General features: G+C 38.1%; 19 protein-coding genes, 1 long non-coding RNA gene, 1 other non-coding gene and 1 pseudogene across 36 annotated transcripts; 16 read left to right on the top strand and 6 right to left on the bottom strand.

Annotated features, from left to right (window-relative positions):
- The first annotated feature begins 7,627 nt into the window (after positions 1-7,627).
- On the top strand, positions 7,628-30,157 carry LOC139937797 (uncharacterized). The gene is made up of 2 exons (XM_071933105.1): positions 7,628-8,298; positions 23,723-30,157. The coding sequence occupies exons 1-2, from the start codon at positions 7,710-7,712 to the stop codon at positions 24,226-24,228; spliced, it is 1,095 nt and encodes a 364-aa protein (XP_071789206.1). The 5' UTR covers positions 7,628-7,709; the 3' UTR covers positions 24,229-30,157.
- A 58,247-nt stretch (positions 30,158-88,404) lies between these two features.
- On the top strand, positions 88,405-99,239 carry LOC139937437 (uncharacterized). Its single transcript, XM_071932578.1, has 3 exons — positions 88,405-89,109; positions 93,045-93,202; positions 96,620-99,239. The coding sequence occupies exons 1-3, from the start codon at positions 88,749-88,751 to the stop codon at positions 97,193-97,195; spliced, it is 1,095 nt and encodes a 364-aa protein (XP_071788679.1). The 5' UTR covers positions 88,405-88,748; the 3' UTR covers positions 97,196-99,239.
- A 16,031-nt stretch (positions 99,240-115,270) lies between these two features.
- Positions 115,271-127,519, top strand: LOC139937597 (rho-related protein racA-like). 3 transcript variants are annotated; one of them, XM_071932808.1, is made up of 11 exons: positions 115,271-115,785; positions 118,180-118,375; positions 119,578-119,746; positions 120,229-120,362; positions 120,978-121,092; positions 121,560-121,747; positions 122,733-122,931; positions 123,527-123,757; positions 124,052-124,149; positions 124,440-124,679; positions 126,028-127,519. In XM_071932808.1, exons 2-11 carry the CDS (start codon positions 118,193-118,195, stop codon positions 126,241-126,243), a joined length of 1,773 nt encoding a protein of 590 aa, XP_071788909.1. In that variant the 5' UTR covers positions 115,271-115,785; positions 118,180-118,192; the 3' UTR covers positions 126,244-127,519. The 3 variants fall into 3 exon arrangements, with proteins under 3 accessions (XP_071788909.1, XP_071788911.1, XP_071788910.1); XM_071932810.1 differs by lacking the exon at positions 115,271-115,785 and adding an exon at positions 117,206-117,434; XM_071932809.1 differs by lacking the exon at positions 115,271-115,785 and adding an exon at positions 117,206-117,442.
- Positions 127,520-148,713: 21,194 nt separating this feature from the next.
- LOC139937347 (galanin receptor 2b-like) lies at positions 148,714-149,760 on the bottom strand. The gene has a single exon (XM_071932450.1). The coding sequence runs from the start codon at positions 149,758-149,760 to the stop codon at positions 148,714-148,716; it is 1,047 nt and encodes a 348-aa protein (XP_071788551.1).
- A 6,310-nt stretch (positions 149,761-156,070) lies between these two features.
- Positions 156,071-157,099, top strand: LOC139937346 (galanin receptor 2b-like). Its single transcript, XM_071932449.1, has one exon. It carries the CDS (start codon positions 156,071-156,073, stop codon positions 157,097-157,099), a length of 1,029 nt encoding a protein of 342 aa, XP_071788550.1.
- A 16,769-nt stretch (positions 157,100-173,868) lies between these two features.
- LOC139937563 (uncharacterized) lies at positions 173,869-189,783 on the bottom strand. Its single transcript, XM_071932767.1, has 3 exons — positions 189,616-189,783; positions 189,313-189,407; positions 173,869-175,608 (listed from the first exon to the last, which is right to left on the bottom strand). Exon 3 carries the CDS (start codon positions 175,602-175,604, stop codon positions 175,224-175,226), a length of 381 nt encoding a protein of 126 aa, XP_071788868.1. The 5' UTR covers positions 175,605-175,608; positions 189,313-189,407; positions 189,616-189,783; the 3' UTR covers positions 173,869-175,223.
- Positions 189,784-224,865: 35,082 nt separating this feature from the next.
- Positions 224,866-230,365, top strand: LOC139937336 (uncharacterized). Its single transcript, XR_011786058.1, has 2 exons — positions 224,866-225,215; positions 228,481-230,365. It is a non-coding gene; the product is annotated as an uncharacterized lncRNA (long non-coding RNA).
- Positions 230,366-244,233: 13,868 nt separating this feature from the next.
- Positions 244,234-250,269, top strand: LOC139937710 (uncharacterized). The gene is made up of 2 exons (XM_071932990.1): positions 244,234-244,326; positions 245,676-250,269. Exon 2 carries the CDS (start codon positions 245,757-245,759, stop codon positions 247,134-247,136), a length of 1,380 nt encoding a protein of 459 aa, XP_071789091.1. The 5' UTR covers positions 244,234-244,326; positions 245,676-245,756; the 3' UTR covers positions 247,137-250,269.
- Positions 250,270-252,791: 2,522 nt separating this feature from the next.
- Positions 252,792-271,582, bottom strand: LOC139937522 (mothers against decapentaplegic homolog 2-like; annotated as a pseudogene).
- A 1,050-nt stretch (positions 271,583-272,632) lies between these two features.
- LOC139937164 (protein lifeguard 1-like) lies at positions 272,633-285,496 on the top strand. Its single transcript, XM_071932209.1, has 10 exons — positions 272,633-272,760; positions 275,556-275,651; positions 275,851-275,929; positions 276,541-276,594; positions 278,470-278,560; positions 278,962-279,045; positions 280,042-280,083; positions 280,613-280,702; positions 281,546-281,593; positions 283,050-285,496. Exons 2-10 carry the CDS (start codon positions 275,585-275,587, stop codon positions 283,200-283,202), a joined length of 708 nt encoding a protein of 235 aa, XP_071788310.1. The 5' UTR covers positions 272,633-272,760; positions 275,556-275,584; the 3' UTR covers positions 283,203-285,496.
- Positions 285,497-286,485: 989 nt separating this feature from the next.
- LOC139937345 (ficolin-1-like) lies at positions 286,486-287,433 on the top strand. Its single transcript, XM_071932448.1, has one exon. It carries the CDS (start codon positions 286,486-286,488, stop codon positions 287,401-287,403), a length of 918 nt encoding a protein of 305 aa, XP_071788549.1. The 3' UTR covers positions 287,404-287,433.
- Positions 287,434-293,251: 5,818 nt separating this feature from the next.
- On the top strand, positions 293,252-294,169 carry LOC139937343 (ficolin-2-like). Its single transcript, XM_071932447.1, has one exon. It carries the CDS (start codon positions 293,252-293,254, stop codon positions 294,167-294,169), a length of 918 nt encoding a protein of 305 aa, XP_071788548.1.
- A 4,764-nt stretch (positions 294,170-298,933) lies between these two features.
- Positions 298,934-309,209, top strand: LOC139937808 (uncharacterized). Of its 2 annotated transcripts, none has more exons than XM_071933123.1 (10): positions 298,934-299,073; positions 300,924-300,936; positions 301,562-301,691; positions 302,361-302,481; positions 303,007-303,177; positions 303,504-303,657; positions 304,408-304,456; positions 305,641-305,867; positions 306,587-306,774; positions 307,930-309,209. In XM_071933123.1, exons 1-10 carry the CDS (start codon positions 299,037-299,039, stop codon positions 308,130-308,132), a joined length of 1,293 nt encoding a protein of 430 aa, XP_071789224.1. In that variant the 5' UTR covers positions 298,934-299,036; the 3' UTR covers positions 308,133-309,209. The 2 variants fall into 2 exon arrangements, with proteins under 2 accessions (XP_071789224.1, XP_071789223.1); XM_071933122.1 differs by having other exon boundaries at positions 303,001-303,177.
- An 8,719-nt stretch (positions 309,210-317,928) lies between these two features.
- LOC139937803 (signal recognition particle 19 kDa protein-like) lies at positions 317,929-321,956 on the bottom strand. The gene is made up of 4 exons (XM_071933119.1): positions 321,879-321,956; positions 320,901-321,048; positions 319,700-319,811; positions 317,929-318,842 (listed from the first exon to the last, which is right to left on the bottom strand). Exons 1-4 carry the CDS (start codon positions 321,923-321,925, stop codon positions 318,709-318,711), a joined length of 441 nt encoding a protein of 146 aa, XP_071789220.1. The 5' UTR covers positions 321,926-321,956; the 3' UTR covers positions 317,929-318,708.
- A 2,853-nt stretch (positions 321,957-324,809) lies between these two features.
- On the top strand, positions 324,810-333,889 carry LOC139937851 (uncharacterized). Its single transcript, XM_071933199.1, has 7 exons — positions 324,810-324,948; positions 325,547-325,934; positions 327,511-327,615; positions 331,144-331,244; positions 332,738-332,878; positions 333,154-333,300; positions 333,799-333,889. The coding sequence occupies exons 2-7, from the start codon at positions 325,792-325,794 to the stop codon at positions 333,873-333,875; spliced, it is 714 nt and encodes a 237-aa protein (XP_071789300.1). The 5' UTR covers positions 324,810-324,948; positions 325,547-325,791; the 3' UTR covers positions 333,876-333,889.
- A 1,017-nt stretch (positions 333,890-334,906) lies between these two features.
- LOC139936946 (intermembrane lipid transfer protein VPS13A-like) lies at positions 334,907-423,430 on the top strand. 9 transcript variants are annotated; one of them, XM_071931801.1, is made up of 74 exons: positions 334,907-335,258; positions 341,877-341,920; positions 350,810-350,948; positions 352,290-352,403; positions 352,903-353,066; positions 353,898-353,957; positions 354,874-354,954; positions 356,333-356,393; positions 357,031-357,158; positions 357,904-358,010; positions 358,450-358,621; positions 359,474-359,660; positions 360,307-360,404; positions 360,953-361,098; positions 362,028-362,232; positions 362,869-362,927; positions 363,514-363,666; positions 363,845-363,929; positions 364,743-364,830; positions 365,826-365,940; positions 366,635-366,767; positions 367,892-368,029; positions 372,575-372,703; positions 373,231-373,387; positions 374,553-374,638; positions 375,267-375,492; positions 376,152-376,274; positions 377,047-377,150; positions 377,690-377,857; positions 378,481-378,788; positions 379,512-379,659; positions 380,098-380,260; positions 381,171-381,295; positions 382,376-382,551; positions 383,290-383,372; positions 383,737-384,029; positions 384,659-384,781; positions 385,286-385,438; positions 386,108-386,210; positions 386,927-387,117; positions 387,936-388,064; positions 388,442-388,618; positions 389,072-389,194; positions 390,272-390,421; positions 391,291-391,458; positions 392,072-392,223; positions 393,163-393,174; positions 397,763-397,886; positions 398,480-398,611; positions 399,312-399,398; positions 399,984-400,196; positions 400,708-400,803; positions 401,065-401,169; positions 401,708-401,758; positions 404,469-404,612; positions 405,335-405,466; positions 406,586-406,603; positions 407,957-408,090; positions 408,745-408,871; positions 409,344-409,463; positions 410,254-410,366; positions 410,965-411,121; positions 411,498-411,714; positions 412,634-412,809; positions 413,454-413,576; positions 414,144-414,295; positions 414,938-415,133; positions 415,660-415,735; positions 416,592-416,755; positions 417,001-417,170; positions 417,714-417,923; positions 418,565-418,688; positions 419,417-419,521; positions 420,011-423,430. In XM_071931801.1, the coding sequence occupies exons 1-74, from the start codon at positions 335,159-335,161 to the stop codon at positions 420,065-420,067; spliced, it is 9,870 nt and encodes a 3,289-aa protein (XP_071787902.1). In that variant the 5' UTR covers positions 334,907-335,158; the 3' UTR covers positions 420,068-423,430. The 9 variants fall into 9 exon arrangements, with proteins under 9 accessions (XP_071787902.1, XP_071787909.1, XP_071787903.1 ...); XM_071931800.1 differs by having other exon boundaries at positions 334,909-335,258; positions 381,168-381,295; XM_071931805.1 differs by having other exon boundaries at positions 334,910-335,258; positions 367,892-367,954; positions 381,168-381,295.
- On the top strand, positions 388,745-388,817 carry Trnan-auu (transfer RNA asparagine (anticodon AUU)). Its single transcript has one exon. It is a non-coding gene; the product is annotated as a tRNA-Asn (tRNA).
- A 1,389-nt stretch (positions 423,431-424,819) lies between the features above and the next one.
- On the bottom strand, positions 424,820-440,810 carry LOC139937162 (enhancer of polycomb homolog 1-like). Its single transcript, XM_071932207.1, has 14 exons — positions 440,453-440,810; positions 439,213-439,369; positions 438,660-438,805; positions 437,768-437,869; positions 437,346-437,521; positions 437,145-437,225; positions 436,396-436,522; positions 435,864-436,010; positions 434,903-434,992; positions 434,017-434,165; positions 433,111-433,287; positions 432,105-432,625; positions 431,266-431,614; positions 424,820-430,382 (listed from the first exon to the last, which is right to left on the bottom strand). The coding sequence occupies exons 1-14, from the start codon at positions 440,603-440,605 to the stop codon at positions 430,301-430,303; spliced, it is 2,457 nt and encodes an 818-aa protein (XP_071788308.1). The 5' UTR covers positions 440,606-440,810; the 3' UTR covers positions 424,820-430,300.
- Positions 440,811-447,155: 6,345 nt separating this feature from the next.
- LOC139937161 (uncharacterized) lies at positions 447,156-464,613 on the bottom strand. 4 transcript variants are annotated; one of them, XM_071932204.1, is made up of 9 exons: positions 464,500-464,613; positions 464,034-464,189; positions 461,492-461,750; positions 459,347-459,645; positions 451,010-458,329; positions 450,319-450,470; positions 449,831-449,943; positions 449,214-449,292; positions 447,156-448,480 (listed from the first exon to the last, which is right to left on the bottom strand). In XM_071932204.1, the coding sequence occupies exons 3-9, from the start codon at positions 461,674-461,676 to the stop codon at positions 448,409-448,411; spliced, it is 8,220 nt and encodes a 2,739-aa protein (XP_071788305.1). In that variant the 5' UTR covers positions 461,677-461,750; positions 464,034-464,189; positions 464,500-464,613; the 3' UTR covers positions 447,156-448,408. The 4 variants fall into 4 exon arrangements, with proteins under 4 accessions (XP_071788305.1, XP_071788304.1, XP_071788307.1 ...); XM_071932203.1 differs by having other exon boundaries at positions 461,492-461,747; XM_071932206.1 differs by having other exon boundaries at positions 449,214-449,289; positions 461,492-461,747.
- On the top strand, positions 464,413-475,674 carry LOC139937163 (alanyl-tRNA editing protein Aarsd1-B-like). The gene is made up of 12 exons (XM_071932208.1): positions 464,413-464,457; positions 465,784-465,912; positions 466,603-466,620; positions 467,035-467,176; positions 467,646-467,703; positions 468,031-468,187; positions 468,750-468,866; positions 469,275-469,405; positions 470,048-470,114; positions 471,205-471,351; positions 472,270-472,364; positions 473,812-475,674. Exons 1-12 carry the CDS (start codon positions 464,419-464,421, stop codon positions 473,942-473,944), a joined length of 1,233 nt encoding a protein of 410 aa, XP_071788309.1. The 5' UTR covers positions 464,413-464,418; the 3' UTR covers positions 473,945-475,674.
- A 2,657-nt stretch (positions 475,675-478,331) lies between these two features.
- On the top strand, positions 478,332-478,919 carry LOC139937875 (nanos homolog 2-like). The gene has a single exon (XM_071933248.1). The coding sequence runs from the start codon at positions 478,332-478,334 to the stop codon at positions 478,917-478,919; it is 588 nt and encodes a 195-aa protein (XP_071789349.1).
- Positions 478,920-482,099: 3,180 nt separating this feature from the next.
- Positions 482,100-574,689, top strand: LOC139937621 (interleukin enhancer-binding factor 2 homolog). Of its 2 annotated transcripts, XM_071932857.1 has the most exons (13): positions 482,100-482,289; positions 484,103-484,150; positions 484,942-484,987; positions 487,397-487,453; positions 487,936-488,064; positions 489,570-489,672; positions 501,121-501,303; positions 502,470-502,548; positions 507,404-507,491; positions 515,276-515,452; positions 526,978-527,065; positions 558,137-558,306; positions 574,262-574,689. In XM_071932857.1, the coding sequence occupies exons 1-12, from the start codon at positions 482,285-482,287 to the stop codon at positions 558,286-558,288; spliced, it is 1,155 nt and encodes a 384-aa protein (XP_071788958.1). In that variant the 5' UTR covers positions 482,100-482,284; the 3' UTR covers positions 558,289-558,306; positions 574,262-574,689. The 2 variants fall into 2 exon arrangements, with proteins under 2 accessions (XP_071788958.1, XP_071788957.1); XM_071932856.1 differs by lacking the exon at positions 574,262-574,689 and having other exon boundaries at positions 558,137-559,535.
- Positions 574,690-576,716: the final 2,027 nt, after the last annotated feature.

Genomic DNA, 576,716 nt, shown 5'->3' with positions numbered 1-576,716 from the left:
TTCTCTGAAAATAGATAAATAATATTGACTTTTAGAAAAAAAAGTACAAAATGCAATTGAAACTTTTTCTTTGCTGGGTAAAAGTGCTTATATTTGTAAAGGAAACAACTTACTTTAATGACAACATTTCCATAATGTGTTTAAACACTTCATAGTGTTACAATAGAATACCAGTCAACAGGGTCCAATTATATGGGTATAAGGTTGCTCAGCAGGTCATCATCAACCTCAGAAAATATTGCTTAACAATTATTTTAAATAAACAGGATACTATAACCACATACTGTACATGTGACAAGGTACTTTGGTTACCCTGGTAACCTTATTCTGCTAAGCGAAAGTTTGGTCTATGAAATTTGGGTCTCGTAGCTGTGTACGACTCACGGCAAGTTTCATTGAACCAGAACGAATCCTTAGTTTGAAAGCATCGAGAATCAGCCAACATTTAAAATTTTATGGGTGACTCTCTATTTGTTGATTTCTCCAACACTTAAAATCCCGTCGACGCGATCGTCAAACCTATAGTTATTAATATTATACACATGCAATTGACTTAAATCCAAAGTGCTTCGATTTTAACCTCATATCGATTTTCTGTCTCACTTTGGTCGAAAGTATTGTTATTAAAATACAGCATTTCTTATGATCCATGGAATAAAATAGTTAATATTACTCATGTTGGATTGTGTCATAACGTTAATGGAAATGATGCACGGGGCTGGATATGAATGGTGAGGTGCAGTGCTGGCAAATGAATATAATCAACAATGTGTAAACTGCATTCTATGAACAATCACATTAGACCCTTATATTGCAAAGTCACAGCCATCCAAGGTTAGTAAACTATGGAAAGGCGTAGGCCTACAAGCAAAACAAAAACAGATAGCTACGGTGTGTAACAATGTTACGCAAATATTAAATAACAGTGTTGAATTTCTTGAAAACAAAGCAACACATTATGGGAGGAAGTTTACAGAGTCTAGCTAAATATTGTGTTAAAGACACTGGACACTGTTGATAAATGTCAACGACTAGTCTTCACATTTAGTGTATCTCAACATGTATTCAATAACAAACCAGTGAAAGTTGGAGCTCAATCGGTCGTCTAAGTTGCGAGATATTGATGAAAGAAAACAAAACACTTCTCGCACCATGGTCATACGAAGTTGTGTGCTTCCAGATGTTTTTTTTTTCTTTTTCTCGAAAACTGCATATCTTCAGAGGGAGCCGTTTTTCACAATGTTTCTAGTGTTAACAGCAGCTCCCATTACTCGTTACCAAGTAAGGTTTTATGCTAAGAATTATTTTGAGTAAAAATTACCAATAGTGTCCACTGCCTTTAACATGATTTTACTCATATTCTGCCGTCCATGCCAACCAACGCGGTTTGTTTGTCAACGACAGAAACGTATATTAATATTGTTAATGGAAGGTGACTTTTAAGAATTGTGAAACTCAACCGACCACAAATTTGTCACCCAGAATGCCCCTGTCGCCTCTACTCTGAAAACGGATGAAAGTTGTGTTAATAACTAAATTAGTCATAATCTAAATGAATATCATCCTTATTAAACAATTGACATTGAAGCACAATCATAGCCCCCCCCCCCCCCCCCACACACACATCCCCATGTTCAGACAACTAACTTGTTTAAGCTAATTGGTTATGTTGTGGTGGTCTTGTCAAAGAGACTTAAACTGTAAGTTAACGTGTATTGACTTATGTATACAGATCAAATAATCAAAACAATAATCGCAGACAACGTTCATGTTTTGAGTGTGAAACTATAAACATGGAACAACAAACTGGTGAAAATGTGTGCTGAACCTGTTGTGTGGGTCTTGAAGAAAAAAGTAAGCAACCATGCAAATTTTGTTAGCATATAAAACATATTTTTTCCTTTACCCTGTAACCCCTTTAAAGGGAAGGTACGCGTTTGGTAATTACTGAAAACAAATATTAACTTATAAACTGACTTGGTAACGAGCATTGGAGAGCTGTTGATAGTATAAAACATTGTGGGAAACGACTCCCTCTGAAGTAACGTAGTTTTCTAGAAAGAGGTAATGTCTCACCTAAATAATAAAAGACTTCTAGCTAGAAGTTTTTTATTTCTATCTGAACGTACACGAATTCGTCCAACAAGGGTGTTTCTTTCAGCATATTCTCGCAACTTCGATGACCAATTGAGCCCAAACCTGCACAGGCTTGTTATTTTATGCTTATGAGAACACTGATCTTTGACAATATTACCAAACATGTACAGAACCTTTAACATGATAATATTTTGAAATGGCAATAAAGGCTATCCAAATCTATCAAAGAACCAAGCACCATGATAGGCAACTATTTCAGTTGAATTGCAACATTAAGTCAGTCGTGACTGATTTGTCATTAAGTATTCTCCTCTGGCCAGCTGAAAATGTCATCAGGTTAATAACATTGCAGAAAAATGTTACCGCAAAGCCTCTATGACTGTTCTTAAAGGCATTGTACACATTTGGTAATTGTCAAAGACCAGTATTCTCACTGGGTTCATCCAGACATATCCATAAAATAACGAAACGAACCAGTGAACACTTGGACTGAATTTGTCATCGAAGTTGCAAGAGAATAATGCAAGAAAAAGCACCATTATTGCACAAAATGTGCGTGGTTCCAGTTGCCCAACAATAGCCGAAGTCTTTTAATATTTGAGTGAGAAATTACCTCTTTTTAAAAAGTACGTTACTTCAGAGGAAGCCGTTTCTAGCAAAGTAGTATGCTATCAACAGCTCTCCACTGCTCTGTACCGGGTAATTTGTTGTGCTAACAATTATTTTGAGTAATTATAAATGGTGTATATTATTGCCTTTAAAGTGAAACCACTACCGTCTTTGTCCCTTTAAAATACACGTGGTGTACGCATTGTGCCGGGAAGTAGTGTTGTTGACTGTTTATCATGTTGCTGGAAAAGGGAGACAGTAGTCAAAGTGCCACTGTTGTACTTTCCATTTTGAACTAATGAACACAACACAGTCCACCGAGTGCAAAGTTATCAATCAATCTCAGGCTTGTAAGGACGTTGGCCCAGTTTCCGTGTCATCCAAGGAACCCCACCCCGAAACCACAAGACGCGATTCAAGACCGTCACATCTGCCAGAGTTCGATTGTAGCAGCAGAAACTGCGTAATATGCGTTTGTTTTTAGTAAGCATAATTCAGAGTTTGAAACTAACTGCATACCGTTTTGGTTGGTAGACTGTGCATTCCAAGCCATGATTCAAGCGTTAAGCTACATACTGGGTGCGTTCGTTTAGCTCCCCTGGGTCGACCCCGGTGTGTGGCGTTTTTTTTCCAGGACAAACGTGTGCAGATAATTACCCAAGTTCGTCCTGGAAAAAAAAACCGCCACACACCGGGGTTGACCCAGGGAAGCTAAACGAACGCACCCACTGTTCGCTTCTCTGTGACAAACTGTCCCGTGACGCACTGTCTTTTGGTAGTCTTGAATGTAGTGCATTCCGAGTGGATGATGCCCATGCCTACATCACGAACTAACACGGTCGGCCATTTATGGGAGTCAAAAATTTGACTCCCATAAATGGCCGACCGTGTTAGTCGACGAGGTAAAAGGAAAACCGTGCAATTTTGAGTGATACTTGTGTGGATCATTATATTCTACTTTTAAAACGTCTTTCTAACCATATGCATTTCATAACAAACGGTTTCAAACGCTTTTAAAAGACCAACTCGACCGATCCAAGGCAACGTGTTCCTTTAATGCGTTTGTTTTTAGTAAGCAGAATTCAGAGTTTAAAACCAACTGCATAGCGTTTTGGTTGGTAGCCTGTGCATTCCAAGCCAGGATTCAAGCGTTAAGCTGCATACAGTTTGCTTCTATGTGACAAACTGTGTCCCGTGACGCACTGTCTTTTGGTAGTCTTGAATGTAGTGCATTCCGAGTGGATGATACCCATGCCTACATCTGTACAGGCCGTGAAGGGGTAACCCTGTATTCTCCACAGGGTAGATGGCAACGTGCCCCTGGTAACATTTGATTTGGTTCGACAACTCGAAACATTTAAGTGTAGCCCTCCTTGAAGTGGCCCTCCATGACCTTGTGATAACATGCGATCTCTCAGAGCATTTCTACCCTAAAAATAATGTGTTGTTGATGGGCATGTTATGCCATATGCATGTCCCTCTACGGTTCGGTTTATAAAAAACAGGCACGACAGACTCCTTCCCTACCTGCAGTTTTTGGACCTATGATTGACCCCTGCGTAACCCTTCCCAACATCACCCCTTGATCCGTTCACCCTTACCCACCTTCTTTCCAGCTGTGGTATTTTATATTAATCACCTTCCCTCGTTAGTTAACGTCACACCAACATGAAAAGTGCACAACAAACCGACTATCTACACACCCAAATAGCCGTTGGGATTCACTCCCTAAATAGCCGTCGGGTATGTTGTCCATCTTGAAGTCATTCGCACCTGATTTCTTAAACTTGAACCTCAAGATTTGTTTACTTTTCCTCGTCAATCATCTTGATCATTGGCAAAGTGATCGATACTTTTAGGAACTTTTGGCTGAAATTAGGATATAATTAAAGAAGGTGATTGAGTTTGTTCTAATTAATTGCGTCATTTTGATTCAAAAGTACCACACAGCAACTTGACCTTCAAGTTGACCTTGTAGCCTTTCTTTTATAAATCACACTCAATGTTTTTTTGTTTATGTTGGTTCTTTGTTTATTTGTTTATTTATTTGTTTTTGGCTCTGTTTCTGTTACAGTTGTTGTTGATTACTTGTATGTTTTTTCTTTTTTTCTTTCATCTTTGGAAAAATATGGATTGAACTTACTTTGTTAAAAAGTTCATAGCCCGATCGCAAACGAACCAGAAGATTATAACAGCCCCTTTCACACGAGAGCATTTTTGCAAGGGTCCTCGCTACATTTTACATCCACGCTAAAATTAAGCAAGGGTCCCCAGTTAAATAGCTGTCATGTGAAAAGCACTTAAGAAAATTAACATGGGTAGACACATCTCTCGTGACTTTATGTTTTATTCATTTAAAATTTCATTATGAGTTGCACATAACAATAACACCAACAGGTGGTCTAATGGGAATAGAAAATAGAGCTGAACCCGACATGTGTTAATCTACTCCAGATTGACTTATAATGGTTTGTATATTTCCTGAATTGAAGAATGAATTTCCCATCATTTAGGATTACACCATTCTGTCACGAACATACTTGTACTTTTTTGTTATTGCATTGTCGAATCAAAAACATATTTGACGGGATCCTGGAAGCTGTGGTCCCGTCAAGGAACAAAAAAATACAAGTAATTTATCTGATGTGGAGTTTATGTTATGATCGTCAGTGAGGGATGCACTGCCAGTTTTAGTGTCTGTGTCGTCTGAGTTCAACCCTCTGACTCTACGACTGAACCTGTTTTTGAAAGCATTGGTTTGATAGAGGCTTTGGTTAAGGGCAAACCACTGACTTCAAAGCTGTTGATCATCACACACACTTGGCGTTTTCGAAAACTAGTTCGGTAGCGGCGTTGGTTAAAGGCCCGGTACACATTTTGTAATTGTCAATGACCACTATTTTTACTTGGTGTATCCGAACATATTAATTATGCATAAAAAGCTGTGGAAATTTTGACTAAAATAATATTTATCATCGAAATTGCTGGAGAATAATGAAATAAAAAACACCCTTGTTGCAACGCTGTCATGGTACTATAATAAAAGGCTTCAGGCCTGAAGACGTAATATTTGAGTGAGAAACTACATCTTTCACAAAAACTACATATCTTAAGAGGGAGTCGTTCCTCACAATGTTTATTAGTACGAGTATTTGATGCTAACAATTTGTTTTAGTAATTACCAACAGTGTTCAGTGCCTTCAAAGACACTCGACACTGGTAATTGTCAAAGACCTGTCTTCTCACTTGGTGTATCTCAACATATGAATACAATAACAAACCTGTGAAAATTTGAGCTCAATTGGTCGTCGGAGTTGCGAGATAATAATGAAAGAAAAACTCACCCTTGTCTCACGAAGTTGTGTGCTTTCAGATGCTTGATTTCGAGACCTCAAATTCTAAACTTGAAGTCTCGAAATCAAATTCGTGGAAAATCACTTCTTTCTCGAAAACTATGTCACTTCAGAGGGAGCCGTTTCTCACAATGTTTTATACTATCAACCTCTCCCCATTATTCGTTACCAAGTGAGGTTTTATGCTGACAATTATTTTGAGTAATTACCAATAGTGTCCACTGCCTTTAAGTATGTTATTTATAGAGCAAAATGGTGGTTGGGTATATGTAACGACTAAATTATGAACTTGAGGCAAAACTCTTGAGCAGTCGGAGCTTCATTGTCATCAACTCATTATCAATAAACAATGAACGTCTCAACATCGAGTCATGAGTACTATGCCATAAATAATGAAAATGACGTCATCGTTACATCAAAACCTCACCAGAACTATAAATTATTTTTATTATTATTAACCCACCTCTATCATTGTCTTCAATTTTAATGAGATATATCAATTAGTAAGTTACATGAACTGTTGCAAACTGCTTACCTAGCCAACATGACCCTATTATTAGTGCAGACATTGTAAATTGCCCGACGTTTCTACCCTATCGTAGAATCCCTTGTCAAAGGCAAATAGGGTCTTCACAAAATCAGGCAATAATAATTAATATGACATAACCAGTTCACAAAATATATAATTATGGTAGTCACTTAATCATTATCATCATCAACAAGATGCAAATTCTTCAGAAGACAACCACATAAGTAAACAATCAAGGTTCCTGTAAACAAAACCCTGAAAAAAATGACACCATGTTTCCATGCAGGCACAGACAAGTCGAAGTAAAACTCAAGGGCAAAAAGGACAACAAAACAGTAAAAAAATTACATGCTACTGTTTTTATGTTGCTAAGCCAACACATGTCCAAAGAACATAATTGTACTGAATTACAATTACAACGTTAGGCCATTGGCAACCCAAGTGCTCTACGCTCAGCCATGTCAAATAGCCACATTTATTTAATAAGGTAGATTGTGTGAAACAGTCCTCCATTATGAATAATTAAACCCACTTACCCCTATGTCATGACGTAATTTATCACAACAATAACTTCACAGATTTCCTGGTGTCAGTACAATTTTGTTTTCTTACAACATTAGTTCATATCATGCCCTGCGTGCGAGTTTTATAAGTCGAGTGTTATTCCGACAACAACCGATTATTTTTGATTTGTCATTATAGGCGAAACATTGCCCTTCACTTGTCACAATATACAGACCTCCGCGTAATTTTCTCCCCGTGTTTAGTTCAGTCCCACTGACAATATTACATTTTAACCATTTATGGAAATTGTCGTTATGAATGGGCACTGGCATGTCAACATACACACACACAGGGCGACTAGTTGACATCACAAACGGTGTGAGAAGTATCGCCCGTCGTGATTGGTCCGTGTTGGGTCACATGGGTTAGACTCATTGACACTGTGTTTCTGATGGGCCGTGATCTTGCAGTCAACTCTCGTATCAGTAAACAGCTGCGATGGTCCGGAGTGTATACTCGGACGGAGAAGGGAGATAGTACACTAAGTCAGGAGCACGGAGTTCCACGGATTCATTCACGGCACCGGAGTGGCAGAGAGAGGCAAGGCTCAGATAATCATGGAGAAATCGGCAACCATGGGGACAACTTTCGCTGACTACGGGGACCACGGTGGCGTGTATTCAACTATGAGGGGGTTGGACTATGTAGGTAACATGACACAGGGTTTGTATCATGGTAAACACTATGCGACTTTGGAACCTCAATCTCAGACAAGTTGCTTCTCGCATCTTAGCGACCACACTGGCCAGAGAATTCATGATTTAAATCCCACGGGTTGTGCTTTGAATTATATATACAGCGGTGCGTCGTATGCGTACAGTCAGGGTTCCGATGCAAATCATTATCAGCAGGGCACAACGGACAGTAACGGGAACGGGGTTGAGTATACCCACATCCAAAGGCATGGCAGGACAACCTCGTCCACGCCCACCGCTCACTACAACGGTAATTATAGCGAGAATGCTACTAGTTTGAACACCACACCGGCGAGGAGCTCTCGGCTTGACCAGGGAAGCGATTCACGGCCGGTGAACAGTGACCCGGACCGGCAGACTACAGCCGCTACGGCACCCGCTGAACCGCAGCCGAACGGGGAGACAGGCATGTACAACTGGATGAAAATCAAGAGAAAACCACCCAAAACAGGTAAGCTTATAACACCTATGATTAATGACATCTCTCACAGCACAGGTGGTCACAACATAATAGTTATGTCCACCAGGCTTTTAATCATAAAACACAGTTTTTAAATAGGCGTTTTGATTCGATCAACAATACATTTATAAAAATACCTAAATTTACTCAGATATATTTTTCAGTATCACGTCAGTGTGACGTTTGTTTGTCCTCAGCAACACAACGATGCCGATTGTCCGATACCCCTTAAACACCAATGACCTGCATAATTTAACCTCCGTCTACCCATAATACCAATCGGAGACTATTGCTAAGACACATACCTACCGATGTATCGAACCATTTTCTGTCAATTTGTTTTAATCGGTGTACAAAAATTACACACTTAAACTCCAGGTGAGCAAGTAGTGAACGAAGAATTCCCGCGCCGTCTTGTGTCAATTCGTTTGCTCTACGAGACACGTGTAGTCGTTGCCGACAGTCGCACTTTTTGACTCCGTGTGCCAAAGCTCGCTGCTAAACAATAACACGGTCTCGTGGTCACAGCGCGAGCAAAACAGCCAGGGCTGTCAGGAAAAATCTGCCCGTGTACGGTCGGGTAGGCTTCCGTATCAAACAACCGCTGCATCGCGTAACCTGTAAATGAGAAATATTTGGCGGCTTTAATAGTAGGCTGTTTTTTTTTCTTTCTGCGAGGCCTATCTGCGGTCTGTTTGTCCCAACCAAAAGTCATCAAGTTGCAGTTTTCTTTATTATATAGGCATAGAGCTATACGAGTATGCTTTGTAATCAAAAATGGGGGGAGGCAGTTTTGCGTGACGAAGCTGCTAATATCACCACGGCACGTAATTTATGCTTCATTCTACAAGGCAGATGTAATATATATTGTGTGAACTGCAGTTTGGGTTCTGGTTTAATTGGGACGTGTAATGTATACACAGACCTAAGCATTATGAAAGAAAGGCAATGTCACGTATTATGCAATAAATAACCCAAACCTTATAATATCGAACCTTATTAAATGTTAACCCATTAGAGATGCAGACATGCATGCATGATTCATAAACCCAAACGATGATGTTTTATTCCCTTTTTCAAATTTAAAGCACTGACAACTTTTATTGCAGTTCATCAAAACGGCATGTCCTTCATCTTGAACAGAAATACACCATGCACCATACCTCGTCCCTGCAATATTATCATTTGAAATACATCTATACAAGAATGCTTTGTGAACTCCACTACTTCTGTTCCAAGTGAAAATTATACCATTTTTACGAGCGAGGTCTGGGAGGCACATCTTTTTTATGACATTTTTTGTTTGTTTACTTTTGCATTTCCCTAGACGGCGGCCTCTGCTTGTTTTTATAATTATTGTATTGTCCGAAGAATTAAAATAAAATGAATAAATAAAAGCATTCACAAAATAGTGGATCGAAACGTTGTTATTAATTAAAAGGAACACCCCCAATGCGACTCTAAACAGTTCTCGTGTCTGCTATAATATCAATTGAAATACATCTTCAAGAATGCTTTTTAAACTTCGATACTCAGTTTATTATACTACCCTGCTAATAAAACACATCGATCAATTCATTTCACGTGTTTAAAGACACTGGACACTATTGGTAATTACTCAAAATAATTATTAGCATAAAACTTTCTTCGGTAACGTGCAATGGGGAGCTGTTGATAGTATAACACATTGTGAGAAACGGCTCCCTTTCAAGTAACGCAGTTTTTGAGAAAGAGGTATAATTTCTCACTAAAAATATCAACTTCGATTACCAATTGAGTCAACATTTTTACCGATCTGTTATTCAGTGTGCATGTTATGGGGTACACCAAGGTAGAACACTAGTCTTTGACAATTACCAAATGTGTCCTGTGCCTTTAACAAAAATCAAAACAGGTGGATTTCAAGCCAGCCGTCAAAGGCCAATACTACAGTACCGTAACCCCACCCCCTCCCCCTTTCCCCACTTGTCATAAACTCATATACACACATCCTAAACTAGAATATCCGAGAGCAACAAATCTCTTCAGAAAAAAAAGTGATAAGAAAATAAAATAAAAAAAAACTCAAGAGTGCCAACAAGGAATTCTTCTCATCTATCCTGTAGTGTCTGGATGACTTCAAGTGCAGATCACTCGAAAATGAATTCTAGCTCTTGGCTATGAAATTACCCCGTACTTCTGTACCTCATAATAAGAGATGCCGTTACGAGTTACTGGCACGCAAGACGGGCATAATGACATTTTCATTATGAAAGCTGACAAAAACTCACCCTGCCAGTTAATTATGAGTTTTTGACAAAGGATTGTTGTGCGGTTGCGTGTTGATCAGGTTTAACAGGTTCTTATGTGGAGCCCTAAGAATTCCTCTAAAGAATAATAATAGCATCACGTGTTTAATGTTAAAAACAGGTGTTTGAACTAACAGGTGAATATCAGTTACTTTGGGTATTATTTTTGGTTGGAAAATTTCGTGATTTTCAAAACCACATTATGGGTTTTCATTTCGAGAAAAAGGCATATTGAAAAGTAATAACTTGTCATGTTTATAAAGACTGCTGAAGTCGAAACCAATCCCGGTAACTAAAAACAGAAATATTGCTATTCCAACTCTTAGCGGACATGTCATTTCGTTTTCTCTTAATATTATATTATCTTGAAAATAATTAACTGGTTATCATACTGGGTTTTGTCTTCTGGTAAACAATTGTGTTTTGTTGAGTGTTTCCCCTAAACACATCTATTGTCTCTAGTTGTCTTTTCAAAATTTGTATTTATTGTAATTCTTGTTTACTTTACCTTCCATATCTACATTATTTTCCCATGCATTATTCCCTAAAATCACATAGCTAACTTAAAGACAGTGGACACTATTGGTAATGTCAAAGACCAGTCTTCTCACTTGGTGTATCTCAACATATGCATAAAATAACAAAGCTGTGCAAATTTGAGCTCAATCGGTCATAGAAGTTGCGAGATAATAATGAAAGAAAAAACACCCTTGTCACACGAAGTTGTGTGCTTTCTGATGCTTGATTTCGAGACCTCGAGTTCTAAACTTGAGGTCTCGAAATCAAATTCGTAGAAAATTACTTCTCTCTCGAAAACTACGTCACTTCAGAGGGAGCTTTTCTCACAATGTTTTATACTATCAACCTCTCCCCATTACTCGTAACCAAGAAAGGTTTTATGATGAACATTATTTTGAGTAATTACCAATAGTGTCCACTGCCTTTAAGGCTTGTCCTTGTCTCACTACAAATACATGCTTTTTCTTTACCTTTCAACGATTGCATAAAATTGAAGCCCATTATAACTTATCTTATCCACCATACGATTTATTTAACACTAAACCCTTTTCATTGTAGGCATACTAATTATTTCACTCGTCTCGAATATTCTATTGATTCAATCAAAATTGTCAATGTGTTATAATGATTTGCTGTGCAATTATAATAGAGAGGAGTAGAAAACAGACACAGGTCTAGAATAGAATAATTACAATTTATTCATATGGCACAATTATTAAAAACAATTATTTCACAGCCACATTAGCTGTCAAAATGAATACGTATTTATCTTTGCTTTGTTTTGAAACAAAAAATTGTTATCCCATATACATTGTTTGATTAATTCCCAATACTTTGTCTTCACAAATTGATTGCCAATTTAACAAAGGCACATTCCTTGCTACCCCCATACAATCCCTGTTCAATTCCCTGTGTGTTTTCTTCTCAAATTGATTTCCAATTTGGCAAAGGCACATTCATTAACATCCAAAACATTCCATATTAAATTCCCTATATGATTGTTCTCTTTATGTTGATTGCCATTTTAACAAAGGGGACATTTATAGCTATACATGTTCAATTCCCTATGATTTCTCTTATGCAAATTTGAAGAAACAAAAAATCCTGTTGAACCCAATACATTTCATCGAATACATGCATTAACTTCACCTATTCTACTGTTTTATACCTGGGTTTTGTATTTGTGTCCGATATAAAGCTAACCCCGTTCCCGAATGCGACTTTGTGCTCACCATTTTTGTTTGCCATTTTTATTTTCAACTATTGTACATCATGTTTTCCTTTGTCATACCGTGAACTGATCCACAGATTCTAGCGATTCAAATTATCTGTGTTTTGATTCAAATAAACACCACAATAGCTAAACAGGCCTTCAAAGAAGATGTGTTAATGAAACCATTCAGAACACCATTCTTGCCTTTCGTTGGAATAAAAGATGTACTATAGCCATAATTGTTGAACCAGGAAAATTTGTTAATTTGCTTGGATTTTAAATCTCCTTTATTGGAGTCAGCTTCAACAGACCTGGGCCCAATTTCATAGAGCTGCTAAGCACACAAAAATTGCTTAGCATGAAATGTTGCCTTGATAAAAACAGGATTACCAACTAAATTTCCACGTGATTTTTAGGATAAGCAAACAACAGCTGAATACATGTAACAAGCAATATGCAACAATATAAATTTGGTTGGTAATCCTGTTTTTGCAAATGGTGATTCAACTATCTATTTTGAATTGTTACGCTGTTATGCATCCGAGTGGTGTTTCGAAACAAACTTATGAAATGGAACACAAAACACAATTAATTGTTTTGTTAATTTTGATTTTGTTTACCAATCTAAATTTTAGTGACTATACGAATACAACCGAGCTATACAATTTTAACAAATTTATCAGCATTATTTTAGTGATAATAACCAATGCTTGTATGGGAGAGATTGGCTGCTGCCAGCTTGGCAAAAAAAATATTCTGGGGTCTAGAAGGCCCACCCATGTTGAGAAGATATACATACAATAAAAATATTTTATTATTATTTCATTTCGGCTTTATTGTGTATTTTAATAAACCTGTGAAAGTTATGAACCGAGAGAACCACTCCACGGTCCAGACGAATACAGTTAGAGAAGCTAAGAAATAAGAACAGTCCTCTGTGAAGTTTTTCAAAATGTGTTTCAACTTCCCTGATAATAAATAAAAACACAGAAAACACAATCCTATGAAATGGTAATAAAAAAAAATATGGAATCATTGATTGACATTTATACATGTGCTTGCTTATTAATTGCAATTTTAAAATACCAACGAATTTAATGAATTTGAAGCCAGCATTTATCGAATATGCAAATGCAGTAAATCACTGCCAGAGTCAATTGCTTTCATGGACATTAGTAGTATTTCAGAGATGAGTAGACTCTGTTATGAACTTTGGTTGTAATTATAGCAGACCTGCTCAGCTAAGCTGCCAATCTGCTTTGTCTTTTTTTGTTCTGACTGACCCTATCCTCATTCAATCAATTGATATGAGATCTGAGGATAAACCGACGAAGGAAGCGTCAGACATGGACGGCCAGCAGCCAACAGCTCTAGATAGCAAATAATGTATGTATTTAACGGTACTAGGCTCTGACTCTCTATCCCTCTCTCTCTCTCTCTCTCTCTGTACCCGGGTCCCACATCGAGCTATCTACATCTCATGGGTGAAACTCGCCCGGAGGAGCAAGGCTATAGATACCATGAACCCCGGTTAGGGAAAACTGTCAGTACCGCACCGCACCGCTTCGGCATTGGCAACTATTACAATACGCGCACCGACCACATCAGAAAGAGGGAGAAATTGAGGGTGAAACGCGATGAATCAGTGAAGGAATAGAGCCATAGGCGAGGATTAGCTCAACCACCCCAACATTGGCCAACATAAAGAACGTCAAATTTACTTTGATTTCAGCCGATCACGTTGCCATTTGATAGCATCAAATCCGAGCCCCCCAAACTGATGTTGTGTCCGCACACAGCATGGTTCTTTGTTAGTAAACGTTCATCCAAAGGAGTCAGTATTTAGGTAAATATCTGGAAAATGACTGATATTTTCCACATACAGAAAAAGACCTATGGAGTGTGTGGTTTTTTTTATGATGGAAGTTGAATGGAATTTTAAAGCCGTTATGCTCGGTTGCTTTCACTTGAATCAAGTCAGGCCTTGTCTGACTAGGGCAGAGAGATTAGTTCATTCATTTCGATCAAATCTTTGGAAATATTTATAGTCCTAGGTTGTATTTCATCAGTGGTTTTGAATACAAGCTTTTGTTGATGCCTGTTCTTGCAACAGTTGCTATCAAGTGGGTGTATTTGTATATACAGTACAATTTTATGTGGGTACTGGATTGACCAAATAGTTATAGTGCACTAGTTTTTGCAGAACAACGTGGCGGCCACCAACTGCTTTAAGGCATGGTGGGGTTTGTTGACGGTCTGCTTTAGTTGAAACCTGGAGTAGATAACCACCATGGCAACGTAACCAAAATTGTATTTCACACCGTCCTCAGAAGCATCCATTTTTTCGTTGGATAGCAGGTTCGGTTTTCGTGTTTGGTCCCAAAAGAAAATAACACAAGATGCAACCTAGTTTTACACATTCATTGTGTTTTGTTTGCTTGCATCGAGCAAAACAAAAATAAGACTTTCCAAAGCTACGAAATGAAAAACAGATCATGCACATTTTATTTTGTAAAACGTTGTTATATTAGGTCAGTCAGATACAGAACTCTGAAATTTTGTTATATTTTCACATGCGTAGAATTGAGTTTTCTTACGAATTGCCTGTCCAAATGATCCATTCCCCATTCTGTCAATTGTGTGTATATTTAAAACAGAAGGGCACGCAGCAACAACAAAACATAACCTCTCTCTGACCATCCCTCCCGGACCGTGTTTAACTGACAATATTCGGGCTAATTATTTCATTAGCAGGCGAGGCAAGTTGCACTAAGTAAACTATAGGGTAACCATAGTCAATAATGCAAATGGGTTTGTAAACGTCTCTGCTTAATAACGTCGAATACTGTCTATCATAAATATTACTCATAATGAAGACGCGAAGACTCCCTATCTTCCTAGACATTTTAAGGAGTTCTGATTGACCTCTCCCAATCTTCTTAAAGACGACGAATAGAAGGAGGACATTCGGTAAAAATTGTCAGTTATAAATTATTTATTTCCATGAATCGAATGTCTGGAAACTTACATTTGATAAGTTGTTCGGACAAGTGGCAGTTTACATAAAACAAATATATATAGTTTATTCAAGGTATCATTGGTAAGGATGAAAACATGATTGTTTAATTTGATTCTCAGCTCACTGGTTACTAAGTTCATACTTTGTACAATTGTTGACTGTCAAATTTTGCCCTATGAAATTAAGTCATAAATATTCGAGAGAAGTGTATCTGAAAACCTCCAAAAAAGCAACACAAAAAAATAATAACAACAACAGCTGATTTCAGTTGCTATAGCTCAAACTAAAATGGTTTAAAATGCTGAAAATTGTACATGGTTTTATATTTATTATTTCTCCTGACTCAAGCAACAAATTTAGCCCAAATTTCAACAGGTTCGTTAAATGTTTATCACACGAACCTTGGACACTTTCTGTGACTTTTTACAGCTTTATCAATGCTGTATGATACCCGAAAAAAAATATACAATTAAAAATAAAAATAAATTGTTTTCTGTTTTGATTTTTCAAGGCATTTTCAGTAGGCGCTTTTACATTGTCCATCTATCGTTGCAACTCCTATTGCAATTCCATGTACATGTATGCCAGACAAAAGAAAGACCAGGTGAATCCCAAAATTAATATCGATTACTCCGGATATGTTTATGCTCATGATCCACCCTTTTCAAAATACTATGATTAATTTCTTTAGAATTTAACAAAGGGTGGAATAAATTATATATTTTCCATGATTTGTTTCCAGTAGCATACCAAATGAACCTTTGACTTGTGAGTAGCAATAGTGTAACATGAATCGAACATGATAATTTAACCAATCTAATGATTATAAAAACAACATAAGTTAAAAATGCCATTAATGTTTAGGGAAACAAGCTTATTGGTTGGAAAAGTTTGTGGTTCGAATCCCACCCGAGTATTATGTCTGTGATACACAGAACTCGAAGAAAGTACTGAGTAAACTACGCTAACACACGTCGGTGTATAAGGGTCAAACCAAATAATAAGCTCATAGAGGTTACATGTCTAAGCTCTTTCTTACATGTTACAAGTTTTATTTTTTTTTTTTTTTCTTCTTCTGCATAACGTAGAGAATAAATATTTGATTCATTCTTATTTCAATTGAGAATGTTTCCAATGACGATTTTACACGAAGCATATTTCAACTTAAAATTGTTTTGGTCGAGCTCTGCAGATATTAATATATGTATTCATATTTCTAACCGATTGGCAAAGGGGTTTCAGTGCGACCACAGTTGCTTTATGATACCAAGAAGCAAACCCCGACACGTTGTGTAGTTTACAATAATTTCTAACAATTACTGCACTCCTGCTTGGAACCCACTGCGACCTGGCCTTGAATAAGTGTCAAACTTTTACTGAAAGAGTGTGAAATGGAACAAGCGGTGAGCAGGGAAACTGGCTTGTCCTCCATTTAGAAAAACGAACCCTTTGTAACTATTTTTGGTTCAATCAGTTTCTGAAATGAGTTTTAGGATTTTCCAATTAAAGACAGTCATATACAGCGATGATGCTTAAGGCATTTCAGTCTGGTGTTAAATATTCTGTTTAAGTGCTTACAGGTGGCTATGGGGCAAATAGGGTGCACCTGGGAATTGTGGGGTTTATTTATTTATGTATGTATTTTATATTTATTTATGTTAATAAATTTCGCCCAAACAAGGCTAAAATCCCATTTTACACTGCAAGGCTGGGTTGTTAACATTGACACCATGTGTGTTGACGCAACATATACCAAAACGGAATCCAAATTTACATTTCAGGGTGTTAACACAACACTAAAGTCTGCATACACAATAACACTGGTGTTATTTCAACACCCTATAATATGATATTAATGTTGATCCTTTCTTCGGTATATGAACGTGACAACACCCACGGTGTAGGCTACATGTTAACACCCATGTGTTTGTAGAATAAGTGGAATATTAATATCCAATTACTAAACGTCTAGGTCTGCTTTCAAAGAGACAAGAAAAAGAAAGGTGGGCTACGTCACTGGTGAGTTAAGTAGTGACAGACAGACTATGATCTTACCGTGTTTGGAACAATAATCAGTTTATGAGTTACAATAATAAAAACAAAACATCTCCAAAAAAAATACATGTTCCTGTAATATATCTTACCGGAGAAGAGTCCCAGCCTCAAAATCGTTTGTCAAGTTCACTCCTCAACCAATTCAAAGAATAGTAGACAATTGATTCATCGAGATCACTCACTTGGAATCAATTGTTTTTCAAGAAATTGCATAGAAATTTAGTGGAGACCGGTTACATCGTTTGCTAAAAAAATAGTTCGGGCTGATGGTGGCGACTCAAGTGGAACTTTCTAGGATGGTTGGTTAGCTTCAACGCTAACTTTGTCAAAGCGAAGCTTTCGACAATAATATTTGAGTTTGCACGCATTGCTATACGCCGCATGTAATTATTATCTGCACTGTTCAAACTGTGTTTAGGCCTATAGTTTAAATACAATGTTGTACCCATGTTTTAAACATGTTTAAATGATTTGCATGGTTATCATTTAGACACCTGCTCAAATGGTTTGTAGGATTCAAATACACACAATAATCTAAACATGTTTTAGGTAATACATGTTGAAAAAGTGGGTACAAAATTTATGCTTAGAAATGTGTTGAAAATCTAAACACGGTTTCCTACCACACTAACGGTGAAACTTGAAGAGAAAAAAAGTGTGTGTATGCAAATAAACGTTTCAGCAGCACATCAACAAATACTAAATATTAAATTATAAAATAATATTACTTTACATTAACCATCTATCATTGGCTATAATAAAATGAAATCCCCTGCTATTATACAGTTGTCATCATTCCACGTATAAATCAGACGAATTATCAACTCCCAACCTAATCAAAATATAGCGGTTGGTAGGGAAAAGCAACCATTGTGGCCGGGAAATGTTCAAATCCCTAGATGCCGCGGACCTTTCTAGTCCGCACGTAGTACACACAAAGTTAGCGGTCTTCTGGCGACGGCATTTCTATGCAGCTTCGGAAATAACATTTCTGATTGCTGGTCATGATTGGAAACTATGGCATAACCTTTGTTTCACGGTACAATACGGCCGTGGGTTCTGTTTTGCGGCAGCAATAATATAAATGCTCGAAAACATTCATTCATAGAAATGATATAACATTGGTGACTTATAAATATCATCGTGGCGTACCTCTGAAACAGCTTTAACAAAGGAGCTGCATGAACATTATTTTCTTTACGATTTGAAATATTCTGCTCATTTTGTTTTAGTTCATGAAATTTAAATTAATTTTTTTTTAACTAAAAGCAACCTTACTACCAATGCTTACTAAGTAGGCCCTATTCACTATTTCGCCTTGAGGTTGTAAAAAGCATCAACCAAAACGTCGTATAGGGTTTAGCTCCATGTATATTGGGAATAGGTCACAGAATAAACGTATTACCCCATTGGCATATCACCTCTAATGCAGCTTAACAAAAATTAAATAAAATGTTTTTGTTTATATGAGTTCATACTGATCTAGGCCAACTTGTACTCTCATCTCATTTCACCTGACCATTTGCTCATCCTGATTCAGAACAGAGCTGCTTCGCTTAACAATTTGTTTTCTTGCTGGGGTACCAGACGCCAAGTTTCATCCCTCCGGGTACCAGACGCCAAGTTCCACCCCTCCGACGCGTCCCATCTTGGAAATACAATCTCAAACATTTTATCCATACTTATTGTCTTCTCTTCGTATCAGTGCATAGAGTTTCTAGTATAAGTGTTTTCTCTGTTTACAAATAGAAATACAGATGTATTATTATACAAAAAAATGGGTCATAGAGTTAACGATAATTACACAAGCTAGACCTAGAAAAAAAGTGTTGAAAACTCAACCTGTGGATCTGTAAGACACGATGTTCGTTCTGGCACTGGGGACTTCTGGGAAAAACATTTACTTTCAGCCTAACCTGTTAAACAGATATAAGAACTGATGATCCATTCTATATTGAAGATATTTTCAAGGAAAGATAATGAGTCAGAAGCGACAAGTCTTCAAGATGTTACGTATCATTGCCAACATGTGACAAAAAGATGAAAATTAATGACCAAAACATCCAAATTTTAAAAAGAAACAGGAGTGTATAATTGTCTGTTGACCATGTGGAATTGTATAAAGACCTCATGATATATATTACCCTGTATATTACTGTAATGTTTTGCTTTTGAAATTATTCATGAAATAATTCGTCGGCAGTTATGCAGCTTTTTCTGAACAGCATTGACCAAACCTATAACAAAATAAATGTATTCTGCATGGTCCTTTTCTTTGAGTTTATTATTGTTATTTTTAAAAATTTATTTGTTTATTATCATTATTGTTTTCAATTTAAACATGCCTTTTTCCCTGATATATTTTGCTGACTGATAACATTAGGGGAAACGTTTCTCTCTGAGCCTTCATTGTTCGAAACGGTTAGTGATATTCCCAGAGAATCAGCCATAGTACAGTTTCATTTAGAACATTTATTATTCCTGGATTAAACGGACATTTTTCTATGCGATGGTTCAAGTTAAATGTAGGTCCGGTACTCTCTGTGATGCACCGCGCTGTTTCCTGTCACTCCCCCCGTCTGTCGCGCTCAATTCCCGGGTCCATCTTGCCTCCACTGCCCCGGCTTTGGATCTTAATTTCTCCGTGTGTCTACGTTTAATATCCGTCCCACTTTACAGACTCTTTTGTAAAGCATGTTTTCATTTGTCATTACCCCGCATCAGTAATCTTCTACATCATTTTTCATTCCAGTCTGGTTTTGTTGTCTGTAGTGTCTGTAACATCCCTGAAATCTGGATGCGGTACAACCCATCTCAGATCGCCGGTCATTTTTCATCCTCACACGGCCTATAAAGCCCCGTCTAATGCCGCTGATCGCGGCGGACAATCTATCATCCCAGCCAACGACCTTCGCTCAGCCGGAGTGAATTTTTATTCGTTAAATTAATTATTTTAAATGTATTTTCTGTGGCTCTTTTGTGCGATTGGGGGGTATCTTTGTTTAACCCGACTCGTGCACTCTTGAAACCTTTTGAGTACGCATATAATTGATTTACGCTAACAGCCATATTGGTTTTGGAAACAGATTGTCAAAAACTCAAGTTGAATTACTTCAGTTTTGAGGGGTCTGTTAGTCTTCGAGTAAATAAATGTCACAATTTTAGTTGTCTTCGGATACTTATCTTAAACCATTACACGGTGTCATACCCCGTCTAGTTGACTCGAATAAAGTTATAAGATATTGAATTACAATTTTAATAACTAGAATTGTCTATTTCATTGTGTAGAAGGGTTCATCAACTGCATAAATAGGGTTTTCATAAGTTAATATTTAATTAGTCTTGACCATATTGACATCAAGTTTGTCTTTCAAATGATCTTTAAAAAAACTCATAAGATTACAAAAATAACCATGTGTGTTGCTTGACTTTGCGCAACATGGAAGTTTAAGAAATAAAATTACAGGTATGCTTAAAATGATAAAATATTAATTCGAAGACATGGTGAATCTCAGATTACATTGTTGTTGTACTTAATAAGCAGTACAAGTTTATGTGGATACATAAACAAAATTATTAAATTCAGTAATTTTGGGCAATTTACGCACCTGTTTCAAAACAATATTGCAGTCTCCAAGAAGCCGATTGGCTGTGGCTTCGAGCGCATATAGAGTTCAACATTGCCGACACAGTCAGAGCCGCTTCAATTGTTACACTACCTCATACATTTCAATTATTTCAAAATCTGGCCAAAATTGTCAACCGAGCTCGAACCATGTTCCCCCTTTCTTTTGTGTTTCCTGTCAGTCTGTAATCATAGTAGCAACAATCCCGAACCCAATCCTAGCCATATCTTTAATTATCCCGAACCCCAATGCATAAGTATTATGTATCTTTCCTTGTCCCTTCACAGCAAACAGTGGCATGACCCGATATCAATGTCACATCCACTCTAAGTTTTTATGCATCAGGAAAACGCATCCCGTGACGTCACGTTTCAGAATTATTGGCAAATCAAAGTGAGGTATGGAGCGCCTCGTGAAAAATGATATATCTAGAATGTATAGAGTGACGTGTGGATTGTCACTGCATATGGGAACAGATTGCGAAAGAGTTGGTGCGCACAGATTTAAGATCAATGAAATTAATATCAAAACGTAAGGCCATTGATATGTTTGCATTCATACCATATGTAATTTTGGTTGGTACACAGTTTGTATCAGCTAATTCTTTTTTTTTTGTTCTCAATTTAATATAAACAAAAGTGTGTTGTTCTTGAAACGAATGAATTTGTTTTAAAAAAAATGGTATTCATGACTTTGTGAATTTCAATCATGTTACTATCTCGATAAGAATAACGAAATGGTTACATAAAAATGCCAACTTTTAGAGAGAAACATAATTTTAGATAGAGTTAGACGTAATTAGTGGGCAGATAAATTGGTGTATATCAATAAGATTATTTTGTAAGTTTAGTCAACAAAAATTTAAACATGATTGGTAACGAAAAAAAGGAGAATGGAGCAATTTCCATATAGACATTTGAAACAACATGAAAACAAGCATAATCTACAATTGACATCATTTGTGGTGCGGAATAAAACAAGGGTTGATTTTTGATTTATGAGCGCTACACACCGACGCGCGTAGACTACATTAGCCTTGATTCAAGCGCATTCGTAACGTGTACAGCCGCACGCATTATAAACATTCTAATATCATTTTCCATGTCCCAAAATTGAAAATCACAACATGATTGGAGCAGCTATCTGTCGCATGTCATTAGTCTCAACTTGAGTCGTTTTCAGTTAAATCCAATAAATATCTAATATAGCTCAGGATCGTAATATCGGCTTGTACTATTGGGGTTAACGCCGTGAGTTAATATGTGTCGTTTCTTTGTTGTTTTGTTTGGTTCTATTTTGGTACTTTGGTCTGTTTTTCTCTTCACTTTGGTTGGAAAAAAAAAAAAAAAACATGGTTGATGTTCCCTTTTGACGACGGCATTTCTATGCTGCTTTGGAAATAACATTTCTAATTGCTGATCATTTATATTGGAAATTATGTTATAACATTTGTTTCACGATACAATACGTCCGTGGATTTTGTTTTGCAGCATCAATAATACTAATTTAGTCAAACGCAAACAAGACAGGCAAAGCTTTTCGTAGTAGGCCTACACGAAATATACCAACACAAAATATAAAACCGCAAAAAACAACACGCGAGTACTTAAACAAAACATGCCGTTTATTTTAGCATTCGTTATTTTACGTTCTGAATTTTTGAATGCAATTGCCACCCGTCATCCCAGTCTGTTCATCCCAGTAGTAAATGTATAGTAACGTTATCAATGTGTTTTGTACATTTTAATGTTTTTTTTTTTTTTTTGTAACGGATCCAACCCAATTATGGTTGCAAATAAATTATACTTACCTTTGTTGATCAACTGTTATTTCATACTTCCAATTTGTATCAAGATTTAAGTCTCCCGAATTCCGAAATAGCTACCCCGCGGAAGTAGAATATAAACAACAAAAGATTATCAAAGGAACATAATCTGATCTACCCAGCAAGTATATAATATACACACGGTGTTACCGCAAATCCAATACTTGTTAAGGTTCAATTCAATTAAATTCAGACAGACATTTATTTATGTCCATACTTATTTGAAAAACAACGACTTATGGAGTAAAAGAAAAATTAACACATCAAATAACTGAACAGGGCACTTTGTATATCCAGTTGTATGTAAATTTGTGATTACATATTTTGGATTAGATTCTTATAATAAGCTACGCTTCTCGATACGCATGAACGGAACCACTCAAACCATCTTCACCCAAACATGACAGACTTCCTGCTGCCATAGTTACCCGCATGGTAGATTATGATGATAAACATGGCGGCAATATTTATGAATTGCGTTTAATTATACAAAATGGATTCGTGAAATATGGAATATTAGAGGGGTTGAATAATATTACGGATCTGTTAGAGGTCATTTTAATTTTACAATAAATATGAATTTTATTTTTAGACAGCCTTTCCCTGTATTGAACTGTTGATTGAAGAACAATTTTTTATCAATCTTTGAAACTGCTTTCGATTTTTATTATTGTACAAAAAACGGGTTAATTTGGAAAAAAAAAGAACCCGTGAAATGGTTGGATTTTCTGACCTAAATTATAGAAAATACTCTTCAAGAAACTGCAAACTTTGAACCTCATTTCACCCGCATTGTTTTGCATTTATACTCAAATAGTTGAAGAGTTCTAATATCCTGTTTCCTTTGTTTATTTTGTTCTCATTCTGCAGTTAAGGCACACGAGTACAGCTCATCGACCGGGCAGCAGTCACCCAGCGGAGGTAGTCTAGGGGGTGTCGGTGGAGCAAACAACGGCAGGACCAACTTCACCAACAAACAGCTTACAGAACTCGAGAAGGAATTTCACTTCAACAAGTATCTTACGCGGGCACGGCGAGTCGAAATCGCCACCATGCTGGGTTTGAACGAAACACAAGTCAAGATCTGGTTTCAAAACCGGCGGATGAAGGAGAAGAAGAAGATGAAGGAATGCATCCCTGGACCTGTGCCATCCTTTCATTCTTCCCTAACCCACCACCATCATCACTCCCATCATCAACAACAACAACAACAACAACAACAACAGCAACAACAACACACAGTGCACCCATCCGTTGCGGGAACTACGCCTGTGTCATCCATACCTGACTGTGAGCTTAAAGCTCAGCCCACTGCCGTATATAATGGCCACAATCACAACGGAACTGCCGTCGTAGTCAACTCTTCGGGGAGTTAGTTTTGCTACAGTTTCAAGTCTTTCTGTTTTTCAATTTTGATTTTCAATCGTTCGGATGAAGTGCCTAGAGGCCACGGGTTTCGGCGTGAAAGGCGACGGGCCATAAGACAAGCCTTTTCATGTAAAGCGGCTTGGGTAGTTCGTAAGGATCATTCCGTGCGCCGATGCCGCCGACGCGCTAGCTATCCTGTACCCCAATTTCTCCCCACTCTCCCGGACCCTGTCACTCCTTCTCTCTTTTATTATATGCGGTTTGTCTGGACCGTCACGAGGGAAGCCTAGCCCGCCGTCGGCCTCCCTCTCTCACACACACTCTCTCTCTCTCTCTCCAATCAAATACAAAAATCCACAAAACTCCAGTGTTATTACCTTATGTTTTGGAATCAAAGAGGGGCGAGATTGAAGCCCTTTGGCGATGCCCCGGGCAAGGGCACGTAGGATTTGGCTTTTGAGAATCAGCCACCGTGGACACGAAGTCGATTTGACTTGACAAAAACCCGACGCTGATTTACAATGACTCCGTAATAGGTTCTCATACGTTCACAACTTGGCTTTTTTTTTTTGTCTAGCTTAGAATGATACGCCTGATCATCGGCACCTGCCTGGCTTTTACTCTCTCGCTTTAACCCAGGCGCCGCAACCGTACAAAGGCTTCAAGCCTACATTTTCCATTTTCCTTCAGATTGTGTTGTTTGTTGGTTTGAACTCGTGAAATCCAGGTTATTTTGGATGGATTCTGCGGGAGTAATCCACACAGGATTGAAACACGGGACGGTATTACCTGCTTCAGAGTTGCAGACTTACAGCCAGTTGTCATACACAGCGTATAGCACTGTGATCTCAGATTATTATCCAGTGTGCCTGCAAGGTTTTTGCGCATTACTTAGTACAGACAAATTGAACATGAAAGGTCCTTCATATCCACGCATAAGGCTTATATTGGTTCTGTCGGCTAGCTCAATAGCAGAAGTAATGGGATAAATTAAAAGATAATACTATTGCGTTTTTTCCCCTTTCTCTAGTCTGTCTATTTGCCGTTATAGAAGAGATATAGCCTGAACTTTAGACAAACTAAGCTTACAAAATGACAACCTCAGTCCAACTGGGAAGCATTATTCGAGTATGAATCATTGTCTGTACGATCATTTAACGGGGTTTATCATAGTAACATGATTACAGATTGGAAACTTCTTCGGTTTAGTGCATTGTAATTAAATCCCAATATAAGAATTGTGTTCAAAATGAAATTGAGCTACATGTGAACAGATTGATTTGCATTGACTATGCCAGATCGCATAAAATACATCCACTGTAACAAAGCTCCATGACATGACTGGTTAAATCCTATTATTATCAAATTAAGTTGAATGACATTTTAAAATGATAATTTATACTGTTTTAAGAGCAAGAACGAATATTATTCCAATGCTGTTTTCGTTACTGCTGTTGTTGTTGTTGTTTTTCTATTGTTATTATTTGTAATCTTTGAAACATATTTCGATCACGTATGTTTACATGTACATTTAACCTTCCACCAAAGTTTTCATGTTTCCTTTTGACGTGTTATTTCGTTTTGAATCAATCAACTGAACAGCAGAGCAGTTCTAGGGTCACTGAGTCAATGTTGTTGTTTGCAAAAATCTCAAACATTTTGTTCAAAGTATCAGGGCACATGTTTATTTTGTTTGTGAACAATAGTACGAAAACGTTCCGGCAAGTCACAAGGTCAAATGCATACCTTTATTGCTCCCTGATTTGAATTTGAAATGTGATCCTTTACTAAACTTACCACAGCTCAATGAGTTTACAAAATTTATGTCAATTATTAGTGACTGTTTCGCTATTTTTGAATGAACCAATTTAACTGCAGTTATTTTCAAAATTGTTCCGGCGCACCAAGATCCAAACGAGGTCCGGGACACCTCAATTGGAAGTGTCCGTATGTTTGATACATTGAGTAATGAATGTTACAAATCAAAGTAAAACTAATTAGCATGAAGGGCAGATGTAATGTGCATCAAACGTACAAACGTTTAAACATTTCTATTTTTTGCACTGCTTTCTCGAAAATGTGAGAACTTAACTGGATTAAACGTCTTTCTCCGATGTTGACAATTTACAATCTTATAAACGTGATTTGTCAATGTGAAAAAAAGGAAACACAAACAGTGAAACCCAAACTACTGTTAATTTCACAAACACTTCAGCTAATAACCCAAACTCATCTGTAAGCAGAGAAGGGATATTAAAAAGTTCTTCATTTACTCCACAGTATTGTGCAGACGTTTAGAGCTGAAGACAGTTTGCTTGCGTTTGTCAGTTTGCTATGGATTGCTTCTCCCTCTTTAAAATCTAGTTGTTGACCAGTTATGCCCAATTTCTCCTTTTGGTTGTGGAGGGGGTTTGTTTTTCACTACCTTTGCTATGACGTATCAAGCAAAGGTTGTTCATACTGAAAACATACCACGCCTGACGCATTATAAGCAGTGTCTACCTCCTTCAGCGACCGAGTGGATTTCAGTCGTGTCTCGCATCCAAAATAACCTTCAACGCAAACCTGTTTCATTTACACAAAATGCAGGAACGTTCAATTCAAGTTCATCCATTACAAGCTAGATCGCAGGATGGATGCAAAAAGAAGATCTAAAATTTATGATGTCTGTGATCAAACTGTTGAGGGGTTAATCTTTGTTACAGTTAATGGTTCATTTGAAGATATTGACTGTATGTAAGCACATAAATTGTCACAGGTAAACAACATTATCGTTATGGCTGGCTTCCTGCTTTGGTGTTAAAACTAATTTTACTATAAAGCTAGATAGTCAGCTGTTTGACTTATAATGTTGCTTAGCACATAAATATCATGCTAAGCAGAAACCAGTTATCAGCCAAAACTGACTTTTTTGTTTTTACTTTGATTGATTCTAAACTTATACGTTCTCCAATAGTGATTTGAACCTATAGGAACCAGTGTCATGTCGCTGCTAACCGCAGGAATCTGCGCTTAAGGCCAAAATAATCGCATGCCCTCAGCTGCACGTTTTGCGGGCAGAGGTGGAACCAGAGGGTCCACTTAGAGCCCTTCCCCACCCCTCTCACTTGCCCCCACCCCCATTAGATCGAGAAAATAATCGAGGTTCGATAAATTAAATGCATCCCTCAGATTACATATTATTTGTCTGCACTTGCAGCTCCCCCACCATCAAATAAAACTGTTTGGTTACGCCACCATTTACAGGGCAAAATAAGCGACGACTTTCTTTAGTCAGCAGCGACACAGCATTCTGCCCTGTCGATTGTAGCCCAGGCCAGTCCTAGACCGAGTGGGAGCGATTGTTGGGGGTGGTGGCTACACCCTCAAATCATACCCAAAATATAATCGCCAATAAACCAGATGTGACATCCATATTGACATCAAAATATGCTGAATCGATTCGAAAGTGCACCCTTTATGATGGCTGTATTTTTTTTGACCCGGAGGTCAAAGCAGTGGTTGTCACTGACGCCAGACGTAATGCACAAAAGGTTCAATTTACCTTTAAAACGGAAATGATAAACATACTCAAAGAAATTCGATTACAGCTCATCTATCATTAAAAAACGAACCGAATGCTTCGGGGATAATGTTTTGATGAATATTTCAACAATGTGTAGCGCGGACACACGTTGAATTCACACATGTAATATTTCAATTTAATAATTTCGTTTGGTTGTTTGATCGTTTAACTTTTTTTTCTCGCAACCCCTGTTTTTGTTAGGGCGTGTTTAGACATGTAATTCTTTGCTGAAAGTGTCTGGATGAAGTTACACAGATTGTTACAAAGAAAATTCATTCCACCCTTAAAACGTGCAATGGTTGATGAATCCTGCGCCCGTCATCTCAACGCACAGTAGATTTTCTAAGATTATGTTCTAACTGTCAATTCTACTTAATGTTACTTAATATGTTTCTTTTCTATAATTAGAAATGTGTTTGGGTTTTTTGTTGTTTTTTAAAGATGATCCGTAAAACATTTTACATTTATCTGAGATATTTACATTTGACAGAAATTCCTGTGAAAACGAAATTGAGATGTTGCTGACGCTAAGGCAGTTGTTGTCGGATTCCCTGTGCGATTGCGTGGCTTACTGGCAGGATCTAAGAATGGAACCAGTCTTGTAACCTGCCAGAGATTTGGCCACTAGCATTAGTGCGGAGGAAAGACTATACACTCCAATAGCATCACAAAGATCTCAATTTTGGTGAAGCATAATCTAAACACTGTTTTAGATACAGTTTTAAATCTACCTTACATCAGCTTATTTTTTCCCCGTTGGAATTTATGAAAATTGCGTTCAAAAAACCACCGCACTTTTCCCTCTCCATTCTCTGCATTATTCATTAGGGGGAAAAATGCTGCCAAGGAGAGAGTAAATGGAATTATTCATAAATCATCATAATCAAAAAGGACTGGCGATGAAAATATGAAATAATATTAGATAATGTTATGACTTAACTCACTGCACTGCAAAACTTAATAAGGAATACGGGAGATGTTATATATAGCTAAATTATATGTATCTGATATTTTTGGAGAACCAATTTTACATTGAGACTTAAAAAAATTGTACACATTATTCGAAATGTACAAATGTTATTCCGATAAGTAAGCTTACAATGGAGTTATTGTATTCAAATGCTTGGATATGAAGTCGGCAGCAACACACTTTGATTGGATTTAATTGTTCGTTGTGTGAAAAGGTAAACATATAAAGACACTGGACACAGTTGGTAATATTGTCAAAGACCAGTCTTCTCACTTGGTTGGTGTATCTCAACATGTGCATAAAATAACAACCCTGTGAAAATTTGAGCTCATTTGGTCGTCGAAGTTGCGAGATAATAATGGAAGGAAAACACCCTTGTCACACGAAGTTGTGTGCTTTCAGATACTTGATTTCGAGACCTCAAAATCTAATTCTGAGGTCTCGAATTCAAATTCGTGGAAAATTACTTCTTTCTCGAAAACCACGTCACTTCAATCGAGGGAGCCGTTTCTCACAATGTTTTTTACTATCAACAGTTCTCCATTGCTTGTCACCAAGTAACTTTTTATGCTAACAATAATTGCCAATAGTGTCCAGTGCATTTAATATAATATTTCACTTTGCGCAATCATCTAGCACGAAAGGTCTCCGTTTACTAAAAAGCTGGGTACACATAACTGTTTATTTGCATTTTGTTTTAAGAACTTGGAAACCTAGATAAATATTATTTCTACAGAAAATCATGACTTGAAGAGGATTTGACCATTCAATTAACAAGATTTATCTTATTTCCACGATTTATATGTGTTTGATACATATTCGTTTAAGAACAAAAGTTTCCGTTTCTACGTGACCATGTTGTCACAAAACTGATATCAATCAGAAATGTATGTATGTTGTATTTACATTTGTAGTGTGCCCCCCTCCCTCCCCCAACACAACAACTTAAGCTAACCGATTCACTAGATTGTTCGATTCAATGTTGACATTTGATTGAAGAAATTGTAGTGTTTCCGAACTTTAATTTTCTGCAACATTATTGTTATTTCCATAATGGTGAACATTTGAATCAAATGTGTTCACATGAAGACTAATGTACATTGTAATGCCGAAAGGCTTGATTTGAAGTTAAGTTTGTTTGTAAATACATTTTGATAAATAAAAAAATTACAATTAATGGGATTTCTTGACTTTTTACTATTTATTTATTTATTTATTGGACAGGATATGGAGTGTCAAGGTTAAATGTGTTTGGTTTAATTTTCATAAAATTTTAATTTTTTTTTGTTATTATTATTATTATTTGTTTTTACTTAAGACAAATGTGTTACCTTTAATACAATGCATTTCATTCTCTGGTTTGTATTAAAGAGATTTTGAATTGTAAATAATTAATTATTTCTGTAAGGGATGCCTCGTATGAACATGAAATAAAACATAATATGAAGTTTATTCCAATCTACCGTCTGACATTTTGTGAACTCTTAGAGTTTGTTGAGTTGGCCGTAAGTTTGAAATAATGTCCAATATGACAAGACAAACTGTTTTCCTCGTCAAATGTTTTTAGTTTACTGTCCTTTCAGTTCGGAAGAAAGATGGGACTATGCTTTTGATGACACAGGCTTATATATTGTGCACGCATTCAGAGAGCAGGCTGTCAGAGATATGTCATCAGGGGTCGATTTCACAAAGAGTTAGGACTCGTCTTACCTCGAGTTAGGACGAGTAACTCTTCCTAACTTAGGGTTAATCTTAAGGTCGGCATGATACAGTGCAGGGTTGGGACTCGTCCTAAGTCCTAAGATTAGTCTTAAGTTAGGAAGAGTTTTGTGAAGTCGATGGCAGAAAGATATGTTGCTAAATGACCACCGCAGATTTGTCCTTTGGACAAAATATCAAATAATAAACTACATGGGGAGGTGCCTGGTAAATAAAAAATAAAAAAAATCGGTAGAAGAGCAAAGAGTTGCAGCCATATTAATATTTCTTTGAAGAAAATAACATTGCTCGTTGTTCTATCAATAAAATGGCCAGATATCTTTCTTGTGACATTCTTACTGTGTTCCAAATGTCATGCGTGTTTCATCATCACAACAAATCTCCAAAATAATCTCCATAAGAACGTGGGTTCAACCCGAGTAGTATGCCTGTGATATTTTTGTTCACATGACTCGGGAAAGTACCGAGTATACAGTGCTAACACACATCGGTGTATGGGTACAAACCAAAATTAATATTCTTTATCCCCGATGCAAATTTTACATTTATTATAATAATTATAAATCTCCATAAAGAGTCTAGTATTTATGGACTGATTGTTCATAATTATTTCACCGTTGTCCTTGCATCTCAAAAGATTCAAGTACACGTGAAACATTGGCGTGAGGGCATCGGGTTGGCATAGCGGTATCTTGCCTTGCACTCCACTTCTAGAACCCCGGTTCAAATCCCAAAGGGGGAACTATGTGGGTTGAGGTTTTCAGTCCCTACCTGACTGTGTGGGTTTCCCTGGAATAATTCTCTGGGATTTTCCTCCCACATCTGAAACTGAAAATTCCTTCCTTGTCTTCTTAATGCATTGAATTTTTGGCTAGAGTAATTAAGTTTACTTTTCTCAGAGTCATTGTCTTCACAACCAGAATAAATAAAATGAAATGAAATGAACAAATATCTTATTTGTTTTTCACTGTACTTGTATGAAGACTGGTTGAGTGTTTAAAGTTTTAACTGGGTTACAAATAAATTACAGTTGGGCAATGTTACATGAATTTATCCCCAGATTAAAAAAAAGGGTACACCTTTAGTAACCCCTCCCTCCCCCCCCCCCCCACAAGTTAATGACCATACAAACTGACTTGGAAAATACAACTGAAGCTGTTCATATAGTATAAAACATTGTTTGTAACAACCCCCTTTGAAGTAATGTTGTTTTAGAGGGGAAAAAAGGTAAATTTTCCACCCAAATATTTTAATTTTAGAAAGGCTTCAGGCATGAGGTCTTTCTCAGGAGTCTGAAAGCACACCATTTTACACAACAATGGTGGGTATTTTATTTCATTATTGCTTAGAGCTTCGATGACCAATTGAGTCCTTTATTTTATGCATAATTTATGTTGAGATACACCTAGAGATGATATTGCAATGAACTATGCCAGCAATGAACAACTATGCAAAAAGATCTATTTTGTAAGGTAAGAAGAATTATAACATATGACAAGGAACCGACGCAACCCCATGAAAGAATCGAATAGCATAAAAACTGTCGCTGATATCTCGATATATTTTTTCTGAGCGATTTATTTTTTTCTAAAACAAAATGTTTATCATTTGTAACGAAACTGCACCTCCTTCATAAGTACGCGTTTTCTTAAAGCCAGTGGACACTATTAGTAATTATTAAAAATGATTGTTAGCATAAAAATTTACTTAGTAACCAGCAATGGAGAGCTGTTGATAGTATTTAACATTGTGAGAAACAGCTCCCTCTGAAGTAACGTAGTTTTCGAGAAGTAAGTAATTTTCCACTAAAATATTTGAATTTGATTTCGAGACCTCAGAATTAGAGTTTGAAGTTCCAAAATCAAGCATCTGAAAGCACACAACTTGATGTGACAAGAAGTGTTTATATTTCGTTATTATCAACTTCGACGGCCAATTGAGTTTAAATTTTCACAGGTTTATTTGTGCATATGTTGAGATACACCAAGTGAGAATACTGGTCTTTGACAATTACCAAAAGTGTCCAGTTTCTTTAAGACAATTAGGTTGCAGTTTGTTATTTAGAACTAGGTGCAATTCGGTTGCAATAATTTACTTTTTCTTTTCACTTAAAACACGACGTTCAAATGCTGAAATTGTTGGATACAATCGTCAAACGTATGACTACAAACTTTGCAGGTCCTTCCTAAAAAGTGTAGTATACAAACGCATCCGAAGTTTGTGGGACAAACAAAATGATATTATGTTTTGATTATGGCTTAGCATACTGAAATTAAATTTACCTCCTTATAAATTGTGTCATTTTCATTTGAAGGGGGCACGGTCCATTAAACAATGTAATAAAGAAAAGCACGCACCCAAACAAAACATATCTAACGTGAAAACATTATATTTTCTATAGAGAACATCTTGCGTAATATTGGCGTGTACATCACGGTTTATATACGCGATTGTATATAGAGAAAGTTGCTGAATAGAATGAGTCTCGCGAAGAGAAATATCTGTCATCGGATCTGAGAAAGAGGGTTGGGGTTCGGGTGCTGGCTTGTTGATCGAGAACATTTCAATAGTAATCAGTCACATTCCGTGACTATCACCTGTCCAAACACATATTTCAATGTACGAGTACTCCGGTTATCATGTCAAATTGAAAAAAGTTATGGGTTTTTGCCACGCTCTCTCAAGGGAGGGGGTACGATTTCAGACGGAGTTAATTCCCACTGGGTATTGAGTTTAATTACTAACAAGTAGGCTGCCAGGAATTTATATTAACCATTCGAAAATTGTCAATGGTCGACATTTCCTAAATAATATTATTGAGGACTTTGTAGAACGTGATAGATTGTCTATATCCTTTACTCAGACAGATTGTTCGTAATACTTTGGGCGTATGTTTATGTTGCTCATCAAACAATTTAAACGGTTGATTATGTGTTTTAAATTAATTCAGAAACACAGGAAATGTATCATATCTTATGATCAACAAGATTCAAGCCAATTAAAAAGGTTCGAAGCAGTCTGTTGAAAGTGCGAAATATCTGTTTAATTCAGTACAAATTCACCAGACACAGCAACCACATCAATCAGACGCAAAGTGCGTAATTCAAACACAAAGTTGTTCTTTCCTTAATTCCCCTCAAACCACATGTGCTAAGTTTTAAACCTTATGTGAACTGCCCCAACGGTTGAGTTATAGTGGCCAATTTTCTCGAGTCGGAACCTGTCCATGATGGGACGATTCCTGTTTGCTGTCAAGGGTTCCTCCTCAGAGTACACCCGAACTTCTTCACCTTTTCTTTCTCTTCTTCAAGACGCGTCCCATATGGGGTGATCTGATTTCATTTGAACGGCAGTAATGCTGGATTTCCATTTGGTATGAGGCTAGGGTTAGGAAAATGGATGACTTGTGTCAGACAGTGAATGTGGGCACTCAAGGCCCCAGGGATTGCCTTAATGAGCACCTTTATGGATTAAAGACTACTGTCAGTCGATATGTCGTTCGTAATTCGCACTAAATGATAACATCTTTTGTTTGGGGGAAAAGTTAAATCGGATCGGGAAATAAAGCACGACTATTTTGACTGGTTTTCTCACGAAATGGTTTGAATGCAACATGTGAAACTGGTTATATGATCACGAATTTAGTGGTTGTGTTAACCAAGACTGACATGTGACCCTGTTAGCCTTCCTTTGAACCCCCTCCCTCACCCCCAGTCCCCCTTCTTCGTGAGTAAACCACATCTCTATCATCATGATATCGTCAGTGTGGCAGGAATCAAATACCATCGTTGATATTAGCCAATTTTGCAAGGTTTGTTCATGTACAAAATGTCAGAATGATGATGTATCTAAGTGAGATGCGGACCTAAAGCAATGAATAAACTTTACTAGACCTTAAAGGCAGTTGACACTATTGGTAATTACCCAAAATAAGTATTGGCATAAAACCTTCTTGGTAACGAGCAATGGAGAGCTGTTTATAGTATTAAACATTGTGAGAAACGGCTCCCTCTGAAGTAACATAGATTTCGAGAAAGAAGTAATTTTCCACGATTTTGATTTCGATACCTCAGAATTAGACTTTGAGGTCCCGAAATCAAGCATCTGAAAGCACACAACTTCGTGTAACAAAGGTGTTTTTCCATTATTATCTCGCAACCTCGACGACCAGTTGAGCTCAAATGTTCACAGGTTTGTTTTGTCTATGCATATGTTGTATAACTCGGTCATCATATTATGTATATGATGACCGAGTTGATGACCGAGTTGCGCACTCATGACCGTCACAAATGGCTGTTTGATGAATTTTCGCTTTTCAGGTTTGGACTGAATTGTTTCAAAATACTACAGAAAATGTTGTGTACCTCCACAGAAACTTAAAGATTTTTTTTTTTTTTTTTTTTCACTATTGATGACTTTTATCTTACGAAACGTTACAAAAACACCCGCGCATGGTGTGGTTTGTATACAAAACGTCAATATTTTCAACAACTATTCAGTTTAGTATTTAAACCGGCTGGAATGTATAATACATCAAAATATATACCTTAAATAACAACAAAGAAAATATCAAACCAGTCGTTTTCATAACGATATTTCGCACTTTTTTAGTTCAAAGGTCACGCCGTATACAATTTGAGCAGGTTATAATGAAAACACCTCGGCTGTAAAAAGAAGCAAACGAGTTTGAAAATAAGAGTTTTTTTATAGTTTGTTTTTATTTGTCCCAGTTTATCACACCCCTCGGGTGTTTGACTTATCGCTTTGAATGTCGATTTTTTTTCCTTTTTTTTCTATCAAATGAGGCGAGGAGGAAAATAGTATTTTCCCTTTGTATAAAAGGTAACAATAACTATCATTGTCACTGTGTAAACAGGGAACCAGACCTAGAGAGGACCATCAGATCGCAATTTTTGTTTCTGCACTATAAAATTTCCATCCTCAATTTGTCCAGTTTTTTTTTTCTCTAAAGGATCTATTTGGAATTGAAAAGCAATAATTTCGTAGTACAGGGATAAAATGGTATCCGATCCAGCCCTGATCAGGTCTACTCAGTGTGGATAAAGAAAAAATATTTTATTTTCAGTTGATGCTAAAAATAAAATACTGGCTGTAAAATACCAATGTTGTTAGGAGTAAAACAACCCAACATTGATTCGACCTTGGTGCATGACTCATGTGCATTAATTTACTACAACGTCGAATCTACCTATTGGAATCAGCTGAAAGAAAGGGTGTACTTTACGGGAGTTAAAGGTAGGCCAATTACATGGGTGGAAGAGCTGATACAACAGCCGCATAATATAATGTTCATGTTTTGTGTGGCCAACCATAATCACGCAATGACAACCTGTGGATGTTTGAGCTTAAGTGTGAGTTATAGGTGAAAATGTTTCAAAACCATGCTATTTTCAGCATGTTTATAGATTGTCCTTAGTTTTCCTCATTTCAGAGAGAAATATTTATAAATGACATATTATTTCTTGTTTGAACATCAGTGTATGCTTTCAGACTATAGCAATGATGTGTTTTATCCTTACCAATAATACCTTCAAATTGAAAATTATTTTGTGTTCGTAATCCTTTTGGGGGTTTTTATACTTTCAATTTAAAATAGGAAACTGCCATCATTAATAGTTTCGTGTTTTAAATACTGGTTTTCGTAGTTTACAAAAAAAGGAAACTAGAAAAGTACAACATCAAAACAGCTTATATGCAAATGGGGGTGATTCCACCATAGGATGTTAAAAGCTGTGATGTGCCATTCGTTGCAACACACATCCACAATAAGCAATACTACATTTTATAAAGTATATGTTCAATGTTTTTGCTTGAATTTTCGAAGAAAAGGTGACGATATAATTTAGGCCTAATACGATTTGGGAATTCCATTTCAGTCTGTAAGTCTTTTGGTAACAAAAATAACAATGATTCATTAAAGATGAAAACATTGTTGCCTTTAGCAACATAATTTTGCGCAACAAGTGTTGCGCAAAATGTATGGTGTATTTGCTGAGGAAACAAAATGTATCGTCTAAATAGAATGTTTTTAACATTTACGACACTCTTACTAAAAGTTCGCGAATGTCTTTCTCTCAGACAGGTAGAAAATAAAAGAGTGTATGGTAAGGCTGACATTTTGATTTCGCAGCAACCACAGCTAACGATCGTCGCAGCCGTGTTTTTACCGCGGAGTTCGTTTCGCCGCATTATCCGTGTCAATTTGGCGGGGAAAATTCGTCACCATTATTGAAATGCATCATTCTGCCCGCTCAGTAATCTAGAGCGCATTGTAAGTTTATCCTATCCTCGTATTAGCACATCTTTTATTACTCATCTAGTATGGAAACTATATGTTTTCGTATGCCACAATCGCTTCACATCCCTATTACAAAATGTGTCATACGGCAAATAGAACGCCAATTAAGCGCTTCCAAAGCCGGGCAAACTTGCGCCGGTTTCTCAGGCAAGATTGATGGGGATACGGGCGCGTCGGGTTCAGCTCACACTACTACTCTCCCAGGTACAGCTAGCCCCACTTCCCTGGACAATTCTATTAGGGGGCAAGTTCATGTTGTGAATTTTTCCACTTGATTCTACACGAAGGATGGTGTGAAAGTACTTTCATGGTTAAATTATCATCTCCTTTTTGCCCTGAAGGTATAAAGGCAGAGGCAGGGCCCCCGTTCGCTGGATGCTGTCTGCATTTACCACGGCGTTCTGTCACAACTCGTCTGCGGTGCAGCCCGTCATTTCCCCGGTAGAGACCCCTGATTAAAGCTTGGCCGTCACCACACCGTGACAGGAATGGGAAACAAACATTGAAAGCACAACCGAGTTTCAACCATAACCATTACATCAAGCGGGAATCACACACGCCTTCTGCCCAATCAGCAAGCCTGGGTTCCAGGGAGAGCAGCCTGCTCAAAACAACCCCCTAAAAAAATACAACAAAACAACTAGCGACTTTCCTTGTCCCCCAAACATCGCGTCAAAGCTAATTTTTACACACTCGCCGCGACAACCTGGAAGCCTCGCCGTTCACGCGGCGTCCTCTGCGGTACATTTTTTCCCCGGCATTGCCGCTGGCTAGAAAGGAAATCATTTTCCCCACGATCGGCGAGACATCAAGAGGAATAAATATCGCTTCTTCGTTTCAATTTCTAACTTTCGAATGTGCTTATAATCTCATCCTGCAATTGTCTCTCTACACATGTCCTTAAGACTGCACTTTGATTCTTAATTGATGGGACTTTAAACTTTAATTAAACGGGAGCAGCAGCCTCTAGACTGAAATGTTCGTCTACAGAAATTCATAACAGGGTAAAAAAAGTGTCATGACCTGTGAGCTAGTGGATCTAATCTAGGTCACTGCAACAAAAAACTTGAATTCATGTGAATTTGTGACAATACAGAACGATTTAGTATCAAAATTTGTATTGAAAATGAGGTAAACTTTTAATTTTGTTCCAGCTACATTATAAAATAATACACAAGCTACAAATCAAAAGTAAAATATCAACTTGCGGTTTAACACTAAAGCTTTACAAATCCAGTTCATTTGCACAGCAACACAATCAAGAACAACAACAACCAAAATAAAACATCAACAACAACAAAGAACAACAACAACAACAACAACAACAACAACAACAATAACAACAACAACAACAACAACAATAACAACAACAACAGAAACAACGACAACAAAAATATCAGCAGCAACACAAACAGCGACGGTAACAGCAACAACAACCTTTTCATAATGTTGCGTTGGTCTAAAATGTAAATACAACAAAAAACAACATCATAAAATAATATAATTACAAAATAAATCTAAATGTAATTAAGTTTACATTATATAACATTGCAAGCATTTGGAATGTGCTCTAACTAATGTGACTCAAAATAAGCAACCTATTCCATGATGTGTTTTTACAGGCGACAATCATGAACTATGGCTAAATTTGCAGTCACTCGATCAAACCCAGCACCCTCGTACCCTAAGCTCAAACCGTCGTATAGGGTTCAAACAGGTTCCCTATTGTATTCCTCCAGCGACTTCTATGATGGTTTTTAAGATAAAATCTCTACCAACGACCCCAAACAAAAGTACAAACTTTTGTATCTCCCCATTAAAAAAATGCAATATATATTCTAAAAAGCTTGCTTAATTTCGTAGAGCCATATTGTCTGCAATTTGAGTTTCATAACTCTTACTCATATTTTGTAAAATTTGCATAATCCCCATAAAAGCAAGAAGTATGGCCCAGAAATTCGAAGTCTCGCCTTATTTTTAGTAACGTCGAGGCGGAGGTCAGCTCAGAATCAAGGAACTTTTTTTTCCTGAAGTCATTTTGACAAGTTGATGAAAAACACATTTAATACATCATTAATCACACTTAGCCGGCGTTTAATGTACTAAAACCGAAGTTCAAATGCGGTTGCAACGACGACCCCCCCCCCCCCCAAAAAAAAAAAAGGAGGGTATTTTTTTTTTTAGGATTCTTGTCTGCGGCCAGTGGAGGTTTCCTCGATCTATTCTCGCATCCTTTGGTTAAGCAATTTGTGTCATTCTGTATCATGGCAAAGTCTTATCGTTGGTGGCGCTTCAAACTTTTCGTCACCGTGATGATTTACCATGCTGTCTAGTTTCCATGAGCATACGATGTCAATGGAGCGCTGTGTACAGAATGGCACCCGACTTTATTCCCGTCCAGCATCAGTATGGCTTTATCGATAATTGGAAAACCAAGACGGATGCTTTATGATGAAAGTCTAAGACCCTTTTCGAAAGCACGTTTTTTTGACTGACGAAGCCTAAGCCGGGCCTGAAACGAATACGTGGTTTCGAAAAGGTCTTAGAAAACACCCAGTAAATAAGCTGAGGTCTTTGCTTAACATTGTTTTGCTCCCAGTTCAGTTCAGTAACATTTATTTTAGTAGAAACAAGCAGGATACCAGTTCCAATTTGTACATGCTAGTTTGGTTGGTAACCTTATCCCAGTAGGCATAGTTTAATTGGGCTTAGCAATTTGTGTATGCTTAAGCATCTTTGAAATTGGGCCCCGAGCTTATAAAAAACACAAGTGGATTATTCGAAGTTCGTATTTACACTTGAATTTAGGTATTGTACAAGGAGGAGCAGACTGAGAAAAAGATGGGAGAACAACATTATGGAGTGGACGGGCCTGGCACTAAATAACTCCCCGAGAATCGAGAGGGATTGAGGAAACTTGTTAAAGACACTGGACACTATTGGTAATTGTCAAAGACTAGCCTTCACAGTTGGTGTATCTCAACATATGCATACAATAATAAAACTGTGAACATTTGAGTTCAATCGGTCATCGAACTTGCGAGATAATAATGAAAGAAAAAACACGAAGTTTTGTGCGTTTGGATGGTTGATTTCGAGACCTCAAGTTCTAAATCTGACGTCTCGAAATGAAATTCGTGGAAAATTACTTCTTTCTCGAAATACTATGGCACTTCAGAGGGAGCCGTTTCTCAAAATGTTTTATACCATCAACCTCTCCCCATTACTCGTCATCAAGAAAGGTTTTATGCTAATAATTATTTTGAGTAATTACCAATAGTGTCCACTTCCTTTAAAACCAAAATTAATATTGTTTATCCCCGATGCAAATTAAACATATATTATATGATTGACAAGTCTTAAAGGGGTACCCCACGGTCAGAAGACTACGTAACGTTACGGTATAGGTAGCAGGTAACAGACCTCTGGGGTTTAAAGTACATTATTACGAAACTGTCTTACAGGCCAACAAGGAGCAAAACCGCACGACGCACCTGCTATCCCATTTCTGTCCTATCTTTAGGATCTATGGCTTGCCTTAAACTGTATATCTAGTCCCTTTCCTGAACATTTGAGACTGATTTCCCATGCATGTGACATAACCTGTTAATGATTACCAGTGAAAAACATGGAATCTATTTACAGAGACCAAACATTATGTCTGACAAACCTCAGTCGGAAACCGACTTCAAGATTTGTTGCTCACGGACGCCACGGATAAAAAGACATGGTTTAGCTCTCTGTCCCACGCAGAGCCAGAGAGTTTGCCAAAACCCATTGCCAAACAAATTGTCAACAAGTTTCCGCTAGTGTGAAATGTTACACAGGGACTTTGCAGACGAGAGAATTATTCAATCACTGCGCTTCGTATGTCACATTCGATTAGTTCTTGAACATGCAGGCTGTTGTACCTTTGCTGTAGATGGAGCGAGGTGTTGAGACTGTGACGTGACAGGTATTCAAAAAGGGGTCAGCATGGGCAAGGGAATTTTTTCATTTATATTTGGGGTTCGAATTGAGCTAAGAATCGATTTGAAGATTAATTGGTGTGAAGTTATTGTTTAGGTTCGCCAGATAATTAGTGCCGGTAGACAACATACTGATTTTTCAAAACGTAAGGGTATTACAGTCATTCGCTTTCAAGTAATGCGGTTATTTTAAAAGATAACAGTTGTTTTACATCAAAATTTTAATATGAGAAAAGTCCTGTCAGGTCATGTATTCCAATTAAGGATTATTGTTCAATGCGAGGACATTCGCCGCTCCCGATTTTCAAAGATATCTCAAAACTACGCCATCACCCTTTCATGCAATTTTTACAGGTTAGTTTTATTGTATATTCTATCTACACACAATATAAATGGATATGTATACACCAAATATAAATGATGAAGGTCCGGTTTGGATCGAAAGCTAAGGCCATCTACCATACTTATTGTATCTACACCACAGGTATACATATTCAATAAATGTGGGGGTCGGAGTGTCATCTATACAAAATTGTGAATCCCTTGTCAACATGTTGACTGATCGGTAACAAAAGTGGTTGCCAAACTCTGAAAGTGTTGAACAGGAGAACGGGAAGGCGCCAAAAACTTCCTCATCAAAAAGTTCAACTTGTGTTCCTTGATTGACTATATGGACGGGGTTCACTATGACTCTCTCGTTCGTCCCTGATTAGTCCCTAATTTTGAAACCTTTTTTGAGCAACACCTCTTTTAGTTTCTCAGGGTGTAGCCATTTTATCCTTCTCCAAATTGACGCAATGTAATCAAATCGAGGCCGGAAGGTTTGTAGTCTGGCTCCGTTTAAAAACATGCTATTTAGAACGTATTGTGTATACATGACGTCTTTTCTAGATGGGTGAAGATGTATGTGCATTGTGTTTTGATTCTCAAAACCATACATAGTAACTGACTTGCTGCTGGAACCAAAACGAAATTCCTGGGACAGACGACCAGAGGGCTACACTAAACTGATTTGGGCTGTCGACCGAAATTAACTGTCACCAGGGTTACCAGGGTTACCCTCTTCACAGTCTGTATTAAAGGAACACGTTGCCTTGGATCGGACGAGTTGGTCTATAAAAAGCGTTTTGACCGTTTTTTATATAATGCATATGGTTGGAAAGATGTTGTAAAAGTAGAATACAATGATCTACACACAATCCATTTGCCTCGAAATTGCGTGGTTTTCCTTTTACTGTGCGAACTAACACGGTCGGCCATTTATGGGAGTCAAAAATTTGACTCCCATAAATGGCCGACCGTGTTATTCGACATGGTAAAAGGAAAACACTGCAATTTCGAAGCATGTTTGTGTGGACCATTGTATTCTACTTTTACAACATCTTTCTAACCATATGCATTTTATAACAAACGGTTACAAACGCTTTTCAAATCCAAGGCAACATGTTCCTTTTAAGGATGTAGGCATGGGTATCATCCACTAGGAGCAATCTACTCCTGGGGCTGAAACAGGGTTACCCTCTTTACAGTCTATAAGGATGTAGGCATGGGTATCATCCACTAGGAGCAATCTACTCCTGGGGCTGAAACAGGGTTACCCTCTTCACAGTCTGTAAGGATGTAGGCATGGGTATCCTCCACTAGGAGCCATCTACTCCTGGGGCTGAAACAGGGTTACCCTCTTCACAGTCTGTAAGGATGTAGGCATGGGTATCCTCCACTAGGCCAGAATGCACTACCATCCCAACTTTTACGAAGCAATAATGGTCAAGTGCCAACTCAAGGGCACAAGTGGCGTGACCGGGATTCGAACCAACGCTCTGTTGCTAACATTTTCCGAAGATTGGGCTCGGTCCGCTTTTTGAGACGTTGCCCTGGGGCCGATTTCACAAAGAGCTAAGATTGATCGTAATTACAAATCGTAGCTGCTTAGTAACGTATGATGTCACAATGCAAATCACTATGGTGATACTGACAAGTTGTCTTACGATGGGTTTTATTGTTTTGTGGAATCGGCACCTGTGTTATTGGATGGCGATCTAGGCTTAAATACATCTACGTTTTATTATATGAAAGACGCATGATGTATATAGGTCAGGGTCTCGAGTGAGAAATGTTTCAGTTAATACGACACTTTCTTGACTGTACTTTGGGCTCCTCTTTCAACCCACCGTCAAATCATTATGTTTATTATTTAACATCTGTACAGATTTAACATAAATATATAAATAGGTTTACAACCGGGTGTATTGTCCCAGTTTAATTCTCCTGGCAACTGATTTCTGGTTGATAAGGGCTTGCTTATAAAGATGAAATTGCAACAACTTGAATTAAAAAACTCGGCTTAACGAACCGACGTATTTATGAATACGTTACGCTAAGGTGGACAAGCCAGTAATTACAACGTTCAAGCCATATACCATCGAGTAGTAGTACGTGAGTTAGACGACTGTTGCATTTTAATGTTGATGCAGGGAAGGGAATTAGAGGGGGAAAAAATAAAAAAAAGATATTCGTTTGGATATAAATGTGTGTTTTTACTTATATGCAAGGGAAATTAACTAAATAATTTACTAATATTTTTGTAAATAGTTTGCTTTTTACTTTGTTGGCTCTTTTGTACATGGTTGTACTCATCACCCGTGTTTACAATATTGTAACATTGTTAGAGAGACCCTAATATTCGGCCAGTTTTTTTAGAAATGAGAACCATGGTGTGTTTTTGCAGTCATAACTGTTTCCAGTTGTTTGTATTTTACGGCTCCCTGTTGGGTCTCAATCAAACCTATGATCAAACATAGCATCGGTCACGAAAGGCACCCCAGTCCATCCAGCTTGAAACATTAAACCACACACATACAACAGTCGTCGACAATGACTCCGTAATAATAAAGCGCGTTATGCACATCGGAGGCTGGATCTTAAGCGAGCCGATGAGCCGCCATCAAGTCTCTTTTTTTGTCTCCCAAGACACCACCTCTCATCTCAAGAGATTGTCCCGGCCTGGTTCTCCACGCTAAAAATTCCCACTGATCCTTAGCAATCCAACATGTTCCATTGAAAACAAGAATGCCCTTATAACAAGTTTGTTTCACTCATTTTGATATTAAATTATCTATACAATATTGCACAGGTATTTTAATATTGCAACACGGATCCTCCCAAAAGTTGCAAGTGTAGGGAATCAACCAGCCATGCAGTTGGTGATGTACATATAGATTAACTCAAAGGGTCTATGGAGTTTGACTCAATATTTAATTTTGACAACTGCTAGCCAATCTAAAAATTGAAGCAGAGATGAGCCAGACTTAGTCAGCCAGGGAACATTTTTAGCTGGTATTAAGTCTGTCTGTCAGGTGTTTAGCCACTGTTAGCCTGAGCCACAGTCAGCTAGGAAGGCATACACACGGACATATTAAAGACAGACAGCCAAAGCCCTAGTCAGTTTATTTTCAAAAACAGTAGTCAGCCATCAAATAATAAAATATGTCTGGTAGTAAATTGTGATGTATTTACCCATCTATTTTCTTATATATTTATTAAGTCGTTTATATCTTTTTGAGTTGTCTCGAAAACTGAATTTCAAAATATGATTAAAATATCGGCCATACAACCAGCCTGCCTGTCAGAAGGCCATCAGGCGAGCCAAGGCGGCGATCATTAAGTCAAACATTAAGTCAAGCCACCCTTGGATATCCAGCACTACAGCCAGCATCTATCTGCTCAACAAGCAAGCCGGCAATCCATTTGCAGTCTAGCAATCTCATTTGCAGGCCAGCAATCTACTTAGCAAGCAGGCCAGCAATCTCCTTTGCAGGCAAGCAATATACTTAGCAATCAGACCAGGAATCTGCTTAGCAAGCAGCCCAGCAATCCCATGTGCAGGCCAGCAATCTGCTGAGCAAGAATGCCAGCAATCTACTTAGCAGGCAAGCAATCTACTTAGCAAGCAGGCCATCAATCTCCTTTGAAGGCCAGCAAGCAGGCCAGGAATCTGCTTAGCACGCAGCCCAGCAATCTCCTTTGCATGCCAGCAATCTACTTAGCAAGCATGCCAGAAATCTGCTTAGGAAGCAGGCCAGCACTCTCCTTTGCAGGCCAGCAATCTACTCAGCAAACATGCCAGAAATCTGCTTAGCAAGCATGTCAGAAATCTGCTAAGCAAGCAGGCAGGCCAGTGGTCGGTCTGCCAGTCTGTTTCAGCAAGACAGTCAGTAAGCCTTCCTGACAGCAGTCAGACATACAGAAAGTTTCAGTCAACCAGCGTGCCATTTTGCTCACTTTCAAACCAACTGACATAATAACCAGCCAGTCATCCAGCCAGTTGGTAACTCAACCAACAAGCCATAATGGTTACAGTTAACCAGCCAGTGTTTATCAGCCAACATTAAACAAGCCACATTTATCAACCACTCAAAACAGCAAAAACAGGCAGCCGTTTCATTCAGGCATATCCACGATCTATGATTATGATCTACGATTATATACAATTTTACAAGTCCGCCATTCATCCCTTCAGTTAATCAAATATCATTAAACATCCCTGAGGCATCCAGTGTTTACAATCATCAGTTTACTACTGATGACAACCATTGCCTGACAGCACTGCTTAACCCTCTTGATCACCCCCCGAAGATAACTCCCTGAGAGCTCCCTAGAAACTAACCCGGAGGCAAGGGGCTGAACGGCACCATTCGTCGCAAGATCAATTACATGTAATCCACTCAATATAACGCGTCATAATTACGCAAAATCCCCCTAACCAACCCAAGTGCAAGTTTACTCTCTACCGTTCTCCTGTGGCTAAACATCTCTGCTACGTTATAACAAGCACAGAGTCTAGTAATTTGAGACATGCATCGCTCAGTCCGCAGTCAGTCGCAATTTGCGCTAAGTAAAAACGTGGAGATTTTGAGTCCGGTACGCCCATCATTTTCATTGCAATTAATTACTGCTCCCAAGAATTTATATACGATTACGTTAAAAAGCTTTGCTCCGTAATCATTAGTGACGTCGTGGGGAGGGTTGGATTTTCATTTTCTGTTTTTGGTCGAGGGAGCTTCCGATGAGTTAAGTCAATGATGACCGTCATATTAGAGTAATTTCATAATAAACGTATAAATGTCTTGCTTTTATTTTTACCTTGTTAACAAAACTTTCATTACCATTTCAACAATAAGTCAAGGCAATTTTAGAAAGCCGTCTACTGTCTCACGAGTATACGCAATCTGATTTGGAGCAATCAAAGTATCGAAATGTAAGCGTAAAGATATACTGCTTTTACTTCGAATGTTAACAACTTGCATTACAGTTTCAACAAAAAGTCAAATCAACCTGAAAATGACCGTGTCCTCACCAATGGTTTACGCAGTCTGATTTGGGGCAATGAGCAACATGTTAGTATAGGTTTGTTTCTTCTTCTTTTTTGCGATCACATTGTACTAAATCGGGCTGGAAATCAAAAGCAGTCCACTCTGTAAAATGACTAAGGATGAATCGTAATATAATGATGAGGGACGAAATATAATTATGATTGCCATTAAAACATTACTGAATACATTTATTTTGTTAAGGGAAGAAATGCGTCCTAGTCAAGTTTAGTTACCTTGGCTCCGGGAATCCAAAGAAACATTGCTTTATGAACAACATTTTGCCGAGTTCTTTTGACGGAAGATCATCTATACAAACAAACAACCTCTGAGTTAGAGTGTGGTCATGAGAATTGTATCATTTCTTCTTTGTCGTATCTGTTTTGTATTTATTATTTTTATCCATTAATGTTAAACCCAATTTTTTGTTTTAAGACACATCATGAATTCGACCAACTGACCCAATCGTCTTCAGTTAAAGTGAGTATATTCGTATGGTAATCACTCTTAAAGTTAATGGCAATACAAAATTACTCGTAAGAAGTACAGCAGCTGATTTTTTTAAATCATTTCACTTCTAAGTAATGTGATTGTAGACAAATATTTCCGTTTCATTCCCCCAAATCGTAATCTGGAAACGTTTCTGTTAGATACGTTTTTCAGATTGGGTATCTTTCCTGTGTGAACATGACCTCTCCAGATTTTCGCAAATATCTCAAAAAGTCCGGCATCCTATGACTACCTTTATAGGCATAGAATTAAAAAAATCGGGAGGTTCAACAAAACTATACGTATACTTTTAAAATCCCTTTAAAGGCAGTGGACACGTTTGGTAATTGTCAAAGACTAGTCTTCTCACTTGGTGTATCTCAACATTATGCACAAAATAACAAACCTGTGAAAGTTTGAACTCAATTGTGGTCGTCGAAGTTGCGAGATAATGGAAGAAAAAACACCATTGTCACACGAAGTTGTGTGCTTTCAGATGCTTGATTTCGGGACCTCAAAGTCTAATTTTGAGGTCTCGAAATCAAATTTGTGGAAAATAACTTCTTTCTCGAAAACTACCGTTACTTCAGAGGGAGCCGTTTCTCACAATGTTTTATACTTTCAACAGCTCTCCATTGCTTGTAAACAAGTAAGTTTGTGCGCTAACAATTATTTTGAGTTTTTACCAAAAGTGTCCACTGCCTTAAATACATCTACAGAAACTACTTTTTGGAACTGCGGCCCAACTTAGTTTTTTATTTGTTTCAATCTTTCAGAACCAATTGAATGTATTAATTTGTCACCAAATAATAAGTCTCCATTGGAAGAGGTGTGACCTCGCCCCACTTTGTAATGGGAGGAGGGGTACGTTTGCATTAAGCGTTTCCTTGTTTCAAACAGAAATTATATCAACTACTCATACATAAACCAGACCCAAGTTCAAGTTTCATTGTTTCTTACGGAGCTATTTTTACGCATATAATTATTACGCGACACAACGTCTGTTTACTGAACTTCTCAAAGTAAAAGTATAATTATTTGTGTCATCCCAATACCCCCTCACCCTTACCTCCGGGACCAAGGGGGTCAAAGCGTCGAGGGTGTCAATCATAACACCGAGGAGGTACCATAATCACCTTCAAGGAAGGAACCGGTTGCAACACTCCCTGTTCCACCTGCATTGTTCTAGTCAAATTACTTAATTAATTTGGCAATCACATCCACCCCATTTCGGCTATGAACAATCATGTGTTAATCAAATCATGTATTCTATTAACACGTTCATACTCAGGGCAGATAGTCGTCACACATACCCCCCCCCCCCCCCTCCAACCCTCTTCACAAACATGTCTTGTTCATTGATGATCATGCGGTTGCGTTCTCCTAATTGAATTTCCTAGTGTAGTTGGTGCTTACACCCTGACATCATGCCCTGGGAATTAACCAAAACGACCCCCACAAGCATGGGACATCCATCTCCGCCTTCAACACATGTGATGTCATGTTAAAAGGCAGTTCACTCATTAAAAATAGGTGCAGCTTTATTTCTACACTGAAATTAGACTCTTGGATGTTTTATTTTCACCCTAAGCATATGGTTCGAATGAGGGGATGATCAAGCCTACCGCCAACTTGGAACCCAGGGTCTTAACTGGCGATGGGCATTTTTAGAATATAGTACGAATCCAATAGATCATCCCATTACCTAATCAACGGATTGTGTTGAAGATGGAGTGTTCCTGACACCTCTCTAGAACACAGTGTTTCGCAATGGAGGAAATTAGTAAAGACCAATTCACCAATCTATTAACAGAGTACAGCAATAGTTCCGAAGGAAACTTCGAGGAACCAACCCATTTCTACATATCATCGGCATGTCAAAGAGCTATTCTTGTTTACCTAACTTTTACAGCTCAGTGGCTGGGGGTTGAAAATCCAAAGTGGAATTCCCGGTGTTGACCCGGAATTTGGGTCCCATGGGGCATGACGCATTGGTCCGGTTAAAAATGTGGGTTTTGACTCCGATTGTGCGTCAGTTTGACCATGTTTGACATAGTTCGGGTAATTTTGACACACATGCCGGGTCATACTCACCCAGAAAAGGGGAGCAGGCCCCGTGGAGCCAGCAGCCGATTTTACGAAACACTAGGATTAATTATATCCCGAGTTAGGACGAGTAACCCGTCCTAACTTAGGATGGGTTCAATGCGTTCTAACGTCTTTGAATACGGACCTTAACTCGTCCTAAGTCCTAAGATTAGTACTAAGTAAGGAAGAGCTTGGTGAAATCGATGGCAGGACTCCTCGCCAATACTGACAAGCGGTAGTTTAGAGAATTGGGCCATGTGTAGGGAAATAAGTGTTAAGGGAAGCCTCTATATACCGTGCACGCCTGCTGATTTACAAAACTTGTCTTTGGAGAAAAAAATATGATTATGTATTTCCCGTCAATCTCCTTAGCCAAGCCATGACAAACGGAAAAGCACATGATTTCAATATTCCGCAATAAGGAAGTGCAACATTTATGATGGCATAGTTTTCAAGTCTACATACCCTTTAATTTTGTTTGGAACCTTAATGGTCCAGTAATTCGACTCTACAAAGGTAATTCAAAGAATATTAAGTATAGTACTGGTTTTGGAAAGTTTATGTTAACATTATTTTTGTTTATGAAAGATCCTAAAACAAATTTGTTAAAACACTAACAAGATTTCCTCTCAGAATCGTTATTAGACAAGTTCTTAAATTTAACTTTGTGTAGTGTTTAAAGGGGTTTAACTTTCGTTAATACCACAAAAATGAATGACAATAAAAACTACTTGATAAAGAGCTATGGAGAGCTGCTGATAGTTTTAAACATTGTTAGAAACGCCTTTTTCGAAGTAACGTAGTTTTAGAGCAGGATGTAATTTTTCACAAACACAAAAATTGAATCTGAGAATGAAGCCTATCTCAGACATTTGAAAGCATTCATTTTTGTTTTCTTCTTTCTTTATTTTCTTGCAACTTCGATGACCAATATGAGCCTAAAATTGCACTGGTTATTTAATACATGTTGGAGCACACCAAAATATTAGGATACTGGTCTTTTGAAAACTATTACCAAACGTTTTAAATTATTTAATTGATGTTAATATTAATTAGGTATAAATCTCGCTGTTTTTTGCTTGGATGTTTTGGTTTAAAATGGGTCTAATTATCTCTTCTTTGCAGGAGAGATGGTGCTGAAAACACGGAATGTACGATAACCAAGGAGTGTTTATTTCAACCTCCTTTTTTCCACACCTAAAATCACATCTCTTCGGTTTTATGGGCTTTATTTTCCCTCTGCATGCACGTTTTCCAGTAAGCGATCAATTTTACAAACTTGGGTTTTTTGGCCTGTCGCGTAAAGTGTTGACTTAGTCGGTGTATAGACCAATATATTATTTGAAGAAGTGGTTTTTAATTACTGCGGGACGGTAGTGCGAACACCTTCAATTTCATGAAGAAGAAAACATTCTCTCTTCTTCCTTTTTTCCATTTTTTTTTTTCAATTACGACTGTTAGGTGTTTAAATTTAATAATTAACAGGTAAACCGATGAGCATCTTAATTAATTCAAATTAGTCTATTGGATTTGTAGACAGTTCACAAAATAATCAATATGAGGACACGGTGTATGAATTTAATTTCTGTCCACTGGCTTAATTTCAGAATTATACTGAATATTATTTTACAACATTTATTTTGCTTGAATGTTGTAGTGAATTTGTGATAATGAATTAGTGTTTACTATACATGAGTAAGCATCAGTCGGTTTGGAAATATGTTGATCGTACTATCATAATATTAATGGATACAATAAATATCCAATAATTACAAACTCAGTACCTGAACTAAAAACTAAGAGTTACAGAGAGGGCTATAAACAGGATAATAATAGGAGTAACAACGAAGGACAGGGTAACAAAGGACAAAGAAATCAAGAGTGCAGGATATTATTAAGACCATTTTAATCAAAGAAGTGGAGATGGGCAGCCGTTGATTTCACCAAACTCTTCCTTACTTAGGATTAATGTTAGGACTTACAACGGGTTCCGTTCCGCATCCAAATACGTAGGACGCATTGAACTCATCCTAAATTAGAACGGGTTACTCGTCCTAACTCGAGATAGGATTGATCCTAGCGTTTCGTGAAATCGACTGCAGGTCGCCTAGCAAGGAGGTATGACAACAAGTGGGCATGCAAAACAACCAACTGGACTTCAAGAAACCGAACAAGAAAAAGAGGGTGGCAAAACAGAAGATGGAGAGATGAACTAAGTATAGGGGCATTGCTTGGCAACAAACAGCTCAAGATAAAATGAAATGGAACTAAGTGGTATAGAAATAAATGTGTATTTAATTGAAAATTGAGAATTGGTGAAGAGGTAATTCCTCCTGCAATAGTGTGAGATATGCTAGCCAGAAGCTGAGGTTCCTTTGACATGCAATAGCCGTCTGGTCGTAATAATACTGTGAATACTCCATCGTATACCTTCGCCAAACGGAAGTTTCCCTCCGCTCAACACTCGACGGTTGCTGCTTAACGACCAAGGTGGGGCAAGGTTTTTCTCTTCCTTTTTTAGTTTTGTTGATCAGACCACTTGAACCTTTTTCCATTATAGGTCAATCTGTCTGTCCGTCTCTACATCGGGCTGGCCGCCTTTCATCTCTCAGGGGCTTAAAACCAATCAAAAGAACACCCGAGTAATATGCGATTTTGTTCACAGAGTTCGGCAAAGTATACATGCAGTGGTTACAAACATCGTTGTATAATTGGGTAAAACTGTCCTTTCTCTATGGTAAAACCAACATTAATATTTGTAATCCCCACCTCCATACAAACTTCCATCTATTAACACCGTTTTAGTAAACAAAATTTTCAATGATTTCCTTAGTTAAAAACAGGAGGGGTTCAGACGTTTCTGATAATACTGTTGTTGGTAACACGGACCCGTTCTTGATAGGGGGCACAAATGTTAAACCTTGCTGAGGTTTGCTTCGGGTGAAAACCCAGTTTATTCATGGACAGGTTTTGTTATTGTTACCTTTCACTCAGTTTTTAGGGCATACTTTTTGAGTAAATTATAATTATTAAACAACTCCTGTTTTCTTTTTCTTAAAATTTACTCAGATATTCCACCGTTTCTTATATTACGTTGTCTGTCTTGATTTTGATGTTGCCATTTTCTTGTTTAATCTGTGCTGATTCTATGAGAAGTGTTTATCCCTATACGAACCTGTTGAAACATCATAGCGAATTACTGCGTGGGGTATCTTTGGTTTGCTGGCGGTAGGTGGCGCTATTTGCAAGTAAGGCTCAAGATTTATTATGTTATCATTGATGATAATTATCGAACTACAAAAAATAATTATAAACGAGGCCAGATCTCCAGCAAAGTGCGGACACCGGGGTAGCATCAGACTAAACGCTGACCCTTAATTAAAGAATATCCGGTGGGTTTTGTCATCGGTAATCTGTTGTCCCAACTTTCTTTGTATTATGCACCTCCCTCCCGCAGTAAACCTACGAAGCGGTCTTTAATTATACCACATCAAATCTAATCAACCCCTCTTCAATCTTGTCTCGATTAATGATGAATTGGTGTTAGGTCACTTGTACATTTCAATTGTCAACACACAGACAAGATAGCCCACTTCAAGACTCCAACTTGAACGTGGAAATTTCTGAAATCCCGGTTAGAGATAATAATGTCTTCCAAAAATGTCATTGATGGATGGATAGGGTTAACGAATCATGGACAAATTGCTGACTTAAACAATCACCTCCGAAATCTAACATTTATTTAGTTAGCACAAAAGAAGATGCTTCTCTCCTTAACCTATGAGCTTGTGAACGGGTAGGAGGAACCCCTGTGCTAGCATCCCTGAGATCAAATTAAAAAGACATGGATTGTCTTACTCTTTAGGGTTTTGTAGCGGTGAAATTACTGGTCAACTCTTTCGGGGTTTAGACAGACACGAAGTAATTACAGACCGAGTAGTGATAAATAACCCCGGCTAGCTGGACCGGGAATAAGCGAAACGATCCCGGGGCAGGAGGAGGTATTTCCTCGCTAAGAATTTCCTCACGGAACAACTCTTCAACTGTGTACAGTCCTTTAAGATTGATGTTCCTCGAAATTAGAAGTCGTTTGGGCAACTTCTACTCTCTTCTCATACTGCACGCTTTTGATTGTACTTGAAGCAAGGATGAGTAAAAAACAAAAATCCATTTAATGGCGAAAGTCACGTAATGAATTTCTCTAGATTTAATTGTGAAATAAAAGCAACAACATGTAGGAGTATAGACCTACGTATTTTAGAAGATTCGAAGACAGATCGGGTGAGGGGCCAAACGTGTGGCGGTCAGTGACTGTTGTTTTTGCCAAGTTTCGAATTAAATTAATTTACTTGGTTAATAATCGTTTCAGCACTTTTCGGGTTAACTTGTGCGTGTATTTTATTTTGGATAAACCTTATCTCTCGTATTGTGTTTGACACTCAATGGTATAACTAACGAGGGGTAGTCCAATAGTACTGCTTTACAGCAGAAACATGCTCGACATCACGGTGGCTGCTCTATATTCCAAAACTCCTGTTCCTATGTTCCGACACCTCTATGTTCCGGCCAAAAAAAAAGATATTTATTCGCAAGGATTGGGATAAGGGGTCAGGTTTAGGAAAATACACTAAAAAAGAAAGTCGTCTGTGCGGCACCTAAATGTAGCCTGATCCCTAAATGTAGCCTGACCTAAGTGTAGCCCCAAACATGTACCTAAATGTAGCCCGGACCTAGGGCTCGGGCTACATTTAGGTGCCACACAGTCGTCTGATTATTATGGGGTGTCAAAATAGGGATACCGATTTCACAAAGCATTTAGGTTTATCTAAAGATAAGTTTTCAATAATTACCACAGTGATTTGTATTGTGACATCACAATTTGCTCAGCAATTAAGGGTGATTTGCACTTAAGATCAATATTAGTCATCACAAAGCGCTAAGATTCATCTTAAGATAAGTTGTGAATGTCATCAAAGTGATTTGTATTGTAACATCACACTTTCCTCACCACTTAAAATTGGTACACAGTTAAGATCGATCAAAACTTTTTGTAAAATTGGCCAGAAGTCTTATTTATCCCCTCTGTTGTAAAATTATTATCAACTGCAAATGTTGGAAAGAGTTCTCATGTTTACCTAGATTAAGCTAAACACTCTCAGCTCAAATTCAAAATAATTCAAAGTTATTACGGATGTGCTTTTAGGAATAAGAAGGTACACATTTTTGACTCACTTACGATGAGCAGCGAACCAACACACACCTACTGCATCCTGTTCGGGAGAAAAAGATGGGGGAGATGGTGGACGAAGATTTTGCAGAGGCCCGTTCCGCTTTGTGCTGCAGGTCAATAGTTGGCGGTCAATATGTTGACAGCTAGCGTCCAATGGGTCATTTGATTTGGCTCGATGACCAACTGCCAGGCACAGAGAAGGACTAATGTGTGGTTAATACATTATCCAAGTCCACAACTTTGACGTTTCATTAAAGATACTCTCTAACTTATAAAAGACAATTAATTGTTTTGTTTGCCTAAAGTCTTGACCTAAATGTTGGAACCCCCCACCCCCACCCCGGACATTTCGGCGCGTGTCAAGGCAATGCGAGCATCACCACATAATTATTTACTCAAACATAAACTCATACCCTGTCGCCTGCAGTTTTAACTTGATTAATAAATCGCTCCGATCTGAAACATATTCGCCCATCCTAATCCGGCAATAAAATCAAACGACTTCATTGAAGCAAAAAGATTTGCCACAAAATGTATCACCAACATTCATCACGAATCTCTGCCAAGTCCACGGAGATCTATCTTATGGAATTTCGAAGTGAGATTTGTGTTCGTCGAGAACCACCCCTGAGGTAGTGTGTTACACCCGGTGCATCACAACAACCAGCAGGTTGATGCTGCAGCGGGGTCTGGCAGGTCCCTTCGCAGTCGATCTGTCTTCTTCCTACAAACCAAGAAGCTACAAACACCGGAAGACTCAACCTGTTTGTAATGAGTAGCCTGTGCTTGGATACACACATATGCACAGGAGGCGATAGTATATATAGAGAGGAGGGAAAACACAAGACGGGAAAAACACGACGACAAACATTTACAGTAGATACATCTTCCCGGTTGTAGAAGAAGATGGGACATTAATCATGTTTGGTACAGAAAGTCCAGGTGGTGTCTCTGGCCACCACGGCTAGAGCCATGACTCGACCGTCGAATAAGACGAAAACCAGGGGGAGATGGATGTGGTTTTCGGCGTCTCACCGGCCGGACCGTTGGGAAGATCGATCCTCAACAATGCATCACCCCACGTGTTTCTAGTAATCAGGAAAGCCTTCTCTTGTTTTTTTTCCACCGTTTAATGGACTGTGTATACCGTAAGTCTAAGGAAGACATGATGGGATGGAAACTGATTGGATAGTTGACAGCATAGTCAAGATTACTGTTGAGGTTCCAACTAAAAATACATCATTATCTGATTCGCATCCGTCATTGCTCCAGATTGAAGTTTGTGACATTTATTTTTGTGTCTTGTGGAGAGTAGCGCTTTAGCGAGACTCAATGGAGTTAGGAAGTCAATAATATCAGATTCGGATAAAAATTATGTTTCTTTGTTTCTTATGACTGGAATATCTTGAAAGTATCTGCATCAATCCCCTATTGGAAGCCTCTGGGCAAGCCCCCATAGTAATTCAATTCAATTCAATTCAATTCAATTCAATTCAATGACATTTATGTCCACTTCAAACAAAATAAAGATTTACATTAAAACAACCAATGATATTAAATAATAATAGTAGAAAAAGAGTGAGTGAAATGGTGGCAATAGACCTTCATTAAAATTTATTGTGTATGAGTTATTTTTAGTGCAGTGATTCTTTTGGGGCTAAAACAACAGAATCCAACAGACTGATCAAGTCTCGCGAGTGATACATTAGAACCCCGAGGATTCGCGCGAGACTTCAACATTGACTCAATCAATGGTTAACGGATGACATGCAGTTTTTTGTGTGTTTTTTTCACGGAGGAAATTTTTTATTAGAATATGATATGTCGAAAAAACATTGTTTGACTATTTCTTTACTTCTTTAGCTATTAGTTTAAAAAAGAAAGAATGTGAGACTATGTTAAGCTAAAAGAAAGTTCTTTAAATGGATGTGAATGTTTTACTGCAATTAACAATGGGTTCAAAAGACCTCAGTACACTTATCGCAAAGAGAAGGGAATCGCCCCATTGTGTCTGGCATTGCGACTATCTTCAAGCTGCACAAGAAAGGACGGAAGAAATAATTAAGTATACGTGAAAGAGGAACATGAAAGAAAAGGGAGAATGTTATCATTTGGTAGCGTTGTTTCATAATTTTCTCATGATTTTATTTATCTATGTATTATTTTTAAAGCACTGAATTGCTTGGATTAAAACAAAAAGGGTTTTGATGGCAGAGATGTCCATTCTGTTTTACATGTTTTGGGATTCATGGGTAAAGTGAAAGAAATGTGAAAGCAAGTGTTCGAGATTTTACCATTGAACGAGTTACACAGAAGCGTTGTTTTAGGCCTTCACCAGTCAACCCGCACTTCGAAGCCGGCAAGCAGCCTAGAAAGTCGGCCAATAGATGACCAAAGTACACACGAAGTAACAAGGGAGAGTGAAAATGACGCAAACAAAAATTCTGGCGACAAACTGCTGTGGCGGTAGACAAATATAAATAGACAAATTTGCTTACCGAATTTAATTTGCCAAATTTGATTTTGTCTTTTTTTCATTAATGAACAGAAGCCAACGGCGACTGGGGAACTCATAAACCAAACACAACAAAATAAAAAAATAAAAGACGTAGAAGAGAAAAAAGACTCATCGGCAGACTCCCGCCACTGATGAAATTCAGTTGATTTAATAAAAATGCAAAAGGTACACGAACTGCAGTTGAGCTATGAAAGACATTCACTCTTATTATTTTCATCTGATGATTTGATAGTCTAGTTGATCATTAAGCATTAAGGGCTAGCTCCCAACAACTACCGCTGATGTAAGTGATTATCATGGAAACTCGGTGCACGCGTGTCTTCTGTACTAGACGGCATCACAAGGGTGTAAAGGGTAAACTCTCCGCCGTGTGATGGCTCGATTCGTCCCCGGCAGTGAGCAGCAGATTCATCGGTAGTGATTCGATTTCGTTGGTTGATGATTAAAAACAAGAAAGCTGTCATCAACTGTCCCATCCAGACGCGTGTACTTTGTGACAGTTGAAGTGTTTTCAATATTATATACAGGTGTCCTATAATGTACATCATATGTGGAGTGTATGTTAGTCATTCAAAGTGAAGAGGGAGACACAAATGTAATGAAAACAAACTTAACATTATTGTTTCTAGCTTCAATCTTTCTGTAATTATTTCAAATGTTGGTCCAATTGACCCATATTTCATCTCTTGTTAAAGCAAAGAACAACCGTAGCGGCACAGCTTTTGATATCTTAGGCCAAAGAAATAATTTGATAAAGATAATAATAACAATAATAATAATAATAAGACATTTGTAAAGCGCCTAATGCAAAAGCCTCTAAGCGCATAAAAGAAACAATAAAATAAATAATTAGAGAAAGATACATGATACAAATAGGCAAATTACAAAAAAAAAAGCTTTAAACAAATGTGTTTTCAACAGGGATAAAACATTGTAAAGAATTAGCTTGGCGAATATGCACAGGAAGACTATTCCAAAGAAACGGTGCGGCGTTGACATATTAATTATTTAATTATGTGAAGATGTTATACATATTTTGTTGAGAATGGCTGATGTGGGAGTTGATATACATTATACAAAGCAAGATAAGACAAACCAAAACTATGAAAAGTGAAGAGATCAACATAGGGGGTACACTGATTCAAAATGGCGGACTAACCAAAGCCGTAGCCGAAATACAAAGTCATGTTTGGGAAAAGTCAAATGGCATAAATTTCATAAAGCATATAAGCACAAAAACTCGCTAAGCACAGAATGGTTTTGCGTGGCAGAATCAGGTTAACAGCTTTATGAAATTAGGCCCGGATCTCGAGGCAATACAGTCCTAGCATTTAGATAATGGCTTGACCCAGTTCCTTGGTTTAGAAAATACCACACCTCAGTGACGTAACTATAGATGGGAGGGTGGCAACGCCCCTTGCTTAGAACACATGCCTCTCAGGGTGAATGTTAACATTAAACAGCCCCCCCCCCACCCCACCCCTCAACCCTCCACACATACACCATAGTGAATTTACTGAAGATTTATGCTAGTTCGTTCGTCAATCTATGGTTATCAAGCGGCATAGAGGGCGGCAGATATGTGAGAAGACTGATGGATGACCTTTTCAACATGCAGAAAAAAAGAAAATCGTGTTCGGTTTTGTGGATGGTAAAATATGTCTGTGCACGTACATCAATTGCGGTATTTCTCTCTTTAATTTGATGTTGGAATGCTTTTTTTTTTTTCTTATCGCGACCATTAATTTTGCAATTTATATGGATTGTCGATAAGTATTCTTTCCTTTATCAAGATCATCTCTGGATTTTTAAAGAATATTGTGATACGTGAAAACTACAAAATAATAATTAATTACATCATAGTTTAAAGAAATTATAGCAGGAGGAGTTGAGGAGTTTGCTCTGGATTTCAGGAACAAGGCGCAATTAAACTTAATACAAATCAATATAACCTTTATTTCTACCCTGAACCACAGAATGCAGGAGACAATTGTGACGGCAAAGATCCTAATAAACCAAGGCTTGTAGGGGAGTTCCTTAAAAAGAAATATATTTGACTTTTAGCCTAAAAAACATTACGCAAGAGACTAAGCCAGACGCAGGGCGATGCAGAAAACGAAGAAGGTAAAAGGGGGAAAGAGAAAGAAAGGCTTTACGTGAATGGCTTTACCTAAGAATATTGAGATAGTTACATGAAAACTAAAACAAACAAAAAATACATAATCACATAACATAGAATTAGGAGTTTAAGAATGAGGAGTTTAAGAATGTTGCTTTAAATTTCAGAAACAAGACGAGATTCAATTATTTGGCTTGTAGCTTTAAAGTAAAACCCAGATGCAGGGCGATGAAGAAAACGAAGAAGGGAGGGAGGGAGAGTATAAGAAAAAAAGGCAATCGGTTTAAGTGTTTGGCTTTACCTTGACGAACGACCTTTTAAAGCTTTACTTGTAGCCTTAAAGCTCAAACATAACACAAGATACTTAAACCCAGACGCAGGGCGATGCAGAAACCGAAGAGGGGAGGGAAAGAGAGTTAGAAAAAAAGGCAATCGGTTGAAGTGTTTGGCTTTACCTGGCCGAACGAACAGAGAAAGAGGAAAGGCATCCCACAAAGTCTGCCTCACCATCGCTCATCAGTTTGGCATCCCCGGGTGATGTATGGTGTTACTTCTTCATTTGACAGGGCAAACGATGCGGCTCGATGGAGGCGTGTGCCAGCCATTCATCACTGCCTCTACATGCTGGAAGACATGAGACTTAATGGAGCCTTCTCGGCCCGTCTCTACTCCATCTGTATAGATGTTGCGCTCTGCTTTTCCGTTTTCTCACAGATTTTGAAAGCATTTTTTTTTTTTTCAATCTCGACCCTTCTCTGTTTCAGTCTTTTGAGGCTAATACGTCTCCAACACGGCACTATATTACTTTAAAACCAACCGACATCATATCCGTATATTGATTACAAAAAAATTACCAATATCTGTGATTATCAATAAAGATATACATGCGCTTTATTTTGACTTGTAAAATTGATATCAAACCAGCATACAAATCTGATATAATGATTTTCCCTCTGGAATGTAACCATTTATGTGGTTTTTGAACTCAGACATTCCAACAAAACACTGCAATAATTTTTGTTTCGAAGAAATGTTTAGATCACAGCTATATAATTATTGAAGTGGCATTGACAAGAAGATTATGTAATGATGTTCTACATAAAGCAGAAATTGAATTTGCTAAGCAAGTTATAGGAAGCGAGTTACAAGCAATACGTTGAACTCCCTGCCTGGTGCATCATTGCTCTCCATCCTACAATGTAGACTGTTTTTAGAGGAATACCAATTCCTACCTCCAGCTCCCATGAGTTATTTTCATATTTAATGTTTTGTTTGTGTAGCTTCTTCCCAGAGGAGTTGTTTTTAGCGAACTTGATTATTAAAAAAAAACATAGCAAATACAAATCATTGCATTTGGGCTGATTACATCATGGTTTATACACGAGTCTACTGATCAACTTCTTCGTGACTGCGTTCAACTACGATTTTGAACCATTTTGTGTGTTTTATTTTTGTCTAAATGACTTATTTATATTTTGAAGCGGAAGAACCACCTGTTTGCGTCTTCGGAAATAGGACTAAGACAAATGCATTTGGTTCAACTTATCTTGTTGTATATTGTGGAAATAGATAATCAATGAAAAGTGTATACATCTTGTTCACATTTTCTCGAAAATAACAACACTGTAAAAGGAGAACTTTCCCAGGATATTTGGCTCTTAAAATATCTCACAATTGAGAGAGGATGATAACTCATGCTAGGTTTTCCTTCTTCTTCGTGAGATAATTACCAATTATCTCGTTTTTAGAAGGGTCTTCTTCTCTTCAAGCATATGTAATCAGTTAAGATAACACGAGAGCTAAATAAAAAAACTCTTATCAGATGAAACAAAAACATCAAAGGAATAACTTGATCATGGGTTGTCATTTGACGGATCGGTCTGCGGTCGAGTACAAACCAAATAATTCAGTCGGCATAAGTGGGGGAACTTTTCTCTCGATTTTTTTGTTCTCGAGGCCTTGTTTAAAGAGAGCGATGCGTCAGGCTGGAATGTTGCTTGGTTTAATTTCGCCGGTTTCTATTGGATGGTTTGGTAGTCACGACATCGTTGGTACTTTGTCCACATTGGTACACGGCGCCGGTAGACATGGATAGAGGAGGGCTTCTGGCAATGTAATAGACGTGTTTGTCGAAACGTCAAAGTTTTGCCAACCCATTAATGCAAAGATAAAACAGCCACAGTTTGTAACAAATTTTCAGAAATAGTGCTACATTTGTTGGAAACAAACCAATCATGGGATACATTTTATTGAATTGTAAGTTTGCCCAAAAATGTTGAATTTGGTTGACACATAATGTTAACACGATTGATACCAACCAGCGCGGTTTGTTTAATAAACCGTGTTTGACTGAAACCGTCGCCATTTTGGGACAGCCCGAATAGATGGGATACAACAAGTAAGGGTATGGTGTGCGACAAATACCAAATACCCTGCATTCATGTCTTATTAAAACAATCTTATTGATTTGACTGTGTTAACAATTATTCTAGCAAGAGTCCATAGGCTGGAAATGTGTTCTTAAAATCAGTGATTTTGAGGGGCCAACCGGACATGGACGTCCGACCGGACAAAGTTCAACTATTCCCCCGGACTTGTTGCCGGGTTGCACTCGCTCTCTCATATCGATCGTGCAGTAGGCACTAGCGTGTTTGTTCTCCACCGTATTAGTATGAATGTGTAGTAATTGCACAAGGTGCAAGGCGTAATAAACCCTGCACCCTGCGTCTACGAACGGTGAGATCGGAGCGCTGTACGGCGCTTATAGGTGCGTGAAATTTCACCAGAGATGTGTGCCCAGCAGTCAGCTGAGTAATGTAAAGGCAACTACAGAGCTCTGTGTGGGAGGGGAAAAAACCAGGGTGTAATTTCTGCTTTTTGGCTTTTCCTGGGTGATGGACCCGATCATGGGTTAAGGGTTCATGTACTTTTTATTGTTTCCCTGTTTGCTAATATCCTTTGGGGTGAATTTCAAAGCGGAAATTGATAGGTAATCTTAGCATCATTGGCCTATTTATTGTTACTTTGGTTGTGGTATTGTCTTGTATGTACAATGTAGATGGTATACAGTTTGCTGCAGTGTTGACGGGAAAAGGGTTTGAAATACATAGTCATAATGATTTTGTTTTATTGGCCTATTGTTATTAATGTTCTAAACAAACTCGGGCGATAAACCGAAAATACACGATGTAGTTATTCATAAGAATGATGTGACGTCACAAGCAGGAGAAGGTGCAACATCATTATAGTTAGTTTAATAAAATAATTGTAAAGTTTGTTAGCGTTCATCTTATTTTAATACCATTTTTGCTTTGTGAAAGTTAACTCTTCGTAGTGTAGTTTTTATTCCTGTGTATCGTTGTCATTTTATATCTTTCATATTAAATTTTGTAAATGTTAAAAATGTATCATTTATTTGGTTTCTTCATTGAAGACAAGACAAACTTTTTCGTGAATCAAAATGATTGCTCGTTCTCAGAAATACTGAGTGGTTCGTTGAAAGTTTCAAAGCGGTTTTTGTCTATATACAATTGTAAGGTTGTTTACGGTATTTTGCATTTCTTGTTGTGACGGCAAAGAATAGCGCCCTCAGTGATATACATTGCGCTATTGTATTTTGACAATTCAGCGTACAAAAAAAATCTCAAACACACACAAAAATAACCAACACAAAAATTTATCATAATTGTTTCCTCTTCGTGTTCTGTGATTTCAAAGCCTAATTTTGTGTTCATTTTCGCCACCCGTCGCTTCCCGTTTGTTGGAGGATTAGATCGCTTCAAATTGAGAGTTGTTATAAGTACGTAATTCTTATACAGTGCTTTATCACAACCGATAGGTGTCTCAAAGCGGACATTATTGTTTCCTGCAAGGCATGTGAGGCTGCGTGGTGACCTGTTCCCTTACGCACCATGAAATGGTATCATGGTGCAACATGCAGCCAATCAAACCGGGAACATGGGGGCAATACAATAAGTGCAATGGGTTTTGTTTACGTGCATTACACAACAGACGGAACCAACGACTGTACGTCCCATCCGAAGGTCGCAGCAATAATACGTGTATTGCTCAAGGACACAACTGTCACGACCGGGATTCGAACCCACACTCTGCTGATCAGAAACACCAGAGCTTAAGTCTAATGTTCTTGTCCACGGCCACGACACACCTAAACTTGCAACACACTCCAGCCAAAACAAAACTTATTTTGTTAATACATTTGAAAATTAAACAGAAATTCATGCGTCACTGAAAACAAATACAGGACTAACTTTTCTAGAGCCGGCCGCGACGACGGCTTAACATCTCCAGAAACCCAAATAAGTCCAAGTTATTTTCCCCAAGTGTAGCACTAGCAGATATAGAGGGTAAAATACACCGGGCATATCACAACTCACGGGTCAACAACGTCCGTTTAAACTCTTGATTCTCAAACCGGGTTACAATCTGTGCATCTCACTCGTCTAGTGTTTATCCTCATGCTCACAAGATGGTGAGCAAATACCCCCAAAAGATGTAATCTCCTTTCGGTACGAGGAAAGGAGGCACCTACCATATGCGTCTGCCCGGCGCCAGGCGCGTGCGGACCCTCTAGAGCTATGGCACCGTGTCCGCAGACCGCCCCCGGGACCCTCGGCTCCTTCACCCCATAGAGTAAGGTGACTACGGAAGTGGTAATTACTTTGTTAACCGATCGCATTCCTGCCTCCATATCAGCGCCTGGGTTTGCTGTCTCTAGCCCCGTCTTCAGTCAGCCCTTACGCGGTTCACTTTCTCCTGTAAGTGTTTGCTCACTGAGCGGGCCCGACTACGGAGATACCACGAGTAAGAGCTCTGCGCCGTATGTTACGGATATTCAACGGTGACACAATACCCATCGATAACCCTCAATGTCGGTGTCTTGTTTGATTCTTTCTAAACCCTGGTGGATTCTGTGCAGTTCGTTCAGAGAACGTGTTCAAGGGGCCTACGGAGCTAGCGAGACCCGTTGTACTTGAGAGGGGAGATGCTTGCCCGTCGTATTGTTCCAAGCACGGCGTGTATTCCACGCTAATTAACACTGATTCCTCATTCCTCGGACCCGTACTGTTGACGAAGCTAGCCCCCATACCGTCATCAATGATTATAGACACACAATAATGTACAAACAATCATACAAACTTGACAATGAGAATCAACTCATATCGTGAATAATCAAATCATAACAAAGGATTAGCAAATAGACATTCAATGTTCACCTTCGTCCAAAGATCAAACAAAAAAAGAGAAGCCAATAGACAAATTCGGTTCTCTTATCATTAAAACTACTTCATTTCTTTAAAGCCATAATACACTTTCGGCACAGGAATTTTTTTTATAACTTTCAGGGTTTACAGAAGGTAATGGTGAAAGACTTCTCTCGAAATATTATTCCATGAAATGCTTTACTTTGCGAGAAAACATTAAAACAATTATACATTCTCGTTAACGAGAATTACGGATTTATTTTAAACACGTGTCATGACACGGCGAAACGTGCGGAAACAAGGGTGGATTTTTCCCGTTATTTTCTCCCGACTCCGATGACCGATTGAGCCTAAGTTTTCACAGGTTTAGTAATTTATATACAAGTTGTGATACACGAAGTGTGGGCCTTTAGACAATACTGTTAACTGAAAGTGTATAATAGCTTTAAGTATTCATCTTTTAGAAAAACAAGACTTGAAGTACGGTATCTGTAAGCGAACATTATTAAGGATGTATTTATCAATTGACCCGAGTCAGCAAGTGAGTCAGGAACAGCGAGCATTATTGGGTTAAAAAGTACTTAAAGAAAACATTTATTTTATGGAACCTTTTAAATACAAGGTTTATCTTTTTGTGTTTTAGTTTGCTTTTCGTCCGAGGCAAAAACAGTTGATGTTTTGTTATTCAAGTTTAAGCATACATCAAGGACCTTTCTGTTCAGTGGTTCGGGCCACCCTTGCACCACCCTTGCAACACCATGCATGCTGCTCGTGCTTCCAGCTTACAAACCTACCTTGTACTTTAAAAACATACATGCATATAGCTAACCCCGGCACAGTACAATACATACCAAGATACTCAAACCGGGTTCAAGCACGATTTTGAACTCAGTGAATGAAAGAGACGAGGATGACTCTCCAAAAAAAGTAGATCACGAATTGTACAAAAATCGGCCATGAATCAATAATTAAACCATATTGTGCATTCTAGTCTCTTACCAGAATCATGGTTTGTGCCAGCGAGTCTCGCAGATCGCTCCGAAAAAAAATTGCATAAAATTGTTTATTAACCATAACGCTGGCTGGTCAGTCTAAACAAGGCTGTGTAAGAGGCAAGCCGGTTGCTGTGTACACGTGCGAACAACCCCATTTACACAGGAAACGCACGACGTGTCGTTGAGAGCCTATCCGAGCTGCCGCTGGAAATAAACTGTTTGCGAGAAAATCAAAACAAAAATATATAAAAAAAAAGTGAGACATTTCTGGATGTAGTCTGACTGAAAACCAATCTGTTTGTTCTGGTTGCAAATGATAGTCAATTTTAAAGAAGAGCAAAGCACGACCCGTTAGGTAAGCGAGAGAGCGGCGCATAGAGCTGGCGTCACGCCTGTGACTAAACACGGACTGAATTGAACGACTTAATAAACGCTCGAGAAAAAAAAACTACAAAAGGACCTTTTTGCGTTTATCTTTAGAACAAAAAAACGTCCCTTGCAGTCTCCCAAATGAGGCATGGAGAAGCTTTTGAAGATCGTTGAGAGGTTCGGTTTTTCTTCAAACGTGGATTGCACATTGTACCTTGAAGAAAGTGTTGGTTAGGAGAAAGCAACGCTTCATTCAAACTTCCTTCTGTTATTTGAGAAACTACAGTGACTTGTGTCACTGGGACTGGCCAAATTACATCTTTATAACAGTAATGTTATAACATAATAAGGAGACACAAAACAAAGATACGAAAAGCAGAAATGAGATGTTGTACTCATTATAAGCGGAGTAACCTCTTTATACCGGTTCTCTCTTTATAAGTGAAGGTATAATTATGAATATATTAAAAAGGTTATTAGGTTTTTGTTGAGTAGTTTTATTTTTTAGTTTTGTATTGCATTAATGCATGTTAGCGAGCCTATGACCTGTTTGCGTTGAAATGAAAGACAGCTGGGATTGCATATAGTTTTCTAAGCGATGCCTGTGTTCACGTTATAGGCCGTATGGTAATATTTCTACACGACCCACATCTTTTCACTCAGCTGACAAATATCTTATTTAAAATCATCAATTCAGTAATTCGATGGTCACCCAGAACTTGACAGTTCTGGGTCGCAGCACTAAAAACAGGTCATGGTCAGTTATACACTAAAACTGAACTCTGTGTCTAGTGTGACCATCACGGCACTCCCCACCTCCAAAGAAATCCAACTCATTAAGTTAACAATCTCGGCAAACAAGACCTCATAGTGGTATCAACAATGATGGATGTACGGACTAGTCTTGATAATAATCACACATTGCTGCTTACTGACCATCTTCACGCCTGTTATAACCAATCTTGTAATACTGCCAGTCTGTTTTTCCATGTCTCTGTTTACAATGAAGTCTCATTATTAAACAGGCAAGCGCACGAAAATCAGTGTACAGAACGAATAATAATGCACAATCAGTATTACTTATGTCTACCACAAAATAGTGATTCCATTTGCAGTTCTCTGTCGCAGCCTTGCAAAATAATTTCTCTTTTTTAACAGATAACAAAAAAAAGTGAGATTTGTTGATTTGAGCTCTACATCCCGTCCGTTTGAACCATTTAGTTTAATGGGTAAACATGAAGAAAATTGGCGAGCCAACATCTGTGTGCGCCTTGTCGGGCGTTTACTAGGTAAACTAATTATCTTTAATACGATTATACAAGGATTGTGGAGATCGGTATGAAAATAAAAAGATATCATCACTTTTAGGGACTAATCGGTCGTCATGGCGAGACTGACGTGTTGTTTGATTTACCAACTAGATCAACGCATGTTGTGCTTACGTGGAACTGACAACTTCATTTGTGGACGTGTTGAAGGTAACAGAATCATTTGCAAGTCTTTGGTTTGGGGCCATGGCGTTCAGAACCCTAAGAAATAAATTCTGCATGAAAACGTATGTAGTGGCTTTCTAAACATACAGTTTGTCATGCACGCGGCAGACTATCTAATTTTTTGAAAAGATGTTAACAGAAAAATGTCAAAATAATAAGATCCTTTCACATAACAAAACACACATGTAAATCATATTAAAAATGCAATCAAACTTTACAACTTTAAATATTATGACGTTGCACTTTCTACTGCTGTGACGTCACATCAATTCTAAGAACAATCCACATTTGTATTAAGTTAAGAAGACTCTAATGTTTCAACGAACATTCACAGAAAGCTAGGCTGGAAAATGTAGAAGATTTTTCCCCCAAGAGAAGGAAACAAAGGAGAAATGTTAATGTAACACACTATTTGAATTGGTATTTAAAGGGAGAAATATTGCCTATCGGCACAAGGTTGCAAAAACTGCAACTGATAATGGGCTTGTGAACATTTCTCAATGGGACTTTTTAAACACACTTGTGCGTGTATGTTATAATGATTACCATATCTCAACTCAGTTATCTTCCATACTGGTTCGATACACCATCCCTATAATGGTCGAAGATGAACCCCAAACCAATGTCGTGCCAAATCAGAAGTGTGTTAAAGACATTGGACACTATTGGTAATTGTCTAAGACCAGTCTCCTCACTTGGTGTATCTCAACATATGCATAAAATAACAAACCTGTGAAAATTTGAGCTCAATCGGTCGTCAAAGTTGAGAAATAATAATGAAAGAAAAAACACCCTTGTCACATGAAGTCGTGTGCTTTCATGCTTGATTTCGAGACCGTAAATTCTAAATCTGAGGTCTCGAAATCAAATTCGTTGAAAATTACCTCTTTCTCGAAAACTATGTCACTTCAGAGGGAGCCGTTTCTCACAAAGTGTTTTATACTATCAACCTCTCCCCATTACTCGTCACCAAGTAAGGTTTTATGCTAAAAATTATTTTGAGTAATTACCAATAGTGTCCACTGCCTTATTACATTTATGGGTGATACAACTACCACAAACCTCTCCTGGGCTTGCCTGGTTCATGCTCCCTGCAAATGCGAATGCGATAGCGAAATTTGACGTCACAAATTCGCAGTTGAAATGGGCTCAAATTTCGATTCGCTTTCGCATGTAGTATGAACCGGGCTTTAGTTATACTTCCACTATGCAGAAGTTCCAAATCCTACTTACCGTATACATTCATTGCAGTCCATTTTACGTTCATTTTAACACACTATACAACCAACCAACCCATGAAATCTTCATTGTATTGTTACAACGTTTTCGAGGACACTGTGATAAAAAAACGTGAACAATTTGGCCGGTGATGTTTTGCATTTAAAGTGAAGTTACAACGGAAAAAAACATCACACTTCTGTCCACATCTATGATCATTCTTGTCCAAGCCTGTGCAGCATCTGGAAAAAAGCGAGAAGACAATAACGAAATTGTAGTTCCAGATGTGGGAGAGAGGGGGGATACCCATAGAATTATTCAAGGGAAAAACCCATGCAGTCAGATAGGGACTGAAACCTCAATCCACATAGTGCCACAGGTGGGATTCGCACCGGGGTCCCAGAAGTGGGAGGCGAGGCAAAACATATGTACGCCTGCAACCTATGGCCTCCCATTGTCCCTCTTTTGTTTATATCTAACTTGTCTGCATCAGCTCCCATTTGGTTTTGTACACGTTTTCCGACTGTGCACCTTTCCAGAACCGTGGAACATTATTTACCTCTTTTGTTAAAGGGCCCCGGTTTGAATATGTGTACCTATACTAAACAACTATACCTGGCAACTTGGTGGGGGAAGGGGTGAATAATGGTACCGCAGGTCTAGACCATAGAACTAATAAAGGGGACACTATAATTGTCCACACGCAACCGGGCTGGCCCATGAAAGGGATCGAACCCCTGTAAAATTGCATACACATTTCCAACATATTGGCAGTGTGAACTTGGGCGTGACCTGTGTTTTACGATTGGTAACAAAATGGCAACAAAATAATGCTTCTTGTTTGGTCGCGTTACATGGTTTAGTAAGCACTCTATGGTCTTGGCCGATATTAAAAAGGCTTTCGGACTGAACAGTTTTTTGTTTGTATGTTTTTCATCAAATCATCAACGAAGTTCTAGAAAAGCTTAAAGGTTTTTTAACAAAAGCTTGCAAGTTTTTACCATGAAACCACGCACCCCAAAGGACTTACATAAAAATGCATAGGCCTACAAGTTAGAATAAACTTTGACAAAAAATGTCCACATTTATTTTGTCGAGACTAGTCTCGTTGCAGCTTCATTGAGGGCGTTTTGAAAGATTTGTTTTGTACCGAAGTGACAATCGCTGTTGGACCTCACCCTGATCCTGGAGATTGCGTCGCGGATGCCCATTAACGGAGATTGATTCATGTTTTTTTTTTTTTTTTTTTTTTTGTTTTTTTACAACATGTTAGTCGCGTGAAAAATAAACCCTTGGGTTGAACATTTAAATCATGAGTAGTTTTGAAATAGTTTTTGTATGGATTACTTTTAAGAGTTCAGTCGCGGGAAGACCATTTTGGTTGCATTATTTTTTTTCCTGAAGTGTATGGTTTACATTTATTATGGCTTGCCTAATTATTGAGGAACATTTGTATTTTACATGAACCTCAAACATAAACAGGAATTGAGAGAAAAGAATATTAAAGGAACATTACAGAATTGGTTTTCCTGGCAAAACAGTTGCTGGCAGTGTAAGCACTTTATGTAATCTACCATATACATAAACTGACAAACCAGTAGAAGTTCGAGATCGATCGGTCATCTGGGTCACGAGAGAATAGTGAAAAACCGACTACAAATTTTGCATTGCATCGACGCCAAAAGAAAAATGACTGAAACGCTCGCTGAGCGATAAACTCCATACGCGAAGTAATATTATTTATTTCTCATCAAATACGACATTTCAGACAGACACTATTTCCCTATTTCAAGGGATGTTTTCTACTATCATCATCATTAGACTGTGTAAGTTTTATGTAAATCTGTGATCTTCACGATTTTTTTTTCTTACCAAATCTGTAACGTTCCTTTAAGCCTCTGCGTGTTGGGAATATTATAGGGCGACCACTGGCTGCCGCTTAACAATATTTTCAAGTGCCCCTTATGCACCCATCCCCCAAAAGCAATACCCCCCCCCCCGGCCCTGCTGCTGCCGATGCCATTTTGCTGCTGCTGCTAATGGAGTTGCTTATAGTAGGAGCAATTGCTGCTGCTGCATGGTGCTGTTGCTGTTGCTGTTGCTGCTGTTGCTGTTGCTGTTGCTGTTGCTGTTGCTGTTGCTGCTGTTGCTGCTGTTGCTGCTGCTGCTGCTGCTGCTGCTGTTGCTGCTGCTGCTGTTGCTGCTGCTGCTGCTGCTAATTGCTGCTGCTGCTGCTGCTGCTGCTGCTGCTAATTGCTGCTGCTGCTGTTGCTGCTGCTGCTGCTGCTGCTGCTGCTGCTGCTGCTGCTGTTGCTGCTGCTGCTGCTGCTGCTGCTAATTGCTGCTGCTGCTGTTGCTGCTGCTGCTGTTGCTGCTGCTGCTGCTGCTGCTGCTGCTGCTGCTGCTGCTGCTGCTGCTAATTGCTGCTGCTGCTGTTGCTGCTGCTGCTGTTGCTGCTGCTGCTGCTGCTGCTGCTGCTGCTGCTAATTGCTGCTGCTGCTGCTGCTGCTGCTAATTGCTGCTGCTGCTGTTGCTGCTGCTGCTGCTGCTGCTGCTGCTGCTGCTAATTGCTGCTAATTGCTGCTGCTGCTGCTGCTGTTTGCTGCTGCTGCTGCTGCTGTTTGCTGCTGCTGCTGCTGCTGCTGCTGCTGCTATCTATTTGTATAGCAACAATTGCTGCTGCTGCTGCTGCTGTTTATCTACCAATTTGATTATTTTAATCTAAATGAATACCACTAATGGACTGATTTCGCTCGGCCGGGCTTAAATTTAAAGTCCCTACAGTGATGTAAACACTGCACGGTGCAAGACATGCCATTGGGCCTTTCTCAAAACAAGAATCTAATCATTGGCACACACCACTTTAAATCTTTCTTCTGTTGTAATATACATCTATATTTCCCCTTCTGTATAGTATCCTCTTTGAGTTTCACACCTTCACTTCACGACATTCACTGAAATAAAAAGAAATCATAAACTCATTTCAAGGCAAGATTACTCTGTTTATAATGGACTCCTTGCATAACAACTCTCCATTGCTCCATGCGTAAACACAAAGTGCGTATAATTAGTCTGCTTGATGCAACAAAAAGAGCCGCCCAGGTCTGGCCCAATTGTTAAATTGCATGAAATATTCAGTAGTTTCAGAGCTAATTCGTAAAATTAATTTTCTCGATTCATCTTGGTAAAACCCCTGGGGCTGTATAAGCAATTCGCTGAAATGGTCCACCGGGGACATGATGTTTCTGAACGGTATAAGTGAGTCGCGATTGGTGATGAAAAAAAAAGTACGAGATTGTGAGTGAGCTTCACCGCGTCGGCGAGCCATACTCAGTGGGGCGACGGTTGCCACCTGGCCCCGTGTGATAGCTGCTCCGTGTACCCAGTGACTACTGATCCGTGGGAGATATATCACCCACAGTTACCAGCGAGACAATGCCCCGACCTTACCCCCAATCATCAGCCTGCCGAACCAATACTGCTATTAGTAAAAACACGCTTTCGTACAGCTTGGATATGCTAATGAAATTAATTTAACGCTTTTGGAGGGGTGAAAATGTCTCCCCGACAGGAGAACAAATTAAACTCCTCGCGCTCTGAGCCGCAAAAAAAGGATGAATGAAATATTAATTTTCGTTTTTGTTGTCAGCAAGGCCGTGACGTAGGAGCTCATAGCACATACTGATTTCAAACCTCTCAATTATGGATAAATCTATGTATGTAATCCCACAGGAAGTCGACATTGTGTATGTTGATGTGAATGCACATGAGGCTTTAACGAACTTTGAATATTAATACAACCGAGTGTAGACCCCCTAGGCAAGTCACTCCATTGATAATCCGAGAATCCAAATTTGCCATTTTTTCCTCTTTTTGCATAATTTAGTTTTTCATTGTCTTCACAATGTTTCAGAGCATTCAACTCTGCATGTAAAATTCAACGAGTATTTGTGTTAAAATGAACGGATAGTCTTTTTGTCTTTTGCATTTTCACAATGGAAACTGCCTGCCTCTAGATCCTCGATATTTTTGTCTTCCAAAATAATGACATTATGTTCAAACTCCGCCTAATATAGCAGCGGTTTTAATATGGGTCGGCCGTACACTCGAAGCCGACTTATGGAAACCAGGTACTAACCATTGCTAAAGCTTAAAGTGCCTGCGTCTTTCCAAGTAAATCTGGACTTGCGGAAAAACTAATAAAGCCAGATCGATAATGAGACTGTACAGTGAAGAAACTGTGGTGTTGAAACTGACACCGTAGGTGTTGTCACATTATAAGATACAGAAACCAACAAACAAAATCAAAATTTACACCATTGAGTGTTAAAATAACACATATTTCTGCCAAGAACACATGTCAACACCTTGTTATGTTAATAATTAATGTTATTGGCTTCTTTCTTGGATGGTGACAACACTCATCGTGTCAACTTTAACACCCAAGTTTATGCATTTTGCCCTCATTTGTAATCTGGTTTTTTTTTCTGTTTTCTGAACACACACACACACCTAGAAATACGCTCGGTACAGCACCAATAACAGATTAATACTGTACAACGTCATTGGGGTGCTTTATATTGGGCGTGGTGTGTGTCCCCCCACCACCATCACTCTAAAAGACCTGTATCATGCTATCACCATCTTGGTCATGTTCCCTGTTTCCATAATAGTAATGAATGCTAACATTCATTGCGCAAACATGGCACCAGACTATTATATCGTCAAGCCTCAGTTTGGTTACAATGAGTTGGAATGGAATAAAATAAAGATGACCACACCGTGATGAAGGTATATTATGTCTTCACTGTGTGCGTTGAATCTCGGGAATTCTCCGGAAGATAATTTCAGTAAAGGAACACGTACCTTGGATCGGTCGAGTTGGTCTTTGAAAAGCGTATGTAACCGTTTGTTATAGAATGCATATGATTAAAAAGACATTTTAAAAGTAGAATATAACGATCCACACAAGTATCACTCGAAATTGCGTGGTTTTCCTTTTACCCCGTCGGCAAACACGGTCGGCCACTTATGGGAGTCAAATGTTTGACTCCCATAAATGGCCGACCGCGCAATTTCGAGGCAAATGTGTGGATCATTGTATTTTACTTTTTAAACAACTTGCTATAATTAATAAACCATGCATTTTATAACAAACGGTTACAAACGCCTTTTAAAGACCAACTCGATCGATCCAAGGCACCGTGTTCCTTTAAGATAGTCCTGCCCGTGGTTCACTGTGATCTTAATAGCACAACACCCGAGTATTGTTTAGTTCATTTTGTATGGCTATCTCCATTTTCCACAAACTCAAAACTGAAAGTGCTCTCGTTTTAGACAAGCAAGCTCGACACGCGCCCTCTATCGGTGTTTTGAAAGGATTGGTGGCGCTCTTGCAGTCCTCACGATGCGGCTCTGAAATCATTTGGTGTGTGATTATTGTTTCCATAAAATACTAGAATAATTACAAGTTTAAGAGTATAAAGGACTTCAATACATTATTAGGTTCGGAGGGCTATTCTTGGAGATCGGCAATTCAAAAAGACCAAAACGTCACTTTTTGCACGAATGTTAAAAGCAGTGGACACTATTGGTAATTACTCAAAATAATTATTAACATAAAACCTTACTTGGTAACGAGTGGGGAGAAGTTGATAGTATACAACATTGTGAGAAACGGCTCCCTCTGAAGTGACGTAGTTTTTGAGAAAGAAGTAATTTTCCACAATTTGATTTTGAGACCTCAGAATTAGATTTTGTGGTCTCGAAATCAAGCATCTGAAAGCACACAACTTCGTGTGACAGGGGTGATTTTCCTTTAATTATTATCTCGCAACTTCGAGGACCAATTGAGCTCATTAATGTTCACAGGTTTGTTATTTTATGCATGAAAAAATGTTGAGATACACCAAGTGAGAAGACTGGTCTTTGACAATTACCAGTAGTGTCCACTGTCTTTAATGGAAACAAGTCGTACAGTAATAATATTATCAGAAGTTAACATCATAACAACAAAATGAACGGGAGGAAACAATTCGAGAGATTTATTGTAAATGACCTCACGTTTTGACCCAGGCCGCAAGCAGAGTCTTTACTATTTACAACACGCAACACAACAGTGGGTGCGTTCGTTTAGCTTCCCCGGGTCGACCCCGGTGTGTGGTGTTTTTTTTTTTCCAGGACGAACGTGTGCAGATAATTACCCACGTTCGTCCTGGAAAAAACCGCCACACACCGGGGTCGACCCAGGGAAGCTAAACGAACCAGCCCATTGGCACTCATACAAGTATACCCCTACCATTGTGACAGAAGCAGTCGAGTAGAAAAGAATTCGAAGGAATTCAGAGAGAAGAATGCAGTCAGAAAAGGCAAAGGATGAACAATGAAAAGGAGACAAAACCATGTTAAGTGCGTGCACGTCTTGACACACAAGCTGCTCCTCGGCATCCATCTTCGCAACTACCATTACAAAACGGCAATGATAACAAAACGTAAAGGATAGAAATAAAAAAATAAAAATAAAGACGGACAACTTTCCGTATCCTGCCACTACCCCTTTTTCTGTTCACTCACTTTTATAAAAAGGAATGATTAATTATTTAGGTTAATTAGATAGGCCTTATTTTATTTCATTAACTCCGAATACAAAAGTGGTGGCATGATACGGAAACTTTGCCCCAAATACATTAATTTTCATTCTATAACTTCATGCCATGGTAGATTATAATCCCTGGCGATCAATGTAGAAAACCTACGTTAGCAATAAAATAACACTAAAAGGTGGCTGTGAGGCCTTACCTGTTTTAATGAGAAAATGAAGACTGGCCATGGGTCATTCTACAATTTCCTTGTTGAAAAATGAATTATAGAAGCTGCCGGAAACCTGACGTGGAGGGCGCTCGATTACATTTCAATGAAACGCAATGACCTTTTGTTAAGTTCCCCAGTGGACGTTTCAGGAGGAAAACCTACTAATTACCAAGTAATGATGCGTTGAAATAGGGCGGGCATTGAACCTGCGACCTATGGATTAATGTATCGGTGTTCAAGGGAATTCTGCCAGGCCGAGATTTAGTTCAGATTCATGGCAAGTAAACGTGGGCTGCAGAAGGGTGGTTCAAGAGAGGGCGCTATCAGAAGTAGTATGTACACAGGTGGTCACAGTGGGTGCGTTCGATTAGCTTCCCCCTGTGTCGACCCTGCGGTGCTCACACGGGTGAGCCCCTGACAAGAGCTATCTATCGAACGATCACAAACCCTTGTGTGGTGACGTCATGCACCTGGGGCCAGCCCCCAATATTGACCCACTCCACAAGCAGGGTACTTGGGGCTGACCCGGGTGAGCCCCTGGAATGACGTCAAAGCTATCCGAACGTACCGGGGCAGACCGGGGTCGACCCAGGGAATCTAATCGAACGCACCCACTATGGGGTAAACATAATCTCCGGGGAACAATCCCCTACCATAGGAACTAAAACCACAACTTAACACGAAGAGCTTGTTTCTACCTCAATGGTGTAAGTCACAAAGTTGAATGTTTTGTTGCGGTTCAATCTAAAATTCACGAACGACGAGTTTACTTTTTAAAATAAGTAACGTTTGGGTACATTTTGAAGATACTACCCAACCCCATGGGCGAACTAATTGCTTGGATGAATAGTCTAGAAATGTTTGCCAATACCGACACATCATCCTAAAGTCATAAATCTAGATGTTTTTAAAGCCTGGGCTGCACACGTGACTTTGTTTTCTCCTGCAGAGGTCTCCCCGGGGATTGGTTCGCCGGGGATTGATTCGCCCGGGGATTGATGTCGCTAGATGATGTCGCTAGATGATGTGATTTAGGGTTTTGGAAAAGAAACTAATAATTATTTTGCAACTGCGTTGGTGCCGCATCATTCAGCTCGTCGAACGGGCAGCAGCCTGATAGATGAGGACCACAAAGGACCGGCAAGTATATGTGGCGCCCTCTTGTGGTTTAATCATGTATCCCTCGGGATCAAGTCCTTATGTCTATCAAGCCGTTGTGGCAGGGGATTCTGTACCCCAGAGATTCTGGCCACCCCCTCCCCCCCCCCCCCCCCCTCCATGACAAACTGCGTACAAACTTCCTCTGATAGCACCCCTTTTTCATCCTCCACCAGCCTATGCTAATTTCCGGGGTACAGACTTCACTTAGACACTGCATTCGAATTGCCGGTGTCGCATGCAATTATGTCCTCTATGCAATACTATCTGGAGGACATTAATGCATATGCAATAATGTCCGCCGGACGGTTGTGCATATGCAATCGTGTCCGCCCGGACACATTTGCATATGCAGTTGTGTCCGCCCCCGTGCAAAACCGTCCTTGCAGTAAATTAAACGCCCTTGGTCGACGGAACACGTTCGCCATGTTTTACAAGCTAAGTGCATGTCATGAATGACATGGGAAATGTTCAGCAGTTGGGTATTCGCTGCAATCATAAAATACGTGAATATTCATGCTGCATATACATAGGTTCAAGTGCATGCACGCTCGCTTATACGCGCACATACATGTACAGTCATGTACATGTCTGCCAGAGCGGACAGTATTGCATCGCGGACACAATTGCAACTGACATCGGTATCCCAGGAAAATATTTCCGCCGTATTCATGGGAAATTAGCCTGAACGTCTGACGTCATTCTTCGAGGCTCGTATCCTTGCGGATGAAGACAGAATCCGGTTTGGCAGGAGATACTGCCCCCTGAGATTCTTCTGACAGCGCCCTCTGTTGATTCTCCTGCAGCCCAAGAAGCAGAATCTCCGAAGGAAAGATTTTCATGAGACACCCTGTGTGGCGGGAGATTATGTTCACCATAAAGCAGCAGACCCCTCCATATTCACTGATCTCTATTCTACCGACAGCCAGTATAATAGAGATCAATGCCCATAGTGTGATCTGTCCAATATTCGGGTAGCGCCCTCTTTTTGTTCAACTTCCTCCAAACATTTCCCATAGAATTAATTGTGTTTGTTTAACCCATGCACCGATGTGTCAGCACTGTGTACTCAGTACATTCCCCGAGTCATGTGAAAACATATCAAAGGCATGTTACTCGGGTGGGATTCGAACCCACGACCCTTGCAATTCTAGAGCAGTGTCTTACCAACTAGACTACCGAGATTGCCCTGTAGTTAGAGGCAGTTCGAATCCTATGTTTTTGCAGCGGGTACCGCAACGTCTCTTTCCCATAACGTTAAGGGCAGCACCAGCTACGACAACTGTTACGACTGTTGCTAAGGACGTCCTATACCTCTACGCATGATGATGATGATGCGATCTAGTCGTAGTCGCACATCCGTATCAATCAATTTGGACACGGCCTATGTCTAAATAATAATGCAGTGAACACATTTTGATGGGAAAATCAAATTACATAGATAAGTTGTCATAAGGTTATAATCCCAATCCTAACCCCACCCACAAAATTGACTTTCCCTTCCACGGTTAGAGGCGAAAATACAAATTTGACTTGGTGTATATACCAGAGCCCAGAGCTGCGTGAAACTGCTACACAGCGCCATCTGTTGGTAGAGTCTGAATAGCTTTTATAAGCCTGGATATCTGGAGTGCGTTTTGGCGACCCCAGCCAGAAGCATTGGTTGAGCGTTTGCGCGTGTTCGGTTGAGCGCGGTGACGATGCTGTTCAAACCAACCGGTAACCGACTAGTTGAGTTGGTTGGGCTTTGGTTGGGGCCGTCAAAATGCACTCCAGACATCACTTTTCGAGGCTCGTGAATTACAACGCCAGAGATCTGCCTGTCAATCCCTGTCCATAATCACCTTTGACCTCGCAATCAATCCACATGGAGATTTACTGTGATATATACAGTATGCACACTGCATGCAGACGACGGACAGTGCAGCTGACTAACTTCACATCGGACCAATCAAACACAGATGTGGAAAGCTTACGTCACTGCTCGTCTATCCAATGGAATCATTGTTTCCTATGAAATCGCTGCGTCTGTAAAACCCAATAACTTGGGGGGGGGACCAGACCCAACATTTGTTATGCCCCGGGCCCGATTTCACAGCTCTGCTTACCGCCGAATTCTGCGCTTTTACGATCACGATTCCCCGCTTACGTGCGAGCGCCGAATTTCTGCGCTAGCCTTGTAAGTGTAGAATGTCTAGTAATGTGGAGTACGTACGCGCAGAAGCCAAAATTCCCCGCTAACCCGTGAAATACGCTTGTCATAAGCACAAAATTCCCTGCTTCCGTAAGCGCCGATTTTGTGCATACGGTAAGCAGAACCGTGAAATTTGGCCCATATGAGTTGTTAGGGGCGTGGGGTTGCAACGAGTCGTCTTGTGGATGGTTTCATTGCCCCTAATTGAATGGCTCAAAGAATCGGTGCCTGTGGAAGCAGAGAACTCTGCTCACGGGCTAGCCGGGACTATTAGCTGCACGTTATACCGAACAAAAACGTTAAAGGAACACGTTGCCTTGGATCGGTCGAGTTGGTCTTTGAAAAGCGTTCTGTAACCGTTTGTTGTAAAATGTATATGGTTAGAAAGATATTGTAAAAGTAGAATACAATGATCTACACAAATATGCCTCGAAACTGCGTGGTTTTCTTTTAACCCTGTCGACTAACACGGTCGGCCATTTATGGGAGTCAAAATTTTGACTCCCATAAATGGCCGACCGTGATAGTTAAACTATGACGACGTAAAAGGAAAACCGTGCAATTTCGAGTGATACTTGTGTGGATCATTATATTCTACTTTTAAAACATCTTTCTAACCATATGCATTTCATAACAACCGGTTTCAAACGCTTTTAATAGACCAACTCGTCCAATCCGTGAACGTCGCCACTTTGGGCTTATTTCATGCCCACGTATGACGTCTGCACGTACGTACCTGACGTAAAAATGGTAACTTCAAGTTTGCTTAAAATTTGAGATTTTTACAACAAATTTTTCTGACGTTCACGTTCATGTTTTTTTCTCGCGTAACGTGCAGCTTAATCTTTCTAATTTTGGCTTGTGCGCGTGCTTATAATACTTCTTTGCTCTACAAAACTAGCGCAGAAAACTTGCCACTTGCAGGGAGAATGGATACCAGTAATGTGCATCCGACATGGTGCCTCTCATCAAAAGAGAAAAAAAAGGGTTTTATGTTTCTTCTCATCTATACACCGTTGCTATGCTGAGATATAGAACAAAGAGCAATTCCTACAGCTTTATTCCACGTACTGTATCTCTTTGGAACTCCTTGCCTGGTGCATGTTTCCCTACATCCTAAAATCTAGACTGTTTTAAGAGGAATACCAATCCATACAGTTTTTTTTCCCAAGGACGAACGTGTGCAGATAATTGCCCACGTTCGTCCTGGGAAAAAAACCTGCCACGCACCGGGGTCGACCCGGGGAAGCTAATCGAACGCACCCACAGTTAGCTCACATGAGTTATTTCATGTTACTGCTTTCTTCGTGTAGCGTCTTACCGTAGAGTGGCATTTTGCCTTGTTTTGGTCCAACTTGCTTAACAAATATTTTAAAATAAAAGAATAAGATATCACGTTTTCGAAATAATATCTTTTAGAAATGTTGCATCATGGGGATGATATTTCGTGTCAGTTTGGTGTTTCATGTTAATGTTAATTTTAATATAGTATTTTGTACTAGAGAATATTATTATTGTCATCTCTATTATATTGTTTTATATTATGCTTTTTGTATTTTTTTTTTATATACATGTATGCTATTAGTTGACGGGGTCTGGGAGGGCACGTGGCTTTTTGATGATTTTTTTTTGTTTGAACTTTTGCCTTAGACGGCACCTGCCAACAAATAATTATGTCCGAAGGTTTAAATAAAATGATAAGTTACACCTTATATTTATTTAGTTTCTGTTCATTTGGAGGTATTTTTTAGTCATCCACTCATTCCAACCTGAAATAAGAAACACCCCAACACCGGATACAACTATTCCAAACAACCGTCTACTTGGAGTCGAAGTCATTGGTAAAAGCAACCCTGCGATTGTGAACAAGGCACGGTGTAGAAATAACTCTTCATTCCCCCAAGTTACCAATCGTGCGTGACAGCACAAATCTCTATAATTTATTAATAATACATCTTTATTTTTCAGCGCATTATTAATTATCATACCGGAAGTGGAAATTACTGAGAGCTGAAAGTCATTGAAGATTAATTGTAATTGTAGTTGCCACCCTGTCCCCTCTCGTCCGTCTGTCCTTTCAGAAGAAAAATCCAGACTTTTAATAATTCACTTTTAATTCCGATTTCGGGCACCAGTCCCACCCTTCAATACTTGCATAATTTAACAAATCACCACCGAACACCCTACGGACCAACAAAACAATTTTCCAGACATGACATTGATAAAGGGGTAACCACTAAGCATTTACAGCGTCACTGCTCTCCATTTGCGTTAACCTAATCTGTTATAGAATGTTGTTAGCTTAAGTTGGCATTCCCCTAAGGTGTCGATTCCCACCAGCCATTACCTGTTTCCAATTTGTGGCGAAGTTCCACTTGAAAGCCAAAAACGCGCGAAATAAGGCACCGGCAATCCGTTACGCACAACGAAACCTGTGAAACCGGAATTGGCAGTTGGAGCCCTGACGGGCATCCACAAAATAAAACATGATCGTGAATTAAAGTGGGACATTTGGAATTGAGATGTCGTCTTTAGAGAGTTTTGATAGATCGGAGCTGGAGGGGGTGGTACGTGGTCATTGATGCAAAGAGTTTCAATTAAATAACTCAGAGTTTAGAGTGTCGCCCTTTCAGGGAAATACGAGCCGGTGATATGTTAGCATTGATTTATCAGTATTTGATTTGTTACAGAAAGACGAAGGAGGGCATGCGAGTCGACAGTGAAGGAAAAGTGCGGATCTTTGACTCTTGAGACGTCGGCTTTGGCTTCGTCTTTGGCTAACCGGTCCCTGTCATTTGTGAAGCCTGATATTAATGGTTCGATATGGCTGATGAGAGTAAGTCAAAGCCATTCATCCGAGTCTTATAATAGATTAAGTGTATTGGATTTATGGTCTGAGCCCATGTTCATAAAGCTGTTTAGCAGAAGAAGAAAAAACTGAGTGGGGCACCAGTCAGAACAATGTAAGCTTGATGCTACTTTGGGCTGGTAGCCCGTTTCTGTTAAGTAATGCTTGTCTTTGCTTAGCAAGTTTTTGTGCTTACAGGCTTTGTGAAATTGGGCCCATCACAGATGGCTGGTTAATAAGTCAGTTCAAACTAGGTATCGAATCCAAGCACCGGTAGAAAGGTCATTATTGTCGTTTAGTTACTGAATCACTTGTGCCATAATTATAGACCGTTTAAACAAATGATTATTTCAGAGACATTGGTAGCCTTGCTCAAGGCAGTCAAATTATTCACTCCGAAAAAAGACCGCCGTTGTATAAAAACCCACCCGTATTCACTGTGCGTAACATCGCACGACACGATGCCCCCGTACACTATTCGCATGTGGAGGCCGTCAGGCCGTCAGTCCGAACGGCCTCCGCATGCGGTTAGTGGTACGAGTGCGGATGGCTTGTGTGCACAGTAGTCGTACGATGTGACAGGTATACGGGTGGGTCATGCAGTGTGATCGCACGCACCACGCACAGGGTATACGGGTGGGTTTACAGCGGCGTCTTTTCGGAGCGAATAATGCGACTGCCTTGAGCAAGGCTAAGACATTGGCTGTTTTTGGCGTGTATATCCTCTTGTGGGAGCTTCTCGAGTTCCCTCGACGGGAATGATCATCTAAACAAACAAACAAACAAACAAACAAACAAACAACCCAAAAAACAAACAAACAAACAACCATTTCACTACCCACCATCGACATTGGAACATTTTGGTGGCCCACCTTTGCACATTATTTGACACACACTTGAAGTTGATTACCACTGGTGTTAAACCCCACTTACACAGCAGTATAGAGTTAACACCCCCTTATATCCCACATTAGACTTGTTATATCCTTCATTCGTTTTACGAATGAAACGGAAACTAGCTTCACGAGAGGGACCTAACACACCGGGCTTAAAGCGAAGATGATCAGCTGTGGATATACCGAGGGGTGTACGGAGAGCATCTCCACGGAGCCACGATGTCATCATGCACGCTCAGGCTGTCCTTCTCCCCCGGTCCCCAGCGTGATCCTTCCGGCTTGCATCCCCCTCATCCCACGGTAATGTCAAATCCCTCCGCTAATGTCCTCATGGCCAGGTTGGCAAAGGAACAAGGAGCGGAAGTGTAGCCCGGGAGACGGTCTGAGATGTATTCCCTCTCCCTCTGATGCTTCTGCTTTTTCTTCCCCCCCCCCCTTGCGTCTTGAGCATCTTATTGTTGGCATGTCTTGAGGACCATTAGGAATATCATGACCGAGGTCCCTGGCGACCGATGCCGTGTTTTCACAGCAGTGCCGCTTGTTGGTTTCAGAGTATCTTTCTCGTAGCTGTTTTATGAAATATTTCCACTGAGAATATCAAAAATACGGAGTGATAACGCAATTCGCAAGGGTGGGATCTTCAAAATGCTAGATTATTTCACTTCGAACATTGTTTAATGTTTAGTTATTTACCTATAAGAAACGAACTCTTCATCTGTGAAAAGAAAATAATCTACATGGAAATTAGCATTTTAATGTTGTAATTACTGTGTTGTGTACTATCTTATGTCGATTTTTGTTCTCTCTAAAAATTCCATTAATGTTGCGATTCATCTTACTATTGAATTGAGTAAAAAGGAACAAAACATAAGAACAATAGAAGTCACATAAATGAAAGTTGATGTTCCCGAGTTTTATAATGGCCCCACGTTTTGACTTTAATAGCAGAGTCTTTCTCGAAGGCTATTAAAATACAACATTGTATAAACATGTATTATACTGATGCAACATAAGCGGTGAAGTGGAAAGAAAGCACACAGAAAAACAAATGGGAAAACATTGAAGAAAGAGACAAAGATTATGTTATTAAAACGATTAACCTTTAGAATAAAGATAAAACATCGCCTCTCTTAAATTGCTGACATAACAAACAAACAAAATCAGTTTTGTTCTTCTTCGTGAGTTTTTCTCGCCATGCATCAGCCGTTGGCATGCCATAAATGTCCATCCCTCTATATATGTATCTATTCTGTCTCTCAAGCATCTCTTTTTCCCCATCTCTTTTTCCCCATCTTCCTCGTCTACATCTCAGTAATCCACCAAGCAAGCCGAAAGACACATCTCAGGCCGTCAGTCAAGGTTACCATCTCCCTTGATACACCCTCTACCAAGCCATGGCAGAGTGGTACAACTTCCGTGCTTTCATTTCCCCCATCATACAAACCCTCCAGACTTCCTCATCTTTGACTCATTCTCTCCTCATTTTCCCCCTCTCTCTCTCTCTCCCGCTCTCTCGCAGCACGGCTTCAAAAACCACCGGGCACCGAAGAATGAGAGCGCGGGGCGCAACTCCCCTGGGCTACCTCGGTGAAATTCACCGATGTGAAGGCCCGTATTAATTAAGCCAAATGAAGCATCATTACATGCGAGTTACAAGGGAATTACTCTCTCGTTATATCTATATGATGACGGTGTATTATTGTAACAAACCATGGAAGGAACGCTTCCCCGTGGGAGTTGTCGAGACCTTTCTCGTAGGATTGTCATCTTCATGCTACAAATACTGACCTGAAATGAATTAATGACACAATGGTGTTAAAAGAAACTACATCCCAGCATCATTGTAGTTTGCTTTGACGTATTCAAAGGGGGTACATAGGAAAGTGTAGTGCTGACTATTCAACTTTCCTTTTTTTGCAATATGGTATTGCTTGGACTTCATAACGGTCTGTTAGCTTACACAAAATGTTGTTAATTTGTTAAGTTAATTTTCATCGCTACTGAAAATTATTTGATTACGTTTCTTTATTCAATACGTAATAAATGTCCATTTTTATTAGGTGTATTTTCAATTATCAGATAGATGACAAATTTGGGGTTTCTTGGATGGAGAATTCAACAAGACGAGGAAGAACCATTATTTTTACGAGAAGGTGTCACTCTTACGTTCAAGTCTTCTCCCTTTAGATCCCTTTCCCCCTGTGATATTTTTAAGTATTCCCATCTGATAATCAGTTTGTTGTGGATAAAATATGGTTTTCTTTCATTAATTTGTTTGTGAAGCCAATGATTCTTAGAAAATCGAACTTAAAGTAACACGTTGACTTGGATTGGTCGAGTTGGTCTTTGAGAAAAAGCATTTGTAACCGTTTGCTATAAAATGCATATGGTTAGAAAGATGTTGTATAAGTAGAATACAATGATCCGCATAAATTTGCCTCGAAATGGCACGGTTTTCCTTTTACCTTGCGAACTAACACGGTTGGCCATTTATGGGAGTCAAATTTTTGACTCCCATAAATGGCCGACCATGTTTGTCGACGAGGTATTTAAAAAGGAAAACCACGCAATTTCGAGGCATATTAGTGTGGATCATTATATTCTACTTTGAAAACCTCTTTCTACTCATATGCATTTTAAAACAAACGGTTACAAACGCTTTGTATATAGACCAACTTGTCCGATCCAAGGCAAAGTGTTTCTTTTATCACTTTACGAACCAAATGCAACAGAGAAGAAGACAAAGAGGGAAGTTTAAATTTTAGATGTAGGGCGGTAAACCCCAGAGAGCTATTCCAGTGAAAACCCACACACTCAGAGGGAATAAAAACGAAGTGCCCCCCCCCCCCCACACCCATCCCCCATTTAGCGGGATCGAACTAGAGTCCTACAAACTACAAATTGGAGGCGATGAAAGGTCCGACATGGGGCAGAGGGTGCTCCCCCGCCCCCTCCCCCACCTCAATAACAAAAAAACTATAACAAACCTATAACAAAAATGTCCCATAAAAGAACAACCCCCCCCCCCCCTTCCTCAAATCTTCAAAGGAATTCCTGACATTCCCCTATAACACAATGGGGGAGGGGTTGCCCATGCACAAATCGAACACCAATGGCCAAACTGACAACACCCGGTGAGCAAAAATACCTCCACATTAAAAAGTAAAATCATCTGACATCGTCGTCTCGTCTATGACAACTGGACATTACAGTGGACTAACGTCATTTTAAAATACATGTTTAGGGCGTACAAGAGCCCATAAGAATCTACGGGCGATGGGCATTTTCTTTCATGTCCAGGCCATACAACATAGTAACCAGACTGATCACAAATTAATACTGCAGTCCAATAGCGACTGGTGGTTGAAATCTTATAACGTCGCAGTAAAGATTGGGAGCAGATCTTTAGTCTTCTTTGTGGATACGTCTGGATCCAAAACGTACACTACGAGGTTAGTACACAACATTAGTTAGATCATTCTTCCTCCGTGGTGAGAGTACACATTAATAATTAATATTCACAAATTTGAATTCAGTATGCGAGGATTTTAATAGTGGAAACTTTACAAAGCTATAGTTGCTTGAATTGGTGTAGTGTTTGTTTTTGTTGTTTGGTGTTAAAGGCAGTGGACACTATTGGTAATTGTCAAACACTAGCCTTCACAGTTGGTGTATCTCAACATATGCATAAAATAACAAACCTGTGAACATTTGAGCTCAATCGGTCTTCGTTATAAGTTGCGAGATAATAATGAAAGCAAACACACCCTTGTCACACGAAGTTGTGTGCTTTCAGATGCTTGATTCGAGACCTCAAATTCTAAACTTGAGGTCTCGAAATCAAATTCTTTGAAAATTACTTCTTTCTCGAAAACTACTTTACTTCAGAGGGAGCCGTTCCCACAATGTTTTATACCATCAACCTCTCCCCATTACTCCTAACCAAGAAAGGTTTTATGCTAATAATTATTTTGAGTAATTACCAATAGTGTCCACTGCCTTTAAAGGAACATTTACAGAATTTGTTTTACCAACAAAACAGTTGCTGGCAGTGTGAGAATTTTGTGTGATGATCCACCATATACATAAACTGACAAACCTGTAGAAGTTTGAGATCGATCGGCCATCTGGGTCACGAGAAAATAGTGAAAAATTGTTGCACATTTTGCATGACATTGATGCAAACAAAAAATGAATAAAACGCTCTCCAAACGCAAAGTTATACTATTTAATTCTCATCAAATAATATTGCATTTCGGGCAGAAACATTTCAAGGGATGTTTTCTATCATCATTAGACCGTGTACAGTTTGAGGTAAATCTGTGATCTTCCCTATTTTGTTTTCTTACAAATTATGTACTTTCCTTTTAAGGTGTTGGTCACCCGAATCCTTTAGTCGAATATGCAGTTGAAGGATTTAATCCATATGTATGGGTCTACAATAAAGTGGAGTTGATGACGCAGTGTTCTCATAAAACATTTTATTAGTGGTCCGCTGGCCATCTAAAACATCCAAGGACCAGTCAAAATGCACTGGTTCGGTTTGTAAGTTCAGTGTTAAAAAGCATCCCTATTTAATAATCTGAGGTAGTTTGCTGTTCAATTTTATTTCTCTGTGTAACTTCCTTTCTGGCTTAAAGGTTTCATTTGGGGTTTTCAATTTACAGAAAGAAGTGGACTATAAATTATATAAAAACACCGGGACTAGTGAAAGGGAAAGTTTTTCGGAGCCAATACTCACCATAAGAGATGTACACATGGACCGTAGCACCCGCAAATTTACTATTTATTTTTAGTTTCTTCTTATATTTTCTCCACACCATGCAAAGCTTCAAACAACACTTTCTGAGGTGTATCGTTTGCAGTTCAATTTTAACTCTCTTTGTATCTTCCTTTCTGGCTTAAAGGTTTCATTTGGGCTTTTCAATTTACAGGAGTCCTCCGAAAAGTTAGTGTTTCATTATTCGTCGTCAACAATTAATTACCATTTCCTCTGACCATGACGCACTGCAAATCTTGCTCGCAAATTAAAACAAGTGCTTTCTTAAAAGATCACTTGAAAAATCTGTGAATGAAAATTTCCTCATCCTTTTACTAAGAGGAGTAATCAAAACATATTCAATCAAATCGCCCGACAGATACAATGTTTCAACTTTTATAAGAGAAAGGAGAAGATTTCATGTGCCCAGTCATAGCGCAGATAACAATCCAATGAATAGTGGTGTTCATTTCGAGAGAACAATTGCGGTAAATTCTATAAATGTTTAGCATTTTTAAACCCCCACGGACAGGAGCTCTTCGAAGCTTGCAGGGCAATCACTCTCCGACTTTAATGGGAAATCTCATGCTGAATTTAACTCTCAAAAATTTGATGAAGCTCGAAAACTGACTTTTGCTTTTCTTCCTCAACAACAGCAGTGCATTCTAATCTCCAATCATTACTCAATTAGGTTTGTTCTGAGGAACTTCGGCGAAAGCGCAATGACCCCCTCCTTTTTAAAATGTAAAGAAATCCATCCACAACAAGATGTAATTAAAAGACATGCATCCCCTTACTTTATATAAAGGAACCCAAAGCATCCACTGTACGTTCTATTCTTAAGACGTCCCGCGGTGTCTCTTTGATCTGTTTAGGAGGGGAGAGGTATGGCTTCACTGGTTCCCGAACAAAAACTCTCTATTAACGTATTTAAAAGAGTTCGGCTGGCACTCTGGGAAACCCCCATCCCTTGTGATTCTTGAAAACCCCTGTGTGCGTGGTTTGAGCCCGAAAACGCTTCAGTCTCGTGGCTTTGTCATGTTGATACCCTTGATGTTGCTCATGATAATACTAATTACTCATGTCTGCGAACTCCCAAGAAAGCAATCTCCCAAGAGTTTTGCCAGTGAGGCGGGCCTCTCAGAAAGAGCAAGCAACAAAGACAACACGACGGAGCTAATTTGCCCATCGTAGATAAGAAGAGAGAGAGGGAAGAAGATGAGCTAAGTATAGTTGGAAATGACGGCGTGGAGTCATTGAAGTAGAAATTGTTGTAGAATACAACGACGTAACCCCTCATGCATTCACTGCACACAACACCCATCTCCCTGTTATAATATAAAAACCATAGACCCATAATGATACACTTATGATGGAGTCATTTCTTTTCACAAATGCAACGGTGGTAACTTCTCTGCCTCTCTCTGGATTCAAGTATCTCGACATTCAGGAAATGTAACCACTCTAGCTACGGAAGGATAAAATCTGTTCAGCTTCGGCGAAGGGCTTTTTACACAGAAACTCCCCGTTAGTGGCATTTATGGAATTCCATACAGTCGAGGATGAAAGGCATTACCCCGTTGTTAGTGCCTTTTGAATTTTCTCCTAATAAGTCACGGTTCAGGCTCCTCAGAGAGCATGACTTAAAACACCCCCTTCGACTTGAATGGACTCATCCCAACTCCGTCTCCACTCAGTGGCTACTCCGTGGAAGTTGTTCTTTGGTAGTATCAATTACAAAACACTAAAGGGGCGGAACAAAGGCAGCAAAAAAAGCCTCTAACATTAATGAGCATTGACTTTAATTGGTTTAATCAGATAGTTAAGCAATACTATTAGAATCACATTGCTTTGAAGAGGGATCGCCTGCCGCCTGTGGGACTCCATTCTTGAGTTGATGCTGGTAGCACAAGCAGGTATCCGACTTAACTTGTGAGCCCCCAATCTCACGTCTGCCCTGTCCGTGATTTGCCACATCAGAATTCCACTAGAGAGCTACTATACAACTTGAAGTATAGGTTCAACCATTTCTCTATGGTTCAACTCATCGTAATATTATAAAGATCAAACTCGTCCTTCAAACTGTTTAAAATCATCATTACAGAGGGGAATTTATAGCGAGGCATTTTAACCGCAACCACGGGTAGAATAATTTAGTCGTGGAGGACTCAACACGGACAACGCAACCCCCGCTGTTCACTTTTCTTTTATGACTAGTAACGATATGCCAGCCACCGAAAATACCACCATGGAACCGAGTCAGGCCATCGCTATCTCTACCAGCCCGGATCCATTTAACTCCCCGAACATCCCGTTGGAAACACGCCTTTACCCGAGTTCCCAGAGACGGGTACGAGAGAGCTGTGAGTCGGTTGATGTTAGAACATCCCCAGGTAACGAGATGGGGTTCCACTACCATGAATTCAGCGGGGCGAGCAGCGATTCTGACGGGGAGGATCGGCACGGAGTCAGGGAGAGATGCGGCGGGGTTCAGCGCGACTCTAGCCCCATGCCGTCGGATAAATGTGATGATCTTCTCCCATCAGGGGTACACGGGGACTACGGAAAAGGTATGTCCATACTTTTCTTTAATTTTTAAACAATGAGGAATTAAAGTAAGAGTTCAGGGCTGATCATTGAGATAATAATTGTCTATATTGTATACCTTCTTGGCCGTGTACTACTTCCAGAATTCCCTTTTTCAACACAATCTGATTGACCTGTTTGAAGCAAACAGAAATATTTAAGCCGAATGAAAACACAACTCAGGGTTTCGTGGATCCAATTGCAAGTTTGACTTAAGAGAGTTCCAAGTGTACAGACAATTATTGTTTTAAGATGAGTAAATGTTTTTCCTTATGAGTTATTTGCTATTTTGAATGATTTCTCGAACTTAAAGGGGCATACATTTTACAATTAATCCATCGTTAGTTCTCTTCGAGACGTAAACACGTGTTTTATTACAAAACACCTCAACCAATAAATGGTGAATAGGTGAGGGTAAAGATATTCAGTTGATCTGAGAGGGAATTTCCACATTTTATTCTCGTTTTTTTTACCATGTTTATTTATAAGTGTTTATCTTCTTGAATGTTTTTTTGAATGTATTTTTATTCAAAGGTCACCACAGTGGAAATAAAGCTTTTTAGCTTGTTGTGTTATCCTCGACCATTCCTCAGATTTATTGTTTGTTATGATTCTTGACTGTATTTAAATTGTTTTTGTCCACTTGCTGTATTTTAAAGAATTCTGTGGAGATTGACTAATAAAAACAAACACACAAACAAGGGGGAAATAGATTGATTGGGAATACTATTTCACATCAAAAAAACAATTGTTTATATTTTAAATCAGGATTCTGAAACAATTAGAGCAAATATGTGAACTATGCAAATATCAAGGCAAAAATTTGAACTTCCTTCCTTTCTCGAATGAACATTCACTCAGGTTAGGAGTAAGACAAACTAAATATCATTATATTCAAAACATACAAAATAATATCCACTTAAAAAAAAACATCTCAACAAAAATAAACAAATAAATACATTTGGAGGAGTCATGTACCTTCTATCACTTTCAATCTTTTGAAAAAATTTCCAGTGCGACCCCACCTCTTCGTCAGCCGGCAAATTAAAGGATTGATAAGAGAGGATATTATTCAGTATCTTTTGAGCTATAGATCAAAAATGGAGAGGAAATAATGTTTGATCGTGAATACTACCTCACGATTTGTTTTTATTTTAAATTAAACATCTGAAACAATCAAAGTAAATTACGCAAATGTCAAGGCAATAATTTGAACTTCTCACCTGTCATTTTATCGGGTAATTAAGACCGAAAGACTAATTAAGTAGAATTAGATTCCAAAATTACAAATATTAATATTCATTTTGCATGTTGTAATTTCCCATCGGCCAGTAAGTGGCAAAGCAAATTCACAAGCTATTGGTTTTCACTGACAAAATATGATTTATAAATCATTACATACAGCTACTCAGTTTATTAATAAATTATTTTACTCTTAAGTCTCCGTGCAGAAATACTGCCTCGTTTAATTTTTGATAACTTTCAAAGAATGAATAATTAAATTGAACAGATAATTATACTAAATATTTGAAGGCAAGGATATTACTACTCATAGATGTATTTCAATTTATACTTGCTGTTTGCAATGTTCAGTTATTGGTTGATGGAAACAATAGACAGGATTTGTCATGGAATTTGTTGTTATCCGATGAATGTTCATTCTAGAAAGACTGGAACATGAAAAGTATACATAAATCAATTACAGTACAGAGAGAACATGGATTTTATGTTGTAAAAACTCTTGTTATTTATTGTTCTTTAGATTCGGCTCAAAAATATGTAAACGCAACTTCAAGAAAAGCTTGTTTTCTTTAGTTTTCTTCAGAAGCTAAAAAATCTTGTTATTTATTGTTCTTTAGATTCGGCTCAAAAATCTGTAAACACAACTTCAAGAAAAGCTTGTTTTCTTTAGTTTTCTTCAGATGCTAAATAATTTATCAACATATTTTTCAATCAAACCCCTTTTCAGATTTGTGTTCACCTTTAAAATGTTTAGGGACTTTCAGCAAAAGTCATCAAATTTTCAATCAATTCAGATTTACGGAGAATTATGCAAACATAAAACACTAAAATAACGGTCAATGATTAAGAATGAGTTTGAAGAATATCGTGCTGTTTATAAAGCTATTTGTTATGCAATTATGTCCCTGTTGACTTTTAAGTTATATTATATATTCTCTTATTTTACCGATTGTCAGCACAAAATTCGCACCGAATATTCTTTATCGTTCAAAATCTAAGGTTTGTTAGTTTGGCTAAAAAAATGTCACAAAATGCATGCATTTAAAAGAAGATCGAGAAGTCAAACCGCACAGTGAATACCTGTCTGTAGCATAAACGATGGTTAGCTTGAACTGGAAACTTATTTTTGTGCTTAACCTGTAACTCCTTGCAGACCGACTTGCTTCTGCCTTTTCCTGCGCACAAGGAGTGTATTTCACTACAAACATTTCCCACTATACATGGGCACTTATATTATGAAGGACTTTGGAAATATTTTGAATTGGGCTTCGTAATGAAATTGATTTACATAAAAATCACAATTAAAGACATAATTTCATCTTAGGTAGTTATTTTAATTGCTCTTCATCGAAGTTTGAATGACCAACAATTTCATTTCTTGACATTTTAAATCTGCACTTCAAACCGAAGTTTATCCAACAAGGATCCCAATCAATAAAATAAAATGAAATGGAACATATCAGAAATGTTGATCATACAGTTATAAGATTGTCTGTATTTCGTAATGAGCCAGTGCTTGATATCAAACAAAAATGAACAAGAGTCGTCTAGAGTGTGGCCTTCCGCTTCTGTTAATAGCCAAATGAATAAGGCTTATTTATAATTGATTTGATATGATATTACCCTCTCCCTCCACACGCCTCGGCGAGCCATGAACAAGCAATTTTGACAAATCGCGAGTGGGGGAATTAACTTGTCACAAGGTCCCGTGGGGGTTTCGAGGGTACTGTCAGCACAAACAACCGTGCGGCCGGACCGCCTCTCGTAGTGACACATGACATCATATCGCTCTAATAAGATAGCCCTATCTTCTAAGATGTAATTAACAATTTAGGAAAGTCTCTTTGTAGCCCCACAACGAGGGATGTCAAGGGGGTGAGCTTTTAAGGAGTTGGCTAATTCGCATTCACGCTGCCACATCTTGGGTCATTATAAAAATGTTATTTCGACAGCAGTGTTTCTAATAAATATTTAATATTTTCAAGAATGTTCACGATAATATGATAATTTGTTTGTGAATCGAGAGACAATGTTTTCCCTCCAGCCAATGCGCTTCGCCTTTTCTTTGTGGTTTTTGCATTCCAGTTTCCTCGAATTGAGAACTAATTTGTGGAAAGGTGGCGCATTCTGATTTTAATGTACACATCAATCAATTTCTGTTTTACCATCTGTGACTAGATCAGTGCCTGTATAATATATCATGTTGTATGTTGTCAAAAAATGTCTACCCCCTGTGTTTTTTTCTAACATCATACCCTGTGTGATTTAGGTAGAGCTTTTGATAATTTGTTGTCAAAGACATAGAACAGTTTAAAGTGGTTTCCAGCCCGAAAGGGTTAAGTGAGGCCTGAATAAAAATAATAAAAATTCATATATTTCAAGAACTTGGTGGTATCAAACTGTTAGTTGTTTACTTGCCTCGAACCTCTGTTTTCATTTCAGATTTTAAACTGAACACATCTTTATCCTCTCATAATCATCATGTCATTGGATGTATGTATATAGGCATCGTTTTGTGCTATCAACGAACGACTGCCACACTAGGTCTAAGCATGGAGGTCTAGGTATAAAGTTTGACTTTGGTTAATATTCTTCCAAATCACAAGGTTTCAAATTCACAAAATTTGTTTTTGCCTCTCTGCCACTGAGATTTATTATTTTGTCCTCCCCGATCCAGGAGACCCCAACGCTGACCAAGTTCGCCGGTACCGCACTGCCTTTACTCGAGAGCAAATCAGCAAACTGGAGAAGGAGTTCTCACGAGAAAATTACGTTTCAAGACCACGCCGCTGTGAACTGGCAACTTCTCTAAATCTTCCAGAAACTACCATCAAGGTAAAACAAGCCCTCGCAATTTAAGGACGATTCTCAATAGTATTGCCACAAATGTATATTTCTTGTGTACTAATGGAAGCAGTATAATGGTCAATGAAGTTACATCGATCACACCTCAAAATCATAATTTTTTTATTGACACATTTTTCAAAATGTAAAGCAAACAGTAAATGACCTGATGTTTCGAGTTTTTCTCTCGCCATTTATACCATATGATAGGTCTTTTTTGGTTGGTTATAAATTTGCAACAGCTATTGGTATTTTCACATTTTTTAAATTAGTCTAAAAAGATAGGAATTAGGAATAAATAGGAGCAACTTACACAAGCAGATTGCAGAGCTTTGAGTGGTAGCCCACAGTGCAAGTTGAGAAGTGAGGTTTAATTGTACATTTGGGGTAGTGTTAAGGGTGAGACTTGTCAAACCACACGCAGCATCAATTCATCGTCATTTAAAAACTTACTTAAACAAGATTCTTAAGACCAGGTAAAGCCTACTTCATTGATTAGTTCAAGATTGTGGTATGTTTTGTCTTATAACAGAGACAGCTATCGCCTTCTTAATGTCAAGTTCAGACTGCATTATATACAATTTTTTACAAAACAAAAAGCAACGTTCAGATTTGACAAAGTGAGAAAATATGGCAGCATTCAGCTGTGGTGTTACGAAGAGTAACTTCGTCCGGTATTTGGACAAAATATAATTATCTGTTGCAAACTGAAACTGAAACGCAGACAAAATCGTTGGTGGCCAGACGTTTGAGTCCTTCGTCCGATATTTTGTTCTTGAGGTTGAGTTCATACTTAAAACAACGATGTCAATAAAGCTTATCCCAAAGGACCATCATTGCAATAAATTGAAGGTAACTCAGTCGAAGCGTTTCTGAGATAATTATGCAAGTTTCTTAACATAACATTTGACTAATTAATACAGCAGGCGTTTAAGAATTAATCGTTTAATTGCAGCTAAACACCCAATTCAAAACTACACTGATTAGTTCAGCGTTAATTGAGAGGGTCATCTGACCCCCCCCCCCCCCACCCCCCTACCACACACACACACACACGCACCCCCTTCTGTCTTTCCCCGCCTCCTTACCACTCATCATTGCATCATAATCATACCAGTAGAGCGCAAAATTATAAAAAGAGTCCGAAAGAACCACGTCATATCCTTCTAAATTTGCAAATATTATTTATTCAGACTGTCTCGAGTATTTATCCATATTTTGTTTACTCAAAACGTACGGTAATGTAGCCTTTCATGTCTTAATAAAAGCCTCAACGAATCATCATATATTTCGATAATTTGCCTCGTCATCAGCTCCCAATGCATTCTATTTCATCAGAGCAAGAAAGCTTTAGTTGTTTACATAATTCAGAAGGCACTTACGACTATTAGCGCAAGAAAGATACTCTTTTAAGGGGATTTTCTTGAGTTAAACACGAAAGAGTTAGAAGTAAAGCAGCGGAGTTCAGACACAAAAGTCGCGGTACTATTCCGGGCGGTATCAATGGATGGGAAATAAGTCGACGTTGAAAGATCGTCCTTCTAAACACCCATTAAGATTTTTGTAATTGTGCGAGCAGACGAAGTATGACAGTCATTGATGATAAAGTAGAAATCATCAACTATTCATGATCAAAGGCAGCTTGTGAGTAACGCGGCTTTCTTTCTTCTTGTCTTGTTTGTTTTGGCTTATTCGCGGTTGTTATTTTTTTAAGTATTTCTTAAAGACATTCTATGTTAGATGATAATCTGAGATGGCGAATATTAAGTGATGCTCCAACCTTATTTGGGATAAGATGAACATTAAGTCTAAACATCTTGAAATATGATTCCATCTAAACTACTATACTTTCCGCGAGTCCGCGCTTTTTGTCTCTATAAAGTTTAATACTTGTAACTTGTAAGTGTGATAAATGTCTTGACATTTTAAGTGCATTAAAAAGGTTCGATGAAAAAAAGCAGCTTGGTTTAATCTTTTTAAACTAAGACGATTGAAATGACTCCAATCTTACACAACGATTCAATTATGTATAATCTTAAAGCCATTATACACTTTCGGTAAACAGTATTGTCCAAGTCCCACACTTCGTGTATCACAACTTACATATAAAATAACAATCCTGTGGAAATTTAGGCTCAATCGGACATCGGAGTCGGGAGAAAATAATGGGAAAACCCACTTCTGTTTTCGCGCGTTTCGCCGTGTCATGACATGTGTTTATAACACATCCGTAATTCTCGCTAACGAGAATTTATATTGTTTTACCGTTTTCTCAAAAAGTAAAGCATTTCATGGACTAATATTTCAAGAGAAGTCTTTCACCATTACCTTCTGTAAACCCTGTAAATTATTTGTAAATCTGTGAACTTGTTTTTGTTTTCCTGTACCGAAAGGATCCAATGGCTTTAAAGGAGCCTTGTCAAACAGTAATTACAAAATACTCGGTTAAACTTGATATTACGTCGGGTTGCTCCAGAATAGTTGATAGCTGTGAAGGCAATGGACACTACCGGTATGGTAATTACTCAAAATAGTTGTTAGCAAAAACTTACTATGCAACGAGCAATGACACGCTGTTGATAGTATAAAACATTGTGAGAAACGACTCCCTCTGAAGTAACGTATAGTTTTTGAGAAAGAGGTAATTTCTCACACACACAAAATTAATATTAAAATACCTCAGCTGAAGTCTTATGCACACAAAGTAATGCGAAACAAGAGTGTTTTTCTTTCATTGTTCTTCAATGACCAATTGAGCCAAAATTTACACAGCTTTTTTATTTTATGTATATTTTGGGATACACCAAGTTGAGAAAACTGGTATTTTTTGACAATTACCAAAGGTGTCCAGTGTCTTTAAGGGGCAAATCTACCCTTCAGCATGTGCGCGTCCTTTGGATGTCCGAGACTTCCGCGCTGACCGTTCTCTTGGACGAAGGCCTTCGGCAAGGCAGACAGCCCTTTCAACTGGCAAGAACACAGTTTCATTAAAGCGAAAGTCAGACTCGCACCAGTTTCTTATTTTAAGCTCACTGAAGGATCCCCATAGGAAGTTATTTGGATCGTAATGAGGACAGTTATTGTAGGGCTTACTTCTATTTGTGCAATTAATAACTGTCTCAAATTAACAAAATCTTCAAATGTTGACTGGGGGTGTGATTAAGTTTACAGTTTTGTCATTAAGATTCTGATCTTGGAAATCAATTCTTGCTGGGTAAGCTTTTGAGCTATACATGCCCTCTGTCTTGTGGCATTTCACCCAAAATTCAAACCCGATAATATTTTTCATTTCCGGTAAACAATATAGCTGTAGCAGGAAACAAGAAAGAAGAGCATGTTCATGTTTTTCTGTCTTTGATGTTTGTCTTTGCGTTTATTTCATACGATTTTCTTTTTCTTCGCTTGTAGGTTTGGTTTCAGAACAGACGAATGAAAGATAAACGTCAACGAATGTCAATGGCAGCATGTTCCTGGCCGCACCATGCCGCTATGGACCCCAACCTCTACTCCCTCATGCTGACCGGACGTCTACCGTACCCTTGCCCCTCTACAGCGTTCAGTTACTACCAGCCGGGCCATCCTCCTCTCTCCCCAACAGTCGGTGCGTCACACGATGCGTATAACAGCTACGCCGTACATCTTCGCAGTCGCTCGGCGGACCTCCTGCGTTCAATGTGTCACCCATACGCCCGCCTCGGTTCCCCGGCTGGGGCTCCTAGCTTCTCCGCATCGGACCTCCTGGCAGCTCGAGCCAGTGCCGCGGCCAGCTCGTCCTTCATAGCACCCACTTCTGTCCCGTCCCAAGCCACCCTCCCCTGTGCTTGTCATCATCACTACCGGCATGGTCATCCCGCTGGTCACTCTTTGTCCGGAGTACACGCTTCGTCTGCGATGCCCCTCTCGGCTGTAGGGTTGGGCCACAGAGACGGGGATGCACCAGTACCTGGGATCTGTGCTCTAGCACCGTCAGTCCACCACTCTTAAAGCTAGTCCCAAAGTATACTCACCCTTGTAAAGTTGACGTTGTTCGAAGACTTAAAGAAACTGTTGTAATGATTGAAGATTGGATCAACTGTACTCTGACATTGGATAAACTTGTGATAAATTGCCACTCATGTTAAAACATAATGACTGTAAAGAAAAGACGTTCACCTATATGTTTCAATATTTAAGATAATATTGAGAATTCCAAGCCACAACGAAAGATTCAAATCCATAAATAAAAGTTGGCGCAAACTTTTCACGTTTTAACTTCAATTTAATTTTAGCACGAACTTTCCCAGATACTTTGCTATACGTTTAGTACTGTCATGTTTACACCTGCTGGTAGCTCTTAATGATGATGGGTCAAATTTCTGCCAATTTGACCCCCAAAAATAGATTTTAATTTTAATAAATTAAAAAAAAAAATGTAATAAATTCGGAACATTTGTCAGCTTTCGTGTAGTATAATCTTTGAACACAAATAAAAACAATCTACCAATGTTAAAGTCAGTGGACACTATTGGTTATTACTCAAAGTATTACCATGAAACATTTCTTGGTTATATACGAGTAATGGGGAGAGGTTGGTAGTAAAAAAATTGTGAGAAACAGCTCCCTCTGAAGTGAAGTAGTTTTCGAGAAAGAAGTAATTTTCAACGAATTTGTTTTCGAGACCTCAGATTTAGAATTTGAGGTCTCGAAATCAAGCATCTTAAAGCACACAACTACGTGTAACCATGGTGCGACAAGGGTGTTTTTTTTAATTAATAGATCGCAACTTCGACGACCGATTGAGCTCAAACTTTCACAGGTTTTATGCATATGTTGAGATACACCAACTGTGAAGACTAGTCTTTGACAATTACCAATAGTGACCTGTGTCTTTAACTGACTTAAAAACAAAGAATGAAACGTTTAAGATCCTGACATTATCTCGTGTCCGTCAGCGTACAAGCGAAGATTTCTGTTATGTATTTTGTTCGTTTATAGTAGATTTATTTTCTTTTATAGTCACAGTCATCTGTGAAAATTCGTTTGAAAATTCCTTCGACAAAAATCAGTCCTCCGTGCAACATATTATGAGGTTAAGTATGTTCTCCCAAGAGATGTCGCGTTAAAAAAAACATCCTCTCAAACTAATTTTCAAATTATTTCTTGAGCTCGGGAAATCACTCCAGTTTGTGTACAGAGCAAGGAATTCCATGCTACCGCGGTATATCGTTTGAACGAGACAATGCCTTTCTTAATCCAATAACTTTTCGATTTTGTTGATTGTTATATCAACGCCCTAATCGTTCGCGTTGGAAAAAAAAAATCAATTTGATGAGCAGAAAGAGCCGGCAAATGTTGACAGCAAAACTAGAACTCATCTTGTGGTTCACTGAAAGCTAGAACAGATTTGCACAGTGGAGATACCAAGATAAAGTTACAAACGCTACACAAATCCCATTGGCGGAGGTGTGGGGGGGGGGGGCGTACGTTCATGTCGTATGAATTGGTTCGTGTGCTATAAAGCTCTTCTAAGAAGTTTCCCTTGAAACTTATCGTGGGTCACGAAGAAATTGTCAAGGTTTTGAATCCCCGTTTTAGTTTTTTGACTTAAATATCCAGTTATTTGATAGTATACATAAAATTGTATTCTTGAAAGCTTTTCGATCTTATATTTATATGTCAAACTTAAGCGGGAAACTGCTTTTCAAAAACCGAAAATCAAAACTGGATTTAAAGCTATTTTCACTAAATGGACTCAAGAGTGATTATGGGAAATTCTTCTTTAAAATTCCACGATAATAAGCTGATACATATTATTTGAATAATTTTGAAGAAAAAAAACTAGCAAGTAGTTGTTTTGTGTGTGTGTGCGTGAGTTAACACATATTTATTTCCATTTTGCCCATGTCATTTGGTTTAAATCCACATTGGAGCACCATCGTCTTATGTATTAAAGGAACACGTTGCCTTGGATCGGTCGAGTTGGTCTTTGGAAAGCGTTTGTTATAATATGCATATGGGTAGAAAGATGCTGTAAAAGTAGAATACAATGATCCACACAAACATGCCTCGAAATTGCACGGTTTTCCTTTTACCTCGTCGACTAACACGGTCGGCCATTTATGGGAGTCAAATTTGTGACTCCCATAAATGGCCGACCGTGTTAGTCGACGAGGTAAAAGGAAAACCACGCAATTTCGAGGCAAACTTGTGTGGATCATTGCATTCTACTTTTAAATTATCTTTCTAACCATATGCATTTTATAACAAACGGTTACAAACGCTTTTTTATAGACCAACTCGTCCGATCCAAGGCAATGTGTTCCTTTAAGAGAATAAAATTAGTTTGTGAAAGAATGTTCTTATAAGAACTTCAAGAAACTTTGGGAGTTTCTACAGCCGATAAAATCATCACACAGTCTAAAGTTTCTCTCAAGAAGTGAGAATTTATTTAGGAAATGACAAGGACGAGTAACAATTCTAATGACAAATTTAAATAATTATATTGAAGAGAGTGTACATATTGATTTATTGTCCAGTATATTAGCTTGTTTTTCCTTTTTAGATCCCACTTTTCTTTTCTTTTGTTTAATCTGACTTGGGATCTAACTACGCAGCCGTTAATATACAGATGTAAATACTTATGTCTATTTATTTTATTTTCTATGTTGTTATCATTTGGAAGAATGTAAAATAGTTAAGAGTACATGAAACTGAAATAAAATAATTGTAAAAACGACAAGAAAAGTTTAAATGCCTGCAACAACACAAATTATTTCCGTGTTCAACGTCAGATTTCTTCAATAAAGTGCATAAGCGTTGTTTGTTTATTTGTCTTTATCACAACGCTTGAAGCTCTTCTGGCTTATTTAATAATAATAATAATAATAATAATAATAATAATAATAATAATAATAATAATAATAATAATAATAATAATAACCGTATTTATAACACGCCTTTTGCCAAAGGATACAAAGCGCCAGGTATTATAACTGCAAGGAGTGGGGCAAATTTTGAGATATAAGACCTAATCTGTAAGCACCATGTAATGGTTTACAAGGTGCTGTGGCGCAATATGCTGCCAATCCAGCCAGGAACACCGGGGCGAACCCCTTCTCTTTTCGATAAGTGCACTGGGTTATTTAACATGCGTTTACACAACACATGGCACCAACGGCTTTACGTCCCATCCGAAGGACGAAGCAATGGCTATGTGTCTTGCTTAAGGACACAAGTGTCACGGCTGGGGATTCGAACCCAAACTCTGCTGATCAGAAACACCAGAGTTTGAACTCGGTGCTCTTAACCGCTCAGCCACGACACCAATCCAAAAACCATGTTCATGTCACGCTATATTAAGACCATTTCGAGGCAGTCAGCTCAAGTCAATCTCAAAGACCATTTACATTTACTTTTTTTCTGGACCAGCCAGATTGTGTGATGGGATGAAAACTGTGAATTTGAAATTTTGCCGCGTTGTTTTATAGCTGCCCCTGTGTTGCCTCGTCACCACGTGTGTAAAGCTATAATGGAAAAATGGTCTGGTACCATATCACAACAATATAATCAATTAAGAATTACAAATATCGGATGATGGGAACCTGACAAAAGACACTGAGAAGTATCTGTCTTTATTATTATGATATTTTGTGTAAGTTATACGAGAAAAACAAATTATTTTCAACGACAGCAATGCATCTTCGGTGTCGGTTGTCCCTCCCTCGCAAATATTTCGGAGGAATTTTGAAAATATTGATAAACAGGATAAAGCAATGATGGAGTGAGATGTGTTTACTCTCTGTGTATTTTGTCATGTTCATTTGGTTACTTCGTTAGTGCGGTCGGTAATAGAAAGCTGACGGGCTGTCTGGTTGTTTTGGAGTCTGCAATAAATGTTTGATTGTGGGGGGGGAATGGTTGGTTTTAACAACTGTAAGGAAAAGGCCGAGTTGCTTAAGACATACTGCACAACCGATGAATCTTTTAGAAGATCGATGCGTGTATCACTCCAAAGCTTACAAACGAAAAATCCTTCTTAGGGTACAGAAGTCTCGATGTAGCAGGTAATGGAAGCATTACTATAATCCAGAAAGAGTAGCCTCTCTGTTCACGGAGTAATCAAGCGTACCGTGGCCAGGCCGACCCAGCTGCCGTGCCCAGCCTCTGGAGCACCGTAGGGACTCTGCGGTGCACAGAGGCAGCGAGGCGGCCTCGTCCACGGGAGAAATGAACCCGGGACTGCGACGAAGCCAGACGAGCGTGAAGTTGCAATGATTAACAACAAAACAAGCGTTAAACATTATGATTACATATTCTGCAGTGGAGCGAGGGATTCCATGTAGGAAGCTAATCCAAGTTTATTGACTACGTCTTGCTGTTACAAAAGGATTTCGTCTACACTGACGTGAAAAAGAGAGAGCGCAGTTTGTAAGTTTGAATTCTTGTCAAGGGTGAATGTCTCAACGCTAAGTCGGGGATTGCCCTGCCGTACGTTTAGTTCAGACTCAGGAGAAAGAATCAACTCTATATTGAATGGTACTACTAATAACTCTATTATAGACGAAAACTTCTTCAGCATGATTGCCCACTGTGGACGGCGAGGCATGATTGGTTAATTTGGGAGAAATTTGTAGAAATTGAGTTTAAATCGTTACATTGGGCCAGTGTGTTGTTTGAGTCTTCATTTCATCATAGCGTTTACGGGGATGAAAGCATAATATAGCGATTTGGAAGCTGGGAAACATTTTACAAACGTTTTGATGGTTGGCTTTCTTACGAGACGTAGAACCAATTAACAGATTCTTTATGTGGATTTGCAACGCAAATTGTTACTTTGTCTGTCCGGGAGTTCTCTTGGCGGAAGAGCTTGCTGTAGTCCAATCGCACCCGTTGAAAACAGCGGGGTATTAAGTCACCACCAGTGAAGTACCAGAACATTCAGAGGGTGTTTTGTCTTCCTTTGATTCCCCCAAATTCCGTTAGTAAATCAAGCAACAACTCAATTAATCTTGGAAGTCAAGCTTGAAATTTAGAAAGACCTAATCTGTTAGAATTACAAATGTGCCTTCATTTCCTGGAGACGTTCACAGATTATCTAGAGTTGATACCTTGTATCGGTAAAGCGATAATGCATTGTAGTGTCTAAAGGGTACCAGCCTATCTAGTCAGGGTCGAATTCGAGATGCTTTGTGCATTATGTTAAAAAGAGAAACATGTTTGTGTATTCATTGAGATGGTATCCCATTTCAATGGCAAAAAAAAAAAAAAAAAAAAAATGTTCAACAGAAATGGTCACCAGCCCAAATATCCTCCACTGTACATGGTGACTGGTACTTTGCTGGCATATTTTGATAAGAAAATACAATTTTCTTTCATTCAGATATTTCTATGAAACTGAATTCCAGTCTTTTTAATATAGAAGGTGGCACTCTGTCTGACTATTTTGATGTTTTGAGTTTTATACAGCGATTAAAAACTTTAAAGGAGCACGTTGCCTTGGATCGGTCGAGTTGGTCTTCGAAAAGCGTTTGTAACCATTTGTTTTAAAATGCATATGGTTAGAAAGATGTTTAAAAAGTAGAATACAATGATCCACACACATTTGCCTCGAAATTACGTGGTTTTCCTTTTACTTTGCGAACTACCACGGTCGGCCATTTATGGGAGTCAAAAATTTGACTCCCATAAATGGCCGACCGTGTTTGTCGACGAGGTAAAAGGAAAACCACGCAGTTTCGAGTGATACTTGTGTGGATCATTATATTCTACTTTTAAAATATCTTTCTAATCATATTTTATAACAAATTGTTACAAACGCTTTTCAAAGACCAACTCGACCGATCCAAGGCAACGTGTTCCTTTAAAGTCAAATGAATAACAGAACGCTTGAGTAAATTCCTCTAGGCACGTTTGTTCGTCGAAGTTGCAAATAACAGTTGGCTAACTTAAGGAGTTTGATTGTGCTTGTTATTTTATGTTATTTGATTCATAAAATTAATAATTCATTTTTTTTTTTTTTTATAAAACTAAATATAACACATTAAACGCAAAAGAAACACATTTGTGGTAGCTAGTCCCAGTGACCATGTCTGCCAGTGATGCCATAATATAACACAGTTAAATACCATACAAATTTATGTAAAGAGCACCCCGCAGAGCTATTTGTAATAATAAAAAAAATATTTTTAGAAACGACCCCTTTGAACAATAATAATTTAGTTTAAGAGAAATGATTTGTCACCCCAAAGTTTGAGTCTGAGTAAGGCACCGTCATACGTCAGGCATGAAGCCTTCATCGGGCATCTGAAAGCACAACATTCAATGCAACAAAGATGTTTTTTCTTTCGTTCATTATTTTCTTGCCCAAAATGTTCAAAGGTTTCTTGTTTTATGCACAATGCTGGGACACACAAGTGAGGATACCGGTCTCTGACAATTACAAAACGATTACATCCACTGTATTAACATGTGAACCACTTGCCATATTATGTTTTGAAAACATCTTACAAAAGCTAGTTTCCCTTTTGACTCACCCCCCCCCCCCCTTCCCAATTAGGAATCACTCTGTATGCCGGCTGGGCACATTTCGCCGCTAATGTATGCATAAAGAAGTTGTTGAAATATTAAGATGAAAAATGTTCTCGGATTTCTGAAGTTCGGTTGACATACTTTGAACAGAGAAAAAACTATAAATTTACCCATATAATTGTAAATGTTGACATCAGAGAAAACTCCAAACGTAACTTCCTCTTCAACCGACCCAGTTTTTAAAAAGTAGCTGATCCAATGCGTCCGCAAGTTGGCGTTGCGGAACCGTGAGCGTCAAACACCGGCAACGCTATCGGTGAACTATGGTCTGGGAGTAAAGCACGTCCATTAATTATTGACAAGAGGGGGGTAGACCCAGCAACGGCATATTCCCTCACCAAGACCCCATGGGACAAACGGGTCCATTATGAACTCATCATGAGCAAGTTACGCCTGTAGTTTTAACACCCCGACCGGTGGGAGGAGGGGGTGTACCGTGTCGAATGTGTCAGGGCCGTTTACTCGCACGCAATCGCCTCTCGGTGCAAGCCTTTCTGTTTTTATTATTGTGATTACGCAGTCAGGTTTAATTAGCGAAGGGGAATGTCAAGTGTAAAGCTCTTTTGTATGTTCGTTGTTTGTTGTGAGTGCATTTGTTTGGGGAAAAATGGTGTAAAGCGCCAGGATCGACTGTAAAGGTTGACGATTAGACTTGCCACTTAAAGGCAGGGTATACTTTTGGTTATTGTCAAAGACCAGTGTATCCCAACATTGCCTATTATTTTTGTGGATAAATGCAGACAGACATGAATCTTTAAAGACACTGGGCACCTTTGGTATTTGTCAAAGACAAGTATTCTCAAGTGAAAATTTTGGTTTATATTGGTCATCGAAGTTACAATAAAATAATGAAAGAAAAAACACCCTCGTTACATATAGTTGTGTGCTTTGATACACCTGATAAAAGCTTCATGTCTAAAGCCTTACATAGACTCAAATTAATTGTTGCAAATTTAAGTTTTTTTGTATAACTGACTGTACTACTGTAGGTCCACTCAGGAAGAATAATTCTAATACAAATACACAACCTGAGGAACGTTACTGACAATGGCGCTTCTCAGGTGGCACATTTGGGACATAACATTTGTAATACAACGCAGTCATGGCGGCTATTCGACACGTAATGGGTTATCGAATATTTGCCCTAAAAAGAGACATCCAACATATTTACGTGAATTTGATGTAAATATGTTTTAATTGGGGCAAGATTTGTGAATATTTACGTGAATACTTACGGAAATGAATATGCTTGATGTCCCTTCAAGGCCACCATACATAACAAAGTAACAAACAAAATGACCCTGCCATTTTGTTTTAATCCATTAATGGACCTCGCTATCAAGGAGTCTTTAGCGGTTTTATTAAGCCCTCATTTCCCCCAACCCCACCCATTTGTCCAGCCCACGTACAAGCTGAAGCTCTTTGCTTGTTATTCACCGATCTAAAAAGAGAATGTCTCGAAATTGACTGTTAAAGAAGGAACTTTGAGAAACGTGCCAGGGACTAGTTTTCTCTCCAACTCTCTCTTATTATTGTTCTGATCTGCAGCGTAGTGTTTTTAACAGCTAATGCACTCGATTGGCACTCACTGATGACTGATACAGCATTATAAGATCACTTATGACTCGCATGAACGGTTTTACTCCGTCCAGGTTCGAGATCTGGCCGATTTGTTGACATAACCGTGAATTTTACATTTTCCTATCGGCACGTGGAAGCCTGCACTCGTCCCGTTATCACCTCGGAGCATCACCGCCCATCCAATGTCACGGCCGTTGAGATAGAATGTCGGTACTCGCTTCGCAAAGCTATCTTAGAAATCAGACTGCCAACTCCCAAGCCTTTCCCAGCTCCTTCTAGTAATAGCAACAAGAAGACTATTAGCATCCACATGACCGTCACATTATTTAGAAGATTTTAAGTGGCGAGTTCGACGTACCCGTATGATAAAAACTAATCAAACAAAACGGGGGAAATTAACGGCCGCTCGGACAGGCTCGTTGCTGTCGCTTTGAAAAGGGTTATCTTAGGTCTGCTATCTTTTAAGGGAAATCAAGCCGAACGATTTTTTAGGAAAGTGGCTAAAACACGAGTTTTGAAGGAGGAGTTTGATAGAAAGTGGATAATATGCCAGAACATTAAATTTCAAGTTGAAGTCAAATGGTTGGTCTTGTTGTCTCACTTTGTTGTGTGTGGGGCTGATTGGTCGTCTGCTTTGAAATGTCTGATGGTTGAATAATTCACGTCATTAATTTAGTTGTCCATTAAAAAGTAAAAATGGAAAATTTAGGCTACAGGTCAAAACATTGACAACAAAGCTCCAAGACAGAACATTAAAAAATACAGAAATAATTATAAAAGTATGATTTACACAAAAAACTGAAGAAAGATAAGTTAAACCACAAAAGAATTGTGACAAAAACACCAAATATGCAAAAACTGCCTGAATAATCAGTGTGGGTTCAATTCCCGTCATGGCAATTGGTTTTCTTGTTATACCAAGACGTATAATGCAAACCTGAGATAGAGGGAGACCGTTTCGTATTTTTGATTAACCCATCAGATTTGTGTTTTCCCTGCCTTTTTGTAGGACAAAAAAACACAATGTCTACAGATTTACACTAAACTTACACAGTTTGAAGATAATGATAGTAGAAAGCTTCCCTGAAAATATTATCTGCTGGAGTGCTGTAGTTTTTGAAAAATGAGTGAAACAATGTCATGAAAATAATTTTCGCCTCAGTGATGATGAGACGAAAATTATTTTAGCATGTAAAAACGTATTTTCATGACATTGTTTGACTCATTTCTCAAAAACTACAGCACCTCAGCAACTAATATTTTTGGCACGCTTTCTACTATCCTCAAACGGTGTACGTTTAATGTAAATCTGTGTACATTGTGTTTTGTGTTAGAAAAAATACCCAAAGAGTTTAGCAAGTTAGAGGAATGCTTATGGGGTATGATGTAAAGCACATTGATTGGTTAAATGTTGTAGTTTCAAAAGAAACTTGTTTGTCTTAATAACTGACCGTGTAACCTTCAATGTCGCAGGGCTCAATACATCATACTACATTTCTATAAAGACTGTTCCGTCAATCTTTATAAAAGAAAATCAGACGAAGAAAAGACCACATCTCAAAACTTGTTCATCTGTTACGGTTTATTAAAAAATAAAAAATAAAAAATCATTTTTAATTTTGACAAAACCAGTGTACCTGTCTGCCTGCACAAGAAATTCCACAGAAAGTACAACTTCAATATCACTCTAGTAACAATTGTGACTTGGTCTATTACTTACTATTTCCCCTCATAACGTTTTGCATACATATGTTCTTACATAAACAAACTGTAGATTGTGTACATCCAGCCATAGAGCAGGTCCTTGCTCTATGATCCAGCCAAGAGTTGAAAGTTGTTTTTCAGATGGATTATTGATATACAGGTGAGACCAATTTCCCATGCGTCTTCTCAGCAGAGTTTGGCTTGTCTGACGGTGTATATGAATATCTGGATTTTAGTTTGTGTAGTAATTAGGGGGCCGGTGCCCAGTAACTCTTATTTGAAAGTGTTTTTGTGACATTCTTTCATGGGAGAAGCGTATGGCAGTAGGCGCACTGGCTTCTGGCTTTAGCGATAACTCAGGCTCTCCATGCATGACGTATGACCCGAACACCACACCCTTTTACCGATTACAAAATCGTCAACGAAATTCACATTTTATGGTAATAGGTATTCTTAAAACGCAAGAAGTCAAAACAGTTGTGTTATACGAGTCACTTCAAATGTAATTAAGTTTACAATTAAACTTTTAACAAAGTGTTTTTAACGTTAGATGTCATGCAGGGATATCGGATCTGATGCGGCTCAGGCTATAGCTAGGCCCCTCAGATGTTTTGACTAGAGGCGTGTTATGTATTCAGGGGTTCGCACTAGAGAACGAAGCCTGAAGCCGAATCCAAAGCACAAAAGCTTCCAAACGGGCCTATAACAAAAAGTAAGAGTATTGTTCTTGTTGTTGGGTTCCTTGTTCAAACCATGATGCTCTAATTGCCGTGTCAAGGCACCAGACTACTTGTTTTTTTCAGCCTCGTTATAGTTTTACTGAGTTTTATGGAGGAAAAACAACACGATCGCACTCTGATAAAGAACTTGCTTAATAGTTGTGTTTAATGGACCTAAAAGGGCATGTCTTTTGTTTCAGGAAAAAAAAAACATGTATTTTCATTGAGCATTGTAGTGGGTAGTGGGTCGAATATTCAGTTCAAATTGATTGATTGAAAAGGAAAAAAAAAGATTTATAAACCAATGTACCAATAATCTAAAGGGGATGGGCAGAATTTAATTCTAGACTACATGCATATGGTATTTCTTCCCAGTATAAACTTTTCCTATAAACCCTTTTTCCTGTTTTTTTGTCTTCTAAATCGAAAGCAATGCACGGAAAATTGCGGTCAATAGCGGCATGCACTTTCGAAACATTACTCAAAATCTTCAATTAATTACGAACTGTTTGCAGTTCATTAGAATACGAGCCAACACTTGGAATATTCATTGTCCCACTTGCTTCTGACGCGTGTTCCTAAATTTGCCTTAATCTGTTTCTTTATATCTTTCTATTTTCTACTTTAAAGTGGCTTAATCTGCTCTTTGATTCTATACAGCGAGGTGGTTCAAGTCAATATTACATTTTTAAATGGAGAGACAAACAGAAAGTAACTGTTGTTTTATTGCCTGGATTCTGCAGTTAATAAGGTTGGCTCAAGGCTTAATTGCAACTGGCAGAGTTACAAGGATTTTAGTAATTCAAACTCAACATTCTCAATTAACAGTCGAAATGTCACCGAATACAGAATTAATTCCCTTTCCCTGCCCTCCCTCCATCTCGCACTCGTTCATGTGTTTTTTTCTCCAATATTTGTCTTAAAACCATGATTTTTTTTTTGTTACGGGAAAGAGTAATCCTTGTGACTTTAGGTGCACTAAGCCCTGGCCCAAGGTCGACCGTAGCGAGCGAGCGTGCTGTACGGGGAGCTGCGGCGCTCAGGCCCCCATCTCTTGCTGACAATCATCATCGCTCGCTGAGACCATGCGTGATTGAGCTTAATAAAATGAAGCTTAGCCGTGGGAGACGGGTCATGCCTGGGATTTGTTCCTCTTTCCTGATGCTTTCAGAGGGCTTGCCTTCTTAATTATTTACGATCTAACCGGCGCCAATGTCGACCAGTATATTTCTTTGGTTCTGAGTTTTCCTTGGGAGTTGATGAATGTTCGCACTTAGACCATGGCTGTACCAGCATTATCGAGTCAACAAAAATGGTAAAATAGAAAAATAACACTTTTTTGTAACATGTGTGCATCAATGAGTGATGCATTTTTTCGTTAATTCGAAAAAAAACACATAATCTGTCTACTAATCTTCACAAAAATCACGCTTTTAGATTAAATGTTATTATACTCTGATAGAACACATTTTGACTAATATTTTGAGTGAAGGTCTACATTTTTATGTTAACACCGTCTAATTAAAGACATGGGACAATATTGGTAATTGTCAAAGACCAGTCTTCTCACTTGATGTATCTCAACATATGCGTAAAATAACAAACTTTTGAACATTGAGCTCAATCGGTCATCAAAGTTGCGAGATAATAATGAAAGAAAAAACACCCTTGTCACACGCGAAACTGTGTGCTTTCAGATGCTTGATTTCGAGACCTCAAATTCTAAATCTGAGGTCTCGAAATCAAATTCGTGGAAAAATACTTCTTTCTCGAAAACTACATCACTTCAGAGGGAGCCGTTTCTCACAAAGTTTTTTACCATCAACCTCTCCCATTACTCATTACCAAGTGAGGTTTTATGCTAATAATTATTTGTTAGTGTCCGCTGCCTTTAAGTCAGTGTTTTAATCCATCAGTTCGCTTGTGGGTTTGATGACAAATAACCCCTATTTAAGAATTTGTGACCTGAAAATTTGTAACAAATTTTCCGTATGAAATTGCCCCAAACTTAATTGATAAAAGGCATGGAGCCTTACTCAGGCATTGAATGCACACAATTCAACGCAGCAAGGGTATTTTGGTTGACCAATCATTTAGCAAAAATTTTCACAGGTTTGTTATTTTATGCATATGTTGGGAAACACCAAGTGAGAATATTGGTCTTTGACAATATTGTTTATGACTAAAAGTAATACCATGCATTTAATAAGAAGTGCAATCAAATCTTATTGTTTTTCGAAGTTATTTAAAAACATAAAAGCGGTTTCTCCCGAAAACGCCATCAGCGTATAAAGGGTGCGTTCATTTAGCTTCCCTGGGTCAACCCCGGTGTGTGGCGGTTGTTTTTTCCAGGACGAACGTGTGCAGATAATTACCCACGTTCGTCCTGAAAAGAAAAACAAACGCCACACACCGGGGTCGACCCAGGGAAGCTAAACGAACGCACCCACAGTATCATGATGTTGTTTGCGTATGTATTCATTGGCACTTGGTTACGTTGCCCTGCATTACACCAGAGCCCGATATTTCATAGCGCTTTTAACGGTGAGAAAATGTTCATGCCAACTGTAACATCCAAAAATTGGTTCATGCAATTAAGGATATTTCACTGGTTAGCAAATAAAATTGGGCGGCCATCTTGCGTGTTCACAATTGATTTTGTATATGTAGTATTACGTCATGTACTTGTAGACAGTGTAGGTTAGCAACGGATGAAATGGGAATCATACCGTACGCGCAAAATCTACCGTTAAGCAGCTCTATGAAATTGTGCCTTTGAAATTGGGCCTAGGCCTACAACAAAATGCATGGGAGAAGTTCGTGGAAGATTTATACCAGTACCAACTTAGCCTCTTGGCTTAACAACGCCCCCCCCCCCTCTTTTTCTTGGTAATCATATCAAACCATGATCAAACCAAGGACGAGTGTGAACATATTGGAAGTAATGAAATTGTATTATTTGAATAATGTCCACCAATAAATGATCGTTCTCTTGCCACTTGCCCGGATTAAGAAAAGCAGGACTCTGAAGATGTTCTTAGAGTCATTATAGACCGAACGCTTGCATTGTTGTATGATGACCTCTCTCTAGTTCCTCCATTCATGTTAAATGAGATGTGAGTAATTTAGAAATAGCGTCAACAAGTCCCACAGGACATTGCCTCCTAAACTCCTCAAAATCTGAAAAAGAAAAATCCAACTCGGGGTTGAACATTTCTCTATGGTTAAACCTCTCTCAATAAACCTCTGAAGTGTGGTTGTTACCGCATGAAAGAGCTAACTTTACATACTATAAATCGTAGACTTCTGAGAGGAAAATGAAGAGCATCAATCGTCATAAATGGGTATTGGTTTTCGGGGTTTGAGGTAACGATTTGGACGTCCTCTGGGCTGTTGCCTGGCCGGCCTCTCCATTGTGTCCGTGTATAACCTCCGGACGCCAGGCGTTCCAGTTCAGCAAGCATTTCCAAAGGGTCTACAGCCGCATCATCCTTGCTGATAGGAACAACTCGATAATCAAAACACACACTTAACATTAGCTTCTTGAAGAAGAGATTAAAGAAATCGACCCGACGTCTTTATTTGATTGTCAATGATAGGGAGCCCTGTCATAAAACTCCCGACAGATCGGTTACCCTCAAGGAGCCACGGTACAGGTTCTTTGGTTGGCTTCCACCGGCGGTTTTACCCACTTAGTGCAGACAAAGAGCCAATCAGACTAAGGCTTTTGTGTTGGAGATGATCTGGCAGGCTGGAGTCAGCAACATTGTAAACATGGAGGTCTGACGTATTATTTAACATGATGACCTATGTGATTAGTAGTACACGTTAAGTATAACTGAGATCATTAGGGAAATAGAACGGAGCACACAAGATCTTAAAAGACACCGAAAAGACTAGCAAAGAGACCGCTTTATATAGGGACGATTGAGTGCAACAGCAAAGTATTGAACAATCCCCCGGGCTGGCGACAGGGAACCGTAAAACATGGAATGAAAATGTCCTCTTTTTGAGACGGCGGCTTTTTTTGACAAGGATTAGGAGAGCATCCTTCTCTTCTGGAAGCGATTTACACACTGAGTCCAAGCAATTATCTACGGTGGACCTCTTGAAGACTAGGGGCGTGCAGCTCTCGGCTCAGGGTGGCCTAGTTTGAAGAAAATCAGCAGATTTTAATGCCCCATCAGATCTCAGGTCCAAATTCCGCTTGTATTATTATGCAAAACAATTTTGCTTTGTTCGGCGCCCCATCCCAAACCCCAAAAAGGGAAAACCAACAACTATACGCCAGCAAACACAAATATGTATTACGGTGCGGCCATCTTGATTTTACTCCATTCCAACTCATTGTAACCACACTGAGGCTGGACGAAATTGTAGTCTGGTGCCGTTTGCGCAATGAATGTTAGCAATCATTATTGTTGTTATGGAAACAGTGAACATGACCAAGATGGTGACAGCCAGCATGATAACGGTCTATACAGATACGATTGAGTTTTGTTGGAGAGCCGTGGTTCTATGACAGAATAAAAAAATAGTCAAGATGTAATTTAATTGATGCCAATCGTCCCAGTTGGTATGTTCACCTGGAACTTAATTTCATGTTCGAATCTGCGATGGAGATAACTTTATAACCAAAATTGTATAGGTCTAAGTTCTCTGTCTGAACCAAGACATGCGACTGCATCCCTTGATACTGTGAGGCCATTCACTCATAATTCCAAAGCTCGTTTTCATGAAACAATTTATTTTCTGAATTTGATTGATTTGTGTATCGAAATCGGCGATGGCTTTAACGTCAAAGGGCGGGAACAAACCTATCACCGCTCATAACTCTTGTCGCACCCCACCCCAAATGAGATTTTTTTTTTTAAAGCTCAATGTTTTTGGCCCAGTTCCCCCTACATCACCGCCATCTCCCGAAAACAGTCTGTTCTATGGCCACTGCCATTTTTGGTTTCTATTGCAGTTTGTGAGGAACTTATGGGGAAGTTGACATCATGACATCCTTCGAACAACCACCAGCAATTACCAGCGACTTCGAACCCTCCCAATAAGATTGGCCACAGACTGCACGCGCCACAGTGTTCCCACCTTTTGTTTTAGTTTGATGATAATTATAATTTCTGCCAGCAGTCTTCGGGAAACAGATGTAGTTTTTGCTCCTCGCATGTTGGAACATCCCAGGTGTGAAGGTGTCTTCTATGTGTACCTTGCATCGCATCATTGAACGTAATGATGAGAGAAAGTCATCGTCATTATCACACTGGTTATGTTTGATCACGACAACTCTGACGACGGCTGTTTTGTGTCAAGTCACGCAATGGCGACAAGTGATGACTTCTTTCATGATGAAGATTTTCTTGTCTCTCTTTGACTTCCTAATAATGTTGTACAATCCTTCCTCGATTGTCGTACTGTAAGAAATAAGCAGGCAAAATACATCCATGTTTTTGTGAGAAGTGATGGTTCTGAAGAACTGGAATTGAGAATTACTCGACGTTTCACTGTACTCTTCTCATGTCTGCAGGAAATTGGCCGAGAGCTTCTCGGCTCACTATTAAACTGTTGTATGTGCAATTTTAGGAGAAAGGGGGCAGTGACAAACTTTATTGAAACATAGCTATGTCGGATGTCTGACTTCACCTGTGGCTTCTTAGACTGGCTTTGACTCCTCTTCGGGCAATGATGATCATAATTACACAGTGGAGTAAGTAAGGGTGGGGCCCGGGCACGGGGGCACGTGCCTCCATATTGACATTCTTGCCCGGCGCCCTCCCACCACTTGTGAAATCTGAACTTTTTAAATTGGAAATTTCCAGAGTGAAATATTACATTCACACTTCAATTTGATCAACCCCTTGTGCTCACCCAATATTTTACCCTAGTTACGTCGCTGATATTTCACACATTTCAAGAGACAAACAATCATAAAATAATAATAATCCAGACAGAAACCAGCAGAAAACCCACGAACCATAACCCCTAGACTTCCATCATTGACAAAATGTGGCAATAAGTAATCTGAGAGGTGGATATTAAGACCATAATAATATGGACAAAAGAAATACTCTTGGCTAACCAAGCAGAAAAAAAATACTGCGGTACGAAAACGGCAATCAAAATTCAATTGAACACATCTATACGCCTACCTATTAACCTTAATAATTTACAAAGACACCGTTTTGCTTTTATTTTCTTAATAAGTGGTTTGCGGTAACACCATGTGATTAATATCTCTTTCGAATCGGTATGATTATTGACAACTCTCTTTAATTTCCTGTAAACAAAATATCTATAAAACAGCCGTCGGACAAGGCAGAGCCATGTCCAAATCTCGAGAGACCTCTCATCAGTGATGATTAAAACGAGAAAGCAACGCATCCCTAGGCATGGGCGTGGCTAAACTTGTGTCTTATCCCGTGTGTAAACACTATTAAGTGTCAGATTAAGTGAAGATGAGACGTTGTGGACATCCGCTCTATCTGACTCTGACACTTTTGAGAAAGACAAAACGTATTTTTCATTTTTAAGGGATGGTGCATCATCATTAGAAACAATAATTATTAGGCCTAGCATGATAACAATGCTCAACCAATTAATTAGTATTTCGCATTATTTTCCTCAATTCACCGGCAAGTTTCGTGCATTATTTTATGAAACTAATTAAAAGACTCGTGAAAGTGCGAAATTTTGTTTTATTTGCGTCCAAACAAAGTTCCCATGTGTGTATTGTTTGTTTTTAATTATTTTATTTTAGTTATTCTGACAAAACTCTTTGTTGGCAAGGGCCGTCCATCAGTGTAAGGCAAATTACATCAAAGTGATGTGCCCTCCCTGACGTGACCCTGATGCAAACGACTTTGGAATTTTAAACGTAATGAAGGAAACACAAATTCGCGCTAATAATATTATTATTAACACGAGTAATGTGTAAAGCAGATGAATGGAACATAAAGTAGAGTTTTTAAAGGATGTTGTTGTAAAAGAGCTACATGTCCATTGGGAAATGGCAAAGGGAAATATCGAGTACGGAGTCTCCGTTCGGGTATCCGCCGTCAGGGGGAAGGGTGAAGTAAACCGTTAGGCCTCACTTAGGGACGAACTTCTCTTTAAAGCATATAGGCCTACTCTCAAACGGTCACCATTCCTTGTTTTGTTTTTTGTTTTTTTACCAGAGTCTACAATCTTTACATAACTTGGCTATGAACAATGTTAATTATTTTCTTCAATGTAATTATTTGGTTAGCGGTTGCATGTGTCTACTTGCCAGGAAACTGTCTCCAGACAATACTTTAGTTATTAGTGCTTTAGCCTCTTTTGTACCTATCTTCTGTCTTCTCTTGTAGATGATTATCTTTGTTTCGTTCTTCAATGATTTGAGATAGGCCTACCTACTCAAAATCCTCACACACTGCGTTCCGAATTAATCGAATAGCGCCACCACTTGATCTGCAATAGCAAAGCCGGAAAAACCAACATGGCGGACTCAAAGGAAGTTATGGTTAACGAAGTAAAGTCCAAATATGGACTGTTTCGTCATTTTTGGTTCTTATCACTGTATCCCTATTTTATCTAAGTTGTCTCTGCTGTTGGTTTTTGTACTTTTGGGTAGATTTTTGTGAAAAGATTTCAGTTTATAGAAAATAATCAGGTAGCAGACGATTTTTCGATTTTTAGGGTGGAGTCAAAAAACACGTCACTGGTTCCCGTCCAACTCGATGGAAATCTATACTGACAAGTTGGGCGTGCACCCGCGAAGGGTCGGAGTAAATTTAACCATGACATCATCTCAAGTTGTTGCAAAGTATGACATCTATTTTTAGCCGAGAAGATTACCTTTATAAACATCCGTCCAAAATGAAGGATGACAAAGTGTCTTACATCTTGGTGCTTGAACCTGACGTGCAAGGGACTTCAGGAGAAGGTTTTTTGACGTGTTTGCCTGCCGAACGTTTTCTTTTGAAGAAGAAATCTAAACTACTACAGTTTGAGTTAGCGGTGGTAAGTTTACAAAAAAAGACTGGCCTTTACAATACCCCTGTAGTCTGTTTGCATTCTCATTCTGTATCATTATGTAACTCAACTGTCATATGTTTTCGAACCCCAACTTTGGTTCCCGTTTACCGCGAGATTGTGCAAGCTGCACCGGTGACAGAAGCTATGCAGTTTACTCACGGTCTGTATTATCATCAGGCTTAATCATGCTGAGAATAAAGTTTCCTGTCGTTGGTTATACATGTAACTAATACCCCTGTACTGTAGTCTGTACAGTAACAGTTGAGTTACATAACGATTCACACTGTCATTGACTGACACAAACGTGTATGCACAATGTGTTAGTTAAAGGTGTTTGTCATGTTTGTAACCAAATATTATTAAAAAAAATAATAATAATAATAATAATCCTCCACCCTTCCCCTCCCGATGGTAGACTTAAAAAAGCAGTGTCTGTCACGTCAGTGTTTGAGTGTCACTGTCAGTGACCATTTTTGAAATAAAAAAAACAACATTACAATGTGATTGATGTAGATTGTAGTTGCGATAAAACATTATCGCAACTTTGATTGATGTAGTTTTAAAAGAATTTTAAAAAACTAGTCTAACTCTATAACACTAACAGGCCCTATTTTATTATTATTTAGAACATTATATAGAAAGTATTAAATCAGCAAGCTAGTTAGTAGTTGGTCCTGCTGGCTGTTCAACAAGGTTTCTCGCGAATAGCAAAATATCAAGAGAGGGCGCTGTTGCGTGCTCGAGTCGTAGAAACTGCATAGAAACCGCCCCATATTCCTTCCCATAATGCATTGCGTTTCTAAATCGCGATAAACCTCATGGAACAGTTAAAAGGGCAAATGAAGCAACTACTCCATGTACGTAGCTTCCCAAGTCAGTCCCCCATTAGTTGTGTTTATAATGTAAAATAAAATCAGTCTCGGACAAGTATAAAGATATAACTTTGGATGTTTCTGTATTTTCTGACAACACGTTTGCTTCTTACTTCAGGACACAATCATTTACATCAGTTAGGCATGACAGAATCTTTGATTAATCTATCGGCTTATGGCTCCCTTAATAGTACATTTACTTGAGTCACATGAAAAGAATGATTCATCGGTGCTTGATTCGATAAGACTATCTCGCACCATATATTTAACCAATTTACCTCCATGATTTTACCAAGCTAGGTGTTGTTCTGGAGTGCGTTTTGGCGACCCCAACCAAAAACTGTTTCGGTTGTTGGTCGTTGGTTCTGCTGTTCAGACTGAACGATAACCGAGTTGTGAGCTCGGTTACCGTATTGGTTATGACAGTTTTTGGTTGGGGTCACCAAAACGCACTCCATATTGGGGAACATCCTCAGTTGGGCCTGTGATTTCCAATTGGTCAATAGGCCAGTAAGGATACCCACTTGGGATTGTGTGGGTTAAAATAACTAGGTCTGTTTAAAAGACCTTGCATGTAGTGAGTGTAACAGGACGTCACTGTACACGCATATCCACTGAGGGAAGTTAGTCATCAAAAGAACATTTCCTGTTCTTAGATTGTCTGAAAATTTCAATCGGGGAACATAGCTGGTAAACCAAAGAGCGTTAATGAGAATCTAGTGAAAACAACTTAAGATTGCCTGAAAACAAGGAAGTGTAACTGTAAGTATGTAAGTAGCTGTAATTGCATAGTGTAAACAAAACGCATCTTAGCAGCTTTAGGAAATAGAAAAGAAACCATGAGAAAACTGTTGATATTTTTTTTATTTTTTTATGATTTTTCATTTTCATTTTGAACTTTTTTACAACACATAGCCAAGAACCGAATGGAGAGAAGACACACAATAAAAAAGGGACTGAAAACCCAATCCACATATCAGGCCTATTGATGAAACCAAAATTGGAGTAGTCCAGCGTTCTCCCTTGTGTTCCACAGATCAAACGCCAGTAAAAACTCCTAAAGACCAGTCAAAATTCTTTTCAAGTGGTTCGGCTGGCTAGTTCAGTGTAGAAAAGCATCAGTATTTAATAAAAAAAGGGCCGAGTGAAGATGCTGGGGTCACAAAGAGTTAAGACTAGTCCTAACTTAGGACTAGTCCTAGGAGACGATAAAAGCGTATGTCTAGTCCTAAAGTTAGAACGAGTAACTCGTCCTCTTCCTAACTCGAGATACGACTAGTCTTAACTCATTGTGAAATCTGCCCCTGGTTGGATTTTATTTATCTTGGTGCATTACATATTTGGCAGCACTGTTTACTTACAAGGGAGCTGAAATGGATTAAGGAATGAAATAAATGGCCCAGTGACCAAGGGTAAGTTCATGAGTGTCGCTGAGTGATGGATTTGAGTGCTATAAGAAGCCGCTATTGTTATTATAACTGTTTTCTTTTCTTCTCTTGCTTTTCAGATCACCAGCGAGGATGGAGAACCTCAAACTGGTCATGCTAGGTGACGGCGCTGTAGGTAAGAGTGCCCTCCTGATCACGTACACCACCAACTCATTTCCAAGCAACTACATCCCAACTGTTTTTGACAACTACAGTGCCAGCGTCAACGTCGGAGGCAAACCATACAACCTTGGGCTGTTTGACACTGCAGGACAGGTGAGCTTTTTAGAATTGTCATTTTGGGTAAATGATCAACATGTTCGGGACTGAGTTTGAAAAACAGCAGCTAAGTTTTCATTGTAATGTTTTCCAAAACTTAAACACTTGGGTACAAGCTTGGTGGTCTAGTTGGTAAGACATGCTTTAGAATTGAAAAAGTCATGGGTTTGAATCCCACCCAAGTAATATGCCTGTGATTTTTTCCACAGAGCTCAGGAAAGTACTGAGTATACAGCCGTTGATTTCACCAAACTCTTCCTAACTTAAGAACTTAGGACAAGTCCCAACCCTGCACTGTAGCATGCAGACCTTAAGATTAATCCTAAGTTAGAACGAGTTACTCATCCTAACTTGAGATAGTATTAATCCTAGCGTTTTGTGAAATCGGCTGCAGTGCTAATACACATCGGTGTATATGGGTAAACCTAGAATGTTCTTTATCTCTGATGCAAATGTCAATGTATTGAATATCACATTACTTTATTTAGCACGTTATAGCATATATCCCTATAAAACCTTACTTAGTAACGATTAATGTGGAGCTGTTAATTGTATATAATGATTGATTGGTCCATTAACTGTAGTTCTGCGGTGGTGAATTGGATGAAGTTTGAATAAAATTTATTCAAACTTCATTCAATTCACCACCACGCACAACTCTATATCAAGAGTAACAGTTATTACATGTACACAAAAATCCAGTTCTTAATTTAGTTCGGTCGATTCAGCTAAGTCTAAACAAAATCAACGACATTCGTTGTTGTGTTCTCGATTTTACTCGATTACAAGATACGATTAAATTCATGTAATGTGTAACCTTTGAATATAGGGTCAGTTAAAGGCAGTGGACACTATTGGTAATTACTCAAAATAATTATTAGCATAAAATCTTACTTGGTGTCAAGTAATGGGGAGAGGTTGGTGGTATAAAACATTGTGAGAAACAGCTCCTTCTGAAATAACGTAGTTTTCGAGAAAGAAGTAATTTTCCACGAATTTGATATAGAGAAATCAAAATTAGATTTTGAGGTCTCGAAATAAAGCATCTGAAAAGGGTGTTTTTTCTTTCATTATTAGCTCAAATTTTGACAGGTTTGTTATTTTATGCCAAGTGAGAAGACTGGCCTTTGACAATTACTAACAGTGTCCAGTGTCTTTAACAGGTCAATAATTTTTTAATTTGTTGTGCTTGTTACCAGGAAGATTACGATCGTCTACGTCCCCTCTGCTATCCAGGAACAGACATCTTTGTTTTGTCCTTTTCTGTCGCATCAAGAGATTCTTTTCTTAACATTGAGTCAAAATGGCTGCCAGAAATCAAACATCACATGCCAGGTGTTCCAATCCTTCTTGTTGCAACAAAAACAGGTTAGTATTATAAAGCCCTTTATCTACGTGTGCCTCAAAGTCAAAGCGCTGGTCATTATTTATTTTCAGACAAGTTGTTATTAATAACAAAATTTATTAATTTATGCAATACCTTGTAAGGGTTTTCAAGTGCTGCGGCACATTCAGCAGAAACATCGGGACGAACCCCTTCTCTTAGCGATGAGTGCAACTGGGTTCTTTTACCTACAGTGCACAACACATGGGGCCAACGGTTTTACGTCCCACCAGAAGGATGAAGCAATAATGGTAACGTGTCTTGCTTAGGGACGCAAGTGTCAAGACCGTGACTCATACCTAAACTCTGCTGATCAGAAACACCAGGTGTGTACTTCCAGTGCACTTTACCTCTCAGCCATGACACCCCATAGATGTTTTTAACATCTATAGTACATTCCATCATCCAGGCACTCTTGATCTTGTAAACTAATTGCATCGGATACTGTTGGTGTTGTATTTTCCAGATCTTCGGCAAGGCTCTACCCATAGCTGTATCTACTTTGACGAAGGATTCAAATTGGCCCAGAAACACAACATGGAGTACACGGAAACCAGCGCACTCCAGGGTAACAACGTCAAGTCTTGCTTTGAAAAAGCTGTGAGTAGTGAGTTATTAAGTTTGTGTTCGATTCTTTTGCCGGACTGCATAATAATGTTCTGCCTGTTGGAGTTGGAAACTTTGCACAGTGGAAGTATAACTAGGTCGTGTTTGTGGTTGTAGTGTTGGTTCTGAAAAGAATCAGTGGTTGACAACTAAACGTTCCGATCAGTATGTTCTGGTTTTCCTGAGTATACAACCAATACTACTCAAAAGAGGTTTCTACATGGTGTGTACACTGTTCCAACTTCACCAAAAGCCTTGTGTTCCATATTTTCAGTGTGAAAGAAAGAAGATATATTACTTGATATAAAGCAAGTCTAATTCCCTCCCCTCCCAAACCCCGATTTTTCCTAGCAGCTCCTGCTCTCTGCCTGCATTATTCTCATAATTTACATCGTTCGTTCTAGTCTTGGTGCAAGACACTCTGGTTGAGTTGATGAAATCTCTATCATTCAATAGTAATGTGCGAGCACTGAGAAATGGAGCGGGGGTTTACGATAGTTGAGTGATGGTGAATAACAACGTCTTGCACCAAGACTACAATCAGTCATGAGACGACTTCTGTTTGTGTCTGGAAATTTAAAACTTTCCACAACCATTTTCTCTATTCAGGTTTACATGGCTGTATCAGGCATGGGGTCATCAGGTCGCAAATCAAAGAGGGGTCTCCTCGGTTTTGGCAAGAGTCATAAGAGGGCTCCCCTACCACCAGAGATGCCCCCTGCAGGTAAGACGAGCCGCTTAAATATCTTGCGACTCTTGAATAATGAGCACTGTTTGCTACTCGTTAGATCCTTCTCACAAAAACTCTTCCCTTTGAAAGTTTCTATCTTGAGTTTTTTCAACAAATTATTTCACTAAATGCTGGGATATTTACCAAGATCTCCGGGGTTTGCTGGAACTTTTTCAGTGACCAGCCCAGGCCTGTATGCTCCTTTTTTGAAAGGGCAAGGGCACCAAGGCATTTTGTCCTTGGTGAAGGGCACCCTATGAGGAAACTGTAAAGTTTCACTGCATCATTTTAAGGGCACCAAGGCAATGACCAGGGGGCATGGAGACAATCGCCTTTGTTGCCTCGGTAAAGTATCAGGCCTGACTTTGGTCTTTCTTTTCTCCTTGAGCGCCTTGAATCCTTTGGTACTTTGGCACTATATAGTTCCAGATGTTGATATTGATTTTTTTTTACCCTTGCAGGAAAAGCTCCATGGGTAGAGATCCAGACCTCCACGATGGGTTCTGATTTGGGCAAAGCTTTGGAGCAGCCCTCAGATGCTGATGTCATCTTTGTGGTAGAGGGAAAAGAAATCTTGGCTCATAAGTTGATCCTCAGTAGTGCCTGTAACTTCTTCTGCAGAGTGTTTGGCCTCAAAACACCAGACCAGGTAAACCTAAATGGAAGTCTTTATGCCTTGCTCATAAATTGTTTGTAAACACCGGGCTTGTGAATTGTGCATTTTACTTGCCCTCAAGAATTTTAAGTAGCCAAGACTTTAAAGATGTATTGTCGTAAAAGTATCTTCGAAAAGGTGTTCAAGGCCGACACAATCTTTATGTTCTTTTCACCAAATAAGTTGACAGTAATAATGACATTTTTTGTAACGCCTATTGCCAAAATCAGTTCAAAAGCAGTTCCAGGAAATACTGAATTTACTATGAAGACAGCGAAACCCTCATTCAGCCAATAAATGCTGCCTTAAACTTTCTATATGTTGAGGAATTCTTCCATTCCAAAAGTTCCTAATTTGATTTATTTGATTTGACAGGTCTTGTTCTCATCATGATTTGCTTAGCAGTTTCAACAGACCTTTCACAACAAACGCACAAGTAAACATGCTGATAGTTTTGCCTCATTTTGTTGGTGGCCAGGTTGCCCAATTTTATAGAGCCGCTTAGGCACAAAAAGTAGCCCAACCCACACACAAACACTGTGACATGTGTATGTGTGTCTGGAATCCTACTTATTTTGTTAAGCAGACATCTCCATTTTACGTTTGGTAATTGTCAAGGACCAGTATTCTCACTTGGTGTATCCCAACATAATTATACAATAACAAGCCTTTGAAAATTTGAGCTCAATTGGTCATCGAAATTGCGAGAAAATGATGAGAGAAAAAACCACCCCTGTTGGACGAATTTGTGTGCTTTCAGATAGGAATAAAAGACTTCTGGCCAGAATTCTTTTATTATTTTAGTGAGAAATTACCTCTTTCTCAAAAACTACGTTACTTCAGAGGGAGCCATTTCTCACAATGTTTTATACTATCAACAGCTCTCCAATGCTCATTACCAAGTCAGTTTTTAATACTTGTTTTGAGTAATTACCAAACGTGTACCTTCCCTTTAACTCTTTATCTTATACAATATCAGGGTACATCCAGCAGCTCCAATGTCTGGAATTTCACCTGGGAGGACATCAATGAGGGCAAGATTACCGGTTTAGCCGGTATCCATGATACGGTACCCGGAGCCAATCTTGATCCTGATGCAAAGAAAATGACGAGGGTTACAATCAGTGCAGACATCTCTTACAGAATCTTCAGAAACGTCTTGGCATTTTTGTATACAGGTATGATAATTGTTTATTTGTGTGGTCTGCTAAATGCTATTTCCTCAATTTTGATAATGTTTCAGATTTGTAGTCCTGGACGACGGGTCTAGTTCACTGGAAGCAGCTCTGATGTTGTCAGCAGCAGAGTGTGGGTTTGAACCCAGGTCATGACACCTGCCTTCAGTTTCACCAAACCCTTCCTAACTTAGGATTAATCTTAGGACCTAGGACGAGTTCAGTTCCGTATCGGAAGACGTAAGATGCATTGAACCCATCTTAAGTTAGGATGGGTTACTTGTCCTAAACTCGAGATAGGGTTAATCTTAGCATTTTGTGAAATCGGCTGCTGTGACCATAACTGCTTTGTAACCCGTTGGGGAGGTAGTGCATTCTGCTCTTCCAGCCATACCCATGCCCTTGATGACAGTTGATTTGGGTTTACAGCCCGAATCAGTTAAGTGTAGCCTTCACCTTGAAATGGCCGCCCTTGGCCTTGTGATGTTAGTCGATCTCTCTCTAAAAAAAAAAATTAAAAAGGACATTTAGATTGAAACTAATAAATTTTGGTTCAGATAATCACAAACCCTTTATTTTTTTTTCTTCAACTATAAAGGTCTTCCAAATATCTCAGACGATGCCAGTGAAGAGGATCTTTTTGCATTATGCAAAGCATCTGAGGTCTTCCATCTCCCTCATCTTCAAGACATCGTTAAGAATCTACAGAACGAGGAGGAATTCTTGAACCCCAGCATCGGCACATACCTCAACGATGAGACGGGCAAGAGAGCAAAGTGGCTGTTCCTAAATCGAGAAACCTTATCAGACGTCCGTTTCAAAGTAGAAGGTATGGGTAGTCTTTGTTGTTTGAGCCCTGACACTAATGTGTGTGAGCACTGTTGATCAGTACTTTTCCGAGTTTGTTTAAAAAATATCACAGGCATATTACTTCGTTGGATTTCGAACCCACGACCTTTGCAAGTCTAGAGCAGTTTCTTACTAACTAGACTACCAATTATACTCTCTGAAACATCAAGACCACACCTACTCTTTTCTTGGCCAACACTTATCCAGGGTTTATTTGAGAATGTTAACAATAAATAATAGGAATACCTTTTTCATCCTTTTTTCATTTCCTTAGAAACCATTGTCCACGCCCACAAGGTCTTGCTGAAGTCAAGGTGTGAATTCATGGCTGGCATGTTCAGTGGAGTTTTTGCTGAAAGCTCCCAGACGGAGGTGAGGCAATCAATTATTGCAGGCAAACAATTTTCAAATGAATTTTGTATCTACTATTTTGAGGGAACGAAATTATGAAACTTACGAACATTTTAACGCACGTTGATACTGACACGAAAACAGAGTCTGATAAGTAGTGAACTACTTTGAGCAGGGGGGGGGGGGTGTTTTCTTAAATGAGTACACAAAGTCTCTATATTACCTTCAAATATTGAGAATTTGAATGATCCCTTAATTCCATACAAGATGGAAAATCATGACAAATGATGATCATCACTGTTTTCTCTCAGATCAAAATAGAAGAGACAAGCCTCGAGTGTTTCTTAGCCCTCTTGGAGTACATCTACACGGACCACTCGCCCATCGAAGACGGTGATGCTGTAGGTATTCTGGTTGTGGCCGACCGCTATGGTCTAGAACGACTCAAGAACCTCTGTGAGTTGTACATAACCAAGGGTGTTGATGTCGCCGTGGCTAACTGCATAGCGGAGGCACACGTTGATGTTATCGGACTACTACACACGGCACAGGTATGTTGGATTGATGAACGAAAGATGGCTTGTAATAGATGTTAAATTTGCATCAGGGATAAAAATGAGTAAGTTTTGGTTTTTACCCATACACCGATAAGTGTTAGCACTGTGTGCTCGGTACTTTTCCGAGTCCTGTGAACAAAATATCCCAGGTATGTTACTCGGGTGGGATTCGAACCCACGACCCATGCAATTCTGGAGCAGTGTCATACCAACTAGACCGACGAGATTGCCCGTTAGCTAGAGGCAGTTCGTATCCTATGTTTTGGCAGCGGGTACCGCAACGATATATAATACACATAGATGTTAAATTTGCATCAGAAATATATTAATTTTTGGTTTTTACCCATTCACCGATGTGTGTTAGTTCTGTATACTCAATACTTTCGCAGTACCGAAAATCTAAAATCCGAAATGTTTCATACTGTACTTGGTTCTTATGTAGCGTTATAGCACACCCCTAGGGGTGCGCATCAATGTGCTGAGTCCCATCGAAAGGGCGCAGCAGTAATGGTTGAGTGTCTTGCTCAGGAACACAAGTGTCACGGGACTTGATCGCTACTCTTCTGACAGAAGCACCAGAGCTTTAATTTGGTGTTCTTATCTGCTCAGCCACGACACATTTAAATGTTTCCTTCATTGACCACGGTTTCCTGTTAATTGCATGATGTGACGTAGGCTGCTTCAAAAACTTTCAAGAAAGAGATGCTTTACTGCTATTTTTTAACAAGATGTTCAATGGAGCTATTACTTCTTATCATTTACAAGATGCCTATCTGTAGATTTTACTTCTTATATTACCAAGATGCCTGTCTGTAGATTTGGCGTCTTATCCTTTCAAAGATGCCTTCGAATGGGACATAGAGCCATTGGTCCCATGTGTTGTGTAACGCATGTAAAAGAACCCAGTGCAGTTTCGAAAAGAGAAGGGGTTCGCCCCGTTGTTCCTGGCTGTGGCTGCTTTATGCGCGCGCCGTAGCACCTTGTAAACCCTTATAAGGTGCTAAATAATTGGGTCTCATAATTCATCACTGCAATTACCTATCTTTCTGAAAGTTTGTATATACTTGAGTACTTGAGCGCCTTGAGTACCTTGTTTGGTAAATGCATGCACTATATAAGACTTTGATATTATTATAAAATTATATTATCTGTAGATTTTACTTTCTATCATTTCCAAGATGCACATCTCTAGATACCTTTAATCATTTCCAAGATGCCCATTTGTAGATTTTCCCTCCAATCATTTCAAATGTGCCTATCTGTAATGTTTACTTTTACTCATTTGAAAGATGCCACCTATAGGTTTTTGGTTTTTATAATTTTTTTTTTTTTCATTTTGTAGTTGTACAATTCAAAACAGCTTGCAGCCTGGTGCCTCCACTTCGTCGCAAGTAACTTCATCGCCTTCCAGAAGAGGTCAGAGTTCAAGGCACTGGAAGGAGAGAATCTGGAATATGTAAATGAGCAACGCTGGCCCCCGGTCAGCTACCTAAAAGCTCTGGAGGAGCACAAAGTAAAATACGGCAAGAAGGAAGACAAGTCGTGTAAGGTTCAGTAGAACACAACAGAGGGAAGATTGGTCAAAATAAAATTGATAAGTTTAGGAACATCAGGCGTGTGGGGTGTGAAATTCAGCTTTTAAGGACTTAGGACATGTTCGGTAGCTGTCAAAGACTAGTATTCTCACTTGGTGTATAAAACAACAAATCGGTCTTGGCTCAAAGGGTTTTCAAAGTTGCAAGAAAATAATGAAAGAAAAAACAACCTTTTTTGCACAATTTTTAAGTGCTTTTAAATGCCTAAAAATGGTTCAAAAAGTCCATTCATCATCACCTGCCATGTGTTAATTTTGCTAACTACCAAACGCGCACATGAGTATTCACGCAAGTGGTAAATGCGCATGACAAGTAATAGTTCCCCGGGAGCTATTCTACTTGTCATGCGCACTACCAACACTCGACGTCATCACCGGGCGCTATTGATCGTGGCACCGTTTTGTATACACGCATGAACAGCGCTCTCTAAGCGACATCCAACACATGAACAAACTTATCATGTGCATTTTGTTTCAAAGAAATCATTTTCTCTTGCTCAAAACTCATGTTCCGGTAATTGAATATGTATGAAGTATAGTAAAACAAATATAACATGGTTTATTTCGGGTGACTAGTCGATGAGCTCCCCTCGGTATTGGAAGTTGACAAACTAGTTCCTTCGACTTCACCTCAGGAACTAGTTTGTCAACTTCCAATACCTCGGGGAGCTAATATTGACTAGTCACCCTCAAACCATATTATATTTGTATGATAAAATAACTGGTTCGTTAGCTTACCAGCCAAAGTTCTGTAAAGGTTTACAATATCGAAACTGGTGCCCCACTCTGTTTATGCTTAGCAAAGAAATTTTGTTAAGCAGTATTTTCTGCTAAACAGCTTTATGAAATTGAGCCCAGATCACAAACAATTTCATTTAGCAGAGATAAGCAGTTTGCAAAAGCTATTTGTTTGTTTTTTCAGTCTCTAACTTAACATCCAAAGTCTTAATTCCTAAATCTTATGCAAGAAAATTATTATATGACACTTTATGAAATACAAACAAATTTAATGAATTTTTCAATTCATTTGTTAAAAATGAGGTATTAAAATACCTCAGTTTAAATAGAACTCAGCCGACGATATACTGTTTGGCCTATGACAGTCATTTATGCATGTATATATTCATATATCACTTCAATAGTGTTAAAGGATGTTGAAGTACAACTTGCCATTATAAAATGTTTTCCCCTTTTATGAATTTATTATGTTACTACAATGCTAATATTTGAATAAAGTATTTTGTGGGAAAAAAACATTTTGTAATGTTGCTGTTTCATTGAAATCCTTTTGAAAACTCAAATAAAAGAAGTGAACTTAGTTTTAAGAGTAGATGATAGAAAAATAGTGGGAGGTATGCACTGACATTTTCTTTTATTATATTAAAAATTAATTAAGAACTTAATTTCTCTAAACAGGAAATGTATAAATTAATTAAGAACTTAATTTCTCTAAACAGAAAATGTCAATGTACAAAAACACCCATAGACATGGACATTTTAACTCCCTTCCACTGAAAATGAGCACATATTTAAGTGTGAGTTTTACAGATTAGTACCATTTGTCTTTAAAATCATTTATCTGATTTTGAATTTCTGTGTTATTTTCGATAATTGAACTTCCCCACTATCTCCAATCCGAGAGGTGGTCGCAGTTGCCAGTCACAATGGGCGATACAATAATTATTCTGCTCCTTTTGACCAACAGAGGGCGTAATTGCGTTCAGCACTTTCTATTAATGTTTTGTCGGGGGTTACATTGGGTGGGATGCGTAGACCCTACTCGAAACTTCGGCTTTGGATTCGGCTCAGGCTAGATTTGTATTGACAATTTGCGCGTGCTTTGCTTCAGACGAGAGGACGGAGCCTGAAGCCGAAGCCGAGGTTTCGAAAAGGCTTAAGTATCGGGGGCCGTATGCACCGTAACTTAAAAAACCGCATAGCAAAACAAGAGCAGAAACACCAACCAGACGAACTAATTTAAAACCAAAATAACAATACACAAAACACAACTAAATTTAAATGAGAAGTAATAATAATAGTAGTAACGAATAATCATAACAACAAATTAATAGTCATAATTAAATATATAGGATTTGAGGCATTGCATGGTGAGGTATCAATGTATATAATATTTGGTTTGCGGTAACACCATGTGTGTATCTAATTGCCAGGTAGAGTTGTTCTTAGGGAACTGTCTTGCTTTATTCTACTGCCGCGGAGTAGATAAACGGAGGTTCGGGAGACTTCTCAGTTCTGAAAAAAACTGTCCTGCTTTTTAACTATTACCAGGGCGGATGGTATAGAAATAAGACTGGATTACTACTTTAGCTTATAGGATCGTAATTAACTGTACTGCCGCGGAGTCAGTTCTGAATTGGTCTCAACGTTTCGACTAACTTGGTGTTACCGCAAACCAAATAATACATAATTAAATAAATACAAACATAAATAAATATCTAATGATGAAAAAAAAAAAAAAAAAACGCAATGATTTAGAAAATTTCGCAAGGAATGTAGAACATATCAAAAGCTGTCCTTTCACATAAAGCTAATTTTGTAATATTTAGCAAACATTGAGAAAAATTCGCCATGTTGGCCGGGAATGTTGAAAAGGGGCTTATAGGGAAGGTACACGTTTGGTAATTGTCAAAGACCAGTCTTCTTACTTTGTGTATCCCATCATACGCATAAAATAACAAACCTGTGAAAATTTGGGCTCAATTGGTCATCGAAGTTGCGAGAAAATTATGAAAGAAAAACACCCTTGTTGGACGAAATTGTGTGCTTTCAGATAAGAATAAAATACTTCTAGCTAGAAGTCTTTTATTATTTTAGTGAGACATTACCTCTTTCTCAAGAACTACTTTACTTCAGAGGGAGTCGTTTCGCACAATGTTTTGTAAAGTAATATTTGTTTTGAGCAATTACCAAACGTGTACCTTCCCTTTAAGAAAACGCTACGAAGCCGAAAACACCCCACGTAGCACGAGTAAGAACTTACGAACTCGATTGAAGTTACGAGTGCTTCGTGAATATGACGCAACTCGCTAAGAAAGACCTAGTATTATATGCTTACTAAGGCCTAAGAAGGCTTAATGAATAAGGCCCCAGGTGTCCCAGTGAATTCTGTCCGCCGGGGATTTTGTGTCCCCCCCCCCCCCCTTGTAGGAGGTTAACATTTGCTCTGAAGGAGGATGATTAAAAAGAGTGCGCTATCGGAAGAACTTTGTCATAATTGGAGACAGAATCTCTGGGGAGAGAGAATCTGTTGCCACACCGGTGTCCAGTCTACCCGCAGGTCACCAAATTTCCTTTCCCTTTATCTGCAAATTATGCTCCGTTTTTCGTGCGTGACCTCTGTGTGAATAGTCAAAAGAGCTTCTGGAATTCGGTTATTTTCGGCCTTTTCTGCAAGTCTCAACCAAAATAATGTACCAGTAAATTGAAACGAAGACCATATAAAAAAATCGGTGCAAATCAAATTTCAAAAAGAGCAAATTGTACGTAAAAAAATGCTTCAAAAAGAAAGAAAACAAGTCACAAAATCACGGCAAATTTTCCCGTTATGAATATCAGCCCCAAGAGCCCCGCTTGTGGACAGGGTCACTTGGGGCTGACCCGAGGTGCACTGACGTCACGACGAGAAGGCTCACGTGATGATGTGTCTGGGTTTTTTTTTTTTTTTTTCAGGTGGAGCGTGGGTAAACATCTGCACACGTTCGTACTGGAAAACAAAATAGGCGACTTTTCCAGGACGAACGTGGGGTAACTATGTACCCACGTTCGTCCTGGAAAAAAAAACCGCCACATCGGGAGGCTAATCGAATGCACCCTATATAGTGAGTGTTTTGTGTGACTTTTAACCCCTGTCTCATCTACCCCACTTGGCGAAGACGGCAACCCCCCCATGTTTTCATACTTAAACACACTACTTTACTCTTAGAAGACGCCCCCCCCCCCCCGATCCTGTAAAGAATTCGTGAGATTCCAATCACACAATGGCCTCACATTTCGGGCTTCAGTTGTACATTTCCAGTTTGAAGTAAAGCGAAGCTGTGTATTGACAATGGCAACCTCCTCATTATGCAAACACCATGTACAATTCTGTAGAACATTCTAACACATAACGGGTTTTGGGTTCCTAAAATCTCTTCATTTATATAGTCAAGCTTTAATCTACCGTTGTTCAATGAGCTACAGCGAAAAAAGCCACATTCCAGCTGGCCTTGCTGTCCTACATTCACTCTCTCCTCAGACCACTGGATGAATGGAGTCGGCATACACCGTTTCGGCATTTCAAGAAGTCACTCTCAAACTAGATGTCTTCCCAAAGGTATAAGATGGTTTTCATTTCGACAGTAATTCTTTGAAGTTATTCTCTCCTCAACTAAAATGATTGGAAGAGATTCACAATCCAACCGCCACGTTTTCACTTGTTCTCAAATTAAAATAAAATCTTAATTAACCAAATAAGTGGCAAATGTTGTGTTTTGTTGTAATGATTGAAAATGGCGGTCGGTTTCGGTATCTATTCATAAGGTCCTGTGGTCGATTTCACCATTCTCTTTGATTTTTAATACAAAGAGTTAGGGCTAGTCCTAACTTGGGACTAGTCCTATGAGACATTAAAAACTTGAGGCTATTCCTAAATTAGGTAACTCGACTTAAGTCTTAACTCTTTGTGAAATCCACCCCTGATCGTTTAAACTAAAATAATGTTGTCATAATGTTTTGCAGATTTTTGAAGATTGTGACCTGGGTTGACCCAAGGCCCTGAAAAATGGTACGTAACTGTTTTCTGATGATTAGTGTTTAGGACCAAAGTCGAAGCTCGGACGTTTCGACGATTCTGCTTGGAATAAAAACATACCTTGTTTTGAAGGTAGGATCAATTTATTTGTTGTCTTTGTACCTTTTACAGTGTAATTATGTATTTTAATATCGGCCCCCTAATGCTTCAAGACAATGGACACTATTGGTAATTGTCAAAGACCAGTCTCCTCACTGGGTGTATTTTAACATGTGCATAAAATAACAAACCTGTGAAAATTTGAGCTCAATTGGTCGTCAAAGTTGCGAGATAATAATGAAAGAAAAAAAAACACCCTTGTCACACGAAGTTGTGTGCATTTCAGATGCTTGATTTCGTGATCTCAAGTTCTAAATCTGACGTCTCGAAATCAAATCCGTGGAAAATTACTTCTTTCTCGAAAACTATACATCACTTTAGAGGGAGCCGTTTCTCGCCATGTTCTATACTTTCAACCTCTCCCCAAAACTTGTTACCAAATAAGGTTCTATGCTAATAATTATTTTGACTAATTACCAATAGTGTCCACTGCCTTTAAAGGGTTCTTTTCAATCGTATTTGATTTGTTTCTAATTACATATTCATCTTAATGATATCATCGTTGCAATGTAGTTATTGTATAGTTGCACTTGATTGTTTTTACTTTGTTATGGTTAAATTGTTTCTTAGGAGGCGGTGATTTATAGACTGGTTTTTATGTTTTAAAAGCCTTTTTTATATTCTCTGTTTTGCAATCGTATTTATTTAAACCAATGAGCAGTGATTTCATTTGAAATAATGTGCTTTGTTTTTGTTTATTGCTGTATTTTGCATCTGTTTTGCTCCTGTCGTTCTTGTTTGTTTCTGAAGTTTGAAAATGTAACAATGTGATGGAGAACCCTTTTTAAGCTACTTGTTTTATTGTACATAAGGTCCTTTTGGTATCCTCTATTGGAAAAAGTGAGTAATTCGTCTGTGAATACTCTGTTCATTATAGACTTAATTCAAGTCTTAGATCGCGGTTATTCTTCTGCATCTCAGCCACGAAAAACGCCCCCACTTTATTAGCTATCACTATTAGCGCAATAAAGTAAGAAACTCTGTAAAACATCCGTTTTCCGACAACCTTGAGCTATGTACGTGTGTTGCATTTTTATGACAGACAGTTTTCGGATATGCATTGTGGGCGTACTTAGTCTTGGTGCAAATCGTTTCTCGTTTTACTTTCACACACAGCGCAGCCAACTTAACAACAGTGCCCGCATCGCCCGTAACGAGAAACGTATTGCACCAAGACAAACGCGTAAGACTAACGCGTAGTTAGCCCTGGCGGCCTTACACTTTCGTTTTGTACTACAGTGTTCCTGTGTACAGAGAAAGAGTCCTATATAGGGCTAACGAGTAGTATGCTTCTGAACGTATACGAAAACAACCGGTATAAACAGCTCCAGTTGGTTTTTATCAATCGTTTAAACACCCCCACATGACGCACTCTCCACCAATATGAATAGCGAGACTGTCTGGAGTATTTATGAATATGGTTGAGAACTGACAAACCTGTGGAAGTTTGAGTTCGATCGGCCTTCTGCGTCACGAGAAAATAGTGAAAACCGATTACACATTTTGCATGAAATCAATTTAATAATAAAATAAAAAGCGCCTGTCATAATAGCGATTAGAGCTAACATCGTTAGACTACTGATCGTTTCCTCGACATTTTGGCAAAATCCAAAAATACGCCTCAACTGCAGATCAAGCATTATATCAAGGCCCCTAATGGAAGAAGGGCCACTGAAAAACGCTACCTAAACTGTACATGCACGTTAGATGGAAAGCTGGCGTCAGAATACGCTGATTATAAGTGGCCATTCGTTGCCAATGGGAGACTTTTGAACGCTAGGTGGCAGCAGACTTACCAGGTAAATTTCAATTGTTTACGTAGTTCTGAGCATGCGCACATGACCGAGATTACCTGGTAGGTCTGCTGCCACCAAGCGTCCCAAAAGTCTCCCATTTGACAGATAAACGCCATGAATACTTTGGACATTCGAATGCCATTCTGTCACCCGCTTAAAATGTTGAAGTTGTTCAAAAAATATATATACTCTAGGCCCCGGCTCAGAGCGCCTTTGCGTCTCTCCTTACAAATCGCTAACGAATACAACTTATGACAAAAGTGTCCCGAACGCCAATGACAACTAAACAGAGTTGAACACCACGGTTCTTTTCAGAAACACCCCAAACTCATTTCATTATACATGACACACAAACATCCAATTTACCCCAAGACGGCAGGCAAACTAGCTCTATTTTCAACAGTGTGACTTTTTGTTTAAAGTTTCAATGTACAGAAAGAAAGTAAGATATAGCGTATCCTCAAAATATTATTTTGAGGTTGTGAAATTATATTTCCAAATGGAATTCCTTTTTTGTTTTTACCTTTCCCGTGGAGTGTCGTAACGTCCACAGGGAGGACGGTTTCACGACTGTTCACAACATGTAAGTAGTACTAGACATACACGTACTATGCCAGTTGCACGTTTATCGCCTTTTGATTTTAGTGTATAAAATTGTCATGGCTTTTCGGAATGCTTACATGTTGTTACTTTTTGTGATGTTTTGGTTTTTTTTTTTTGTGGTGGAGGGGGGGGGGGGGGGTAATCTGTTGATGTCAAAGAAAAGAAGATTTGACTAGCGTATGTGTTGTGACAGTTGTTTTTTACCTCGTCGACTAACACGGTCGGCCATTCATGGAAGTCAAATTTTTGACTCCCATAAATGGCCGACCGTGTTAGTTCGCAAAGTAAAAAGAAAACCACGCAATTTTGAGGCAAACTTGTGTGGATAACTGTATTCTACTTTAAAACATCTTTCCAACCATATGCATTTTATTTAAAAAATAAAAAACGGTTACAAACGCTCAGTTATAGACCAACTCGTCCGATCCAAGGCAACGTGTTCCTCTAATCAAAATACACGCTGGGAACAGCTGCGGCGTATTGGATTGCTTATCCTTGTTAATGTCACATGACGCAAGAGAACGTTTTGCCTACGCAGAAAATGACCTTGTTAATTCTATGGTTGCTCCATATAATTAGGAATCTTTTTCTTCCGTGATTAGAGCCAAAGACAACATGTGGATAAACATGGTGGAAGTTCCTCAATGGAATAAGAATTACGCCAAATAAAAGAAAATACCACTCGATCGTCCCCTCCCTGATCTTTCTAGAAGCTTAATCCATTTTTTGTTTCTTTCTTTATTTCACATTTTATTTTTCCAAAAATGTAAAGTTTGTGTGTATTTCTCCTTAAAAATAATAATAATAATAATAATATCGAAGTCTTATATAGCGCACGTATCTACCAAACAAGGTACTCAATGAGCTGAGTATAAACAAAATTTCAGAGAGATGGGTTATGAATTCTGAGACCAAATTATGTAGCACCATATGAGGGTTTAAAAGGTGCAAGGGCACATACAGCAGCCACAGCCAGGAACACCGAAGCGAACCCCTTCCCATTTCGATAAGTGCACTTGGTTCTTTTAGTATGCGTCACAAGAGGACGGAAGCAATGGTTAAGTTTACTTGCTTAAGGACACAAGTGTCACGGCTGCGGATCCCTTAACTTACCAATAATTTAAACAGCCAAGAAAGGATGATCTCAAATATATAGATGTTACAGTATTCTAATAGCTGGGGTCCATAGGAAACGTAAAAAACATATATAACGTCGAGTCTCTTAACTCGCGTTAAGACATGGTAAACATGTTGTTTTTCTCCAGAACGCTCCAAGCCAAATTTCTGAAAAAGGCGGGGTAAAACGAACCACTCAATACGTGACGCGTGACGTCATCGGCGGCTAAATTATTTAACCTGTACACACACGTACACGACAATGTGCAAACAAAGTAATGTACAATAGGCAATGCGAATGCATGTATGTATAGACGGATTGATCAAGATGTCGAACACCTCTAGTAGTATACTGAATGGGAAGAAAACAGCGTTCTGTCCGAGGATGTAGAGTACTCCAGTAACTCTAGATCTTCAAGCTCCTGGGAAGAAGAACTCAGGGCCGATTGAAACGACTTGGAGGATCTTGAAGTGCCCGGAGCGTTGCCCGGAGGTACTGGTCCAACGACTTGTCAAAAGTGCATTATGCAGCAGCGTCCGGGCAGAAACGATTGCATATGCAAAACCGTCCGGCGGACGTTATTGCATATGCAAAACTGTCCTCTGGATAGTATTGCATAGAAGACATAATCGCATGCGACACCGGGCTAATAATAATATAGTGGATTCTTGTTTAGCACGCATATTCGTCACGCTAAAGGTGCTTTAAAGGCAGTGGACACTACTGGTAATTACTCAAAATAATTATTAGCATAAAACCTTACTTAGTAACGAGTAATGGGAAGAGGTTGATAGTATAAAACATTGTGAGAAACGGTTCCCTCTGAAGTGCCATAGTTTTCGAGAAAGAAGTAATTTTCCACGAATTTGACTTCGAGACCTCAGATTTAGAACTTGAGGTCACGAAATCAACCATCTAATTGCACACAACTTCGTGTGACAGGGGTGTTTTTTTCTTTCATTATTATCTCGCAAGTTCGATGACCGAATGAGCTCAAATTTTCACAGACTTGTTATATTATGCATAATATGTTGAGATACACCAACTGTGAAGGCTAGTCTTTGACAATAATTACCAATTAGTGTCCACTGCCTTTAACACACAGTACATACATAACATTTGTTTCCTGTGTAAGATATAATGTGGAACTACGTTTCAATTGTGAGAACTACTCATTTTTACATAGCACTTTGTAATAGTATGGTTTACAAGGTGCCGTGGCGCAATATACTGCCTATCAAACCAGAAACACCGGGGCAAATCCTATGTTTGATTTTGTGCACTGGGTTATTTTACGTGCGTTACACAACACACGGGACCAACGGCTTTACGTCCCATCCGAAGGACAAGCAATGGTTAAGTGTCTAGTTGGCTAAGAATTGTCTCGACTGGGGTTCAAACCCACACTCTGCTGAGCAGAAACAACAGAGTTTGAAGTCGGTGCTCTTAACCGCTCGGTCAAGACACTTCCATTAGTTTGTAACTATCATGGTTATCGTTTTACAGGGTGTCAGTCTGTGTGTGTATATACGGACCCCTCAAGGGACTGTGGTCAAAAATTGAAAAAAGTAAAAACAACAATTATTTCGTTCACTCTAAGTAACTGAGCGGCTCAATGTCTTGATAGACTTTTTTAATTTCCGAATACATCGAGATGGCCGTGCTAAATCAGCCTGTTGGTGGTTTGGTTTGGTTTGTTTTGGTTTGGTTTGGTTTTGTTGTCGTTGTTTAGCTGTTCCGACCTGCTGTCTTAACAGATATTGGGAGCTTTTCGCCAATATTATATTTTGCTATAGATATCTATTTGCTTCAGCCAAAATTCCTATTGTGTACACGATTTTCTGTTGTCCTTTAAAATCATTAAATTGGTATACTCCTGGTGTTTTTGTTTAGTTTAACTTTTCTACCCTTTTTGTGGTTTTTAGACTGCCTTTTCTATGATAAGTGTTGTTTTTAAAATATTGTGTTTTAGTGGAAAGCGCCCTGGGGCCTGGCATAACGCGCTGTATAATTACTCTTGAATTATCATTATTATTTAAAGAGTTGGATCCTATATCAAATTGAAGCCAATAATGATTAAAATTCAAAATTAATTAGCCGTGGTACCATAACGCCGACAGTAGCATAAATTTGTGATGTTATAAATGTGAGAGATACTGAAGACGTGACTTGTGGCCTCGTATCTCGGACGACGTCACAATGACGTCACTATTTGCGCGTTTTAACATTTGTTCAGTTGTATAAACACAGACAAATACGACTTCCAGAAATATAATCATGCAATTAAACTAAAATAGTACATGTTCTAGATGAAAAAAAAAACATTTTCTTAAAACAAAAAAGATTTTACTGACGGAGGTCGGTCAACGTAATTTTTTTTAATTCGCTCAAATGTTTCAGTAGACAACAAAAAACTGGTCCCGTCCCCATGGCAAATTTCCCGGAAGGGTAGGGCGTAAAATAATTATATTATTGAACATTGTAAAGTTCTAAACGTCACCAAGTCCTAGTCCCATATTTTATCACTTTGCGTTGTTTGTACAATACACATAGAGTTCTTACGGTCGCCGACTCAGTTAAGTCTAAGTCCACTTACACAAGTTGAGAAAAAAATTCTAGATGTCAGCGTTGTGTATCCGTTCGTTATATCCATGGACAGCGTGAACACAGAAAAATAAGGCCAGGGTTTGGAACGTTCTTGTGGGTAATTAGCAGATGTGTTTGCCCTCGGAACGAATTCCTAAAACAAACTTTAAAAACATTAAAGTCACCTGGAAATAGAATTGTTTTTCTTTCAAACATAAGAGTATATGCTTACGAACAATAAAACAATTTTTTTAGTAATTGTTTGTCACGATTTATATGTTTAAAAAATATATAAAGTTGTTTGGGGGGCTGACTCCACCTACCCCTTTTGTGATGTCAATCGAGGCAGACTTTGCCTGCAATGCGTATAGTAAACACACGCGCAAAGTACATGTACGTCCAAGTCGTGAGTTGGTACATTTCAAAAAGTGTTTTTCTGCATTCAGCAGCAATACACCTGGTCGGCATTGCCGGAAAAAACAATTTTTTTTTTTTTGAAACGTACAAACTCACGACTTGGTCCGTACATGTACTTTGCAATTGTGTTTACTCTACGCATTACAGACAAAGTCTGCCTTGATTTACGTCACGAACAGCGCTCTCTCGGGTCGGGGTCTACTCTTAAATTTGTAAATAACATAAGAACTGATTTTTTCAAACCTTAGTTAACTGTTTATTCACATTCCACTCTTCAAAACACATATATTAGTGACAAAAGCTTTATTTTGAAAAAATACCACTTCCAGGTGACTTTAATAAGTCACAGCGACTTGTCCAAAGTGCATTATGCAGCAGCGTCCGGGCAGAAACGATTGCATATGCAAAACCGTCCGGCGGACGTTATTGCATATGCAAAACTGTCCTCTGGATAGTATTGCATAGAAGACATAATCGCATGCGACACCGGGCTAATAATAATATAGTGGATTCTTGTTTAGCACGCATATTCGTCACGCTAAAGGTGCTTTAAAGGCAGTGGACACTACTGGTAATTACTCAAAATAATTATTAGCATAAAACCTTACTTAGTAACGAGTAATGGGAAGAGGTTGATAGTATAAAACATTGTGAGAAACGGTTCCCTCTGAAGTGCCATAGTTTTCGAGAAAGAAGTAATTTTCCACGAATTTGACTTCGAGACCTCAGATTTAGAACTTGAGGTCACGAAATCAACCATCTAATTGCACACAACTTCGTGTGACAGGGGTGTTTTTTTCTTTCATTATTATCTCGCAAGTTCGATGACCGAATGAGCTCAAATTTTCACAGACTTGTTATATTATGCATAATATGTTGAGATACACCAACTGTGAAGGCTAGTCTTTGACAATAATTACCAATTAGTGTCCACTGCCTTTAACACACAGTACATACATAACATTTTTTTCCTGTGTAAGATATAATGTGGAATTACGTTTCAATTGTGAGAACTACTCATTTTTACATAGCACTTTGTAATAGTATGGTTTACAAGATGCCGTGGCGCAATATACTGCCTATCAAACCAGAAACACCGGGGCAAATCCTATGTTTGATTTTGTGCACTGGGTTATTTTACGTGCGTTACACAACACACGGGACCAACGGCTTTACGTCCCATCCGAAGGACAAGCAATGGTTAAGTGTCTAGTTGGCTAAGAAGTTTCTCGACTGGGGTTCAAACCCACACTCTGCTGAGCAGAAACAACAGAGTTTGAAGTCGGTGCTCTTAACCGCTCGGTCAAGACACTTCCATTAGTTTGTAACTATCATGGTTATCGTTTTACAGGGTGTCAGTCTGTGTGTGTATATACGGACCCCCTCAAGGGACTGTGGTCAAAAATTGAAAAACGTAAAAACAACAATTATTTCGTTCACTCTAAGTAACTGAGCGGCTCAATGTCTTGATAGACTTTTTTAATTTCCGAGTATCATCGAGATGGCCGTGCTAAATCAGCCTGTCGGTGGTTTGGTTTGGTTTGGTTTGGTTTGGTTTTGTTGTCGTTGTTTAGCTGTTCCGACCTGCTGTCTTAACAGATATTGGGAGCTTTTCGCCAATATTTGTATTTTGCTATACTTTTGGTATTTATTTGCTTCAGCCAAAATCCCTATTATGTACACGATTTTCTGTTGTCCTTTAAAATTTAATTATTAAATTGGTACTCCTGGTGTTTTTGTTTAGTTTAATTTTTATACCCTTTTTGTGGTTTTTAGACTGCCTTTTCTATGATAAGTGTTGTTTTTAAAATATTGTATTTTAGTGGAAAGCGCCCTGGGGCCTGGCATAACGCGCTGTATAATTACTCTTGAATTATCATTATTGTTTAAAGAGTTGGATCCTATATCAAATTGAAGCCAATAATGATTAAAACTCAAAATTAATTAGCCGTGGTACCATAACGCCGACAGTAGCATAAATTTGTGATGTTATAAATGTGAGAGATACTGAAGACGTGACTTGTGGCCTCGTATCTCGGACGACGTCACAATGACGTCACTATTTGCGCGTTTTAACATTTGTTCAGTTGTATAAACACAAACAAATACGACTTCAAGAAATATAATCATGCAATTAAACTAAAATAGTACATGTTCTAGATGAAAAAAAACATTTTCTTAAAACAAAAAAGATTTTACTGACGGAGGTCGGTCAACGTAATTTTTTTTAATTCGCTCAAATGTTTTAGTAGACAACAAAAAAACTGGTCCCGTTCCCATGGCAAATTTCCCGGAAGGGTAGGGCGTAAAATAATTATATTATTGAACATTGCAAAGTTCTAAACTTCACCAAGTCCTAGTCCCATATTTTATCATTTTGCGTTGTTTGTACAATACACATAGAGTTCTTACGGTCGCCGACTCAGTTAAGTCTAAGTCCACTTACACAAGTTGAGAAAAAAATTCTAGATGTCAGCGTTGTGTATCCGTTCGTTATATCCATGGACAGCGTAAACACAGAAAAATAAGGCCAGGGTTTGGAACGTTCTTGTGGGTAATTAGCAGATGTGTTTGCCCTTGGGACGAATTCCTAAAACAAACTTTAAAAACATTAAAGTCACCTGGAAATAGAATTGTTTTTCTTTCAAACATAAGAGTATATGCTTACGAACAATAAAACATTTTTTTTAGTAATTGTTTGTCACGATTTATATGTTTAAAAAATATATAAAGTTGTTTGGGGGCTGACTCCACCTACCCCTTTTGTGACGTCAATCGAGGCAGACTTTGCCTGCAATGCGTATAGTAAACAGACGCGCAAAGTACATGTACGTCCAAGTCGTGAGTTGGTACATTTCAAAAAGTGTTTTTCTGCAATCAGCAGCAATACACCTGGTCGGCATTGCCGGAAAAAACATTTTTTTTTTTTTGAAACGTACAAACTCACGACTTGGTCCGTACATGGTACTTTGCAATTGTGTTTACTCTACGCATTACAGGCAAAGTCTGCCTTGATTTACGTCACGAACAGCGCCCTCTCGGGTCGGGGTCTACTCTTAAATTTGTAAATAACATAAGAACTGATTTTTTAAAACCTTAGTTAACTGTTTATTCACATTCCACTCATCAAAACACATATATTAGTAACAAAAGCTTTATTTTGAAAAAATACCACTTCCAGGTGACTTTAATAAGTCACAGCGACAGTGTAGCAAACCAAAACACTGACGCAAACACACAAGCAAAAAATTCGATGCGTGAAGCTAAAGAGTTTATTAAAGGCACTGGACAATGGTAATTACTCAAAATAATTAATAGCATGGAGAGCTGTTGATAGTATATATGTAGCATGGTGAGAAACGGCTCCCTCTGAAGTAATGCAGTTTTTTAGAAAGAGGTAGTAGGCTTACCTCGCTCAAATAACACAAAAATTCAGCAGAAGCCTTTTATTATGCATCTGAAAGCACACACAGTGATGCAACAAGGGTGTTTTTCTTTCATTAATCTCTTGCAATGTTGATGACCAATTGAGTCGACATTTTCACAGATTTGTTATTTTATGGATTTGTTGGGATACACCAAAACATAATTACGCGTCCAGTGCCTGAAAGTGCACGCTGTGGGTTCAAAACCTGAAGAATCTTACTTGCTCTTCCCCAAATTAAGAATACTCTCCTTTTACTAATACAATCAACTTCCTGTATTAAACAATGGATATTTAAAAACAAATACTCTAATTTGTAGCTTTTAAGAGCGAGATTTTAAGAGCGTCTTATTTTGAATCAGATTCAAGAAGACGGTAGAAACACATTCTCCCAACGTAAAGACAGATAATTATCTGATTGGCAGTTTAACTCAAATAAAAACTAACTTATTAACGAGCAACGGAGAGTTGTTCGATAGCATAACACATTGTCAGAAACGGCTCCCTCTGAAGTAACGTATAGTTTTTGAGTAAGTGTGTGATAAACAAAATCAAGGTGTCACTTTAAAGGCAGTGGACACTTTCGGTAATTACTCAAAATAATTATCAGCATAAAACCTTACTTAGTACAATGAGTAATGGGGAGTTGTTGATAGTATGAAACAATTTGAGAAACGGCTCCCTCTGAAGTAACGTAGATTTTGATAAAGAAGTATTTTTCAATGACTTTGATTTCGAGACCTCAGAACTAGCATTTGAGGTCACGAAATCAAGCATCTGAAAGCACACAACTTCGTGTGGCAAGGGTGTTTTTTCTTTCTATATTATCTCGCAACTTCGATGACCGATTGAGCTCAAATTTCCACAGGTTTGTTATTGTATGCATATGTTAAGATACACCAAGTGAGAAGACTGGTCTTTATACCAACAGTGTCCAGTGTCTTTAAGTACTAACTTATCAGACATGTTCCGTGATATTTGGGTTTAAGTTTGCTTAATGTACTCAATGGGACTTGATATGCGAGGGGTAGTTCACATTTCGTTAGCTTGTAAGACCTTTTCCATCATATGGGGTTAAGTTTTAGGCCAGGGGCCCAAGCCATTTATTCTGTCAAAATGCTGCAGGGTCAGGGGTGAAGAAGGTTTGAGGTCATAATATCATAGAGAAGGTATTCATAATGAATAATTTACAATGTTCAAGTTAAAAGTTTGGTTTGGCTCCTCAAAAAAAGCGATTTTCTAAGCCCCTTTTTTAGGCAAGTTGTTGGAGTTACAACCTTGTTCCCAAATATCACGAAAATGGTGCTATGGGACTTTAGTACACATAAACTCACTACCCATGGGAACGAGTGTGAGATTGTTTGTTTGTTTGTGGAACAACACAGATGTCAGACAGTGCATGCAATGGAGGGGTTACAGTGGGTGTTTGTCGTGTTACAAAAGACGAATTTGAACCTGTTATTGCATTTAAAGAGTCTTCTTGGGATAAAGTTATTGAATGTGTAAGTACATGGAAAGAGTTAGATGGTTTAGAGAAGAAAGCTGCCATGGAGTTTGACCTAGAAAAGAAACATTTGTACGGGTGTGACATACACCATCATGTATGTATTAGTTACATAGTACTACATGTACCAACGTTTTACTGGAGGCGTATTGGATATGGGTTTCAGTTGAAGGAAGATGTTATATCTATCCTCTCCAGAAACATTTATATCCAAAACCAATGAGAGATTGGAGAGGTTAGATCTTGTTGGATATTCTTAAGCAAAAAGCAAAACAAATCAGCAATTTGTAAAAAAATCTGTCAGACACACATTTTACAGATATTGAGCTAATCGTATTTTTGCGTGGTTTAAACTTCATCCCAAACGGTAGATACCATCCTACGCCATTTGAAACTGCTTTTCAGAAAAATGAGACTAAGCGTTTTAATGGCGGGGAAACAAAGGCGGAGCCTATATAAACCCCTTCCGAATGCCATCAATACGGAATCTTCAAGTCACCTTTAACACATACTTAGAATCGTACATTGAAGGTACATTGGAGGAGTTGTCCAAAACAAAAATTAAAAATGTGCGACAAATTGACTAAAGCAGACGTCAAAGTCAAACAAAACAAAAATTGTCATAAAACCATTTGACAAAGCCAGGGGTGTTTGGGTTCTCAATAAATCAGACTATATACACGAGGGGACTAGGCAACTATCTGGGCCGCACTGTAAGTTGGTTGACGAGGATTTAACAAGTGAAATCACAGCTGCGGTCTACCAGGCCGTAACTAATCTGTTCAAAGAATGGATAATATCCAAGGAAATATTCAAGTTTCTCGACCCCAGCCTCATCCACAACCACCAGATGATTAAAACACCCTGCCTATACCTACTGCTGAAGATCCATCAGTGGTTGCGGGGCCCCAGCTCAACAAATTTCAAAATACATAGATTTTTCCTTGCTTCCAACTGTCAAGCAACAAAGCACATACACACGAGACTCTTGACAGGTTCTCCAAAAACTTGACACTTTGACATTGGACAAAGACTATCTCCTAATCAACTTGGATATTGTTTCAATATTAACAAACTGTCCACAAAAAGAGGCTACTCAGTTTGTGATGCTTAGACGAGGAAACCCAGGGCTATACGCTATACAAAAAAAACCAAAAAAAAAACACAGGCACGTTTTCTTTTGGAACTAATCAATGGCGCAAATGTCTTTGAGTTTATTAACAGATTCTATAAACAAACAATAGGCGTGGTAATGGGTAGCGAATGCAGTCCAGAAATATGTGATATCACTCTGTTCAAATACGAAAAAGAAACAATTCTCCCGAACAACCCCGAAATAGTGTCCTACATGAGATATAGAGATGATGTTCTAATCATTACAATGGCAACCGAAGCAGGGCGGAGGATTTCATTAGGACGCTAAACAACTTGCATCCAACATCTATTCATCTCGGAGATATCTGAAAAACAAGTTACCTTTTTAGACCTCGTCCTTTACAAAGGAGAACGTTTTCAAAAAGAAGGGAAACTGGATACTCGAGTAGCTACACAAGAAGCAGACACATTCCAATATCTTGCTCGAGATTCAGCACACCCTAAATCAGTATTTGGCAGCGTTATTAAGGGTGAAACGACAAGATACAAACGTTATATGTACACACTCAAAAGACTTTGAGGAGAAGGTTTATTTCTTCAAGACTAAACTGTCAGAACTGGCTACAACACGGAGAATTAACCCGCTTCACACTTAAAGTAAACGAAGACCACCGGAACTCAATGTTGGCTGCCTCACCTAATTTAAAACAACATAATATATCCAATCCCCCACTCGTCTTCATCCTGCCATACTTTGCACAGATCCATCATTCCACCCCATGGGCTCTCCTTAAACACTGGCACCTCTTGGAAGGGAATGCTTATAAATCTCAAAAAACACTTCCCAGCCCCGCCACTGCTGGCCTACAATTTACGTAAAACAAAAATACGATCTAGATTGCCAGACCCTACAGAAAAAGACTGGCTCAAGAAGTTAGCAATACTTGGCTGAATAAACACATAGAGAAACAAGACTCAAGTGAAAGGGGTTCCCCCCCCCCCCTCAACCCCTACCCCCTCCATTAAACTCAACCATCTGACCTCCCAAGTCATATAAATGAAGCGTTGTATAAGAACTAATGCCTTGCACTCATCAAACATAATATAACGTGCCGGCATTACATTTTACGTAATAATAACTATTATTTAATACAGATATGACATTTCACACGTTATGAGAAACTACAACATCTTACTTGGAATGTTTCTAGGCATACCATACATATGGGAAACTTCATGGAAGATGTATGCTGTTCCTCACCACACCTTTCTCTCCCCCCCCCCCCCCCCCCATCACTTATCCAATGCCCTTCCCTCTCTCCAGTCCAAATGTTTGTTTAGAACAAAAAACAAGCCTCCAATAGTTTCAGAATAGCCTGTCCCATAAAAGTGCTCTTCATTTTACAATGATTGCGCCTTAACTATTACAGATATCTGAAAGTATGCGAGTATGTACCGGTTTTACTTTTTATGTTTGTCTTAAGGCCTTTACATACACTAACAAAGTTGTTTGACGCACCTGTGTCTTGTGAAAATTACAAATAGAACTGTCTATGTGGCTTCACTGTCTTCCCTATAATTCACAGTATGATTTCACTCTTCTTTTCCAAACATAGTAGGTGGCTTAGAGAATAAACTTGCCCTTTAAAATTGTGCTGGGCTAGCCAGGGCGCTAGTTCAGGTTTTCTTTCTTGTCAGCCATGACGTCTATGTGACCTTCCCTTTAATAGCTAAATCAATAAAGTGAGTGAGAAACGTCACTTTATTCCAATATTCCATATTGATGCCAGCGGTTCCTTCTAAAAAGTCTCTGTCAGGGAGGGGGGGGGGGACACAGACACTGGAGCCACTTCCATGATCTACATTTACCTGTACATACTGTAAAAATTATGCAATTCACAAAATATTTACCCCCTCATAATATTGCAGGAGACTTGTACATTTGTAATTGTGATGTTTGAAATTTTGGAGATTTTTTGTGGGCGTGGCTAACCAGGGCTTAATGGGGTGCACATTACCCCCCCCCCCCCCCAGTTTCTGGTTTTCTGGATTTTCAAAGTATATAAAACTAGTTCATGTATGCCAGTTAGGGAAAACTAACGACTTTATACTCGGCTCAACAAAATGTCATCACTGCATGCAAAAGTTGTGCATGTATCGACTGTATTTATAGTAAATTGTTGACTTTTTGCTAAAAATGAGCTATTTAACTAAAAAATGACAGCCATTTTGTAAACGGGCACTTTCCATGTTTTGTGAAATCCTTCCAGATCATAATTTGTATGCAACAGGACAAATTTTTTGTATAATAGCTGTTCATTTTAGGGTGTTTCTTAGACATTTCTATAAATAAATAGCCGCCGTCTTGAATTTTAGCCGCCATCTTGGATTTCTCGCTTGCGAACCAATATTTTTATGAGAACATTGTTTTTTCTTGGAGAGGGCACCATTCCCTACATTTTAATGTATAGATCTCCCCTTCACCCATGGGGCTGCAGCATTCTTCTATTTCTAGAGGACTTTTTGCCCTTCGGCCCATGACCTATTTGCTCCACGAACTGATTTGTTAAGACCTGTTCCTTGGTTGGAGGGTAGTTCTCTTTCCGCTCTAAAACAACCATTGGGTCTATTAAAGCCATTGGACACTTTCGGTAAACAGTGTTGTTCAAAGGCCCACACTTAGTGTATCACAACTTATATATGAAATAACGACCCTGTGAAAAATTAGGCTCAATCGGTCATCGGAGTTGGGAGAAAATGAAAACCCACCCTTGTTTCCGCACGTTTCGCCGTGTCATGACACGTGTTTAAAATAAGTCCGTAATTCGCGATATGGAGAACTGATAATTGTTTTAATGAATTCTCAAAAAGTGAAGCATTTCATGGAATAATATTTCAAGGGAAGTCTTTCACCATTACCTTCTGTAAACCCTGTAAGTTATTTGTAAATCTGTAAACTTTTATTTTGTTTTCTGTCCCGAAAATGTATAATGGCTTTAACGGTGGGCAAGTTCTATTAAATGAGCAAGGTTTACGTTGACACCATAGAACAAACACAGTATATTGGCTCTGAGAAAAGCCGGGTTTGTTTTGCTCAACGCTTCGGTCAGTGGACCTTGACTATCTTCTGGACAATCATCAAACAATTACACCTTTTAAATGATCGTCGGTATCACTTTATTATTAACACTTTTACATACAATACAGTCAAATACAATACATTTACAATCATATAGCCACCTAACGTTTTTAACAAACCCCCTTTGTTTTTGTCTCGATTAAAGGCATTGGACACTATTGGTAGTTGTCAAAGACCAGTCTTCTCATTTGGTGTATCTCAACATAATATGCATAAATATGCAAACCTGTGAAAATTTGGTCGTCGAAGTTGCGAGATAATAATGAAAGAAAAAATACCCTTGTCACACGAAGTTGTGTGCTTTCAGATGCTTGATTTCGAGACCTCAAATTCTAAATCTGAGGTCTCGAAATCAAATTCGTGGAAAATTACTTCTTTCTCGAAAACTACATCACTTCAGAGGGAGCCGTTTCTCACAATGTTTTATACTGTCAACAGCTCCCAATTACTCGTTACCAAGTAAGATTTTATGCTATATTGAGTAGTTACCAATAGTGTCCACTGCCTTTAATACTAAAAACGAATGCAAACTACCCAGTATTGAGCTTTAATGAGACACCGACAATACTGGTATACTAATACCGATTGTGTTGTGAAATAAATAAAAACACAAAAGTGTGAGAGGGTGGACTTTTAGGTGCTAACTTCTAATAGAAAAGGTCTTCATTTCTTCCGATCAAACATTTTTAAACGGTTGTGTCACTTAAATACGACAAAATTTACATAAAAATAAGCACTTGTTGTCTCGAGAAATAATATAACTAGACGACTATGTACACTTCTGCTGACATTCGAATCAATAAATGCGTATACCTAACTGGTCAAGGAAACTCAACAGTGTCTAACGCTTACCTGCTGAAAATAATTACTATAACTGCAACATTCAAGCCGTACTTTTTATTTGTTATGACATATGAAAGTCTTATGCAATGTTTTCATACTCGCAACAGCAGACATAAGGACAAAAGTAGTATATTAGACTTTGAACACATATTAATTAGTGAAGTTGGTTGTTTATCAATTTCATACGTTCAAACACGATTAACTTTTAAATAAAGAGAATTGTGTATTTTTGCAATACAACAAGGTTTCTACGTGCGAATGTTTCATGACTGTTTGGTTATTTAGAGCTTGTTCTGAAACCGGTGGTAGTAAATAAACACTTATATACATTTACAGCCTGTGAGTTAAGCGTGACACTTCCCGTATGTATCTTGAAATAAGTAGAGGTTAAACACTTTCCTCTGACAATTTATAAAGGAAGATACTTGCTTTCAATGTTTCTAGTTCAACCCTCGGCTTAGGCTCCTTCTCCAGCCGTTTGAATGTTTGAAACACCTCGACACTAATCAAATCAAATTCGTGGTAAATTACTTCTTTCTCAAAAACTACGTCACTTCAGAGGGAGCCGTTTCTTACAATGTTTTATACTATCAACCTCTCCCCATTACTTGTTACTAAGTGAGGTTTTATGCGAACAATGATTTTTGAGTTATTACCAATAGTGTCCACTGTCTTTAAAGGGTTTGTGTAGTTTTTGTAAAACACAAATACTTCGGTCATACTGCTATTGCATTCAATGTAGTCTTCGTGTACACATGATTTCTACTACACATTTTATTATTGATGGAATTGTATGGTTGATCCGCCTCTTGCCTTTTTTTCTTGAGAAATGGAATGATTTTTTGCAACCTAATGAGTCTAAAGGATTAGTTGACTGAGCAGCCCATTTTTTAATGTGAAATTCAATACAATTCCATCTGACATTGTATGACCCGCGTGAGTTTTAGTTGAAATTGGCCGGGAGAAATTACTCCGTCCGTTTTATAGATCTACCCTTTCTTTTAAGATGCAACGGGTGCAATCTGCGGGCAAGCCAACTGTGGAGCCCGTGGTTGCAGAGCGCCCCTTGACACTGACCGGACTGGCTGCTCCTCAACCCGATTGGATCTACAACCCTTGCTTACAAGAATACTCAGTTGACGCCTGAAGTGTTTGTAGTTTAAGCAGTAAATGATGGGGTTGACAAACATATTGCAGGCCAATAGGCCAGTCAGGGCATCGTAAATAGTCTCATCCCAAAACTCAAGGAAGAAGAGTGCTTTCATGTAGTCGTACTCATTCGGGGTCCAGCAGATCACGAACATGACACCAGCAAGTATAACTGTGGTTAGGACATTGTTCTTTGCTTCAATCAGTCTGTGCTGCCGGACATTTACCGGTTTATCAAGTTTCTTGCTTAGCATGATCACGATCTTCGTATAGGAGACGACTATGATTATGAGAGGAATGAAATACTCAACAGACAATACTATTGAGCCAGCCATTAGACGAATGCCAAGTTGCACATCTACGTCACGACAACGTCCGTTATTAGGCTCAAAGACCATGATTAAATGGGAAGCATAGACGATCCCTAAGCTCCAGGAAGCCCCTATAGCATACTTCAGCCAAGCACTAGACACGGTATTGCGATACTTCACCGGGTAGCAAGTTGCCACGAGTCGCTCTAGTGAAATAATGACCAGGTTGTAGGTGGATGCTATATTAACTGCCCAAAGAAGAAAGTCCGAGGATATTAAACGACACACCAGTTGATCGTAGACGTTTCCTTCCAGGGTTACCGTCATCTCGACTGGTCTGATGACCTTATGCAAGAAGAAGACGACACCAGCAATGGTGTCTATAACGGACTGATGAAGGATGAGACGGTTAGTGAAGGAATTAAAGGACCGTTGTCTGCTCACCATCACTGTGATTACCATGCTATTACCAAGCACCGCAAGACAAGCAATGATTGTATTCATAGCAGTGAAGAAAGAGTTGCGTGATGCCGCCTCACCGACACTGCTAGCGTTTACACTCACACTCCAACTACTTTCTCCATCCATTGCAGAAAGTACAAAATATCACCTCCGACTGTAACGTGTCTCGTCACAACTTGTACTCCTGCGTGTTCCACCCCAAGTGTTAGCGACTGTCGTCCAGTTCGAGGCTTTATCAATAGACCGATCCAATACGCCCCGCCTCCTTGCCAGTTGACCAATCACAGCCGCGAAACCCGACCGCCATTAGTGCAAAGATCACCAAACGGTTCAAATGGTGATCAGATTTCGCGGTTGTGATTGGTCAATGATAATTGGGCCTGGTTTAATGGATCGGTGTATTACGCTACAAACGTAGAGGGAGTTTCAGAGTGGGCGTTACTAGACAGTGTGTGGTGTAAAGTTCCAAAGCATCCTATTATGATATCTGAATTAGACCTTTGAGTTTCTTGGAAGGCGTGGCTATAGTACAACATACGGGGGTAGCTGTTTATCAAACGCAGTAGACACCATTGGAATATTCTGTGTAGCAGGTGTCACTGTGTAGGAGATACCTCGGCGAATCAAAAAAAAGGTGAGATACATCTATACATGCGCTTTGATGGATAGTCCCACATAATCTTGCAGAAAACAGAAATATCGAATGTTACGAAGTGCCCTGAGCGCCACCGACTAAAGGATATGAAGACTAAAGAAGGAGATTGTTTACTATTAGTATCAGCACAACTCTCGCTGGCTAGTTCTGCAGCTGCAGGTTGTTTACTAGCGTCAACTTTTTAAAGACATTGGACACCATTGGTAAATACTCAAAATAATTATTGGCATAAAACATTAATGGGGGAGAGGTTGATGGTAAAAAACATTGTGAGAAACGGCTCCCTCTGAAGTGACGTAGTTTTCGATGAAAGAAGTAATTTGCCACGAATTTGATTTCGAGACCTCAGATTTAGAATTTGAGGTCTAGAAATCAAGCATCTAAAAGCACACAACTTCGTGTGACAAGGGTATTTTTTCTTTTATTATTTTCTCGCAACTTCGACCACCGATTAAGCTCAAATTTTCACAGGTTTATTATTTCATGCATTATGTTGAGATACACCAAGTGAGAAGACTGGTATGTGACAATTTACCAATAGTGTCCACTGTCTTTAAAGACGCTGGACACTAATTGGTTATTGTCTTCTCATGTGTAGCTCAACATTTCTCATGCATACAATAACAAACCCGTAAAAACTTGAGCTCAATTTGTCGTCGAAGTTGCGAGATCATAATGAAAGAAAAAGAGGTGTGTGCTTTTAGATGCTTGATTTACGAGACCTCAAAATCTAATTCTGAGGTCTCGAAATCAAATTCGTTGAAAATTACCTTTCTCGAAAACTACGTCACTCCAGAGGGAGCTGTTTCTCACAATGTTTTATACTACCAACAGCTCCCCATTACCCGTTACACGGTAAGTTTTTATGCTAATAATTATTTCGAGTTATTACCAATAGTGTCCACTGCCTTTACCAAAAAATATATATATCAAATATCGATGCCTTAGCCTATATAGCGCATGTATCTACTGAGACAGGTCATTCGGAGACACAATAAGGTTAGAGTTGATTCATAAATACCCCAGACATTTTCTCTACTCCTATTGGTGGAGAGCGCGTCACGTGGGGGTGTTTAAACGGTTGATAAAGACACAGCTGAAGCTGTTTAAGACCGGCTGGCTTCCGAGTTTTGGGCGCGCGTGCGAGATTATCACGCGGAACGCAGTTCATAGTAATTAGTAACAGCGCGTAATATATGTAAGCGCGCGCGTTTTTGAAAAACAATAAATTTCAAACCTCGAATTTTCAATTGTCAAAGTGTCTATAATTGTATTTTGTTTTACGTTTTTTAACAAAAGGGCATTTGTGAATGGGAATAAAAGAGTAGTGATTCGTTCTTAAACGTCCGTTTAAAAACTCGTCGCTACACTTTTATTCCCGATCAATGTCCGGAACAATGACTTGCTTATAATCACAAGTTACTTCTTACATTTGAAATCCTCAGACTATAGAGACAGTTGCAATGTTGTTGTTTTTTGTTTGTTCGGGCAAGCTTTTGCGTAGTTACGTAAGACACAATTCCAAATGGATGTGTATGACACATTACTGTACCAGGTGCTCATCTGTGGAGGTTGCTACACAAAGCTTGCCCCTAATTATGTGACAAAGCGACTGTTTTGATAGTCCGAGGAAGTAAAATTTCAGTGGTAACTTATGACTTACAAGTAATTCAACCAGACAATATTCAAATCGAACTCGCAAATGGCTTAATGTAGCACATGTTAGGGCATACCTCTTCACCTTTCGATATTGTGCGTTTGGTTAATTTACGTGCGTTACACAACACATGGGACCAACGGCTTTACGTCCCATCAGATGGACGAAGCAATGGTTAAATGTCTTGCTTAAGGACAAAAAGTGTCACGTTTGGGACTCGAACTCTGCTGATCAGAAACATCAGAGTGTGAAATCGAATAGTTCACATCGTTGTTAGAGTTGTAGCTTTGTTAATAACATTATACTTTAATCATAGGCTTACTGCCAGTGTCACGATGGTAGATAGCAAAAGTGACGGGTGTGATATGAAACTCTTCACCAAAATGTCGTTTTTGAACACAAACTGACAACCTTTTTGACATTACATGGTTCTTTTTTTTTTTAACGAAAGAAAGGAAAGCATATTATGATAATATTATTCACACTAATTGATGTTATACTGTAACCTTTTTCGTTAAGTTTAAATTATTTAGTACAATTATTTGGGATAGTATCACACAAGTATCAAACGACACATGCAATCAGTATTGACTAAAAACATTCGATCAGTATTGATTAAACACATTCAATCAGTATTGATTAAACACATTTGTGTGAAGGAGATTTACAACTTGTTTTCGGTTGTGTGCTGCAAATAGCGGACTCGCCATTTGCATAATTATTAGTAATTAGTTTTCAAAATTGATTACTGGCAAACACTTTCCAAAAATAAATATTGTTTTCTTTATCTTTTTCCATAGGGAATTGTTGCATTCAAACTTTAAACAACAGTACAAATTACTGAAAAGCCATGACATAACAAAACTGCCTGTGATCGTTGCGCGGTGGTCCCAACGAATTGTGCACGTGGCGGCGAGTATCAGTCACTGTGCATGTTGTTGCATGTTAATTTGAACTTGAGGGTTTATTTTGCATCGTCTCCTTAAAAACTGCGCTGGTCTCAAGCGTATTCGAATTTCCGCGGGTACCAAGTTGGTTCCAACCATAATTGAGTTTTACGTGTTGTTCAATTCTGTTCATTCATTTCCTTAAGGGCACTGTCGTCGATTTCACCAAACTCTTCTTATAACTTAGGATTAATCTTAGGACTTACGACGGGTTCAGTTCCGTATCCAAATACGTAGGACGCATTGAACCCATCCTAAGTTAGGACGAGTTACTCGTCTTAACTCGAGTTAGGATTAATCCAAGCGTTTCGTGAAATCAGCTGCTGGACACGTTCGGTAATTGTCAAAGACCAGTATTCTCACTTGGTGTATCCCAACATATGCATAAAATAACAAACCTGTTTAAATTTTGGCTCAATTTGATGATCAAATTTTGCTAGAGAATAATGCAAAGAAAAAAACACCCTTGTTGCATTACTTTGTATCCTTTTAGATGCATAATAAAATTCTTCGGCTGAAGTCTTTTATTATTTGAGTGGGAAAATATCACTTTCTCAAAAACTACGTTACTTCAGAGGGGGAGCCGTTTCTCACAAGGTTTTATACTATCAACAACTCTCAATTGCTTTCGTTACCAAGACAGTTTTTATACTAGCAATAGTGTTCACAGTCAAGTTTTGTCGTGGCGAAACAAATCATACCGTATTGCTAGAGAAAGTATGTTTCTACGGAAGTGTATATAGGTCATACCAGAAAAAAATCAAGCTCTACTATTGGATTAGTATTCTGCGGATTACTTTTCCGGCCAAGCGGATTACTAGTCCGCCGCGGATAACTAGTCCGCCGCGGATTACTATTCCGCCCGGGCTGATTACTATTCCGCCCGGGCTGGTTACTATTCCGCCCGGACGGAATACTTATCCGCCTTGGCGGATTAACAGTGAAATGAGGATGTCTGTTGGTATGTGTTTATATATCAACAATGAAAGCCCGAGAATAAGACTTGACGGTTATAGCAAAATGAGAATTTGGCCAATTTGAAACCTATGTGAAAGACAAAAAAATTATATTAATAATAATAATAACCAGTTTTTATAGAGCTCTTTTCACACCCGGAGGGCGTCCCAAAGCGCTTTACGTTATTACCCCAGGGGCCAATTTCATAGAGCTGCTTAAACAAAAAGTTCGCTTAAGCACGAAAATAGCTCGCTTATTTTACACATGTTACTGGCCAAAATTTCATGCCATATACGTTGCTTGTGACTGGTATTTAGCTGCGGTTTACTTAGCATAACAATTGAGTGGAGCCTTGGCCGATAATCTGATTTTACTAGGCAATGATTTTTTTTGCTTAAGCAACATTTTGTGCTTAAGTAGCTCTATGAAATTGGGCCCTGGTCATGTGGGTCTTGAATTCACTCCTAAAACCATCTCAGCTCCCTGGTGGGGAGTATGCAGCCTGTGCAACATTAATATGCGCTACTCGGCTAAATCAATCACAAGAACCATCTCTGCCCTCACAGGTACCCATTTACCCCTGGGTGGAGAGAAGCAATTATAGTTAAGTGTCTTGCTCAGGGACACAAGTGTCAAATAAGCACCCTCGTCCATAGTTTGGGGGTATTTTCAGTTTCAAGACTGTTGTATAAAAATAGTTGTAAAACAAGTCATTTGGTATCTTATAAAAATTAGTCATCAGTCGAGTTGTTTTCTTGTTTTTTTATGTAAGAGCGAGACTTGCACAGTCTATCGGTGATGTCTCTGGCATCATGATAGACTTGGTCCATGACGTCACTTATCATACTCGTATTTACGTATAATAACTTAAAGTGATAACCCGATAGAGGGCGCGTTTTTCTTCTTGAAAGTTCATTTCGGTTGACGACCACAGACTATGGCCCTTTTCGAAACCACGGCTTTGGCTTTGGATTCGGCTCAGGGTAGCTTGGCCCAGCAGTTTGAAGCTGAATCCAAAGCCGAAGCCGTGGTTTCGAAAAGGGACATGAAAGAACATAGGTTCTTTATGTCTGTGTAGACGACCGTCTGTATAGTTTCGCGGAAGCTGAAATCGAACCACGAATAGACTTGCGCAAAGCTAGCGGGCGATACGGCGCGCTGCTCATTGTAGCGAGAATATACTTGCGCAAAGCTAGCGGGCGATACGGTGCGCTGCCCATGGTAGCGAGAATAGACTTGCGCAAAGCTAGCGAGACACGGCGCGCTGCCCAAAGTAGCGAGAACGGACTTGCGCCAGGTGCGAGACACGGCGCGCTGCCCAAAGTAGCGAGAACAGACTTGCGCAAAGCTAGCTGGCTGTACGGCGCGCTGCCCAAAGTAGCGAGAACGGACTTACGCAAAGCTAGCGGGCGATACGGCGCGCTGCCCATTGTAGCGAGAATAGACTTGCGCAAAGCTAGCGGGCTATACGGCGCGCTGCCCATTGCAGCGAGAACGGACTTGCGCAAAGCTAGCGGGCGATACGGCGCGCTGCCCATTGTAGCGAGAATAGACTTGCGCAAAGCTAGCGGGCGATACGGCGCGCTGCCCAAAGTAGCGAGAACGGACTTACGCAAAGCTAGCGGGCTATACGGCGCGCTGCCCATAGTAGCGAGGCTGTAAAATAATCCATACGATCGTACGAAGGTCTTGGAACCAAGACTAGCATCTGTAGTGTTATGTGAACGTCATTTCCGAGATGTATATGGTTGGAAAGACTACATGAAACCAAACGTATGTAATCCTTTTAAACGTTTGCAAGTCATTTTGTGTCATAGCAATTAAAAGGGATGACCATCCAATCTAACAGTAAACCAACTCGCCACCACAGCTTTTCGTTGCGGACATTTTGGTCTTCGTTGTTTTCGGCCAGCAAGTATCTTGTGAAAATCCGGCAGCTGTATTGACTCTTTGTTGATCCAACAAACGTGACTTCTCTAAGGCCAAGGTTAAAACCAATATCAAGAGTTGTGCATCTTTGCATCTCAAGCCAAGCAATGCCATTGTCACCACGCCTGCTTTGGTGTATCCTCTCTACGTCACTGTAGCTTGCTGCACACTGATGAAATCTCCAGCTGAGAGATATTCACTACTACACTTGAGCTTGAACAGTCAGCAATAAATCAAGTTGTGAAGAGACTTGTTACAGTCGGAGGTGATACTAATTGTACATTCGGAAATATGGATGGAGAAAGTGGATGGAGTTTGGGTGTGAATTCTAGCAGTGTTTGGGAGGAGGATTCGCGTAATGCTTTACTCATTGTTGTGACTACAATCATTGCTTGTCTTGCGGTGCTTGGTAATAGCATGGTAATCACAGTGATGGTGAGCAGACAACGGTCCTTTAATTCCTTCACTAACCGTCTCATCCTTCATCAGTCCGTTATAGACACCATTGCTGGTGTCGTCTTCTTCTTGCATAAGGTCATCAGACCCGTCGAGATGACGGTGTCTCTGCAAGGCAATATCTACGATCAACTGGTGTGTCGTTTTATAGCATCAGACTATCTCCTGTGGTCGGTTAATGTAGTATCAACCTACAACCTGGTCATTATATCATTAGAGCGATTCATATCAATTTGCTACCCGGTGAAGTATCGCAACACCTGGTCTATGGGTATGCTGAAGTATGCTGTTGGGGCTTCATGGGGTATAGGGCTCGCCTATGGTACCCATATGATTATTATCTACAATGCCGATAACGGAAATTGCCAAGTCGTAGATATGCAGCTTGGAATACAGGTACTGGTTGGCGCAACTGTTGTAGGAATCGAATTCTTCATTCCTCTTGTCATCCTGGTCGTCTCCTATACGAAGATTTTGATCATGCTAAACAAGAAACTTGTGAATGGCCGTCAGCAGAAACTCACCAAAGCAAAGAAGAATGTACTTATGACCGTTTTACTATCCAGCATCATGTTCGTGATCTGCTGGACACCAACTGAGTACGACTACATGAAAGAACTATTCTTCCCAGAGTTGTGGAACAAAACGGTTTACATCGCCCTGACTGGACTATTGGCCTGCAATATGTTTGTGAACCCCATCATTTACTGCTTAAACTACAAACATTTCAGGCGTCAATTGAGTATTCTTGTGGGTAAGGGTTGTAGAACCAATCGGGTCGAGGATCAGCCAGTCCGGTCAGTGTCAAGGGACCTTCTGCAACAAAGTTCACAGTCACCAACTGTTGGCGTGAACGTCAATTAATGTGTTAGGTATCTTATCCCGTTGATTGCAACTATTAGCAACATCATCTTCAAAGATAATGTAGATCAAATTAGGAAGGATGGGTTAATGTAAAAGGTTTCTGGCCAGATTCAACAAAAGTGCATTTGTTTTGAAAGGTAGGGTACACTATTGGTAACAGTCAAAGAGCAGTATTATCAATTGTCATAGCTGTTCGTATACACCTAACTTCGTTTGAAAATGGAATATCCCTGCACTTTTAAAGCTTTACTTACTTTTTGCAAATTTGTTTTGAGACAAATGAAGTGAACAATGTTATGGCACAGTTTTCAAAAAGAGTGATACGTATAAATCGGTGCCTTCATTGAAACAGACAAAGAGGATGACTGTGTTATTAACCTATTGGTAACAATAAATAGGTAAGCATCGCGGAGCAATTTAGGGGGTTCGAGAATAATTATAGTTTTCTTATTGAACTATCTACTGGCGTTCACCTTATATAGAAACACAAAATTGTCTTCTGCTTGGTGATTTTGTTGGTACCTTAGGCGGCCTTAAAGGCACTGGACACTATTGGTAATTACTCAATATATTAGCATAAAACCTTAGTAACGAGTAATGGGGAGAGGTTGATAGTATAAAACATTGTGATAAACGGCTCCCTCTGAATTAATGTAGTTTTCGAGAAAGAAGTAATTTTCCACGAATTTGATTTTGAGACCCCAGATTTAGAATTTGAGGTCTCGAAATTAAGCATCTGACAGCACCCGAATTTGTGTGACAAGAGTGTTTTTTTTTTTATTTTTTCATTATTATCTCGCAACTTTGATGACCAATTGAGCTCAAATTTTCACAGGTTTGTTATTTTGTTTTGTTGAAATACACCAAGTGAGAAACTGGTCTTAGACAATTACCAATAGTGTCCAGCGTCTTTAACATCCAAACTTGGACTCCGTTTCCGGCTTGGGCTCCGTCATCAGTGTCGAGGTGTTTCAAACATTCTAATAGAGCCGAAGACGGTCGACCTTAAGCCGAGTTTTGGAGAAAAACAACTAGACGCAAACATGTTCAGAAAAAAATTGTGCTGAGCTCACAAGCTGTTAATGTATATATGAATGGGGATTTTTCTGGGGGGGGGTTCTTTTTCTTCTTCTTTTTTTTTTTCTTCTTTTTTTTGGGGGGGGGGGGTTCAGATCACGTTCAAATTAATCACACAGTCTTGTAACAGTGGTACGTATTTGAAACATTGTTATAAATACACACTTCGATACCGTCATCAATATTGCATTTTGCTCAAACTTTCATACAAGTTTTGTCACGTCACACTACGCTTTTATTTAGTTTGGTTGCAGGCGTGAGTCATAAACGCATTCAGTTGGACAATAAACGCACACACAGAATAGTAACTGTTCTTGTAGGAGAGAAATTCCGCACCAGTATTTGTTAGAATATGATCAGTTTCCTTGAGGAATAAGAAATGTCTTTTGTTTGAAGGAGACGGCATCTGTGTTTGTTAAAAAAAAAACTAAAAAAAACGCGCTGGATGACATCGGCGGCCGAGTGTTAGCAAAACATTCACTATTGTGTGGAAACATGGGTGACCAAATTTTAAATTTGTGTATACTTTCAATAACAAAATACATTTCGTGATTCGTTGCTTTGTTTCCAACAAACTCAACGTTATTGTTGAATATTTGCTTAAAGTTGTTAAGAAATGCTTTTGCTTTGCATTTTGTGACCTCCCACGGTTTTCTGCTTCGTTGGCCAATAGTGGGCTGTGACCTTGTAATGGAGTGTTCTAAAGCCACAGCGGTGTCTCATCGTAGAATGCAATCGTCTGTTTATATTTCTCGAAACAAAAACAAGGGTTTTTATACACATTATAACAGCGCGTGACTTTCATCAACCATTAATTTACAAGATTCGTGTACATTTTTGTTGAGACCTAGCTCTTAGTTGTAAATTATGTGATAAACAAACATCACTCAGACATCACCAATCCAGACACAAGTTAATTATAAAATCCATTCATAAAATATCATTTAGTCACGTGGATTATTCCACGAGTCTTGTGAACATATATGGGTTAATGTGAAAGACCAGTCGTCTCACACCTGGTGTATCTCAACATATGCACAAAGTAACAAACCTGAGAACATTTGAACTCAATTGGTCGTCTAAGTTACGAGATAATAATTAAAGAAAAAATACCCTTGTCACACATGTTGTGTGCTTTCAAACGCTTGATTTCGAGACCATACGCGTGAGGTCTCAAAATTAATTCAAAAAATTATTTTACTGAGAAATGACTTCTTTCTCAAAAACCACGCTACTTCACAATGTTTTATATTTCCAACAGCTCTCCATTGCTCGTTACCAAGTACGTTTTTAAGCTAACAGTTATTTTGAGTGATTTCCAATAGTGTCCAGTGCCTTTAAAACGCATCGATGTAAACACCGAGTAGAATTGTCTTTATTCTATGCACCAACTGCTGTCAGGGAGTTGAGACTAACGAAATCTTTTAATCTGAGTCAGTTCAGGTAAATATTTGACATACGTGCTCACGGTCCAAAAAGTGAATTTTTTTTATACTTTGTGGGTGGAAGGACCTTGGGGTGCAAGTAAATAAAATTGCATTTTCAATTCCATATACAGCCCGTTGCCATGGTTACGGCTCATTTTGTTTTTTGGCCATTTTAGGCCGATTTGGGGGTCTGAAAAACTGGTTTTTAGCTCATTTTTACAACTCCACCCCACCAAAATGCAAAATTATTTCAAAAAACCTTGTATATCACTACAAAGTTTCATCCTTGCCCTTCCTTGAGAAAAAAAAATATTGCTTTTAATATCACCCTTGTGCCATTTTTGCATCGTTTATTACAGTATGTTTTTAGAACTTGCAAAGTCGCCATTTTTACCCTATTTTTGGACCCCAAAATGTCAACTTGCCAGGGGTCTCAGTAAATTTTCCTTTCGGCTGTGGTTAGGGCCAACATTGGTCTTTTCATATCTGGTAAAAAAAACTTCGGCATTTGTGACCTGTTGTGACAGTACTGCCTCAAAACTAGACTTTTTTCCCCAAAACGTGAAAAATGCTTTTTAAGGGTCTTTTCAAATAACATTGACATACGTGTCTACTGTGAAAAAAAAGGAATATTTTTCTTATTCTTTGTGGATGGTAGGGACTTGGGGTCCAAATAAACAAAATTTACATTTCAAATCATTATATAATACGCTGCCATGGTAACAGTTCATTTGTGTTTAGGCCACTTTAGGCCGATTTGGGGGTCTGAAAAAAACTGTTTTTTAGTTGATGTTTATAACTCCACCCCACCAAAAAACACAAATATTTCATAAAACCTTTTACACCACTACAAAGTATCATCCTCGGATTTACTTGAGTCAAAAAATTTTTGCTATAAACTTCACCCTTGTGCTATTTTTAGAACGTGCATTAGAGTATGTTTTTCGAACTTGCAAAATCAATATTTTTACCATATTTTTTGCCCTTAAAATTTTATTTTTTCAGGGGTCTCGTCTCAGAATATTTTCCTTTCGGTTTTAATTAGGGCCAAAGTTGATCTTTTTATTTCGGGTAAGAAAAACTTGGGCAAGTGTATCCTGTTGTAACAGTGCTGTCTCAAAAATAGACTTTTCTTTCCCAAAACAGAAAATTGCATCATGAATTGTTTTTTATTCATATTGAATTTATAACATTATAAAGTAATAATTCTATCAATCTTGCAGCTCTTCATAAGCACTCTGTAGGCTTAGTGGATTACCCAACATTTATCAGGAACTATTGATGACATAAAATTTAGAATTTGGCGGCCCAGCCCCAATCATATTCCTTGACACTGCATAAAACAATGTTTTGTGAATAGCGCCTCTTTTTGAAAGTGCTCCCTTTCGATTGTGATTGGGGCGATTTTTGGTGTTTTCATGTCTTGTGGGGAGAAACATTTGGGTTTATTGTATCCTGTTGTGACACTACATGTACCTGCCTCAAGTATAGTATAAAAAAAATCAAAAACAATGCATGCTTGTAAAAATCTGGCACTGTTTCCATGCCCTTTGAGTATTGAATACAAAGTTTGTATTTAAACATAATGGTATCCAACCAAGCCATAAACCAATGCTTTGCCACAAGAGTTCTTGATTTGGCTACTTTACCTATTGTACAGGTATGATTCCCATTGCAAGTAGAGTGCAATGAGCATTCTTTACAAGTTGTCTTTAATACAGAGCCTACTCTCCTACGTCCCTGCCTGCTGCCCAATGTAAAACTTTTCATCGAGATAGAGATCATAAACAATATAGTTTCTGTGCTGCAGATGGTTTGGAGCATCCAATCATGTCCAACACAAATGTGGGAAATTAAAAAGCCTCCGCTTAAAGCCATTGGACCCTTTTGGTAAACAGTATTGTCCAAGGCCCACACTTCGTGTATCACAACTTCTATATCAAATAACATCGGAGTCGGGAGAAAATAACGGGAAAACCCGCCCTTGTATCCGCGCGTTTCGCCGTGTCGTGACATGTGCTTAAAATAAATCCGGAATTCTCGTTAACGAGAATTGATATTGTTTTACTGTTTTCTCAAAAAGTAAAGCATTTCATGGAATAATATTTCAAGAGAAGTATTTCACCACTACCTTCTGTAAACCCTGTAAGTTATTTGTAAATCTGTGAACTTTTTTCTTTTTTTCTGTACCGAAAGGGTCCAATGGCTTTAAAAGTGTTGGAAAAAGTTTGCCAAGATCATATTAAAAACAATGATACTAACGATTTGCAAGATGAGCGTAAGAGATAATTTAACAGGAACACGTTGCCTGGGATAGGTTAAGTTGGTCTTTGAAATGCGATTGTAACCGTTTGTTATAAAATGCATTTTTATTGTTAGAAAGATGTTTTTGGGTGAAACTTGTGTGGATCATTGTTTTCTACTTTTAAAATATCTTGCTAATCATATGCATTTTGTAATAAACTATCTTACTAATTCATATTTGGTATATTTAGTGTTTATGTCTCTGAGAATGATCAACAAAAAACATTGTCAAATATTACCTGCTGAATTGTTTATCACGTTAAATAAACCAACTCTGTTATTGTTTGCAACAGTACAATTGAAAGGAACCCCACCATGGGTGGGGGAACTACTTAAAGAATGCTAAAGCAGGTGAATGGCCATTTAGATACTTTGGAGACAGTATTTGCACACTTTTAGAGCCTCTTTGTTCTGATGGGGATGAAAATGTTTAGTTTGGTAGCAGGCAGGGGACCAAGGAGACTGTTATAAGGCCATGTATAGACAACTTGTAAAGAATGCTCATCGCACTACTTCTCTTCTTGCAATGTGAATCATACCTGGACAACTAGGTAAAGTAGTCATGACAAAACAAGAACTCTCCGTGGCAAAGCATGGTTGTGGCTTAAAAATAAAAAACGTTGTACTTATTACTTTAAAGAGTATGGTCGTTTGTTGTGTTTTATCAATTCAAACTAAAGTATATCTTCAAAATGCATTTTTCTTGTTTTCGGAAAAATTACCATGTTTGATGCAGAAGTGTCACAACACCAAAGTGTTTCGCCCCAGCAGACATACAAACCATAACGATAGCCCATTAACGACCAAAAGGGAAATATTCTGAGAACTAATAAAAATTAAGACAGCACAAACTTTCTTGATGTGCAAGGGGAATTAAAAAATGTGACTTTCAAAAAAGAGGCGCTGTTAAAAAAACTTTGTTTTATGCAATGTCAAGAAATATGATTGGGGCGGGGCCGGGGTGGGGCAAATTCTAAGATTTAGGTCATCAACAAGTCCTGATCAATGTTGGGTAATGCACTAAGCCTACAGAGTGCTTATATGAAAAGCTGCCAGATTGATGGAACTATTACTTCTTTCTGTTATAAATTCAAAATGAAGCAAATATTTCAAAATGCATTTCTCCATGTTTTTGGGGAAAAGGGTCTACTTTTGAGACAGCACTGTTACATCAGGATACAATTGCCCAAGTTTTTCTTACAAGAAATAAAAAGAAAAATGTTGGCCCTATTGAAAACCGAAAGGAAAAAATTCTACCGAAAAAAAATGAAATTTTGAGGGAAAAAAATATGGTAAAAATGTTGATTTTGCAAGTTTTAAAAACATACTCTAATGCACGTTCTAAAAATAGCACAAGGGTGAAATTTATAGCAATAATCTGTTGTCTCAAGTAAAGCCAAGGATTATAATTTGTAGTGATGGAAAAGGTTTTATGAAATATTTGTGTATTTTGGTGGGGTGGAGTTGTAAATATTAACTAAAAAACAGTTTTTTAGACCCCCAAATCGGCCTTAAGTGGCCTTAACACAAATGAACTGCTACCATGGCAACGTGTTATATTATGATTTGAAATGTTAATTTTGTTTATTTGGACCCCAAGTCCCAACCATCCACAAAGTATTAGAAAAATATTCCTTTCTTTTTAAATGTGGACACATATGTCAATATTATGTGAAATAACCCTTAAAAAGGCATTTTTCACGTTTTGGGGAAAAAAGTCTAGTTTTGAGGCAGTACTGTCACAACAGGATACAATTGCCCAAGTTTTTCTCACCAGATATGAGAAAACCAATGTTGGCCCTAACCGCAGCCGAAAGCAAAATTTTCTGAGACCCCTGGCAAGTTGACATTTTGGTAAAATAGGGTAAAAATGGCGATTTTGCAAGTTCTAAAAACATACTGTAATAAAAGATGGCACAAGGGTGATAGCTAAAGCAATATTTTTTTTCTCAAGGAAGGGCAAGGATGATTCTTTGAAGTGATATACAAGGTTTTTTTGAAATAATTTTGCATTTTGGTGGGGTGGAGTTGTAATATGAGCTAAAAACCAGTTTTTCAGACCCCCAAATCGGCCTAAAATGGCCAAAAAACAAAATGAGCCGTAACCATGGCAACGGGCTATATATGGAAATGAAAATGCAATTTTATTTACTTGCACCCAAGGCCCTTTCACCCACAAAGTATAAAAACAATTCATTTTTTGACCGTGAGCAAATATGTCAACTATTTACCTGAACTGACTCTTAATAACGTTAAAGTTATCGTCGCTCGGTTTCAACGCGACGCCGAGTGAAAACTGATTTTAACTATTAAATACAGGTAACATGCAAAGGTTTTTGTTCTCCTTATTTGCAATCTGGTCTCTAACATCATGATAGACTTGTAGACAAGTCGTTAAATGTGCGTCGCGGTGATAGCGTTTTGAGTCTCTCTTCGTGAGGAGTATCGGTCGCCAGCAGCTCGATCGCGTGAGAGCAGTGTTCGATCGCTCTAACCCGAACCGACAACACGACTCCGCGGCAGACCATTAAAGGCAGTGGACACTATTGGTAATTACTCAAAATAATTATTAGCACGAAACCTTGCTTGGAAACGAATAAAGGGAGAGGTTGGTAGTATAAAACATTGTGAAAAACGGCTCCCTCTGAAGTGGAGTAGTTTTCGAGAAAGAAGTAATATTCCACGAATTTGATTTCGATACCTCAAGTTTAGAACTTGAGGTCTCGAAATCAACCATCTAAACGCACACAACTGCGTATGACAAGGGTGTTTTTTCTTTCATTATTATCTCGCAACTTCGACGACCAATTGAGCTCAAATTTTCACAGGTTTGTTATTTCATGCTTATGTTGAGATACACCAAGTAGGAAGACTGGTCTTTGACAATTACCAGAAGTGTCCACTGTCTTTAACGACTTGTCCACAAGTCTAACATCGTGACTGTATACTTTCACTGAGTAGCAAATACATCGAGAGGTTCCACGTTTAAGTCAATCCACGCGATGCAATTTTGTTCTTTTTGCGCGGATGGTGTTGGCTTAAACAAAATTAGCGTGACAGAATGAGTTGACTTAGTGGCGTGTACTGCTTGTTCAAAGACATCAGGACGTCATGCAGTCGTGGTTACATTTCTAAGGATCATTTTCTGTGTACTTGTTTTGATGTTTCGTTTTGCTTCTTTCTTAACTAAGTGAAGTATACTATTCCGTTAGTATATTAATGATTAACAAATATACTGACATTAAAATTAATGTTTATGTTAAATGTTTTGAGTAACATACGGGGTATGTTTTCAAAAGGGGAAAAAATAAATTGGTAATACAAAATAACAAGGATGGTGTTGGAGGGAAACCATACCAACATTAATCAAGTGCAAAGGTTTTGGGCTATACAATTCGTTTGTCGTTAAATGAATGGGAGGAAGGATGATTGAAAGGAAGAGACAATGATCCACACGGAGACAACACGAAATTCACTAGACCAACAACTAAGATGGCATAATCCTAAACCAAGATGGCGAGCTTCGAATCCAAGATTGCGCTTAAAAGTACAGTGTGTGTGTTCTATTGGCTTCCCTGTATCGACCACGCAGTGCTCACGCAGGTGAGCCCCTGACAAGGGCTAATCGGACGTCCACACTTGCCCTCTCGTGGTAACGTCACTCACCTCGGTTCACCCCCAAGTGACCCACTCCACAAGCAGGGCACTGGGGACTGACCCGGGTGAGCGCCTGGAGTGACGTCAAAGCTATTCGAACGCACCGGGGCAGACTGGGGTCGACCCAGGGAAGCCAAACGAACGCACCATCGAAGGTGGTTATCGATCTCGCCGTGACGGTCCCCCCCCCCCCCCAGCATATTGACGAGAGGTCGAGATTTCGCGCTGGCCAATGTAGTGAGGTAGCGAGGCTGGCTGGGTGAAGGACCATGCTTACAGATGCATGGTCATTCACTTCTGAAAGCTAAAACGGAAAAAAGGGTTCAAAAGTCGTGGACACACACCTTAGGACACTGAACACTATGGGTAATTACTCAAAATAATTGTTAGCATAACAAACCTACTTGGCAGTGAGCAATGAATGGTGATCTGTTGATCGTATAAAACATTGTTAGAAACGGCTCCCTCTGAAGAAATTGAGAAAGAAGTAATTTTTTATTCAAATATTATTTGAATTGAATTCGATACTTCAGCTATAATGTCGCAACTTGTGCAAGCGGGTGTTTTTTCTTCCTTTACTCTTTCGCAACTTCAACTACCAAATTTTCAAAGTTTTTTTTATATGTTATGCTTATGTTGAGATACACCAAGTGAGAAGACTGGTCTGTGACAATTACCAAAGGTGTCCAGGCGCATGCCTTCAAGAAAACAATATGTAAACAAGAAAGTTCATAACGTTGAGATTAAATTGCAGTATTAAAACACCCAGTCCGGCGAACGCTTGACGGTCTAAATAGCTTCATAGTCCAACCAACTATTGATTCCTCCAGACCTTCGTCAAACCATGAATTTAAATGTAATTTTAAAAATTGCCCTACAGAAAGAAAAGCTGCAAAAGGTGTATATTTATTTATTTTATTTATTTATTTATTTGTTGTTTTTTATTTAATACATATCTATTTTGTTTCATGTTATTTATATATATATATTTTTTATTTTATTTTAACGTTTTTAGGGGGTAGCGCATGCCAAACCAATCCATTACTTATGGTAAATCAAACTCACACCGAAACGCACTTTTTACTTAATTTCAACAATTGCCCCCTCGAGGAGGGGGAAATTGAGGAACGCGTAAAAACACGCGTAATAAAAATGAAGTATTGACAGGGGAAAAGTTAATTCATTGTGCATGTTTATTTGCCTTTGGCTTCCCCTGTTACCTAGGAAACAAGGGAGAGACGAAGCATGAAGTTTTTGTAATAATTGCAAAGTGATCTTGTCGTAGAATTTTTTTTTCTCTGTCTGGGGAAGAAAGGGAACACAGTGTTTTCTACTTCGTTATTAATGAATTTGCAGTGAAGCGGGAATCTGACATCCAAATTCTTTTTGACATGTGACTTTCAAAGATTTATTTTCGTAGAAAATCTGCAGTAAATATGTCAAAGAACAGTCTTCTCACTTGGTGTATCTCAACATATGCACAAACCAATGACATTTTGAACTCACTTGGCCGTCGAAGTGGCGAGATAATAATGGAAGTAAAAACACCTTTGTCGCACGAAGTTATGTGCTTCAGATGTTTTGATTTCGGGACCTCAAAATCTAATTATGGGGTCTCGAAATCATTTTTAAATATTTAAGTGGAACATTACTTCTTTCCCGAGAGCTGCGTTACTTCAGAGGGAGCCATTTCTCACAATGGTGTATACTATCAACAGCTCTCCATTGCTCGTTACCAACAAATTTTGCTTTTCACATCGGCTGCATTAGCAACGCAAAGGTCGTGGGTTCGAATCCCACATGAGGGATTCACCAGTGGATTTTGTTGCACATCATTCGGGAAAGTGGAGTACACAGTCAAAGACAAGTATTCTAACCAATTGTGCATCCCAACACATTATGCATAAAATAACCAAACTTTGAAAATTTAGGCTTAATTGGTCATCGAAGTTGGAGGAAAGTAAGGGGAAAAAACAGTCATCCTTGTTGCACATTGGTGCTTTCAGATACGGTTTTGTCGTCGAACTGTGAATCACAATTTCTTGATTTTGTGCAATTCATAATCATAGACGTCAAACTAAAGTTCGTATGAGAGAGATTTGCTGATACAGTTTGGCGATTATATCCTCTGGGATTTAGCCGTGTCCCTTAGAAGGGGGAGATCATCTAAAACAAACAAACAAAAAGTGAGTAAATATGTGCGACATCACTCAACAGACAACCCAATTTTAACAACAGTGGGAGATATCCAATTTACTTTTCCTGAAATTACTTTCCATGTCAGTTAGCATCTACAGCCCTCCCACGCGGCGGGTGTCGACCTGAAGAAACAAAATTTGTTTCCCTAATCCATGATAAGAGATTAGATGACGAATTCAGTAGTTGGATTTCTGAAAAGGGTGAACATATTAATCAGGTATTCTTTGTAATAATTTGGTATCATGTTAGGCATTGCAGGGTGAGGTATCAATATATATTGCGGTAACACCATGTGTGTATATCTGAATTTTCTTGTTAGGTAGAGTTTGTTCGCAGAGAACTGTCTTTCTTTATTTTACAACCGCGGAATAGGTTTATTGTATGTTCTGGGGACTTCTCGGTCCTGGAAAGAACTGTCCTGGGCCCAATTTCGAAGAGCTGCTAAGCACAAAAGTATGCTTAGCATGAAATTTCTTCCTTGATAAAAACAGGATTACCAACCAAATTTCCATTTATCGCATATTGCGTATTAAGCTGTTGTTTGCTTATCCTGAAAATCACGCTAAAATTTGGTTGGTAATCGTGTATTCATTAAGGGTAAAATTTCATGCTAAGCAAATGTTTGTGCTTGCATCTCTATACAATTGGATCCTGATCTAATAGCTTCGACTAGCTTGCTCTAGTCATCATAAACAAGTGGATAATATTATTAGTAATATTGATATGACAATATGGGAGAGAGATATGCAAAGAGTATGAAGTCGATGTTTTATTATTGCAGCCTGACAAATAAATCTGAATATTCATAGTTTAACCTACCACGTGGTCCCGCGTCATAGATAGAAGCTCGTAGTTTCTAATGCAAATGCTCGTATACGATTGTTTTTGTTGTTTTTTGTTTTTTTCAAAGCCAGAATTCAAAATGAACCTGTGCGAACGAGTATAAATAAATCAATTTTAAACCAAAACCAGAGAAAAGCAGCAGTCCACATTTCATTGTGCATTCGAGTACAAAATGGTGATTTTTCCCCATGATCACCATGGAATCTACTTGATAGATATAAAACTTTGGATTTATTTTTAATCATCGTACTCTTTTTATTCATTATTCATGTAGCCATCAGTACTCCTTCCCCATCCCATTGCTTGAATATAGTGTTAATAATCAAGTTAGAGTTCGTATGCAACAAGCGTGTCAAGTTTTCTGACTCAATGTTTCTTGTTAATTTATGGCGTTTCTTGCTTCATAAGCGACTTAGTTTATCGCAGCGCTGCGTTTTTCTCGTGTATGTACCAAAGATCGTGCAGCGCGCCGTATAGGCGACCCTACGGTACGTGGGTTTATTCCTGGGTGAGGGAGTGGAAAAATTGGGGGGGGGATATTGCTTTAGATGATACAAGCTTGGCATTTTGCACACAGTCCTGAGTTTGTCGTGGGGAAGATGTTCACATATTAGGCCGTCGCAGAGTATCTTTTGAAAAGGAAAAGCAAACTATCTAGAAAACCAACTATCTGTGTCATGGCATACTCTTACTGTGTACCAAATCACATGCTTGCATCAGACGCAATCTCATCACTTACCTGCCGATCTATGGGTCTTACCCTTTTCCTTTATGAGTGATTTCGCTTTCACGAACAGAGTGCTGGGAACAATAGCACCTAAACAATTACGTTTAGACTGTGTGAGTTAACCTTGAGACCGTACAAGCGTTTGTGAGCATCTGGGTTTCCGGGCACATCAAAGAGCAAAGCGGCAAGAGTTTTTGAATATAGCCTTACTTGTACTGCGATGTTGTAATGTATTTCACCCGTTCAATATGGCACGTTAATCCGGAGGTCGATGGTTCGGGTCCCACTCTAGTCAACTCTTTGTTTAACCCCCAAATCAATTTTAAAAAGATGAAGAAGGAAATTGTTAATAGTAAAAAACTTCGCAAATCTTTATATATATAGGCCTATATATGTTTTATTTTGTTTTATTTCTGTACGTTGATATAACTACACACCCTTTCCCATATAATACCAAGTTGTACCTAATTAAATCATGGTTATAGCAAGTTGTTCGCCTTTTCCCGTTCCGGAGGGAGGCTGTACACAACTTTCTTTGTATCACTGCAAACTCTTCCCCATTAGACGTATATGCCAAGTTGTACCTGATCAAATCATGGTTATGCACAGTTGTCCCCCTTTTCCCAAAGAGGGGTTAGGTAGATTTGTATATGTACCTACCTTTTCCCATTAGACGTACGTATAGGCTATAATACCAAGTTGTACCTAATTGAATCATTGTTATACCAATTTGTACGCCTTTTCCCGTTCCGGAGTGAGGGAGGCTGTACACAACTTGATTTGTATAACTAAAGCTCGTAGTTTCTTCAAAATGCTCATACGAACGCTATTGTTTTGGGTTGGGGGTTTTTCAAAGCCAGAACTCAAAATGAACCTACGCGAACGCTTATACATAAATAAATTTTAAACCAAAACCAGAGAAAAATAACAGCAGTCCACATTTCATTGTGCATTCGAGTACAAAATGGTGATTTTTCCCCATGATCACCATGGAATCTACTTGAAAAGTATAAAACCTTGGATTTATTTTTAATCATCGTACTCTTTTTATTCATTATTCATGTAGCCATCAGTACTCCTTCCCCATCCCATTGCTTGAATAAAGTGTTAATAATCAAGTTAGAGTTCGTATGCAACAAGCGTGTCAAGTTTTCTGACTCAATCTTCTTGTTTCTTGTTAATTTATGGCGTTTCTTGCTTCATAAGCGACTTAGTTTATCGCAGCGCTGCGTTTTTCTCGTGTATGTACCAAAGATCGTAAAGCGCCGTGAGCGCCCCTGCGGTACGTGGGTTTATTCTAGGGTGAGAGAGTGGACACATTGGGGGAATTCTGCGTTAGATGATACAAGCTTGGCATTTGGCACACAGTCCTGAGTTTGTCGTGAGAAAGATGTTCACTTGTAAGGCCATCGCAGAGTATCTTTTGAAAAACAATATGTATGTACTGTGTGAAAACAAACAATTACAAAATGGCTATTATTTCTTGCATGTTATAATTTTCTGCATAGCCAGATATCTTTTTCTTGTTATACTCTGACTACTCTTGTCTCGACACAATCTCATCAATACCTGCCGATCTATAAGACTTTTTCACAAGAAAGTCTAGAGTGCTGAGAACAATATCATCTTAACCATTTCTTTTAGACTGTGTGAGTTGACCTTGAGAGCGTACGAGCTTTTGTGAGCATCTGGGTTTCCGGGCACATCGAAGAGCAAAGTGGCAAGAGTTTTTAAAAAGACTTACTTGTACTGCGATGTTGTACTGATTTCACCCATTGAATATGGCATGTTAGTCCAGAGGTCGTTGGTTCGGATCCCACTCTAATCCTTTAATTTACCCCAAAAATCAATTTAATCAATCAGTTGGAAATAGTAAACAACTTCGCAAATCTTGGAACATTTTTTTTTTAAATGAAAGCTGACCCTAATTTCCCATTCAGAACACGAAATAAAAGGGCAATGGTCGCAAGCCCAGACGTACACGTGTAAACTCGAGCAAGATGCTATACTACATTTATTAAGAGTACGGCTCCCAAAGGTGTCCATTACCTTTAAACGTATAGAGTACTTGTAATCAAACAACGAATAAACTGCAGTACCTTTCAAGCATTTGTAGTTTAATGTCAAAACACATTTGTAAACAGCTCATTCGTGGCATATTGATCAAATAATCCCCAATTATTTGTCAAGAAATTTTAGTCAGTTGTTAGTAAACGTACAGTTTGTCGTGAGCTTCTTTAAAAGATTTATACTAGAACGATTTCGCTGCACATGTTGCCTGCGAACATAAACACATTAAAGAACAAACAAACCACACTTTACTTCATAATAAAGTTTTAAAGTTTTTCAAAGCAACAACCCATCTCAAGTGCATTGTTGACCACTCAATGACGTTGCTGCTTGCAGATATACAGCCCGAGAGGGCGCTCTCACCCCCTAGCCACAATTAATCGTGGGTGTATTCCAAACCTCGACTCAACCTCAGCTTCAGGCTTCGTTTTTAATGCTGGGAAAACAACGTTCAAAATGTACACTGCTCAAATCGATGACGGAAAATGAGCCGGAAGCATTTGAACCGGAACTAAAAAGCAGAGGTTTAGAAGAGGCCCCGTGTATTGAGAGATGCAGAATCTCAAATCATGTTTAGCAGTAAGTGACATCTTTTTACCATATAATACCGTTAATGCAATGAAACGTATGTACATAATTATAATACCACTCCGACTACATTAACTGAATTTTTAACAGATTAAAAGTATGCCACAATGCTTTTGTTATTCTGTTCACAATTAGTACAACTTTTAACTGAAAACCTCTTGTAAAATGTAATGTCATCATTGTCAGAAAACTTATAACATTTGAAATGTGACATAAACGACAGTCAGTGACCTACTGATCTTCAAAATGTCCTTGACCCGGCTTGTCTTTGGACTACTTGTTTTGACCAAAAACATTAATAACATTTAAGTAACATTCTTTCCACCGTAAATATTTTCAATTGGCAATAAATTTGTGTCTATATTAATGCGAACGAGCTATACAATAGGACGGGATATTTTCTTGTTCAATATTTACACTGTTGTTGGATTTCTGTCTTCTTTTATAAGCTCCATGATTAAAAGTAACTAAAATCCTAATAGAAAATAATAGTATTATAGGCCTCGTACTATACTAGTTATTTAGAGACTGTATTTTAACCTTCTAAGCTCGGTTTGAATATGGTGTCGTGGACTGCAAAGGAAAGTAACTTTACAGTGCAGGGTTTGAAGATTGATTCTGACAGGGTTCAATCAACTTTGCGAAGGATCATTTTGTGTTTTCATTATTAAGCAAAATATTATTTCTAAACGATTATAATTCGGCTTCCGTCTCCTTATTGATTAAGGATAATGTTACGATGTCCCCGGGGTGCCACCGGAAATCGATGCATTTGCATCATTGTTTCGTTCACTTCAAACCTCAGCATAATACAAAATGTGAACAATGAATTTTCAATTTCCTTTAATTCTTTGATTGAAATTTAGAGCAGTTTTGTTACACTATTTGATGTCAGCGAATTTGAGACAATGTCCCGTAGAATACAGTTGTACGTAGTTAGCCACACACCATCAGTTGTGTGGATATTTTAACCAGAACTATTAATCTCTTTGCTTTTAGTTAGAGTTCAAAAGAAAGTAGTCCCTTTGTCCCAACCGTTTTGCTGCGCGTATAGATGTGCGCATTACGTCAAATTTGCATTGAGCTAGTTTAATTTATGCAAGTTTTAAAAAGTCAAGTTTTGAACTTAATTGTTTGCGTACTATCGTCAAAGACTCGAGGTCTTCTCTGAATTATAAGTTTCTGTCTTCAGAAATTCATTTAAAGGATTACATTTTGTGTACATTACACACAAAAGTGGGCCAGCTTTTGGAACCAGAAGTATAGCGAATAATTGTTTTACAGCTAAATGAATTGAGGTCTCTCAAGCCGAACCAAGAGGGCGTTTCCATGATTATTTCTAAACCCACCCATGGCAAACTTACTGTTAATTATCTATACTAGACCTTAAAAAATGTAGATCTGGACAAAATAGAATTTTGAAGAAAAGATGAATAGTTGAATACAAAAGTTAAAACCGACCGGTGACTTTTGGTCGTTGCAACTATATTCGAGTATTGAAAGACATCGGGAAAGAGTCCGTGTACTTTAAAGGCAGTGGACACTATTGGTAATTGTCAAAGACTAGCCTTCGCAGTTGGTGTATCTCAACATATGCATAAAAACACAAACTTATGAAAAATTGAGCTCAATCGGTCATCGAACTTGCGAGATAATAATGAAAGAAAAAACACCCTTGTCACACGAAGTTGTGTGCGTTTAGATGGTTGATTTCGAGACCTCAAGTTCTAAATCTGAGGTCCCGAAATCAAATTCGAGGAAAATGACTTCTTTCTCGAAAACTATGGCACTTCAGAGGGAGCCGTTTCTCACAATGTGTTATACCAACAACCTCTCCTCATTACTCGTCACCAAGAAAGGTTTTATGCTAATAATTATTTTGAGTAACTACCAATAGTGTCCACTGCCTTTAAGGACTTTAAAAGTGTAAAGTCTCTTTAAAGGGGTAATTTAGTAAAACATGTTTTCTCCATCGAACAGAGCCTCAAAATCTTCTTTTGTTTTTAGTTCCGAGGGCCTGGGGTTGAGGATGCGATCTATACACCGATATCCCTGCCCAACCACGGATGAAGAATATGGCCCAACCAACACCTTCCTAACACTAGAACTGGTACTTGGGTTTTTGTTCTTGCAATAGTTTTGAAGTTGTACCCATGGGGCTACGACAAAAGCCTTTGAATTAACACCACAGAAGCAGTCATTTTTTGACTGACGACCATAGAAAGACACAATATAAAATAAATGTTAAAATAGAAGATAAAAGGTGTAATATTAATATATCCCTGTTTACATCTTACCGGCATGAAATGTATTGATATTATTGACCGAAAATGAAGACTTAAACGGCAGATGTAATAACAATGCCTCTGTTTCTTCGTTGTTTATTTATTTCGTCTGTACCCTGGGGTGACCTCTCAGTAAAACACTGTTTTTCAGAGGTGCTCACAATCTAGAAACATGACAGTAGTATACAGCATATCATTTGAAATTTTGAACATTCATACGTTCATGTATTTTTCCTGATGACAAAAGCAACGGAGCGGGTTTGGGCAACTCACGCTTTCCTTTCCTTTTGGTGTTCTGGGAAGCATCATTACCAGGGTATGAAGGTATAGATCCAGGATTATTACAGCCATCAAAAGAGTCACAAAAAGTAGTGTTCATGTTTTGTTTAATCAACCATAATACTTAAAACTTTTGATTTTTGCTTAATCCGTTGAGTTGGGCAGGAAGAAGGGAACAAAATTGCACTATTTTTAGCATGTCCTTAATTTGTTGTGAGGTCAGTTGCGGGTTTTAGTTTTCAGCTGGTACAATTTTCTCTAATTATGACTTCATTTTCAAAAATTTCTCTTTTTAGAGATGAACTTCATAATCAGTGAGCTTTCAGACTAAAATTAAACATTGTTTGTAACAGTTATCCTTACCTATCTTTGGTTATATACCATTCTATACCATAGCCTTCGGGAAAGACTCTGATATGGGTCAAAACGTCGGGACAAAACTATTTGTTTTACAGTTATATACCAATACTACTTCGCCTCTGCTAAAGTTAACATTGAAGAAGATAATACAAGTGCATCACATAAATCAGTCTAAAATTTCTGTCCTCGATAATAATTATGTTCAGAACGATTTTTCCGCGTCTGTTATAATTCTGTTGCCACGGTAACTTGAAAGCGTTTCTATACAGATAATGTCAGTCTATATTATTGTGCCTAAAGTTGTTTACTTATCCCAGTATTTGTCTATTAGTGCATTCCCGGTCTAATCTTTCCAGCTTCAACATAAACACGTCTTCAACTTCCGTCACAAAATCATTGATGTCATTCGACTCACTCCGCTCGGCTCGCAGTCGTTGGTACATACGGACTAGCCTGTTGATTCCGTGAGGGGGCGCTATATCTTTATCGAAGTGCCGATTGAAGACGTTTGCAACCCGAGCTCCGAACTGGTGAACGGTGTGGAGAAAGAGGGCGTTTTTGCCGGCGTCCATGTCGCGACAGTGTGCCATGTAATTGAAGGTTGCAGCGTGTGCTTGGTAGGGGAGCTCCAACAACAAAGGCACGAGAAGAACCAAGGTAGTTGACCAAACTATGAACCGTCTCTCCATTTTTCTAAATCGAAATAGAAACAAGAAATTTCAAAAGTGTAATTATGTTTTTGTATTTAAACAAAAGTTGCATACATCCCTTAAATGTGTTCCCTCGGGTGTCCACGGGAATTCTGTCCGCCGGAGATTCGGTCCCCCTTGGGAATTTAACATGGACTAGAGGAAGATGATTCAACAGAGGGCGCTACCAGAAGATGTTGTACACAGTTTGCCAATGAGAGACACAATCGCCGGGGGGGGGGGGTCTCCTACCACACCGCTTCCCAGGTTGTATCGTAAAATTGGGTGTGAACCCTGGCTGTACAGTTACAGGTAGAAGAGCTTCTGAATGGGGGAGGGGGGTAGATAGCTCAGTTGGTATTGCCACAGTGCTGTTCCCCGGAGATTGCACTTATCTTATTTTATTGTATTATTAATACACTTAAAGCCATTATACACTTTCGGTTAATAGTAATGTCCAAGTCCCACACTTCGTGTATCACAACTTATATAAAAATTAAAAAAAACTGTGAAAATTAGGCTCAATCGGTCATCGGAGTCGGGAGAAACCGGGAAAACCCACCCTTGTTCCCGCACGTTTCGCCGTGTCATGACATGTGTTAAAAATAAGTCCGTAATTCTCGCTATCGAGAATTGATATTGTTTTAATGTTTTCTCAAAAAGTAAAGCATTTCATGGAACAATATTTCAAGAGAAGTCTTTCACCATTACCTTCTGTAAACCCTGTAAATTATTTGTAAATCTGTGAACCTAGTTTTTTGTTCTGTACCGAAAGTGTATAATGGCTTTAAAGGGACACGTTGCCTTGGATCTTTGCCTTGGAAACATTCTTTCCAATCATAATATGCATTTAATAGCAAACGAGTTACAAACGCTTTTCAAAAACCAACTCGACCGATCCAAGGCACCGTTGTTCCTTGAACGTAGACCTATTGTGACATTTCGTCATCATTTAACTAAGCTCTATTGTTGAATTTAAATGTTTTGATCTTGGGGGGGGGGGGGGTAAAGTTGAATTCCATCGGTTGAGGCGTGACCAATGGAATTCAATTTCTTCTTCTCTACAATTGTTTCCACAGTGGAATATAATAATTATCAGTAAAATGAAGGGAAAAAATGAGTGACCTGGAGAATTCAGACATTGATACTTAAGTTTCACTCCTACCGTTTCATTCTTTATTTTTATTTTTATTTCCCTAGACCCATAAATAAGGCTCAGACTATAGTCTACTTCTTCACAAAATTGTTGAAGATAATTTACACCCGACTACAAAGACGAATAGATATATATCTGCTAATCAGCGAATAATGGTGTAAATCCGGCAATATGAATGGGTAATAATAGTGTGACGTCAGAGCAGGCGGATTGATTTCGCTGGCCGGAAGTACGTGGTGCGTTTATAAGGGCCTATTCACTCCTTCAATACACAGAACAGTGTATAGTTACAGACGAGAGCCTTATATCATTCAGCACACTTCAACATTACGAATTCATTATAACAAATAGGTGACCAGTTTTGCTGTTCTAAACTTAGCCTTTTTATATTCAATCTTTTGTCGTTGGAAATGGATGTACTGCAGCGGTATTTCGAATGAGAATTTATTTTATTTAGCATCAGAACAGCGCAAGCGCAAATAACACAATGGATACAAATATTTATCATTGTAAAACAGCAAAAATGTAACAATGTAATAGTCAATCAGCCTGGGGTAATTTAAAATACCGGTTCCAACCGGTCTCGCTGGAACTTTAGCAAGAGCACTTTTAAAATGCCATACATGCTCAGCATGTTTCTGGAGGGGCGAATCTTGTATGTCGTTACTTTATACGAAGTTTAAAGCAACGTGCCCATTTCTTTAAAGTCTTAATTTAGAAGACGCCTTTTACTTAGGGTCAGTTATGGGTGATCATCTGTAAAAAATGAAGTAGGTCTATTGTCTAAAAAGTTTTTGGGTTTTTTATACGAAGGGTACGAATTCAGCACTGAACAATATTAGTTTTCTGCTATGTACAGTTGATCTAGTATTTTCCTGATTTTTTTCCAAAGAGGTAGCTATCTTTATTATGTGTTTTCGGTGAGGTGGGACAAATCTGATGGCCACAATTCAGGTCCTTGAAATTGACATTTTTATTGTTTCCGTTCTGATGACAATTGCGCAGAACGCCCACACAGTATAGTATCATACACGCCGATGAAAAGGCATACATACATTCGCTGATAGTATAATAATAACCTATCGTATTGACGAAACAATCTATTGGCTGATGCCCCCCCCCCCTCTCTCCTTCTCTAGCCCTTTCACTCTGTTTTATTAATTTTTCGATCAACTCATAAACCACAAGGGGAACTGACTAGATTGATTTTGATTAATTTTGGATTGAACTTGGCTGTGATCCCTATTCTACACGGCAGCTCCAACCGAGAATAGAAAATGAGACCCATTTCACTCTAAATTTGCCGACTCTTCTTCGAGAAAAAAATCAGTTGTTTTTCTTCAAAATATCGTTGTTATACTCTTGTATAAATAAAACAAAGGATGATATTGTACCTCGTAATCTTTATTGTAATGATATGGTAGCAACTACTCTACTCTTAAAAGAGTAGAGTTAAGTTGACGGAAGTCCTTTTGCAATGAAGCATACCCAAAGTTTCCCCGGTTCAAACGGTTGATAATTACCAGCTGGAGCTGTTTATAACCGGCTGTCAGAGAGTGTCATACTTTATTACGCCTTTTAACCAAAAAGACATTTATGAATGGGAATAAAAGAGTAGTGAATCGTTCTTAAACTGCCGGGTAAAACCTTGCATGGCCCGAAAAAAGCCTGAGTCTATCGTAGTGCCACGACCCTTCCGGTTTTAAACGGCCGGCAGTTTAAAGGAACACGTTGCCTTGGATCGGTCGAGTTGGTCTTTGAAAATCGTGTCTAACCGTTTGTTATGAAATGCACATGGGTAAAAAGATGTTGTAAAAGCAGAATACAATTTTGACTCCCATAAATGGCCGACCGTGTTGGTTCGCACAATAAAAGGCAAACCTCGCAATTTTGAGGCAAACTTGTGTGGATCATTGTATTCTACTTTTAAAACATCTTTCTAACCATATGCATTTTATAAAAAAAAACTACAAACGCTTTTTATAGACCAACTCGTCCGATCCAAGGCAACGTGATCCTTTAAGAACCCGTCGCTTCCCTTTTATTCCCTTATTTATATCAAGTTTCAAATCAATATTCTTTATCCCTGATGCAAGTTTCAAGTTGATCCGATCATTAATCTCGGTCCCAAAAAAACAATACAATTTTGGTTTTACTTGCAGACCGACATGCGACAGAAAGAGAATCTATCGTTACCCCCCCCCCTTCCCTATTTTATACCACAAAAGAATTAACACCCACGATTCTATTCATCAGTCTATATTGGAACCGCCGTAATGCTGTATATCCCACGTAATTGTTAAGGGAATACGGCACACACACAAAATGGATTGTTGAAAACAAGTTCTAAGTTGTATTAATAAAAAAAAAAACTTGTGTGTTTATACACAACTCTTTTCAGACGTAAGTATTCGTACGAGCAGAAAAATTGTATCTTGTTTTTTTGAGGCATTGCATGGTGACGTCAGTTGCGGTCTTTACTAATGTGTAGAATTTACAACAATGGATTTCACAAAGAAAGTGCAGGCTTTAGTCGAAAAGTTGACACGATAATAACTTATTCTGCAGCAGTCAAAAAGTCTCCTCGGTCCACTAAACGGTGAAAGTAGTAGTCAAAGCCGATTTTATGTAATCTTAACTTTTAAAATTGTTCCCAGACTAAACAAAAGTATAATTAATGTTTGATTTAACCTGTGTTCGACAGCTGTTAATGAATGACTAAAGACATTTTTGCCACGATAGTATTTTTTTTTTAAATGGTCTTCAAAGGTTCTGAAAATTAAAGGCTATAAACAAACGTACGTGGTAAACTGCAGCTTGGAAGTACTACAGTTATGGAAAAATGCATCACTTTTTGTGCATTGGCGCCATCTTTATAGCTAATCATATCGTACGTCATACCGGCAAACCTATTGTGTTCATTTACGTGCTGGGTCCCTTTTAATTACGCGCATTACACAACACACGCGACCAACGGCTTAATATCCCTTACAAAGGACGGAGCAATAATGGTCAAGTGTCTCCCTTAAGTGCCATGAAGTTAGAGAAGTCCAGTGCCCTTAACCGGTCGGTCACGAACACCATGGTGAATGTTTAATTAAACAGCCAGTCCAGGTAAAGGGTTTTGAGTACTTTTTGTAAGAAACGAAACACTCAGATTTCCATTCAACTTCATACACGGTTTAAAGATAAATATGGTAGAAAGCTTCCTTTAAAATTTACTTGATAGTTGCTGTGGTCTTTGAGAAATGGGTAAAAACAAGTTCACGAAAAGGAAACGAGCATGAACAACTTATAAATAATTATGCGACTCTCCGGAAAACATTGCTCGTTGATTTTCACGGTTTTGTTCTCCAAAACTTGACGACTCTATGAAGCTGAAACTTCTACAGTTAAATTATTTTACACGATTGTTCATTCACAGTAAGTTAGGGATTCATGTCACGACCAAAACTATCAAAGGGTATCAAAACCTTTTCACTCCACACTCATTCTTCTCTGATAAAGGGAATAATATAAGTCTTGCGATTGCGACATCCGCTCTATAGAATGAAGAAGGTTCGAATCCCATCTGAGGTGCTTGTAAAATTGTGTTTGTGCAGTTCATATCGTGAAACAGTTTACATCAAATAACAACATCTTAGTTTCTGATTTTATGCGTTCTTTGGTGTCCAGTAAAGTTTCAGACAAATTTGTTGTTGTATAAAATGTGTATAATAACCGAAGATTGCGTGCGCTAAACGTACCCAACTCAGATTAATTTTACCAGATTAATAATTTATTTTAAATACTTTTTTTTCTGTATACAATATTCACAACCGATAACTTTATCAACTAAGTTAAAGATAATGTATAGAAAGTAATACAGCAACGGATTATTATTCTTCACTGTGTTTTTGTTGTAATGTTTGTTGTTAATCTGCCGTTTTCAAAATAATACCCCCGAGTATTTTAAGGAATTACGATGAATAATTGAAAAGTGAGAATTCACAGCGTCTTCTGTTCAAGTCGCTCTTTCTGAAATTTTAAATAAATTTTTAAAGGTAAAATCTGCGGCAAAACTAGAAGCATGTATAATTAATTGTTGTTATTTCAGCTCTGAATTCAAAAGATATTGACTCTTTTAAAACAAGGTATTTCTTGAAATGAATTATTTGCCAATTTGTTAACGAGAATGGCGGCAGGAAATTGGACACAGTGCAAAGCCCCGTAGGCAATGTACGGACGATGAGGTTTTCCGGCAAACTCTTCTACAATTTATGTGGAATGGACACCTTTAATAATAGTCGACATAATTATGCATAAAATAACAAATCTGTGAAAATTTACACTCAATTATTGGTCATCGAATTTGCAATGAAGGAAAGAACAAACATTAAATGTGTGCATTTTCAGATGCACAATGTTAGGGCTTCATAAAACTACGTCACTTCAGAGGGAGCCGTTTCTCACAATGTTTTATACTATCAACATCTCTCTACTGCACGTTACCAAGTAGGTCTTTATTCTCACGGTTATTTTGAGTAATATTACCAATAGTGTCCAGTGCCTTTAACTTTTCGCATACTCATCTACAGGTCACTCATTAGTTCAGTGGCCGCGGGGAACTATGAAGACATTAATATAGTAGCGTCTCTAAGAACAAAAAATCTAACAATTTTTTTATTCAAGAGATTTGCTAGACTTGCCTTGAGTGCTGACTTTCTGATTATAAGGCAATCAAACGAACGAACAAGGTGAATTTGCAATTCAGAGATGTAGGAAAAGTGTGATTTCATAATGATAGATTCTTTGGAAAGGTTATGTCAAGATGAAAATAAAAGTGAACATCCATCAGGCGGGCGCGTTCTGTTTAAAGGCAGTGGACACTATTGGTAATTGTCAAAGACTAGCCTTCACAGTTGGTGTATCTCAATTTATGCATAAAATAACAAACCTGTGAAAATTTGAGCTCAATCGGTCGTCGATTTTGCGAGATAATAATGAAAGAAAAAAACACCCTTGTCACACGAAGTTGTGTGCTTTATGATGCTTGATTTCGAGACCTCAAATTCTACACTTGAGGTCTCGAAATCAGATTCGTTGAAAATTACTTCTTTCTCGAAAACTATGGCACTTCAGAGGGAGCCGTTTCTCACAATGTTTTATAACATCAACCTCTCCCCATTACTCTTCACCAAGAAAGGTTTTATGCCACTAATTATTTTGAGTAATTACCAATAGTGTCCACTGCCTTTAATAGAGGTTTAAAATGTGCGTCGGGGATGTAGAATATCAATTTTAATTTTACCCTTACACCGATGTGTATATTCACTGTCTTGAACCAAACTGTTTCTCAACTCATTATCAACAGCTTCGGTGCTTTAATTAATTTTGAAGTGATTACCAACGGTTTTCGATTTGTGATTGTTCTCATGCTTGTTTTAACTAAGCATAATATGTTTCAAACAATGCCATAGGCCCAGCCAGGCCCAGCAGGCCCAGCCTTATAAGTAAGTTGCCTCATACGGCAATGAAAATGGTTTTGTCTTCTTGATTTTGACAGAATTTACAGTTAAATACTCTGAATAATTTCTCCAGACGACTGTCTCTGGGATCTTCATTGATCTTGTCACATCAAAGACAATTTTTTTCTGATAAGTTCAAATCAATAATGTAATTAATATTGACTTTATCCAGCAGGTCACTGGCTCTACGAGTTCACTCTCTCCCCATGTTTGCCTATCCTGCACCCTTCGGTGTTCTCTTTTCCATGGCCTATTTTATGACCCGTCTATTTTCCAAGTTACTGTTTTAAAGATGTGTTTTGGGGATCTACTGTTTTTCCATTACCAATCTTTAATTTCCAATAATTTTTCTTTAATAAAACAGAACGAAGGCCTACATATGCTCGATGGTGTTGTGGTGAGGCATCTGCTCTAGCAATGCAAAGGTCGTGGGTTCGAATCCCACCCGCGTAATTTACAAGTGGATTTCCTTTCACAAAACTTTAGCATATTGTGAATGTATACTTGTACACATACAAAGTATGTTCACAATATGCTTAAAGGAACACGTTGCCTTGGATCGGACGAGTTGGTCAAAACAAAAGCGTTTGTAACCGTTTTTTATAAAATGCATAATGGAAAGATGTTTTAAAAGTAGAATACAATGATCCACACAAGTTTGCCTCGAAATTGCGTGGTTTTCCTTCTACTGTGCGAACTAACATGGTCGGCCATTTATGGGAGTCAAAATTTTGACCCCCATAAATGGCCGACGTGTTAGTCGACGAGGTAAAAGGAAAACCACGCAATTTCGAGGCATGTTTGTGTGGATCATTGTATTCTACTTTTACAACATCTTTCTACCCATATGCATTTTATAAAAAACGGTTACAGACGCTTTTCAAAGACCAACTCGACCGATCCAAGGCAACGTGTTCCTTTAAGCACATCGCATTAGCTTATATGAAATAATAGGCCAACGTTGCAGCACTTAAAAACACAACCGTGCAGTAAACACCAATCACAGCACCGCGCGGGAATATTGTGACTTCCGCGGGCTATTGGTTCGGAAATCTTGCACTTCTGCTTTTCCGTTGACGGGACGTAACCGCTCAACTATTAAAGGCACGGACACTATTGGTATTTACTCAAAACATGTGTTAGCATAAAAAAAACATACTTGGTTAAAGCAATGGAGAGTTGATGATGGTATAACATATTGAGACAAACGACTACAGTTTGAAGTAACGTAGTTTTTGAGAAAGAGGACATTTCTCAATCAAATAATAAAATACTTCAGCTGAGGTATTTCATTATTCATCTGAAAGCACACAATTAATTAAATTGTGCAGCAAGGGTGTTTTTCTCGCAAGTTTGATGACCAATTGAACCCAAATTTTCACAGATATTGTTATTGTGTGCATATGTTGGGATACAAAAAGTGAGAACACCGGTCTATGACAATTACCAAAGGTGTCCAGTGCCTTTAAGGAAATAGTGAAGTGTTACATTATCTCGTTTTATTCCCAACACGTCATCATCGCTTATTAGTATGGGTGTTGTATACAAGAGGGTTTTCTCTCAAATTACGAAATTAATTTGACCGCATGGTGAGTAGGAAAAGCCACAAATGAAACCCGTTAGCCGTGTACGTGAAATACATGCATGCAACTAAACCTATTTATCAGCAATTCTACCACTTCACTCAAATCCTTCAGAATCTGAAGAACTATTAAAAATCTATCAGATCCAGACGAGGCTCAATTATAGTTAATGGATGGGAGTTCCACCTTTTAAATCAAGTTACTAAATTGAAACAGTGATTCATGACTATTTTTGATCAGTTTTGACCGGTAAACGTGTAGAGGAAGCGGTGATGTTTGAAACGAAATGTAAAATTCTACATAACCATTTTATTTTTCTTACACAAGACGAGCCGCGGTAAAGAAACAACTTGGGGAAAATTATGTACCAGTTCCATATTAAATCACACTGTTTGGAAAAAAAACATAGAATGTGTTCTTTGTTTTGGGGGTATGGTTGTCCACATTTATTTATGGTTTATGTATTATACAAGAAAACAAATTCAAAATTTGGCGGTCCGATGACAAAATTAGATTCTTAACTTACAATTAAAAAAAAAACATAAAAGTACACAAACATGAAAGGTTTAGCAAACTCAGAAGGAAATCATTTAGTTTTTATTTATATGTTTGTTCTTCCTTGGCAGCCACTGTTCAACTTGTAATCATTGCAGTTCTAAAGACTTCTAATAAAACAAAACATTTGAACAATTCATTTTTTTTTTAATGGAGCTGGAATCCAGGTATCTTTGTATATTGTACATTACTCATAAAAAAAATCTGCAAACACTTACTTTTTTAATGTTTATATTTTAAATCTTGTTGTATTTCTTTTAAGCACAAGTGAGCTCTGGACTGCGATGTTTGAAATTTTAATAAACCAATACTAATTATATGAATAAATAAAATAAATAAATAAAGTTGATTGTTTTCATATTGATTGACGTATTAAGTAAGAAAATGTTAACTTCCATTTTACCACACGACAATAATAAAGATCAACTGATTTTCGCCTTGAGGAATAGAGCTGGGATCAACAAAGATGATCTTAAAGGATGAAAATCTTTAAGTGAGAGTGATTTCCTTTGGCAATTAAGAGATGATAAAATTAGTTCATAACCTGGGGGTAGTTTAGGTTTTTGTAGTTCCATCATCGTTTTTCATCAATAAGCATTCAACCCCCTTACATAGGACCCCAATGGAAATTAGTCTAAATTATTTACTTTTGGGGGGCTATCCCTTGAAGATTTTGCGCTTTATTGTTTTCTATTTGGGTTTATAATACTCGAATCGTTTAACCTCCTGGTGTGGTGTATGAATAATGTTGCCATATTGTCGAACGTTTTATCCGAATAATGTTCTTGCTGTAATTCATCCAAACAAATTCAATCACTCAATCAATTATAAACTATGACGTATTGAATGCCCCCAGGTGAAGCATTGTACTTATTTAATTTGATAATATCGAGATCGGATACGATTTTTTGTTTTCAATCTGAAGCTCGCTGGTTATCGAATTCACACCAGTAAGAATCCTCCTTAGGCAATATTTCCGTCTGACGTAATACTAAAGGTGAACACAAAATAACATTCAAAAGACTCACTACTGCAGCTGTTTCATTACAAAAGCCTTGAATATCGATATAAACCCTCTAAAAAAACACTGAAAATCATAACTTATTTTCCGTAGATTTCACCATCAATGTTCGAAAATGATTTTCACAATTTTGAAGAATTGTTTATCAAATGTTCCCAAAATTTAACAAACTCGTCATCAAATTATTTGACGAAATGCTTACCAAATTGAACGTAATGATCATCCTTGATGTTTATCAAATTTGATGAAATGTTCACAAAATTTTACGAAATTGTAACCATATTTAAAAGAAATATTGCAAAAATTTTTGAAACGTTTACTTAAATTTGATGTAATATTGAAAATCTAAGTTGGTTTATATGCTGTGATAAATTAAACCCTCAATGGTGTTAGTTTTTTGGATTTTTGAGGAGGCCAACGTACCGCAAATTAATGCAATTCAATTCAATTTCATAATGTTCATTTCATTTATTTGCAGAAAAAAATGAAAAATCCCTCTCGGTTAGATCTAACAACCTTGGGAAATGTACCCTTGTGCATTTCAAGAATTTCTTCGTCTCAAACCTGTCTTCAAGACACGACACTAAATAATCGATTAACGTTAAAGGCGATTTTCAAAAGCTCTACCTGCAAGTTCATGTTATGTTTCCAGTAAAACATTAAGAATTTGAGTAAAATATTTTGTTCGAAAGTTTTCGAAAACATATATTGTACCACCTCCTCTGAAGGATATCAAATTATTATAATAAATTTTAATGATATAAGTTTGTCCTGCATTGGCGTTTATGCTTGAGAAGGTTAACAACAATCCTATAATTTCCCGCTGTATGACAAGTTGTCAGTTTATCAAGCTTAAAGGCAGTGGACACTATTGGTAATTGTCAAAGACCAGCCTTCACAGTTGGTGTATCTCAACACATGCATAAAATAACTAACCTGTGAAAATTTGAGCTCAATCGGTCATCGAAGTTGCGAGATAATAATGAAAGAAGAAAACACCCTTGTCACACGAAGTTGTGTGCGTTTATATGGTTGATTTCGAGACCTCAAGTTCTATTGTGAGGTCTTGAAATCAAATTCGTGGAAAATTACTTTTTTCTCGGAAACTATGGCACTTCAGAGGGAGCTGTTTCTCCCAAATGTTTTATACCACCAACCTCTCCCCATTACTCGTCACCAAGAAAGGTTTTATGCTAATAGTTATTTTGAGTAATTACCAATAGTGTCCAATGGCTTTAAAAAGTAGTTTCTTGCGAGAAAACAAATCGATCTCTAAGGCTAATGCTCCCCGTCTTGATATCACTTCATTCCCCTCCAATTCCCTCTCAGACCCTCGTGTCGAGGTATTGGAATTCATAGTCTCAACTACATCACTGCTATATTCTTTTATAAACGAATATTTAAAGGCAGTGAGCACTATTGGTAATTACTCAAAATAATTATTATCATAAAACCATTCTTGATTACGAGAAAAGGGGAGAGATTGATAGTATAAAACATTGTGAGAAACAGCTCCCTCTGAGTAACGTAGTTTTCGAGAAAGAAGTATTTTTCCACGAATTTGATGTCGAAACCTCAGATTTAGAATTTGAGGTCTCGAAATCAAGCATCTGAAAGCGCAAAACTCCGTGCGACAAGGGTGTTTTTTCTTTCATTATTATCTCGCAACTTCGACGACAAATTGAGCTCAAGTTTTGACGGGTTTGTAACTAAATGCATATTGTTGAGATACACCAACTGTGAAGACTAGTCTTTGAAAACTACCAATAGTGTCCAGTGTCTTTAAAGGCACTTGTCAAAGAACTGTAAAAATTTAAGCTCAATTGGTCATCGAAGTTGCAAGAGAATAATGAAAGAAGTCGCACCCTTGTTGCTAATGTGTATGTGCTTTCAGATGCCTATTAAAGGGCTTCAGGTCTGAAAACTTAATATTTGTGTGAGAAATTACTTTCTCAAAAACTAAATTAGTTGGGGGGCTGTTTCTCACAATATTTTATACTATCAACAGCTCCCCATTGCTCGTTACCAAGTAAGTTTTTATGCTAACAATTATTTTGAGTCTTTAACAATAGTGTCCGGTGTCTAACATATGACTATTCGTAGATAATTGTCTGGTGAGTGTAAATAGTTGGAACCTATCTTATAATTATTGCGGCGATTTTAAACATTGACGTGCGCATATTTGTTTGTAAACTGACACGGTGACAGTTTTGTCCAGCATGTCATTCCGAAACGGTAAACCTTCTTTATTGTCTTTTTGTAACTGTCAACTTTGTTTCAATAAAAATATAAAGCTGAGTTTGGCAAACACTATGCCAAAAGAGATCTTTAACGAGATTCTTCTCCTGACGATGACTAGAGCAAGCTAGTCGAAACGTTGAGACCAATTTCAGAACTGACTCCGCGGCAGTACAGTTAATTACGATCCTATAAGCTAAAGTAGTAGTCCAGTCTAATTTCTATACCATCCGCCCTGGTAATAGTTAAAATGCAGGACAGTTCTTTTCAGAACTGAGAAGTCTCCCGAACCTCCGATTATCTACTCCACGGCAGTAGAATAAAGCAAGACAGTTCCCTATAAGAACAACTCTACCTGGCAAGTAGATACACACATGGTGTTACCGCAAACCAAATATACATTGATACCTCACCATGCAATGCCTCAAATCCTATATAAGATTCTTTTAAATTCTGCGGCCGTTTTACAAATCAAATATTTAGTTTAGAGCAGATTAGAGCACGTTTAATTTGTATGATTTAACACACTTGGCTAGATATAGGGCTGGATAGTTCTGTTGGCAGAGTGCCGGCACGTATAATCCGGAGTTCGTTTCGTTCAAATCCCTCTCCTCAAATTTGTTTTTAGTTCAACCAAGCTTTATATAAAAGTTTACCCTTTCAATTTCCCTTGTGATTTACTGTCACTAATAAAATAATCTTTATCTTGACAACATGACAAACGAAATCAGACAACTCAGCTTTAAAAAAATGTGAGTTTTACTTTTACGTTTATAATATTACCGACACCCTGCTTGAATGGTTATAATGCAGGACTTGCAATCCAAAGGTTGTGGGTTCGAATCCTAAGCTAAAACTGCTGATTTCACAATGATCGAAAAAGTAATTTCATCTACAACTAAATTATTCATCCGCAGCCATTAAAGCAATGTTTGTAAGAAAGAGATTTGTGGTTGTTGCCAGCTTGGTGTTTATATCCCATTTATGTGAGTTTGGCGATTTCCCTTGACGGGGAAAAATAAAACAAACAAGCAAACACTGTTCTATTGATGTGTATCACAAAAAATGTCCGATTTGACTCTTAAGCTGTAGGTCCCGTGTGTTAGGATTGGCAGTGCACGTCAAAGAACACAGGGTCGATTTCAAAAAGGTAGTCTTAACCTAAGGTCCTAATGGACTTCTTTCTACTTATTAAATACTTAAGACTAGTCCGAAGTTAAAACTCGTCCTAACTCGAGATAAGACTAGACTTAACTCTTTGGGAGAGTAGGGATTGACCCCAGTATTTCTTTTTCACCAAACACCATTTTTTACAGTTTTCCTCGGGCTTGCAAGCTTTTTAAGTTTACTGTTTCATTACCAGAAAAATTTACGAATAATAGTAAGATATGGAAGGGTTTGCAGTAACACCATGCAATGACCATTTCTAAATGAGTTGGGTGGTTGGTTCTGAAAATAACCGTTGGTTTCAACTCGACGTTTCGATCAGTATGCTCTGATCGTCTTCATTTATAGATAGTCATTACATGGTGTATACCGCAAACCTTTCCATATCGTATTTCAACCATGCAAAGTTTAAAATCCTACGTAATAATAGTAAGAGTAATCACAAACTTCTTCGTCAAAACATAAAAACAGAAGAACTTACCCTTTGAAGTACGAGGAGGGTTTGTTGAGATGTACTTAAAAGTTAATTCACAATTATAGTCGCCTCAGTGGAGAGTAGCAGTCTCAGTGTATAAGCTGTGGAATATGATGGTCGAGAAATGTAGCGTAAAGAATCTTGACACAATCAATAACCAAAACGTGCCTATCGTTCAAATCATCAATTTCATCTGTTAGATCTGTGCTCCAGCCGTGCACCTTTTATACGCAATCGTGAGCGATGTAAATACAATCATTCTCAAACAATTAAAATCATCCATTGACGAGGATCAAACGGTCGAGATACCTTTTATCAAAACGAGAACAAAAAGATGATATTTTTGTGATGGCATATAAAGCAACAGGCTCCCCCCGCGCGTGTCTTTTGTCAGTCGGTTATCTCGTGGGATGTTGCAAGCCCGAGTTTCTACTCGTCTCTGCTAGATACCACGCTCTTGTACCCCCAGTCTCTTAGAAGGATGAAATTCAATCGGTGTCCTTTCTCTTGGCTTCAAGTGGACGATTGTGTCTCAATGTACTGATGGCGGATTATATGTCCAGCTTCCGATCGCTCACACATCGACTGCCTATTTTGATATGGTCAGCCTGATCACGTGATCAACCTATCAGAAACGAGTTACCTGTTTGCCTGTGTGTTGCGCGACTGATGTTTTATTAATAAGTAACAATTGCGCCAAAACGAGATTATTTATTGTTATTGTTTATTTACCGGGAATTCTACAAGCGTCACTGGTCTGGGTTGTTTTCTTAAAGGGGAGAAATACATCTGTAAAAAATACGTCAACATATCAAAGAACGATTCATATTGAATTACCAAAAAGACGAGGCTCCAAATTGTGAAAATCCGGAAGATGTGACAAATAAAAATTCCAGAGACGTTACTTCTGCTTTCTAGATTTGTTGTGCTAAACTCTGTTTCCTTAATAGCACCGAGAGATCGCCCATTCAAGTTCAGGTACAATTGTAACTGTTTCAGTAGCCGTCCATTATGTCAAGCACACCTGCTGGTTCAATTAAGAAACTACAGGAAAGAAACGTCGATTAAGTTTCACTTCAAGAGGCACCGATTGAGAGTAAGAAAAAGGGGGTGTGTCCAATCAGTCGTCAGACCAACGTCACTCCTTCGTCTGCATTATTTATTTTTTATCCAAACATACAGCAACGCCGTCTTGTAAAGAAAATAATATGAGCAACCGTTTTGGAATGAAAATTCCCGTAATAAACACACGCGTATTTCTGAAGAATCTTACGCAGCATCGTTGGCAAAACAACTGATGTTAATTAAATTGTTCACATTAGAAACAAATAAAACAACTTCAGATTGGTGTCTAGTAATTAGACAACTTGTTAACCAGTTCGATTGTTCCACAAACCTTCCTCTTAACTACAATTTAAAACACCGGTTACTGAAGATTCTACTGTGACGAGGATGATTTTGGAGTAGCTTGCCTAATCGTGTTACCCGGGGGGACTAGAGACAAGAAGTACGGCAGCTGTCCCCTCTTTAAGAACACTCCATCTTTTGATTTTCTACTTTTGTCGGCTTGCTCGGTTTTCTTCGAAGATTGGTTTATAGCCTTTGAATAATTCATGGATGGATTGATGGATTACTTGGCAGATCGAATTATTGGTTTTGTGATTGATTTATACTAGAAAGCTGGATGGTAAACTGGCTAACTGACGAAGTTGTTGACTGATTGATGGTAGAGCCGTTGATGGGAGATGTTTTGATTGGCTGGCTTGGTTAGTCCGAAGATTGTTTAAATATCTTTGAATAATTCACAAGTTGGTTGATTGATTGATTGATTGATTGATTGATTGGCAGAGCGAATTATTGGTGTGCGATTTTTTGATTGATTAAAACAGGTGAGACGCATCTTTGCTAAATCAATTTTGAGTTTAAAAAAATCACAGCTAGACATTTTGATAGGGTAAAGTATAAATAAAAAACATCACATTTAGCTTGTTTTCCACGAATTCAAAAAGTTGTGCTCTGGCCAAAAGCAGTTTAAAAAAGACGTTGTCCTATAGTAGTTTGTTTTTAAACGAACCTTCCTCATAGATAAATCATTTTCCATCAGTAAAAAAAAAACCAAGTATCTAATTAAATTTAAATAATTGCAGGGGGCGTGTTGATGGATAGTTGCGACCGTGCCCAGAGCGTCGTACGCCCCGGAGGGCTGAGTAACAACGAAGAGGCCATCTCCGTTATCACTCCAAACTTGAGATGATTCGTTCTCTTATTACATTACGGTTTCATTTTCAAAACTGTGTGGGCTTCAAATTCAAGTAGGAAAAACATGCAACCATACCAAACATTGCACCGTTTTCAATGGCTAGACACTTTTAGGGAGTTGAATGAAAACAAAATGATAGATAGTGGGAAGTGGGGGTCGCATCTAATGGAATGCAATTCCATTTACACTGTCGTGTTTGTTTTTTTCTTGATGGACGAACTGCGAGCAGATGGGTTTGGTTTAAAATCAACTATCCTGTAAATTGTAGGTAGTACTCAGTACATTAACATCCGTAATATCATGGCTGAAATAATAAACTATCTAACACGATGAACAGCAAACCCATATTGTGGCTAGAAATAAACTCCAAAATATGGAGTGATTCAATTTATTTGAAACGATTTGTAGCACTTCTACTTAACTGCTTGTCTGGGGGAAAAAACTACAAAATAATCAAGAATTGAGAATATTTTATATTTGTACGTGAAGTGAACAATTTTGCAAATGAATGAGTTTGAAATTAGTGGATTGATGAATTGGCTTACAATTGACTTACTGGCTGATTGCTTAGAATCGTGTCAATTCATGAACTGTGAAAAATTAAACGTAAATAATAAGATGAAAACGAGAAAAAACAATCTGTGGTTTTGTTTGATTTTAAATAACCTTAAAACACACTTAATGAGCAGTCGACTTAAAGCCACTGCCATTGGACACTATTGGTAATTGTCAAAGACTAGTCTTCACACTTGGTGTATCTCAACATATGCTTAAAATAACAGACCTGTAAATTTTTGAGCTCAATCGGTAGTACGAAGTTGTGAAAGAATAATGACATTAAAGACACTCTTGTCGCACGAAGTTTTGTACGTTAAGATGGTTGATTTCGAGACCTTCTAAATCTGAAAAAAAACTTCTCGAAAAAGACGTTCCTTCAGAGGGAGCCGTTTCTCACAATGTTTTGTTCCATCAACCTCTCACCATTACAATACAATACAATATACAATGTATAAAGAAATAAAGAAAGGTTTTATGATAATAATTATTTTGAGTAATTACCAATAGTGTCCACTGCTTTTAATAAAGCGAACACAGTAAAGCCACTATCTTTAGTTTCAATTATGCCATCGCAATCGTGCTCGTCTTTTTACACCAACACGGGAAAACTATCCTTATCAAGGTGCTGCCCAATTTGAAGAATAAATATGACATGGTGATAAAGATATTGGAAAGCGTACACCCACATAAAGTTTGTTTGGTACATTTTATCTGAATTCGTGAGGCAGATGCCACTCTCCTACGAGGGACCTGTTTGGTCGCTACAGCCCCTGTGGTACGTCTGCTTTTTAGAGAGTTTGTTTTGCTTTTATTTTTCAACGATTTTGTCTGAAAATTGAAGATTGATTTGTTTTTATTTTTACTAATTAAGTTTTAGATCCAGCTACAAGTGACACTTGAAATACCGATTGTCTACATAATTATTTTTCTTCCTGCCCCACCCTCCTACAACTTAATCACTGTCCCGTGTTGATTGAAATACCCCTATATGAAGAGTGGTATGGTCCACCTTAGGATATCATGGCATATAAGCAAACCAGTGCGTACGAAGTTATAAAGACAGTTGAAACACTAAATTATGGTTAGCACGTGCTACCCTCACAGCAGAGTTTGAAGGAATTCCTCTCACCTTTCTTAATGAAGCAATCCTCATCTGAAGCTGCCCCCGATGTCTAGGAAAAGGTTAAACTAGCAACGGGGGTGGGAAAACCACTTGGAGTTAGTTTTATACTGTGAGTGATATCTTGAGGGGAATATTAAGCCTTATATAAATTCGTTGGCACGCAGGGGCCCTCGGTTATTGACGGAGGGACGACTTATAGTTACTGATTATGGGCTCAACTCAGTGATAACAAACGGGTTATCACTTTCCTTGGAGTAGTCTTGTGAAAATGTCGTTAAATGTCTGTCGCTGTGAGGACGTTTCGACTCTCTCTCTCTCTCTCTCTTTCTCTCTCTCTCTTTCCGCGTTTCCCGGGACACTTGCGGTATTCTCGCGAGACTGCTGGTCTCCGCGAGACTGCTGCTTGTGCACTGTCAGCATGCAGTCTAAATTAAAGGTGGTGTAGTAATCGTCATGCAGCCAGTAGTTCTTCCCCGAGAGCAGTGATCTCACAAGAGCAGTTTTCGATCGCGGAAACCTGAATCATTACGCCACCACCACTACTAGACTATCTCACCGCAACCGACCATTAACGACTTGTTCACAAATCTATCCTTTGGAGCTGAGCACAACATGAGCATTGCAAATCTATCACTAAACAATAACTGTGCTCTTGCATCATGAATCAAATAAAAAGATTATTCACATCCCGGCACTGCAGACACATTCGTTAACATGAATCACATTTAATATTTTGTGCATGCAAAAGTTAAAACAAACCACATTGAAATAATATGAGTTATAATATGTTAGAGTGGGGGCTACCCATTCGTAAGGTATGCCATATAAATATAAATCACCGTATGAACATACGGAACTATGCATACAAATTGATAGTCATATTTTCAAATATAATTGTCCCAACGCAAACAGGCGACGGTTTTAGGGTATTAAGAAAATGATAGATCGGCTGGCTCAATTCTCGTTGAAAGAGTTACCTTTTTTTCCAATTTTCGCAAAGCGCAATATGCTGAGTATTATTGCTTGCTACGTGGTGAATCTACACACATCTTTACTTTACAATTGAATACTGTTTGTCTGGACTATGGGACAGTTTTCCTTTTCATTTTGCAACCCTTATACGGATAAAAGACACCAAAGCCAAATCGTAACAGATTGAATAACGAAAACCGCAGGGGATAAACGCTAGCCAAACATTGGGCAGCTTTATCATAAAAACACCTAGTATATGAAAACAAGTTTCTTCGCAGTCAAATTCTTATTTAAAATTAGAAGTTTGTGTACTTTAGAAAGCTGCTTCTTTTGTTGTTTTGAGTAGAGATATGTTACAAGCTTGAGTCTTCTTCGAGGATATGTAGTTTAATTTAAACAGTCAGTGCATGGCGTTTGGATTGTTACACGGAGTGTGTGGGGGCCGACTTCGCCAAAAATGCTATCAGTTGTTGTGTATTTTGTTTTCATTGAGCACTTGCTCCTATTCGTATAAAGGTAAAAAGAATGGGATAAAGTTGAAGAAAGAACAGTTCCCCATGGGAGAAATCTGCTTCCGTCTTGCTACGTTCGTCTTTGGCACCCATGTTGTTACACTTACAGGGAAATTCTTAACAGCTATAGTATCACTATCAATCAACAACATAGCAAATTAAATGGGAGGGACTGTAACGGTAATTGTTGAGCTAGTACACTCATAAATTTTGCAAGTCAGTCTGAACATTTTGGGTTTTTTCTATGGTCTGAGGAAATTGGTCAGCAAAGTCAGCGAGCTCTCAAATGTAAAGTTTCAGCTGATAACGGTATACAAGCCCCTTAGCCCCTGTACTTTGTCTTTAAGAAGAATTCCTATTTTTGTGGGGTTTAAAGGCAGTGGACGCTATTGGTAATTACTCAAAATAATTATTAACATAAAACCTTACTTGGTAACGAGTAATGGGGAGAGGTTGATAGTATAAAACGTTGTGAGAGACGGCTCCCTCTGAAGTGACGTAGTTTTCGAGAAAGAAGTAATTTTTCGCGAATTTGATTTCGAGAACTCAGATTTAGAATTTGAGGTCTCGAAATCAACCATCTAAAAGCACACTGCATCGTGTGACAAGGTGTTTTTTTCTTTCATTGTTATCTCACAACTTCGACGACCAATTGAGCTCAAATTTGCACATGTTTGTTAGTTTTATGCCTATGTTGAGATACACCAAGTGAGAAGACTAGTCTTTGACAATTACCAATAGTGTCCAGTGTCTTTAACTGCTTAAAAACCGTGTGCTAAAAAAGCTGACCTTTACATTGTTAAGAATACGAATGAAAACCGGTAACCTTACGGCATTACTAATAAGTGAAAGCATTTGTTGAGTTCCATAATTATGTGAAAGTCAAATGCATGCAATGATTTACTATTCAACATTTTTGTTTCTTAGAGCACGAACTTGAATTGAACGGTTGATTCGAAACAAACACTGGTTTAAGACCCGTAAATTCCAACACAATTGCTGAAAGGTCATTTAATTTACTGAAAACTAAAGACAAAACATGTTTTGTGGGCTTTGAGAATCGTCTTTACCCTGGTGGATTTGTTTGCGTTTAGTATTGCATAGCTTTGTGTTGGTATCCATCTGCCGTACATGCGGGGGATCACTGTGTGGGCGTATAGGCTGACCTGGCAAAGTGAGACTTACACTGCCTTGGATTGGATGCCTTTGGTGCATGGCGACCTCTCGCTCTAAAGCTCCCCAATGAGGCATTCTCCCACATCTTTAAATTTCGACAAGTGCAAAACCTTTCGGTGTACTTTAAACCTTTTAAAGTTTACAAAGGGTAAGATAATGGCTCGTGTGTTTTATTTAATTACCTGTAAACTCCTATCTCCCCCGCCTATTCTAATCGCTGACATTCTACCACCTTATGACAACCCACCAACCCCTCTAGGTTCAAACAACAATTGGGGAAGTTCATGCTTTAAAGAGGCAATTTGTTAGATATTATAAATAATACAAGAGTCCTTGAGCTTCATATAGATCGACCCAGCTGACATTTTTGTTAACTTTTAAAATATCTGATGCTTCTTTTGTTACACTATCTCCCCAGAAATAGATAATTTATTTGGATTTTTAAGTGGGTTTTCCCGTCAGTACCGGTACTTTATAAATACAGAACACAAGAGACTGTTATAGTTCAGACATCATGTGGAGTTTACAGTGAAAATGTCAAACATGGTTTCGTTTTCAAACTTGAATTGCTTTCAAAGTCTTTTAAAGACAGTGGACACTATTGGTAATTGTCAAAGACCAGTCTTCTCACTTGGTGTATCTTATCATAAGCATAGAATAACAAAGCTGTAAAAAATTGAGCTCAATTGGTCATCGAAGTTGCGAGATAATAATAACACAAAAAAACACTTGTCACACGGAAATGTGTGCTTTCAGATGCTTGATTTCGAGACCTCAAATTCTAAACTTGAGGTCTCGAAATAAAAATTGGTGGAATATTACTTCTTTCTCGAAAACTACGTCACTTCAGAGGGAGCTGTTACTCACAATGTTTTATACTACCAACCTCTCTATATTACTCGATACCAAATAAGGTTTTATTCTTATAATTATTTTGGTAATTACCAATAGTGTCCACTGCCTTTAAGGTTAGGACATATCTTTTAATAAATTAGTGGCTTCTTAAAAGCACTTATATCTGTCACTCAGTGACGCGCAAAGCCTACAACATTCATTATTTTCCTGCAAGGCATTATGAAGCTAGGTTTTTTAAATGTGAGACTTTTTTTCCTTTACAGCATCATGTAATTATTAACAATGTGCTTTGGTGCAATATGCTGTCAAGCTGTCTTATCTCATGCAATTGGTAATTTTCATAATTATTTCAAAAGCATTAAAAAAGTGTTTACTTAATTAATTAAACAAATTAATTGACTGAACTTAGTGGCAGTGGACATTGGTTATTACTCAAAATAATTATTAGCATAAAACCTTATTTGGTTACGAGTGTGACAAGGGTGTTTTTTCTTTCATTATTATCTCGCAACTTCTCTGACTGATTGAGCTAAATTTTTCACAGGTTTGTTATTTTATGCATATGTTGAGATACACCAAGTGAGAAGACTGGTCTTTGACAATTACCAATAGTGTCCACTGTCTTTAATGGCGAGCTAATGAGAGAGCTTTGAGCGCCGAGGGCAGCAGACTTACAAGGTTATGACCATTGTTTTCTTAGCCTTGAGCATGCCCACATTTTCGAGATTAGTGGCATTAATTAGGCAGTCTGCCGCCACCTATAGTCAACAAGTCTCCAACAGGGAGAGACAGTAATTAGAGGACATTCATAAAATGACGGACAATTATTGAAATAATTTTACAAATCGAATTTGCAAAATGAGTCGAGAGACTCAATACTGTGTCTCAGCTTCCGATTTGTAAAGAGTTCGTAAATTCAATTTCAGATTCAGAGGTTGCCTGTCAATACCAGAACTGATGGGTAAATTATTGCATATTCAGAACAATATTTTTTATTTATAAGCTGAAAATTACTAAGAATGTGATAACAAAATAACAAAATAGTATTATTTACGGGTGTATGTTAGGTTCATGGAAAGTATGTCAAAAGAAAATTACTATGTGGCGTCAGTAGTTTTCCCCAGAGAGGACCTTAAACATAATCACAGAATATTTTGACACTTTCACTTTCTTTTGCAGTGAAATGTGTCTTTTAGTTCGTTGTAAAATTCGAGGTTTTTTTCCTTCATTTATGTCTTGTTTGTCATGATGGAGAGACATTAAGTGACACACTGTTTTGTTTATGTTGCCAATCAATTACAAACCTTGATAACATTATATGTTATTTCATAAATATTTTACAGGGAATTCACACATAAATGTAAGCTAGGTTGATAAACTGGTTGAGTTATTCAGGTTTTAAATGGTGGTGTATGGTTACGTTAAAAGTATAAAATCTTTTTTTTTTTTTTTACCAAGACTATAGGAAAACGTTGCCAGAGACATTAAAGGAACACGTTGCCTTGGACCGGTCGTGTTGGTCTATTAAAAAGCGTTTGTAACCGTTTGTTATAAAATACATATGGTTGGAAAGATGTTTTAAATGTAGAATACACTGATCCACACAAATTTGCCTCGAAATTGTTTGGTTTTCCTTTTACTTTGCGAACTAACACGGTCGGCCATTTATGGGAGTCAAAATTGACTTCCATAAATGGCCGACCGTGTTAGTCGACGAGGTAAAAGGAAAACCACGCAATTTCGAGGCATATTTGTGCAGATAATTGTACTCTACTTTTTAAACATCTTTCCAATCATAATATGCATTTTATATGAAAATGGTTACAAACGCTTTTCAAGGACCAACTCGACCGGTCCATGCCAAGGCAACGCCTCCTTTTAAACAAAAACTGTTGGAAAATATTGTACAACATAGTGTTTGTGGTTTAAAGGCACAGTATTTTACCTTTTAAATTGTGCACCAAATATATCTATTAACTCATGCTACTGTGTTACTTGGGTAATTTCAACATTATGTGTTTTTTGTAATGAATTACAGCATTGAAATAAAACAATGTTACTGAATTTTGTAATTACTCAAACAATCGATTCGTATAACAACTTTGGTATCAACAGCACTGGGGGCTGTTGATAACTATAATAACTATAATAACATCGTTAGAAACGAACCCCTTGAAGTAATGCATTTTTATAGAGACGAGAGGTAATTTTTCACCAACAAAATATTGTATCTTAGAAAAGCTTGGCTTTCATTATTTTCTTGAAACTTCGATGACTGAATGAGCTTAAATTTTCACAGGTTTGTTATTTTATGCACATGTTGGGATACACCAAGTGAGAATACTGGTTTTTGACAGTATACCCTGCCTCTACAGGTAAAACGTTGCATAGGCTAATGCTTCCACGTTCCGACCCTAGATAAGTGTTTGTCAAACTCCTAATTAAAAACACACTCGTCAATTTCGGTTAAAATGTGTCGAAGTCTGAAATTTACTGTAAAAATTAACTTCAATATCAACATGATTATTAACTTTGGTAATAGCCGCAAATGGTATGCATGCTAGCTAATTATTGTTTGATTTGAGAATCAAATTGAGTCTACAAAACACTCAAATAAAACTCGTAGTATAATGACCTTTATATTCCCCACATTACGAACGTACAGTATGTCAAGATTCATGACCGGGATTCGAACCCACACTCTAACAATGACTTAACCATCAGAACTTGAAATCGATGCTCTTAACCGCCAAGTCATGACACCCTACTATGATTCCTAGAAAGGGAGCCGGTCCCGAAACCTGTTTGAACTAAGGAGGGGCGTGCCAAACTTTAGAGCTGGGCCAAAGTTCATAGAGCTGCTAAACACATAAGTTTGCTAAAGGTCAAATTTCTTCCTTGATAAAAACAGGACTACCAACCAAATTTCCATGTGATATTTAGGATAAGCGAATAACAGCTGAATACCAGTAACAAGCAATATGCAACGAATAGAAATTTGGTTGGTAATCCTGTTTTTACCGAAGAAGAAATTTCATGCTAAGCAAATTTGTGTGCTTAGCAGCTCTATGAAATTGGTCCCTGGTTGGTTGCAAGCCTTGCGACCGAACTGGCTGAGTTTCGAACCTATTTCCTCAAAGGGTATACGTCTATGTACTTTTTCCTGACAAAAAAAACACAATGTCCACAGATTTACATTAAACTTACACAGTTTGAAGATTATGATAGTAGAAAGCTTCCCTTGAAGTTTTACTTACTGAGGTGCTGTAGTTTTTGAGAAATGAGTAAAAGTAATCATTTTCGTCTCAGTTTTAGCATGTAAACACGTATTAACCAGTTATGCTATGGTTTTGGTATAATATCATAACTGGTTTAGGGGATTTTACATGCTAAAATCATTTTGGTCTCTTGAGACCAAAATTATTTTGTGATTTGTTTTACTAATTTCTCAAAATATGCACAACCTCAGTTAGTAATATTTGAAGGGAAGCTTTCTACTATCATTATCTTCAAACCCTGTAAGTTTAATGTAAATATGTGGACATTTTGAAAAAGTACCCGAACCCTTTAAACGGTTGAACTTCAATACAGCACCCGTAGAATGGTTTGTGCAATTATTTATTTTCAACTGTCAGACAACACAGCAAATCTCGATAGAAAATCTATAGATGGTAGATGATAAGCTATACAACATTTCACAAAGGACAGCTGGACGAACTTTACGAAGTTACCTTTAGAGACATTTTTTGATATACAATACTCCAAAATGACATTCAAATGTCTTGATTTAAACATTGCTGAGTGAAGTAGAGGCCTACCGAAGTAAGCTTGAATTTTGTGAGGAAAATACAGACAACCCGAATTTGAATTGCACGCAATTAAATATTGTTTTAATTTACTTTTTTATTACGTCAAACAGAACACTCAGCGCCAAATCCATACACTGCCAAAACTTGGGTGTTTAATCATTTCTGTGTGGAATCTTTTAGTCTATTATATTGATTCATCTTAATTTAATCTATCGTGATTTTTTATACACTTTTTTATTGTCTGTATTGTAAAATGTTATAACACAAATGGCCATAATATGTATTTTGTTTAAAAAGTCTGTCTATTGATTGTACTCACCATGGGGCAATCAAGGAAATCAGAAATAAATAAATAGGTATTTTCAAAGAAAGCTTCTGTCGAGGGTTTGATACCTTTTGTAGATCAAGTTTTTGTCCATGATGAGTCCATACTCACTGTGAATGGAGATGAATGTAATATAATTTACGTGTAGAAGTTTCAGCTTCAATAGTCGTAAAGTTTTGTGTTTGTTTTTTGGGGGCTTTTTTGTTGTTGTTGTTTTGTTGGTTTTTTTTGGGGGGGGGAATATCATGGAGCAATCTTTTCAGGAGAGTGGCGTAAATCCATTGTACATGTTAAAATACTTTTCGTGAATTTGTTTTACTCATCTCTCAAAACTACAATAGCACCTCAGAATAAAATAATATGTTAGTGGAAGCTTTCTACCATCTATATCTTCAAACCGTTTAAGTTTAATGTAAATAATATGTGGAAGTTTGTGTTTTGTGTCGTTCGAAAAGAAAAAGAAAATATATTTGTTACAAAAATATCTTCTGCTGAGGGTTGATCAATGCTATTTGTCTGAAATAAGCGCAAGACCCTTGCATGTTAAAGGCAGTGGACACTATTAGTAATTACTCAAAATTGTTGTGGGCATAAAAACTTACTTGGTAACGAGTAATGGGGAGGGATTGATAGAATAAAACATTGTGAGAAACAACTCCCTCTGAAGTAACGTAGTTTTCGAGAAAGAAGTAATTTTCCACGAATTTGATTTCGAGACCTCAGATTTAGAATTTAAGGTCTCGAAATAAAGCATCTGAAAGCACACAACTTCGTATGACAGGTGTGTTTTTTCTTTCATTATTATCTCGCAACTTCGACAACCACTTGAGCTCCAATTTTCACAGGTTTGTTATTTTATGCATCTGTTGAGATACACCAAGTGAGAAGACTGGTCTTTGACATTTACCAATAGTGTTCAATGTCTTTAAAACACAGGATAATAGAAGTTACACACGTACGCTTGCTTAAAAAAAAAACTCAAAATTCGGCCTGGGTTGAAAGCAGGTGTCGGTTTAAGTCTCGCTTTATTGCAGTAGTTGATCTCGATGTCTACTTTAAGAAAATGTCAGAGAGAAATCTTTTCATCGTAGGTTGATGTTGATCCTTCTCTTACAGCCATATCTTGCGTATGATCTTAGCATTGATCCGGTTTAACAATAAAGGTATTCGGTTGTTTTTCCATTTTGGAATTAAGGTGACTCCGCAAAACCTCGCTGACGTCTAAACTTTTACCCAGGTTAATCTTGTCCTCAGTGAGAGACCTTTGGTACGCTGTCATAACAAACTTCAAAGTTTTTTTTAAACCATGCGCAACGACAGCACAATCCTTAATTAGTTACTAACTGATGACCACTAAAACTACCCCCCCCCCCCTAAACATAAATGTGCACACCCTAAACATTTACCCTGTGTAGTTTGGCGCTGATTTCGTATAATGTGATCATGCAGGTTTTTATACTAGTTTTAAAGATTGTTTGAATGCTGTTGAACACCAAGGGTGCGTTCGTTTAGCTTCCCTGGGTCGACCCCGGTGTGTGACGTGTTTTTTTCCAGGACGAACGTGTGCAGATAATTACCCACGTTCGTCCTGGGAAAAAAACCGCCACACACAGGGGATGACCCTGGGAAGCTAGACGAACGCACCCTATAACAGACACATGTATCTCCCCTTGCGTACTAATACACGCTCAACAATTTTAATGATTGCACTCGGCTTGTGGACCTGAGAACTAAAGAGGTCAATGCAATTTAGGGACTTGAAACACTACGTGGACTAACAAACGTCCACACAGTGGTATTTACAGTGATGAAGAATTGAGTGTTCTGTATGTGTGCAGAAGAAATGAATGTCCACACAGTGACTGCAACACAGAGTGGTGTGGACATTCATTTGATCTGTACAATAAAAGGACAACCCTGGTCTTCAACGCTATATAAAACTATATGTGGGCGTGTGTAAGTTCACATAGTGTTTCAAAACCCTACATTTGTGTGTACCTCATTTATTCTCGGGTCCACACTTCGTATGCAATGCTTACTCAAAAGTACTCACCTTCGAATCCTCAACAAATCCACCAGAAAAGTAGCTTCTCTCCTCAAACCAAACCCTGCCAATTGCAGCTAAAGAATACTCCACTAAACCAACCCTTACTTTAGTCGAATAAATCCAGAATATTGAATTAAAACGTCATCAAGAAACATACATCGCCACCGAGCTGGCTACGAAAATTATTATGAAGTATATTTCATACAAATATTGCTTCATTTTGCCCAGGGCAAGGATGCAGTTTCATTTTAAATGGAAGATTATCATCTAAACCTGAAATGGATCAACTGTGGGTAATTCTGCCACCCCGTGAACCATTTCATACAAAAACGCACGGATGAAGGGGAAATATTGAGAAACAATGCACAAAGGTCAATGTAGAGTGAATGGCTTATACTTTACCTCTCTCTCTCTCTCTCTCTCTCGCTCTCTCTTCGATCAAGATAAAAGCAATATTAGAATCTGAGATTATAAAAGGCAAGGTGTGATTTGGTTTTTGGAACCGTTCGATTGTTGTAATATTATATATACTTATAATGAGTAGGGTAGATGGCCTTAGCTTTCGATCCAAACCGGACCTTCTTCAGAGGCATAAAACAAGTACAAACAAATACATCCAGTTATAGAAAAAGAGAGGGGAAAGGGAATATATATAATTATACATGTAGGCCCCATATTCAATAAAATTAACATGTGAATATTTATTGTCAAGATGTTGATATTTTTGTTTTGATATCGCCGAAAATCCGGAGCAATAATAGTATGTCCATGCAGGAAGGCAAATCCTTATTAGGAATACACGATCTGAGATAACGCTTCTCAGACTCAAATTTTAAGGCGTAGAATCTGATGTATTTTAACGAAACCACACTACTTCGAAAAGAAAAGGGGTCTTAAAATGCTTTATACTATCAAAAGCTAGTGTAGCCTGATCAAAAAGTTCTTTTTGACATTAAGAGTGATAACTAAACGTATACCTTCTTCGTAATGATGTTGTGCTCATTTACATTTCGAAAAAACAATGTATTTATTTTGACATCAGAGACTGTAAAAGGGACTTTGTTTATTAGGTTTTGTCGGCTTTGTCAGTCAGAATCATAACAGTTTGTGTACAAGCTTAACATCTCATCATACGGATCGTTGTCGTGCTGTCATCTTGGTCATGTTCCCTGTATTCATCACAGTAGTAATGAATGCAAATATCATTCCATTTAAAAAGGAACCCGACTATGTTTTCACCAAGCCTCGGTTTGGTTACATTTTGACAGATTGGAGAAAATCAAGATGGCCACACCAATTGACGGTAGTTTACATATTTTATACTTTAAAAAACCACTGCAGTCTATGTTTGGGATTTGGTTATAAAGAATATCATTCAAAAATCCTAAATGTTTTGAAAATTTACATGAAATATATATCTATAATTTTAATCAAATAACAGAGTTAGATCTCAACCTACTCAGTGAGTGCCAGCAGAGTGTATATACAGAGTTTACACTTTCTACCTACGATAGCACAGTACAGCTCAATTGCATGCATTGTGGTCATATATAATACATTGTTGGTCAACTCTTTGGTACCTCGTAATACTACCCAGATAGCATCGACTCGATCGCAATGGTTGGAATTGTAGCTGGCCTGTGGGTGGGCATCTGATGTGTATACATATCGAGCATGGTAGGGAAGAATTTGTATGTAGTTGTGAATCTACATTCCCCGCAGTTTGGTGGTCTCGTATTACAAAACTTAACAAAGACCTAATAATGCAATGGAAATCAAATACAGAGCTAATGAGATATGAATTTCCAGCCTAAGTATTGCTTACTGATATGGGTATATATCTTAAAATAGTCCATACTGACGTCTCAAATTGTTCTTCCTAAAAGCAGCATGAATGTTATTTTCTGAGATAAACTCTATTTTAGGGATTTTGAAGCCCACATTAGTACTCCAGGTGGGTGTTTCATGGGAGATTCCCAGTTAATCAATTACCTTACACAAAATAACCAGCCTTTCACAATGTTTGCCACAAAGTAGAGTCCCATTCATTTATTGTGTCGTAGATTTTGTTGACATGTTTTCAATTTGGGTTAACCATCAACAACTGCATGGACAAAGGCACTCGCAAACCGCTCGTAGTGACATGTATAGAGAAGCTCTTGCATTGTCCTGGACCCTGGGAAATATATACGCTACAAGAACGAGGGCGTACAATTTGAAGACATGCATTCACATCTTTAACTGTTTACTGCATTTTATTTTGAAGAATAACAATTTCTAAAACGACTAGATTGGTAGTTGTGTTTTTTTGTTTGTGCATGTTTCCGCCTACTGTTTCTCACTGCACCATTTAGAATTGACAGGTTTTAGGTATCGAGGCATTCTCTACATTTAAAGAAATTTAAAATGGCAAGACATGTGAAATGGTACTTCTGTTAACCCCAACCGTTGATCTTTATTAGCATTTAAAGGGTTCAGTAACCAAATATCATATTGTATAAAATTCTTTGATTTATTTGTCTGCCTGTTTAGACTCAAATGTCGCGTCAGTCTTAAACAATTGATATGTAATAGTCCATAAGGGACCACGGGTCACAGCTGGCGATTCAAAATGTCATGTATACCCACAACAATTAATGCCACTGGAACATTAATTGTTTACCTTTAAAACAAATACCAGTAACCGCGTGTTTAACTTCCTTTTACTTTCTTTAAGATCATTTAAGAAGGGTGCACCTTTGGTAATTGCTCCCAAAAAATCAATGACCATATTCCTTACTTATGATAATAATAATTATTAATTAGAGATTTATAAAGCGCACATATCTGCCTAGAATGGCACCCAAGGCGCACAAGAAAAAAAACTAGAAACAGTAATTAGCGGAATAATGACAAGTATGGAAATGACAGTTAATCGCTGGATTCCTTCATGAGATATGTTTTCAGATGCTTGTGGAACAATTCTGTAGTTTTGCTAGATTTGACGTATATGGGAAGTGCATTCCACAAAAGTGGGGTTTCTGCTGAGAAAGACCTGTCACCCCAAGACCTCCTCGTTCTAGTTTCCTGGAGCTTGGCAAGAAGCAACTGCAGATTTTGCAGATTTTGATAACGTTTTATGTTGAGAGACAATTCCATTCAAAGAAATGTGGTTTTTGAGAGAAGGAATCAAAAACATTTAAATCTGAGAAAAGTTTTCAGATTGTGAAACCTATTCACGGATTATTCTTTCTGTGCGAACATTACCGCTCCAGATTTTTCGGGACTATTTTTAAAACGCTACCACCTTTTCAAATGACTTTTTCAAAGGTTAGTTTTATTGCATATATTTCCATTTATATATAGGATTAAAGCGAACGATTTTAAAATAAGTGACTGTTCTTTTTTGCCTGTAAGCTGTGCTTCGTTCTTTGCTCTTTTATAACCTTATTGCAATTCCAAAAATTCTGAAACAACAAAAGTTGTCCTCCGGAAGTTCGTGATACCTTTGAGACGGCAAAATAGCTTTCAAAATAAAACACAAATATATTAAAGCAATCGCACAACATCGGTAAACAGTATTGCCCAAAGGCCCACACTTCGTGTATCACAACTTAAATTTATATAAAAATAACAACCCTGTGAAAAATGAGGCTCAATCGGTCATCGGAGTTGGGAGAAAATAACGGGAAAACCAACCCTTGTTTCCGCACGTTTGGCCGTGTCATGACATGTGTTTAAAATAAATCCGTAATTCTCGATATCGAGAATTGATAACTGTTTTAATGTTTTCTCAAAAAGTAAAGCATTTCATGGAATATTATTTCAAGGGTAGTCTGTCACCATTACCTTCTGTAAACCCTGTAAGTTATTTGTAAATTTATGAACTTTTGATTTTTGTTCTGTTCAGAAAGTATCCAATGGCTTTAACAAATCAGGTAAAACACTGTTCCTTGCTCTATATGGTGAAATGCAGCGCCATCTTTAGCATTTTGAAAGAACAGCTCGCTCAACCTAAATCAGTTTGACAATTACTGTTTCTGGGGCAATTGTGACTTTTTAATTGCATATAGCATGCATCGAAATACCAAAACGCCTATCACAGAAAAAATTATGATGAAAATAGAAACAGTTGAGGTAGGTCTAATTTCTGAACTCGATTATTGTTTAGTAACCTGACAGCGAGCGTCACCATGGAGGGGGTGGGAAGTCGAAATGAAACGGGTAGTAATTGTCTTGTGGAGGGCTCCTGCATTTGGCAATTCCCGTGCTGCTCCAAAAAAAAGACAAAAATGTCATTAAACTCCTATAGGCATAAATGTTAAATGTCTGGAAATGAAAATAAACTTGTCTGTGCTGCCTCTTATTCAGAATACAGTGGTCACGGGCTATGGGTTTAATTACGACTCTAATTTTGCCCTTCACTCAAGAAGCAAATATTTACGGTTAACTTCTTTACTTGATCGTACAATGGCGTATTGTTTGCCATCACAAAGTATAACAGCCAACACAGAACTGTACTTAAATGCAGTGCACACTATTAGTAAATAATTATGAGCATAAAACCTTACTTGGTTACACGTTACGGGGAGACGTTGATAGTATAAAACATTGTGATAAACGGCTCCCTCTGAAGTATAGCGTAGTTTTCGAGAAAGATGTAATTTTCCTCGAATTTGATTTCGAGACCTCAAATTTAGAATTTAAGGTCTCGAAATCAAGCATCTGAAAGCACACAACTTCGTGTGACAAGGGCGTTTTTCACTTCATTATTATCTCGCAACTTCAATGACGAATTGAGTTCAAACTTTCACAGGTTTGTTATTTCATGCATGAGATACAGCAAGTGAGAAGACTGGTCTTTAACATTTACCAATAGTGTCCATTGTCTTTAAAGTCAAAATAATAATGGATTTTATGTATGGTGAGTTTTGGTTTTCAACCGGAATAAGATATCAGGCGTCATCTATAGGTAGGGCATTGTAGCTGTGGGTGTTTTGCTGGTAAACTCAGAGGGTCAAAAACAGTTCGAATTTATAGGAACAAAACTGGGTGGTTTTTTTTCAGACTTAAAGTCAAGCTCTGAAAGGGTGTCGCCCGAGTTGTACAATTCAGAGTGCATTTTCTGTGGTACTTGTGTGAAGTGTATCGTGGTTAATCATTTCAGAGGATTCACACTAACAAATATCAGTGTATTTTTTTTTGGGGGGGGGTGTGTTTGCTGTTGTCGTCGTCGCTGCTCTCTTTCTTTTTTTTTTCTTTCTTTTTTTTCTGAGGGAGAGGTTGCTTTTTCTTTTCCTTTCTAAAGTGTATTGCTTTTATTTATAATTTTATTATAATTATTTTGTATCATTAGTTTTTATGTTATTATGTATTTGCTGATTGTTGTCAGAAACCCAAAGTTTGTTAAATTGTGTAGCATATATCATTTTCCTTGCTAAAATCAGTCAAATTTTACGGCTTAAAAAATCATCAAAAGTCTACAAAGGAGGTCTGGAAACAGTCATGTTTATGATAAACATAACCAATGTTTAAAGACACTGGACATTTGTAATTGTCAAAGACCAATCTTCTCACTTCGTGTATCTCAAAATAAAATAACAAACCTGTAAAAAAAAATGAGCTCAATTGGTCGTCGAAATTGCGAGATAATAACGAAAGAAAAAACACCCTTATCACACGAAGTTGTGTGCTTTCAGATGCTTGGTTTCGAGACCTCAAAATCTGATTCTGAGGTCTCGAAATCAAATTCGTGGAAAACTACTTCTTTCCCGAAAACTACGTTACTTTAGATGTTTTATATTATCAACAGCTCCCCACTATATCGTTACCAAGTAAGGTTTTATGCTAATAATTATGTTGTGTAGTTACCAATAGTGTCCACTGCCTTTAAGTTGCAGTTTCATTTTTCTCCACTTCACCAATAACCGTTCTAAGTTTCAAGTGGACCTCTTTTTCAACATATCTCGTCTCCTTGTGGAAAGAGCCCAAATTACAACAAATCTGAAATCGTTGACAACTATAATTAGGCCTGATTTGCGACCTCAAAATAATTCTCAGAGAATAAAAAATAATAATAATCAGGGTATAGACGACAGAGGGCGTTGTTTAATATTACTAGCAACGCTCTTGTTGAAAATCGCCTACAGGCAAGGCTATTTTTATTTGTTATATTATTATGACCTTCTTCAAAAGTTGACAATCAAAAAGAGCATTGTAACTTAAAGTCACAAGGCACTGTTGGTAATTACTCAAGATAGTTGTTAGCATCAAAGCGTACTTGGAGAGATGTCGATAGTATAAAACATTGTGAGAAACGGCTTCCTCTAAAACGTAGTTTTTGAGAAAGAGGTATTTTTCCCTTAAATATTAAAAAAACTCTAAAAATAAAAAAAATATTAAAAAAAATTAAAAAAACTCTAGGCATGAGTCCTTCTTGAGTCATTTGAAAGCATACCAATTTGTGCAACTTCGATTACCAATGGAGCAAAATTTCCACAGTTTTCTTTATTTATTATGCATATGTTGGGATCCACCAGGTGAGAATACTGGTCTTTGACAAAATACAAAACGTGCTTTAAGGACATTTAAACGTTTCACCCATATTGTACACGTAGGCCTACTAATTTATCAGGACATTTAAGTGTGTGGCACCTTACGACCTGTGTCGTGCTTCTTGGGGTATATATTTAAAGGCATTGGGCTGTTTGGTAATTAAAAAAAATCAAAGACCAGAAATCTCACTTGGTGTATCCCAACATATGTATAAAAATACAAAATCTGTGCAAATTTGGACTCAATTGGTCATCGAAGTTGCAAGAGAACAATGACAGGAAAAAAAGACCATTTTTGCGTTAGGGTGGGGCTTTCAGATGTATATGATAAAAGGCTTCAGCTGAAAATTACCTCTTGCTCAAAAACTACGTAACTTCAGAAGGAACCGTTTATCACAGTGTTGTATACTATCAACAGCTCTCCAATGTTCGTTACCAGGTAAGTTGTTATGCTAACAATCATTTTGAGTAATTACCAAAAGTGTCCAGTGCCTTTAAAAACTGTTGATTCAATACAGTCGTTTGTGCGGCACTCGTTTAATTCATCACGATCAAAATGTACACATTAAGTTATACCCCCAAAAATCAGTTTATATTGTTCATTATTAAATATTAACTTTAACAGTTATCGCTTTTAGATGCGTGCATATTATTATAACGCGGGCGCTATATTAATTAACATTTACCATGTTGTGCAATAGTGTCAATTGATTGCATGCTCTGCAATGGTTCTTTGTTATCACTATCCAAGTCGGGTAATTACAATAGCGGTTTATTTGTACAGTCGAACGGGAGAGACCTAGTTGAAGTCAGTTATGAGAATTATGTTTATAGGTTGATGGATGTGAAGGTATTGAAAATAATGATAGGTCTTTTTAGATAGCTCTTCCTCTTGTACTTATTCAACCTGAATTGGATTGAGTTCCTTCTTTTCAATTTAACTAGGCCTAACACTCGCCCTTCTCAAAAAGCACTCTTTGGCAAAGACAATTGCCTTTTGTTCTCTACGTTGAAAGTCCTTCCGTGTGTCAGCCAAATACAAACACGATACCTTGATGTAACACGATCTCTATTGTCTGTTTTGGAGCCTAGCTGGCTATATAGGACTTCATAATAAATGCACTGGACACTATTGGTAATTACTCAAAATCGGCATAAAATTTTACTTGGTAACGAGCAGTGGAGAGCTGTTGATAGTATAACACATTGTGAGAAACGGCTCTCTCTAAAAACGTAGTTTTTGAGAAAAGGGTAATTTTTTTACTCACATTTTAATAGGCTTTAGGCCTAAAGTCTTGTATTATTTTGTTAAGGCAGCTGAAAGCACACAAAATGTGCAACAGGAGTGTTTTTTTATTTTATTATTCTCTTGCAAGTTTTTAACTTTTTGCCAGCTTTCTGTATCTAGATTCCTAAAATTATTTTACTGTGTAACACTCTGATTTGTATAAATTTTGTCTGGTCTAGATTTTATTTTTTTTTTTTTTCCATCGCCTTGAGGCGGATTCTTTCTGCTATTGTTTTTGCGCGTTATAAATTTCTCTTTATTATTATTATTATATTTAATGTATGCGTATGTTGGGAACCGACAAGTTGAGTACTGGTCTTTGACAACTACCAAAGGTTATCCAGTCCCTTTAAAATAAGATCATCGTTTTGTTATTGTCAGCCTTATGCTGATTCATCGGAACGATTATCAAGAAAGGTACCATTTAATCGTCTCTGTTTCAGTTGAAATAAGTGGCTACTTGTTGAGAAAATAATAATAATAATAATAATAATGAAAATTTATAAGGCGCCGGTATCCGCCATGACTGATGCTCATGGCGCACTGACAAAAAGAAAAGAAAGAAAAGAAAAGAACGACCAATTAATCACAAAAACGTGAGGAAAACAGGTGGGTTTAAATAAATATCAAAATAATTGTCAAGGTATTTGTATTAAAGAGAAGGTACACGTTTGGTAATTACTCAAACAAACATTAGCTTAAAACCTTACTTGGTAACGAGCATTGGAGAGCTGTTGATAGTATAAAACATTGTGTCAAACGGCTCCCTCTGAAATAGCATAGATTTTGAGAAAGAGGTAGTTTCTCACTCAAATATAACAGACTTCTATAGCCAGAAGTCTTTTATTCCGATCTGAAAGCACACAAATTCGTCCAACAAGGGTGTTTTTTCATTCATCATTTTCTTGCAAATTTGATGACCAATTGAGCTCAAATTTTCACAGGCTTGTAATTTTACGCTTATGTTGGGATACACCAAGTGAGAAGACTGGTCTTTGACAATTACCAAATATGTACAGTGCCTTTACAAACGTCAAATCCATTCACGTTCAGTGAAGTGACAGCGGTCATACCAACCGCATCTTAAACAGCATGGATTAACAAATGAACACCATTTATTTTCAAATATCTCGAAATGATTCCGCTGGTTGCTTGTTAGAAGACTTTCAGATAATTCCTTTTTTTTTTGATCGGGCTACAGTTACGTGTCACACAACAGCATAATCATCGAACACTCACACATGTAGATTTATTTAATCAACAAACAATTTCCGTAATTATAATGTGTAACTTTATCTGTTGATCATGAAACATATGGTGACAAATTTAATATCTTATCTTCAATTCGTCACCTTGACATTTCCCCTTGGTCTTGCATTAGGGGGGAAATGCCTGTGGAACTCTTGTTAATTTTATAATACTGATTGAAAAACGCCAACTATTTCTGGGCGAATATGGAATGAAATAGACGGTGTGTAAAAGCAAACAATTCGACCCGTGTCTTTTCTCTGAATTTGTTGACTATACCCAGTCCTACCACGTAATTCCCGCCCCCTCTACTCTGTCAGTTATTTGCCAAGACTCTCAGATATATTGCAGAATCCCTCTTTCTGTAGGAGACTAAAGTTGAGATCAAAGTAAGAATTGTGACTATTATCGTCGAGCAAGCTTCTTTCTACTGAAAGAGTGACCGGACAGATGAGTTATTTTGATGGTACCTCCAAACCACAGCGAGTGATACGTTGTCACTAAAAGAACAAGATTCCTTAACTGGACGTTCATGGAACCTGTGTATTTTTAATCCCAGCAAGACAAATAAACCTTGCCTCGTCAGTCTGCCGTGATGATGTCTTTAAACCATGACAGAAGCAAACAGCTGGGTGGTAATTAAAAACTATAGACTCTTTTTAATACAGGATGACTGTGTACCCAAATACGTACCTCTGTCTCTGATATCTGGCAGTGGCGACGAGTGGTTAACATTTTCACCACAACCGCCAGTCCCTTCACCTTTCCCGCCGTTTTCGCCACAAATTTGACTCGCCCCTTTTTTAAGAATTTTGTGCATCGGGTTATTGATTTAAAAGACTGGCTAAGTTCTCATTACACTGGTTATAACTACACACCACTATAAAGATTGCATAAAGGGCTAAAATTATATCTTATTTGTTTACTTCCTATATAAGGTTTTGGATGAAAATTGTGGCACTTTTTCTATTTTTCATATTTGTTTATTTCATCGGTCATGAAGGACCGATTTTAGAAAAGGTCAAGTTGAAAAGGCTCAAGCAAGAGAACTGGTTCAGGTTTCAGTTCATCCACAAACTGTCAGCCTCTGGAGTTTTGTTTCTCAATTTAGTTTTAAAGACGGCCGAAAAAAAACTTAGTCCAATTTTTACTTTGCATGTGCTTTTAAAAGTGTCGTAAATTAATTATCTTCTTCAATGAAATGAATAATCAACGATTGTTCTTGGCAAAAGTGATGAAATTTGTTTCTACTTGATGAGAACAAAAATTACCCCAGGCGTGTACCAGTACAAGAGGACACTCGGTTCGGATTTGATTAGAGCATGCGGGTAAGATTCAAATCATAAGTGTGGTCCCATTTGCGATAGAGCTATAATACTATATCAGAATTCATATCAGGCGCGTTTTTCCTAAGGTTACAAGGCACCTACAGAAGATGCGCCAAAAATCCAAACTCAAGATGTTCCAATGTAATAGTCAAATATAAAAGTCTAGTATTTCGGTATAAATGAGTCTTTTTAAGTAGTTTCTTGAACTGTCCAAGTGTAGTTGCATAACGAGGAAGAGTGTGGAGAACGCGGTGGGACTAATAGATGTAGAATATGTGATATGGATGATATTGACTCATAGAGAAACTATCCATATTTGTAGTTTTTTTTATCAGATTTCAATGTCAAATGTTGATGTTACTGGCTGTTTTTATGGCAAGATTGTTGCAGTGATAATGCTCAATAACGAGGGCTACATATTCCTCGAAAGGGTTCGTAAAACCTGTGTCTTTAATTGTTGGATCGTGCTAGCAATCAATAAACAAAAATTAAGGACAGTTTTTTGTTTAATCATTTCTCAGCATAAACAAAAAGTAATTAGCTGCTGCTTTTGAGCAAACTAAAGTGAGGAAACGCTCTTCTGTCTGCAATTTGTAACCATAACAACAATTTCAAAATAACTGAAGTGTTGTGTGTTTCTCCTTCTTCTTATTCTTCGTCTTCTATCTCTTTTACGATAAGAAAATTAGACGCGAGACAAAATCTACTCATTTAGATGCTTTTACGAATCGAAGTATTCGATAGAAAATGTGTTCGTGCAAAAAATTTAACGAGTTTTTGAACAATTGATAACAACTTCTTGTTCAAGTTGCAAGAAAGTAATGGTAGAAAAACATCCTTGTTGCATATCATAGAATTCAGTGCTTTCAGGTGCCTGACAAAGACTTCATGCCTGAAATTCTCAGATTATAATTTCTTTGTGAACAATAACCTCTTTCTCACAATCTGCATTACTTTAAAAGAGTGTCGTTTCTAGCAGTTTGTATTGTATCAACAGCACTCCGTCGGTGCTGTTTATATCAATGACGCTTTTAATGGTTATCGGTTTGTGGAGTAATTACCAACGACAAACCCTTCTTTTAAAACCCACCAAAAATTAAACTATTCCGGAGATCCACAGTGAGTTTCGAGAACATCTTAGGAAAACAATTATAGTAAATGTATAAGCATTTTATAAATTAATAGTATTCCTATCCACCAATGATGCGAAAAACCGGATGATGATATGTTCAAGGTAGATTTTTTTTAAAAACAGACAATCCAACTCATGATGACTACATCAATGGAACTAGGATATCGAGTTTCTGAGATCACTCAGGTAATACTATCGACATACCTGGATATTTATCTTGGGCTGACAGCTGTGTTTACCTGATGATGTCTCCGTCATTGGGTATTATCTCATCATTTAATAAAGTCGGTTGGTGTTTCCAGAGCTTCGTAGAAACGAATGAAATGGGTACAAATGTATGTGTTTGTGTTAACATACCGATAAGGAGGTTCAATATACATGTAAAATATTAACAATTAATAAGAATGTATGGGTTTTATTGCTCAGATTCCATACAATGCACAAAAGTGCACAGTCCTGATATATTTATAAAGACAGTGTACGCTATTGGTAATTGTCAAATTGTCTTCACACTTGGTGGATCTCAACATATGCATAAACTAACAAACCTGTGAAAATTTGAGCTCGATTGGTCGTCGGACTTGTGAGATAACTAGGAAACAAAAAAACACCCTTGTCACACGAAGTTGTGTGCTTTTAGATGCTTGATTTCGAGACCTCAAATTCTAAACTTGAGGTCTCGAAATCAAATTCGTGGAAAATTACTTCTTTCTCGAAAACTACGTAACTTCAGAGGGAGCCGTTTCTCACAATGTTTTATACTGCCAACCTCTCCCCATAACTCGTTACTAAGTAAGGTTTTATGCTAACAATTATTTTTAGTAATTACCAATAGTGTCCACTGCCTTTAAGTAAATGACAGCAGAAAATGACACTAATAGAAAAGCTGAAAACATGAAAATCACAAAAAGACAAAAACATTGGTAAAACACTAGGAAACACAATCCATAGCAATGAAAAGACAGACATTTACAGAACTCCATATTAAAAATCATAAAATATTATGCACTCCACAAGATATACCTTGATGTAAACAACAATCCACTCTTATTGACAGATATTAAAAAGTACCTTTAACCAAAGCACTATTATAATTTTTACCGACGGGTAGAAAAACCTCTCTACCTGTTAAAAAAAATCAATACGTGTAAGTACAGAATCACACATTCTTAACTGTGTTCGATAAAGTAAACCTAGTCGACCAAGATGTACAAGTTAATGCGCTGGGTTAAATGAAAGAATTTTAGTGGTAAACATGGCAATTAGCTAAGGTCGAAATGTACAGAGGGTTCTGAGCAACAACTGAAACCAATAAAGAATATGCGACTGATTAAGTGCAAACAGGGAGTGCAAACACAGAGGAGTAGCTTTTATCTGTCGTAGGGAATCATCAAAGGTATATTGAATGAGCTTTGCAACGCGAGACATTATCTCCTTTCTTTTTCATTTTCGCATTGCAGAATGGCGTAAAGCGAACAACTGATGACGAACACCAATTCTTAGGACTGCAATTTTATGAAATACTTTGTTTTGAAATATCGTTCGGAAACACATCGTGAAATATAACGATCACATCTGGTGATTTTGAATGTTTCGTGGGAGCTTCTAACGTACACGACATCAATGATTTCGTCGTCAACGTTGGTCGCCACAGTACCAAATTTAACACCATTTAGGAACTAAATCTTGTTGTCATGTCTTTATTTTACAGGCTCACAGCAGTACAGAGAATTAGTTTGTTTCTATCTTTTTCTGCCCTTTTCCCTATATTCGTCCCGCTTTCACATCATAATTCTATATTTTACCTGTAAAATACCCTGAAAACTGACTCTTATCACCTAGACTACTTTTTCTTAACATATCTTTGGTTACATTGACACCGTTTTTGTGCGAGATGTTTTATTGGTCCTTGGTTCTGTTTACCTCACGCGTCTGCTGAACCTCCCCTTTTCATCCTCCACAATCACGAGGGCGTCAAACGTCTTGAAGGCAATTAAGACTAACTGAAGGGCCTCTCTTCCGCCCTCGAGTCTCGTAGAAAGGTGTTAAAAATACCCGCCGATGTGTGCTCAGAAATGTGATCTGCTTACCTTGTGTGATCTGCACGTTAGATCAATATCAAAGACCTGCACTGTGCTTTCCCCCCCACCCCCCCCCCCCCCCCAATGGCTTGATGCTGTGACATACAATGAATACTGATCGCAAGGGGTTTCATTAATATAGACGTTATGACTTGTTCTTTTATTTTTGGTTGATGTAGACAATAGTCTTGCTATCACTAACCGCCCCCCCCCCCCTTCCAACCACTCCACTCACCCAGTCCGTCTTCAGTGACGTGTTGACGCGATCAGTCTCAAATAGCAGTTTTTGTATCAAGGGACTTCAATTGTTAGTGAATTTTCGCAAGTGTTCAATTCAATAATAGTTTAATCAAAAACTTTTATCTCGGATAAAAAAACTTGCAGGCATGTAGTAATTTTCTCTTGTATGTTTTTGTTATTGTATTTAGTTTTTGAGATGGGAGGTGACATCTTTAGGTTCATTTAGTGGTTTCTTCCCTGACATTAATGTCAGTGGTCCCCGGTTCGAATCCGGAACCAGAGCAATGAGTGTAAATCATCTTTATCAGTCCTTAAGTGGCAGTAGTATGGGGTTTTCCCAAACACATCTAGAGCGGTTTGCAGTGCTGTGGTCGCTTTAGAGGAGCCATACACTGAAATAACCCTTTTTCTGCAAAAACATTTACAAACATTTTGGGTTATTAACAACCCTAATTTTGATTCTCTCTCTATAACAATTTAAATATTCTTCATGTCACACTTTTTGCACAAGTCATATTTTTGACTTCTGCTAATTCATAATTAGATATCCAATTCATTTGGGCCGGCCATATTATGGTAATTTCATAATTATGATTTATAATTATGACTTTCTGTTCTCAATCTCCTTGAACGCTTCCGTAGTTAAACAATTTTGGGGCGAGCTTGCGGACGAGACTGTTACAGTCCAGGGCGAGTTTGTCTTGCGACTCACATATCTTTTTGGGCGAGCTTCATTAGGTCGAGATGACCAACATTCTCCAAAGCTCTTACTGCCTATTCATAAATCAATCTCCGGTAATCATTGCTATTTATCTTTTGTTAGAGCAGGAAGTGCCTTCATAATTATTTCGTCTCCGAATTATGTTTACTTCGTTCGTTTTAAATCAAAAAGGATGCAGCTCTCCTTAGTAAAAAAACCGGGGGCCACTTAGAAAAACTGACTGTCTATGAATATGACTACGTATAATTGCAACACAAATCACCAGGGACAATCATCACATTTCTCATGCAGCACCGGTTTACAATTGCAGTGGAAATAGGTAAGCACGTTGCATCAGTTATGAATATTATAACTCTTAATTCAAGTTAATATCGGTGCTTGGACTCAATACTATTTGCAACTATTTGTTCTCCATTATTATAGTTCTAAAAACTCCCGGGTCAGAATTGTGACCTAGATTTGAGATCCAAGTGGGCGCTTTGAGTTAGGGTTATGGGTCGACCCGGAAGATGGTTAACAAATAGGATTTTAACTCAGATCCTGCTACGGTTTTACCCATTCCTGTGTAATTTTTCAAACATATTCCGTTAGTTTGGGGTGTATTTGCAAGTGTGTGTAATAAAGAAACTCTTAATTATGAAAACTGGTCTGCCATGCAAACATTAATAAGCATTTTGCTTCTTTATGCGTCTGCTTTTCTTCGTAAACAACTTATAAATCACCAGAGAAGCTGGAATTTTAAAATGTTCAAAAAAAATTGCGGAATCACGAGGTTTGGGTCCGTTTATGACAAAACAAGAAACTTTGACAATTGTAACTGTAAAAGATTCCAATATCTACTGTAAATAAACATTTATTTCGAGTTCGTGTACTTTCAGTTGACTTGCGTTGTCTTGCTGATCGAATTACATTGTGCAATTGCAAACATTTGTTGAACTAGGCCCTATATCTTACATTTTTTGCCCTAAAAAGCGTTGAATGTTTCTGTCTTGGTTGAAACAAGTCTTACAAAGATATCGAAGGGCGCTTTTAGTTGTATGTCTGCTTAAGATGAAATCTCAGGACAAAATGAGCCTACCATACTCATGTTTGAGTGGTCATACTTATCCGTTGCCAACACCTACTGTCTACACCTTGTTGCGTCAATATCACAACCCTTTTGGACAAGTCTTCCTATTGGACAATAATCTTCCTGCGATCAACCAATCAAATAGCCGCATGGTCACTGTATAAGAACAATGACGACTGAATGAGACTTTACAGTGACGTGTATGTGGTGTAGCATTGAAGTGGCCTGATTGGTTGACCCGTGGGAGGAAGTACAAGCGGCTGGAGGTGTTTAATTACATTTGCCTCTGGCGAGGAGGATGTTGTGCAGAAATACAACCTCGTTCATACCAGAGTACAACAAAGTCATTCAATCAACAGTACTCAGTGATGCGAACATGTTTCCTGTCTCATCAAAGTGACTTCCAGTCACTCTCACATTTTTATTTTATTTGCGCGTTATTCGATCGGCATACCAGCAAAATATGTATTGTACATACTGCACCAACAGGGAAGCGAATGTTGATAATCAAACAATTGTTTCAGAGCAAGTTTGTGTGCGAGTATAATTATTCATTCAAAAAGGATGCAGCGCCGTGGTTTAACTGAAACGTACACAGGGCGAATACAAATGGTAGAGTTTTTGTAACGAAAATTGAATTAAACATAAATATAATAATTTTAAACAGTTTTCAACCACTCATACTCGAATACTCGTTTAAATTGGATGATTGGTTGGCCTGTACACTACAACGTCCATACATCACTCGATAAAATCCATAAAATTTTACAATTATCTGTCTGGATATCTTCTTTCGGATAAGCTCTAGAGACCATGGTGAACATGGTATTTGAATTTGTAATGTGGTCACTACAAGCCATGTGACGTTGTCCTTGTCAAAGTACATGTGTATGGGTTCCTGATCGCATGTTGATGTGGTGGTGGTCCTAGCTTGTGTGTCTGAATGATGGAGTTGGGATGTAGTCATGTAGTCCTGTTGAGAATGTTGCCCATGCTTCCTTCCGTCGATTCAAGGTCCATGAAGGGGGAAGGAGGGTGACTGGTAATTATGTGGAGCGCTTCCAGAGGCAAAGTGCGTGTGGTTCAACCTACTGATGATTTGTGGATCAAAGATGGATGGCACTTAGGTTGTTTGGGTTCTAGTCCAGGAAACTAGCCACTGGTCGAAAGAGCTATCGACCAGCATCTCCAATCCCCACTCCTACATATACAAGCAGGATACTGATGTTATCGAGGTGAAGATACCACACGCTCACTCTGGCTTTCGGTAAAGGTCGCAAGAATGATCCTTCCAGAGTAAACTAGAGCTTAGAGCAGTCTTTATCGATCCCACTGCTGCTACTGTTTGACATCGTGGGGTCGATCTCCCAGACACCTTGTGCAAATCACAATGCGCTGAATTCGAAACCGCACTGTCATTCTTGAAACTCCAAACGAGACTTAAAGGTGGTATCCCACAAGGCTCCATTTTGGCACCAATTTACTTCAAGAACCCTGCAGCGAGGCTCCTCTGTTTGATTGCGAGGCCCATTATGGTTCATTGTCGGCATCTGTTGACAATGATTTCCATAATCAGATGTGGATTTTGTTGTTGATGTTTTTTCATTTTCAACAATTATGTCATTCAATTGTGTTGTTTAGATGTAGGCCTACAGGTATTTCCTGAGCTAGTGTTTAAGCTTACTTGTTTGATTATTATAGCATTAAATGTTATGGTTTTATTTCATCTGGCTCGGTCCAGAGAATATCATGGCATATAAGCTAACCAGTTTCAGCATGTAGCGAAGGGTCCAAGGTTTTTAAAGCAGGATGCAACATGTGGAAATTAAGTTCCCATTCCAGTACGATTGCTTGGTGGCGCGCTTTATTGTCCATCGACCGAGTTTTTGCCGTTGTCGTATAGTGAGAGACCTGCGACAACTTTTGACGTTGATAGACCCATTCGTGTACCCGCTGTCTCCTCGCCCAACCCGAACGGATTGAACGATAATGTGAAAATACAGTTGGAAGGTTTGTTAGCTGGTTATTCAGCAAGTATATCAAGCTGAAACATTTCACATGTGATTTTTATTGTATCTTTATTTTCAAGTATTACCCTTAAGTCAGCACTACGTTGACATGAAAACAATCTATGACCCCATCTAGAAATAATGTGATTTGGATTCTAGCTTAATATAATATCATCCACACTTCGATCAGAAGCAGAGTGACCGTCACTTTGATTACTACGACTCACTACTTTTCTCAATATTTCAATTTCTAAAAAAACGTTCAAAAAAAATCGGTCAAGTGCAACAATGTCCAGCTGCCCAGAATATTAAAGGCCAAACGACAAGATATCACTTACGCTTGGGCTTTAGCAGTGGGTCCTTCCGATTATGTTGCTGTCTGACAGAGGAAGGAAACTAAGTACCGAAGGCTTCTTTGACTAAAATCTCGATTTGACTGTTAATTTATTTATATTGTATGAATGCGAATGATAAACTCGTTCTCAAGGGTGCGCGATCCCATCGCGCCCTTTGTTACAGTATGTAGCGCTCGATTGTAACGTTTAGTCTGGCTTCCCATGAGAACGACGATGGAAACTTTATTTCATTTGAATAGCTTTGACAGCTTATACCAGACTATTTATATGCACACGAAGGAGAATAAACTACTTTCACCATTTGGGTGGTCAATAGGTTAACATGTAAACGCCGCGTCGCCTAAAATGCACACTTCACTGAATAACGAACAGTGACATTGCCCACCAGTATGGGGCATTCAAGATTATTCTGATGATGACGTCAGGTGATATGGGTCAATAGAACTTATTATATGCAGTGACGTCATCACGCCGCCATCTTTAATTTAGTGGCAAGGTGAATATACAGCAATGAAAACGTCAATCTATATACACGCAGCGCGCAAGCAGACCATCGAGCAAACTCTAGGAGAGGGCGCCCTACTCTAATGACGTCACGTGCACCTAGTCTGTTTAGCATCTTGTTAAACCAAAGGTGAATTGTGAACATATTTTAAAGTCGATATTTTCCCAGTTTCACAAAGCTAAATTAGCAGAAAATATTTCTTACCGAGCTTATTCACAATAAGACAAACACAAAGCGGTGCACCAGTTCCGGCAAATCAAGCGATTTGTGTTTTTTTTTTAGCTGGTTAACTGGTTTTGCTAAGCAGGATATTACCTTCGCTGAGAATCACTGAGCAGTTTTCAGAAATCGAAGATGATTCTCGGTGAACATTGACCTGTTCTGTCAATCGACTTTGTAGACGTGTATCCAGACGGAAAAGTTACACATTAATGCAGGGTGCCACTCTCTTTGATCCATGTTCATGGAAACTTGAGACGTGTTTGACTTCTTGGGACGAGCATAAGAAGTTTTGAAAAAAAGATTGGTCCAATTCGTCAAGCAGAATCTACTATTGGGACATCCTATACTGTAGTATTTATAAAGTGAACAACGTAATTAAAGTCTATACCAAGTCTAAATTTAGAGGCTGTCAAAGTAAACGAGGATGCCTCCATCCCATAATACTGTAAACTAAACCTGAAGTGGTTCTGTGAAGGGTCGTCTTCTGAACAGCTTTACGATGATGGCGTCACCTTCGCTTAGCCAAAGGGCTGAGTCATACACTAATATTATTCGTCACACGCCACTTTCGCGCCCTTAACAAAACACCAATAAAGATCGAGGGCTTTCAGGGGAAGATAGTGATCTTCAAGTTTAAGCCCTCAATGTATCAGACAAAGGTGTGACGATCTATTGAGGTCAAACAAAAAGTATGATGCGAAACAAGTAACGATCAGTGGTTATCAAAGATGCAAGAGTTATATTTTTTTAACAATGAGTGAGCTTAGCACATCAGAATGGCTCCCTTGGGTAATCTTTAGTTGATTGGTATCACTGTACCGAACAGGGTCAAATTTAGAACTGCTAATAAGCTGCAATTATTTCTTAACTGCTAAGCAGAAATGAGCAGGATACCAGTCCCAAACTGTACATGTGACATGGTAGCTTCGCTGATAACCTTATCCTGGTAAGAAAATTGTTGTTGCTTTTAGCTATTTTGTTGTGCTTAAAAGGGTCTGGAAATTGGGCCCGGTAGTGTATGTAACAAGTTTCTGCTATTAGCAAAAATTTGCCGGATACCACTCACAGATAGCACATGTAGAATGGTATTTGGTTTGCAATCTTATTGTGGTAAACGTAGTTTTGTGCTTAGCTCCTTGTTGTGCTTAAGCAACTCTAAAAAAAAAAAAAAAAAAAAAATTGGGCTACGATACACCACTTAGATTCGCAACTCAGATTGGAATCCCACCAAGACGAAACCATGGGTATCATGTTTGCTCGTTTGCTTGTTTTTTATTCATACCTTTCACCTCAGTGGACCCCGGTTCGAATTCCATTGTAGAATGGGGTTCGTGTGTTGTCGTCGTCGTCGTCGTCGTCGTCGTCGTCGTCGTCGTCGTCGTCGTCGTCGTCGTCGTAGTAAAAGGGTGGCTTATTGGTTTCTTTCCCTGCCTTTCATCTATGTGAGCCCCGGTTGGAATCCCACCAAGAACATAACCATGGGTATCATATTTGCTCGTTTTTTGTTTATTCCTACCTTTCACCTCAGTGGACCCCCTGTTTGAATTCCACTTGAATGGGATTCGTGTGTTGTTGTTGTTGTTGCTGTTGTTGGTTTTGGGTTGTTTTTTTTCCGGTTTTCCCAATCCCCAATTTTCATGCCAATCTCTGCAACTATTAACAACACTATTGAAACACTGCGTCATTCTGTTTCACATGTACTTGATTTGATGTTTAATTTGCCAAATCTGACCCCCAAAAAATTACAAAACCAAGCCACCAACCACTCAAACCTTTTGGGGTCAGAACTTGACCCGGATTCCGGGTTCCATAGGCAGGAATCCTTTCTGGGTCAGTGATCCCCAGGAATCTGAGTCCGAATGAAGTAGAATTCTAGTGAGAAATTTGTTTATCAGTTTACGGGTCAGCCTGACACAGTTGGGTCCGATTTCATAGAGCTGCTAAGCACACAAATTTGCTAAGCATGAAATTTCTTCCTTGATAAAACAGGATTACCAACCAAATTCCCTTGTGATTTTCAGGACAAGCAAAGAACAGCTGAATACCATCAACAAGCAATATGAAACAAACGGAAATTTGATTGGTAGTCCTTTTTTTTTCAAGGAAAAAACTTCATGTTAAGCAATTTTTCTTGTTTTGCTTAGCAGCTCTATTAAATTGGGCGCTGATCTGTCAGGGCCCCTCTGTAACTCGGATTGCGCCTGATTTCTGAACCGAGAGTTTGTATGAACAATAAGTTGCAGTTTTCTCAAAACTGTAACCAGTGTTCCCCCAATTTGCTTCTTTATTGTGTTGATTGTGAAACTGTCAAGACACAATGACGTAAACAGTTCATCAGTTTAGAAGAAGAAAAAATACCCTTGAAAAAAATATGATAGGCCTGTTTCTTATGAGCACAAAGACGCAGTAAATCAATTCAGAACAGCAAGTATCCCGTTACAGACTTTATTGAAAGAGAAATTTAAAAAGCATCCTGCAGAATGAACTTAAAAAAATCCCCGGTCAGTGGAGAAGAAAAAACCGCAAACTGAAGGCAAATAATATGAACAGTGCATTTCTAGAGTAGACGATTTCTCAAAAAAAGTGTGGCATTTTTTTTTTTTTTTTTTTTTTGCAGCAGTAATAAGCTACGACGCCTTTGTTCGCAGATATTAATTCAACAAGTCTCTGATACTGTATATGAGTCCAATTCGATTACGTCAGTTTCATGCTTGGTCAAATTTGTTTTTTAGAAAACAACCCGGCCGCTTTTCCCATCTCTCATACATGCGTACACAGTTTCAATTACTTTCACTCCAAATTTATGTTCAGTCATGTGAATGACCTATTTTTGTTTTATTTTTCTTATTTATCTGACTGAAATATGTCAGAAAAGGCCTACCTAGGGTCGATAAATACTAGATGACCGAACAATGACGAAACCCCATACCACGAATAATGAAGATGACGTTTTCATAAGAAATTAAAAGACATCAATCTTCAATTCCAACTAAGACAAGTACATCCATCTTTGTCCCTGGGAATTTTTTGTCAATGTGGAGAGGATACTTTCCATCAATGCCAGTGGCACTCTAAGCTTAACATGATATGGGCACTGTTAGAAGGAAAAACCTGTTAATTTAAATTTCTGTCGGTTGGGCGCAAATTCAAGTGTCGCAATTGTGTCCAAACACCCCGCACTCGCGCTGCCGAGCGGGGTTCTTTCTTTACGAGTATGAAACGTCTGGCTGGCAGCGAGTATACGCCAATCGGACATTTTGGGTTTGACGGAGCAGACTGTATCATCCCTTTTCACGATTAGTCCCGCAATCCATACTTTGTGCTACTCCAAGACGGTGTGTGTTGGATAGAGTGTCTTTTCACATGAACACTGTATCGCTTCAGCTTCGGAGCATCTTATCGATTAACAACTGAGACGGTATTGGGACCAACAACAACGTTTCCAGAGATTTTTTGGAGCGCCTTAAAATCTTCAACTGAAGTTTCTTCACTTTGATTGGAATTCGATTTATAAGAAACAGATATTTCTTAAGAACTAAGGTGAGTAAAAATACGCACTGTTCAAAGTTTTAATCATTCTGCACGTCGTCTTAATTCTGAGCATTGGAACAGTTATTTTTCGGTCCCATATATTACCTTTAACTGTTTTGTGTTGAAGCTATTGCACATTATTTGTAATAATTGACAGTGTAGTTTTTTATTGAATAAATTTGTTGTTTTTGTCACTTTTGTTGTTGTTGGTGTTGGTGTTGCTGCTGCTGTTGTTGTTGCTGTTGGTTTTGTTTTGTTTTTGTTTATGTTCTGGATTTGCTTTTGTTGTTGTTGTTTTCGTCGTCGTTGTTGATGTTGTTGTTTTTGTTGTCGCATTTCCACACACATCCAACGAACATCTTGATTAAGAATGGATTGAACTTGAGTTCATTGCACACAGTTCGACCCATTTAATCATTATCTTCTTTTGTTTCATAACAAAATCTGCAGGACAAAACATTTCACACAATGCCGTTGATGTTTGAAGCGATTAACGATTTGGACACATTGTAAATCAGATATATTTTACCCCCTTAGTGCTAAGTAATTACACAAAACAAATATTAACTTTAAAACTGACTTTGTAATAATCATTGGAGAGCTGTCGATAGTATAAAATTGTGGAAACGACTACCTCTGGAATCACGTAGTTTTTGAGAAAGAGGTAATTTTCCTCTGAAATAGTAAAAAAATTCTAGCTAGAAGTCTTTTATTCCTATCTGAAAGCACACAAATTCGTCCAACAAGGGTGTTTTTTTCTTTCATCATTTTCTCGCAACTTTGATGACCGATTGAGCCAACATTTTTACAGGCTGGTCATTTTATGCTTTTGATGGTACACACCAAGTGAGAACACTTGTCTTTGACAATTACCAAACGTGTACAGTGCCTTTAAATATATTTTTAAAATAGAAGGTTAAATGTCTATAGAACAATGTCAGTAAAAAAAAAACTGGAACAATCGGGTCATCATTTCTCAACTCGGAATAATCAAGTAGAGATCAACCAGAAGTACAGATATTCAAACAAAAATAGGAAATTCCTCAAAAAAAAATTCACTAAACTTGGATTCAATTTTCAAGTTATTTATTGTTGTCCATTTAAAACTTAAAGTAGATTTTCATTTCAAAAATGTAGTAAAACCTTTTAACCATATATATAAATGTGAAAAATTCGCTGACATACAAGTTAGCGTTCTGACGCTTTTTAGCGACTGCTCTTTTAAAAATCATAATATTTTACGCCAAATAGTCCGTTGACTGGCAAAGTTAAAAACGTTTATCAAAGTATCTTTCGAATACTTTTACGATTTGTTTTCCCAATGTCCAGTCACCTCTTAAAATAACAGACAAACATAAGAATTAGGCACTGGACACGATTGGTAATTACTCAAAATAATTGTTAGCATAAAAACTTATGTTAACGAACAATGGAGAGCTGTTGATAGTACAAAACGTTGTGAAAAACGGCTCCCTTTGAAGTAACGAAGTAATTGAGAAAGAAGTAATTTCTCACTAAATAAATTAAATTGAATTAATTCGAGACCTCAGCCGAGGTGGTCTCGAATTCAAGCATCTGAAGGCACACAACTTGTGCGACAATGGTGTCTTTACTTCCATATACTCTCTCGCAACTTCGACAAACAATTGAGTTCGAATTTTGACAGGTTTGTTATTTTATGCATATGTTGAGATACACCAACTGTGAAGGCTAGTCTTTGCCAATTACCAAAGGTGTCCAGTGCCTTTAATTTTAATCATATAAATATAAAATATCATCAGAATGTTGCCAAACAAAGGTTTGTTGGGAGTCTTAGCACACTTTTATCTCCCTTTAATTTGCTCTCAAATTGATTGTACATAAGATGTTGGATCACTTTAAAGTTTTAGACCATTTGTAGATATGGAATAAGCTGTGTGTAAATGCAATTTCTTTGAGTGTTTTTAGGTCACGTGTTCAATTACTTCCCTCCACTTAAACAAAATCTATTTGCTTTAAAGATCCGCTTGAAACGGCAGGTACCACATCGGTGACAGACGTGTCCGGAGCAAGCGGCTTCGGCTTTGGCTTTTGGCTGCTGCTGCTGCAGCGTTGAAGAATATGACTTGTCTGCGATCTGGCAGTAGCAACAGCCAGATCCATTAATTCAAACGCGGCAACAGCTTAAGTTCAAAAGAAAGCAAGGGGATTAAGTTTTTTGGTGCATGCAGAACCAGCCGTGCGCAAAGAGAGGCACATTAGAATACAAAAGTCGTATTTGAGAATTTAGTTACGGCTACGGCTGTTGCCAATGCCGTTGCTAAGGACGTCCTATACTTAAACGCACATGACGCGGCTTATCCGGCCTGATTTTCAGATAACCCCAATTCCATGTTTTCGGCGAGAGCCAAGGGTTTTTATGTTAGCTCGCGCACATTCTACGGTTAAGACGGGATTTACTGAAAAATCTTGCTCATTAATCCTATAACATTTTAAAAGTAATGAATTGGCCTAGAGCGAACTGAGACGAGCATTTTCTGTAAAGCCTACTTTTAGCTTTCAACTTTAAGACATGTAAGATGGGATACTAGTCAAAAGTAGGCCTATGCTTATACATGCAAAAATATTTAAACAAAACTTATATATTCGGCAGAGTACAAACTATTACAATGGGGTCTTATAAAATTTATGAAACAACACATTATTTGCATTGAACATTTTCCCGTGTATATAGCAAAGCTACATGTTACACAAAATGTGTCAGTCGCTTCTCAAAAATAATGTATAAATTTGCTCGGCAATTTTATCATATATCCGAAGCCACTTAACGGCGTGTCGAATTTCTCCTCGATAAACGGCACAACAGGTTCAGATGTTATATAATTTCACAATCTTAGATCACTTACAACTCTGTATCTTTATTTTGTATTCCGGGGATCCCTAGACGTAATACACAAGCCACAAGATCTATAACAAAAAACTGCAAGGGATTGTTGCTATTCATTCTGGTATTAACAAAATTAAAATTTGGTGGACGCGATTCTCAGAAATTTTGTGAACAGAAAACATCCTGAAGGACCTAGCCCATGTTATGTCTATACAAAATTTAAAAACATTTAAATAGTAGTCAAATTGGGGAAAGGTAGGAATATAGGTCGATATTTTTGCGGTAACACCATGTCTTGATATACATATGGTGTTACCGCAAACCAAATTACATAATTACTTCACCGTGCATTGTCCCAAATACCATTAAAATAATAGGTAAACCTACTGATCTTCTTTTTTTCTACAGTCGAGGAGATGTGGACGACAGCGATGAAGAGTCGACAAGCTGGTCCCACACGATCGACACACCCACTACTGACATGGCTGGTAGTCTGCATAATCTCGTATCAGGCAGTCCGGTGTACGGGACAGTGTGCATCGGGAGAACCCACAAAGATGCGCATACGGAGGCGGCACCTAGACGACCTGTCGTCGATCGCGTCCAATATCATCGGACGCGCGATCGCCATTTCTGAAAACGTCACCGATTTGGAAATTCTAACCCTGCTGGATACAATGCGGGAATTGTCGCCAAGATCGGTGGAAGCCTTTGAAAATATGATCCAGAGGGAATACCATAACAACATGGAGGCGTGGACGTGGATGTGTCGATCACAGCAAACCTTAGGGAAACGGAGAAAACGAGAAAGCGTGCTCGACAACTTGGCATGACGTCATGAAATTTAGAGTCTTATCGTAACAGTCAAAAATAGTTTTACCTCGCGCCGTTGATCAACATTTATTTTGAAAATAATATCAGCTTTGTCGTTATTTATATTGTATGTTGTCTCTTCGTTGTTTAAAATACCGCCAAGATAATACGTGAAGTGTGCTCTTGAATTTTAAAGTATTAAGCAGAATATTTTAGCTGCATTTTCGTTTGTGTTTTCATAGCTTAAAGGAACACGTTGCCTTGGATCGGACGAGTTGGTAAAAACAAAAGCGTTTGTAACCGTTTTTTATAAAATGCATATGGTTGGAAAGATGTTTAAAAAGTAGAATACAATGATCCACACAAGTTTGCCTCGAAATTGCGTGGTTTTCCTTCTACTGTGCGAACTAACATGGTCGGCCATTTACGGGAGTCAACATTTTGACCCCCATAAATGGCCGACGTGTTAGTCGACGAGGTAAAAGGAAAACCACGCAATTTCGAGGCATTTTTGTGTGGATCGTTGTATTCTACTTTTACAACATCTTTCTACCCATATGCATTTTATAAAAAACGGTTACAAACGCTTTTCAAAGACCAACTCGACCGATCCAAGGCAACGTGTTCCTTTAAAAAGTGTGCTCATGATTTTGTTTTTACATTTATGAGTATGACTTTTATTTATTGTGTACGTTAGGGGGGAAATGTATGTTTTAATATCTGAATTTTTGCATTATTTTTAAAGGCACTGGACACATTAAGTAATTGTCATATACCAGTTTGCTCTCTTGATGTAGGCCTATATCCCAAAGTTTGCATCTGTGAAAATTTGGGACACGTTAAGTAACTGTCAAAGACCAGTCTGCTCTCGTGATGTAGGCCTATCCCAAAATATGCATCTGGGAAAATTTGGGCTCATTTTGGTCGTCAAAGTTGCAGGAAAAGAATGAAAGAAAAAAGTCCTGTTGCATGCATGTGTGCTTTTAGATATTTTAGTGAGAAACTATCTCTTTCTCAAAAAAAACTACTCGAAAGCTAGTCGTTTACTACAATGTTGTAAATTGAGAGTAATTACCGAACGTGTTAAGAGCCTTCAGGCACGTGCAAATTAGTGACTTTACAAAACCACGTAATGGTTGACAGGCCGATAGGGTGATAAGCCCAGTTTTCGGACAAGTCAAGAAATGGCCGATTTGGACAAGTCTCTTTATGGGGAAAATGAAACTGGGATACACATATTGTATTTGAATTCCAAATGTCACCAGGATTCACGATAGTGAAGAAGAAAAAAAAGCATCTTATGAATTGTACATGAACCTGCCTTGGTCCCAATGGTATTAGAGTCACACCAATTGATATACAATCTCGGCCCATCATTTCATAGGAATTATTGGGATTCCTCCCACATCGCCAACTTAAAGCCTCAATCACAAACACGAAAATATTTACATCCCAAACTTAAAGGTGGGGATACAAAAATGTACATTATTTAGTCTAGGTCTGAAAGATTACTGATTATGAAGTTCGTACTTGACCCATTTTTATCTGTGAAATATTTCCATCTGGAATAAAGTCATTGGGGAAAACTCTTCGGAAAACCTTTTAAAAAAATATGGTGCTTTTTAAACGCAACAGTTGATTTCGGTTGTTACAGCCAAAAATAAGGACAATGGGTTTACTGAAAATTATGCATGGTTTTCACCTTTTTTTTCTCCTGACCTATATAACCGATCAAGCCCAATAACCACGGACTCGGATGAAAGAACATTAAACACCTTCTTATGTTTTTATTTCGCTACAGTTTTTGATCAACCTGTTTTCGCCACAAACCGAATCTCATATATTTACATGTTGTTTCATGTACATAGATTGATCACACACAACAAGAACACTTGGCTTGTCCCCTTCATTGCATCTGGTGAAGTATTTGTTAGTCCAAAAGTGCATGCAGTTTTGTAGTGAAATAATAATAGTTAGACTTTAAAGGCAGTGGACACTATTGGTAATTACTCAAAATAATTGTTAGCATAAAACCTTACTTGAAAACGAGAAATCGGGAGAAGTTGATAGCATATAAAACATTGTGAAAAACGGCTCCCTCTGAAGTGACGTAGTTTTCGAGAAAGAAGTGATTTCGAGACGTCAGAATTAGATTGTGGGGTCTCGAAATCAAGCATCTGAAAGCACACAACTTCGTGTGACAAGGGTGTTTTTTCTTTAATTGTTATCTCGCAACTTTGAAGACCAATTGGTTTGTTATTTTGTGCATATATTGAGATACATCAAGTGAGAAGACTGGTCTTTGGCGATTACCAATAGTGTCCAGTGTCTTTAAGTGCTACAACTTCCTTCTTGTTTCATCTATCAGACTAACACGTCTATTTTTTTTTATTTTTTTTTTAAGTATTGCCAGAGTGAACACTGTCTGCGACTTTTTAGTCAGCTCTACCAACCCTGTAGAACACCTTTAAAGACACTTGACACTTTTGGTAATTGGCAAAGACCGGTCTTCTCACTCGGTGTATCTCAACATTATGCATACAATAACAAACCTGTGAAAATTTAAGCTCAATCGGTCGTCGAAGTTGCGAGATAATAATGAAAGAAAAGACACCCTTGTCACACGAAGTTGTGTGCTTTCAGATGCTTGATTTCGAGACCTCAAATTCTAAATCTGTGGTCTCGAAATCAAATTCGTGGAAAATTACTTCTTTCACGAAAACTTGGTTACTTCAGAGGGAGCTGTTTCTCACAATGTTTTATACTATAAAACTCTCCCTATTACTCGTTACCAAGTGAGGTTTTACGCTAATGATTATCTTGAGTAATTACCAATAGTGTCCACTGCCTTCAAAACGGCATAGTATCATTGTTGTTTTAAGATTAAAAACATTCCAGTCTTCTATTTTCAATAAATCTGTGAAAAATGCAATTGAAGTAGGTTACACTTTCTAGAAGGCCTTGGTCCAATTTCATCTGCTCATACTGGTGCAGAAAATATTGATTAAGAAAATTCTGCTGAGCAAAAATGAGCAGCAAACAAATTACAGATGGTACATATGAAATCTGGTAAGCATAATTTGTTGAGCTTATCGCTTGATTTTGTTCTTAAAGCAGCTCTATGACACTGAGCCCCTGAGTTGTCGAGGATTTAGTACGTTGTGTTTCGATGTAACAAATCAAAATGAGACAAACCAAATGTCGGGATTTTTTTTTTTATCATTCAGATAGAAATGTATTAAACTGTACTCTTAGATCATCATTGTATTATTTTTTAGTTTCTATTCAATGTGTTTATTTATTTATTCAGTTGTTAATTTATTTTCTCAAATCATAAATGATAAATCTTATCTTTACGGCATTGCCTTTGATTACGGAGTAAATGATGCAAGAAATTATCCTTACGAGAAAATAGAATTATCTGTTCCCTACTTACAAACCAAAATGACCTGAAAGCAAAAAGTAGTTAATGGCCTGACGTTTTGACCCTAGCAGAGTCTTTCTCGAAGGCCAAAGAATAAGCCTTCGAGAGAGATTCTGCTAGGGTCGAAACGTCAGGCCATTAACCATTTTTTAACTATACTATACATGACAAGAGGTGTCTGACATCCATCAAAATGGTTTAAGGATTTGTCGATCACTATCGTGTTTTATTTAAAGGATTTGCTTAAAAGATTAGAAATTTATGTCAGGAAGTTGAATTCAGTCAATTCTCTTGACTGCTTTGTTACACAGGGGCTGATTTTACAAAGACCTGAGAATATTCTTAAGTTCAAATAAATCTTAATTGCTTATCGAAATGTGATGTCACAATACAAATCACTATATACTTACAACTCATGATGCTTTATTAAGTCGGCCCCTATGTTTGTTCATGTGTGTTGTGTTGTTGTTTTTAGCCTTTGAGAAGGACTCCGTTATATATGGTAGAAACGTCATGCCACAAACTATATTTTGCAAAGTTGAATTAAGTTGGATATCCTCGTGGTTTTTAGGTCGAATTATTGCTCTTTGATGTCGGTTTATGATCCCTAAAATGGGTCGTGATGTTATTACGTACGCCGCAGACTAGATCAAAATATAAGTCATGCCTTTGGTCGATTATTTACAAATGTACAAATTATTGTCAGTTTAAAGAAAACCAGGGCAAGATTTTGCAAAGAGCTTAGATTGACCTTTAGATGTTTGTCAAACTCAAGTGCAAAGCAAAGTGTGATGTCACAATTCAAAACACTAAGAAGTTTATTGACAACCCATCTTAAGTTGACTAATAGAGTTATTGAAAACAGCTTCAAATGTCAAAGATTATGGTTATTCATTTCTTATCAACCCGTTGCAAACCCCATCCTGCCACAAAATGTCTTATATAATTTTTTATTAATTCATCAAAGTGTAATTTTCCCGTTTAGGCCTAAATGTTGAATGAAACGATTGTCTATTTATTGATGTGATGCATGGTATTTTTTAAATTTATGCCAAGGAACTCAATTTAATGTTACAATTATTCTCTCTTTTATTTGTGTCATAACTCATAAAAAAAGTCCATTAAAATATCACCACAGTTGCTAATCATGTGTTTGAGTTCAAACTTGTGAACGTTTTCTGGTCAAAATCTATGACTGTTTTCTGTTCCCCTCTTTCCCGAAGGGATAGTTGGGGTGTTGGGTTTTTGTTAATTTCTTTAAAAGCCTATGTTTGTTTTGGGGTTCAATAATTGACAATGCAATTCAATTCAGTCCATTTCGATATTGGTTTATTTTATCAAAATACATCACCAAATAAAAATTCAAAGACTAAGGGAATTTGGTTAACAATAAAATTAATTTATGTACACTGTCTGTATAACACAATAGTGTATTACCGTATCACGCCTTAGTTTTCAAACACCTCTACATGCGTGTCTTGTTCAACCTGGTTTTTTTCTTCATTTTCCTTTGAGTGCCCATAAAAATGAAGAAAACCCCAAAGCGATTGAGTGCATTTTGACGTCACAGCTCCGTTTTGCTGCGAATTCTTAGCAGGGGTTGCCCTGTGTGCAACTCTTCATAATTATTCGGTGCGGATTTGTGACTTCGAAATTTGTATCGCATTCGCATTTTTAGTTAGTATGAACCTGGCTTTAAGCCGCAATGAAGAGTTAAAAGAAGGGGGGAAAAACAGATTTGTTTCAGGTCTGCTGTTTCAGTTGAGTGTACATTGCCCAAGAAATACACCCACACCATCGCAATCCTTCAAACTTATTACCAATGCCCTACTCTAACCTGAATATATGACCGTAAATTGATGACCAGGTAACGACAGACAAGCCCATGCATGTGTACATAGTATATAAAACTCAACTGCTTACTTTATTTAAGTCAATTGGTTCGTTTCTTCGCTGACATTTATTTTAGGCTTTTTTATGTTCCGTGATGACAGTTACATCTTCAACTGTAACTATCGTGTGTATCCTTAAAGGCACTGGACACGTTCGGTAATAATTGTCAAATACCAATTTTCTCACTTGGTGTAACTTGACATAACAAATCTGTGAAAATCTGGACTCAATTCGTCATCGAGGTTGCAAGAGAATAATGAAAGAAAAAAACATCATTGTTGCACAAATATGTGTGCTTTCAGACGCATAATAGAAGGCTTCAGGCCTTGAGTCTTCAATTATTTGAGTGGGAAATAACCTCTTTCTCAAAAACTACATTACTTCAGATGGAGTATTTTCTCACAATGTTTTATACTATCAACAGCTCCCCATTCCGTTTTACCATGTAAGTTTTTATGCTAAGAATATTTTGAGTAATTACCAAAAGTGTTCAGTTCCTTTAATGATTGTGTAACACACACGTATGATATCAAGTGAGATTTTGTGAGTGGAAAAAGGATAAACTGGTGTGCCGTCTCTCTATCTAACTCAAGAAAAGAGAAACAGTATACGATTTACACTGAACTAGAATTCACACTTGACTTGAACTTCACGGTTTGAGGAGTGCGAAGAAATTGTATTCGCTTCGGAAGGAAATTGGATTGACCCAAGTTTTCTTGCATTACTAAAAAGTGTATTTCCACTGAATTAATAAGGTCATGCCTTGCTGAACAGGAGATGCTAAAACACAGAACGGTCACCCGCTCTTTCTCTCTTCTTGATTTACAACTGTTTAAAAAAAACAAATCTGCAATCAGCGATATAAATTCATATGAACGTAAAAGAAAAATATTGCCATTCGCCAAATTATGTTATTGTGTTCGGTGAGTATGAATCCACAACAACTTACATTTAACTGTAATACAACAATTTTAAAAATACATTCTGTGTTTATATGAGCAAATGAGAACTGCATTATTTAAAGATGTTTGGGTTTTGTTCACTTACACACAGGCATATCGAATGATTCATAAACAATTCTTTACGGAAGGCTACTCATAAAAACAGAAATAGAACGGTGAAAGAATAACTTTGATATGTGATTTGAGGTATTGCATGGTGAGGTATCAATGTCGGTTTGTGGATCTACTCGCTAGGTAGAGTTTGTTCTGCAGGGAATTGTCTTGCTATTTATACAACTTTGATGTATACAGAAAATATATGCGACCAGCAGTATGCTCTCTCCAAAACTAGAACTGGTGAAGGGATATTCAAACAAACGATACCTTTCCGCATTTTCATGAGCCTTCAGATGCAGTTCGAATTGTAATGTGTTTTTTTCTGTGATACCTCTCACGCACAACCATGAACAACATGTTATTTAAAGGATTTGGGTACTTGTTCAAAATGTCCATAGATTTACATTAAACTTACAGGGTTTGAAGATAATGATAGTGGAAAGCTTCCCTTCAAATATTACTTACTGAGGTGCTGTAGTTTTTGAGAAATGAGTAAAAAAAATGTCATGAAAGTACGTTTGTACATGATTAAAATAATGTTCGTCTCATGAGACGGAAATTATTTTCATGACATTGTTTTACTCATTTCCCAAAAACTACAGCACCTCAGCAGGTAATATTTTCAGGGAAGCTTTCTACTATCCTTATCTTCAAACTGTGTAAGTTTAGTGTAAATCTGTAGACATTGTGTTTTTTGTCCTACAAAGGTTACATAGACACTTTAAATGCTCAAATCGTTGTTTTCTCTGTCTTTATTATAAAGTAGGCCTACTAAGAACTTCTTAGCTTTGCTTCTTGAAATTGAATAGTCTAGATTTCATCTTGTGATTGTAGTCTGCATGCAACACGCACTCAAAAGCATTATTTGCAATATAGGTTTTCCTGGCCAATTTCAGCCAAAACATCATTCAATATAGTGTTTTGTTTTAGCTATTAATGAATTCAGTTTCGTTTTCGTGCACACTCGGATTCAATTTTGTTATTCAGATTCGTTGCCGTCATTTTTTTATTAAGCATTCAAGACAAATGTTTGACATTTCTTAAAAGCTGAATTTCTACTACCTATTTAGAATGATTGCAGAAATGGAATGGTTGATGACCAGCTCCTGCTACTGGCTTTTTCGAAACTTAATTAATCTTACCGCCTAGTGCAATCGAATGATCAATATTTTGACAAATGAATGCTAAATACTGGTCAAATTGAATTACTCCTTTTGTACGATGGAAGCTTATTCAATAAAGCATTCATTTTAAAGTGAAATTGAATGAGCCGGGTGTTTAAACACAATAGAATCCTTGGAAATTGACTGGGAAAGCTATATTAAAAAATAACAAATAACATGATTATGATCTACATTTGTTACATGTTCAAGTTTTTGTGTTGCCATTTAGCCATCGAGAAAGACTCTGCTAGGGTCGAAACGTCAGACCATCAACTTTTTTTTGCATACAAAATAAAATACAATTAACATCGTATACTCATCCAAACATGTACTTGTAAAACGGGCTTTGTAGTTCATAGATGCGTATGTAATTGGTACAAGGGTATTCTCTGTGGCCTTGTTTCTTGTATTGGGTAGCCATTGATATAAACACCTGTTAATTCATGTATGGCCTGTATTTTAATTAAACAGAGTCAAACAAATGAAGATGTCGTGTCGATGTTGTCTTAAAGGAACTGTTAATTAGAAAGACAAGCAAGTATAGGAGAAGATGATGGTCTATGATTTGCCAGTGTCGCATCTCCTTTTTCGTTATTCATGAAGTAAAAGCTGGAGGTCATGTGTTGGTATTTGTCAACGTAATTCTGATTTTACAGGCATGGTTATCAAGACAGATCCTCAAAAAAACATTGTTTGTTGCTTTTTGTAGACATTGATATCAGCAACTGTTTGGTAGTTTATGTATGACCGATATCTTAATTAAACAGAGCCAAACAAATAAAGACGTTGTGTCGATGTTAGCTTATAAAATTATAGAGGAACTGCTAACTAGAAAGGCAAGCAAGTATCATGAGAAGATGCCGGTCTATAATGACAATTATATTTACGTAAAGTTTAAGAATCTGGTTATGCCAGTGTTGCACCCCCGTTTTCGTAATTCATGTCGTAAAATGTAGTGTCATAAAAATAGACCGGTGTTGGTCAACAGGCATCCTTTTACAGACATGCTTAGCATGAAAGATCCTTTAGGTAAAACATTGCCTGTGTATTTTGTAGACATTGATAACAGCAACTGTTTGGTAATTCATGTATGGCCGTTATTTTAATTAAAGATAGTCAAAGAATGAAGACGTCGCGTCGATGTTGGCTTAAAGAAATTGTTAATTAACAAGGCAAGTAAGTAAGATGCCGGTCTCTGATGATGATAATGAAGAATCTGGTTATCGCCATGCATCTCTCCTTTTTTCTAAATTCACGAAGTAAAATATAGGGTCATGTAATCGTATGGCAACAAGATTCTGATTTTACAGGCATGGTTATCAAGAAATATCCTCAAAAAGCAGTGTTTGCTGCTTTTTGTAGACATTGATACCAACAACTGTTTGGTAATTTAATTCATGTGTAGCCGATATTTTAATTAAACAGAGTTAAAGAATGAAGACGTTGTGTCGATGTTGGCTTAGAGGAATTTGCAAACAAGTAATATGCTGTCCCTGGTGATAATGATTTTTGGTGAATTTTAAGAATCTGGTTACTAATAGGTAGGGTTATAGATTGGTATCTGTATAACCGTAAATCAGCATTCCCCTTAACAGTGGTATGCTGTCCGAAATGCCTGTTAAGGACCAGTCAGAATTCTGGCCAACTATAGTCCGGCTGATGGCTAGTTGATTGCTTGCTACTGTGTGTAAATCACTTATTTCTCATATTGTTTCAAATTGCATAGTCCCATAAAATTGAAAGGAAATCCCCAAAATACTGACCAGTAAATAAAGCTGATGAAACAGTGAAATATAACTGGTCTTGTTTGATAGTCGCTGAAAACGGTCAGGGCAAATCCTGAAAAACTATTTTACAGGCAGGATCATCAAAAAAGATCAATAAAAACCACCTCTGAGAGTTTCAGATAAATACAGTGTCTACTTGTTGAGAAAACTGTCACGGTATTTTAATCAAGAGTATCGACTTTTTTGGTCGTCTCCCTAGTATTTTTAGAATGGTTGTAAATATCTCAGTCGCTGTGCGTTTTGTTCAATTTATCTTTTGATAGTTCTTCTCTTCAAGTTTACAGATTAACTATCGTTGAAGCACACTGGGAAACAATTTTTACGTTTTTTTTAACTTGATGTTTATAGTAAATTTAATTGAATTGAACCCATCCTCGTTTAGCGAGGTGGTATACCGGGCACCAACCGCATCTATGGCGGCTGTATTCGTGAATGGGTACCACTGATATTTGTATTTTTGTCAGCCCTCAGAAATACGAGTGCGTCAATCATTTCTCAGATTCAAATGTTTTGGGGTGAAAAATAACCTATAACCACGTTACTTCGTAAGGGAATCCTTTCTTATAATTATCAACATCTGCAGTACTTCTCACCAAGTAAGTTTTTTATGGCTATATTATTTTGTTGAGTATTTACCAATCTATGACCATACCTTTAAAGATTCTGTACACTATTGGTAATTGTCAAAGACTAGTCTTCTCACTTGGTGTATCCCAACATAAGCATAAAATAGCAAGCCTGTGAAAGTTTGAGCTAAATTGGTCATCGAAGTTGCGAGAAAATGATGAGAGAAAAAAACACCCTTGTTGGACGAATTTGTGTGCTTTCAGATAGGAATAAAAGACTTCTAGCTAGAAGTCTTTTACTTAGTGAGAAATTACCTCTTTCTCAAAATCTATGCTACTTCAGAGGGAGCCGTTTCTCGCAATGTTTGATACAATCAACAGCTCTCCAATGCTCGTTACCAAGTCAGTTTTTAAGTTAATATTTGTTTTGAGTAATTACCAAACGTGTACCTTCCCTTTAAGTATGCTCAAAAGCGTGTGAACTTATTTTCATCGTACTGATGTAAGTGCTACGATTGCGGTGCTCATTGTATACGGGGATTTATGTCTCCGGGCGTTTTGATTTTTTCTTCTGTAGTATAGAACTGCCATTTTCAAAATATTTCCTGATTTCTTGTTTACAGAGTCCCTTTTTGAATCGATTTAGAAGGGAAAAAAAACTACGCATTTAAAGGACCACGAAAATGCAACGGGCTTCGTGCAAGTCTTCTTAAACGGACGAGTTGTCCCGGTCGCGTTGAATGACCTACGTCTTTACCGGACGAGTTGTCCCAACTGAGGTTTGATGTACACCATGGTTCCTACATAGTTGTCATGCAGATCCTTTAATGCATCCAGTCACTCAGGGACTCAACGTCTGGGGTTGAATGCCACCCCGTAGACTCCGTAATGCAAAGTCAAAAAATATGGTTGTGTATGATTGACCTGTCGGCCACTATAACGCGGTGAGAGTCTACTGCTCGCATTAAGCTTATCTCACAGTGGATCTAGTCTGTCTGATGGTCTGTTTAGAAGATTGCTTTGCTTGTAAACACTTCATCAAGCAGGCGTTATCTCAACATCCATAAATAGTTTAACAGGTTCATATCTTAATTTCATTTCATCATTTTTTTTTTCGCAACACTTTCGTGTTGACACTTCATTTTTTTTTTTTTTTTTTTGCTGAGGCGAAAGTTGACAACTCGCCAGGTGCTGTGTTTAAGGGAGACTACACGACCCTTTTGTCGCAGAGTACATTTTGTTTTTGCGGAGACGTCGTAAGCATTTAAACGGTTCATTCAAAAAACGCCCGCCCCCATGAAATTGAAATAATGATAAACAAAACAATTAAAAGATATTAAAATGGTATACGTGTGTCGCCTTTATGTGACGACATTCTACTCCAATTCTAATGGTTTAAATTTGTATAAAACCTTTGAAATCAAAATTCCATTGACTGCCCTTTTTTAGGAACCATCCGGTACATTGTGCGAGCTGCCTCCTTAATTTGGTTTCATAATGGGTGATGGACTAAAAGTAGATTATGAAACTACATACATTGCAAAACTGAGATGTCAAATTGACACCATCGGTGTTATCACATAAAGATACCAAACATATAATAGAAATTAACACAACAGGGTGTTAAAATAGCACCAGAACAGTTCTTTTGGCAGAACTTGATGTGATTTAAACACCCTGGTGTAAATTTTGATTATACTTGTTGCTATAATGTGGCAATACAAATAATGGTGTTAATTTTAACACACTCATTTTACAGTGTACTTTTATTTTCATTGAAGACAATGGTAACCTAAAAGTGAATTAATTCAAAGACTTTAATCCCATTAATAACACATGGATTTTTTTTAATTAAGGATGAATGTGATGAAAATAATGACTGTTCGATTGCAAACAAAACAAGATAAGGGACGAGTTGGTCACTTGCCGGTAAAAAATAATGGGTTTTCGCCAATTATTATTTAGTATTTTGATCAGTTTGTTGAACTTCGAATCCTACTCATTATTCTACGAGCAACCTCGATTAAAAATTCATTTTGGTTTGTTTGATGTTTACTTTGATTTAGAGGAATTTGTCCGAAGGCGGGAATCGTAAAAGGGCTTGTCTTAAATCCCGTCGAAAAATTAAATCCCGTTGACATTAATGTGTTTTTCAAAAAGTAGTCCTGTATTCAATATGACACATTGAAGGGTCAGAGATGTTAGAATCAAATCATAAAATATTTACAAAATTTAACAATGAGACAATTACAAAAAATTATACAATAATGATGATAAAGTGAACAGCACACGAATAACATAAAGGTTTTTTTTTAATATTAACTTAATTTATAACTATAACTTCCTCGGAAAATGAAACCTCTTGTTTGCTTCGACACACTGTTATTTTTACTTAAAAGTACTTTTAATAACACACCCCCCCCCCCCAAAAAAAAAAAAAAACGAACGTGTCCACAAAATAGCTACATTAGCCATTTTGTGATAAAATGATCTCGGTGTTGATGAACGTATGTTTTTAGTTTTGTTGGTTTGTTTTTTGTGCGATCAATGCAAACTGGAATACTGTTATTAAATAATATTTCTAAGACAAGGGATTATTTTCCATGTGTGAGTTATAAACCGTTTCACTGGGTTCTTCGTGATCAGAAGCAGTCATGTATCACCCCCGACTAAATAAAAATGTATATGTTACATAAGTCTGCTCTGATTATGAATTCAACTTCTTCATCCTTGAATACTAGTTACAGCCAAGCTCTCACATAGACGCACTCAGCACCATTCAAACTTCAGCCATGTCTTCTATCTCACATTAACCAACACGTGCTTTTAAAAAAAAACTGCCATTCACGTGATTTATGCATGACATTAAATCCGTTGGGGAAGCTATGAAGGGGAATTGAATAACACTTGATGGTGGCGTACGCACCTAACCTTGGTACGTGTCTGTGGTCTTTTTGGTGTTACCTTTCGAAACTAAATAGCCGTTGAGGAGGTTGTGTAATCGAAGTGGGTTTGTGCCAATCCGGTTTGTTTGGGCGCGCCAAGTTCTAGAAATTAAAGATGGTGTGTACTATATTTGGCAACTGAAAGAACAGAAACACTGTATTTTTGGCGTTATTTTTGTGCCTTTTCTGTTCTTCTTGATGTGTTGGCAGAAAAGGCTGATGGCTACAAGCTGCACTTACAAAAATACATCCCTTGAAATTTGCGTCTTTTTTCGGTGCCTATCAGAAGTTCTGAGAAATGAAGATGTGTGTACTTCTTGTCGACTAAAATAAACAGAAATACACTGCACTTTATATCGTTCCTTCTTTCTTTCTTTCTTTCTTTCTTTCTTCAGTTCACGTGTTGTCTGAAAGGGTATCAAACAAAACATCTTTTTATAGATTGATGGCTACATGCTGCAATTTAAAAAATGCATCCCCTTGAAATCACGATTCTTATATTTTGGTGGTCCTCTAAAATTCATTAAAAAATGACTTTTTCTTTTTAATTGTAAAGCACGTGAGTATAGCGATAAAAGTACACTAGTCCAGACTTTGAAATATCTAAGAAGCTAGACTATAGCTGAGCTGAATTCATGAAGTCTACAACAACGCTCAATGGATGGACCAATGATAAGTTTGATACGGTTTATTCTATCAAATTCAAATAATAATACAATAACGCTATAACTTTAAATCACACTTTGTCATTGAATCAACGCCGGATTGGAAAGCGACCTAATAGCGCCCCCTCACGATAATCAAAGGTGAATAGCTCTCAAAGTTAAGGGGCGTCTAAATTTCAGAGAGGTCACTTTTTTAAAGCCATTGGACCCTTTCGGTCCAGACACAAACAAAATCACAGATTTACAAATAACTTACAGGGTTTACACAAGGTAGTGGTGAAAGACTTCTCATGAAATATTGTTCCATGAAATGCTTTACCTTTTGAGAAAACAGTAAAACAATATCAATAAAAATTCTCGATAGCGAGAATTACAGATTTATTTTAAACACATGTCATGACACGGCGAAACGCGCGGATACATGGGTGGGTTTTCCCGTTATTTTCTCCCGACTCCGATGACCGATTGAGCCTAAATTTTCACAGGTGTGTTATTTGATATATAAGTTGTGATACACGAAATGTCGGCCTTTGACAATACTGTTTACCGAAAGGGTCCAATGGCTTTAAGAGAAGAGCATACAATAAAACCTCGAAATACACGCTAATTGTTAAAAAAAAAATATATTTATATATATAGATTTCCATTCAATGTTCAAGCTAGATTTGACTAAAGTCTCAAACCCGTGAGATTTCAAACCTAACACCAGACAACTCCCACAACCTGTGCCGGGCACTAGCTTTATTTTGACGGCGGATATTCATTATAGGAACCTCTCGCACGAGAACCGGACTCGAATCAAGTCTATTCAAGCACCAGGTTTAGATTCCTCGTTTTTACGTCTACACCGGATGCTCCTGAGATGACGTGGGAAGCGAGTCAAGGCCTTGTATCTTGAAGTTATTTGTTGGTTTTCATGGTGAGGTACTGCAAGCCCACGCCAACTAACTCCGCGTTCGGTGACGTCGTTAATTAGGAGAAGTCCACACCTCTCGATCCACTAAAAGCGAGAAAGAGAGGAGTCCCAGCCGATTTCCTTCACCGCCCACGTAGTAGAAAAAACAGGATAGTTCTTGTTTACAACTGAACACTTTCACCACCTTACACTTTTTCATTACCATCTCTCTCCCCCCTCAATAAAAAGTACCAAGGATTTTTTTTCAGATTAAACTTGAATGCAAACCCTGTTTATTACGAGCACAGAACAGAATACGTCTTATCTAGCGGTGCCAAAAGGGCCAAGAAGCTATGTTTTTTTAGTTCGACATTTTATCAGAGCGTGTGGTGAGTGTGGCAGGAGATTCTGTCCCCCTGGGATTCTGTCCCTATGGCGAACTATGTACAAACTTCTGATTGCGCCTTCTTTTGAAGTTCGATTTATGATCTCTTTTGATTGTATTGGATTTTCTGAGGATTATCATTGTAATATCTTTATCATTGTATTTATGTGGACATTCTATTTTGAATCTTTTCAGGGTTTTTGGTTTGCTTTATTTAAAAGATGCAGCTCGCCACTTAATGAACCAGACATTACACCACCCTTGTCGTGTCACATTTTTCTCAGTGTCACATTTGAATCCTCCTCCAGGCCTAGCCTTAATTTCCCATGTTGCAACTGTGAAAGGAGACTTCAGAAATCGACTCAGTAGCAGTTGAAAAACATTTTAGCAAGACAAGTTCTAAAAAAAGAACACAGCAAAACAGATATGCATGCCAGTGCTACCGTGTCTGTGGTAGGCGGATGCAGTCACTGACCATTAATTTAATATAGCGCCCTCTACAGCCGAGCAGGAAATCAGATTTGTATCTGAACAGCGCCACCTTGGGTTAGAGTAAGTCAACTTTCTTCAGCTGAAAGACAGACACATGAAAGATGCCCAGTCTCTGCTCTACCCACAAACAGCCATTAATTTGAGAATAAATGCACCGATAATAAATAGGTAAGAGAACTTAAGATTGCATTGTAGCAGGGGGATTCGTTTGGACTGACATTGAGTGGTTTTACTTGAACTAAACATTATTTTTGTCAAATGAGAAATTGACAGGTTGAATTACCCGCGTGTTTGTTCGCGTTGTTGTTAATCAACGTAATGTTACATAATTTTATAACTCACCAAAACCAAGACACCAGTTCTTATTTTACTCCATAAGGAATAACTGTGACACTAACAGTAACACCATGGATGGAGAGGTAGAACTGGAATGGTATCCGTATGGCGACACCACTTTTTCATTCAATATGTGAAATAATATAGTATCTAATTTACCTCAATGAGATATCCCTTTCTGTAAAAATGAGTGAAAAAGTGGTGGCGCCATACGGAAAGTTATCCGTAGAACCATAGACCTTTTCGCAAATACCATATCGCTAGCGCAGACTGTTGAACGAGGTGCATTGGGCCATTGTGGGATAGATATGGATCAAATTTGGTCACCAGTTAGACCATAATGCACGTTATTCCAAGCTTTACGCGCGCGCCCCAGTATTTGCGAAAAGGTGTATGTATGGTACTATGGTAGAACTAGAACTTACTCCTAGAACTATTTCGGTTTCATCCGCTATCGTCTCCCCTAAGCGCAACCTCATAGACGTACATCTCTCACGACAATAACGATGATGGTTCAATCATCTGGTTCAATGAATTTTGGAATTGCAAATCGCAAAGTGGAGGTGGTGGGGGGCTACTCCTAGAAACTAGAACTAAAAGGTCCGTTTGGCTATCGTCCCGTCTCCGTTACGGGAGACAGCCGAACGAATGTCTAGGACTGGGAGGGGGGGGGGGGGGGTGTAGAGTATAAAGAAATTTTGTGAGTTGGTCCTAGAGTATAAAACCTTGTAACTACATGTATGGGAAGGGATGCTGTCATTTTGAATTTGCTACTACATGTAGTACTAATATTTAGAATTTCTTGAATTGAGAACTTGCTAGCGTCGAAGTAAAAACTTCAAACAAGGGGGAGTTAAGCCCACCTTGTTGAGCTGTTAATGGCTCCGCTTTTAACATCTCAATTGCGTAACATTATTGCGTAATTTTCTTAACATTTTCTTTAGACCTATGTAAGAACTTCTTTGTGGAATCTGGGGTTAAGATTTAATTGCTATAATGTTTTTGCCTATTATGATTTTTTGTTAACTGTCCAAGTACAGTTTGAGCAAATTGGTAAATGTATCCACAGGGGTGTCGTTAATGAAATTAATGACATAGGCCTAGGCTTTAAACTATATGCAAGTGTAGGTTTTACTTTAGTTAATTACTAAATAATAGTCAAAACTTTGTTTTGATTTCAGAACTATAGTGATGCAGAGGATGGAATAAAAAACTTGACTCAAGATCAGCAAACGGGACACTAGTTAGTAGAAAGAGATGAGATGATGGCAGATGGATTAGTTGAGGGAGTTTCATTGGATGAGGTTCGCTCATTTCTAACCTTAGACATCCCCTCAGTCCTCCCACATGAATTGACAGCACAAATATTCTGTTTGCTGTCCGCTAAAGATTTATGCTCAGCTTCATTGTGTTCAAGGGTCTGGCGTGAGCGGTCTAATAATGACCAAATCTGGCATCGACTCTGTCGAGGTAAAGGTTGGCAACGCTATAGTGAGGTCGTTGACCTTGCTCATGAAGCCCCTTTCAGCCCATCATACACAAACATTTCTAAGACCACTCCAACATTTCACTTTGATAGCATCATCGATAAGTGGAAAGGCCTTACCCCAACATGCCACTGGAAGCAGATTTACATGAGAGCGTGGCACTTGGAACAGAATTGGCATAGAGGGCGCTATCGCATCGCTCCAGTTCTGCGTAGGCATCAGGAGAGAGTGACGTGTTTAGACAGCGACGGGAAAATCCTCATAAGTGGGAGTTTGGACGGGACTGTGTGTGTATGGGACCTTCTGACATCGGCGTTTTTACATAGACTGGATGGACATACTGATGCTGTATCATGCTTGAAGCTAAAGGATGACATCTGCGTGACGGGTTGTCAGGACACCCTCATCCGTGTCTTTAATCCTCACTCTGCGTGTTGTTTGATGACACTTAGCGGTCATCAAGCTGGCGTTGAATGCATCTGTATTGTAGGGGACACTATTGTCAGTGCGTCCAACGACAAATCAGTCAGAGTATGGTCATTAAGTGAAGGAATCTGTACCCAGATTCTCAGAGGTCATACAGACGATATTGAAAGTTTGAAATGCTTGGGTAGTATAGTGGTGAGTACATCCTGGGATACTACTCTTAGAGTGTGGGATATCAGCAAGAAAGGGGAGTGTTTGCATATTTTAAATGGACATACGGAGGTGGTATTCTGCTGTGAATTCAACGAGCGAATCATCGTAAGCGGGGGCGGAGACAGTGTGGTCAAGATCTGGGACACGACGTCGGGAGCGTGTCTACAAACCCTGGAGGGTCACGAGGGGGATGTCTACTGTCTGTGTATTAATGATGACATCATCGCTTCCGGGTCAGCAGACAGTACGGTCAGACTTTGGTCGCACAGCGGGACTCGGCTGAGAGTCATGCAAGAACACATCGGTGTCGTGCGTTGTTTATGTCTCCTTGGCAACAGGCTGGTATCGGGCGGGGACCGTAAGAAAATCGTGGTGTGGGATGCGACAAACGGAAACCTGTTAAATGTTGTACATCGCAATCCTAGTCTGCTACACATCATGTGGATGAATGATACACGTCTGGTTACGGCCTCTCCCGAATCGCCAGGTTCGATGACTGTAATGAGCTATTGGTGACAATGTTGCATTGTGGGATTCTTTCTGAAATATCGTTCTTCCATTCCAATGTTGTGTAAAGTGGTGTGATTAAAAAATATGGTGACTTTTATTGTTCAAAGTGCATGTTGAATAGTACACAATGATTATTTTTAATCCAAACTTTGTGTCCTTTATCTCGAAGATTATTTTATCTGTTCAGTGGTACATGTTCTAATTTATCTTTTTGTTAGTTCTTCTTGCCTTTTTTACTAAATTGTAAATTTTGCAGTTTTTTATCAATCTGTGATAAATATCTGAATAGATCCGGGTTGTGACTATGCCTTGTCATTTATATTTTTTTACAAACTTTGTGAACTTTGTAAATGACCTTTGATTCATTACCTGGTTTCGTCATGAATGTGACAGAGGTCTTACTACACCTTGTGTTAATATTAAAATATTATGCAGTAGGTATCTGTAACGTACAGCTGCAGCTCAACACTGATGGTGTTGTTCAAAAAAATTACCATTCTAGGATTTATTTAAGCATTTTGAAACTGTTATTTTATGGATTTGCTGTGGATGTAGCATAGATGATTTTTGTTTTACCCCTACATGCTTAAATGAATCTGAGTATAGTCAAATTTGTTTAATACAAGGAGTGGGAGAAGAACAGTTGGTATTTTGCATTTAAGTTCAGTTTATGACTAAGGCCTAAGGATATTTACACTGAACCACAGGCCCAAGGCTAGTCTTGGTTCAAGACTCTCTTGGATTTGTCACAAGAGGGCGGGCTATCACCATCACCCTAATGCGCTATCAACCCTGAACCGCTATCACCACAAGAACCGCTATGAGTGATAGCGGTTCGTGGTTGATAGTGCGTTGAGGTGATATCGCGCCCTCTTGTGCCGAATCCAGGAGAGTCTTGAACCAAGACTAGCCCAAGGCCAGTGGTTCTAGCATCGGGCCAGTAACGACCAGTAAACTAATGACTGAACAAGTTCCGCGTTCTTGTGTTTCTCTGTTGAATCTTTAAACACGATGCTCAGTATCTGCAATAAAATTATTTTGAAATGATATTGAATGTTGAGTCCATTAAATATCCTGTTGAGTACATGTAGGGAACCTTTTCATCGATTTAAAATTAAGTCCTAACTTAGGACTAGTCCTAGGAGTTCTTAAAAACTTACATGTAAGGCAAAGAAATTTGCTGATCATTTTTTTCTGGTAAACAGTTTCATGGATTGAGCCCTGGGCCCAATTTCATAGAGCTGCTTAAATTTTGCTTAAGCAAAAAATTCATTGCTTAGTAAAATCAGATTACCGGCCAAGACTTCACTCAATTGTAATGCTAAGTAAACAACAGCTTAATACTAGTCATAAGCAATGTATATATGGCAGGAAATTTTGGCCAGTAACATGTGTAAAATAAGCGAGCTATTTTTGTGCTTTAAAAGCAAATCTTTTGCTTAAAGCCATTGGACCCTTTCGGTACAGAAAAAAAAAAAAAAAGTTCACAGATTTACAAATTATTTACAGGGTTTACAGAAGGTAATGGTGAAAGACTTCTCTTGAAATATTAGTCCATGAAATGCTTTACTTTTTGAGAAAACGGTAAAACAATATAAATTCTCGTTGACGAGAATTACGGATTTGTTACAAACACATGTCATGACACGGCGAAACGCGCGAAAACAGGAGTGGGTTTTCCCGTTATTTTCTCCCGACTCCGATGTCCGATTGAGCCTAAATTTCCACAGGATTGTTATTTTATATATAAGTTGTGATACACGAAGTGTGGGACTTGGACAATACTGTTTACCGAAAGTGTATAATGGCTTTAAGCAGCTCTATGAAATTGGCCCCAGGATGGTAGCCAGTTCACCATCTTTTACACTGAGCCATTCATAAAGAGGGTTTATTGTGGTGGCTTTTAACACTGAACTAACCAGCCCGACCTTTTGGAAATAACTTTAACTGGGCCCAATTTGATAAAGCCGTTACTGTTCAGCAGAAAATTCTGATCGACAAATTTCTTTGCTAACAAAACTTGAGTAAGGCACCAGTCACAACAATGAAAACTTAATGAAGTTTGGCTGGTAATCTCCTGCTGTTTTAAAAGCAGGACTTTTTTATGTAAAAGCAAGACTTCTGTGCTTGGCAAGTTTTTGAGCCCAAGTCTTCAGGTGTTTTAATGAACATCAGGGCCCAATTTCATAGCGCTGCCAAGTACAAAAATTTGCTAAGCATGAAATTTCTTTCTTGATAAAAACAGGATTACCAACCAAATTTCCACTTGTTGCATATTGCTTGTTACTGGTATTCAGCTGTTGTTTGCTTATCCTGAAAATTACATGGAAATTTGGTTGGTATAATCCTGTTTTTGTCAAGGAAGAAATTTCATGCTAAGCAAAATTTTGTGCTTAGCAGCTCTATGAAATTGGGCCCTGGTCAGTGGACCACTGTTAAGAAAAAAATCACATTACTTAGTCAAGTGATTTACCCCTGGTTGTTTCTTGTTCCCCTTAGAGCAAGCACTGTGATTAGCAAGTTTTTTGTGCTTACAGGCTTCATGAAATTGGGGCCTGGGTTCCAGGTGTTATAACGAACATCTGGTTAGTGGACCACTGTTGAAAGAACTGTGTCAACCCCATAACTCAGGTTAAGTGATTTAAAGACACTGGACACTATTGGTAATTGTCAAAGACAGTCTTCAAAGTTGGTGTATCTCAACATATGCATAAAATAACAAACCTGTGGAAATTTGAGCTCAATCGGTCATCGAAGTTGTGAGATATTAATGAAAGAAAAAACAACCTTGTCGCACCATGGTCACACGAAGTTGTGTGCTTTCAGATGCTTGATTTCGAGACCTCAAATTCTAAATCTGAGGTCTCGAAATCAAATTCGTGGAAAATTACTTCTTTCTCGAAAACTACATCACTTCAGAGGGAGCTGTTTCTTACAATGTTTTATACTATCAACCTCTCCCCATTACTCGTTACCAAGTAAGGTTTTATGCTTATAATTACATGTACATGTATTTTGAATAATTACCAATAGTGTCCAGTGCCTTTAACCCAGAGTGGTTGTTTCTGGTTCACCTAGCCAGCATCTAAGCTGGTCCATCCTGTTATTGCTGGTTGTATGCTGTTGGATTTTAATTAAAAAGGGGGTACTAACGGAATAAAGATTATTGATTGTGTTCCTTGAACTTCTTCTTAAAGGCAGTGGACACTATTGGTAATTACTCAAAATAATTATTAGCATAAAACCTTACTTGGTAACAAGTAATGGGGATAGGTTGATGGTATAAAACATTGTGAGAAACGGCTCCCTCTGAAGTGATGTAGTTTTCGAGAAAGAATGATTTTTCCACGAATTTGATTTTGAGACCTCAAGTTTAGAACTTGAGGTCTCAAAATCAAGCATCTGAAAGCACACAACTTCGTGTGACAAGGGTGTTTTTTTCTTTCACAGTTATCTTGCAACTCCGACGACCAATCAAGCTCAAATTTTTACAGGTTTGTTAGTTTATGCAATACATGTATGCTGAGATACACCAAGTGAGAAGACTGGTCTTTGACAATTACCAATAGTGTCCAGTGTCGTTAAAGTTATCGTTCTGATTGATTCAAGATGGGGTCTGGCGAGCCAGCTAAACCCCCCAAAAAAGAAATGGTACTGCTCTGCTATGCACAATTATTTTTTGGGAGACAACGGAACAACTTTAGCATTGTCACTGCCATGCTTGACCAACTTCAATGGACTAACCAACTTGAGTTAGGTCTACTAGAGTTGGGTCTCTCCTTAAGTTTTAGTAACTCATATATTTCGGAAGTGTCGTGGCCGAGCGGTTTCCTCTCTTGATACTATTTCCCTCTTGTTCACCAATTCATCAAACTATAATTGTTAAAACAATAATTTTCATCCATCCATTTAGACTTTAAATTGACCATTCAACTGCTACAAAACAATTTTCTTTCAATCTGTGTTTTATTTATTTTTTATTTCAATTTTTTTCTTTTATTGATATTTTTGTTAAATAGTCTACCAGTTCATTTCCATGAAAATGTCACGATCTGACACTTGTTACAATCATCGTAGACCTACTGGTTTGTTTTTGAAAAAAGTTTTACTTTAAAAATAATTTGAAGCCAACTTAGCAATAATCTATTTGATCATCGAAATCAGCAAACCAGATCACACAAAATTCACTGACGTTAAAATAAACTAACGCCTTTCTGTTTAGGGCAAAAAGTTCACCTAGGTTATCTGTAAAATCTGCATTTAACATTTAACTATTGAAAGCAACTAACTGGTTGGCAAAATTAATTTACTAGTTAATATGATATTTATTTTGTTAGGCATAAAACTAAACAAGTGTGTTAAAATTAAGCATAATATCTTTGTTTTATTCGTCTTAAAGGCAGTGGACACTATTGGTAATTACTCAAAATAATTATTATCATAAAACCTTACTTTGTAACAAGTAAAGGGGAGAGGTTGATTGTGTATAACATTGTGAGAAACTGCTCTCTCTGAAGTAACATAGTTTTCGAGAAAGAAGTAATTTTCACAAATTTGATTACGAGACCTCGGATTTAGAAATTGAGGTCTCGAAATCAAGCATCTGAAAGCACACAACTTCATGTGGCAAGGGTATTTTTTCTTTCATTATTATCTCGTAATTTTGACAACCGATTGAGCTCAAATTTTCACAGGTTTGTTATCTTATGCATATGTTGAGATACACCAAGTGAGAAGACTGGTCTTGAGAATTACCAATAGTGTCCAGAGTCTTTAAACAAAAACAGTTATTTTTTATTTTGATTTATGTCTTCCAATTTATACAAATGCGTTGCCATTCTGATCATTACATTCTGAAAGTGCAATTAACAACCTTATAGCACTGAGCCGTTGATACAAATTCAAATTTGAAGTAATAAATCAATTTCACAAAATTTTTCAATCAATCCAAATCATGTGTCATACCAACATGTTTAGGAAACTTGCACTGAAGGGTGGTGCACACGTTTCTTGGTGTACTTTCTTTAGTCAACACCATGCCCTTAAGTTAAAGACACTGGACACTATTGGTAGTTGTCAAAGACTAGTCTTCACAGTTGGTGTATCTCAACATATGAAAAAAATAACAAACCTGTGAAAAATTGAGCTCAATTAGTCGTGGAAGTTGTGAGATATTAATGAAAGAAAAAACACCCTTGTCGCACCATGGTCACACCAAGTTGTGTGCTTTCAGATTCTTAATTTTGAGACCTCAAATTCTAAATCTGAGGTCTGGAAATCAAATTCATGGAAAATTGCTTTCTCGAAAACTACGTCACTTCAGAGGGAGCTGTTTCTCACAATGTTTTATAGTATCAACAGCTCCCCAATTCTCGTTACCGAGTAAGGTTTTATGCTAATAATTATTTTGAGTAATTACCAATAGTGTCCACTGCCTTTAATTAGTAATATGAAAATAAGTTTCTGATAAACTATTGACCTTTTAAACTAGTAATTTAAAGGAACATGTTGCCTTGGATCGAACGAGTTGGTCTATAAAAAGCGTTTGTAACCGTGTATTATAAAATGCATGGTTGGAAAGATGTTTTTAAAGTAGAATACTATGATCCACACAAATTTGCCTCAAAATTGCGTGGTTTTACTTTTACTGTGCGAACTAACACGGTCGGCCATTTATGGGAGTCAAAAATTTGACTCCCATAAATGGCTGACCGTGTTAGTCGCAAGGTAAAAGGAAAACCGTGCATCTTTCTACCCATATGCATTTTATAAAAAACAGTTACACATGCTTTTCAAAGACCAACTCGACCGATCCAAGGCAACGTGTTCCTTTAAATTTAATCCCAGTTCAAACTCATTTGATAATTTTAGGATGAATACAAATAATGAGAATACATACATGTGGATATTTAACTAAACAGCAAGGCTCAACAGGATTCTCCCCATGTTTTTCTCAAAACTGTTGGTCATTCTGGACACAACTTTTGGAAGTTTAAAAGAAGCACGCTGAATTGAAACAAGGTCTTCTAAATGTTTTCTACTGGGTTATTATCTTGGTTTGAAAAGCCCTACTAAGCAATCTGGAGCTTTCTATGGTTTAGTCTTGATATTTCTATTGTTAATATTTGTTTGCTAGGTTTTTTTTTACAAAAGGTCGCGCGTTTACTGAACACAAATCGGGCGTTTTGGCCCGCTAGCTTTTGCAATTGCCCGCTAGCTTTTGCATGGACAGAACCCTGCTTTATGAGCAGTTTGATGGAGCATTAGTTTTAAATTTGTTACTTTTAACAGACCATGTGTGACAACCCATGCCAAAACCAGTCACTTCTTAGAAATAATGATATGGAATTTAAAGTTCAAAAAATGGTTTTTAAATTGCCTGATGTTTCGAGTCGACCATAGCAGAGTCTTTCTCGAATGTTAAATTCAAGAAAGACTCTGCGAGGGTCGAAACGTCAAGCCATTTACTATTTTGTGCTTTTATACCATCGATCCTTTTGGTTGATAAGATGTTTGCAACGATAGAAATAAAAGTAACTTCAGACAGAGGTAACATGACATTGTGATGTTATGTTATTCTTTGTTGTGTAAGGCCCAAAATTAAGGTGCTCTTTGAAAGCTCCTTAAAAGTTATTCTTATCTAATTGATGAGCAAATAAACCCAGTTTTGTTTTTAAGCGGGAATGTCTGGTTTTGACATAGAGTGTTACATATCAGCTCAAACATGTAGGAACAGAAACTTTTAATAACATAAATCAAGATGGATGGCAAGAGAAATAGGTGCAAGGTGCACAACTGTAAAGCTTTTTATCACAAAAATGCTTAGCACAGAATAAAACTGCTTAGCAAAAAAATCTTTTAGAACTTTTGCCCAGGTAATTTCATAAAATAATATGAAGGCTAAGTTTGTTTAGAGTAAACACAAGCATGACTAATCATAGGACTGTAGACGATTTAAAGTTCCGTAACATAGAAGTTGGGAAGCATTGAAACCATCCTTAGTTTAGTTAGGACGAGTTACTTGACCTAATGCATATCGAGATAAGATTATTCCTAGCATTTGGTGATATTGGCTGCTGAATAATTGTTCATCTTCTATTCACCGTTTCAAGTGCTAATCACTTTTGAGGGCGGTGCTAATATCAATACCAGAATTTGAATTACAAATGATTACTTTCCCCACTCACTTTCATTTGTTAAACAACAATACTTAATTTTAAAGGTGGGTTATTTATTTTTGCCTTCAGAGAAAGGACATTACTTCCTATGATAAAGTGGAATCCTTAAACAAATAACTCTACAAAGTTGATCAATTTTAATGATATCATACAGTTAAGCAAACATAATATTTTGGAGCTGCAATGCGAATAGAATTTTTTTTTTAAAGTTATAAGAATTTGAAAAAGCCATTCCTATACTTCTTTGAAGCAGAAAAATTGTATTAAATTATTATTGACTGTTCAACTAACAGCAGCTTACTAAGTTTTACTACTGTCGTAAGTTTAAAAAATGTAAACTTTACTTTTAGTAAAATACATTTGTTTGGGCTTTTGTATGTTTATTTACATGTTTTGTGTTGACCACAACCCACTGAGGTTTTTGTGCCGTAGAAGCATTGTACAGAAGCATGCACTATGTACACTATACACCTTAAACAATGATAAACTTTACAATGTACATTCAAATAGGCTTTGGCTTTTAGTGTGGCCCGCACTAAATATTCAACAGAAGAGTTTGTATATACATATACACACAAAAAATCAACAACAAAAAGCTCTCAAGAACTGCTGGAGCACTTTTCATTTGGTGATGACATTTGGCGCAAGACTCTATCCAACCACTGCAAAGGTCCGTTCAAATGTACTTCAATCCAGCACGGTGTACTTGTGACTGTTTGCCGTCGGTAATCGACCCCCCAGCCCTTGACGAAGCTCATACGGATTGTACAGACGTGTGTTAACTGGTAGACTGCCTCAAATCCCTGGCTTACGGACTGTGACAGCTGTGCAGCAAATTCTCTGTTGTCAAAGATCTTTAAGTTGCAACCTTAAATGGGGCGAGATTGAAAGAAAGAAAGCTTGGAGGTTAGGAGATAAGAAAGCTGTGGAAGTGTTGCAAGAGGTGTCTGTCTGTCTGATACACATAGTGGCATATTGCTGATAAATGTACATACAGCTGATAAGCATGTGTGCTTAACATCATACTGGTTCTAGTTCACTTGTGATGACATGGGATTAACACCCTGGTGAAAATGCCTAGATTTGTAGTCGACCTACACTGTATACATGAAGAACTAGGCCAAATTTCACGAGGCTGTGAACCAAAGAAAACTGCTTATAAAACAGAAGAGCCTTTTCACGACCATTTTAAGTGATTTGCATGAGATGTGTTTTTGAATGTCTTTTAATGTCACAGCGGTCACTCTGGAGAAAATTAATGGGATAGTGAATGACTATGCTGCATTATACATGTAAGCACAATTTTGGGTGTGGCACCAGTCACAAGAATATTGCCTGTAATCAATTTGGCTAGTAATTTTTTTTCTGCTGAGCAAGATTTTACTGTGCTAATCGGAAGTGCTTTCAAATAGGCCATGGTCCTGGTGCCACTTCATATTGTTTCAATGCCTTAAAGGTCTGGTCATAGATTGGTAAATGCTCTGAAAATACATTACCATAAATTTGACAACGTAAGAAGCACTGCAACTTTGAGAAAGTTTTGACAACATTTCTCCCCAAATATTTAATTAAAAATTAAAAAAATGGGTTGGTGTCCATTCACCAATGCGGCCATTGGTGTGGTTAGTACCCGCTATAACCTCACTAAATGTGGATAGACTATGTTTTTGTGAAACAGTTTCTCAGCGACAGTTTCTCAGCATGTAGACACCAGCTGAACCTTTCAAATGTTACTTTAATTGTATCTTTCTTTTTAATTTATTCTATAAATACACAATATGTTGACAAAAAAACAACTATGACCGCAACCTTCAAGCGAGCAGCTCAAGGGCTGGCACTTCAACTGTATGACAAGCTTTGATTTTGATAGCTCGATTTGAAGTGACTCGCTTTCATATGAAATCAATTACGACATCCTCTGAGGTACTGGGGGATTATCTTGACGAGGGTACAACACAAATAACAATTAATGTCATCCTTAAATGGATGGGGTTCCTTCAGATCAAGACATCACTCCGTCATTTCTGGAGTGACATCTCAAACTCGAGTCCATCAATTATTATACAGGCCTGATGATTTGTTTAAGAAAGGGCAAGGGCACCAAGGCGTTTCTCCTTGGTAAAAGGCACCTCTATGAGGAATTAGTAACTTTCTTATGGAACATTTCAAGGGGGCACTAAGGCAATGACCAGGGGCAACCGCCTCTAGTTGCTCCTTTGCATTAATGACAAAAAAAAAACTTTTTAAGCTCTGTCAAAATATTGAGAACCCAACAACCTCTTTTCAGATGCACCTTTTTTTTCAAAAGTGTTCCATAGTTTTTAAGATCTTCTGATGGAAGTGCACTTTGAAAAATAAAAATGGACTTTCCCTCTTTCAGAAGAAATTCCATGTCTTCAAAGCGTCAATAACTTCTTTCACTTCCTGCAATATTTTAAGCAGTCAACTAGAAATTGCATTATTTTACATAATATGCAAAGTGATGAAATTATTATTGATATCATTGAAAATATTGTTTTGAAGTCTATTAAACATTTCGCTACTGTAATCTTTATGAGAGATGACTACGCTTTGTAGTCTGTATTTTTGTAATATCATTCAGTTTATTTTATTGGAGCCAAAAATCCTATCGTGGCAGGATGAACGAATTAACTTTGGAAATGAACAGACCAGTCAACAAACAACTGTACTCTGTGGTTTACCAGCGTGAAGATGTACTAAAGCTCCCTGATGGAGTCAATGTGAAAACATCTCTTCAAAGAAAACCATTGCAAAAGTTAGGACATGAAATAAAACCCCAGGAAATTCATGGGGAATTCTAACCCATGTTCATATCGCACGTGTTTTTGTCTGCGACCTTCAGAGATTTTTCCTTTTCAATTTGAGCTTTTTATTTTCTGTAGGTATTTCTCTGCATTTTGAAGGGAGCATGGCTCTGGCCATACTCCTCATATGTTAACTGAGGAGGGATAATATTAATCCTTTAAATATGCGAGTATTGTTTCGTATTTAAATCATCTTTTTATAGTGGAGATTGTAATGTTGTAATGTTTAGGGCTCATTGAATTGGATAGTGTAAACATGTACATGTATGTAGCCAGCCTGCCCTCATGTTGACCTTTTGCCCTTTCACTGCAAGTGCCTGGGTTTGGCTTTATGTATTATATGTTGATTAGCTCAAGTCCAGGCATGCCAGGAGATCAATTTTCATTTTAGACGACATTTTAGTGATTGCTCGCCCTTTTTTTTTTTATAGAGCAGGCCTCCTTCCCATGCCTCTCTACATAATGTCCATTTCTAAGCACTTCCCAATGACGGCTGGAATTTGTGTAACTCTGGAACTTTAAACCTATTTTACCACATCATAAGCTAACAGTATCAGTCTCCTTTCTATACCTAAATAATGTACATAAATCCCATTTCTAAAGCACTTCTAAACAATGGCTAACCATGGACAAATATTTTTGGGAAGTGAAAATGTCTGCGCACTTCTGAGCAGTATCCGACCTCTGGACTTTAAAAGCCGCTTTTTGACCACATTATTAGCCAACAACCTCATTCCCATACTTCTTCATTTATTGCATTTTCTAAAGCACTTTCAAACAATGGCTAACCATGGGCAACTATTTTGTCACTCTGGACTTTTTAAAACCTCTTTCTGGACCACATCATGAGCAAATATTTTGTCACTCTGGACTTCAAAAGCCTTTTTCTCCACCACATCATAAGCAAGCAGCCTCCTTCCCATGCTTCTTTAATTCCATTTCTGTAAAGCACTTCCAAACAACGGCTAACCGTGGACAAATATTTTGTGGACAAATAATTTTGCACCACTGGACTTTTTAAAAATGTCTTTCTAAAAGCATCTTTCTGGACCACATCATTAGCAAACTGTCGTGGTTACACTACGAGGAAGTGAAAATGTCTACCCACTTCTGAGCAGTATCACTCTGAACTTTTAAAACCTCTTTCTGGACGGCATTATTAGCCAACAACATCCTTCCCATACGTCTTCATTTCTAAAGCACTTTTAAACAATGTGTGACCATGAACAAATATTTTTGTCACTCTGGACTTTCTAAAGTCTCTTTTTGACAACATCATAAAGCTAACCGCCTCCATCCAATGCTTCTTCCATACTTCTCCGTTTATTGCATTTCTAAAGCACTTCCAAACAATGGCTAACCATGGACAAATATTTTTGACACTTTGGACTTTTTAAATCCTCTTTCTGGAATACATCATTAGCAAATATTTTGTCACTCTGGACTTCAAAAGCCTCTACATTTAATTTCTAAAGCACTTCCGAACACAGCTAACCACCACAATGGACAAATATTTTTGCCACTCTGGACTTTTTAAAAGCCTCTTTCTGGACCACATCATTAGTAAACTGTCATGGTTACACCACGGGGAAGTGAAAATGTCTGCCCACTTCTGAGCAGTATCCTGAAGAGGAGGAACTGCTGATCAAATGGCAGGATATCCTGATAGAAGTCACATGAATAGGATTGTAATGGCTGGCTAGAAGGCGTCAGGTTTGGGGCATGTAGGGATCACGCAAATAATCAAACCAGTGGGACAAACAACGCTTAATGGCACTATAGACACATGAATAGGATTGTAATGGCTGGCTAGAAGACGTCAGGTTTGGGGCATGTAGGGATCACGCAAATAATCAAACCAGTGGGACAAACAACGCTTTAATGGCGCTATAGACACATGAATAGGATTGTAATGGCTGGCTAGAAGGCGTCAGGTTCAGAGCATGTAGGGATCACGCAAATAATCAAACCAGTGGGGAAAAAAACGCTTCAATGGCGCTATAGACACATGAATAGGATTGTAATGGCTGGCTAGAAGGCGTCAGGTTCAGAGCATGTAGGGATCACGCAAATAATCAAACCAGTGGGGAAAAAAACGCTTTAATGGCGCTATAGACACATGAATAGGATTGTAATGGCTGGCTAGAAGGCGTCAGGTTCAGAGCATGTAGGGATCACGCAAATAATCAAACCAGTGGGGAAAAAAACGCTTTAATGGCGCTATAGACACATGAATAGGATTGTAATGGCTGGCTAGAAGGCGTCAGGTTCGGGGCATGTAGGGATCACGCAAATAATGAAACCAGTGGGACAAACAACGCTTAATGGCACTATAGACACATAGGATCGTAATGGCTGGCTGGAAGACGTCAGGTTCAGGGCATGTAGGGATCACGCAAATAATGAAACCAGTGGGACAAACAACGCTTTAATGACGCTATAGACACATGAATAGGATTGTATTGACTGGCTAGACGGCGTCAGGTTCGGGGCATGTAGGGATCACGCAAATAATCAAACCAGTGGGACACACAACGCTTAAAGACACATGGTTGATGGGGGCTGTAGAGGAACTACATGGTAGTGACCCCACTGTGGTTAGGATTTAATGATCTCGGGGATACCGTCCCAATAATTTTCTTTAGAGTGACGCGGTGACATTAAAAGACATTCAAAAACACATCTCATGCAAAGCACTTAAAATGGTCCTGAAAAGACTATTGCACCTTGTTTGCTGTTTATGTACATGTTGCTTTAGTGTTTACAATCATGTTTGATGTGTATGTGTATGTGCCATGAGCAAGTTTGTTTTTGCAGTTTTACAGTTTTGATGACTCTAGGTTCAGAATCAAAAACGGATAACTCAGACCCCCGGACTTGACTATTTGACAAGACTCAGACTGCATTTCTCACCTGGTGGTATTTTACAGACGGTAGCAGGATGCCAGCCATATCGCACGTTGCAAATAGGACTCTGTACAAATATGCTGCTATCACTTAGGCACTCAGCAAAAACTTCCCCTCCAATGTAGTATAACCTCACACCTTTACCTACAGAAGAAAGCAAAACAATTTTTAGTTTATAATAGTTAAAGGAACGTTACAGAATTTGTAAGAAACCCAAATCGTGAAGATCACAGATTTACATAAAACTTACACAGTCTAATGATGATGATAAGTGAAAACATCCCTTGAAATTTTTCTGTCTGAAATGTCATATTTGATGCGAAATAAATAATCTAATTTCGCGTTCGGAGTTTATCGCTCAGTGAGCGTTTTATTCATTTTTGTTTTGGCATCGATGCAATGCAAAATTTGTAATCGGTTTTTCATTATTCTCTCAAGACCCAGATGGCCAATCGATCTCAAACCTCCACGTACAGGTTTGTCAGTTTATGTTTATGATGGATTACATAAAGTGCTTACACTGCCAGCAACTGTTTTGTTAGCAAAACCAATTCTGTAATGTTCCTTTAAGGTTTTTTTTTTATTTTTTACAATTTTTAAAGTAAGTTGTTTATAAGTTTTTTATATTTTCGAATGAGCTGAAAGAAACAGGTTGCATTTATAAATAGTCAGGCCTGATGCTTTGCCATTTAAACTGGCAGGGGATTCTCCTTGGTAAAACCTCAATGAGAAATTTGTCGTCCCCTTCACCAAAGAGAAAACACTTTGGTGCCCTTGCCCTTTCACAAACGAAGCATCAGGCTTGTACACCTGTTTGTGTACACATGGTACAGTGTTGAGTTATCTATCAGTTGCTTTAGAACAAAACATGGTATTAAATTTCAACCAAATTTGACCCTTTTTCCACAACAAGAAGCATTTTTATCCATCATCCCCAAACCCTTTGACTAAAGAGTTCGCACCTCTCCAGTCAGCGAACAAATTGCATTACAGCCCCTATCACTCGAAGGTAATAAAATTTCAATCAAGAAATGGGGAGAAATATCCCTAGAGAAAACTCACTGAGGATAAACTATCATCTTTTTAAAATTCCCTCATGGTGGAATGAATGGCACTGACTGACAGACAGACAGTTTCCAGGGAATATACAAGTATAAAGTACTAAGTATCAATCCTTAGACTACGAACTAATGGTTTGTGTGTCTATTATGGTTAGTTAGGGATGAACAATGTGGTACTGTTTTTGTTTTTCCTTTTGGGGGGGGGGGGTTTCCTGTGTAAAGATTCACAAAGAAAAATATTTATTTTGTTTCAGCCAGCCATGTCATCAAATTGTCCGAGCAATTTTACAGGCTTCCATGTGAGAAAGTTGACAAAGCAGAGAAAAAAAAGGGATGAGAGACATTGCTGACAAAAAGGTCTGAAGCTTTAATTCAGATCTTAGGAGGTACATTGAAATGATAGAAATTGCAAAATAATACGAGTATTAGTATGAATAAGTCCGAGTATCTACTGTGAACATTATCCTCAGTGCTACAGAATAACATCAAACAACCTAACTTTATCTTATTTGGAAAAAATACAACCTTTCTGTTAACCAGGCAGACTATAAACTAATCTGAATTCAGATAGAAGTCTGAAATTTCTCATCCCTGGAATATCCCAAATTTCTGACCCAAAGCCAGTCATTCGGAAGAATGAAATGTACTTTTTGCCATGAGATTTTCAAGGACAGGGCAGTTGGTGGAAGTCAACATGCACAGCTGTCTGGTACCCACCAAATCCAGTTGACTCCCCCTGTATCAAATTAAATGTGATAGAATTTCCTGTTTTTGAAGCTCTTTCAAAGACTGGATGAAACAGATGGAGGAGTACCTGGTAAGTTTCTAGGATTTCACAAATTTGGGTTTTGTTTAGTCTGAGAAAAGCAGAAATCGGAAGATGTGGTTTTATTACACTAAGATACGCGTAGATCAACACACATTAGCAGGGTATCAACTTAACTAGACTGAAGGTCCCAGGCCAGTGATTTTAGTGCCAGGCCAATGATTTAAGCATCAGGACGGTAAACTCTTGAAGACATGGACAAGTCCAATGGTCTTGTGTTTTTTTAGGTCCACTGTGTAATAACAGATGTTGATTTTGAGTCTGGTAGAAATCTTTCAATTGTGTTTAGTCGTGAAAGCAAAGGCCTACCTCATAACATACGAAAAATGAAAAAAATCTACTATAAGTGCTTGCGAAATCTTAATCTGGTCCAGTGAAATGTTAACTCTAGGGCAGTAAATATTTTTAACTACAAGCCCGAGGTCTTTTGGATTTTCAGGCCTGATGCTTCAAAAGTGTAAAGGCAATAAGGGGTTTTCCCCTTTGTAAATGCACCTCTATTAGAATATTTCAAGGGGCACTAAGGCCATGACTAGAGGCAACAAAGGCAATTCACTACCTCCTTGAAGTACATGTATCTGGCCTAGATGTTTTGCCCAAATTCAAGCCCTAATTGGAATGTACTGTACATGGTACACCTCAACCTACTTGTTCGTGTACAAAAAGAGTTTTAAGCTACGGCTATTTGCTGCAAAACAATTGAAGAATAATATAACCTTTTTGACAGTGCAGCCATCATGGCCATAAATTATCAAGCCACTGATGAAGTTTTTCATTCAAAAGACCTTTAAACAAAACAGATCTTTAATGAGATTGAGAACATCATGTAACTAATCGAGTCTGAAGTCCAAGCTTCTCTTGTCAATATTGTCCTAGATACCAGCATTTAATAACCTTCACTTTATCATAAAAAAAATGGCACTACGAAACGTGTTTTAGAATAAACTAAAGAGGATCTGAACTCAAATAAGCTAAAGGATACTGAAAATGCATTTAAGTAGAATCCAATCACATTTGTGTGAATTGATGTTTAAGTGTGAACATAGCTATGTCTGCTTTTTCAGGACATTATGTGATGACTTAAAACTTGACTTGACTTTTGTAAACTTGCCTTACTACTTGACTTAACTTGCGAAAATTTGACTTGTGACTTGACCTGAGCAAAAATTTACTTGTGACTTGACTTGACTTGAGCAAAGATGACTTAATACTTTACTTGAGCAAATGGCCTCACATGTTAACCTTCATACTTGTCATAGAGTCATTCTTAAAGATAAATTTCTTGCAGATGTTCGTTATGTAAATATTATGAGTACATGTACAATGCATGTATTTTTTTCAAGTAAACAACATACCTGCGTGACCAATAACTTATGCTAACACCAGATGATCGATCTTCCAACCTTGACTTAATTATATCATTAAGTCCATAATCATACAAACTCGTTAGTTCCCCTTTCATGTTTGATGGTGGTTACAGCTAATGACATTGGTGCTGAGACATGAGTCTGGAACTAGACCCCAAAACAAACAAGTTTCCCTTGAATGAATGAATGAAAACTCTAATGAAAAGTCCTAAAGACTTGACAGAACCCCAAGGGATTTACGCTTGAGTAATAAGTCACTATGTAATTTAATTGATGTAATAATTTATTAGATTGGTTTTTGTCATCGTAGAATGCTGATTTAAAGGCAGTGGACACTATTGGTAATTACTCAAAATAATTATTGCCATAAAACCTTTCTTGGTGACGAGTAATGGGGAGAGGTTGATAGTATAAAACATTGCGAGAAACGGCTCCCTCTGAGGTGCCATAGTTTTTGAGAAAGAAGTAAATTTCTACGAATTTGATTTCGAGACCTCAGATTTAGAACTTGAGGTCTCGAAATCAACCATCTAAATGCACACAACGTGGTGTGACAAGGATGTTTTTTTCTTTCATTATTATCTCGCAAGTTCGATGTCGATTGAGCTCAAATTTCCACAGGTTTGTTATTTTATGCATATGTTGAGATACACCAAGTGAGAAGACTGGTCTTTGACAATTACCAATAGTGTCCAGTGTCTTTAATTCCAGGCCAGCGCAGTAACTGATGTGAGACAGTGTTTTCTTCCAACGCACTTTTCAACTTTTGGAATTCCTTGCCTGCATCCTGTTTCCCTGCTGGCTATAATTTGTTCCAGTTCAAGCAAAATGTGAATGAGTTTCCTTTAAATTAACTCTCTGTGCCTTCTTTTTCTACCTCTTTCGTGTAGCCTGCACCTTGTGTGACCTGGATCCAATTTCATAGAGCTGCTGTTAAAGCAGAAAATATTGTCTAAAAGTTGTTGCTGGTAACCTTATTCTGGTAAGCATAGTTTGTTGTGCTAACTGTTTTAATGCTTTAAAAGAAGCTTCAGAAAAGCCTTGGGGAATGTGCTTTGTGATGGTTGGCTTTCACTACAACAATTTTGTTGAAGTGTAAGCGTAATTCTGTAAATGTATTCTTAACTTTTGTGCTCAAATGAAATACAAGCCAAAGCAGACTGACATTTCCTGACTTCCAGTTGACATTCAGAAAGAACGTGTTATAAAATGGCAATTAATCACTTCTATTGATGATACTAGACGCCTCACAAAGTGTCCCATGTGTGTATAAATTATGAAAGGAGTAGTCATGCATGAGTCTAGCTCTTCCGTTCAGACGTGGAGCCTGGTTTGGTGTTTACCTAAGCCCCATGTAAACTGTGACGAGGATCCCTAAAGGGTCAGAGGGCGACTTAAAGAATCGCTGCAGACTCTCATGGAAAAACATTTCCTTGTGATTGTCTTTGAGAGAAACACAGTTGAAATTTGCAAAATGTGTTTTGGTGCCACTCCATTACCAGTGAACTGCCCAAGTGAGGGCCCAAGTGAGGGCCCAAGTGAAGACCCATGTGATCCAAAAGTAGAAAAAAATATGAGGTCTGTCATTTTTGTACACACATGTACACCTACTCATGTTCTTAATTTTTCAAGTCGCAACTCATTCTTTAATGCATTAGAGACAAACTGATCAACACGCTCTTGAACCAACAGTGGGTTATTGAAAAGAGGTACACTCCGAAAGACTTTAAGAATGTAACCCACTCCCTTATGAGAACTTTTCTACAAATTGATCGGTGCTTTAAAGGAACGTTACAGAATTGGTAAGAAACAAAAATCGTGAAGATCACAAATTTACATAAGACTTACACTGTCTGATGATAATAGTAGAAAACATCCCTTGAAATATTTATCTGAAATTTCATATTTGATGAGAAATAAATAATCTAGTTTCTTGTTTGGAGTTTATCGCTCAGTGAACGTTTTATTCATTTTTGTTTTGGCATCAATGCAATGCAAAATTTGTAATCGTTTTTTTACTATTCTCTCGTGACCCAGATGGCTGATCGATCTCGAACTTCTACATATTTGTCAGTTTATGTACATGGTATATGGTGGATTACATAAAGTGCTTACACTGCCAGAAACTTTTTTGCTAGCAAAACCAATTCTGTAATGTTCCTTTAAGAATCATGCCACTAAGTTCCTACCTATGTGTCTTCTAGTCATTTCTATGGAGTGGTCTCTCTTGATATTTGACAGAAGACCTAGACAGAATCTCTCCGAACTCGAGGGGTCTGTGAAACCGTCTATCGTCAGGGATGGCTGTGATGCGTGGAACATCTCACCAACACGTAGATTCTTCTCATAGTAAGCTATCGAGCACCAAAATGGCGGCTGTGTGTAGGATAGCTTTTGACCTGCATCTAATATGAAGAAGGAGCAGGAAGAGAAACCAGAATCAAATTACCATTAACTCTAGACAAGCTTGTTGCCTCCATTTGTTTCTAATTAAGGATGTGTCTTAATGAGGGAGTTCAGCCGCGGTTGTGGTCAGTGTAATGAAGTGGCAATCTTTAACAATAGTCTCCGCCACATCCAAATTCAATCAATTCAGACACACTTTGAAAGGCATTGGACATATTTGGTAATTACTCAAAGTAGCCAATATTAGAACACAAACTTACTTGGTAATGAGTAACGTCCGTCGATGTCGGTTTTTTCCCATAACCGATATATCGAAAATTTAATATCGAGTATACTCGATATATCGAGTATTTCCCGCGCGCAAGATGGAAGCCTAAAAACAGCACGTGGTATACTCATGGAGGTAGAAAGATATATACTGTAGACTGACAGTTTAATAGGGTTACATTTCAACCTGTTTTTGTCTGATCCCCCGAACTTGTTTGTAGTTCAAACAATTTCAAATTGCGTAGTCCCGCCCCGATTATTTCTGGTTTTACAACAAAGTATGATCGCCGCTACCGCTGGCTTGGCCATTTGGTGAACGCTCACCACAATTCTCGATTCGTGATTGGCCATGATTGGCCGTCTTAAAATGACACAGAGCCTTTGTGAGTTGCGTGACTCGCCGACATTAAGGTGTCAGTTGCCGATGCATTGACGTTTTCAAGTTGTCCGACGGGCGCCCGGACTACCTTTACGGTTGAAAATGGTTGAGATAATCATCGAAAAAAAATCACTAGAAAGTCCCGCAAAACACAGACCTACCACTCCGCGATCACAATATACAACGCACGCAGCATGCAGTCACATAGTCTCCAATAAAGGCTCGTAGTCTTTTTACTTTGCATTCTATAACAAAGGCAAGAAACATTGAATGCTAGAACGCCCTCTATTGTCGAAATAACGCAGTGCATCACGCGTTACCGCCTTGACCAAAGACTGCACGTGTCTGTGCATGCTTGGGCAAACGGGTTTTCCCCCCGAATTGCAATAACCATACACGCTGGTGTGCACGCTTAAACCGTTCAAAAGCATAGTCTTCGCTGGTACGCACGCAATAGCCGCCGACAGCGTGGTCTGTGCTGCGAAGCATAAAGTTCCTCGGAAATGTTAGCTTGTTTACCGAAAACAACACAACGTGTAGGCTTTATTTGACCAAAATGATGCCATTACGATACCTTGGATTGTTAGAAAGATTATTTTACTGTATAACGTAAGATTGTTTTCTTCCTTGTTTTGTTTTGTCTTGTTGATTCGGGGAAGTTTTTGCGGGGTGAAGACGCATTGATTTTGATCACATGCGCAATGGGAAGTTGCATCTTAAACAGCCGATGGGGCAGCAGCGGCGGTTTCTTTTGAGGTTTTACCGAGCGCTCGCCGCGGGGTTGTGAACTTCTGCGGCGGGCCGGAGGCTGATGGCGAAAACACAAAGAACAAGCAGACATACTTGGTTGTAAAACATATTTTATTTAATAGGGCAACTCAAAATGATGAAACTACATAACGACGACGGCTTTTCTAATACTCAAACACAGATTTCTTTTAAATAATCGGACACTCTTTTGGTATTTTCGATATCATTTAGGAACATCGAAATTTTCAAAACATCGAAATTATTTTTGATATATCGAAAATCCGATATTACGATATGATTATAAAAGTGACATCGGCGATTTCGATGTCAAAAAAATATCGAGTTTTTGAGTATTTTCGATATATCGACGGACGTTAGTAATGAGTAATAGACAGCTGTTGAGAGTAAAAACGTTGCGAGACAACAACCCCCTTTAAATTAACGTAGTTTTTGAGACAGAAAACTAAATTATTTGACTCTGAGAAAGACTTTAGGCCTTAAGACTTTCTCAGGCATCTGAAAGTACACAAACTTGTGCAACAAGGGTGTTTTTGTTTTCATTGTTTTCTAGAAACTTTGATGCCCAATTGAGCCAAAATTTTCACAGGTTTGTTATTTTATATGTTGGGATACACCATGTGAGAAGACTGGTCTTTACTGACAAAAATTACCAAAGGTGTCAAGTACCTTTGAGCTACACTGTATGAAGGTGAAAAGCTTAAGTACACACTGTGAAATCTTTTCTTTATCACTGCTCAACACCTAAAATAGATTTAGGCAAACAGGTCAAGTACATTTAGACCCAATTATTTTACAATGGGAATTTGGACAAAAGATTATTTCCTCACTTTGTGCGGTTGTTGTGTCGATGCTGGCTTCAGTTGTGTCCATCTCCTCATTGGGGTTACTCGGAGAATGGTTTTCTGTACAGAGAATAATGGAAACCAAAAGAAAATGCTTAAAGGCAGGGTACATCTTGGGTATTACTCCACAAATTAAAGATCAGACAAACCTATTTGGCAAATAGCACTGGAAAGCTGTTGATCTAAATAAAACATTGTTAGAAATGACCCCCTCTTAAAATAATTTCAGAAAAAGATGTAATTTGTCACCCTAAAAATTGAATCTGAGAAAGGCTTTATACATCAAGCCTTTCTCAGGCATCTGAAAGCACCCAATTCAGCACAATGGGCGTTTTTCTTATTGAAACCTCCTTCAGTGCTGAAGCATGAACGATCTTGTTTGTGTATTCCGAAGTACTCCGAAAGTGCCATAATCGTACAATATGTAAAATCTATTTTATGTACTCAAAAAGTGTGAATAGTCTTACACGTACAGCCCATGATATACATGGTATCAGTGCGAGAGGCATTCATTCAAGTCAAGAAATACTATTGACTTTGGGATACCGATGCAACACGATTCGGCAAGATACATTTTGTTTTGTGAGAAAAACCTCAAAAAAATGGGAATTTTAGGTTAAAAACGCTGAAAAAACCGGGCAGTGAAAGAATAAGTCTCAGCAGTGAAAAGGCACTTTGAAAAACATTGCCTTCATCGTCATCATGTCGCCTTCTCCCCTAGATGTGAAAGTACGACATCCTGACCAGATGTAGACGTTTCATCACTCAGGAAGATGCTCATCAAATTTGAATCACACACACCCAGACTCTACTGCACTAACCTTGCTTGATGGCGCACCAATAAATCATTCAAGGCACTGGACACCATGGTAATTTGTCAAAGACCAGTATTCTCACTTGGTATAAAAAAATAACAAATCTGTGAACAATTTTACTCGATTGGTCATCAAAGTTGCAAGAGAATGGTGAAAGAAAAACACCCTTGTTGCACAAATTTATGTGTTTTCAGATGCTCAATAAAAGGTTTCAGGCCTGAAATCTTTTAATATTTGAGTGAGATACTACCTCTTTCTCAAAAACTACATTAAGCACTTCAGAGGGAGCCATATCTCACACTGCTCCATTGCTCCTTCCCAAATAAGTTTTTATGCTAACAATTATTTTAAGTAATTACCAGTAGTGTCCAACTCCTTTAATGTCACTCTACTGCTGCGCCATTGCTTTGTAAATTGACACTTTTGGGGGGAATTTTGTATTTGAATCATGCGTGATAATACGTTACAAATCACAAAAGAAAATTTATAGAATGTTTGTCTTGGTTTGACTTGGCCCCTACAGAGAAATTCTTTAGAAAGGAGAACAAACCGGATCCATTGGGTTATGTACGTGCAAATTGCCTCCCACACAACCTGCACAGTTGAATGGTTTTAAATGGTTCCGGTCTCATATATTGTTACAATTACTCAGACCGTAATGATCAACCGACAAAACTCCTGGTAGATATTGTAATGTAACACTTTTGAAATTACCTTATATTCGGATATTTTCTTATTCTGGCGTGAACTTGTGTGTGGTGGGCACACCCATACACATTTCCCTTATTTGGTCGCGCAGCAATGCCAGTAAATACAAGGCAGTCTTAAGAATTCTTCTACCCAAGCACTCCTTTTCTTTGTTTGCCATAACAAACCTTTATCTATAGCCTATCAATCAATCCCACAAAGTTCAAACCCCAAGTGCACTCCAAAATATTTTCCAAATATTACCGGTGTCAACTTATGGTCAGGCTATAATAAACTGCGGAGATAAAATACAGATTTGGGTCACCAGACACCTGCTTGCATTGATGTTATGACTAAGTCCATATCTGTGATTGGCCGTCTAGACAATAAAGGGTCATGCCTTATGTCCTAATCCTATATTTTAAAAAGTACAAAATATTAAGTCTTAAATAAATCCTTTCTGTCTTCAATGACCTTCTACTATCCATGTAGTACATTACACATGTGATACATAGTAAACTGTGAACATGTATTTCAAACGTTATTATATTATTTTTGGACAAATTCGAATTTTGGACAAATACTAAATGAGTTCTAATTGCATTTTTTCAACTAGTTTTTATCTGTATTGACCTAGTATAGGCCTACCTACTACATTGCCTTGACATCACCACGTTGGGACACTGTACAGAAGCGTATATTTAGTTTGAACTCATGAAGGGAAGGAATTGTAAGAATAAGTCTGCTGTGAATGTAGGCCTTTGACAAAGAGTCACACCCATAGAATTTCATCAGAGTTGATCTAAAAATATTTGTTCTACTGTGCAGAACATGGCGCAGGCACTGGGCATAGAGATTTAGTGAAAGTTAGTTTGCCCCAAACAGGGATTAAGCCATTCCTTGGTAAGGGACTACAACAAGAAAACATGTAAGATGAAAAATAACTTTGCTGTATTTTATCATGATGGCTGGATGAGAATTTGCCAACAAACCTCAAATTAATGTAAAAATTAAAGGTGATAACATTCAGAGTGCTGAATTACTTTCCCACAATAAAACTAAAGCAAAATGCCAGGCTATTTCAATCACCTAATCACGTGACGCCTGGGGGGAGGCGGGGGTCGGAGGGCGGCTGCTTGCCCACCAATTTCAATCAGGCCTGCTGATACTTCTGCAAGGAGGCAACGAAATTGCCTTGCCCTGCTTGGTGCCCTGGAAATGCTATAACAGTGGAGATTAACAATTTCCTCATGAAGTCATAGGGTGCCCTTTACCAAGGAGAAAATGATGTGATCATGTTTGTGCCCTTGCCCTTTCAAAGCGATGTTGTACAGGGCTGCCCAATTACCATAATATTAATAAATAATAAACAAGGGCGTAACTATCTATTCTAAAAGTTTACACAGCACACTGCACAGTCTGTTGCACGTGCTGTGGAGTACATGATGTACTCCACAGCACGTGCAACAGACTAGTATTAATTAGTAACCCGGACACTACTCTTTTTGTCGACATCTGCAGTCGTACTACTGCATAATGTAAAACATTTTGTTGAAGGGGTACTGCTTTCCAGTGAGTTTAATATATAATGTAACCATGTAATTTTATGTTGTTAAATAAATTGTAATAATAGAAATAACATAATATTAAATAACAGAACAGAACAATTAACAAAGTCATAATAAGTTGTCATATTTATTTAAAGTTAAATAATCAACCTTTGCAGTTTGGTTATGAAAGTAACTGAAAGAAACACTTCATGTTCATATGTTATTAAAGACTAAGTCATGTTTGTCAACAAAACGTATACTTTTAATCTCTTGTTCGCGATTCAATTGTTGTCTGGTGTATTGAATGTCGTTGTGAACTCACCTTGCGTCATTTCGCTGCTGGTCGGTTTCCGCTTTTTGAACCCAAATGGCATCCTGCACCGACAACAATCCCCCAAAAACCCCAGTGTTCCTCCGTCTAGAAAACCCTGGAATATCTCGATCACCTCTCGAGTCCAAGCCGCACATGGAATGCCATCAAAATCTGCCTGCAAGTTCGGGATACCGATGTGATGTTGTTGAACTGGAAACTGGATTGTTGTCAACTCAAAATGTCTACCGCATCACACATGCAAGACGAAAGCAGCAGCCGACAACGTGTGTACAGTAATCGCGGTCCAGCCAATTATTTTTTTGCATGATGTAAAACTGTCTAGACTGTTTGAGATCACATGATCTTGTACATACCAGACACTACAAACATTTCAACCGTGTAGTTGGTGTCATTTTGTGTTACATTATAATTGTAGTTTTGTTATCTTATTAATCAAATATTAAGTTTGCCAACTATTTAAATTCAATTTTTGATTAAAAATGTTCAAATGATGAACAATACAACTCATCATGAGATTTATTTACGACGAAATAATTAAAAAGTAAACAACAACACGTTCTACACGTTCCGATATCTTACGCGCACATTAGTTTGATTTATGCAAATAAACCGTTATTTCCGCTAAGCGGATTCCACAAAATCGTTTCATGGAGTGACGTCAGTACTGCCGAGCAATTGCAATGCGCCGCGAACTTTTCAGGTCACGTTGATTCCGATTGTAAACAAAAGGATGTTTAGAAGGAGGAAAAATGTTTTTATTGAAATTTGTTGAAATTACCTTGGTGGATTGTTTGCATGGAGCAATACTCTAGTTTATTGCTACATGATTTGTTGACATCTCTGATTCTCAAACTTTCGTTACCGTTTTGCATGAAAAGTAAAAGTAATTTAGTAATTATACTATAAATAGTGATGTTTTCAGCACAAAAATACCTTGAATAATTCAATTGTAATGTCAGTGCAAGTTGGGCGCTGATGATCGGAGCATGATCGGAGTTACCCGCATGATACGTAAATAAATAGGGCTAAATAACAGAATTGAGTTTAAACTTTTGGCAAGAAAAACATCCACCAATGTCCAATGAGAGTTACTTAAAAACTTGAACAATATCAGTAACTATTTTTTAATACGGCCTTCTTACTTCAAAAAAGACGAGAACAAACTTTCCAAAAAGGAGCGAACTAAACATGAATCTCAGTTGTTTTGTAATGAAACTGATGGTTGTCTAACTTGGGTCAATAGAGGGCGCTGTGCGATGTTGTTTTATTTACACACAAAAATCACACCTTACATTGCAACAAGTGGCTGGGCGCGGACGTGGTGTGTGTGTGCACAGAGCTAGCCAGCAAATCTGACAAAATACAACACTTGATAATCGAGTTATAAACGAGTTGCTTCTTTTGATCCCTATTTGGTAAATATGATGCTCATTCATTTAGTATTTTTGTCACATAATCGGAACAAATTACAAAATATTGTATTGATTGAGTGGAGAGAAGTAGAGACTGGACGAGATCGGAGGATCGAGTGTCATCATTCAAATTTCAATAATTATCATGATGATGAGAGTGTCTGCCATTTTGTTTAATTTATTAAAAGAATGATGATTTATGGTTAAATTAATAGTTTACAGTACACATTAAACTGAACCTCCCATCCCACTAGCATTTATGACTGCATGACTAGCATAAATTAAAGGCAGTGGACAGTTTTGGACAGTAATTGGTAATTACTCAAAATACAGTCATTTGACCAGTTCGGGATCATTGACCGGTTCGGGATCACTTCAACTTTGCAATAACCAAATAATTGTATCACTTCTCATTATTACCAATTTCTGTTGATAAATGTGAAGATTAACACCCATTAAACCAACAAATCCCCAAAAAGGTGCCAAACATCATCAGCAAATAAATTATGGCCGTTTTCCTGAAGGTTGTCTGCGAAATTGATCATTTTTTTGTTTAAAAATGTTGGTTGAAAAACACTGGTAAAACTTCTTACCTTTAGAATTGGAGTGCCGGGGCAAAAAATATTTATGTAAAATGATAAGAATGTGTAAAAAATAATTCCTGTAAATGCTGTGCAGTCATCTTGTTTTTTTGAGGAGACGAAGTTACCAAAATCTTCTTTGGGGGGACAACTTGCCCTTGACCAGTTCAGGATCACTCAACATCTCGTTGCGTCAAATGGTGCCACACTAACTTACTAAGTAAGGTAAAATCATACCACTGCAGTAGAAAGTTTTTTTAGTTGATTTTGAGAAACATTACTTAATGTCCCACAATTGGATATTAACAAATTCTTGTAGATTTTTTTTTGTGAGAAAATTAAACTTGGAGGGGTCAATAATGCTTTTTAGGTTCGCTTCACTTCTTCATTTGCCTTTGCTGTTGTTTTGTGGTTTTGTCGCTGGGTTTTTGCGCTGCTATTGAAGACACTTGCATGACATTCACTAAAGAAAGGAAGTCCAAGTCCATGCCAACACACCTCTGAAGTTTTGTGTCCTTGAGAGACAGTTTTATGAATGGGAGTATGGGTTTGCAATAAAGTGCACTCTACTGATTCAGAATAGATTCAACTGATCCTGAACTGGTCAAACAGGTGACGATACTTTTCTCAAAGCCCCTTCGAAAGGACTAATCTTTTTTTGTCAGTGAACACTTGGTGAGTTTTATGTCATGTTTAGGTAAACTGATAAACTTTTTTGTTTAAGAAATCAAAGAGATTGCAACAAAAAACAATGTGAATTCAAAAAGTGATCCAGAACTGGTCAAACGACTGTAATTATTATCATACCTTACCTTACTTAACTTGGTTAGGTAACGAGTAATGGGGAGAGGTTGATGGTATTAAACATTGTGAGAAACGGCTCCCTCTGAAGTGACGTAGCTTTCGAGAAAGAAGTAATTTTCCACAAATTTGATTTCAAGACCTCAAGTTTAGAATTTGAGGTCTCGAAATCAAGCATCGGAAAGCACACAACTTCGAGTGACAAGGGTGTTTGTTCTTTCATTACTATCTCGCAACTTCGACGACCGATTGAGCTCAAATTTTCACAGGTTGGTTATTTTATGTATAATGTTGAGATACACCAAGTGAGAAGACTGGTCTTTTACAATTACCAATAGTGTCCACTGTCTTTAAAGCCATTGGACCCTTTCGGTACAGAAAAAAAAAAAAAGTTCACAGATTTACAAATAATTTACAGGGTTTACAGAAGGTAATGGTGAAAGACTTCTCTTGAAATATTAGTCCATGAAATGCTTTACTTTTTGAGAAAACGGTAAAACAATATAAATTCTCGTTAATGAGAATTACGGATTTGTTATAAACACATGTCATGACACGGCGAAACGCGCGAAAACAGGAGTGGGTTTTCCCGTTATTTTCTCCTGACTCCGATGTCCGATTGAGCCTAAATTTCCACAGGATTGTTATTTTATATATAAGTTGTGATACACGAAGTGTGGGACTGGGACAATACTGTTTACCGAAAGTGTATAATGGCTTTAAGTCAATAATTTTTTAAGAGCTTATTAATATTATAGTTTTAGTTTGTTATAATAGTTCTTAATCTTAGTTAGTTGCTCATAAAAGACTCTCTAAACTAAATAAAAACTAGACCCAGTAATGAGTAAATGTATCCATTCCTTTTTTAAATTTGACATTATTTACTAGTCAGTACGAGTACATAGACATTTTAAAGGTTATTTTGCTGTGATGGGATTTCTTGCAATAGTCAGACTTTCAATCTATTTAGCATTCAATCCTGTTGTCATGCAGCTGACGTGCCGTATGCAGAAAAAAACTGCTGGCCAAGATTGGCCGAGGGGGCCTTTTCATGCTGAACATAATGACACTATTCACACTGTGCGAAACTGGATCGCTTTTGCCGAAGAGCTTGCCAAATAAATATTGTCTCAGTATTTTCAGATTTAGTTGCGATAACGTAACCCTTTACAGTGCCATCTTTGAAGCATGTATACTTTAGCTCTACACAAGTACGCAGCGCATACACCAATTTTCAAAGGCTGCACTTAAGGAAGAAGAACTGAAATAGCCAATATTTTATATTAATAGGTGTTTTATTACCACTGCTGCTTGGCTCAGTCTGCTCAAACACAGACACGCTCCACATTGGATTTAACTGAAACTTTCACTGAGTGAACCCATCGCTGAGTATTTACCCTCTTTTATTTACTCTAGGTGAAGTGTAGGGTACGCCATCAATCATAATGTTATCCGATGACACTGAAAATTTGGGGAATGACTTTGAGTTTGCGGAGCAAGATGTCAGACATGGTGAGTATACCAAGTAAAATGAGATGATATTTTATTATAAACACAAATTCCCAAAGCAAAAGTCAAAAATTTACCTGAGCAGAATTTGAACCAGTGGCCCCTGTTCTAGTTCTACAAGTGTATACTGTGCAGTCATTTTGAACAGTGCAAACCTAAACCATACCAATATATTAAACACATTTGTTACTTTATTTCGCAGGCTTCATTAAAAAGGTGTATGCCATTTTGACAGCACAGCTGGCGTTGACAATAGCCATCATAATCCCCTTTGTCTATGTGTAAGTATTATATTCCTATATATAGTAGATGACAATCACCTTTTTTTATGAAAACAAGTTCATACATTTCGATATTTATAATGCACCTGGTATCCATCACAAGAGATACTCATGGTGCATTAACAGAATAATAAACATAAAGAATTTATATACACCCAGCAAGTAGGCCCTACCTGTAAGAAAGACAGAAACTTTCTTTATGAGCTATAAACTTTAGTATACAACAATATTTTGAAAGTTTTCTTAAAACTCCTCAGAATTTATTCCAAAGAAGAGAACAATTTTGAGCAATCTTGCAGGCCTTGAGTTTTGCTCTTTAAAGCAGTTTTCCTCTGGTATATGGGGCACTGTTATGGGGGAAAATGTAAGCTTGGATTGGAACTTTGCAGAAGGCGCCATAGTGCAGGGTGCACCATGCCAATTGCTCGGGGTGCCGTGGGATATTTACAGGCCTGATTCTGGGGAGGACCATGCTTGGCTACTCGCACCCGTTTTTCAAACTTATAATTTTTTATTTTTTTTTATTAAAATGTGCCGAAGAAGGACACACATACCTCAGGAACTAATGACACCTTTTTTTATTTTGAGTTTTGTCTTCTTCTTTTTTTCAGAGATGAGGTTAAAGAATACATGTATCGGAATTCATGGCCATTTTGGGTTGCATTGTAAGTAGACTGTGAAGTCATGCATTTATTCTGTATTTCCTTTGGTAAATAGTGAATACTTTATAATACACTGCATCTGATGAAACAGTTGTTGTAATGAAAGCTCAAGCATTGTTTTAGTAATTAGTTAGTCTTTACAAAGACACTGGACACTATTGGTAATTGTCAAAGACCAGTTCTTGAAATCAATTCTTGGAAAACTGCTTCTTTCTCGAAAACTACCTCACTCAGAGGGAGCTGTTTCTCACAATGTTTTATACTATCAATCTCTCCCCATTACTCGTTACCAAGTAAGGTTTTATGATAATAATTATTTTGAGTAATTACCAATAGTGTCCACTGCCTTTAAGTGCTACTAAAAAAGTGTGGTAAAAAGTAAAACAATGTTATCCTGTATACTTTAGTTCCTCTGGAAGTTCGGATGTCCCAATATTTCAGCATACAATGACAACCTCTTGGTCATGGTTTACAGTCAAGGTTTTGCAATTTACGATGACTGCGTACTCATATGTCCTCCAAAGAGAACACTGTATCCCAGTTCATTTTTGTGGTCTTCTTTTGTCAAGTCGGAGTTCCATGTGATTATTATGACTCCAGAAACTCCAAGAGTTCCTAAAAATATTTTGAATATCAGCCCAAAGTGGTTTACAGTGGTCCTCTGGTAAAATACTAGTTTAAATACCTAAGGCCCACTTAAAATTCTCTCCATAAAATTATCCCCCACTTTCATGCGGACTTTATCTGTTAGAAAATGGGTGCATCACGTTAAAAATTGTTCTTTGATAGGCTTACCCTCTTTGATGTGGATGGTGGAATTATGATCTACTAAGGCTTGCGATAATACCATGTAATGATAATCTCCATTTGAGTTGGGGTAGTTCTGAAAAGAATCGTTTGTGTCAAGTCGACGTTTCGGTCAGTATGCTCTGATCATCTTCTGGAGATCTGCATGTTGCTTAAAGGAACACATTGCCCATGGATCGGACGAGTTGGTCAAAACAAAAGCGTTTGTAAAAAACCGTTTTTTATATAATGCATATGGTTGGAAAGATGTTTTAAAAGTAGAATACAATGATCCACACAAGTTTGCCTCGAAATTGCGTGGTTTTCCTTCTACTGTGCGAACTAACACGATCGGCCATTTATGGGAGTCAAAATTTTGACCCCCATAAATGGCCGACGTGTTAGTCGACAAGGTAAAGGGAAAACCACGCAATTTCGAGGCATGTTTGTGTGGATCATTATATTCTACTTTTACAACATCTTTCCAGCCATATGCATTTTATAAAAAACGGTTACAAACGCTTTCCAAAGACCAACTCGACCGATCCAAGGCAATGTGTTCCTTTAAAGGCTGTATGTCTGACTGATAGAAGGGATACCATGTGGCCCTGTTTAAAGACACTGGACACTTTTGGTTATTGTCAAATACTAGCATTCAGAGTTGGTGTACCTCAACATATGCATAAAATAACAAACCTGTGAAAATTTGAGCTCGATCGGTCATAGAACTTGCGAGATAACAATGAAAGAAAAAAACACCCTTGTCACACGAAGTTGTGTGCGTTTAGATGGTTGATCAAGTTCTAAATATGAGGTCTCGAACTCAAATTCGTGGAAATTACTTCTTTCTCAGAAACTACTCCACTTCATGGACTAATATTTCAAGAGAAGTCTTTCACCATTACCTTCTGTAAACCCTGTAAATTATTTGTAAATCTGTGATTTTTTTTTTTTTTTTTTCTGCACCGAAAGGGTCAAATGGCTGTAAGTACTGATGATGCGATTAGATTTCTGAAGGTTTTGATTTGATGTGTGGCACTCTTTGAGAATTGATTATGTTTGTTGTTTTCGTTTGTTGTTTTTCTCTCTTAGTGCGATGACGTTTATCTTAATCATCGCTCTGTCCTGCTTCACTAACCTCAGGAGGAATTTCCCAATAAACTTCATCTGTCTTTTCTTGTTTGTGAGTATTTTTTTAATTTTATATTATATCAAGTAGGCTTAATTATCACAATGGAAACTGACTGGGTATATTTTTTTTCAAATTTTGGGTTGTACAAATTGACTAGAACCTGCGACCTCCGGATTAACGTACCGGGCTCTACCATCTGAGCTTTCTAGCCATATGTTGGGAGGTATTTTGTCTGTCAATATCTTTGTTCAGGGTTGCCAGTCGGAATTCAAATATGAATGAGCACAAAGTCATCAAATAATATTTGCCATTTGTAATTTTTATTTTGGTTTTATTTATTTCATTTTCACTATTATAAATATCAGAATTTTTTTAATCATTTATTTGTATTTATTATCAATATATTGGTCTTGATGGTGCTCTTTTATCATGTTTACTTTACTCTTCAACAGACTGTTTTTGAGGGTGTGCTACTTGGCATTGCATGTGGTCGTTACCAAACCAACACAATTCTCATCGCAGCAGGAATCACAGCCGTAAGTAGTCCAAGTTATAGCTGATGTTTCTCTTGATTAGATTTTTACAATTTAAGGCACTGGACACTATCAGTAATTGTCAAAGACCAGTCTTCTCACTTGGTGTATCTCAACATATGCATAAAAAAAAAAAAACTTTGAAAATTTAAACTCCATTGGTGGTCGAAGTTGCGGGATAATAATGAAAGAAACAACACCCTTGCCACACGAAGTTGTGTGCTTTCAGATGCTTGATTTCAAGACCTCAAATTCTAAACTTGAGGTCTCGAAATCAAACTCGTGGAAAATTACCTCTTTCTCGAAAACCATGTTATTTCAGAGGGAGCCGTTTCTCACAATGTTTTATATACTATCAACCTCTCCCCATTACTCGTTACCAGGTAAGGTTTTATGCATTTAATTATTTTGAGGAATTACCAATAGTGTCCGCTGCCTTTAAAGATCCTTCATAAGTCTACTTTCTTTCTGTTGCAATCAATTAAAACTGTGGTGTGGTGGCCGAGCGGATAAAAGCACCGAACTCAAGCTTTGCTGATTCTGTTTACTAGCAGAGTGTGGGTTCAAATCCCAGCCTCTGAGCAAAGTGGAAATGTCATGTTCGAGCAGATAAGAGCACCGAATTCAAGCTCTGCTGATTCTGTTTAGCAGAGTGTGGGTCGTGACACTTGTGTCTTTGAGCAAGACACTTAACTATTATTGCTTCTCTCCACCCAGGGGTAAATGGGTACCTGTGATTGATTTAGCCGAGTAGCGCATTTGTTGCACAAGGCTGTACACTCTCCAGGGAGCTGAGATGGTTTAAGGAGTGAATTAACGCCCAGTGGCCAGGGGTGATAATTTGAAGCGCTTTGGGACACCCTTCGGGAGTGAAAAAGCTCTATATGGCTTTTTTAATGTTTTCTTTTTGCTATTCTACCATGCCCTGTTTGTGGAGTCCCTTGGATGAGGCTCTGTAAGTACTATTAATTATGAATTTATTGACTTGATTAATTTCAGATTATAGTCCTTGCCTTGACAGTCTTTGCCTTCCAAACCAAGGTAGGTGTTTGACAGTCTATTTTCTCTGAGGGCAGAGAGCCTCAAAACTTTCTGCTTTCCACACTATGGTATATATTTAAAAAATAGTAGGAAACAGTTTTAGAGTGACTAGCGAGACGCCGCGCTTCGCGCGGCAACCCAGCTAGAAAGCGCTAGGTATAAAATGTTGCAAGTGTAGCGTTGTGTACAGGGGAGGGTTAAAGTGGCTGGGCAGGGTCACGATACAAATCACTGTGGCAAACCACCCATCCTAAGTTAAGACGAATCTTAGTGCTTTGTGAAATCGCACACTTGTCCGTCTTTTTCCGTTTCGACATTATTTGTAGATCCCATCCATATTTTCCAGTTTCCAGCGGGTCCCGATAGTGGTTCTTTCCCAGTCCCGTTTATATCCCGTTTCGTTTATTTTGTTTCCGTTCAGTTTATTATTTTCCTGTCCTATTGATATGAAATATGAGGATTCGAGTTATTCAACACCCTTTTTTGGGCCTATCAGATTTTTTTGACACTGACGATTTTTATTATTCAGATTGATTTCACCATGCTGTCCGGTTTGTTGTTTGCGCTTCTGATTGGACTAATGATCTTTGGAATATTCGCCATCATCTTCCGTAGTAGGGTAAGCGATTTGGGGCGTGTTTGTTTCCAAATAAAGTGTCGCTTCATCCCATCAATAGCCCCCTCAAGGGATTGCGTAGGTAAAGGTTATGTGTCTTTTTACTTTGCAAAATTCACAAGGCAGCAATCTAGATCGCAACGACTTGTTATATTGGTAATATCCCTATGTTCCGACTTCCCTATGTTTCGATACCCCATGTTTCGATAACCCTGGTGTATTTTCCTAACTCTAACCCTATTGTGTAAATTATCAGGTTTTTAATTTTTTTGTTATAGGTTTGTCGGAAAATAGGGGTGTCAGAATATAGAGCAGTCACCGTTATGTTTTGTAATTTAAATTTTTCACAAGCAGCCTGGAATGTCCACAGTTTTGATTGCTCATTTCTATCAAGTTTGAATAAATGGTGTTAAATTTTCATTTAGTTATCAGTTAACACCGTACAACCAATTTGTGAAAAGTAAATCCAATGTGATGGTCACTATGTAGTGAACACAATGAAAAATACCTCGTGATGTGATGTGTTTATGCACAGTCAAATTGGCTTATTTTGGTTGCTTCAACTCAAATAAGCAGTTAATTTTCTGAGCTCTTCAAATGCTTTTTTCATGTTTGTGAGAGTATTTCAAAAGTGTTGATTGGAACTGGTGTGAAATTTGTAATAGTGAGCTTTTAGATTGAAATAAGGAAAGATAATGACTTTGTCTTTAACCAAATATGTGTAATTGGCTTACTACACACTTCCTTAAAACAGCAAAGCTTTGTCATTATAGACTGTATCTAATATCTATCAATATTTTTTCCTTGTGCTATTTTGGTTTTGATTTTGATATATATTTTCCCCAGGTCCTTGATATTGTGTATGCTTCAGTTGGTGCAGTCATATTTGCAATGGTGAGTCCTTAATTTTCACAATAATTTTCTTGTTACTCCTACCCTTAAAGCCATTATACACTTTCACAACAGAAAAACAAATAAAAGTTCACAGATTTACAAATAACTTACAGGGTTTACAGGAGGTAATGGTAAAAGACTTCTCTTGAAATAGTATTCCATGAAATGCTTTACTTTTTGAGAAAACATTAAAACAATTATCAATTCTCAACAACGAGAATTACGGATTTATAGTAAACACATGTCATGACACGGCGAAGCGTGCGGAAACAAGAGTGGGTTTTCATGTTAATTTCTCCCGACTCCGATGACCGATTGAGCCTTATTTTCACAGGTTTGTTATTTTATATATAAGTTGTGATACACGAAGTGTGGGCCTTAGAAAATATTGTTTACCGAAAGTGTCCAATGGCTTTAAAGTATGTCAACAACATTGTTAACTGTCAGAGACCAGTACCCAAGCTTTGCTTGACCAGGCATACATGAAATGACGAACCTGTAAAAGTTTAAGCTCAGTCAGTTGTCCCAAAAACAGGAATATGGTGACTACAAATATTGCTTATGTTTTCGGATATTAATACTATATTTGCTTTGTGGTGGTAACAACGTGTGTGTGTGTCTACTTGGCAGATATTGTGTCAAAACTAATTGGAGACTCAATTACCAAATACTATAACAAATCAAGCAAGAGCTTACCAATGTTTATGCACACACTTTAACTAAGACAAACTATTTAAGTAGTTACTATTCAAACTAGTCAACCGTGTGTAAATTTCTTTTGGGGGGAGTGATACTGTTGGCTCTGTAAAGAGATGGGCCCAATGTCTTGGCTCTGTGTACTGTAAGCAAATAATCTGCACATTAGGGAATGCCGCACTTACCCCAAGCATATTCCACGGGTTAGCAGGGAATTTTGGCTTGTGCGTGTGCGTACCCCACAATACAAGGTATTTTCGCCTACACATTTAGTGCAGAAATTTGACGCTTGCACAGTAAGCAGAGAATGTTGATCGTAAGCACAGAGTTTGGCGTCAGAGCCATGAAACTTGGCCCTGGTGTGGAGACCACCACAACAGCTCTTTTTTTAAGCCAGTACTCCTTCCCAAAAGAGATGTACACATATTATGTGTAATCGCAAGTTTACTAGTTGAAGTTACTTCTTATTTTCCACACCATGCAAAGCGTCAAACATCACTTACAAACTGTTTCTGCCAGGCCTTTGTTTTGTGATATCTTTTGTCATATTTTCACTATGTATTTTTCTTTTGTAAAGTTTTTAAATAATTATTGTAATATATTTAACAATTGTAAATTGTGTCGCAATTCAGCGGTATGCTGCGATGACATCTTTAAAATAAATAAGTCATTTATAAACCGTTAATATTTAACCTAACAGTGTCAAGAAATTTTTTCCTACCAATTGATTTTTACAAACATTCTTTTTTGCTGTCCACAGTACATTGTCTTTGACACCCAGCTGCTCCTCGGTGGTAAACACAAGTACAGCATATCACCAGAAGAGTATATCTTTGCTTCTCTCAACCTGTACATCGATATCGTCCAGATGTTCATGTTGATGCTCTCGCTGGTCAACTCTGCAAGAGGTTAGCTCCAGGGCCCAAATTCATAGAGCTGCTTAAGCACAAAAAAGTAGCTAAGCACAACAAAATTATTCTTACCAAAAATGGATACCAGCCAAAACGCAATTTATCATGTACAATCATTGCCTGGCATCCTGTTAATATTTGCTGAGCAGAAATTCTGTAAGCAATTTTTGTGCTTAAGCAGCTCTAAGAAATTGATCCTTGGATACAGCGAGAGGAAGTGTGTAACAAAACGCGACTCACAAAACAATCCTGAAACAACGCCAAAAATAATACTGGATTAAATGGGAGTCTTTTGAACGCTAGGTGGCAGCAGATTTACCAGATAAATTTACATTGTTTACTTAGTTCTGAGCAATGTTTGCTCCAGGACAGGAATTTTGACCACTTATGTGTCACTTCATGAAAACTGTGACGATGTTGTTACTTTTCAGTGACAACATTGTCTTAAAAGACAGTTGAGACAAAATTATCTTTCAAGATAACTGCAATTGAAACATTTTTTGTGGACATTGCTATCAAAGGTTCAAATCTTACTGTGCTACATTATAGTTTTAGGTGTTTTGGGTTTTTGTGTGTTATAGTACGTCTGTGTGGAGGGTGCTCCTGCAAAGATAAGGCTGTGTCACACAGCAATATTTATAGGCAACTTTCATTTATTTTCAATTATTAATTCTGGTTGGTTAGCTAAGAACTCTCAGAAAAGCAAACTTAATCACTAAACTAGCCAAGAACCCAATGGAGAGAAGACAATGAAGGAAGAAGTTTCAGTTTTAGATGGAGGCAACCGTACTGCTTGCAAATATTAAAGGCATTGTGGATATTAAAGGCATTGGACGCCTTTGGTAATTGTTAAAGACCAGTACTCTCACTCAGTGTATCCCAACATACTGTATGTATAAAGTAACAAATTTGTTGAAAATTTGAACTCAATTGGTTATCAAAGTTGCAAGAGAATAATGAAAGAAAAAACACCCTTGTTGCACAAATTTGTGTGCTTTCAGATGCCTAATAAAAGGCCTGAGTGAAATCTTTTATTATTTGAGTGAAAAACTACCTCTTTCTCATTAACTACGTTACTCCAGAGGGACCCGTTTCTAACAATTAATTTGAGTAATTACCAATAGTGTTTTCTCTTCTTGGAGATTGCCTGGAACTGGTTGCCTATAATTTTCCTGTGTGACATGGCTATTAGGATGCATTCCAATGAAAAGGAAATAATCAACGGCTTGTAAATAATAGCAAATGTTTATTGATGATTAACAACTCAGAGTGGGTTTTATTTGGGAATTATGTTCAACCGTTATCGGCGTATAATGTATTCGATTTACTGCAATATCTGAAGAAGAAAAAAGTGTGCGGTAATTAATTATAAAATTTGTACTATAATGATATTTATTTTAATAACGCACATCATACATTGATATCAAATAATCTATTTATGTTGAATGACCTTGATTATTTATTCAGTTTCGAGGTAATTTAGGTTTTTTGGTTTGTTTTTTTAATATTTAAAAGAAAGCTCGCTATAACAATAAGATTGTTGTCATTGTGGAGGAAATTTAATTTATGCTTAAAAAAATCAACTCAGTACTTGTCTAAGTTTGATTAAACTAATTTATCAACAGAGTGTTTTCATAGCTGTTATGACAGAGTTTTTATGGTGTGACACCAATTTGTTATAAATTCTCAGAAAAGGAATTTGTTCAAATGTTTGTTAAAATAATAACATCAATTGTTATTTTTATGTTTGATTTTTACACACACAATACTTGTGTATACACAAATATTTATGAAAATGTTTGGCATCAAACCAGAGAGTAAACATCATGACGGAAAAAGTTAAATGGTTATCAAAATGCCTCTGAAATGCTATCGAAACTGCTGTAAGCTTTTAACCAAAAGTTTGATTTCCATATTTTTAAGAGTGGTTATCAAAGATATTCCTTCTCTTTAAAAGCTGTACTGCTGTTTACAGGGGTGAGAGTCATTACTAACGAAAAAGTCTGAAACTTGGAATACAAATTCAAAGGTCTGTTGAAATGAAGACATTTCTACAATTTGGTAACCCCTGGGGCTTTAGATTCCAAGGAGCTTTTGGAAACAGTATCCAAAGCACTAGAGAAGTAGACCAATGAGCAGGATTTCTTTATTTGTGGAAAAAATATTGTCTGATTTTCTTCACCAGGCCGACATAAAAAGTCTGAATTCAGCCTAAAGTCTGAGCAATCTCATCCCTGTATTTATTTATTTTTGTGATGTGATTACAACATGAAGAAATAAAATGCAGATTATTTTGCGACTTTTTCTCAGCTTTACAAATCCTTTTGGTGCTCAAATCATATGTACACAACGTACATTGCATACATGCAATATGTATACATGTACAAACTTACGCTGCATGCAGACGACAGAAAGTGCAACTGACGAACATTACATCGGACCAATCAAAACACAGATATGGAAAGACGACACTGCACGTCTATCTAATGAAACCATCCAATGAAATAACTGAATATGTAAAACCGGTTCCTGTCTTTATCATTGCGGATCATGATAAGACAGTGGTCCAGTGTAGCTGACCAACTCGACCAATCATAACGCAGTTATAACGCAGACACCTGTACTGAAAGATTACGTCACAGCACGTTTATCCAATGAAATCATTATATCCATCAATGGAATAGTAATCATGCCTTTTTATTGTTGATAAACGAAGCATGGACGGCCGAATGTAAGCAAAATATTCAATCGTGTTAACAGAATATATCTGACCAAATTCAATATCTTTCGCAAACATTCAATGGAGTAAAACATCTCCCTGATTGGTAGCTGTGTATCCAACAAATTCAACACTATTTTTGAATAGTTGTGTGACAATGTTACAAACTGTGGCCGTCTGTTTGTTTTTTGTTTTTTGTTTGTGTTTTTTAGCATTTTAGGCTTTCCATAGTTTTCCGACCTCCGTTAGAAAAAGCTTGGGCTGGCTCTATATAGACGCAAGCTGTTCTATCATCCATCATGTTCGCATAGCAGCAACTGTTTTCATACCACTTTTCTGTGTTCGGCCGTGCAGTGATGAGACTGACGTCGCTGGCATCAATCCACGACTCTATTTTCCCCGTAGATCAAAAGGTCTCCAACCACTATACAAGATTCTCTACGGCTGAACTAAAGATGGAGTTTAAATTCCATGAGCATTTTTACAATGTCAAACTCGTTATAGTATTCGCGATTTTTCTCTTTATAATTCGAGGCGCCGAGAGTCGATGCAGATTTGAATCTACGATGTTCGCTGCGGAAAATAGAGCCCTTGACAATTTCACTTTCGACACTAAGATGGTTCGACATTTTGTCCTCTGTGGGCGAGAATGCACCATGATCACAAACTGCAAGTCGGTCAATTATTTTAAGACCAAGAAAATTTGTCAATTGAGTAATTCTACGAGGGTCGAGGATCCCCAATCATTCATAGAACATGAAGGGAGCTTGTATTTCGATGGTTATTCTGAGACCCCTGGTTTCTCTGTGATGGCGGCTGTAAAGCCACCACCACGCACCTCAAGTTGTAAGAAGTTATTGGAAGCCGGTTACACGGCTAGTGGTGTGTACACGATCTATCCACCGACATCATACACCGGCGGTCTACCGGTCTACTGTGACATGGAGCTTGACGGCGGTGGTTGGATCATGCTGCAGAGACGCATTGACGGCACCGTGGACTTCAACCAAGACTGGGCACACTACCAGAGCGGCTTCGGTGATCTCTCCGGTGAGTTCTGGCTGGGGAACGAACAAATGGCATCTCTAACCTCTGGTGGAAGTTGGGACCTCCGGGTAGATCTTACCGATTTTGATGGTACTACGGCGTTCGCAAAGTACGGGGCTTTCGGACTGACTGGCGCGAACTACTACCTGTCTATCGGGACGTATGACGCCAGTAGCACCGCTGGTGACGGTCTGGGATACCACCGAAACAGGCCCTTCTCAACAAAGGATAATGACAACGATGACTACCTTTCCGGTAGTTGTGCAGAAGCAAGAGATGGCGGCTGGTGGTTTGGGCTCTGTATACATTCACATTTAAATGGAGAGTTTTATTTAGATGGAAGTTATCGAGATAACGATGGTATTGTGTGGATGCAATGGCATGACGACTTGAATCCTCTACAGGCGAGCAGCATGAAGATGCGTGAAACAGAGTGAGTTGACATTGATACAAAGTTGCTGATACGGGACAAGCTAGTGGCATGTGGTGTTGTTAGTTTCGGATTTGTGGAACAACATGACCAGAAGGGTCGATTTCACAAAGAGTTATGACTAGCTACTAAAAACTTAGGACTAGTCCTATGACTTTTTTGGGGTGATTTGACACGGAATGACCCTCTTGCTTGATTGCCAGTGCTCTGTCTCATTCAATCATTGGTTTACAATTGTTCTATGTGTCATAAGTTTACATTCATTGTTTGTTAAATTGTTGTATTTCTTTAGTACGGTAATGTTGTATCTTGTACTGTTTGTTGAAATCTTGGCCGAATAAATAATAATAATAATATAATAAAAATAATGAGTTATCTACAAATTTTAGGCTAGTCCTAAGTTAGGACGAGTTGCTCGCCCTAACTCGAGATAAGACTATAAGTTAGGACGAGTATAGGATCGCCCATATAAATTTAAAAAAAAAGACGTATAAAAAGATAGAATTTACTTCTGTGACGTCATTAAAAGCCATACTCCCTTTTGTAAAATAGTGAAAACCCACTCATTTTGTCCGCCATCCCACTCTTGCAAAGAGCCATAATAAGTCAGACAACTCTTTTTAGAGTTAAAGACTTGGACAAGAGAGTGAAATTTCCACTGTACATTAAGAAAGTAAGATTAAATTATTTGTAAGAAAAAAATACCGGTATGTGGCTTTCAATGAAGTAACAGAAGTAAATTGTATGTATAGGATAATGTTTACTTCTGTGACGTCACTGCCTAATACTGCCTGTACGTAATATTCCAGTATTTTTGCTCAGAGTGACGAAATGTTAATGTACGTCTTGACATCAATTTTCCGGCATTGCATTGGAAAGAAAATGAATAATGTAAATCAGAAATTGACGTCGACATTCGCAACTTTATGGTTTTAAAGGTTTTAAATCTTAAAGGTAAGCTCATTATAATTAATTTTTTTTTTTTTTTTTTTTCATCGAATTGCTTATTTTGATATAGGCAAACATTATTAATTAAGAAAGATTGGTCACATTTGAACGTTTCAGCTGCGTGTCTACTTATTGAGATAAGAATACAAACTTTCCGGGTACTTTCAAATCAGAACGTCGAATCCATCCACTTTTGGCGAAGTGAAAGCGGGCAAACCACATTTCCGGCCGCAGCATTCATTATCAAGAAAATGTGAATCTAAAAAAAACTCGACTTGAGGAGTTTTATACATCAGGGAATTTGTATCCCAACCAAAAGTCATCTACGGTTAGGGCCTACAGGGTAATAATAATAATAATTATAGTATCGAAGTCTTATATAGCACACGTATCTACCAAAAACAAGATACTCAATGCGCTCAGTATATTGTGCTTGTTGTTTTCCATTTCAATAGTTTATTGTGCTGTATCAATCTCGTTTTTAATATCAAATTTTTATTTGGAAATCGCACAATGAAAAATAAAATTAAAAAGCAATAAGCTGCAAATTTAATATCGGAGCGGTCTTGGCTACCACAATATTGATTTTTGACAAGGAGCGTGTTCAAGCAAAATTTATTGATAAAATAGGTACTTGAGCGAAAATGGCTAGTCGGGATCTTTGCTGAACTCAGCTCCGTGTGCTGCATGTGTATTCGCAGTTAGTCAAAAATGGACTAAAAACGTACAGAATTTGCGAAGTGAGCCACGCATAAAGAAGATTACATTATTCTTTTATGGCAGAAAAAAATTCTCCATTCACCAGTAACAGGGGGCCCGATTAAGTTGTTTTAAATAACCAACAACAAATCTACCTAGTTGGTAAGACACTGCTCTAGAATTGCAAGGGTCGTGGGTTCGAATCCCACCCGAGTAACATGCCTGTGATATTTTTTCACAGGACTCGGGAAAGTACTGAGTATACAGTGCTAACACACATCGGTGTATGGGTAAAAACCAAAATTAACAAATCTACCATTCAAAATTTCGAAAGTTACCGTTTAAGCTTTCTCTATAGTCCCTACACAATGCCCTGAATACAACTTTTTTTAAAGAGAGATAATTCTTAAATTAAAAACACAGTCCGCCCTTTTAGTGTATTTAAAATGGCGAGTTGTGTGGATTATTATATCTATATTGTATACTTTGAAGGCATCCTTATTTCTTTCGTAACAACACTTTATATATAGCTCAAATCACCCGATCCAAGGTATTATCAATTAATTTGATAAAAAATTAGCCTATAATGAAAACGTGGCCGATAATTATTGATGGTAAGACCGTGGTCGGTAATAACAATGCTTGTCTGGCCTTCTATTAGGCTAAAGCTATTATTGTAAGAGCCGGGATTTTGGTGTTTTGCATGGAAATATTAAACATTAAACATTACAATTGAATATTAAACATTTTAATTAAAGTTGCTGGGGCAGTGTACACGTTCGGCTTAAAGGCAGTGGACACTATTGGTAATTGTCAAAGACTAGCCTTCACAGTTGGTGTATCTCAAAATATGCATAAAATAACAAACCTGTGAAAATTTGAGCTCAATAGGTCATCGAACTTGCGAGATAATAATGAAAGAAAAATAACCCTTGTCACACGAAGTTGTGTGCGTTTAGATGGTTGATTTCGAGACCTCAAGTTCTAAATCTGAGGTCTTGAAATCAAATTCGTGGAAAATTACTTTTTTCTCAAAAACTATGGTACTTCAGAGGGAGCCGATTCTCACAATGTTTTATACCATCAACCTCTCCCCATTACTCGTCACCAAGAAAGGTTTTATGCCAAAAATTATTTTTAGTAATTACCAATAGTGTCCACTGCCTTTAATCTCAAGACACAATTTCCACAGATACAGTAAATTTATTTGTGTACACGGTTGGAGGATAATGTAGTAGAAAGCTCCCCTTAAAATAGTATTTACTGAGATACTGTAGTTTTTTTAGAAATGAGTAAAACAAGTCACCAAAACTGTTTTCATCTCAGTGAGACGAAAATTATTTTAGCATTTAAAACGTATTTTTTCCTCAGCAAAGGAAGGCCTTCTAATATCACTATTTTCGATCTGTGTATTTTTTTTAATACAAGTTTAATGTAAAACTGTGGACATCGGTTTTTGCGTTACAAAAAGTAGCCAATAATACAGCACGGGGAAGGGGTTTTAAAGCCATTGGACCCTTTCGGTAAACAATATTGTCCAAGGCCCACACTTCGTGTATCACAACTTCTATATCATAACAAACCTGTGAAAATTTGGGCTTAATCGGTCATCGGAGTCGGGAGAAATTAACGGGAACACCCACCCTTGTATCCGCGCGTTTCGCCGACATTGTGTTTAAAATAAATCCGTAATTCTCGTTAACGAGAATTTATACATTTTTTTTTACTGTTTTCTCAAAAAGTAAAGCATTTCATGGAATAATATTTCAAGAAAAGTATTTCACCTCTACCTTCTGTAAACCCAGTAAGTTATTTGTAAATCTGTGAACTTTTTCTTTTTCTTCTTCTACCGAAAGGTTCCAATGGCTTTAAAGCCATTGGACACTTTCGGTAGAGAAAAGAAAGTTTACATGTTCACAAATAACTTACAGGGATTACAAAAGGTAATGGTGAAAGACTTCTCTTAAAATACTATTCCATTAATTGCTTTACTTTTTGAGAAAACATTAAAACAATTGTCAATTCTCGATATCGAGAATTACGAATTTATTTCAAACACATGTCATGACACGGCGAAACGTGCGGAAACATGGGTGGGTTTCCCGGTTTTTTTTCTCCCGACTCCGATGACCGATTGAGCCTAAATTTTCACAGATTTGTTATTTCATATAGAAGTTGTGATACACGAAGTGTGGGCTTTGGACATTACTGTTTACCGAAAGTGTCCCATGGCTACCTTGCAAAAACTCATACAGTCTCTGCCCTTTAAAAAGGTATAAAGTGACCATGAAATCCCGTGATTAAAAACAAAGCCTGTTATATATATGGGTTTTTAATTACTGTGCAATTAATCCGCTGCGTATACTATTGTGGACATAAAAATACAACTTACTATCTCTATATGGCCCATTTCATTCATAAACTGTATAAGGCTCTAAAAGCACAACAATTTACTAAGCATACAAAAATATTGCTTACGGGACAGGGGTAACCACGTGCGGCACAGTTTGTAACTGGTTCAGTGCTTAGTTTTGCTAAGAAGAATTTTGTTCAGCTTAAATGACATTGGGCCCTTGGGCCTGAGCTTTTAATTTTACTGTTTTAGTAATGAGCCATTAATTGGTAAAAACCAACCGCCTGCTCGGAAGTGACCTTTTGATCAAGTGATCAACAATGCCTATAATGGGTCCGTCTTTTCTTGTCAATACTTTAAAGAATTAACTCTAAAGAGACACTATTATGTTGTAGGTCACATTATTTTGTTCAGAAAGTAGCCCGTTTAGCACATGGCCTAAACATCATTTCAGACTAAGATTACAATAAGTATTTTGTTGAATTGTTGTAGAATAATCTTGTGAATTAGTTCTGTGAATAAAAGCGTGTAAGAAAGGAGTACCAACAACCAACCTTCAAAAAAGTTTGAATAATGTCATTAATGTAAAGTGGATAGGCCTTCCTGTTTGTAGTATACCTTTAAGCCACTGTACCGCCCAGCCGCCTATATCGATATACTGTATGTGGTAGGAGGAAACCTTGCTAGCTTGTGTTTGTAGAAAAAAAAAGGAATGTCAAAAGAATCCTCGATAGTCATTATTAAGCTAACGAAGCTAATGATGATGAAATAATTTAGCTCTTACCCCAACAACACGCTCATTAGTAAACACAAAGGAAACTGTATTTAATTGTATTCATCATTCACGATAATATTGTCGAAAACTCACGCCTTCGCATTTTAATCAGTATAATAATTGAGTCTTGAAAAGCTATTGTGTCCGTTTTATCCTTACAAACAAATATTCGCCATAAAATTTACCGTAGCCGTTTAACAGACGTCAGAAATTAAAGCGCAACTGACGAACATTACATGGACCAATCAAAACACAGATATGGAAAGACGACACTGCACGTCTATCTAATGAAATCATCCAATGAAATCACTGAATATGTAAAACAGGTGCCTGTCTTTATCATTGCGGATCATGATAATACCAGTGTAGCTGACCAACTACATTACCTTGTAACCTCGACCAATCATAACACAGACACCGGTACTGAAAGCTTACGTCACAGCACGTTTATCCAATGAAATCATTATATCCATCAATGGAACAGTATTTCATGCCTTTTCATTGTTGATAAACGAAGCATGGACGGCCGAAAGTTAGCAAAACATTCAATCGTGTTAACAGAATATATCTGACCAAATTCAATATCTTTCGCAAACATTCAATGGAGTAAAACATCTCCCTGATTGGTAGCTGTGTATCCAACAAATTCAACACTATTTTTGAATAGTTGTGTGACAATGTTACAAACTGTGGCCGTCTGTTTTTTTTTTTTTTTGTTTTTTTTTGCATTTTAGGCTTTCCATAGTTTTCCGACCTCCGTTGGAAAAAGCTTGGGCTGGCTCTATAAAGACACAAGCTGTTCTATCATCCATCATGTTCGCATAGCAGCAACTGTTTTCATACCACTTTTCTGTGTTCGGCCGTGCAGTGATGAGACTGACGTCGCTGGCATCAATCCACGACTCTATTTTCCCCGTAGATCAAAAGGTCTCCAACCACTATACAAGATTCTCTACGGCTGAACTAAAGATGGAGTTTAAATTCCATGAGCATTTTTACAATGTCAAACTCGTTATAGTATTCACGATTTTTCTCTTGATAATTCGAGGCGCCGAGAGTCGATGCAGATTTGAATCTACGATGTTCGCTGCGGAAAATAGAGCCCTTGACAATTTCACTTTCGACACTAAGATGGTTCGACATTTTGTCCTCTGTGGGCGAGAATGCACCATGATCACAAACTGCAAGTCGGTCAATTATTTTAAGACCAAGAAAATTTGTCAATTGAGTAATTCTACGAGGGTCGAGGATCCCCAATCATTCATAGAACATGAAGGGAGCTTGTACTTCGATGGTTATTCTGAGACCCCTGGTTTCTCTGTGATGGCGGCTGTAGAGCCACCACCACGCACCTCAAGTTGTAAGAAGTTATTGGAAGCCGGTTACACGGCTAGTGGTGTGTACACGATCTATCCATCGACATCATACACCGGCGGTCTACCGGTCTACTGTGACATGGAGCTTGACGGCGGGGGTTGGATCATGCTGCAGAGACGCATTGACGGCACCGTGGACTTCTACGAAGACTGGGCACACTATCAGACCGGCTTCGGTGATCTCTCCGGTGAGTTCTGGCTGGGGAACGAACAAATGGCATCTCTAACCTCTGGTGGAAGTTGGGACCTCCGGGTAGATCTTACCGATTTTGATGGTACTACGGCGTTCGCAAAGTACGGGGCTTTCGGACTGACTGGCGCGAACTACTACCTGTCTATCGGGACGTATGACGCCAGTAGCACCGCTGGTGACGGTCTAGGATACCACAGAAACAGGCCCTTCTCAACAAAGGATAATGACAACGATGACTTCAGTTCCGGTAGTTGTGCAGAAGCAAGAAATGGCGGCTGGTGGTTTGGGTACTGTATACATTCACATTTAAATGGAGAATTTTATCTAGATGGAAGTTTTCGGGATAACGATGGTATTGTGTGGAAGCAATGGCATAACGACTTGAATCCTCTACAGGCGAGCAGCATGAAGATGCGTGAAACAGAGTGAGTTGACATTGATACAAAGTTGCTGATACGGGACAAGCTAGTGGCATGTGGTGTTGTTAGTTTCGGATTTGTGGAACAACATGACCAGAAGGGTCGATTTCACAAAGAGTTATGACTAGCTTCTAAAAACTTAGGATTAGTCCTATGACTTTCTTGGGGGTGATTTGACATGGAATGGCCCTCTTGCTTGATTGCCAGTGCTCTGTCTCATTCAATTATTGGTTTACAATTGTTCTAGGCGTCATAAGTTTACATTCATTGTTTGTTAAATTGTTGTATTTCTTTAGTACGGTAATGTTGTATCTTGTACTGTTTGTTAAAACCATGCCGAATAAATAATAATAATAATAATAATAATAATAATAATAATAATAATAATAATAATAATAATAATAATAATAATAATAATAATAATAATAATAATAATAATAATAATAATAAAAATGAGTTATCTACAAATTTTAGGCTAGTCCTAAGTTAGGACGAGTTGCTCGCCCTAACTCGAGATAAGACTATAAGTTAGGACGAGTAGATCGCCCATATAAATCCCAAAAAGACGTATAAAGAGATTTACTTCTGTGACATCATTAAAAGCCATACTCCCTTTTGTAAAATAGTGAAAACCCACTCATTTTGTCCGCCATCCCACTCTTGCAAAGAGCCATAATAAGTCAGACAACTCTTTTTAGAGTTAAAGACTTGGACAAGAGAGTGAAATTTCCACTGTACATTAAGAAAGTAAGATTAAATTATTTGTAAGAAAAAAATACCGGTATGTGGCTTTCAATGAAGTAACAGAAGTAAATTGTATGTATAGGATAATGTTTACTTCTGTGACGTCACTGCCTAATACTGCCTTTACGTAATATTCCAGTATTTTTGCTCAGAGTGACGAAATGTTATATACATTTTGACATCAATTTTCCGGCATTGCATTGGAAAGAAAATGATAAATGTAAATCAGAAATTGACGTCGACATTCGCAACTTTATGGAGTTAAGTTTTAAAACTTAAAGGTAAGCTCATATAATTAATTTGGGTTTTTTTTCATCGAATTGCTTATTTTTATATAGGCAAACATTATTAATTAAGAAAGATTTGTCACATTTGAACGTTTCAGCTGCGTGTCTACTTATTGAGATAAGAAGACAAACTTTCCGGGTATTTTCAAATAAGAACGTCGAATCCATCCACTTTTGGAGAAGTGAAAGCGGGCAAACCACATTTCCGGCCGCATCATTCATTATCAAGAAAATGTGAATCTCAAAAACTCGACTGGAGGAGTTTTATAAATCAGGGAATTTGTAGCCCAACCAAAAGTCATCTACGCATAGGGCCTACAGGGTAATAATATAATAATAATTATAGTATCGAAGTCTTATGTAGCGCACGTATCTACCAAAACAAGATACTCAATGCGCTCAGTATATATATAATGTGCTTGTTGTTTTCCATTTAAATGTTTTATTGTGCTGTATCAATCTCGTCTTTAAATATCAAACTTTTATCTGGAAAACACACCATGAAAAAGAAAATTAAAAAGCAACAAGCTGCAAATTTAATATCAGAGCGGCCTTGGCTACCACAATATTGATTTTTGACAAGGAGCGTGTTCAAGCAAAATCAATTGATAAAACAGGTACTTGAGCGAAAATGGCTCTCGTGATCTTTGCTGAACTCAGCTCCGTGTGCTGCATGTGTATTCGCAGTTATTGTGTCAGCCATGGTGGCTACGCGAGCAAATGGACTAAAAACGTACAGAATTTGCGAAGTGGGCCACGCATAGAGATGATTACATTATTCTTTTATGGCAGAAAAAAATTCGCCATTCACCAGTAACAGGGGGCCCGATTAAGTTGTTTTAAATAACCAACAACAAATCTACCATTCAAAATTTCGAAAGTTACCGTTTAAGCTTTCTCTATAGCCCCTACACAATGCCCTGAATACAACTTTTTTTTAAGAGAGATAATTCTTAAATTAAAAACACAGTCCGCCCTTTTAGTGTAGTCAAAATGGCGAGGTATATTTGTGTGGATTATTATATCTATATTCTATACTTTGAAGGCATCTTTATTTCTTTCGTAACAACACTTTATATATAGCTCAAATCACCCGATCCAAGGTATTATCAATTAATTTGATATAAAATTAGCCTATAATGAAAACGTGGCCGATACTTATTGATGGTAAGACCGTGGTCGGTAATTAAGAGTCAGTTCAGGTAAATAATTGACATAGTTGCTCACGGTCAAAAAATTAATTTTTTTTATACTTTGTAGGTGGAAGGGCCTTGGGGTGCAAGTAAACAAAATTGCATTTTCAAATCTATATATAGCCCGTTGCCATGGTTACGGCTCATTTTGTTTTTTGGCCATTTTAGGCCGATTTGGGGGTCTGAAAAACTGTTTTTTAGCTCATATTTACCACTCCATCCCACCAAAATGCAAAATTATTTCAAAAAACCTTTTATATCACTACAAAGTATCATCCTTGGCCTTCCTTGAGAAAAAAAACTATTGCTTTAATTATCACCCTTGTGCTATTTTTGCATCATGCATTACAGTATGTTTTTAGAACCTGCAAAATCGACATTTTTACCCTATTTTTGGACCCCAAAATGTCAACTTGCCAGGGGTCTCAGAAAATTTTCCTTTCGGCTGTGATTAGGGCCAACATTGGTCTTTCCATATCTGGTGTCAAAAACTTGGGCAATTGTATCCTGTTGTGACAGTACTGCCTCAAAACTAGACTTTTTCCCCAAAACGTGAAAAATGCCTTTTTAAGGGTCTTTTCACATAATATCGACATACGTGTCCACGGTAAAAAAAAAAGGAATATTTTTCTTATACTGTGGATGGTAGGGACTTGGGGTCCAAATAAACAACATTTACATTTCAAATCATAATATAACACGTTGCCATGGTAACAGTTCATTTGTGTTTAGGCCACTTTAGGCCGATTTGGGGGTCTGAAAAACTGTTTTTTTTAGTTAATTTTGGCCCTGATCAAAACCGAAAGAAAAATATTCTGAGACCCCTGAAAAAATGAAATTTTGAGGGCAAAAAATATGGTAAAAATGTTGATTTTGCAAGTTCTAAAAACATACTCTAATGCACGTTCTTAAAATAGCACAAGGGTTAAATTTATAGCAATATTTTTTTGTCTCAAGTAAAGCCAAGGATGATACTTTGTAGTGATGTAAAAGGTTTTATGAAATATTTTTGTTTTTTGGTGGGGTGGAGTTGTAAATATATATAAAAATATTCTATACTTTGAAGGCATCTTTATTTCTTTCGTAAGAACACTTTATATATAGCCCAAATCACCCGATCCAAGGTAACATCAATGTGATAAAAAAATTAGCCTATAATGAAAACGTGGCCGATAATTATTTACGGTATGGTCGGTGATAACAATGCTTGTCTGGCCTTCTATATAGGCTAAAGTATGGTGGCCCTGAAGGGACATCGCATATCGCAAACGTGTGCGCATACGTATGCAATGTCGTGAAACAATTCGCAAATATGTGCGCACACGAATGCAATGTCGTGAAACAATTCGCGAAAATGTGCGCACACGTATGCAATGTCGTGAAACAATTCGCAAATATGTGCGCACACGTATGCAATGTCGTGAAACAATTCGCGAATATGTGCGCACACGTATGCAATGTCGCGAAACAATTCGCGGAAAAACAAGGGTGTTTTTTTCCGTTGTTTTCTCCCGACTCCGATGACCGATTGAGCCCAGGTTTGTTATTTAATATAGAAGTTGTGGTACACAAAGTGTGGGCCTTGGACAACACTGTTTACCGAAAGGGTCCAATGGCTTTAATTACAGTCCTATAATGGGCAAGATACACAGTTAATCCGCCAAGTAGACATTGTGGACATAAAAAATGCAATTAACCAGGGCCCATTTCATCCATAAAGCTGTAGGCCAATAAGGCTCCAAGCACAACAATATTCTACTAAGCATACAAAAATGTTGCTTATACTAAAAAGGGGTAACCATGTATCATATTCGCGCACAGTTTGTGACTGGTTCCCTGTTTATTTTTGCTAAGAAGAATTTTGTTGAGCTGAAGCAGGTCCATGAAATTGGGCCCTTGTGAATTTGCAAGTGCATTGACGTCATCTCATTTATTTTTCAATAACCCTGAGCTTTTAATTTTACTGTTTTTGTAATGAGCCATTTTGGTAAGCCACTGACCGCCTAATCGGATCACGTGATCAACAAGGCCTAATGGGTCCGCCTTTTCTTAGAAAACCATGTCACTTTATTTTGTTTAGAATGTAGCGTTTAAGCACGATGCCTTCATTCCAGACTACGTTTATTTTAAAAGTAGGCTATTTTGTTGAAATGTTGTAGATATTCTTGTGAATTCTAGTTCTGTGAATAAAAGCTTTTGACTTCTTTATGTGAACAGAAACGTTTGTCTGATTAAAAGTTTGGGGATACAATTTTATATACATGTATATTTTTCCATAACAACATTACAGAATGATTCTCACTGTGCTTTATCGAGAAGCTGTTGTAGGCTACTTCTTAACCGTCATCGGGAGCTATGTTTTAACCACAAAGTCTAAGTTTTAATTGCCGTTGAAATCATAGGTGAATCAGATTGTCTACCTGTTTGTAAGCGTCACGTCCGGTCACCTGGGCCATACCGCACGAGCCTCAAAGAATGACGTCAGACGTTCAGGCTACCACACAGTGCGTGCATAAAATTGTGATAGAGGGCGCTTCCCTTAGAAAAGTACTTGCTTTCAGCGAATCAAACACATATCATTTGACTGAGCTAGCTTACAACTTCTGAAGTTGAAAAACTTCTCTTGTGCTACTAGAAACATACATTTTCCCGTATGCAACATAAAATGAGTTTGCTCAAGCAGTATCAGGGTACGTTATTATCTTTTCCATTTCAACTTTATTAATTTTTTATTTTATTTTAAAGGCAGTGGACACTATTGGTAATTACTCAAAACAAATAGTAGCATAAAACCTTTCTTGGTGACGAGTAATGGGGAGAGGTTGATGGTATAAAACATTGTGAGAAACGGCTCCCTCTGAAGTGCCATAGTTTTCGAGAAAGAAGTAATTTTCAACGAAGGTAAAGTTTCCGTATGGCGCCACCACTTTTTCATTCGATATGAAACAATATAGTATTTAATTTACCTCAATTAGATATCCCTTTTTGTAAAAATGTGTGAAGAAGTGTTGGCGCCATACGGAAAGTTATCCCTAAAGGCACACAATTTCGTGTGACTAGGGTGTTTTTTTCTTTCATTATTGTCTTGCAACTTTGATGACCGATTGAGCTCAAATTTTCACAGGTTAGTTATGTTATGCATATGTTGAGATACACCAAATGTGAAGGCTAGTCTTTGACAATTACCAATAGCAATAGTGTCCACTGCCTTTAATAATTAATGGGGTGAACAAAAACAATGCCCAGGGGGCAGCAGAAGCGGAGGCAGAACAGGATTTGAACCTGTGACCTCCGGATAAACACAACCAACGTGCTGGTCATGTCTCAGCAGTGCTGTATGATAGTTGGCAGTCTCATTGTTGTCAATGACCTTGTAAATAAACGTTATCCAGTTTGGTTATCAGTGAGTACTGATCGCTACTCAAATTTAGCTTTCACACAAAACCCATGCCAAGTGTAGACCCAGTACCAGTAACTGGGGCGCTGTACTCCTTTTTTCAAAATGTTGACATTTTCGGTAGTCCGACTGCCGACCGATAATGTCAAAATTTCGAAAAAAGGAGTACAGCGCCCCAGTTACTGGGTTTATGCCAAGTGAATTGCTGCATTGCTGTCCACTACTTCTAGAAACTATATAAGGCTCCCCTTTGAGCTCACGGGGGAGCCTTATAATAATAGTTTCTAGAAGTAGCTGTCCACAAGCAGTGGATGAAATCGTTCTGTGTGAAAAGTCAAAAGTACCCAACGAATGAGCTTTAAATAATAAAAATATGTTCTTTTTGTCCTTGTGCACCTTGTAACCATGACAATAGTTTCACATAGCCTTGCACTTAAGTTCATTGCAACATCATTTAATTTATAGATAGGCCTACTATACTATACTATGCTATGCCTTATTTAGAAAGCATGCAGTGGATGGTAAGTTTCAAAGTAAGTCAATTTGTCTCCTTCGTTTAGCTCTATCTTTTTCTTGCCACTTCATTAGTTGAAGCCTTCGTAAATATTGACCATCACAATTTCTGGCTGTTACCATAGTAACATTCAAATGAACCGTCTGGGTTTTGTTTTATTCGCTTTATATTTTGTTTTGACATAACATCTAAACAACTGATTGGCATGGTGACTACATAGACTTGAATCATGTGAGAGGCACACATTCTGTATTCAGGTTCAGAAGTCTTTCATTCAAACTCCAATTTTACAAGCTCTATCATTTTGAACAGTTTCAAAGCAAAACAAGTAGTTTAAAAAAAATTGTCTTAGACCTCTACTTAATTGAATTCCCTTTCAGTCTAAAGATCATTGAGCCTGGCCAACAAATGTCCATGCTCTTGGAATTTGTTTTCCTTTGTGATAACTGTAAACTGTAATGAATATATAAAAAAATCTCAAATTGTTCCCCAAATTAAAGGTTCTGATTAATAATGTAAACGCCCAATTTCAATTTGTTATAAAATACATTTTTTTTCTTCTCCATACCGATACATGTCTCGTCTGATGTTATCATCTTCCCATTATATGGTTGTCACAACCTCCATAGAAGCAGCATCGTGGTAAGTGTCTTTCCAGTGCTATAATTATTGTTACACTCTTTCATAAATATTAAAAATAAAATGAAGCTAAACTCATTGCACTTTCAAATGCTTCCTACTTTTTTTTCATAATGACATGAATCGCAGCTAAAGCAACTTAAATAGAAAAGGGGAATTACACCACTTCAAGGATTGTTATCATACAAGACATCTAGCTCCAAGGGGGTAAAACTTCTAACAGGTTAACCCTCTCACTCTTTCTCCCATTCATTGATTTCATGAAGCTTGTAAACAGTAGCTAATTGTCTGAGCTGAGGAAATTTTTTTAGCAGGAATCCAGGATGGGAATGTCATAAAATGAGGGGCAATGCCATTTTCATTTTTCATAGAGCACTTTTAAATCCTTTTGAAAATCTTAAAGTGTATGGGAAACTTTTAAAGGGGCACCTAGGCCAACACCAGAGCATTAGAGGCATTAGCCTCCTTAGCCTATGTGTAATTCCAGGCATGGAAACCCTTCACTAACAATATACATTGTATTTTGGCTGGTAACCTGCTCCTGCTAAGCAATCATTGTTCTTGCTAAGGTAATTTGTTTTGCTTAAAAGATTTAGGATTTTAGTCTCTGATTTCTCATTCTAAACAGGTTAGCTTCGGCTGCAGAGGAATGTCAGAAAACTAGCAATGTAGATCTGCAGCATTTAATAACCAGTTGTGGCAATTGTCAGCTGCTCCTATCTAAGGCAGTGGAGATGGATGTCAATTCAGTTAGGAAGGTATACAAGCACTGGAAATAAAATAAGCAGAGCCCTTTCTTTTCTTGTATTCCTTTAAAAAAAAAAAAAAATTTAATTCAGGTTCACCCCTGAGCAAGGCTAAAAGGCATGTGGTAAAGGCCACTACAGGAGACATTGGGGCAAACTCCCTCTCTTACTGAAGCGTGACTTGGTTCTTTTACATGCACTACACATTACACAGTCAATGCAAAGGATTAACAGCTTAAGTGCCTTGCTGAAGGACTCAAGCATCAATACTTGGGCCCAATTTCATAGAGCTGCTAAGCACAAAAATTTGCTTAGCTTGAAATGTTTGCCTTGATAAAAACAGGATTACCAACCAAATGTCCACTTGTTTTTCAGGATGAGCAAACAACAGCTAAATACCAGTAACAATCAATATGCACCAAATGGCAATTTGGTTGGTAATTATGTTTTTATCAAAGAAGAAGTTTCATGCTAAGCAAATTGCTGTGCGTAGCAGCTCTATGAAATTGGGCCCAGAACTCAAACCAACACTCTGCTGATCAGTCACGCTTGAGCTCGGCTCACTTTACCATGACATGCCACAATGTCTCTGCAGTCTGCATGAATTATTTTTTTTTTAAATGATAAATGCATTGACTTAATTTTTGTATGAATAAAACAGTTACTCTTTCTCTATCATAGGCAGCACTTCGTCAGCTTGATATCACACTGAGGGATCATCTAGAAATACTCCAAGCAAAGAAGGCTCAGTTGGAGTCAGGGGCCACACCCAGCAACAAGAGAAAACAACAGGAAGAGACAGGTAGAAATCCATTCAACAAAGTCGTATCCACCTGATGGCAAAAATGTATTCCATTTCTTTTGTTTAGTTTCACTACAGCTTGTCTAGTGATTGAAATCAATAATTCTATAAGCACTTCAAAATCTAAGCTGTGAAAATGAAACACAATTTGAGATAACCAAAGATTATACTCTAATTGTTCTAATGAGGTTGGTTGATTCTTTATTACCCTGCGCCTCTGTGAACCCTTGTTTTGAATCCCACCTGAGACCAGAGTGCATTGCATTTGGACTGTGTGGCTTTAACCCCAATTCGTTTGGGTTTTTCCTCTCACATCTAAAATAAAATAAATATTTTTCCTCTTTTAACAAATATCAGGCTACACTTTTGAGCCACTTTTATGCAAATCCCTTGGTTCACCAGAAAGATTTAAAATAACTTCCTAAAAAAGTTTCATAAAATAAATTTGATTCTACTTTATATAATAGATGTAAAAAAGAATTTTTGTAAACAAAAACAATATTGATTCTACTTGCTTAGGAACAGGTGTTAGTAACAACGCCGATGCCCATTCCAAGACGCGTACGTTAGCCATAGAGGACACTATCGTCCGTAAGGGGTCAGTGACCTTTAATGAAGTAGCTGGTTTGTCGAAGGCCAAGCAGATATTACGAGAAGCCATTGTTATGCCTCTTCAGTATCCACATTTATTTACTGGTGAGTAAAAAACTTTTGATGGACCAGCATTTATTTACAAGACCAGTTTTAAAATGAGAGGGGAAAATACACAGTCTAGTATTTGAAGAAATTTAACTACTACAGTTACAAGATTTATTTCATTGTAATATGCGTAAAATATTCTTCAACAGTCAACAGAATTGGTGATTAGCAACACCACACTTAATTGCTCGGCCTTCACATGGTACTTAAATAATCTTAATGATAATTTACACCATTAGTTTTTGGAATCTCACCAAACTCGAAACTTGCAGTTTTCAATACACAGAAATGTTTTCCCCGATAATCTCCTGCACTTTCTTCAGGTGCAAGGAAACCATGGAAACGCATCCTACTTTATGGACCTCCTGGTACGGGCAAATCAAGACTTGCTCAAGCCGTATCTGCCGAGATTGACTCTACATTCTACTGTGTCTCGAGTTCAGATTTAGTCTCTAGCTGGGTCGGAGAAAGTGAAAAGTGAGAATCTTAGAACTTACTCTAGGCCTAAAAAAAAGATGCAATGATGGTAGAATATTATAACAAAAACATTTTTGATGCCGCAGGCCAAATTAGGTGTTTCTTGGAAATAGCAAAATGGCATTAAGAGGGAAGACAACCAAGAAATGAGCCACAATTTCAATTGATAAAACGTAATTGCCTAATGGGCCCTGATTATGTGTCTTTGGTAGCTCCTATAATCATCTATCTAATGAGTAATAAACCAAGTTTTGAGTTTTGACAGAAACTGCCGAAGTTTGGGCATAGAGGGTTCACATAGACAGTTTTAGTTCTTTTTTGTGTGCTTTTATCGAAGTCATTATTGTTTAAAAAGCCACAATAGTGGAAAATAATTATGTTAAAGGCACTGGACACTGTTGTTAATTACTTAAAATAAATCATCAGCATAAAAAAACTGACTTTGTAACGAGCAATGGAGAGCTGTTGATAGTATAAAACTGCCCCCCTCTGTAGTAACGTAGTTTTTGAGAAGAAGGTAATTTCTCACTTGAATAATGAAACCTTTTATTATGCATCTGAAAGCACACAAAGTTGTGCAACAAGGGTGTTTTTTCTTTCATTATTCTCTTGCAAATTTGACGAACATTTGAGCCCATGTAAGAAAGAATACTGTTTTTCAAAAATTACCAAACGTGTCCAGTGCCTTTAAGGTGTTTGAACAAATAATGTACACTACTTATTCTTTATGACATTTCTCTGCTTTTTCAGGTTGATTAAAGAGCTATTTGTACACGCCAATCAGCAGCAAGGGAGATCTGTAAGTTCAAACCACATTCTCATATATGTGTAATTAATGTTTGCTGAAAGTCCCTTCTTCTTATGTTTCAATGAGGTTTCAGATAAATTTTTCTTGAATGTGACTTCATTTCAGAGGGAAATATTTCACCCACAACTTTCAGACTAAATTTAACATTGTTGTTTTCATCTTTACAATTCTGTATTATACCTTTAAAAAAATACATAATAAGCAATAGATAAATAGATTTTAAATTGATAGTTACTCTCAGAACTGTGTACTGAGAGAGAATGGGACCTGGAGGGACCAGTTTTCTTCGGTCATGCATTGCTGAATGCCATTTTGGGTTCAAATACAGCGCAACCAAATGTTCTGTCTAGTCTGTCATTCTTTGTTCCCCCTGCCTGTTCTTTGACACACACTGTCTGCTGCCACCTTTAGCTTCAAAGTCTCCAATGATCTTGTTATTTTCTCAGGCACAAAATAGCTTCTAAATGGCAGTTGTCATATCCCTTTCAGTCTAGACCTCTCTATTGACATGGCATGAACCGATTGATGATCGTGTTATCTGGGCCCAATTTCATGGTTCTGCTTACCACCGAATTCTGCACTTGCGATCACGATTCCCTGCTAACATGCAAGCGCCGAATTTCTGCGCTAGCCTTGTAAGCGTAGACGTCCCAATAACGTGGAGTACGCACGTGCAGAAGCAAAAATTCGCTGCTAACCTGTAAAGTACACTAGCCGTAAGCGCAGAATTCCACTGCTTCCAAAAGCGCCGATTCTGTGCTTACGGTAAGCAGAGCCATGAAATTGGGCCCAGATGTTTTAACCAAATTAAATATATCTGCAAATTTTCAATTAATCAAAATACCTCCCACAATGTTTGAATATTTGTGTAACTATGTTACAAACAGTAGCTATCTGTTTTGATTTGCATTTATAGCTTTCCATAGTTTTCAAACTTTGGTTGGCAAAAACACGGGCTGTAGAAAGGTTCATATGGCTCTTTAATCTCTTTAATAATAATAATAATAATAATATAATAATAAATAATAATAATAAGTAATAATAATATAATAATAATAATAACAAGACTTGTAACGCGCACATATCCACCCTGCTGGGTGTCAAGGCTCTTGTTACTCTATGTGTCTGCTGCCACCTTTAGCTTCAAAGTCTCAATTGACCTTGTTTTTTCTCAGGTCATTTTCATAGATGAGATCGATAGTATCTGCCGCATCCGTAGCTGTCGCGAGGAGGAGCACACGAGACGAATCAAGACCGAGCTCCTAAAACAGATGGAGAGCGCTGATAATGGTCAGGAGGCAGAGCAACTCTTCCTCTTGTGTGCCACTAACCGACCATGGGAACTAGACACGGCTTTCTTGAGGCGTTTTCAGAAGCGAGTCTATGTACCTCTCCCTGACAGGTGACATTTCTTTATCATGGGGTTTCCTGTCAAACAATGTATAACTGGGTTAGCAAAAGTTTGCTGCCCTTTTAATAAGAACAACAAATAGTTGTTCAGTGAAAGTATGTTCAGTGAGAGTTGCCCATTCTTTTGCCAATCAAAGTTTTGGCAAAACTCACAACTTTGGCATTTCAAAAGACTCTTTGACCCCAATAGTGTCGTTTACAAATCACTTGGGGTCATAATATTCTGTAAAAAACAGTAATATTAATGCATGATTTATTAGAAACATTGGAAATTGAAAAATCTGGTCATGACATTTTGGTAGAGTGGAAGTAGGTCATATCCTACAGTCGTTTTGGGCCGCTGTGGGGGACTATGTATACAGGCTGTTTCCGACCGATATGGCTTCTGTAGGCGAACATGAAACATTTATTTATTTATCAAAAAATAAATCGCAAGAAACCGACTAGGTGAATTTTAAATGATTTGGTGTTGAACAAAGGAAATTTACTGGAGCGGAATTTGAACCAACAACCTCTGTAATAACGTGCCTTACCAATTGAGCTATTTAGTCCTATGTTGGCAGTCCCCCTATTTTGTCATATCTTTGTTCGGAGATTCCAGTCAGAAGCCGTACAAAGGTTAACTGCCGCACACCCAAGGTTTTTGTAGTCAACACCAATATTATTATTTTTATTATAATGTCATTTCTGTTTTGAACTCATTTTAAACAGAGAAGCTAGGATTACAATCCTGAAGATCCACTCGTCTTGTAACCTGACTCTAAGTGACGCTGACATGCAGATATTTGCTGATAGGACAGAGGGTTATTCCGGCAGTGACCTGTCTAATGTTATCTTGACTGGTTTATTTGAACCTATCCGGGATATTCAAACTGCAACTCATTGGATAAAAGGAATCGGTGAGTCAATTATTAGTTTTTTTTTAAGTTTTCCATTATTTTTACCAAATTCAGTAACTGTCATTTAATTTAATTTATTCTGGTTGTGAAGCCAAGAACTCTCATAAAAGTGAACTTACTGTACTAGCCAAGAACCCGATGGAGGGAAGACAAGGAAGGCAATTTCAGTTTTAGATGTTGGAGGAAATTCCCAGAGAAATATTTCAGGGAAAATCCCAACAGTCAGAGGAACTGAAAACCCAATCCATATAGTGCCCCTGGTGTGATTTGAACCGTTGTAGTCCTAGGGTAGAAGTAGAGGAAATATACCAATATGCCAGCCCAACATCCCTGTCTTACAAACAATCACAATAATATTATTATTTGGTCCTTGAAAAAAGTTTTTAAAAATTGAAGTTCACAAAGGTAGTCCTAACTTAGGACTAGTCCTAGGCAATGCTAAGAGATAGGACTGGTCCTAAGTTAGGATGAGTTACAGTTAGGATGAGTTACTGGTCCTAACTTAGGACTGGTCCTATCTCTTAGCATTGCCTAGGACTAGTCCTAAGTTAGGACTACCTTTTTGAAATCCACCCCTGAACTGCCAATCAAAACAATTAGCAGAATGCCAGTCGCAACAATGTGCTTGGCACGTTACTGTTTCTGCTTAGCAAGAGTTTTCTGTGCTTAACAAGTTTGGTGCTTTATGAAATTGGGCTATTGGCAAGCTCGGTTTAAAGGCACTGGATACTATTGGTATTTACTCAAAATAATTATTAGCATAAAACCTTACTTGGTAACGAGCAATGGAGAGCTGTTGATAGTATAAAACATTGTGAGAAATGGCTCCCTCTGAAGTAGCGTAATTTATTTTGAAAGAATTATTTTCCACTAAAATATTTGAATTTGATTTCGAGACCTCAGAATTAGATTTTGAGGTCCCAAAATCAAGCATCTGAAAGCACACAACTTCGTGTGGTGACAGGGTTTTTTCTTTTTCTTCCATTGTTATCTCACAACTTTGACAACTAATTGAGTTCGGACTTTTCACAGGTTTGTTATTTTGTTATGTTGAGAATCACCAATTACCAATAGTGTCCAGTGTCTTTCAATAAACAAGCAATTCATGATGATTATCATCAGTTTATCATTCATTCATTATATGGGTTCTTTTAGATGGAAAGTTCACACCATGTGATGAGAACACCCCTGGTTGTTTAACATCTAAGATGACTGAACTCCCTCCTGAAGACGTCAAGCCAAGAGACATGACCCTCCAAGACTTCATGAAGGCCTTAGAATCTTGTCATCGGACAGTAACCAGCGAGGAACTCAAACAGTTTCAGGACTTTACCAACAACTTTGGTCAAAATGGCTAAAGTAAACTTAAAAGTTTGAAAGTGAAGAGATCTGGGCCCATTTTCACAGCTCTGATTACCATTCACTTGGAGGCGATGGAACAGGAATACAAAATGTTCACTTTCATCAGAATTCAGACTTTTTTTAAACTAGCCTGGTGAAGAAAATCAGTAACCTTTTTTGAAACCTTGCCCTTCGATTTACTTCTCTAGTCCAGTGCTGAGTATGCTGTTCCTAAACCACAGGAGTCTACTAAAAGGTGGAAATGCCATCATTTTAAAATCTTTCCTAAAATTGTTATCATAGTGTCAGACTTTTTTGTCTGGAATGACTCTCACCCCGATCGAACTATGTACTTTGCAGGGCACCGAAAGTGAAGGATTTCAAATGAGCAGAGTCATGCAAAATTGGACCCCATTAGTAGACCTCAGCATAGGTCTGACCGGAAAGTCTGACCTGTCAGTAACATAAAATATTAGTCAGAGAAACCAAAGAAGACTTTTTACCCAGTATCAGAAATTTTGAGTTGTGTTTTTATCTGTGTAAATTGTTTGGCCAATCAATCCATCTACCTCCTTCAACAAAGAGTTCCCTAGTCAGAAATGAGTCTCAATGTATTTCATGCAAAGGTTACCATGGAATATTGACTAGTGGCTGACCAATGGTCGCTGATCGAACTTGCTCCTGGTTAACACAAAATGTTGTATTTTTCTTTAGATATAATGAAATCTGGCCTGCTTTGTGATCAAAACTTTACTAACCTAGCACTTAGGAGACTCTTAAAAATCTCCTTTGAGCTAAAAAACTCCAGGGGTTATCAAAAGGTGGAAGATAGCTTCAAGAAATTCCTAAGATCTGGGCCCAAATTAATAAAGCTAACTGCTCAGCAAAATTTGCTAAGCGAAAATTCTTTTCTAAGCAAACAAAATTAGTGTGTTTGTTTTTGTCACTTGCAACAACGTAAATATTATGTAATTTTGGCTGTTAATCAGTTTCATCTTGTAAGCGAATGTAAATATTTCCTAGTTGTCTTTCAGATTGTTGATGTTTATAGTTTGATGAAATGTTCTTTCAAAATAAAGTTATTTCATGCTCATGCCCAAAGAGTAATCTTACAAATAAATTGTTGTTATTATTTTATTCCAGTATTTGTATGTTGTGTTGTGTTGTCAGTTGGCCTTCCAGAGGTGTTAGGGTTGAAATGTCAACCAGTAAAGTGACATTGCCCTTAAATTGGGTGCTTTGGGATATATAAAAAAAACATCATTTTATGCAATTAATACTGTTGGAAATATTGTTTAATTAGTTGGAGTTAACCCAACTGTAAAAGTCTCACTTCGAGATGAATGAATTAAATTATTCCACTGCGAGAAAAAAATGTCGGGAATTGGGCCTCAATCATGAAAGCCATGTCACAAGGGGCAATTTACATGAAATCTCAATTTGACAACTTTTTTTTCAAATTTCAGTTTTCCTATTATTTTCGTGGGGATAGTGATTTACTGCTTGAATGTATTTTGTGCTACAAAAGCATTCCATGTGCATGAAGCGCGGTTGGTTGCACAGCCATTAAAGTCCAGAGAGGACTTGTATTATACTTATGTAACTGCGCTAGCCCACCATGGGTTCGAATCCCTATGGGTAAATTTACATACAAATTTTCCCTTGCAAAATGTTGGCTGTGCGAACTAGGGCGTGGCCTGTGTTAACACGATGGGTCATTCCCAGCACCATTTTCTCAATGGCAACACATTTTTACTTGGTTTTAATCTTACACATCGGTGCAAGAATAAACCAAATAATATATTTTATACTTGATGCAAATTTTACTTGTGGCAAGTTTTTTTTTTCCGGACTGGTCACATGGATTTGAACTCCCCCTCGCTCATAAACGGTATGGCCTAAACAGAGAAATACCTCACAAGAAACAAAGTGCTCTTCGGGCAAGCTTTTTCTGTGGGCGGCGTCCGGCCTCAATATGAAAACATCAACCTCGCTCAGATTGCTTCGAGATGAATTCTGTACTAAAGGAACATGGTTTTCTGAAGATGCTGGTAAAATCTTAGCATGATCGGAGATGATATTTTGTCAAACCGCACAGACTGATCTAGTTATGAACTTTGGTTTTCTGAAGCGCCCCTTAGAACAAAATCGTGCCCCCCCCCCCCCCCTCTAAAAAATTATCTTAGTTACGCCGCGGATTCGGGTGGTTACCCTGTTAAAAATAAAAAAAAAATAAAAAAACTTCCCGTCATTTTTGTTCTCGCACTGGAATAAATTAATTCAGTCATCAAGGAGTGAGACTTTAACAATTACAGCTATCAATTGGAGGCAAATCAATTGGAGGCAACCTGGTTGCCTCCAATTGATAGCTGTAAAATTGCTCCGTGGCATAGCTATCATTTAGGCCCACTTCCAGCCATTGGTTTTTTATTATCTTTTTCTGGAATAAATTATTTGGAGTGAGACTTTTACTCTTTAAGTTCATTCAGTACATTTGCACCTGCGCGGGCCGGGGCGACTGTGGAATGTCACCTCGTTAAAGATCTTCAATGTTATGCAAATGAGGTGTTTTGCGCAGTTTTCGAAGCACTTTGCATGTCGAATACCAAAAAACGCAAACGGCATTCATACGTGTGTCGGGGACTCGAGTGGGAGGTGGCCGTATAATTCGGCTCCAACGCCGGATGTGGACGTCGCGATTTCTGATGAACTTTACTCGTAAATTTGATTATTATTCTTACCATGGCCAGCCATGTGTATTTAGAAACATTTCGGATATAACTGTTGCACTTTTAGAACTGGCCAAGTGACTTTCTTAATGCCTAACAGTTGGGCAATATTATTTGAAGTGCACGAATTCGAAAATGAACCATGTGTTGTGCTCTTTTGTCACATGGTCAGACATTTTCACACAAAAACTGCAGTAGACATTCAACACCAAATTCACTGTTGAGCCTGTGCCATTTGTCTTGAGTTTACGAAATTATCTCATTCCGACTATAAACAAACTTTAAAAGTAAATGTTAAGTTCCGGTGACAGTGGCTGGAAAAGCCCTTAGTAAATTGCCCCAGGCTGCAGTGTAAAACTTCAAGAAGACCGGGAAGCTGGGCACATCGACCAAACGACATCTTGTGCTATGAAGGTAAGGATTATAATGTTCACGGACCACTAACAGTTGCGGCGTGGTTTCGGTGGTAGGTCCGAGGAGCAGAGGACCACGGAATGAATGTGCCAATGGTTGGGGCCATGCTTTTGAAACGTTTTCGTATCCTGCCACCACTTTTTCGTTAAACAAACAAAATATTATCAAATTTACCCAAATGAGATATTCCTATTTGTTTGCACCCCCCCCCCCCCCCGTTTCAGCCTCATGGGGGGGGGTATTTAGATATATATTTTTCCTGCCTAATATATAATGGGGCCTGGACTTTCAGGGTGTTTTTTTTTTTTTCAAGAAATCATAATTGAACTTTTGTTGGATAACTTTCCGTATGGCGCCACCACCTTTTCACTCATTTTTACAAAAAGGGATATCTCATTGAGGTAAATTAGATACTATATTATTTCATATCGAATGAAAAAGTGGTGGCGCCATACGGAAACTTTTCCCTTTTGTTTTCCTATTGTTTTGTACAAATTTACAACGAGTTCCCAAAAATCTCTTCATCAGCAGTTGAAGAACCTTTAAGATATCCATTTTCACAATGATCTGATTGAATTGTCTACACCACAAGACTGTCTCTCGAAAGGCACCTTTTATTAAAGGCCTTTTGAATATTTAAATATGTTTATTTGTATTTTTAGGCCCCATCACCACCCCAGAGACCTGAGGCAGACCCAGCAGCCAGCAGAAAGATCTCGTTCAGCCAAGCTTCAAAAGACAAGAACTTTTTCTCGGTTGAACTGTTTCCTGATAAAACTATTTCTCGATAGAACTGTTTCTCGATAGAACTGTTTCTCGATAGAACTGTTTCTCGATAGAACCATTTCTCGATAGAACCGTTTCTCGATAGAACCGTTTCTCGATAGAACCGTTTCTCGATAGAACTGTTTCCTGAGTTCAAGAAAGAGAACATTTTTGTGCTGCTGTCTCCAGATGGGAGTTGAAGATCTATGGATGTGGTATGTGTGTGTGTTTTATCTATGGATCCGGATTGCAAGTCACCAAACAAAGGAGAGGTAACATAAGTTTTGCTGAATCCGACCTCCACTTTTTAAATTGCCTGTGCAATACAACTCGTTGATATAAAAATGATGGACTTTAAAAAAATTGTTTGTCTGATTAACTGGCAAAAAAAGGCCTAGCAAAGACACCGTACTTGTTTCTAGTTTATCAAACTTTTACTTCTGTCCATTGGAAAATAAATTCATTGTGTTTTACATGATGTGTCAATTAGTTGAATTGAATTTAAAGTATATAACACTCTCTTATAATTATATGGAGTTGTAAAGTTTTTGAAAAACAATTCTAATAAATATAAGCTGCTTATTGATATAGAGCGCAAAGTGGAGGTCGGATAACGCAATTTGACCTTCAAGACAAAGACAATAGAGAGTGAAGTCTTCAAATGGTAAGAGAAGATCTAACCCGTTCTCTTGCAGAGTCCATCCCCTCGTACTGCCCCTTGCCCCACAATCTGCGATCTTGTTGATGTTGTCCTTGCTTGTAGAGCTTTCAAGGTGACTTCATAGTTTCTTGGCATTTCTTGATTGGCATATTGGTCGAAGCCAATGATGCTTTTTAGTTAGGAGACTAGTCTAACTGGAAATTCCTGGGTTCGATTCTTCAAGGCATCAGTTGTCATGTTTATTTAAAATTGTCATGATTTTATATAAATTAGCATAACGTTTAAAAAAAGGTACAAAATCTTTTTAAAAGATGAGTAATTTTAAAGAAATAACGCACAACAAATAAATAAGTACATTTTTTGAAAAGTACTTTCCACTCCCTTGCTGCACTTTGTACTGTAGGCATAAAACCATCATTAGTGTTTTAGAAGTAATCGTGCAGTCAAATAATAGGTCCAGTCAGCATTCATTTGATGATCAGTGTTTGATTTAAGAGTAATTAATTGACAATTTAGACCAACTAAATTACAATTAATGTTCTTAATATCAGCATTACATCAGTTCTGAATGTAGACATTTTCAACCGACCATAAATCTTTGAAAATTAGGTCCAGTCAACATTCATTTGATGATTAGTGTTTGATTTAAGAGTAATTAATTGACAATTTAGACCAACTAAATTACAATTAATGTTCTTAATAATCAGCATTACATCAGTTCTGAATGTAGACATTTTCAACTGACCAAAAAATCTTTTAAAATTTAAAAAATGTAAGACGAAAAAATTAACTCTTCAAGCCTCGATCATCTAAATCAAAGTTCAAGTAAAGTAAAAAATAAAAATAAAAAACAAATAAAAAAGGGGGGGACTTCTAGCAAACAACAAGTTTTTTTTTAAAGCTTAAGCGCTGTAGTCCACAAAAATGCAAATAAATTATCTAGACCTTATTTGTAAGCGCTGTGAAAAAATAAAATTAAAATAAAGAATGGAGACACTGCGAAAAAAAAAATCAAGACTGAAGATCCTTGATACCTAGGTATGTATGAGTGGTAAGAGAGTAAAGGCCTAGAAATGAGACTAACTCTCCACTGTTTCATTCAACAGGTGTACTGGTGATATTGGTACTTAGTCTTGATTCAAGATGCTCAATCTCAATTTCTTTGCGGTGACACAACTTTGTGCTAAGGACAGTAAAAGAATGTCCTTCAAAATAAAGCCTTGAACCAAAATTAAGAACTATGAGTAGAAGATGAAACTCTCCCTTTGACGTCCATGATGAGTGACTGGATGCAAGTGAGGTCGGATGTTTCCAGCAGAGGTTAAGTATAACAGGTGAAGTATCAGGTTAAAGCCAAATTAGTGAACCTCAAATTATAACCTTTCTAGTTAACTTTTTTTCCCCAAAGCAGATCTTATTTTCTACCTGAGGATGAGGATGACTAAGCAGTGTGTGCTGAAATCCTTACTGGGCAGAGATGATCCAACCAGCACAGACTTGGGTCATGCAAAAGATTTGGTAATGTATCGGGTTATATAAGTTACTAAACCACCTTTCACATGAGAGAAATTTACCAAGGGTCCCTTGCTAAATTGTAGCATGGTTGCAAAATTTTACAAAATTGTTTCGACTGTTCAAGGTCTCTTGCAAAATCTTGTCAAACATTGCTACATTTTACAACCATGCTAAAATTAAGCAAGGGACCCCAGTTAAATTCCTGCCGTGTGAACAGCACTTTTGCTACTAAAAGGGATAACTCTATCAAGACACTCTGAGGGTTTTGAACAAGTCTAAACATCAGTTTATCAATTACTTTGGAAGAAAAAACAAAACCTGCATAAAAAAATTCAGTTTTTGAATCTCTCAAACAAATCTCTTATGCAATAAAGAGTCGACAGTTGTAGCCAGCAGTCAAAATACTTGTATCATATGAACGACCAGCCAACCTCAAAGGTAAAACAACTCGGAAACCCTTAGAAGTTGCTTAAACAGCATTATTAAAATCTTTTCTGAAACAAAATAAGTCTGTGTTTCTTGCAATGTGTTTTAATACATGTTTAAATACTTAGGACAAATTTGTATGGGTCTAATAAATTTTTCTTAATTCCGCAGTTTCTAGTGGGGTGGTGACTATAACTGGACCTGTTTGAATGAGCATCGTTGGAAGATTTCGGTACAAAGAAGCAACAATATACATCTTGGTAATTTTGAAAAAAGTTAATTCTAAAAGCTTTCTTTGAAGAGAAGGTTCATCCCAAAGTTTTTCAAAGAATTTTTTATTCCAGAACTTGAACCTAGAGAAGGTTTAAAGTTGCAATTTGAAGGAATGACATTACAACCAACTGTGGATCTCACTAAAATAGGTCAAGTTAACCAAACAAAAAGACACTAAGAAACAAATGCAAACAAGACCTGGAACGTTGTGTTGTGTGTGCATGTTCAATGAGTTGATGAACTGTGTGGAGATGGGGGAATTTTCTTGCACATGCAAGAAGTATTCAGATTTGTTTATTCCTCAGAACAACTGATATATACTTGTATAAAAAATGTTTATCAAAAATAATCTTTGAAAATCATTGTGTTATCTACCGCAGATTGAGATGATGGCCTTGGAAATGACAAACACCGATCTTTAGGCTAGTTAACGCTTTATGGAATGTGCCATATCTTAGAAGGCTTCAAACTGTGAATTTGAAAGAAAAACTAACAACCATCTGGCGGAAAACCTCATTAAAATAGGTCAATTTGTTCGAAAAAGACTATTTTAAAACACCAAAAGTTAAACAAAAACTGGCCTGCTGTGTCATGTTGCTTGACATGATCAACAAGTTGAAGAACTGATTGGAGCTAGAGGAGAATTTGCACATTCAGAGTCAGACAGAACAACTGATACTTACATTAAAAGTAGGATTTGAAACTTTGCATGGTGGAAATAAGGTATAGAAGAGTTTGCGGTAACACCATGTAATAACAATCTCTAAATGAGTTGGAGTGGTTCTGAAAAGAACCGTTGGAGTAACTCGACGTTTCGATCAGTATGCCCCGATCGTCTTCTGATCGTCTTCTTTTCAGTACCACCCCAATTCATTTAGAGATTGTTATTACATGGTGTTACCGCAAACTCTTCTATACATTAAAAGTGTTTATCAAAAATTGATCTTACAATATTTTTTTGTTTCCTTCCACAGATTGAGATGGTAACCTTGGAGACATACACCCAATCTCGAGACTAATCAACGCTTTTGGGATTGTGTGCCACCAACTGAAAGAGGATTGTGTCAAGTCTATCCAGATGACTCCTTTGTTACGAGATAAACTGTTGAATTGACATTTGAATATTGAGGCTAAACATTTCGCTTTTTGAACCCTGTGCCACCAGCTGATGAAGAACTGTTAAATATAGCTAGATGACTCTCTGGTACAAGTTAAACTGAAGTGACGTCTGGCTGTTGAGTCTAACTCAACTTGTGGATTGTGTGCTTCCAACTGAAGAAGGACTAGCCAGCTATCTCTGCTACAAATTCAACTGTTGAATTGATATTGGGATGAACATTCTGCTTTTTGGACTTTGTGCCAATAACTGAAGGACTGTGTCAAGTCTAGCTAGCCAGATGACTCAGTCTCTACTACAATTGCAATCGTTCAAGTGACATCAGGACGCGAGCGAACTACTACTTTTGTAGACTGTGTGCCACCACCACCAGCTGTAGGACTTTGTCAAGTCTAGCTTTTAACAGGCTGGACCATGATGGCGATTTACTGTAGTAAGACACTGAACAATGAAGGAGAGACCAACTTAAGCCCGGTTCATACTTCCTTGCAAATGCAAATGCTTTGCAGTTGAATTATTTGTTGCAAACTTGTGACGTCAAAATTTGTATCGCATTCGCAGGAAGTAAGCGCTTTAGGCCATGACTGAATTTGCAGTTGCGGCTATAGCTGTTACTATGGGCCTCATATTATGCTTTAATGCATGTTCACATGGCCATCAAGCCACATCCGCAGCCACTGATTCAGATCTGGCCTTAGTGTATTGTTTACTCAATGGGCTTTTCTTGAATCGGACAAACTCTACTCATACCATTTCCTTTGTAGCTCAGTTCTCAATTTCACAACATAGCAAAAAAATTATCCTAACTTTGAATCAATCCTAATTCCCAAGCAAAGTCTGATTTCACAATCAAAATCACTATGGTGATACTGACAAATCATCTTAGATGAGTCTTAGTGCATCAGCTGATTTGATTTGATTTGATTTCATTTGATAACATTGGCACGCCAAAACTAAACTAAAAAGTCATCAAACTTTTCTTAGACATGTTAGAAATCTTTGCAAGAAAAGCTCAGGTTAAGTGATTTTATTACGGAACAAACTTTGAGAATTTTTGAGAAAATTAAAATGGTATTGTTTGTAACTATCTAGGTTTTTTTGAGGTGATAAATTTCGTTTTGTAAGATTACATGTAAGAATGTATGCTCCTGGGAAGTTGAGAAAGCTGAATTGGGATTATAAAGTTTTATAGGGCCTTGATTTAGCTGATTGGATATGTGTGCGCTATAAAAACAAATTAATATTAATATTATTTTCAATCTAAATGGGTCTTGGCCCTTCGTCTATACTACAGGGGTAAACTTTACATATTGCTCAACAATGTGAAATTTGAATAGAATTGAAGTATAACTCATAGATGTGTCAAGTTGGAAATTAAAAAGTGTACACTTGCGGGAAAAATAGACAGAATGCATGTTTTAGCAAAATGCACGTGCAGGACTCTGTTGCAATGCGAGCACAAACCATGGCCACAGTTACAACACCAGGGCACGATTTCACAAACAGCTAAGATTGGTCATATCAAGTCATCTTAATTGCCAAGCAAATTGTGATGTCTTAGTACAAATCACTATGTTAATGTTGACAACTCATCTTAAGATGAATCTTTGTGCTTTGTGAAACCGAGTCCAGTACTCAACACCCTAACACAAAATTAAAACTTTACGCTTTAACTTAACCCAACCCGTGCACTAAAACCAAACTAACACTGACTATGTTTCACTATTAACACCTCACCCTCAGCCCCAACCACTATGCAATTGCAATCAGCGCCATTTGAATATCAGAATAGTTTAGCGTCATTATATAAAACATGCATTTTGTCTATAAACACTCAAGAACTCATTTGCAATTTAATAAAAATAAAAAAAATATATTTTTTTAAACAAGCAAAAATTTCACATTTAATTCAATTTAAATTGTGTTTGTCATGGATTTGACATTTAATTTACTGAATAATTATGGATTGTACATATGATGAAATGAAACATTAACCCAAACAATCCCCAATCCACCAAAACCTCAGCATGTTCTGTTCGATTTTGTTGGATCGAAGACTGCATAGGATCAGCCATATCACCATAATCAGAGTCCAACAGTGTTGATGATGTGTGAATTTACATTATGGTATTAAATATTGTTAGAGCGAGGAAGAAATCCTAGTAAACCACCCAAAGGTAGTCGGTGTTCTAAAAAAGGGCAGTTTCTAAATACACATATAAATGTTCAATCAATTTCAAATGAAAAATTAGTCATCCAAATTGCTGAGCTGCACTTCACTTCTTGCATGGAAATAAATCAGAAGGCTGTCCAGATCTGAGATAGGGCATCCCAGATACAATGCTGGTTAGTAACTTGATCACAGTCCACTACATGTAGTTCATAGTAAAAAGTTAATTTGACTATTGTTAATAAAGACAAAGCTCTCTTTGATCTTTGAAAATTGACCTTGTCTCCATGCATTATTAGGTAAAACAGTTTACATGACCTTTATGATCATTTCGTTTTAAGAAATCCCACTCTATTTCATTTCTTTTCTAAAAATTACCTCTGAATAACTGAAATAAAGCTCACTGTTTTAAGAAATAGACCCATGTTTGAATGCTCAAGGAAATCCCACCCCAAATGTCCAAACAGAATCAAAGATTGAGAAAGAAGAGAAAGAAAGCAAATTTTTTTTATTAACCACCGCGTCATCTTTTCTTGTTCTTCTTTTTCTTCCCTTTGTCTTGGCCTCCTGCTGAAGACTCTGCCCCACCTCCTTGCTTCTGTTGTCTCGTCTTGAGTTTGGGAATCATCTCACTGATGTACAAAAACAATGATTTTCCTGCAATATAAATAACAAATCCAGAACTAATTTTTGCTAGGAGCTCTTTCTGGAAAATGTATCAAAGTTCAATTTCAATGCATAAAAATGAATTCTGGATTTGGCTCATTACGTTAATATCTTCTTTAGTATCATTTTAAACTCTGCCAGACAAAACACTCCCCAGACGCTGCTTCTAAAGTCACCTTTGTCTTTGATATCGCACATGTCTACTAATAAGGTACTCGTGGCGCTCGAACAAAGTGAAACATTTCAAGACAGTTTTTCAATTTTGTGAAGTATGTCGCACCTAAGGGTTTACAAGGTGCTGCGGCATATTTAGCAGCCAATACTAGAAACACAAGGGCAAACCCCTTCTCTTAGCGATAAGTGTAACTGGGTTCTTTTACGTGCTCTACATATGGGACTTGTGGTTTTAGACCTCATCCAAAAAATGAAGCAGTAATGTAACTGTCTTGCTTTAGGGATTCAAGTGCCTCGACTGAGACTCCAACCCACACTCTGCTGATTGGAAACACCTGATTTGGGGTTTGGTGCTCATAACCACTTGGCCAAGACACACTACATTTGAAAATCTAATTGTTCATTCCCTTGACCCCCCCCCCCGCCCTTTTTGGTCTGTCAATGCATGTCACGTGTCATGGCCTAGCGGTGAAGAGCACCAGATTCAAGCGCTGGTGTTTGATCAGCAGAGTGTGGGTTTGATTCCCGGTCGTGACACTTGTGTCCTTAACCATGATTACTTCGTAAAAGTTGGTGAGGTAGTGCTTTCTGCCTACACATCCGTATGGACTGTAAAGAGGGTAACCCTGTTTAAGCCAAAGGAGCGTTTTATTAGTGTTTTTCTATTAACTTACTGTTTGGAAGCTGTTCTTTTACAGGTGTGTTGTCTTCATTTTTGAGTTGTACTCTTACTCTGCCACGAAATAAAGGATCTCTGTTGGTGTCTCGAGGGTATAACTTTCCAGGCTAAATCAAACAAAATCAGTTTTAAAGATAAAAATCATGCCATAGGAAATTCTGGGGCCGGTTGAACAAAGAGATAAGATAAGAATGATCTTCACTGCGAATCAATCTGAATTGCTAAGCAATGTGTGATGTCACATTACAGCTCACTGAGGTAATATTGACAACTCATCTTATGATCAGTCTTAGTGTTTTGTGAGATCGAGCGCTGTGACAGTCAATAAAGTACTCAGTTCATAAAACAATTTGTTGATTCTTTGGGTTGAACAAAGAATTGACTAGAGTGGGACTCGAACCAACGACCTCCGGATTAACGTGCCGGCGCTCTACCAACTGAGCTATCTAGCCCTATATTGGCGTTGTCCCTATTTTGTCAATATCTTTGTTCAGGGGTGCCAGTCAGAAGCCATACAACCATTAACTGCCGTGTAGCCAGGGATCACACCCAAATTACGATACAACCTGGGAAGCGGCAGCCAGGGGATCACCTTAAGGGGATGCGACTTTTTGTTTCAGGTATCAATATAAACCACAAGGGAAACTGACTGGGTAAATTTTGAAATGATTCTTTGGGTTGAACAATCTAGTCAATTCTTTGTTCAACCCAAAGAATCATTTCAAAATTTACTCAGTTTCCCTTGTGGTTTAAAACAATTTGTTAGCGCTACTTGGTGTAAAGATTTTCTTGCTTTTAAAAAGGATATGTTGTCCGGTTGCAATTAGGGAAAAGGGGAGTAGTACATAATTTTTTGTGAACAAAATTTGTGTTTTTCATGAGTTGGATTGTATGTTGGACAGAAACATTTATCTGTAGGATTGGCAGTGGTATAAAATTTATAACCAGCTCATATAGCTTACCAATCTAATATTCGTAATTCCCCCCCCCCAGACGATTACTACTGACAAATTCTAGGATTAGTCGATAGTAATTGTCCATGTGCGATAACTCAAAGGTTAATACTGTGGGTACTGGGTACAGGTATCAATTTCAAGAAGAACAACAACAGTTTCAGTTGAATTATAGCAAGTGCAATCCACAAGTGACTGGCTCATTTTAGTTCATCTTCAAGACCAACAAAAGATAATCTTTACCTCAACGATCACCTGCAGGCCAGCTGCATTGCAGATATCTTTGATTTCATTGACTGTTGGGTTTTCTATTGCTTTAGATTTAGGAACCCGACGACCTTCTGGAATAGTTTTTCTGCTATTGATGTAAGTGGGATAGACACAGATCCATCTGAAGAAAAATTAAAATAAATAGTTTAACGTGGAAGGTAACAAACGCCCGAATAGATGCTACGATCGTTCACAGCCCATACCAGTCAAAACTTGGAGGTTTAACTGTAACACTACAAATCTACACAATGAGGTCCATGGTAAATTACAGATCTCTTCTACTGTAAGTGTAACCAGTAAGAGTAGTAATAGCGGGACTGCAATCATCGCATCTACACGAGAAAGAAGGGAATCTGGAATGTTTTGTATGAAATGAAGTTTATAATTAGACTATTCAACAGAATTGGGGGGTAAAAATGCCATGTTCCACACCACCGACACTAAATAAATGTAGCTCAAATTAAAATGTCAACAAACCAAAGTGTCAAAACCAACTATACTTGCTCAAAGTTCATTTTCTGTTTTCCTTCTGTTATTAGACACATTGACTTGAGTCAATGAGGATTATTTTTAAGAAAAAAAGGGGGAAACAAGTTTTAACTCGTTAGAATTACATGAAAATCTTTCCAAATTAGATTTAGATTAGAAAACACAGACAAAACTAGGGTAGATCTTAGAGGAATATGAAAAACAGACCCCTAAAGGTAAATTTTAAAGTTAAAATTATGCCACAATCAGTCATATATACAAATAGCCTGATGTTTGATGGTTTGTGGATTTTCACGAAATAGATTAAACACATTTCAATGGGCTGACGTTAACCCATATGCTTCGTTCATTTTTACGATATTAATTACACACGATATGAAAGATATATAATAGTATACGTGCAAGAACAATAAAAGACTCTTCATTGTGATAATTTAGTACATGTACACCAAAACTGTTTACCTTTCCTTCAAAGACGGGTTTTTATCTTCACTCATGTGGTGCGCCATGGTTCTTGTGTGGTGTGGCTTTTAATTATTGAAAATAATATACCGCCCTCAAGCGATAAGACACAATGACGCTTTACTGTAAAAGTTTGACCTAAGTTTCACTGCAAAAGAGGTGGAATTACCCGCAGGCAGCAAGACAAAATAAATGGTTGATTAATGCATACTGATGACACAGGTCTTAAAATAAACCAAAATACTGTGATTTATTGTTTTGACTTTTGTCTATTAAACGGTATTATTGTAATCAGTCATAATGTGTGCCACTTTGAATAGATTTTGCGGGGAAGCTTTAAATCTTTGCTTTACAAAAAAAGTGACTCTGTAACATTTCAGGGCATTTCTACTACTAGACCGAATCTTCTGTGCGGATGTTTATATTATAGTCATTAAATTATGCGCTAATTCGCTTTTTTCATCTTCTTAATTTCTCATCAAATTAGCAGACCCCATGCAAAGCTGGGACATAATTGGGGTGGGAAATTCGACATAAATTCAAAAGTTATAAAAGTTACAGCTGACCATTATTTTTTGAGATGTGCCACCCTTTTCATATAAAAATTGATAAAACATCTATCTTCAGTGCGATCTCCATGAAGTGTAACATTATATTAGATGTCTTCTTTCATTGATGTACACAGAGTCTGACGACACAGACCAGGTGGCTCTTTTCGCCAATTATGTGATGTCACAGGTAACGGAGTCTCTAGACAGCGGTAATCATTTATCCTGTGGAAGAACCTGCCGCGTGACGTATTAGAACCGGAAGTAAGGGGCCTAAAGGTTTACATTGCACTTCCGGCTCAAAAACGTCACCACAATTACCAATATTAAATTAGGGGGGAAAACGATGAAATAATGTTCGAGAAATTTTGAAATTGAAAACTAGTAGGCTTACATTTATAACTTCGTTGTAGAGAACTGCGAGTTTGTATGACGTATAGTTTATAAACGGACTGCACTTCATGTTTAGTTAATTCCTAAGTTCAATGGATCGAATATTCTGTTCTCTGTGAATAACATACTAAGACCAGTTTTTTTTTAAGTTTCTAAATTCCATTTCATATTAACAGCAGAGCTTAAAATTCCAGTATCATTGAACATTTCCTAAGTAACCATTTACAGCAGGGGGGGGGGGGGGGGGCTGGGGCTACCTGTGAAGGGGACAGGTAGGCTAGTTTCAGAGCAATCAATCTTATTTTGTTTTAGTATGCTCCTTCCGCCAAGCGATGTTTACCTTCCAAAAATACCCCGCACCAGATGGTAACAATTTCCTTGCTTATCAAAATGTTAGTTTTGTTTAATCTTTCTCGAAAGTTTGTGCTTTTTACAAGTTTAATTATACAATTTTCATTTTCATTTCATAGACATTTAAGCGCTCATTCGCGCACTTCTGCGTTTTTCTCAGTTAATAGTTATTTTTTCGTCAACTCAAAAATTAATGACAAACTACACACCTGTGAGAAACGTTAAGAGAACATTAGGCTACAGCGTAAATATAAACCTAGTTTATAACACAGGCCCAATTCCATAAAGAGCTTCTTAAAAAATATTGCCTTACAATTATCATCAACTCAAAAATTAATGACAAACTATACACACCTCTATGACAAACGTTTAGAGAACATTAGACTGTCATGATAAACCTATAGTTTACAGGCCCAATTTTACACATTAACAAAAAATATTGCCTTACAATTTTCTGCTTAGCAAAGATACCAGTCATAGCTTGTACTTGTGACATTTTGACAGGTCCTTTATTCGCCGGTCAACATAAGTAAGCTTGTTGTGCTGCAGCAGCTTAATAAGATTAGGCCCAGGGCAGAATATGGGTTCGAATCCTGGCCTGGCTAATCAACTCTTCCTCTGTGGGGTAATATACTTCCTCTGTGGGGTCTTCGTCTACCAGTGTACTCAAGTGATGACTTTGATCTTGCCTCCCCAGCTCCCCTGATGTGCCCCTGGCCGTTCTCCTCCACTGTGCCTTGCCTTTTGAACGCACTAACAGGTCAGATTTTGGGCACCTTCAATCCATGCAATCGGACAATCGGAGGATCTTCAGAGTGGCCTTTTCTCAGACATAAGAATGTGGTTATCAGTTCTGTTCAATAAACACTTCCACTAAGAAGAATTAATAAGCGATTGGTAACAGCTTTACATCCAAATGAGCATTATTATTCGATATGAAAAATGACGATGCATAATGATTCATTGGGAATGACACATGGATATTTCACAATATTTTTCGTTCAAGGTATACTTTAGGAGGGGTAGGGAAATGAGGCTTGTCCGTGACTAACATCATGCCTCTTGGTCTATTGACACTATATCGTCTTGAGACGTTCCCTTAATGTTTACCCAAACACCTTGATCATGTTGTATCCAGAGTCAGGGGTCTCAATAACTCCCCTTATGGGTCAAAAGAGTGACAGGATGTGTTTTGCTCACAGAATCACCTCATCAGGCTGCCCGGGGTGGATACTTTCGTGAAACGAAAAGTTCACAAAATTATTTCCTTCCGAGACCCTGGCACATGGTTCCATCAAGTTTACGTTTACCGGTGGAATGTTGTTTTTTCCTGCTGTTACATTTTTGTTTAAAAATAGTTCATTACCTGTCTCAAATGGGTGAGCACTCAATTCATCTGACAGTTTGGGTGATAATCACTCTAAAATTTTAAAATGTGTATATCTAGAAAACCTGTAGAAAACTGCACAGTGACTCACAGTCATCCAGTTTCCCTCTGAATCTTAAAGATTTGTCACCGTGTCCCTGGAGAGACGTCTAAAGATAAACTGCACCCGTAGAATGTAACATTAAGACGCAACCTTCTGTTCAGTTGGTGTATTAGTTGTAGACAAAATAGCCTTGATGGGTACAGGTGTGGATCTACGAATAGTTTGTTTCCCGGTGTTCTATTTCTTTCTCTCTCTCTCTTGTTATGCGGTTCAAGGAGAGAACAAGTGAAGCATTGTACCAAGTTGCAGCTGAACTGTATCTCCACGACGCCCTCTCTTTGTAAACAGGTTGGTAAGTTGTCTCAAAGTTTACCCCGGGAGCTCCTTTCCATGCACCCCTCCATCCCCCTTCAAATGCCACAATTTCTCTAAAAGGTAATTTTGATTGTTTTGCCGTCTTATTTTAGTGACGCTTCCAGCAGACCTTTGCAAAATGGACGCGAAACCGTAAGCTGTTATTCCCTTCACGGAATGTAAAATATGTCTCCTCGACATGACATAGTTGTTCAACAAAAAAATTAAATAATATTAACAGTACAAAAAGTGATGTCGCTGGTGATGTTTAAAACAAACTTCAAAACTGTCTAGACAACGGGTCCCAATAAAATCTGAACATTTTCCTTGACCAGAAATTAGTTATCGGAAATGTCAGCTTATGCTCAAAGTCTCCAATGTTAATTATTCGAAATACTGTCTCTGTGACACATTTTACCTGTTGCACGGTGCTAAGTGTGATGTACCCGGATTCTGCAACAAAATTAACCACACCTCAGCAGCTAAAAAGGACGTACTTTTGAAATAAAGTTTATCAAAACAAGCTGAAGGCATTTCTTTGGGAATGCTAAATTTAAGATGCTTACTAATTCCTTGATTTTTCACCAAATAGGCCAACCTATATTGGTCGGTGTCTGTCGCTCCGGGACCTCAAGCTATCATCTCTGATTCAGAGTAGAGTTGTCCACAAGTCCATCATCTGAGAGGGGGAAGCATTCGTCGAGGAACCGTGAACTTTTAACCCTGTTCGGTGGATCCACGTCGTTGTAACTTGGGGCTTCTACTGGTGTCTGCTTTATGAAAGATTGGACATAGCAACAACCATAACATTCCGTGAACCTCTCCTTACGAATTGTGATGAAGATGTCGCCCACATACTTGATACTTTGGATGACTGTGTTCTTAATCGAGGCTGGGGTAATTACGGCTTACTGGCCACCGATTATTAAAGAAGCACGACTTGACCAACCAGGTGACCATGCATGTCAACAAATAGTAAGGTGAGGAGCTTTAACGGTTTTCCCGGTCATTTTTCGGCAAGCATGCGGCAAATTCAAACGTCACACATACTTCCATTTCTCGCGCAATTAAAAGTTTCTCAAAAAAATCTTACAATTTCAAATTCTTTTGGTCGTGCTTTTACATCAGTCTGTTTTAAATAACAACTCTGTTTTCTTTACCCGATATTCATCATTCAAGACACTGGACACTATTTGGTTGTCAAAGACCAGTGTTCTCACTTGGTGTATCTCAACATATGCATAAAATAACAAACCTGTGAAAATTTCGCTCAATGTGTTATTGGTCGTCGAAGTTGCGAGAGAATAATGGAAGAAAAGGCGCCCTAAGTTGTGTGCTTTCAGATGTTTGATTTCGAGTTTGCAAAATCAAATTCTGAGGTCTCGAAATATTTTAGTGCGAGATTACTTCTTTCTCAAAAACTACGTTACTTCAGAGGGAGCTGTTTCTCATAATGTTTTATACTACAGCTCTCTATTACTCGTTACCAAGTAAGAGTTTGTGCTAATAATTATGTTGAGTAATTACCAATATTACCAATAGTGTACAATGCCTTTAACAGTTGGTTTATAACATTTGGTATCAAAATCATATGCTGGGTTCAAGTTTTACTGCGATTGCAAAATTGTAACACACAACATTAAACGAACTGTTTCACTCTCAAAGGTGTTATGATTATTTACTTGTAGGTGTTATGATTGTTTTAACAAGTTAAAACTTGTTTGGAATCTTTCCCACTGTCAATCAATATTAATCCTATACTAAGCTCAAGGGAATTGGGCCTACTACAATAATCAGACGATATTTAACAAGAATTATTTAAACGTTACTACGTGAGAGTACATGAAGCTAACATGAGAAAATAATCGGTTCTTTAGTAGATAATTCAGTTTTTATAATTCGACATGGTTTGCACGATGTTGACTTTTAGACCGGAAAATACGATAGTCATATAAGTTCGAATTTAATGACTTCCTTGACAAAATGAATTTAAGTGGTCACTGACCATTATTGTATAATGTCCTTGGTCCAGCTCATCAGTTAGTACAAGTGTGTTATTCTGATAGATGATAAATGATGACCTGTAACTACTCACCAGGTGGCCGTTTAGACCCATTTGAAGAAGAGGACCAATACACCACAGTTTAAGAGTTAATGAAATATCATTATTTAGTTTCAAATAAACACACCACAAACCACTGGTGTAATCCACACAGAACCTTGTACAAACTGAATGACACGACTTCGACAAACGCCCTCCATAAAACAAATAAATATAATAATATCTTTTGAACAAACTATTTGACCTCATCTTTTCAAAATAGTGTCTCAATTATGTCTCTATGAGAAATATAGAATAGCTGTTGCAAACTGTTTACCAACCAAAAGGACCTAATGGTATAGGTTTTAAAAAAATTGTAAATGGCCCGAGCATGAGTCTCCTTGTTCATAAAGACTCTTTTATGGGGTCGAAACGTAACAAATTTTTGCAATCATGTCAGAATCAGTAAGTAAATTCTTGATTTTCATTAACTTTGGAGGTTTATTTTGGTTTAGATTTAAAGAAATGGTCACAGTACCAGCAGTGACAGTTTCACATCATCGCGTGTTCTACGCACCGTGTGGGGATTTCATCAAATTGTTCATGTGCACCTCCCGAAGGTGGGTATCTGTCAAAAACGAGATTTTAAACTTACACAAACCTTTATTTTGTTTGTTGTGACAATTTTCATATTCTTTTAAGAGAAGTTTTGATGTATTTTGCTGCCTTTGTTCTGTTTCTTATAAAAAGAAAATAATGTATATTTAAAGGCACTGTACACGTTTGGTAATTACCAAAAATATATATTAGCATAAAACCTTACTTGGTAATGAGCAATGGTGCGCTCCCCATAGTATAAAACATTGTGAGAAACGGAAGTAGCGTAGTTTTTGAGAAAGAGGTAATTTCTCACTCAAATAATAAAAGACTTCTGGCAGATGTCTTTTATTCCTATCTAAAAGCATGCACACTATTTTGTACAACAAGGGTGTTTTATCTTTCATCATTAATTTTCTTGCAACTTCAATAACCAATTGAGTTCAAATTTTCACAGGCTTGTTATTTTATGCATGTTGGGATGGACCAAGTGAGAATACTGGTTTTTGACAATACTACCAAACGTGTTCAGTGCCTTTAAAGTTGTGTCAGCTTTTTCCTTAAAACGATAAGCGTTTAGACAAAGTACTTTTGTAGGACAAAAAAACACAGTTTGAAGATAATGATAGTAGAAAGCTTCCCTGAAAATGTTACTTTCTGAGTTGCGGTAGTTTTTGTCATGAAAATAATTTTCGTCTCACTGATCATGAGACGAAAAATTTTTTAGCATGTAAAAACGTATTTTAAATCTGTGGACATTTGTTTTGTGTTACAAAAAGTACCCAAATCCCTTAAGCAGCTCTATGAAATAGGACCCTGGTCAAAAGCCACTCGGGAAATCTGTTCATCGAAGCCGGGTCAGAAGACATGCGTGTAAAGGAAAACCTGACTTAACATAGCTTGATTAATTTGACCCTAAAACACCTGTTATTACTTAGTGAACCTTTCCGAGGTCAATGTTGTAACTTTTAATTACCAAGCAGCATCCTCAGTAGTCGACCCTGTTTTCTTGAACGACAAACAGGTGATTTCCTAAAGTGGCGTAACTCGGTGTGAATGGGAGGGGATGGGGGCACAGGAGGCACGTCCGGCCCCGTGGTTTATTTTCATCTAACTCAAGTAAAATTGTCAGATATTGACCAACAAAGTTTACCCCCCACCCCTCCCAGCCCACCCAGTTCATTGCCGCCTTCCTCGTGAGTGAAAGGCATAAAATAAATGGTAACAGGACTAGAACCAAAATGGCTGTACTGGATATCTACTAGCTCTTGCTCGATGTTTTCTGTTGCACAAAATGTTTAAGTGCTCGTAACAGCACTAGTTTCACGATGATTTGTACTTCACCACCTTTCGGAATTAAACATTGGAAGATAGAGTCAGATTGTATGTTTCTGTAACTGTGTTTGACCGATTCGCACTACCCTTATCCAAGGCTCTCAACGAGGTTACAAATTTTGTAACCTCGTTGATACCTCGAAAAGCCATGTTTCGACCCCACGGTATCAAGTACTGTTATGTACCGTGCGGTATAGTATCTATGCAGTTCGTGAACTCAGAACGGGCCGTTGTCAGATGCAATTGTGTCCGCCATGCAATACTGTCCGCTCCGGACACTTTTGCATATGCAATCGTGTCCGGGCTATGAAAAAAACCGCCCGGTGGACATGCACATGACTGCGCGCGTATGCGAGCGTGCATGCACTGAACCTACGTATATTTTATGCAGCGTATCACGTATTTATGATTGAGGCGAATACCCAACGGCCGAACATCCCATGTCATTCATGACATGCACTTAGCTTTTAAAAAAATGGCGAGAGTGTTCCGTCGACCAATTACTGCAAGGACGGTTTTGCACGGGGCGGACACAACTGCATATGCAAATGTGTCCGGGCGGACACAATTGCATTATGCAGCAGCGTCCGGGCGGACACCATTGCATATGCAAAACCGTCCGGCGGAAATTATTGCGTATGCCATAATGTCCTCCGGATAGTATTGCATATAGAGGACATAATTGCATGCGACCGGTGCTTGCGTAAAGAGCCTTGGACAAGACTAGATTCGCACCTGCTTCATTTTCTCTTTCAACACTGACCATGATCTTTACATTGTCACAAAGTGTCACTTATCACTGATGATGAATGTGTCTTAATAATGATGTCATCGCCATTACTCTAGCCAGTCAGGCCATTCCCAAGGACTTCAATTAAATGTTACCATAGGAAATACAAAGTTAACGGTTTAGTGTAAAACATTTTTTACTGGGTAAGGTTTGTGCGCACATGGAGTATAAACATCATTATAGGGTCACGTGTATGAGAACAAATAGTCGGTATTTATAGCAACATTGGATGGGGGTGTCGATAAGTTTTGTAAAGAGCAATTTTCAATCCCCAACCATTTAAATGTATCCAGTCAATTCCCCCCTGTGGCTTTAAAGGAACACGTTGCCTTGGATCGGTCGAGTTGGTGTTTGAAAAGCGTTTGTAACCGTTTTTTATAAAATGCATATGGGTAGAAAGATGTTGTAAAAGTAGAATACAATGATCCACACAAACATGCCTCGAAATTGCGTGGTTTTCCTTTAACCTTGTCGACTAACACGTCGGCCATTTATGGGGGTCAAAATTTTGACTCCCATAAATGGCCGACCATGTTAGTTCGCACAGTAGAAGGAAAACCACGCAATTTCGAGGCAAACTTGTGTGGATCATTGTATTCTACTTTTAAAACATCTTTCCAACCATATGCATTTTATAAAAAACGGTTACAAACGCGTTTGTTTTGACCAACTCGTCCGATCCAAGGCAACGTGTTCCTTTAATTGACATAGAAAAACACTTACAACCGTGAATTAAAATGTTGAATGATGGACACCATGTTCATGTTTTTGTCTTACCCAATCGGTGGCTGTAATCACTTTAAATTTGTCAAAGAAATTGTTTTATTTGTCCAATCAACGGGGGGCAATCCAGACGAAGTAAATTCACAGATTGCTCACTACTGTTGCATCCTTTACAACAATAAGGCTAAGCTTATGGATATAAATAGTTACACACTTTTCTGGCTCATTACCGTGACTATAAGACCCTACCTTTTAAAGCCATTGGACACTTTCGGTAAACAGTATTGTCCAAGGTCCACACTTTGTGTATCAAAACTTATAATATATAAAATAACAAACCTGTGAAAATTTAGGCTCAATCGGTCATCGGAGTCGGGAGAAAATAACGAGAAAACCCACCCTTGTTTCCACACGTTTCGCCGTGTCATGACATGTGTTTAAAATAAATCCGTAATTCTCGATATCAAAAAGTAAAGCATTTCATGGAATAATATTTCAAGAGAAGTATTTCACCATTACCTTCTGTGAACCCTGTAAATTATTTGTAAATCTGTGAACTTTTAATTTGTTTTCTGTACCGAAAGTGTCCAATGGCTTTAAGAGTACGCTTACTTTAAGTTTAGATGTTCCTGGATTCGGTTGACATTGAACTGAAAATTTCACATAATTTCTGAAGTTTTATTTTGTTACTTTGGTTTTCTAGAGCGGTATACCAAACTACTTATAAACGAGAAGTACGGACGGGATACAAAATACAGAGGGTGTGTTGTCCGGGATACCGGACTAATGGAACAATGTGTAAACGTAAGTATCATTATGTTCGAATAGTATTCAGGTTTCCTTTCAAATGAATTAATAATGCGATTTAAGCGCTATTATAGTATAGATGAGGGGAAATCTGTATCTTAAAACTTTAAAAAAGCTCTAACACATTTGGAAAGTGTATACTATGGTGGCCCCGAAGGGACATCGCATAACGCAAACGTGTGCGCACACGTATGCAATGTCGTGAAACAAATCGCGAATATATGCGCACACGTATACAATATCGTGAAACAATTCGCGAATATGTGCGCACACGTATGCAATGTCGTGAAACAATTCGCGAATATGTGCGCACACGTATGCAATGTCGTGAAACAAATCGCGAATATGTGCGCACACGTATGCAATCTCGTGGACCAAGTCGTGAATATGTGCGCACACGTATGCAATTTCGTGAACCAAATCGTGAATATGTGCGCACACGAGTGCGATTTGTTTTGCAATGTCGTGAATTTTATTGCATACCATGTTGCATACCATTAGGATGATGTCATAGTTGTGGATAATTTGTTACCGATCTAGGGAGTACTGTGGCGCTACAGCAGGCTCCCTCTGTAAAGCATGTGTATACCCAGGAACTTGGCACCAGGTCAAGGACGACCACACGCCTCGCTTGCCTCACAAAGAAGACTACTGCTGCAATGACTACCGCTTATCTCACTGTTGGAAAGAAACCCCCCAGATCATTAGACATTTTATTCAAAGGTATGCAACATGGTATGCAATAAAATTCACGACATCGCAAATAATATTCGCAGACGTGTGCGCACATATTCGCGAATTGTTTCACGACATTGCATACGTGTGCGCACATATTCGCGAATTGTTTCACGACATTGCATACGTGTGCGCACATATTCGCGAATTGTTTCACGACATTGCATACGTGTGCGCACATATTCGCGAATTGTTTCACGACATAGCATACGTGTGCGCACATATTCGCGAATTGTTTCACGACATTGCATACGTGTGCGCACATATTTGCGAATTGTTTCACGACATTGCATACGTGTGCGCACATATTTGCGAATTGTTTCACGACATTGCATACGTATGCGCACACGTTTGCGATATGCGATGTCCCTTCAGGGCCACCATAGTATACACACTGAAAGATATATTCGTCTTGAAACAATTGAAAAGTGATAGTAAGTTTATGCATAATATCCGTAACGACTCTTTATACATTTACTAATCATCACTGGCTTTAACAAAACAAGCTCAGATTGTGTAGAGTATTATTCTGTCCGGAGTGTCAGATGTCTTGGGTTCAAGTCCAAATGCGGACCATGTTTATTTTTTATCTCATTCCATGTTTTGGTTGTTGGTGTAGGGACCATACCAATATTAATGTGTAACGGTTTTAGCAATTAAGCCATAAATAACTCAATGCAAAAAACTCCATCAGTTATACTATTCGTACTATTTCTTGCCTTTGTGCCGAATAACTTTACCAATTTTTTTTACAGCTTGTCTGCCGGGATCCTATGGCATCAACTGCGCCTTCCCTTGTTCGTCGTTATGTTTGGAGTCTGAGTATGGTTCCTGCCGCCCTGCAGACGGTCGATGTACATGCCTATCGGGATACTTTGGAGTCATGTGCAAAGAGGGTAGGTACTAGACTTAGCATTTGAATTATGAATACCAATTATTATATTAAAAGGAAATAATGTGTTCGTACCTTACACAACGTATAAAGTTAATTGGTTTCAAGGTGGGTTGATTCACAATGGGATCACCTCAAGTGAAAGGGTTTTTGTTCTCTCTTTTTTTCATCCAAAGATTATTTTTTATAGTAAAACTTTGCATTAGTAATAGTTTCTTAACTCTTTTTTTCTGTGAGTAATTTTTTGTTTTATTCTTTTCTTCATCTGGTTATTACCAGAGTGTCCCTCTGACCGGTATGGTCCCGACTGCCAGCACCGATGTAGCTGTTCAGACACGGCGGCGTCGTGTGACAAGGAAACAGGGCTGTGTCGATGCGATCCCGGACAAAGGAACGAGCAGTGTCTATTGGCGATGAGTTCAAGATGTGAGTTGTGAGATGCAATATATTGCCCACTTTCCTCAAACAAATTTGTAAAGGAAATGCAATAAGTGTTAATTTATCAGCTTTGAAATCGTTGTTTAAAAACAGCATTGATTTTTAAAGTCACCTTGAAAAAAAAAAAAATAGTTTGCTCAGTGCATGACATGACTGAACGTTCATAGGCACTGCTATGAAAAGCTATAATCCACACGTCTTCATTTTTGCAAGGATACAAAGAAGTACATTATATTTATAAAGAGTTACAAAGTTTTATCGTTTTCCAAACAAAGGATCACATTTTTTGTTTTTCATTATTAAATCTCACATTTAGTTTGGAAGGACCCAAGAAACGCCCTAAAATAATGAATTTCCAGTTTTGTCAGGGAAAGGGCCAGTGTTCAGCAATGTTCCGGTTCTAATAAAACAAATTACAGAAGGTTGCTTTTCAGATGTGAGTATATATCAATTTTATGGATGTTTTTTTCTCCTTCTATTTTACAGCCGATGGCTACACAAGATCATCACATCCTTTGATATTGTTGTTGTTCTCGTTGTTCCACTTCTATACGTACAGCTAGTAAACCATTGACTGTCAGTACCAAAGAGCTATATATATTTACGATATAAAATTTTATATAGCCCTATGGTCAGTACCTGCTATCTTGAAGGGCGCCACCTCATGACCTATTTTGGACACTTGGGAAGTTATCAATTAGTGGATGCACTTGTTTATTCCCCCTTGAAACTTTGCAATTAAGGACATCGGATAAATGATTTCCTTGCAAGGTTTCGCTTAAGCTAAGTGCTTGAGGATTGAAGATGAAATGTTTGAAGCCAATTTCATAATAGAGCTTCTTTAGCAGAGAATCCAGAGTCATTATAATCGTGAAGAACTACAACAAGGGTTTTATCGTTGAATATAAAGGAACACAATTTTACGGGTTTTATGGTGAAATCTCACATGTTAGCTTGAAAGGGCTCAATAAACTTGAGGGGCCAATAGCAAAGAATCCAGTCGTAGGCCCTCTTGTTCGTGAAATTGTATTAGTAATGTAATGTTTTTTTTTGTGGTGAGCATGGTTTTGTTGTGCTTAGCTCTATGTATATATATGGGAGGGAAGGAGGTATTTTTCCTAATCTATTTACGTCTAACATACCCTTATATAAGCCTATGCGAGAATCTAAATGAGTTTGCACTAATGCTATGTGGCCCAAACACTTAGGGCTATGGCTAAATATTTTTCTTTGTGAAACCCCCAAAATGCTTAAAATTTCCCCATTTGATTTTCCCTGGTTTATTACTTTAAACATGTATGTATATACTTTGTAATTTTGTTTAAACATTATATAGGCCTATTTCAAATACTATTTGGGATGAAAAAAAAAATAAAAATAAAGTTCTACAAAATAAAATGCTCACCGTATTACTTTAAAGTAGCAAGACGGAGATTGTTTTAGAAAAGAGGTTCTACAGTTGTGAAAAACTAAAAGCGTATCACGTAAATATCCCCAAATCCATTTGTATACAAGATAATAAGATGTTTTTCCTCAGTCAACCAATAATACCAGCGCTTTCGTGCTATAAAAATGCCCTTGCGCCTCGTCTAGACACCCGACGGCTGTTTTCCTAGGTTAACCTTTGACCCAGACGTCCCTCGGCATCGATTGTGTGTTAACGATGTGCGGATGGACAAAAAGAAATTTGTACACACTTTTGTGCATGCGCGTATTTTGGTTTGTTTGTCATCTGTGTGTCAGCGCAGCCACGATCGGGCATGCACAGAATCAACACCATTTTGGTCGCACGAAACCGCCCCTTTTCGCCCATTTTTAGCACGCTTTCGGGCGTCAAGCTGTGAAAATGGTGTTCGAATCGCTTGTTGTGGACTTGCTGAACCGTTTTCTGGGCCAATATATTGAGAATCTTGATGCATCGCAGTTGAAACTTGGCATTTGGGGAGGTGAGTGTTTTTGTTGGTCCACAGTTAGATTTGACCTTGAAAGTTGAATTTGAATGAAGGACAACAATGATGTTCAATATCATTGACCACGTTGAAGTTCTTGGATTTTATAACGATGTGTATTCAGTGGTTTATGTATTGTAACATGGTCAGTGGTTATACTTGTTCAATATAGAAGACGTGACTCGATCGATCATGCCATCACTCGTCACGTCATTTTTAATTTTTTTTACAATAAGGACCAAAAACGGAATCTCATCACTAAACACTTACGTAATTTTACCCCCATCCTCCCCAGGCAGCCAGAGTGCGCACCGTTTGGAGGGTGGAGGGTTTTATTTTATGAATCACAGTGATTCTTTAAAAATGAATATGACTGCAAAAAGAAGGTCACCATCATAAAATGTTTGTAGCCTGATGTTCATTTCACCAATTGCTCCAACAAGGTTTTTCAGTTAGCATAAGTGGCTTTATTTTATGTGGAATTAAATTTGTTGCTGGTGCCACGAAGTGACCTGGGGCGGATTGCACCAAGTGGTCTTAAACCAGTCTATGCACTATAGCCGGCTAACTTGAAACGCGCTTAGACAGTCTTTAATTATAGACCGATTGCAATAGCGCGGTCTTTAATTTCAGCCAGTCTTAAATCTTAAGCCTGCTCTGAGCTGGCTATAATCGGTCTTTGTTTTGTTTCTTTAAGATGGCGCTGCATTTGTTAGTTGTAGATGATTTGATGCAAAGAGCTCTACGACGAGATTGTATTTTAGAAATAGATTACACCCATGAGAGGCATTGATGATGATACAGTGTATCGTAAACATATGTTCCCAAGAGTAAAAAATGATACAACTCACAGATTTGATATCCAATGATTTAAACCAAAGCAATAAGAAGAATGCCGTACCGCCAGTGACTGCAGAAGTGCCAAGTATAATGGGACATTTGTTCTATTGCATTACTTTTCGCCGACTTATCTAAGACCGGCTTATTGCAACAGGCTTAATGACTGACTAAGCTAAGACCGTCTAAGACAGATAGCCGGCTATAACTGACTGGTCTTAGACCGCTGACTAAGACCGTTTTATTGCAATCCGCCCCTGGACGTGAGTGGACCACAGCCCCAAATTTGTGTTCAATAGAGAAAATCGCAATTGAAGTTGCAGTGTTTGTCAAACTGCTGTTCAAAGTCTGTTTTATTTTATTTTATTATTTTATTTAAGACGTAAATAATAAAGCGGTCTTCTCATTCATACACAACAGGCCACTTCCTGGGACTGCACTGAACGATTTCATTAAAAGTGTGTAAAACTTGCCATGGAATATTTTGGACGAGAACGTCATTTTATTTTTTGTATTCATGTTTTCATTTCGAACATTCGTTGCTGACTGCGACTTCACACTTGAACTTCATGAATGCACATGTCCTAGGAGGTGCCTGGAAGTAAGAGCAATGAATCAAAGATACAAACAAATGTTGCAAGTAAAACATCTCTGCCCTTTGTAAAAAAAATCTGCCCCTTTGAACAAAATGGCACATGTCAAGTGTTTAATTTCTTTCCCACATCATTCATCCTCTCATTACAAATTTATGGACAGTAACAGACCCCCATCATGCCCATGGATATGGTGTTCGAGTGTTAGGCTATAACAATAAATTTCCATTATTACAAATTATCTCTGTAAGTGTTACTAATATTAATTCTCTTATAAAATTTGTATTAGTATTTGATACTGTGAAAAATAAATTTGAATTGACATTGAATTTACAAAGTTTTGCTTTCTCAAAAAGGGTGTTTCTTTTACACTGTGAAGAAACTTTTTGTGGATCGAAACAGGTCCCATTTTGAATACGCTCAAATTCTAAATTCATATCTGACCTACATTTTATGAACCACTGAACGACGGCATTACGCTTTTCAAATAACTCATAGTTGTACATGGAAGAATGTTCAATACATTGAATGCTTGTTAATGATTACCATAAACTCATGTGGTATTTCACTTAACTCAAAACAGACGTGAATTTCCGGGCCTCAAACATATTTTTTTTTAAAGTATTAATATGGTACAGAGACTTTCCTCAACACCAATGAAAACCTTCTTGTGGACAAAAGAATTGTGTAGGCCCTTGTTGTACGTCTACGAGTCAAGATTTTCCATTGGATTATTACAACAGGAAATGGCTTGTCGAACTGGAAACTAAATTGACTTTTCCTAAATTCCTAGACCAGATTACATTCGGAGATAATTTTACATAAAAAAACAAAAGTATACATCATGGTTGTGGAGGAAGAAAATAGTGACATTGACAACAAGGAAAACATTAGCCTTATTAAAAAAACCAAGTGTATTACTGCACTATATATTACGTTGTACAGTCCCATTGTACTAATTAACCGTGGCAAAATCAACAGTTGCCAATCTACCAAGTCAAGGCAATTAAATTTCACAGCGAGGATTTAACCAGCGTACCCTGTACATGAAATAGAAACCATTCATTGCACATATTTTTTTATGATTGAATAAAGTAATTGTTTTTTTTTTCTGAATGGAAAATAAAATTGAAAACTAAATACAGATTCAGTGTGGCGCCAGGAGTTAATTATTAAGTTAATACCACACAAAGTACTCACATGTTGCATAGAGAAAGGGCTGGGGGCCACGAGGTGACTGTTATCCAATGAAATGAAGGCTGTTAACCAGGGAAGGTAGAAGCTAGGTTGCATGAATGGGGGCTTGGAAATGTTATCTTTTATGTGTAAGGATATGAGTTTGAGTTTTTTAAGAGTTAACCGTTTGCAGTTTACGGTCGCCGTCAACCTGAGATTTAAAGCAGTAAGTGGGTGTCTAGGTAGTGGCACACCCAATATTTATAGGGGAAGGGGGCTTTTTGGAGGACGGCATCTTTAAACAGGTTTTGATAAAATTTACTGGGCTGTCCATTGTAAACATTGATACGTTTATAAAGAGATGATGGCCTCGGTTGTCCTGGGGCCAATTACATAGAGCTGCTTAAAGGAACACGTTGCCTTGGATCAGACGAGTTGGTCAAAACAAAAGCGTTTGTAACCGTTTTTTATAAAATGCATATGGTTGGAAAGATGTTTTAAAAGTAGAATATACTGATCCACACAAGTATCACTCAAAATTGCACGGTTTTCCTTTTACGTCGTGAACTATCACGGTCGGCCATTTATGGGAGTCAAAATTCCATAAATGGCCGACCGTGTTAGTCGACGAGGTTAAAAGAAATCCACGCAATTTCGAGGCATATTTGTGTAGATCATTGTATTCTACTTTTACAATATCTTTCTAACCATATGCATTTTATAACAAACGGTTACAGAACGCTTTTCAAAGACCAACTCGACCGATCTAAGGCAACGTGTTCCTTTAAGCACGAAAATAGCTTGCTTATTTTTCACATGTTACTGGCCAAATGTCATGCCATATATGCATAGCTTGTGACCGGTATTTAGCTGTTGTTTACTTAGCATAAAAATTTAGTGGAGTCTTTGCCGGTAATCTGGTTTTACGAAGCAAGGATTTTTTTGCTTTTTAAAGCAAATATTTTTGCTTTTAAAGCAGCTCTATGAAATTGGGCCCTGGTCTCTTGAAGCTTCCCATAGACTTAACAAAATGAACAATATCCTTGCACTCACGATGATGAAATTCCAGCCAGGTATTGTGAAATGACTGTTGACCACTTTTTGAATTTGAAACAAAATAGCGTTGGTTACTGGTTCATAGCTACTGACACGTGCAGTACACACTGTAGACTGTACATAATTTATACTGTTAGAGCATGATTGGAGAGGTTACATGTCCAGCCCTATTCTTAATTCAGTTTAGTCAAGGACCTGCCTATTGATTGATTGATTAAATATTTCAATGTTGTGACTTGGCTCTTTGTGTTATGGTCCCAATGTTTGGAGACCACTTTACATCAATGCACAATGTAGAAGTTCTTTGAGAAGGTAGGGTAGTAACTTCCCCCTGTAGGGTTGTTTCTGTTATTTGAGTACCCCTCCCCCATCCTCTCTGGTCAGTAAAAGGGCCCCTTCCCTCTTTAATTGACCCTTGTTGAATGGTATGTAAATATACAGCCCATAGCAAGGAACAGACCATGGATGCAGATCTCCTCCTCCTTTGTCAGGCCAACATAATACTATTTATCGGTCTTACCACACATTGATCTGTTTGGGTGAAGAGACTTAAACACCTTTTCATGGGCATTCAATATCGACAGTCATGATAGTGGTGCAGGACAGGCCTGGAATTTTGTCTTTTTAAAGAAGAGGGCAAGGGTTGAAGTGATGCAAAGGGCAACTTTTGAAGAGGCACAAAGACCAAGAACCAGGACAACAGAGACCGTTGGGGCATCGAGGCAATTTTCTTTGTTGCCTCTCAATAAGTTTCAGGCTTACGTACAAATAATGAGTGGACATGATAATTTGGAAATAATCAGAATTATTTTGTGAACATAATTTGTTCCCTAAGTAAGTGTATTTGAAATCCCAGGCCTGTTGTGACCTGCCTCACTTCTTCCAATTTGCTTTGATTCACTCCATTGATTCCCCTCTGAAACTTTTGCCCCACAGAAAACAAACAAATAATGAATATTACAAATTATGCCTGTGTGCTTCGTGTTTAAAAAGCAAGGGCAGCAAGGCATTTTCTCCTTGGTAAGGGCATGCCATGAGAAAATTGTAAACTTCTACTGGATCATTTCAAGGGGAACAAGGCAATGACCAGTGGGCATTGAGGCAATTACCTTCCTTGCCTCCAATAATTTTCAGGCCTACGTACAAATAATGAGGGACATGATAGTTTGGAAATAATCAGAACTATTTTGTGAACATATTTTTTCCCCAAGTAAGTGTACCAAAAATGCAGAATTCAGCTTTGTACAAATTTGATAAGCAACCTCCATCAGGAATATACAATGTATTCACATGCAATTTTTTTTTTAAATCAGTTTAATTTTTAATATTTTGTTCAGTACACATAGATGAAGTAGGCTATTGTTAATAATTTGAATTTGCACTTATTGGCTTGTACACTTACAAGTGCAAGTACAATAAACTCTCCATCTCTAGTACTCTACCAATCTTTCAAATTTTACAAAAGGGAGTTATTGGATGTGATGCGACTGAAACAATGAGGGGTGACATCTTGTTTCAGCAGCATACTAGAGTCTATAATGTTCTCCCCAAGCTGTATCTTTCCAATTCTACCTCCATGATGTAACATGTTTTTTTGTTAGGCTTTGGGATTTATAGGACCTTGCTCTACAAGTACATGTACGTGTGGTGTTCTACTCCTACATGTACATGGTGTATATGTTGACTCATAATATAATGCAAGCTAAAAAAATTCTTGGATTTCATTACCAAGCAGAGAAAATAAATGAGAGTGAAATTAAATTTTTATTAAGAAAAAATCAATGCAATATAACGATGGCAAAGCTTAGAAAACTGCAATGTAAGCATCTAGGTATAGTGTTAGGTCATATAGAGCAAGGAATGGTTAGGTGTGCACTTGAAGCAAAGCGCTTGCATACATGTTCCGTGGATGGAATGTTTCTCTCATTCCACCGTGCTGTTTAACAGTAGGGACTCTACACTGACCTAATGGTGGACACTCACACATTGAAGAAATTCTACACAGTGTGTGCTCAGCCCTCTCTCAATACTTTGTCTAAATTCAGACCTTTTTTGTGTCTGCTCGGTGAAAAAAATAGCTGTTATTTTCTTCAGATTAATTTTAAAAACATCATGCTCTACATTTACATGCTGAGTAGACTGTTTCCAGAAGCTTGAAATTTGTATTTCCACGGGTTACCATACGGTGGAAATATACCATCAATTTAACGAACCTACTCAAATTTGAACTCTCAAAAGACTCTCACACCAGATGGCGCACTTACGATCATCAGTAGGCCTACACTTGCAATTAATTAATGTACCTTTTTAATTAAAAGTTGTCAACTTGTAAAAATGTCAAAAACCATGATAAAACAAAACAACAACGTAAAAATAACAAAGTAACATGCATTTTTTTTTTGAAAGCTTTATTACATCAACATTCTTTGTGTGTGAACTCCTTGTTAAAGGCAGTGGACACTATTGGTAATTACTCAAAATAATTATTAGCATAAAACCTTACTTGGTAGCGAGTAATGGGGAGTGGTTGGTAGTATAAAACATTGTGAGAAACAGCTCCCTCTGAAGTGGAGTAGTTTTCGAGAAAGAAGTAATTTTCCACGAATTTGATTTCGAGACCTCAAGTTTAGAACTTGAGGTCTCGAAATCAACCATCTAAACGCACACAACTTCGTGTGACAAGGGTGTTTTTTCTTTCATTATTATCTCGCAACTTCAACGACCAATTGAGCTCAAACTTTCACAGGTTTGTTATTTCATGCATGTTGACATACACCAAAAGAGAAGACTGGTCTTTGACAATTACCATTAGTGTCCACTGTTTTTAAAATGTTAGAAAAGATGGCATATGGGTAAGACTGGTTAAAACTGGAATATACTTTTTTCAAGCCGCCAAACATGCAATGAACACAAATAATGAATCATCCTTTGTGTTTTTTTTGGTTTAATGTAGGAGATGCTGTTCTTCAAAATTTGGATGTGAAGGAAGGAGCTCTGGTAAGCACAACTTAAGGATTTTCATATTTTATTAATATATTTTTTACTGGTTTTAAGGGCTCATACTTTACCATGGACCTCATGCCATAGGCTAGTGACTGTTGTACAGGTCAGTACACTTTTCCCTTCAAACGCTAACTGTCTGATCAATTTCTCTTTTTTTGTCAAGTATTGAAATAGTCTTGCCAATAATGAGATCAGTCTTCTCTCCATGCTCCCTCAAATGAAACAAGTTCAAGTTTTAATTGTTTTTGTTTTCCATTTTCCATTTTGGGGTTTGAAAAAAAAAAATATTCCCAATAAAAAACACAGATAGCCCAGACAAACCAATATCCCCCCCCTCCCGAACCAAATGCAAATAAAATTGTTTAAAAAAAATAAAGAAACAAAATTGTTAACATAAACTTTTTATCATTTATGAATGGTAGCTCAATGTAAATATGTTTGTTCTGTTGACAGGAAATGGCCCCTTACAATGCCAACTGTAACAAACATTTGAATTAATAACTATTTCATATCTTTAGCCTTGATCGTAATAACAAGGTCTTTGTCTGGAATATCCACCCAGCACACCCAGCACATGATCTTTAAAAAAACATACACCAATCATAGAGTGGCCATTTATTGTTGCTCATTCCAGATGCTTTGTTGTGTAGCACACAAGTGCATCACCCAAGACCATGCTGATTAGACATGACCTTGGGGGACTAGCAGTGTGTGTTAGCTACTCCCAAGGGAGCCCATTGGCATAGTGGTTAATAGACCCAGACCCAAGCCTCAGCCCAGCAGCTATCATTATGGCTCATAATTTGCATGATACATGAGCGGACGCGTGTGTAAATGAGATGCTGGCCAATTACATGCAGCTAGACTGCTGATGTTGAGGATTGTACACAGTGTAATGGGGAAGGGATTATGGACCAAACGCTTATATTGTATCACTGGGTTGTCTCGGGGTGTTGTTTTACGAGGTTAATGAAAACAAAACCATAAAATCATGTTCAAGGGTGAACGATTATTATAATAGCTGCCCTGATTCTTAACAATCTATTGTTTTAAATGCAGTAGGCATAGTCTCTAATAAGGGCCTTTGGAGGAAGAGAGGCTTCAATTCATTCCTATTTTCTAGTTTTCAATCAACTTAAACTACCAAACTGCTACCATTACACAGGTTCAAGCCTGATACCTCACATAGGCAATTGCCTCTATGCCCCTAAGCCCCAGGATAGTCATCGCCTTAGTGCCCTCCTGGTACAAATTTACATTTGCCTCATATAGGTGCTCGTAGTGTAGAACTGCCTGGCCCTTACAAGGTTGAGGCATATTAGGCCTGCAGGGTCAAACTTTATGGTTCTGCTTACCGCCAAATTCTGCGCTTATGGTGCCTTGTCAAGCACACTATTCTATTCGCTGTAAGCGCAGAATTCAGTGGTAAGCAGATTGTGCCCAGGTCTGATTATGAGGTCAGAATACAGTTTTTTTTATTGGGACTTTGTGCATAAGTTTTGATAATTATAATAATGATGTCGTCTGAAGTGCTGGTAGGTATCAATAAAAGTTCCATGACGCTTGCTCCAGTAATAAAATTCTTTTGTGGATGACTTTCAGTGGTGCAAAGAGGAAAGTTGAAAAGGGACGCTGCATAAATACAGCAGCAGATTGAACAGCAATGCTAAATCTCTATGGAATTAGATAAAATGTTCATTAAAAAGATGTCTCTTCAAGGCTGATGGCAACTAGAAAGATTTTTCAGGCTTTGCTAGTCAACCATCAGAGACAAAGGCCACATGGGGAGTTGTGGACCATGGAGTGAGGACTGGGTTCTGACGTCTGCGTCTGTGACAGGCATCGACCAGCCTCTCAAATAAGTACAAACTCAAAGTGCTACGTCCATCCATTGCATGGAGTCAAGTTCATTTGAAAAGAAAACAATTTTGACAATAAATCAACAAAACACCTTTCATACTGAAGCTTGGTGAACCTAAAAGTGACCTACTTTACTCAGCGAAGCAGCTTGCCAGCCATTAATTTGCATAATTTATGCAGACAATTTTATCACGGGATTTGTGTCGTTAAACTCAACAGTGTATGATAGTACAATAATGATGGATACCCACAGTTGATGTCGTTTAGATCTCACATACATGTAGTAAAGCTGCAAGATCTGTATGTAAAAAAGGAAATAATTGTGCAAGTACAACCAGTACGCCCACATTCATACAACAACATGTCACATGTGTTTTTTATTTTGTACACAGTGTGTACACATGTTTTGTAACTTTAAGCGTAAGAACATAAGTCGTGGGAGGACCGTGATGAATTTTAGTTGGTGTCTAGGGACGTCGGATTGACCCCTTTTTATCCATTGCTGCCACAACCATGAGACTTGCATTACAGTGGACAATACTTGTGGTATTGAAAACATCAACAAGTGAAAGCCTTTTTTTGTGGTGGAGCGGTTCAGCTTGAATGAAGGTGTGAATAGATGAGAGTTGTAAACATTTTATTTAAGAGAGGGCTGCAACCTTTTTTCAATCTCGGTTTTCTGCATTCCAGAGAGAATTCAATTTCAAGTTCACACATCAAAACCAGCGACCCACAAAGTATTTTTATTCATTTTGTTTTCTTTTCGGTTAGCTACCTTATTGTCATGCACTAGTAAACATGGTAGGCCTATACTACTCTATAATTATTTAATAATATCATCACATAACACATCGCCTCAAGCCTGTTTTAACACAAATATTTCCTTGGGATGATTTTAACCACTACAGCATGGCTGATTTTTTTGTTATCATGCTAAATGTGGACTTTTCAGTAATATTAAAAAGACAAAGATAAAAACAAGGTTTGCTTGTTGCAAACTGTAGACTCCCCAAAATACAAGGTTTCCCAATGTATTTAAAACTTCCCTAAAACAAGACTTAAAAAAAGAAAACAATTACCGTGGCCCTTATTTTATGCGCTGCAAAATTGAGAAACAGTAAAGTACACTCAATTATGCAACAACAGCTATTATCATAAACAGAATGAGAAAAAACCCAGCTACAACCCCTGATCTTACCTCTGTTTTGGTTACAATATACAGACAATGTTTGTTTAAATTACAACCACTAAAAAAACACAGCAAAATAGGATTGTTTACATTTGTAAATGAAATGGGACTTGTTAAAGTAAAATTGGGACCCCCCCCCAACACCCGGGAGAAATGCCGCACCCATTGTGCCCCTCCCACTAAAATGTTGTTTAGTAGCTAGCTGCTGTGTGGTCTGATCGTTCAATGTGATCAGGCCCCTAGCAAGCCTGACATGAAAACAGATCAATACATACAGTTACAGTGTACCAAATTGTAGGGTACATGTATGCAGTTTTGTGCACAGGTGTGCCACGTCCATACACAAACACTGTGTTTGAATTGATGTCAATTGTTATGGCATCTTGCTGGAATGAGTAGGGCCTACATGTACCATTTAGGAGGAGGGTTTTCAAGTTAGAATGCTTGACTCCTTGTTGGTCTCCACATGTACACAGTGTAGTAATCATGAATAAATGGGTACAAAGAATGTTCACAAGTTATTTTATTTATGAGTAAAGAAAATACAAATTTGGTACAGGAAAATTATTGCCTTTTCATAATTTTATGTGGATAGACGTGTTTACATAAAAATCATAAGGCCTAAACTGTACCAAGGGGCATACATAAATTAAAAAAACATACCCCAACATGTACTAATCCCCTTTCACACTCGATAAATCTCCCAGGAATATGTGGTTGACCTTTTCGTCTGAATTGCTAACCCTCATTGCAATGACTCCTGGGAAATAAATGTATCCATTCACCAGGTAATAGCTAACCCCTGCTTGGGAGTAGAGTTAAGCCAGATGACCCAGGGTTAGCATACTGCAGGCCTTGAAATAACCCACAGGAGTGGCCGTGGTGCCCTTTGCAAAATTCACGTACAAATTTACGTTTGTGTGGGACCCTTTTCCAGAGAGAAATTTCTGTGCCCCTTCAAGAGGAGAAGTTCAAGGCCTGAACCGAGTGATCATTCTTCACTGACATTTTGCACCATAATGTAGTGTGAAACGAACATGGGCTCCAGGAATTCCTGGGGTTTTATTTCCTGAGAATTGCCTCTGTATTGTGAAAAGGAAGGTCTAAAAATGTTTTAACACTGTACACATACAATGTACATGTAGTGTCTGCATATCACAATCAAAACACCAGTGAACCATGAACAATTATCAAGTCAGCTTGGACGATATTCCAATTAACATTATTGGCTAATTAGGCATCCCATGTAAACTCAATACCAGGAGTAAAATGTTTGCCATCTCAATGAACGATATTGATAGGTAGTTAAATGAAACTTGAGTCGCTGGTAAATACACATAAGACGCAGTGTGTTTATTTGTAATATAAAAGAAGTGGTGGTTAATGTTCAGTGTTGTGTACATAATTGACAGGTGTGAAAATTCAATGTGAGGGCAAGTAATTTTTTTTAATGAAGTAAAGGCCACTTTTATTGGGGAGCATTTCAAGGGGTGCCAAGGCTATTAAAGGAACACGTTGCCTTGGATCAGTCGAGTTGGTCTTTGAAAAGCGTTCTTAACCGGTTGTTATAAAATGCATTGATTAGAAAGATATTTTAAAAGTAGAATATAATGATCCACACAAGTATCACTCCAAATTGAGTGGTTTTCCTTTTACCTCGTCGACTAACATGGTCGGCCATTTATGGGAGTCAAATTTTTGACTCCCATAAATGGCCGACCGTGTTAGTTCGCAAAGTAAAAGGAAAACCACACAATTTCGAGGCAAATTTGTTTGGATCATTGTATTCTACTTTTAAATCATCTTTCTAACCATATGCATTTTATGGCAAACTGTTACAAACGCTTTTCAAAGACCAACTCGACTGATCCAAGGCAACATGTTCCTTTAATAGCCATGGGCATGGAGATGGATGGGTTGGTTTCTACCATCCACCACTCTTTGGCTGTAAAAGTGTTTACAGCTGTCGAGTCTGAACCTTCTTTTGCAAGCTTCTGTAAGTGTCATCTTGTGCTCTGGGCCAGATTTAATCAAGCCTATAAGCACAAAAACCTGCTAAGCACAGGACAATCTTGCTTAGCAAAAACAGGTTATCAGCCAATATTCCATAAAGCTAACCACTGTAGTGACTGGTGCCCCACTCATTTTGTGCTTAGCAGAGAAATTTTTCAAGCAGTATTTTCTTCCAAATAGTTTTATGAAATTGGACTCGGCCTTTTTGCACATTGTCTCAGTGTCTATCTTGTCGATTTGATTCGATCATCATTCTGTATGTTTGGAGAATGATGCAATGTATTTCTATGTTGTAAGAATGTATTTGGTGTAGAAGACGATGTACACAAAGTGTACCCTAGATTGCCCTTCATTCTGAAAGATCTCTGATCCATTCATCTTGACTCTAACTGACAAACACTTTATCACAAGCATGCTCCTGAATAATGCCTAAAAACACTCTTGGAATATTTTTCATGTACTCATGCTGAGTATTTTTCACATGTGAATGTTTGGTGTTAACGGAGTGGTAATTGAAATTTCACTTCAGCAAAATGTACATTTTTGCGCACTTTGCACAATTCGATTGACATTCAAGAAAAGAAGTACAAGAAGTACTTTTTATGAATTGTGAGAACTAAAACTTTTTAAGTTCATAGAAAATAAAGATAAAAAGCATAAAGCGAACACAAATGAAAATTTGTGATGTGTGCAGTTTTGGTACTTGTGGCCCATACAGCACAGTAAAGATCATACGTGTGACAGGTCGGAGCAGTCTTTACATCAGTCTTAACCAGTCTTAACCAGTCCTTGTCCGAAGCCTAAAAAAAGCTTTATTGAGAGTGACTGTATCAATTTAAGCCATCTAAGCCATTTCAAACCTACATGCAAAGCTGAATCTTTCTCAAAGGTATAAAAACAATGCGTGTAATAAACCATAAACCTTGATGATACAGCAATGATCATACAGGAGTCAGTCTTTACATCAGTCTAGTCTTCACCAGTCTTAATCAGTTCTTGTTCGTTGACTCAAAAAGCAAACAAAGCTTTATTTGAGACTGTGTATAAATTTTAGCCATCTAAGCCATTTCGACCCTACATACATAGCTGAATCTTTCTCAAACGTATAAACACAATGCGTGTAATGTATGTGCCATAAACATTGATGATACAGCAACGCTCGTACGGGAGCAGTATTTACATCAATCCATACCAGTCCTAACCAGTCTTACCAGTCTTGTCCATAGCCTTATAAAAAAAAAGCTTTATTTTAGGCTGTGTGTATCAATTTAAAGCCATTTCAACCCACATATAGCTGAATCATTCTCAAAGGTATAAACACAATGCGTATAATAAAAAACCAAACATTGATGATACAGCACCGATCATACGAGAGCAGTCACATCAGTCTATTCCAGTTTTAACCAGTCTTAACCAGTCTCGTTCCTTGCCTTTAAAACGCAAACAAGCTTTATTAGAGACTGTATAAATTTAAGCCATTTAAGCCAGTTTGACCCTACATAATGTATTAGCTGAATCCTAAAACAATGCAAGTAATGTATATTATGTGCCATAAGAAATGATGATGACATTGCACAGTAGCTTTATTCATGTAGTAAAAGACGCCACGTCAATGGCATTCTTGATAGTAATGTACATCAATTCATTGTACATTGCCTATGTATGTACAATGTATGACCTTAGGCGTTACAATTTCTCAAAGGTCATTTTGAATGGGGCCACTTTTCAACAGGAATTGTTCCGATCCACTTAAAACTGTTTTCCAATATTTCTCCAATCAGTAAAATACATTCTGTATAAATTATTTCAAAATTTCTTATTATACATACTGTCAAATCAATCACACTTGAGTCTTGTGGTTCATGGACATCTACAATATATTATGCAATTCTCCTCACAGTATGGGGATGGTTTCAGATGACTGGTGTCAGCCAAATGTCATTCACATTATAAACAGTCATCATATATTAAGTATACTTGTGCAACCTGCTCCCAATAGTGGGTTGGGTAAATCCACAAGACTGTAGGGCTTATAGCTCAATTTTTTGCAGGCTGACCAGAAATTGTTTTCACGACCAGAATCAAGATTTAATAGCTGTTAAATTTGCATCGGGGATAAAGAATATTAATTTTTGGTTTTTACCCATACTACACCGATGTGTGAAGCACTGTATACTCAATACTTTCCTGAATCCTGTGAAAAAAAAATAGGGTGGGATTCGAACCCACGACCCTTGCAATTCTAGAGCAGTGTCATACCAACTAGACCAACCAGAATCAAGATGAGATTTAAACAAAATGCTGTATGTTTTTTTTTTATTTGGACAAACTAAAGAAGCTCTCTACATTGTTATTGTCTTGTTGAATGGCATAATTATCAGACTCTTGTCAATGTTCGAACATAATTTTGTTTTCACTCAAGATACTATGCAGTAAGGCATTATTAATTATTCAATGGACCTTTTGCATTGACGACATCCAGCCGCCATCTTAGAGGAAAACACAGTGACGAAACAATCGAGACGCATGGATTTGTACGCACGGCGCACAGTATTGACCAATGAACAACCTCCTTTTGGCCTGTAGGTGAGGGTGCCGTACTGAAATGACGTCATGTGCATTTATAAGGTCTATTGAAAAAGACTACTGGATTTGTCTGCCAGTGAGTTTACTGGCCTGACACTAAAATCACTGGCCTCGGGTGTGGTGGTCCAGAGTAAATTTTGAACCCTGCAGTGCACCTTAGGTGTGTCTCGTCTCTTATGAAGCATTCGGGTTCTCAAATGGGAATCAGACATAGCAATAGCATGCTGTCCTCTAGTCCTTGACACTCAGTTAAGCTCGGTTCATACATCATGCGAATGCGAAGCGAATGTTGACGTCAGAAATTCGCATTGAATAATTCACAGCAGTTGAACTCTGCTCACTTGCGAATATCGCTGCAAAAGGAGGGTCATGACGTCAAATTCACATCAAATTTTATTCCTGTCGCAGGAAGTATGAACCGGGCTTTAGAAGGAATTACTGACTAGATAAATTTGATTCAGTTTACTGGCCTCACACTAAAATCACTGGCTTCGGGTCTGTATGTGGTGGTCCATAGTAAATTTTGAACCCTGATGTGCACCTTAGGTGTGCCTCTCCTCTCGCCTCCTATGTGTCCAATGAAGCACTGCTTACATGTAGGCTCCTAGATTGGGAATCCGACATACATGTAGCAAAAGCATGCTGCCCTTGACGCTCTGTAAGATAGAATTACTGACTAGATTAATTTGATTCAGTGAACAGAGGTCTGTCTTAATTAAATAATCATGTATATATAAATAACAATAATATAGACTTGGTGTTTTTTAATGAGACACATAGTTATGTTTTGATATCAAATTTGTTTTGTTAAAAGGAGGGTTTGTTTTAAATGTTCTCTTTCCTTATTTTTTTTTTTTTTTTTACAACTTGGAAAATTGGGGGGGGGGGGGATCGAAATCAATGCTAAGGCAATGAACACATGTATTTATTATCTTAAAATGTATCTTTCTCAGTACCATATTCATGCAGAATTTCTTGACCAATATCGTTGCATCGATGCAAAAAGCATTGAAAAGACATTGTGTATCTCAGTGCACACTTAGTTTTGTTTGAATGACTGGGCAAATTTTTTGGCAAGGTACAACCTTTTTAACAGTTTTCAATTTTTTATTTTTTTTTGAGAAACTTAACACTTTTGCACTGACAGGCCATTATGTCCAAATCAGATCATTGGTTCCCAAATTACAAAAAGAAAATCTCCAAGTTCAAAAGTGGATTTTTTTTCCCCGCTACAGAATGATCTGGACTTACCGGTCAAAATCAAGTCTGGTCATCTGGGTAAACTGACCCTCAAGATCCCATGGAAGAACCTGTACTCAGCCCCAGTGGAAGCGACCATCGAGGGTCTCTATGTCTTGGTTGTACCAAATGCAGGTAGGAAAACCTCAATCAAATAAGGGAATCAATATGTGGTGAAGAGGTTTTCAACTAGCGGTTTACCCCCGCCGAGGCCTAGTTCTTGATAATTTTACCGAGATGAAGTCGAGGTAAATTATCAAGAACCAGGCCTTGGCGGGTTTAAACCACTAGTTGAAAAACGATTCAACACACTTTGATTCCCATTCATAAATACCTTTTCGGTCAAAAAACATCAACACTTTTTGTCAAAAAGTAAAATAAATGCAAAAATTGTTCAATGATTTCTTTCAACACAACACCTCTCCAGCTATGAAATGGTAAGGCCCTCAGGTAAACAACTCCTTATAAGGAGATTGCTGTGCGCGTCGCGCGTATCGCGTGATGTGGCACAACTGTCCCGGCCGTTATTCTCGACCAATAGGAATGAAGAAACTGTCTTACAAGCACAGGTGCAAGCTTGCGTGTCACGCCCATGTTTCAACACTTTTTACTGGTCATTATCAAAGGTTTAAACACCCCTACGTGACGCGCTCTCCACCATAAGGAATAGCGAAACTGTCTTAGGTATTTATGAATATTTATGAGTTTTTTCTTGTAAACAAGGTTATAAATAACTTTCAGCCACCCAGCTGACTGCTAACCTTGTATTTGTTTTTAATAAGAATCAAGAATAATTATTTAAATAATAATAAAATTATATTCATTTTGTTTTTACCCATATATACACCGATGTGTGTTAGCACTATATACTCAGTACTTACCTGAGTTCTGTGGGAAAAAAATCACATGCATATTACGTGGGTGGGATTCAAACCCACAACCTTTTCAATTCTAGAGCAGTGTCATACATGTACCAACTAGACCACTGAGGTTGCCCGGTGGCTAGAGGCAGTTCGAAAATTATAAATAAAACCTATCACTTTCTAGGTTGAAATTTTATCAACTGCCAGACTCGTACATTGTACATGTTTTACCCACAAAATAATATGCTAAATCAAAACTTACTATGTGACACACCATGCAAAAATCAGACACTTCTTGGAAAAAGTAAAAATGGCATTTAAATTTAAAATTGTTAGTGAAGTGCAAACAATTGATACAATATTTATTTTAGGCATGGTAGCTCTGTAACAGCTGGTGCATACACAATGATAATTCACACTAAAATAATTTTATCTAACGACCTACATCTTTAATCTTAAAAAAAACTTCTTATCAGTTTTTAAAGGGACCCAGGTTCAAACAACAAATCAAATTTTGTCCTGACGCATTTTATAATTTTGTTTTTGGTTTTGATGATTGATTTTTACTGTAAATAAGAATTCAAATTTCAGTGATATCCGATTGTTTGCGTAGATATCAAGTACGATGCAGAGAAGGATTCCCAGCAGAAGTTTGAGGCCAAACAACGGACCCTGCAGATGGTGGAGGACACTAAACAGAAAGAGAAGGAGAGAGAGGAAGGCGCAGGTTAGAGGTCATGACCCTTGACCTAATTTATTCCAGATTAGAAATTATAAACTCATTCAATAATGTCTACCTGAATTGAGCTATAAGACTTTTTAATGGATGTAATATTATTTTTTTTTCTTGTCAAAGTTATATGGACTGAACATGTTTGGTTGTTAAGACCAGTATTCTCTCTTGGTGTATCCCAACATATACATAAAATAGCGAAATGTGAAAATTTTGACTCATTTGGTCATTAAAGTTGCAAGGGAATAATGAAAGAAAAAAACACCCTTGTTGCACAATTTTGTTTGAGTGAGAAATTATCTCTTTCTCAAAAACTATGTTATGTTACTTCAGAGGGAGCCGTTTCTCACAAAGTTTTATTCTATTAACAGCTCTCCATTACTCATTACCAAGTAAGTGTTTATGCTAACAATTATTTTGAGTAATTACCAATAGTGTTCAGGGTCTTTAACACTTATACAAAAAAACCTCAAACTTTTGAATAATTTTCCAGAGAAAGATGCCAAGGCTGACTCGTTTGTGGAGAAGATGGCCAGTCAGGTGATAAAGAATCTACAAGTCAAGGTATCCGACATCCATATGCGCTATGAAGACAAGACAACTAATCCGAATGCTCCATTCTCTATTGGAACTACACTTCATAACGTCTCACTCAAGGTAAGAACGGGTTGCTGTAGATGGGGTGTATCTACTTATTTATTTATTTACACAAAACCTCCAAAAATGGAGAAGATGAAAATACACAAAATTTACATAAAAGGTACATACACGCGTGTTTAAGGAAACAGGATCTAACCCAGTCACACTCATTGATGACCCCAGACCATGAAGAAGTTAAAAAAAGGATTGTACATGTATAAGTCCTATAAGGGTTATGCCCCAACAAGTGATGTGCACAAGTGATATAAAACTCACAGATCTTACTATTAATCTCTCATGTGATATGAATCTAACAAGGGTCTATCTTGAGGACAACGAACCTCTTGAGGGGACACAAGTGGTACATACATGTATGAGCCTTACATGCAATACTTATTACCATATTTTCAAGTACCATACTTTCAAATGTCAACTTTGAAAAAAGATCTGAGTTGTTTTTTATCTTTATCAAATAAAATTATAATAATACTAATAATACATGTTATCTAAGCATTTAAATAGCGTTCTTACACAAAAAAAGGTATCACAACGCTTTACAACAAAAATAGCACGCTGGAACCATACATGATTTGGTACTTATAAGCCTCACACGCAATACTTATTACCATGTTTTCAAGTTCCATACTTTCAAATGTGAACTTTGAAAAAAAGATATGAAAGATCTGAGTTGGTTTTTGTCTTTATGGAATAAAACTTACAACATACATATTTTAATTGAGTTGGTTAATGGTTACAATGGCATCCCCAGTGTCCTAAATGATCTTGCTCATGCTACAGAGAGCTCTGCCAACATGGCTAAAGATTTGAATTTCTTTGTTGATTTTGCAGACCACAGATACCAACTGGAAGGAGTGCTTGGCGGATGCAGCAACTAAACTCATTTACAAGGTACGTTTACAAGTTAAGTGTTAAAGGCACTGGACACTAATGGTAATTGTCAAAGACCAGTCTTCTCACTTGGTGTATCTCAACATAATGCATAAAATGACAAACCTGTGAAAATTTGAGCTCAATCGGCCATCAAAGTTACGAGATAACAACGAAAGAAAAAACACCCTTGTCACACGAAGTTGTGTGCTTTCAGATGCTTGATTTCGAGAACTCAAAATCTAGATCTGAGGTCTCAAAATCAAATTCGTGGAAAATTACTTCTTTCTCGAAAACTACTCCACTATAGAAGGAGCCGTTTTTCACAATGTTTTATACTACCAACCTCTTCCCATTACTCGTTGCCAAGTAAGGTTTTATGCTAATAATTATTTTGAGTAATTACCAATAGTGTCCACTGCCTTTAGACAGTGTTGAAGCTTGACCAATTGTAGTAGTGGGCTCTAAATCAAATTGACTCCACCAAGGGTGAGTGGTTCAACAGAATTATTCATAGTTAGAAATGAGGCCATCATTGCTGAAGTGCAATCGAGGGGGAAATCTTTGCTGAGCAGGACAGTGTATTTTGCTCAGAGTGCTGGGCAAAATTTGTTAGTTCTGGGCAGGCCCGCCCAGCACCGCCCATTTTGGCAACAACACTGAGTGTTAATAAGATAACTCTTACGTATGGTCATAATCAAACACTTGACTAGAAGCTAACAGAATTTTATGAAAGAAATATTTTTCAGGATATTTTGTAACACCCAGTAAAGTTTTAGATTACAAAAATTCAGATTCTTTGTCTTAGCTGTCAACGTCTTTAATTTTGTCTGTGTATCGCGTATCCTTGCGTATCCATGTGGAGGTCTCATGAGAGTAAAGCTTTAGATTGTAAGAGTCATGTATTAATATCAAACAATAATTTCTTGATTTTCAGATGCTGCGTCTGGACTGTCTCTCTGTATACTGGAACAGCAACTCAGAGTTGTACTCGGACCTACCCAGGCCCCAGCAACAGGTAACTGACTTTTACAATTGTGCATTTACATTTGTTTTGCTAAGCAGTTAAACTTGTAACTTCCGTTCAACTGTTTCTACCTACCCAGGCCCCAGCAACAGGTAACTGACTATTAGAGTTGTGCATTTACGTTTGATTTGCTAAACGGCTAAACTTGTGACTTCCGTTGAACCGTTTCTACCACCGATTCCAATCAGAACTAAGAGCCCATCTGTAAAAGAAGATGTCAACACACTTCCAAGGATTAAAAATAGAACACTGTAACCAAGTTTTACAGTCACAAAAACACAAACCTCTGTGGGGCAGGTGCAAAACAAAATGTACATACAACAGTTTGAAGGGGATAACCAGTTATATATTGCATTTGTAGGATATTAAGCTAAGAAACATTCCACAAACAAAAGGGATGTCAATTATTTTCATGTCAAAAAAAAGGTTAAAAAAAAGGTTTTTTTTATTTATTTTTTTTATTTTTATTTATAACTTCTTCCGCCTTACCATTAAGGAATTTTGGAAATTGATTTCATCTTATAAATGGTTTGCAGTCAAATGGTTAACCGTGTAGGAATCCCAACCCTATACCTGTCCCTGATAAATAATATAAGATTTGACACCCTACACAGTTTGAATACTCTTCAAATCTTGTGCATGGTAATCATTGTGAATACATAGAGTAAAAAAACCTGATATTGAGGGGCGGAGTTTGGAAGTAGAAATTTAGCAATGATTTTTAAATTCAAGACCAATGGGTGTCATAACCCTAACACCTACAAGAATACTGATCAAGATTTGGCCTTGGTCAAATTAGGTAAAGACAAAACAGGTGGTATGGAATCCCCAATACTAACGATATGACCCAATTAACTAATAAGGTGTTATCTTTTTTATTGATTATAACTATGGCCCTGAAACCTGACAAAATTAACACACTAGGTGTTGCACCAACAAGTGTGCAGCTAGTTGTATGTAGGTGTGCAGGTTTTTTTGTTTTTTGGAATGTGCATTTGTTTTCAAGCAATGCCATAATACAGTAACTTGTTATATATATATCCAGGGTATACACAAAATCAGCAGGATTTGAGCCTGCAGGGAACTTTGTTCTTTTGTTTAAAAGTCCTCACAGCTGTGAGTATGACTACCAATGCAATCAGGTAGGGACTGAAAACCCCATCCACATGGAACACTGTGGTCTGAGGTGGGATTCGAACCACGGGCCCTAGAGGTGAAGGGCAGGAAAAGAAACAACTGAGCCAACCTGATCCCATGTTTGAACATAAAAATATATTAGAACAGTATTATGTAAAGTAAGCATGGAGTTGGTTAGCTCAAATAATCATACTCATATACTTGAAATGATAATTATTAATTTCCCATGCAGGCAAAGATGCGAGAAACCATCACATCAGATCCTACGAAAACACCCAAGAACTACCAGTTCTGTGAGTAGAATTTAAGTTATGGAGCCGTTTGAAATTCTGATGTGTCTGGTCATAGTCAAACCCTTCCAGTAAGAGATTGTTACTAAAAAAAAAACACAGTCTCAAATTACGTAATTTACTCTACTTTCAAGCAAAATTGATTCCTTGATGCTGATTGGTCGATACTAGCAAGAATACCTATATTGCACTGCCCATATCAAGCCTTGTTCTATAACCTGCTATTCTAATGTAACTTCACCTGTTATGCTCTTTTAAGCTACGCATCAAGTTCGCGTGAAGATAAGTTTGTTGTCACACACACACTTGTGGAATAAAGACAATTATATCACTTCTGCAGCCCGTGTCCAACTCGGCATTGGATATGGGACACTGCTCAGCCTTGGGCCTTATTGGATATGGTTCCTTTCGCGCGTGTGTGATACATTACATACAAGAACATTGACAAAAATTTAAAACCTACATTAAAAAAACTGTGGGAACCACATTATTTCAAATTTAAATGTTTCTTAAAATTGTTTATACTATCGAACGCTGTTGTACCTCTACCCAACTAGTTTTTATTGCATGTCTTTAATTTCAAGAGTGAGTACCAAATCTTCCCTATAATAATGAATTGTTCTCTCTTCCCTATTGCCAGTGGTTGAACCGATCTCTCTGAAGGCCCAGCTGAAACTGAACACCAAGCCTGAGAATGATATGGCTAACCCTAAAGCCTGGCTCAATTTAGTCATCGATAGTATTGGCCTGGCCGTTAGACAGAAGCAGGTAAGACAAAAGTTATCGGCACTCTAAGACAATTTTTTTTACATTTTCTTCAGGGATAATTAATATTATTTGGGTTTTACTCATACTCCAATGTGTGTCATAATAATAATAATAATGGACACTTTTATAGCGCCGGTATCCGCCGCAAGCGGCGCTCATGGCGCTGCTCTACAGAAGAACAACCATTAAGCAATGAAAGTAGCATAACATAATAAGAAAAATAAACTTAACAAAATGCCTTTCTATGAAGATGAGTTTTTAAACTGTTCTTGAATATGTTGAGTGATTTGGAGAGTTTCACAGTTTCTGGTAGTGAGTTCCAAAGCTTCGGTGCTGCACTCTGAAAACTTCTCTCCCCCCATTGATGATTTGTCGGGTTTTTTTTCTGGAGGAGTAAGGCACTCTAAAGCACCCTATACTCGGTTCTTATCCCAAGTCCCGTGGATAAAATCCTACACGCATGTTGTAGGGTAGGATTCAAACCCACAACCTCTGCCATTCTAGAGCAGATTTTACCACTAGACTTAGATTGCCTTGGTAACTAGAAGCAGTTTGAAACCTATATTTTTGCAGCGCTGTACTGCTGAGGCATGCCTGTGGATTTTTTCACAGGACTCGGGGGAAAGTATCGAGTGTACAGTGCTTCGTACACATTGGCTCGATAAGCTAGCTTAATTATTGGGAGAACACTGACTTCTCAGTTTTAGCTTTCCTCCTTCTTGAGTGTATATTTTTTTCTTCTCAGTTCCGTGATGTGATGAAGATGCTTGATTCATTTGAGAGGATGTCACGTAACGAGCCATTCAGGAAGTATAGACCAACCTGCCCTACTAAAGGCAACGCTAAGATCTGGTGAGTAGTCCAATTGTCACATTTATTTATATTTATTGATTTAATCTTTTTACAAGCCAAGAAAACCATGGAGAGAAGACAAGGAAGGAAGTTTCAGTTTTAAATGCAGGAGGAAAACCGCAGAAATTTTTTCCAGGGAGAAACCCATGGAATCAGGTTCGGACTGAAAACCCATTCCCCATAGTACCCACTTAGTGGACAGATGCCACTAAGCTTACCCAACCGTTTCACAATTCTTTTGTGAGAAATTCCTGCTGTGTAGGCTGTGTGCACATACAAAGGATATTACAAATCATTACCACAGAAAACTTAGCATGTCTGATTAGTTTTCTGCATTTCACAAGTCAGGAATTATCAGTAAAATTATACCATTCTCCCAAGTTATTTAACAATGATGATCCCAGCATAATAAATTAACTCTGCGTCTTCTTCCACTAAGGTGGCACTACGCCCAGAAGTGCATCTTAGAGGAGACGGTGAGACGAAGACACAAGATGTGGTCTTGGACTCACATCAAAGAGCACCGGAGAATGTGCAGAGAATATCAGAAGCAGTATGTGACAAAGCTTGACACCAGTAAACCTGGCAAAGACCTGACTGCTCAACTAGAGGTGAGTTAAGGCCCCGTCCCACTGCAGCGATAACGATAACGATAACGACGCAAAGAGAACGCATTCCATCGGTTGAATAAGCGTATGCGTATCCTGCGTGGAGCAATTCAACCAATAGAATGTGTTCTCTTTGCGTTGTGATCGTTATCGTGTTTGTCATCGCTGCAATGTGACTCGGCCTTAAGTTAGATTCTTCTTTATCATTGTGTACATCAGTGACCAGGGGTGGATTTCACAAAGAGTTAGGTAAGACTTACTAGTCTTATCTCGAGTGACTCAACTTAGGACTTGCCATACGCTTTTAATATCTTCTAGGACTAGTCCTAAAGTTAGGACTACAGTAGTCCTAACTCTTTGTGAAATCGACCCCAGGGCTCAAAAAGTCTGTAAGCACAAAAATGTGCTAAGCACAAAAAAATACTGCTTAGCAGAAACTGGGTTGCAGCCAAAAAGATTCCATTAAGTTTACGTTGTTGCAACTGGTGCCCCACTCATTTCATGCTTATAAGCAGTATTTCCTGTTTTTTTAAACAGCTTTATGAAATGTTGGCCCCTGCCTCTGAACACAAAGACACACTTCCATGGAGCTGCTTAACAATAAGTAGCTAAAAACAGCAACATTATACTATTAGTTAATACATTGTCCCATGAACCATTTTTGATTGGTATCCTGATCATTCTTGCTAATCAGAAAACTGTTCAGCACTATTTTTTGTTTTAGCAGCTCCATGAAATTGATGCAAAATCAATTTTATGAAATCAAGCAAGTTACACTAGTGACCAGATGAGTTGTGGTTTTAGCTATTTGTGCAAGAATGTAATTTACATTATTTTCTGACATTTGCCTACAAGTCTTTAGAGAAGGAACTGAGTGTGATGAACATCACCATGTGCCGACAGCGTGCTGAGGTGGAGTTCCATCGCCTGGGCAAGAAACGAGCCAAGGAGAAGGCTGAGAAGGGATGGTTCGGAGGATGGCTTGGTGGAGGCAAAAAAAAAGATGAGAAAAAGGAAGCAGGAGACCTCAGCGACATAGCAGGTGAGAAGCAGTTGTCTGGGAGGAATGCTTGGATTAGTAGATATGAAATGTTCAATGTCATGGCTGAGTGGATAAGAGCACCAGACTCAAGCTCTGGTGTTTCTGTTCAGCAGATTGTGGGTTCGAATCCTGGTCATGACACTTGTGCACTTCAGCAAGACACTTAATCATTATTACATGTACTTCATCATTTGCATGGGATGAAAGTTGTTGGTCCCGTGTATTGTGTAATACACGTAAAAGAACTCAGTGCAGTTATCGAAAGAGAAGGGATTCGCCTATGTGTTCCTGGTTTGATCGGCAGCATATTGCGCCACAACACCTTGTAAACCATCCTACATGGTGTTATGTAAAGGAATAGGTCTCATACTTAAATAATGTAGCTCCACAAAAAGGAAAATACTGAGTGTTGAGGATCCTTGAGCGTCACTGAGTGACGGATATGAGCGCTATATAAGAAGCCATAATTATTATTATAAATATTATTTTTTATTGTAGTCAACAATTTAAGACTAAATTTGTGGTTGGGCTGCTAGGGTTAGGGCGCCCATGCTGACAAGTTTCCTCAGACTTGTGATACACATGAATGAAAGTCACTTTGTGTTTTTTCTTGAAATTGACTTGGCAGCATCTTATTTCTCTCCAGGTCGTTTCCAAGAAGCAATGTCAGAGGAAGAGAAAGCTAAGATGTACAGTGCTATCGGCTACAGCGACAAGAGCGTGGACCCAACATTCCCTAAAGATGTAAGATAAAAATGGTGTAAACTTCAGCTGAGGTAGTTTTATTCCAGATGCGAGCACTCTGAAGATAAATGTAGTTTGTTTTATAAGTGCAGCTATCCTTATGGTGGCAGCTTGTGTACAATTTATAGTTTTTGTGTTGAACTTACTGTGAACTCAGTGATTGGACAATGAATAAAGCGATGGAGCTTCATAGATCGGTTCTTTCCTGCCTTTGATCCACTCAACGAACTGAAGAACAAGAATCCCAAAATTGTTTTGAGGAACAGGTTAGCACGGAATCTTTGCTTGTGAGTAGTCCACATTACTAGGCATTTTTCACTTACACATCCAGTATAAAAATTGTGCAATTGCCCTGTAAGTAAAGAATAGCGATCACAGCACAGAACTCGGCGGTATGCAGAGCCGTGAAATTGGGCCTTGGTAAATGGCATTACAAGACAGACATACCAAGAAAATTTTTTATGTGATAAAAAAGACCACTTTTAAGAATTGTCTATCTTCTTGGGAGATAAAATATCAGCTTAACTATTTTGAATCCTTCTTTGCAGTATGTGGGGATCCAGGCCCACATGAATCTGAAGAGCACGACCGTCAAACTTCTTGATGAAGAGCGCCCTCTCCCTCAGCTTCTTAATCTATCCGTTACTGATCTGACTGCTGATTTCAAACAGAGACCATCTGCAGAGGCCATCAAGTAAGATAGTAGTTGGTTTACACTTCTCTGAATTAGTCTCGTTTCAAATCTGTTTTGTCCCGTTGCTTGTTGTGGCCGAGCGGTCTGTAGTTCCCCAGACACAAGCTCTGGTGTTGTCAGCAGTAGAGTGTGGGTTTGAATCCTGGTCATGAAACTTGTGCCCTTGAGCAAGGCGCTTTTGCTTAGTAAAAGGTTGGGATGGTAGTTCATTCTGCTCTACCAGCCAGGCTCCTAGTGGATGATACCCATGCCTACATCCTTATAGACTTTAAAGGGGGTAACCCTGTTTCAGCCCTAGGTGTACATGTTCATGTGGCCACGTGTCCCTGCTCACATCTATTTTAGTCAACAGTCTAAATCAATTAAGTGTAGCCCTCACCTTGTTGTGGCCATTCAGCTGCTGTGTGATGTTGAGCGATTTCTCATAATAATATTTTTTTTTTCATTTCGGTTTGAACAATTTTTTTTTTAAATTAACTAAAACTCACTTTAAAGTTGTCATGATTTTCCAAAATTCTTGTTCTTGAGCTGTTTAAGAAAATGTATTTGCTCACCAAAAATTCCCAGCAGGACACCATTCCCAATAGTTTCTAATACACAGCGTTTTGGCTGGTGACCTTTTCCTGCTAAGCAAGATGTACTTTGTGCTTACCTACTGTTTTACATTATAATAGTGAATTGACTTACTTAGCTGCTTAGGACAAGTTGGCCTCCTTGGATAAAACGTCCCCATTCTGTTTGTAGCTAGTTGCTCTTCCTCTCGAAGTGGAATTCGGACATCTTCATGGACTTTAGCTTTCCAGCGCAATGGTGGGCATCCTCGTTGGCATGGTGTGGAGAAACTATTGAAGTAGGCCTGGTTGGGTAGCCTACAGTGAATAAGGGAGATTTTGAACAAGTTTTTTTTTTTTACTTTTACATTTATTCAGGTTGGATTTGAAATTGGATGACTTCAGTGTGTTTGGCACCCCCTTGGAACAAGGCAAGATCCCTCAATTGGTGGAGTCACAGAACCTTGAAGCAGACAAGCAATATGCGTTAGTCAGCCTGTTGGTGGAGGTTAACCCATCGGATGGCAAGGCTGATCAGAGGATTAGGTTGAATACTAGACCCATCAAGATTGCTTATGATGCTGTGAGTATACATATTTAATGCAGAACTCATTTTTTCTATTCTTGCAACTTAATTTTTTTCGGCTGATGCCAATAGGATACTTTTGAACGCTAGGTGGCAGCAGACCAGGTAAGTTTCCATTGTTTATGTAGTTCTGAGCATGCGTACATTGCCGAGAACAATGAATTTTACCTGGTGAGTCTGCTGCCACCAAGTGTCACGAAAGTCCCTTATTGTCTTAACATCATCGTATTTGTACTCGGGTCAAAGACAATCAGCAGGTGATATGTTCCCAACTATCTTAGCTGAGGCGCAGCATCATCTTGGAAAGGCAATCGCCGCCTTTTTTGTGTCATCGCAATGTCGATTCTGAGAGTGGCTTTAACTTTTTCAATACATGAAATTCAAACATTTCATTGTCTTAACATCATCGTATTTGTACTCGGGTCAAAGACAATCAGCAGGTGATATGTTCCCAACTATCTTAGCTGAGGCGCAGCATCATCTTGGAAAGGCAATCGCCGCCTTTTTTGTGTCATCGCAATGTCGATTCTGAGAGTGGCTTTAACTTTTTCAATACATGAAATTCAAACATTTCATTTTCAATATTGTCTTCGAATCAAGCTTTGACAGTATTTCTTTGTCTGTTCCACATAGAATACCATCAACCAGATTGCCAAGTTCTTTGAGCCGCCCAAGGATATCCATCTGGATGAGTAAGTGTCTATTAAAGAAGAAGCGCTACATCAAAATAAGTTGTTACTGTTATTGATATTACTCAGTAGAGATCCGTGATTCTACAAACGTACCAAATCAAAAGAGATTGATGGTTCACCTGAATTTGTCCCATCCTTCAGATGTGATGTAAAGTCCTCGGTCCCAAATTGGGAATTTTTTTATTGGTTTGGTGTTGAACAGAGAAAAAAATTACTTAAGTGGGATTTGAACCAACGACCTCCAGATTAACATGCCGCAGTCTTATGTACCAACTGACGTATCTATTCCTATGCAGGTAGTCTCCTATTTTTGTTCCTATTATTACACAAACATGCATGTCTGGAATTTCATCGTAGAAAGGGCAATGCCATTTTCATTAAGCGAAGGGCGAAGGGCACTTCCTTTGGATAATCTTAAAGTCAATGGGATTCTTTTGAAGGGGCACAAAGGCCGAGACCAGGGGCATCGAAGGTCATGGCCTGCGTGGCCTGCATGTAATTCAAGGCCTGAACGTATGTTAACATTGATGTACCCAAATTCACCCCTACTCTTCACTCTCTTGTTGGCTTTCTTTCTCTGTACTAGTTTATCCTCGGCAGCGGTATCGTCCCTTGGTGAGTTCACAGTGCAGTCGTCCACCGGCATGCAGTATCTGGTTGATAATAAGAGCATCTTAGATGTCTGTATCGATCTCAAACCATCTTATATCATCATACCAGAGAATGGAGTCAATGATGGGTGAGCAAGAATTATAAATATTATTAAACTTTTTTTTATGATAAGAAAGAGAATTGCTGTTTCAAACTACTTACCTAGCAGAATGGAAAGACCTTCGAGAAAGACTCTGCAAGGGTTGAAACGAAGAGAAAAAAACCTGTTTGGTGACACCACTGTTTCCTACTTTGTGTCCATCTAGGACTGGTAGTGCCTTGATAGTTGATCTTGGTAATCTCAAGTTGAACACGGTGAACGAGGAAAGACATGAAGAACCTAGACGAGAGGTAAGAAACATCAACAAGATTTCTTATAATCAGGCATTATATTCTTACTACTTTAGTCCGATTTTCTGATTTTCTGATATTTTCAGGGCCCTTCCTGTCATACAGTGTTGTGTTTTTTTACCAAATAAGTAAGATTTGAAACTTTGCATGTTATGAGTATAATAATAACAATAATAATAGTGGCTTCTTATATAGCACTCAATCCGTCATGCAGTGACGCTCATGGCGCTTCAACATTATTACCCCTGGTCACTGGGCCTTAAATCATTCCTTAAACCATCTTAGCACTGTGTGGATTATACAGCCTTTGGCCCCAAATATGTAGCGCACTAAGCTAATCAGTCACAAGAACCATCTCTGCCCTCACAGGTACCCATTTACCCCTGGGTGGAGAGGAGCTTATGGTTAAGTGTCTTGCTCAAGGACACAAGTTTCATGACCGGGATTCAAACCCAGAACAGAAACATCAGGGCATGATTTTGGTCCTCTTATCCGCTCGGCCATGTCACTCCAACGGGGTATAATCATATTTTTATCGTTGGCAGGGGTACGTTTTTACACATCTTTTGATGACAGTTTTCATACTTTTGTTTTAACCTTGACAGCCCCTGTACAACTTGTATGTCTCAAGATTTAAAATAAATAAATAAATAAATTAGTTGCGGAGTTTCGGGGTATAATCAGTCTTTTCAGTAGGGTTGTTTTTAGAATCAACACTGCTCAAAAGAGATTTACACACTGTGCTACCACAAACGTCGCCTAACTATAAACAAAATAATACAAATACTAATACAATAATATATTTCTGTGCAGAATGAATCTTTGGATGATTTAATGAAGAAGGCTTATGATGTGTTCAACATTGAGCTTCAATCAGTACAGGTTATCCTGGCAGCTGCAGGTGAGTAACCAACTCGTGCTTCCATCTGTCCATGTGTCGACTTATGTGATTGGTCAATTAGCATCCGATTATCTCTACTTCCCTGTGTCAGTCCCTCCTATTGGTCATATAATATATATACATCATCACTTCCCTCAATACATTAAAAATCAAGTTTAAAAAAATGGGACAATTTCAACTTTAAAAAAATAAAATAAAATAACTTTAAACATAAATTTACTGTTGGAGTTTGTTGTGTGACCGCAACACCATGTGTATATCTACTTGCTGGATACATTATTTTCATTTGAAAACGGGTCTTGCTATTAATAAATTAATCAATCAAGAGACTTCTCTACTCCCTTAGAGTTGATTTTGGGATTTCAGGAGACCTCTCAGTTCTAAAAAGAACTGTCCTGCTTCATAGCTACTACTTGGGTGGGAGGGAGGAAGTCACCCGCGACAACTACTTTCACTCATTGAATCGAGGGGACTTCTCGTTATTAACTTCACGTTAGGTAGCGGAAGGTACATGTATGACATCGGCCGGGACTACTGCTTTCGCTCAGTGAATCGAGGGGACTTCTTGTTATTAACTTCACTGTATGTTCTTTGTATCAAAGAGCTGTCTTGCTTATTAAACTACTACTTCGGCGGAAGGTACATGTGCACATTGGCCGGGACTACTGCTTTCGCTCAGTGGATCAAGGGGACTTCTGGTTATTAACTTCACTGTATGTTCTTTGTATCAAAGAGCTGTCCTGCTTATTAAACTACTACTTGGGCTGAAGGTACATGTATGACATCGGCCGGGACGACTACTTTCGCTCTGTGGATCAAGGGGACTTCTGGTTATTAACTTCACTGTATGTTCTTTGTATCAAAGAGCTGTCCTGCTTATTAAACTACTACTTGGGCTGAAGGTACATGTATGACATCAACCGGGACGACTACTTTTGCTCAGTGGATCAAGGGGACTTCTGGTTATTAACTTTACTGTATGTTCTTTGTATCAGGTGATGACTGGGGTGAAGCCAGGAAGCTTGGAGGGTCACCTCTTCATCTATTGCAGCCACTGGATCTCAAGGTTGGACTTCATAAATGCTTTGTGGAAGACTCTAGACTCGCCCAGTAAGTTTAAGTCTTATAATTTGTTTGTTTTACTCTCACACCGATGTGTATTAAGCAGTATATACTTGGTGCTTTCCTGAGTTCTTTGGAAATGGGAAAAATCTTTATCCCCTGATGCAAAAATTAACATCTGTTACATTTAGCCTTCTCAGAAGCAATATCATAGTGTCAACAGAGTATCTAGCAAGGGCATATTAGCCAATGGGAGACTTTTCTGATCAATGGGTGGCGGCAGAGTAAGCTCATTGTTCTCGTAGATGTGCGCATCCTCAGAAAGATATTCCTCAAATGCTACTATCTAGCACTCTAAAACCATTTACACGACAGTTACTGGTTGAATGGCATCTGACCCGGCACCATCAAACAAAGATATTGACAGAATAGAGATATTGCGAACATAGGGCTAGATAGCTCAGTTGGAAGATCGACTCCAAATTTATTTGGATGTCATTGACACAAGTCCCGCGCTAGTCAATTTGTCTTTGTTCGACCCCAAACTTTATTAAATATTTGTTGTTGAAATGGAAACAAATTTATCCAATCGTTCATCTCTCGACAGGAACAGAGCATTATTTAGGACAAAAATGTCAAGAAAAGGTTTTCAAACCTTGTTAAAAATTAACACTTAAAAGTGTTAATTTTTAACAGTTAAATTGTCAACAATAAAACCCAACATTGATTACACCCAACCCAGGATTAAGATAACAGGAGAGCTGCCCGATGTGACTGTGGACGTGTCCGACTACAAACTTCAAGAGCTTCTGAAACTGGCTCTGAGTATTCCGATCCCCGAGTCAAGCAAAGAACCTGAGGAGAAGTTCTCAAGGGTAAGACACATCTTCCATCTTGAGAGTTTGCATTCATTGTGGTGTATAGGTTGAGTTACTGTTAAGAAGGTTGATGGAAGAGGTTTTGGTGTTTGACAGATAGTGGGGGAGATAGGGGAAATTCTCGCACATATTGGAATTTTTTGGTGATTATTTTGGTCCCTTTGGAAACTTGTGAAGGAAACTACGCGCAAGACTTGCACAGTCTCTTGTGCCTTTGATGGTAAAAGCATGGAATTTAATTAAGCACGCTGTTAGGGTACATCATGAGAAGGATGTTTGGACAATCTGCCGTGGCCCTACAGACAAATCGTTTTCTTGTGACATATTCTGACTGGGTGCCAAGTTCCATTCCATGTTTGTATTATCTTAGGCAAAATCCCATCACCTGCCTGCAGACCTAATCCCTGGTATTAACTTCAACATAAGCCTGTGTTTTCACATTGTGGAATCATTGCTACTCTGTAGACAGTGGTAGGAGCTTTATTTTAGACTTGTTGCTCTAGAACGGTAATAGGTTAGGTTGTAGCATGGAGCTTCCGAGTAACTGTTTTTGTTGATCATTAAACCGTAAGTTGAATATAGTAGCATTTGCATAGATTTGTGGAAGCGCCCTCAATGAGGTAAAAAAAAGCCAAACTATTATTGACCGATAGTTGTGTGCAGACTATGGTGGACTTTTGAGATGCAGGGAATTTATCCATTATGTCTGTCGCTGTATCTTGTGTCTTAAAGTCTGATATGAGGCAGCTATTGCATTTTCACATTCACACTGAAATCCAGCGTCTTGTTCAGCCTATGTACATGACGCTGGATTATTTATTGTTTAAAAAGAAAAAGGTGTGATAAAAATTTCCCCGAAATTGCAAAAATGCTAGATTGCAATTTGCCACATTTTCAGATACCTTTTGGATTTATTATTTAGACCGCAATCTTTAAGTCCAGCGTCTTGTTCAACCTATATACATGATGCTGGACTATTTATTTTATATTTTTTTAAAAAGTAGAGGATTTGAAAGAAATTAACCTAAAATTGCGAAATTACTAATTTAGAATTTGCCACATTCCCAGAGATCTGCCATTGCAATATGTGTACTGTCTGTAACCTCCCCATTGTTATACAGGACAAGCTGTTTGTATCCTCCGATCAGTCCCTGGGTGTAGCCATCGATGGCTCTCTATCTGTAGTAAGTCTTGAACAACCAAATGATAGCTCCGACTCTGACGAGTATTTTTCAGCCAGCGAGATCTATTTTGACCAGGCAAGAGTCAATACTAGCTCAACGAATGGATATCCATTTGTGTTTTTTTTTGTTTCTAATCATCTCTTTTCTGTTCCACTTGATTGCATTTTGGCCTGACACCATAACGCTCACTTTTTTTTTTTTAACCATTTAACGGTTGTGACCTGACTTCCCTTATAACAGATTTATGAAGGAAATCATTCAGAGTTATTTGGGGGTTTGAAAGAATACATGTACGACATACAGAGCCATCCATGTTTGCTAGATCTTAAGAGGATGTCAGGCAATTTACTGCATTGCTACATTGTAGGGTTGTGACTCGTCCCAAGTCCTAAGATTAGTATTAAGTTAGGAAGAGTTTTGTGAAATTGACGGCTGTGCTGCCAAAGTTTTTTCTTTTGCATACAGTTTAATTGGTTGCCTCTATGTTGCTGACAAAATTTTCCTGGTGTGACATGTCTGTAAGGAAAAGTTTGACACCATCACCATGAGGTGTGGTCTGTCCAAAAAAAGACCTAGGCCATTTTCATTTTGCGAAGGGCACTTTCGTTGCAAAATCATGAAGCCTGTGGGAAACTTTTGAAGGGGCACCAAGGCCAAGGCCAGGGGCAACAGAGGGCATACTGTATAATCTGTTTGGTTTTGCTGCAAATCTTTTGATTCTGTGAAAGTATGGAATCTTTTTAAAAAAATATTAAAAACTAGAATTTCATAGTGGTGTTTGTTCCTTCAACTTCATGAAGTGTTCTATGTGTTGATGGAACGTCGACTGTTGCGACTTTCAGACTGGTTTGGGAGGTCAGGTCACAATTGCAGATAAGTTTGTTGCTGATCATGCGGTGCTGGTTTTATTTCTAACACGCTGAGACATAACCCTACTAAATAATTAGGTTTATCTAATTAGCATTAACAGTGCTGGCTCGGCAGTGGTTCGTCATGCTTTTTCTTGTTCAAAATATGTGTGAATCAAATTCACTGGATTTCATTCATCCTCGGCCAAATTTAGTGTTTGTAATTTCGATAGTCTCGATAGTTCAAACTGTAGTCTCGATAGTTCAAACTGTAGTCTCGATAGTTCAAACTTAAGTTGGCAACAAACGTTACTAGAGATCCCCTCTTTGCCTTTATTATTCATTTTTTCCATAAACTAAAACAACTAATGATGACAATAATAACTAACTCAATTCAAGAATACAATTATTTCAATACTCTCATAAAAGAATAACAACAGTTACATTTATTACGGAGTAAAGCAAAACATTTCTATAAGTAAGAGTAAACATGAATAAATAAATAGCGTACGGGGCCGTTTTGGTAAGCATAAGCTTGTAAAAAACAGCCAGACAGACAAGAAAACGAGACAACCAGACAGACAGACAGACAGACAGACAGACAAACAGACGAAAAGGACAGATGAACATAATACATGATACAACGAATTCGTAATAGAAGCGACAAGATGGCAGAACAGTTTAAGCTGAAAATAAATAATACAAGTATTGAAGAGATAGATGTGGTTCAATTACATAGGATGGGAAGCTAGGATACATAATGGGAGATAATGTCACGTTTGAAAGCAGACTTAAAAAGACTCACGGACCGCTTAGATCTAATGCGTTCATCTATGGCATTCCACACACACAATACCTAGTTCTTATACATGTATAGCCCTCTTTACACTAAAATACCAATGCAATTTACATCAGTGCCCTGTAACTTTCCTGATATCTTTTTCAGCTCCCTAGGGAGTGTAGCAGCCCCGGGCTGTTGTGATACTCCAAGACTTTTTCAAACACAACATCAACCTCTACCCTCGCAGACACCCATTTATACCCCTGTTTGAAGAGAAGCATTGATGTTAAGGATGTTGCTCAAGACCGCATCATGTCCGAGATTCGAACCCACCCACGATGACTTGACCAAAAGAACTTGAAAACGGTGCACTTTTTGGCAGTCATTGATTCCAATCATTCCTATGACAAGAGTGTAAACCAGTGATATCCATTCAATCCTTACTCTTTGGCTGGTACTTTGCTGCTTATTTCTCTTGCAAATTAACCCTTGTAAAATATAACACCAATATCTCTTCAGTAGTATTTATTCTTGTCATGAACAGAGGGGTTTTAAATGCATTTATCAAAAGAACTAACGTCAGCGATTCATTTTAGATATACAAATTTCACAACGACTGCTGAAGCTATGAATGAAAAACAATTTCAGGCACAAATAATACAAAAATAGTTCACCTACTTGCTTCTACACGTGTAGCCTAAATGATAACATATTCACACACAAAAAAGTGAGGGGTGCCTATTTTAATCCACTTTGATTAAAAACATTTCCCAAAAGATCTTAAAAGAAGCAACGCTATAAAAACAAAACATTGCTTAAAGTTTTGTTTTCTTTTAGTTACATTATTAATATCTACCTATGGCAACCTTTTATTTTTCCCTTTTTGTTTTTGCCTCAGTCTCCATAAAATGGTGAATATTAGAAAAACAGACTACAGTGTAATAACTTCTCAAAATAAGCTCCAACCAGAGTGTATAATTCATATACACTGGCACAGTAACCATGAAAGGCATAACAAAAAAAAAATCAGTTTCGGAAAGAAATAAAGCAATAACATTTAACATCTTTGTATCATGACAAGAACAATTAGTAAAACCTACAGCATTTGAGATTTATGTTGACTCTTGCCTGGATTGTCCTGAGCCTTTTTATCACTATAAGTGGCAGCAGACATACTGTATTTTTCTATTATTTAGAGAGAAATTATTTTACCTGGCAAGTCTGCTTATACCTTGGGCTGACAAAAGTCTCAAATTTTTACAAAGCTCTTAAGGTCGTGAGGCTGCTGAGTACGACAAATTATTGCTAAGCAGATTCGGGTTGAAAGCCAGAATCCTATTGGATAACTCATGTGTTTGGCTGGTTCAATGCTGATTGCTGCTTAGCGTTTAATTTTGGTTAGCCGCTGAGTGACTTTATGAAATTGGGCTCAGGATTTTTAAAGAAAATAAAGGATGTGTGATAACGAAAGTTATTTTCAAACTAACTTGAAACAGCTTGAATTCCTCAGACAATAAGACGTGCTATGTCACTTGATTCTGGTAAAGCTGTCTAGTGCGTATTTACTTAAGAGTTGGCGAACACCCAAACTTAATTCTGAATGAATGTGTATGGCACAGTTGTATCACAGTGTCAGTAAAGATGTTCATTTTACCAATTCCTGTATATGGATGAAAAATAATTCTGATTATTAAAGGAGAAAACCAGCTGTAATGAATTGCAATGAAGCCACTAGTGTAGTGGTGAAACGTCACTAACAAATTTGTGAGTTAGTTCTCCATCTTTCATCTTTGTATCGGAATTGATATAAGGACATTCCTAATGAGTCTATTCAAGATGGTACCAGAGTTTGCTCATCTGGAGGTGCCCTGAATTATGTGGCATAGCAACTGTCTCTATAGTCTGAGGAATTTAAATTGAAGTGGTAACTTTAGACAAAGCAAGTAGTTGTACAAGACGTTATTCAAATCTAACTCGCAAATGGTGTATTGCTTTGGCCAAGGCATTATTAGATCTATTGAATTTAATGAAGAGAATTGAAACCAACTGAGATTTTAATAAATGTTTTGTTGATATTTCACATTTAACAGTGTTTCCTTATTTACAAACCATAAAAATGACATTTTGTTCCTTTGTTAAAATAATGAAATATTTCCATGTACATTTTATTGAAGTTTAACATTGTTTGATGGTTGTGTTTGTTTCCTGATCCCACTGAACTTACGTTCAAATTGTTCATTTTATAGCTGCCACTGACTCTGTTCTGCAGAAAGTTCCATGAAAATATACCAATCTTCCCATGTTATGATGAAGAAACTTTAAAATCTTCCTGGCTATGGAAACTTTGTCCCTATTTTGTTGAATGTAATTCTAAACATCTTCCTGACTGTTGTAAAAAAACAACTCTCTGATTGCAAGATGCAAATGTTGGGAGCTCTTTTGTTAGCTCTTTGTGAAACTGGGATATTTACCTTTTTGATAGCTTTTTCAATGTTTTGTACACTGCTTTTGAAATGTAATAATGGTTTGTGTTCATCTACATGTATACAATCCAGCCATCATTTTAATTTGTTCATGGTGAGGGTATTACAGCCATTTGTTTGTCAAGCTACATCCATGTTTAAATTAATTTGGGCGCTTGAAATTACACTTCAAGGGTATCAAACACAGTGGCCCTTTACACAGTTTTAATGTAAGGAATTAGAGACTTGTCATTTGATTTCATATTTATAAGATGTCTGTCTCTTGGAAAAACGAATTGTGTTTAGAGAGACATTACTGAACTGAGCTGACATGAGACTAACCTTAACCAATTAACTCACTCTAACCTATTGAACACACTTTTAAGCTTGTTAAAGTTATTGTTCAACAGGAAGTTAAGGCATGGTTTAAAAAATGAGGGACTTCGAAGTTTCTGCCAACATTTGCCATGAAGCTGTTTTATTGGGGGTTTTTACATCATGTTTTTGTCTGTTATTGTTGCTCATGTAGAGAGATCCACTCTTGCCGGCAGACAAACCCATCACGGCTCCTGTCGGGAAGGAGGTTGTCAAGGCTGGGGAGGAGAGTCTTGCAGACACACAACGAACCAGCCTTGAGCTCCAGTTTGAACTCAAGAAGGTATGTCAGCTCAATCTAAGCGAATATAAAAACATTTTCCTTATTTTAATTTTCCTAATCATAATTAAACAAATAACAACCTTCTACATTTTAACAACTTGTACGCTAACAACTTGACTGTTTGAAAGAATTGATATTAATAAGTAAAAAAGTCATATCCCTATTTAAAAGTATGATACATTTCGCTTAACTGCTATTGTCATTGGGGAGACCTGAGTGCTAATAAAATGTCTACGGCCTGCACCAGGACTTCTGGCATTTTAATGTTAGTCTATTCTTACACAATGTCGAACCAACTCTTTCATAAGCCGTATTGAGATACAGTGTATGGCAGACACAATGCTATAAGGTTTGGGTAAATTTGTGTGTATAAACCTAATCCAAACAGTACACTCCTATCACGTCCGCCAAACTTAACAAAGGCTTATTGGTGTCCTCCCTCGACAGTCTTCTGCATCATGATCTTGCATAGGTTGTTGTATCGCATAAACTGTTCCACTGTGTATTTGTTTTTTTGTGAATATCAGGTGGGTCTAAACTTGTCCCAGCGATGCTCTGGTGAAGAGAAACCTCTTATATCTGTTGCTATCCAAGCTCTGGGTACTCAAGTCCGTATGAGACCATGGGATATGAGTGCTACTGTATCCCTGGGTAGCGTGTCTGTTCAACATAGGCAGTTCAAAGGTAAGGACTGAAAGGTCAAAGGTAAATACTGATAACCAAATTTAGTAAGTAAGGCTTGCAGTGACACCATGTACAACCCGGTTCATACTTCCTGCGAATGTGAATGCTACATGATTTTTAACGTCATAGCTCCATTTTCGCTGCGAATATTTCGCAGGAGTTGAGCATTATTCAACTGTTTTTTTTTTTTTTTTAATAGGTTTACAGTTTTCTCTTCATTTCATAGGGAATTACTCAACAGAAAAACTATTTCTAGTATGAACTTCATAATCTATAGGATTTGAGGCATTGCATGGTGAGGTATCAAGATAAATGTGGTTTGTGGTAACACCATGTGTGTATCTACTTGCCAGGTAGAGTTTGTTCTTGGCGAACTGTCTTGCTTTATTCTACTAACGCGGAGTAGATTTATCGGATGTTCGGGAGACTTCTCTGTTCTGGAAAGAAACAATCCAAGAACTGACTCCGCGATAGTGCAGTTAATTACGCTCCTATAAGCTAAATTAGTAGTCCCAGCCAATTTTCTATACCTTCCGCCCGGGGAGTAGTTAAAAAGTAGGACAATTCTTTTCAGAACTGAGAAGTCTCCCGAACATCCGATAAATCTACTCCGCGGTAGTAAAATAAAGAAAGACAGTTCTCTAAGAAAAGAACTCTACCTGGCAAGTAGATACACACGCGGTGTTACCACAAACCAAATGTATAACTACATAATCAGTAAGTTTTCTGACTAAATTTTCTGACTAAATTATCTGTTTATCTTTACCAATTCTATTGTTAGCAGGCATCAATTTGTATTTTTTACCATATAGAAAGGTTTGAGGTAACACCGTGTAATGACTATCTCTAGTAATGAGTTGGGGTGGTTCTGAAAAGAACCGTTGGTTTCAACTCGACGTTTCGATCAGTATGCTCTGATCGTCCTGATCGAAACGTCAAGTTGAAACCAACGGTTCTTTTCAGAACCACCCCAACTCATTAGAGATAGTCATTACATGGTGTTACCGCAAACCTTTCTATATCGTATTTCCACCATGCAAAGTTTCAAATCCTACTTATTTTTTACCAGTTTGTTGACGAATAATACAAATGATAAATTTTTGATTTAGTATTGAGATGATTTATATAAACTGTTAACTTTATTACTTGGTGGATATGTTTACAGCTTTGGATGGTGGTGACCTGTTCTTGGTTCGGACACCAGCTTATGAGAAAGGGACAGACAGACTTTTGTCAATCAACTACCAAAAGGTAAGGCCCTATCAAGCCTGGGATCCTGATTGGTCGTTTTGAACATTTCCCTATATTATTTTTATGAAGTCATTGCTTAAAAAAATATGTTTTTGTATTATAAGAATTATTAGAAAAAAAAGGTAAAAAAATCTTTTTTACTTCAAATTTTGCCGATTTGCCCCCAATGTTTTTAAAATTTTAATCCTAAACCCAAACCTTAAATGAAAACTTGGTTCAAAATACGGAACTGGAATCGAGGTCCACATTGAAGGGCAGAACAAGATGCCATAAGCCACCCGATCTCCAAATAACAATGTATTTTGGAATAACATCATACTTCATGTATAAATAACTACACATGTGTGACATTTCAGTAAGTTGCAAACATTAGTTAATGGCCTGACGTTTCGACCTTAGCAGAATGACAACACAGCACACAGGTACACAAGTGTAATAGAAGCAGTGAAGTGGAACTAAAAATGTCAGTCAGTTTGTGGAGTGCAAGCACGTAAATCCGGAGAGCGCAGCTTCATGGCCGTCTCCAGTCAAGTTTTCTTTGCTCAACCCAAAATTATTTCAATAAAAAAATCCAACTTCACTAAAATCTTATGAATCTATTCCTCCCCCCATCACTGACCCCTTCTAGGCAGAGAAGAAGAGCCCAGAGTTTGCCACCACCTACCAGTCAACAGAGCAAGACATCACCGTCAAGTTCACCACCCTAGAGATTGTAGCCCACTCCGATGCCATTCTCAATTTAACAGACTTTGCAGACACCCTTGTAGCTAGTCTAGACACCGGGAAGGGGGCAGCGAGTGGGGCAGAGCCTGAAGATGAGGGGTACCTCAGTGAAGACGAGAAGAAACCAAAAGGTGAAAGGTCAAGGGATTTAATAGATGGGTGCTAAAAGAAATTCATGGTCGTCTTTAATAATAGAGGTTAAGTTTTCACTGGGGATAAAGACGATTATTTGTTTTTACTCTTACACCAAAGTGTGTAAAGTACTGTTATATTCTGAGTCATGTGAACACAATCCACAGAAATTCAATGTTGTCTTGTTTTGTAACGTTAATGTTTGGAAAAGTATGTGTCAACTCCCCAATACAAAAATTTAGTTTTGGTAATATTCAATCTATCAATCTTGAAGGATGATGGCTCCACTAAATCTCAACCTTTTTTTTACAGAAAGCAAGCGCCTTCAGGCAGGGATTGAAAATATTTATGATTTTGATGCTGCCATAAGCTTGAAATTTGTGTCATGACTGTTTTTTAAGCAAATCGATTTACATCAGGCATGATATTCTTCCTCTTAATACTAGTCTGATTTTCAGTATTTTGGCCCTTGGTAAAATTGTTATCACATAGCCTGCAAAGTCTTTAACATGTATAATGGCTTGAACCATGTAAATGTAGGCAGCAGACCTCGTACTCTAAAATTTTACCATTTTTCCATGGGTCAAATAGCGTGCCTACTACATACAAAAATTACTCTGACTTTGATGTGTCCTTTTTGTCATTTGTGTCCTCATAGGCAAGAGAGTAAAGAGATTGAAGCCAAGTGACACCATTGACGTCAAATTGACAGCCAATCTAGACGTCATCTCCCTGGTCGTGTGTACTAAAGACACCAGCCTGACTGAAGTTAACATCAAAGGTAAAAATGCTGCCTCAGTGCTGTAAGGTTTGCATGTACAATATCATTTTGTAAAAATCAGAAGTGCCTGATAATGAATGGCAGTAAATCAGGAAAAAAATAATCATAAGATTAAAATATCAAGTAACAAACCACAAAGGAAACTACATGTACTTGTAAATTTTGGGTTGGATAAGGAGAAATTGACTAGAGCTGAAATTGAACCTGTGATCACTAGATTCAAGTTCAGGATTTCTACCAAATGAGCATCTATCTAACCCTTTCTTCATCCCCAAATTTTGAAAATTTTGTTTTTAAAGGAACACGTTGCCTTAGATCGGTCGAGTTGGTTCATAAAAAGCGTTTGTAACACCGTTTGTTATAAAATGCATATGGTTGGAAAGATGTTTTAAAAGTAGAATAAAATGATCCACACAAATTTGCCTCGAAATTGCGTGGTTTTCCTTTTACTTTGCGAACTAACAGAACTCACAAATTTGACTCCCATAAATGGCCGACTGTGTTAGTCCACGAGGTTAAAAGAAAAACCGTGCAATTTCGAGGCATGTTTGTGTGGATCATTGTATTCTACTTTGACACCATCTTTCTACCCATATGCATTTTATAACAAACGGTTACAAACGCTTTTCAAAAACCAACTCGACCGATCCAAGGCAACGTGTTCCTTTAAGTTTTGCCGTAAATTGGGTTTGCAACTTTTAACAGTTTTAATGGTCTACTCATTCTGCTGTGATTGTTATGATTTCCGTGATTTGATTTGATTGACATGCAGGGCTGAAAGCTGGAGTTTTACTTCAGAAGCATGTAACAACAGTAACAGCCCTCCTTCAGGATATCACAGTGACAGACCCAACACCAGGGGCTTTATACCCCAAGGTAAGACACTACAAGTCACAAGAGAGATCAAACATCTAAGCATCCATGATGTGTAATCAGGGCCCAGTTTCATGGCTCCGCTTACCGCCCAATTTTGCGCTTATCATCACCATTCTCTGCTTACTGGTCAAGCGCCAATTTTCTCGGAAAGTCTAGTTAACCTACCGTAATAAAGGATCAAGCCAAATGCACTATAGTCAGCCAGTCTTTTATTTTGTTATCAGCCGTTTAACACAAGGGCACAGTTTCAAAAAGCTAATTATTTTTAAGTAAAAAAATTAGTTAAGCATAACAAAATTACGCAAACCAAATAAGGTTATTAGCCAAACTGCCGTGTCACAACTACAATTTGTGACTGGTATCCTGCTCATTTCTGCTCATTTCTGCTTAGCAGACAATTGTTAAGCAGTATTTTCTGCTTAAGCAGCTTTATGAAATTGGGCCCTGGTAAAAATGATCATGTGACCACCGTTCAGCCAATAGGACTCCCTAAACTTTGATATTTATGAATAACGCATAACATCTCTGACTGATTTCAGATTGTCTCCTTCGTCGACGATGAGGTGTTTAAGGTGAAAGCTGAATTATTCAACGGCGCCACTGCAGCGGATGGATACTCTGATATGAGTGCTGTAGACATTCGAGTTGGTTTGAGCATGGGACGTATGAGGGCCATCTTCCTGAACAAGTTCGTTATGAGACTCCTGGTAAGTTATAAGAAGCAGCTTTCTCCAGAGTATACTGATCGAAACGTCAAGTTGAAATCAATGGTTCTTTTCAGAACCACCCAAACTCATTTAGAGATTATCATTACATGGTGTTACTGCAGATCTTACTATATCAGATTTCCACCATACAAAGTTTCAAATTCTACTGATAAGAAGGGTGTTTTCCACGGATCTGTGTGGTTTTTAGAGTTAACATAATCATTCTCATTTCTGTAAACAAACGAGGGTTGTGCACCTATATTTATTTACCTAAACGATTAAACCAGACTTGTGACATGTAACTGTTTTTAACAATTCCAATCCGATTTGTGAGCCGATCTGTAAAAGAAGCAAATGTTCAATACACTTTCCAGGATCGACCTGGATGTAAAATATAACACAAAATATAAAAAAATGTACTTCAATAAAAGAAAATGTTTGTCTCTCCCTAGAGTGACACCAGAAAAGGTTGCATAAAATGTTTGCATTTTTAGCAGTGTGTGAAGTTTTGTTCTTCTTCATGGTACTCAGTGCTTCATACACTCTGTTGTATGGGTAAAACCAAATAATATTCTTTATCTCCAATGTAAATTTGCCATCTATTATTATTTTGGTTTCTCCAGTCCTTTGTGGACCAGTTCTCACGTGCCAAAGCAGCAGCAGCTGAAGCCAGCGCAAACGCCGCCTTAGCCGCTAAGAAGACTGCAGAGAACATGCAGGAACGCTGCATCCGCATCGCTCTCGATGTCGTCATCAAGGCTCCACTGATCATCATCCCTAAGAGTTCAACCTCAGACATGGCTCTGGTGGCTGATCTTGGTCAGCTACTGGTGCAGAATTCCTTCAGTATGGCAGCTGGAACTGAGAGTATGGAGTTACCGGCTGTATTGGAGGCAATGCAGGTGGCTCTACAGTCTATCCAGCTATCAAGGTATGCAGTGTCTGACACCCAACCTCTCTCAAACTGTACTGTAGCTAGAGGCAGTCCGAATTCATAGAGTTATATATAAGAACTAGAGGGCGCACTGGCCAATATACGCGCCCCGTATGCGCGCAGGCGGCCATTGAACAAACAGGCATTGCTTAGCGTGTGTTTGTGCGGCCATTTTGACAAAACAGCATCGCGTCAGCGTTCAATAAACACAAACTCCAACATATTCTTCATATTCAACATGCGTGCAGAATGGCGCGTGTGTCTCCATGCGGTCCCGTCGCGTTTGTGCAAGAAGCATCACCAGTGCGCCCTCTAGTTCTTATATTTAACTCTATGTCCGAATCCTATATTTTAGCAGCCGGTACTTCAATGATTTATTAGATGTTTACTTTGCATCAGGGATAAAGAGTATAGCTATCATGAGGCTAGAGGCTACCAGGCAGTCGTGGTGTCTTAGTTGGTAAGACACTGCTCTAGAATTGAAAAGGTCGTGAGTTCGAATCCCACTCGAGTAATATGCCTGTGATTTGTTTCCACAGAACTCGGGGAAAGTACTGAGTATACACTGCTTACACACATTGGTATAAGGGTAAAACTGAAATTAATATTCTTTAACTTTGATGCAAGTTTAACAACTTATTCTGGTGAGCAAATTTGGTTGTGCTTAGCAGCACTATGAAATTCTTGATTGTAAATGGACTCTGGATGATTGTTTTTCAGAGCCGTCTTGCAAGGTGGTCGTATCAAGTCTGAAGTATTGATGTTAGAACCAATGGGCTTGAATATTGACCTAGTCCGTAATCTAGCTGCTAGCTGGTACCACAAGACACCTGCTATTGCACTGTCGGGCAAACTGCAACCCATCAGGGTAAGTGGACAGTTTCTACAATTGAAATAATAATAATATTGACCGTTATATAGTGTATTTTCAATGAATGATCATCGCGCTTCGAACAGTATGAAGGCCCGGTCACACTGGGACGATAACAATATTTTTTAACAACACGATCAACATTGCTGAAAATCAATTGTTGAGTCCAGTTTGAACAAAGAATTCCCTTGTGGGGTCTATTGTTCCATTGTGTCAGAGGCCCCTGTAGGGCACTCCTGTAAGCTCACACTCCAGAGTTGTGTACCATTACTACAGAAAAATTGAACGCAGCGAGACTTGAACCAACATACTCCGGACTAGTGTACAGGCGCTCTACCAACTGAGCTATCCAGCCCTATGTCAATATCTTGTTTAGTCAATATCTTTATTCGGGGTGCCAGCACTAATCCATGTCAATCTTAACCTCTTCCCCAGTTTTCTATTGGTCCTGATGACTTTGCCCTGGTTATGGGTATTCTCAATAAGAACTTAGCAGAGGGTCAACTGGAAGTGGCTGAGGCAGAAAGTCCTTCTGCATCGGGTGGAGAGGTGCCGCCTGCTGAGGGAGGGGCGGCTGCTGCATCTGATGTCAAGTCTGGTGAGGAGCTAAGTGTAATATCCATCTACATATAGACTTAAGCCCGGTCATACTTCCTGCGAATGCGATGCAAATTTTTGACCTCGCAAAATCGCGATGAAGAATTTTGAAGAGTTGCTGTAATTTTTACGTCACAAAACTGCAATGAAGAAGAGTTGAGATATGCGGAACTCCTGGGAAACATTTGCAGCTAAAACAGAAATGTGACTTCAAATTCGTTCACAAGAAGCAGTCACAGGAAGTATGAACCTGGCTTAATCATGCTGTGACCGAGCAGATAAAAGCAAAGGACTCAAGCTCTGCTGGGTTTTTATTTTTCACCGGAGTGTGGGTTTTGAGTTTCGCTTGCGGCACTTGTGTCCTTGTGCAAGATTTTTTACCATAATTGCTCTGTCCCTCGGATCCATTAAGGGGGTCCCATGAATTGGTAAAAGAACCCATGACACTTATTTTGCAAGACCGGCGCTACTGGTTCACCAAGCACCCAGGTTTACAGGTTTCCTCAGGCTTGTGAGCTACAGTGATTAAGTTCACTTATGAGCCATCTTTGGTTTCACTACCAGAAATTTATAATAATAATAATCCAATTAATGACCAATACTTGTGCAACTTCTGCAGTAGTACCGTTCCATTTACTCCATCAAATACTTTGTTTAAAATGCAGGCCCACCAAATGGGGACCCTTGTTCACACTTCGGAATACCCAAAAGCAAAAAAAAAAAAAAAAAAAAAAAAGAAAAAAGCAAGACCAACCGAGAAAACTTGAAAATAAATGTACAGTTAAAAATGCAAATGTACAGTAAAAATAATGACGTACAACTCCAAGTTCCAATCCCTTTATCCAATCAGACATGAAAATGTTACTTGCTGTATTTTTGACTGCATCGTTATTCATTTTCTTCTGTAGCAGCCAAGGAGGAGACAAAAGCCGATGTCCCTGCGTCGGAGACAACTGAAGAGCCATGGGAGCAAATCTGTGTAGACTTTGAGTTGGAGGGCATCTACACTTCCTTGTACACTGGCAAGCTAGACCTGGTACGTTACTGTTTATCTTGAAAGATGGAAGGGAAGTTTTAAAGGTTGGCCCAAAGAGATTGGTTTTTCTCAAAGTCATGCTGATTTAAAGGCAGTGGACACTATTGGTAATTTCACAAAATAATTATTAGCATAAAACCTTTCTTTGTGACAAGTAATGGGGAGAGGTTGATGGTATAAAACATTGTGAGAAACGGCTCCCTCTGAAGTGACATAGTTTTCGAGAAAGAAGTAATTTTCCACGAATTTGATTTCGAGACCTCAATTCAAAATAATCATACTCACTTTCAAGGCACTACATGGTTCAGCTCCACCCTACATACACGATCTCTTGACACCCCGTACAACTAGACCAGGTCTAAGATCTATCAGCAATACGCTCCATGTTCCTCGAACTCGCCTGGTCAGTTACGGGGACAGGGCTTACTCCAACATAGCACCTAGACTCTGGAACTCACTTCCGGAACACCTCAGACAAATCACAACATCACTCTCTTCCAGCAGAAACTCAAAACACATTTGTTTGTGCTTGCTTTCCAACATCTTGACAAAACTTGACCGGCGCCATTGAATGTTTCTCTTTCTCAGTAAAGTGCGCGTTATAAATGCTGTAGTTTATTATTATTTAATGGGTTGTTGCCTTGATACTAATTTTATCTGGAAGAGCTTTAGAAAAATACAACAATGTTGCAGTTGTGTAAAGGCTTGTTTTGGGTAGGTATTGCTAGGTTTCCAGGGGTTTCCGTGGGTTGGGTAAAGACTTATTAGACATTTCCATGTGTCCAGAATACCAGTTTTTCAAAACCTTTAACCGTTGAATATTGTGTGGTCCAGTTAGTTGATTGAAGTATCAAATGCCTCAAAAGTAATTTTTAGGGTAGGGTGCATTTGGGTGACATAACAATTCCCACACTGAGTTATGGAAAGGTTTGCGGTAACACCATGTAATAACTATTTCTAAATAAGTTGGGGTGGTTTTGAAAAGAACCGTTGGTTTCAACTCGTTATTTCGATCATAATGCTCGGATTGTCTTCTGGAGAAAGCTGAGTTTTTGTTTTTGTTTCTCGCATCATTCACAGCGTCCTTTGGAGGGTCGTCAGGAGAGGATACCCCATGAAGCCCTAGGCTGCTTTGCAGTCTGTCAGCTTGGAGTTAAAGCAAGCATACAATCCAACCTGGCTATAACGGCTAATGCAAAACTAGCCAAGATTCTCCTTGATGACATACGTCCAGGGAGAGGCGATGCCATTACAAGGTGGGTCAATTAAACATTTCTTTCTACAGAAAGGCTTTTATTTTGTTGTGTATTGTGTTTTTTTTTAGGCCTTCTTCATTTTCCCCTCTGTTGGAAAATAAAGTTTCCAGTCTGCTCTATACTTTGCCCAATCATTTGAAATATTGTAGTTATAGAAAGCCCATTCCACTGGCATGTTCGGTCCATGCTCTAACTAGGGTCCACAGAGGTGAAAGGCAGGAGCAGAAACCACTAAGTCAACCTGACTGCCCTTCGGGTTGGGTGCTTGACATTGCCTTCGGATTGGGCGCTTTGGGCCTAAAGCCATTGGACACTTTCGGAACAGAATTTTTTTTTCTGAAGTTCACAGATTTACAAATAACTTACAGGGTTTACAGAAGGTAATGGTGAAAGACTTCTCTTGAAATAGTGTTCCATGAAATGCTTTACTTTTTGAGAAAACATTAAAACAATATCAATTCTCGATACCGAGAATTACGGATTTATTTTAAACACATGTCATGACACGGCAAAACGTGTGGAAACAAGGGTGGGTTTTTCCGTTATTTTCTCCCGACTCCGATGACCAATTGAGCCTAAATTTTCACAGATATGTTATTTTATATATTAGTTTTGATACACAAAGTGTGGGCCTTGGACAATACTGTTTACCGAAAGTGTCCAATGGCTTTAAAGAGAAATTAATATATTTGAAAAGAAATTTTAAACATAGAATAATGTGTTCCTCTTTGATTTTAGGATGCTTGGTTCCCATGGTGATGATCAGGATCTTGAAACAATCACTGTGAAGTTTGAGCAGATGGCCAACCAGGACAAGAATAGTAAGTTTAATGCGAATCCACAACTCCTAAATAAATATCGGGAGTCTAACATAGCACATGTACAGTATCTATCCATAAGGTGCTAAAGGAGCTGGCCAGCAGAACAAAGAGAAACACTGTTTAAAGATGGTTTTTAAACCTAACATTTATTAAATAACCCCAAGCTTTCACATGCCAATATGCGTGTGTTAATGTGTGTAATAGCATGCATGGGTATATTTCTATTGTGTATTTGCTTGTGTTTTTATTGATATTTTATTGTTTAGCGCAGTTGAACACAATTACATTGGAATTTGCGCTACATGTATATCAAATAATAAATTATTGTTGTTATTAAAAATAATGTTTTCATTCTTGTAAATAGTTGAAGCGTCAGTCAGAAACTTCCACGCTTGTGTTTGCGCCGAGTTCCTGATGACTGTAGCCGAAATCTTCACCAAGGGCCTCGAAGAGAGTGCTGTGCCCAAACCAGAGGATAAAGACAAGAAGCCTGTCAAGAAAGCAATGCAGACGCCTAATAACACCCCTGCGGGTACCCCTGACGCCCAGGAAAGTACCCAACAAGGTGTCATTACGGTGAAAGCAATCCTGGACAGCCCGGAGATCGTCCTGGTCTCGGATTCTTCTAAGAAGGATACCAACGCCTTGGTCCTCAAAGTATGTATTGTTTTTGTTTCTCAATTGTCATTTCTCAGAATTTTTACTGATTTTGTAATTTTGTCGAACCTGGTTCCTGAATTTAAAAAAAAAAAATTTTTAAACAATAGATATTTATCCTCTAGTTTTATTAATGCTACTATCCAAATAATTTGTTTATTTTCTTTTTCACCTGTCATTTTTGTGTTTCAAAGAAAATAGCGAAAAAAGTGTTTTTTTTTCCCTTCAGGATTGTGTGAGAGATTATAGTAGTTTATCAGTTTAATTGCAAGAATAGAAATAAGCAAAATAGATTTGAGACGTTTTTAAATGATTTTTCTTTGACTTTGACAATGCATCAGATGGAAATTTCTCCTTTGGTACTAGTATGAATTTTATAATTAGTGGGCTTTCAAATAAAAAATAAACTAAAAAATAAACTACCTATCCAGTACTTCTTCTTTTTATAGTTTTAAAAGTTAAAAAGCACAGACACAAATAATGCTTACTAGGAGTTCTAACAAGAACATAGGCTTTGACCGTGACGCAATTAACCCCTTTTTTTTCTTTAAACCACCGGTTAGTTTAGCACGTCAGCAGTTTGCCACAGCTGTTAAATAACTAAATTGTGAATGATTATTGATTTTCAGACTATGGGAGAGGTGAACCTTACGATGTCCGACAATGCAATGTACATCAAGGGAGGTTTACAACAACTTCGTATCAATGCTTGCCCTTATCTAGAACAGCATCGTATCGGCAAGATGACCAAGGTAAGCCTACCCACTGGCTATCGATCACAACCTCATGAGGAGAGTGTACAACACAAGTTTTGCACTGGTGCCGCATGACAAGGCTTATTGAAACTTTTAAGGTTTTCTCACATTGATTTGTTTATTTTATTTAAAATCTTCAGACATGAGTACTTATAGACATATAAAAATAAATGTCTGGGCAAACATTTTTTTTTTTTTTCAGCAATCGTCATTACTTCGACCAACGTCACTAAACTGAAAAAAGGTCTTTGGAATGTTTTTGAATTGGTTTTTTATCTTGGTTTAAAATGCTGTAGTGTGCATTCTGGAGCATTATAAATGGTTTTTATCTTGATGATTTTTGTGAATTTAGTAGATCAAATTTTTTTTCAAGAAATTTCCCTGTATCAGCATGCAATTCGCATATATCGGCTTGATACGCTGTCTTGTGCATAGGGAGAACTCTGGGGCAGAGTGTAATGGTGTTCTAGTCTGGAATTTAACATTAACTTTCATCTACAGGTATTGGTGCCATGTAACGTTGACTTCAACCTGAACGCACCAAATGCTAAAGGTCAGCATATCAGCCTAATGATTGAGGAGATTGCGCTCAACATCAGTCCAGAAGTCATCAAGATCCTCAGCTCTGTCAGCCAGACGCTAACTCCAACAAAGGTACTTTCATGTTGACCAGTTGTGGTATAGCATCTTTAATACAGCCTTGATTAGCAACCAGGGCCGAATTTCATAAAGCCTGTAAGCAAAGAAATTTGCCTAGCATGAAAGTTTTTTAAGTTTTGAAAAACTTTCCTCTTTCCAAAGGAATGTTAATGTTGCTGGTTTAATTTTTTTCTTTGCAAAGCTTTTCCAGTAGGTTTGCTAAATTTTAATAAACTTCTTTAATGTGCTGTTTCTTGTTCTTTTTATGTGTGTGCTTTTTGCTTTCTATTGTATTTAATTTCAATTTTTATTGTAAAGTGCATTGGTTTATTTTGGAAATGCGCTTTATAAATCTTTTTAATAATAATTATATTAATGAAATTTTCTTCCTTGGTAAAAACTGGATTACCAACCAAATACTGGTATTCAGCTGTTGTTTCCTTATCCTGAAAAATCACATGGCAATTTGGTTGGTAACCCTGTTTTTATCAAGGAAGAAATTTCATGCTAAGCAAGTTTTTGTGCTTACAGGCTTTATGAATTGGGCCCTGGTGTCCATTTGACTACTGGTGCTGCATAATCCTACAATGTTGAGATGGTTCAAGGAATATTTGGTAACTGATGAACTTGGCTTAAAAAAGCACTCAATCAATAAATGGATCTTGTTTGTGTTTATCTGTGCAGCCTGAGACCGACGAGGAGAAACGAAGCAAAGCTATCGTTCCTGTGGATCTCTGGGATGCTAAGAAGGTGTCTGAACATAACTTCTGGTTCTTCAAGGAGGAAGGTGAGATTCTTAGGTCTTAACGGATCCTTGGGACTCATTATGTTTGTAACATCAAGCAACCCAGCAATAAGTGCATTTGTTTTGAAACGAAAAGAACTCTCGATTGGAATGACGCGCATATCTTGCATTGTGTTTGCGTGTTAACGCTGTGCAGTCAAGATATGGTGACCATGACAATAATAAATGCGTCTTGCACGCGAATGTATACGCATACGCACGGCAGCAGACAACACTGTGAGAGAACAATCAAAACTGGAATTTTTTTTACAAGTTTGAAGTTGCATTATTTCACGAAAATGACGGATTTGTGAGGAATATATTACGACCAAAACCCACCGCAGAAAAATGTATGCTGCCATGGAACGTGAATCTGTTGAAATTAGTGGCTTCTTGCAGGTAAGATTTGAGTTGTGAAGCTTTGACAATGTCCCCCCCCCCCCAGAAACGGGCCCTAATATGTAGGACGCTGTATCTGTGTACAGCACAGAGGAATAGTCCTATATATGTAGGGCTAGCTTCATGGCAGTTAACAGTTGTGTGGCTTCTGACTGGCACTTTGTGAACAAAAATATTGACAAAATAGGGAGACCAATCACCAACATTGGGCTAGAAAGCTCAGTTGGTAAACCGACGGCACATTAAACCGGAGGTCATTGTTTTAAATCCTGCTCCAGTCAATTTGTTCAATCCAAATCATTTCTTCCGATGTCTCACAGAGGGTATAGACGTGAACACTCTTCTTGAAGAGGCGGTTGTGGTTGCCGTGGAGCAGTCTCGAGGTGAAGAGTTAGTAGCGACAATTAAGAGTGTTATCATCAAACTAGAGGCCAGCGTAGGGAGGCGTACTGTTCCTATGCTGACTGTGGATGCTAGCGTAGAGGCTGTCGTCAAAGACTGGTCAACCAAGGTTTGTACTTACAGTCTTGATATTTATGTCACTCTAACAGATACATATGCAAGGTACATTCAATACAACTTGTCTCAAAATTCATTGTTTACCCCTTGCTTTTTTCTGCGGGCTTTCTCAATCTCTTTCTCCATTCATGTATTTCCGCTTCACCGCTTATGTTGCACTCAGTTACCCGTTCATGTCTGTTGTGTTGTCATTTAGCCTTCAAGAAAGACTCTGCTAGGGTCGAAACATGAGGCCATTAACTACTTTTTACATAACATCTTTTGAGAACTAATACACTTTATATGTTTTTGATATTATGTTGTGCCATGTAACGTTGACTTCAACCTGAACGCACCAAATGCTAAAGGTCAGCATATCAGCCTAATGATTGAGGAGATTGCACTCAACATCAGTCCAGAAGTCATCAAAGTACTCAGCTCTGTCAGCCAGCTCTGTTGCACTCAGTTACCCGTTCATGTCTGTTGTGTTGTCATTTAGCCTTCAAGAAAGACTCTGCTAGGGTCGAAACATGAGGCCATTAACTACTTTTTACATAACATCTTTTGAGAACTAATACACTTTATATGTTTTTGATATTATGTTGTACATAAAAGTTATTATATTGTATATACATCCTGCAGTATCTAAAGAAAGAAAGAATCTCAGTGATTTTGATTTTTGTTTCCCTATTGGACAGTAACAATGGACAGACAAGACACCGAAAGTCCAAAATATGAAAGTGCAATAACCAAAATAAACGGAGTACAGGATGGCAGCAGCAGCTATATTATTTTATTTGTTGTGTTCGTTGTTTTTTCTGTGTATAACAGCTTCATGTTGAAACCCACATGACAACAGAGATTGCTTGTTACAATGAGAAGGTGTCTGCTTGGGAGCCACTGTTGGAGCCGCTGGAAGCAGAAGCCGGTCAACATAAACCATGGGATCTTAGTCTGGATGTAAGTAACCAATGAAAAGAGTCCTCGTTTAAAAAAATATTACTATCAATGCATTCTCCTGCCATTTTCTCCCTGTATACGCTGTATACGGGGCTGTATACTCCCCAGGGAGCGGAGAATGATTACATTATGTTATTGGACCAATGACCAGGGCACTAATGTACATAAAGCGCAATAATAGTTTATTGTGAAATGCGCTATTTAAGAGCTAGTTACTATTAGTATTGCAAAGGTGGTGGGTTCGAATCCCACCCGAGTAATATGCCTGTGATTTTGTTTGAAGAGCTCAATAGTATACAGTGCTAACACACATCGGTGTAAAACCAAAATTAATATTGTTATTATTACTGTTATCGGTTCTATTTGGTTCCCTTCAGATTGTGAAGAATGATGACCTGCTTGACATCGCATCTACAGCAGCCTCAGGTGAGGCAGAAGAGGAGGTGGATGTATCCCTGGCTCCTCCTGTGATGACGGTCACCGTCTCATCAAGCAGTATGCTACAGTTGACACTCACTAAGACGTGCCTAGAGATGCTTACAAACCTTGGGAAGGTACTGGTCCCAAACTGGTTCATTCTGTCTTATTAAATGGGATCATTTCTTCCAATGGTTTCCATTATGAAATCTTATATTTTTTTATTTTTTTATATCAATATAAACCACAAGGGAAACTGACTGGGCTAGATAGCTCAGTTGGTAGAGCGCTGGCACATTAATCCGGAGGTCGTTGGTTCGAATCCCACTCTAGTCAATTCTTTGTTCAACCCCCCAATTTTTTTGGGGCCACATCTCAAAACTTGTTTCATGGTAATCCTGTTTTCCTGACATTTTTACTGAAAAAATTGGATTAAAGAAATGAACAGTATTAGAAATGTTTGTGCGTGTTGGGATGATTATACAAGAATGAATGGTCTCTAATGGGTTAAACATCAGTTAGGCAGATCTACTTGAAACAGAGAGCCATTGTAGTGGTGAGATTAACAAGTGATTTTGTTTTTCTGGCAGGCATTTGGTGAAGCAATGGCCGATCCGAACACAACCATTAAAGATGATGTGGTGGTTCCAGCATGTACCGTCATCAACCGCACTGGCCTGGCAATCGTGTTGAAAGCAGGAAACTACTACGCGGTAAGTAAACTCCCCTCCCCATCCCACACCCCCTCCCGACCCCCACACCCCCTCCCCACCCTACCTCCTCCTCAGCACAATCCAGGCATAGAATGGTAACAGAATCAATAGCCTGGATTGCACCATAACTCAATCTCACAACGTTCTACGATTCATCCTAAGATGAGTTGTCTACATCACCATAGTAATTTGTTTTACTGTGACATTACAATTTGCTTAGCAATTCAGATTGATTCGCACCAATCTTAGCTCCTTGTGAAATCGAGCCCTAGTCTTGTTGTTAGTTCCCCTGCAGTAGCTGCGCCTTTTGCAAAATAAAGATGGCTGTTCTCCTTTCAAAATAGAAATTTCAAACCAGCATTCTTTTAAATTCCTTCTTTGAAATGTAGCAAGAAGATGAGATTAAGTTCACTTATATGAGGCAAATTTGGCATCATTACCAGAAATTTATAAATAATATTGGGAGACCATAGTGAGTGGCTTGTACCTAAATTACCTACATATGTACCTCCACTCGATCCCAAAGATCAAAGTAAGGTCATGTCCTTGTTTGATATTTTCCAATGTTACAAATGTTAACGTGGTATCTACATTTCTGAATAAATAAGCCCACTCCTCTCTACCTCTTCAGTCTCCTGACGATGACTTGAGCAAGCTAGTCGAAACGTTGAGACCAATTCCGAACTGACTCCGCGGCATAACAGTTATTACGATCCTATAAGCTGAAGTAGTAGTCCAGTATATCTATACCATCCGCCCTGGTAATAGTTATAAAGCAGGACAGTTCTTTTCAGAACTGAGAAGTCTCCCGAACCTCCGATTATCTACTCCACGGCAGTAGAATACAGCAAGACAGTTCCCTACGAACAACTCTACCTGGCAAGTAGATACACACATGGTGTTACCGCAAACCAATATATATTGATACCCCACCATGCAATGCCTCAAATCCTATAAACACCTAATTGATTCGAAAAATCAACAAGACTGACCATATCTGGGCAGATGATGATGATTATGGATGGTCTCTAAATGGTTAATCATTGCAATGCCGAAATGTCTGTTTGTCCTTTGTAGCTACCTGACAGCGCCACAGATGGGAAATGCAGCCTGAAACACAATGATGAAGTCGGCCTGACTCTAGCCAAAGCAGCTATGGGAACAATCAGACAGAAGTCCATTCTGAAATCAGCGGAAACAAACTTGCAACGTGAGATTACCATCCAGGTAAGGAATTAAAATTCTTGACGTAATTTGTTTCCGTTTGTTGGTTGACACCAATGTAGTTTCCGAGCAGTAATTTCATTTTTATTTGCTTGTACATTTTTGTTTTCATTGTCTATTTATTTGTTCTTTGTAGGAGAGCATTATTAATTGAAAGCGTAGCAAGAACTTATCATGTCCACGTTCACACACAAGCTAAACACATTTCAGCTTTAATAAACCAAAGGCATTAGTATTATCAATAACAATTCTCGGGTGTATCTTAAACTTGGGTGTGATCCCAGGGTACATGACGGTTAACAGTTTCATGGCTTCTGACTGCCACCCCCGAACAAAGATATTGACAAAATAGGAAGACAGCCATCATGGGGCTATATAGCTCAGTTTGTAGAGCGCAGACACATTAATCCAGAGATCGTTGGTTCAAATCTTCAGCCCCGAAACAAATAAAACATATTTATAGTGAGAAACGTTTTATGCATGAAATGTTGCAGGTAAGGTAAGGTTCATTTATTTGCAACCACATACGGTTGGATGCATTATAAAAAATAAAAAAACTTGCAAAATAAATCACAAATTTTTTAAAATCATTAAACTATGTATTTACAAGATAAAGGTTCAAAAGGTTCAAGATAAAGGTTCAAGATAAAGGTTCCAAAATGTTTCTCAGATTGTGTATTTCAATTATGAATGATTCTTCCTTGGTGAACATCACCGCTCCAGCATTTCGGTGATATCTCAAAAACGCCACCACCTTTTGAAATGAAAGTTTTATTGTATATATATACATTTAGTTTTAAACAATTGACAGTTTTAAAAAACAAAGGTACAATTTACATGAAATGATTTATGACAATTATTTGTCTTCCCAGGTTGAAGGTTACCAAGAGGTTGCCAACATTGCGGTATTCAGAGCTGGTAAAGTCTTGTACAATCTAACACCATCTAAGAAGACACACTCGGCAACAGTCATCTCAGTGGTGCTAGATATAGAGGCTCAGCTGGACTCCAGGACTGTGGTTATACGCTCACCACTTCAAGTAAGACAACTATAGGCTAGATGACACTGTTATCTATATTTCATGTTTGTTGAGGGAAGAGTAAAATCATACACTTCATGAGATGAGACCAAGTGTAACCATAAAAAAAAACATTTTGATGGTATTTGATAAATAATCATATAGAAAGTTTCATTAAGGACATGATGTTTATGAGTAGATTCTGAATGGTGCATGTCATAGCCGAACGGTTAAGAGTACCGAACTTAAGCTGTGGTGTTGCTGATCAGCAGAGTGTGGGTTCGAGTCCCAGTTATGATACTTTGTGAGAAAGATACTTGCTTTTTTTCTTTGGATGGAACTTGAAGACGTAGGTCCCTTGTGTTGTGTAACGCATATAAAATAACCAAGTTACACTTATTGCTGAGAGAAGGGGTTTGCCCAAGTTTTTCTTGCAGTGGCCAAAGCACCTTGTAAACCCTTGATGCATAAATTAGTTTCATAATCAATAAAACTTATCCTGGAGGAGTAGGGGTTAACCTACTTTTGTTTACAAGATGGCAGGCCTTTCAATTGAGCAATTAAGTTCACTTATGACGAATCTTTGGTTTCAATACCGATGATATGCTCTGCATTTTCTCCAAAACGTTTCCAGTTCCACAACCATTTCGAGACGGACGTCGAGATCTACACCCGAGTCTCAAACTGGACCGAGAAACTGGGTGTGGTCAAGGGATCTGAGAAGTTTGTCGTTCCTCTCAATGTGGCTCACAATGACCAGCTGTTGATCAAGCCCCTGGACAAGAGGTAAGCTTAATTCTTGTTTCTCATTTTTTGCAGTCTTGCACTGAGGCTTCCACTCCTAAAGTTTGATTAATAATAAAAAGTAATCAACATTCATATAATGCTACATACGCAGTGTTTCCAAGCTCCTTCAAATAATTAAAAAAGCAATAGCTTTAATTGCCACAGAGAGAGCAATCATGAAGTTGAACTAAATATAAAATTGAATGAATCTTGTTTCTCAATTTCTGTCTTGCTGTGAGGCTTCCACTCCAAAGGTTTGAATAAAAATCGAAGACATTCATATAATGCTACTGTACCCAGTGTTTCCAAGCTCCTACAAATAATTGCAAAAACATTAGCTAAACATCTAAAGAAAGAGGAATCATGAAGTTTAATTAAATTAACATGTTTTTCAATCTATTTTTTAACGTGGCCAGAGTCAGGAGTCATGTATGACTGCCGGGAGGTTTAAGCCAAACCTTATTAGTGTAGCAGTTGGATACTTGTAACATTGGCGTAGTTTTAATCGTAATTAATTTTTAAGTTATTCATGTTTAATTGACCTTGTATCTGAAAATTTGCTTTCTGAAAGATTGTGGGACCTTAAGATCTCAGGTCAGAAACGTCATATCAAAAGCCAAATTTGTACTGTGCAAGATGTGAAGTTTTTAAGAAGTTGGATCTAAAATATAACCTGTTAACACTCGGGCACAAGTTCACATCAAGTTTTGTATTCTTTGACCCGTATTACCAAGTACTTTGTCTTTGAAATGCATTGTACATGACATATTGTCCGTCCACCAAAACATTAATTTATTTTTATGAACTGTTGTGACTCTTTAAAATGGAAAGAACCTAGACGATGCAAATATTTTTTACAATTCTCTTTTCTTGAGTTTATTATTTAACGTATTGTATGTGCTGTTCTTTATTTCTGATGGCCTGACCATGTCTATTTAGCGGAGAAGTAGAGTAAGTGAACTATGATTGTAGCATGGTTGCTATGGCAACTCATCATGGCATCTTTAACATGTAACCTTCCACCTCTTAATAAACTGTGACGTTACTAGTTTATTGCTGATAATGCAGTGTTGTTCATGTTGATATAACTGATGTAGTGCTATTCTTGTAAACATGAGGTTTGTGTGAAGTGTGGTTTTTTCCGTTCTCCTGCACCCAACTTTGCCCAAATACTAGCGCACAAGAGAGTAATGGTTAAACCCCAAAAACAACATGACCACAGACTTTGGGTTATCAATCCATATCACTGTGGTCTAGTGGTTAGTCTGCAGGACTTTCAATCACACGAATGTGGGTTTGAATCCTACAGGGCAACCGCTGATTTCACAATGACTACCTAGGATAACTATTGCTGGTATGTTACTGAAACGCCATTTCTTGATTTGTGTTTTTCATAATCAAATATGTTAAACCAATGAGAAAGATTGGCTGTTGCCAGCTTGGTGTTTATATCCCCTGTGGGAGTTTGCCGAAGTCCCTTCACAGGAAGATCATCTAAACAAACAAACAAACAAACAAACAAACAAACAAACAAACAAACAAACAAACAAACAAACAAACAAACAAACAAATAAACAATGTTCCCTTTAATTTGGGCCCTTCTTTGCGAAAATAATGGTGAGGTATAAAGAGACAATCAAGCCTTGAACTTCAGTCTTGAACGGGAGCAGCAATTTTCCTCTGGTGAAGGGCACTTCTATGAGGAAAATGTAAATTTGTATTGGAACATTTTCAAAGGGCACCACAGCAAAAGCAAAGGGCACCAGGGCAAATGATGTGGACGCTTTGGGTTCTCGAGGCCTTACCACAGTGAGTCCTCTTGTTGTATTGAGCGTCTTGATTGCAAGAATAGTGCTACACAGTTAGAAAAACGAATTTTGACAAAATGTTTTATTTTCAAAACCTTTGAGTTGAGTTAAAGTTGCGGATTCACATTCCATCAGAAATCAACACCATTGTTTCATAACCACACTGGTGAAAATGGCATTCATGAAATAAGAACAAGCTATTTCATGAAAACAATTATTGTGTCGCTTCCGGGAAAAGTTTTGTTTTACGATTTATGGGAGTGACACAAGAAAAGTTTTCTTGGAACAAGAATTCCATTTTTAGCTGTTTGTTGAACGCCAGTTTTCCCCTTCAATTTGTCAATACTCACCCATCACTTTTGTTGTTGCAATAACATTTTTCGCATTCATTAAAACCAGAAGAAGAAACTCTAATAATTTTGCCATATTCTTTATCAACAAAGCAATCATCACAACAAAATATTAACATTCATCAACAAATTTATTGTAACATAAGCTGTAACAACCATCCCCGCTTACAAACATGGTTCATTACCAAGATATGTAGATTGTTTGCAATGGCCTGGAGCGAGACAGTAAGGCCGATTCCGAATTAGCGGCTTCAGCTATGGCTACTGCTAGATATCCACATCATATGTTGAAGTATAGGATGTCCTTAGTAACTCCCTTAGCAACAGTCGTAGCCGTAGCTGTTGCCGCCAATTCGGATACGACCTTTTCTTGGATTAGTCACTGCATGGTGCAAGGAAAAAGTAGTTAAACTGGAAAATAGCCATGCTTTTGGATTCGTAGATATAATGGGGAGTTTAGTAAATGTTGTGGCTTGAAATAAAAACTGTACATGTACGTCCCTTCCACCCTACTGAAAATACCTCCTCCCCCGGTGGTTGGGCATGTAAAGAAGCTAAGCAAATCTCCCGGCAAACGCAGAGTAAATAAATTAGAAGATAGGTAGTGAAAACAAAAACTTCTCCAAGATCTGGGATGGCAACCTGCTCAAGATAGCTACACGTAGTTGTACGAGACACCATCTATTTCTCACTGGTAACCAACAGCCAATCCACTGCTGAACCCAACTACTATGTAGTTCCCTCCTTTTGATGAGTCACACTTGCAGAAAAACTTCCTTGCTTACCTGTAAAACATACTTAGGCAAGCGCAGAATTCCCTGACTGATCAGAAAAACAGGTTGTGATTCTTGTGAAACTAACTGTGGAATTGAAAAAAAGCCTTGCCTTGCTTGTCAGTCATACTAAAAACCACAAACAAGTTTGCAGTCTGCATACGCATTGTTTTAACCAAAGATTATAGAGTGCAGAAGGACAATTGGAGCTCTAATTGTTGAGCGTGGGTCAGTGTCATTTCAACAAGCAAAGGTTTTGTTATTGGTACCAATACTCATTGTCTGCACTGATGATGATCTATTGTTGAATCAAAAGAATCGCTTACTGGAATGGCGTCCAATGCACATTTCAGCCTGAGTTCCCATCTTGCACCTTTTTTGCACTTTAAACCATTGGTTGAAACAATGTGTACCACTCACAGTACAGGGCCTAATTTCATTGCTCTGCTTACCAATGAATTCTGCGCTTACGATCACGACTCCCTGCTTATGTGCAAGCGCCGAATTTCTGTGCTAGCCTTGAAAGCGTAGAATGCCTAGTATTGTGGAGTATGCACTCGCAGAAGCCAAAATTTGACGCTAACCCGTGAAATACACTTGCTGTAAGTACTGAATTCCCTGCTTCTGTAAGCGCCGATTCTGTGCTTACGGTAAGCAGAGCCATGAAATTGGGCCCAGGTTAACCAAGCATGTATTGGCACTAAAAACTAGTCTGTTCTCAAGGCACTATCGTGAGTGTGAATGTGTTGCACTCTGCCATAGTGCGCTATAATTGAGACATGTTTCACACAAACAGCAATAACCAGAGCCTACAACCTCCAACAATTTTCTAAGGTTAAAAATGATACTTTTCTAATCACTAGACGGAAATACCATTGACTGCAACAGCCTTACACGAAATTCATATGTAGTGTTGTTGCCTTAAAGGAACACGTTGCCTTGGATCGGTCGAGTTGGTCTTTGAAAAGCGTTTGTAACCGTTTTTTATAAAATGCATATGGGTAGAAAGATGTTGTAAAAGTAGAATACAATGATCCACACAAACATGCCTCGAAATTGCGTGGTTTTCCTTTTACCTTGTCGACTAACACGTCGGCCATTTATGGGGGTCAAAATTTTGACTCCCATAAATGGCCGACCATGTTAGTTCGCACAGTAGAAGGAAAACCACGCAATTTCGAGGCAAACTTGTGTGGATCATTGTATTCTACTTTTAAAACATCTTTCCAACCATATGCATTTTATAGAAAACGGTTACAAACGCTTTTGTTTTGACCAACTCGTCCGATCCAAGGCAACGTGTTCCTTTAACAAAAATCACTCATTTTACATACATATATGTATCCATGCTAATTTCATTCAAGATTTTGTTTTCCTTTTTGGTTTTTTGTTGCCATTTTGAAATTTGAAACTAATTTTCTCCAGACAGTGTATTGTTGTTGTTAAATTGTCTTGCTCATATTGACTGAAAATTTAAGTTGTTTGTTTTAAAGAGCAGCCATGAATTTGTAAAGGTGGCCGAGCAATACTATCAAACTCTTCTTCTTCTGTTGTTGTTTTTTTTATTTTGCTAAACCATCAAACAAAATTTTAACATATCAGTTCAGTTTATTTAGCTTTTGTTTTGTTTTTAGTTTTTTACTTTGATTTTTTTTCTTGTTCACAGTGTCTGAATCAGCTGTTCACTTTATCACTTTATAATTTCGTACATAACTGTTGACGATCAAAATAACAATACCAAAGGGAGACTTTAAATGCTATAATAAAAGAAAACATTAACACTCACTCTACAATTACTTCTAAAACTATTACCATTTTCCAAATGTTTTTTTTTTTTTTTTCAAAGCTGTAGTTTTAAATACAGACGAATAACAATTGTAAAACGATGGTTTTTTCTTAATTTCTGAAGAATACTTTCAGTTCTTATTCTGCAGATCACAGAAACAAAACAAACACGGGGTGCGGTTTATTGAAATACATGTAGCCATAACATGCTCATGGGATGAGAATAACCAAACCATTAACAGCATTATGTAAAAGTAAAAACCCAAAGGTGCTGCATCGTCATGATCAAAGGAGGTCTGTGGTTGCATATGGAATAATAAACTCTCACAAAGTTACAGCATGCAAGCTTACTTTTCATATATTTGATAGAGAGGGGTGTGTGCGCACATGCAGAAACTGTGTCAGAATTCATTAATCCATGTACAGCAACAGGCACGCCTTGATATGACGACACAACCTTTTTAAACTTTTAAAAGTTTGTGCAGGCATTTTGATTAACAAAGTTTTTTTGTGGTTGCAAGCATGTAAGGTGTTCCATATGCAAAGCAATTTACAAACAAACAGTTCAAGGCAATTTTATTAAAGAAATTATATTCATGTTATAATTTTAAGATAACTTTCTTGTCTATAGTAAGACAGCTATAAAAAATATCTGTTGCACTACCAAATTTTTCCTTTAGTGAAGTTGGTTGCCTGCATATTGCCTGCAATAATTGCCCGAGCTTATAGCAAGGCTTTTTGGTCTATATAGCAAGGCTTTTTAGTCTATTTGTTTGATTTGATGACTAATATTTATATTATTGATGTTATGATTGTTGTTAAGGTACAGCCTGTGTGATGCCTCTGTGATGTGGCAGAAATTATGGGAACAACTTCAGAAGAAAGAGAGCAGTGTAACATTCAGGTGCCCCTGTAAGACTGAGGGTCACACACCGTCTTTTATCAATGTAAGTCTACAATATATTTTTATATTTGTGATGGCTCTACAAAAATGAGTCGCTTCCGCACATCCACTTTCAAGTACAGGGCTGTTGAGTGTTGGGATGGTGAATGAAAAGTTGAAATAAGTTTTTGTGATATGTTACTTCTGGCTTCTTAAGGGTCTATAGTGCGTTAAAAAACAGTGTTATTTTTTGTGTGATTTTTTTAGGGGGGGGGGGATATCGACCGAAATTTGTTTGATGACCTCCAAATCTAAAATGGTTTTTATTTCTACAGACATGATACTTAGCAGAGGTGATTCTCAATGCCCCTGGCCGCCTTGGTAGCCCTTGAAATTTTCCAGTAGAGACTTTTTAGCTGTGCCCTTCACTAAGGACAAATTTGCACTGCCCTGAAAAGAATATCTCATTAGGCCTGTTTTTGTTTTTAGTTTACTACAATATCTGATCGGATGCTGATTTGAAATGCAAATTGGTGAAGTCGTAAGTTCCGTTTATTAGGAAATTAAATGTAGATGCAGGACCCTAATTACATAGTGACTATTTTAAGGTGAGTTATTCTGATTGCGACTTGTTTTTTTTTTTGTTTTTTTTTTCAGATCGTAACGGAGCCAGACATCATGCGGTTTGTTTATGGAAACTCACTGACCGCTCCCAAGTTTACTCTACATCTCTACCCAGTGGTCATCCTACGGAACCTCATGCCAATACCCATCTCATACACCCTGGCGGTCAGTTCAATTCTTTACTCTCATGGCTTCCTCACACGAGGCAACTTTTACAGGCAACTTGGAGGCAACCAAAACAAACTGTAGTTCATGCTAGTTCTACTGGACCAATTGGGTAGCTCTTGAGTAATTTTTCAATGTTTCTTACGATCCCCAAAACATTTCAAATGAGAATGCCTTTCTTCTTGGGGATTGCCTGTAAATTGCGTTGTGTGACTCAGCTTTGTATAGGGCATGCGACCTGTGGCATCACATGTAAACTTACAAAATAGCCTCAAAGCCTGGACTTCCTACAGGCAAAATTTGAATTTGTAAACGGCTCAATTGAAGAAAACATGAAATATTATATTTTATGGATATTGCACTTTCTGATTTGTATCAACTTTTGATATGAAGAAAGAGGGCACATCTCAAAATGTGTTCAGCTGTTATTTTTATTACTAAGAATAGAATCCATGCTGTAATTATGATACAAATTTAAAATTTCCTGTTTGACCAGTGTAGTATCTTGCCTGCCACTAAGGCCCTGGAATGTACAAGGTTACTCTTTTGTAAACAAAGGTTACTTGGTCTGTAAATTGATTAACCATACCTTTTGTCATTTTTATGAGATTGTATTGAACTTGTTGACAGGCTTCCATAAGTCTTACTTGATATTTGATTAGAGATTTAGTTTGTTTGATTTGATTGAATCCCCTCACAGGGTTCCGGAGGTGAAGTCAAGGTAGAGCCCACCCAGCAGACTCAACTGTCCAATGTAGATATGGGCAAGACAATGATCATGATAGCGGTAAGTAAAGTCACACTAGACAAAGATCCCAGAAAACGTTTAAAAAAATCATTTGTGTTTCAGTAACAATTGTCCTGAAAAATACCTCTGCCTGAATTATAGTCATACTCTTCAACGACTTGATTAGTTATTAACATTATCTTTGTATTTACCATTGTTATTTCTTTTATTATTACATGTTGGTTTATTGCTAAGATAAATTTGCAGCCAAAGGGCTTAATTACAAGACATTTGAAATATATTGAGAATTACATTATTATAAGTCAGAAAATGTGAAATTAAAAAATACATAAAAAAATACATAAAAGCACACTAGAAAAGACGGACATTTGAGTAGGATTTGAAACTTTGCATGGTGGAAACACAATGTAGAAAGGTTTGCGGTAACACCATGTAATGGCTATCTCTAATGAGTTGGAGTGGTTCTGAAAAAGACAGACATTGAAAACAGTATTGAAAAGACAGTATTGAAAACATTACCAAAGATTAGAGTGCAGAAAGAACAACTGGAGCTCTATCTATTGTTGGGCATCACTTAACTTTAAAAAACAGCAAAGGATAAGTAAAGCTTGATTTATCGTTTAGCTTCTTGGTTACTCGGACACCGATTGGAGAGGAGAGATCACCCTCCGGCCAGGCCTGAAGGAGTTTTTCCAGCTTGGGTTCCGAGGAGGAGCTACCAACGAGCGTTGGTTAGAGCTGGGTGTCTTAGCCGATTACAGTGGTGGCTATCTGGAGATGACGCTGTTCTCACCATACTGGCTTATTAATAAGACTGGACTACCATTGGCTTACAAGGTATCGTAACTAGATTCAATGGTTAATTATGTTGGGCCTATGCGCCTTGTCACACGATGGCAAATTTTAAGGTAACTTGGAGGCAACCAACTCTAACGCATGCCTCAGGACCACTTTGGTAGCACACAAGTCAATTTTTGAACATTGTCTTTACAATCCACAAGAAAGATAATTTTAATATTGAAATGTGAGTGGTATTTCTTCTTGGAGATTGCCTGGAACTGGTTCAATGTATTGTTACTTCAGATGCTTGATTTCGAGCCCTCCACCCCTAATTCTAAGGTCAGGAAATCAAATCCAAATATTTTGGTGGAAAATTACTTCTTTCTCAAAAACTACATTACTTTCGAGGGAGCCATTTCTCACATTGTTTTATACTATCAATAGCTCTCCATCGATCATTAACACAAAAGTTTTTATACTAACAATTATTTTTAGTAATAACCAATAGTGTCCAGGCCTTTATGGATTCCTTTCATTTCTCTCAACTCCTCTCTGTTTATTCCAACAGGCTGGAAACGACATCATCGATCACCCAGCCGACAAGACGGAGCCTATTTTGTTCTCGTATCCAACACAAAAAGGATTCAGCCCTGGCAAGAACAAGGTAAATCAGAAACCTATAGCATTATAGACAATCCAGAAAAAAAACTTGTGTTGCGCGCTGTTTCCTTTTTAACCTGACTCCAGGGTGTCGTTGATTAAAAACAAAGGTTTTGTTTATGTTTTACTGTTATCTGTTGATTTTTAATTTTTACCCCCCTAAAATGTAAATTTGAATTGCAAGACATTTCTAAGACTGATTTTTTGTATTTTTCAACAACAAAAAAACAATCCTGTTTGGGTGTTTTTTTTTTCTCTTGGGCAGATTTCTCTCAAGGTTGGCGATTCACACTGGTCGGATAAATTCTCCCTGGATGCAGTGGGAAGCTCAGGTTTCATCGGCTGCAAGAATGACAACAAAGCAAGAGAGGTAAACAAGAAACTATTGTCTTTTACGCTTATACACCCCCCCTCTTCCGCCCTTCCCAATCCCAGTAGTTGGGATATGGTTGTATTATTCCTTGCCGTCCACCTCTATAGACGACAAAGCAAGAGAGGTAAACAAGATACAATTGTCTCTCACGTTTATATACACCCCCCTCCCCCTTCCCCATCCCAGTAGTCGAGGTATGGTTGAATCTTTCCTTCCCGTCCATCTCAAGGACTCCTGTTCAAATCAGGTCGGGGTACAGGTTGACTCCGTGGTTTCTTTCCCTGCCTTCACCTCTGTGGGATGGTTCGAATCCCATCTTAGCCTTGCAATGTGGATTGGGTTCTCAGTCTCTGCCTGAGTGTATTGGTTTTTCCCCATTGGGGTTTTGTATTCATAAGGTATCAGATTGGTTCAGTTGTTTCTTTCTCCCATTTTTACCTGTGTGGACCTCGGTTCGAATCCCACCTCAGATCAGAGCCTTGCATCTCTTACAGAATTTTTCTTCCGTTTTGAACTTAATATTCTTCACACACAGAAACCATTACAGGGCCAGGAAGCTTCAGTTGATAAGCACAAGAAATACAGCGTAAGACCAAGGCTATGTTAATTACAGTGTCTGGCACTTTGTTAACTTTGCCGAGTTGGTTTTTTAACAATGCAGATGGTTCTGGAATGTACATGTAACAAGAATGCTTTTTGGTTTGTTTATTTTTTAAGTTGACTAACTGTGCTGGTTTATTAACTTTAAAGAGATGGTTTGAAACTTTGCATGGTGAATACTTGTATGGTTTGTGGTAACACCGTTGAAATTAACTCTCTACGAGTTGTGGTGATTCTGATAAAAAGTGTTGTAACAACTCGGTGTTTCTCCTGAAAGCAATCAGAGAATTAATACTGATCAAAACGTCAACATGTTATTTGTTTGGTTCTTGCCAAAAGATAGTTTAGTGGCCTGATGTTTTGACCCTAGCAGAGTCTTTCTCGAAGGCTTTATGACAACAACACAAGAAACAGGTATAACAAAAGCAGTCAAGTGGAAACAGATGACAGAGTTGAAAGCAGACAGAGAAAGCAGGGGATGAAGAAAGAGGAGGGTAACAAATGGTGTTACCACAAACCCTACTAACTTGAAATTAACTCGTAAAGAAAAAGCGTGTTACAATTAACATAATTGACAAGATAAATCTCAGTATCATTTGTCAATGTTAACAGCAGAGTTTTGTTTCAGAAAGTTTATTTTAAGCAAACACAGTTTCGTTTTTATACAATATGCTAAAATTAATTTGTGGTTTATTAATCCTTTTTAATGCATGGTGTTTCTACATGATGTGAAATTGATTTATTAATTTGATATAATTGTGTAAACCCCACGTGGATACCCCTTCGTAGTGTGCGACAAAAATAAAGGTTTGTTTGTTGTTGTGGCATGGTGGTTTAAACTAAATCAGATCAAAGTAACAAGCGCCGTCATTCTGAGTTTTGTTTGTCCATTTTGTGAGGCACATCTTTAGATCATAGAGAAAGCCTTGCTCTACACACATATTCAGATGAAGCACCTCTATTTGATCAGGGGTGGATTTCACAAAGAGTTAGGACTAGACTTATCTCGAGTTAGGACCAGTTATTCGTCCTAACTTAGGACTATCCATGCAATTTGTATATCTCTTAGGACTAGTCCTAAGTTAGGACTAGTCCTAACTCTTTGTGAAATCAACCCCAGGGCCCAATTCTTGACACTGCTTACCACAAAGTTATGCGCTTACCATTTCTTACAACGCCTTGTAGTTTCAGACTTTCTTGTAAGCAATGACTCTCACCAATGGTGCTAAATTCAACCATGAATTGATCTTGTAGTGTTGTGATAAGCACTCCGCACTTGCTAAAAACAGAAGCTCAGTACCTAGATCTCAGACAACAGGTCAAACTTTACTAATTGTCTGGGCTTTAAAGACACTGGACACTATTGGTAATTGTCATAATCCAGTCTTCTCACTTGGTGTGTCTCAACATGTACATAAAATAACAAACGTGTGAAAATTTTAGCATGATTGGTCGTCAGAGTTGCGAGATAACTATGAAAGAAAAAAACACCCTTGTCACACGAAGTTGTGTACTTTCAGATGCTTGATTTCGAGACCTCAAGTTCTAAACTTGAGGTCTCGAAATCAAATTCGTGGAAAATTACTTCTTTCTCGAAAACTACTCCACTTCAGAGGGAGCCGTTTCTCACAATGTTTTATACTATCAACCTCTCCCCATTACTCGTTACCAAGTAAGATTTTATGCTAATAATTATTTTGACTAATTACCAATAGTGTCCACTGCCTTTAACAAGTCCAAGGTTTGTGTTCACTAAGGTGTACTGGTGGAATGTTTGTCTGATAGCAAACCGGTGGAAATGCTATCATTTCAAGCATCTTTTGGATCTTAGATTCAGGGATGTTTGTCGGCAATTACTCTCACCCCTGATTGGTAGACAAAATGGAGACTGCTACAAACAATGTTAATACATTTTTCGCTGTTTGCATTTATACTCCTGATATTGAATATCTAATGATAGGTTAACGTACCAAAAAGTGACATTGAAACTTTGCAGTTTAATCTTTTGTCAGATGGAGAACCTAAAGAATACTTCGATGTACAAGTTGGACACAAACTAATCCCTTTCATTACCAATGCTGCACATACTTTCAAAGTTAAACCAAAGTTATTATCACAGTTTGGTGACCGTTGCACACACATTTATATTTATGTTCAATATTGGCTTTTATTTATTTTCTTTTTCTTTTAACCGCATATCAGTTTTGAATCCTGTTTTTTGTTTTGTTTTTTTTTTGCCTTTTGCCTTTTTCAAGTTGCACATGTAATTCATGAATATTAGCAGATGATCTAACAGTAATTCTAATAGTATTAGTTATTGTTGCAAAGTGTCGCTTTTCAGTTTACTATGTTTGCATATTATCTGTTGTAGAGCAAGTATCAAGAGAGTTACTGTTCGTGATGTGCAATACCTAGCTACTAGATTTAGAGAACAAAAGGGAACAAAACTAATTAATTTTGATCAGCACAATTTATTTATTGATTTTGAAAATCTTAAAAAAAAAAATGTTTTACCTGCTAACCACTTGCTTACCCCTCTGAATTTTGTGGTCGGTAACTCTGCCATTAAAATCATGGTTAACTGTGTAGTTTTTAAATATCAGGCTACTAACATACAAAGCAGGAATTTAAGAAAACTAGAATAAACTTCTTGGAAATGCTGGTCATAATGCTTGAGTCTTCCGTCTCTCTCGTAGGTCGGTGTCCAGATTCAGCTGAGCAATTTCGGCATGACTAAGATCGTTGTGTTGAATCCACGATACCTGATTGTAAACCAGACAGACTTCACCATCAGATGCTCAGAAGTTGGCGGAGAGTTGTTGGAGATCCCACCAAAGGAGGTAAATCATAATAATAATATTAAGAAATATAAATGATAAACAATAATGGTATGACTACATGTATGTTTCGGAGAAAGTTCATCAGATCCTCTGAACTTTAACATTCAGACTGATCATGTTATAGAACATAGGCATCTTGATGTAGTAGTCTTAGATAAGATGTTTCATCTCATTGACATACCTGTGTAAGTGAAAATATATTTAAAGGAGACGAAAGTACCAAGACCTGGCCAGGGAACTTTGTAAGAGTACGCAGGTGAAAGTAAAAGTAGTCCCTGTAGTGATTGGAGCGTTTTGGACCATTCCCAAAGCACTGGGGAAACATCTACATAGATGAAGTAGGGACAAATGTGAGGGTAGATCTGTTGCAGAAGGCAGCACTTTTAGGAACAGTGAGGATCCTGAGAAAGACCCTTGAGATCTAAGGCTACAGGAAGTAGCCCGACTTGAGGAGTTACCGGCACAAAGGAAAATGTGATCTTTCTTTAGCATGCTGTGATAAGATGAAATAGCAATAATAATTTATACTGCACCCTTTACTTACAAATGATCAAAAGCGCACAACACATTTTAAAAAACACAGAATGGAAGAAAAAAATAAGGAACAATACTGATTATAAGTCAATTTTTCTATGATCAACCCCAAATTATGTTAACTTTACCCAGACAGTTTACCAGTGACTTGTGGTTTACTACTTGATACATGTGAATTTTTTCCACAGTGTGTTGCATTCTGGCCAACTGATAAGAAGGCCAACCCCAAGATGGTCGTCCTGACGGAAGATTCCAAAGAGCCTTCTCTTCCGTTCCTCTTCACTGACCCTCACACTACGGTCCTCAAGCTGGACTCACAGGTATCAAACCTCTTTACTTTCATTCTTCGACTCTCTGTGTCATCGTTTCTTCGTCTTTGTAAAGTTACGCCGTTCTTTGATTTCTAGAAAGGAAATTGTTTGTTACTCTGATTGTTTCTTACTAGCGTGAGTCTAGCTCTTTGGGAGTTGTTACTTTTTGTACATGTTATATGATCCGGATCCCCTATGCTTTGTAGGATATTAGCTCCCAAACCTTGAAGATTCCAAAAAGAAATATTCAAGGAATTTTAACAGTGCTCCTTCGGAAACGGACTAAAAGCATAGTTTTCCACAACTGCCTCAAGCCACCAGGTAATCTTGGTGGTCTAGTTGGTTAGACAGATTCTCTTGAATGGCACAAATCATCGGTTTGAATCCCCCTGTATTTTTTCCTATTTTTTTCTTCTTTTTTTTTATACAATTTGCTAGACACACAAGGCCTGAAGGCCACTTCAAACTGTGGGCTACAATTATTTTTGTCCAGAGGCCGTTGCCACCTACTCCTAGGGCTGAAACAGGGTTAACCCCTTTTACAGTCCATACGGATGTAAGCTTGGGTATCATCAATCCGAAGCCTGGCCGGTAGAGCAGAAAGCACTAACTCCCCAATTTTACGCAGCAAGTGTCACGACTGGGATTCGAACCCACACTCTGCTGATCGAACACCAAAGCTCGAATCCGGTGCTCTTAACCGCTCGGCCATGACACATGCCTGTGGATTTTGTTCACAGGACCTTGGGAAAAGTATTGAGAATACAGTATTATGTAACTACTCTTAATCACTACTCTTTAATTTTGAAAGTTATGAAATATTTTCCTAATGAACTTAGTAATCAGATATTCAAAAAGTAAATTTCTGAAGTTAAAAAGTGCAAAGTCATTAGCTCAGTATTGTTTCAAATATGTGCTCAAGAGTTTTAATGAATAAACTGTGCAAGTCTAAAGCATATTTCCAGCATTCGGGGGAACCTGCATTGCCTTGACGCGTGACAGAATCAAAATAGCACGATGTAACATTGGAATGCTCTCAAGACTTTCAAAGCCCTATTGCACTATCCGTCTTAAGGTGTTACCTTTTTCAAGCAGTTCCATTCTCTTTTGTTTTTGTGTTAATTACAGCAAGTAAAAGATGTGAAGGTAATCTTCTTTGCATACAATTGCCCATTACACCATTGTAAACAAAGCAGAAAAATAAGAATAAACATCTCCACTATTTCTCCACTATTTCATATAGTGTCAATGACACAAAATAGTAAGCTTAAATTCATATTTCTTAGCTGGTCTACTTTCATGTTCATAGCTTAAAAGGTAAAACACATCAGCAGCTTCATTCAGAATCCATTATGAGCAAAATTTGTCATCATGTTTTGACCGACATTGAATTGTTTGTCAATGCTGGGTCCCATTTTATGGCTTAGCTTACCACAGATTTCTGCACTGACAGCCCTGGGTTGGATTTCACAAAGAGTTAGGACTAGTCTTATCTAGAGTTAGGACCAGTTACTCGTCCTAACTTAGGACTGTCAATGCAATGTGTGTGTCTCCTAGGACTAGTCCTAAAGTTAGGACTAGTCCTAACTCTTTGTGAAATCGTTCCCTGTATCAAGCGTGTGATTCCATGTGCCATAAGCAAAGAATTCGGCAGTAATCAGAGCCGTGATATTAAAACTCATTCGCTCATCTGTTGCTCCTTGCTACCATGATAGACTTCGAAAGTTTTAAATCGTTTTTTGCTGATTTCTTGATTATTGTACTGAACTTGCTGTTTACTGCCTACAAAAGTTCCATGCTTTATAACATTCTGCTTAGGTGAGGTTTGGTTAGCACCATGTGTACATGTAAATCTCTTTTGAGTAGTGCTTGGTTCTGAGAAGAACCAGTGGTTGACAACTCAACATTTTGATCAGTGTGCTCTGATCATCTTCAGAAGATGATGTTCACTCCACCCAATTATCCACCAACTCTTCATTTCCCCCAAAAAATTATTTGTTAATGTCACATTATCTGATTCCTTGTGCTGTTAGTATCTGGACTTGATCATCGTTTTATTTTTTGCGAATCTTCTTTTTGACGTTGAACTTTCAGACAATTTGATTTCAGACCAGCAGAACCAGTTAGCTTGTCATTTTTCACTACTCCATCAGCTATTTTACTGGTCCATATTTCTAATGAAACAGATATTTTCAACACTAAAGAAAAACACCATTAAAGGTTTGGACTCTCAAGCCCTGGGGAAAATTAGCAAGAAAATTAGGTGGCCAGCTTGCGGGTCAACCATGGGTTTGCGTTGTTAAGTCATTCATTTTCACACATAAGCATTAGAAGGTTAGCATGCCTTTTCATTTGCTTATGGTTAGCAGTGCTAAGAAAGGGTAAATAAGCAGTAAGCATAAAATCAGCCATTGAGCAGTGCTTTAAAATTGGGTCCTGACGGACACAAAATAATTTATTTCAGAGATTTCAAGACGTAACTTGTCACTATCTTTGTAGGTGGGTGGTATCATCGTGGAGACATCCGTCACAGAGACAGCGACTGTAGTGAGTTTTGACTCCTTCAGTAAGGGCAACTTCACTGTACAGTTGATAAACCACACAGACAATATGCCAGTCAAATACCACCAGGCGTAAGTTGGATTTTCAAAATGATTTTGTATTACTTTTTTTCTTTGCAATTTAGACCCAAACAAGGCTAAAGTCCCTCTTGGTAAGGGGCTACCTTGCCTAGCCCAGAAACAAGGTAGAACCTCTTCACTGGACTACTGCAAAAGATTGACTACTCCATAAACAATGTATTGATTATATATTGGCCTTATGCCTAGGGACAATTCCACTCTAAAGCCCAGTTCATATGATACTGAATTTGACATCACAGCTCTGTTTTCACTTTGAATACATCGGAAAAGTTGCCCAGAACTCCATTTTTTCGAATTGTTCGTTGCGATTCTGTGATGTCGAAATTTGGATCGCATTTGCAGGAAGTATAAACTGGGCTTTAAGTTTAGCCAGTTCATACTTGCCTTTTATTTTTTTTTGCCTGTACATTAGGTTTATCTCGATTCAGAAACGCAATGCATTGTGGGAAGGAATATGGGGCAGTTTCTACGACTCGCGCACGCAACGCTTATACCTTTGTGTGGGTTCAACAGCGCCCTCTCTTGATATTTTGCTATTTGCGATAAACTTATGTACAAGTCCTCTGTATAAATATTTTTGTCCTTTCTCAGTTGTGTTCTCAGTAAATAAAAAATAAAAAAATTACAATACATACCCTTTTTCAGTCATGTGAAAGAGGAACGATCACTGGAACCAGGAGAAGCTATCCTCTACACTTGGCAGGACCCAACACAGTTACGACAACTGGTGTGGAGCGCTGGGGAAAAAGAACAGAGGAATGATCTCATCAAGGTACAGTCTGATTGCCCAAATCTCCTAAACTTTCAAATAAATTTTCCCCTTCTAGGAATTCTGTCATGGGATTTGGTATTTGCAGGATAGAGATAGTCAGGTCATGTTTAGGGTAGGCAGTTCAACAGGCTTCTTTGGGAGAGTGCCGGAAAAGTGTAAGAAAAAACTTTTTTTGAAACGTACAAACTCACGACTTGGACTTGCATGTACTTTGCACGTGTGTTTACTCTACGCATCAAGGCAAAGTCTGCCTCGATTGACGTCACAAAAGGGGTAGGCGGAGTCGACCCCCCAAACAACTTTATCTATTTTTTAAACATATAAATCGTTACAAACAATTACTAAAACAAATTGTTTTAATGTTACTAAACATGTACTGTTTTGTTTGAACAAATAAAAATTCTATTTCCAGGTGACTTTAAGTAAGATCAATAGTTGTTTTAAATTTTTGATTAATCTCTTTTCTACACAGGATGGTATCGGAGAGTTCAGATTTGACGGTCATCCAGTCTACTGGGTGTCATTCTTGGATGGAACTCAGAGGATGCTTTGCTTCACTGATGACCTGGCTGTAGCTACCAACGCACAACAGGTAAAACAAAACTTGGGTGGCATGGTTGGCTTGTGCGTAAAGCGCTTGTTCACCAAGGTGACCCCGGTTCGGTTCCTGGCCAGGGCCATATGTGAGTTGAGTTGTGCGTTGGTTTTCTGCTGTGCCACAAGGGTTTTCCAGACCATCCAGTTTTCCTCCCCCGTGAAAAATCAAACACTTTTGATCTTTGGCTGTGCTCCTTGGTCATAATGGGTTGATGTGGCTGGTAGCCAAAGGCGCCCTTGCATGCCTGCTTCTCGAACACGTTGTAGCTGTGTTCTTCGCAATTCAGCTCAAAGCTGCGATGATTAGGGATGATTAGCCCCCAAATTATTATTTTTATTATTATTTAAATCGTCATTCATTGTTTCTAATATTTTGTGCTACTAAACATGATCATGTAACTCCTTTTCTAAAACAGTTACATTGGCTCCTGTAGAAAGAGCGCATTCAATTTAAAATATTGGTGCATGTGTGTAAATGCTTAAATGGACTTGCATGGACTTGATTTTCCCAAGTCAAACTCAAGATCAATAGTCATCTTTCTATTTTGTATTTCCGCTCCTTTTATAGCCTTTCCCATTTGTAAGTCATTGCCTTGAGTGGCTTGTTGTTTATGGCCTTATGATTGACAACTTGCCATAAAAAATAAAAAGTACAGATAGTATTTTAAAATGTAATTGATCTAATAAGTGTGTCAGTATAAACAAACAAAATCTGTGGAATCCATTGATGTATGAAACCTGTTGAACCCTCCTAAGTTAGATTTTTTTCTTGTGATGTTTTCCAGGCAGCTGAGTTGGAACAGTCGGATCTAGAACTGATCTTATCTCTACCAGGACTTGGTCTCTCTCTTGTCAATAACCTGACTAGAACTGAAGTGGCTTACATTGGCATTATCAGGTATAGTACCCTGTCACGTTCACTCGCTTGGAACCCACCTGTCTTATGAAAGACCCCTAGGATGAGAAGTGTTGTCCAGAAGTGCCGGCTGATGGCGTTTTCGCCGGCCACTCGGTCCTTTGCTGCTGGCTACTTTTTTCTTTTCTTTGATGCCCCCTCCAAATTTCCCCGAGCTAAAGGTAAACCCTTTTTTACCATAAAAATCGGTGTCTATTTCTGCATCACACTGTACTATTTTTTTACATACAATGCATTGGGAGGCATAAACTTACCCCCATCCATCCAATTGGAAGAAATTTCATGTGTCCAACAGTCCTTCCCAACTGATATGGAAAACATAAAAAAAAAGATTTTATGTGTTAAGCCAGAAATTCCTCAGATCGTACCACATAGCATCTAGAATCAAAGAGAAATTCCGATGCCCTTGGGCAGTTCTGGAGTCAATGTAACAAAAAATGTGATGATTTAAAGAAAGAGAGCATCTAGAAATCAACAGAATGTTATGAAAGCCAGTAAGCCTGATGCCCAACTATATAGAACAATCCGCCTAGCCTGAAATATCTTTGATTGTTTGTTTGTTTCTTCTTCTGTGTGGTAGCTCTGGAATCATCTGGCAGAACAAGGTCCGTCGTCGATGGCGTGATCTAAATGGGAAGCAGATGAAACTTCTTGAGGATGGGTACCAGAAGGCTCAGGTGGACCTCTCTGATAAAGATGCTCCGCCAAAAGTCACCAAGCTGGAGAGAGATTTTGAGGTACTATAACAAGCTCTTAATAAAACATCTGTGAACAAAACAAAAAGAAAAACAAGGCCGGACGGCCACCTCACGGTGCTGGCTACACTTAACAGATTTGGGCTGTCGATCAAATCCAACTGTCACCTGGGGCATTTTGCCCCCTTTCTCAGTCTGTAAGGATGTAGGCATGATTACCATCCACTAGGAGCCTGGCTGGTAGCGTAGAATGTACTACTTTCCCTGGTGTCATGACCAGGATTCAAACCCACACTCTGCTGCTGACAACACCAAAGCTTTACAAAACTGAGGTCTAGTATATTCACTGAGTACTGGGTGGAAGTCAAGTGATGTATTGAATTGAATTATACTTAAATAAATCTTCTCCGTTTCTCAGGTTGACTTCCGTTCGATGAGCATGTTGACACCCCAGCGTCGTTCCATCCGGCGTACCTATCACGCTGGTGTATGGGCGCAGATACGCACAGCGAAACACCAGCTGCAGATTCATCTGATGGTTCATAGGATCCAGATTGATAACCAAATGCCTGCGGCTATCTTCCCAACGGTACTAGCTCCGATACCTCCCCCTAAGAGTGTGTCTGCAGAGAGTGGTAGGTTCACATCCTCATTTTCTTTCTCTCTGTATTATCGATTTGATTATATGTCCAATAGCATAATTACGGTCAATAACAGGATGCAACTAAAGTGAGAAGAAATTATAGAAACTGATAATCCACATGGACTCCGGTCTGAGGTGGGGTTCGAACCAGGGTCCGGAGTGGTGAAAGGCAGGGACATAACTACTGTAACTGGAAAGTAATGAGCAGAGAAGGTCTGGTGTTGTTTTTCCCCGATATCAATCATGACATTTTAAAATTTCTTACAATAAGAGATTTCTTTTTGCTGAGAAAAATTGTTATCAGGGTCAGGGATTGTCATAAAAGACAGGCGTATTACATGTATATCCAAACCTCAAATTCAAACTCTCACTCTTCTGATTAGAAACACCACGCCCCAATTTCACGGAGCTGCTTTTGCAGAAAATATTGCTCAACAGATTTATACTAAGCAAAAATAAGCAGAATACCAGTCACAGATTGTGCAAGTGAGATCGGCTTTAGGCTGGTAACCCTATGCTGCTTAGCAGGAATGTTTGTGCTTAGCTACATATGTGCTTAAGCAGGTTTTTATTATTATTTTTTAATGCAAGTTGCCAGACACTCAGGGTTGAAGGCCACTTCAAGGTGTGGGCTACAATTATTTTTTTCCAGAGGCCGTTGCCACCTACTCCTAGGGCTGAAACAGGGTTACCCCTTTTACAGTCCATACGGATGTAGGCTTGGGTATCATCAGTCCGAAGCCTGGCCGGTAGAGCAGAAAGCACTACCTCCCCAAGTTGTATGAAAGTGATCCCAGAGCATAACAATTATTCTCAACTATAGCATGAAAGTAACAAAAGCATAAAAACTTCTTCAGAAAAAAAATGTAGAAATATCAAATATTTCAAGTCGTTGTTCTTGTTTCCCACAGCTCCCAAGCCAATGATCGAGTTCAGCTTAATGATGAGATATTCTGAACACAGTAAAGTCAATCAGATTAAATATCTACGCCTTCTGATTCAAGAAATGGCCGCTAAGGTGGATATCGGATTTATCATCAATCTGGCGGGACTCTTTGCTTCTGGGGCTGAAGCTACTGGCATGGAGGTTTGTTCAAATTTAAACCTCTGTCTTTGTTTTCTTTGTAAAATGTTACAACGGAATTTGTTCCTTCCTTGATGCGTCTTCCTTTTAGAAATCAGTCAAAGTGTTGAATGTTTTTGTCTGTTGTCTGTGTAAAAGTGTACTCTAGGTGTTTGGATTAACTTTGTCATGCAATGATGGCTTACTTTAACAAGGGAATAAAATAGTTGTGACAAGGTATTGAACAGCTGTCTAAAACCGGCAAGGTCGTGGCTGTACGATAAAGACCGAGCCTTTGGCTTAGTTCTTTACCATACAGCAACGACCCTGCAAGGTTTTAGAGGACTGCTAAAGACAGAGTCACGGTTCTTATTAAAAACATCCAAAAACAATACACAATTTAGAACAAATCTGGCAGTTTAGCCTCAGCTCACCTCACTCTGAGTTGAATTTACTTCAATATTGAGCTATAATGTTTTTCTTCGTATTTATACATTGATTTTTTTACTGTTTTGTGTATGTTCTCATGGCCCCTTGAAAAAAAACATTTTGGTTGAATGGTCTCAACGTAATTAAATAAAATGAAAAAAGTATTTTTTATTTAATTTTTTTCCCAAAACCAATGAACACATTTACACTTACACTTGCATTTATTTTCTACCATGTAGTTGAAGTGGATGGAAGATGACTTGAAGGTATGTACCACCACCTACAAGGAGAGTGAAGCAGTTAAAGTAGCTCTAGCTGGAGACGTTAACTTCTTTGATAACTTCCATCTCTCACCCCTCAAGGTAGGTCAAATGTTTGCTCCAGTCAAACTCAAACATACTTTTTCTCTCTCTAGTAGACGGAGACATTTACCCTCAAATTATACTGTTGTATGTTACCTCTTCCACCACAGCCCCTCTTTCCAGTGCTGCTGCTTTAAGTTCGGTGGTACCACAACCTGACCTTTCTTGAATGTAGTCTGCCCAAGCTTTGGTCGGCTCACAGAATTATGGCATCCCACTGGCATCCCAATCCACAACGGCTACTGCCTTATGGCCTTGGCAAACAACATGGCCAACCCATCGCTGTCTTACTTTTTCTCTTTCAAATATTCTAAAGTTGCTCGTGTAAAAAGTGGGCAACTTTTGGGCTAGTCAACTGGTTGGGCTAAATGGTTGAGTGTTATGATGCATATTCAACATTTTGATGGAATTTCTGATTTCAGTAGCAAAAATATGGGGTGTCATTACCAGAAATATAAATTTTATCATATCAGGCCTCTGAAGAAGGTCCGGTTTGGATCGAAAGCTAAGGCCATCTACCCTATTTATTATAAAAATTATCACAACTGATATGTTTTATCTATACAGACTCATGTAAGCTTCTCTCTGTCCGACACCGGTGGTGAAGATAGTGATTTGAGTAAAGTCCCGCAGAAGGCATCAGTGCAACAGAACGCTGTCAGATTGATCCTACAGAGTGTTGGGGTCACTCTTACCAACGTTGATGACGTCGTCTTCAAGTAAGAAACTTTCAAATAAAGAGGAGCTCCAGGTTCAAATTTAGTTTTGTGATCCACTAATTTTCTGATCAATAGAGTCCTTATGAAAATTGAAGAAATTACATCTCTAACCTCAATTAAAGGCAGTTGACACTATTGGTAATTATTCAAAATAATTATTAGCATAAAACCTCACTTGGTAGCGAGTAATGGGGAGAGGTTGATAGTATAAAACATTGTGAGAAACGGCTCCCTCTGAAGTGACGTAGTTTTCGAGAAAGAAGTAATTTTCATTGAATTTGATTTTGAGACTTCAGATTTAGAATTTGAGGTCTCGAAATCAAGCATCTGAAAGCACACAACTTCGTGTGACAAGGGTGTTTTTTTCTTTCATTATTATCTTGCAACTTCGACGTCCAATTGAGTTCAAATTTTCACAGGTTTGTTATTTTATGCATATGTTGAGATACACCAAGTGAGAAGACTGGTCTTTGACAATTACCAATAGTGTCCACTCCCTTTAAAGAAACTGACTTGGTGAGTTTTAAAAAAGTTGTGATTTAAAATGTACCCAGTCAGTTTCCCTTGTGGATAGTTATATGATATTTGTATTTAGAAAATCATGCTTTTAATATCAACTATTTTTTTTCTTCTCCTGTTTAGGCTTGGCTTCTTTGAGCGAGAGCATCAATTCTATTCACAGCAACAGATCACATCTGAGATTATTTATCACTACACCAATCAGGCCATTAAGCAGCTGTATGTACTGGTACTCGGTTTGGATGTCATCGGTAACCCATTCGGCTTTGTGCGTGGTGTGCAGACTGGCGTGGTAGATTTCTTCTACGAGCCGTACCAGGTAAAAACAGTCGTTACTTTTTGGGACACTAGGTGGCAGCAGACTTACCAGGTAAATCCATTGTTCTTGGAAATGTGCGCAGGCTCAGAACTTTGTAGACAATAGAAAATTACCTGGTAAGTCTGCTGCCGTCTTGCGTTCAAAAGTCTGCCACTACTGCATCCTGTTTATACTGAACATTATGATTTGTAGTTTTTGCCATGTTTGCAGCCAGAAATGCAGTTGGTACTTGCTGTCACCTCGCTGGGCGTGGATTAATTTGACATTCTTGATGAACAAACAATGACAGTTAACAAGTCGACACTGTATTCAGCTGAAACAGTCACACTTTGCCCATAACTCAGCATTACAATGGCAACAAAAGAAATGACCCTACCCTTTACATAGTACTACATGTTAAAATGTCAATAGCTGAAAATCATTACCATTTGGCGCAGAACACTGCTTTGAAGAGCTGAGATTTTTGCCTCTCAACAGAATATGCTGGTATGACGTTTTTTAATTGACTATTTGACATTCTGTCTAGGGGATTGTCCAAGGACCAGAGGAGTTTGCTGAAGGTGTTGCCCTGGGCATGAGGAGCTTGTTTGGACATGCAGTCGGTAAGAACAAATTCATCAAAATAATCAAAGTGTAGTGGATAGTTTAAAGACACTGGACACTATTTGTAATTGTCAAAGACCAGTCTTCTCACTTGGTGTATCTCAACATATGTATAAAATAACAAACCTGTGAAAATTTGAGCTCAATCGGTCATCAAAGTTGCGAGATAACAATGGAAGAAAAAACACCCTTGTCACACAAAGTTGTGTGCGTTCAGATGCTTGATTTGGAGACCTCAAATTCTAAGTCTAAGGTCTCGAAATCAAATTTGATGAAAATTACTTCTTTCTCGAAAACTACTCCACTTCAGAGGGAGCCGTTTCTCACACTGTTTTATACTACCAACCTCTCCCCATTACTTGTTACCAAGTAAGGTTTTATGCCAATAAATATTTTGAGTAATTACCAGTAGTGTCCACTGCCCTTAAGTTCATTTCGGCTGTTTCTATAGATAAATTACTAAAACGATTGTTCAAAATAAACAGTACTCCTCATTTTTGTGACAATGATTCTTAACAACTTCTGGCCAGTATGCAAAAAAATATCAATGCCAGGCCCACCCACAAAATAATTTTTTAATACTTTTTGGAGCATCTCGAGTCGTCATTTTCCTTTGCCACAATGAGTCTGACACATCTGTGATGACAGTTTTTTTGTTTTTACTTTGTCTTGGCCTGGAAAATGTTAAATGTATGTCTGCACTAATGTCTGAAGATTTAAAATAAATAAAGAAACCCTGACTTGACAAAGGAAATGCGACAAAAATTCTCATAATTAGCTTATAGATACGTTATTGAAAAAGGTTCTAAAGAAGAACTAGTTATTATTATCATTTTAATGATTATCTTGTGACAGGTGGAGCAGCAGGCGCTGTGTCTCGTATCACCGGTACCCTAGGAAAAGGACTAGCAGCTCTGACAATGGATGAAGAGTACAAGAGGAAGAGGCAACAAGCAATCAATCAGAAACCAGCAACCTTCCAAGAAGGTCTAGCAAGGGGTGGAAAGGGACTCGTTATGGTAGGTATCTACAACCTCATTCCCAGTGGTGTATGATCTCGCCCAGAATGCCTTGCTTGATCATACATGTCATAAACCCCTGGAAGTGTGACTTTGAAATATCAAAATGTATTTCATAATTATAATTTGTTAGCCCCGTGGTTGACCCACTGTTTGTGTCACAGCCACCCCCCCTTTTAGTTTCTATATTTGAAAAATTTACAATTTGAAGTTTTGTTAATTTATTTTGTTGGCTTTGATTTCAGGGTTTTGTGGATGGAGTAACAGGCGTGGTGAAGAATCCCTTCCAAGGAGCCAAGAAAGAAGGTGCCAAGGGTTTCTTTAAGGGTGTGGGGAAGGGGCTCGCTGGTGTCGTTGCTAAACCTACTGGTGGTGTCATTGACTTTGCTAGCAGTACGTTTGAAGGCATTCGCAGGTTAGTAATACTTTATGTGTTGTGGCGTGTCGTCAGCGGCTGCATGTTGTGCCGGAGTGATTAAGTGCACCATACTCATGCTCTGGTGTTTTTGATCGGCAGAGTGTGGTTTCAAGTCCCAGTCTTGGCATTTACTTCAGCATTTGCGACCGGACACCAACTCTCTGAAATCTGATAAATGATTCATGCATGAAACGTTTCCCAGATTCAAATGTTTATCGTTGAATAATTGTCCAAACCATATTACTTCAAAGGGAATTCTTTCTTGAAACAGTTCATACTATCAACAGCTTTCAGTGTTTCTTACCAAGTAATTTTTTATGGTCATTAATGTTGGGGATTTTTACCAATCAATGACACTACCTTTCATAAAAGAACTCCAAATCTTCAGCATTTCTCTGTACTAACCTCCATTCCTTACCATAACTAGGGCGACAGACATGAGTGAGGACATAGCTAGCTCGTCGGACCCTATGAGAAGTACGAAGCTGAAGGCTTGAATCTATTTCATCTTAACTAACCTCCATTCTTTACCATCACTAGGGTGACAGACATGAGTGAGGACATAGCTCGTCTACGTCTTCCTCGATTCCTCCATCTTGATGGCATCGTCAGACCCTATGAGAAGTACGAAGCTGAAGGCTTGAATCTATTCCATCTTATCGACAAGGGCAAGTACGCCCTGACGGAGGACTATGTCGCTCATATGATGCTCACGGCAGATAAGAAACATTATCTGGTAGCCACCGACAGGTAATATTAATCCCCTTTTATCTCATTGTACCCCATCACTCGGACAAGTTCATTGACGAATCACTAAAGAATTGATTCATTTTTAACTTGCACTTTTTGTTTCTAAATGCTTGAACAAAACTTCTCCTATTAATTTTGGTTTTACCCATATACACCGATGTGTGTTAGTACTGTATAATCAGTACTTTCCAGAGTTCTGTGAACAAAATCACAGGCATATTACTCGAGTGGGGTTCGAACCCACAACCTTTGTCATTCTAGAGCAGTGTCATACCAACTAGACCACCGAGATTGCCCGGTAGCTAGAGGCAGTTCAAATCCTATCTACTCCTCGATTTCTTTCCATATTACACTCATCCACCTTTTCTTCGGTCCACACTTGACACCACTCACTTGAATGTTTGCTGTGCGAGCAAATGTTTGGGTCAAAAAGCATTCAGTGTAGCTTGACCAATGATTTGGAATAATGTTTCTGCTAAGAAGGATTTGAAAATAATATCCCAATCCCTCAAGAGTTATATCGCTACTAAAAAGAGATTACCAAAACCTCACCTGATGATCTTTGTTTGAAAGCTACAGTTCCATTGAGGTATTGTGCTATATTATCTAGAAATTTGAACCCCTATCTTGTCTTGTTGTAGGCGTCTCATCCTATCCAGCAAGGGAGAGGTGTTGGGTCATTGGAACGTTGACTTCCAGTATCCCTACAAAGACCTTAAAGAAGCACCAACTCTGACTGAGAAGGGTCTACAAATCATGTCTAAGGTAAATGGTGTTTGAAGCTTTGCTCGTCTTCAGGAGAATGTGACTTCATTCTCATTCTCCTGGAGACGAGCAGAGCATACTGTTTGAAACATCAAGACCAAACCGGCTCTTTTCAGAGCCACCACTCATTCAAAAGAGTTTTTACTCATGGTTGTACCAGCAAGTTTACTATTCATATTTATATTTATAGTTACTCTTATGTCTAAGGTAAATCAAACACAAACATAGTTTTTCAATTAGGCAAAGCCGAGTGAAATGGAAAAGCCAATATTTCATTGAGATGTATTCTGCAACAATGCTAGAGTAAATGCATTCAATATTCGCTTTATATAAATTCACACATAGATCTGTGTTATTCAAGTCTTATTTGACAATGCACACTAAAATGGTCTCAGAAACTCTTCCACCCTACATTCTGAAAATTGTATTTTCAAAACCACCGTGACACCGCATCCTTGCCTCATTTGGACAATTGGGTGGGGAACGATTATTTAGGAAACGAAGCTGTGAAGCATCTTATAATTATCCATATAGGACTCCTACATTAATAGATGGTGTGTATAGGCAAGAACCTGTGTGTACAAATACAAGTTAGGTATTTTTTTCTATATGAAAGCTTACTCGTTATAAAGATTGTAATGGTAGTAAACCTCCTGCAGTCTGTGAACAGTTGATTACCAATGAATTACTCACCTTGACGTGATATTGTTGTTGTTTTTATTTTGTAGGAGGACGCTGAGAAAGGGAAGAAGAAAGGGTTTGGTCTTGGTCTTCTGAAAGGGAAGTCAGGACATGGCAAGATGGTCCAGGTCACCAACAGGAAAGAAGCTGAGGTAAGGGCAATTTGATTTCCAGACTTGCTATTGTCCGGATATTCACGATTTCCATATTTTTAATTGACCTTCGTTTTCTTGAAAGGGGTAAAGTTGCACTGAAAATGTACTGTTGTCTCCAAATCATGAGTTCCAGTTGCAGTAAGTTTTTCTTTGTTTAACCCAAAATGATTCAAAAATCAATGGGTTGAACAACGAAAAAACAAACTAGAGGAGGCCTTGAACCTGCGACCTTCAGATTAGCGTTTCAGAGCTCTACCAACTGAGCTATCTAGCCCTAATGCTGGCGGTACCAAGTTTACGATACATCCTGGGAAGCAGCAGTAGCGGGATCACCTTAAGGGAATGCGACTTATTTTTTTAAAATATCAAGTAAACAACATCAAGGGAAATTTTTAATAATTTTTGGTGAACAAAGAAAAATTTACTAGGGCAGGACTGTATTATTTAAATCCTCAAAAACTCATCAACCTTTTTGTTTGTCAACAGCTATTTGTTGCCAAGGCAACCGAGGCCATGGCAAAGGCACTGAAACTCACAGAGTGATTCATCCCAGGAAGATTCAAGAGGAACTTCTGAAGAAACGGAAACCTTGCCGTTGGAAGAGCTGAGAAAGGAAAGAAAGCGGAAGGATGGCCAACCAGTGAAGTGGATTCTTACTCTACATGTAGTTTAATATATAAAGTATATATATATATATGGCAATGACTGCAGTAGGTTTAGTGAATGTTGGTGTGTGTTCATGTCTGTATTGATGTAGACATTACTAAAAAAAATACTTTAAAATGTATTGATGTAGTTAATACTAGACATTATTCTGTTTCCATGGAGACAGACTATAGATCAAGTCAAAACAAATATCTACTTCATTAGAATTTGAACATGCCTTCTTTTGAGCAGGATCTGTTGACTTTAAAGGTGCAAATCAATCTGAAATGATTGAAGAAACTCAAACTGATCATAATTTTGAAATTGATTTTGTTCCTTTAAGGAGGAGTTAGTTGAAATAACACAATTTTCATATAATTTGTACCTATTGAGATATTAGAGTCGTGTTTTAGGATACATCACTTAGATTTAGAGAATTAGTTTATATTTTACTTTATATTTTACAGAAATCTACGCAATTTCTTTTCTAATTTTCTTCCGTTTTCAAATAACTTTTCTGTTCGGTGTGAGAGCCGTGTCACATGAGGGAACCTTTTACAACTCGGAGGCAGCCAACTGCAGTGCATATGCTACAGGACTACTTTAGTAATTTCTTAAACAATGTCTTACAATCCCCAAGAAAAATAGGTGAGCATTCAAATGTGGACGCCTTTTCTTCTTAGAGATTGCCTGAAATTGGTTGCCTGTAAATTGCCTCGTTTGACATAAACTGGTTTCTGAACTGTCTTGTAATAAGTAGGATTTTAAACTTTGCATGGTGGAAATACAATATGGAAAGGTTTGCGGTAACACCATGTAATGACTATCTGTAACGAGTTGGGGTGGTTCTGAAAAGAACTGTTGGTTTCAACTCCTGTCTTGTAATAAGTATGACTTGACGTTACTGTGTCACTGTGAAGCACTTCCACTGTATGAATTCAAACTATGTGAGGAGACAGATTGCTGGCATAGTTTTGATATTCTTCTTGTCTATTTTAACATATTCTCTGAGTTTGGTATTTCATTCTGTTATGTGAAAATGACAGGATTACCAGGGCCCAATTTCATAGAGCTGCTTAAAAAGTTGCTTAGCATGACAAAATTTCGCTTACCAGAGTAAGGTTACCAGCCAAATAACATGTACCGGTATCCTGCTCAGCAGAAATGTGTCAAGCAATATTTTCTGCTTAAGCAGCTCTTTGAAGCTCTTTGACCCAGGTGTGGTATAACTGAAGACAAGAAGCGTCTATTAAAGAGTTCTGAATGCCTTTGAAGATTTGGTGTTTCTATATTTTTACTTCATGAAAGTCTCAAGACATTTTTAAAGGATATATTTTATGTGGAATATATTGCTTGTGATATCTTCGGTTGAGAAACAAACTATGAAGGTTTGTTTTCATTTCTTGTTGATCTTAATTGTAATCAAAATGGCATCAGTGTAAGTGATAAAATGGGTAGTTATTTTTTTTTATTTTAAGAGAAAAAATGTGCACTGCAATTTATTTCTGTTTCTGTTTTGACATTTTCAAAATGAAAACAAGTATACTACTTCCTGAAAACAATTGGTTGTTGAACCTTAGTCTTGTAGTGGAAAACACAAATTGTGTTAAAAGATCCACAGTATAAAAAAAATCTGATTCTATAATTATGGAAAATGATAAAATATATTTAAGAAGTATCTGAAATGTTTAACATTTAGAGATACATGTGTTTTAATGCAATTATAAGAAATACTATGTATGGCTGAATATTAGAACTCTGTGTTTAGTGAGCTAATACCCCATTGTCTATGGTAGTGAAGTATTAAAAATCATGGTCAAATATAACTAAATAATATTCAGCCTATTTTCTACTCTGGCAGATTATGTTTTTATTTTATTTTTTGCAATTTACTTTATGTGATGGACTTGTTTATGTACTGTCAACATTCCTTTTGTTCTCTTTGTGCAATTGTTTCGTTTAGAACTTTAGGATCTGTGTTTCTATCAGGATCTGGGTTTCTTTTGGTAACGATCAAAATATTGTACAAGATGTACAACTTCAGTGGCATTACACACTTTGAAGAAAAGAAATTTAAAATTGAAGACAATAATTCTAGTTAATTTGCTGTCGTAAGGAAATGTTCTAAAATTAACCCGAGTGCTTAACCAAGTGCTTAATTTTTTTCTTTTTTTCTTTTATGTTACTTGGTTATTTTTCCATAGTTTTAAATGTAGTATATAGCTTGTTAAAATGGTAGAATTGATGCATGTTGAAATGGTGTGACAATCTTTCAACACAAGCTGTGGGTGGTTTTTATATTTTAACGAGCATTTGGCTACTAAAATAAAAGGGTTACTTTAAAGCTATTGTTTTATTTAATTGCTTTTAATTGCTTTACCAGGATTTGTTAATTTTTAGTTGAAGGTTTAAGAAATATTATCTTGTCTGTGATTTTGTATAACATTAATGCCCTCTATTGCCATGTCAAAACTAATTTGAAAACAATTTGAGGTGAAGGGTGTTGCTAATTTAACAACTTTTGAGTTTTGCTTCATAACGCAAGCAAACAGCAGAAAAAAAACAAGCAAATTATTTGCTAAGCAAAACAAGAAAAAAAATATCTCAACCTATTTGTGAAAGTTACTAGATTGAATTGGCTCCCATTACATCAAACAATGAAAAAAACCTAAAAACATAATGTCATAACACCACAGACACTTTCGTTCAACTTCTCATTTGTCTTACAAAAATACATCAATGGCTACGAAACGAAACCATCTTAGATAAATTGGTTAAAGGAACACGTTGCCTTGGATCGGACGAGTTGGTCAATAAAAACCGTTTGTAACCGTTTTTTATAAAATGCATATGGTTGAAAAGATGTTTTAAAAGTAGAATACAATGATCCACACAAGTTTGCTTTTCAAAGACCAACTCGACCGATCCAAGGCAACGTGTTCCTTTAATAAGCGGTGATTTTCCCCAGTTCAAGCTCAATAACTCTTTCTCCATTTTAAAGAGGGATGGATTAATGGACGAAGCGTGCTTTGCTGATTCATTTTTCAAAATCTTTTCAAAATGGTGTTTGTCTCTCGTGCAATTTGTCTTTAATCCGCCGAGGAATCTCGTGCCAAGCTAAAATAACGTGTAGCATTTAAATTTGTGGTGGGTTAAAACTAGAATTACAGTAATTTAGTGTAAAGCGAGTTATAAGATAAAGCTTCTGTAGCTCTATACTAGCAGCGAGTTGCAATAAACTTGAGATGGTAGTGAAGATTTTTTCTTTCTAAGTGCAAGTCTTTGTTTGACTTTGTTTGACTTGGTTTGACTCGTTGAGCTTTGGCTGGTAACTTTTAGTGGGAATTTAGCCCATAACTTTTTGTTTTGCAACAAAAGTTGGAATTTAGCCATTAACTATTTTTGTTTGCAATAATTGTGGGAATTTAGCCATAAATTATTTTTTCAGCATTAGTGGGAATTTAGCCAATAATTATTTTTTTGGCAATAATTGTGGGATTTAGCCATCAACTATTTGTTTGCAATATTATTGGGAATTTAGCCACTACATTTTGTTTGCAATAATAGTGGGAATTTAGCAATTCACTTTTTTTTTTCAACAATATTGGGAATTTAGCCAATAACTATTTTTTTGCAATAATAGTGGGAATTCACCCATTAATTATTTTTTTGCAATAATAGTGGGAATTTAGCCAATAACTATTTTGGGAGCAATAATTGTGGGAATTTAGCAATTCACTACATTTTGGACAATAATTGTGGGAACTTGGCCATTAACTATTTTGTTTTCAATAATATTGAGAATTTAGTCATTAAAGCCATTAGACACTTTCGGTACAGAAAAAAAAATAAGTTCACAGATTTACAAATTACTTACAGGGTTTACAGAAGGTAATGGTAAAAGACTTCTCTTGAAATATTATTCCATGAAATTCTTTACTTTTTGAGAAAAAATTAAAACAATTATTAATTCTCGACTACGAAAATTACAGATTTATAGTACACACATGTCATGACACGGTGAAACGTGCGGAAACAAGGGTGGGTTTTCCCGTTATTTTCTCCCGACTCCGATGACCGATTGAGCCTAAATTTTCACAGGTTTATTTTATATATGAGTTGTGATACACATAGTGTGGGCCTTGGACAATACTGTTTACCGAAAGTGTTCAATGGCTTTAACTATTTTTTTGCAGTAACAGTGGGAGTTAAGCAAATAACTAGTTCTTTTGCAATAGTGGGAATCTAGCCATTCACTTTTTTTGGCAATTTTAGTGGGAATTTATAGAGTGCTCTTAATCTGGTTACCACAGCTTATTACAACTAGCACAACAAAACATTAAGCGAAGCAAATAAATAAAGGCGCAAATAATGGGAAAGGCACTACTCAGCAATCAACAGCTGAATAGGACAGTTTTTAGATGTTTCTTGAAAACTTCCAACGACTCTGCAGAATGGATTTGATGAGGACTTGGCTCAACACAAAATAGAACATCAAAACTTATTTCACCTGCATAACTCCAACAGCCATGCACACGTAGCAAGTAAAAGGAAGCGCTTTGCAGTAGGCTGCGTGTTGACTGCAGGTTCGTTTGGTTTCCAACAAAACCAGCAAGACCAAAATAAAGTTGACACAACACAATATTATCATTAGGTATCACCCAGTATGTCAATTCTCATATTGAGTATAATTTTAATTCTTCCACTTCTAAATTCCTTCGTCCACAGGGGAAAAAATACAATACTATGTACACAAGAAAAAAACTGCAACAAGACGCTGTGGTCATACACCACTGCGAACAGTTTCCTCTGAATATAAAATTTTACAATTTGTACAGAATGTCACATTCAGTTTTTTTGTTTTCCTCGACACATTCACATTTTGTTTCATTTATTACAATAAAAAAAGGAAAAATGGCTTTTATAGTTAGAGATAAACCACTTTGAATGTTAAGTCATGGCTTCTATCTTTCCCTCCATAGTTGTGCAGTTAAACTTGATCAATAAACCTTAACGCACTTGACGTCACTACAATGCCCATCACATACAGGTCTGCAGGAAGGTTACCCACACTACAGCCCTGGAATTACAGGCAGGCCACGGAGGCCGTGGCTTTTGTTGCCCCTGGTCTTTGCCTTGGTGCCCCTTCAAAAAGTTTCCATAGACTTTAAGATTTTACAATGGGAGTGCCCTTTACAAAATGAAAAAGGCCTTGCCCTCTCAAAGCTTAAATTCCAGGCATGTCACTTCACCCGTCATTTACATTGTTCCATCATCGGTTAACCTTGGAGACGGTGACTGTATGACGTCAATACCTAAGGTTTATTCTTAAACGGCCAAAGATCAAGCAACGATAATTATATATAAAGGGTGCATGTGCCCAAATGCAAAATGACTGAATACCAGTGGCATTTTAAGCTCAGTAAAAATGATTAACATAATTAAACAAGACCAGTGGAGGTAATATAGTCCAAGCTATTATAGTATACCACTTCTGCAAGGTAAATGAATACAATTACAAACTTAGGCACAGAAACAAGTGACTAGGGTTTAAGACAGCAACTATGACGTATACTTTGGATCAAACTTTGGAACCAACTTTGGAACCATGAAGGGAAAGAACATTTTGCCGTACACACTATTCATACATGGTGACGTGAACATTTAATATGCATGTTTGCCACCTTTTTTTTTTTTTAAAGCCTATATTTCATTACAACCCGCTTTAAGTATGGTGTTTATATTAAGTTACCAACAATACACAATGCTTTAACTATAAGACAGCTAGCCATACTGTTGTACCGATCTAGTCCAATGTCCATAAAAATATATATATATAAAAAAAAAAAACAGATAAAGAAACCCCACTCGGGACTAACATGTAGCCCCAGTTACCCACTACGAGCTTTGCGCATTCATCGATCACAAAGTCTGCGATCTGCTTGACGGTCAGCTATCCACACGACCAGAAAATCAAAGTCAAGCAAACTGAATTCATTGCATCCAAAAAGGAATCGTCAGAAATAATTCAATTTTATCTCCACATCTAATATTTGAAGAAGTTGAAGTTGGAATTTTGAATCATGAAGAGCTTGGTATGAGAGGCAAGCCTTTTCTGGTCGATCTTGAAGAAAATTCGTAACAATTGTTGTCTTATTAAAACCTCAGTCTAAAATAACTGTCACAGATGATCTCAGGCTTGTATGCTTTGTTTTTGAAAGGGCAAGGGCACCAAGGCATTTTCTCCTTAGTAAAGGGCACCCTATATGAGGACATTGTAAATTTCTACTGGAGAATTTCAAGGGCACCCCTTTGTTGTCTCCGTGAAGTACCATGCCTGTGATCTAAATCTTACTATAAAGGGCAGACAAGGAACCTTTTTTTTTCAGTTGCATATTCTCGATTCTGCGTTTAAAAGTTTGTTTATCAAGGGGCAATGACAATGCATTTTCAAAATGGATAAATGTATGTTTATGGACTTCACAACAGATGCCTCCCTTCAAATCAATATTTCTAAGTAACGACCAGACAATGACCATTTCACTATTATCTCACGTCAATAATGTTGACTGTCGCAAATTTTCCTGCAAAAATACCAAGTATACTTCATTCGTGAAAAATTTGGAAGTTTCGCTTTGCATTGTGATGGGGAACAAACATGTCATAAACATGCCATGAATTATGGTTTAAGAGTAGCTGATATGCCATCTTGTGTTATTTTACTTCGTGCACAACCACAATTGTGGGTCAACAACTTTGCTTGTGTCTATACTATGAAAACTACTGATACAGCAGTTATCTCAATGTTATTTATATAGTGTAGCAATATAGTGTAGCAATTAAAGGCAGTGGACACTATTGGTAATTACTCAAAATAATTAGCATAAAACCTTACTTGATAACGAGTAATGGGAACGGCTCCCTCTGAAGTAACGTAGTTTTTGAGAAAGAAGTAATTTTCCTTGAATTTGATTTCAAGACCTCAGAATTAGATTTTGAGGTCTGGAAATCAAACATCTGAAAGCACACAACTTCGTGCAACAAGGGTGTTTTTTTCTTTCCCTATTACCTCGCAACTTCGATGAACGATTGAGCTCAAATTTCCACAGGTTTGTTATTTCATGCAATGATGAGATACACCAAGTGAGAAGACTGGTCTTTGACAATTACCAATAGTGTCCACTGTCTTTAACAATCGCTGTGTCAATAATGATTAAAAGTGCTCGAGTTTGTCAAATACAAGATCTGCAAAGAGTCACTCACTATTTATCTGTTGTTCATTTGGAGAATTTGTAAAAAACAAAATGTACCAATGATTGTGGTTGAGCACTTTGACTTTAAAGGAACACGTTGCCTTGGATCGGTCGAGTTGGTCTTTGAAAAGCGTTTGTAACCGTTTGTTATAAAATGCATATGGGTAGAAAGATGTTGTAAAAGTAGAATACAATGATCCACACAAACATGCCTCGAAATTGCGTGGTTTTCCTTTTACCTCGTCGACTAACACGTCGGCCATTTATGGGGGTCAAAATTTTGACTCCCATAAATGGCCGACCATGTTAGTTCGCACAGTAGAAGGAAAACCACGCAATTTCGAGGCAAACTTGTGTGGATCATTGTATTCTACTTTTAAAACATCTTTCCAACCATATGCTTTTTATAAAAGACGGTTACAAACGCTTTTGTTTTGACCAACTCGTCCGATCCATGGGCAACGTGTTCCTTTAAAATGGAGTAGGTCAAACTAGACTGGAATCCCTTATTACTAATACCACCATGATTTGTAGCCTATCACAGCTGAACTGTAAAGCATAGTAATCAACAATGCATTGATATCATTCTAATTAATGTATTGCTATTGAGTGACATACAGGAGGTGTACTGTTCAAAGAAAGGTCTTGTTCCCTAAAGCGATCGCATACAAACTGTGTAATATAATTCCCATGACCTGGGCCCGACTACTTGAGCAATGTTCTAAGCAGAAGCTGTCAACAAGATGACATTGCACTTTGGTCGTTCACAATTTAGTCTCTACAAAACGGAGAACCAATAGACCGTACTGAATAACCTCTTTTTTGCTAGGTAAGTCGCTATCTTGTAGGGCAAACCTATGCGCGTCCAAACGCGTACATCAATGAGGCACGCAGCACGCAACATTCCCGGTTTGATTTCTACGGCACATGCACGCACACGCACATTGGCGCCATGTTGTAGGTCAGATATTTGAACGGTGACATCGTATTCACTACGGTCTATACTGCAGAATCAAAATGGGAAAATCTTCAGGAGACAAGGAGGGGGGAGGAGGGAAGAAGTATGAGGTATCTTAAGGGTTCTGAAGCAAACCAAGGCAACCTTGCATACAAATTAACAAGGCACTGAATTGAAATGGATGACAAGATGATAGATAAATGCTATTGGGATTCTCATCACGTTGAATAAACCCTGCTTTGCTATCTTTGGAACGTTTATAAAGTTTAATGTTGGATGGTTGTACAATACAGATATCAGGTAAAAAAAGTTGACCCAAACCAGAAAGCCATCAAAATGGGTCGAGTTAAATTCAAAGTGACTTTTTTATCCCCCACCTAAGTAAACCTTTTTGTGTGTCTCACTCAAAAATTTGTATTTTTTTATAAAGATTCATTTTACATTCACTACACGTCAAGCAATTTTTTAGGAAAATTCGGTCCTTTTGTTTTTTCCCCCACTTTTTTAACAAAGCACATGGTTTACATTTTTGTTTCAACACTGGACATTTTACCAATTATAATAACATTATTAACATACGCCGATGGAGGACCTACAAAAGCAGACGAACCTGTCGTAACCTTAGATCAACCCATCATCTTTATTTAGATTTTGTTTTTTAAGGATTTTTTTTATACTTAAAATGTCTTCCTCTTCAGAAAGTTTATGCTACATCCCTTGTGTGTGCTAATCTCCTCTAGGCTGAAAGTCTGTTTAGCTGTCAAGGATGTGTGTAATCCATTTTAATCCAGTTTCAAAGGATTAAGCAGTATGGCTAAATGCCAGGGATTTTTGTCTTCCTTTTTTTTCGGCATGATGCATTAAGCTCAATATTCTACTGACACCTTGATTTCTGGTCTTAGTTTTAGGGAACGACAAATTGACGGTTCTCATGATGAATAGAAGATGCTTAAGGTACAGTAAAATACCGTCTCAGAAAAGACACAACATTCTGAACATTGCCATTATGCAGCCATGTTAAACAGATTATCTGCATGTTTTTTTTAGTCTAAAACTTGTAACGCTACAGCCTTGTACCTAACTACAGTACATAAGATTATGTCATTTCGCTGAACAAACCTCAAATTTTATATGAAGAACCCGACCGTCTGGGTAAAATCTCCTGGAATCAATTGTTTGAATTTCATTTTTATTTCATTTTTATCTTTATACAGCAATGTGCTCCTAATTAGCATCCAGCCTATGTATACCGAGACCACATGGGGCCATTGTTTTTCTATAAAATTTCATTACCACAACTTCCTGAAATATCGTTTTTATTTTTGGCTACTTTGAGTCCAGATGTTCTCCATGACAGCTCCAGGGGGAGAGGGGTCAACTACTTCACTCAAAGTCAATTCCTGATAGGAAAATACATGAGCCAAACCATACATAGATGGTAAGTTGTTTGGTGTCCAGACCATCCAGCACAAACTAGTATGGAAAATCAAAATTTTGATGGGCACCAGACTAATTTGAACACTGGTTTATTCTTAGAAAACTGTTAAGCTCTATTGAAAGGACGCGATGATAACTTCTTCATAAATGAAGAAATGTTTTTGTGTAAAAAAAAAAAGTTTTGGGTTACCTTTCTTTGTTGTTTTACATCTTAAGGCTAGGTTTACACTTAATTTAATCCCTGAACCGTAGAACTGACCATGGTGTTGACTAAATACGATCGTACAATACAAAGTGGCTAGTGTATGGACATTGGATCGGACAAATATTTAGATCTCTCCTCACAAGGACACGGGCGTCCATCTTGTCAGCTACATCCTACTATACCATGGCGTTTCACAGTTTGTAGGGGGGGTTCACATCCGTCTTGCGTGTCCAAAGACTGTCGTTTCATCAGCAGCTTGTAAGGTAACCTGAAGCGGGTCACGTTACCTCCATGACTACAGATTTGTTGTTGGGTATACAAGCGCTGTCTAGTGAGTGGTTCGAGTCCTCGTGTTTGTCTCTGAAGTGAGAGAAGAAAGTGACGTATAAGAACTCTGGAAGGATTTCAAGTTCAACAGGAGATTCATGTATTAACTGTGGGGCATATTGGACCCAAGTTTGGTGGATGTTTGGCCAAAGCAAACTGAATTGAAACAAGGTTCCCGAATGATTCCTATTTGGTGATTTTTTTTCTCTTGCCTTTGTCCATGCACTGCACATATTCCCATAGACTTTGTGAACAAAATTCCTTGTAGAGAAACCCCAATCTTTGGAATTCCCTAAAGGAGTCCTTTCCCCCCGCCCTTTTTTGTTGTTTTGTCCCTGGTATCCATTAGTTACCGAAAATAAGCACACAGTTCTGTACACATTTGAGCTACCATAAAAATTACGTGGAAGTTTCCAAATGGTCAACTGGCTGGAAAATGTTACCAGTAGCAGAAGGATTCAGAAAAAACTTACAGCAGGGAAAATAAATTACAATTTTTGTCAGGCTTCATTTTAGTTACACAACCCTTAAAGACACTGGACACTATTGGTAATTGTCTTCTCACTTGCTGTATCTCAACATATGCATAAAATAATAAACCTGTGAAAATTTGAGATCAATCGGTCGTCAAAGTTGCGAGATATTAATGAAAGAAAAAAACACCCTTGTCGCACCATGGTCACACGAAGTTGTGTGCTTTCAGATGCTTCATTTCGAGACCTCAAAATTCTAAGTCCGAGGTCTCGAAATCAAATTCGTGGAAAATTACTTCTTTCTCAAAAATGACGTCACTTCAGAGGGAGCTGTTTCTCACAATGTTTTATACTATCAACCTCTCCCCATTACTCGTAATCAAGTGAGGTTTTATGCTAATAACTATTTTGAGTAATCACCAACAGTGTCCACCAATGCTTACCTTGATATAACGTCTATATTATTTGCCTGTGATATCCTTTTGACAGCATTAGCAAGAGAAACATTCTGTGTCGACGAGACAACGACGTTAGTTCCGTCGAATCCTCCCTTATTCTTCTCTCTCATCAAGTTGCCTTTCAAGAGAGAGTCCGAAACGACCCCAGCTTCTGACGAAGATTGCATTATGACGTCGACTGAGTTCGTTACAATCCCATCGTTAGGGGTTTGGGCGTTAGAGGGCGTGGTAGTAGTGGGCGTTGCCGCCGTGGGGTTGCTCGGTTTAGCCACGCCTAGTGGGTAGTTAAGCTGTAGTACTGTTGCGGCGGGTGCCGTGGAATGACCAGTGGGAACTGGGAGGGTCAGAACAAAAAAGGTACCAATGATAAAGGAATTTTTGTATCATTTTGATTGATCTACCTCGAGGCCTCATCTCAATGACAATAATGTGAAGAAAAATACAAAGTGAAGGTTTCACTTGTTCTTGAGATATCAAGTTCAGTTTCAATTTTTCCGCAAAATCGTTGATTTTTAATAGAGAAATTCTTGATCAGAGTTGGGATACAAGCATGAAACTCTTTCGGATAAACATCTAAGGCAGGCCTTGAATTAACACGTGGAACCCACAGCAATGCCGTAGTGCACTGTGCTTTTGCTGTGGTGCCCTTTGCAACGTTTCAATACAAATAATATATTTTTCTCATAGAAGTTCCCCCCTTATCAGAGGAAAATTGCTGTGCCCTTTCCGAATCGATGTTGAAGGCCTGCTATTGAGGTGAAAATTACTCAAAACGCTGAGGGCTTCAGCTGGACAAGAAAATTCAGCAACCCTTGGTGACGTACCTTTGGTAGTAGCTTCTAAGAGGGCCTTGTGATTCAGCAGTGTGTTCACTGTGTTAGCGTGATTCTCCTTGACTTTCAAAGTAGTCGGTGGGACTAACACGGGCAGAGGTTCCACGACCATTGATTTGTGCTTAGTAAGTTCCCTACTCGGTTCCAACGTAAACCTCGATGTTGGGAGAGACCCAAATGAAGTGTTCAGCTCCGAGGAGCTGTCTGAGTTCACAACGTCCACCTCGACTGTTTGCAAGTCCTGAGATTCGAGCAACGGGACGATGGAATCTGACGGAGCCAACGAGGGCAGTGTTTGCGTGGGGGCCACGTCACCCTCGGGTACGCCATCGCTATCGGTCAGAATTTGCTGGGGTAGCCTGCTTGGAGTTTCTATCGTGGGAAATGAGCCACTCGGTAGAAGCGACTCCAGACTTTCCTCCATAGGAACCTGTGATGGTGGCAGTTGGGGCAACGGTGGAGATGGGGCCGGTTGGATTGGGGGTGGGGGTGTTTTTGGTCTGAAGTGCAGCCTAAATGAACACAAACAAGAAACAAGAAACAACTTCAGCTCATGTTCAACTATCTCCACTCCAGACGAGGAAACTCACTTTAACTTTCTCTTTACTTCAAAATTTTACTTTGAGATATATATTAAGAAGTAATGAATTCAAAATCAATTAGAGTACTTGTATTATACAGGATTGGTATGGATAAAACATTATGGTTTAATTTTAGTCTGAAAGCCGACTGATTATGAAGATCATACTGAAACCATTTTCTCTGTGAAATATTTCCCTCTGATATGTCATCACATCCAGGAAAACTGTATATGAAAACCTTTAAAAAGTGGCAGCAGCTGGTTACAATTGTGAGAACCAAAATTGAGGACAACGGTTTGTTGATCACACGAAGCATGAACACTGTATACAGCTATTCCGTCAGCTCTACCAATCCTCTATGAAACTTTTAAGAATCACTGAGAATTTCTTGAACCAGGAAGGGGGTTGGTACTTACATTCTTTTGGCCCTGATCTCGTCCAGAAGAACACTTAGTGGAAGACTTGTTTGTGACGAGCTTAATGAAGGGGACCGCAGTGGTGACATGATAGGCTCAGTTGGAGGAGGGTTTAATAAACAGTCGTCAAGCTCCTTGTAATTCTGGAACGGTGTCCATGCTCTGTCTAGCAGGACTCTGTGTAAAATAAATAGCAGCAGTTCCCAATCAATGAAATTTCCGTGTAAATACATAGACATTTCAGTGCACCCATCATTTCCCGACACATAGTGCTTGCTCAGCAAGAGATTTTTCCCTGCAGCTTGCACCCATCGCAACAAGCTGTTCCTTCATCCCCCAATGATAAAGTATAGCACGCTATAGAACATCTACTGGATCGAAGTGATGTATACTATGGGATGGCAGCGCTATGAGAAGCATTATGTCATAAATATTCGCACTGATCGAGCGCATTTCGGCCAATCAGGAATCAGCAAATTGGAAGTCAGGCAATCAGTCTGTGCCAAGCTTGTTCATCCTGTTTCAGTGATACCTGAAAGTTTCTGTCCGGCCGTCATGTGATGCCACGAGCCAATCAAAGTCTGAACTTTTAACTCTGTACTGCGGTTTCACGACACACAAACCCAAACAAACACTGGTGTTCACAACCAACCGTCTATATTATGCAATTGCTAACGATACTAAAAATCCCTTTGCGGAACAATTCAAAGACTGTATAGCTTATGAAGGCGCACTGTTTTAGCAAACAGTCGATATTGTCTTTGTCACAATAATTATATATTTTCAACACCAAAAACAATACTGACGATATTGTCCTCAATATGGTACCGTGACGATATTATCGAGACATCGACCAGTGCAAAAACACCAGTGGGCTGTGGTTGGCTAAGGTTAAACGTGACTTACCTTCCACCTCTGCCTACTCTCCTTCTAGCCAATCCGATACATCTTCTTGGCTCCCTTAGTGATGTGCAGCTGTAACGATACCTGTTGTCTGTAATTGCTCTGGGCTGTTCATCTGACCACGGCCAGCCTCGGGACAGCTCAGGATGAGGCTGTGCGACAAACACAAATGGGGAATAGATTTAAGAAACTGGCTTGTGAAGCTCTTTTGAAAAATAATTATTGTTATTGTAAGAGAATAAATATCCAAATCTACTCTAAACCAATCCCTCGAAACAAACTTTCAACACTGATTTAAAAATAGGAGTTGACTAACTGAGCTACAGCTTCGTTCCATTAAAGATGCTATGTCAGATTTTTGGCCCCAAACAATAAAAAATTTTTTTTTTTTGAGTGAATGGTCTTTCAAAGAGTATCTCCCGCTCTAAAAAAAAAAAGTTTAACCTTTACTTTTAATGGCCAGGAACCATGACAAAAATTTAAAACGTTTCTTATAAAACACATATTAATAATAACACTGCTACTAATAATTGGCGGACTTTTTCGAGCAATGGCTCAAATGAAAGCTTGTAACTTTCTCGACCCCCATCAAAATACCTATTGAATTTTATATCAAAATTTTTGGGTCAAATCGGCCAGAAATCTGACATAGCATCTTTAAGCCATGTTTCTGGTTACTCGACCGACCCTAACTTTATTTGGAATTACATTCAAAATAATAAGGAAAGTTCCATACTCAGGGAGATTTTTAAATTTGTTCATCAGAACATGGAAAGATTGGTTTGTTTTCAGAAAACTTTCTGCAAATTCAGGAAAAGTCGTCGGCTCTGGTATGTCAAGTCTTTACAGCACCCCTTATACATAGTTTGTGAGTGCAACAGGTACTTACAGCGACATAGTGACAGCCTTTCTTGCGACGGAAGGCAAAGACACCATCAGGATCGGTCTCCTCCTCAGGATCGGACGTTGATTGCACCTGCTGCTTAATCAACAATTAAAAAGAAAAATTTAATTAAACATAACTTTGCAAGTTCACCCCAAACAAGGCTAAAAGCCACTCCTGGTAACTGGCTACAAGAAGAAAATATTTAAAATAAAATAACTTAGGGGAACTAGAGTATGCAAACCGATTAAACCCTGGTACTGTTATCAACATATGGCCGTGTTCGACTCAAAGAGTCTTTGGCTACAGCTTTAGCAGCAATGTACCAAGAAGCTGTTGTTGCTATGTGTATAGTACATTGGTTGCTACAACTATAGCACGTCCCGTACGCGCAGTTTCTAGTAAAAATAAAACACATCTTGTGATGTGCTCTAAGCAAACAAAACTGCAGTATCTTTGTAACCAGGTAAGGGGTGTTATAACTCATACTATTATTATATCAGCGAAAACAGCGACATCAATATATTCATATTAAAATGACTCGGCTTGGAAAGCACAACTTTCTCACGGTTTACTGAAACCCATCTAAACCAGGCATGCAACTGCCCGTTGAAAAAAAAAGAGGAAAATTTTTAAAGGCACAACGCATGTGCGGAGCGAGGCAGCCGAAACGCCACGGGATACCCACAATGGTACCCTAGAAAATGTTGAGGTTTATTATGCTCTTAGGTGCATTGTTAGCATGTACTAGGCTTATTTTACATGATTGTAGTTGTACACTGTTGTTGCCAGGCATATATTAGGCTAATAAAAAAAATTAAAAAGAACAAAAAACGCGGAATTCCGCGGAAACGCGGAAGAGTTGCATGCCTGTAAGATAATGCCTGTCGATAATGCATAATGACAACAAGCTGGCGAAACAAGCTGGCAACTCTGAACAAAAAAACAAGTTTGTCTGATAACTTACTGGGGAAAGCTCCTCTTCAGAGCTTCTTATATCTGGAAAGCGGGTCGGTTCTATTTCTCCTGTTGATGAGCTGGTCATCTGGCGAAGTTTCTTCTCTTCCTTGTGTTTCCTCTTCTTGTATTCTCGCTTCTTTTTAAGACCGTCCTCCTAGAGGGAACCAGAGAAATCTTAGTCAAATTGAGAGTTTTACAGAAATAAAAGCTCTTGATGTCTAACCTAGAAGGGCGGCCCCCATCCCACCCCGTTCCTTAGCTTGGTAGCTACTTCCTATCTAGAAATAAAATCAGGTGGGTCGAATGGAGACAGAGGCAATATAGAGGAGAAAAACTGTAAATCGGAACAAAATCTTCTCAAGTCATAATTCTGACCAACAGCTTGTTAAACATCAAGACACAATAAAACCTCGGAAATATTTCACATAAATTACAGAAAGTGAAGCAAAGCTCCTCACTAATTGTTCTGTGCCAGGAAAATTCGCTTTGTATCTGCTCTTCACATGAAGTATGGACCAAGCAGGACCCAAGACACTTACCGTTTTGATGGACCAGGAACTATATTGGTTTCCATTGGGAATTGCAGGTATCGTGAATGACGGTTGTCGCTTGCTGAGCTCTTCACAGTCTGCCAATATGGCACCGCTGAAATCATCCATTTGAAATCTAGACAATTCAAACCACAGAACAGTACTCAGAAGTAGCCGACAAGTATGATTCTCACTTACTTGAAAATCATAACTAACAGCAAGACAAGTTCTCAAAAGAACATAATCTACCCAAACAAGTAGTTACACACATGGTGTTTCCGCAAACCAAATATATACTCATAACTAACAACTGAAATGGATCAAAAACTGCAATCAGTATTTGTAAAATCAATTTATAGGTGGCTAAGGAAGATGGACAATTGCATTGGGTCTTGAAATTTGAAAACTCAACTCCAAGATTAGAAAAAATGTTTTACAACAAATGGCGTCTCACTAAAAAAGAGTCAAACAGTTCTTGTTTTCAATCAAAATTGAAAATAAAATGGGATATGTAGCTGACTGAGCTGACAAAGATAGAGAATGGGAAACTTTTGAACACTAGGTGGCAGCAGACTTACCAGTTAAATTTCCATTCTTTACATCGATCTGAGCATGCACACATTTCCAAGAACCATAAATTTACCTGGTAAGTCTGCTGCCATCTAAAGCCCCAAAAGTACCCCAATGTACTGGGCTTAGAAATCAATTCTTTCAACTCTCAAGATTGGAGAAACATGTGACATCAAATTACGTCTTACCTCTTCTCGAATATCTCTAGCGTTAAGTGGACGGCTTCCTTTTTACTCTTTTCTCGCCTCTTCACCATCTCCAGTAACGTTCTGTAAAAACAAGGAAAAAAATCCATCAAATGTTGGCAAACCCAACACAAGGCTTAACAGATCAGTCTATAATCCAAGACTAAGAGTACATTGAGATTAAGAAATTGCATTGATACTTACACAGCCCTGTTAAGATCTCTCCTAAGCTTCAACATCTTCTCGTACGACGCCTCGTCATTCTTCCTGTTTTTCCTCGTCTGCATTTTCTCTGTTCTCCTCCTGAAGGCCACATAGGGATTGTTACTCGTTGACCCATCTCGCTTCTCTTGCCTGACGTTAGGAATTAACCCACAACCCTGAAAAGCAACAAGAATTGAACGGTGAAAGGTTGATAGTAGCTAGTGGACGAAAACATGTTCATTACTCTGTTAAGTGAAATCGGATCTAACTGTATACAATGATTTTTTGGTGGAATAGCTCAAAAGATAGTTTTCTACAAGGACAACAGTACTTCAGATGGTTATATTTTCAGATAATTAACCAATACTTTAACCAAGTGTTTTAGATAACTAATTATCTTAAGGTACATCTCAGATACTTACAGTCATTGATTTGAGACGTTTGTTTAGCCAGTAGTCATAAACAGCTATGATAAGATCATCATCTTCTTTTAAGAGTAGCTTCGCTTCTTTCAATGTCACAACCTGAAATGAATACATCAATGTTATAAGGGTCCACAGGTTTGGGTGTTGCATTGTCATAATGAATTTGGGTTTCTGTCAGATTTTATGAGGTTCCGCAGCAAAGAGCCAGGATTAAGAGAATAGAACGAGTGAAAGGAATAATGCCATTGCAAATTATCAAAGTACACTGTGGCTGGCTGGTATTCAAACCTCAAAATCTTGTGCAACACAGCAGGCCATGTAATTTTGATATATGGTCTTCTTATTATGTGACAGCAATATTAGAGTTTGACCTCCTATTTCTTGAGGAAAAAAGCTCCTGATAAAATCAATTCCATTACTTTCAAATCTTATGGAGAAATGTAGGCAAATTGTTGTCCATTTCAAAAGTCGGGCACGTTCAATGGGCAAAAAAAAAAAACATTCTCAATCCATTGGACCGCTAGACGTTCCACTGGACCGCATCATAGTGCCAAAGTACAGGAGCAATCCGACATGAGTGAATATACGCATTAGTATTTTGGACAAAGTGGAATGTACTGGCAGTCCTATGGAACGGTCCATGAGCAAGCGCTGGAATAATCAGCCCTGATACTTTACGGGGCGACTGCCCCCGTGCCCCCTGGTCTTTGCCTTGATGCCCTTGAAATGCCAAAGAGATGCCTCGGTGCCCATGCCTTTTCAAAAGCGAAGCATACAGGCCTGAACACTTATCCAATCCACTTAGAATGTTCCTACGGTTCCAACTTTTGAGACGCTACCCATTCAGTGAACCCTTCCATCAACGTTTAAACAATGTTTGTTTACAAACCTGTTGTCCGCTGCCCTTTTCAAGCCTGTCCATCATTTCTTCAAATTGTAGACTGGTGATTTCAAAGTTCTTGCTGTGTTTCTTCATCCATTCTTCATCTTCTGCATCCATATCATAATCAGGAATGTCCTGCTCCATGCTGAGTGCTGTTCACAAAGATAAATAATATATACATTACGTTACCGGTTGAAAATGTACGAGGATGTAGATTCAACTTTTGATTGGAACTTTTCACAGGACAAAAGAAATATTCAGGAGTTACGACTACAATGACAGTTGATCTCTGATTAGATTACATTATATTACTTTTGGTTGAACAAAGAAAGATTGACTAGATTGCAACCAAGATTGTGTTGGACTGTGGAAACTGATGCTTTACATGAAACCAAGTATGACCACCATAATCAGACTCCAGCCATTTGGGTGTTGAGTAATAGTGTTGAGTTAGGGTAAAGGTGGAGGACCACCGAATGACAACTACCTTTTTCCGATGTTATTTTGTTCCAATATCTAATACAAAAATTCAAAAACCAGCACGATAGTTCAAACTTACGCTGGACATGGACATACTGCTTGGGCTGCTTGTAGGAATTCTCATAAATGGCGTCATAATATTCCCCCGATCTCTCAAAGTCTGGTGTAGGAATAACCAACGGATTGGCTGAACCGTAAACCTGTTGGGCAGATATGGCTCTCTGTAAATGATGTTCCTGTAGAGAAAAAGAAAAATGGGTCAACTAAAAAGTACTCGGAATGCAATATGTTTACTATTTTATTCTGTCTGAAACCCGTCTTAAGGAGTCTCTGTGAAGACTAGTGTTTGACAATTACCAATAGTGTCTAGTGTCTTTAAGGAGTCTGTGTTGTCATGATCATAGCAGTCCTGTGGCTGTACATGGAATTATGAACTCTCGCACAGTTACTGCACATACATGTACATGCAAGTCCTCCGAATAACAACGCATAGTGTGCGCACAGAGTACATTCATAATTCCATGTATAGCCACAGTTCTGGTCTTTGATCATGATGACAAAGCCCATTGACAATGTGACACTTCTCCAGATAATTTTTGTTATTAATTATCATGTCAAAATTGCAACTGTTGTGACATTACGTTTTGTGTTTATAGGCCCTAATAATATGAATTACTATTGAAGGATAATCATCTCCTTGTCATGCTTGTTGCCAATCATAATCAATAGCATGTTAGAAATTGTTATAAAATGTTTTACTAGGGTAGGGCTTTCTGAACCTGAAGTTTTGTATTAATGGATTCAAATTTTCATGACACAAACTTGTAAAAATTTATTTTAATTTTAATCTTTTTCCCCACCTTCAGGACATGAATAAGCAACATTATTGTAATTTATTGCCAGCTTTAAATGCCAAACGTTGCACAAATGCATCCAAATAATTATGCCCCTCACAATCATCTAATAAAAATGTATCAAAAACCATGTTTGTTTTGAATACACGATAGGAATCATTTAATTACTGGAGGAAAGAATTCGTAAGGAAAACAACATGGCGGACGGTTTCTTGGTCACGTGACTTGCATTTAAATGCCTATTTTCTACCCTTAATAAAATTGCATAAAGTCAGAAAACTACAAATAGTTTACCACATATTTTTCAATGTTACTTTCCCAAACAATGAATAAAAAAAGGTGAATTTTGCGAGCGTTTTTTTTTACGACACACTTCAGTGCGCGCCAAATATAATCCGCTCGAGCAAGATGGCCGCCAGAGGACCTCATTATGTATTCAAATATTTCTGTGCGAAGCTATCTTACCGATTCCTCCTCTTTCTCCATTCCCGTCGGCATTTGAGGCACAGCACGGTTGATTGCCGAAAAATCCGGCAAGTCAGGCAGCTCTTCTGTCGCGTAAACGGGCATGGGTTTCGAGGCATCGAGAGCCCGCGCCCGAAATGATAACTTGCTCATTTTGGCCGCTTGCCTCGCTGGTGACCCAGCGGTCGATCCCTAAAAATACACCCGAACAGGAATCGGTAGTGAGAAACACCTATCCAAGGTCCGATCTCGACTATCGTTACTTTTTGTCATGCGGGTTTTAAGTCCTCGAAATCAGTAGAAACCACGAAACAGGCCACCAAATTCGTTTTTTTCACCGTGTCGTCGCGACATCATGGCGGATTGGTTATCCATCCCATGATCCTTTGCAAGGGCTCCTCCTGTATGCGCGCGCATCCTTTTGTTTTCGTTCATTGATAGTGCAGTGATAATACTATTACGGCGGGTCAACTGCTTCACATGTGTGTGTTTAGCGGCTTCGTCAAGCTTCTTCTCTCTATTGGGCATAGGCCTAAAGTAATTAATTTGTGCGATACGGACTAAGGCAATTGCTTATTTAAATATCTAGCTGTTGGGAATATACACGTCGTTACTTTCAAGAGATATGCATTGGAAGTTCTTTGTGAGAAACGTTTTTTTAAATATAAAAAGTAGGCAGCAGGAAAGGCATAATGAGAATAAAACTTGAAACATTATTTAAATTGACGTCCAGTAGGCCTCACTACCAGCATTTTGAACGTGATGAACGGAAGTAAATTAATATTGATTGGCATTTTGTTTATTCCATTACTTAGAAAAGTCACCCCAATGCAAAATTTACATGTATTAAATTGATCCAATTAAATCGAAAGCAATAATTATACGGACACCATAAATGATCTGACTTTCGAACGAGGGGAGTCAGAGTCACGAAGAGAAACGAAAGTATTTTAAAAATCGTAATGAAGATTAAAAGCTTAGATTCTGGTTTACAGTAAACTTGAAGGGAAAATGGATGCAAATTAATATATGCAAAATTATTCATTTGATTGCCAGCTCTGAATAGTTCGTTCAGAAATGAAATCTGTGAAATATCTCGGGAGGGCGTGGGAGGGGGGGGGGGGACTTCACACAAACTTGCAATGGCCAATTTCTCTTGAAGTCTTTCAATTTAATTCGATAAAATGTACAATATAGGGCCTATGTGATTTCTCCATGCCCGACAATTTTATTATAAATTTACAAAGAGCAATTAGCGATAACAAAAAAAAGTTTGAAATACTTCAACGACCTACGGTAAAGCCAGACTACCAGGCATTGCTGTGAGGAAATAGTATTTCGTACCACGACCTTGTTGTCGACTGTTTTAGTGTCAATTTTGGCAATTTTTAAAGTGCAGTTGAAGCTGCTTTATAGACAAACAAAAGTAAATGAAGGCCGAGTAATGCTTTTTAATCGGAACTATGTGTTGCAGATAATCCGTCCAGTCCAGTGTACTAACTTTGAGAAACTGTGGAATCGGAATAAAACAGACAACCAACCCCATGGTCTCAGCATCCAAGAAGGAAACGATAAACAACGTGTTTTCTTGAGCCCCTTTCACAAAATGTATTTCGTGTGAAAGGACAACTTTTTTCTACTGTCCAAGTTCTCATGCAAAATCTTGTCAGACGTTGCTACATGTTTACAACCATGCTAAAATAAGGCAAGGGACCCCAGTTAAATTGCTGTCATGTGAATAGCACTTTTGCCTTCTCTATTCCCGGCAGACACTCCTTGATCGTCTCATTCACTAATCATTCTTTGTTATCCCTCCTCCCACCTTTCATTTTGCCTTTTGTGTTTTGTAAGCCAGCCTAATCAATTCAGCAGCACCCCCTCCTCCTCCACTGTTCATCATTAATTGCGTCACTCCATCCAGTCTGCAGTTTCACTTGCCGAGTTTATTCCTTGCTTTTTCTGTGTGCTTTCTGTCTATCTCTCTCCTCATTTCTTTCCACTTCACTGCTTCTGGGTTTTTTTCAATACCCGTTAGTTAATTATGTGTGTTGTGTCGTGTTGCTTTGTCATTCCAAGTATACAGCCTGAGAGCTCTTATTCATATGGGTCGAAACGTCAGACCATAAACTATTTTGTTGCACCTTTTAAAAACTTTATTAATTTAATAAACCTACATGATATCATTCAACAGTGTAACTGCTCACATAAAATACAAAACTGTTATTTAAGATTAGATCAAACATCAGTTATGTCGGTGGTTTTTTTTTTCATGAGCCATCACTGGCAGAGAAATTCCGACTAAGTGCAAATCTTTTTTTAATAGGCCAATCAACGAAAGTGGCCCAAAACTTCCATCAAAATTTCTCGTGCAAAACAGTGGGGAGAATTCGGGCACACCAAACGGAAAAACCAACTTGTGCAAAGAAAGCAATATAATTAGGTACTTGCTTGTTATGAATTGGTACCATATGAATTTTATCCGTGTAAAATTTCGAGGTAAATCAACCCCCTCTGCCAAGTACTGCATCTGTCCCGCCCCTCCACCATGCGCCCACGGTTTTCACGGTCAACACACAGAAACCGACATTATTATTATTGTTCACTTTCAGTAATTTTATTTTGTAAACATAGTAGGGATAATCAGATTTAAATTATTAAGTTTTAAATTACTGATGAATTCAGGAACAATCTTTTCACCACACTCTGAAAAAACGTCAGTATAGGAACTTCCACGGGAACTTAATCCTCAGCTAACTGACCCATTTTGAGTCAAACACCATCATCAGAGAGACGGCTCACCAATTGGTCAAAGACACCAATTGGTCCAAGACACCAATTGGTCAAAGACACCAATTGGTCAAAGAGTTCCAATCCCATTAGTCAGAGTGTTTTTTTTTATAGTATAAATTCCCAAACGTCGTCAACTCACATTTTTTGATGATGTACATTTGAATACAATTTACATATATATTATATAATACATAATGTTACAATCCTATATACATAGAGTCGTAATCTGATCCCTCGGATTAGCTCTAATCCCTTGGATTAATGGCTGGTATCCATATCCACATAATAACATTATCAGATGAATACAACTGGCCATTTTGTTTTTGCAGACCTTAATTATTGAGCAAATTCACTAAGTAACAAAAGTATCAGTAATCCAAATAATTTTATACATAGTACGTTTTTGTATATAGACTGCATATTCATTGAGGGTTTAATATGTATTACCTTGGCCGTTCTATAATTACAAATCAGGCGCTGGGTACACTACTTTGTATTTTTTTTTAACCTATACTGGCAAGGCGACTGAAAAGAGTATTCTTGATTAATGCAGTTTCAATGATTATGATTCAAAATGGGAAGTAAAAGGATTGTATTGAACATTTCTAAAGAAAGATGGTTTTTACAAATAATATTTCACAAACAACTTCGACCCCCCCCCCTGAAACAGTACTTTGAATGCACCATTTATAGACATAATTTTTCATTTTTACAGAGTGCTTGAAGACAATGGACACTATTGGTAATTGTTAAAGACCAGTGTTCTCACTTGGTGCATCTCAACATATGCATAACGATATGTGAAAATTTGAGCTCGATATGTGAAAATTTGGTCGTCGAAGTTGCGAGATAATAATGAAAGAAAAACACCTTTGTCACACGAAGTTGTGTGCTTTCAGATGCTTGATTACGATACCTCAAAACCTAATTCTGGGGTCTCGAAATCAAATTCGTGGAAAACTACTTCTTTCTCGAAAACTACGTCATTTCAGAGGGAGCCGTTTCTCACAATTTGTTATACTACCAACAGCTCTCCATTACTCGTTGCCAAGTAAGGTTTTATGCTAAAAATTATTTTGAGTAATTACCAATAGTGTACAGTGCCTTTAACACACAAGCCATCCCAACCTCTGCTGAAAAAAAAATATATATTAAAACAATTATCAAAAGTTCATTCATAACGTTAAAAACGGAAAGAATCAAAAATTAATAAACTTCAATGAATCAGGGTGGTTCAACTCAAAATAAGAATAGAAGAAAATAAAAGTAAATTTATTTTAAATAAGTAAAATTCTCAACTTTTCCAGAGAGAAACCGAAACTGTTCTTCTAAAAACTGATAGTGAGTTAGAACAAGATTAAGGGACTGAACGTCAATATAAACCTTCTAAAAATAGACACCATTAAACAATTAGTATTTGTCTAATTTTGCCATATGAGTTTTTAAAAGAACCAATTGGTGTCCATTAAAGAGCATACGCAACATACAAATAATGTGCACAGATTTGCACAGGGGAAAAGAATGTTCATGCAGGAAATCTTCTCTTCAAATGTGTTTTTCTGAAATGATATTATTTTTGAGAAATGAAGAAAACAGTTTTCAAATGTCTGAAATAAATGTTTTTCCCCACTTTTTTTCATGACTGCGATGACCGAATGGTTTTAAACTGCATAGGTTTGTTATTTCATGTATGGTTCACATAACGTGTGGGTACTGCTCTTTTAAAATCCAATGTTTTCCTCTTCATTTTTAACAGAAGTTTTGCAAACTGTCCTGTGAAAGAAAATGACTCTGACAACAGGTGATGACAAATTGCTTCTTATTTAAACAATGTCCGTTTTTTTGTCTGGTACATTTTGGCTGGTTACCTATTTCTACTGAGTAACAAAAAGGTATGCTTACCGAACCTGTGAAATTGGACCCTATTCATCAACATAGAGTACTGAAATATCTGCAGCCATCTCAGACTTGGCAGATTTATAAACTTGTGAGTTTTTAAACACTCGGAAAGTTTGTTCACGATCATAAAATTATCTGTAATTTTCACAAGACAAAGGGCCCCAATTTGTCATGATTTCCAACTGAAATAATGTTATGATTAAATATGATTGAGGAATTAATTAGCACCACCAATAACAATCCTATTTAAAGACTACATTACGTCATATATTATTGAAATGGCACTATTATTGATATATAATTTCAGACCCAAAGTTAAGACAGTAGTGAACCAGAATTCATACATTGCCTGATAATTTTGTAAAACTTGATAAATTTATAAACTAATTGGTTAAAGTTTTACTGGTTCATATTTGCAGCTAAAGAACTCCTGAAATAGCACTGATAAACATGTATAACATACATGCATATGGCACTGTGGAGGCTATAAAAAAATTAATAGTCACTTTGATTATGTGATGATGGACAAAAAAAATGTAGTTCATCTCGACATGTCAGTTCATGTCCATTATGCACAAAAAGGGCAGGCACCACAAAGTTGAGCTCACTGTAATAAGGTTGGCAGCTAAAACACAATTCCACTTTTACCATGTGTGGCTGGTATCCTGCTCATTTTTTTGCTTAGCAAAAACTATCTACGCAGTACTTACAAGTCTGTGAAATTGGGCACAGGGCTCAAGTTCATCAAGTTGCTTAGGCAGCAAATATTGCTCAACAAATTTCTGCTAAGCATAAATTATTGGGATACAAATCACAGATCCTACATGTGGAATGGTGTTTTGGTTGGTAATTTATTAAGGTAAGCATAATTTTGCTGTGCTAAACAAATTGCTGTGCTTAAAGACAGTGGACAATATTGGTAATTACTCAAAATAATTATTAGCATAAAACCTTTCTTGGTGACAAGTAATGGGGAGAGGTTGGTGGTATAAAACATTGTGAGAAACAGCTCCCTCTGAAGTGCCATAGTTTTGGAGAAAGAAGTAATTTTCCACGAATTTGATTTCGAGACCTCAAGTTTAGAACACCTCAAGTTTAGAACTTGAGGTCTCAAAATCAACCATCTAAACGCACACAACTTCGTGCGACAAGGGTGTTTTCTTCTTTCATTATTATCTTGCAACTTTGATGACCGATTGAGCTCAAATTTTCAAGGTTTGTTATTTTATGCATATGTTGAGATACACCAACTGTGAAGACTGGTCTTTGACATTTACCAATAGTGTCCACTGACTTTAAGGGAGTCAATAAAATTGGGTGACTGGAGGGGGAGGATCTGAGCATACTTGATGACAGTTTCAGTGTTTTTATCACTGATTATTGTTGGAATATATATAAAAGAAATCCAAAATAATGTTAGTTTTGTAAGGAAAAACAAATCATATTGTTTGCATCAATGGCTAGATTCTACCCGGTGACAAGGGCAAAGTGAAAGTTCAAAAATCTTTGATTGTTTTGGACTTTTCACTTCAAATGGTTTAAATAATAAACTGTTATTGCACAGGGGAGCATAAAGAAGTTAAATGCTTTCAACTAAAAATTAAGAATAAAGCAAAACCAATTCTACTACAGGCTTTTTGAAATAAAAAAATGCTTGGTGTGAATTCATGTCTTCTGAAGGAAATGATAAAAGGTAACTGAAAACATAAACTTAAAAAGTATTTACAGATAAATTATAAAGTAATGAATTTCTTTGCACAACAGTAACGAAAACCAAGAAAATAAAATGGTAAGAACACAAGTCCAGATGAGCTAAAATAAAATATCAAGATATAAACCACAAAGGAACTAAATGTTAAAGTAGGTCGGGTTGGAACAAAGAAAAATTGACTAGAGCAGGACTTGAACTTGGCTGCCAAACCAAATTTCCATTTGTTGCATATTGCTTGTTACTGGTATTTAGCTGTTGTTTGCTTATCCTGAAAATCACGTGGAAATTTTGATGGTAATCCTGTTTTTATCAAGGAAGAAATTTTATGCTTAGCATATTTTTGTGCTTAGCAGCTCTATGAAATTGGGCCAAGGTTGTATCGTAAGCTTGGTGCGATCCCTGGCTTTTTGACAGTCAACAATAAATTTAGCTTCTGACTGGCACCCCAAATAAAGATGGAGACTGCCAACATTTTGTGGGAGTGTCGTGGCCTAGCGGTTAAGAGCACCGAATTCAAACTCTGGTGTTTCTGATCAGCAGAGTGTGGGTTTGAATCGCCAGCCGTGACACTTGTGTTCTTAAGCAAGACACATAACCATTGCTTTGTCCTTCGGATTTGACGTAAAGCCGTTGGTCCCATGTGTTGTGTAAACGCATGTAAAAGAACCCAGTGCACTTATCAAAAAGAAAAGGGGTTCGCCCCAGTGTTCCTGGCTGGATTGGCAGCATATTGCGCCACAGCACCTTGTAAACCATTACATGGTGCTTAAAGATTAGGTCTTATATCTCAAACTTCGTCCCACTCCTTGCAGTAATAATACCTGGCGCTTTGTATCCTTTAGCAAAAGCGAGTTATAAATACGGTTATTATTATTATAGGGCTGGATAGCTCAGTTGGCAGACTGATGATACAGTAATCCAGAGGTTGGTGGTTCAAGTCCGGCTCCGGTCATTGTTTTTCTTTGTCCAAAGCAAAATTATTCAAAAAATAATCTTTAGAAACAGACAATACTACTCAGGTAGAGAACTCGTTTAGGATATAGAGTAAAAGTACCTTCATGAAGGTTAATTTGGCAATATTAATAAAGTCGTAATCTGACTAATAACATTGATGATAATATCAAATTGTAGTTTTTTTTATAGAAGGTTTAGTAAAAAGTCCAAAATCTGGCTTCACTTAATCTGCATAAATATGCGCATTATTCCTGACAAACTTCACCATAAAAAAACATAAGTCAGTTGGTTGCCTATGGCTAGGTTAACTTTCAATTTAAATTTCAATTTTTATTATCATTTTTCAATTTGATATAAAAGTTAGCATAAGTGAAAGTCAATGGTTAAATTTTCAAAGACATCTTTAGAATGATTTGTTCAACTCGTAAAGAAATGTTTCGTTTGAGAGTGACTCTGCGTGCACAGTGGCCTTTTTTTTAAAAAGATAAATAACACAGTATTATTATTGTCATATAAATCATATTTTTGTGTCAACTTTTTCATTTCATAAAAGATTCAAGAGTTTATTTGACAAATTTATATACAGAATAATTTACACTTTATCACCTTAGTCTTTTGCATCTTGTTTTCTGTCTCGATGATTTAGGCACTGGCTTCATTTTGCTTTCTTTGGCCTGCAAGGATTTGAGAAAATTAGAAGGAAAATAATCAAGAGGTTGGCAACAATGATCAAGTCACAAAAATATAAAAGACTTGCTTGGACCTACAGGAAAGCTATACAATAGATGAAGTTAAGTAATAAATTGTTTGCAAACAAGGTTAAAAGCCACTCTTGGTGAAGGGCTACAAATTTTGATTTTGTATACAGAAGTCTGCACTCGTACACCAGGCCCATTCCATGGCTCTGCTTACAACCAAATTTTGCGCCTACGATGACTATTCTACGCTTATCGTGCAAGCGCTAGCTGTTCAAGTGAAAAAAGACCAATAATGTCGAGTATGCACACGCACAAGCAAAAGCTCCCCGCTAACGAGTGTGAAATACACTTGACGCAAGTGCGGAATTCCATGCTTCCATACACGCTAATAGACCTTATGCACATGACGTCATTTCAGTAGTGCGCCCTCACCTAGAGGTCAAAAGGAGGTTGTTCATTGGCCAATACTGTGCGCCGCGCGTACAAATCTGTGCGTCTCGATTGTTTCGTCACCTCTAAGATGGTGGCCGGATGGCGTCAGTGCATAAGGTCTATTCTTTGCTAACAGTAAGCAAACCCGTGAAGTTGGTCCTGATCTTTGCATAGATTCAGGCTCACCACCATCCAACCATGATTCTAGTAAATCCCTCAAGAGTTTAATGTAAGATCATGCTCCGAAGTGATTGAAGGAGAAGGGGATTACACTTACTTGTTCCATCTTCTTGTCTAATTCATTCATGGCTTCTTGGATGGCGGCTTCTAGTGTACTATTCAACCTACGACCCCTGCTGAAAAACCCAGTCACATAGACAAACATTAACATCGTTATGAATACAAATTAGTTAAGTTACGAAAATAAAAAGGTACATGTGTCTGTGACCAGTCAAGTTTTATACAACTAACTAATCTAATGTAGAGTGTAATGGAAATAATATATTTTTGAGTTGAAACACGACAATTGCACGAATACAAAACACTAATTATTTGCTTTGTTAAAAAAATGTGCAAGACTCAATCAATCGTAACATATATATATGGAGCCACAATCCAACAGTCAATGCTCATGGGGCCATACAGGAGCGATGTCTTAAAAGTCTGTATTGTAGGGGATTGTCAGACGTTGTAAGGAAGACTGTTCCATATCCTGGGGGCCGCAGCAGAAAAGATTGTGTTCTTGCATCCACTATGAGGATTATGGCTATTAAAATGGTCTTAATAATGAATGCCGCGTGACCAACAATCCTCGAACCAAATGAAAAGGATCAACTTGGGCATTATTTAAAATGAGATATTATATCTATCGTCAGCATAGGACGATTGTGGTACCTTCTATTGCTCTGTCGGGCACTATGATGAGCTTCAAGCCCCTCAGATAGCGTCTTTAGTTTCTCTGGCTCCACCTGGGTGCAACTGTGATCTCCAAACCATCTCACCCACATCTGGATAATGAAAAAGGGCAAAAACCATACAAGTATATTTTAAATGTATTACTTTGAAACCAATATCCCATATTTGAGGTTGAGGTTTCAATGTATATTTGGTTTATGATAACACTATGTGTTTATCTACTTGCCAGGTAGATTATGTTCTTTTGAGAACTTGCCTTGCTGTATATTCTACTGCCATGGAGTAGATTTTTCAGAATTCGAGAGACTTCTCAGTTCTCAAAAAAAAAAAAGTCCAGCTTATTAACTACTAAGTGGGCAGAAGGTGGGAAATCGACCAGATATACTACTTTCGCTTGGTGGATCTAGGAGACTTCTCATTATTATCTTCACTGACAGCGGCTTATTGGAACTTTGTTATCAACCTACCTTTCCTTCTTCTCTCCTTGAACGACCTCTGACCTCAGCCTCACTGACGAGCTTTCCTGGCCAAGATGGGTAGCCACGAATGGGTCCCCACACAAGGTCACCGATCTCCAAGTGACGAGGGAACATTGATGAGGAAAACTCTGAGGAAGGATCTGAAACACACAATTGTAATATAACAAAAAAATGTAAATAAACAATCTCTCCAGATGAGTTACTTTAAAATTTATTTTGAAGTCAAAATATCTCTAATATAAAGTTTTCTATTATTTCTTTAGCCAATTGTGCTGCAAATAATGTTTAAATAGTAAGTTGAATGACACAGTCTATGAAATAACCCTATGCACCCACAGCAATTGCTGGTGCCCTGTGCTTTTGCTGTGGTGCCCTCTGCCTGCAAAGTTCCAACAAAAACTTGCATTTTCCTCATAGAACATGCACATATTTGAGAATCTTTTGTCTGCGGCGCTGTCTCAATTCATGCACTAATCCTGTTTTGAGAAAAATGATGTGTCAAACCTTTTTCACTTTGACATCCAAAACACTTTAAATAGCCAACAATAAGCCATTTTTAGATATCATGAACACAATACAATGACATTATTTGGTTTAGTTAAATTTGTCTGTATACACCCATGAACCACAGTGCAAACCTAAAATGTCCACCATTTCTCAAAAAAGCTAATGTGCTTACCTGTTCGAACATTGCCACGTAGTACTCTTGTAGGTGCCTCCGTAGTCAGGCGTTCCTTCTTGAACCCCGCCTCCTTGGCAGTCATCATGCTTTTTGGTGTTTCCCCAATAGTCCTCTTTAAGATTGGCTCTCTCCTGACTGTACAGATCTCCTGCACCGATGGCTCCTCCACCAGAGGCGTGTTCTCTCTATTCTCCTGTTCGTCATCCAACCCCGACTGTCTACCTACACCAGCAACGTCGTCTTGGTTTAAGTTATCTGATGTCTGCCCCGCTAGAGAACCCACAGGAATATCATCCAAGCACTGCGGTTCGACCAGCCCATTTGGTAAGTCGCTTTCTATGTTTGAAGCTGGCTCAAAAGGACTGGATCTGTCTTTGAAAGGCTCAAGGGAGTTTTCGATAAGAGAATCAGATGCTTCGGCCATTTCACAGTGATTGAAGACTTCAGATGAAGAATCTCTTTCAATAGAGTCGAGACTTGATGGTCCATTCGATGCACTTGGAGCAGTTAAATCATCAAAAGATAACAGTTCTGATGTTGACTGGGTCGATATATCATCAGTCGCAGGTTCTTGGCTAGAATGAGTTGTTGGAGACAGTGGGCAGTCATCGCCTACTGCAGGCGATGGGCTACTTCTGTGAGCACCAGAATCACTCTCAGTGCTCGATAAATCAACTTGAACAGTTTCAAGAGGTTCGACCTCAGGTTTATCAATAGACTCCAATTTAGATTCCAATTCGACGTCAACTTCCTCGATGGATTTTTCTGGAGCCATTTCAGAATCTTCCTGCAAATCCGAGAGTAAAACATCAGCAGATGTGTTTGACAAAGCTGGCCTACTTTTACTTTGAAATTCTGAATCAGCAGACGACATCCCACTCTCAAAATTACCCATGTCTTCATACGGCAAGCTCTCAGTGGATCTGTTGTTGTTTACATTGTCCTCTCTTATGCTGTGATTTGTAAGGAACACATTTTCAGAAACAGCTTCATCGACTTTCGACGACTCATTTTGATCAATCGCTTGAACATAAACCATACTGACTTGAACTGGTTCTTGTTCCTTTTCCAGCGGTTCATCTATTTTCCCTGCTTGAGGGCTCAGAGTAGATTGCCCACCCGTATCAAAACCTTTTCTCTCTGGTTCCGTGTTGTCTAATTCTGAGAAACTCTGCTCCACAGATTCACTGCAATCCAAGCTATCTTGTATGTTAGGTTGAACATGCCCTGATGAGCTGTCTGGTTCAGTTTCCTCCAAGCGATCTTGAGCAACCGTCTCGCTATTTTCTGAAGACTCTTCTACAGCTGCATCATGTAGCACCACGTGACTTTGCTGATCTTGTCCTAACCCAGATGTGTCCTCATCATTTTGTGACTCAATATCTACAGAAGTGTCTTCCCCCTTTACTTCCTGGTTCTCAACAAGGTGTGACTCTAACACAGTTGCTTCATCCAGATCGTTACCTTTAACGGTTTCAAGCAAAGGGACTTGATCTAAATGTGTACTATCAGCTGGTTCAACTTCATCACCTTGTTCGCTCTGTTCATCTTCTTGACCAACTGGATTACTTTCATCGTTTTCCAGGAATGAATTTGTGTCATCTTCCACTGGTGCATTGCTCTCAGTTTTCTCTGGTTGATCATCAATAACAAGATTTTGATTGCCAAGTTCTCTTACTGTTAAATGATCTTGAGTTACTGGTCCACTGTCTTGTTTCATAGAGTTACCGATTGTAGATTCGCTGTCCAACCGGACTGGCTGATCCGCATGTAATGATTCACCTTCGTCCATTGGTTCAATGTTGTAGTCTTCTGAACACTGATGGCTGTCATCTCTCAAGTTCTCGTTCACAGCCCGTTCTCTATCCAGTGGTTGCACTGAGGTGTTCACTTCTCCGGTTTGTTCAAGGTTCTGGGTGAGATTCGATTGTTCACGACTCGTTAGGCAATCTTGGGTCATATGTTCAGAGTCTACGGGTTGATCAGTCTCCAATGAATCATGGTCCATTACTTCATCTTCTGACATTGAGTCATCCTCTAACACTTGATCTACTGTCAATACTTTATCGTTACTTGTAGATGGATCATAGCCTTCATCTTGCGGCATTGGTTCACTTTTTGATGCCTGGTCTTGTAGAAAAGGTTCACACTCCATCGCTGGAGCCGACGTCACTGCTTCAGATTCAAATGATTGATCCTTTTCCATAGGTTCACTTTCCGTTGCTCGATCTTGATGAATTGGTTCACAATCCATTCCTAGATCCTGCTTCACTGGTTCACACTCCATTGCTTGATCAAGCTTCACTGGTTCACACTTCGATGACTCACCGGGATTCACTGGTTCACACTCCGGAACTTGATCCTGCTTCACTGGTAAACAGTCTGATGATTGATCCGTATTCCCCGAGTCACAGTGTGATGATTCGTCCTGCTTCACTGGTTCACATTCTGATAATTGATCCAGCTTTACTGGTGCACACTCCACTGATTGATCCTGCTTCACTGGTTCACACTCCAAAGGGTTGTCCTGCTTCACTTGTTCACAGTCTGATGATTGATCCTCCTTCACTGGTGCACGGTCTGAGGATTGATCCTGCTTCACTGGTACATATTTCAATGATTCATCCTGCTTCACTTGTTCACAGTCTGATGATTGATCCTCCTTCACTGGTTCGCACTCAGATGATTCAACCTGATTCACTAGTTCACACTCCGATAAATGATCCGGATGAACTGGTTCACAGTGTGATGATTGATTTAGCTTCACTTGTTCGCACTCTAATGATTGATCCTGCTTTAGTGATTCATAGTCCAATGATTGATTCTGCATCTCGGATTTAGACTCAAATCGTTCTTTCACTTGTTCACACTCCACTGACTGATCCTCATTCTCTGGTTCACAACTCGATGATTGTTCCTCCTTCACTGGTTCATACTCCGGCGATTGTTCCTGTTTCACTGGTTCACAGTCCATTGCTTGATCCTTTTTCACCGGTTCAAGTTCCGATGGTTGCTTTTGTTTTACTGATTCACAATCCAAAGATTCGCCCTGTTCTACTGGTTCACATTTTGATGGTCCATCCAACTTGACTGATTCACAATCCATTGATTGATCCTCCTCAACCAGTTGTTTGTCTATCGTTTCATTCCCTGGTTCACTGTCCATCGTTTCACCTTCCCTCATTGATTGAATGTCTTTTGATTGGTATTGCTCGGCTGGTTCACTCTCAATCGGTATAGTGTGTGTAGCTGTTTCACTGATCTTTTGGGTTTGCAGTTGATCTTTATCAGTTTTTCCTATAACAGAACCCATTGCCTGATCCTCCATGACTGTTACCTCAGTGTCACTACCCTCTGAAGACTTGGGTTCTGTATGCTCTATAAGGCCGCCTGTTTCATCACTGCATTCCCCTAATGCTAGGACAAGTACTGTATCTTCCTGATCACTGGCATGATCATTCTCATGCTGGGACGCACTGTCTTCTCCCGAACACCAAGCATCAAGATCCCGCTGTACTTCAGCATCTGGTATCTCAGCTGTGGAAATGTTTAACGACAGATTACCTGAACTCATGTGGCTGTCTTCACCATGTAATGAACCCACATCGCTGCATGAACCAACTACCTCAGGAACTGTTTCAGAGGAAATTCTTGGCTCTTCAGTGGATTCTGGGACTGTATCCTTTAAAGATTGTTGAGGATCTTCTTCTTTACTGTCAGGATCTATAACAACAAGGGAGGTTTTTTGCTGCTCAGTGCAACTGTCTGATGTGCAATCGTGATCCACTTGTTCACTTGTGGATGTATCAAGAGGTGTGGAACTCGTATTTGGTATTGCTTCATATGCAGTGAGTCTCTGTTCCTGTGATTTGCTTACTGCTTCCTCTAAAAGTCTTTTTGTCTGAGATGAGACTTCAACTTTGTCAGTGTCCTCTTCGAATTCCAAATGAAGCTGACCTTCACCTGAATCTGTTACAGTACCATCTTCATTTTCGACAATATCTGAACTTTTCTGGTCATCAGCACATATATTTGGTGACTGTGGAGTATCAGTTGATGCTGCAAGACTGAGAGTTTCTGTTGGTGTCTGTTGACTGTCGCTTAGTTCTACTAAGGGTTGGTTTGATAATGTTCCTAATCCAGCACTCTCACAAGTTACCAGTTCCTGTTCCACTGACGGGGAGACAGTTTGTTCAGGCACAGTGTTACAGACTTCATCATGGCGATCGCCAACTATTTCATCACAGGGAGATCTGATGCTTTGCACTTCTCTTAACTCTAAGACTGGAGAACAACTCTCTGATTCCAAAGTAGCTCCATCCTCGGATTTGGTGTCCATTGGAGTTATTGACATTTCTAGCACTGACTTTTCCTCAATCACAGTCATCCCTTCCCTATCTTTGTTATCCAGATAATTTGGGTTTGAAGAGCCAAGGTCTAACAAAGTGATGGCTGCATCCTTAGTTTCATCACTCTCTGCAAATTGAGATCCAGATTCGAAAGTTGTTTGCAAGTACTTTTTAGGAGTTTCTCTTTCATGCCCAGCCCCAGCATTCAGTTCTGTGTTTGGTGAGGAAATCTCTGATTTGTGAAGCTCCGATTGATCAGACAATTCAGCTGATACTTTCTTAACATTTATGACGTTAGAGACTTCTGAAGTTTCTGAAGTAGGGATAGTTTCTTTTACAAGGGTCTTTTTGGAGTCGGATCCCTTCCCTTGGTCTGTGCTTCCCTGCTGCGCTCTTGTGCCTTCTTTAATGATGACCTTCATTCCACCGCTTGCAGAATCCAGAACAGCCTCAAAGATTGCTTCAACCTGTCCAGATTCACTGTTGTGTTTCTTTAATGACCTTGTCATTGCCAGTATGTCTTTAACTTTCTTCACTCCGCCTACTTTAGAAGCTGCCTTCACCCAGTAAGCAGCATCCTTTGGCTCTTCATCATCAAGGTCCACAACAGGAGTACCACCTGTTGATGAGCCTCCTGAGCTCTTCAAAACCTTTGTAGTTTTTCTCCGCTGTGATGATGTTCCGGATTTGTGAGTAGAAGACCCATGTTGGTGAGTTTTAGTCAAATTGACCACATCTGGGAATTGTTTCATTGGCATGGATGGTTCTCCGTGGTACACTTGTTTCATACCTGGATGGTGAAAGTTACCCGGAGGTATTCCCAACTGCTGGAGATGTTGCTGTTGCTGCTGTTGTAGCATTGATTGTAAAATGTTACTATTACACATATTTGCACCCTGTTGGATCTTAGGATCTATCTGTTCTACCGGTGTATCCATTCTGAAAGGCCTTGGCATTCCACGCGGGTGTTGCATTACATTCATCTTAGGATGCACGAATTGTGGATTGATAAAGCGATTTGGAAACTGATGCATCTGGGCATAGTTGGGATGCTGTTGCATACCTGGCATCCTGGGAAAAGGGCCACCACCCATGGCAATGTGTTGGAGCTCCTGGAGACCTCTTGACCTAATGTGGGGAAGTCCCATCTGTGGATCTGTTGGGAAATGCTCAATTTGTGAAACATTTCCGGTACCGTGTTGTTGATTTGCTCTGATCATGGCTGCGCACCATTCCTGCTGCTTTTTTAACCTGGCTAACTCATCCACTGATTGATGCTCACCCAGGTTTGTTGATTTTCCGGTCGAACACACAACATTGTATGAGCCTGTTACCTTGGTCGACTCATGCTGGTGCATTAGGAAAAGTCTGTCCGTGTTCATCTCAGGCACTTTGTGAGTTGATAAAGCAACGTCTGATTGTATTGTCTCAGATTCAACAGAGGCACGTCCATGTGAGCTGTCACTACTGTGTAACCGCGGTCTCTTGGTCCAGCCATCGATGGCATCCTCAATGCTCTTTGTGTTTATTCTCTTTCGCTCAGGAGAAAAAGTTGTGCCTTCTGGAAAGGGAACTACATTCGCTACGTGAGGCTGGTCTTCTAAATTGAGTACAGCATTCTCCAGGCACTGTATTGGGGACTCACTGATATTCTCAACAGCAGATGTGCTACTTTCACTGCTGGTCTCAGTTGCCCCAATAGAGTCAGAGAGTTTTAATGATTCCACACTTTGCTTTCTCTTTGCGCTTATCTGTGAAGGTGCTATTTCATGTTTCGAGGTGTCCGGTGTTACGTTAGGCGTATTGTCGTTAAATAAGCCCATACCAGACATCAGGTCGCCTGCATGATGGGGTGCAGGACTTTCAGGAGGTTGAGATTGCTTTGCTGATTGGGCTTTAGCTGCAGCTGAAAGTAGACTACTTGCTGGGAAGGCACTTCCTTCAAGTGACTGGTTAAATATTTCTTGCAGTGATATATTGCCACCTGGAAGTTTTGGATCTGTTTTTGTGTTGTGCATAGAGCTGGACTTGATGCTATGAGTCGGGTTGCTGTCTTTTGGGGTGACTGAGGTGCTCATTTTATCCGCTTTAGATTTGTCCACAGATTTTGTTGACTCAATTGGTGCAGCTTCTTCTGAGTCCTGGCCAGGTACAACAAGGCTCTTTTTCGACCGGTCTTGCATATAGAAGGCCACATCATTTCTATTGGCAAACAAGGCTGGATTATTGCTCATATTAGCAGCAGTCGAGGAAGCCCTGTTTTGATTATGGTACAAGTTGCTGAGTAATGGAATCACGCTCGGAGAACATCCATCCAGGTGCATGCCGACCATATTCTGTCCATCCACAACAGACCCATGTACCTCCCCATGAAAGGGGAACGAGAAGGAACCATGGCTGGGGAGTGTTTGCCTTTCATTTGGACTGACAGTAAGTTCACCGCTTGATCCGCTTCTTTTTCTCGACCTTGAAACAGTGTTTTGTGGACTTGCAGCAGTAGGTGTGTTCTGTGGTGCTACCTCAGCACCTCTGGTAAACGGTATGTTCGGACAGCGAAGGGTTGGGCTCGAGTGTAGCACCCTTCCGTCCCAATGTTCAACAGAGCACTGATCAATAGGCGAATGGAGAGATTCCTGGCTTCCCCTGCGTGGGGATGCCTGGCGTGTAAGCTGCTGGTGGTGTAGCAGCAGCTGCTGCTGCTGGTGCTGCTGCATAAGCTCCTGATGCTGCATGTGCAAGAAGTGCATCTGAGCCTGTCTCTGATGTGACTCGAGGCTGTGCTGCTGCTGATGCAAGCGATGATCATAAGGGATGGATTCCATTGAAGGCATATGTTTGGTGATGTTTTGCGGATGGTGCTGGTGCCTGCCTTGTTGAAGTGCTAAGATCTGCGACACTGAAAGGTTGGGATACTGAAAATCACCGCCAGTCTCGGGTTTCGACTTCGACCTTGCCCTCTTCACTCCTGCTGCATAAAAAACAACACAGAAGGAATTTTAGAACAGACCTAGTAAAAGTTACACATCCAATATTCTGTTGACTACTCCTTGGAATTTTCACTTTTTAGAAAAAAGAGAAGAAAAAAAATTCATTCAAAAGCATTGTGAACAAATCTAAAGCATACAGTATATATACCTTTATGATTATTTGACAAAACATTTTAATGTACAAGCGCACTTTCAACAACCCGAATAAGGAATTTTTGTTTGAAAAAAACCCCACACCCAAAACACAACAACTTTAGACTTGTTAGGATCACACTAAGTTGGCATTCCATACATATCTCTTTTCTCTTGCTTGGCTTTAATGACAAGTCTTTACAGTGCAAATTGTTTTTTCACAAAAATCTGTTAAATCTGTTAAAGTTGATGACAAATAACATTTTTTTAATTCATGTTTTTAATGCTCAGGCTACAACTGTAGCAATTTATTATTGCATGGTTTAATAGTGTAACCTTCTTTTGCGATTTTTAATGATACTTTGTTCTTAATTATTCATAAAAAATAAAGAAAATTAATAACAAATTTTGTTTATAAATAACCCACTAATTTGTTTTTTATTTATTTGCTTTATTTTATTTTCCTTATTTTAATATAGTGGAGGGGAAGAGAGACAGGCAACAAGAGAGTGTGATAAATCTTGTCTGTATTAGTTAAAAGGAAGGTACACATTTGGTAATGAAAGCACACAAATTCGTCCAACAAGGGTGTTTTTTCTTTCATCATTTTCTCGCAACTTCGATGACCAATTGAGCTCAAATTTTGCTTATGTTGGGATACACCAAGTGAGAAGACTGGTCTTTGACAATTACCAAATGTGTTCAGTGCCTTATGAAACTAAAAAATTTCAACTTAGAGACTAATACAAATGTATACATGTGCATTATGCGTAAAAAAATACTAAACTGTACTCATTGCCATAAAATTACAATACAATACTAGTTAACAGGTATCAAAGTCAAACATCAAAATATCTGATACCGACCTTTGCTTCTCCCAGGTGCTGCCAAGCCTCCCCCAGGCGGACCGATGTTTGTCAGGCTCTCCTCGTTCCCCTGAAGCCCCGCTGCCATGGCAACTAACTTATGTCTATGCTTGCAGAGAGTCTGGAGATGACTCCGCTGAAGGATGTCAGATGGTAGCTTGGGTCTTGCCGGCACCCTAGGGTTGAAGTTGAACACTCTATCGATGATCAGCGGACATTCTAATCCACATTTGCAAGTGCCTTCTGCGAGGAGGTATCGCTGAAGCTCATCGGCACAATGCAGAAGGTGGCCACTTGGACTGAGGGATATAGTATAGGAAACATATGCTGAATTTAAACACTGATGCATGGTGTAGATTAGATTTAAGCCTTTATAATGCAAAAAAAGCATCATTCGAGTGGACTCTACAAAAAAATAACCCATGTCTTATTTAGAAGAGCAAACAAATGCGGAATTGTCTGGTGAAATTTCCTTAAAATCAAACTGACCATAGAACAGTTTTACATTAGTTATTTGAAAGGAAAACAACACAAATAAAATTTCCTTATTTCCAACCACATTACATTTACTACCGTACAATATATATTTAACTGTATGCACAGTATGTACAATTATTAATCAGGTTAATTTAGAAAAACTTGAAAGATTCTGTTTGCGTCCCAATTAACTTTATACATCGATTTTTGAAAGCTTTAAAAACAAATTGGGAAATAAAGACAAAAACAAACCAGGGCAAACCCCTCTTAGTCTCCATACACTCCTTATAAAGCATGTGCTTACTCTGTTACAAGTGCATTCATACTTGCTATGATTGTGAGCACGCATCCAACAATGTGAATTCAGATTTAACATTCATACTTCGTCAAAACATAAAAACCATTCGCTTAAAAAAACATTTGCCTTTGTTGAATTGTGTTCATACTTTCAAGCGGTGTACATGTAGGTCTTTTCATAATTGATAGTTTGGTCTTTCTTTCCAATCTATACCGCAGATTTTCCCATTTTCATTCCATGAAGTTACTGCCCTCTATACGCTGTATTCTTTCAGGGGCATGGTTTCCATTCTCATATCGAATTTGCCATCATGCAAAAATGTTAAAATATTTCAATTTGTCCGACTACATGTACGAAACTTCCGTTTAACAAACTCAAGTGTCAAACAGGTAAACAATGGTTCCTTATTTTAGTTGATCTGTATTATATTTTCAAACTCAAATCTTCAATTTGGTATTAGGGAAACAAATCAACTGTGCAAATCAATTGACAGACAATTTTATTCACTACAAAATAAATAAAACGTGTTATACATGAAAGTGATCACAATGAAAGTTATCAAAGGATTTCTAGGCACAATAAAAAAATTTGTGACTTCCCTGCTGCTTTGAAAGAACTACACATGACGCAAAATTACACAATGTACCGATACTTAAAGGAACACGTTGCCTTGGATCGGACGAGTTGGTCTATAAAAAGTGTTTTGTAAACCGTTTTCTATAAAATGCATATGGTTGGAAAGATGTTGTAAAAGTAGAATACAATGATCCACACAAATTTGCCTCGAAATTGCGTGGTTTTCCTTTTACTGTGCGAACTAACACGGTCAAAAGTTTGACTCCCATAAATGGCCGACCGTGTTAGTCGACGAGGTAAAAGGAAAACCACGCAATTTCGAGTGATACTTGTGTGGATCAATATATTCTACTTTTAAAATATCTTTCTAAATGCATTTTATAACAAACGGTTACAAAGGTTTTTCAAAGACCAACTCGACCGATCCAAGGCAACGTGTTCCTTGAAAATAATGTGCGAGTGCTAAATGATTAAAGCTAGGCTGACAGATTATCAGTGTTTTTACAGCTAATTTATGTCAACAATGGTACATGAAATGTTAACACAGTTTTATAAACTGTGTGTACTGTAGTGCTTCCTCATAGTACATGTAGCATATAAATACAAAAACCCAGGCCTGATGCTTTGTTCTAGAAAGTGCAAGGGCACCAATGCCTTTTCTTCCGTGAGGAAATTGTAAATTTTAGTTTAAACGTTTTAAGGGGCACCAAGGCAATCACCAGGGGCAGTGGAGGCAATTGCCCTATGTTTTCCATAAACATCAGGCCTACAAAACACTGAGATGTTATTCTCACCTTACGTAGACGACCGAGCCATCTCCCCATATAGTACGATTCCATCCCATAGGTACAGTAGTATACCCCAAGCCATGGTTCCCAGCGGCAGCCATTGCAGCATTCATGTAGCCTTGCCCTTCTTGGTTCATGACGCCTTGCCCTTGATGGTTGCCAGGAACATTCTTGCGGTTTGCAGCATTCATTTGAGGTTGTTCAGGTTGATCATATGAGGACTGGTTCTACATGCGTAGGATGCTCAGAGCCATCAGTGCAACTGCTGGGTGAAGAAATTACCAAAACTTATGAGCAATACTGTCTACTGCATAATAATTAAAGTTCTAACAGACTCTTTCAAGAAGAGAGTAGTGGTGAGAAGGTTTACAAATTTATTCAGACAAAGATAGGGCAATTTTGAACAGCTTTGGTTAAATAATAAATTTTAGTAGTGGAAACTTATCAACTCACAACAACTGGGTTTTTACCCCACTAAAAATGTTAAGGGCAAACCTTGATCAGGCCTGACACAAGGTTACGCAGATCCAGGAAATGAACTGATGTATTTTTGAGTGTCACTGTATGTTGAAGATAGAAGTCATAACAAATCATGAAGCGCAGTATGCTGTGTTCATGTAATTACATGCAAGCACATTTTTATATAATGTACACGAACGTAATAAATTGTTTGTAAATTTGTATTTACTGCTTGCATTTACAAATTATTTTATTATTGCGACTCCATTTTCCAAATTCAAAGTTTACAAATTTAACAAGAAGTTTAAAGCTGAGGGTGCTAGTTAAGTTGAGGGCCAATGCAGAACCAATCCAGCCCCGCCCCCCCCCCCCCCCAACCCTGGCATCTCCCTACATGAATAATAATTGCTTTATCCCATTAGAGACTATAGCGACTGCCGAAAGCGGCCACAAATAAAAAACCTTTGCTTAAACAAAGATGTTAGAAAAAAAGGTTTGGGACTGAATTGACTTTTCAAAGGCTTCCAAAAAACAAAACTATTTAATTCTGTTTTTTCGTTAATTTTCTGTTTTTTTAATTAATTTTCTGTTTTTTTATTAATTTTCCTGACATTTTACCAGGTTGAGGCGGAGTGTTTCATGGAAATTTCCACCCCACTTAAATGTGAACAATGCAAATGTTAGTAACTTAAATGAATATTATTTTCATACAAGAATTACTTGTTATAAAAAGTAAAGACATTTGTTCACTACATATAGTGCAACATTTAAACACTCTTCTTTGTTTGTTCCTGACCTAGCAAGGCATACAAAATCTACAAAATATCATATTATGACAAAATTACAAAAATTTAATGAATTTTGTTGTCGGTTTGAAAAACAAAAATCAGTAGAACCACAGGGTTGTCCTATCGGCAGCAAGTTTCGCCACAGCACCTTGTAAAGCATTACATGGTGCTATAAGAATTAGGTCTCATAATTCAAACGTAGTCCCACATCTGGCAGGTAATACTGTATGTTACAGCGCCAGGAGCGTCACTGGGTGACGGACATGTGCGCTATACGTATAAAAAGCCACAATTGTTATTATTATTATTATTAAACTATTAAAAAGAGGAGAAGATCTGAACCAGCTAGGTATTTAAATTATCCAAATTATCTACTGTATAACATGCGTAACTTGATTTTTTTTATAACTCATTTGAGCTCATGAGAGAGTTGCATTATTGAGGTTTCCTCTATGAGGAGTATTTAATTTATAAACATACGCAACAACATTTTGCAGAACTTTTGCATTGTCTTTTTTTAGAATTTCCCAGGACTTGCTGATAATGCAACAAAACAAAAGTAACATACCACCAAATTTGTTTTGTTGTTAATAACAAGAGTTATGGCTGTGCTGCAATAAAACAAAATATAAAGACATTCCACACCTAGGTCCTAGTTGCGATTATCGTAACCCTCCATCCGGATAACTTTCCGTATGGCGCCACCACCTTTTCACTCATTTTTACAAAAAGGGATATATCAATCAGGTAAATTAGATACTATATTATTTTATTTCGAATGAAAAAGTGGTGGCGCCATACGGAAACTTTTCCCTCCATCCTCCCCATCAATGGTTGCAGAGGTCTGAGGATCGAGGGTATTGATCGCAACTTACTCCTAGAACTATGAGGTTCATTCCGCAATCGTCTCCACGAACACATTCAATGTGTTTCTTTAAAGTGTGTGACTGTAGTTCAAGTTGCAATGTGACATTGCAACTTGAATTACAGTCACACACCACAACACAACTGCAAGTGCAACTTTGTTGAACAGATTTACTTTAGACGGATAATTCTTTTTTTCTTAAAATACCCTTAAGTTTTCTATTCACTAACACTACAGAATCCCAAACAAATTTATACTTAGATACCAACATGCACTTGCATAAAAACACAATGCAGTTTTTAGCATGTTTACTGACTTGACAAGGCCCTGTTCCTGTGCTGCATTCATCAACCTAAAAATTATAATTCATTTTTGTCTTATTAAAAAATGAAAATGGTAAGCATTTTTAGTCACAAAAATTCACAAATTATCTCACCATATTCATCATTAATTGAAGTCCAAACCTTACTTAGAGCTAAAAATGAGCACCAACAGCAGTTTCGTGGAAAATAAGGACGGACATCCAGCTTAATTTGTTGTCATAATCTAACATTCTACCCATCTCTCTCACTCAGTGGCAGACATGTCAACCCTCAATAAAAAAAAATATGCAAATGACTTCAAGGTCACTCATGATAAATAAACAGTAAAATACCTTTATTTAAATCACCTATTTAATAACAAAATATTTCTTAAAAATATACAAACTATTGTTTTTAGTTTTTTTGAACGCATAAAGTTTATGTAAACATTATTTTGTTGCAGTTAATAATGAAGTACCAAAATAGTTTTAGATTAATGTCCACCGTAGGAAATCCAACATGGCGTTCGCCTGTCAACAGAATAGTTACTTAAAAGAGGTATTATTTTATCATGTTTCTGTGCAACATAAAGAGATTTACCATTAATTGTTTAAACGTGTTATAAATAGAGTTGGTATTGTTTCACTCGCAAAGTTTGACATGTTTTGAAGGACGCTTTAACACATTTTAAAGGCCACAAAAATACGTAAACACGCCGACACATGTCTTTTCGCATTGCTTTTGCACTGAGTATACGTCCGTCCTGTTCGCGCACACACACACGAGTTGCACACATTCATCAGCACTCGGCAGTAGGGTCAACTCGACTCAAAATCAACTCGGTCCGAAAAATGAAATAAATATAAATATAAATTATTTTGATTTACTGAATTATTATTATTTTATTTATTTTTTTTTTATTTTTTTTTTTGGGGGGGGGGGGAGTTCTACGTCTACCATTTTGTTTCACTTATTAAGTTAACCTAAATCATGTGGAAGATTTTTTTTTTTTTAATGGTTATTATTAATTTCTGAGTTGGTGAGTATATACAGCCAGTTTACTTCCAAACCTTAATCAGTGAATACTAATATATTTTGTGAGATAGGCTACACTTACAGCCAAATTACTTCCCCCTTTCCGGCCTGGCGCCAAGTTGGGTTCAGCCGAGATGATCGGACCGACACCGAGTTGTTGACTTCAGCCCAGTTTAATAAAGCTGTTATTGTTAAAGCAGAAAATACTGCATGCTTCTTAGACAAAACATGATGGGGGCACCAGTCACAGCAATGTAATTGTAATTTGTATGAACTTTTGGCTGGTAACCAGTGTCTGCTAAGCATTATTTGTCTGTGCTTAGCAAGTTTTTGTGCATACAAATGGGTTTTTTGAAATTAGGCCCAGGCTTACTCCATTAAAAAAACATATTTGCAGCAGTAGGCCTATGACCACCCTATGATCTTCCGGAGCCGCCTGAATCCACTAACCCTCTGATAGTCTACCACACAGACATCTTTTTACTTCCACATTGACCTCAGTTTGTAGCACATTTTATTATATTTGTTCCCAAGACCCAAGCACTTTTGCACCCAAGTACGACTATACTCCTCTGGAGGGATGTACTTATTGGAAGATAGTTTGGAAGATAGATGTGTCAAAATGGCTAAAGTTCCATATCCGGCCGCCACTTTGTCTCCCATATTTATTGACATGTGTAAAATAAGCAAGCTATTTTCAGGCCTCAGCAGATTTTTTGCTTAAGCAGCTCCATGAAATTGGGCCCTGGTCTTTGACAACGATCACCGCTGTCCATGTGCTTTAATGTGAACAAAGTTCATTTTAATCATGATGTGTTTATTTGTCCCCCCTCCCACCCCCAACCCCAGTTGACCACCAAAGTGACGTCATGTACCCCGGCAGAACTGAAACTTGTTATCAATGGTAAAAAACAAACTGTCAAAGGCTATGAGGTCATCACAGAGGATACTGTGCTTTTTCCAGAGGGCGGTGGACAGGTAAATCCATTTTAATTTAAAGTAGTGTTATAATTTAGCTTTCTATTGTCGCACCATTCATTAGGCCGAGTAAAAAAATAAAACATGTTTCATGTCCGGGTTTTTCAAAAAAAGGAGGAAGAGGGGCTTTTTATTTTTTATTTTTTATTTCAAGATGGCCGCCATTCTTTGTTAAAATGTCAAATATCCATTGTTTTTTCTACTGCTGAAATACACAAAACATAAATGGAACAATTTAGTCGAGGCATTCAGACAAGACATTCAGATTGTTTTTGCTGAGATCATTTAAAATAACCCTATTTAAAATTTAAAAAAAGAAAAAAAAAGAGAAAAAAAGTAAAATAAAAAATAAAAAAGGAGGCGGCCTTATCATTTCTACATCAAATCAAGGGATACAAAATTACTACTACATTGGGATGTGCCCCCTTTCTTCGTATCAAAAGTTGATGAAAATCAGGAAGCGCAATCTTCAAAAAATAAGAGTTTTAAAATGTTGTCTTCAAAGCCACAAACAAGCCACAGCCATAGCTGAAGTAGTTCAAATTAAGCCCTCACCATTTATCATAGTTTTTAATTTCTCAATATAGACTGTTTTTGTTTCTGTTTAACAAAATGACCTATTGTATCCTCTGACCTTTACTGAAGACCTACAAATTAATTCCTTTTTCATTTTGTTTTGTTAAATTTCAGCCCGATGACAGAGGAACGGTAAGAGTTTTATTTTCAAATTTGTAACTCTTTTTAACTAAACAATAATTGACACTTTTTCCCTTGAGCAAGGCACTTGACCACAATTGCTTTGTAAAAGTTGGGGAGGTAGTGCATTCTGCTTTACCACCCATGCCTACATCCTTTAACTACGGACTGTGAAGGGGGTTACCCTGTTTAAGCCCCAGGAGTAGGTGGCAATTTGCTTTGGTTTGGGTCGATAGCCCAAATCAGTTAAGTTGAGCCCTCACCTTGAAGTGGCCGTCTTTGTGATGCTGGGTGACTGATATCTCATTAATTTTTACATAGCTCAGGGAAAGTACTGAGTATACAGTGCTTAATGCACATTGGTGTAAGGGTTCAAACAAATGCTTAATCCCTGATGCAAAGTTAACACCTTTTAAATGATTCTAGATGAATGACATTGAAGTCTTGAGAATCACCAGAAGAGGTGCAGATGCAATCTTATTTGTTGAGACGCCAATAGAACCAGGCACTGAGGTCATTCAGAAGGTAGACTGGACGAGGCGGTTTGATCACATGCAGCAACATTCAGGTATTGTGGGTTTTATACAAACACCACTTCACTTACAATGACGTGTGGTCATTGGTGGCAGGGTGGTCGGGCTTCAGTGGTCCGGCAGTGGTCAGTGGTCCGGGATGACAGTGGTCCGGCCAGGGTTCTAGCTAAGAACCCATTGGAGAAAAGACAAGGAAGGCAGTTTCAGTTTTAGATGTGGGAGGAAAATCCAAAGAATTATTTTTCAAGGACAAACCCACTGAGTCGGGTACAACTCAAAACCCAACCCATGTATTTTCCCCCTTCCCGGCGTGATTCGAACTGGGGTTCTAGAGGTAGAAGATGAGGAAAGATACCACTGCGCCAACCAGACCACCAATAGCAAATGACACTGACAGGAAGACTGAAAGCTTACAAGATGTCTTTGTGAAAATTTCAAAAGCCTTTCAAAGTGGAGAACACTAATCTTTTTTTTTTTTTCACATCTTTTATTGTCTTTGTGCAGCTCAGCATCTTGTTACAGCCATAGCTGAGGCTAAGTATGGTTGGCCAACAACGTCTTGGTAAGTGTGATCAATTATTTTGAAACTGTTTATAAATTTCAATTTCAGTCTGAGAAACTTTTCATGAGTGAAATATTTCTCAGTTTGTTTATTCCAATTGTGAACTATTCTTCCTGCATGGACACAACTGCTCCAGGTTTTCTTCAATTTCTCAAAAATGCTACCACCTTTTGGAACGAAATATTAATTGGTTAACATTAGTTTTCCGATATATCGATTGAAACAATCAAACAGTTCGAAAACCAGCTTTGGCTTTAAGCAGCTGTATGATATTGGCCGCACTTCTTGATATAGATGAGCTGACTCACTTCTTGTCTCATCCTCCAGGGATCTTGGCCGAGAGAAATCCTCGATTGAGATGAACACGACCAAGATCAACATAGAAGACCTCCAGGTTCTTGAGAGTGAAGTCAACGAGGCAATCCGCAAGCAGCTAGCAATGACGCCAAGGCTGGTTGAATTAGGATCACATGAGCTTGATGGGGTAAGATAACTGTCTGGTTGGTGGCTAGTGTGTAAGGCGCTTTTCTCTCCTCACTGTAGTCCTGGTTTAATTCCTGGCTAGAGTCATATAAGGGTAGAGTTGTGTGTTGACTCTCTCAGCTATACCACAAGGGTTTTGCTCCAAGCCTTCAATTTGGCTAGTAGTCTTGGTTCCAAGACGCTCCAGTGATGAAGTCACGGAAACCTAACCACTGTCTTAAGCACTCGTCAATAGAGGGCTGCTATCACAGGAGCGCCTGTGATAGTGGCTTGTGGCTCGCGTGATAGCGGTTACAGGATTAATAGCGCCCTCTAGTGATGAGTGGTTTAGATAGCAGTTAGGTTTTTGTTTCTACAACACTAAAGTATCTTGGAACCAAGACTATGTGGCTGGCTGCCAATAGTGTCATTGCATGCCTGCAGCTCAATCATATTGCAGCCACGTCCTTTACAATTGTTAAATTTGATTTGGGGTTATCCGTTGTAGTGTAAAAACTTGATTTTAAAATTTGTTTGCAATCAGACTGCCTGAAATTCATGCCGGTTTTTGTTAATTTGGTCAGGTACGTACTAGAGGACTACCAGATGATCATGTTGGTAAAATACGAATAGTCGAGATAGAGGGAATTGAAGCTAATTTGTGCTGCGGGACTCACGTCTCAAACTTGAGTCACTTACAGGTAAGTAGCTGCCATCCCAGCAAAGAACAATGTTTTGTAATGAATGTTAATCTTAAAGCTATCTTTGATTATAATACTTCAAGTAATTAACCAAAAGAAAACTGACTTGGTTAGTTTGATTTACTTTTGGGTTGAACAAAGAAAAACAGTAAGCTCTAGTAAGCTCTCATGTTAAAAACATGCCTGCGCTCTGCCAACCTACCCATCTGGCCCTAACACAGCTAGCGCAGAGTAAGCAGAGTGGTGATCGTAAATGCTGAATTCACTGGTATGTAGAGCCACATAAATTGGGCCCAGGTCAGTTTGGTTGGTAAGCAGATTGCAACAGCCATTCTTTTGTCTCATAATGTCAATACATTACAAATCAACTGTTGAGAATTAATATTTTTCTTGTCTTTTTCTTACCAGTCGATAAAGCTTCTCGGTGCAGAAAAGGGAAAGAAGAATAAGACCAATGTGTACTTCCTGGCTGGCAATAGAGTTCTAAGCTATCTCAGCAAGTGCCTGGCTAATGAGAAACTACTTACAGGGCACCTCAAGTAGGTATAGGCAGCCCGGTGTGTATCAATACCTCTCGTCACTAACCCCTGGTAGAGAAACACTGAAAAACAACTCTGATTGGGTCCCAAAAGTGACTGTATCGCATGCACCCATGTACAAAACTTTTGAGCACTTATATGCGCTTGTAGGATACCTCAATATCTGACAGCCACAAATCTGACAGCTACTAACAAAGTTTTTCTGCTCCCCCAGGACAATAGGGCAGTTCAAGGGAGCCATCATCAGTGCCTTAAAGTCACAAGCTTTTTACTTGCTCAACAATTTATCTAGTGTCCACTATTTAAGGCACCAAACCTCTATCGTCATTAAGTTGCTGAACAGGCTTTCAACAAAACCCAGCATAGAAATATAAATCAGAATTGGAATCAAGCCTTCAAGCTTGCTTGCAAGATATTTTTGTTATAGTTGGGCCAGCGGTTACATGAATAATAGCGCCCTCTAGTGACGATTGGTTTAGATAGCGGTTAGCTTTTTGTCCAAACATCACTGGAGCATCTTGGAACCACATAAATCGGAATCAAGGCTTTAGGCTTGCTTGAACGATAACTTTTTGTATACACTCCCTCAATTTTGTTTTTATGTTGTAAATATAGAGAGTTTTGTTTGTCTTTGGGTTATAGATGCGGACCAGAGGACCATCCACAGGCTACAGAGAAGATTCAAAAATCTCTAAAAGTAGCAAACAAGGTTAGGATTAAACACTCATATAAACCATTTCATGGCTGAATATCCCCCAACATGAGTGAGCGGTCCTGAAGCCCAGTTATTTGATTAGCTACCAAAGATTTAATGTAAAATGTAATTGGCAGTTGAGGAGGTATGTGCATTTTGCAACTAATACAAACTGTATGTTTGCCAATTTAACCACATAGAATTTTCACACGCAATTTCGGCAAATTATTGGCTACAAAAGCCGTTCAGTTTGAATAGTCAATTTCACAGATTATTGTTGGAGGAAGGGGACTCATACTGGTTGAATTATAATGTATCATCTTGAATTCTGGCTTATACAAATTTGAAAACTGAGAATATTTTGTTTTTGTGTGTGTGCTTCTGATCCATCCATTCATCAAACTATTGTAGTTTGCTGTGTCTGCATGCACCAAAAGCACTACAGGCACCACTGGATCCGGCACCAATAGACTAGGCAGGTCGTGTACATTTGGGTTTCCACATACAATGGTTTAAAGGCAGTGGACACTATTGGTATTTGTTAAAGACTAGCCTTCACAGTTGGTGTATCTCAACATATGCATAAAATAACAAACCTGTGAAAAGTTTAGCTCAGTCGGTCATCAAAGTTGCGAGATAAAAATGAAAGAAAAAAACACCCTTGTCACACGAAGTTGTGTGCGTTTAGATGGTTGATTTCGAGACCTCGAGTTCTAAACTTGAGGTCTCGAAATCAAATTCGTGGAAAATTACTTCTTTCACCAAAACTATGGCACCTCAGAGGGAGCTGTTTCTCACAATGTTTTATACCACCAACCTCTCCCCATTACTTGTCACCAAGAAAAGTTTTATGCTAATAATTATTTTGAGTAATTACCAATAGTGTCCACTGCCTTTAATATGAGAAGGAATACTCACTGTGACTTGGGTCCAACGCTCAAATTCCAACATTTTGACCCAGATGTTTGTGTGATACAGATATCTCCTCTCCAGTAATCCGCGTTGCAGACAGTAATTTGTGTTGCGATATTGGCGACAACGAAGCTCTGAATGAGAGTAATCCTCTATAACTTGTGATACTAATTGATGCTTGATCTTTTTTTAGAATACAACAATGTTATTGAGAGATTTGGCAGTTCTTGAGGCCCATCGCTTTAACAACCAGCTCAACAAAGATCCAATCTTCGTTCTTCATCGGAAGGAAGGGGATTCAGAATTTCTCAACATGGTGGCAAATGAAATCAATTTGCAGGTACAATACAGTAACTTTGCATAGGCATCAGTTGGGAGATTTGTCATCTCATCTTTTGGCGATTTTATTTGAACCTATCACATGTTTATGTTTTTGCTTAAAATGTCTTGAACTTTAAGTCTCCACCCTGGTCCCAATTTTATAGAACTGCTTAAGCAGCAAAAGTAGCTAAGCACAACAAAAATATGCCTACCTGAATATAATTATCTGCCAAATGTTACATGTATCATATTTGATTGGTAGTCTAATAAAAGAACCCAGAACACTTATCGAGTAAGAGTAGAGGTTAAAGGCGCGGTCCCACTGCAGCGATAACGAAAACGATAATGATCACGACGCAAAGAAAACGCATTCTATTGGTCGAATTGCTCCACGCAGAATACGCACACGTTCATTCAACCAATGTAATGCGTTTTCTTTGCGTCGTTATCGTTATCATTCTCGTTATCGCTGCAGTGGGACCGGCCTTAACCTGGTGTTTCTGGTTCACACAACAAGCACACTTGTTGACAGGTTTCCTAGTTCACTTGTGAGGCATCCTTGGGCGAATTTCCAGAGATATATAGCAAAACAATACAAGATGTTTTTCTCAGAATGAGGGAGAGTCGCCTGAAAATGTTCATCGTACTTTAATAGTTCATATGCTGGTTTTTTAACCTGGTGTTTCTGGTTCACACAACAAGCACACTTGTTGACAGGTTTCCTAGTTCACTTGTGAGGCATCCTTGGTTGAATTTCCAGAGATATATAGCAAAACAATACAAGATGTTTTTCTCGGAATGAGGGAGAGTCGCCTGAAAATGTTCATCGTACTTTAATAGTTCATATGCTGGTTTTTCTAGTTCAGGCTTGTTTATTATTGACTTCAGTTGGTGATGTTTCTAAAAAAAATTTGTTTTCTGGTTTTTTTTTGTACAGGGCACTCTAGCTTTACTTACTTCTGGAGATCAGAAGGGTGTTGGTCTTTTCTTGGTTGCTGGGCCAGATGATATCATCAAGGAAGTTGGGCCCAAGTAAGTTTTAAAACTTAAATAACTCTTGCAAATATTGCAAAAACTGTTCTTCTAAAGTATGGCTTTACATCCCATCTGAAGGATATTCAATAAATGTTAAGTGTCTTGCTTAAAGCCATTGGACCCTTTCGGTACAGAAAAAAAAAAAAAAGTTCACAGATTTACAAATAATTTACAGGGTTTATAGAAGGTAATGGTGAAAGACTTCTCTTGAAATATTAGTCCATGAAATGCTTTACTTTTTGAGAAAACGGTAAAACAATATAAATTCTCGTTAACGAGAATTACGGATTTGTTATTAACACATGTCATGACACGGCGAAACGCGCGAAAACAGGAGTGGGTTTTCCCGTTATTTTCTCCCAACTCCGATGTCCGATTGAGCCTAAATTTCCACAGGATTGTTATTTTATATATAAGTTGTGATACACGAAGTGTGGGACTTGGACAATACTGTTTACCGAAAGTGTACAATGGCTTTAAGTGTCACGACCAGGACTCAAACTCACACTCTGCTGGTCAGAAACACCAGTGTGCCTGACCGCTTGGGCATGAGCATGTTTGTTTATTCCAAACGATTGGACTTGTGTGTTCTAGTCGTCTTGAGAGATGTTGAGAATAAACCATCTGGTTCTTTTCACAGCAAGCACCTCCTTAACAAAGAGATAACGTACATGATGCCCTGAAAGATTTAACAAATCACTACCCAACCATAAAATTATTTTTTGGTTTATTTTTATTTTATTAAGTTTTTAGTTTAAGTAACTAATTTTTTTAATATGTTTTGATCCTGGTGGTTTTGTTTAGTTTTAATTTTATCTTTCTTGTGGTTTCTAAACTGCCGTTTCTATATTAATTTTGTGTTGTTTTAAAATATTGTTTTTATTTAGTGGTAAGCACTTTGAGGTCTGGCATAAGGCGCTATATAAAGACTCTGTTATTATTATTATTATTATTATTATTATTATTATTATTATTATTATTATTATTATTATTATTATTATTATTATTATTATTATTATTATTATTATTATTATTGTTATTGTTATTGTTATTGTTATTGTTATTGTTATTGTTATTGTTATTGTTATTGTTATTGTTATTGTTATTGTTATTGTTATTGTTATTGTTATTGTTATTGTTATTGTTATTGTTAGAGTTAACCCAACGGTTCTTTTCAGAACCACCCCAACTCATTTAGAGATTGTTAATACATGGTGTTACCGCAAACTCTTCTATATTGTTATTGTTATTGTTATTGTTATTGTTATTGTTATTGTTATTGTTATTGTTATTGTTATTGTTATTGTTATTGTTATTGTTATTGTTATTGTTATTGTTATTGTTATTGTTATTGTTATTGTTATTGTTATTGTTATTGTTATTGTTATTGTTATTGTTGTTATTATTAAAACATTCTTAAAAAGTATTATTTGACATTTTGCAGGATCGCAGAGTTGCTTGAAGGAAAAGGAGCATGCAAGAATGGACGATTTCAAGGCAAGGCCAACAAGATGAGTAAAAGAGCTATTGCTGAGGAAACATTACGTCAATACACTGAGAAACTTGCCTCCAGTTAAACTGATGTCAAAAAGTCAGACAAAACTCCATCATGAAATGTAAAAACAAATTTCCTTCAACCTTGGATAGGCTGAATAACTGAAGAACAGCCTGGACAAGGTTTTTATAATTTAATTTGATTAAAACAAAATTACACGGCCAGACAGTGACTTCGAGATGAGAGTTACACTCATTTTGGCTGTGGATCCAAATCAACTGTCACCAGGGACACATTGTCACCTACTCTTGGGGCTGAAACGGTAGTCCGTAAGGATGTTGACATGAGTATCATCCACTTGGAGCCTGGCTGGTAGAGCAGAATGCACTACCTTCCCAACTTTTTACGAAAGCAATTATGACTAAGTGCCTTGCTCAAGAGCACAAGTGTCATGACCAGGATTCAAACGCACACTCTGCTGCTTACAATACTAAAGTTGGGTTCGGTGGATTAGACCTTGGTTGCCTGTCTCGGGCTACGAGCTACACCTTACAACTGTGTTGTATCAAAGGTGACAATGCACACACTATCAAATATTGCCCGTCCAACCTCGGCAGCCTTCATCCAGCTCCGGTCAAGATTCAACCTCTTGGGGTTGGTCTACTTGAACAGCCATCCCATCGACAGGAGCTAGAAACTTGTTTTGATGATTTGAACTTAGCTTCCTTATTATTGTTTCAAAAAATGCAGTGTATGTAAATATTCAATCAGTATTCAATCGACCTTCTTCGACTTCCCCACTAGCTGGACAAAATTGTTGGGATGGCGTCATGTTTTAGAAAAGAACTTTTCTCTTCATGTCAAAATGTGTAGTGTATTCCTGATTCTCGAAGCACGACGGCTCAAAGTGTTTGCTGCACAGCGCTGGAAAAGACTTGCAAACTGACCCCATCTTTAGTTGTTTTGCTGCATCCAGCAGCAATACACCTGGTCGACATTGCCGGAAAAATGCAAGAAAAAATCTCTTTCGAAACGTACAAACTCACAACTAGGACTTGAATGTACTTGCACGTATGTGTGTTCGATGTTCGATCGAGGCAAAGTCTGCCTTGATTGACGTCACAAAAGGGGTAGGCGGAGTCACCCCCACACAACTTTATTAATTTTTTTAAACATATAAATCGTCAAAAACAATTACTCCAAAAATTATTTTATTGTTCAGAAACATATACTCTAATGTTTGAAGAAAGAAAATGTATATTTCCAGGTGACTTTAATCATTAGTGAGCTGTGTAAACCCAAAACTACAAAATTGTAATTTGGCTTGACTTTGAGATACATAATGGGGTTTAATTTTTCTACACAGAAATGTTCATAACAGAAAAAGAAAAAATACTGTCACCGACTGTAAAGATTGAAGAATTTACACTGTGTGACTTCAAATGTTACATAGAAGAAAATAATTCCTATAAGCAAAAGTGTATTTTTTAAACAATAGAAACAATTTGACCGCTTGTGTGTGCGGTCACAATGGTTCTACATTGTTAGGCCATTCATATTTTTACAGAAATCCCTGACAAATTGCTTATAGTCAGCAATGTTTCTGAAATACAAATTCTGCTAATGACTGCTTTTAAAGTGGAAAACATCTACTCACAGGCTGCATAAAATTGGGCCCGGTTGTAAAACTTTGATTTTTTAATCGGACAATTTATAAAAGAAATATATTCAGATTTTAACCATTGGCAATTCTTTCCAGCTAATGTCTATTCATTTGAATTGATAAATAAATTCTAATTATTTATAAATAAAGCTTTGTAAGCTGTGTTAAAGATTTTGTTTCTTCTCTCTCTATTTCAATAACGGTTTACAGGTTTTCCATATTTGTCCATATTTGATTTAGAGTGAGTGGCCTGAGGGTTCAACCCAAGCAGAGAATACGGAGAATGCCAACATTAAGGCTATGGGCTATAGCTCAGTTGATTGAACGCTGGCATGGTAGTTTGGAGGTCGCAGGTTCAAATTCCACTCTAGTTCAACCTACAATTATTTTCATTTTAGTGAACCTTTCGTAAAGTTATTAATTTCATCTGGTTGAGAATGAATGAAGTTAGTATAAAATAGTGTTAAAGGCAGTTGACACTATTTGTAATTGTCAATAAATAATGATACTTCATCCATCCTCCATGGTCCAGTCTGGGGTAAGTTTAGTAAGTTTGTTCAGTTGGTAGTTGTTCAAACACAGATCTAAACGTCGGTTTGTTGAACCATGGAGGAAAAATTAGTCTAACTTGTTTATAACCTCATTTGGTTTACCTTATCTTGTGTCTAGACGCAATAAAGTTTAACCGAATCGGTTTAGGTCTAGAGTTCACAGGAAAACAAGAAGATGTCTAGTCTGTTCAAACACAGTTTTACAAGTCGGTTTAATTAAAGTTTGTTGAGCTTATTTATAACCTCATTGGAAATAGCTTTTAAAGTGTCTGGACGCAATATTAGAACTTCCAGGAAAAGACAATCTATATTATGTGCTAAGGAGATCTCGTCTGGCCTCAGTCTACCTGCAGTCACGGCTGTGTTGACAAACATGATTTAACGCCAGTAAAGTACACAACACTAAACAACATTGACCGACTGTTTAACCTGTGATTGAGTTTGTATTAGCCAAGAGTTTGTTGTTTATGTGCATAGTACAGTTTGGTGCCAATTTCATAAAACCAGTATGTAATTGCTCCATGATTGAACTCAATCTACCCTTCCTCCGTGATTCAATGAAGTATCAACAGCATCAAGTGCTTACAATATTGTGGGTTAATTTTTAGGCGGGAACTGTACTTCTTGGGTGCGTCTTGACATTGGATGGGGTGCACCCTACAGTGTTTTTAACGAAAAAGGAACATAGAAAACATCTGGGGAAAGCCCAAAATGTCGCTCTTCTAAACATTCATGAACATTTTATGCATCTCAATCGAAGACAGCATAACAGTCTGTATTTTATGGCGATTGCATCGTCTGATTTGTATCCACTTTTGATATGAAGAAAGGGGCGCATCTCAAAACTTGTTTGATGGTTACTTTATAACTGTTGAATTTGCGTGGGATTATCTTACAAAATGTAAAATATCCCACCGACAAGTGCTGTGTATTGCCAGCCAGAAATGCCCTAGATGTGCAAGGTCTCTATTTGTTTCATGGTCTATATGCATACACACGACCCTGAAGAAATTTCCAATCGTAGAGACGGCCTAGCGTGGAAGTTAATTATTAATTTAAATGTTGAAGTTTTGGTGCAGGTTCAAACATCCCTTCAAAGTCAAAGTGTTTTAACAAAATTGGATTCCAGGTTAGATAACTTGTTTTATTTGCACATGTTTCCTCTCGAAACGGGTTTCCCGGTTCATTGACCTCATGTCAGTTCGGTCACATTGTGTAATTATTCGTTTTTATTGCAGTGGCAAACAACTCGTTCAAATAATCCCTGTTAATATAAAAAAACACCTAATTTTGTTTACGACATAGCACAACGCGCTGCCAAAGGGAGAAAGGGAGAAGGCTGTGAAAGGGAGTTAATGAGTAAGACGAAACTACACCGCCTTCTATAGTGTCACAGGTGATGCGTTCTCTGCCATACAAACTTGAGGTCAGGACGACCACGACGCGATGGAGATCGAGAAAGCTTGAATTGGCTCTAAGAATGATGTATTTTAATGTCTCCAGGATCAGGCTGTTGGATTTGTCGGTCACATTTAAGAATGTGTGACATTTATTGTCGGGATCCCGACAAAAAACTAATTTTGAGCACTTTATTTCACTGCTACTAATAATTGGCGGACCTTTTCGAGCAATGGCTCGAATGAAAGCTTGTAACTTTCTCAACCCCCATCAAAATACCTATTGAATTTTAAATAAAAGTTTGTTGGGTCAAATTGGCCAAAAATCAGAAGGACAACCTTGCCATTGTTAATATCTGGGATGACTCACTGTCAGTCAGATTGGTTCTGATAAAAGACTCAATCTTGCTATTGAAACCCTTGGCAGAGCGTCAAGTATCCATGACTTCTATACCAATCAGTGTAATTACTCCCTTTGTTGGTAAATAAGTTTGCCGGCTCGTGTTTGAAGAAGTCCTAACTATAGCCACTGCTTGGAATCACTGGCTCTTGACAGGTTGTGGGCTTTGGTCATTACCATCCTATTCAGCCATGTGCCTCAGTAGTTCCGACCGTGTTCCGACCAAGCCCCCATCGGGAGCAATCATGCTTAGAGTGCGGCCCGAGATCAACGGTATCAATAAGAAGGTGTGACTGTCATATCTCACCGCCATCGAGGAGTCCCTATTGTCTTCAAACACCAACCCGAACCAAGACGTTATGGATAAAAAGTGTGGCCGTTTAGATGGGAGCATCACATTTGATTTGCCCCGCAATCAGTTCACATCAAGTTCTCTCTCAGTCTCAATTATATGCAAGATGAATTCCAGTGCGTCTGTCTTCCTTCAAGAAAATGAGCTGGCTATCGAGATGCTCATCAACGAGCCAAGAGAGTTCGATCGCTTCCACGACTACTTCGGTCTTGCCCGCCTCGTCACTCCAGCTACTCCCGTCTCCAAGCCATTCGTCACTCCAGCTGCTCCCGTCTCCGAGCCACACTTCCTCCTGGAAGATGGTCAAGATATGAAGCAAGATCAAGAATTCACGAAAGACACCGGGTTCCGTCCCTTCACCATCGACGAGCTGTCCCGAGAAAGCCGTCCACAGCGAGCAAACCGATGGGTGGTGCCCAAGCCGACATGGTGCGTCTTCTGCAAGAATAACGGCGAGAGCGAAGAGGTGTATACATCCCATGTACTGAAGAACAGCCTGGACAAGGTTGCCTGTCCTAGGCTACGAGCTTACACCTGTCCAATGTGTGGTGTCAACGGAGACAACGCTCACACCCTCAAGTATTGCCCGTCCAACCTCGGCAGCCTTCATCCAGCTCCGGCCAAGATTCAACCTCTTGGAGTGTTCTTGAGCAGCAAGTTCATCCCCTCTGCAGGAACCAGAATTTCCGTCTGACTCCAAGATAAACATCGTTTACACCGGCTCTTCTCAGAGCCAACACATATTCAAAAAAGAGATTTATCATGTCTGTCTAAGTAATTAATTTATAAATTGTATCAATAAATAGATTTTAAGGGAAATAAAGGATCAACTTATTTAAAGTATTAAATGCTGTTAATTTTACGTCGGGGATGGACTACAGCCACGCACATTACATTATTTAAAAAAATTAATGCCTGGGCTGCTTTCAATCAGTACATTTCAAGTAGCCTGCTCAATTTCAACAGAACCGGCAATGTTTGAGAGGGGTTGGTCTTTAAGGGCAGGGGGTTACAAAATGCAACATTAGAGTAAACAAGTGTGTGACGGTCGAACTCTCTTGTCTCCTCGTTGATGAGCATCTCGATAGCCAGCTCATTTTCTTGAAGGAAGACAGACGCACTGGAATTCATCTTGCAAATAAATGTTTGCTTGAGACTGAGAGAGAATTTGATATTAACTGATTGCAGGGCAAATCAAATGTGATGTTAACTCCCTAAACGGCCACACATTTTATCCATAACGTCTTGGTTCGGGTTGGTGTTTGAAGACAATAGGGACTCCTCGATGGCGGTGAGATATGACAGTCACACCTTCTTATTGATACCGTTGATCTCGGGCCGCACTCTAAAGCCCGTTTCACACGAGCTTTCTAAACCATGGTCGTTGGGAACGAAATCGCATTCCCGTTATATAATCACAAATTTGCGTCGTGTGAAATGAATCCGAGTGATGAAATCGCCAGGGACCCGCGTAATAAACAACCGGGATCAAGACCTCCTCCAAAAAATCGCAACCCTGTTTAGAATCGCCGAGTCACTCGTGTGAAACGACACACAGTAGATTACAAAGGTCCTCGGTGATCGCACAACGATCATGCATGCACAAACCATGGGGTTTCTTTACGCACAAACTTTTAAGCAGTACACGTCATTACCTGATGGAGAAAGTTCGTATATTCCACATCCAACAAAATGGTGTCGGCAGCACAAATTGAAAATTAGTTTATTTTATGCTTTCCTCAAAGTCAAAGTTTGTTTCTATGACCAAGAAGCTTCCGATCAAGAAAGCCTTGAATCTGGCCTTTCCGCTTGCAATTTCAAATAAAATGCTTTCGGATACATTCATCTTTGGAGTCGGGACGCTGAGAAATCGTTTATTTGTTATCATTTTGTCAATTTCTTTGATATCCAAACGGCTTGACGTTGCAAAACATGTAACGACTACCCAGTGTCATTTTGATTGCATCAAAAACGGGAAAGAAAATCTGTAAACACACGTGTGCAGATAGACTTGACAGTCAGTCCTTTTGATGTTCAACGAAAGCATACACATCGCGCGCACTGCACATACAAAACACAAGTAGGACTTTTCCTTACTCTATTACAGGAGGTAGTAAGAATTTGGTTGTGATCAATCGCTGTACAATTGAAGTACATGTATTTCGCCGCAAATTCTCCACACATGCATACTCTGCCGACGTCAACATCTAGCAAGGGTTGAATCCGATCGAGAAACACTCTGAGCGTCTTTTAACGCACGCAAAAAATAGTGGTGTGGACGCAAACCCTCTCGCTTATCTCTCGTTTTTTAATTTAAATTTACACTGAATGAACTCGGAGAACACATTATTTTAAGGTGAAAAATCCGGAAGATTCTTATGCCTGGAAAACACATTGCTGCGCCAAAAAATGATCGATGGTAACCTAAAGCAAACACATGACATTGCACGGGACACTGACAGAGCACCAGCGAACTGATAAACAACCCACAGTGCGATCTCGCATAAACAAGGGACGTCGGGAACGCAATGTGCGTGGTCGTGTGAATGTTGGTCATGAAATCGCAAACAACCTTTGTGACAGACGACTGGCGCCCACAACAAGGGACGTTGGTCTTCGGCTCTCGTGTGAAAAGGGCTTAAGCATGATTGCTCCCGATGGGGGCTTGGTCGGAACACGGTCGGAACTACTGAGGCACATGGCTGAATAGGATGGTAATGACCAAAGCCCACAACCTGCTACGAGCCAGTGATTCCAAGCAGTGGCTATAGTTAGAACTTCTTCAAACACGAGCCGGCAAACTTGTTATCCAACAAAAGGGAGGAATAAAGGAATAAATCCTGGATATGGAAAGACTAACAACGACATGATTGGGGTTTTACGTCATCTAAAAAAACAAAAAAACAATAGGCATACATTAAAGATTGTTATCAAGCCTACTTCGACTTATCTTTGCGCAGGAGATGATCAGCGGCCTTGAAACGGGCGGGAACTCCTTCCCGTTTTTGTGGCGAAAATCCCCTATTACGAAATAATTATTTATGTACGGAATAACTACCCGTTTGGTATTAAGTAAGCTACCATAGACTCAGAAAAATGTGAGCATTCTTTTTGCATTGTCAATCGGTATTGACACAAATTTGTGTGATACAATATCTCTCTTGGTTCTGAAAACAGTTGGTGAAACAAACATTGAATAATCTCTTTCGAATAATATTCAAACAAAAGGAGATGTTTGTAGTGATTTAACTAGTCCTTTCTCTTTAATTCCTTGCGACGAATTAATTATTGTTACGAGGAGGAGCTTGAGGCCCCCATTACAGAAACTAATACAACCACCGCAAAAGAAAAGAAAACTCTATTAGATAGAGTCCATTGATATTAATTTAGTCATTGTCAGTTAATTAAACATTATTAATTAAACATTGTCTACATGTATCTGTCACACCATGGAGCTGGTCACATAAATCTTATTTTCAATGTTTAAAGCATGTTTAAACATGGAAGAAGGACGGTGTGGGTCTAACTTTTTTGACACAACGAGTGACGTTACGAAACTTTTGGCACAACCCTCATAGATATTAATGGTCAACAGATGGCGCACTTGTTTTTCGTTCGGATATGAATCAAAGGATTTTTAATTGAGTGTTTTAAAGTGTCGTTTCGCTAGATAATGATGTATAACTATTGTAAAACAAAACAAGAAAAACTAAATTAAAGTCAATTGAACTACTTACGACGGAATTGTGGACAAGCATTACTTTTATAAAAGGCTCTTTCCCGATCATGCGAATCCTAAGGGCCCGGCATCGCGAGAAGATTTTTCCCATTTAAAAAGATCCGAAACATAGCAATTTTTTGTTTTGTGCACACATGTGTTTATCGAACGCATCCCATCCATCTCACGCGTTCACCACCATACCACTGGTCGTCTCAAGTCAAGCCACCGAGTATAGCTCTTTGGATTGCAAATTTGACTGTCATTCAACATAAATTTCCACAATTACTTGTGGTTGTAGTCACGTATTCCACAAAACCTAGACTAATTAAGAGGCAGAAATGAGGTATGGAACTATTTTAATGAAGTGTAAATAATAAAGGAATAATTATTGAATAGTTACCGATACCGGGTTCGGCTGTGCATTGTGTGTGTGTGTGTGTGTGTACACAGGAATTACTGCTGAATTCTCACTGCACCAGTACAGTGAGAAAACAAAAGGCATGATCAGAGTAGGCAGTTTCAGTGAAATTAAATGCAGGTGATTTTTTCTCTGACAAGATGTGGTCTGTTAAGGTGTATTATAAGGAGTAAAAATCAATTTAAAATTTTGAAATCGGATGTTTCATTGCAGAGATATACCGTTTTTAATGAGCGTGGATCGTGCAAAAAACGTACCTGTGTTCAAGTTCAATTGTTATGTTTTTCTTCATATCGGCCACGGCCAAGTTTAACGCACAGCCTATGGCAAAAGAGGCCGCACTATATGACGAGCGCCCTCTACCAATGGGGAGGTTTGCAGACTGTGCGACGTACATATACATTCGTGCGTATTTAGGACAACTTTGCAAGAAATGGTTGAACAAAACCTCTCGGAGGGAGAAGAATACATAATCAAATTACACCAAATTTTCACAAGTTAATCTTAAAAAGTATGGGAATTAGCACTGACAAAGTCGCATTCAATTTTGATAATTATCTCTGGAAGAAATCGTGATTCAAAAAACGGAAAACGCCGACAAAAATAGGTTTTCATGGTAAAAGCTATGCGACTAGATGTACCATGTGCGGAATTTTATCGGCTACACGATGATGTAATCGTTATCTCATTTTGTGTAAACATGTGCTCCCTCATCGCAAAAAACCGTCTTCAGGGTTCTTCGGCGCTTTCCGAAGATTTCCGAAATCCGTTGTCCACGGGGTTCAAAGGTGACGTCATGCACAAACGAATGGGCGCTACACGCGAGGCCAAGCATCCGGTTTCTGTCATTGCTCTCTATTTTTTACAATATCTCCGAAACTATTCATCCGATTTCAAATTTTTTTTAAATGTAAGCATGAGGAGAGAATGGTTCTGCCTGCTGTCAAGTGTCATAGTTGTGAGTTGTACAAAATGTGAGTTATGATTTAATACATTTCGTTCTTTTTTTTCGGGGCTGTGTGTGTGTGTGTTTTGGTACACGTGAAATCAACTTGATGAAACTGCCTAATCAGAGTTGATTCTATCCGTCGCCACTTTCAATGACTTCATAACAACTGAGCTAGATCAGATTTTCTTCAAATTGATGTGTTTCCCCGTTTCCTCAATCAATACCTATCTATGCCATGGCTATTTTTCAATCTTGAGTTTTAATTTTAAATAAAGATTTGGAAATTGAATTAGAATTAAATATTGTTTTGTTTTTGAAGTTTATAATTATTTGATTTGAAGTCTTGAATGAATCATAGATGGAGTCAGTATATTTAAAAATACATTTCAGTTGTCGATGACTATCGGATGAGGGTTGAGAAGAAAGGTTTTTGGCTGTAGTGTATACTCCCCAGGGGGCTGAGGTGGATTGTATAGACATAGTAATAGGTCTAGTATTGTAAGTAATAAAAAAACCGAACCAATGATATAATGCATCGGAAAACTTTCCGTATGGCGCCACCACCATGACCACTTTTTCACTCATTTCACTCAAAAGGGATATCTCATTGAGGTAAATTATCCTGGATACTACATTATTTCATATCGACATGATCGAATGAAAAAGTGGTGGCGCCATACGGAAACTTTTCCAAGCATCCTTCATCATGTGAGCCAGTGTTTTGACTAATGTGACAAATTAATATGTGTTTTTTAAGTTGATTTATGTTCATGGTCTCGTTTATTTTAGGGGACGTGACGCCAGACGTGGACGAGGTGGTTATAAGTCACATGGGCAGTAAGTATAAATTGATTAATCATTAAGCACAAATACCCCAGACATTTTCGCTATTCCTATTGGTGGAGAGCGCGATACGTGGGGGTGTTTAGACGGTTGATAATGACCAGCTGGAGCTGTTTAAAACGCTGTTTTTGGATACGTTTGTTGTGTGGGTTAGCCCACAACCTCGTTTGCAGGAGTGATCGTTCTCGCCTCGCCATTTTAGCCCATGGATATGAGGATGCATTACGCGCACAAATACATATCCGAAAACTGTCTGATAAAAATGCACCACACGTACAGAGTTAGACGTCGGGGAACAGATAAGTTTTTACAGAGTTTCCTACTTTATTACATCTTTTTACCGAAATGGCATTTATGAATGGGAATAAAAGAGAAGTGACTCGTTCTAAATTGGCCCTCGGCTTGCGCCTTTATCGCACAACCACAATCCTGCCGGTTTTAAACGGCTGATTAAGAACTCAACGCTACCTTTTTATTCCCTTATTTACCCTTTCATACAATATTATACAAATATTTCTTGCTGAGGTGCTGTTGTTTTGGAGAAAATTGTTTTCTTCTCTAGAGACGAACATTATTTAACATTTTGTGACATGGATTTACTCATTTCTCAAAAACTACAGCACCTCGGCTAGTAATTATTTTAAGGTATACATACAAGCTTTCTACTATCATTATTGTAAACGGTGTAAGTTAAATATAAATATGTGGACATTGTGTTTGGTATTACAAAAAGTACCCCTATCCTTTATGCATAGTAAAAAACTGAATTTTACTTCAATTTCCAGATGGAGATCTCCTTTTATTCCTCATGTGCCTTTCGACATGAACCAGGTAAGGTCATATTGGCTCAGATCTGAATAATAACCGGCCAAAATTGATAAAAAAAAAAACCTAAAACCACGTCAATCTCATCAAATTTCAGAAAACAATAATTGAACTTCTTTTTAAAACGTTTGTTTGCCACAGTGGATGCGTTGGGTTTTAAAGAAATCATATCTCACAAACTTCAAACCTGTCTTAAAATTGTTCTCTTCATTTAAGCGCTTTGAGTACCTTATTGGTATATGTGCGCTATAAAGGATGTTGCAAAATTAAAGACAAGGCATTTTACAAGGCATAGAATAATGTATTATTGTACATGGTTATTTCTAGGTTCTTGTATTTCTGTTGCCAAATGTCAGACAGAGATAACGGACAATTCAAACAGTTTCTAACTGAACGAACATCAATCTTTTATTAACAATTTCAATCACACGTCTATCGCAATTAAACTTAAACCATCGACTGAACAAGCAATCCCACCAACGCTACCCATTTCTGGTGTCCTTAACAAAACAAGTCTTTTTTTAGTAACTTTGCCAGTTCATCTATTCAACTCATTCCGGGAGTACGTATGTAACAGTTCACTAAAGCCCTTTTCACACGAGAGCCGAAGACCAACGTCCCTTGTTGTGGGCGCCAGTCGTCTGTCACAAAGGTTGTTTGCGATTTCATGACCAACATTCACACGACCACGCACATTGCGTTCCCGACGTCCCTTGTTTATGCGAGATCGCACTGTGGGTTGTTTATCAGTTCGCTGGTGCTCTGTCAGTGTCCCGTGCAATGTCATGTGTTTGCTTTAGGTTACCATCGATCATTTTTTGGCGCAGCAATGTGTTTTCCAGGCATAAGAATCTTCCGGATTTTTCACCTTAAAATAATGTGTTCTCCGAGTTCATTCAGTGTAAATTTAAATTAAAAAACGAGAGATAAGCGAGAGGGTTTGCGTCCACACCACTATTTTTTGCGTGCGTTAAAAGACGCTCAGAGTGTTTCTCGATCGGATTCAACCCTTGCTAGATGTTGACGTCGGCAGAGTATGCATGTGTGGAGAATTTGCGGCGAAATACATGTACTTCAATTGTACAGCGATTGATCACAACCAAATTCTTACTACCTCCTGTAATAGAGTAAGGAAAAGTCCTACTTGTGTTTTGTATGTGCAGTGCGCGCGATGTGTATGCTTTCGTTGAACATCAAAAGGACTGACTGTCAAGTCTATCTGCACACGTGTGTTTACAGATTTTCTTTCCCGTTTTTGATGCAATCAAAATGACACTGGGTAGTCGTTACATGTTTTGCAACGTCAAGCCGTTTGGATATCAAAGAAATTGACAAAATGATAACAAATAAACGATTTCTCAGCGTCCCGACTCCAAAGATGAATGTATCCGAAAGCATTTTATTTGAAATTGCAAGCGGAAAGGCCAGATTCAAGGCTTTCTTGATCGGAAGCTTCTTGGTCATAGAAACAAACTTTGACTTTGAGGAAAGCATAAAATAAACTAATTTTCAATTTGTGCTGCCGACACCATTTTGTTGGATGTGGAATATACGAACTTTCTCCATCAGGTAATGACGTGTACTGCTTAAAAGTTTGTGCGTAAAGAAACCCCATGGTTTGTGCATGCATGATCGTTGTGCGATCACCGAGGACCTTTGTAATCTACTGTGTGTCGTTTCACACGAGTGACTCGGCGATTCTAAACAGGGTTGCGATTTTTTGGAGGAGGTCTTGATCCCGGTTGTTTATTACGCGGGTCCCTGGCGATTTCATCACTCGGATTCATTTCACACGACGCAAATTTGTGATTATATAACGGGAATGCGATTTCGTTCCCAACGACCATGGTTTAGAAAGCTCGTGTGAAACGGGCTTTAGAGTTCAACAGAAGATATCCCATGTTCCAAACTCCGTCGGCGTCATAATCCTTGCGCCGACGGCATGGTCTTCTGGCGGCAGAAGTCTCTCTGTCACATCATTATTAAATGTTATTAAAGGAACACATTGCCTTGGATCGGTCAAGTTGGTCTTTGAAAAGCGTTTGTAACCGTTTGTTATAGAATGCATATGGTTAGAAAGATACTTTAAAAGAAGAATATAATGATCCACACAAGTATCACTCGAAATTGTGTGCTTTTCCTTTTACCTCGTCGACTAACACGGTCAGCCATTTATGGGAGTCAAATTTTTTACTCCCATAAATGGCCGACTGTGTTAGTTCGCAAAGTAAAAGGAAAACAACGCAATTTCAAGGCAAATTTGTGTGGATCATTGTATTCTACTTTTGAATCATCTTTCTAACCATATGCATTTTATAACAAATGGTTACAAACGCTTTTCAAAGACCAACTCGACCGATCCAAGGCAACGCATTCCTTTAATGATGTTCTCTCCAATTGTATTTTCTTCTCCAGTGTGAGGCAGCCTTCCAGAGGGTGAAACCGATGCCTGATGATCAACCCCTCTTTGATGTAAGTGAGCTCAAGGAAATGTAAACATAAAGAAAGAATAAACCAAAACAGAATTCAAAATCAAGATCCGAAAGTCTTTGCCCAAATCCATAACAAATATCTGTATGTTTGGTTTGGTTTTGTAAATGGATTGTTATACCACTGTAATCAGAGTCCAACAGGGCCCAATTTCATAGAGTTGCTTAAACAGCAAATAGTGCTTAAAATTGTTCTGCTGTGCAAAAACAAGCAGAATACCATTCACAAATGGTACACGTTGGATGGTATTTTGACTGGTACCCTTATTCTGGTAAGCATAATTTTGTTGTGCTTAGCTACTTTTTAAGCTCAGGCAGCTCTATAAAATGGAACCCAGATCAGTTATTGAGATACCATAATCTGTTGGATTTGATTTAAATGAGAAAGGCCATCACTCGAGAGAGCTACGGTTAAAAATAAAATCAAGGCAACATTTTGATATATGTAACTGATTTGATTCGCAGGAGTTGATTAAGAAGAACTTGGAGCTATCTCCAACACCTTTAGAGCAAGCTTCGGTACTAAGTCTAGTCACTAAGATCAACACAGTACTGGATAACATCATTGTAGCTCCACCAGCAGGATTTGATGTGGTAAGATCTATAGGGTTTGCCTTTAACAATTTCTGTGACTGGTCAGCAGGCTTTCCATTTCACTAGTCAATCACCTTTTCACTTGTCCATTTATTCCAAATGAAATAGGGGAGCTTTTTCAACAATGAACTGGCCATCACTTGGAGTGAACTCTGACTGGCCCTCTGATGTTTGAACTGGCAAAGCCTTCTCGTTATTTTGTAAACGAGCTAAAATAACGGACCCGTGAAAAATTGCTGTGACCTTTGAGACACTTGAAGTAGTCTGTTTGCAATTAAATTGAACTGTTTTGCACTTGTAATTTCCAATTCTCTAATCATAGATATGATTTTAAATATCCAGGGTACTTCATACACAAGGACCCATAGATCAAAGCCTGCCGATGTCTGTAAAATGTACCGGTATATTATTATTTTTGTTCTATAAGAAATCCTAGCCTCAGAACTATGTACTCAAATTTGTTGCGACGAAATTGTTTATGTTGAATGTCAGATTTATTTGCAGTAAGTTGTGGATTTCTTTTATTGCGGTGTGTATGATCACATTCATGGGTAGGGTATGGTGGAAACATTAACCATATGGTACAGTGAGGGATACAAAGCACCCCCCCCCCCCAAAAAAAAAAAAAAAGAAAGAAAAAAAAAAAAGAAAAAAAACCAAGTTGTTGAAACAATCTGATGAAGTGAGTTAAGATCTCGAAGTGAACCAAGTCTGAATTTTTCATTTTTTTTTCTAAGTGAGGATCCAGTGGAAGTTAGGCAAAGCGCTTTCACTGTTTTTTAGGTGAATTTTAACAGAGGTTACAGCCAAGCTACATGTGTAAGTGTGATTTTCCCACTGAAATTGCCAATGGAAGCCTGTCAGGGATAATGATAATAAAGAGAAACTCATGATGAGCAGTAAGTGCCGCAAAATGGTGTTAAAGCACTTTGCACACAAAGCAAAAAAAAAGATAAAAAGGCGCAAGTCATTAGCAGAAAAATAGTAATAGAAGACTTACTGGGTTGATATATTGATTGTCCTCTGAACTATGTAATCGATAGACAAAAAATCCGTGTGTCTATTGTTAACCTTCGCCTCATTATCCCTAATTGAGGGTTCATATTTCAAAACTTTCTGCACTGGGCCTCGATTTCCCAAAGCACTAAGATTTATTATACGACGAGTTGTCCGCATTACCATAGTGATTTGTGTTGTTACATTACACCTTAGCCTAGACTGTTAACTTTGACCTAGTGCTAAAGTTAAGTGGACAGTGGTCCGGTGTGTGTTGCAAGCCCTGACATATAATGCTTTCAATTATGTTTGTAAAAAAATAGTTCATATTTCGACCCTAGCAGAGTCTTTCTCGAAGGCCAAAGAGAAAGACTCTGCTAGGGTTGAAACAAAAGGACATTAAGTATTTTTTGCATACCGCAGGTTCTTTTAGTTGGTAAGCAGTTTGCACAGCTAATTTGATCTTCTCAGTAATTTTCGTCATAACTGATGTTTCGTTTATTTTCTAGGTCGTGGAGCAAGTACGACAGGTTGGGTCACACAAGAAGGGAACAATGATGAATGGCAGTGCTGTAGCCGACCTGGTTGTTATTCTCAAAACGTTGCCAACCAGTAAGTATGCTCTAAATGTTCCCATTTGCACAGTGACTAAAACCAGGTTCCCTTTGGACTTTTTCTTATACTGCCATGCCGAAAGTTACCATGACTACAAGGCGTTCCCACCTTGACTTATATTTGTGGTCGTGTCACCATTGGATTTAATTTTGTCTTTTTACGGAAAAGTCATTTACTTTAAAAAAAAAAAAAAGGCCAATGGGAGCACGGCTATAATAAGCAAAGATAAATCTTGCCTAGCAGAAATGGGTTACCAGTCAGAACACTATGTAATGTGCATTACTTGTGACTGGTTTCCTGCTTAATGTTGCTTAGCAGATATTCTTTGTGACTCTGAATTCGGTTATCGGTTCATTTGTTCCAAATGACCCGAGTTGAGTAGTGACTAGGACATGTTTAAGACGCTCCTAAAAAATAGTGATAAACAGGTAGTTTCTAATGCAGAGTTTTTCTGATTAGCAGAGTGTGGGTTCGAATACCCAGCCATGACACTTGTGTCCGTAAGCAAGACACTTAACCATTCCTTTGTCCTTCGGATGGGACGTAAAGCCATTGGTCCCATGTGTTGTGTAACGCATGTAAAAGAACCCAGTACACTTATCGAAAAGAGAAGGGGTTAGCCCTGGTGTTCCTGGCTGTTGCTGCTATATGCGCTGTAGCACCTTGTAAACCCTTATAAGGTGCTAAATAATTGGGTCTCAGAATTCATCACATTAATCTTTCTTGAAGTTTGTATATACTCAGCACCTTGAGTATCTTGTTTGGAAGATATGTGCGCTATATATATAAGACTTTGATATTATTATTATTATTTGGAACTTAATTAAAGCCATTATACACTTTCGGTAAACAGTATTGTCCAAGTCCCACACTTCGTGTATCACAACTTATATATAAAATAGCAAACCTGTGAAAATTTAGGCTCAATCGGTCATCGGAGTTGGGAGAAAATAACGGGAAAACCCACTCTTGTTTCCGCGCGTTTCGCCGTGTCATGACATGTGTTTAAAAAAAACTGTAATTCTCGCTATCGAGAATTGATATTGTTTTAATGTTTTCTCAAAAAGTAAAGCATTTCATGGAACAATATTTCAAGAGAAGTCTTTCACCATTACCTCCTGTAAACGCTGTAAATTATTTGTAAATCTGTGAACTTTTTTCTTTTTTTCTGTACCGAAAGTGTATAATTGCCTTAAGAAGAAGTTTGTCTCTAGAAGATCTGAGTACCGCCCTGCCTTGTTGATACAAAGTGAAAAGGTCACACAAGTACTGAGGGGCAATACCAATTAATGCATGTGTAACCATCACTTGGTACATCTCATCATATCAAACAATAACAAACCTTTGAACATTTTGGGCTCAACTGGTCATCCAGGTTGCAAGAAAATAATGAAAGGAAAAAATACAATTGCTCCATAGAATGGTTGGCTTTTAGAAGCCCAAGAAAAGGCTTCATGCCTGAAGCCTTTCTCGGATTTAAAATTGCGGGTGAAAAGATACTCCTTTCTTAAATCATGTATTTCAAAGGGGTTTGTTTCTATCAATGTTTTATAAAATCAACAGCTTTCCGGTGCTTTTTACCAAGAATGTTTTTATTGCTAGGCAGTGGACACTATTGGTAATTACTCAAAATAATTATTAGCATAAAACCTTACTAGGTAGCGAGTAATGGGGAGAGTTTGGTAGTATTATACATTGTGAGAAACGGCTCCCTCTGAAGTGGAGTAGTTTCCGAGAAAGAAGTAATTTTCCACGAATTTGATTTCGAGACATCAGGTTTAGAATTTGAGGTCTCAAAATCAACCATCTGAAAGCACACAACTTCATTTAACAAGGGTGTTTTTTTCTTTCATTATTATCTTGCAACTTCGACGACCAATTGAGCTCAAATTTTCACAGGTTTGTTATTTTGTGCCTATATGTTGACATACACCAAGTGAGAAGACTGGTCTTTGACAATTACCAATAGTGTCCTCTGTCTTTAAGGAGTAATTACCAAAATTACACCCTGCCTTTAATATGTTGGGCATGGTAATGTACATCACTGAACATGTTAGTCTAAATGTTCTTCTAGAATTCTCAATTTTATGACCAATTTCACATTCAACTCTTTCCGGAATGTCAAGCTTCCTCTTCAATGAAGGAACTTTTTTAATAAGAAAAAATATGGTCATCTTATGTAAAGCAATAAATCAGTCGTGGAGTCGTTCTGTCTTAATAGAATCCGCATATTTGTAACCTGTTTTATACAAAGGAATTAATGTTTGAAGTTAGCACATCTACGCTTTGAAGTTTCTGTGCGATTGTTGAATTATTCTAGAGATTTACTTCTCCCTTGAGGTAATGGACCTAATTCCGCACTAATTGTTGAAAGGGAAGACAGACAGTATTCTTATTGTTGTTACTTATGGGAAGAGTGCCCCAGTTCTAAATTCTATTAATGTATTTGATTTGTATACATTTCACTTTAGAAGCTAGTAACACCTTAGAGGAAACAGACGTGAATGAACCAGCAATGGTAAAAGGAATGGCAAACACATTACATGCATTATGGACGTTTTCAAAACCACAGATCAGGCTTCTGTTGCACCTATTTGTTGCAAAATTACAAGATCCTACTCTTGACTTCGAAAGCACTTCATGGTCTAGTCCCAGTGTGTATCAGAGACAATTATAATAATAATAATAATAACAATATACAATAGTAATTAAGATTTATAAAGCCCATTTTCAAAAGATGCAATGCGCTGGGTAAGAAAGCTACAAAATTTTCAATTTAAGATAGATGAGAACATATGCGTTTTTTTTAGTTTACACTTTAAAGTCTGGAGTGAGTTGATGTTGCGAATGTGATTTGGTAGAGAGTTCCAGCATCGGGGACCAGCAGCTGAAAAGGATCAGTCCCCTGCCCTTTTGTAGGTACATACGTGTACCATCCTCGGCCCATTCTGAGATCTTTAAACAAACTACTGTTGAACATTCTTAGATCTCATTTTCATCAGGCGATGAAGCGTTGACTCATGTGCACCAAAGCTATGGAATGATCTCCCCTATCAACTTCATACACTTGACCCCTTACTGATCTTCTAAAGCCAGCTTTAGACTCATCTCGTTGAATCTGCTTTTAACATTTAGTCCATTGAACTCGTCATCTTCACATAAAATTCTGTCAACTCTATTTGTTAAAATTTGTCCTTCACTTTGCTAAGCAACTTTAAAATGATGGCACTCTACAAATGCTTGATGATTGATTGATAGATTTTCCAAATAACTGACGGAGCAAAAAACCCAAACCCAAGCGGTGGTTTCGAAAAGGGGTGTTTTTATTCATTCCTCTTAAAGCCATGGGACACTTTCAAAACAGAAAAAAAAATTAAAAGTTCACAGATTTACAAATAACTTACAGGTTTTACAGAAGGTAATGGTGAAAGACTTCTCTTGAAATATTATTCCATGAAATGCTTTACTTTTTGAGAAAACATTAAAACAATATCAATTCTCAATATCGAGAATTACGAATTGTGCAGAAACAAGGGTGGGTTTTCCCGTTATTTTCTCCTGACTCCGATGACCTATTGAGCCTAAATTTTCACAGGTTTCTTATTTTATATATAAGTTGTGATACACAAAGTGAGGGCCTTGGACAATACTGTTTATCGTAAGTGTCCAATGGCTTTAAGTTACAAATGTGAAAATCATTGTCCAGTGTTGCCTTTTTCTATATTTGCCTGCTCTACTTTAATAGCCCAAACCTGACTTATTGCATTTTCCAATCACAATTGTGAACAAGCCCCCAAATGTCCATCAAAAAGTCTGACAGCTGAAGGTCTGATCTTCGGGCACTTGAGGATTTGGGCACTTTTTCAAAATGTCCCCAGATTTACATTAAACTTACAGAGTTTGAAGATAATGATAGTGGAAAGCTTCCCTTCGAATATTACTAACTAAGGTTGTGTAGTTTTTGAGAAATGAGTAAAACAAGTCACAAAATAATTTTGGTCTCATGAGAGCAAAATTATTTTAGCATGTAAAATCCCCTAAACCAGTTATGATATTATACCAAAACCATAGCATAACTGGTTAATACGTGTTTACATGCTAAAACTGAGACGAAAATTATTACTTTTACTCATTTCTCAAAAACTACAGCACCTCAGTAAGTAAAATTTCAAGGGAAGCTTTCTACTATCATAATCTTCAAACTGTGTAAGTTTAATGTAAATCTGTGGACATTGTGTTTTTCTTAGGAAAAAAGTACATTTTTTAATACCCTTTAAACTGTTAAACCAGTTTGGAGTACAACTTTTCTGTGTTTTGCGCCGCGCAGAGCAAAATCAATGTTTGCCTTGAGAGTTATCCACATAGGGTTTGTTGATAGAGAGTTCCCCTGGTGGGAGGGGGGCTTATTGATCCAGTCTAAATTGAGGTGAGGGTCCTCTAAGATAAAACTTGAGAGAGAAGAAAGTTTGATATAAATGTAATTGACAGCGGAAAATTGTATTTACACATGGTGGAGTCTCAAATACAGTTTGCAACAATGTAGCACAATTGTGACACACTCAGTGAAAATGAGTCAGATGTCGCCCAATGCACTATTAAGTTATGGACAGTTTAATGTGGAAAATGTAAAAAATAAAAAAAAAAAATTTTTTGTATCCTTTTGCACGAAATGGTAGTTTAGAATATCATTTTACTTGTAATTTGTTTTTCACCAAAAATGGTGTAGTGGCTGATTTCAAACGGGAGTAACTCAGCAACGCGATACACCCCAAAGCTTAGACATAATACCAAATTACTGCTGCTGATGTGTTCTTTCCAGCCATGCATTATAACTCAATTCTTGAAATTGCCTACATCTGACTCATTTTCACAGAGCGGGTCACAATTTACATGTACCTACATACAGTATTTTGTAATTCCCAACTTTACTTTGCCTCCAATTGATATTTCAAGTCCCATGGTAGTGCATCATCATCTTCAGAGGAAAACGGTTTGTTACCTTAAACTTTGTCAATATTGTTTTCCTCCTCGTCCAATAAAAATAAATAAATTAGATTTTGCTGTACATATACCAACAGGTTTACCTTTCTGATAAGGAAACCTGCACATGAATACATTACACTCTACCACTTTACCTAACTCATTTCAAGCATCTTGAGTCACTGCTCTTTGGTTCAAGCTACCTCCTTGATGACTTAAAGACACTGGACACTATTGGTAATTGTCAATGACCAGTCTTATCACTTGGTGTATCTTAACATAAGCACAAAATAACCAACCTGTGAAAATTTCAGCTCAATTGGTTGTCGAAGTTGCGAGATAAACTATGCACAACAAAAACACCCTTGTCACACAAAATTGTGTGCTTTCAGATGCTTGATTTCGAGACCTCAAATTCTAAATCTGAGGTCTTGAAATCAAATTTGTGAAAAATTACTTCTTTCTCAAAAACTACGTAACTTCAGAGGGAGCCGTTTCTCACACTGTTTTATTCTATCATCCTCTCCCCATTACTCAATACCAAGTAAGTTTTTATGCTGATAATTATTTTGAGTAGCAATAGTGTCCACTGCCTTTAAGGCCCTTTCACACAAGACAATTTTTTAAAAGAGACCTTGACTAAAACTACATTGATGTTAAAACATATGACCATTGTTATTTTCAACAGTGATTCAGACTTTCACATAATAGCAACCATGTTAAAATCACCCTGATATGTATGGTAGTGTAGAATTATTACTGTACAAACAAAGTCTCTTGCTATGGTGATATCTTTATTCTTACACGCATGTTACTAGTGTCACTAGATAAAGAAAGTAATCCTTGCATAAACAACCAAGACCTTCGTTTTTGAAACAGCAAAGGCACCAAGATGTTTTTTTTCTGGTAAAGGGCACCTCTTTGAGGAAATTTCTATATTGGAATGTTTCAAGGGGCACCAAGGAAATGATCAGGGGCAATTGCCTCAGTAAAGTATCAGACCTGTTGATAAAACAAAACTCATGGTATTCCAGGGTTCTCCCAAAGCCATTGAACACTTTCGGTAAACAGTTTGTCCAAAGGCCCACACTTTGTGTATTACAACTTATATATAAAATAACAAACCTGTGAAAATTTAGGCTCAGTCGGTCATCGGAGTCAGGAGAAAATAACGGGAAAACCCACCCTTGGTTTCGCACGTTTCGCCGTGTCAACACATGTGTTTAAAATATATCCGCAGGAGATCTCTTTTTTTTATAATTGTTTTAATGTTTTCTCAAAAAGTAAAGCATAACATGGAATAATATTTCAAGAGAAGTGTTTCACCATTACCTTCTGTAAACCCTGTCAGTTCTTTGTAAATCTGTGAATTTTTAATTTGTTTCTGTTCCGAAAGTGTCCAATGGCTTTAACAGTGCAGTTAAAACACCTGGGGACTAGTCAAAAGTTTCTTCAAGTGGTTCGGCTGTCTAGTTTAGTGAAGAATAGAAAATGTTTTTAATGAAAGAGTGATCAGTGAAAATGCTGATGGACTTGTGAAATAACAAGCTAACTGGTCCCCTGGCACTCCACTAAAAAAGTTACACATGTATCCGATACAATGTGTCCCTTATAGGATCTGCAGTCCCCCATGCACGACTCACTAGTAATTCTTCACTACCTGTAGTTATTACATCTAGCTGTGGTTATTAGGCAAAGCTGTAAAAATGTTTTCATAGCTCTGTGGTTATTAGTTTCCTCCACTCTTTTCAAGGCAGCGTCTTGACTTTTTTTTTGTAAAGTCCCTTGGAGGTTTTATTGATACAAGAAAGATGTAAGTCGCCAGTCTAGACTCGACAGAAACAAAAAATGGGGTTAGTGTGGTCTTGTATGGCAAAAAAAGAGTTGGGTTTTCAAAGTGATGCCTGGTAATAAAAACCTTTTTGAGGTATGGCGGACGTGATACGCGCGCGTCACACACCGCGACTGATGCCACGCTCACCATGTTGGTGGTCATTAGGTTTACGTGTAAACGCCGCGTCGCCTAAAATGCGCACTTCACTAAATAACATACGTTCTATTTCTATGGTCAATACGCACAAATTTACCACAACTTTACAGTGTTGTAGCATTGTGTCCGCCATATCTCAAAAAGGCTTATTGAGAGAAAAGGGATAGATCTTTTTTCCTAAGCTTTATGAAAGACTCGGATAAGATCAAAGCGTCTGGCAACAACAAGTTTTATATACCATAGGTCATTTGGTTGGTAACTTGGGTTGTGAGGCATTGCGTGGTTAGGTATCAATGTATTCTATTGATGTAAGTGCCTCAGAAAAACCAGCGGAAAATCATTCTGTGTTCATAAAATACATAGACTGGATTAGGGTTGTGAAGCTTCATTGCTATGTATTTACCATTGTCTTGTTTGGATCAAGTCCATGGTGATGTTTTGATTCTCTAGCTGTTTTTTTTGTGAATCTCTGTATTTTTTGTCCAGCGTGACACTGATCGAAATGTGTTAATTTCTATTGAGTTTACTCAATTATTTAATCATTACACTCTCATTAACCTGTCTTTAAAAAAGGACAACGATGATTACATGTATTTAATTCAAGTTGGTCTTTAAAAAGACTTTCCTAGAACGTTTCTTGTTAAAGGCAGTGGACCCTATTGTTAATAAGTCAAAGTGTAATTATTAGCAAAAACCTTACTTGGTAACGAGTAATGGCCAGAGGTTGATAGTATAAAACATTGTGAGAAACGGCTCCCTCTAAAGTAACGTAGTTTTCAAAAAAGAATTAATTTTCCACGAATTTGATTTCAAGACCTCAGAATTAGATTTTGAGGTCTTGAAATCGAGCATTTGAAAGTGCACAACTTCATGTGGCAAGGTTTTTTTTTTTTTTTTTCATTATTATCTCGTTACTTCGATGGCCAATTGAGTTCAAGCTTTCACAGGTTTGTTATTTTATGCATATGTTGGGATACACCCAGTGAGAAGAGTGGTCTTGACAATTACCAATAGTTTCAAGTGTCATTAATTGATGACTAATATTGGAAATGATGCTCATTTTCTTTCAACAATCCGTCTCCACAACCTCCCCAATTGATTCCACAGAAAGATCTTTCACTTTCAGCTTCAAAATTGTTATTTTGTTCACACACCATGTGAAGTTGATGATGCGTGTTCACCAGTTGATTGTTAAATTTCTTAATTGCTGACAGACCTGTTCAATTATGCAGGTGTTTCATACATGTACACAAATAGTTTCAGAAGAAAGTATTTTGACTTTCATTTAAATCACTGTGGTGAGCTGGGTATTTTATTAGGTTTGTACTGAGGGTTACTTGTTAGAAAGGAGTTAATCTTATTTTAATGTTACTTTAATTAAAACTGATGTAGAAAGCATGTAGTTTGTTCTGAAAAGTGCATTAGACTTTTAATATGTTTTCCATGAGATTGGTATTTGATTACAGTTGTCAGTTGAGCACAAAATGAGCCTTTAATTGATGTTGCAAATCTTTTAAGAGACATTTTAATTAATGTCACAGTTGCTCTGATCTGTTAGAGTAATTATAATACAAGATTGGTAAAGATTACAAATATTGTTTAGTTTTAGTCTGAAAGCCTACTGATTATGAAGTTCGTACAAGAACCTTTTTTCCTGTGAATTTTTTCCACCTTAAATGAAGTTATTTGAGAAACTATTTCTAAAAACCATTCAATTGTTACTTTAACAAAACATCAGTTAGTATTGTTTGAAGCTTTGCATGGTGTGGATAAATAGGAAGAAATTATCAATAAATAGAAACTTGCGGGTACAACCATGTGTAAATTGTGGGAGTGTTGGCTCTGAAAATAGCTGGTGGGGTATTGACATTTGGAACAGTTAACTCTGCTCGTCTTCAGGAGAATACTCTGCTCGTCTTCAGTTGTTTTCTTGTACTTTATTCCAGTGAGAGTTGTGGTATTTGGTTGTTTGTCAAATGAGCGTACACCGTGTGACTTAAATTGATTGGTTTAATAATTTGTGCAACATGCTTTGTTGATGATGGATACATGTGCATCTGACCATAGTGTTTAAAAACAAGTAACACTTGACTTATCTCACTTGACTAGAGTAAGAAATCATGTCAGATCTTCTCCTGTGGGAACCAACTGTTTACTCGTTGTCCTAAGCCCCTTCAAATTACTCTAAAAGGCATGTGTTTTATGAGATTTCTCTGAGTGAAATAAACTTTTCTTGGCTTTGTCTTAACAAGATTTGTAAAACGCAATGACTAGGGGGCATGGAGGCAATCGCCTCCGTTGCCTCTGTGAAGTATCAGGCCTGCTTTACTCTTAAGAGTGATTAGCAAACACATCTTTTCATTATGTGTGCAATGTGCATTTTACTTGCCTCCATGAAGGAAGTTTGCCCAAATTTCAAAGGTGTATTGTCAAAACTTAATTGTTTTAATGTATTTATGATAGAAACCACAACCAGTTCATTAGTCTTATGAAATTACATAGAGGACCCAATGTTCTTTTGTGGCACGTCATATTATTTTCTCACAGATGGTCAGACACTTAAAACCCCCCGGAATATTTCCTTTGCACGCAGTACCGTTAGTTGCCTCCCAGTTATCTGTAGCAATTGCTTTGTGTGACAAGCCCATTATACCTCTGGCTTCCTTGACAGGCATTTAAATGTAGTCGGAGAATGCTGCATTGATCTTTGTCAATTGCTACAGTGCTTCATTGCACTTGCGTGCCTGATATAATGACCATTTCATAGACTCGCAGATTCCCTAAAGACTTCACCCAGACACTAGAAAAATCAGTTATTTTCTGAAGAAAACCTGATAGTACTCTGCATTAATTGACCACAGGGGACCGTAAAAGGAGAGAGGTTTTAGTAAACATGAGTATTTTGGTGACAATTATAAGCAGGAGCTCTCATTTCCGATGGATGAATGAGCACGCTAGGCATGGCAGATGGAGCTTTTACCCACGAATATAAAATCTTTTCGCCTGAATGCAGAAAAAAAGTGCACTAGATTGGGAGAATTGTGTTGACAATTGATACTGTCTAAAAATGTAGCGTTATCACTTCTGCAAATACTGATTGAAGCCTAGTCACTGAGGCAAGTGTTCAAATAGAAATTTCAAAAGGTTTTTTGAGCCGGTGGTGGGTTGGGGTGGGGGGGGGGGGGTTGAGGTTTTACGTGAAGTTGATTCAAATAACATGCATAGGGAACATGGTAGTTGTCGTCTATAGTCAATGGTAACTATAACTTGGTCGAGTTCCATGAGGCCATTATCTGGTCGGATATTGTTTCAGAAAATATCTAGAGGAGTTGCTTCTGGTTTCCTGTGAAGGGTTTTTCAACCAAGTCCTGTACTTTTTAACATTTTTATGGATCATTGAGAGTGCTGTATGTATTTACTCTTGGGTTACCCATTATGGCACTGAAGGTCAACCCGTCGCCTCTCGATGACAAAAGAATATAATAGCAGGCCTGGAATTTCATCCTTGAAAGGGCAAGGCAGTTTTCATTTTGAAAAGTTGGAAATTTCACTGGACTATTTTAAAAGTCAATGGAAAACTTTTGAAGGGGCACCAAAGCCAAACCAGGGGCAACGGAGGTCACTGCCTCCTTGGCCTGGGTGGGATTCCAGGCCTGATGTAGACACTTGAATCACATCGTAAATGTCTTTTATACAATTCAATACACAATGAAGACCTGGATTTCATTGGCAGTCCATGACCTTTTGTCGGCGTGGTTTCCCCCCTTTGACAAATCATGTCTGTTTAAGAGATGTTCAATTTTGATCCCCGATGCAACCAATTTAACATCTCACCAATTGCTAAAATATGGGTTTCGAACTGCCACTAGCTACTAGGCAATTTCGGTGGTCTAGTTTGTAAAACACTGCTCTAGAATTGCATGGGTCTTGGGCTCGAATCCCAACCGACCTGATTAATATGCCAGTGATTTTTTTTTTATGACTCTGGAAAGAACCGAGTATTAAAGACAGTGGACACTATTGGTAATTGTCAAAGACCAGTCTTCTCACTTGGTGTGTCTCAACATATGCAATAAATAACTAACCTGTGAAAATTTGAGCTCAATTGGTTGTCGAAGTTGCGAGATAATAATGAAAGAAAAAACACCCTTGTCACACAAAGTTGTGTGCGTTTAGACGGTTGATTTTGAGACCTCAAGCTCTAAACTTGAGGTCTCGAAATCAAATTCGTGGAAAATTACCTCTTTCTCGAAAACTACTCCACTTCAGAGGGAGCCGTTTCTCACAATGTTTTATACTGCCAACCTCTCCCCCTTACTCGTTACCAAGTCAGGTTTAATGCTTATAATTATTTTGAGTAATTACCAATAGTGGTCCACTGCCTTTAAATGCTAACATACATAGGGTAAGAGTAAGATCAAAGTTAAAACTAATGTTTGACTGAGAGTGCTTTTCCGTTTCTTTGTTCTCATCAGCGGAGGCAGTGACTAAGCTCGGCAATAAGGTGGTGGAAGGAGTGAAGGAGACTGAGCCCAATGAAGTCCTGACGATGCTGGCCAACGAGGCAGGGTGTGAGATCAGCAGCTCTGACGCTACTGTTAAGATTATGGTGACAACCATCCCACCAAATCTCAAGAAAATCGACCCCACTATGCACTGTAAGTGAAAAAATACTGTTGAGCTAAAAAATATGTAAACAAATAGAAAAGAACTCAAGTGCATCAGTCGCATAACCAGACATTCTACTTTGGGGCAGGGGGCATGCAGGGACAAATGCTTTTTAAAATAAGGTTTTAATTTAAAACAATTATTATTCTGACTGTAATTTTTTTATTTGGCCGAATAATTTGAATATCCAGTTAATGGTCAATAGTTTCTCTTAACCGTTATCGCGTAAACCGTTTTTGACCTAATTGGATATCCGCAAGGGGCGCGAATACCTTTTGATTAACCGGAAAGTCCTCTAATTACAACCAAGAAACTGGATTCCTATTTTCCGCGATCGTCAGGACGACGACAGATAGACTGTTTTGTCTGAATCCTTACAAAACTTCTATTAAGACAGCATAACCATGATAACAGCATAAAATAAAATAAAAAACTTAAAAAAAACCAGCTCACTATAGCACGTAAGTACTGGGGGAAAAATGTTTGAATGTCCTGTTAATTTCAAACAGTTGGCCAGCAGTTAACCGAATACCAAGTTTCACTTTTCGCCCAGCATTAGGAGCCTTTTAATGTTATGTATCAGACCTTTCATTTGCGCATTTGTTTCTATCTTACATGTAGCCCTAGACCTTTATCATGGTGCAGCCATTATGAATTTCTCCCATTGATTTCAATGTTACCAAAATGATTATTAGCATTCAGTATTGTTATTTGATACGAGGAGCAAGACCAAGATGGAGGTAGCATGATTAAAGGCTGAGTCACACTGCAGCGATCAAGATAACGATAATGATCAAGACACAAAGAGAGCGCATTCTATTTGTTGAATTTCTCCACGCAGAATACGCACACACTCATTCAACAATGGACTGCGTTCTCTTTGCGTCGTTATCGCTATCATTCATTCTTGTTATCGCTGCAGTGGGACCGGGCCTTTAGGTCTATTGTTGGCAGTCTCCCTTTTTTGCCAATATCTTTGTTCTGGGTGCCAGCCAGAAGCCATACAACCTGTAACTGCCCCTCCCATTTCCCGAACTTCTAATTTCTCAAAGTATTTAGATCCAGAACTCTTACAAGGTGGACCTCGAGGTAGTAATTGTCAGTTTTTTAAAACCTGTTTGTGTTTTTCTGGTGTGATTGATTATTTTCTGTGCAGTGCCCATGAAGGTTATGAAGGGATCACTAGCGGCTGTCAGACATGCTCGCTGGTTTGAGGAAAATGCGCAGCATTCTAGGTAAGAAAGAATCAATTTTGTATTCTTAATTGTATCATCTTGGAGGTTTTTGGTCTTGGATATAGTAACCAAGTGACAGCTTGCACGTAAGACAGATTTCTTTTTGCCCGAAGTATTTGGCACATTGTGGGATTTAAAGGCAGGGTCCACATTGGTAAAACTCAAAGTTCTGTACATGTGTGCTCGTCATTTGGTGCGCCTTTAAAAGCAGGATTTTCTGTAATCAAGAGAAGACTTTTTAACTCTTCATAGATGTGCACAACTAAAACTAAAGTAACTTTTGGTTCCATTTATACTACAACTATTTGTGCTGTTTTAGTAACATGTACATAATTTTTTCCCCTTTGGGAAAAATCAGAGAAATTGTGGTTAAGTAGCCTGAAAGGTGTGTTAATAAAGTCAACATGTACAGGCCTGATACTTCATGGAGGCATCGAAGGCGATTGCCTCTGTGTCCCCTGGTCATTGCCTTGGTGCCCTTGAAATGCTCCGGTACAAATTTGCAATTACATCAAAGGGTGCCCTATACCAAGGAGAAAATGCCTTGGTGCCCTTGCCCTTTCAAAAACGAAGCATACAGCCCTGCTTGTACATAGGTCAGCCTGTGTGTACATGTACTTGATCAAATTGTCTTACTTTTATTCAAGGACTAAAACATCATGCCTGTTGTAAACAGCGCCCTCTGTTGCTCAAATATGTTTATGATTAGTGTTCAATTCACCTTTATATGAGTAGTGTCAATGGCAAACTCTGAATTGACTAACAGTATGTATTTGTAGTATGAATAAAATGAACATACTTCATGAGAACATTTTAACAAATCTATCACTTAAAACTGAAATTTCACACAAAAAAGCAGTTGGTTTTGATAAATGACTGACAGCTCCTTCTAGAATGGTAGTAACATTTTTAACTGATTCAGGGGATATGGTTAGAAGGTTAATTCTGGGTCAAACAAAAACAAAATTGACTAGAGCAGGACTGGATTAACGTACCTGTGCTCTACCAACTGAGCTATCTAGCCTTGTGTTGGCGGTCTCCCTGTTTTGTCAGGGATCACGCCCCCGTTAACGTTACAATCTGGGAAAGGATCACCTTATGGGGATGCAACTTTTTGTTGCAAATATCAAGTGATAAACCACCAGGGAAATGGACTGGGTAAATTTATTAGACATGAGAAGACGAGGCTGTAAACTACTAGTCTACTTAGTGGTAGCGGGTGTTTCTTACCAGTGTATGCAGTGGTTTGAACTAACAAACAGATATATATCATCAACTGAAATTAGATTGAAAAGCTCATCAACTGAAATTAGATTGAAAAGCTCTTGGACTGATACAAAACAGCTGTAAAACATGGGCATTAATGCTAAAAGAGTTGTGTTTCATGAAAAAGTATTAGACTTTATGATTAGCTTTCTGCATACACAATTTTGTAGTTTGAGAATTCTTGTGTGCCGGAGTAAATCAATTCATAAACACACATTATTTATGACACACAACAGGTTCTGTGAAGTTTTTTTATGGGTTCAATTGTTTTATTGTTTTATTTTCCACACAGTGAAATTCACTTTGGCTTTCGAGTCAAAGTTTTTTGTAAATTACAGAAAACACTTACACCACAAAGGCAAAGGATTAGTATTCAAGCGGTTGCTTTCATTCCAGAAGACAAACTTGTTGATTAATCAGAAGTACCCTGCAGAATGTAGCTGGACAAGTTACTTTAATACTTAATTTGTGACTTTCAGAGCTCATTCAGAGCTAAAAGAATAGACTCAATTTTCTGGAAAAAAAAGAAAAATAGCAGAGCAAGTTTTTTCAGAACTAAACATGGTTAATTATCAGAGCTAAATTCTAAACTGGATGGATTGCTATCTGAAATAAATTACTACCTGGCAGTAAATAAATAGAACAATTTTTTTTCGGAACTGAATTCCAACCAGTGATAATATATCACACGATGTTATCGTAATCCAAAGCCTTGTTATTGTTAGCCATCATCCCTATTGTTATGTTATTCTACACTTGTCATAACATTTGTTGTCCTTCATGGAATCGCAAACACTCTGAGGAATGCGGACAAGGTTGTTTGTCTTACTGTCATTAAATGGGGCATGGTGTTCACTGTTCATAAAATAGTCAGATACCTGACTCTGTTATTTTGTTGTTTCTGTAATTCTGACAGCAGATTGTCTTGGCCCAATCAGGCCCGTATGCTTCCTTTTTAGAAGGGCAAGGGCACCAAGGCAGTTTCTCCTTGGTAAAGGGCATCCTATAAGGATATTGTAAGATTCTACTGGAGCATTTCAGGGGAGGCAATGGCCTTTGTTGCCTCCGTGAAGAATCAGGTCTGCCCAATTTCGTGGCTCGGCTTACCGTAAGCAAAGAATCGGTGCTTACAGAAGCAGGGAATTCTTTACTTGCGTCAAGCAAAGTTTCACGGCCTAGCAGGGAATTTTTGCTTGTTACTACATTGTGCATTGTACATTTCGCAGAAATTTGGCGTTTGCCGAGCAAGCCAAGAATGGCGATCGTAAACGCAGAATTCGGCAGTTAGCAGAGCCATGAAATTAGGCCCAGATTATTAAACAGATTTCTATATGTATTAATATTGTGTCACTTTAAATTTCAGCGTTTCGATATTCAATATAACATTCATTAATCCTCATTGTTTAATGGTTAAAGGATTCGGGTACTTTTTCAAAATGTCCACAGATTTACATTAAACTTACAGGGTTTGAAGATAATGATAGTGGAAAGCTTCCCTTCAAATATTACTAACTGAGGTTGTGCAGTTTTTGAGAAATGAGTACAACATTATTTTTGCATGTAAAATCCTATTAAACAGTTATGAAATTATACCAAAACCATAGCATAACTGGTTAATACGTTTTTACATGCTAAAACTGAGACTCATTTCTCAAAAACTACTGCACCTCAGTAAGTGAAATTTCAAGGGAAGCTTTCTACTATCATGATCTTTGAACATTGTATTTTGTATTTTGAAAAAGTACATAGACCCTTTAAATAGTTCTCAATCCGAGAAAGAATGACATCATCGTGTCGTCTTATTGAATGGTCCTTGCTTTCGTTAAAACAACTTGAAGTGTCCTGTAACTGGGGCAAGTTTACATTTCATATTTGATGGATCATTTTGGATCAGAGCTCCGCAACTGAAGTACAGAAGTACTTGACAATTTAATTAAGTTCAGCTATGGTTTACGGAACATGGACAGGTTTTTTGATCCGCTAAATCCGTATCGGGTGGTAGCCAATAATGGAGTAAATCCCCATAACTGGGTTTACGGACATTGGCGGCAAGAGTCCTGGTGGTAGTTAATTTACTCATGAAGCAATTTTAAAGGCACTGGACACCTTTGGGAATTGTCAAAGACCGGTATTTTCACTTGGTGTATCCAAACAGTATTAAAACCATTGGACCCTTTCGGTAAACAGTATTGTCCAAGGCCCACACTTCGTGTATCACAACTTCTACATCAAATAACAAACCTGTGCAAATTTAGGCTCAATCGGTCATCGGAGTCTGGAGAAAATAACGGGAAAACCCACCCGTGTATCCTCGCGTTTCGCCGTGTCATGACATGTGTTTAAAATAAATCCGTAATTCTCGCTAACGAGAATTGATATTGTTTTACTGTTTTCTCAAAAAGTAAAGCATTTCATGGAATAATATTTCAAGGGAAGTCTTTCACCACTACCTTCTGTAAACCAAGTCATTTGTAAATCTGTGAACTTTTTGTTTTTTTCTGTACCGAAAAGGTCCAATGGCTTTAATACAATAACAAATTTGTGAAAATGTTGACTCAATCAACTGTTCATCGAAGTTGCAAGAGAACAATGAAAGAAAAACACTGTGTGCTTTCAGATACCTCTTTCTCAAAAACTTTATTACTTCAGTGGGAACTGTTTCTCACAATGTTAAATATACTTTTAACAGCTCCCCTTTGCTTGTTGGTAAGTAAGTTTTAATTTTTTATTTTTTAGAAATTACCGATAGTGTCCAGTGCCTTTAATTCACTCATAAAGGAGTTAAGAAATGTGTAGAAATAAGACGCGCAGGCACCCAGCACGTTAGCCAGCTGTCTGCGGTTGACGACTGGACTTCGGTGTGTTTTTAATAAAAACAAAGTACCATTCTACAGTGTTGATATTTTACCATTCCAATAGCTTGTAGATTATTTTAATGAAATTGTTAAACTGTTAATTGCATACATGTAATTTGTTTTAGCTGATAGTTAGTTGAACTTCAAGTTGATAAACACACCTGGTGGCTGATTTACCCCTCAAAACACCACGACTGGTTTTGAGTGGTAGACTATTTATCTTACTTTTAAAACTGTAACTGAGGAAGTTTTTCTTCAAAAAGCAAGGGTCTTATTTATGTGTTGTCATAAGAAAATGACACGACTTGTACATTTGATTGGGAATTTTGATTTGATTGAACAATTTTGGAAACCTTCAGGTCCCTTATGCTCCGTTTTTCAGAGGGGAAGAGCACCAGGGCATTTTCTCCTTCGTAAAGGGCATCCTATAAGGAAATTGTAAATCTCTACTGGAGCATTTCAAGGGCACGAAGGCATTGACCAGGGGGCATGGAGGCAATCGCCCCGATGCCTCCTTAAAGTATCAGGCCTGCACCTTTCAGCGCAACTATTTTTTATCATTTAATTTCCCGTAAAACTTCTGCCAGGACTTTAACCTCTGACAGAGAAAATGCAGTCTGCATTTACAAATAGGCATTTCCATCTCCGATTTGACAGGTATGTGATGATATCGATGCATACAAATGTATGTTAAGTGCCTGACCAACTGCTTGTTTGCTTTTTTGTGTATACAGCATCAAGGTACTTATCCGAGTTCTGAAGTACATGAGGATGCGATTTGATGGACTTGAACCACTCAATCCTTGGATCATTGACCTACTTGTAAGTGAACTTAAAGATCTTTTCTCATAGTCTCGTTCTGTCTCTGTCTCTCTCTCTCTCTTAAAGACACTGCAGCTGATTTCACCAAATGTTAGGATTAATCCTATTAGGATGAGTAACTCGTCCTAACTTAGGAATGGGTTGTGTACTATCTTTATGGTTGCGGAACTTTTAAGTTCCGTAACCATAAATGTAATATTCATCCCAAGTCCTAAGAATAGATTTTATAGATAGATAGATTTATTTATTGTCCACGTTAAAAAACATTGAAACTTGACATCCACTGGCCAAATACAAGAATACACAATCAATATCAAAACTATATAAATTACAAAACAAGTTAAGTTAGAAATACAAAGCAAGAAAAGACCCGAATAATCCTAAGTTAGGAAGAGTTTGGCTGGACACCTTTGGTAAATGTCAAAGACCAGTATTCTCACTTGGTGTAGCCCATCATGTGCATAAAATAACAATTTGTAAAAATTTTGGCTCAAATGTCATTGAAGTTGCAAGGTAATAATGAAAGAAAAACACCATTGTTGCACAAGTTTGTGTGCTTTCAGATGCCTAATAAAAGGCTTCAGGCCTGTAGTATTTTATTGTTTGAGTGAGAAATTACCTCTTTCTCAAAAACTATGTTACTTCAGAGGGAACTGTTTCTCATAATGTTTTATACCATCAACAGCTCTCCATTGCTTGTTACCAAATATGTTTTTAAGGATAACTAATACCTTGAGTAATTACCAATAGTGTCCAGTGCCTTTAAAGATCTGCCGTCGATTTCACAAAGAGTTACGACTCGTCTTATCTCGAGTTAGGCTAGCAACTCGTCCTAGGATTAATCTTAAGGTCTGCATGCTACAGTGCAGGGTTGGGACTCGTCCTAAGTCCTAAGATTAGTCTTAAGTTAGGAAGAGTTTTGTGAAATCGACGGCAGTTCTCTGTCTTTTTCTCTCTCTCAAGGCTATTGGCTTGCTAAAGGGTGGCATAGGATAGGGATAGCAAAATTGCATTGAACTTGTTGATAAAGAACTACATGTAATTCTGATTTCATTTCCAAACCATCTGCAGAGTTGCAGACTCTCCCTGATTCTGCACAATATTCCCTCAAAAATAAACCAATCTTTCCATCATCTTTTCCCTATTATGTTGAAGGTAATTCTAAATATCTCCCCTGATTGTTGTACAAAATCTCCCTGATTGCAAGAGGCAAGTGTTGGCAGCTCTGCATCTGTGAGCAAAGTACTAACTTGTGACGTCACAAAAGATCCGCACAAAGATAAGGTCTCGATTTCACAAAAGAGCTAAGATTGCTCTCAACTGCAAATTGGTCTTAATTGCTTAGCAGAGTGTGATGCCACAATACAACTTACCAAAGGTATAATGGGAACACGTCATAATGAACTGTATCACTTTGTGAAACTGAGCACTGGACTGCCTGAAGGCACAATTTGTACACAGCTCCATGGAAGAAAGACAACAATATATTTTATGGTGTTGCAGTGTTTGTTAAACATTTTTCTTCATTTGGAAAACGGGTAGTACATTTTTGGGTGCGAAACTTTAATATCTGTAGAAGCTTTGATAAAAAAAGGTAAAACTATCTATCCTGCTTTGAAATGCACTGAGCTGCACAATACATGTTCATTGTTAGTGATACGCGCTGACATGGTTTACTGGAAAGTGCGCCCTAACTTCACTTTAAATTTGTATCCAAAATCTAAATCCCAAGCCACTTGAATGTCAATGCTTCCCAACCGATATATACCGTGGATTCTTTAAGAATTCAGAAACTGGATGTTGACCTCTTTGATTGCCCCGAAAGAGTTCAATTGCTGCCATCAAGAACAGAAGAGCAATTCTAGCCCCGGGCTGATGTGTGTAAAGCAACATGCAAACACCTTCCACACCGGTGACGATGGTGTTACTCGGGGGCACAATTTAATGTCCTAAAATTCTTCACATTTTGTTGAAACAGCTGTGAAGAGACGCGGCCGAAAGCGTCTGAGTTTATTGCCACTGTACTTGAACATACATTGTACTTCGTCCTACGTCTGTGCTGAAAGGTTCCATTATGTGGGTGTTTAAAATATTTCTTGAATGTGTTCGATTTTACTCCAGTCCGCTATTTATACGGCGGAGTCAGGTAGAAGAAGCAGAATTGAGATTTGAGACTCTTGAGAGCCAAACTTCTTTATTTCAGTACTCTTTATTACGAGAGTTGACTGTATTATGGTGGTGCCTTATGGTCATGTCACATGAGGCAAGTTTTACTGGCACCTTGGAGGCATTCAACTGCACTGCAAGCAAAACAAGCACTTTGATAGCACCAATGACGTTTTCAAATCTAGGTATTGTCCTACTCAAAATTCCAAAGAAAATGTTTTGGGCATTATGTAATGAGAATAGTTTTTCTTAGAAGTTTCTTGGAACAAAAATTGAGACCAACCCAAGAACTGACTCCGCGGTAGTACAGTTAATTACGATCCTATAAGCTAAAGTAGTAGTCCCAGCCTATTTCTTTACCATCCGCCCAGGTAATAGTTAATAAGCAGGACAGTTCTTTTCAGAACTGACAAGTCTCCCGAACACCCGAACAATCTACTCCGCGGTAGTAGAATTAAGCAAGACAGTGTTCTTTAAGAACAAACTCTACCTGGCAAGTAGATACACACATGGTGTTACCGCAAACCAAATATATAAAAATCAGGTAAAATCAGAGTTTTACGGCTGATCTTCAATATTCATCATGCCGATACTAATTAAAGCTGAACAAAATCAGCCATTGTGAGTCATACCAGCTTATCGATTTATGGCTAGCCTTTCATCAACAAATTATCAACTAATTGCTTTCTATTCAAACTGCTAGTCGGGTTTTTCTAGCGGCGGATTAATTTTGGCAGAGATTGCAGCTTTTGTCGTGTGGTCCTCAGAGGACAATTCACTTGAGGCATGCTCTTCCTCGATGAAATAATTTGAACAAATATGGCTTTGTTCGCAATTATTGTATAGAAACCGGTGCCCAGCAAGGGAAAACTTTCATTAATATTTTAATCATTTTTGCTGTTGTTGAGAATTTATGTGTCTTGATGTTATAGATGAGACTGATTGACTAAACTGTCGTTACAGCACAGGGTTTGCCCTTCACTTTTTCAGTGACTGACCAGGAGGACCAGTTAGCTTGTCATTTCACAAATCCATCACCCTTTTCACTGGTCCACATTTCAAATGAATAGGGCAGATTTTCAAAACTGAACTACACCATAGCAAGCCGGACCACTTAAAACTAATTTTAAAGACACTGGACACTATTGGTAAATGTCAAAGACCAGTGTTCCCATTTGGTGTATCTCAACATACGCATAAAATAACAAGACTGAAAATTTGAGCTTAGTCGGTCGTCGAAGTTGCGAGATAAAAATGAAGAAAAAAACACCCTTGTCACACAAAGTTGTGTGCTTTCAGATGCTTGATTTCGAGACGTCAAATTCTAAACCTGAGGTCTCGAAATCAAATTCGTGGAAAATTACTTCTTTCTCGAAAACTACGTTACTTCAGAGGGAGCTGTTTCTCACAATGTTTTAGACTATCAACAGCTCCCCATAACTTGTTACTATTTAAGGTTTTATGCTTTACATTATTTTGAGTAATTACCAATAGTGTCCACTGCCTTTAACTTGTCTTCATGTATTTTAACTGGCATTTGGCCAGCATACCATCTGACCACTTAAAAGGGAAAAAGCTGCACCAGGTGCACGGAAATCTATAACATATATTAAAGACAGAGTTAGCCCGACTTCATTAATGTTTAATTTTAATAAATGACCTCGCAGCATGAAGTCATACTTTGTCATACCTTCATCACCTGAACACCAATCAAAAAACCTTCTTCAGTCACCTCAACAGAGGTAACTCTAAGTCAGTGCTTTCTGGTGTACTTTTTTTTCTGGAGAAAATGTACACAAATCCAGTTTGCCTGCCTCTGTTTGAATAAGTACAAGTCAACATCGTCTTGTTCACTGTCTGTGCACCAGTAGATGTCTTTCCAAACTGAACGAAACAGGCGGGGGAAAAAGTCCAACAGCCCATGCTCCAGATATCATATCTTTATTTTATAAATATCAATAGAAAAGTTATGCCAAACGAAAATATTGGTTTTTGGAACTGTTTAATATAAATAAAACTAAACTATGAAAATTTCATCTCAAAAGTTTTTGTTTTGTTATGAGATATTAACAAAAATCTGGCGCATTTATATCCACACAGGTAGAACAATCTTTAACTTGAATACAAAATCTGACAAACAGATTCAAATTTTGGTGTAAAAATACTAATGTCTTTTCCATAACTGCAATCACATTACTTCAAAATTAAATGGTTCGCAAAATGCTTTATACCATCGAAAGATGCTGTTCGTCTAACCAAGTAATTTTTACCAAACACATACCTTCCCTTTAATAACATGTTTGTCTCAGATTGATGTACAATTATAATACCACGATTGATAGTAAATAGGTTTTGTGTGGCTGAATTGTTAAGTTATTTTAGGGACTTCTCGCCAGGGCAGCTGTGGTGCAGGCTGCTGATGTGGGCGGCCGCTTAGGGGGCATATCGGTTTTTAAATAGATCTACATAGATCAGGCCTCAAAATAACCTACAGCACCCACAGCATTAGCCGTGGTGCCCTGTGCTTTTGCTGCGGTGCTACAAGGTGCTACAAGTCGCACCTTCTCTCATTTTGCTCCCCACACCTGGAATGCACTCACCTTCTCAATCAGGGAATCTAACTCTCTACGCACATTCAAGAAGTGTATCAAACATTATCTATACCTAACAGAATGTGCTGCGTTCTTGACGTAGTGGCACTTTACAAATGCCTTTAATAAGTATGTATGTATGTATAAATGTGGTGCCCTATGCAAGGTTCCAAAACAACTTACATTTTCCCCATGAAAGTGCCCCTTATTGGAGGAAAATTACTGTGCTCCTTCAAGATGGAAATTTAAGGCATTACATATTACCTAAATAATTATTTACTCGATGTGTTTTTGTTGTTGTCAATATTTCATCAATTTGTTAATCCTTATAAATAACTCTCAGGCAGTGGTTTTATAGCTCAACTCTTTCGGGAAAATTTACGAATCAGTAAAGTGCTTGTAATCCAAAATATTAACTGTACCATAAACTTTCTTACAAGACCAGAGTCAAAATGAGAAAAAAACCTACCTTATCAGATTAAGATAGAAAATGTTTTTATTTAAAGGAACACGTTGCCTTGGATCGGACGAGTTGGTCTTTAAAAAGCGTTTGTAACCGTTTTTTTATAAAATACATATGGTTGGAAAGATGTTTGAAAAGTAGAATACAATAATCCACACAAATTTGCCTTGAAATTGCGTGGTTTTCCTTTTACTTTTCAAACTCCCATAATTTGACTCCCATAACAGGCCGACCATGTTAGTCGACGAGGTTAAAGGAGAAACGGTGCAATTCATAGGCATGTTTGTGTGGATCATTGTATTTTACTTTAAAAACATCTGTCTACCCATATGCATTTTATAACAAACGGTTACATACGCTTTTTAAAGACCAACTCGACCGATCCAAGGCAACGTGTTCCTTAAAACATGCACAAAGAGACAAATTTTTCTCATTCATCTTATGAGTAATACTTCAATAATTAACAGAATTGAAAGATACTTATCAGAATTGAAAGGTACTTATCAGACTAAACTCTCAGTCAACACTTGAATTTTTTAATTCAATTTAAAGGTGCACAGTAAGGTATCATTATTAAAAAAACACAAGACCACTGGACTTGTCAGGTCATGAGTTCACTGGCACTCATTGGCCTCGGCAAGCGGTCAAGTGTAAATTTGGAACCGTGATTTTGTTAATGTGCTCAATTATTTTTAGCCTTCAAGAAAGACTCCGTTAGAGTCGCAATGTCAGGCCATAACCTATTGTTTTGCATACTCAATATACATAATGGTATATTAAGGATAAAACATAATGGTGTAAAAGGATAAAAGCAGTCATTACAAAAAGCCCAACCCGGTCCTCTGAGATATCAAGTTTAAGCTGTTCAGAACAAGCTGCAGTTACGCGCTTTGAAAGATGCAGAAAATGTTTGCAATTTTCAATTTCATGATTGAATTTTTATGACCCATTTTAAGACTTGACGCAGAACAAGAAAAACCTTGACAGATGTTGTGTGTCCAATTGAGATTCTCTTGTGTCCGTCCGATGAATAAAATCCCATAAGAACCTTTATATTCTTTATTTAATACACCAGTTGGGAATAGTCAAGGAAAGATAAATGGCCGTAATTTCTTCTCGATAAGTGCCCTACAAATTTTCCGTTTGAGTTTGACGACTTTGAGCCATTCAAAATGTACTTGGAGGAAATGAGAGCAGATGAGACGAGTCGGGATAAGAACTTCATCTTTTACTTTTGATTTCGTCTGGGCATATATCATAAAACTAGATTGAATGTCGCTCAATGATTGCTTTTAAAATACAAAAAATAATTCATGCCATGTTGGTTTGATGGTATGTTTTGAATAGTTTGCCACCCATCAGGATAATTTGATACTGTTTTCTCAATTGGTGGTAAGCAGGGAGACATTTAACTGATTATTGTTTTCAAAATTGAAACATATTGGGCAGAAAAGTTCTTGCGAGGTTTAATATTGTTGATGTTTTCATGAGGCAATATTGTGAAAGACCAGTTTTTCACTTGGTGTATCCTAACACATGTGCATAAAATGACAAACCTGTGAAAATTGCAAGAAAATGGAAAGGAAAAAACACTGTTAATGCATAGAACTAGATGAAGCAGGGACCGATTTCATCCAGATTTTCTTATGTTTTAGTTTGTCTATTTTTCCATGTTCAGTGCCCTAGAGCATGTTTACACATGATTAGGGCGCTATACAAGTTTTGGTATTATTATTGTTATTATCCAGCACTTTTGCATAGCAAAATATTTGGACTGAACACATTTTTGTACACACTGAACGGTAATACAGAGTAGCAAAGGGTGATTTTTTGGAGTAGCAAATGACACATTTTGCGTAGCATTTTGCTCTGCTGTACAAGGGAAATCGTTTACTGTGAAAGTTGGTTGTCTTATTTGCTATGCATTTTCCATTGTCTTGTTTTAATCAAATCCCTATTGTAGAGTCACAGTGTTGTTTTATACTGTTAGTGGCTTAGGAGCTTTTCTTGAAACTGTTTTAAGCCCGATCCATACTTCCTGCGAATGCGATACAAATTTTGAAGTCAGAAATTCACAACGAATTATTTGCAACAGTTGCGAAACATTCGCTGCAAAGACAGTAGCGTGACGTCAAAATTCGCTTCGCATTCGCAGGAAGTATGAACCAGGCTTTGCACAGATCAAAATGTTTTTGTTTGTTTTGTATTTTATTGAGTGTTGATAAATGACCATTAAACGCTCATTCACCTTCAACAAAAGAGCCATGATATTAATTTGGTTCAAGTTGGTCTCGGGTCATAGTAGATACTGGACCTTGGGTGGATTTCACAAAAGTAGTCCTAACTTAGGACTAGTCGTAGGCAATGCTGAGAGATAGGACTGGTCCTAAGTTAGGACCAGTAACTCATCCTAACTTAGGACTGGTCCTATCTTTTAGCATTGCCTAGGACTAGTCCTAAGTTAGGACTACTTTTATGAAATCCACCCCAGTTAGATTTGTAACTGTATATACGCAGAATAATGAAACTGAAACCTTTTTTCTTCTCCCGTTGTTGTTTTTCAGTCTCACTATGCCATCATGAACAACCCCACCAGGAAGCCTCTGGCCATTAACCTAGCCTTCCGTCGTTGTCTGTCCCTTCTGGCCTCTGGGTTCTTCCTGCCCCGGTCTATGGGCATTATCGATCCCTGCGAGGCTAATGGTATGAGGGCACATTGCTCTCTGTCTCTGGAGCAGCAGGTAAGCAACAAATAAATAGAACAATTAACAGTTCAAATATTTCATTATGCGTCATTTCCCCTGGCCCAATGGAGGGCTTTTGGGACGCTATTGTAGGTGGCAGCAAACTTTCCAGATAAATCCATCGTTCAGTAACGTGCGCATGCTCAAAACTATGTAATAACCTTGTTGAAAATACCCATTGCTCATGTGCTAACCATTGAATGAGGTACATGCTGGTCTAGCTAGGGATCAAACTTGAGCACTAGCTAGACCAGCATGCACCTCATTCAATGCCTACAGCACACGTACCAAGTATTCCAAAGTCTCTCATTGCATAGAGCTGCTTAAGCAGAAAATCTTGCTTAAACATTTGCTGCTTAGCAACAGCAAGCAGGATACCAGTCACAGTTTGTACATGTGACACAGTATTTTGGCTGGTAACCTTATTCCGGTAAGCAACATTTTGTTGTGCTTAGCAACTTTTAGTGCTTAAGCAGCTCTATGAAATTGGGCGCTGGTTCTTCTGAAGTGTTTTTTTTTCCCAGAGGTTACAGAGCACTCTCATCTTAGTAAAATTTCACAAACAAATTTGCTGAGCTCTGAAGAAAAAAATTTGCTGAGCAAAAGTAGGTTACCGGCAGAGTTATAAATGCAGATTACGAATTCTATGGTTTTCTCTTGATGTTTTTCTGTGAAGTTATGAAATATACATATTTGTTTCAACCTCTCAAACTTTACGTTTTTTATATATTTGTGAATATTGGCCCAATTGTGCGCCTAGCGACACGCTCGTTTCGGCTCAATATACTACATTGTAGCATACGTGCCTTGGGAGAACCCTAAACATATTTTCTACCTTACTTTGTAATTTTTAAAAAACCAAGTGAGCCTTTAAAACAGTAACAGCATGTAATGAGATCTTCCGTTTTTTGCCTGGATGGTTTTCCTGATTCCAAGTCCTTGAAACTAGAGTGTAACAGAGTACATGTAGGTGTTTCCTGGGGCCTGGATTGATCGCTGTGGTTGATGGTTGTGTCTGATCGTTATTCTGATGTTGTAAAATGACAGTAATTAAAGCTTTGAATCCCCTACGGAACACTGGGTGATGTTATGGGGGGGGGGGGGGGCGGTCAGACAGGAGTAATTAGAGCCTGGGACACCTGTGTGATGTATAATGGTCTGCGTGTTATTAGAAGTCCGTTTGATTAATTATTGAAGGTGTTTGTATACCTTGGGGATTGTAGATGTCTGTGAGTACGTCAACTCTTACGAGTTGTGTTTTTCTTTCTCCACACTAATGGGCAAACAACTGTACATTAGGGGGGAAACCTACGGCAAAATTACCAACATTAAAGGTGAATATTGACTGACGCTGGAGATAAGATAGATGTTCTCTCATAAGTTAGAGCGAATTCTCATCTAAGCCCAATGTAGTAGACCTGCTTAAGCAAAACATATTGCTTAACAATTGTTTGCTTAGCAGAAATGAGCAGGATACCAGTCACAAATTGTACATGTGACATGTCAGTTTAACTGGTAACATTATTCTGGTAATCAAAATTTTGTTATGCTTAGGTTAGCTACTTTTTGTGCTTTAAAGCCACTGGACATCATTGGTAGTTCTCAAAATAATTATAAGCATAAAAACTTACTTGGTTACGAGCAACAGATAGCTGTTGATATAGTATAAAACATTGTGAGAAACGGCTCCCTCTGAAGTAATGTAGTTTTTAAGAGAGAGCTCGTAATTTCTCACTAAAATATTTGAATCTGATAAAATAATTATAAGCATAAAAACTTACTTGGTTACGAGCAACAGATAGCTGTTGATATAGTATAAAACATTGTGAGAAACGGCTCCCTCTGAAGTAATGTAGTTTTTAAGAGAGAGCTCGTAATTTCTCACTAAAATATTTGAATCTGATAAAATACCTAAGGCGTGAAGCCTTTTTTAGGCATCTGAAAGCACACAAATTTGTGCAACAAGGGTGTTTTTTGTTTTCATTATTTTCTTGCAACCAATTGAGTCAAAATTGTCTTTTAATGCACATGTTAGGATACACCAAATGATAATACTGGGGTGGATTTCACAAAGGGAGTCCTAACTTAGGACTAGTCCTAGGCAATGCTAAGAGATAGGACTGGTCCTAAGTTAGGACCAGTAACTCATCCTAACTTAGGACTGGTCCTATCTCTTAGCATTGCCAAGGACTAGTCCTAAGTTAGGACTACCTTTGTGAAATCCACCCCGGGTCTTTGAACGCTACCAAAGGTGTCCAAATGCCTTAGCAGTTCGATGGAATTGTTGATATTGTATTGTACGGTACATTCTTGTCGATCATCCTCTCCCCAATACCCTGTGCCTGCATCAATTGACTGACACATTATATGCTTAGCTACGTTTTGTGCCTAAACAGCTTTTTGAAATTGGGCCCAATTTTATGGCATGATTATTAACTCCGAATCCTCGGGGTGTGTGAATCCTTGTTGATGTTGTAGTGTATGTACATCCCTTCCACCATACCCTGAGCCTGCATCATCAAATTACATTGATTAGCTACTTTTTGTGCTTTTAAGCAGTTTCCATGGAAATGGGCTCAACTGTTAAACAATGCTTCAACAAAATGGTTTATAAATCTTCAGATTTTACGGCCGGATTATTGACTCTGAATCCTCGAGGTGTGTGAATCCAACCCATACCTTGTTGATATTGCAAGGCTGTACATTCTTCGCAATCATCCCCTCCACCATACCCTGGGTCTGCATCATCAATTGACATAATGCTTAGCAACTTTTTGTGCTTAAAAAGCTTTTTGAAATTGGGCCCAATTTTATGGCGGGATTATTGACTCTTGAATCCTTGGGGTGTTGATGTTGTAGTGTATGTTCATCCCTTCCACCGTAACCCTGGGTCTGCATCATCAACACAATATTGACATACCTTGGCTCACTTCCCTTCTGATTCAAACTGCCTCCTAGGAGAGTAGAATACACAATCCCCAGCCGCCTCGTGTTGAATCAATTGTAATCTTACCCCTGAGAGAATAGCAGACGGCCAGGGACTGGAGCAAAGAGAGAAGGGTCCCGCTACCAATCCGCTATGGTGAGGTGTTTGCTCATGCAGGCAGTGACCCCCCCTCAAGTATTCCCCAACAAGTTATCCCAGTGTGTACGACCTACAGGATGTTTCCCCCAACGCCTGGACTTACCCGGTGGAATTTGTGTGTTAGTTGATTAATTAATTTTTGATTAAACTCCCTGTGTGGACAGGTGTGAGGTATTAATGCGGAGAAGAGAAGGATGAATTCCTCTACTGAGGTGTGTTTAGGGGAGGGAGGGGGGGGGGGAGATGCACTCATGCACCCTTGGCTCTCTGCATCAGGACCCAATTTCATAAAGCTGTTGCGCAGAAAATACTGCTTGACAAACTTCTCTGCTATGCAAAAATTGAGTCCGGCACCAGCCACAACTATGCAAACAATGTAATTTGGGCCTAATTTGTTTCTGCTAAGCAATTATTTTATATGCTTACACGCTTTTTTGTGTGCTTACATGCTCTATGGATTTGGGCCCAGTTGTGGATTGATGCCAGACTCGTTCTATGATAGTTAGTGATTAGGTACCAGTCTCCCATGGGTTGGCTTGTCAGGTCCCGAGCAGGCTGATTCTCATGTTTTCTAAAATGAGATAATGATTTGTTCTACGGTGTGAAATATCTCCCTCTTGGAAGATGACTGCATTGTTGGCAATGATGGCATTTAAAGATCTCCATGGTATGGCCCTCATATTGCCTGGTTCCCTTCAACAGTGTATAGACTCTTTGCATTTGACGTCACAAGCCCAAAAACACAGCATTTTCCCTCTGGTAAGAGGCGCGAGGAAAATGTAAATTTGTACAGAAACCTTGCACAGGGCACCACAGCAAAAGCACAGGGCACCACGGCAATTGCTGTGGGTGCTGTGAGTAATTTCAAGGCCCTGCCCCAGGGTGTCCTTTTCCCAGATCTCTTTGGTTAAAGTTCTTGGTTTGAATGCGTACAGGATAGATTAAAGGGACACGTTGCTTTGGATCGGACGAATTGGTCTATAAAAAGCGTTTGTAACCGTTTGTTATAAAATGCATATGGGTAGAAATACGATATAAAAGAAGAATACAATGATCCACACAAATTCGCCTCAAAATTGCGTGGTTTGAATTTTACATCGTCGACTAACACGGTCAGCCATTTATTTGACTCCCAAAAAATGGCCGACAAAGTAAAAGGAAACAATTTGTAGGCATATTTGTGTAGATCATTGTATTCTACTTTTACAACTTCGTTCTAACCATATGCATTTTATAACAAACGATTTTTAAAGACCAACTCGTCCGTTCCAAGGCAACGTGTCACTTTAACTATGCCAACCTGCAATGCATACTGGTACACACTAAAAGGTATGCATTGCAGATTGGCATAATTAATCTATCATTTAAAAAGCAGGCCTGGAAAAACGCGGAGGCCCTGGAGGCAACGAAGGCCATGGAGGTCACAAAGGCCCTCTGTTGCCCTTGGTCTTGGTCTTGGTGCCCTTTCAATATTATTTCAGATAGGCTTTATGATTTTTCAATAGAAGTGCCCTTTACAAAATGAAATTGGCTCTGCCCTCCCAAAGATGGCCTGAAAGGGTGAATCCCAGTTCACTGACATCATGTAATACCAGTATGGCCGGTACCCAGGGGGATTGACTTGACTGTTGCTCCGAACTATGACCACGTACTTTTAACAAATTCGCGCTTGACTGCTCTCAATAATTTCAATTTAATTAAAGTCTTTTAATGTCCCCAGACGTATAGTAATATATGTCGTTTGTTTGAACTTGCTCACTTGCTTGCATGCTTTATCGAGGTTATGGAACTTCTGCCATGTGCTGCGGGGACAATTCAACGCTTAAACTATATACATCAATACTGGTCCCTCATTGGTCCTTTCTCTTTGCTCTGATTGGCCAGTTGTTGTCTATTATTCTTCATCTAAAGGTCAAATTAACAATTAGTAAAGAAATGCCCCGGCCCAATTTCAATCATAGAGCTGCTTTTAACACACAAAAATAAAAGCACAACAAAATTTTGCTTCCCAGAATGAGATCATACCAAAACCAATCTGAAAAAATTGTCAAAACTGAAGAAATAGCATCTGAGAACCCCCTGCCAATCACCTTTGAAGAACTTTATTACAAAATTAAACATTAACGTTAAAGGACTTAATCAATGACGTCATCATCCCCAAAAAGTTGCATTTTAATCTATACCCCAAAGTACAGAACAAGTTTCAATTCTGTATGACCTTAACTTTTTGCGCAAATTGTGAGAGAAGGTTTTGGGATAAAACCCTAAACAGATACTTGGTTTTTGGCTGTTGGCTGAACATCCAAACAAAATAATTTAAAACGTAAGTTAAGTTCTTAGAGACCATTTATAGGCTGAATTTTCATGATATTCACCTAAATTACCTTGACATTTATTTGTATTTTTTTTTACGATTCTTTGGTGGATTTGTCTTTAAATTGTTTTCCAGGAAAAGGGCCTTGTCCTTTTAGGAGCAAAACTCCATGCTAGAAATAATTGCTGCATAAATGGTTATCTACCCCCCCCCAGTTAACTTTCCTTGTATGATTAAATGCATGGCTCATTTAACCTTTTACTAAATTGTCCTGCGCTAGAAAAGAAAATAATTGCAAAGTGTAGGTTTATTGTTTAATATTACTGTAATAAAAAATAAAAACCAGAGGAAATCACCATAATGAGAGTATCTCGATAATGAGATTAAGTTTGGATCTATTTCTAGTCCTTTTTTTTGCAATACAACATTGACTTCATTATTTCCCCTCTTTAATTATTCCTTTTTTAATAAATATGGCAAACTGCTGCACTTTTGCAATTTGCTTGATTTATCTGTATGGACAAACTAACTTAATCCTTCTTATTCCTGTTCCAATTCTGTGGTTACCTTTGTAAGTCCATCGTGACAACAAATGTGCAAGTCTCCTTGAAAAAATGTTTCCTTGTTCAACCCAAAACTGTTCAAATATAATTTTAAAAAAGTAACTTGAATGTTAACTTAACTTAACTTAAACTTAACTTAAATGCATTCAAAGCGCTGTACAGTCAAGAAAAACATTAAAATGCAGGATTAAAAAAACATGTGTAAAAATAGCAATGAGGTTTTTAACAAAACACACAACAGTTAAAAAAGTAGCAACAATTTAGTAAAAACATTGCATTACAAACATTCATATTATACAGAATAAAATACAAAATAATAAGCGTCAGGAAGTCACTTGTCTTGAAGTTGGAGGCGTGACCTCTATCAAGATTGACTTCCCGGGCCACAAGTGAGCGATGAGATCTCTGTCAGCAATCTGATGTGCCTTTTGAGTGAAATAAGAAGGGAATTTGACATTTTGGATGATCTCACCATGGTGGTGAGTGGTCCGCTGATTAATGCGTCGTCAGTGCTATCCTGTGAACCCCCAGCTTCTACCACGAAATAAAAATGACAAGGAGATCGTGTTAAAAAGAGCCGCGTTGCTCGAGTGCTATTCATAGTCCATGAATCATACCCCGATCCGACAGCCCAGAAAAACGTGTCGGCTCTCGTCCCACTCTTCAGTCAGTAAATTTATCATCTTTAGATCAGCAAAGACCTGTCCAATGCCTTGAGATGCTTTCTTAGTTTCTTGGGGAGCAGACAAAAAAACGTGTATAAAAATTTCAGGCATGTTTGGAGAAAAGGTTAATGATGGTAGAACAAAAATAAGCAAATAGTGACAGGAGCTCATTTGGCATACAAATGTTGGTAGTTAGTTATTGATATCAAATATCAAATGTAATAGTTTGATATTAGTTTATGGCGAGATCTGTCTAGATCCTCAATGTTATTTTGATTTATTGAGGGAATTTTAAAACCTGTTTGTTTTCTTTTTGAGAAATTTCAGGCATGTTAAAAGACAAACTTTGTGATCCTGTAAAAATAAACGGGATTGTGACAGGAATTTTCTCACTTTTCATATCAAGGTTGCGTTTATTATTGCGGATATAGTTAAATATAAGTTAAATACATGTATACGGCAAGTCAGTACTGCTGAGTTTGTTACTTTGATTCTGTTTTTAAAGAGTTTAGCTCTGGGCCTAATTTTATACAGCTGCTTAAAGGCAGTGGACACTATTGGTAATTACTAAAAATAATTATTAGCACAAAACCTTACTTGGTAACGAGTAATGGTGAGAGGTTGATAGTATAAAACATTGTGAGAAACGGCTCCCTCTGAAGTAGCGTAGTTTTCAAGGAAAAAGTATTTTTCCACGAATTTGATTTTGAGACCTCAGATTTAGAACTTGAGGTCTCGAAATCAAGCATCTGAAAGCCATAACTTTGTGTGACCATGGTGCGACAAAGGTGTTTTTTCCTTCAGTAATATCTCGCAACTTTGATGACCGATTGAGCTCAAATTTTCACAGGTATGTTATTTTATGCATATGTTGAGATACACCAATTGTGAAGACAAGTCTTTCACAATTACCAATAGTGTCCAGTGTCTTTAAGCAGAAAATATTGCTAACGTATTTCTGCTAAGCAAAAAAAGAAGTATCAGAGGGAGTGCACCAAAGAATTTTTTATAGATTTTTATATGTTTGGGACAATGACTTGCTTAGTCACAAGAAAATGCTGAAATTTGAGTTCTTCCGACCATATAGAGCCAGTTGCTATGTCAAAGAGTTCGGGGCAAGCACTTGTATAGCAACTTCCAGTTGAGCACCCCTGGTACCATTGTGCCATACATATTAATTCAAAATAGTGTATGTGTGTTCACAGGCGCAATACGTGACCTCGCAAAAGCTTTTTTCGAGGCGTTTGACATATTGCAGCAACTATTTCTATAGTCTAAGGAACTCCAATTTCAGCGTTAACTTGTGACTAAGCAAGTCATTGTTCCAGGCATGATTCAAATCTTGCAAACGGCTTTTTATATTATTATTTTTAATTGCATTCTTAGGCCTTCAATTCACGTTGGATAGCCAAAGTACAAAATTAAATGGCTGACTGTTCATACAAAGAAAAGAAAGAAATTCCTGCCACCAAATTCAAAATATAGCGGCTGGATGTACGCTTTGATTTAAAAGAAAACTTTCCAATATGGGTTTTGAGGGCATTGCATATAGGAAGGTGTCAATGTATAATCAAAATGCTGGAGTGTCACATTTCAATTAAGTTTTGTCCATTCACACAGATGAAATTATTGTGTAATCTGATCCCACCCCACCCCCACTTACCTTATAAAGTTGAAATTAATAAATATATTTCGGTTGAGTGCTCTACTCTGCCCAAAAAAAATCAGTGATTTGCAATGAGGAGTTTTTCCCTTTGTAAATAAATACGTGACTGCAAAGCAATCCAATTTGACGTGTAAATACTAGCTAAGCTTTCAACACCACCTTTTGCTGATGGAGCTGCAATCCTTTCACCATCACCTCACCTCATTCAGGTCTCCCCTACCCCCCTTCGTCCTTGTCAGGTGATAAATGACGCATTGCCCTCTGATATTCTGCCCTTCAGTAGCTGTTCCCATTAGCTGGTACTAGTAAGTTACAGTCCAACTCCGATCCTTGATCCAGAGGGTTTATTGCCAAGAGACTTGATCAAACAAATTTGTTTGTCCCTGGCTTTCACCCCCTGTTACATTAGATCTTCATCCCAGATTGAATGTGTTCAATTTGTCATGTTCTTGCGGCCTTCTTGACAGGTTGAGTGGTGTTCGGTTAATGCAACATTCAGGGGGGGGGGGGAAGTCGGCTGGTAGCTGCCGATTCCTAGAGAGATTTAAACAAGACTTCCTGTTTTTGTAGTTGCCGCTTCATAAATCAAATTAAACACTCAAATGGTTCAAATCAAGTTAATATTACATTGTCTTGATCAGATTGTTATCTATAATTGATATAAATGTGTCTTTTTGGTTGTGCGCTGTAATGGACGGCAAACCATTTGCAAGATTTTACTTTCCATTTGGAACATTAGTTATTAATGTTCTTTTTTAGTTATGGCCTGACCATTTAAAGAAATACACAAGAGTAAAAAATTTGTCTGGAATTTCAAAAGGTCTTGTCATTAATACTTTTTGAAATTATTTCTCCTGCAAGAATTTATTTAAATTTTGGGGTTGAACAAAGATTTGACTAGAGTGGGATTCGAACCAACGACCTCCGGATTAACGTGCCGGCGCTCTACCAACTGAGCTATCTAGCCCTATATTGGCGGTGTCCCTATTTTGTCAATATCTTTGTTCGGGGGTGCCAGTCAGAAGTCATACAACCGTTAACTGCCGTGTAGCCAGGGATCACACCCAAATTACGATACAACCTGGGAAGCGGCAGCTAGGGGATCACCTTAAGGGGATGCGACTTTTTGTTTCAGATATCAATATAAACCACAAGGGAAACTGACTGGGTAAATTTATTTAATAACAATAATAATATTTGATTTGAAATTTTGAGCGATTTAATTGATTTACGATTTAAATAATTTATGAATCCTGTGATTAATGATATTGCTCAGAAATTCAAATCAAATTAGTAAACTAGTATAGTTGGTTGTCATGAAGAAATCAATTTTTACTTAATACCACCATGACCTTGTTTGTTTGACTTTTTTTAAAGGCACTGGACACTATTGGTAATTTCTCAAAATAGTTGTTGGCATAAAAACTTACTTGGTCACGAGTAATGGAGAGCTGTTGAGTGGCTCCCTCTGAAGTAACTTAGTTTTCGAGTAAGAAGTAATTTCCACGAATTTGACTTTGAGACCTCAGAATTAGATTTGGAGGTCTCAAAATCAAGCATCTGAAAGCACACAACTTTGTGTGACAAGGGTGTTTTTTCTTTCATTATTATCTCGCAGCTTTGACGACCAATTGAGCTCAAATTTTCACAGGTTTGTTATTTTAATGCAAATGTTGAGATACACCAAGTGAGAAGACTGGTCTTAGACAATTACCAATAGTGTCCAGTGTCTTTAAGCATTTTCCACTTCAGTGTCTTTAAGCATCTTCCACGTTTGTAATTTGACAATCCAACTGAACATTTTGCATACAGATATTTAATTTATATGGTTTTTAACAGTATCACAAAATCTCTGACAAACATGCTTTTTAATTGGTTAGATAAGTCAATAAATCACTGGAGTTATTTGGTGTTTATACTCCTCTATCTTCTATCAGTTAACCCTTTTTCTATACTTGAAATACTTTTATTGATAAAAAAAGGTCAAACTAGTTGAAGTTGACGATTGTTAAAATTCCCTGCCACTCGAGACAGTTGAGATGCCACACACAAGTCCAGTTTGTTTCTAATTCCTTACTTTGAATGATGACGTTAGTTCGCCATATATCACTTGGAATGTGCTCATTTAGCAGTCGATGAGAGACGAATCTCTTCAAAATATTTACAAGAATCTTGGCAGCACCACCGTGTCTCCATGATCTATCAAGCAAGGTTTATTTGACTTTCAAGCATACAGTCAGACACATAGTGTCATGTTGGGCATGTGGGTCATGCACTGTGTAACATGAGGAAGTTTATGTGCCACAATGGGTCATACAGTGACGTATGCCATGTTAGGTTGTGCACTGTGCAGACCTGTACACTTCACTTTTGAAAGGGCACAAAGGCATTTTGTCCTTGGTACAACAATGTGGTAAAGGGCACACTATGACGATAGCACTTTAAGGGCAAAGCAAAAGCAATGACCGCGGCCCAATTTCATAGAGCCGCTAAGCACACAAATTTGCTTAGCATGAAATTTCTTCCTTGATAAAAACAGGATTACCAACCAAATTTCCATGTGATTTTCAGGATAGGCAAACAACAGCTAAATACTAGGAACAAGCAATATGCAACAAATGGAAATTTGATTGGTAATCCTATTTTCATCAAGGAAGAAATTTCATGCTTAGCAATTTTGTTTGCTTAGCAGCTCTACGAAATTGGGCCCAGGGGTCGCGGAGGCAATTTTTGTTGCCTTTAACATGAGTGTGGTCTGTGCCATGTTGGGCGCTGTGCACTGTGTAATGAGTGTTGTTTTGTATCAGTCACAGGACTTGAATTTCATGAAAATGTCTGTTGAAAATGTTTGTTGAAAAGGTCTGGGCCAAATTTTTGCATGGCTTAGATTACTAGCGAATTCTGCACTTACAATCACCTTTCTTAGCTTACTGTGCAAGCTGTGTAAGCAGGGAATGCCCAGTAATGTGAGGTAAGCGTGACACAAGCAAAAATTACCTGCTAACCAGCGCCGATTGTTTGCTTAAGTTAAGCAGAGCCATGACATTGGGACCCTGATGTTTATTTTTATAAAAATATCACAAACTGTAGGGCAATTTGAAATTTAATTATGGTTTGGTCACGCTGAAGATTCTGTTTTAATGTATTTTGGGATCATTAGGTTGAGATTTTAAATCTAAATTCAAGATCAAAATTTCAAGCAAGGTTTGTTTTTCTTTTGTTTCTGCAGGATCAAGTTGCCTACACAGCCCAGACGTTACTGCGTGTATTAAGCCACGGTGGATACAAGCAGATACTTGGAACTGAGGGTAGCGCAGGTGAGTCTCTCAAAATATGGTTTATTCATGTCAGCAGGGATTAGAAAATTCAGACTTTTATCTGGAAAAATAGTTAATGGACTGAAGTTTTGGCCCTAGCAGAGTCTTTCCTGAAGGCTAAACGATTTTTATCATGATTCAGACTTTTTAAAGCCTGCATGGTTAACAGAAAAAGCTGTATTTTTCTCTAAGTAAAGCAAGCCGTGCTTAAAAAGATTAGCTGAATTGTTACTGAAAGAAATTTCAGAGGTCATGGTGGAAGTTGAATGTTTTTGATGACAGAATGGCCCAGCACTTTGGGAATTTTTGGGGGAAATTTAGATTTGGATTATTATTTTATTGGTCATATTATGATGTAAAAGTGGTACTCTAGGGGGCAATGAGAGATGTAGTTGCCTTTAACGTCAAGAAGCAAGGTACGGGAAAATTATGAACTTGTACGCAATATTAGGACTCGGGATTAACGTGCAAGTCCTCCACCAACTGAGTTATCTGGCCCTATGTTGGTGATCTCCCTATTTCGTCAGTTTCTTTGTTTGGGTGCCATTGTTAACTTGTAACTGCCGTAAAGCCAAGGATCACACCCACGTTTATGATACAACCTGGGAAGCAGCAGCCGGGAGATCTCCTTTTTACATGTAGGTGTGGTATTCTTCCTACTTTATTCGGTTTTCCGATTTTGTTTGCCCTCGAAAAAATCTGGAAAATTGTGATTAATTAGCGTGAAAAGTCTGCTGGAGCCTACACCATGGGTACATGTACATTTAGGTCAGTCTTTGTACTCTTATGAAATATTCCTACTTTTTTCCAAGGAACAAATATCGTCCTTGATTACATGTATGTTGTTTAAGAAGAAAAGCTATGGATTGGCTGTTGGCTAACAGCAGAAGTACATGTATAGACTCTCAAGTGAGGTACATGTAGCCATATCCTTAGCTCCAACTATACATGTAGGTCTCACATTGTTCTTAAAGGGTCTATGTACTTTTTGTAGCACAAAAAACACAATGTCCACAAAAAGTACCTTAAGTAAATAGCCCTGGTCATTGTGATTCCACGCTGTTGTATTGGCAGACTACCTCAACTCGGTCCAAATATCTAAATGTGAGCACACTAGGGAGCCATCCCGTTGAGTACAGGTAATTAAATACTTCAGATTTCTATTCAATTTTGTCTTGATGCCGGGGAAAATTGCGCCATAAACCAATCATTTAGAGGCAAACTGCAATAAACTTGGGATGAGTAATTCGTGCCCCTTGCGATGATCTCTCAAGCCATAAATTATTTTTGGGGACCAGTAATTCATCCTGCAATGCTTTAGGGACTTAAGAGCCAGGGTTTGCGAGCCACATGGTCAGTTAGGATGCTCTGTTTATACAATAAATAGATACTAACTCCAATGGTTTAAAGGTATATTTGCTCATTCTAGCGTAAAGCAATTAAATTAAAGTTCAAGCCTGAACTGTTAGTTTCTTAGCAGATGAATGGTACATCTACACAGCAAAGATAGTAGGATTTGAAACTTTGCATGGTGGAAGTACGATATGAAAAGGTTTGCGGTAACACCATGTAACGACTATCTCTAAATGAGTTTGGGTGGTTCTGAAAAGAACCGTTAGGTGATGATGACTCAAACTCTTCCATGAATTATGACAAGTTGTTTTGATAACAATAAACAATACAATGGCGATGTTTTAATGAGGTTAAATTTGCTTCCAGGATAAAGAATATTTGTGTTTCACCCACACACTGATGTGCTTAAAGCACTGTATACTCAGTACTTTCCAGAGTCCTGTTCTAAATATCCACAGGCATATAAATTACTTGGGTGGGATTCAAACCCACAACCTTTGTCATTCCAGGGCAGATGTGATAATACTAGAGCAATGAGATTGCGTGGTAGCTAGAGGCAGTTCGAATCCAATGTTTGAGCAGCGGGTACTGCAATAACTTAATAAATGTGAAATTGTAGTCTTTTGTCAGAAATCAGACTTTTTGTTATGCCTGCCTTGTGGACAAAATGCAGCGATTTTCTCCAAACCCTGCTCTTTGATATACTTCTCTATTTTTACAGGCATGATATTCTTCATACTTTAATCCGATTTTCTATTTTGTTTAGCCTTTGGAAAAATCAGAAAAATTCTGATTAAACAGCCTGAATTATCTAATAAAGTCTACAATGTATAGGTCATCCTTCGTACCTGAAATATTCCTACTCTTTTTCCCAGGGCCAAAAATCATGCCTGTTCTTTGTAGGTTGCTCTAACATGAACGAGACAGAATCCAGTGCTGTTTAAGGTTGCACAGTCAACTACGCACATGCTTTTTCACAGTTCATTGTACAGTAATCTGTCTCGTTAAATGATAACATTTCGCAATTAATACTGTAAGCAGATCAGCAGTTGAAAATAAAACCAGCATATTAGTCTTTTCATTTATCTTCGAACAGATTTTTAAACAAATAGTCTCTTCATTCTTGTCACCAGTGTACACATTTTCTGCGTAAACATTTCTTGTCTTTTTGTGCGTGAAGAGGCGCCAAAGCTTTGAATCCTGTTTATTTTGTCATTGACGTGTGATACGCAACTTGTGTGCACGGCTGCGTGAAGCTAATCTCACCAACGGATCCATCAGGCCAATTAATTTGGAAGGATGCATGACAGACAGGTTTTAATACATGGACAGTTACTGCGTGCTCTTTTTTTTTCATCAGAGAAGTAGTCGAGGCGGGGGCTGTGGAGGGGGAGGCGAGGAGAGTTCATGTCAACTTAAATTGGACAGTGGTCTTTCACCATCTTTGGTTACTTTATGTTTCTCTGAAAGGAGGAAGTCTAAGTTCATGACTGTGTTACTTTGTCTGAGGGTAATGCAGTCATATTATCAGTCGTTCAAAGTCTTGAGTTGCGTTTTACTTCTTGTGGTGAAGTAGGAAAGTATAAGTTATTAATGACTATATCAATATAAACCAAAAGGGAAACTGACTGGGTAAATTTTGAAATGATTTTTGGGGTTGAACAAAGAATTGACTAGAGTGAGATTCGAACCAACGACCTCCGGATTAACGTGCTGGCGCTCTACCAACTGAGCTATCTAGCCCTATGTTGGCGGTGTCCCTATTTTGTCAATATCTTTGTTCGAGGGTGCCAGTCAGAAGCCATACAACCGTTAACTGCCGTGTAGCCAGGGATCACACCCAAATTGTACGTATACAACCTGGGAAGCGGCAGCCAGGGGATCATCTTAAGGGGATGCAACTTTTTGTTTCAGATGAAACAGTCATTAATAATATGACATCTACATGTATGTCATATTATTAATACGACATCTATGTCATATTATTAATGACTGTTTCATATTATTATTGACTGTTACTTTTTCAGGGAAGGGGTTGGGGTAGTGAGATAATATTATCACAGAAGACTTTCACCACCACAGCCTTGTCTTTTTAATTCCTTATCGACCATTTTATATGACTTACAAGTTCAGAAATCGTAATACGGTAGTGGGGCGGGGTCGGGAGAGGGTTTTAGAGTATTATTTTAACTTAGTTTCTTAAAATAGCACATTCAAGCTTTCTCTTCTCAGGGTTGCAGTAAGCTCAAATAGCATTACTGAACATCACATACATGTGAGAGGGCAATGTTCACATGCCGCGATGGTAACAAACCTGAAAACATTTTTAGAATATATATCCGTGAAGTGGTTCAGCTTTGCTCATCCCTTGACCTATTTCAGTTGTATTCCGTCAGATGAGTATTCGAGCCATCTCTACTTGAGGTTGCAGTCATTTCGCATTGAACATTACTGAACTTAACATGAGAGGGCAATGTCCCATTGCTAGGATGGGAGTAAATCCTTGCGGATTAATTGGCAGTAAGGGGGGGACCTTAATTGCCAGAAGGATGAAGAACATTGCCATGTGCCTGATAGTCATAATTGAATGCTATTGAATGATGTCTTGATGGGTGTAGTAAACCTACACCGCGGTATTATAAACTATTTAATTTAAGCATGTATCTTTCTTTGGAGGAATCCGAGTTTCCGTAATTGCTCAAGAACAAGCTTTAAGTGTGTTAAGATTAGATGTCATTTGGAGGTTGAGATGATGATAGGTACGGTACCTGGTGACTTTATGAACACCTGTTGTGGAATTAAGTCTTTAAAGAAGGGGTGCTGTTATTAATGCTTGAGAATTTTCAGACTTTCATCCTACTGACTGTATGAAGTCTGCCTGGTACATAAAAAACACTTTTTTTTTCTCCAAATAAAGTAAGTCATGCTCTTTGATCTACGCAAGCACTGAGGATTTTTTCCCCCCAAAGCTACTAGTTCAATGCAGTACCTGCTGCTTAAACTTTAGAAATACCTCTAGCCACCCCCAAAGCTACTAGTTCAATGCAGTACCTGCTGCTTAAACTTTAGAAATACCTCTAGCCACTGGGCTAGCTCGTTGGTCTAGTAGTAAGACATCTGCTCTAGCACGGCAAAGACTGTGGCTTGAACCCCATTCAAGTGATTTGCCTGTGGATTTTGCTGTCTCAGGAAAGGAGTGTTTGAAAGTATTGGGGTTGGGTCAACACCCTGTGCGCCACATATTGCGCACGGTGTGATACATTGGTTTTATCCATGTTACTGCATTTCTTTCATGCTCGTTGACTCTTTCATTTATGTTACTGCATTTCTTTGATGATTGTAATCTCTCTCAGTCATGTTACTGCATTTTTGTACCTTCCTTAATGTTACATGCATGTGCCTGAGGATTACGGCGGTTCTCTTTGATCTTTTCACTTTACCCATCAGCAAGATGGAGATCTCGAGATCATGACTGTGCCAAAGATCTTCCTCTCTGCAGTGCTAAGACAAAATAAGTTTAACTTTTTATAGAATGTCGGCTGGTAACATGTTTCTGCTAAGCATTATTTTTCAGTGCTTAGCAAGTTTTTGTGCTTACAGGATTTATGAAACTATTTGCTCTGTGTTTAGTGCAAACCTGCACCAGAGTATACAGAAGAACTTTTGTACATTAGGAAAAAGGGATCAGGTTGGCTCAGTGAATTTTTTCCCCCCGCCTTTCACCTCGTTGGAACCCCTGCTTGAATCCCACAGCAAGATGGAACTCGTTTGTGGGTTGAGATTTCAGTCCCTATGTGATTGTGTGGGTTTCCCCATCCCAGTGGTATTTTCCTCTCACAGTGTTTGTTTATGTATGAACATTTCAATAACAGAAGGGTTTTATTATAAAATTGAAATGCCATGGTATTGGGAGTAAAATGAAATGTAAATGACTACCCCTATAAAAACAAAAGGGCTCCCTCTCTTGACCATATGCGGAGAGCTCTCACTGCTACTTTCTGTTTGCAGTCTATAATTCCATCTCATGTTTGCGTTTGGCTCCAACTCTCTCCTGATTAGTTGAGATAAATTAATTAGAGCCGGAATGGATAGCGAATTTGAATAACGCCAGGTTGTTCAACGGCTGGTTTGATGTATTAATAGCAGAAGCAATATTATCAATGGTTCTTTCAGTCGACTGATGTTATGTACCAGGCACTCGGTGTATGACTGAAGAGTTTTTGACAGTGGTAATTTTAGAGTTCCTAAATAGGCATTATAACTCGAGCATGATTTCCAATTTGTTTGCCCATAGAAAAATAACCCAAAATGTTGATTAAAAAGCCTGAAAGTCTACTAAATCCTGCTTGTAGGTCAGGCTTTGTACTTAATAAATGATGATAACTCCATCAATGCTGCTGCTAGATAAGTGCGTTTAGGTTTATTGTCTGAAAAGGTTGAACCAAACGTTTGACTTCTTTTAACCATAAACAGTTCTACTAATTCAAATCAAAACTATGACCAGATATATGAAAAGGAGCAAATGTTAAAGATTGAAAATAGAACACTGAACATGTATAACTTGTAAGGCAGTCTATTTACAGTTACGAAACCACAGTAGGGTGGTGGCCCACAAAGCAAAATGTATTTCATAACAAATGATAAGGAGATTGGAAACAAAGTTTTATATTTGTAGGAGATTCAGATAAGAAACATTCCACCAACAAAAGAGATGTCAATCATTCTTCTTGGAAAGTGTTAAAGAAAAGAAGTCCTTGTTTAAAGCCATTTTACACTTTCGGTACAGAAAAAAAAAAGAAGTTTTACAAATAAAAGATTTACAAATAATTTTCAGGGTTTACAGAAGGTAATGGTGAAAGACTTCTCTTAAAATATTGTTCCATGAAATGCTTTACTTTTCGAGAAAACATTAAAACAATACGAGTTCTCGATAGCGAGAATTACAGATTTATTGAAAACACATGTCATGATACAGCGAACAAGCGGAAACAAGAGTGGGTTTTCCCGTTATTTTCTCCCAAATCCGATGACCGGTTGAGCCTAAATTTTCACAGGTTTGTTATTTTATATTTAAGTTGTGATACACGAAGTGTGGGACTTGGGTAATACTGTTTATCGAAAGTGTATAATGGCTTTAACCAAGGAAATGGGAAATGGTTAATCCGTTTTCGCCCGACTCTATCTGCTGCAGATTTGGTAATATTCATGCAAGAAGTGAAGTTCAGGGTGTTTGTAGTAAATTGAAAATTCCAGCCCACATGTCTCAAGTAAAATACACCTAGTTGTTTTAGTTATACTCTGACATTAATAGTAAACCTAACCACAGTCTAGACATCATTAACCATAATGTGCGTCTTTGAGACGCCTTGCCTGGATTTCTTGTCTTCTACCATGAGCCAGTGTTCCAATTAACCTTCCGAGTTTGTGTTTGACGAGGGATGGAAATAATGGATACGGAGGTTTCCTCATCTATTTTTGAGGTGTCTCAAGGTTGCAGTTACAGGTACTTGGACTTGGAAATGTTAAAGTTGTTGGCCTTTATATTTGAGCTCCTTGTTTTTCATCAACATGTGCTCCATGAATGATGTATATTTCCATTTACCTGTATGTATCCTTGACAGGTTAAAATTGGATAGCGCAAGATAACAGGTTAATTAACTGAAGGGGCATCAGTGCGTGAAAGTTGTATCTCAATTTTGTGTTTTGATGTTGGGTCTCCCAAGTTGCGTTCTGAGAATATGTAATATGGAATGGGGGGGGGGGGGGTCGACAAACATTATTGAATTTGTTAAATTTGTTGGTTTATTTATTTGTTATTAATTTAAAACTTTTAATTGATTGAATTAGTTTTATTTGCTAGTTTTTTTAGACACGTTTTTACTATAATTTATTTATATTTTGTTTGAACAAAGGAAAACTTTGAAATGTCTGTTGTTGTTGCCTCCATCACCCTCATGAAATATCAGGACTTCAATCATGTATCTTACCCCGATACATACATGTAAGCTCTTTTCGAAACCAGGGCTTCGGCTTTGGAATAAACTTGAGGCTCTGTGCTCTTGTCTAAAGCCCTGAGCAGGTGTATGTTAACCACGCGTACAAGCACGCCGATCGTCTAAACACCTTGCGGGGCCAAGCTAGCCTGAGCTGAAACCAAAGCCGAAGCTGTCGTTTCGAAAAGGGCCCAAGTCAACTACGATGCATAAGACCAGCCTAAAATGTCTTGCATGAAAATGTTTGGGTGTTGAGTTACGGTGTGCTTAAGGATTCCATAAATCAGAAATCTGGGGTTAAGGTTTAGTGTACCAGTTATTCAAGTGGCTATGAAAATGAAGTTGATGTTGAGTGACAAACCCAAATCCACCTGAGAACCAACCACATACAACACTTAGAGATTGTCCGTTTATGTTTAGTTTACTAAATAGTTAAATGGAACTTTTTTTCTATGACTACAGTTCAACCATTCCTACTGATATCAACACTTTATTTATGCCTTGGATTTTCCCCCAGTGCCATTAATTTGTCACCATTTTTATCTATTTCATGTATTATGAATCTTGAACCATGCTCTCGGATACATTATTTTCTTTTCACTATTTGTAATTTTTCTAACTTTTCATATTCTCCAACCTTGCTCTCCAAATATAATGTGTGTTTATTTCTCAGTAAGAAAAGGGGTCCACCCAGTATTTCCCGGCATGGTTGGCAACTCCATGCGCATAACCAACCATGAGCGTGTTACCCCCGAGAAGGGGTGCTGGTGCATTATTCATTAATACAATACAATTCTTTGGGGCAGACTCTGGGAAAACAGTGTGGTCTGCATTAAAAAAGCGTCTCAGGTCTCTGAACAGGAAAGCTGAACCAGAAAGCATTTTGAATCCCGTTTAATTTTATAACTGAAATATGAGCCCCCCCTCATTCATACAATCAATGCCTTTCCTAACTGACACACTGTTACCACTCAACGCAGCTAACAACAAAACAGCGTGAAAATCAACGACGGCTAAAGACCGCTTATTAAATCGGAAAAACTATTCTAATAATCCCTGACTTCCACAGGTTATTGTACTTGTAACTTGACACATGGCTTAAACATCATCCTTCTTTTGGGATATCTCTTGAGGTTTGGTACATGCATACGCCTGCTAATGTGGCACCAACCGTCGCAATGAAGACCAGAGTAATCTTGATCTACATGTACAAGCCCGCGACCAATTAGTAGAAGCTTGCTTTAAAGCCATAATGGATTGCTCGCCGTGGTAGGATTGCTATGGATTACCGTAATATGAGCCAACCTAGTTTTTTTTTGTGAACTGTATAGTATGGATGGGTAAGAAAAGCTGGAGTTAAAAAATGGAAGAAAAATGAAATAATATTGAGGTTCATGTAAGCTTTAAAATACAGAGACAATAAATACCGAGACAGTTTAAGCCCACCATGTTTTGATTGGCTGCATCAACTTAAAGGAGCTGTTCATAAAAAAAAAAAACTAACAATGTAATAGTTAAGTGTTAAAAACTAAAGGTAGCGTAATATTTTGGTAATGACCCCACCCCTTCCACCCCACCCCCCTGCAAAAAAATAAATAAAAAAATATCAAATGAATTTTTGTTTTTTATTTTTTATTGTAGGATTACCTTTATATAAAGATGGTATTGGTAGTAGGCATCATGGACATTTATTACACCTGAAATGCCCCCAGTGATTAGAACTCTTTAAAAACATTCAAATCTGAGAAATGGTTCATGTATAAATTGTTTCTCAGATGTCTGAAGGAATAGTGTCCGTTTGCAATTGCTGTGGCCAGATGTGGATGGATTTGACATTCTTATGAAAATATTGTGACATTTTCCCCCTGGTTTTCTCAACAAGTAGACACTGTGGTCAGCTAAAATTTGTATGTATGTGACTTTATTGTAGCTTACTTGGTTATTTGGCCATTAAATCAGCAACACATTGACAAAAGCCTATGCATGACCCTACCTTTAAATTGCATACGCTGTGTAAAATTGAATACTGAACAACGAACAGAGGCTGTCATAAGAAGGTGTTGGTAGTGATGCCCCCATGTCAGTGTCGACTGTTTCCCCTGACAATTCCTTGTACTTGTCTCTTGAGATGCCCGTTGAGCATTTGCCATAGCAATGCAGGGGCAGGTATTTTATATCATTTCAATTTCGTTGCAGGTCTCAATCTCGGTAATAGAAGACCTTGCTCCGTAGTGATTAAAATAGAGAGAGAGAGAGAGAGAGTGAGAGAGAGAATGGTGAGAAGTGAAACGGATGGATTTCACAGGGCTGGGATTTGTGATTTTTTTGGTATCAAGGACGTTGGTATTATGCTCTCTCGTGTGAAGCAGGCTTAAGACGTTAGGTAGGAAAAATCATCTTCTTCAGGTGCGTGTAGTATACCGGTAGTGGTAGTTGAACGTGGAGACTGTATCGTGATTCGTGAACACTTTAGGTTACAAATTTGAAGCTACCTGTGTGTTTCAGTGGATACAAACAAGTATTCTTTGTGTATGCTTCTTATGCTTCACATTTGAAAGTGCACGGGTACCAAGGAATTTTCTCCTTGGTAATGGGCACCCTAGATGTATGAGGAAATTGTCAATTTCTACTTGGCCGTGAAGTAGGCCTATCAGGCCGGGGTCGATTTCACAAAGAGTTACGACTTGTCTTATCTCGAGTTAGGGCGAGTAACTCGTCCATCTTAGGATTAATCTTAAGGTCTGCATTCTACAGTGCAGGGTTGGGACTCGTCCTAAGATTAGTCTAAAGTTAGGAAGAGGGGGGTTTGTGAAATCGACAGCTGCATCCGGTGTTGTTATTTACAGGCCTTGATATTTGTTCTTGAAGGGACTACAGTGCAGGGTTGGGACTGGTCCTAAGATAAGTCTTAAGTTAGGAAGAGTTTTGGTGAAATCGAAGGCTGCAGCCGGTGTTGTTATTTACAGGCCTTGAGTTTTGTTCTTGAAGGGACTACAGTGCAGGGTTGGGACTGGTCCTAAGATAAGTCTTAAGTTAGGAAGAGTTTTGTGAGATCGACAGCTGCATCCAGTGTTGTTATTTACAGGCCTTGAGTTTTGTTCTTGAAGGGACACGGCAATTTTCCTCTGGTGAGGGGCACTTGAAAATGTAAATTTGTATTGGAACTTTGAAAGGGCACAGAAGCAAGAGCACAGGGCACCAAGGCAGTTGCTGTGGGTGCTATGGGTTATTTTGAGACCTGCACTAAACCACAAGTTCATTCTTTTTTTAAGCCTTTAAAATTTGTATTTGAAGAAATATGAGAGTTGTTTTTTTGCACGGTCGATCTTTTTTTTCTTTTTTTTTTTTTAGAAGGATACAGTCAAGTCTCACAATAACATGCATGGTATTAATCCTATTTTAGTCTGATTTACTATTTGTTTGCCCTTGGAAAAATCAGAAAAATGGTGAGTAAATATGTCCTGAGAAGTCCATTAAAGCCTTTACTACATGAACAAGTAGGTCAGACCTGGTGCTCAATAAAATCTTCATTCTCTTTTTCCAAGGACTAAATAACACACCTTTTATAAAAAGCTCAGTTCATGATGTTTTGAAGGGGCTCTGTTAAAGCGTCCTGAATCTTATTTCTTCACTTAAACTGAAAACGGCTTTGAAAAAAAGTCTGTCCCTGTAACTAGTGGTAAGACATCAGCTCTAGCAATGCAAAGGTCATGGGTTCGAATCCTATTCCAGTGATTGACCTGTGAATTGTTTCACAGAACTTGGTGGAAAGTACTGAGAATACACACAGTGTAAGGGTAAAAAACCTAAATAATAATCTTATTTCTGCTTTGTGTTTCTGCCGTCCTCTTATAACAACGTTTCTGTCAATAAAGAGGAAATTTGCCCAGTCCCAGTGATCTTTATGTTACAAGAGTCCATCGTTATCATAATTTAAAGGAACATGTTGCCTTGGATCGGTCGAGTTGGTCTTTGAAAAGCGTTTTGTAACTGTTTGAAAACACGGTCGCCCATTTATGGGAGTCAAATTTTTGACTCCCATAAACGGCCAACTGTGTTAGTTTGCAAAGTAAAAGGGAAACCATGCAATTTCGAGGCAAATGTGTGTGGATCGTTGTTCTCTACTTTTTAAACATCTTTCTAACCATATGCATTTTATAACAAACGGTTAAAAAACGCTCGACCAATCCAAGGCAACGTGTTCCTTTAATACTTCCTCATCCCCCCAAAAGAAGATTCTCTAAGTCCACAAAACCACATAGCATCTGAAGATCTTGCAAGGTGTGTCATCTTTTGTTTGGAGCCCAACACTTGTTTACGTATGCGGTACTTGGCTGTGTGTACAATTCTCAAGTGCGCATGTACACACTTAACATACATTTAAATGTAAGTGGAGTTGTCGCGTAGATGTTTGAGCTCCGTCTCAAGCATGTTTGAATTCCTTTTGGTTGGATTAAGAATGTGAATTTTTATTGATCGGATTTTTCCCCTTGGGCTGAGCTTAGGGCAGCCATTTCCAATACTATCTTTCTAGCCCATGCCGATCATTTCTGTGACCACAGTTCTTAAACATTGATGCAGAACACATAACTTATGTTCTGTAACATTGATGCAGAACACATAAGTAATAACTTACAGTTCTTAAAAATGTATGCAGTAATTTCCCATATATAAGGCAATAAATTAAAAAAAGATTTATGGTGCGTCTTGGGTTGGTATGCTTGTTTAAGTCATTACAAATTTTGCTTTAACCTAGTTCAGACGATAAGTTGACAATTTTATATAAATATGCTCTGCACTCATGATGTCATAGTAAGGCAAGCTTCTTGTGACCTCTATCAACAGACGCACTTTTGCAATACTAAAATATGCATTAATGTCTTTTGCTGATTGACATTCAAAAGTGCACATTAAGGCACTATTTAATCGTGTCCTAGATTACTTTATACCTTAATCTGATCGGCAGTAGCAGGTGACTACCATGCTAAGCAGGTGTTTACCACACTAAGCAGGTGTCAGCTCTAGATACCGATTCAAAGCTGGGGATTGTGCACAAGTAGAAAAAGTGCTTGCTACTGGAAAATGTATTGTAAGTTTGTATCTTGCAGAGGGCACCACAGCAAAACCACACGCAATTGCTAATTGCCTTGGGTGGCTGGGTGTTTTTTTTGGCCTGAAGAAAATTTTTTTAACTGTGAATGAAGTTTTTCCTCATTTAGATTCTGGTCTTGTAAAATAAACTCTGGTCCGGTATATTGTGGAAGTATTGTGGCCGAACGGTAAAAAAACACCAAATTCAAACTCTGGTGTTTCTAATCAGCAGAATGTGGGTTCGAATCCCCAGCCGTGACACTTGTGACCTTTTAAAGCAAGACACTTAACCATTGCTTTGTCCTTCGGATGGGACGTAAAGCCGTTGGTCCCATGTGTTACATGTACATGTATGTAACGCATGTAAAAGAACCCAGTACACTTATCGAAAAGAGAAGGAGTTCGCTACGGTGTTTCTGGTTCGATCGGCAGCAAATTGCGCCACAGCACCTTGTAAAGCATTGGTGCTATCAGAATTAGGTCTCATAATTCAAACGTAGTCCCACATCTCGCAGGAAATACTACATGTACATGTATGTTACAGCGGCAGGAGCGTCACTGGGTGACGGACATATGCGCAAGAAGCCACAATTTTTAAATAATTTTGAGCATGTACAAGTACAAGCTGTGCTGTCTTGTGCAACATTATCCCAATTTCAAGCCTTGAAGGCTAACACACGTGTACAAAATGTATATTCAGGAATGTGCAGCAAAAAGGATCAAGTGAATGTTTATGATGTATCCTCTTGACTACATCAGCATACCTTCTGTCCTAAATGTCGACCGAAATGTTGGACAAACTTTTCAAAATAAAGTTAATGATTCAAACAGGCATGATTGAAGAATAAAACTCTGTAGACCACAGCTTGTGACTTGTGACTTAAGAAAAGAGTAATGCATTATAATAAAATGTTTGATATTTTTGTTCATGTCGATGGTTAAGCTATTAATATTAAGCGCTTGTGTCAGTCCCCTGCATTTGTTGTTCTAGATGAATGTGCACACAATTTTAAGAATTTTGATATAATTTCTTGGTTTCGGGCAACTGTTCCGGGGCTTTCCTTTGTTCTCCGCAGTGGTGCATCTCCTAATACTAAACAACAATGGTATCACCTTTTCTTGCAACGTGTTATTGTAAAATGTCAACTTCATTTACATCAAATATTCATCAATAAATTTCTTCTTTAAGCCGTCCATCCTTTGATTATTTTACCAGAAATTGAAGCTAAAAATACACGCACACATTCAGCTCTGGTTGCCACAACCAAAATGAGCTTGGACAATGTGTTTACATGCTGGAAATTGTTCATAGTTTTTCACTACTTTCTCCTGACTTACACATTCAGATAAGCCCACATTTTCACAGGTTTGTTATTTCACAGGCCTGGAATTTCGTCTTTGAAATGCCGTTTTCCGTTATGCAAAGGTAACTTCTAATGCACAATTTGAAGTTCTATGGGAAAATTGGGGCACCGAGGCCAAGACCAGGGCAATGGAAGTCACGACCACTGTGGCCTCCGTGTAATGGCAGGCCTGATTTCATGTATTGTATATGGTTGATGTCCCAAGACATGAACACTCTCTGCGACTTATTTGTCAGCTATACCAATCATGTATAACACCTTTAAAGATTATGACAGAGTGGTATAATGTATGTTGGAGAAATACAATAGACTTTTCTCTCATTACAGTGAGAGTGATTACTCCAGTTTAGGGTTAGGGTATAGGTTTAGGTTTAGGGTTAGTGTTAGGGTTAGGGTTAGGGTTAGGGTTAGGGTTAGGGTTAGGGTTAGGGTTAGGGTTAGGGTTAGGGTTAGGGTTAGGGTTAGGGTTAGGGTTAGGGTTAGGGTTAGGGTTAGGGTTAGGGTTAGGGTTAGGGTTAGGGTTAGGGTTAGGGTTAGGGTTAGGGTTAGTGTTAGGGTTAGTCTTACATGTAGGGTTAGGGTTAGGGTTAGGGTTAGGGTTAGGGTTAGTGTTAGGGTTAGGGTTAGGGTTAGGGTTAGTGTTAGGGTTAGGGTTAGTGTTAGGGTTAGGGTTAGGGTTAGGGTTAGTGTTAGGGTTAGGGTTAGTGTTAGGGTTAGTGTTAGGGTTAGTGTTAGGGTTAGTGTTAGGGTTAGTGTTAGGGTTAGTGTTAGGGTTAGGGTTAGGGTTAGGGTTAGGGTTAGGGTTAGTGTTAGGGTTAGTGTTAGGGTTAGTGTTAGGGTTAGTGTTAGGGTTAGGGTTAGTGTTCAGGTTAGGGTAAGGCTTAGGGTAAGGCTTAGGTTTAGCACACAAAACAAAACACTGTGAATATTTTATCAGCTCAACCGATCCTGTTTAACACCTTTAAAGATTACGATACATATAATGGTTGGTAAAAGGTTGGAGAAATACCATAGACTCTCTCACTCATAACAGTGAAGAGTCATTGCTCCATTTTGATGGTTGATGGGCAATGATGGATTGGTAATTAAATGAACCATTGAAATTAGGTAATGGTCAAAACATGCCAGCCTTCCACTCTCTATAGTTCTTTATTGCATTATTGGGCTGTACTTTGTGAAAAAGGATGCATTTGTTGTTTGATTCAAAGTTGCCGACATGTCAGCGAGGATTTTGGAGCTTTGGGCCCGGAATTAAATATGAAGGTCTCAATGGAGTGATGCATCATCATTTCTCTGCAGTGCAACGTTTGCCTTGTTTAGGTTTTTGTTAAACGAACGGGTGAATGCGTAATGGGATTGCATAATTATAGTGCAATTAGTTCGATAATAATTAAAAGAAACCTGTTTCATCAGATATTTATGATGCAGTCATTAATCCTGCCTTCAAAATTGTGAAGAGGTAGTATTTTTCATAATTGTTTTTTTTTTATGAAAACATTTATATTCCATCCTCTAGGTTACAATGAACACAATAAAACTGACCTTGGATAATTTTATAGCATTTTGAGAGAATGATAAATGGTACGGGGTTCTCCACAGGATTTTCCAATGTTGGGCTTTCGGGACCCAAACTTCGGACGTTTGGCAGAACGCTGAATGAAAACAATGTCTTTGGAGTGTTGTCTACTTGGTGATTATCTTGGTTTTGAAAAAACCGTACTGTGCAATCTGGAGTATTCTATATGGTTTTCTCCTTTATGCTTTTTTTTGGGGGGGAGGGGGGGAAAGGGAAAAAAACACTCAATTTTTGCGCAATGGCTGAAATTTGCGTGTGTAGGCACACAAATTGCACATCTTGGCCCAATTCATTAGCTTGTGCCCTGGGGAGAGTCCTGTAGACTTGCTATCCATGCACAGAGTGCAACTTCATTTGCATACTCTCAAAAAGAACGGACAAATCTGTTTGAAGAAAATCCAGGTTATATTTTCGGTAAAGTAGATTGAGATTAAGATTCTCTTCTTGTTGCTCTTCTTGTTGCAGAACTGATGTGGGTTTCATTTGATGGCAGCATTTAAAGGAACACGTTGCCTTGGATCGGACGAGTTGGTCTATTAAAAGCGTTTGAAACCATTTTTTATGAAATGCATATGGTTAGAAAGATGTTTTAAAAGTAGAATATAATGATCCACACAAGTATCACTCGAAATTGCACGGTTTTCCTTTTACGTCGCGAACTATCACGGTCGGTCATTTATGGGAGTCAAAATTTTGACTCCCATAAATGGCCGACCGTGTTAGTCGACAGGGTAAAAAGAAAACCACGCAATTTTGAGGCATATTTGTGTAGATCATTGTGTTCTACTTTTACAATATCTTTCTAACCATATACATTTTACAACAACATTTACAGAACGCTTTTCAAAGACCAACTCGACCGATCCAAGGCAACGTGTTCCTTTAAGTGCTCCCTCAGAGAAGACAAATTAATTGATCTCTGTCATTCAGAGAAAATAGAATTAGCTGTTGGAAACTGCTCACCAATTAAAAGGACCTATGGTATAAATGTAAAATACAGTTATTATCCCAATGTTTTTACCCCAACGGGTCTCCTTACCTCCTTCTCAAGTCCCCTTGCGGAAGTTTCAGAAGGAAAACTTACCAAGTACTAATTGTTTCTTGAAGGCTTATTGTACTGGATATTGTCTTCAAACCTGTCATTTTTGATGAGCTTTTTATTTTCATTAACGAACTTCGAGTTGGTCAATAAGTGGAGGTTAGATGCGCACACCTTCCATGACAACACCTGTGACCTGTTTGAATAGGTACATAAATGTTACTCACACCCCTGTACTCCTCAACCGAATTGAGAAATTAATAATAAACTAAAAGCAAAGCATGTAGTTTGTCAACTTCTCAACATTAGACACTTGTGATGAAAGTATCTGTATGGCATGCCCCTCCCCCTCCCCCTCTCTCTCCAGTGAAATGTAATCCGATGTACATGTAATGTAGGCAAGATTCGCATGATGAATCTTGCATAAATTGCCATGATAGTGGGTGTATACTAATTTTATCATTAGTCACACAATGGGATGGGCAGATGTTTATAATTGTCAAACAGAAGTCGGAGTCGTTATACTATTTGCGGCACGCACAGATGGTTGCTACGAATACTGAATGAGTAAGTTTTATTTTTACATACGTACTAGCAACTAAGTGATGAGAGTTCATGTAAGGACACGTTGGCTTTGACACCTGTGGTCCAGGTTTAGCACATCCATCGCGATAGTAATTGTTACCGTTCAGGCGCAACTTGCATACATTGACAAAATATGGCACTTCGATGGCCAAAAGCCAAGTTGCATGCTGTTGTCGGCACAACTGCTGTTGTGGGCTGTTTTCTGTCAGCACAACTTGCTTGCAATCATTTCAAGTTGCATGTATAAAACGTGATGACAGGTACCCATGATCATTTACTTAGACCGTTTGCGGATGGCGTCTCTGGAGTAGGGCGCTCTCATGTACAGGTTAGAAGGAGGTTTCTCATTGGCCTATTCTGTGCGCTATGCGTATTATCAGAGGGGCATTTCCACTGTTCCGTTGTTAGTTTTGTATTGAAAGTTTGCCCAAAACAAGGCTTTTATAAGCCGCTCTTGGTGAGAGCTACAAGGAAAAAACGAATCAGGGGAGCTGATTGTGGGGTTTGATATTCCTAGTCTTAAAACAGTAGAGAAACATGCACCCCAGGCAAGGAGTTCCAAAGAGATGCAGTACGTGGAAAATATGTAGCTGTTTGAATGGCTCTTTGTTCCAAAATCACATAAATGACTGAGTATACAGTTCTTTATATCGGTGTGAGCACAGTAAAAACAAATTATAAATCACATTACTGAAATAATGGGTAAAATATTTTTTTCTACACTTTAGATATTGAATTTGTTTTTTGGGTCTACTTTGAGCAGTACTTAAGCCTAAATGGCATTTGTTGTGCCAAGGTTAATGTATGTTTTAGAAGTGTAATTAATAATGAGCAATCATTTTGGAGTGTATGTAAAAAGGAGTCTTCATGTCCTTGATCCCAGTGAGGTATCACTGCAAACCAACACGGTACACTGTCATCAATCTAGCCTCGGCTACACATTCATCAATACTCCCCTCTGTAATGAGACCACGGCAACACACTTGCTTTCCCCCTGGCCCAGTTACCATGCCGATCGATGAGTGCAAGATTGGTTTTTGGTAACAGTGGCTTAGCTACCTTGGCTTTTGTTTCAGGAGGATACTTAAGGAGTGTCTAGCAATTGCTTCTTCAACTGAGGAGGGGAGGACGAGGCTTCCCACGATCAATGCCCGGATTGAATTGCGAATGAGACGCTAAAACTTGTGCCGTGCATTCTGATAGCGTATTAGCGAGTGATGGCTGGCATATGCAAATCTAGTCAACTTTTGATTGGGTTATACCACAGAGTGCCTGGCGAACAGTTTAGAGTGCTGAAGAACAGTTTGGAGTGCTGTAGATAGGGTAGAAAAAATTGGCAGTCAAATATTGATAAATTTAAACAGAGTTGTTGAGAACAATTATGTGATTTTTATGAGAAAAACAAATTATCTGATGCAATTTGCTTACCAACCAAAAGGACCTATGGTACACATGAAAAAATAGTTAACGGCCTGACGTTTTGACCCTGGCAGATTCCTTCTCTGATATGATTTTTAATGAAACTCTTGTTAGAGTGTAACCCCCCTTCTCCCTAATCATGTTGTATCCCTTCAGGATCATTAATGTACTCTTTTTGGAGCTGAATGTTTCAAACCAGCAGGTGTATACATAATTACGCTGCACACCCGTGTAAATATAGTAACCTGCCTGACAGCTAGATGCTGTACGGGCACTGACTTGCTGGGGCTGTTGTATTAATTGACCAGCTTGGGGGAGGGGAGAGGGGATGGGGGAGCTTGAGGGGGGGCGGGACGGGGAGGGAGTCTTCCACCATATGAAGCAGAATAAGCATAGCAATGCAGACATGTTGCGTGCATTCCACTTGCTATCCTCATTTTTGGTTTCTCAACTGTGCTTTTAAAAAAAAGATAAGAAATTCTTACTAAGCTTGACACTTTCCTTTTTTATTTTGACAGTTTGAAGTTGGATGTCTGCATCTATATGTAGGTTGAATATTCATCCTACTTTGATACTATATTCTTTGTTTATTTTTTACAATGTATGCAAAAGCAGCGTAAGGTGGTATAGCTTGGATGCCCTGTTTTTCTTTTGCACGCCTACATTTTATGGATAGTATTATTTGGTGATGAGATTGAAATGCTAAACAGCTTTAAAAATTAAAAGATTTTGGGCAGAAGGTCAAGGCCCAGAATACATCAAATCCAGAAAGAAAATTTATTTTTCTCAGAAAATGCTTTGTTTGTTTGCCCTTGGCTTAACCTCTTTAAACCATACAACATGTGGTAACTGATGCTCTGTTGTGGGTATGGGTAGTTTGTCATCTTAGATGTATGTTAATCCAACAGTGGTGTGAATTAAGTCGAATGCCCTAAGAGGTTGTGTAGTCGTGGTCGTAGCGAGTGGGTTTTTTGTCAACCGGGTATTTTGTTGTTTTGTGTCAAGATTCCCTTAAAGGCAGTGGACACTAATGGTTATTACTAAAAACAATTATTAGCATAAAACCTTACTTGGTAACGAGTAATGGGGAGAGGTTGATAGTATAAAACATTGGAAGAAACGGCTCCCTCTGAGGTGACGTAGTTTTCGAGAAAGAAGTAATTTTCCGCAGAATTGATTTCGAGACCTCAGATTTAGAATTTGAGGTCTCGAAATCAAGCATCTGAAAGCACACAACTTCGTGTGACAAGGTGTTTTTTCTTTCATTGTTATCTCACAACTTTGACGACCAATTGAGCTCAAATTTTGACAGGTTTGTTATTTTATGCATATGTTGAGATACACCAAGTGAGAAGACTTGTCTCTGCCAATTACCAATAGTGTCCAGGGTCTTTAATGTATTATTGTTTATTTTTGCCATTGCCGGATGAAAATATTTCGTCTTGAGATAAAAGACATTCAGTGATTCATAATATCCTTTTGGATAGATCCATTCTGATTGGTCAAGAGGAGATCACGTGGTCATGTTTAGTGCATGCAACATAAACCGGTTTGATGACAGCCTGATGAAGTTGCCTCAAAAGAGGGCGCTATCAGATAGTTGTGCGGAGCGCTTAAATTTTAAGGCATATTTGGCTTACGGAACTTTGAATTGTGCATACAATCTGTTTGAAAAACTTAAGCGCGCAAGTTCTACAATTTTGCAAGGAGGTACTTAGCACCAAACATGGTTAATTATTCAAAACAGAGTCAAGGTGAGCTGAGTCTAAGTTGTCATATTTTTTTCTCATTTTTTAAAGGTTTTTCAAAGGTTTTTATTTGAAAGGTATTTATGAACGGAAATAAAAGAGTGGTGACTCGGTCTTAAATGGCCATTTAAAACCTGGCAGGGCTGTAGCCGTGCGTTAAAGGACATCACTTAAGGCTCGGTCATTTCTCACACGGTCATTTATCGCACGGTCACGACCCTGCCGGTTTTAAATGGCTGTTAAAGACCAAGGTAAATGTCTCATTCAATTTTGTGATGAACTTATTTTCCAATAGATAGTATCGTCATGTGAGTGGAGAAATAGTACAAGTCTATCAACCTCGCAATAAAATTGCATAAATTGGCATTGCATTCGATACCCTTCTGAGGCAAAATTTGTCAAAATCCAAAACATCCGATGACATCATTTTGAGATTAAATGGGTCTGGACATTTTGAATGTTTTGGTATATTCCTGTCTTATGATATTATTCGATCAAAACAGCCTTAAATTTATCATTTGTGACTGTTAAAGTTTTCCTGCTTCTTGGAATTTAAAGACTAGTTAGGTGTTGGAATCCAAACATTGTCAAATTTCTCTCTAAAAATGAAACAAAACATCCCCGTAAAAAAGTTCACACACCCATTCTTCTCAGAATGATGTCATCAGATATTTTGGATTTTGACAAATTTCACGCTTGGAGAGTATCGAATGTCTTTATTAATAAATTTATTGTGAGGTTAGAGACCTGTAATTTTTCTGCACTCACATGAGGACTCCAAAATGAATACACCACAAAATTGAGTTTGACATTTCCCTTCCTCTTTAAAGACCTCGCTCGCTGTCACTCTTGTATTCCTTTATTGCAAAATTATTTTTCTACATAGTGGATCCCTCTGGATTCTAAGGTTTTTTTCAGAGTAAGAGTGGAAAATAGATTCCAGATATTCACTTAATATAATAGTTTGAATGTACAAGTTAACTTCTTTATATTTTTATTTATTTATTTAATTATTTACTTTTGTTGTCTGTTATTTATTTATTAATTGTTTTTAAATGTTTTTATTTGTATTTTTTTATTATTTATTTATTGACTGTTTGGTTTTTATTTATTTATTTATTCATGTTTTGTTTTGTTTTTGTTTTTTTTCTCGGGGGGGGGGGGGGGGGGGGTTGAAATTTTGCAAAAAGTACACTTTTTTTATATACCTTGACTTAACTCACGTCAGCTTTACGCTTGTACGGATCCTCAAAACACGTACGGATCCTCAAAACACATTCCAAATATATGTTTGAATTTATTTTAGTATGAGACTACATTTACAACCACCCATGAAGGCCAGTCTCCACAAAGCAAGGTGTTTTTGTATGCACTAATGCTCCCGCAAAGCTGTTTCTGTTGTTACAGTGAAATAAACATGATTCCTTTAACGTATCCGCCCGGCTTAGAATTACAAGGTCTAATTCACTGTATATCTCTCTCCACCCCGGATATTACTGGAAAAAAGATGATTGAAAAAGTGTCTTATAATTGTGTTTAGTGTCTTTCAGAGGTATAGCTTTACACTGGGCCAAGGTAGCCCCATCAGCGCTGGGTACTTGACGTCTCTGCTAATTAATGTGAAAAGATAATGGAAAATGTCCATTGACTGTAATGACTTTGAACTTTAAATCATACCGGTGGCCTTGGGCTGGAATTATTAATGCATAAATTGATAGTTGACATTCCTGTATATAAATTAGACTCTGACTCTGAAAGTTCCTTCAATGTCAACACAGGAGTTGAAGTACAGAGGTTCATACTTCTAGTGTTATTCGCCTTTTGAACCTGAAGTTTCAAATATGTCTTGCTATGTTTAAGGTAACATCACTTGTAATGTAGTGTTTGAGGCTTTTTTGGGGGTGATAATAATGAACAGTTTTTATATGGCGCAAAATTACAATGAAGTCCCAAAGCGCTTTTGGAAAGTGAGAAACCTGGACTATTGAAAACAAAAATTACAAAAATTACAAAAATCACTACAAAGTGCATACTATGAAATATACAAGTTATTTAACAAAATGATGTGTCTTCAAATCAGACTTAAACTGTTCTAGAGAGGAGCTTTGTTTTATACTATTGGGGAGTGAATTCCAGAGGTCAGGGGATGCAACTTGAAAGGCCCTTTGCCCATAAGCTTTGGTGGTGGCTGGTAAAGGAGTGAGGAGATTTTCAGAGATTTTTCAGAACAAAGACTGTATGTATTTATTCATCTTTGCTGCTATTCTGTGTAATATAAAATGTTTTTGAAAGGAGATGTTACATTCTTAAAAGATTAGATGTGACTGTTAAAAAGTGTTAATTTCTCTGAGGAGGTTACATGTGCTTCGAGAGCCAATAGCTGTAATGTTGAGAAAACAAAAACCCAAAACATCACTAGCTCTTAGCAGAGTAAAGGTAGTTAAACCATTCAAGATGAGATTATATTACATCGGTGACTTTATTCACGCTTAGTTAATGTACATGTTCATGCAGGGATCACCCATACATGTACACTAGCCTGACGTTGCCTATTAAAAACTGATATGGGCAAGTTTAGATACCACTTCTCAACTTTACTTTACAAAAGTGTAACCTATTTGTTTAAAAATACTCATACTAAAATGCTTGTAAACAGACCAGATACATGCCAACCTCTAAATTTTCAAAAAAGTTGGAGAACAATGTGTAATACATTTAAAAGGCGCCTATTTATACCCAAGAAGGTTCTGTGAATAGCTGGTTGCCTATAAAGTGCATCGTGTGGGATGGCATGGCCCATATATAATAATCAAATTAGAAAACAACTTTTGACAATTATAAAATAGTGAGACTTTCAACATTTAGTGCTAAGATGGCTCAGTCAGTTGAGTGCTGGCATGTTAATCTGACACTCACAGATTCAAATCCTGCTCTTGTAAACTTTGCATTTGTTCAACCTCAAATTAATTAAAATTTTGACAGTCAGTTTCCCTTGTGGTTTATATAGTATAAACTATGACACAATATATGTTATCTACGGGTCCAATACTTTATTCTTCTTCAAGGGTTAGGCAGTTTTTCTTCAACAAAGAGCATCTCTCTAGGCGTGAAATGTGAATTCTTCTGGAACACTTCACATGGCACCAGTGTATTGACCATGTCCGTGATTGAACTCTTCTCTCATTGTACCAGGCCTGGCTCAGTGAGAAATTGCCCTTGCTTTATCTTCATCTCGCCTAAAATAATTCAATGTGTTTCTCTTTTTTCTCAAGCCACAAAGAAGTGGGGATCAAGCTTCATAGATTCCTTTTTCTTGGTGCACCAGGTGTTTGAAATCTAAGCTCCACAGTAAACTCTTTGGATACATACTATTGGATATAACACAAGTACATTCAGGTTGGCACAAAGACAAGAGAGGGCAGGCTTGTCCAATGTGTCACCTTTTGGGCTGCTCTGGTCATATCAATTGTTCAGGCTATTTATTTTGGGTGTGCAATAAAGATACAAGAAAGTTCCTTGTGCTATCACCACAACGGCTAAAGAAACAGATGATCAGAATAACTACAGTGTGAAAGCTCTACTGGTGTTGCTTTGCAAACACATAGCATGACATTTTTGCAGTATGAGGTCCACTTGGGTCTGGGGCCCCTAAGAGCCAAGTGATGCAATATGAGGTGAATCCCGATGGGCACTTTCTCCTTACTTGCATTTGAACTTTAAAGTGCAAGAACTTGACGAGAAAAAAATTGGGAAAAATTTGGCAGATGGCTACTAAACCTTGGCGGTGAAACGTGACACAGAAAGCTTGGTGTTTTGCCAAGCTGGCTTTTGTTTTACATGTTTGAGAACATCAGGAACAGTTGGTTGCCTCAAGGTTACCTGTAAACAGGATTACCATTGTTCGAAAAAAGTTGAACCTGCAGAAAGAGTCCAATCTGTGGTCAGTTTAGCATTGTATGCAGTTTTAACTGAAACTTGACCACATGGTGAAGAAAAATTCAAAGGCAATCTGTGAACTAATTTGCAATTTGATCTAAAATCAAAAATAGAAACTTCAAAAGTAGCAGCTGTTACGGAATGTTTTTGTACGATGACCAGCATGTATTTTACAGGCCTTGAAAGTCATCTTTGAAAAGGCAAGGCCGTTTTCATTTTAAAAAGGCACTTCCTTTGTAATACATTAAAGTCAATGGGGAACTTTTGTAAGGGGCACCAAGTCCAAGACCAGGGCCCAATTTTATAAAGCTGCTAAGCACAAAAATTTGCTCAGCATGAAATTTATTCTTTGATAAAAACAGGATTACCAACCAAAGTTCCGTTTATTGCATATTGCTTGTTACTGGTATTCAGCTGTTGTTTGCTTATCCTGAAAATCACATGGAAATTTGGTTGGTAATCCTGTTTTTATCGAGGCAAAAATTTCATGCTAAGCAAATTTTTGTGCTCAGCAGCTATATGAAATTGGGCCCAGAAGGCGTAATGCAGTCTTTGCAAATTGTTTTCAGATTGGGTGCTTTGTGCTATTTTAAAAAGTGTTTGTTTCAAAATGAATCTACTTTGAAGAAGAATTTCCTTTCATTTCATGTATTATGGTTGTGAAGCCAAGGACTCCCAGAAAAGCAGACATAATCACTAGACTAGCCACGAACCCAAGTGAGAAAAGACAAGAAGTTTCAATTTTAAATACAATCTTAAGATGTTGTTTTTGATTATCACTTTGGCTGATCCATTTTCATGCATTGCGTTCATGCATTGCCTTCCGTCTTTTTATTGTTGCTATTTCTAGCTTTTGCTTTTTGTAAAAATCTGGTTAATTAAATTTTGAACAGTTTTTTTTTTATTGGCTTTTGTGGCTTTAATTATTTCTTTACCCCTTTTTTTTATTATTATTTTGTAATTAAATATCCGTTCCGGCCTCTGGTTGTGACTTTTTTTAATCAGCCAATATTTTTAATCAGCCAATAAAAAAATACAAAACCACCTAAAACCAATTTGACAAAGAAGGATCGAATATTCCGTTGATTATAGTTTCAGATGCAAATTTACGTTTTTTTTTAATTACTACTCGGTAATTGCAGCATACTGTTGGTGTGTTTGTGCATAAAAGAACTCTTAAATAAGGATACAGAGTAAATCCAAACAATAATATTTTGAGAGACTTGAAGGCAGTGTACCTCTTAAATAAACTTGTCTTGGTTGTTCATACAGTAAAAGCATGCATATGTACAGTATGCTGTGCAGACACTTACACAATATCAATCATTACAAATCATAAGAACTTTCTTCTTAGACATTCATTGTTTATTCCATCTCCATAATATTTCAAGATTTGCCTGTGGTTATTTTTTAATATAACCATCCGAGGAGAAAATGAAGAAAAGAAAAGGCTAGAGGATATGAAATAGTGGGTACACGTCCATAAATTTCCAGTGATGGGTCCAAACCAAATTTAATAATAAATCTGTAGTGCCTCGTGGAGTCTTTTGGGGGATATTGCGCGGATCCTTCTGTTTGCAGAGCTGTTAGGAAAGTGTGTTTTATCTCCTCCTTGGTCGTGCTTCGGCTCTTTTTTGGGAGTTATTATTCGCGCCAGAGAAATAACTCTGACTTGACCACTCCAAATGTAGTCATGCCCGGGGCGCATCAAGTGGACATTTATCTAGCAGTTTTCTATTTTGCCTTAGTTCAGTCAACAAGTGTTACTCATGTGTCGGACGTTGAAGCATTTAAATGTCATAAGCCGCCTTCCTTAATGATGTTACCAGTCACATCAATAAAAATGTGAGCAGACTTTTAATTTCAAACACAGTTTTTATTTTTTATGAGTGGTTGATCCGCTTTTTTACTTGATTCATAGATGAAATCTAAGAATGTGATTCTAAGATGAGGACTTGTGATGGAATCTTATTTTTTCATCCTGAAGTGCTGTTGGTATACAATATAAGGAGTAATATGTGATGCTCCAAGGCAAAAACCAGGCTTTTCATGGCCAAACTCAAAACTTTAACAAGTTAATTTGCGCTTAAAAGAGAAGGGATTCACCCCAGTGTTTCTGGTCTGAATGCCAGCACATTTTGCCACTGCACCTTGTAATGCTTTGTAAAGAAAAAGGTCTCATAACTTTGCAAAACTTAGCTCCACAATACATTGTACCCTGCAGGAAAATACTGAATGCTGAAGTATATTGGGCGTCACTGAGTTGCGGTTATGAGCACTTTATAAAAAGCCATAATTATTTAATTAATTATTTAATTAATTAATTAAGTACCAAATTTCCAGAGTACCCATCAACTCTGTACCAGTGGATATTTTTGCTGCCTTAAAGGAACACGTTGCCTTGGATCGGTCGAGTTGGTCTTTGAAAAGCGTTTGTAACCGTTTGTTATGAAATGCATATGGGTAGAAAGATGTTGTAAAAGTAGAATACAATGATCCACACAAACATGCCTCGAAATTGCGTGGTTTTCCTTTTACCTCGTCGACTAACACGTCGGCCATTTATTTTGACTCCCATAAATGGCCGACCATGTTAGTTCGCACAGTAGAAGGAAAACCACGCAATTTCGAGGCAAACTTGTGTGGATCATTGTATTCTACTTTTAAAACATCTTTCCAACCATATGCATTTTATAAAAAATGGTTACAAACGCTTTTATTTTGACCAACTCGTCCGATCCAAGGCAACGTGTTCCTTTAATTAAACCTCCATATTCTAGGAAATTAGTCTTATTTCTCAGGTAGACAATAGTGTTGCAAATGCATTGTTAAAGAGTTTGACCTTCATAGAAGGTCTGCACCAGCCTTATGCTCAGAAGGCCTATTATTGGTGACAATTTGACAACCAAACAATGGAAGCCTACTCTTTGTTTAAATGGGCAATGGACTGTGCAAGTCGTGCATTTATTAGAAATTGGGCCAGGTTAAAGTGTGAAGTGGGATTTTTAGTTTTTATTTTGGTTTTTACCCATACACCGATGTGTGTTAGCACTGTATACTCAGTACTAGCACTGTATACTCAGTACTTTCCGGAGTCCTGTGAAAAAAATAAAAAATAAATAAAAAATGAGATACTGATACCTGTGCTCGAGTACTACATGTACAATGTACCTGTACTCAAGTTCTACCTGAGTTGCATTTTAATGGCACTCATACTTGATTTTCAACTTCGCAGGCAAAATACTTATACTCTGAGTCCACACTTGATACTCAGATTTAAGAAAGAAATCTGTGCTCAAATCAAAGTCATGCACTTGTTGTGCTTGAACTTGATTCCTCACCCATGGTCAAAATACAACTGCCCCTCCCACTTTCCTATACTTGCATTAATATAAGGAATAGAGAAATAAAGGTCTAGAAAAAGTAGACTTGAAGCTCTCCATGATATATTCATGTTATAAGATACATTGACGTAGCTATTTACAACTTGCCATGTGGTAAACAGGACGTTCTGTTTGTGGTGTGTTGGTTTGATTCTAATTTTCAAATTTCTGCTACCCTGACGTGAGTTCAGTCTGGTTGTTTGTTAAAGCAGAAACAGGAGGGCTTTAGCAATCTTCCCAATTAGCAAAGCATGTGCAAAGTATCAATATTGACATTCCAGAGTTTCTAATACACCGTGTGTGACACCATGGAGGTAGAAGGTGACACTAGCCTCTGACAATTAGCAGAATGGAAAAGCCAGCAGTATATTGCTTTAGGTAAACTGTACAATGCAATGTTGGCCGTTGGAGGTATTTATTTAATCTTGTGTGTTCATGATTGTGTAGCCAGTCTGGGATATGGTTGGGCTCTCTGAAATAATCAAAGTGTGCATTTTTTAAGCGGTGTTCCCATTGTACTTTTTTTTGTTAGAGTATCGTGACTTTTCTGTAGAATGACAAAATTAAGTCGAATTTGGATGCATGTTAAACTGACCTCCCTGTCAACTTACCTCGACTGTGATGTAAAACTAACAGGCTGAACGAGGTCGTGGAAGACTTCCGCGTAGCCACGGTAACTTAACGGGGCCGCCTAAAAGTCCAATGGCAACAGCTCCATGCTGTAAACCTACCGCGACCACGCTGTAAAACGCTATGCAAACGTCGCTGAATATAAGTCCAGGGGGGAACGCACGATAGAATTACACAAAAAGCCCGCCATGGTAACTTTCTGCATGGCAGCGGACGAAAAACAAAGTCCAATGAGAACACGGTCTGGTAAAGCTTTTCGTCTTGTTTTTATTACCAGTACGGGTACGTGTCGTAGAATCCATTAAGAGAAGAGGGCTGCCCAGTTGTTTTTTAACAGGCAGATAATTGTGTCAGACTCCCCAGTTTTTGGAGTATCAGATGTCCATGTGCATTACAGTACTAAAGTTATATCAATAATAATGTACAGTATAGGGTGTTGTGGCTGAGCGGATAAGGGCACCAAACTCAAGCTCTGGTGCTTCAGTTCAACAGAGTGTGGGTTCGAATCCTGGTCGTGACACTTGTGTCCCTGAATAAGATACTTAACTATAATTGCTTCTCTCCACCCAGGGGTAAATGGGTACCTGTGAGGGCAGAGATGGTTCTTGTGATTGATTTAGCCGAGTAGCGCATATTAATATTGCACAGGCTGCATACACCCCACCAGGGAGCTGAGATGGTTTTAGGAGTGAATTAAGGCCCAGTGACCAGGGGTAATAATGTGAAGCGCTTTGGGACGCCCTCCGGGTGTGAAAAGCGCTATATAAAAACGGATTATTATTATTATTATTATTATAATTATTATTAATGGGTGCAAAGTGTGCACAGGTAATAAATGAATGTGTTCAATAATTTAAATGAAGCTAGTGGTGGCGGTTGACTTACGCAAAATTTTGTTTTTTTTCAAAGAAAGAAAATAGAATTAGCTATTGCAAACCACTTACCAACCAAAAGGACTTTGGGTATACATGAAAAAGAAGGAAAAAAAGTTAGTGGACTGATGTTTTTAGCCCCCGAGAAAGACTCTGCTGGGGTCAAAACATCACTAATTTTGTTTCTACGTTCTTCAAAATGTACTCTCACTCAGAAGTACATGTACATCAATAGTAGAAAACTACTTTAAATTTCTGCTGCCTCACATTGCGAAATTCTTTACTGGGTTGAGTTTTTGAAAACCACCCAAGTGACTGCTTTGCATTGGTCATTACATTGATTTGGCTCATAACTTTAACTTGAATGCATGAATTATTCCAGAGTGCTTGATATATTTCTATCAGTGGCAGCCGTTTTGGGTTTCTAGTTGCAGGCGGTGCAGTGTCACATTTCCATCCGCGGTACAAATTTCCACGACTGGACAACAGTTAACATACGCTCCACGAGAAATAAGAGTAAAGTGAAATAGCAACTGCTATGTAGGGTCGGTGTATCACTATGTCTGTTTAACATGCACACCTATGGGCAAAAGGCCGATACTGATCTATTTGGGACCCCGAAACCAGATAAATTGAGTGCCGTATTGATACTATAAAAAATGCCTTCCACACACACAAAAACGGGATAGGTGGGAGATACTGTAAATTGGATCAAGTGTCTGGGCGTCGGAGTGAAGTTATAAAGTATGCTGGACGGGTTTTATGAAAATGACAGTTCAATCTAGCGATTGATAAGGGACTTTGTTTGTCAATGTACTGTGTCGGTTTGTATTCTATAGATGTACAACATGTACTTACGGTACTTCAGTTACGCTTTTATATCTCAAGATGCATTGGTTGGTATGGAATGTTGTTGTGACTATACTTCACTCAGCAGAATAAGAGGGCATTGTATTGGGTGCTGGACTAATTGATTGTGTGCGTTGTGTGTTGTGTTTACTATTGGTATTACCTGCCGTCGATTTCACCACAATCTTCCTAACTTACTTAGGGTTAATCTTAGGACGAGTTCAGTTCCGTATCCGAAGACGTTAGGACGCATTGAACCCATCCTAAGTTAGATAGGATTAATCCTAGCGTTTCGTGAAATTGGCTGTAGGTATCTTCTCTCATCATACACATAGCTACCATGATGTTCAGACAATCATGGTACAATATTATAGAGCTTGTAACACGGCAAGCAAAAATTGCCTGACATTTTTCTGCTTAGCGACAATGGGGAGGATACCTGTCACAGATGGTACATTTGGAATGGTATTTTGGCCGATGACCTTACTCTAGTATGCATAATTTGTTGTACTTTCTGTGCCGTTCTTTGAAATTGAGCCAAGATGTCTGATATCTTGGTCATTGTAATGTAAGTGATTGAAAATGAAGTTGGAGCATCGATAACTTACTACCATTTTATCACAGGCTGATTGAGTTATTGACACATAAAAGTGGAATTGGGAGAAAGTAGAATTAGAGCATTGTACCTTTTTGTGAAGTGAAGCAGTTCTAAATACAGCGTGTCTCGCATCGCGCTGCGACCTCAAATCCTATCGTTGCTGAACATTGGACCATAACTTTACCCCAGGGTGGATAACGGTTAAGTTTACATTAGTGTGATATGTCACTGCATCAGGTGGAGCTAGCTGAGTCTGTGTTTACTTGGCTTAACTGTACTTATTCAACATCAAAACATCCGAGACAGAAATGTACCCCTTGGGTGGTGGGAGGGGAGTGGGGTATTTAACCTATGATGTTTGCGATCTCCTTGTGAACTTTTCCACGGCCTTGACATCAATGTTTGCCTTTGGGAGTTCAACTTTCAGGCCTGATACACTTCAAAGAGGCAACGAAGGTGATTGCTCCATGCATCATCATTGCATTGCTGCCCCTAAACTGCTGCCAGTAGAAATTTCCAAATTCCTCATAGGGTCCCCTTTAGCCAAGGAGAATGTGCCTGGGTGCCCCCTTGCCTTTTTAAAAACGATCCCCTTTGATGTCGATCTTCTTTCTCTCTTATTTTTCTGCATGCAGTGATAGCCACCGAGATGTCAGTGTGGGATGGAGTTGTGGTGACTCCGAGTGAGAAGGCTTACGAGCCACCTGCGGAGGGCGTCAAGGATGAAGAAGGGGAGGAAGCCACTGCCGAGGAGGCTGGGGAGATGGAGACCGTTGAGTCACAGTAGAGAGTCATAATGAGACAGGTGGGTATGTTGGGGGAGGGGGGATTCATGACACTACATCATTGGGTAACAGGTGGCTACTCTACTTTCCTGTACCTACCCAGGCAAACTGGGATAATGGGCGTAAACATAGCATCTTTGGGCGTAGTGTCATCAGTCACTGTCTCTACATCATTGGGTAACAGGTGGCTACTCTACTTTCCTGTACCTGCCCAGGTAAACTGGGATCATGGGCGTAAAAACTGCATCAGTGGGCGTAGTAAAGAACTGGGATAACGGCTGTAACAAGAACATCAGTGGACGAAAAACGGACGGGTTTCGTTGTCTGTTGTATCAGATGTACATGTAGGCATAAAATTATGTTGTCCAGATGTTGTCAATTAACAACACCCAGTTAACATGTAAGACTATCTACAGCCACATATAACGTCTCAAAAGGTTTCCAGTACATTTTTGTCAACAAGACAATTTGACAAGTTAGAATTCGTTTGCAGTTCTGATGGCTTTGAGACCATTCATTTCGGTTTAATCATAACAAAATGTCCAAGCAATGCTAATATATTGGTAAGTTCTTCAATCAAATTTTGTCAGTAAAAACCTTTTAGCCGACTGCTACAGGCATTTTGGCACAAGCCACTTGTGGCCGCTATCGTCTCTAAAGGTTTTTTTAAAAACTTCATAGGTCTATGTCTTCATTAAGTATGGCTGTCTTAAGTTACTGTTATCATTTTGTCCGGTGGAAGTTTTGTTATAAAATAGTTTGTTGTCTGTTTCATCCATCAATCGCAGTGCAGTTTAAATGTCTCAGTCAGCTGTTTTATTTGTGTTTAAGGAATTTGTAATTTTGTTTTAATAGAAGGCCTAAATGTTGTACATGTAGTGGTAGATTGTGCTCATGTTTGTGTTAGGTATGCTCTTACTGCATTGTGTGGTCTGCTGAACTCAGTGAATCAATGGGGGTAAACGACCCACTGATGACAAATCAACTTTTTATGTAGTTTCATAAGTAATATGTATTTCTTTGCTTGAGTTCTTTCTTATGAGGGATTAATTTTAGCTATTTTGTATTTACTTTTCTTAGCAGTGATGCCTTTGGCAAAACGTTTTTGTAAGAGAGTTAAATACTATAGCTTTGAAGCCACTGCTCAATGGGGGGGACTACTAGTTGCATTTTTGGAACTTTATTATGTACGAATGGAATCAACACTTTTTATTTCTTATTTGGACAATAAAGTTTCTTATCTTATCGTTATCTGCATTGAAAAATCCTGAATTATTTTGTATGCGTTTTTGTGAGACATTCATCCTTGCATGTCGTGTGTACTCTTGTTTGAAAGTTAACAACTTTCAACTTAAATCATTGGACAGTTTACCGCTGACTTGACCACCAGAATTTTAATTGGATGCCTTAATAGTCAGCTCCTTTGAATTATTCTTGATGAAATATTAAACGGTAAATTTGCTTTTTCAGGTATCACTGAGAATCCTCCAAGAGATTCACATTAAAAGCGGATCTCTACCGAAGCATCTGCCGTATTTTATATGATCTGCAAATATCTTGGCAGCCTTGCAAAACTTTAGACCCGGCTGTCAGTAACAAAGTTCATTATTGATCTTCCACTAAGTAAAATCACTATAGAAACTTCCCAGAAACGTAGAACTTTCTTTAACTTGCTTCTAAGCGTGAATAAGAAACTCTAGAATCTATGTAGAATCGTGTAAGTGCTCTATTTGATATTTGTCTCACTCCAATGTAGTCTCTCAACAAACAGAGTTCGGTTGTTATCATAGCAACCATCTATGTACCCAATCCAGATCTCGACTCTACGGGATTCAAAATAAACAGCAAATTGCTTATCCGTTCGTGGAGAATTTTGAAACAAACACCGTCTCCGCAATCTCCTTGAGTAGTTTAGTGTTGACTCGGATAAACCCAATCACATTTCTGAGTTGTTGTCACATGAAAGTGAGGGATTTAACGTAATAAGGTTGAATTTGACAAATATACCTAGTTCGTTTTCTTGTTGAGAGATCTCGGAAGTGGTAAATAAAATAAAGCGTACTCGGATTCCGGACGTGCTGCAGAACTAAGAAATTACTAGATGCCTGAGGCTAAGCCGCCAGTCGGAGATGGTGGCTACAATTAATCAAAAATGAAGATTCATCTTTCAATTTGTACCACAAATAAAAATGAATGAATAAATTGGTTGATCTGTTGGGATTACTTGAGGAGTAATGTTTGATCAAGGTGTTCCACGACTGATGAATTCAGTTTGAATTCGTCGGAATCCAGTTTGATGATGTTTTTTTCCCTTTGTTCCTGTTGTTGTTTTGGTTGTTTTCCCTCACGGTAAATTTCGTTTGCCTATTAAAGAAACATACCTTGAGTTTGAATGGAACCATAGTACTCAAAGTATGGAAACCATTTCAGTTATGCAAGGTGGCTGCAAATGTCTGAGGAATTGTCCCAGTTTGGTGATGTTTCTTCTCCTTTGTTAATGTTTTTTTTTTTTTTTTTTTTTTCCCCCTCATTGTAATGTTGTTTGCCTTTGGCAGAAACAAAGATCTTGAGTTTCAATGGAATCATATTGCTCAATGTATGGAAACCAATAGATATTCGTTTGCAAAGTGTCTGCAAAAACCTTGTAATTTAACTCCAAAGAGGTTTCAACTTTAGGAAGTAGAGGAACACCCTTACCATGAACAACAGTTTCATTTCGGGATTGTTATACTTTCCCTTTAAAGACACTGGACACTATTGGTAATTGTCAAAGACCAGTCTTAACACTAGGTGTATTTCATCATGAACATAAAATAACAAACCTGTGAAAATTTGAGCTCAATCGGTCATCGAAGTTGCGAGATAATGATGAAAGAAAAAACACGCTTGTCACACAAAGTTGTGTGTGTTTAGATGGTTGATTTTCGAGACCTCAAATTCTAAATCTGAGGTCTCGAAATCAAATTCGTGGAAAATTACTTCTTTCTAGAAAACTATGGCACTTCAGAGGGAGCCGTTTCTCACAATGTTTTATACTACCAACCTCTTCCCTTACACGTTACCAAGTAAGGTTTTATGCTAACAATTATTTTGAGTAATTACCAATAGTGTCTACTGCCTTTAATAATCAGAGGTTAATCTTAATATCAAAATTTAACTGAGTATACAAATACTGGGTGCTTCTTAGTTCAATATTGACCCCTTGCACGCGTCACAAGCGGCAACTGTGCCACGCTCACCATGTTGGTCGGCAAAAGGTTTACATGTAAACAGCGTGTCGTCTAAAATGCGCACTTCACTGAATAACGCACAGTGACATTGCCCACCAATATGGTGCATCCTAGATTATTCTGTTGATGACGTCAGGTGAATTGGGTCAACAGAAGAATATAATCACAAGTTGCAATTTGGACTGTTCCATTTCCGAGGGGAAGCTAATTCAAATGGAACGGTCTAGATTTGATATGTTTTAACATAATTCTTACTATATTTCATAATAAATACAGTTAAGTTTGACCAACTTATTTACTTCAACAATTAGGTATTAAATTGCCGATAAAGATAAGCTGGAGCTGTTTAAGACCGGATAAAAGGTCACTCGGTGTTTTATAGCCATTATGTTTGTTGGCGTGCATGTACGTGCCCACGCCAATAACGTGTAACGCAATCAACACCAATGTATTTTTTTTGTATCCACTCGCATTCACCTGAGAAACACTACTGCAGTGTTTCGATTTCATAGTTAATATCTTAAAGCGCATAATATTTTTCTATGTGTGACATTATTTTTTCATGCATTGAATTGCGACGTATCAATTTTCTCCCTAAATGTAACCACTTTGAATTGCAAAGGCAGTAGAAAGGCTGGTTTGGAAAGTTCCTTCATTTAAAAATCGTCCAAATAGGTTTCAGGTTCGCTGTTGCGCTTTAAAACCATATAGGATGAATTGGATCCATTGAACGCCCAATCCACCTGAGACGTGCCTCCTGAGCGTTCTCTTCCGGCCGCTTTTGTTTCTTTATGCCGAAATTTCTTAGCCAGTTTTTCATTTCAGCGATAGGAATAATGTTGACGGATTTGATTTAGCCCTAAGCAGTGACACCTAAGAAAGTGCGTTAATTTTTTCAGGTTCTGTATTGTCTGATCTCCCGATGATAACGGTTATCGTTGGCAGGGTCACAGTCATTAAGTTCTGTGTCCACATTAGGTAGAGGAATCTGAGAATTTGCTCAGAAATCTGAGATACAATGGCGTAATAATAGGAATAGAAATCCGTTTAAACTTTTAACAAAAGGCGGGGAAGGGAGAAAACATATTGAAGAATTGCAGTTTAAATGCATTTATATTAAAATCGGAAGCCAAGCATGTATTTTGTTTATTTTAATCCACGCGAAATTTTGAAAACATTGTAAAATTTAGCTTCCTGCGGCCAAGCTAAACATTGGAGGAGCTTTTGACATGTAAGACGAGCAAGCAGCTTGAAAGACGAGACGTGAAGTCAGTTCGGACTTTTGAAGAAGTTTTCAAGAACTATTATCTAAACACTGCAAATTCAATAGTTAAAATGCAGCATCAAAAACCACTCTGCACCAGGGGAATTGAGTGTACTTTTGCAAAATATCAAATGATGAAATTCAAGTACGGTGAACCAAATTCAAAGAATTTATACATCCGATGGTTTTTTGTTTAGTTTAATTTTGTCTGGTATTTTTTGTTTTTACATACAAAAGAGGAAATGGTGTTAAAAAGTGGCTTTTGTGTTGGATGTTTTCTTCAGTGAAATGCTCTAAAAGGGGAATAGTCCTTCAAGGATTGTTTGGATGATATTTATATTTCGAGAGGAAGTCATGTCGACTCAAGATGTCCGATATACCTCTTCCCATCCACAAACTGTTGTCTCAGAGACACAAGTACAGTTCTACATTTTTATCCGAGTGACATCACTGTTGAGATATTATAGGATGTCTTCTATTTTTTGCATTCTTAAATCTTGGATCAGTTTGACATGTCTCCCCATGGGTTACGTCAGCAACTTGCAGGCATGGGATTTCAAGTCAAATTCTCCCCTAGTGAAGTACACATTGTTGATTTTCACACGTACGGATTTGACAAGTACTATAAAGTTGTAATGTTATCCACTCCTATAGTCCATGGGAAAGCATTACCAACCACGCCATTGCTAACGGCATATCCAAGTAACATCCCTATTCATTTTCATTGGTTGAAAGCAGTTAACTGTCACATTTTCAAAATGGAGTAAGGGGTGTACCAGGTTCAGGCACTGAACACTGTTGGTAACTACTCAGAAACTTACTTGGTAACGAGTAATGGGGAGCTGTGAATAGTATAAAACATTGTGGGAACGGCTCCCTCTGAAGAAACATAGTTTTTGAGAAAGAGGTAATTTCCCACTCAAAATATTAAAAGACTTCAGGGCTAAAGCCTTTTTTAGGCATCTGAAAGCACACAGTGTTTTGCCACAAGGGCGCTTTCCATTATTCTCTTGCAACTTCGATTGACTTATTGAGCCCAAATTTTCACAGATTTCTTACTTTATGCATATGGTGATGGGCATTCTTATAATCGTGTCTGAGAAAACAATATTGTCTGAGAAACCAGCGCCCAAGTTCATTGCTCTGCTTACCACTTAATTCTGCACTTACAGACACCACTCTTCGCTTACTGTGGAATACCAAAATTCTCTGCTAGCTGTGAAAGTTATGAATGCCTAGCAATGCACATAAGCAGCAATTCCCTGCTAACCTGTGAAATATGCTTGACGTAAGCGCAGATATCCCTGCTTCCATAAGCGCAGATTCTTTGCTTACGGTAAGCAGAGCCATAAAGTTGGGCCTTGAAATCTTTCATTTGGGTTCAAGTATAGGATCATTTGGACAAGGTCTTTAAAGACACTGGACACTATTGGTAATTGTTAAAGACCAGTCTTCGGACTTGGTGTATCTCAACGTATACATATATAAACAAAACTGAAAATTTGAGCTTAATTGGTTTTCAAAGTTGCAAGATAATAATGAAAGAAAAAACAGCCTTGAGACCTCAAATTCTAAACTTGAGGTCTCAAAATCAAATTAGTGGAAAACTACTTCTTTCTCATTACTACGTCACTTCAGAGGGAGCCGTTTCTCACAATGTTTTATGCCATCAACCTCTCCCCATTACCCGTTACCAAGTAAGGTTTTATGCTAATAATTATTTTGAGTAATTACCAATAGTGTCCACTGCTTTTAAGTGTGTATTTTGATGAACTTGAGCAGGATTGATCAAACACCTGTATTACCATCCATAGATTCGCCAGATTACGCTGTGAAGGCTTTCTGAAGTTGATTATTCACCGCAAGGTTTTTTCCCCTAATGATACCCGTTATCTTGTCGGTGTAAATCCAAGGGATTTAGGGCTGTGTTATAAAGGAACGCTGTCTGGGGAATTCCCTAGCATTCATGGGCAAAGTCCAGAAGTCACCAGGCTATATTTTGTTACGAGGGTGTTAACGCACGACGACTCGTACAAAAGATCAGGACAAAAGCTGAGTGTATCTAGCGGCAACCCCTTGTGACAGTCATTAGGCGGTTCCCATGTTGGTGGTTACCAGGGAAACGTATGAGGCTATGTTCAGCTATGAATTCTTTGTTTTGTATGGAGTTGTTCGAGTGGCTGGAAAGGGGAATAAAAAAGTAACTTTCCCAAACTTTCTTGAAAAAAAAATGAAAAAAGAAGCACTGTCGGCCTTGGGTGCTTCTATCCATTATCAGTGAGGTATAGCGTCCATTGCATAATGCGTTGCAAACCTCATGCGACGTCTGGCTAAAAATCCACAATCAGGAATTACGCAAAGTGTGCGGCTTGGGAACTGACTGGGAAACCATTCCAGAGTCGATGCATGTGGCTATAGGGGGAGAACGCTTTTATTGCTCTTTTAGCCCACAGGCTATTTTTAGAAATGATACTTCCATGATTGTAAGCGATGTAGTAGTTTGTTGCAGTCCGCTTGATTTTTTGCAGTGGCTGCGTTGAGGAGTTATTGAAAATGACTGACAGTGAAAGAAAATGGAAATCAATTGCATATTAGGGAGCTATTTTAGACAATTGCTTAGGTCATATTCTTTTCCCTGTCGGTTTTCTGACAGTTATTTTTTTTTTAAAGCAGTATGCCCTACTTGCCACCTTCTCCAATTAAAGCCATTATACACTTTCGGTAAACAGTATTGTCCAAGTCCCACACTTCGTGTATCACAACTTATATATAAAATAACAAACCTGTGAAAATTTCGGTCATCGGAGTCGGGAGAAAATAACGGGAAAATCCACTCTTGTTTCCGCACGCTTCGCTGTGTCATGACATGTGTTTAAAATAAATCCGGAATTCTCGCTATCGAGAATAGATATTGTTTTATTGTTTTCTCAAAAAGTAAAGCATTTCATGGAATAATATTTCAAGAGAAGTCTTTCACCATTACCTTCTGTAAACCCTGTAAGTTATTTGTAAATCTGTGAACTTTTTTCTAATTTTCTGTACCGAAAGTGTATAATGGCTTTAAACATTTATTTGTACGGTGATTAACTGTAGTATATAATGTTAAATATTCAATGTTGTAACTACTGTATTGTAACCACTTTGTATTCATTTGTGCATATCTGATGTCCAATCTGGCTTTCTACACCTTCAGTTTTACAAAACCCTCATAGACCCTCTGGCATGTCTGGGAACAGGCAAAGTCTACTTGGCATGTCTGGGAACAGGCAAAGTCTCAGACTTGCCTGGTTGTTTGATGCTATCTTTTGTTCAAGAGAAATTGCCTGTGAGACTAGCTATAGCCTCAATGACTTGTAGAATTTTCGGCTCTGGTCTTAAAATGCCCATAGCAGGTTACCAGTCACAAATTCTACATGTGACATTTTGGCTGGTAACCCTGGTAAACCTGTGCTGGTAAGGTAGAGTGTGTTCTTAAAGAACTGTCTTTATTCTACTACCGCGGAGTAGATTTATGGGATGTTCGGGAGACTTCTCAGTTCTGAAAAGAACTGCCCTGCTTTTTAACTACTACCCAGGCAGAAGGTTTTGAAATTTGCCTTGCACTACTACTTTAGCTTAAAGGATCGTAACTAATTGCACTACTGCGGAGTCAGTTCTTAAATTTGTCTCAACGTTTCGACTAGCTTGCTCTAGTCATCATCAGGAGACTGTTTTTTTTGGTGCTTAAGCACTTCTATGTAATTGGGTCTAGGTCTTTGACAATTATTACCAAAGGTGTCCAGTGCCTTTAAAGCCATTGGACCCTTTTGGTAAACAGTATTGTCCAAAGGCCCACACTTCGTGTATTACAACATTATATAAAATAACAAACCTGTGAAAATTTAGGCTCAATCGGTCATCGGAGTCGGGAGAAAATGACAGGAAAACCCACCCTTGTTTCTGCATGTTTTGCCGTGTCATGACATGTGTTTAAAATAAATCAGTAATTCTCGTTAGCTAGAGTTGATAATTGTTTAATTGTTTTCTCAAAAAGTAAAGCATTTCATGGAATAATATTTCAAGAGAAGTCTTTCACCATTACCTTCTGTAAACCCTGTAAGTTATTTGTAAATCTGTGAACTTTTTTTTCTGTTCCAAAAGTATATAATGGCTTTAATCCATGGTGTGAAAACATCCCATCTTTGCTGTTTCTTCGTGTCGGTCGCTAAGATGCTCTTGGGACCTCATTTCCATGTTTCGTATCCTTCTACATTCACACACTCGTCTCTTCACTCTGTCCTCTCATTACTCAAATGGACAGGAAGACGGGTCTTAAAGAATCGCATGTTGAGTTTGAGCTCTTAGTAATTCCACTGTTGTCCCATTTCGGATTCACCTTTCAAGGCTCTGTGGAACTATGCAATACTGGAAGGTATTGTAGGTCTGGAACCCTAACTCAATTAAAGATTGATTACAGAAATGTCAGTGCTATTTACTTGCTTTAAAGGAAAAGTACCTTGTATTCTTTTCCAAATTTCTTTTGAGCAAATTGATTACCTATGGACTGTGTGTTTTCAAACTTCTAGGATGAATATTATGTTTTTGCATGTACACCGACATGTCTTAAGCATTGTTTTTTTGCCAAGTTCTGTGAAACGAAAGTCCACAGGCAAATCACTCGGGTGGGATTTGAACCCGTGACCTTTGTCATAATAGAGCAGATGTCTTACCAACAGACCGGCTGTTCCAATCCAATATTTTAGCAGCAGGTACTTTTTAATAGGTATTAATTTTGCGGCATTATGGGATAAAGAATTTGGTTTTTGCCCTTACACGGATGTGTGTTCAAGACTTATAACACGTGGGTTTAGAGCAAAAACAAAAACGTATTACTGATGCCAATCTGTTAATGGAACCAAGTGTGGACACCAAGTCAAGGATTAAACATGACTTTTAAAACCTGAAATATTTTTTTTGTATTTTTTAGTAAATGCGCAAGTATTTTAAAAATGGTTTTCAAGAGATTAAACGTTTGCATAAACGTGACGTCATGTCGGTAACTCAAGCCGTCGGGCCCCCTGGCTGTGTGCATATAGAAACGTGTGCACTGTGTGGCCTGGTACCCAGGCGCGTGTAGTTAGGGACCAGACTCTTTTTGCCGACGATATGTTTGAATTCCCGACGTGACGTCGATGGTAGGGGCGGTAACAATCCACAAGGGGGGGGGGCATGACTTATTCGCTCATTACGCAAGTCAGATATGTCGGGAATAACAAAACACATTTTATTGATGCCCAATACATCTATCAGAAATAAATGACAGCAAAATTAACTGTTTTATTTTAATTCACTGCAGCATCCCTTTAAGAATGTTGCCCAATTGTTGATGTTCGTGTTACATCACTAAAACTACATGTGTTGTGGCGCTTATAGTGAGGTGGATTAAGGAAAAGATCGTAACATGGCGGACAAAAGCACCATTTTTTCACCAAAGTATCAGTTTGACCCACAGTTTGGGCATGATTTGCAAATGGGTTGTCTTAATAATAAGCATCCTCACCCAAGTGTTTACTTGGTTTGAATGTTAATTTTTGAAAATTATTTGTTTTACATAAAAATAGAAATAAAGTGTTTTCATAAGTTGGTATGGGTATCTTTCAGAATTCTATATTAATAGAATTTAAAAACAAGTGTCCGTGGAATGACCAAAATAGGGACCTATTTCCTTTGGCCTTTGGCCTCTGGAAATAGGTCCCTTTTTTGGTCAATGAAATTATAGAGCAATAACCAACATCTCACAGGGCATCTCAACATTTCAGAGTGTCTGGAAATGTCATCTGACCAACATGGAATTGTTTTCATCTATTACTGCAGGGAAATAGGTCCCTCTTCTGGTCACTCACAGGTCCAAGGGGGTAATAGAATTGCTCCATTGACCAAATTATGCAAATCCAATGTGTTTTATAACACACCTTAGTATAAAATATGAACTAGGAAAAGAAACTTTTCAGGGTTTAATAAATTAACTGTTTTTAACTCATCAAATAACTCATTAGCATAGTTGGTGTTCACTACTCACATCATGAGTGGCACTGTAACCAGTTAATCAATGTTTGTGTATTGCAGGAAGTATTTCCTGCAAAATATTTGAGCGCAATGTCTTGACGCGAGTCTAGTTCACGGTGTTGCAAATCCGATGCACTAGACTATGAATGTGTTTCAGCCAACCCAAGGTCGTGGGTTCGATTCCCACTTAAGTAATATACCTGTGATTTTTTTTTTCATAGAGCTAGGGAAAGTACTGAGTAGAAAGTGTTACACACATGGTGGGTAAAACAAAAATTAATAATAATCACATTCCTATGTAGTTTTTTTTTTTTTTTAATTACCAATCCTATAGTATTGTATTTAACATTTTATTGTATGCTAGATGAAAAGACATCCATGTTGGTGTGATGAGATGACATCGCTATGTTACCATGACACTAAGGTGTCTAAAATAGCACGTAGGTTAGATGACACACAGCAATCTGATTAAAAATTTAATTAACAAATTGTGTATCCTCCCTCCATCACCACTTGGAGCTGCGAACTATACACTAATGATTTCATGTCATGAATATTTTTACATAATTTTTAGTTAAATAAAAGGTGAGCTGTGTTGACTTTACATAAACAAAAAAAATCTTTACAAATGCTGGGTGAATGAAATGATCTATTGGTAAAAGAAACCGGGAATTAATTAATGTCAAGCAGTAGGTATTTCATGGATGTTGAGCATGTTGGTTTATGGTAATAAGTGTAATGTGAAGTTGTTTGTATAATTATCGGGAGCTAAATTCAACCAGAAGTGAGGGTACCATTTGAAGCTGCGTTTGCATTGGACTTCTCGGTGCGGTAACTAATTGTGCGGCAATGTTGACTTATTGATGCAGTGAGTTACAGCCATTTGCACAAGGATAAATAAACTCTAACGCTTATTTGCCACCATTTTCCCCAAGAGGACACTCAGTACCTGGTATTGGAAGCGGTGTTGGTGTTAATTATTGCATTCCTTTTTATAAAGCTCTTTTGGTCTTGTTTGTGTTGCAGAGTTCTTGTAAAATGCTGTTTTTTGTTTAGTTCAGGTGTGTAAGTGCGTTTTTGTTCCTTTATGTATGTGTGCTGGTATGGTGTGTGTCTTGCCAGAGGTGTGTGGTTGCTGATTAATTTTATTCCCCTTTTTGCTTGTGAATTTTATGTATTGTAATATTGTTGTTCTCTTAATGATGTCCTTTTAACCTTTATAAAATATTGTAACATAGTTGCAATTCAGGTTTTATCTATCTATCTATCTAGCAGATTGGTCTCGGAAAAGTAAAGGATTAACTTACAGACTCTAACTTTTGATATTTCGGAAATTTTATCCTGGTTGCTGGACCCTACATATAACTACGAGGTGTTATTTGTCTTTATCTATAAATTGAGTCGTAGATTCTGATTGGTCAATCCATGGCATCAACAGTGTGGCATTTAAGCGCATTGTACATGTACAGTCCATATCACACCCAGTCCGTATTGCACTTTTCTAAACTGTGTGTATAAAGTATCGCGATGCTGGGGTCACGATTGAGTGTCCAGTAGACTTGGTTCCAAGTCTTTGATCTTTGTCCTTTGTCCTTTGTCCTTTGTCCTTCGTCCTGATAGTTGCTACATTGGTGGCTGAAACGGCAACCTCTTGTAATAAACCTTCGTCATTTAGCCTTTGGTTGCAAGTTAGGGTGCATGACAGCTATATTTGTGGGGGCGTTTTTCGTGACTGAGAAGGAGAGGAATAACCGCGATCTAAGACTTTAATCAAGTCTAAGTGTCCAGGGGTCGATTTTACCACGAGTAAGGACGAGTGCGAACTTAGGACTAGTCCTAGGAGATATACAAAATGTATGGGTATTCCTAAGTTAGGACGAGTAACTCTGCCTAACTCGAGATAAGACTAGTCCTAACTCTTTGTGAAATCCACCCATGGGGTCGATTTCACAAAGAGTTAGGTTTATGACTAGTCCTAGGAGATATATAAAATGTATGGGTAGGACGAGTTACTCGTCCTAACTCGTCCTAACTCGAGATAAGACTAGTCCTAACTCTTTGTGAAATCGACCCCAAGCACATCTGAGCCATCAGCTATGTATAATGGGAGATAATGCGAGTGTAATTTTTTTTTTTTTTTTTTTTTTTTTTTTTTTTGTCACATCACTTTTTTTTTTTTTACCCTGACACCATATTGGTGGAATGATTCCTTTTAAAACTAACAATGTATGAAATAAAACTTAAAAGATAATGTTGTCTGGCCTCCAACATCCGGCGCTAATTGTCGGCAGCACTTACAAACCGAAGTTAGGTTATGTTGTTAATCGTAGGAATAAGTGCTTTGTTACTTCGTGCGAAAACAGACCTTGTGTTTGCAAGGATTTTACATGATGTTGCCTGGAGTCGCTGGGACAACCTTGTCCTTGTTTTATACTAATGTAGCAGCTTGCTCTAGTTTGAACGCGTGTACGTCAAAGATCATGACAATTAAGTAGGATTTGAAACTTTGCATGGTGGAAATACGATATAAAAAGGTTTGCGGTGACACCATGTAATGACTATCTCTAAATGAGTTGGGGTGGTTCTGAAAAGGAACCGTTGGTTTCAACCGCGAACCTTTCTGTATCATGACAATTACCTTTTTGTTGCTTGTTCTTTTTGATCGAATGTGAACCAGAAATTTCCAAGATTTCCAAGATTTAACAATTTCAAATAATTATATTTTTTATTTTATCCATACACCGATTTGTGTTAGCACCGTATACTCAGTACTTTCCAGAGTCCTGTGAAAAAATATCACAGGCATATTACTCGGGTGGGACCCATGCATATGTACCTAACAAATACTCTGTAGTAATCCTAACTAAAATGTTTGGCCAAATAACCTCTTTAAGGCCCATTTGGAGAATTAATGGGGAAAGACAACTCCTTTAAAGGTAACTGACCTTTTCAAATACATATAAATGTAAAATGCATACACATGTACAGTACTTATATTATAACCTTAGGCTAATCAAGTACAAGTCGAGATGTCTTTGATGTATCACCACATCAAAACTAATAAGAAACAATTTTGCAGATTTCTGGAAAAAAAACCCAACATCTTACTTTGTATTATATTTTTAGAAGGTGACTATCCTTGTGTCTTATGATTGTAAAATGAATAGACATGTAGTGATAACCCTAGGCTAAAATGGAGCAAGTCATTGATCCATCACCACATTAGAACTAATACAATTTTTCTTTGGCAGATGTCTGCAGGGAAAACCAAACCATCTTCATTTAAATATCTTTTTGAAAGGTTAAAGCTAGACATTACAAAAACAAAAGTTTCTTAAAGTTCTTGTGTGTTCCCGGAGGCAGACAAATGCATAAAACATACAAAGTATGACAATGTGATGAGGGTTCTGAATGAATAAAACACGGACAAATTAGGCCATAAATTCCTGTGCTGTATATAGCGGGCGTGACCCAGTTGTCATAGAGTGTTCAGTGTACATTTAGGTTTTGCATGGATACCTTTAGACCAATCATCATCAGTTATTGATAAGCTTAAAGGAACACGTTGCCTTGGATCGGTCGAGTTTGTCTTTGAAAGCGTTTGTAACCGTTTGTTATAAAATGCATGGTTAGAAAGATGTTTTAAAAGTAGAATACAATGATCCACACACACTTGCCTCGAAATTGCGTGGTTTTCCTTTTTACTTTGCGAACTTACACGATCGGCCATTTATGGGGTCAAAAATTTGACTCCCATAAATGGCCGACCGTGTTTGTCGTTGTGTGGATCAGTATAATTTTATTCTACTTTTAAAATATCTTTCTAATCATATGCATTGTATAACAAACGGTTACAAATGGTTTTCAAAGACCAACTCGACCGATCCAAGGCAACGTGTTAAGGAACATTACAGAATTGGTAAGAGAAAAAAAATTGTTTAATGTCACAGATTTACATAAAACTTAGTACCGAGGTTTAATGATGATGATAGTAGAAAAAATCCCTTGAAATATTTCTGTGTGAATTGATGAGAAATAAATAAAACTAATATCCCGTTTGGAGTTATCGTTTATCAGTCAGCATTTTTTTAATTTTATTGGATCACATAAAGTGCTTACACTGTTTTGTTAGCAAAAAACAAATACTATAATGTTCCTATAAGCCATTTCCTGTTTCAGTGATCATAACTTGGTGTTTCTTTCATGTATTTGTCATGTAAATCATGTTCCCTTGATCTGTAGGACAAGGATCTGCAGACAAACTGTTATGATAGATGCTTAGAATTTAACATCTATTAAATCGTACCCGCTGCTAAAACATAGGATTCCAACTGTCTCTAGCTATCGGGCAACCTTGGTGGTCTAGACACTGCTCTAGAATTGCAAAGGTTCTGGGTTCGAATCCCATCCGAGTAATATGCCTGTGATTTGTTTTTTTCGCAGAACTTGGGGAAAGTACCCTGGTACTGAGTATACACATAGGGGTAGGCCTACATGTATATGGGTAAACCAAAATGCAAACTGTTATGGTTAACAGACCATGGAGCAATAGACTAACTGATGTCAATGTGCATCAAGGTCAGGGACATCATAGCCTTGCATTAGCAGATTACAATCAAAGGACATTTGCTGTAGAGATTATTATGTGTATAAATTGCAAATGAGTTTAAAATGAGGTTTATGTGCTTGTAGTCAGAGGTGAACCCCTGGTTTAGAGGTAGGTTCATATTTTTTGTAAAAAACCCTCACAACCACCCACCCCCCGCCCCCCCCCCCCAAACAAAGCCTACCGGTACTTATATAGTTTTTGGAGGCATTGCATGGTGAGGTATCGCTTTGCAGTAACACATGTGTATTTTGCTGTGCGGACTTTTGTTCTTTGGATTCTAGGTCTTGCCCTGTGGTAATTGTTATATTCTGACAACAAGGATGGTCATGGTTGTAAGAATCCTGCAAAATTATTTCATCTTAGGTGACCCCATTGATTAGAAATCAATTAGAAATCAATAACTGTATAGTGATGATTATACAGAAATGACTTTCCCCTCACAGCTCTGTGAAAAGTCGAATATTCATTAGTTCTATTTGGAATTCTGTGTCATGTCACAGAGTAAATAAGTTGAACTTTTAAATGAAGTGGCTTAATGTGAGACTTTTGGGACGCTTGGTGGCAGCAGACTTACCATAGGTAAAATTCTTCGTTCTCGCTCATGTGCGCACGCTCAGAACTACATAAACAATGGAAATTTACCTGGTAAGTCTGCTGCCACCTAGCGTCGCAAGTCTCCCATTGCATTTCATTTATTAGCAGAAAGTTATCAGAAAAAAAGTCTTTGAATAAGAATCAATCAAATAACACTCAGTATAATATATGTCTTGCTGTTAACAACAAATTGTAATTTCTATGCCACTGCTCTTTTTTTTCTTCTTCTTCAGTTGCACATGGCAACCGAGAAAGTAACCGAGCAGTAGGTCACCCACTATTGATTCTCTCCTCACAAGTTATCAGTTTCACTGGCGGATATCTTAAGCCTGAGATCAATACAAGGTAATGATATATGCAAGAAAGCTGCCTAAGGGAGCTCACACTTTAAACTCTGCCAGTATATCGGGTGATAGCACACCTGTGAATGACACTATAGGACTGTTTTTAGAAGTTCTGGGGCAGAGTCTAGATATATTCTGATTCAAATATTTACAGTGCAGTGGTCTGATTTGTAATCGGCTGAAAATGCAATGACCAACGGTTCAGCAGTTTGAAGTATATTGTTTGAGACAAAGAATATTTTGGGTGGGGATGAAATAAGTTTTAGACTTTGCGATAATGTGGAATGGAAACTCTGTGATAGCATATTGTATGAACCAGTTATAACATTGATAAACAAGTGATATGACATGTGGTTAATCACATATCAGAATAATACTTCTTATAGGTTTTGATGTTGACTGTATTTGATTAAACTCAGTTGAGATGAATTCTTAGTCTTGATTATTTTGTCAAGTACTGTCCTTGAATCATGATAGTCCTCCATGGTTTTCTGTCCCCCATCACTGATTTGAAAATATGTTTTTCCAGTCCCATATCCTTGTTACAGGGCCCAATTTCATAGAGGTTAAGCAGAAAACAGTGTTTCAAAAATTCCTGCTCAACAAAATTAAGCAGGACACCATCCACAGATATAGTACCTGTAAGATGGTATTTTGGCTGGTTACTTTATTCTGGTAAGCACTAAGCTATTTTTTGTGCTTATGAAATTAGGCCCATATCTTCCCGGTTTCCTGTATCCATGCTTGGGGTCTAGTAAACGAGTCTGGAGCAGTGGACAGCAAAGTGTATCCTTTGCTCTCAAAAATTTGCCGAAAGCTTGGTTATTAAGTCTTCACACAGGACTTAGTGGGTTATATGCTCTCAAGTGGGTATTTAAAGCAGCTCTTGACAGCCTTTGGTAGGACCTAATTTCTGTTTTTTTCTTTCAGTTTTGTGATGCGAGCTAGTCCATGCTTCACAACCATAAAAGTAGATGGGTATACACAAAGGTCTTTGTGTGGAATCATATAAAAAATAAAAAAAAAATAGTTGGACAATTATATGAAAGAGTGACATCAGCTCTTGTCCCAAAGGTTTGAAAAAAGAACTTCGCAAAACAAAGTGGTCAAGTATTAACCAGGGTGTGATTGGGTGTGATCCCTGGCTGTATAGCAGTTGTACATTTTGAATGGCTTATGAGCTAGGAAGCTCAGATGGTAGGGCGCAAACTACCTAATCCGAATGTCGCTGTTCGAATCCTGCTGAAGTTTTTTTTCTCTGTTCGACCTCAAAATGAATGTAAAGGAAAACTTTCAAGGATAAATTACAGTCACTGTTGTTAATTTTAAAATGAAAAAAAGTACACACCACCTGTGTACACTTTTCATCATCACTATTTTGAATCAATCGAAAAACATGTCAAGGTCAAACCTGTTTTCATATTTAATATGTAATATTCAGGATATTTTTAGTGACTTTACACTCCTGCTATCGACCTTCACTTTCAAGTCGTTTTATCTAAAGATACCATATTAACAGATCATTAATTGCATAAGTGTACTTTGACGATGCTTTAAAAGTACAGTTAATAGATGCTTCATGCTTGCTCCTCGATCATGTAAGGTTTGGAACTAAACCGCCTGTTATACTAAATGACATTAATACATCTAATAACCAGTAAACACCATGCATTGTATTGAGTTCAAGTTCGTTAACAGCATCTTTGAAGTGGACAAAGCTTAAGAATGCATTAATACTGTTTTGAAGTGGTCACAAGCCAGTGTACAACAACTGTGTTGTAAATTAGATTGGCTATTGGTCTTCGGGTAAGTGGTTGATTGTTAACAACACCCAACAAATCATATGCCTGTTAATTGAAAAAGAACTTGAAAACCTGTCTTTGAACATTTTGTACACACCCAGGTTAAGCTTGGTTTGCGGTAACACCATGTGCGTATCTACTTGCCAGGTAGAGTTTGTTCTTAGAGAACTGTCTTGCTTTATTCATAGAGAACTTTCTCTATACTTTATTCTACTGCCGCAGAGTAGATAATCGGAGGTTCGGGAGACTCCTCGGTTCTGAAAAGAACTGTCCTGCTTTTTAACTATTACCAGGGCGGGTGGTATAGAAAATAGACTGGACTACTACTTTAGCTTTAACTACTTTAGCTTATAGGATCGTAATTAACTGTACTACCGCGGAAGGTTCAGCTTGCTTGCTTGCAGACCAGGACAGAATTGTCAGTCATGCATGCAGTGGTGGACGTCAAAGATTGAGTAGTGGACAGAGTCATTCTTTCACATTGTCACATTAGGGTAAGATACTCTATGTTTTAGTAACACAAATTAGTCTACAAAAGTAAG

Source organism: Asterias amurensis, chromosome 5, assembly GCF_032118995.1.
Source record: "Asterias amurensis chromosome 5, ASM3211899v1".
Classification (NCBI taxonomy): Eukaryota; Metazoa; Echinodermata; class Asteroidea; order Forcipulatida; family Asteriidae; genus Asterias; species Asterias amurensis.
Note: the sequence above shows the minus strand (reverse complement) of the source record. Positions and strands in the feature narration are given on the sequence as shown.

What these genes read in the sequence shown, in the direction of transcription:
- LOC139937797 (XM_071933105.1), top strand. Translation starts at nt 7,710, where the DNA reads ATGGAGAAATCGGCAACCATGGGGACAACTTTCGCTGACTACGGGGAC. An exon ending in GAGAAAACCACCCAAAACAG is followed by an intron (nt 8,299 to 23,722) that starts GTAAGCTTATAA and finishes CTCATTCTGCAG; the next exon opens with TTAAGGCACACGAGTACAGC.
- LOC139937437 (XM_071932578.1), top strand. Translation starts at nt 88,749, where the DNA reads ATGACTAGTAACGATATGCCAGCCACCGAAAATACCACCATGGAACCG. An exon ending in ACACGGGGACTACGGAAAAG is followed by an intron (nt 89,110 to 93,044) that starts GTATGTCCATAC and finishes TCCCCGATCCAG; the next exon opens with GAGACCCCAACGCTGACCAA. An exon ending in TTCCAGAAACTACCATCAAG is followed by an intron (nt 93,203 to 96,619) that starts GTAAAACAAGCC and finishes CTTCGCTTGTAG; the next exon opens with GTTTGGTTTCAGAACAGACG.
- LOC139937597 (XM_071932808.1), top strand. Translation starts at nt 118,193, where the DNA reads ATGGAGAACCTCAAACTGGTCATGCTAGGTGACGGCGCTGTAGGTAAG. An exon ending in AGTCTTGCTTTGAAAAAGCT is followed by an intron (nt 120,363 to 120,977) that starts GTGAGTAGTGAG and finishes TTCTCTATTCAG; the next exon opens with GTTTACATGGCTGTATCAGG. An exon ending in GACTACTACACACGGCACAG is followed by an intron (nt 124,680 to 126,027) that starts GTATGTTGGATT and finishes TTCATTTTGTAG; the next exon opens with TTGTACAATTCAAAACAGCT.
- LOC139937347 (XM_071932450.1), bottom strand. Translation starts at nt 149,760, where the DNA reads ATGGATGGAGAAAGTAGTTGGAGTGTGAGTGTAAACGCTAGCAGTGTC.
- LOC139937346 (XM_071932449.1), top strand. Translation starts at nt 156,071, where the DNA reads ATGGATGGAGAAAGTGGATGGAGTTTGGGTGTGAATTCTAGCAGTGTT.
- LOC139937563 (XM_071932767.1), bottom strand. Translation starts at nt 175,604, where the DNA reads ATGGAGAGACGGTTCATAGTTTGGTCAACTACCTTGGTTCTTCTCGTG.
- LOC139937710 (XM_071932990.1), top strand. Translation starts at nt 245,757, where the DNA reads ATGATGGCAGATGGATTAGTTGAGGGAGTTTCATTGGATGAGGTTCGC.
- LOC139937164 (XM_071932209.1), top strand. Translation starts at nt 275,585, where the DNA reads ATGTTATCCGATGACACTGAAAATTTGGGGAATGACTTTGAGTTTGCG. An exon ending in TCATCTGTCTTTTCTTGTTT is followed by an intron (nt 278,561 to 278,961) that starts GTGAGTATTTTT and finishes ACTCTTCAACAG; the next exon opens with ACTGTTTTTGAGGGTGTGCT. An exon ending in CCATCATCTTCCGTAGTAGG is followed by an intron (nt 280,703 to 281,545) that starts GTAAGCGATTTG and finishes TATTTTCCCCAG; the next exon opens with GTCCTTGATATTGTGTATGC.
- LOC139937345 (XM_071932448.1), top strand. Translation starts at nt 286,486, where the DNA reads ATGTTCGCTGCGGAAAATAGAGCCCTTGACAATTTCACTTTCGACACT.
- LOC139937343 (XM_071932447.1), top strand. Translation starts at nt 293,252, where the DNA reads ATGTTCGCTGCGGAAAATAGAGCCCTTGACAATTTCACTTTCGACACT.
- LOC139937808 (XM_071933122.1), top strand. Translation starts at nt 299,037, where the DNA reads ATGCAACATAAAATGAGTTTGCTCAAGCAGTATCAGG. An exon ending in ATGTCAATTCAGTTAGGAAG is followed by an intron (nt 301,692 to 302,360) that starts GTATACAAGCAC and finishes TCTCTATCATAG; the next exon opens with GCAGCACTTCGTCAGCTTGA. An exon ending in TGGGTCGGAGAAAGTGAAAA is followed by an intron (nt 303,658 to 304,407) that starts GTGAGAATCTTA and finishes CTGCTTTTTCAG; the next exon opens with GTTGATTAAAGAGCTATTTG.
- LOC139937803 (XM_071933119.1), bottom strand. Translation starts at nt 321,925, where the DNA reads ATGGCGCACCACATGAGTGAAGATAAAAACCCGTCTTTGAAGGAAAG. An exon ending in AACCCGTCTTTGAAGGAAAG is followed by an intron (nt 321,049 to 321,878) that starts GTAAACAGTTTT and finishes ATTTTTCTTCAG; the next exon opens with ATGGATCTGTGTCTATCCCA. An exon ending in AAAAGAACAGCTTCCAAACA is followed by an intron (nt 318,843 to 319,699) that starts GTAAGTTAATAG and finishes TTTATATTGCAG; the next exon opens with GAAAATCATTGTTTTTGTAC.
- LOC139937851 (XM_071933199.1), top strand. Translation starts at nt 325,792, where the DNA reads ATGAAGATGTCGCCCACATACTTGATACTTTGGATGACTGTGTTCTTA. An exon ending in GCATGTCAACAAATAGTAAG is followed by an intron (nt 325,935 to 327,510) that starts GTGAGGAGCTTT and finishes ATTTTGGTTTAG; the next exon opens with ATTTAAAGAAATGGTCACAG. An exon ending in TTCATGTGCACCTCCCGAAG is followed by an intron (nt 327,616 to 331,143) that starts GTGGGTATCTGT and finishes TTGGTTTTCTAG; the next exon opens with AGCGGTATACCAAACTACTT.
- LOC139936946 (XM_071931800.1), top strand. Translation starts at nt 335,159, where the DNA reads ATGGTGTTCGAATCGCTTGTTGTGGACTTGCTGAACCGTTTTCTGGGC. An exon ending in GGAGAGAGAGGAAGGCGCAG is followed by an intron (nt 352,404 to 352,902) that starts GTTAGAGGTCAT and finishes ATAATTTTCCAG; the next exon opens with AGAAAGATGCCAAGGCTGAC. An exon ending in AGACGAGAAGAAACCAAAAG is followed by an intron (nt 375,493 to 376,151) that starts GTGAAAGGTCAA and finishes GTGTCCTCATAG; the next exon opens with GCAAGAGAGTAAAGAGATTG.
- LOC139937162 (XM_071932207.1), bottom strand. Translation starts at nt 440,605, where the DNA reads ATGAGCAAGTTATCATTTCGGGCGCGGGCTCTCGATGCCTCGAAACCC. An exon ending in AAGGCTGTCACTATGTCGCT is followed by an intron (nt 434,166 to 434,902) that starts GTAAGTACCTGT and finishes TTTGTCGCACAG; the next exon opens with CCTCATCCTGAGCTGTCCCG. An exon ending in GAGATCAGGGCCAAAAGAAT is followed by an intron (nt 432,626 to 433,110) that starts GTAAGTACCAAC and finishes GTGTTCATTTAG; the next exon opens with GCTGCACTTCAGACCAAAAA.
- LOC139937161 (XM_071932204.1), bottom strand. Translation starts at nt 461,676, where the DNA reads ATGAATGCTGCAAACCGCAAGAATGTTCCTGGCAACCATCAAGGGCAA. An exon ending in GGCTCGGTCGTCTACGTAAG is followed by an intron (nt 459,646 to 461,491) that starts GTGAGAATAACA and finishes TATATCCCTCAG; the next exon opens with TCCAAGTGGCCACCTTCTGC. An exon ending in ACGTGGCAATGTTCGAACAG is followed by an intron (nt 450,471 to 451,009) that starts GTAAGCACATTA and finishes TGTGTGTTTCAG; the next exon opens with ATCCTTCCTCAGAGTTTTCC.
- LOC139937163 (XM_071932208.1), top strand. Translation starts at nt 464,419, where the DNA reads ATGGCGTTCGCCTGTCAACAGAATAGTTACTTAAAAGAG. An exon ending in AGAATAGTTACTTAAAAGAG is followed by an intron (nt 464,458 to 465,783) that starts GTATTATTTTAT and finishes CCCCAACCCCAG; the next exon opens with TTGACCACCAAAGTGACGTC. An exon ending in CTCTAAAAGTAGCAAACAAG is followed by an intron (nt 470,115 to 471,204) that starts GTTAGGATTAAA and finishes ATCTTTTTTTAG; the next exon opens with AATACAACAATGTTATTGAG.
- LOC139937875 (XM_071933248.1), top strand. Translation starts at nt 478,332, where the DNA reads ATGAATTCCAGTGCGTCTGTCTTCCTTCAAGAAAATGAGCTGGCTATC.
- LOC139937621 (XM_071932857.1), top strand. An exon ending in TCTCAAAACGTTGCCAACCA is followed by an intron (nt 489,673 to 501,120) that starts GTAAGTATGCTC and finishes TGTTCTCATCAG; the next exon opens with CGGAGGCAGTGACTAAGCTC. An exon ending in TGGAACTGAGGGTAGCGCAG is followed by an intron (nt 527,066 to 558,136) that starts GTGAGTCTCTCA and finishes TTCTGCATGCAG; the next exon opens with TGATAGCCACCGAGATGTCA.